The sequence below is a fragment of the Hemiscyllium ocellatum genome, chromosome 8 (assembly GCF_020745735.1).
Source record: "Hemiscyllium ocellatum isolate sHemOce1 chromosome 8, sHemOce1.pat.X.cur, whole genome shotgun sequence".
Lineage (NCBI taxonomy): Eukaryota > Metazoa > Chordata > Chondrichthyes > Orectolobiformes > Hemiscylliidae > Hemiscyllium > Hemiscyllium ocellatum.
This window is the reverse complement of record NC_083408.1, coordinates 110,465,641-111,042,356: the sequence shown is the minus strand read 5'-3', so window position 1 is coordinate 111,042,356 and position 576,716 is coordinate 110,465,641. Positions and strand designations below refer to the sequence as shown.

Below are 576,716 nucleotides of genomic sequence, written 5' to 3'. Positions count from 1 at the left end.
TTCATCTGCAGATGAAAAGGAGATTGAAAGTCAAATCTGCACTTTTACTAATTTTTCTCTCTCTCAAGAGAGGGAGAGAATTGCTCTGTCTGTACCTTCGCTCCAAGGCCAAGTGACTTGGTTCTCCACAGGCTGCACCAGCATGAACACATTTCACTAGTCTTAGTTGGCTGGGTGAGTTCTGCAGCCTCAGAATCTAGTTTTAAGAAACAGGGGTTCTCTGAAAAACTGGTGAATGTTGTTGCCTTGTCAGAGAGATTGGCTACAACAGATCAGTGAGCGTGTGGAGTGTGATTAAATGATGGCAATGCTGAAGAGATGCTTACTGATGTACATGAGGAATCACGAATACTCAAATAGTAACATGGAGTTTCAGTACATGAGGCCTCCACTCAAAACATGTTGCACAGGGCATATTACGAATTACAAAAGCCAGTGCAATAGCAGGTGCCTGCACTGAGAATATTTAGCAAATCTGTTGGCATCGGAGAGCGAGGCAATGGTTGGGACTTCAACCTTAATGAAAGCTCTGGTTTCGGCTCTTGAGGCTTTGAATGCCATACTGTAACATACTAACAATCATAGCTTCCAGTTTCTTGCTGACACCCAACATAATCTGAGAACAGCCAACAAATTAGAGTTGAAGATCTAAACACTGGAAGGGTGGCAGGTGTGGTCCATGAACCAGTTATGCTGTCCTTGTGCCTGAAGGTATCTCATCAAGTTCTGGCCTGCCAGCAGGAAATACGGAACCACCTATGGATAAGTGGCTACACAATCCTTTCCATTATTGTCTCAACCAGTAACAGCATTGTTCTATGAGTCTTCTACAAGGGCAAACCATAGGATCACAGCTGATCAGCTCATCTTGCTCCCCTTTTTCCACTTCTGAACTTAGTGGGACAAGTAACACAATATCCTGATTTGGAAATGTATTGCTATACCTTCACCATCACATGGTCAAAATTTTGGAAGTCCCTTACTTACAGCATTGTGGATATATCTTCAGCCTGAGGACTACAGAGTTAAAACAAGGGCTCACCATCACCTTATTGAGAGCAACAAACAACAGCTTAACCTGCAAAACCAACTTGCCATGCATGAATGGGGTAAATAAAAGGAATAGTTAACTAGAGGGCTCATCAACGTGCCAGGTTAAAGTGTGGGGAAAGGTGGATGGCAGCAGAATTGATTGCCAGTTTTTACTATCTTTCTACTATTTTCTGCAGTGATTGCAATGAGGTCAACCAGGTAGACCTCATAGAATATGAATTCCCTGATTGGGGTCGTTAATGTGGTCAAGTCAATGAACTCTGATTGACATGTAAGAATAAGTGCCAGACATCCTGTTCACTCTGAGTGCTGGCTCTGAGGGAGCTGGATCAGTGTCAGGTACTCTCCATGTATAAATAAAGGGTGACCTAGTAGTGGGATACCAGCCTCTGTGGAATTATTTCAGTGCTGACGAGAAAACATTGCACCCCTGAAGAAATTTGCGTGCAATAGTCTTCTTAGAGTTGGGGGTAAGCATTTCTGTCACCATGTTGATATTTGTGAAACTTGACAACTTCAATCCTCCCATTGAAGACTGAGCCAAGTATGTGGAAAGAGTGTGCTATTCTTTCTATGCAAATAACATTGAGGCAGATGAAAAGCAACGAGTGATTCTCCTGATAACTTGTGGAGCCGCAGCTTTTTTGATTATTCGGAGCTGGTTGCTATTTTCACTTGGTCTGGCCTATATGTGACTCCAGGTCTACAGTAATATGTTTGGCTCTTAACTGCCCTCTGTGTAGTTAGGGGTGGGCAATAAGTGCTGGCCTAGCCAGCAACGCCCTCATCCTATGAATGAATTGAAAAAAAAGTCTAACTTTCTAAGACATCAGATAATAAAACCTTTCAACTGTTCACAGATTTAGTTAAGGAATATTATAACCCCAAGTCTGCTCTAATCCTCAGATGCTATCAGATTTACTCGGGCAATTCGAGAACCAGGGGAATCTGTATCATGGTTTTTGACGAGGTTACGTTGACTGGCAGAGGCATGTGACTTTGGTTTAACTCTCAATGAGTTGCTGATAGACTATTTGGTATGTGGGATTAAAGATGTTACCATGCAAAGGTGCCTATTAGTTGAAGGCCAACTGGCTTTATCACTGGAAAATGTGGCAAGCAGAACATATGAACTGCAGGATATTCCGATGGAAGTGGACACTGTTGCCAGTCCATCTAAGCTTGGGGGACATTACTTGAGTGATGGAAATTGTATAGCTTCACACAGAACATATCCTGAACAGAGGGACTTGAGGTCAGCCCACAGCAAAACCCCAAAACAAAGCCAAGCCTCGGCCAAACGATTAATATTTTCTCTGGGATCCGGACCAGCAAGCCATTGCGGTTGCTGCCAGTGTGCAGTCTCAAGACAGCAAAAAAGTCCCACTGAACTTCAATTGATAAGAGAAGTCATAGGCCAATATCCAAGAGGGTGCACACCCTGGAAAGCCCACATACATGTGGTTTGGAGCAGTTAAATTGCTTAGCAACATCCAAATCAAAATAAATGTTTTGTTAAATGGTCACTCAGTTCTAATGGAGGTTGGTACTAGCATGGCAGTTTCAGTAATCGAAGAACCAGTCTTTAACGAAATTCACTCTGGACTCCAACCATTAAGTTTGTACAAGCCCTTGACTAGACTGTGAACCTAAACCAGGGAATCTTTACAGATTAAGGGTACACCTTCGGTTCCGGTCTCTCATGAGAAGCAGCTGGTTCAGTTCCCACTGATTGTGGTAAAAAGCTCTGAGCTGAAAATGTGTTGCTGGAAAAGCGCAGCAGGTCAGGCAGCATCCAAGGAACAGGAAATTCGATGTTTCGGGCATAAGCCCTCCTTCAGGAATCAGCATCTGCAGTCCTCACCTTCTCCCCATAAAAAGCTCTGACCCAAGTTTGATGAGGTGAAATTGGTTGAGAAATACACAACATTTTTTGATTAGAAAATGGCTGTCTGAGTGAAGTCTTAAATATCCAGATGTTTTTCAGGAAGTTCTACAGACTACCAAAGGATCCAAAGTCACCTTGCTCGCTGATTAAGAAGCAATAGCACGATTGTGCAAGGCCCACCCCATGCCATTTACTTTACGAGGAAAACCAGAAGGTCAGAAAGCGAAGGATGTAAGCATCCAGGCTTTGGGTAATGCAGAGCTTAAATATGCTCATTTGGGGAAGGAAGGTTTGATGGTCATGTTTGAAGACTGGAAGTTCTGTCAATACCTTTACAGATGTAAATGTGTAATAATAATGGACCACAAACCCTGCTAGGTCTACTTAAAGATGGCAAATCAATGCCGCCCATAGCTTCTGTTGAAATTTGGTGGTGGGCTGTAATACAAAGTGCACATGATTACGAGTTGCAATACCATCCAGAAGGTCAAGTAGCAAATGCTGATGCATTGAACTGCCTCCTGTTGATAAATACACCACCGCTGGAACTGGCTGAAATGGTTTAAAATTTTCTGGACACCCTTCCAGTCACAGTTGACAATATCGGACTTTGGACGTAGAAGGATCTGGTCCTGGCAAAACTGAAATAACTGGTGGTGATGGGTAATACCAAAGGGCCGTCACAAGCAGAATTGAAAGCTTTATGGACCCGGAGAGAGCAGATCACAGTAGAGGAGGCACATTATTATTATAGGGAGCAAGAGTGATAGTCTCAAGCAAAGATTGCTGCCAGATACTTACTGAACTCCATCAGGGTCATCCAGGGGTTTCCAAAATGATGATGTTGACAAGAAGTTAAGTCTATTGGCCGTGATTGGATGCATTGCATTTTTGGGGCAGTGCCCAAAGGAATTCCAACCAGCAGTTGCCAATTATTTATGGGAATGGCTGGGTAAACCCTGGACTCTGTTACACATCAACTATGCAGGTCCTTTTATGGGTTCAATGTCCTTAGTCATTGTGGTCACTCACTCAAAGTGCTTGGACGCACAAAGAGTTCATTTGTCAAACACTGGGATAACGATAGAAAAATTGTGCATATCTTTTGTAATGCATGGACTAGCAGAATTGTTGGTCATGTATAATGGTCATTTATCAGCAGGCAATTTGAGTATTGCCTAAAGTCAAATGGTATTCATCACTGTAGGATAACTCCATACCATCCGTCATCCAGTGGTCTGGCAGAAACTGCGTTCCAAATGTTGAAGGCAGGCTTAAAGAAATGGCCTACAGCTTCACTAGATTCCAAACTGTCCCAGTTCCTATTTGATTATAGGACCAGGCCTCATGTAACTACAGGGGTAACTCCAGTAGAGTTACTAATGGGGAGAAGATTCCATACTAGGTTAAATCTGATCTTCCCCTTTGGCATTGAGGATGAAATAACATCAGGAATGCCAATGCAGGACACAAGACCTGGACAAGGGATGAAGTTTGGTGTCAGGAATGTGGGATTGGCCTTGCAAGGGTAAGAGGCATGGTCAACATGAGGTCAGGTCCAGTAACTTATAAAGTTGAGTAGGTGTGCTGGTCTGAACAAGCACATAGACCATGTGGAAGCTGCAAAATCACAAACTGTATGGGAACAGAATGTGCCCAGCTGTTAGACAGCCTTCCCAACTGCTCAGAATCTGTGGGATTTCCTTGTCTGTCAAGCATTAAAGACACCTCACAATCTGAGATGGGCATGAATGTTGCCATGTCGATGCCTTTTCTGCCTGAAGAAGAGAATGAATTTATTTTGAGACTCTCCGGATGCAAGATAAGAGCTACTGTGCGTTACATGCTGCCCATTTCAGAGGCAGAGTTAGAGGAACCTTACCCGGTGCTAAAACACCCCAGAGGAGCTCCAAAAATAGAACCAGTCTGTGTCCTCGGATTCAGAATGGGATGCAGTGATTGTAATCAGGTCAGTCAGGTGGATCTCAGAGAATATGTATCTGGTCCAATCAGGGAGTCCTGGCTGACAGAGAAGAACAGCACTGTCAGACATCCTGTTTACTCTGAGAGTTGGTTCTGAGGGACTTGGATCAGTCTCAAGGACTTTCCATGTGTAAATAAAGGGTGACGTTGTGACAGGATACCGGCCCATGTGGAGTTATTCCTCTTCTCTTTCTCACTTCTTTTGTCACATTGGGGAGAGGTAGCCTGACTAGAATATTGTAACTAGCACTTTGCTGACTGACTTCTTTGTTGGCTGCCTTGATTCTGAATTTTATTGCTGCAAAGTAAATTTGGCAAATTTTGATTATAGTTCTTTCATTTTTTAAAAAAATAAACTATTTAATCTAGGTTCACAATGCTGATTAATGTTTAATAAAAAATTATCATTTTCAAATAGTAAAAGTTTCCATGAATTTAAATTGCTGTAATACACTGTAGTGAAACTATATCTTTCAAGGTCCACTTAAGGTTTTATTGGGGTTTCTGTAAGCATCTGCTCAAATGTCTAAGAGTTTAACTTTTTCAGGCAATGTTTTGTATGAGATTATATTATTTTCAGGTTAACTTTATTATTTCTATAAAAACTTTTTTTTATATAATAAAGTCTTTGAAGTCAAATATTTGTCTTTTCCTCCTTGCAACCTCTGTAGAGACACTCATTTAATAATGCATAATATCTCATTGCTTCACCTACTTGAGGACATGTGTGCAACAATTCCACATCCTTTAACTGTTGACCCATAGTCCAGGGTCATCTGCTTTCGTTGGCGCATTCCTGCCATCGACCGATACATCCCTGTATGCCAAAATTCAGGCATTCTATAAAAGTATAGTTCTGCAAGGTTGTTTAGAGGGAACTCTTCAATCTATCCACGAAACCTGGAGCAACTGCATAGCATGCAATATACACTATTCTTTTGTATCTCTCCTTAGCTTTTATCCTGTGGGACACCAGAAATTGTCACAGTCACAGCTTCAAAGGGGCATCTTTGTTGTGGAAAATCCAACAGTCCAATACCTCTTATTGGACTATTGGATGTTGCCAAATCTACTGACCTTTTCCAGCAATTTATGTTTGCGTTCACTGAATGAGAGATGGGTGCACTGATCAATCGTTGACTGTAAAATTGTTGGTGTTTGACATGCAAGCAGTTGTAATCCGAGCTGCAAATGTAGCTTATGTTTGTTTGCTTTCTGTGCATTTTTGGTCTTTGTCAATTAGAAATGAATGTTTTGAAGTGATTGAAGAGTTTCTTGTATGTAAAGGTCCCACATTGACTTAAGTTATTGGTTTGCATTGGGCAAAGGGAAGCTGTGACTTAGAGAGAAATTGTTGTTATGATAAAAAAAGGGTAATTACAAGTACAAAGGATCAAGGGATCATGGCAGTATCATAATTATGCACACAACTTCTGCTCAATTTTCTACAATCTTTTTTGCTGCATGTTTACTCAACATTGGGCCACAGGTGTGCTGAGTACAAGCACACAGGACATTCCCAAACCAAAAAAAAGCTTCAATTGCACAGACATAACAGCTAATTGTTATCAAATACAATCAGTAGTGAAATTTGCCTTGAAATATGCATGTGTAGTCTTAAGAGAACAACAACTTAACATCAGAGATGTATGGTTATGGGAAAGGAACAAGCCAGTAAAAGATATTTGTACAGGTGACAAAAAAAATTGGTCAAAGAGGTGCAGGAAGAGAATGCTGGAGTATCAGACTCAGGCAGATACAGATGTGGAGATAATGGATGCACAAGTAATCTTCCAAAATTCCTGAGATTCTGTAGCTGCCCCATCAGATTGAAACACTGCAAATGCATCTGTTGTATTCAACAGGTGGACAGAAGAACACTGTGTTGGAAAAAATTAATATTTTATTAGGAATAATAATGAAGCAGGATATTTAGAAATTCATAATGCAAAAGTCAATGTGGTTTTACAAAAAGAAAATTGTGTTTGACAAATTACTTCAAATTCTTTAAGGATGTAATGAGCAGCCCAGATAAAGGTGAATTGAAAGATATTTGATAAGATGCCATACCAAAGGTTACTAAAACATCAAAGCTCATGGTATTGATATTGATATATTAACATAGATAGTTGGTTGCTGAATAGGAGAGAAAATTGGGGTAAATGGATCATTTGCAGGATGGGAAATTGTAATTAGTGGAGTGCCAGTGGAGATATTGGCATTCATTGTAAAGAGAATGGAGTATTAAAATGGGAAATTCTTCCTACCATTGTATAAGACATTTTTTTTTATTATTAGACTTACAGTGTGGAAACAGGCCCTTCGGCCCAACAAGTCCACACCGACCCGCCGAAGCGAAACCCACCCATACCCCTACATTACCCCTTACCTAACACTACGGGCAATTTAGCATGGCCAATTCATCTGACCCGCACATCTTTGGACTGTGGGAGGAAACCGGAGCACCCGGAGGAAACCCACGCAGACACGGGGAGAACATGCAAACTCCACACAGTCAGTCGCCTGAGTCGGGAATTGAACCCGGGTCTTCAGGCGCTGTGAGGCAGCAGTGCTAACCACTGTGCCACCGTGCCGCCCATAAAATTTGATGAGGCCAAGGAGAGAGATACTTACATTGGGGTCAGAGAAGGTCTTTTGAGGAAACACTGAGGATGTTGAGCCTATACTTATTGCAGCTAAGAAGAATGACAGCTGGTCTTACTGACACATCACAGAAGTTTTTTAGGGGACTTGACAGGATAGATGCTGTTTATATATTTCCCCTCACTGTAGATTCTAGATCTTGGGCGTAATGTTTAAAAATTAGGGGTTAATCATTTAAACTGAAGGAGAACATGAATTTCTTCAACCGGAGGGCTATGAATTAATCTCTTGCAGTTGGTGATTCCACCCCTTTCAGAGATAAGGGCCAGCAGTTGTCCAGTCCCAGTATTGCTACCAGGAGCAGTGGCCATTGTTTGAATATCCCCCCCACCCAGGCAGTGGAAATATCCCATGAAATAGGTTACACAACCCATGTACATGGGGTTGGATTTGCTGGGATAATTCTGGGACGTCTAGCAATAGGGTTGCTTGTGAGGACAGGAAATTCTGAGGGATACCAGAGTAGTTGTCTGTTGGCCAAAAAGCACCTGATCAGGACACCTCCTTCACTAGGACCACAGGGAGCCCAACTGGCAAATTATTCAATTGCCTTGATATTTTGTCAGTGATGGTGGAAAAAACCCTTAATTGGCCACTTAAGGTGAACTCAGGATGGGAGGGCATCTGTTACCAATTCCCTTCACATCCACTTTTCCCCCCAGCAGGTGCCAGAAAATCTTAGTCACATTATGTTTACCATCCCAGAGGCCAGGGAAAAGATTGAGGCACCTGCTCATGTGTTAATTGTGACCATTACATAAACTTGAATATCTAGGAAGATTACTTGTGGCATGTCAACTGGACAATTCCGTGTATGTTTGGAAAGGTTAAGAGGTTGAGTGTATGCAGGAATTTCCATCTAGTTACTCTCATCAGGGATCTGTGTGGCAGTTTTGTCAACCTACAAAATAAAAATTTACAGTGCTCATTGCTATGAAATATTTGTGAGCTGCAGAATTCAAGAACAAATGCAAATATTCAAATCATAACTGGCTGATCTAGACACAACTATTGAGTAGTAGACAGCTGTTAGAAAATAATTGCCATCTTGCATTAGTTAGGGATTTGTAGGTCTGTTGGAGGTCTATTCTCAGTGTTAACTAAAATGTTAGTGAGGCATAATGTTAGGGCTCCTATCTCTCGCTCAGATGGGTTTCAAGTTCAGACGGAACTTAAGCATCTGTATTAAGAATATGCTATATTACCAGAATTAAAATCTTGTCTCACTATTTAGGTGGATGTCAAGCCACTGTTCAGATAATATTACTCTATTTGTTTTAGCCACCAACCAACAGCACTGACAATGATAATTCTTTTACAAAAAGCATTTAGTAGGCATTGAAACTCTTTGGACCATCATGAGTATGAGAGAGATGATATAAAAAATGTAAGCCTTTCTTTAATGGTACCTGTGCGTAGTTGATTGTCACAGCAAATGTTGACATGCTTCATGGCAACAAAGGATTAAGCTTTCTTTCGTTTGTTTCTCAGGCAAATGTTGAGTTATCCAAATCAGTGAATTTGTTTTTTCTCACCATCATTCCATAATCCCAATGTGCAAGTCCCCATTTGATGTGATGTCTTCATTTATAGATGTTCAAATTGAGGTCCTCAGATCTGAAAGAGCTCTGTAAAGATCTCTTCAGTGCATTGGGAATCAAGTTTTCTGGAACAATTTTTACTTTTAGGTTAGCCTACTTTGTGTTTTGTGTATTAGAATAATGTATTCTCAGTAGTGTTAGTATTTTCGGGAAATTACTAGGAATCTGTTAATATTCTCAGCAAGCAACTATACAAAATAATTTTAAAATCAATATCCAATAAAATAGAACAGGAAAAACAAAACACAGTGAGAAATGAAAGGTTTTGTGGTTGAGTAAGAATATCTATGAGGCATTTATTCCATGTGATGTTTATCAATAAGTTTAAAATATTCATTAATATAACAAAGATTTAATGCTGTGTTAAATTATTGAAAATAAGAGATATAATCATAAGGTGTAATTTGCTATGTTTAACTTTAAAAGCTAAAGTGTTACAGTTTTGGGTTTGTTTTGAAAACTTACCTTAAGATTGTTAGAAATGGTTTCACAATAATTCCTGTAACAAGAATATGAGCCAGCAGTAGTACAGACTCAATGTCCACCAATAGTAAACGTTCTGTTGAAGAAGATGGAAGATTGATTAGTTGATCTGTATAGTGAAATGGAGGGAGCAATAAGATCAATTTTCAATAAAATGCAAAGTCCCAGCATCACCTGCTTTTAATAAAGTGCAACATCTTTCTATTTTTGATCTGAAATTGATCTTATACTTTAATTAGTTGCTGTCCTGTGACTCACTACTTTGTCAAATCATAATATTACGCCGAAGCTGACATTATAATAAAAATAAGATTAGGTCAAAGCATTCGCTATTCCAAAAGCTGATGTACATATTAGCTATGCATGTTAGCAGAAAGCTTTCATTCTTGACTTGGCTGTAGTATATTACAAAATAAATAAATATCCTGGAGATGACATTTTTTTCTGTAACTGTAATAGAATGAAAAAAATTGTTAACAATGTGCAATTACAGATAATTAGGTTTAAAAATGTAAAGCCTAGGATACACCAAACAAAACTGTTAAAGTTTGTTTATGTGTTGTAGCTTAGATCACTAGACTCTACCGTGATAGAGCCTTCCAATGTTTCTTAGAATTAAATGAACTATGATACATATAAACCCCTTTATTTAGAATTTTGTAGGACAGTACAGTGAGCATGCTTCAATATTAAATTCATTAAAGAAGTCATCCTCTCATCGTTACTTCTGTATAACTAATCAATGTCTGCTTTTCTTTAAAACAATATTTCTGGACCCGAAATGGCCATGTTTCATGATGAAGGCATCAAAACCCCTATTAAACAGGTTTCAATGAGTACCTCAAACTATAAGGACTGAGTGTCAAAGCTAAATGACTTCTCGGTAACTGTTTTCTGTCAGACCTACCATTTGCATCTGATTTCTTTATGGATTCAAACCATTCCCCTGTTTCAAGGAAGAAAACAAATGACATTGTTTTGGGGAACATTACCATAGGAACAAGAGAAATATTGAATCAATGAATTTACCTGATCCAATTTCAAAAGGGTATTATCAAACAGAATCAGTCATTCAAACAAAAAGGAACTACCTCAAACACACAGGTGTTATGCAGCAGTACAGGATGTGTAATCAAAATATATTATTGTCTTTGGAAAAAGGATTTAAAATTATGGAAGTATGATGAGGAAGCTATTTAATTATCTGCTTTTGAAATCATCAAGATGTTATTTTGAAGACACTTCCCCTAGAAGCATTAAATTAGTTGCAAACCATCGAGTAATTATCAGCAATGGTTTGTACATAGAACACAGAGTAAGAAAGACTTCCCCAACCTGTTTGAACTTTGACTTTACCTGAGAACCTATTTCCTAGAAATCCACCTTCAAGAATCTCACAGCTTACTGAGAAACCTTTGTTTTACAAGATCCTCACTTCAATTTTAAAGCTTCATCTACATTTGAGAAATGACAAGCCTGGCATGAAAGAAACTGAGATAATTATCAGTGATAAAAGTATATATTACCTTAATCTGGATCTAGTTTTTCTGTGTGAGTATATGTGAAACAAGTGAGTGAAATGTTTCATTATTTTGGGGTAATTGTGTGGAAATAAATAACCTTCTTTGTAAAAACAAATTGTAAAAGCATTATTACTGAAAAGAATTATTTGGAATTCATGTATGGTGGTAGGAAAACTTACGCATAATGTTTAAATGTAGACATACTAATCACAGGCAGTAAAGGGGACGTAAATTTCTGTCTCTGACATAGGCTTAGTTCCACATTATAACAAAGCTATAAAAGTATTGCCTTCTTTATGGCTGGTAAATGTAAATTTTAATTCTATAATTTGGAGAAATATCAACAAATGTTTTATGACTAGGTGTGTAGATTGTTATTGCTCTGTAACAAAGGTACCTCTTATGAGTTGAACAAAATATTCGTGTCTAGACCTATCACTATTAATAGATACTAGTCTCTTCTGAGTTCACTTATGAGAGCTGTAATATGTGTTATTAAAATGTTTTATTTTAAATACTGAGTTAATTTGTTCTTGTCAAGTTAATTGTTAGCAAATTGCTGAAGTTCATTTGATTATCTTACAACTTGTTTGCTTTTAGCTTCACAACAGAAATGAGGTGGGATATTTGATCAATTTAGCTTTCACTTGAATGAATTCTACAGTCTGTCATTTGCTCCCAATTTTTTCTTTAAAAGTTCCACTTTTTTTTTGTCTTGATTACACTATCGGAAGTCCATTTCATAGTACTTTTTCAGTCAAAAAGAATATTCTGATAAGTCCTAAAATTATCCTTTCCTTGCTTGAAATAATATTCCTTAATTGCAATATGACAGGCCACAGTAATATTCCAGTTCAGCTATCCTTCAACGATCTTGATGCTGCTATACAATAATTTCTCCAGTGCCTATTTTCAGGGATGTGTTTCTGATGTGGCTTGACTAGGTCACTGCTGAGATGATGATTCCCTTGGGGCCTGAGAACATGGGTCATAATGGTAGGCCATTTAAGACTCAATAGAATTCTGTACCCTAGAGAGTGGTGAATACTCACTTATTCAAGACAGAAGTCATGTAATAGTTAGGCATGAGAGGTATTGAGGGATATGAGGATAGTGCAGGAAGTGGAACTGAGGTAGGAAGGATAGTTTTGATACTATTAAACAGTGATGGTCTAAAAAATACAAATGGCTCTCAGAAACTCTTATTTTCATATGGCTTTTTATGTAGACCACCCCGTAATTTGGGCCTTTAATGCTTGAAATTGACAGTATGCCTGTTTCCTGCATTCCCTCAGTGCTTTACTACCTGTCTTGTTTATTGGTATCCAGATTGGATGCATTACTCAAGGTGTAGTCTGATCAAAATGCCCTAAAGCTACACTACCTATTATGAATTATATTCAAATCTTCTAGTTATACATCTCAAACTGTTAACTTTGTTGATTACTGCTCTGACTTTTGTTGGTCATGATGAGTAAACAATCTACTCAAATTACTAAATCTCTTTCAACTTCCTTTATAATTATTCCAGCAGTCTTCATGGACTATGTGGCTTCCCATTTTTTCTTAGACACAATAGCTTATGCTTTTATGCATCAAATATTATCTGTGATTTTCTTACACATACGTGGCTTGTGAAAGCATTCTGTAACGCTGAGCTGCTCCTTCTGTTTCCATTACCCCTTGCATCATCTTCAAAAGTTAGAATGTTGCATTGAGTTCCTCAGTTTTGGTCATTGATATAATTTAGGGACAGTGGTGATCTAAACCCTGACCCTTCAATCCATACTCATTGTTTCTTGTGTTTTAATCAATTCCTCATCTGATTCCAGGTTTTCTCTCAATCCCAAAAACATTAGATAATTATACCCCTTTGATGAAAGCCTTTTGGAGGTTAAAGTCCAATGTGTCATAAGAATTACAACAATTTACTTGAGTTTGTTACACCATCAAAGAAGTCGAGAGATTAGAATTCTCTCAATTAGAAATTGATATTGAGGTTGAAAAGCTGTGGACACAGTGGTTCTGATCAGACCATGGAGAGCCAGTGTGAGATCTATGCTGGCTGTATTAGGAAAGGCTCTCAAAATAACACTCAAATCAGGCGCTGGCAAGTCCAATGGCTAGACTTCCACTGCAATTAAGAACCCTGGGATAGAAGATCTAGCCAGTTGGAGGCTGCCTGTTCTTGCACCAAACATCATGGAGGAAGTGTGGTTACTGTGAGAAAAGCCCCAGGATCACAGAGAACCCAGACTAATGTAAGTAATTTTGTTGAGGGGGGCGCGGGGAGTTGGATTTCTCAGTTCGATGTGGAAGTCAGAAGTTAGGACAGGGGTTTGCTCCTAGCAGACATCCCTGCCCTATCATATGCCCAGATCCTTAATCAGGCATTTTTGATCAAGTCCTCCCCACCCTTCGAGGTGATGGGCTGCATGGTGACAGGGGCTGTCTGTAGCTGAGAGAATGGCTATGTTCAAGCCCTTAGTGATCCTTAATTGGTCACTTAAGGACCTCATTAGGTAGTAGGTGGGAATGTCTACCATTGACCTTCGTACTTAGAACTAAACTGCAGTGGAATCGAGAAAGTGGTAAGGTTTGAATATGCCACCACCTCACCTATTTAAGTGCACTTGCTGCCTGAGAATGTGTTGACTTCTGGAGTAGAAGATTCAACCCTAAGCTGGTGATATGTTAATGTTATTGGTTTTTTGTCTTATTGAAGATTATGTTGAAAATGGTTAATGGTCATGATGGTTTTTAGCATTTCTAACTATTATTAATTTTTTTGGTTGTCTGTCCACCACCATCAGCAAAATATTCATGGGTTTGCACTTCGGCTTAGTTCATTTGGAACCAAACTTCCAATTGTGCTTTATCCGCTTTGTTTTTTTTTGCTTTGTTGAACACTCTGCAAAAATATGGCTTGTTAGTGCCTTGACAAAACTTTGACACCTGCTTGACATAAATTGAACTAATGGAACTACTAACTCCAGATTGGCTTGTCCTTAGCTTATAAAATTAAACAGGATGCTGGCCTGTGGATCTTAAAATGTTGTGCTAGCTCTTTTTTCTTCAGGGTTGAGTGCACAAGTGTTTGATTATGCAGTTGTCCCTAATGGCTGATGCTTATTCATTCCTATATTTATTGATTGAGCCAGAATACTGTCAGCTCTGTGTTGCTTGTTATGTCCTTAAATTTCAAATGTAGTCAGAATTCCTCAAGTGTAAAGCTCTAATATAAATCTTTGCGTTGTGCATTCTGGTGAAAAGATAACCAGCCTTCAAACCAGCTGACTTTTTTGCCTACATTTTTCATGTACAATTTTATCAGGCATATCAGAAATCTTACGAAAAATGAGACTTGCAGAAACATGATTGCTTTGCTGGGCTACATTTCATAAGACATAGAATCACTACAGTGTGAAAACAGGCCCATGGCCCAACAGGTCTACACCGACCCTTCAAAGAGTAACCCAACCAGACCCATTCCCCTATCCTATATTTACCCCTAACAAATGCACCTAACCTACATGTCCCTGAACACAATGGGCAATTTAGCATGGCCAATTCACCTAACCTGTAGATCTTTGGACTGTGAGAGGTTATTGGAGCATCCGGAGGAAATCCACGCAGACTTGTGAGAGTGTGCAAACTCCACAGAGACTGTCGCCCAAGGCTTGAATCAAACCTGGGTCCCTGGTGCTCTGAGGCAGCAATGCTAGCCACCGTGCAAGAGTTACAGTGCAAAATTGGTTTTAATAACTTTTAAATACACATGAGAAAAATTAAAAGCTGAATTTCTATGTGTATAATGTTATGGATTTGTGCTGCTGAACACAAGTTTCTGTTTCATAATATCTGTCTTGTATTTGTAAACTTTCTATGTTGTGATATTTTGGTTGCTATGGTATAATTCTCATGTATAATGTTTTATTTTGTGTAACAGACTATGTGAATGGAGGGGAATTGTTTACTCACTTGTCGCAGAGGGAACGTTTCACAGAGCATGCAGTGAGAATATACAGTGGGGAGATAGTGCTAGCACTGGAGCATCTACATAAGGTAAGCTGTACATTTACTGGTCAAGAACTACATTTGGCAAATGCATTCTCTGTGTATTTCTGCAGTTGACTAGGTGTACAGGATACAAGACATGGATTAGGTGAATATCTTAACTCCAGTGCTTCTGAAATTTTAAAGAAAATTGCAAATGTCTTTATTGCTTTGTTTTATCTGTGCTGACACTTGTACAGTTAGTTAGTTAGTTTGAAAAGTAAAAAGCTTTGTTGCTTGTGTAAATTTAATATTTCCTGGTTGTAATCTCTTATCAGTGATGTAGTGTGTAGTTGAAATGTCACTGGACTAGAAAGCTGCTAACCCCTTTAATGTGTAAAATAGAAAAATTTCTATGAGAGGATGTAAACTGATAACAGGACCACATTCTATTTGTTATTGACTGTGTGTAGCTGTAACATCATATTTTTAAAAATTGTCTTCATAGGATGTGGGCATCACTGGTTCAGCCAACATTTATTGCTCATGTCTGGCTGCTTTTGAGAAACTGAGAAACATAGGACCAAGAGCAGGCAATTTTGAGCCTCCCCCACCATTCAGTGTGACCATGGCTGATTATTAAACTCAGTACCCTATTTCCACTTTCTTCCCATATCCTTTGAGGTGGATGGTAGTGGTGGCTAAGGTGATGGTGAGATGTCTTCTTGAATCACAGCTTTCCAATTGCTGTCGATATCTGCTACCTTTGTCCTTATAGATGGAAGGTGCTGTCCAAGGATCCTTAATAAATTTCTGCAGTGCATCTCCTACTGAACAGCATTTAGATAGGGAATTTTTTTTTGGACAATTTGAAAGTGAAGAATGCGAATCATTCAGCCAAAAGAACTGGGAAATGTGGGTCATTCAAGGAGAAGAGCTAACATTAGCAAAACCATGGTGAACTGAACTGCCTCTAATTCCTACAGTCTGTAATTAATATCTCTACAATTTCTGCAAATTTCAGGAGATTAAGAATCCTGTTTTCTTTGTAAATGTAGAAGCATAAATATGTTTGGACTATTTTGTTTAATAATTTAAAAGTGTGGCACTGGAAAAGCAGGTGAGGCAGCATCTGAGGAGCAGAAGTATCAATTTTTTGGGCATAAGCCTTTCATTAGGAAGTCCAGCGTGATACTTTTCGACTGACTCTCCAGCATCTGCGGTCCTACTTTCTCCTTAATCATTTTGCATACAGTCCCGTGTAACCAACCTCCATCACTGCAGCCTAAATAATAATGTTATTGTGAAATGCCTTGCATCATTAAAGGCACTATATAAATATAAATTATTAATTCTATTGGCTCCTTCTTCCAATCATCAATAAGTGTTGGAAGTACCAATTCTAATACAGATGGGGGGGGGGGGGGGGCGCGGAGGGAACCTTGCCTGTCATTCCTCTGTCTCAGATTGGATTTCATTACACATTTTTTATTCTATTATTGCCAAGCTGAGATTCATTCCTTTGAGCCAACATTGTGTCTCCTGATTTTATCAACTAGTTTTTTTTTGCAGGAGATATCTTGTAAACCCAAAGAAGCTATCATTACATTCTCACCCTTAACAATTATAACAAAGCTTTATAGAAGGGCATTTAACATAATAAACCATCCCAAAGCAATTCATTTAGTCACTTTGTCAAAACAAAATCTGTTAACTTGATCACAAATGACTTCCTTTTGTACATGATGTGGAGGTGCTGCTGATGGTCTGGGGTGTACAAAGTTAAAAATCACACAACACCAGATTATAGTCAACAGGTTTATTTGGAAGCACTAGCTTTCTCCAAAACTATAAACTGGTGTTGTGTGATTTTTAACCAACTCATTTTGTATGTCCAGACTCAATCTTACCATGTAGTTTTGATCTTCCTTAATGTTCCATCAATTTGGTCTTGACAATTGTTTTGGCAATTGTTTGTCAATAGTTTCCTGGTGTGAATATAGAGTTATGAGTTTCTCAAGCTCCGTTTTAAGTAAGGGCATTATGTTTTCCATTTTTCTATCTAATGAATCCCTAATTTTTAGCCAATAAGTATTCTAGCATATTACCTAGGCTTGTTTGGCCTGTTTTTCAAAGCCATGGACTTTGCTCTTTTTAACAATTTCCCATTTTATGTTCAAATGTCTTTAAGTACATGCAAGATGCTATATGAATACAGAGTTCTTTGATGAGCTTTCAACACCTATACCTTTATTGTCTCTTACTGCCTTTGTTTCTGATGAATCATTGTAGCACTAAAGGAAGCCTCTAGTGCCATTAACTTCTTTTAACACCTCTTTCCATTGTCTGGTGTACAGATTACCTGTCTATTTTCTTTGTCTCTTCAAAATAAACTACAGATAATTCCACCGCTACTTTCTCTCTAGCTTTTTCCTTCCCATATGCTTTGTCCTGATGCTCTTAAAATGCTTGCTCCTTTTAAAATTATAATGAGGGTTTATAGTCTGCAATGTTAAGACAATAGTTCTCTGTGCAAATTCTGGCTGTGCTATGTGTTTCCAGCATTTTCAGGTTTTGTATTTGACTTACGTTCATGTAAATACTTGCCTGACTCCTGTCTAATCCACCTGATTTACTTACTCCGATCTTATTCAAATATTCACATCAAACAATTTCACTGTATTACCTGCCCAATTTTGACTGGCATGGAATACCCTTTTGTTGTACCAGCCTGCTCATTTGTAACTACACTTGAGGCATTGAAATCTTGAGTAGAAAGAGAGTCCATGTTTGAACTTGCAACCAGTTAATTATGGAAAGAGTGCGCTTATTAGACTAATTTAACCCTTCCTCATTCCAACCTTTCTTTTTACCTGATCTCAGAAATTAAGCTAATATGAACAACACGGACTGCTTTTGACTCCATTTTGAATTTCATTTCAGGAAGGCTGTACTTTGTCCTGACAAATGTTGATTGCCTCTGAAAGAGGAAAGGTAGCTACAAAGGCATGAGGGAGGAGCTGGCCAGAGTTGATTGGAAGGGGAACCTAGCAGGGAGGAGGGTGGAGCAGCAACATCAGGAGTTTCTGAGGGTAATTTAGGATGCACATGAAAAATACATCCCTACGGTGCTGAATTAGTCAAAACAATTAATAGGAGTCAACAGCCATGACTGACAAAGGGATTAAGGGACAGCATAAAACCAAAAGGAAAAGCATACTATGTAGTGAAGATAAGTAGAAAACCAGAGGATTGGGAAGTCTTTAAAAACCGGTAGAGCATAACTTAAAAAACCATTTGGGGGTAGAAGATAAAATATGAGGGTAAGCTAGCTAGTAATATAAAAGATGATTAAATGAGTCTTATATGGAAATAAAAGCTTTGCAAGAGTGAACATTGGATTGCTAGAAAATGATGCTGGAGAATAGTAATGGGGAACACAAGAATGCCAGAGGAACTGAATACGTACTTTGCCTCAGTCTTCATAGTGCAAGATACCAGCAGCATGCAAGAACTTCAGGGGACAGAGGTGATTAGTGTCATTACAAAGGAGAAGGTGATGTGGAAACTGAAAGGTCTAAATATGGGTAAATCATCCCGACCAGTTGGACTACACCCCAGGGTTCTGAAAGAGATAGCTGAGGAGATTGTGGGGTATTGGTGGTGATCTTTCATGAATCTCTGGAGTCAGGGAGGGTCCTAGAGGACTGGCACATGGCTAAAGTAACACTCCTGTTTGCGAAAGGCGGGGAGCAGAAGGCAGGAAACTCTTGGCTGATTAGCCTGACCTTGGTTGTTGGTAAGATTTTAAAGTCCATTATTAAGGATAAGGTTGCAGATTACTTGGAAGTGCATGGCAAAATAGGACTGAGTTAGCATGGCTGCATCAAGGGAAAGTCATATCTGACAAATCTGTTGGGATTCTTTGTGGAGATAATGAGCAAGTTAGACAAAGGAGAGCCAGCGTATGTGATCTGTTTAGATTTCCAGAAGACTTTTGACAAGATGCCACACAGGAGGCTGCAAAATAAAATAAGAGCACATGGTATTACAGTAACATGCTGGCAAGGATGAAGAATTATCTAACTGGCAGAAAACAGAGAATGGTGATAAAGAGGTCTTTTGCAGGATGACAGCTGATGACACATGGCATTTCGCAGAGGTCAATGTTGGGGCCACAATAATTCACGTTATACATTACATTTTTGGACAGGGCTTTGTTGTTAACATGATGCAAACATAGATTGAGGGACAGGTAGTATTGAGGAAGCGGTCAGTTGGAGGATTCGGACAGTTTAGCAGAGTGGGCAAAAAAGGGGTAGATAGAATGCAATGTGGGTAAACATGAGGTTATGCACTTTGGTTGGGAGAATTGAGGCATAAACAGTTCTCTAAAGTGCAAAGGTACTTAAGAGTCCTAATTCAGGATTCTCTTAAGGTTATTTTACAGGTTCAGTTGGCAGTTAGGAAGACAAATGCAATGCTGATATTCATTTTGAGAAGTCGAAAATACAAGAGTCATAGAAATTTACAGCACAGAAACAGACCCTTCGGTCCAACTCATCCATACTGACCAGATATCCCAACCCAATCTAGTCCCACCTGCCAGCACCAAAACCCTCCAAACCCTTCCTATTCATATACCCATCCAGATGCCTTTCAAATGTTGCAATTGTACTAGCCTCCACCACTTCCTCTGGCAGCTCATTCCATACACGTACCACCCTCTGTGTGAAAAAGTTGCCCCTTAGGTCTCTTTTATATCTTTCCCCTCTCACCCTAAACCTATGCCCTCTAGTTCTGGACTCCCCTACCCCAGGAAAAGACTTTTCACAACATCTTTCCGATAGAAAGGCGACCAGAATTGCACGCAATATTCCCACAGTGGCCTAATCAATGTCCTGTACAGCTGCAACATGACCTGCCAACTCCTTTACTCAATACTCTGACCAATAAAGGAAAGCATAACAAACACCTTCTTCACTATCCTATTTACCTGCGACTCCACTTTCAAGGAGCTATGAACCTACACTCCAAAGTCTCCTTGCTCAGCAACACTCCCTAGGACCTTACCATTAAGCATATAAGTCCTGATAAGATTTGTTTTCCCAAAATGCAGCACCTCACGTGTATCTAATTTAAACTCCATCTGCCACTTCTCAGCCCATTGGCCCATCTGATCAAGATCCTGTCGTAATCTGAGATAACCTTCTTCGCGGTCCACTACCCATCCAATTTTGGTGTCATTAACAAACTTACTAACTATACCTCTTATGCTCACATCCAAATCATTTATATAAATGATGAAAAATAGTGGACCCAGCACCGATCCTTGTGGCATTCCACTGGTCACAGGCTTCCAGTCTGAGAAACAATTCTCCACCACCACTCTGTCTTCTACCTTTTGACCCAGTTCTGTATCCAATTGACAAGTGCTCCCTGTATTTCATGAGATCTAACCTTGCTCATTAGTCTCCCATGGGGAACCTTGTTGAACAGATACACTGCTGAGGTTGTATAAAGCTGTGATCAGACTGCATTTAGAATATTGAGAGTTTTGGGCATGTACCTAAGGAAGGGTGTGCTGACTCTGAAGGGGACACACACAGTGAGGTTTACAAGAATGATCTCAGGAATGAAGGGCTTGTCATCTGAGGAGAGGTTGAGGACTCTGGGTCTGTATTCGATGGAATTTAGAAGGATTGGTGGGGGAATGTGTTTGAAACTTAATACTGAGAAGTCTGGATAGAGTGAACGTGGAGAAGGTTTTTCCACTAATAGGAGACACCAAGACCACAGCACACAGCCTCCAAGTGAAGAGTTGACCATTTCGAACTAAGATGAGGAATAACCTATAATCAGACGGTGATGAATTTGTGTTATTAGGGAATGAAACCGGTCTTTTACGGTTGCAGGGAAGGTACAGGGGGTTTGGGGAGGGGGTTTGGTGGGGAGAGTGGCGCGAACCAAGGATTGGTGAAGGCAGAGAGGGGTGGGGAGGGGAAGATGTTCTTCGGAGTTGGCGGAAGTGTTTAAGGATGATACATTGGATGCAGAGACTGGTAGGGTGGTAGTTGAGGATAAGGGGCACCCTGTCTTCTTTGCGTTTGGAGGAGGATAGTTTAGAGCAGTGGAGCAGGTAATAGAGGAGGTGTGGTGGAGTGGTGTCTGAATGACAGAGGAGGGAAGAGCACGTTGTTCAAAATAGGTGGACATCTGGGATACTTGGGAGTGGAATGTCTCTTCATCCAAGCAGATGTGATGGAGGCAGAATAATTGGGAAAACGGGATGAACGTCTTGTAGAATACTAAGTGGGAGGAGGTGTAGTCCAGGTAGTTATGGGAGACTGTGGGTTTATAGACAGACTGTCATCGGCGATGGAAATGAAGAGGTCAAGAAAGAGGAGGAAGGTATCCGAGGTAGACCAAGTGAAAAGAGGAGTGGAAGTTGTGGGTGAACTTGATGAACTGCTTCAGTTCAGCGTGGGCACAGGATGCTCACTGATATAGTCAGTGATGTAATGGCAAAGAGTTGGGACACAGTGCCTGTGTAGGTACTAAGGAGGGACTGTTTGACATAGCTGACAAAGAGGCAGACATAGCTCGGGCCCATCCAAATGGCCAAGGAAAAGTTATTAAGGGTGAGGACTAGTTTGGCAAGGCAAAGGAGGGTATTGGTGGAGGGGGACTGGTTGGGATTTTTGGAGAGGAAGATGTTGAAGGCCTGGAGGCCATCCCTGTTGGGGTATGGACATTTATAATGACGGCATGTCCATAGTGATGATAACGCACTGGGTGCCATGGAACTGGAAGTTACTGAAGAGGTGGAGGGTGTGGTTAGTGTCACGGATGTAGGTGGGAAATGTTTGCATCAAGGGGGAGAGATTGGAGTTGAGGTAGGAGGAAATACATTCAGTGGAGCAGGAGCATTGAAGACAATGGGTGAGCTGGGGTGTTGGGCTTATGGATCTTGGGGAGCAGGTAGAACTGGGCAGTGTGAGGCTGGGGGCCATGAGGTTGGAGGCAGTGGAGGGTAGATGACCAGAGGCAATGAGGGCACAAACAGTGTAAGTGATTTTGGGCTGATGGGCCAGAGTGGGGTTGTGGTCAAGGGAGAGGTCAGACATGGTGTCAGAGAGCTGGTGTTCGGCCTCTAGAAGACATAGGGGTCCATCCTTCCGACGACCATTACCTCGCCTTTGTGAAACAGAATTGGTGCAGAGAGAGTTGAGTGCTTTTTGAAATATAGTAACTGCTCTGATAGGAAAGGTCCTAAGCTTGATTGCCAGACTGTGCTGATGTATCTGGTTTTGGCTGAGCAATGGTGAGGATGCTGCATTGATGTCTGTGTCACGGATAGAGAAACTCAACTGAATTCGCCATATCAACACAGTGCCTACAAGAGCAGGTCAGAGGCTCGGAATATTGCGGCAAGTACCTAACCTCCTGACCACCCCCAAAAGCCTATCCATCATAAACAAGGTGCAAATCAAGAGTGTGATGGAATAGGACAGTACACCACAGTACAGGCTCTTTGGCCCTCAATGTTGTGCTGGCTTTTTATTCAACATTAAGATCAGACTAACCTAAATACCCTTCATTTTACTATCATCCAACTTGCTTGGATGGGTGCAGCTCCAAAACCATTCAAGAAGCTTGACACCTTCCGGGACAAAGTAGCTCTGCAGAGATCCACCAAAGTCCTCAGACAGCACCTTCCAAACCCATGACCACATTCATCTAGAAGGATAAAGGCAGAAGATAGATGAGAACATGATAATCTGCAAGTTCCCCTCCAAGCCACTCACCATCCTGACTTGAAAACATATTGTCATTCCTTCACTGCTACTACATCAGAATCCTGGAACTCCCTCCCTAAGGGCATTATGGGTCAACCCACAGCAGGTGGACTGCAGAGGTTCAAGAAGGCAGCTCACTATTACCTTCTCAAGGGCAAATGGGGATGGGCAATAAATGCTGCTGACCAGCCCACATTCCACAAGTGAATAAAAAAATGAAAATCTTGGGTTTCTGTTCCTAATCACTACCCAGTATTCCATGTTGGAAGTCCACAAATATGAATCTTGGCTGAGGGCAATATCAGACTTGACCATGACACCTCTCCTGTTGCCTCTGGTTGGTCAAGTAGCTTCTACATACTATTAAAGATTATACCAAAGACAATGAGCAGCAGACAGTGGGCCTTTTGAGAGATGGGTAAATTACATGAGGGGCATGGATAGGGTGAGTAGGCAAGATCTTTTCTCCAAGGTAGGGGAGTCCAAAACTAGAGGGCACACGTTTAAAATGAGCAGGGAAAGATTTAAAAGGGACCCAAAGGGCAATGTTTTCATGCAGAAGATATTGCGTGTGTGGAATTAACTGTCAGAGGAAGTGATGGAGGTTGGTACAGTTACAACATTGAGAAGGATCTAGTTGGGTACATGATTCGAGAGGGTTTCGAGGGATATGGGCCAAACACTGGGAAGTGGGATTAGATTAATTTAGGATATCTGGTCAGCATGGACTCTTGGACCGGAGGGTCTGTTTCCATGCTGTGTTTCACTATGACGCTGGTGCAGGAATATTGTCTGTACTTTATAGTTATCAACACATTTAAATATTTTAAAAATTATTTTGGCTTGTCTGGAAAATAAGGTGCATCGGATTTCAAGTTTTTGAAACACTGTGGAGGAGAAAATTTGTAACTTTTGCTTATTGTGTGTTTTCACAGCTTGGAATTATATATCGAGATATTAAACTGGAAAATATACTTCTCGACAGTAATGGCCATGTGGTTCTAACAGATTTTGGACTCAGTAAAGAGTTTCTAATAGACGAAGTAAGTATTTTGCCTTTCGTTGCAACAACATCTATGCTTCGTTGATTAATGCAATGGTGTGTATTCAAAAATTAATTTCAAATAACAGATTGGGATTGCAGTCTTTAACACTGATGTGAATCTGATCTATTTTGCCAAAGTAATATTTTTCTCAAACCTTATTCAGATCAGAAAAATATTTAATCCAGTGTGGCTCAGTGGGATTGAGATTACCATTGGCCTTGGTTTTATATTGTCTCTCCAAGTTGGAGAGACAATGTATATTTCTTTTACACTACATAAGTATTGCTGAAAAAAGAGGCAAGCTGACAAAGCTTTTCAATGCACACATCAGAACAGGATCACGAGTTCCAAATTTCTCAGAGAATAATAATTTCTACTGCATGAGAAAGGCTGCTGATTGGATAATGCATGGTCTCTAATTGTTCAAGGCATTGCCATGGAACTGTTGCACCTACCCTATCGTTTAATTCACAGTGCTTATTCTGTTTGCAGAGGACAGACCCTGAATATAAATTAAACAAAAACGTGGGGGTATAATATTTCCCTGGGGTATATTCTCCTTGGTATTACCTCCATGAATCAGTCAACTTGTCAACTAATCAGCACGATTTTCACATGCAGTGAAGACTGCTGGTTCTTTAGAAATGTGGCATTCTTGTTTGTCCTGATGAATATGAGGCAAAAAAGCTTTGGCAGCAAATCTGTTTTTTTCAGCCACATATACAATCGTGTGTATCTTTTCTGTCTCGCTGACCTCACTGCTTTGCCTAAGATTCCAGTTTTAATTGGTTTGATGACCTTTTATGCTGTTAGGACGATTCCATTGCTTATGCCTTTGAATAGTGATAGTTTGCATCTGTGAGCTACTACCTCTGCCATTCTATTTTACTATTAAACCCTTATATTATTCTTCATACTGAGAAAGAATAAAACATTAGTCATGCTTGTAAATCCTGGCAACTGATTGGAAACAAACATGCCTGGGGCTTCCTCCTTCCATCTGCCTTAGCTGGGTTTTTTTGGTAAAATAAAATTCACAATAAGTGAAAATCGTTGACAAGACAAAACTGTATTGCCCATCCCCAATCAGGTCAGTAGAGCTGTATAGCCCCTACACCACCAATTAGGTCAGTGGAATTGTGTTCTTTACTATTTGAAAAATATACTTTATTCATAAAATAATCGATATACATATATAACCACAAGAGCAGTTCGATGTTGTACAGTCTTTACATGTGGAGAACAAACAGTCCTAAGGCGTTTCTTATTTATACAAGTCTATATTTACATACATTTGAGGCATCGGGAAGGCCAGTAACTGAACATGTTGTGTGTGTAATGAGGTCAGCCAGGTGGACCTCACAGAATATGAGTTGTTAATCTGGTCTAATCAGACTGAAAGATCAGAACATTAACTTTCATGTATCTGGGAGGCAATGGCCCAGTGGTATTATCCCTTGACTATTAATCCAGGAACCTAGAATAATGTTCTGGGCACCAGGATTTGAATCCCACCACGGCAGATGGTGAAATTTGAAATCAATTTTAAAATCCTCAGCCACTCCAATCTCCTGCCCTCACAAAGTGCAGCCCTCCATTCCGTCCGCTCCAACCTCCAGCCTCACCATCAAACCCGCAGAAAAGGGGGGGCACAGTAGTAGTGTGGCGCCCCGACTCTAACACAGCTGAAGCCAGGCCCCAACTTGAAGATACAGCCTCCTATTGCTCTCTCGATCACGACCTCACCTCCCATCACCAAATCATCATCTCCCAGACCATCCACAACCTCACCACCTCAGGGGATCCACAGTCTCCAACCTCATTGCCTGTGAACCTCGCATTGGCCAATTCTACCTCCTTCCTAAAATCCACAAACCTGACTGCCCTGATCGACCCATTGTCTCAGCCTCCGCCTGTCCCACCGAACCCATCTCTTCCTACCTCGACACCCTTCTGTGCCCCTTAGTCCAGGAACTCCCCGTGTCTGCGTGGGTTTCCTCCGGGTGCTCCGGTTTGCTCCCACAGTCCAAAGCTGTGTGGGTCAAGTGAATTGGCCATGCTAAACTGCCCATAGTGTTAGGTAAGGGGTAAATGTAGGGGTATGGGTGGGTTGCGCTTCGGCGGGTTGGTGTGGACTTGTTGGGCCGAAGGGCCTGTTTCCACACTAAGTAATCTTATCTAATCTAATCTAAACTCCCCACTACGTTCGGGACACCACCCATGCCCTTCGCCTCCTCCAAGATTTTCATTTCCCTGGTCCCCAACACCTCACCTTCACCATGGACATCCAGTCCCTGTACTCATCGAACCGCCACGACGAAGGTCTCCAAGCCCTCTGTTTCTTCCTCTCACGCCGTCCCAACGAGTACCCTTCCACCGACACCCTCATCCGCCTAACTGAACTGGTCCTCACCCTCAACAACTTCTCCTTCCAATCCTCCCACTTCCTCCAAACCAAAGGGGTAGACATGGGCACCCACTTGGAACCCAGCTATGCCTGCCTTTTTGTTGGATACGTGGAACAGTCCATCTTCCGCAGTTACACTAGCACCACCCTCTACCTGTTCCTCCGCTACATCGATGACTGGATTGGCACCGCCTTGTGCTCCCACGAGGAGGTTGAACAGATCATCAACTTTACCAACACCTTCTGCCCGACCTCAAATTCACCTGGACCATCTCGGACACCTCTTCCCCACCACACCCCCACTCCCCCTTCCTGGACCTCTCCATTAATGTCTCTGGCGACCGACTAACTACAGACATATACTACTAACCCACCAACTTCCAAAGCTACCTAGACTCCACCTCCTCCCACCCTACCTCCGGTAAAAATGCTTTCCTTTATTCTCAATTCCTCCACTTCTGTTGCATCTGTTCCTAGATGATCAGTTCCACCTCAGAAAGTCCCAGATGGCCTTCTTCTTCCACGATCGCAACTTCCTTTCCCATGTGATTGACAATGCCCTCCAGCGCATTTCCTCCACTTCATACACCACTGCCCTGAACCCCGCCACTCCCAACGCAACAAGGACAGAACCCTCCTGGTCCTCACCTTCCATCCCACCAACCTCTGTATATAACACATCATCCTCCGCCACTTCCGCCATCTTCAAACGGACCCCACTGCCAGAGATGTATTCCTTCCCCACCCTTATCAGCATTCCGAAAAGACCATTCCATCTATGACTCCCTTGTCAGGTCCATACCCCCACCAGCCCAGACCCCACTCCTGGCACCTTTCCCTGCCACTGCAGGAAGTGCAAAACTTGGGCCCACGCCATACCCCTCATCTCCGTCCAAGGCCCCAAGGGATTCTTCCACATCTGTTAAACATTTACCTGTACCAATGTCGTCTACTGCATCCATTACACCCAGTGTGGTCTCCTCTACATCGGGGAGACAGGACATCTTGCGTATTGTTTCAGAGAACTTTCTGGGACATCCGCACCTACCAACCCCACCGCCCGTGGCTGTACACTTCAACTCCCCCTCCCATTCCGTCAAGGTCATGCAAGTCCTGGGCCTCCTCCACTGCCAAACCGTTACCACCCGACGCCTGGAGGAGGAACGTCTCATATTCTGCCTAGAGACCCTGCAACCACACAGGATAAATGTGGATTTCAACAGCTTCCTCTTTTCCCCTCCCCCCACATTATCCCAGTCCCTAGCCTCCAACTTGGCACCGCTCTCTGGACCTGTCCTTCACTTTCCCCTCTGCCCTAACACCTTCTCCCTCATCTTCATCCACCTATTCCTTTCTCAGCTACCTTTCCCCAAACCCCACCCCCTCCCATGTATCTTTCAGCTGCGACCCACAGCCTCATTCCTGATGAAGGGCTTATGCCCAAAATGTCAATTCTTCTGCTCTTCAGATGCTGCCTGACATGCTGTGCTTTTCCAGCACCACACTCTCGACTCTGATCTCCAGCATCTGCAGTCCTCACTTTCTCTCAGCCCATTGGCCCATCTGATCAAGATTTTGGTGTGCATCCTGGGGAACAGCCCATGGAGCACAGAGTCCTGTATCATAGAGCTGCTCAAGACAAGCCTTCACAAAAACCACTAAATCTCTCTGCAGACCTCCTTTGCAAAGCCTCATTCCAGCAGAAGATATGTGATAGTCTCTACCCACTGCAGCCACTTCGAGGGCAGCGTGCAGTGGCACAGAGGCCAGGCCTGCATGAAGGTTCTCACAGGTAGTGACCTTCTCACCACCAGCGAAACAATGTCTTGGTGTTTGTTGGAAAGCTGTGGTGATGACGATTCTGCCAAATGACTTTGACAATCTGCTTAGAGAACAATCTTCATTGGAGACAAAATATACTGCAGATGCTGGAATCCAAAGTAGACAGGCAGAAGATTGGAAGAACACAGCATCAGGAGGTGCAGAAGTTGATATTTTGGGTGTGACACTTCTTCAGGACAGGAGGTGGGTGTCAGGGGAGCTGACCTTTCCCTTTTCCCGCAAGGTCTCGAGGACGCTATGCGGTGACCACTTCCTGATTGACACGTGGTCAGAGGTGTTCTTCTTTGCACATGTCTCCATGAAGGACAGGAGATAAGGAATGGTCCAACTATTTGGAGTGTTCTTTGGCATTTCCCATCCTTTGCAACACCGGGGACAGGTCAAAGCTCAATGTGGAGTTACATTTGGCGTTTGTGTACTAAGGTCTACATATAGCATGGCTATCAGGATGAGGGTGGCACTGGGTGCATTGTTAAGCGCTTTTCCAGAGCTGTTTACATGTTGTCCCTGCAGACATAGTCCATCTTAGACCTCCAGATGAAGTGGAAGATGGCTTGGGTGACTGCAATGGTGCTGGTTCATGGAATGAGCTAGATTTATTCCATGTGCAACTGCAGAGAGTATGCCACATTTGATGTCTAGACTTTTACCCACATTGGAGAGGGAGAAATGCTTCCAAAGGCCCAGTTTCTGCCTCAACCTGGCGATACACCCCTCCAACAGTTTTGCACATACCCCAGCCCCTCCAAACCTTCAGGTAATCTGTCCTGATGGTGAAGAGGATAATGGATTGGTTGGCCCAGTTCCCAAAAAATTAGGACTAAATTTATTGTCACATATATTCAAGTACAGGAATATAGGAGTACAGTGAAAAATGTACAAAGTCATTGGCGCCATCTTCAAATTTTATTTTTAGATTCCCTAGTGTGGAAACAGGCCATTTGGCCCAACAAGTCCACACTGTCTCTCCAAAGGAGTAACCCATCCAGACCCATTCTCCTATTACTCTACATTTTACCCCTGACTAATGCCCCTAACCTACACATCCCTGAGCACTATGGGCAATTTAGCATGGCCAATTCACCTATCCTGAACATCTTTTGGATTGTGGGAGGAAACCGGAGCACCGGAGGAAACCCACACAGGGAGAATATGCAAACTCCACACATACAGAACCAGAATCTTTTTTAAAAATTAGTAGAAGAAATCAAAGAATCAGAGCTAAAAGAAAAGAAAAATCCAGATTTTAAAGTCTTTAAAAAACATGGCCTAGTTCTTGCCCCAATGTCCCTTGGTTTCTGAGGCCAGTTTGAACTGGTTCCAGATGCTCATGACTCTACACACTGATAACAGATCCAAGCAGAAAATGGTGATGCCATCCACTTACAGGAAGGCTTTGACTTGCAAGCCTCCACTACCTGGAATAGTCAACCCTCTCAAGCTTGCATCCTTCCTGATGGACTCAGCAAAAGGCTTTATTCAGTACAAAGCAGGAGAGAGTGGGCAGCCTTGTCTGACTCCAGATCTGATCAGGAAGCTTTCTGATTCCCAACTGTTGATTGAGACTACACTAATGATGTTGGTGTAGAGCAGTCGGATCTAATTACAAATTCCCTCCCCAAAGTCTATTACCCCATACCCAGTTAGATCAGTGGGATTGTATACCCCCTCCCCTTTCAATCCCCAGTCAAGTTAGTGAAGCTATGTAGCTATGTTTGGCTCCAGTCAGGTCAGTCAGTGATGGTTTACTATTGCAAAAACCGGTAGTTTATCTGTGATGTTTATCTTACAAGCTCAAGTTTATGTAAAGTGCATCATACCGCATGTAAATTGTTCCCATAGGCACACAACAGCTTCAACCCAGCTGAAAGTCAAATGTGAGAAATGTATTTGAATATTTTATTAGCAGTGCAGTGTTGGAAATTGAGATCCAGCTGCAGGCTTTTTGAAAGATTTCAGTTAGCAAATGAAATTAGATTCACATTCTTTAGCACTGTTTGATAACTGAAACATATTGTAAAACATATTAAAACATATTGTAAAATGCTAGCAGAAATTAGTACTGTACAATCTTTAGATCTGTAAAGTCAAATCATTAGTTCCTACATGCAAAGTAATACCCTATACAAGCAAGATTTTATTTGTTAAGTACAGCAGCAAGTGTTCTTCTGTGACTATCATATGCTTGCACTCCTGAAATTGTTTTAAAATATCTTGATGGACAGCGCACTTGTAAATATTGTCATACTACTGAATCAGACATCTTTTGTAAGTAAACAAAAAAATTAATTTGTGGAAAATGTGTTTTTCAATATTTCTAATATATAAGGCTAATTGTTTTGACAAGCCCTCAGTCAGCCTCCAGCCCTGCAACAATCTTTATGGACAGCCTGGTGTGCAGTAAGACTGTGAGATGGTGTGGTTGGTCGCAGTCTGGAGGATGGGTGCAGGGTAGCCATATCAGGGAAATTGGTGGGCAGGAGAAGACAATTGCAGTCAGTAGATAGGGAGGCCTATGTTTGGAAAAGATGAGTACTGGGAGGCCAAAGATTGTGTCGAGAAGAGTCTGAAGATTTCTTTATTTTGTTATTTTTCTACATTTATGCTAAGAAGACTGTAGCACAGAATTTTTTTTAAACTTATTTCTTTAGTTCACTGTTTCTGTAACTTAGATTTTGTACCTAGATACTTTTGCCCTATGATGGTGCCATCCATGGCAACATTGTACACTTTTCGCTGGACTCTTGTACCCCATATTTTAGTACACATGACAGTAAAATCTGAATCTATAATATTTTCTTGAGCATTTTTAGGAAAGCTGCCCTCCTTCCCATTGTTTTGGCTGAGTACCAAACCTCCATTTCATGCCAATTTTACTGACACCAAAAAAAGTCCAAGCATCACCAGTTGATTTCAAATTGGGCTTACACTTTCACAGTCAGAAGTAGATTTAAATATAACGGTAAGCAGCCTGTCCGCTACCAATATCCACTGCTATTGCCAGAAAATGTGGCAGGTGTGATGTGGTTGAGTCATGTTAGACTGATTTTAAAAATATTATTTATTTTGTTTTATTTGTTCATGAGATGAGGATATTGCTGGCTAGGTTAACATTTATTGGCTATCCCTCATTGCATTAGAGAAAGTGCTGATGCTGCCTTCCAGTTACAAAAAACGTAAAACAGAACTGCACAGGAACAGGTTCTTCGGCCCACCATTTCTGTACCGATCACGGTGCTATTCTAAACTAATCCCATCTGCCTGCACCTGGTCCGTACTCCTCAATTGCCTGCCTGCTCTTGTGTCTGTCTAAATTCCTCCTGTATCCGTTCTACCACCTCCCCTGGCAGTGTGTTCTAGGCACCTACCATGCATTGTGTAAAAAAACTTGCACATCTCCTTTAAATCTTTCCTGCCTCAGCTTAAACCTATGACCCCTAGTATTTGTCATTTCCACCTGGGAAAAAACTCTGACTGTCCACCCTTTCATACCTCTCATAATTTGTATACATGTATCAAATTGCCCCTCAGCCTCCGACACTCTAGTGAAAACAATCCAAGTTTGTCCAACCTCTCCTTACAGCTGGTATACTCCAATCCAGGCAACATCCTAGTAAACCTCTTTTGTTCCCGTCGTCAAAGCCTCCACACCCTTCCTGTAGTTTTGTGAGCAGAATTGCACTCATCATTGCAATTGTGGCTTAACTAAAGCTTAATACAGCTGCAACATGACTTGCCAATGTCTCATTGCCCCAACTATGAGGGCAAGCATGCAGTACCACCTTATCCACTTGTGTTGCCACTTTCAGTGAGTTTTGGTCTTGCACCCCAAGTTTTCTCTGTATATGAGTGCTTCTAAGGGTCTTGCCATTTATTGCCTGCTTTTGTCTTGCATTCTACATTCCATAATGCATCACCTCATACTTGCCTGGATTAAACTCCAAATGCCATTTCTCAACCCTATTTTCCAACTGATCTATATCCTGCTTTGACAACCTTCTTCAATATCCTCAACTCCACCAATTTTCATCTGCAAACTTACGAACCAGATGTGCATTTTCATCCAAATCCTTTAGAAATTACAAACAACAACGGAACACCACTGGCTATAGACCTCCTGTCAGAAAAGCACCCTTCCACAACTATCCTCTGTCTTCTATGACCGAGACAATTATGTATCCAACTTAACAACTAATTGTGGATGCTGTGAATTGTGTTGAGACAGTTGAGCTGAGTAAGTCTATAATATCAGGCTTTGAGCTGCCTAATTGATTTTGTATATTGGTTTTTCACTCCTGGATTCCTTTAACAGTCTACATTTTCTAATGTTTTTCTCTGCACTGTTTGCTTACATGGCTCACTCTTTCTCCAATTCAGTACTTCACAATTCATGGTTAGGGGATGTGGCATAGTAGTAATGTTACTGGAATGGCAATCCAAAGCCTCAGACTAATGCATTGGGGCAGCTGGAGCAATTTAAATCTGTTAGTAAAACAAATTAAAATTAAAACATTATTGGTTTTCATAAAAACCCATTTGGCTCGCATGTGTCCTTTAAGGAAGGAAGTCTGCTGCCCTTGCTTGGATTTGCCTTCTGTGATTCTAGATCCATAGTAATGTGGTTGCCTTTTAACAGTCCTCTGATATGGACAGTAAAGCACTCAAATGTAATTAGAGGCAGGCAGCAAATGCTGACCTTCCTAGCATAACCTTAAATAAACCTGTAAGTGTAACATGTAATTTGTCATTTATGCACCCAATTGCATCATGTATTTAAATTCTGTATGAAATCGTAACTGTACTCCCAGCTCCCATTGCTTGAGCTGGAACTTCATGTTAGGCTTGGAAAATGCAGGTTGAACTATTTACTGGTTTCAAAAACCCATGTTCCAGATATCTGTTCATACCTGCCATATTTTCCTCTCTCAGGTGGGCAGGGGAGGAGGTTTCTTAAGTTATGAGGCAGCATTGTATGGGTGCAGGTGTTGAGAAGAGCTGATTAGAAGGCCTGCCTCAGTTCATTGAGACATCATCCAACTCTCCAACGTGCTTCTTATGCCCCCTAAATGCCAAAACTAACTCCCAAACTCCTCATATCCTTCACTCCTCCTTATAACTCCCTATACCCCCACCCTACCATTATCCATTCTTGTATTTTTATGTTCATTCATGTCCTGTCAATTCCCCCATATATCCATCGTAGCCACTCAACTCAGTATATCCACTACAGATGGAAATTTAGAATAGGATATCTTTAAAATAGATATAATTGAATAGTTCAAAGTTTTTTTTAATAAGAACTGTCATATCTAAAGGCACATCATGCTGAAGAAACACTCCTCCATTAAGCCTTTTCAAATGGTCCACTCAAATGGTCAATCTGTTGTAAAACACCTTACTATTTACTAAGACTGGTGCTATTTTAATAAACTCTTAAAACTATCACACAAAATGTGAATGTTGAGCAGTGTGGTTCTGAATCTTTTGAAACTCACGCAAGCATCCATGATAGCCCCAACTATCAAAACAAACCTTAGAAAATGTCAAATCTGCAGTCCATTAAAACTTAAATATGAGAAGGCATACTTTAAGTGTATGGTGTTCATTTCTACTTCAAAGCAGATTGTCTGTCAATCAATGGAGTGTATCAGGTACTTAGATATATTTCTGATGTTCAAGCAGATCTTTAGCTTTAAAAATAAAGCGAAAGATCATAGGTCATTTAAATCTCAGTCCTAAACATGGCAACTGAGTTTTCTAGCACATTGTTTTACAGATTTGAATGCGTACGTCACTTCCTCAATTGTACAAAGTACTGTAATGCATGACCACATTTAGACAATGGCTGTCGGTTTAATAGAGTCAAGAGTCATAGACATGTACAGGATGGAAACAGACCCTTTGGCCCAACTTGCCCATGCTGACCAGATATCCCAACCCAATCTAGTCCCACCTGCCAGCATCCAGCCCATATCCCTCCAAACCCTTCCTTTTCATATATCCATCCAGATGCCTTTTAAATGTTGTAATTGTACTAGCCTCCACCACATCCTCTGGCAGCTTATTCCATTCACGCACCACCCTCTGCGTGAAAAATTTGTCCCTCATGTCTCTTTTATATCTTTCATTTCTCACCCTAAACCTATGCCCTCTAGTTCTGGACTCTCCCAGCTGAGGGAAGAGACTTTGTTTATCGTATCCATGCCCCTGATCATTTTATAAACCTCTATAAGGTCACCCCTCAGCCTCCGATGCTCCAGGGAAAATAGCCCCAGCCTGTTCAGCCTCTCCCTATAGCTCAAATACTCCAACCCTGGCAACATCCTTATAAATCTTTTCTGAACCCTTTTAAGTTTCACAACATCCTTCCGTTAAGGAGGAGACCAGAATTGCACGCAATATTCCAAAAGTGGCCTAACTAACGTCCTGTACAGCCACAACATGACCTCCCAACTCCTGTACTCAATACACTTGACCAATAAAGGAAAACATATCCAGTGCCTTCTTCACTGTCCTATCTACCTGCGACTCTACAACAACTTTGCAGGATGTAGTCTTGTGTAATCAGTTATTGAGTGAAATATAAATCTACAATAACAGCTTATTTTAATGTGTCAAACATTTCATTCTTATTCAACAAATGCTTACCAGTGATCACAAACTTTCAGCCTCAGTGTGTTTTTCAACACCACTCAAAACAATGGGGGCAGAAATCCAACTTTGCTATTGTCTTCACAATGGGAACCCTGAGCTCAGAAGTAATGTGTGTAGAGTTTGGGCTTGATGCCTTCCTAACCAGAAAAAAGGGCAAAAATAAAAATTGGAATTTCCAGATGAACAATATTTTCTTGACCCTCGTGACCACCTGACTGCTTCCACATGCAGATTGGCAGATGTGATGTAGAGCCAGTCCAGCAGCTTGAGGATGTGCTGGAGAGGTGCACACACCTGCACTCAATTACTTCAGCCAAAGTCATAGCAATACGGGTATGGGATCATGGTGAGCACTCCCGATTCCTCTTTCTCACAAGGAAACAAAGCAGTGCCAGTGACCCCCAACCTGAGAAGGAACTATATGCAGGGCTCTCAGAAGTCTCATCTTCAACACTCCAGAAGTGGCCAGGCCCTCAATCTCTTCCCTGTTCATCCCCTTCCTCCTTAGAAAGTTCAAGTCGAAGAGGGTTCACCTGGCTCTGGCATGTTTAGGCCATGCAAACACACAAGTGACCTCAGATCATCCAAACAAACCCTCAGGGCCAGAAGGTTCCACAACTAAGCAGGTTCCCTCTCACCCCGACTGAGGGACCAATGATTATACTGATATGTAGTGGAGGGAGAGAAAATCTACTGAGGGCACTTTTGAGGCATGGGTGACATTGCACTGTACATGAATTGTCAAGCAATTATAAGTGTCACTGTTTTGACTCTACATCTATTTGTTTGAGTCTCTATTGATATCCACACAGGTTGTACCATGGTTTGATGTCTGAGGTGAGAACTACTGCAACATGTAGAAGCAAGATGACTAAGTCATGTATAGGGCTTTGGGTCCTGTAGACAGGATTTCATCTAAATCCTAAAGCACCTCTTCTTCCTTTGACTTCTTTCTCCAAATGTTTGGTGTGCTCGCAGTGAAATGTAATATCTGGGGAAGGGGGGTGTATGCAGAGAGGGAGTCAACACATTAGGATGGCCAGGGATTAGGGATCCTGCAAGACTGTATCCTGTGTAGTGCATGTGCCGGGCCCCACACCTCAGGAAGGATATACTGGCCCTGGAGCGTGTCCAGTGGAGATTCACACGGATGATCCCTGGAATGGTAGGCCTAACATATGATGAATGGCTGAGGATCCTGGGATTGTATTCATTAGAGTTAGAAGGTTGAGGGGAGATCTAATAGAAACTTACAAGATAACGCTTTGCTTAGAAAGGGTGGACACTGGGAATTTGTTTCCGTTAGGCGGGATACTAGGATCCGTGGGCACAGCCTTAGAATTGGAGGGGGTCAATTTAAAACAGAAACAAGGAGACATTTCTTCAGCCAGAGAATGGTGGCCCTATGGTATTCATTGCCACGGAGTGCAGTGGAGGCCAGGACGTGAAATATCTTCAAGGCAGAAATTGATAAATTCTTGATCCCGCAAGGAATTTAGGGCTACGGGGAGAATTGAGTTGAAATGCCCATCAGCCATGATTGAATGGAGGAGTGGACTCAATGGGCCGAATGGCTGAGTAGCTTTTTGAATAAGTTGAATCAGTTATAATGGGCCAAATGGGTTCCACCTTGCTGCATTATTTTATTGTAACACATATATCTATTAAATGAAGGGGGACTGATCAAAATTCCACAAATAATGCAAAATTATTTCATGCCTGCCTGGCACACTCTCCTCATTCCTGATGAAGGGCTCTGGCCCGAAAAGTCGAATTTCCTGTTCCTTGGATGCTGCCTAACCTGCTGTGCTTTAACCAGCAACACATTTTCAGCTCTGATCTCCAGCATCTGCAGACCTCACTTTTTACTCTTTAAATAAAAATGGAAAGGCATATTGTCCAAATAGAATCCTGTATTGGAAGTTAATGTAGATGTGTTCTACTTGTGATGGAAATCTCAAGAACTTACTTATGAAGTTGATGTTCATGATATTATGCTGTTCCCTTCACTTGTAAAATAAGTACTTTTTGCAGTTTTCATATGATATCCTCCATATCTCAAAAAGGGCAAAAATATTTGTTCATCGCCACCATCAAATAAAACACACATTATGGCAAGATACTATCCCTGATTAGCTTTAAAGGAAACCTGAATTTAATGTGACTGTCCAGGTACTCACTACCAATTATAACTATAAATGCTATCAGTTTTATTTTAGTTACTCTGCAAGGATGAGAAATCCATTAGAAGAGCTTCTAAAATTCCAAGATTGCAGTGAACCCAAGTACAGAGCTGTCAATTCCCCAGCTATCTGGGATTTGTTATTTTTTGACAAAATGTGCCAATTTGAGTGTGACAGGACCATATCGATAATCATTTTTGGTTGCTGCTAATGCTTGAAAAATGCAGCAGTGATGAAGGATTGTCAACAAGTACATAGATGCTCTGGGACAGGTCCTGGCTGTAAAGGATTGCTGTTTATGTCCATTGGTTATGGATTAATAAGCCATTTTCCATTCTTTGTGCATTTCTCCAACATGGCAGCACCAATCTCTAAATTTGTCGCAAGATTTGACCAGAATACATTACAAGACAGCCTGCAATTGCTGATGGTTCAATGTCTTGGCTGTCCATTTATCCAGGTGTTTTGAAATACCAAATCAGAAAATACCATTCCAGATTAAGAAATAAACTATATTGATCTATGATTACCCACAGTTTTGCTCAAAGATTTTCAAGAAACTAGTTGCAGATGACTTTGTATCTTTCTCCCATCCCTTTCCTTCCTTTCAAAAAGACTGTGATCATGTAGTGTTCACATTGACCCAAGCATATTTTAATACTGGCAATCACTGAAGACTCAAATATACACACATTATTTTTTGAGCTAACTCCACTTGCAGCAATCCTTTTCCTTTGATCTGTAGTTAGATCAAAGCTTCTTTCATTTGACTGCTGTACAGAATCATCAACAATAAGCATAGAACTCAATGTTCTTTAATTATAACTGGTCAGATTGTGCTTTCAACTATCCTGTTGTGTTTTTACAGCTTGAGTTTGCTTAGATTCATAGTGAATATTTTTACCTCATACATAAATCCTTTTAAATGCAAATGGATCACAGTTGAAATGGCTCAAGATATTTCTGTCAGTAGGCCTCCCTTATCAGAGCATAATAACTTCAAACATGAACAGCCATTTCTACCAAATTATCTCATAGCCTCCCATGTTTTCAATAAAACAGACACAATGTGGCTTATAGGTTGTAAGTAAAAACTCTTTGTCATTATTTTAAGAAAGTTCTTTTCATTCTTCTGATAACCTCACAAAGCCTTTTGTAACTTATTTTACAGACTCTGTCTTCCTCACAGTTTAATTTCCCACTAACTTTATATCATCAGGCGGATTGATTATCTAAGTTCAACTTCATCTAAGCCAGTAATATAGACAGTAAGTAGCTGAGGCTGCAACCCATCCTTAAGATACCCCATTAGTAGCAAGCTGCTAACCTGAAAATAGTACACTTATCCCTCCCCTGTGGTCTCCAACCTTGACTGAATGGACTATCCTCAACTCCATGTTGCATCTGTTTCACCAAAACCATTGGAATTTATGAGATGGTCTGGTAGAAATGGCTGCAAATGTGTTGCTGGTCAAAGCACAGCAGGCCAGGCAGCATCTCAGGAATTGACCAGCAACACATTTGCAGCTGTGATCTCCAGCATCTGCAGACCTCATTTTTACTGGTAGAAATGGCTGTTCATGTTTGAAATTATCATCCCTATTGAATATAGTTATCATGCACCTTTTAACATTTTTAACAGACTTTTAATCAGTAATGGTTTAAGAGGTTTTGGAGAATGAGCAGGAAAGTGGAGCTTAAGCCAAAATGAGATCAGCTATGATTCTATTAAATGTCAGAGCAGGCTCGAGAGACTCAATTGCCAATCCTCTTCCTGGTACTGAGGTTCTTATGTACCTTTTTGAAACATTAGTGCACTGTATTATTTAATTCCCAACTTCGGTCACCAAAAAAGCAGGCTACTGCTACTAGTTAATAAATCAAACCCTTTTACCTCTATAAAAGCAAAATACTACGGATGCTGGAAATCTGAAATTAAGCGGAAAGTGCGAGAGAAATTCAACAGGTTTGGCAGCATCTTTAAAGGAAACAAAGTTAACGTTTCAAGTCTGACTTCAGAACTGAAGGAGGCTCACTAAAATAAAGAACTGTGGATGCTGGAGATCTGAAACAAACAGGAATTGTTGGCAAAGCTCAAAACAGTTCTGAAGTGGGGTCACAAGACTGAAACATAAACTCTGTTTTCTCTCCTGCCAGACCTGCTGAGTTTCTCCAGCAGTTTCTGTTATTGTTTGTCTGAAGAAGAGTCATATTGGACTCGAAACATTAACTGTTTTTTCTGCACAGATGCTGCTGAATCTTTTGAGTTTCTCCAGCACTTTGTTTTATTCCTTTGATAGTTGTTTGTGGCATTGAAGTACCTTTGATTTTTAACATGTTACCATTTTTCTCTGATTTTACTTTACTCATTACTGCATTAAATTTTGACCCTTCTTGTCACACTGCTTACCTTTACCCAAATCGCTACTTTCAGTCTGTGCATCAAGGTCACTTACCTTGTTTCATATACTGTGTGTATATAAGTACAGTACCCTTAGTATACAGCATCCTATTTGCATGCCCACTTGTCTGTCCTAGGCATGCTGCAATGCTCCAGCGAATCACGGTACAAACTGGACAAACAGCATCTCATCTTCAGCTTAGGCACTTTACAACTTTCTGTGTTTAATATTGAGTTCACCGCCTTCAGATTGTGAACTCACTCCCATTTCTTTTAGCTTTACTTCTTGCATTTTCTGTCACTGTTTCCTCTCACCCTTCACCCTACTCGTGGGGCTATCCATTCTTTCCAGTTTGGTCGTTAAACTCATTATTGTTCTCTCATTGTCACATTACGATTACTTAATCTGATCTAACAACACCCTTTCTCCCCCAGCAGTCCAACTCTCACTATTGCCTAAATGCTATCCCCTCTATACTAATGTCTGCTCTGATGAAGAGTCATCTAGATTCAAAACATTAGTTTGCACTCTCTCCATGGTTGCTGTCTGACTTGCTGTGATTTCCAGCATTTTTTGTTTTCACCTTCAGTCCTACATTGACTGTCCCTTTCTCATAGTTGCCCCCACGTCTGCTGTGCCTGAAGTTAGATTCCTGATCCTTTCCATACTCTTTTACTTGTTCTGGAAACTTTAATAACCACTCCTGAACACTGCCCCATATAGCAAGTTTCAAGTCCTTGTGACTTTAATTTATTTTGATTTGCGACATCAATTCATCTGCCTTGTTCTGAATGCTTCATGCATTCCAATTCCACCGATGTCTTGTAAATGTAAAAGATCCCACGGAGATCCACCTCAGGGAGACAGGACGCCAATTTGCAGAACGTTTCAGGAAACCTCTCTGGCATACATGCACCAAACAACTCCATTGCCCTGTGGCCGACCACTTCAATTCCCCCTCCCACGCCATAAGGACATGCAAGTCCTGGGCCTCCTCCACTGCCAAATCAAAGCCCCCCGACAACTTGAGGAAGCACCACTCATCTTCCACCTTGGGACCCTTCAATCACACAGCATCAACATTGACTTCATTCGTTTCCAAATTTCTCCTTCCCCACCTCATCCCAGATCCAACCCTCCAACTCGGCACTGCCCTCTTGACCTGTCCTACCTGTCCATCTTCCTTCCCATCTTTTTGCTCCACCCTCCCCACCAACCTATCTCAATCACACCCGACTTGCATATACCTATCACCTTCCCAGCTACCTTACCCCCCACCCCGACTTCCACCCCCACCCTCACCTTCCTATTTATCTTTCAGTCCCCTTCCCTCCTCCATATTCCTGATGAAGGGCTTATGCCTGAAACACCAACTCACCTGCCCCTTGGATGCTGTCTGACCTGCTGCACTTTTCTAAGGCCATACCTTTTGACTGTGATCTCTAGCATCTGCATTCCTCACTTTCTCCTAGTCACTAGGAAAGAAAGGTGAAGGTGTAATTCCTGACTCTGAGCCAACAATTAACCTTAAGCATCACCTCCAAAAGCAGTTTACATTATTCATTCAAGGGATAGGACTTGAGCCAGCATTCATTGCCCATTCTTCTTGATCTTCTCCATCTGGAATAGGTTGATCCATAGTCTTGTCAGGAAGGTTATTATCTAATCAAATGTCTCATTGTTTTCAGAATCTTTTAATGTGGAAATCAAATACCCTGTTTTTGCGACATCTGTAATATGGCTGTGCAGTGTATTTGCAGATGTTGTGTAACTAGATCACATTGTGACAAGACACAACACTGAAGACAAAATTAATCTTTCACTTTGGTACCTGAATATAGCTTTCATCAATTAAATTATATTAGAGCATAACAGAAATAAGCCATTTAGCCCCTTAAACTTGCTGTGCCGTTCACGTAGATCACTACTGATAATCTGCCTCAGTGCCAGTTTCCTGCACTGTACTCCATATCACTTGAATCTTTCATGTTGAGTAACCTATCAATCTCTGACCTGAACATATTCAATATCTGACCTTCCACAGCCCTCTAGAGTAGAAAAATCCAAAGATTTACTAACCTATGAGTGAAGAAATTCCTCCTCATCTCTGTTCTTAATATCCTACCTCTTACTCTGAGACTCTGTCTCTTGGTTCTTGCCTGGCTGACAGGGTGCTCAGCAACCATCCTTTCCATATTTACCTTTGTTAAGCCCTATAAGAATTTTGTAGGCTACATTCTTCTCTACTCCAGAGACTATTGACCTAAACCCTACAACCTTTCCTCATGGTGCAATCCTTTTGCCAAAGGAATCTGTCTGGTGAACCTCTCTATGGCAAGGATAGCTTCCTCAGATCAGGAAAGCTACTGGACACAGTAGTCCAGATCAGGTCTCATCAAGGCTGTATGCAATTGTAGGAAGATCTCTTTACTCCAGTACTCAAATCCTGGTGGATTAAATACCATCATACCAATTAGCTTAATATTTGCAACTGTACCTGCATGTTAGCTCTCAGTAATATATGAACAAAGATACCCCAGATCTCTGACCATCAACACTTCCCAATCCCATGTCCTTTAAGAAGTAATCTTCAATGTTTCCTAACAAAGTGGATAATTCCACATTTTTCCATATTATATTCCATCTGCCATGATCTTGCCCTCTCGCTCAGCTTGTCTAAATCCCTTTGCAGCTATTTTGTATCCTCCTCACAACTCATTCCCACGCCAGATTTTGGATCGTCAGCAATCTAAAAGGACTGCAGAGCGGCACTTTAAAAAGGAAACTGTACTGGCTTGAGCGGGCTCTAGTGTATGTATAAGACAGATTGTGATAATATGACCAAAGAGAAGCTGTCACGTCATTGTAAGGTCATGGATAGTAAATGTGTGAAGAAGCAGTATTCATTTCTTACTTCTCCAGTCTATTACTATGCTGCAAAGGGAAATGTAAGGGAAAAGGCAGATTCTCAATTATCCATTGAGAACGTTGTAATACTAAAATTCCTGCCAGTCAGAGTTTACTATTTTTTCAGTTAAAAGATTGCTTGCTAAATACACATGCCCAAGCTATTCTTACTTGCCTCCCTTTTAATTACTGTGAATGTTTCTTGCTTCTCTGCTTGGCACTCTACTTGTTAATTCAGGTCAACCAAATTGCTGTGAGATTTTTTTGCTTCCCACCGTGAGATGTGCCTCAGAAATTTTCATGTGTCATAACAACTGTTAATATTGTTTGATTTAGAATTCTTTACCAGGTAGCTAGGAGAGGATGATGTGGTATATCAGCTCAGGGTAAATATTCAGGTCTTGGATTTGAATGGCAAAGCTAGGCCAAACTTTTGCAGTTTATTCCTTGCTTTGTATTTTGCTAATACTTGTGACAATGTTTCAGCCTTTGTATCCATAGAGACTGATTTTACTGAGTCTTTGTGACTGCTATTACTCTTAAAACAAAGCAAAAGCTGGACCCAGAAGTTGGATTCAGTCTTTGTGTTTGCTCATGACCTGAATGTACAGATGCAGGTGTACACCGATGCCATGATAAGCTGTTTCAAACATTTTGTCTTTTCCTGGAGCAAAGTTTTAAATGTTTTACTGTGGATCACTCTCGCATTTTATCAAGCAACTGATGCAAGTGCTTCAGAAACCCTCGCAGAAAGAGAAAGAAAGGGCAAAGTGTTTTGCTTAAGTAGCAAAAGTGACATGAGAAAAATCTTTCTTCACACAATTAGTGGTTTAGGTCTGGAATACACTACCTGGAATTGTGGTGGAAGTGAGTTCAAATGAACCATTCAAGAGGGTATTAGATAGTTATTGGAATAAAAACAATGCAGAAAGGTACAGAAAAGTCATAATGCTTATTTGGAGAGTTGAAAAAATTAGAATGGGCCAATGTCTCTTCTTGTGCCATACTCTTCTGTGATTCTGCGGTTATGTTCAAAATGGCTGCATGACAAATCGTGTCATGTTGTCACTAAATACTGATACCAAACAATCACTACTTTGCCCATTGACTTTCCAACCATTGGTAAGCAGCTGTCCACATAGAGGTTGCATGGATTAAAATCATGCATGTCTAAATGAACACAAGGATGACAGAGATCACATGGACAATGGGCTGAGGAATGGCAGATGGAGTTTAATTTAGATAAATGTGAGGTGCTGCATTTTGGTAAAGCAAATCTTAGCAGGACTTATACACTTAATGGTAAGGTCCTAGGGTGTGTTGATGAGCAAAGAGACCTTGGAGTGCAGGTTCCTAGCTCCTTGAAATTGGAGTCACAGGTAGATAGGATAGTGAAGAAGGTGTTTGGTACGCTTTTCTTTATTGGTCAGAGTATTGAGTATAGGAGTTTGGAGATCATGTTGCAGCTGTACACAATGTTGGTTAAGCCACTTTTGCAATATTGTGTACAATTCTGGTCTCCTTCCTATCGGAAAGATGTTATAAAACGTGAAAGGGTTCAGAAAAGATTTACAAGGACGTTGCCAGGGTTGGAGGATATGAGCTATAGGGAGAGGCTTAACAGGAATAGTTTTAACAGAAAACTATTCCTGTTTTCCCTGAAGTTTCGGAGGGTGAGGGGTGACCTCACAGAGGTTTATAAAGCCATGAGGGGCATGGATAGGATAAATAGACAAAGTCTTTTCCCTGAGGTGAGGAATTCCAGAAAAAGAGGGCATAGGTTTAGGGTGAGACAGGAAAGATATAAAAGAGACCTAAGGGACAACTTTTTCACACAGAGGGTGGTATGCGTATGGAATGAGCTACCAGAAGAAGTAGTGGAGGCTGGTACAATTGCAGCATTTAAAAGGCATCTGGATGGATTTATGAATAGGAACAATTTCGAGGGAAATGGGGCAAGTGCTGTCAAATGGTGCTACATTGGGTTGGGATAGCTGGTCGGCATTGATGAGTTGGTCCGAAGGGTCTCTTTCCATGCTGTACATCTCTATGACTCTGTAACCCTATTTAGCTTCCTTTCCCCAGTCCAGATTTTGGACATCACAAAATATAAAACTAAACTATGGTGACTGAATTATTTGTAGAAGCAAATTTTCGTTTCAGTTTTGGTTTATCTATATCACCAAATTGCTGGAAAGACAAGTTTTTGTTTAAAGAAGGTGTGAATTCTTACTGGTTGTAATAACTCAGGAACCCTGACTGGAAATATCAGAGATTGATAGATTCTTGTTGTCTCGAGGAATTAAGGGCTACGGGGAGAACGCTGGTAAGTGGAGTTGAAATGCCCATCAGCCATGATTGAATGGCGGAGTGGACTCGATGGGCCGAATGGCCTTACTTCCACTCCTATGTCTTATGGTCTTATTTATTGGTGAATGCCAAAACAGAGCCACTATTCCTGGGTTTGCCTATTTTTTAAAATCCGAAATTAGAGACATAGAGATACACAGCACGGAAACAGATACTTCCCTCCAACTTTTTTTTAGATTAGATTACTTACAGTGTGGAAACAGGCCTGTTCATGTCAACCACACATCCTAAATAGATCTAGTCCAATTTGCCAGCATTTGGCCTATATCCCTCTAAACCCTTTCTACTCATATACCTATCCAGATGCCTTTTAAATGTTGTAATTGTACAAGCTTCCACCACTTCCTCTGGCAGCTCATTCCATTTACGCACCACCCTCTGTGTGAAAAAGTAGCCCCTGAGGTTCTTTTAAAATCTTTCCCCTCTCACCTATATCATCTAGTTTTGGACATCCCATCCTGTGGAAAAGCGCTTGTCCATGTACCCTATCCATGCTCCTCATGATATTATAAACCCTTTATAAGTGACCTTTTAACTATCAACCACCACCAGTAAACCATGGGTCCACTTTATGGTTTTGCATTGGAGGAAGGAGTTGATATATGCTAATGAACCAGTTCAGAGATGCTATTACACTGCTCTGGAGCAGATGGGAATTGAAACCGGGTCCTAGCTCAGAGGTAGGTAAACAGCCACAAACAGAGCATTATCTCCAGAGCATTAGCTTAGGTCTCTGATGTACTAGCTTAGTAACTAATATTATCATCACTCAGGGTTGTGCAGTGCTGCTGTCTCCTTGGAGAAATGTGACCGGTATAATCTTGTCTCAGGTGAGGGGTGAGGTTAATCAACCTTCACGGTGTCCTCAGTTGGTGCAGAAATTGAACCCACCCTGTTGATATGTCTGCATTACAAACCAGCTGCTTCACATGCAACTTACGAAAAAAACTGCCTGTGACTTTGGTAGCAGTGGGTTTTCAGAGCACAACTTAATAGTCACTCAAGTTTAAATTCTGCACCTTTGACCACATAGCCACATTGCTATGGGCCTTCATTTTTTAACCAATTTTATAATAAACCTACTCAAAGATGATATGACACACCTCTGAAGGAGGTGGGACTTGAACTCAGGCCCCGGGCTCAAACTTAGGCGTACTACCACTGCACCCAACAGCTGCCTTAAGATTTAATGAAGCTGTTCAGTAATGTTTTAAACACCTTAGAAGCAGGTGAGTCTTGAACCTAGGCCTCCTGGCTTAGACGTAGGAGCTCTACCGATGCACCATAAGAGTCCTGCTTGGGTCTGCTTTATTGTTTTCCTTTATTTTTTTCAATCAGCCTGTTTAGAGTTGTTATTTAAGTAAAAAGTGAGGCCTGCATATGCTGGAGATCAGAGCTGAAAATGTGTTGCTGGTTAAAGCGCAGCAGGTCAGGCAGCATCCAAGGAACAGGAAATTCGATGTTTCGGGCACAAGCCCTTCATCAGGAATGAGGAAAGTGTGTCCAGCAGGCTAAGATAAAAGAGTTGTTATTTGCATACCTCTAGAGCAGATGAGACTTGAGCCCAGGTCTCCTGGCTCAGAGTTAGGGTTGCTACACTGCATCACAAGAGTCCCCTTTGGATCTGTTGTTTAAAATATTTTTATACCCAGAAGTGCAATTAAACACAACTGAGCAACTTTCCCACCCTGGGAGTGACAAATCGGTCACTTTAAAAAAGGTTATTTTGTCCTTTTGGTCATAAAGGCAGAGGTGCCAAGAAGTCTACTCTAATAATGGCAGGGGAATGACCAGTTCTCTAGTTTGTTTTAGTTGTAACAGTGAGAAGCTGCTGCAGAGCAGACATGTTCTAAGCTTTAGCAGATGGTCCCTGACTGGCTTTCTCTTTGAAATTTCTTTGGAAGTTGTTTCCTCCTGCCAGAAAGAATCTGAGTTTCAATTTGCCTTTTGCCAAGTGGTGTGTTTATGGGATGTTACAGGATTTGGAACAGCTCCTTAGTAAAGTTGCTGTATCAAGTCGATTGGGTTTCAAATAGTTAAGTTATTCTAAATTATGTTTTTTCGTCCATGTTTCAACTATAATGTTTAAGTAAATTCTGTTTGCTTAAAGCCGAGGGGTTTGATCAGCTGCATCACTCCTGGAAAATCCACCTCATGCCTTTAAAATAAGAAAAACTTAGGGTTTGGGCTACATTCTTAAAATATTTTGAGGGGGTCTGGCCTGATCCATAACATGGGTCTGCTTTATATTTTCTAATCAACCTGTTCAGAAATGTTATTATACACCACTGGGGCAGGTGGTAATTGCACCCAGGCCTTCCAGTTCAGGAGTAGGGACACTACCACGTCAGCACAAGTGTCCTATGAGTCTGCTTTTTTTTTTCTCTTTTCTTTTCCACTTCTCTTATACCCAGAGGTACTATCACTCACAACCGAGTGACTTTCCTACCACCATAATCATGTGGGTCTGCTTTACATACAGAGGAACCTAATTTATTCGGCATTCGATTATCTGAAAATTGGATTATCCAGCAAAATTTTAAGGTCCCAATCCTTGGCTAAACTGTTACTTGGCATTCGATTATCCGGAACTTGATAAACCGACCGAAATACTCCCTGCCCGTGTCCTTCAGATAATCAAGGTTCCTCTGTAGTTTGAAAACCACCTATTCTGAGATGCTATTACACACCACAGGAGCAGATAGGACTTGAACCCAGAATCTCTTGGGTCAGAGATAGGAACACTTCTACTGCATCACAATGCCCAGGTGATGAGTTCAGGCTGGGCAGGCCAATTCCTGTTATCAAGGGAACTCCACAAGGGATATTAGAACATAGAACAATACAACGCAGAACAGGCCCTTCTGCCCTCGATGTTGTGCCGACTTGTGAACTATTCTCAGCTCATTCCCCCTACACTATCCCAAAATCATCCATGTCCTTTCCTAAGCATTGTTTAAATGTCCCCAACGTGGCTGCGTTAACTACATTGGCGGGTAGGGCATTCCACACTCTTGCCACTCTCTGCATAAAGAACCTGCTTCTGATGTCTGTCTTAAATCTGTCACTCCTCAATTTGTAGTTATGCCTTCTCATACAAGCTGATTAATTAGTATTTCCCTGTGGACTTTGCAGGGGTTATCACAATGGTCAGCTATAATAGGAAGGGGCTTTCACCATTACAGTCCAGGGAGATCTAGGATAGTTAGACAATGTTACCATTCTCATTCCAAGGCCTTTAGCACAATATTCAGGTTGGTTTTTCCAGTGTGACAATGAAAGAATACTGCACTTTTGAACGTATCCACCCAGATGGTCTTAAAATATCTCGTGATACTATTTCAAAGAGAAAAGGAATTATTTTTACTGTAATGGCCAAAGTTTACCCCAAAACCAAAATCATTCAAAGAGATGATCTGTTCGTTATCTCTCTGCTCTTCGTGAGTGCTTGCTATGCACAAAATTGGTTGGTGTATTTCTTAGAACACCACACTTCACACTTCAAAGCCACATTTCAAACGTACTTAATTGGTTGAGAAATGCTTTGGGATATCCTGAGAATAAAATATTTTTCAATGTGCAAACGCTAAAGTGACCTGAATGTGCTATTCACTGACATTTACACGTACTGCTGCTCTGATTTAAGGAATGTAGTTTTCATTATTCACCTCTCCCAATACTTTTTCAGTACAAACAACCACTTCCTACAAATTAATTTGTAATCCTTTGTACAAAGTGGGCTAGAAATTAGAATGTTCTGATCAGGGAAAATAAATCTGCTGGCAGTCTCTATGTTCCTAGGAATAATTGCTGAACTAATAACAATCTGATTGTGAATCTTCAGTTACAATCTTTGAGACATGCTTATTAAGTGGGATAATTTAACAGAAGAAAGAGTACAAAATTAACCTCAAAGTACTTTCAACCAGAAATACTAATGTGCAACACCTGAAAGATCCAATAAGGCGTGTGTGTGTGTGCGCACACGCAGCCAATTATGAGAAAGTGAGGACTGCAGATGCTGTTGAGTCAAAGTCAAAACATGTGGCACTGGAAAAGCGCAGCAGGTCAGGCAGCATTTGAGGAGCAGGAGAATTGACATTTCAGGCATAAACCCTTCATCACTGAGCAACCTCACTGTCCTGTGACAGACCACTTCAACTTCCCCTCCCACCCCCCAAGGACATGCAAGTCCTGGGCCTGCTCCACTGCCAAATCCAAGCCACCCAACAACTGGAGGAAGAAGACTTCTTCTTCCACTTGGGACCCATCAACCACACAACATTGACTTCACGAGTTTCCAAATCTCCTCTCTCCCCACCTCATCCCAGATACAACCGCCCAAATTGGCACCGCTCTCTTGACCTGTCCTATTTGTCATCTTCCTTCCCACCTATCTGCTTCAGCCTCCCCACTGACCTATCATTATTACCCCCACCTGTATCCACCTATCACCTTCCCAGCTATTTTCTCTCCACCCCCCACCCCACTCCCCTATTTATCTCTCAGCCCCTTCCCTCCTCCACATTTCTGATGAAGGGCTTATGCCAGAAACATGGATTCTCCTGCTCCTCGGATGCTGTTGTGCTTTTCCATTGCCACATTTTTCAATTCAATCAATTTTGTAAATACCTGTCTCCAGCTCCTTTTACCAAATTGTTTGACTGAATGTGCTATAGTCCATTTTCCCAGGCACAAATTAGCATTAACTTAAAAGCCCCTGCCCACCTCGGGATACCTGATAAATGTTAAAAAGTATGGTGCTGGAAAAGCACAGTCAGGCAGCATCTGAGGAGCAGCAGAGTCGACATTTACTCTTCTTTACTGATGAAGAACTGATACTTGAAACATCGACTCTCCTGCTCTTTAGATGCTGCCTGACCAGCTGTGTTTTCCAGCACCACACTTTTCGACCCTGATCTCTAGCATCTGCAGTCCTCAATTTCTGCTAATTGATACTTGATAGTACCTATTCATTCTCACATGATCCTCCATATCAAGTGGCAAGGAAGGCAGTCTGACAATAATGTCCTCTCCCAAGCCAAATTATCCAGTATTGAGGTGCTAAGCTCTCCTAAACCAACTCCAATCAGAACATCAGACGCACAAAGCAATTGCTTTACTCTGAACTTGGTCATAGCAGGACACTCCCAGGACGACAACAGACATGCTTTTGAGATGTCCTCTAAGCATCCCTGAAGAAGTTAAACATTGATTCTTGAGAGTCCATGGTTTGTGGCCAACCAACATGGAGAGGGCTCATTGAGTAAAGCATCAACAGGTGAAGAAACATTGTCAGGAACTTCCAGAAGCACAGTCAAGATATTAGTGCACCCAAACCTCTAAACTATCTACTTAGCCAATATTATAAAGAACCACTGGATCTGTATAAGGCAAAGCCTACAGATCACATATATCAGCTATCTCAGAACCTGTCAAATTGGAGTAGAAACAAGTCACTCTTGATGCCGACGGTGTAGCTAAGAAGAGGATTCATTATTTATCATTTAAGTCTGTTCAAAGCCAAGAACTCAACTTGGTGCACAGACCACCTAGTCTCTGGCTTCTTGCATAAGCAATGATATGAGAAAATTTCGGCTTGCCAGAGTTTGTTTATGGCTCTGCATATTTACATAAGTGTGAGTCACAGATGGTGGGGCTCCTTGTCCAGATAATAAATGTATTCCATCTGGCTAATCCCAGCTGAACAGTGATCCTGTGATTCTAGCGTAACCAATTTTAGGTAATTAGAAATAAATAAGTTCCAATGAAAAATGTTTACAAATCTTTTCATTTGAAGTAAAACAGATCTCCAGTCTTGTCTCAGCTTGATTGCATGCAGTATAAAGAACAGTCCAAGGGGTTTAACGGTGAGCATGAAGTCATTGTACACACACATTGTGCTCTGTTGAGTCATGGTGCAAGCATGCTACCACTGTAAGTGATTTGAGTGTGTTTGGCTGGACTGTGGAGTGTTGGTAATTCCATTAGCAAAGTGAGCCCCTGCAGCCACAGATTGTAGAACAGGATAGAATGTGTAGTCTGGCCCTTATTTGAGAGTTGATGAGTTCCACAAGTCACTTAGAGTCATAGAGATGTACAGCATGGAAACAGGCCCTTCGGTCCAACCCGTCCATATATCCCAATCCCCAATCTAGTCCACCTGCCAGCACCCGGCCCATATCCCTCCAAACCCTTCCTATTCATATACCTATCCAAATGCCTCTTAAATGTTGTAATTATACCAGCCTCCACCACATCCTCTGGCAGCTCATTCCATGCACGTACTACCCCCTTGGTGAAAACGTTGCCCCTTAGGTTTCTTTTATATCTTTCCCCTCTCACCCTAAACCTATGCCCTCTAGTTCTGGACTCCCCGATCCCAGGGAAAAGGCTTTGTCTATTTATCCTATCCATGCCCCTCATAATTTTATGAGCCTCTAAAAGGTCACCCCTCAGCCTCCGACGCTCCAGGGAAAACAGTCCCAGCCTGTTCAGCCTCTCCCTGTAGCTCAGATCCTTCAAGCCTGACAATATCCTTGTAAATCTTTTCTGAACCCTTTCAGGTTTCACAACATCTTTCCGATAGGAAGGAGACCAGAATTGCACGCAATGTTCCAGCAGTGGCCTAACCAGTGTCCTGTACGGCCACAACATGGCGTCCCAACTCCTGTACTCAATACACTGACCAATAAAGGAAAGCATACCAAACGCCTTCTTCACTATCCTATCTACCTGCAATTCCACTTTCAAGGAACTATGAACCTGCACTCCAAGGTCTCTTTGTTCAGCAACACCCCCTAGGACCTTACCATTAAGTGTATAAGTCCTGTTAAGATTTGCTTTCCCAAAATGCAGCACCTCTCATTTATCTGAATTAAACTCCATCTGCCACTTCTCAGCCCATTGACCCATCTGGTCCAGATCCTGTTGTAATCTCTGTGAAAATACTTTTTAGATGCTTTCAATAGATACGTGCAGAGAAATTTGAACACAGACACTACTCAAAAAACAAGTAAACAATGATTTGGAGATGCCAGTGTTGGACTGGGGTGGACAAAGTTAAAAATCACACAACACCAGGATATAGTCCAACAGTTTTAAGTGGGAGCACATTGGAAGCTAGTGTGCTTCCAATTAAACCTGTTGGACTATAACCTGGTATTGTGTGATTTTTAACCAAGTAAACAATGTGATTGTTCCTCTCTAACAGTTTCTCTTTAATTCAGATATATGGCTTGTAATCAAAGCTATTTACTTTATGATTTCTAAGAAGTATTTACATTCACTGCTGACATAATTTAAAGCAAGGTTTTTTTCTCATTCTACCATTAGCATTCTGAAAACAGCCTTACACTAGATTACCACTTGTGCAAGTGTGTTTCTCGTATCTTCACCTTATTGATTTCTTTGGGCTTGTGAGTTGAACAAGGAATAGTTACAGGACATTTAAACACAGAACCAAGCATAGACAATCCCAAACACTATGGCGAAAATGAGGACTGCAGATGTTGGAGTTCAGAGTCAAGATTAGAGTGGTGCTAGAAAAGCACAGCAGGTCAGGGAGCATCTAAGGAGCAGGAAAATCGACCTGATCAAGAGCTTTTGCCCTAAACGTTGATTTTCCTGCTCCTCGGATGCTGCCTGACCTACAGTGCTTTTCCAGCACCACTCTAACCTATCCCAAACAGTAGTCAAAACAGGAATACTGTTCATGGCAGGAAACCTGCCCATTCTTTCCATCATTAACTCAGAGGCAGTGTGGATTATTAAGCAGCTTCGCTGTTGCCCTTGAACAGAGCACCCAGTTCAGCACAGGCTTCTGGTCTGTACATGGTTTGATATGAAGCTCTACATTATATTTATTAATTTGACATTGAGGAAACTGTAACTTTTTCTTTGTAACAGAAACTGCATCTGCCAAAATTTTGTTTTAAAAATTGTATGGTTTTTCCAGTGATTTAGGATGTATACTTTTGATCTACACAAATTGAAAGAGCAATTTTTTCTCTCAGTTCCTTCTTTTCTTCCATAATTATTCTATGATGTGGAGGTGCCAGTGTTGAACTGGAGTGGACAAGGTCAGAAGTCACACAATACCAGGTTATACAGGGCAACCTTGATTATTTGAACATCGATTACCCGAATTTTGGATTATCCGTACAAGATCTCAAGGTCCTGATGCTTGGGTAAACTGTTATCCAAACATTCAATTATCCGATCATTTGATTATCCGAACAAGATACTGCCAACTCATGTCATTCGTATAATCGAGGTTGTTCTGTAGTCCGACAGGTTTATTTGAAATCACAAGCTTTCAGAACTCTGCTCTTTCATCAGGTGAAGTGACTTGACGAAAGAGCAGCTTTTGTAATTTCAAATAAACCTGTTGAGACTATAATCTGGTGTCATGTACTTCTTAGGTAATTACTCCAATCTCAGAACATTATGATGAAGGTTCATGATACATTGTTGTTATTTGTAAACTTGGGTTCTAAAGTGAAAAGAATTATGTATAGCCTTCAGTCTGATTTATGTTTTGATATTGTGTATATGCTAAGAAGGCAAGGACAGGACAGTTTAGTTTCATTTTAAATTAATTCTGTGAGTATTACTGGCTTCTCTGGAAATGTGTTTACTTGCATTTATATGAGACATTTCAAAAAGATTGATATTTAATTGTGATGAAAGTTCAGTGCTTCATAAACAAAGTGTACAATTACTTATTCTAAATATCAATGAGGGAAGCGAATATCCTATAGCAGAGTTTGCAAATGATACAAAAATAGATGGAAAGACAAATGGTGAGGCTAACACAAATAGCCTGCAGATGGATAAAGAGTGGGCAAAAACTTAGTAGATGAAATATAATGTCATAATGTTGGTAGGAGCAATAAAGGATTAGATTAGATTACTTACAGTGTGGAAACAGGCCATTTGGCCCAACAAGTCCATACCGACCCTCCGAAGAGCAACCTACCCAGACACATTCCCCTTCACCTAACACTACAGGCAATTCAACATGGCCAATTCACCTAACTTGCACATCTTTGGCTGTGGGAGGAAACCGGAGCACCCGGAGGAAACCCACGTAGACACGGGGAGAAAGGACAAACTCCACACAGACAGTTGCCTGAGGCAGGAATTGAACCCGGGTCTCTGGCGCTGTGAGGCAGTAGTGCTAACCACTGAGCCACCGTGCTGCTAAAGGAGCAGACTATTATCATAGAATGTCTGTGTGGAATCAGACCATTCAGCTCATCGAGTCCACACTGACCCTCCAAAGAGAATCCCACCCAGACCCACCACCTCCCCAATCCCTGTAACCCTGCCTTTCCCATTGCTACAAGGAAAAAGGAAGAGAATGGGGTTGAGAAACATATCAGCTCGATTGAATTATGGCGCAAACTGGATGGGCCAAATAGCCTATTCCTACTCCTATATTCTTGTATTCTAGACCTCTCGAAATGAGTACTAACATTGGCTTTCATTGGCAGGGGGAATGAGTTTAAAAGCTTCAGCTCTATTCAGCCCTAGTTAGACCACACTTGGAATATTGTGTTCACTTCTGGTCACCTCACTATAAGAAGGATGTGGAAGCTCTAGAGAGAGTGCAGAGGAGATTTGCCTGGACTGGAGGGCAGGTCTTATGAAGAAAGGCTGAGGGAGCTAGGGCTTTACTCACTGGAGCGAAGAAGGGTAATGGGTGACTTGATAGAGGAGTATAAGATGATAAGAGGCTTCGATAGAGTGGATAGCCAGAGACTTTGTCCCGGAGTGGAAATGTCTATCATGAGGGGACATAATTTTAAGATGATTGGAGGAAGGTTCAGGGGCGATATTAGAGGTTGGTTCTTTACACAGAGAGTGGCGGGTGCGCGGAATGCACTGGCAGCAGTATGGTAGAGTCAGTTACATTAGGGACATTTGAGCGTCACTTGGATAGGCACATGGATGATAGTAACATGAAGAGTATGTAGGTAGTTTGATCTTAGAGTAGGATAAAGTGTCGGCACAACACCAAAGGGCCAAAGGACCTGTGCTGTGCTGTACTGTTCTATGTTCTATGTAATTCGCCAAGCCTCCACATCTCCGGACAGTATGAGCAATTTAGCATGGCCAATTCACCTAGCCTTTGGACTGTTGGAGGAAACTGGAGCAGCCAGAGAAAACTCATGCAGACACGGGGTGAATGTCCAAACTCCATAGAGACAGTTGCCTGAGGCTGGAATTGTACCATGGTTCATGGCGCTGAGAGGCAACAGTGGTAACCACTGAGCCACTAAGCTGCTGCATTATGGGAAGACTATCGAAAGCTGCAGCACGGAAGGATTTGGGAATCCTCATGCATAAATCTGAAAAGGCTAAATACAAATTCAGCTGGTAATACAACATGGAATATTGGTCTTTATTTCAAAGGAGATGGAGTCCAAAAATAGGGAAGTCTTGCTCAAACTATACAACATTAGACAACACCGAGAATACTATGAGCTGTCTTGGGCCCCTTATACAAGGAAAATATGCTGGCATTAAATGTAGTCCGGAGAAGATTCAATAAATTGATCCCGGTTATGCAAGGACTGTCTTACAAAGAGGAGTTGAGTGCGTTGGGATTTGTTGGAGTTTAGAACATTGAAGAGTACAGCACAGTACAGACCCTTTGGCCCATGATGTCGTGCTGAGCATTTATCTTAATCTGAGATCAACCTAACCTACACACCCCTCAATTTACTGCTGTCGTGTGCTTGTCCAGCAGCCGCTTAAATGTCCCTAATGTGTCTGTCTCTCCTACCACTACTGGCAGTGCATTCCATGCACCCACCACTTTCTGCGTAAAGAACCAACCTCTGACATCTCCCCTATTATTTCCTCCAATCACCTTAAAATTATGACCCCTTGTGACAGCCATTTCTGCCCTGGGGAAAAGTCTCTGGCTATCTTCTCTATCTATGCATCAATACTTGTACACCTCTATCAAGTCACCTCTCTTGCTTCTTCTCTCCACTATGAAAAGCCCTAACTCACTTAACCTCTCTTCATAAGACAGGCCCTCCAATCCAGGCACCATTCTAGAATCTGCTCTGCACCCTATCTAAAGCATCAAAATCCTGCCTATGAGGCAACCAGAACTGGGGGCAACCAGAACTGGGCACAATGTTCCAAGTGTGGTCTAACCAGGGTTTTATAGAGCAGCAACAAAACCTCACGGCTCTTAAACTCGATCCCCCGTTAATGAAAGCCAAACACCATACGCCTTCTTAACCCTATCAACTTGGGTGGCAACTTTAATGGATCTATGTACGTGGACCCCGAAATTCTGCTGTTCCTCCACACTGCTAAGAATCCTGTCTTTAACCTTGTATTCAGCATTCAAATTTGACCTTCCAAAATTAATAATTTCTCATTTATCCAAATTGAACTCTATTTGCCATTTCTCAGCCCAGTTCTGCATCTAATCAATGTGTTGTTGTAGCCTAAGTTAAAAAGCACACAACACCAGGTTATAGTCCAACAGGTTCATTTGAAAGCATTAGCTTTCGGAGCACTGGTCCTTAATCAGGTTGTTGAAAGAACAGAACTTGACAATGGAGCAGCGCTCCAAAAGCTAATGCTTCCAAATAAACCTGTTTGACTATAATCTGGTATTGTGTGATTTTTAACTTTGTCTACCCCAGTCCAGCACTGGCTCCTCTACATTGTTGTAGCCTGAAACAGCCTTCGACACAATCTACAACACCATCGATCTTTATGTCATCGGTAAACTTAGTATACCACCCTTCCACTTCTTCATCCAAGTCATTTATAAAACCTACAAAGAACAGAGGCCCAAAACCAGATTCGTGCGGGACACCACTGGTCACTGACCTCCAGGCAAAGTACTTTCCATCCACTACCACTCACTGTCTTCTTTTGACCAACCAATTCTGTATCCATACAGCCAAACTTTCCGAATCCCATACCTCCTAACATTCTGAATGAGTCTACCGTGGGGACTCTTATCAAATGCCTTACTGAAATCCATATACACCACATCCACTGCTTGATCTTCGTCAACTTGTATCATCGTGTCCTCAAAGAACTCAATAAGGTATGTGAGGCATTACCTGCTCCTCAGAAAGCCATGCTGATTATCTTTAATCAAACTACATTTTCCAAGTAAATCCCATCTTCAGAATCCTTTCCAATATCATGCTTATTACAAACATAAAACTGACTAGTCTGTAATTCCCAGCGAATTCCCTATTCCCTTTCTTAAACAGAGGAACAACATTCATCTCCGTCCAATCATCCGATACTACACGCATGAAGAGTGAGGATGCAAAGATCATCGCCAGAGGTGCAGCAATCTCATTCCTTGCTGCCCGTAGTAATCTTGGATATATCTGGTCAGGCTCTGGAGCATTATCTGTCTTGATGCTTTCCAGAATTTCCAGTAAATCCATTTTCTTAATATCAATCTGTTCAAGCCTATTAACCTGGTACACGATGTTCTCACTATCAATAAGGTCCCTCTCTCTAGTGAATACTGAAGCAAAAAAACTCATTTATGGCCTCCCTTACCTCTTCAGACTCCACTATCCCTGATCAGCTCTACCTATCTCTGATCATTCTGTTAATCCTTACTTAAGTATAGAACACTTTTGGATTTTCCCTAATCCTTCCCACCAAGGCTTTTTCATGCCTTTTCCTAGCTCTCCTCAGTCCATTTTTGCATTCTTTCCTAGCCTCCCTGTAATCCTCGAAAGCTCTGCTAGCTCCTTGCTTCCACCACCTTAAATAAGCTTCCTTCTTCCACTTGATGAGAAGCCCCTCTTTTCTTGTCATCCAAGGCTCCTTCACCTTATCATTCCTTGCCTGTCTCAGTGGGACAAAGTTATCCAACACTCGCAACAAATGCTCCTTAAACAGCCTCCACATTTCTATTGTGCATTTCCCGTAGAACAATTGTTCCAAATTTATACTCCACAGCTCCTGTCCAATAGCAGTGTAGTTCACCCTCCCTGAATTTAATACCTTCCCATACCGTCTGCTGCTATCCCTCTCCATGGCTATGGTAAAGGTGAGGCAGTGTGATCACTGCTGCCAAAATGCTCTCCCAAGAGATCTGACACCCAGCCTAGCTTGTTGTCTAGCACCAAATCCAATATGGCCTCCCCCTTGGTTGGCCTATCTACATATTGAATCAGGAATCCTTCCTGGACACACCTGACAAAATCAACTCCATTCAGACCACCTGCACTAAAGAGGTTCTAAGCAATATTGAGGAAGTTGAAGTCACCCATAACAACAACTCTGTTACATCTGCACCTTTCCAAGATCTGCTGTCCAATCTGTTCTTCCATCACTTTGCATTTACAAAAATGAGAGGTGACCTTACTGAAACATTCAAGCCTCTTGAGGGACTTGTAAGGTTAGAAACATAGAAATGAGGAGGCCGTAGAGCCCTTCGAGCATGTTTCACCAATCATCAAGATCATGGCTGATCGTCCAACTCAATAGCCTAATCCTGCTTTCTCCCCATAACCTTTGATCCCATTCACCCCAAATGCTATATCTAGCCTCTTCTTGAATACAATCAATGTTGTGGCATCAATTATTTCCTATGGTACTGAATTCCATAGGCTCAGTAATCTTCAGATGAAGAAATTTCTCCTCTTCTCCATCCTAAGTGATCTACCCCGAATCCTCAGGCTGTGACACCGGTTCTGGACACATCCACCATCAGGAAATCCTCCCTGCACCTACCATGTCTAGTCATGTTAGCATTTTAAAAGCCTCTATGAGATCCCCCCTTATTTGTCTGAACTCCAGCGAAAACAATCCTAACCTAGTCAATCTCTCCTCACTTGTCAGTCCCGCCATCCCTGGAATCAGCCTGGTAAACCTTCGCTACACTCCCTCGAGAGCAAGAGCATCCTTCCTCAGAAAAGGTGACCAAATCTGTGTACAGTATTCTAGGTGTGGACTCACTAAGGCCCTGTATAACTGCAAAAACATGTCCATGCTCCTGTACGTGAAACCTTTCACAGTGAAAGCCAACATAACATTTGCCTTTTTTACCACCTGCACCTGCACCTGCATGCCTACCTTCATTGGCTGGTGCACAGGACACCCAGTTCCCGCTACACACTCCCAATTTATAGCCATTCAGGTAGTAATTTGCCTTCTTGTGTTTGCTTCCAAAGTGAATAACCTAACACTAATCCAAATTATACTGCATCTGCTATTGATTTGCCCACTTTCCCAACCTGTCCAGATCATGCTGAAGGATCTCTACATCCTCGTCACAGTTCACCCTCCCACCCAACTTGGTATCATCTGCAAACTTTGTGATTTTACATTTTGTTCCCTCCATCCAACCATTAGTATATATTATGAATAGCTGGGGGTCCCATAATCGATCCTTGCAGAACCCCACTAGCTATTGCCTACCAATTTGAAAAGGACCCATTAATTCCTATGCTTTGTTTCCTCTCTGCCAACCAGTTCCCTATCCATCTCAATAGACTTCCCGCAATCCCATGTGCTTTAATCTTGCACAATAATCTCTTATGCAGGACTTTGTCAAACTCTTTCTATAAATCCAAATATTCCACATCAACTCGCTCCCCCTCGTCAGCTTTGCTAATTACATCGTCATAGAATTCCAGCAGATTTGTCAAACATGATTTTCCCTTCATAAATCCACACTGACTTTGACTGATCCTGCCACTGCCTTCTAAATGCTCCACGACAAAGTCCTTGACAATGAATACATTAAAAACAAAAGAACTGTGAGTGTTGAACTTTACCTTCCTCAGTGAGAGCTTACCTCCTTTGCTTTAAGCAGAGGGTGATCATCACGTCATCTCCAAAAGTAGCTTTACTCAATGGAAGTTGCATGGATACAGTAATCTCCTTAACTTCAGACAGTCCTGCATTCTGATGACATAGATACCCCAGAGTCACTACTCAGTAACACCCTGGTACACTATGGGTGGCCCTGGTAAGATAACTGAAGCAGTGGCATAACGTTATTTCATTTCACTGTCCCTGCTACCAACCTGATCTTAAGGTTTTTATTTTTCAGTATTCCACAAACGCAAACTGCCTGCTTGAACTTCCTGCTGAGGTTTTGGTATCTCTTTCAGTTAACGACTGCTCACAAAAGTACAGACTTTGAAACCAAAGTCGGTTCAAAAAATAGGCTCACACACCATTTCCCTGTTTCCCTGTCTAATCAGTGTATTTCATGACAACAAGGAAACGTGACTTTAATTAAGTCTTATTTGAAGGACATCATGTAACAATGTGCCTGAGTAGCTGGGAGTCTCATGGAATCAGTACTAATATCCCAGTGGCTATCATAGAATCACAGAGCTATTACATTGTAGAAGGAGGCTATTTGGTCCATCATGCCTGCACCCTATCTGTTATTCAGTGCCAAAAACTAAACTTGTTGGAAAAGCTCAGCAGTTCTGGCAACATCTGTGGAGAGGAATCAGAGTTCATGTTTCAAGTCTAGTAACTCTTAGAATCATAGAGTTACAGAGATATACAGCATGGAAACAGACCCTTTGGTCCAACTCATCCATGCCAACCAGATAAGCTAAATAAATCTAGTCCATTTACCAGCACTTGGCCCATTTCCCTCGAAATCCTTCCTATTCATATACTCATCCACATACCTTTTAAATGTTGTAATTGTACCAGCCTCCACCACTTCGTCTGGCAGCATACACCACCCTCTGCATGAAACAATTGCCCCTTAGGTCCTTTGTAAATCTTTCTCCTCTCACCTTAAACCTCTGCCCTCTAGTTTTAGACTTCCCCACCCCAGGGAAAAAGCCTTGTTAATTCAATCTATCCATGCCCCTCATGATTTTATAAATCTCTATATGGTCACCTCTCAGCCTCCGACACTCCAGGGAAAACAGCCCCAGCCTATTCAGCCTCTCCCTGTAGCTCAAACCATCTAACCCCTGGCAACGTCCTTGTAAATCATTTCTGAACCCTTTCAAGTTTCACAAGTTTTCCTTCCTATAGCAGGGAGACCAGGGCTGCATACAGTATTCCAAAAGTGGCTTAACCAATGTTTTGCACAATGACATGACCTCCCAATTCCTATACTCAGTGCTCTAACCAATAAAGACAAGCATACCCAAATGCCTTCTTCACTATCCTATCTACCTGGGAATCCACTTTCAAGGAGCTATGAACCTCACTCCGAGGTCTCTTTGTTCAGGACTACTCCCCAGGACCTTACCATTAAGTGTATAAGTCCTGCCTGATTTGCCTTTCCAAAATGCAGTACTACATATTTATCTAACCTAACTCCATCCACCACTCCTCGGCCCATTGGCCCATCTGATTAAAATCCCATTGTACTCTGATGGTAACCTTCTTTGCCATGCACTATACCTCCAATTTTGGTGTTACCTGCATATTTACTAGCCATTTTTCATATGCTCACAACCAAAGCATTTATGTAAATGACAAAAAAGCAGTAGACTGAGCAGTGATCCTTGTGGCACATGGCAGGTCACAGGCCTTCAGTCTGAAACATAATCCTCCACCACCCTCTGTTTTCCACCTTTGAACCAGTTCTGAATCCAAATGGCTAATTTTCTCTGTATTCCATGCGATCTAACCTTGCTAACCGGTCTACCAAGAGGAACCTTGTCAAACACCTTACTGAACTGAAAATGTGTTGCTGGAAAAGCGTAGCAAGTCAGGCATCATCCAAGGAGCAGGAGAATCGTTTCTGAAGAAGGGCTCATGCCCAAAACGTCAATTCTCCTGCTCCTTGGATACTGCCTGACCTGCTGCGCTTTTCCAGCAACACATTTTCAGCTCTGATCTCCAGCATTTGCAGTCCTCACTTTCTCTTAGAAGAAACACCTTACTGAAGCCCATATAGATTACATTCACCACTCTGCCCTTGTCAATTCTCTTCTTATTTCTTCCAAAAACCCAATCAAGTTAGTCAGACATGATTTCCCACATACAAAGTCATGTTGACTATCCCCAGTCAGCCTCTGCCTTTCCAAATACATGGAACTCCTGTCCTTCAGGATTCCCTCCAGCAACATGCCCACCACCAATGTCAGGCTCACTGGTATATGGCTCGCTGGCTTCCCTTTACTCTCTTTCTTAAATAGTGGCACCATGTTAACCAACATCCAGTCTTCTAGCACCTCACCTGTGGCAATCGATAATATGGGTATCTCAGCAAGGGGCCCAGCAGTCATTTCCCAAGGTTCCCACAGAGTTCCAGGGTAGACCTGATCAAGGGTGATTAAACCTGAAACGTTAACTCTGATCTGTCTCCACAGATGCTGCCAAACTTGCTGAGCTTTTCCAGCAGTTTTTGTTTTAGTTTCTAATGTACATCATCTGCTGTTCTTTTGTTTTTTGTCCAGTGCTAAGTTTCTTGATTTTCCCCTCTATTCCTGCACATGTTTTCTATGATGTAAGAAAACTGCTCACTGTACAGTACCTCTAACAGAAAGCTGCTCTAGCAGCAGCAAACATTGGCGCAAGTGCAAAATGGCATATAGACTTCGGCACATAGAGTCATAGAGATGTACAGCATGGAAACAGACCCTTCAGTCCAACCTGTCCACGCCGACCAGATATCACAACCCAATCTAGTCTCACCTGCCAGCACCCGGCCCATATCCCTCCAAACCCTTCCTATTCATATACCCATCCAAATGCCTCTTAAATGTGGCTATTGTACCAGCCTCCACCACATCCTCTGGCAGCTCATTACATACACGTACTACCCTCTGCATGAAAAGGTTGCTTCTTAGGTCTCTTTTATACCTTTCCCCTCTCACTCTAAACCTATGCCTTCTAGTTCTGGACTCCCCGATCCTAGGGAAAAGACTTTGTCTACTTATCCTATCCATGCCCCTCATAATTTTGTAAACCTCTATAAGGTCACCCCTCAGCCACCAACGCTCCAGGGAAAACAGCCCCAGCCTGTTCAGCCTCTCCTTATAGCTCAAATCCTCCAACCCTAGCAACATCCTTTTAAATCATTTCTGAACCCTTTCAAGTTTCACAACATCTTTCCGATAGGAAGGAGACCAGAATTGCACAAAATATTCCAAAAGTGGCCTAACCAATGTCCTATACAGCTGCAACATGACCTCCCAACTCTTGTACTCAATACACTGACCAGTAAAGGAAAGCATTCCAAACGCTTTCTTCACTATCCCATTTACGTGCAACTCCACTTTCAAGGAACTATGAACCTGCACTCCAAGGTGTCTTTGTTCAGCAACACTCCCTAGGACCTTACCATTAAGTGTATAAGTCCTGCTACGATTTGCTTTCCCAAAATGCAGCACCTCGCATTTATCGGAATTAAACTCCATCTGCCACTTCTCAGCCCATTGGCCCATCTGATCCAGATCCTGTTGTAATCTGAGGTAACCCTCTTCGCTGTCCAGTACACCTCCAATTTTGGTGTCATTTGCAAACTTACTAACTGCACCTCTTATGCTCGCATCCAGATCATTTATGTAAATGACAAAAAGTAGAGGACCCAGCACCGATCCTTGTGGCACTCTACTGTTCACAGGCCTCCAGTCTGAAAAACAACCCTCGACCACCACCCTCTGTCTTCTACATTTGAGCCAGTTCTGTATCCAAATGGCTAGTTTTCCCTTTATTCATGAGATCTAACCTTGCTATTCAGTCTCCCATGGGGAACCTTGTCGAATACCTTACTGAAGTCCATATAGATCACATCTACTGCTCTGCCCTCATCAATCTTCTTTGTTACTTCTTCACAAAACTCAATCAAGTTTGTGAGACATGATTTCCCGCTCACAAAGCCATGTTGACCAACCCGAATCAGTCCTTGCCTTTCCAAATACATGTATATCCTGTCCCTCAGGATTCCCTCCAACAACTTGCCCACCACTGAGGTCAGGCTCACCAGTCTGTAGTTCCCTGGCTTGTCTTTATTGCCCTTCTTAAACAGTGGCACCACGTTTGCCAACCTCCAGTCTTCCTGCACCTAACCTGTGACTATTGATGATACAAATATCTGAGCAAGAGGCCCAGCAATCACTTCTCTGGCTTCCCACAGAGTTCTTGGGTACACCTGATCAGGTCCTGGGGATTTATCCACCTTTAACCGTTCAAGACATCCAGCACTTCCTCCTCTGTAATCTGGACATTTTGCAAGATGTCATCATCTATTTCCCTACAGTCTACATCTTCCATATCCTTTTCCACAGTACACACCGATGCAAAATATTCATTTAGTATCTCCCCCATTTTCTGTGGCTCCACACAAAGGCCGCCTTGCTGATCTTTGAGGGGCTCTATTCTCTCCCTAGTTACCCTCATGCGCAGAATGACACAAAGACCGGTACCAACATTGCACAAGCGCGGACATCGGTACACGAGAAGAATGGCGTGGTGATTTCGGTGCATGCATAAAACGAAGCACACAAACTGATCCTCACTGGAATCATGCTTTTGCCTATGGACGTAATGCAAAATACTGTTGCCTAATTTTTCAGCTGTCTAAACGCACACTATCCCAGAACTACCTGTGATGTAGTATTTACATCACTCCAGCTGAGGTTCAACAAATGTCTTGTACAATCTGAACACATTTTTTCGCTGTTGTATGCTGTGCCCCTATTTATAAGGCTTAAGATAATGTATGTTTATTAACTGCTGTCTCTACGAGTCTAAGACTTAGGACCAGACCATCAAGGGGAGATGCTCGGAAGCATTGCTACACACAAAGAGGTTTGAAACTCTATCCACAATTAGCAATGAATGTGTTGTTATGATGTTAGTTTTAACCAGAGAAACAAAAATATTTCTGGAAAAGTGGTGCTGGAAGAGCACAGCAGTTCAGGCAACATCCAACGAGCAGCGAAATCGACGTTTCGGGCAAAAGCCCTTCATCCGAAACGTCGATTTCGCTGCTCGTTGGATGCTGCCTGAACTGCTGTGCTCTTCCAGCACCACTGATCCAGAATCTAGTTTCCAGCATCTGCAGTCATTGTTTTTACCTAAACAAAAATATTTGTTGAGCAAAGGTATCAAGTGCTATGAGCCAAAGGCAGGTATATGGAGTTAGGACACATATCGGTCATGTTCTCATTCAATGACAGAACGTGCTCAAGGGACTGAATGGTCTGCTCCTGTTTCTATTTTCTTATGCCCTATAAAAAACTTTTCTCTAATACTCAGGAGTGGCACAGATTGTAAACCTACTTAAAAATGTGAGATTGACCTACATCAATATAGTCACAATTTTAATCAACCTTGCTTTCAAATCAATTGTGGTCGAGAGTGTGGTGCTGGGAAAGCACCGCAGGTCAGGCAGCATCCGAGGAGAGGAGAATCAACGTTTCGGGCATTAGCCCTTCATCAGAAATGGAATAATTCCTGAAGAAGGGATTATGCCCAAAACATTGATGCTCCTGCTCCTCGGATGCTGCCTGACCTGCTGTGCTTTTCCAGCACCGTACTCTCGATTCTGATCTCCAGCATCTGCAGTCCTCACTTTCTCCTTCAAATCAGTTGTGACCTGAATACCTTCTTTTATTTCAACAGTAACTGCAGTTAGGGGAACTGTAAGATAGCAGACCACATCATGGTTTTGCAACAAGGTTTCATTGTCAACAATAGCGTGAAATCCTTCAGTGAAGCAATTCTAAAAGGGAACAGAAAACAGTTCCTCTGCATCTGAGCAAACGTAAATAACAAATCTTTTAGATTATTGTCTGAAAGGTATAACCAATCTTCAAAAAGCAAAGGATAATAAGTTGAAGTAGACAGCTGAATTTGGTGTTTTCAGTTATGGTGGAATGCATTTGTCTGTATTCAGCATTGAAAATGTATTTTGCTACGAGCCAAGCCTCGAGCCACGCTGCTGAGACTACACCAGTAAACTTAATGTAGGTGCTTAATCGGACAGCATTACAAAAGAGAAGTTTCAGGAAAAGGAGATTTCCAAGTTGCGGGCAAACTGAATGGGTGTTGTGCGAGAAACTTTTAAAACAAATTTAAGTTGACAGGACCATGGAGAAATGAATTTCATTTGCAACGTGTTTTACAATCTAGATTTTACCTAATTCCAAAAGTATAGGATTTATATTCATGGTTTTCTTGCTCCTCCTTCCAGCTTCCCCAGTGGCCCCAGTACCATAATGGAGTAATTATTCACTCTTACGCTGTGGACATAATCTTTTCAGTTCCACTACAGAGATCACTTCAATTCAACAATCTTCCATTTTCTTTCTTTTTGAGAAGCAACACCTCTCAAAATGTTCGTCATTGCAACATAAGAACACATGCTATCATTATACATGGACCTCTGATGTGTTATTTTCAAATATAGCATAATGATATGTGTTTTAAATAATCACGTTGTCAGCACTTAAACTTCGAATAGCATTCGATCAGGATATCTGAATATTGAACACGCACCAGCAGTTTCAAGAACAGCTTCTTCCCTGTCATTATTTGACTGGTGAATGGATTCTCCAGCTTCAAATAATGTTGATTTTGTTAATGATGATCTGCTTCAGGCACGTCCTGTCTGGTGTAGCCAGTATGCCTCACTCTTCCAAGTTCTTTTTAACCCTGCGATTTGTATGCCCTTGCTTACTATGATCTGCCTGTACTGCTCGCAAACAAAGCTTTTCACTGTACTGGGGTACACGTGACAATAAATCAAACCAAATCAAATCGATTGTATTCATTGAGATTTAGCTGTGCCTGGAGATAGCACATTCAGTTGTGTGGCACTTGGGTGAAGTGAAAGTAGTCACCAGTACAGGTTCAGCTTATAAATCAGACATAACTTATATCATTAAAATACTTTAACTCAAGTGCAGCTTTATTCTCCATTTTTCCCATTGGTACTAACATGCTAAATAAATCTGGTGGCTGCAATGTCTATTATCCATCCCTGAAGTGTCTGTCTGATGGATGTTACTGGTGTCAATGCCAATGGCTCCTAACTTATTTTAAAGAAAACATATGGTGAAATGGAATATCACAGGTACGTAGTTCATTTCAAATGGTAAACTTGTTCATTAGCCACCAGTTGTCAGTTTGGCCTAGAGATTACTAAAAGTGTTGGACTCCATTTTTTTAAAGCAGATTTAACTTGCAATGTATTCGGAGATATGAGGTCAATTTGCCTTTATTGACTGCTTTTTCTATACCAAGAATAGAGCACTAAGCCAAAACATTTAACAATTTCCTAATCTTAAATCACATTTCTGATTTTAGTTTCAAATAATTACCTGTGACTGAGCTTAAATACTTGCTCCTTGTATCTACATTTTTCATGTTAACTTTGTGGTAACAACAGACATAGAACAGTACAGCATAAGAACAGGTCCTTCTTCACACCGTATCTCCTCCAACCATGATGCCATTCTAAACTAATCCCATCTGTCTGCATGTGGTCCATATCCATCTATATCCTGTCTGTTTATTTGTCTGTCCAAATGCCTCTTGACCATTGCTATTGCATTTGCTTCTACAGGTGCCCACCACCCTCTGTGTAAAAAAACTTGCCTCTCATCTCCTTTAAACTTTTCCCCTCTCACTATGCCCCAAAGTATTTGATATTTCCACCATGGGAACAAGGTTCTGACTATCCACCCTATAATACCTCTCATAATTTTATATATTTCTATCAGGTCGTCCTTCAGCTTCCGATACCCTTGCAAAAACAATCCAGATTTGTCCAAACTCTCCTTATAGCTAATACACTCCAATCTAGACAACATCCTGGTAAATCTCTTTTGTACTCTACACATCCTTTGTCTAGTGCGGCGACCAGAACTGCACACAACATCCAAATGTGACCTAACTAAAGTTTTCGACAGTTGCAACATGTCTTTACCAACTTTATACTTACTGCCCTAACCGATGAAAGCAAGCATGCTGTATGCCTTCTACCTTCCTCTCCATTTGTGTTGCCTCTTTCAGGGAGCTATAGACTTCTATGGATTGCACCCCAAAATCCCTCTGTAAATTAGTGCTCTTAAGGGTTATGCCAGTTACTGTATGTTACTTTGTCAAATGTAAAGTGTTCTATTTGAACCAAAACAAAACAGCTAAAATAACCATTGGAGAATCTGGCATACCACTTAATCCTGATATTCATTCATGTACAGCTTTGAATGGACATATAAATTAAACTGAGGGACAGAGGAAGAGAATGGAAGTGACACTAGGGGTGAAGCGGTGAAACAACAATGTCAAGTGGTTGTTGCAGTCTGCAATTATGGTAATTAAGGTGCCATTAATATCTAGTTTATTCAGGAAACAAAGTTTTTTTTGGTTTAAAACTTGCGTTCCAATTGTACAAACAGGTTGGCTTTTAGGAAAATCTACATTACAACTTGGGATGCCTGCTTCAATATGCCAAATGTTAAAAAACACTTTAACCAAGTCCAATCCATACAACTAAATCTGGATTCCATTTCATAGCTTCTTTTTATATTTTGATGTGTTTTCTCTCTTTCCTTTTTCGCTGTGTCTAGCAACAAGGCAACTTCCTGTCCCTTCTAGATTGTAATTGAAGATAATGTGGCATGTATCTTTCTGAGGTCTAACATTTCCTTCGATTGCAGTACTTAGTTCTTGTTCAGGCATCCATATAAACCACTATTTATTAGTCACAGCTGAGGTTTGCAAAAGAAATCATCCATTCAATGTGCTAATCATTAAGTGAACAAGTTCAGGAATACAAGAACTTCTTCAAAACAAAAGATTCTTCATTTATGCAACTGAAGTACTGCAATCAAGAGAACCAACTGAGGAAAACCACATGTTGAATTCCTTTGTAAAATGACTGTCCTTGCAAGAACCACATCCGTTTCTTACATGCGAGTGATCATCAGTTCTTAACCCACAAGCATTTTAACAGTGATCTCTATACATGTGTGTGTCTTTAAATTCTTAACTCAAATCTGTGGAATGGTGTTGTGATGTGACATTCTTCGATTTGTTATCTCTTGTACAGGCTTGGCTTGTTGCTATATAAAATTTTTTTGGATTTCTCTTTTTGTGTTTGAAAGGACAGCTAGAAAAAGCACTTACAGCACATCGTTAACAATTTAGAGTAAACTTGGAGAGTTCACTTACAATGAGGTGACTTTATTTGGTGCCACACTTTCACTGCCCAATGGTCACTTCAGGTCAGGATTTAACCTTAACTTCAAGCGACTGAAGATGGGTGATCAGTGGTGTTAAAACATCGGTAGACATATAACATAATTGAGTACGAGGAGTTTGAGGGAAAAGCTGTTGAGTATTACTAGCATTCCTCTTCCTTTAACTTATGATTTGGCTTGAAAATCCTGCTGACGTGTAGTTCCCAGTACTTGTGTTTGAATCATGGTTTTGCGATAACTGGGACCATTGGTTTGATGAGTGATTGACTAGTGAGCTAAGAAGAAGTAGATTAGTAGCTGGTCTTGCAGTCACCCTGATTGGTGTTTTCTTTTGATAAACTTGAAACTAATGTATCATAATTGTAGGGATTTCTTCATAATTAATGTGATCTTTGAAGAATCGGCACGCATCTTGAAACTGGTTACTCTAGGACTAGATCTTTCTTTGACTCGGTGCCAGCAGTCTGAGAAATTCCAGATCTGGAAACCCAACTAGAGTTTTTAAGGGGAATCAGAATATTTGAGTGGGGTGAAGACAAGCGAGTGAACAAATGTTTGCACCCAGGAAGGAATAAAAGAAACTGAGCAAATTAAGCATATCTCATTAAATTTAAACCCTGACAGATAAATTAAACTAATTGTCAACATGTTATCCAAAACAAAGAGATTTAAATTTATTGGCTTTATACAGAGACCACAGAATGTCTTGAGCTTTATCTCATGACCAAGATAAAAGCAAGAAAGACATCGTATGGTTCCAAACCCAAAGATGAATGCAAATTTATCTCTGCACATCAGAAATTAGCTAATGCTTTTAAGATTTAAGGGATTATTATTCATCTTCAATTTTCACTCCGTGGAAGAAGAGTTTGCTGACACGAACTATGACTGGGTTGTTTGATTGTTTCTGTAGCATGTTAGGTTATGAAAAGAATGTTCTGATCTTGTGATAGTTTTAAAATTGTTCTTCAATTTGAAACAAGTATTGATGTTCTGATTTTCATTATTCACATTTCTTTTTTAACTCCAGAATGAACGAGCATATTCCTTTTGTGGTACTATAGAGTACATGGCTCCAGAAATTGTTCAAGGTGGAGATGCAGGACATGATAAGGTATATACTCTCTGCAAAAGTTTGCACTCTGTTGACAAGGTAATTTGGCTTAATAGTCAGTATGGTCATCCAGTCATACTGCTCAGACCCTAATGTCTGTTCTTAAGAAGGAATTTTGTACTTTTATATCTAAAGCATTGCAAATTTCACAATCTATACCATCTAGTACAGCAAGTGAGGGTGAACAAAATACATTGGATTAGAAGTTAATTATTAACACAGCTTCACAGTTTTTAATGAAAACAAAATCCCATTAACATCAAAATTGGTTCTGAGGATTTTTAATTGAATGTTTAACCTTTCAGTTAAGGAACAAGAACTCCATTCCATAAATAATCATTGTTAATGATCAAAAAGGAAAACAAAAGTACTGCAGCTGCTGTTAATCATTGGGTTTTGTCTAAATGAACAGTAATCACTGAAAAATAGTGAACAAGAATGAGGCAGAAATGTTTGTGAATATTTTAAATGAGACTTGACTGAGGCAGGGCACAAACTATTTTTGAGGGCTTTTCTTGAGCGTTGCAACTTGATTATCGGGGCTCTGTTTTGGTGTTTGGGAGCTACTCCTTCATTCTGTCCAATTCATTTATTAGATGATGAACATTACCTTTGTAATGTTCATGCAGAACATTACCTTTGAATTTGTTTTGACTTATAGCATATTTGTATGAAAAGAATAGGGTACATAGAAGCAGAATTAGAATAATTAATTTATAATAGTGAGTTTTGAGAAGATTTGTAGCTCAGATTGAGGTTCTGGATGTAGGTTTGCTCGCTGAGCTGGAAGGTTCATTTTCAGATGTTTCGTCACCATACTAGGTAACATCATCAGTGAGCCTCCGGATGAAGCACTGGTGGCTTGGCCCGCTTTCTATTTGTGTTTAGATTTCCTTGGTTTAATTATGTCATTTCCTGTGGCGACATCATTTCCTGTGATGATGCCATTTCCTGTTCTTTTTCTCTGGTGGTAAATAGGATCCAAGTCAGTGTGTTTGTTGATAGAGTTCCAGTTGAAATGTCATGCTGCTAGGAATTCTCATGCATGTCTCTGTTTGGCTTGTCCCAAGATGAATGCGTTGCCCCAGTCGAAGTGGTGTCCTTCCTCATCTGCATGTAAGGATATTAGTGAGAGTAGGTCATGTCTTTTTGTGGCTAGTTGATGTTCATGTACATACATGAACCACAAAAAAGACATGACCCGCTCTCAGTAGTAGCATGATTTTCCAACCTGAATTCTATCAACAAACACGTTGACTTGGATCCCGCTTACCAAACCAAGGAAACCTAAACACATAAATAGAAAGCGGGCCATGCCACCAGTGTTTCATCCAGATTCTCACTGATGATATTACCTACTATGGTGATGAAATGTCTGAAAACAAACCTTCCAGCTCAGCGAGCAAACCTACATTCAGATTAATTTATATACTGAAAAAAATTAAACTTAAAGCTAAAGCATATAAGTAAGCATTAATTTCTTAGATACTATTTAAATTGGCACAAGGCAACAAGCCTAAGTTGTTAAAGTTTTCTCATTCAAAATAATTAACACAAAAGAATTGCCCTTACACATCTCCTACAGTCTGATAAGTCATAGCTACAGTGTTTCTGTTATATATGTACAAAGATGCAACATTATAACTAAGCAGTTATTACCTTTTTATTGATTATCAGATCTGATTCACAGATTTAAATTTAACAATTAATTATTACAAATGCATGCTCTATAAACAGTTCCCCACTGTTCTGATTTCTTTGCGGCCTTTCTTTCACTTCCCAATTCTTGCAGGCTGCCTCTTTCTCTCATCTCTTGCTCCCTCTAACTCTTAACCCTTGTTGCAGCCTCCAGTTCCTTCCAGATCCCTTGCAAACTCCCGCTTTCCCATACCTGTTGCACCAGCCCCTTTTTGTCCCATCCCTACTTACAGCCTTCTGTTCTCTCCCTCACCAACCCCTTTGCAGCATCTCTTCAAACCCCTTGCTGCCTGCAACATCCCCATAAACCCCTCAGCCCCTTTGAAGCCTCACTGTCTCCCTGCGCATCACCTTGTCACGCCGCCCCCTCCCCCTCCCCCCCACCCATCCCCAGGCATAACCCAACATACTTGTGGCCCCCGGGCTCTCCTTATTGACTTTGAAGGCTTTGTCTTCCTCACAATCCCCTCACCCCAGTACAAAGACTTGGTTAGCTTGGCAAAACAGCAGCTCAGGAATCTTGCCTTCATTCCATTCACTATGGTGAGTTTTCTCTGGTTGGTCACTCCTGTGATTGATTTTAGGAGAGTGATTTGGGGATCTTGGGGAGTGGATTGGCCTGCCACCCCTGTGTATTTTGAATGTTAGTCTGAAGTAATGCTTTGAATACTTACTTTCCAACTTGTTTGAAAGTGTACAAAAACGAAAGGAGTCCTGAAATCCTTCCAAAGGAAGAGCTGGTATCAGTTCAGTTCCAAAATGTTCTCAAAACATATCTCAAACAGTTTGACTAGTTCATTAAGAAACCGTGACAGGAAATTGTGTACATTAGAAATTGCCAACATACAAGTTTGCATAGACGGTTCTTAAGCTGCAAATGTGTTGCTGGTCAAAGCACAGCAGGTTAGGCAGCATCTCAGGAATAGAGAATTCGACGTTTCGAGCATAAGCCCTTCATCAGGAATAAGAGAGAGAGAGCCAAGCAGGCTGAGATAAAAGGTAGGGAGGAGGGACTAGGGGGAGGGGCGATGGAGGTGGGATAGGTGGAAGGAGGTCAAGGTGAGGGTGATAGGCCGGAGTGGGGTGGGGGCGGAGAGGTCAGGAAGAGGATTGCAGGTTAGGAGGGCGGTGCTGAGTTGAGGGAACCGACTGAGACAAGGTGGGGGGGAGGGGAAATGAGGAAGCTGGAGAAATCTGAATTCATACCTTGTGGTTGGAGGGTTCCCAGGCGGAAGATGAGGCGCTCCTCCTCCAGCCGTCGTGTAGTTGTGTTCTGCCGGTGGAGGAGTCCAAGGACTTGCATGTCCTCGGTGGAGTGGGAGGGGGAGTTAAAGTGTTGAGCCACGGGGTGATTGGGTTGGTTGGTTCGGGCGGCCCGGAGGTGTTCTCTGAAGCGTTCCGCAAGTAAGCGGCCTGTCTCACCAATATAGAGGAGGCCACATCGGGTGCAGCGGATGCAATAGATGATGTGTGTGGAGGTACAGGTGAACTTGTGGCGGATATGGAAGGATCCCTTGGGGCCTTGGAGGGAAGTGAGTGTGGAGGTGTGGGTGCAAGTTTTACATTTCCTGCGGTTGCAGGGGAAGGTGCCGGGGGTGGAGGTTGGGTTGGTGGGGGGTGTGGATCTGACAAGGGAGTCACGAAGGGAGTGGTCCTTGCGGAACGCTGATAGGGGAGGGGAGGGAAATATATCCTTGGTGGTGGGGTCCGTTTGGAGGTGGCGGAAATGGCGGCGGATGATACGTTGTATGTGCAGGTTGGTGGGGTGGTAGGTGAGAACCAGTGGGGTTCTGTCTTGGTGGCGGTTGGAGGAGCGGGGCTCAAGGGCGGAGGAGCGGGAAGTGGAGGAGATGCGGTGGAGGGCATCGTCGATCACGTCTGGGGGGAATCTGCGGTCCTTGAAGAAGGAGGCCATCTGGGCTGTGCGGTGTTGGAATTGGTCCTCCTGGGAGCAGATGCGGCGGAGACGAAGGAATTGGGAATATGGGATGGCGTTTTTACAGGGGGCAGGGTGGGAGGAGGTGTAGTCCAGGTAGCTGTGGGAGTCAGTCGGTTTATAATAGATGTCTGTGTTGAGTCGGTCGCCCGAGATAGAAATGGAAAGGTCTAGGAAGGGGAGGGAGGAGTCTGAGACAGTCCAGGTGAATTTCAGGTCGGGATGGAAGGTGTTAGTAAAGTTGATGAACTGTTCAACCTCCTCGTGGGAGCACGAGGCAGCGCCGATACAGTCATCGATGTAGCGGAGGAAAAGGTGGGGGGTGGTGCCAGTGTAGTTGCGGAAGATGGACTGTTCCACATATCCTACGAAGAGGCAGGCATAGCTGGGTCCCATGCGGGTGCCCATGGCAACTCCTTTAGTTTGGAGGAAGTGGGAGGATTGAAAAGAGAAGTTATTCAGGGTGAGGACCAGTTCAGTCAGTCGAAGGAGGGTGTCAGTGGAAGGGTACTGGTTGGTGCGGCGGGAAAGGAAGAAGCGGAGGGCTTTGAGTCCTTCGTGATGGGGGATGGAGGTGTACAGGGACTGGATGTCCATAGTGAAAATAAGGCGTTGGGGACCGGGGAAGCGAAAATCCTGGAGGAGGTGGAGGGCGTGGGTGGTGTCCCGAACGTAGGTGGGGAGTTCTTGGACTAAAGGGGACAGGACCGTGTCGAGGTATTGGGAGATGAGTTCGGTGGGGCAGGAGCAGGCTGAGACAATGGGTCGGCCGGGGCAGGCAGGTTTGTGGATTTTGGGCAGGAGGTAGAAACGGGCGGTGCGGGGTTGTGGGACTATGAGGTTGGAGACGGTGGATGGGAGATCCCCTGAGGTGATGAGGTCCTGGATGGTCTGGGAGATGATGGTTTGGTGGTGGGAGGTGGGGTCGTGGTCAAGGGGGCGATAAGAGGAGGCATCCGCGAGCTGGCGTTTGGCTTCAGCGGTGTACAGGTCAGTGCGCCAAACTACCACCGTGCCTCCCTTGTCTGCGGGTTTGATGGTGAGGTTGGGATTGGAGCGGAGGGAGTGGAGGGCTGCACGTTCTGAGGGTGAGAGGTTGGAGTGGGTGAGAGGGGTGGACAGGTTGAGTCGGTTGATGTCACGGCGGCAGTTGGCTATAAAGAGGTCGAGGGCGGGTAGGAGGCCAGCACGGGGTGTCCAGGTGGATGGGGTGTGTTGGAGGCGGGAGAAGGGGTCGTCAGAGGGTGGACGGGAGTCTTGGTTGTGAAAGTAGGCACGGAGGCGAAGGCGGCGGAAGAATTGTTCAATATCTCGCCGCGTGTTGAACTCATTAATCCGAGGGCGTAGGGGAATGAAGGTGAGGCCCCTGCTGAGGACTGATCTTTCATCCTCAGAGAGGGGGAGATCTGGAGGGATGGTGAAAATCCGGCAAGGCTGGGAGCTAGGACCTGGTGTGGGACTGGAGCTGGAGCTGGAGCTGGGGGCGGGGTTAGGGGCGGGGACAGAGATCGAAGTAGGGGCGAAGTTAGACGTGGTGACGTTGCTCGACGTGGGGGCGGGGTCATGCGTCGTGACGGAAATAAGCGTGGGGGCGGGGTTACGTGAAGCGACGGGAGACGGCGTGGGGGCGGGGTTATGCGTAGTGACGAAAGACGGCGTGGGGGCGGGGAAACCTGAGGATTTGTGCTCCTGCAGGTTAGTGATGTCAGTGGGGGCGGAAGTGGCTGCGCCGACGGCAACCGGAGGGGCGGAAATGGTTGCGGCGACGGAGGAGTGGTGGTCATTCCCGGTGGCCGCGTGGCTCGCGGGTCCGTCGGCGATCGTGGAAGCGGTTGTGTGTGTGGTGGTCACCGGGGCAGTTGTTGGGGCGGCGATCGCGGGGGCTCCGAGGTCGGTGGGGGCGGAAGTGACGTCACGGTCAGCGGCGGCCTTTGGTGCCGCGGGCGCTGTGGAGGCCACATGTGTAATGGCGTCCGACAGGCCTGTGGAAGGTTCTGGACTAGTTGAGGGGCCACGAGTGTGGGGTAAGTACATGAAAGTTTTTGGTACTTACTGTCTTTAATCTCTGATAGGGCTAGGAAGAACTGTTTGTTGAGTTTGTGGATTCTTCTGTAGATGAAGAACAGCAGGGGTCCTTTGCAGGTCTGTGAGAGTGTTGTCCTGAGCTGGGGTAGGGCTGATTGCAGGGAGTGTAGGTAGCGACGCATGGCTGCAAGGGTGGAGCGGAGGATCCGGAGGGAGGTCTGTTGCTGGAGGCTTCGGATTTGTTGTTTTTTTAGACGGTTCTTAAGCTAAAGGCTAAAAGTATGCACCAAATTTCTCTACAAGATCTAGATTTTCTCGATCTATTGAGAATAGACAGTAGATCTGTTGAGTTTTCATGCATATCTGTAAGCTGATTTATTGGCAGGTTAATAGTTGAAGTGTTTACTCTGCAGCCCACTGTTAATTTGATCACTTGTACAATAGCTTAATTTCAGTATTTGCCTATGGGTCAGTTAGGCATTGGACTTTATTTTAATTACTGCAATTTTTATCCTGTTGCAGCCTTTCCCCTTCGACATTCATCAGGTTTTCCTTTATGCCCACCGATGCTCCCATTGGGGAATAGTCTCCCTGCAGATGTTTTAATGACACTTCTTGCCCAATATTTTAAGTATGTAGAGGCCACCACCTTCTTCAGATAACCTTGTTAAGATTAGAGTACTGCCCTCTTCCTTTCCCACTCCCAGGGAGAAAGCTTGGATATGAATAACTTCAGAGCAAAAAGAAATTAAGGTCTTATTGTCATGTTTCACGCTCTTAACATTAGAGTTGTGATTTGGTGTGTTACATATCATATTTCTACATTTAATAAGCTGATTTTACTCAACAGTACATTTAGATATTTTTCATCAGCTTCTTCAGATATGTTAGGACACACGTCTGAGGCAGTTAGGACTTGGAACCCTTTGGCCCAAAGATAGGGGCAATGATACTAAGCAACAAGATCCTTAAAAATGAATTGAAAGCACCACACAATTTTAGTTGTTCAACAATGTAAGGTTGAGGTTCTATCATCCAGAAAGGGCCATTCCCATCAGAGAGAAAAACAAGTATAGCTTGTTTCATTACTCCACAAGCATGAGGCAAGGTGAGGAGGCAGTGCAACCAAGAACTCTCACAGCCAGTGTTGTGTTTATTCTGCACCACACTCCAGTCAGCTAACCAAGCTCCATTGTTCAAAAAGAACCAAATTAAAGGCTACATGCAAGAATTTTCTTCTATCCATATACTGTAGCATTTTCTTCCTCTATCATGAACAAATGAATGCAGTAGCAGATCAGACTGTATAATGTACAGTCTTTTTGTAACTTAACATTAGCCCTTTTCTTTGTTCAGGCTGTAGATTGGTGGAGCCTTGGAGTCCTGATGTACGAACTGAAAACTGGAGCATCACCTTTTACTGTTGATGGAGAAAGGAATTCACAATCTGAAATTTCAAAGTAAGGAGTGGAATTGCTGTTGCTAGATAACATTGAGCTCACAATTTGACCTATCTTAGTTCCTCTCTTCAGCAAGGCAGGGTTAGATGTAGTAAGGTAGGATGAGGCCAGTGGGGACCATAATCAGTGGCATGGACTATTGCACCAAATGGCCTCTTTGTCTTGGAGTTCGCCCATTGGTGCATCCTGTAATTCTGTACATAATTCTTAAGTTTTTGCCTATACTAGTCTGTCAGGAAATGTAGATCGATTAATCTTTGTGTGAAGAGGAATTTCCTGATATCAGTTTTAAATCTGTGTCCTCTATTCTATTCCAAATTTGATTTTGAAATCAGAATTACTTTGTCCTCAATGTAAAAATGTTCTATATCACCAGTCAGAAAGCTCATTTCTATTCTGAAAAGCTTCAGTTTCTCAAGAGCTCAATTTCCTCGAGGTTTATCCTTAGTCATTTAAACTCTATTTCTCCTTTCCATACCGAGTACCTAATATTTGTTTGCCTTAAACTTCATCTTTCATCCCTCTGTACATTTACACTTCTGTGCAATTCATTCTGATTACCATTTGATATTATTTTTATGTCAAACCCATTTAATATTAAGTTTATATAATTGTATCCCTTTGGTTGATCCGATGAGCACTGAGGTAGGTAATCCACCAAATGCATTGTATTCAACCCAGCATTAAAATTGGAAGTGTAACATTTAAGTTCACCAAGTTAACAATGTTTAAAAGTTTAACAATTAAACATGTTTTTTCTCCCCCATTAGGAGAATTTTGAAAAGTGATCCTCCATATCCTCCGGAAATTGGTCCTTTAGCTAAAGATGTAATGAAGCAGCTCCTGATTAAAGATCCAAAGAAACGGTTGGGCTCTGGTCCAGGAGGTGCTGATGAAATTAAGTCTCACCCCTTCTTCCAGGTGTGGAAAATAAAATGTGGTTAATATTAAACTGTGGTCCTTTGACTAGCCATCTGGGAATCCTGTCTATTTGCAGTCGGTTAGGTTAGAGAAAAACATTATAACTTAGTTTGGTTATTCCATAATTAGCTGAGTTAGCAAGAAATAATTACGGTTACTGGAATCTGCAGCAAACATTAAGAGTACTGGAAACACTAAGTCTTGCCTCCATCGGTCAGGGTATAGAGTAAAAAAATTGCCAAGCTATGTTGCACTTGGGTTCCTTTGGAATATTGCGTACAGTTCTAGTCATCACACTGCCAGAAGGATGAGATTGTACAGAAGAAAGTTTACTAGATGTTGCCTGGTTTGGAAGGTATAGCTGTAAGGAGAGATTGAACTTGGTTTGTTTTCACTTGAACAGTGAAGAATGAGGAACAACCTGATAGAAGTTTACAAAATTATAAAAGGCATGGGATAGAATAGATAGCCAGTTGTCTTTCAGAACAGAAATGTCAAGTACTAGGGCACATACCTTTAAGGTACAACAGGATAGGTTTAAAGGACATTTGAGAGGCAGGTTCTTTGTGCAAAGGATGGTAAGTGCCTGGAATGTGCTACCTGAGGAGGTAATGGAGGCAGATACAATAGCAATGTTTAAGAGGCACCTTGACAGATATATGAATAAGCAGGGAATAAAAGGATACAGAGAGCATAGAGGTTTTAGTTTAGAAAGGCATTATGTGTCAGCGTAGCCTTGGTGGACTGAAGGGCCTGATCCGCTGCTGTACTGTTATTTGTTCTTAAGTCAGAGGAAGTGCAGGCCCCTTTGTCAGAATACTAGTGCACTAATGCATGTTGTTAGAGACTGTGTTTGTGCCAGTTTGTCTTTGTGTGTGCTTTTTGCCAATCTTGTTTATGCTCCTTTCAGAATGCTATGGAACATATATATGAATCAGAATTTGGAAGCTGATTGAGAGTACATGAAGAACTCTTTTTATTTACAGTATTGTGATGTGCTAACATTTTGTTTGGCCTCAATGTTTTCTGTGGACTGAGCTTGCATTGTAGTACTTGCTTCTTGTAGTTTCTATGTTTCAGAAGAAGTAGGAGCAGGAGTAGGCTCTATACCCCTTTGAACCGACCCTCCTAATTTGCATTTTACTGTTCACAACAACCAACGGTCTCAAAGCCAACAAGTAAAAATGTGATCACTGCTATAGTGTAGGAAACAGAGCAGCCAAAACAGACACAGCAAACTCCCATGTTAGCAATAAAATGAAGATCAGATAGTAATCAGTTTCTGCTGTGTTGATTGAGGCATCAGAAACCAAAAATAACTCCACAACTCTACAAAATAGTGCCATGAAAGTTTTTACATATTCACAAGCAGGTTTGGAGCTTCAGTTTAACATCTCATCACTCAAAGTGAAAACATGACTCGGCTTGAACCACAGTGAGTTGAAGGAAGTGACATTTAGCTGAGCATTTTGTGTCAGTCAAAGATAATTTTCCACTCCTCCTGTACTTGACCCTTTCACCTTTGCTGGGCACCCTCCACCCTCTCAAGAACAGTGTTGGCATGAGCTAATCCATGGAATAGAACAAATGACATTGCTAAACTGGAGTACTGGCCTTTATTTTAGCACCCACAACCTGGAATAGAACGTGAATCCTAAATCTTATAACTTAGAGTCCCGAGTGCTATTAACAAACCCACCTCCAACTCTTAATACCCAATAGCAGAATGGAGGGAATCGTTCAAAGCCACTTTGACTTAACTTAAAATAATTGGGAGAGTTCTGCCACCTTCCACCTCCACCATTTCTAGCAGTGCCCACCAATTACTTTGAATGTAATTTTGACTGCACACTCTTAATGTTGGATGATAGTGTTCCAATTGTGGTATTATGTTTACAAGTGGTTCCAGTGCCACTTACTGGTTGTTTTATTGAACATTCTGAGGAAAATATTTGAGTCAGGTGCAATATGTCCTGAAAAGGCTTTCTGAAGTGCTGGGCAAGAATTACCGCTCGGAGGTGGTATAGTTGACAAAAGATTTTAAAGTTTCACTTCATAAAATTGTCTTTCCTTTATGTACCTATCTAATGCTAACTTTTTGAAGTATAATTTTATTGATTTATAGGCAAGTGTGGCAGCCAGTTATGTGTCCTGAGCAACAATGAGAGAAATTACTAGTGAACTTGAGGATTAGGTGAGAGACTTGGACTCAGGGAAATTCACTGCTTTTACACTGGTGCTGTGGTCTCTTTTGCATTCACCCTAGGCAGAATTATTTGAGGCACTAAGATTCCTGCTCTGTCCACAGAGCCAGTCTGCTCACTTGACATGAGCTTTTCCCACTGGTTAATTAATTACCCAGTTAACGACCACAGTTGTCCTACTGGGGAGTAACCTTGGTAAAATTGTGATGGAGACAGGGCTCACGGGCAGGCAATGAGAAGGCCATGTACTGATGTAACATGAAACCCATTTTCTGGATCAGTGGTGCTGGAAGAGCACAGCAGTTCAGGCAGCATCCAACGAGCAGCGAAATCGACGTTTCGGGCAAAAGCCTTTCATCAGGAATAAATGAAACCCATCCCACCACACCTCGTACTTTCCAGTAAAGGCATGGTAAATCCAATGTAGCATTTCTTCTGAAAGACAGCACCAGTAACAAAACAGCATTTTCTCAGTACTGCATTGAAGTGTTAGTAGGAATAATATGCTCAACTCTCTTAAATCTGTAACGTTCAGCACAGTTTTAATAGGTGATTAAAGTGAGAAGTCACACATGTGAGATTCACCTGACAAAGGAGTAGCGCTCCAAAAGCTTGTGATTTCAAATAAACCTGTTGGACTATAATCTGGTGTCGTGTGACTTTTGACTTTGTCCACTACAGTCCAACACCTGCACCTCCACATCATTAGTAGGTAATTAGAAAGGGCATCCTGATTACTCTCCACCTCTCCCCTCTCCGCAAGCCTAAGTGCTGTATTTCTAGTATAGCTACTGCTTAAGAGTAGCAAGTTCAACCACCGTTGGACTCTCTGTGTCATTTAGTACCACAGTCTCTTTGTTTTCTGCTGTACACTAAACTACTAAAAACAATTGGTGAAAAGTACAGGCCAAATTCTTCCCAGTACTAAATAACGGAGGCTGTGGCAAGAAATGTGAGAACTTGAGCAAGGTTTTTCTCAACATCAGGAGCAACCAGTCACATTTCCCGCTATCTAGACAAGATTCCCACTGGTGAGCAGTGAGTTGCCTATTAATAGGGATTATTGCTCATTGCCACCCTAATTATTACTTCATTAATATGGACTCTCTTATTCTGCAAACAACTAGATAGAAACCAAACACAGGGAATTCCTAACTTCAAAGTCATAGCAGGTGACTCCAACCTGATGTTTGCTCCTCTGGACCACTATTTTGGCCACCATGTACCAATGTCTCTGAGTATTCTCTGGTGTTGATATTCCCCTGCCTGCTTTATTTATGTCAAATGTCTGGAGCCATGTAGGACATCCTCTGGCTGATAGTGCTTGTTTGGGTAAACAGCAGGCTTTTAAAGATGGCATTGGTACAAAGGATGTCGATATATTCCGGGATATCTACTGAGTGGCAAGTTTTTCTGGGAACAGCATTTGTTAAAATGGGGCTGGAATTGATGTGAGGGATATCACAGGGGCAAGGTAGATGGTTAATGAGGTAAGTTATAAGGAGAGGCTGAATAGGCTAGGGCATTTTACCTTAGAGCGTAGGGGAGGTGTGCTTTATAGAGATTTGTAAAATCATGAGGGGCATAAATTAGGTGAATAGGGAAGGTCTTTTCCCCAGTTAGGGAAGTACAGAACTAGAGGGCATAGGTTTAAGGTGAGAAGGGAAAGATTTTAAAGGGACCTGAAGAGCAACTTTTTCACACAGAGGGTGATGCGTATATGGAATGAACTGCCAGAGGAAGTGGTGGACGCTGGTACAATTACAACATTTCTGAGACATTTGGACAAATGGAGTCATAGAGTCATACAGCACAGAAACAGACCCTTTGGTCCAACCAGTCCATACTAAACATAAATCCCAAACTAAGCTAATCCCACCTGCCTGCTCCTAGCCCATATCCCTGTAAACCTTTCCTATTCATGTACCTATCCAGATATATTTTAAACATAGTTGTGCACACATCCACCACTTCCTCAGGAAGTTCATTCCACATGCAAATCACCCTCTGTGTAAGAAACATGAATAAGGAAGCTTTAAAGAGATTGGGGCTTATGCAGGCCAATGGAACTAATTCAGTTTAGGAATCCTGATTAGCATGGCCAAGTTAGACTGAAGAGTTTGTTTGCATGCTGTATAACTCTATCACACTAGGATACAGCTGACCTAGCCAAACATTCAGCCCAAGATGTTAGTTGCCTGGTGTATCTATTAAATCTTTTAAAAGTGATTGGAGGGAACTAAACCACTGCTTTATAAATATGTTCTAAGTGGAGAATATTGCATGATTTCTTTCCAATATCGACTGCAGTTATTAATTGTAACAAACACTTAAAAGTTTCTCATGTTGTGTTTCTATGTTCGGGATATTTTGTCATGTTGTGGGAGCTGTATAAATGCAAGTTGTTGTGAGCCATTGTTAATAGCCTTCTCTGTCATACTTTTACTATTGGCAGAAGATAAATTGGGATGAGTTATCTGCCAAAAACATTGAAGCTCCATTTAAACCTGTCATCAGGGATGAGTTGGACGTTAGCAATTTTGCTGAAGAGTTCACGGAAATGGATCCTACATATTCACCCGCAGCACTGCCTCAAAACTCTGATAGAATATTTCAGGTCAGTACCATTAAAACACTGTCAAATCTCTTAGAATAAATTTGTTAAACAAACACTTGTACAGCCATAAAGTAGTACATTACAGAAACAGACTCTTTGGTCCAATTCACCCACACCAACCAGACATCCCAATCTGACCTGGTCCTATTTGCCAGCACTTGGCCCATATCCATCTTCCTATTCATATACCCATTTAGATGCTTTTTAAATGTTGTAATTGTACCTGTCACCACCACTTCGTCTGGCAGCGTGTTCCATACACATACCACAGTCTGTGTGAAAAAGATACCCATCAGGTCCTTTTTAAATCTTTTTCTTCTCACCTTAAGCGTATGCCTTTCAGCTTTAGAGTCTGGGGAAGGGTCACTGGATTAAACCTGCTGAGCTTTTTTTGCAATTTCTCTTTTTGCCTCTTTACAGCTAATCTGGTTCACCCCAGTCAGCATCCTGGTGAATTTACATTGTACCTCCCCCAGTGCAATCACATCTGCCTTTTAGTGCGGTGAACAGAACTGCACACAGTATTCCAGCTGTGATCGAACTACAGTCCTGTACCATTCCAACAAAAGCTCCCTGCCTGTATAATCTTTGCCACGACTGATAAAGAAAAGTGTTCTGTATTTCTTCATAAGCAAAACGTTATCCAGTCCAGCTGTCTTTGGGGATCTGTGAACAAGAACCCTAAATCCCTCTGTTCCTCCTCATGTCCTGCTAGTCATTGAATACTCCCTTGTCTATTTGGTCTGTTTGGGGAAGGTGGGGGAGGCCTACTTATAAAGTATTCTTAAATCAAAAAAAAGTCCACAGAAAATACTGTCACCTGTTAACTAAATAAAACTAACCATCTGTTATATTAGACACATAAAGTGATAGAGGTAGGATGAATTGTATGATTCATGACTTGCAAAACAATAGTTCCATAATCTGGTTGCAGAAAAAGTCAAGTATTTTTGGTCACCCACTCCAAAACTGTTTCTGACATTCTGGCATCACCAGTTGAAGCTCCCCTACATCAGAGTGAATTGGCATAAACTTGCTATATAATTATGACACTAGAGGCCTTATACCCACTAACAAGGTCAAGACCTCAAAGGTATTTTCATTTAAATCTATTTTCTGAATGCAAACACGTCAGACCAACATTTACTGCTGCTGTTCACATGAAGCTATGTTAATCAGCAGTGCTAAATGTCATCACTTTTCAACAACAGTCAAATTATAACTTTTTCAGTTTTATCCTTTTCATTTTTCTTGCACCTGTGATTTCAAATTCCTCTATTCAAAGAATTCTGTTAGCTGTTTCTAAAATGTCCTGTGATATATCATCTGCTAAAAATAATTGCTATTACTAGGAATGTACTAAAGCACAACAGTGAACTAATGAAAATTTCATGGCATACTTATTTAACTGTGACAAATCAGCACAACCAGAGATTCCATGCTTCCTGCCAGGTCTGGAGAGGGTATTTTCAGACAAGTAAAAGAGTCGTGATAGGAGAATGAATTAAGAGTACTATGTGCAAACAAACCAATGAACATGTAAGAGTGGAGGAGAGAAAAAGAGAGAGGATAGACAGAAGGGCAGGAGCAAAGAGGAAATGTGGGGCAGAGAGATTGAGGAAATGGGGAGGGACAGGTGGCAGCAAGAGATTGAGGGAGAAGTCAAAGAAAGGAGGTCGGAAGGAAGGAAAGAGTGAGGGAGGGAGAAAGAGAGGAAAGGGAAAGAGAGATTAAACTGTGGGGAGAGAAAAATAGACATAGAGAGAGGAAAGATGGAGAGTTAGAGACAAGTGGGGGTAAAGACAAAAGGGGGGTGTAAGAAACAATGAAGAAAGTGAGAGAAGGAGAGACAAGACATGAGGGGGTAGGTGAGAAAGGTGGGATAAAAGGGGGAATTAAAGAGAGAGTGGAGGGGAAAGGGGGAAAGAGGGGAACAAGATGAGGAGTGCAGGGAAGACAGGAAATCCAAGGGACAGATGGGTAGGGATGAAGGGAAATACTGAGGAGTGGAACTGAAGAAAGGAAATGAAGGAGAGGAAGAAAGAGGCGAAGAGAAGAGAGTGGAAGGGGAGCGAAGGTAGGAAAGAAAATGTAAGGGAATGAAAACCAATGCTGTTTCCTACCATTGGCATAGCCTGAATTAGAAAGTTGAGAGGAGAGAATTATCTAAATTTAATGGTCACACATCTTCTTTCATTACTGGTTGATTGTTATTGAAGTCTAGGTAAAAACAAGGACTGCAGATGCTGAAGATCAGAGTCAAGATTAGAGTGGTGCTGGAAAAGCACAGCAGATCAGGCAGCATCCAAGGAGCAGGAAAATCGATGATCTGATGGTTGAAATGTTGGGCCATGGGGCGGTGGGGTTGATTGGTGCGGGTGTCCCGGAGACGTTCCCTAAAGCGCTCTGCTCAGAGGCGTCCAGTCTCCCCAATGTAGAGGAGACTGCATCGGGAGCAACGGATACAATAAATGATATTGGTGAATGTGCAGGTAAAACTTTGATGGTGTGGAATGCTCCTTTGGGGCCTTGGATGGAGGTGAGGGAGGAGGTGTGGGCGCAGGTTTTGTAATTTCTGCGGTGGCAGGGGAAAGTGCCAGGATGGGAGGGTGTGTTGTTGGGGGCGTGGACCTGACCAGGTAGTCACGGAGGGAACGGTCTTTGCGGAGGGTGGAAAGGGGTGGGGAGGGAAATATATCCCTGGTGCTGGAGACCGTTTGGACGTGGCGGAAATGTCTTCAGTTGATGTGGTTTATGCAAAGGTTGGTAGGGTGGAAAGTGAGCACTGGGGGGTTCTGTCCTTGTTACAGTTGAAAGGGTGGGATTTGAGGGCGGAGGGGCAGGATGTGGACGAGCTGCATTGGAGGGCGTCTTCAACCACGTGGGAAGGGAAATTGCAGTCTCTAAAGAAAAAGGCCATCTGATGTGTTCTGTGGTGGAACTGGTCCTCCTGGGAGCAGACACAGCGGAGGCGGAGGAATTGGGAATACAGGATGGCATTTTTGCAGGAGATAGGGTGAGAAGAGGTGTAATCCAGGTAGCTGTGGGAGTCGGTGGGTTTGTAAAAAATGTCAGTGTCAAGTCAGTCATCATTAATGGAGATGGAGAGGTCCAGGAAGGGGAGGAAGGTGTCAGAGATGGTCCAGGTGAATTTAAGGTCAGGGTGGATTGTGTTGGTGAAGTTGATGAATTGCTCAACCTCCTCGCTGAAGCACAAGGTGGCGCCAGTGCAGTCATCATGTCTGTTCATTCTGTTTGAGTATCTGAACATCTCATCAATGATTGAGCAAATCCTAGTGGTTATTTCATCAATGAATTAGGACAAATGAGTGGTTTGTAAACAGTTTTTTACAGTCCTTAAAACAAAAGGTTTTGAATGAAGCGATGCTAAGCTTGTGTTGTCACTGTTCAGAGGAGAGTTCCCTCTTCAGTGGACAACAGAATCGTAGGGAGGATAAGTTGTGCACCTCTGCTTTTCAGCCTGGGTGGGTCTGATTAAAAACCAGGGGCCTTTGGTTATCTATCTCTTAATGTAAGAAGTCAGGAGCAGGCCATTCAAGCCTGCAGTGCCAGTGACTAGCTCATCTGGGAGTGAGGGACTGACATTAAAAAAGGAAACATTATGGCGTTCAAGCCCTGGTCTTTTCAGCAGAGAAGGTTGAAAGGAGATTTGATAACAATAATCAAAGTCATGAGGGGTGTGAACAGGGAGCGATTGTCTCTTTAGTGGAAAAATTGTGAACCAGTGGCTACATGTCTAAGGTGACTGGCGAAATAAGCAACCATGGACATTGGTAAGGCCAATTTAGGAATACTGAGTGCAATTCTGGTCATCCTTCTATAGGAAAGATGTTAAATTTGAGAGGATGCAGAAAAGATTTATATGAATGCTGGCGGGACTGGAGAGTTTGAGTTATAGGGAGGAACTGAATAGGCTGGGGCTTTTTTCTCTGGCGTGATAGAGGTGAGGGTGGTCTCCTCTACACTGGGGCAACGAAGTATAGACTGGGTAACTGTTTCGCAGAACTGTCTGCAAAAAAGACCCTGAGCTTCCTGTTGCCTACCGCTTCAGTACACCACCCTGTTACCCGGCCACCATCTCTGTCTCAGGCTTGCTGCAATGCTCCTGTGAAACTCAGTGCCAGCTGAAAGAACAGAACTTCATTTTCCACGAAGGAACTGTCCAGCTTTCTGGACTCCATATCGAGTTCAACAATGTTAGGGCTTGAAGCACCCTCTCCCATGTCCTTTGCCCAACACCACACGTCAGGCCTTGTTATCACCTGGTCTGCCATAACATACAGCTCATTGTTGGCCACTAATAGTCCCAGTTAGTAGCTGTTCATTCTCTCAGGCTGATCCTCTGTCTGTCCAACTGTTCTTCTCTCTCTTTGGGCTCTATCTCCACCTATCATTCACTGCTTACCTCCTCCTCCCTCTCTAACTTCTGCACAATATCAGTCTGAGGAAGGTCACTAGATCCGAAACATTAACTGTGACTTCTCTCCACAGGTGCTGTCTGACCTGCTGAGCTTTTCCAGCAATTGCTGTTTTTTTTTATTTCCAGCATCCGCAGTTCATTCGGTTTTTATTTTGTTATTAGGTTAGCCAGGTATTGGATTAGGTATAGCGTTCCTCTCATAAAGCACTGGTATTGATATGATGGTCCAAATGGCCTTCCTGTATGCATTGAACATCTATTTTTTAATGTAACTAACATTCAGATTAAGGGCTAATCTTTGTATCTTCTTATCAGGGCTACTCTTTCATTGCACCCTCCATTCTCTTCAAACGTAATGCTGTTATGACTGACCCCATTCAGCTTCATCTGGGAGTGGATCGTCCTGGTAGTACTGCCATTGCACGCAGTGCTATGATGAAGGTACTTATAATGTTAACTAGGACTTAGTCATTGCATCTTTGAGTTTATTATTATCATAAGTGCCCATTTCAGATGAGCTATACTTAGACCTGACTTTTGTCAGTTTATCTTTAAAAAAACTTTAAATAATACAAATGAGGTCTTAACACTAGGAATGTCAAATGTTTTTTTTGAAGTGCATCACTATGGTTACACTTAGGTGAACATAAATTACTCATATTTAACAGAATTTTTAAATTCCATCTCCCTGCCTACCTCTAATAGGATTCCCCATTTTATCAACACTATGACCTGGATCTAAAAGACAGTCCACTTGGAGAAGGAAGTTTCTCCATCTGTAGGAGGTGTCGTAATAAGAAAACTGGGCAGGAATTTGCTGTGAAAATTGTCAGCAAAAGGTAATGTCAAACCAAGATTGTATTAAAAATATACCATATAAGTTTCCTGTTAATCCAGTATCTTGTATTCCTTTTATACGTATAAGGTTTTTTTTTGCTTTATAGCAAGAAAATCTCAGAAACATCAATGTAGAGGTAAATATTAGACCTTTTTATTGAAAAAGCTATTCGTGAGATGTGTGTGCAGCTGGCTAGGCCAGCATGTATTGCCCATCTCTAATTGCCCAAGGGACAATTGAATGTCACCCACATTGCTGTGTGACTGGAGTCGCATGTCAGTCAAAGCAGGTAAGATTGGCAGATTTCCTTTCCAAAATAATATTACTGAACCAGATGGGTATTTACAACAACTGATAGTAGTAAATGTTTATCATTAGCCGAGTTTTTAATTCCAGATCTTTTTTATATTGGATTCAGATTTCATCATCTGCCATGTTAGGATTTGAGTCCATACCCAAAAACCTTGCTAAGGGTTCTAAATTACAAGTCCAGTGACATTATCATTGCCTCCCTGCCCTTAAGAGTACTTGTATTTAAAGCATTATGGCCAAGATGATTGTTTGTACACTTAGAACATTGATTTGACTTTATTTGTCCCTCATCCCTCATACAACATCCAGGTTTGATATTTTGTGTTGAAGCAAAGATAACTATTTATTTCTTCTCCCTTATTATAATATTTTCCTGATGAAGATTCTTCTTCATTTTCTTCGACTTAAATAATATTGTCAGTTAGTAGGAGTGGGAAGTACCACATCCGAACTGCTTTCCAGCACTGTCACAAATAGAGGTGAGAAGTACTTGCCAGTACTCTTGCTGAAAGTCTCAAATACTTTGCAAGGTTTCTAATTTTGAGAGCTTATGTTTTGACAAGTTATTTGTGTTTTTCCTTCTTAGAAGTTCATTAGGTTCTAAAGATAACAGAAAGGATGAATATTCTAGAATCGATGAAGGGTATTAAAGTAAAGTTGCCATTAGTCCTACTGGACAAGGGGCTGCTCACTCATTAGAGAGAGACAACTAGTGGTGGGTTAATCGAGAGGTGAGATAACCTTGTGGTAACTTCAGCTGATGCAGGGATTGAATCCAATCTATAGGCTTTAATCTGTACTGCAAGCTAACCATCCAGCCAACTGACCAAACTGTCCCCCTGTATGAAGTGTAAAGTGTATACACTGAAATTAAATCATAAAATGTTGCTAATATTTAGTAAGGCTGGCAGTACCCATGAAGAGGGAAATGGATAGTGTGTTAGAATACAAACTTTTTTCAGTTCTAACAAAAGATTCCACATGCTAAAAGTGACTCGTTCCCCTGAAGTGTCAATATTCTCCTGCTATGAGAAACTATTCTACCCTCTGAACTCTAAGTTCTTCTGAACTAAGATTTTGAAGCTCTGTTCTGAAGTCAAAACTGAACTAATTGTATTTGTGCTGCCTGTCTTAAACCCCATAATATAAATATCATACCATTTACACTTTGGCAATCCCCAGGCAACCTATGACAATCACATATTTTCTTGAAACTGATATATTTAGGTCACTGTTCCAAATTCATATTCTCACCCTTTTGCCTTGGTTGTGATGCCCACACGTCATGTGTGAATTTTAAAAATGACACAATAACCTTGAGCAGTAGTGGAGAGGGGCTAGAAGAGGTAGTAGGAAGTAGAAGAAAGGCATAACAAAAGATAGTGTTTGATCACTCTATGTTCTATTCCATTCAACAACTAGTACTTTTTCATCCATTTTACAGAATGGAAGCAAATACTCAACGGGAGATTGCAGCTCTCAAGCTGTGTGAAGGACACCCTAACATTGTAAAACTGCATGATGTTCACCACGATCAGGTATGCTGCAAAAGACTTGCATAGTTTGGCAATCCGCATTAAATGATTTTCTGTTAGGTGTGCCTTGTCTTCCAGTAACAGTTGCAGTATATTTTCTTCAAATTAACTTGATGGGAGTCATTTGATGATATTAGAAAAAAGTGTTCTTGTAACTTGAGAACCACAGATGCCAATAATGTGACATTATGCATCTCACCAGACACTACAAAGCTGTGACATTATAAATGATGCAACTAAAGGGAGAGCAAGCAATCATTTCTAGCTTCTGAGAACATATTGAACTTTTGGGATTCCAGTCTTTGGATGAGGAAATTAAACTCGGGTATAGTTTCCCTCCTTACATGGATTTAGAAGATCCCAAGACAGTGTTTAAAAAACACTTGATGTCTCCTGATGTAATTTATATCTGAATTGATACTAAGCAAAACTACTGATCGGATTATTTATGTTATTTATATAGGACCTTATTACCTGCATCTACCCACAAAGCAACAGAAAAAGTATTTCAATATAAATCATTAAGATATAATGTGTAAGATGCTATATACATTCAATTTTTACATCTCTCCAGGAGCCTGAGGATGATGCTGTCCTATGGTCACATTGTCTCTTTCACAAAACTCATGAAAAAACACAGCCACCTGTTTCCACATCCAGCACTGAGATCAGAATTATCCAGTTAATGACAAGTTCCTACTTCCCAAGAGTAAAATAAACTGTTCCCATTCCCAGCTCAAATTCCTTCTTGCTACTTCCACTCCCCTTCTTATGTGCCTCCCACCACAATGTGTCCACACTGTCAGCCGCATCACTCCTTCCAGCTGTCCACCACAGCTTCTTTCCCTGTCTCTCCATTCTCTGTCCTTCTGCTTTACGTTCCCATTTTTCCATAATGCTATCTATTTTGCCTCTGCTTGCTTTGCAATCTTAAATTCTCATTCTCTCAACATCAGCTACAATTGCCACGTCTACCGCCCCCTTCCTGCTAGTTGCATTTTCCATGAGCAGCAAGGTTTTGGCCTGGATAGAGGATTGGCTGACTGGTAGAAATCAGAGAGGAGGGATAAAGGCATCTTTTTCAGGATGTCAAGCAGTGATTAGTGGAATTTCACAGAGACCACAACTATTCATGTTATATATTAACGATCTGGATGAAGGAACCGAGGGCATTATTGCTAAGTTTGCAGATGACACAAAGATGGAGGCACAGGTAGTGTTGAGGAAGTGGAGAGGCTGCAGAAGGACTTGGACAATAAGGGAGAGTAGGCAAAATAATAGCAGATGAAATACAGTGTGGGGTAAGTGTGAGGCTATGCACTTTGGTAGGAGGAACAATTTTCTAGATGAGGAAAGGCTTTGGAAATCTAAAGCACAACAGGACTTAAGAATCCTAGTTCAGGATTCTCTTAAGGTTAAATGCAATGTTAGCATTTATTTCAAGATGTCTAGAGTATAAGAAAAGGAATATACTACTGGGATTTTTTAAGGCTCTGGTCAGACCACATTTGGAATATTGTGAGCAGTTTTGGGCCCTGTATCTAAGCATGGATGTGCTGGCATTGGGGAGGGTCCAGAGGAGGTTTACAAGAATGATCCCACAGTTGAAGGGCTTGTCGTATGAGGAGCAGTTGAGGACTCTGGATCTGTACTCAATGGGATTTAAAAAGATAAGGGAGGAACTCATTCAAAGTTACAGAATACAGAGGGGCCTGGAAAGAGTGGATGTGGAGAAAATGTTTCCACTTGTAGTGCAGACTAAGATCCAAGAGCATAGTCTCAGAATGAAGAAATGGCCCTTTAGAACTGAGATGAGGAGGAATTTCTTCAGCGAGAGGTTGGTTAATCTTGGAACCCATTGCCGGAGTGGGCTATGGATGTCAAGTCATTGAGTGTGTTTAAGACAGAGGTAGATAGGTTCTTGATTAGTAAGGAGATCAAGGGTTATGGGGAGAAGGCAGAAAAAAATGGGGTTGATTGAATGGTGTTGCAGACTCAATGAGGTGAGTGGCCTAATTCTCTTCCTGTATCTCATGATTTACATTGACTGGCGCCATGCCTCACTTTGAGGGGATTTCCTAAGCAGAGATGCACTTAATTGTGCTCTCTACTATGTTCTTTCTCTCCTCTCTTCCAAGTTGCCATCCTTGCCTAACCCAACCTCTCTCTTACCCCACCTTTCTCTTCCCTCTTTTCCTGTTTCCTCTTTTCTCCCTTGCACCTCAGCCTTCCCTCTCCACAAGGCTTGTACAATTCCTGTCTTCTCTATGTGCAGATCCTATGCAAATCAGGTTGACATTTATTACTTGTTTGCAATTTTTTTGGAGAGCAACCAATTTAAGAAAAGGCTGTATTTAAAGTCTGGTTGAAGATTTGTAGCTCGGGTGTCCGTTGTTGTGGTTCTGTTCGCCGAGCTGGAAGTTTTTGCTGCAAACGTTTCGTTCCCTGGCTAGGGAACATCATCAGTGCTATTGGAGCCTCCTGAGAAGCGCTGCTTTGATGTTTCTTCCGGTATTTATAGTGGTTTGTTCTTGCCGCTTCCGGGTGTCAGTTTCAGCTGTAGTAGTTTGTATGTGGGGTCCAGGTTGATGTGTCTGTTGATGGATCTTCTTGCTGTTTCCGGGTGTCAGTTTCAGCTGTAGTGGTTTGTATATTGGGTCCAGGTCTATGTGTCTGTTAATGGAGTTTGTGGATGAATGCCATGCCTCTAGGAATTCCCTGGCTGTTCTCTGTCTGGCTTGTCCTATGATGGTAGTGTTTTCCCAGTCAAATTCATGTTCCTGGTTGTCTGAGTGTATGGCTACTAGGGATAGCTGGTCGTGTCGTTTTGTGGCTAGCTGATGTTCATGGATGCGGATTGTTAGCTGTCTTCCTGTTTGTCCTATATAGTGTTTTGTGCAGTCCTTGCATGGTATTTTGTAAACTACGTTAGTTTGGCTCGTGCTGGCTATTGGGTCCTTTGTTCTAGTGAGTTGTTGTCTGAGTGTGGAAGTTGGCTTGTGTGCTGTCATGAGTCCTAAGGGTCGCAGTAGTCTGGCTGTCAGTTCTGAGACGCTCCTGACATATGGTAGTGTGGCTAGTCCTTTTGGTTGTGGCATGTCCTCGTTCCGTGGTCTATCTCTTAGGCATCTGGTGATAAAGTTGCGTGGGTATCCGTTTTTGGCGAATACCTTGTATAGGTGTTCCTCTTCCTCTTTTTGCAGTTCTGGTGTACTGCAGTGTGTTGTGGCTCTTTTGAATAGTGTCCTGATGCAGCTTCGTTTGTGTGTGTTGGGGTGGTTACTTTCATAGTCCTAAACTATGAAAGTAACCACCCCAACAGACACAAACGAAGCTGAATCAGGACACTATTCAAAAGAGCCACAACACACTGCAGTACACCAGAACTGCAAAAAGAGGAAGAGGAACACCTATACAAGGTATTCGCCAAAAACGGATACCCACGCAACTTTATCACCAGATGCCTAAGAGATAGACCACGGAACGAGGACATGCCACAACCAAAAGGACTAGCCACACTACCGTATGTCAGGAGCGTCTCAGAACTGACAGCCAGACTACTGCGACCCTTAGGACTCATAACAGCCCACAAGCCAACTTCCACACTCAGACAACAACTCACTAGAACAAAGGACCCAATAGCCAGCACGAGCCAAACTAACGTAGTTTACAAAATACCATGCAAGGACTGCACAAAACACTATATAGGACAAACAGGAAGACAGCTAACAATCCGCATCCACGAACATCAGCTAGCCACAAAACGACACGACCAGCTATCCCTAGTAGCCATACACTCAGACAACCAGGAACATGAATTTGACTGGGAAAACACTACCATCATAGACAAGCCAGACAGAGAACAGCCAGGGAATTCCTAGAGGCATGGCATTCATCCACAAACTCCATTAACAGACACATAGACCTGGACCCAATATACAAACCACTACAGCTGAAACTGACACCCGGAAACGGCAAGAAGATCCATCAACAGACACATCAACCTGGACCCCACATACAAACTACTACAGCTGAAACTGACACCCGGAAGCGGCAAGAACAAACCACTATAAATACCGGAAGAAACATCAAAGCAGCGCTTCTCAGGAGGCTCCAATAGCACTGATGATGTTCCCTAGCCAGGGAACGAAACGTTTGCAGCAAAAACTTCCAGCTTGGCGAACAGAACCACAACAAGGCTGTATTAATGGAATTTGTTTAACTTTTAAATAGATGTTTAAGTAATAATTTTAAGGTGAAGGGCAGGAGGTTTAGAGAGGCTAGAAGGAAAAATATTTCACCCAATCTGGAAAGGCAATCTGGAATGCACTGCCCAGCAAGGTGGAAAACCTCACAATCTTTGAAATGTATGTGGATGAACATTTGAAAGGTCATAACATTCAACATTATAGGCCAAGTGCTGGAAGTGGGATTAGTCAGCCTAGGCTCAATGGGCTGAAGGGCCTCTTCTGTGCTTTCTAATTCTTAAGTCCACTTTGATAATTGTATGATGCAGTAAATGATTTAATTTCATAAGGTATCCCTGGTATCAGTAAGTATCAGTACTTGAGGTATCACTCCCACACAATCAAACTGTACAGCTATTGTAAAGATGTGTCCTTGATATGTGCAATCTGTGACTGGGAGCTGAAAAGCTTGTGGCAATTTTAAAAGAACACCAGGTTTCCAAGGTTTTCTTCTTCATTTCATTTACATCTAGCTATTATAAATAATCCAATTAATTTTCAGCTTAGCATTACATAAATACTTGCTTCGTGCTTTTTTTTAAAACAAAAATGCAGTCTACAGTCCTTTTCAATGATTTTTTGCAAGAGCAAATCATAGTAATTCATCCTGAGAACCATATCCCCTCCCTCATCCTGCCTCACTTTATATTTCAACTGCATTTTCAGTCTCTATTACATTACTGCAATCTCTGCCAAGTGACTGCAGTATGTTATTTTATGCTTGCTGGCTCTCTGTCTCTCACGCTTTCTGCTCCTGTCTCTCTGTGGGAGAGCAGGTTATACCTGGGATTATAGAAATGTAGTCCAAATAATGAGGCATTGAATGCATCATGTTTATTTAGAGTTTTGAAAGAATAATCTGTCCATTTAGTCTCTGCAGTTTACCAGTAGTCATAGAATCGCTACATGTGGAAGCAGGCCATTCAGCCCATTGAGTCCACGACAACCCTCCAAAAAGCATCCCACTCTGACCCACCCACTACGTTATAATCCTCCTATCCTCCACATCCCTGGACTCTATGGGCAATTTAGCATGATCAATCCACCTAACCTGTGGATTTTTGGATTGTGGGAAGAAACCAGAGCACCTGGAGGAAAACCACATAGACACAGGGTGAATGTGCAGACTCCTCACAGACAGTCACCAGAGGGTAGAATTGAACCCGGGTCCCTGGCGCTATGAGATAGCAGTGTTAAACACTGAGCCACTGTGCGACCCTGCATATTTTCACTCTCAAGTGAAACGAAATCAATGCCTTTAAGAAGTTTCTACTGAAGCTTCTGCTTCTAGAACCCTTTAGGAAATGCATTTCAACTTGCTATGTAAAAAAATGTTTCACTTCCCTCCCTTGTTCATTTGCTAATTATATCAAATTTTTGTCTGGTTACTGACACCTTTGCCTCTTGGAAACAATTGCTCCAAACTTTATCAAAATTCTTCATAATTTTGAAATACCTGGCCTGACCAAATCATGTTAGAGCAGTGCATACTGTAGTAGTTTGCTTTCTAAATTGTAGATGAGACCAGGTTTATTTCTCTTGCCTTGCCATTCAGCAAGACTATGGCTGATACACCTCCGACTTCAATTCTTCCGTGCCAACTCCTCATAACAACTGCCCAATATTTCAAAGATCTATCAGACTCCACTTTAAATATTTTCTGTTATTTAGCCTCTATGACTCATTGGGGTAAATAATTCCTGCTCCTAACTGGCATACTTATATGTAACGACAGAGAATAGAAATACAGGGAGTAGAAAGGAAACTTAGCTTAAAGTCAAATAGGCAGGATAAATTAACATGAGAACTCCAAACACATGTTCCACCTTGCTTGCTCTGTAATGTTTTGAGCATATTCAGTACCTCAGGCTTCCCCTGAAAGAAAAATGTTCTTCCCATTATTGTTTTCTCCTCTGTATCTTTTTGTTAAATCTGATTGCAATCCTCTTGTTGATTAAATTTCACTAAGACACCAAACCATGCAAATACCTGTCAACTCTAAATATGTAAACATACTGTACAAATTCTTTAATGCCAAGTCTAATACTCAAACCGTCAAAATTATTAATTTCTTTTAAACTATTGTGCCAATGACATGTTTGGTTTAAAGGTATGGATCAGGAATGTACCTCAGTATGATAATGCAGCTTCTTCATCAATGAAAATTTACATATAAAATGAGTATTTTTGTGTAACATTAAATGTAACAATGAGAAAGTTAGTCTCTCTATGTAACTGAAGTCCATAATTTTTTTTGTCATGTGATTTGTTGGTTTGTTTAAAAGACAGCATGTCAAGTGCACTATCCATGAACTTGGGAAAAAATACTTTAATGAGTCTCTAGTATCGGATTATAATGGCTGTTTTCTCTTACATAGAAAGCCTGTGAAAGTGTAGAAAGTCAGTGATGTCTTGCACATTAATTGAGAGTGACTGAAAGTACTTCTATTTTCCCTGTTTTCTTATTTAAAAGAGTTTTGCATTAATTTTAGTTTCTTTCTCCTTCTTTCTTAGTTGCACACATTCTTAGTGATGGAACTGCTGAAAGGTGGAGAGCTGCTGGAGCGGATCAGAAAGAAGAAACACTTCAGTGAAACGGAAGCTAGTCACATAATGCGCAAACTGGTCTCTGCTGTCAGCCATATGCACGATGTGGGAGTAGTCCACAGGGACCTGAAGCCTGAGGTACTGAATATGCTCAAAACATTATAGAGCAAGAAAGGTAGAACATGTGTTTGGAGTTCTCATGTTAATTTATCCTGCCTATTTGACTTTAAGCTAAGTTTCCTTTCTACTCCCTGTACATATCCATTTCTATTCTCTGTTGTTACATACAAATAGGCCAGTTAGGAGCAGGAATAGGCCACTCGGCCTTCGAGCCTCCTCCATCATTCAATAAGATCATGACTGATCTGCTTACATTGCTGCCCTTGTAACCATTCACTCCCTTACGTATCAAGAATCTAATTCTGATTTAAAGCTATCAAAGACTCTGCTTCCACAACCGTATTGAAGAAGAGTTATGCTGTCTACCTCAGGTTTCTGATACTTGTGAAATCATTCTGCTCTTAACTGGTGAAACTTTTCCAGTAAATCCAAAATTCATTTAATGACAATTTTTCTGTTCTAGTTTGAGATCACCAAAACATGAACTTGTTGCATTATTCAAGAACTGCCATATATAACTAAAACACCCAACTGGAAGAATCATAAGATAATAACGGTTAGAACACAGATGGCGGATATTCTGTACCATTTTATATCAAGTATGTTTCTATGTAAGCCTTCCTGTGGAATGCATTCGCTTTCAACAACTGGAAAGTTGAGTTTATAAACAACTGTTAAAAACACTTTGCCTTCAGACTTGCAGATTTTACGTAGTCTCACACAATGGAAAATTACACAAATTCTACTTAGGTACTGTAAGCTTCTTCCAGTGAATATAGTTGTATAATGCAGATGAGCAATATCGAGTGATGCAAGTCTCATGATTTAACTGGACAAAACTAAAGGGCTCCATTGTTAAATGTCCTATTCTACAAACCACTTCATATTTAACCTCAGACCCTCTCTGCAGTTAACAATGATTATCAAAGTTTAAACTATTGTATGTTTTCTTCTTTACTCTGCACTGACAACATGTCCAGCCTCCTTCTGCTCCAACTTCAAGAATCTGATTTTCTATAGGTTTGTTCCCCATGGCACCAAGTGCTCCTGCAACATTCCAGAAGCCCTCTATGTCTCCTCATCTGTCTCTGCACTTATAACAACTCCCTGAAAATATGCCTCTTTGCCATTCCTCACCTTTAGTAAAATAATATACATAACTCTTCTCCCAAGCCTCTTTTTGACAAGCAATGTCTCTTTACAAGGTGCCTGGAAACATGACAAGTATCTTTTTACCAGAGTGATAATTACTGACAAACAACCTCCCTGACACTGATAATTAACTATTGATAGGTGTAGAATCTCATTCCTGTAGGTTCTAATTGTTTCTGGATTAGTGGTGCTGGAAAAGCACAGAAGTTCAGGCAGCATCCAAGGAGCAGCGAAATTGGCGTTTCAGGCAAAAGCCCTTCATCAGGAATTGCAGAGTATAAATATGTAAATTTGATTTATTTTTACTTTTCATCTCTTTTTCTTTTCTGTCCTTTGTAACCAATCATTCTTTTTCCTCTTGTTTCCTCTTTCTTTACTTGATTCACATTGAATTCGCCCTTTTCAACGTACATTCCTGTTCAGTTGTTAACATTGGAGAAGATAGTGGCCATAATGCCACTGGTCTAGTAATCCACAGATACAGGCTGTACTCTGATGACATGGGTTCAAATTCCATTGTGACAGCTGGTGAAATTTGAATTCAATAAATAAAAAATCTGGATTTGAAAGCTAGCCTTAGTGATGGTGACCATGAAATTAGCATTTGGTTCACTTACAGTTCTTTGTGGTTTGATTTTTTTTTCTTCTTGTTACAAGATGTGAATACAGGGGTGAGCACTTTGTTGCCCATCTCTAACTGTCCTTCAACTGAGGACCTTACTATGCTATTTCCAAGGGCAGCTAAGTACCAGCTGTGTCAGTTTGGAGTCACATATAGACCAGACTACGTAGGGATGACAGGTTTTCTTCCCTAAAAGAAATGAGTGAACCTGATCAGTTTTTACAATCCTCAGTGATATTTTCATGGCCAGCGTTACTGAGGCTGGCTTTATTGACCAGCTGTCATGGTGGAAGCAATGGCCTTGGCCTTTGGATTACTCGCTCAGTGATGTTGCTGTATTGCCACTAGTCCCGCTGTCCTTAACTGGTCTGTAATGTTGATTAGCTCCCATTTTCAGCAACTTCCCATGTTAAAAGTTTAAAAGCGTAAGTGCGGTGCAGTGGACATGTCCCTACCTCTGAGCCAGGAGGTCCAGGTTCAAATTCAACCCCCTGCTAAAGTGTGCAGTAACATACCTGAACAGATTGATTTGAAAATATCTAAAACATAGGTGTGAAAAGGCAGGTTTAACTCACAGCAGATGCTGTCAGGTTCCCTCCTGAGGCAACATTAGCAGCAACAACAGTAATAATTTGTAGTTATATAGTGCTTTTAACACAGTAAAACTCTCAAAGGTGTTTCAGAGCCCCATCATTAGCTTTTGTTATTGATCAGTCACATTATCTGAGGCATTGAAAGTGGCAAATCTATTTTTACTCTGATTCTTTTTTAAATCTCCCTTTCCTTATTCACTTCTATTCTTGGATACTTTAGATGAACATTTTTAAAATTATGAGCAATGCTTTACATACTTTATTTTAAATAAAGTGTTAAATTTAATTTCCCAACTGTCAGTCAAGTGCAGAACTGACCTGAATTTTCCTGCTACAAATTGCCATTGCATAACTATACTTCATTGCCATGAAAAGCTGCTTGCTGTATAGGGTGGTATTACACACTAATTATACACCGGAGAAATAAATTGTACCTTTGGTTCATAGTAACAAAACATCATGTGAATTTTGGGATTTATTAATAGTCTGAAGGTCAGGGAGAATGATTTTCTTAACAAGTAAATACAGTAGCTTTGCTAATGAACTGTCACTTCCTGACTAGAATAACTATTTTTCTTTAATTGCATAGATTTATGTAGGAAACAACACAGAGGTATTGAAAGAGCTGTCTAATTACCCTTATTATGTTAACCTACTGGAATGAGCATAGGTCATGTTGGCCACATACTTGACGTTTGCACTTCATAGCATGGAACTTTAGTGCATATAGCTTGTTAAAATTGCATTGTGCATTCATGCACAGTAATTGTGGGCAGTTTTTTTGGAAATCCACTTTATCTGGTGTGGTGTAGTTTCTTTATGTTTTGAATGCAGGCAGTGGAGCCCAAGGGAATGAGTTGTAAAGGCCACTCACAGTCTTGGCAGAGCAGCACCATGGCCGGGACATATACAGAGGGGATTGAACCTACTCTATGGCATTGCATTGTATTTGCAAACAGTAATGTGACAAGACCATTAATAATAACTATTATTGTGGCAAGAGTGTTCCCTGAACTGAGTACATTGTGGGGACTTTCCACTATATTAACATAGCTATGACATAAGGCTGACTAACAATTTTACTTTCTGACCCTTTGTCATTTACAGTAAAATTCTGCAGCTCTCTGACAATAAAATAAATTCTAGTATTTCTCTTGTTTGGGCTCATGATGGGGATCTTTGATATAACACATGTTTTTTTATACTTGATTTTTTACCTGATCTGGTTGTCATTGTCGTGACCAATATTTGTTGCCCATCACTAATTGCCCTTGAACTGAGTGGCTATTTCAGAATGCAGTTGAGAGTCACCCACATTGCTGTGGGTTCTGAGTCACATATAGGCTGGCAGATTTCCTTATTTAAAAACAGTAGTGAACCAGAAGGGTTTTTCTAATGATCATTGGTCACCAATTCTCGAAAGCGAATGTTAAGAATGGAGTTCTCAAGTGAGCTTCCCAGTGGATTTTGTATGGGTGTGTGGCCTTCCGTAAAAGTATAATTAGAGCTCCCATGAGCGACAAAGCATTGAGAAATGCCATGTGACAAGAGGGATAGTGCTAAATAATTGGCAATGTTCAACTGCCTTTGTTTTGGCAAATTAAAATTATCAAGTTCACTTCTTGAGTATAAATCATATTTCTTCAACTTAATCTGATTTACATTTAGTTTTCTGAGGTGAACAGATGCCTGCCATATGATTTTGCAGCAGAAAAAAAACTGATGTAATTGGTATTTTTAGTTTGCTGTGTCAGCTTTTAGAAAGACAAAGATTGATCCTCATTTGCGGATAATAATCTAATCTAATGAAACATTTTACAGGAACAAGCTATAAAAAGGGTATCATGGTTCAGTGTTTCACAGAACATTTTGTAGCTACAAGTGATGATATTTATTAATAACCCTGTTTCCTATTTTCCCCACCCCAACTCTTGTTCTGTAGAACTTATTATACGCTGATGATAGTGACAGCACAGAAATTAAAGTCATTGATTTTGGGTTTGCACGATTGAAACCTCCTGATAATCAGCCTTTGAAGACCCCATGCTTTACATTACATTACGCAGCTCCTGAATTACTGAAGGATGATGGTTACGACGAATCCTGTGATCTGTGGAGTTTGGGTGTAATCCTGGTAAGTTGGTGGCAAGGTAAAGGATGATAGACCAGGGATACCTGGTGCAAGTTGCTTATTATTCCCTACATATAAAATAGATCCTAATTAAAACATCAGCTCTAGGAAGATTACAGCACAAAATTAAATGATTAGCAATTTAGCTTATCACACTATCAATTCTAAGATTGAATTATCTATATTCCCTTTGCTTTTTTTAATCTATTAAGGAACATTAAAAACATTCAGCCCATTGAGCCTGCTCTACCATTCACTTAGACATGACTCATAATCCAATTCAATACCATTTTTCCACACTATCTCCATATCTCTTGATGTCATTGGGCTCCAGAAATCTATGATTTTTTGTAATGTTGAATATGCTTAAGGATTTCCACAGCCCTTGGGGTAGAGAATTCCAAAAATTCCCCTCTTTCTGAGTAAGTAGGCACTTCCATATGGCCTATCCCTTACCCTGAGATTATGTTATTGGTTTGATTCACCAGCCAGGGGAAACATCTGTATTCACTTTGTCATGCTCTGCAAGAGTTTAATAAGTTCCAGAAATGTCACCCTTATTATTCAAAAGTCTAGGGAATACGGACTCAGTTCCCTCAATTTGTCCTCTTAAAATAATCCCAACATCCTAATAATTAACTTTGGGAACTTCTGTCACACTCTCTGGCAAGTGTATTTGTCCTGAGGTAAGGGAACCAAAACAGTACACAGTAGTCCTGGTGCGATCTCACTAAGGCTGTACAGAAATATTTAGGCACATGGACATTAGTACAATGAAGGGTATGTAGACTAGTCTGATCTTAGAGCAGGATAGAAGGCCAACACAACATCGAGGGCTGAAGGGCCTGTACTGTTCTATGTTATATGACATCTTTACTCTTGTATTCAACTCCCCTTGCAAAGAAGACCAATATGTCACTTGCCTTCTTAATTACTTGCTGCATCTGCATGTTAACTCATGAGCCTGGACACCCAGGTCCCTTTCGTTACCTGCATTTCCCAACCTCTTACTTTTATGCCTTTCCGTCTTTTTCTACCAAAGTGAATGACTTCACATTTATTCACTTTATATTCTATGTAGCATGTTCTAGCCCATTCACTTAGCTTGCCCAATTTCTGTTTAAGCTTCCTTGTATTTTCTTCACAATTTACTTACAACCTCCAACCAGTTTAAGTTGTCAGCAAATTTGGGAATATTATTATTGGATCCTACACCCAAATTGTTTCTATAGAATGTGAACAATTATGGATCTAATGCTGATCCTTGCAGTACCGCACTATTAACAGCCTACCTTGCTGAGTATAATGTTTATTTCTACTCTTCATCTATTAGCTAATTCTCAATCCATACTAATATATTTCCCCAAATCCCATGCACTTTAAATTATTTACTAACCTCCTGTGTGAGACCTTATCAAAAGCCTTCAGAAAATCCAAATATACCATATCTACTGTCCTCTTTTATCCATGGTACATTAACATCCTCAAAAAAATCAAGTTTGTCAAACATGATTTCTTTTTCATAAATCCATGATGATGTTGTTTTAATTTGCCATTCTTTTCCTAATGTCCAGTTGTGACATCCTACATAATAGATTCCTGCATTTTCTCTACTATTGATGTCAAACTAAATACCTTTAACTTTCCATTCTCCATCTTCTTCCCTTCTTAAATATTGGAGTTACTTGAGTTACTTTTCCAGAATCTATAGAATTTTGAAAGATAACCACTAATACATCCAGTATCTCCCTAGCCTCTTTGACACTCTGATGTGAAGTTAAGGGAATTTATCAACCTTCAATCCATTAACTTCTCAAGTAAAATTCTTTTGAGTTTTTCAGTTTCACCAGTTCTGTGGTTGCCTCATATTTCTGGAAGATTTTCTGTATCTTTTTTTGAGTAGTGGTTGGGGAAGTTTTGAACTAATATGCCAGGGGGCTGGGAACTGATGTAAGGAGTCAGTGAAGGAGGAAGCATGTTCAAAATCAAAACATAGAAAAGGGAATAAGAAAAGTGGAAGACAGAGAAACCAAGGACAAAATTCCAACCGGGCTATTGAGGAAAATATTAGAAGCAACGCAAACAATGTTAAAAAGACAAGTTTAAAGGCTTTTTGCCTTAATCCGTGGAGCATTTGCAATAACGTGGATGAATTAATCACACAGATAGTTGTAAACAGGTACGTTATAATTGGGATTACGGAGACAGGGCTTCAGGATGACCAGGGATGGGAACTGAATATCCCAGGGTATTCAGTATTTCGGAACAACAGACAAAAAGGAAAAGGTGATGGAAGGGCATTGCTAGTTGAAGTAGTATTATTCACAAGGATACTATGGGTCTATATGGGTAGAGTTGAGAAATACCAAAGAGCAAAATATGTTTGTAGGTGTCATATATAGACCCCCAAACTGCACTGTTGATATTGGGCATGGCATTGAACATAGAAATTAGAGATGCATATGATAAGGGAATAACAGTGATCATGGGTGATTCTAATCTACACACAGATTAGGCAAATCAAATTAGCCACAATGCCACAGAGGAGGAATTCCTGGAGTATATATGGGATGGTATTCTTGACCAGTATGTAGAGGGACCAACCGGAGAGCAGACCAACTTAGACTGGGTACTGTGTATTGAAAAGGGAATCATTACCAATCCAGCTGTGCAAGACCCCTTGGGAATGAGGGACCATTACATGATACAATTTTTTTTATCAAGGTGGAGAGTGAGGTAGGTGAAGACTGGGGTGCTGAATCTTAATAAAGGAAACTATGAAGATGTGAGGCGTGAGCTGGCCTTGGTAGATAGGGGAGAATTATTTAAAGGGATGACAGTGGGTAGACAATGGCAACATTCAAGGAATATATGCAAGCACTGCAATAACTGTTTATTCCTGTCTGGCACAAGTCTATGGCTTGCAAAGGAAATTAGAGAGAGGATCGATCCAAGGAAGAAGCACACAGATTGGCCAAATAAAATAATAGGTCTGAGGATTGGGAGTAGTTTCAAATTCAGCAAAGAAGGAGCGAAGGATTGAATAAGAAGGGAAAAATACAGTACGAAAGTAAACTTGCATGGAACATAAAGACTAAAATGAAGAGTTTCTATAGGTAATTGAAGAAAAAGAGATTGATGAAGACAAATGTAGGTCCTCTACAGATATAACAGAACAAAAGAAATAGCTGAGCAACTGAATGTATACCATGGTTGTGTCTTCACAAAAGAGAACACAAAACAGATACCAGAAATATTGGGAGATGCAAGATTTAGTGAGAGGAAAGAACTAAGGGAGATCAACATTAGTAGAGAAATGGTATTGGGAAAATTGAGGGGATTGAAGGTGGGTAAATCCCCAGTGCCTGAGAATTTACGTCCCATAATATGCAAGGAAGTGACTCCAGAAATGCAGGATGCATCGGTGGTCATCATCCAGGATTCTATAGACTGTGGTATGGCTCCTGCAGATTGGAGGGTAGCTAATGTCACTCCAATATTCAAAAAGGGAGGTAGAGAGAAACCAGGAAATTATGGACCAGTAAGTCTAATGTCAGTAGTGGGGAAAATTTTTGAATCCATTATCAAGGACTTTAGACAGGAGTGGCAAGATCAGATAGAATCAGCATGGATTTATGAAGGTGAAATCATGCTTGACAAATCTGTTGGAATTCTGTTAAGATGTAATTAGTAGAGTTGGGGAGCCAGTTGATGTGATGTATTTGGACTTTCAGAAAGTGTTGGATACAGTCTCGTGTAAGAGATTACTGTGCAAGATTAAAGTGCATGGGATTGGGGAAGTGTGTTAGATGGATAGGAAACTGGTTAGCAGGGAAGAAACAAACAATTAATGGATCCTTTTCAAATTGACAGGCAGTAATCAGTGGGGGTGCCACAGGGATCGGTGCTAGAACCCCAGCTATTCACAATACATATTAATGATTTGGATGAGTGAACAAAATGTAACATCATAAAGTTTGCAGATGATACCAAGTTGAGTGGGGAGGTCAACTGTGATGAGGATCTTCCAGCTTGATCTGAACTGGTTTGGGTGAGTGGGCAAATCAATGGCAGATACAGTATAATTTGGATAAATGTAAGGTTATTCACTTTGGATGCAAAAACAAGAAGGCAGATTACTACCTGAATGCCTGTGAATTGGGGAGGGGAGTGTGCAGTGGGGCCTGGGTGTCTTTGTGCATCAGTCGCTGAGGGTAAGCATGAAGGCAAATGGTATATTGGCCTTCATTGCAAGAGGTTTCGAGTACAGGAGCAAGGATGTGTTGTTGCAGTTAAACAGGGCCTTGGTGAAGCCACACCAAGAATATTGTGTGCAGTTTTGGCCTCCTTTTCTGAGGAAGGATGCTCTTGCTCTTGAGGGAGTGCAGCAAAGGTTTACCAGGCTGATTCCAGGGATGGTGGGACTGTTGTATAAGGAGAGATTACTAGGTTAGACTAGACAGGGTAGATGCAGGGGGGGATGTTCCAATGGTGGGTGCATCCAGAACCAGGTGCCACAGTCTGAAGATTTGGGGTGGATCATTTAGGATGGAGATGAGGAGACATTTCTTCACTCAAAGAATTGTGAGCCTGTGAAATTTATTACCACAGGAAGTAGTTGATGTCAAAGCACTGAGTATATCAAGAGAAGGTTAGAGGAGCACTTGATGTGAATGGGATCACAGATTATGGGGAAAAAGCAGGATTAGGCTATTGAGTTGGATGATCAGCCATGATCGTGATGAATAGCGGAGCAGACTCAAAGCACCAAATGGCCTCTCCTGCTCCTATCTTCTATATTTTTATGTTTCTAAGATAGGTATAAAGTAACCTCTCTGTACTCTACTATAGGTCTCTTCTCCCTACTGATAACGGGTCAATGTTTGCCCTAATTTTTTCCTTTTAATATATGTAAAGAAGTTTTTACAGTTTGCCTTTATGTTCCTTGCTAGTTTGTATATTTGGTCTTTTTTCCCTTTTTAAACTGGTTTCTTGATTTTGCTGTGTTCTAAATTGCTCTCAATTCTTTAGCTTAACACTTTTTCTGGCATCCTTACAAGCCACTTCATGTTATCTAATGCAACGTTTGACCTTTTTCAATGACTAGGGTTGATTTTATTTTGTGTGTTCGTAATTTCAAGAAGTATGTATCTGTTCTGGACCACATAGTATTTTTTAAAATGTAGCTATTGTCTGCCTACTGTCAATTTTTTTGTGTATTTTCCCATCCATCATGATCAACTTGCCCCCATATTTTCATACTTTATTTCTTTAGATTGAAGACCCTACTTTGAGCTGAAGGATGGATTTTTTTTTCTTCACCTTTCTTTGTAGTAGTGTATTCTATGTCTCATCAATTTCATAATTTGGTGAGAGAATAATGAGAAACTCCATTCTACAAAGTTGATGTTAGGGAACCAGGGAATCATTGTATTTGGAGGAGAGCTGACTGTCTGAAATGAAAGCATTTAATATTTGCACTGCAGCCTATTTTTAAAAGGTTGTGTTCTGCAATAAAATGTTATGGACCTAAGGACCTAAGTACATATGCAGTGGCTAAGCAAAGATTTCTCCTTTCAGAGTTTAACCTCAGTGCATTTTCATTTCTGACTGTTGTTACCTCTGGCAGTATACCATGTTATCAGGGAAAGTACCATTCCAATGTGAGGAAAAGACATTAACATCCACCAGTGCCGAAGAAATCATGAGGAAAATAAAACAAGGGGACTTTTCTTTTGAAGGTGAAGCTTGGAGAAATGTCTCAGAAGAGGCCAAGGAATTGATTCAAGGTAAGAGCAAGCATAATTGTCTTTTTACAGCGGGGCCCCTCTCCCTATCACTCAATAGATCCTGTCGAAGTTAGATTTTAATCTGAGATTTGAATATGAAATTGTCAATTCATTTTCTAAAACGTCACTGAATATTGATATTGCCTTATTGCAAATATTGATATTGCATCAAAGATCAGTGAGAATGTCCTCAGGTTTATTCTAGCTTCCAATAGTTAAAGCCTCATTGCAGTAAATGGAGCTTCCCTAGATGGCTTCTCATGGACAAACCACTCTGACCATACCTAAGCCTGTCAACTTTACCTTTGAGATGTGAAAGAGAGCTCATTGGGCTTCAGTGGAACTGTACCACAATAAGTGGCACTCATTTTGGGAGTTGGAGAAAGAAAGCAAGAAATGTATTTCAAAGATTTTTTAAAATTTCTAATTGTTGAGTGCCAAACAGAATTCTGGACCTGATCTATTTGATTCAGCAAGTTTAGGTTATTTGTTAAATATTTGTGAATTTGGGAACATTGTTGTGTTATGTCTCACAGCGATATACTTTTAAGAAATATTCTGAGGATGTCATGGCATATGACCTCATGGTTGAGAGTGTGGTACTGGAAAAACACAGTAGGTCAGGCAGCATCTGAGGAGCAGGAGAATCAACATTTCAGGCAAAAGCCCTTCGTCAGGCTTAAGCCCCTCATTCCTGATAAAGGGCTTATGCCCAAAACGTCGATTCTTCTGCTCCTCGGATGTTGCCTGACCTGCTGTGATTTTCCAGCACCACACTCTCAACTCTGACCTCCAGCATCTGCAATCATCACTTTCTCCTTTATGACCTCAAGGCATGAAGCTGTCAGGCTCCATCTGTCCTTTTGCAGCATGCTTTTGCAAGCTGAGAGAAGCAAGTCCTGTGATTGCAGTGTACATGCGTAAATACCAGCATACGAAATAAAAGTTCCTTCAATTCTTTAGTAATACATAGCCCACATTTTGCCTTTGTGTTACAGGAGCTAACGTAAATATAACTGTGTGATAATGATAGATCATCAGTATATCTCACCACCATATCATGTGGCACCATATAGTGATTTGCTTGTAAAATCTGTACTTTTCACTGACAGGACTGCTGACTGTTGATCCAAACAAGCGGATTAAAATGTCGAGCCTCCGTTTCAATGAATGGCTTCAGGACAGCAGTCAGTTATCATCCAATCCACTAATGACCCCAGACGTTCTTGGTTCTTCAGGTGTTTCTGTCCACACGTATGTCAAAGCAACATTTCATGTAAGGAAACATTTGACAACATTTCTGACTTCCCTTTCATTGTGTTCATAATTTGCCTATGAAACAGAATTTACATAATTCCTTTAAGAAACAATACTCTACCAAGGTTTTTGCAAAGGGGAAATACATAGACAATATGAGTAGAATGAAGGAACTGACTGCCAGTGCATAAGTTATTGCAGAAACAAATATGAAGAGGTTTTAACAGAGGACATATGTTCTCTGACATACATTCTCATCCTTGTTCATCTTCCTAATTTCCCTTGTCCCCACCCCCACCCGCCCCATCTCTGTAACCTCACAAGAACGCTGCCTTCCTCCAACTCTTGCACATTCCCAATTTCTTTCGTCTTATACACCAGCCCCCTCAATCCCAGCACAAGCTGCCCTCTATTTTGGCAGTGTGCCTTCAGCTGTTGCTGCCCTAACACTGAAATTTCTTCCATAAACCTCTTGGCTTTTTTCCTCCTTTAAGATTCTCCTTAAAGACTTCACCTTTGACCACGCTTTTGGTCACTTGACGAGTCTTTTTTATGTAGTCTGTGTCAAATTATTTTCCCCATAAAGCACCTTGTGATGTTTTACTTTATTAAAGGCATTACACAAATGCAAGTTGTTGTTGCTTTGCTTGTTTTTGATGTGACTACTGCACATTCACTCTCTCTCTCACTTAATTTGATCTCTGCTTAGGCTTTCAACAAATGCAAGAGGGAAGGCTTTTGCCTTCAGAATGTGGACAAGGCACCTCTGGCGAAAAGACGCAAGATGAAGAAAACCAGCACCAGTACTGAAACACGGAGCAGTTCTAGTGAAAGTTCCCACTCCTCCTCCTCTCAATCCCATGGCAAAACTACACCAACCACAAAACTACAGCCCAACAACCCAACAGACAGCAATAATCCAGACAGTATCTTTCAATTCTCCGATTAAGCTGCTGCAGTTACTCTTTCACAATTTAAAAAAAAATTCTTATGCTTTTAATTGTACTTGATCCTCTGCGGAGCACAAGTTTCATTTTTTGTTATGAGTGCCCCTCCAAAATGCCTGAAATGTTTGGTGCTTTTAACTTACTGCAAAGCACACATTTTTTAAAAAATTATATGTAGTTCCATACTTCCTCTGGCATCAATTGTTAGCTTTTCTCTGAGAAATCCAAACTTAGTGTTCGTAAACATCACAATAAGTAAAACTCCAAACTAGAATTCATAGAAGCTTACTACTGCACTGAGTAATTGAGTTGAATAGAAAATATGTCTTTCAGGGGACGTTCGATAAGTTCACGAATGACAGAGGGGTAGAATCATATGCTGCTGAGTTCAAAGGGAGAAAGGTTGAAGAAAGCTCACGTGGGCCATGAACACAAACCAATTAGAATAAGTGGCGCACTTTCCTACTGTAAATTCCACAATATTCATCTCTTGGAAAAGCACAGAAAAAGGACAGTTTTAAAATAATTATTAATTATGCATTTCTAGGGAAAATAGAATCTAAACAGCCTGGCACTCAAAGGGCTTTTATTTATTTTTCTGTTTTTTTTTAAATTGTGAAAGGACAGTCAGTATACATAAATGTTATTGGGTGCACTTTTCAAAGAACATTTGCAGATACTTCTGTACTGCAGACCCTACAAGGTACAAAGTGTTTAATGTGTTTACCTTTTCCTAAGGACTGAATCAAAGCTAAGAAACTTACTGTACAAACAGATCTACGCTGGACATTACATATGCAAACGAAATGTGCATACAGCTCAGATTTCTCATCTTGAATCACTTGCACTATGTAGCTTTAGAACTAGTGACATTTCGCTTTTAATTCTTTCGGACTCTGACTTTGTATTCGTCCAATTGCGACTTCACTGTGGCTCAATGTGAGAATCACGCACGGCTATCTGTACTATGTGCAGTCATCCCTCTACTTCCAAAGCCTTTCCTTCTGTTCCCCTAAAGACTCCAAGGTAGACGGTATGCTTTGCATCGAATGATTGATGGAGGGCATGGGAGCATGTTTATGATTAGATGCTGATTGTAAGTGCAAAATTAAGGCCTGAAAACAAAGGAAATCGGTTAGAAGTGGGGATGAAAGTCTTTTTGCCTTTCAAAATTTAACTGTTGTAGGCTCACCAGTTCTAACTTGTGCAATGTGCTTTATTTTTAAGGAAAATGTGAAATAAGTGACTGATATGTGAAATCTGAGTCCTAACACATATTAAAAATATATATAGATATATATATGTATAGATATGTATGTTCTATTTTTAGGGGCCATCTGGGAAATTTGCTTCTATATTGAAATAATGGCTATTTAAAAGTAACGTGAGCTCCATATGCCACGTGCTTTGTTATTGATGTATTCTTTGGCATGTAGTCTGTTTAATTTTTGCATGAGTGGTAACGGTGTAGCCAAAGTGTACAAGTTTAACAAATTGTGTTGCAACCATTAATTTAACTTGTTCTGTGTCTCAGCCAACAATTTGACATTTTTGATGACTTTTATGTAATTGTTTTTCTGAGTGACAAGTAACGAGGTAGCTGAGTGGTGCAGGCTACCATCTTCAGATTAATACAATTAGTGCAAGAAATTCTGATCATGTAGCTCTGCATGATTTTTGCTCCATATTTATGCAGTGGAGACTCCTTAAAAAAAAGAAATATGGATTTGTTTGGGTGGGGTTTTTTTCTGTGAGGTCTGTTAATAATATTCAGGTTAGATATTAACAAATCATTGTGCTAAAGGTGATCCACAGGAATCCAAAAGAGTAGAAAGGAATTAACTGCACTTGGCTTGGAGAGTTCCTGGAGGAAATTGCTGCTGCTTTGTAGCAGCAAAAAGCACCTTTGTGAACATGTTAAATTTTTAAACTGCAGAAAAGCAGTGTTTCTCAGTTTGATTTTGATTTACCAATTTCAATTCTTCAGCTTGTGCACCGTGCAAACGGTGTACTCAGCATAAAAGGGGAGGGGGAATGCAAATTACTGCAGATACTAGAAATCTGCAATATGAACAGCACATGCTAGCAAAACTAAACGGGTTCGTCAACATCTGTGGAGAGAGAAACGTAGTGTTAACATTTCGGGCTGATTACTTTTCCACAGACCCATGTTTCTCTCTGAAACGATTCTGCCTGACCCACTATGTCTTTCTAGCATCTTCTATATTTATTACTAAAGGTAAAGGATTTTTCTTTGTCAATCATAGTGAAACAGAGAATCTAAAAAGATTTATAGATTATCTTGGTATTCATACGATTTTGAAAGCATCTAACTACTTTTTATGTGAATAGGAAATTTTTAGGCTTTCAGAACCTGGTATTTTATTGAAAGAAAACATATCTTCATGGCCTATGACTTTTTGACCAAATAAAAGGCCAAGTAACCTTTTCTACCAATGTAACCTAGCCCAGTAGCTGTCTTTTTGCAAACCAAAAGGCACAATTTCTTTGTGCTAATGCAGTTAATTTGGAGACTAAATGCAATTTTTGTGTCCTCTTTCAGTTTAGGGTTAAAGAAACATTGAAAGCCATTTCTGGCTTGAAGTTGGAACTAGAGACTGCTGACATAAATGTTCCCAAATTTCCTGGATCATGTTTGTGGAGAAATGATGACCAACTTTACATGTTTCTGCTGTGATCCTCCAACGGGAACTTGCGTGAAATTTCCTGTAGAGATCATTTTCCTACAGCTGGCATAAACCCGCGTACATGCAGCTGAACAAGCGAGTGAGCTGCTATCTTCTGCCTAACATGAAGTCTCTGCTCCTCCATTGTTATGCAGAACATGATTTTGCCTGTTGGGAAGATCATTCCTCCTCCTCAGAATGGGATGTGGTGGTAGGGTGGGGTTGGACATCGACAAATTTTGAGTAGGCTAAGGCTGACAGCTTTGCTTAAGTTACACGGTGGCTTTTGTAAGAAACTCACTGTCAACATCCATAAATTGCACAAGCATCTGTTGATTTTAATCATGATGCACACAAATCTATGGATATAATTCTATGCCTGCACATTATTCAGCCAGATTCAGAAATCTGGGAGGACCAATGTAAACAGGAGGTAAATGGTTTCAGCCAGTGTGTCTGGAAAGAAAGAGGTAATAGTCAAGGAAATTTATCCTTCAAAATATTCCAGCATAAAACTACCTGGAACTGGTTGTATGCAAATTTCCTAGGATAAAACGCTGTGCCACTCTTATTAGGAAACCTTTCAGAAAGTTTGGGCTGTTGAGGTTGCATTGTCTCTAGAATTAACAGAGTGCTGGGCAGGTTGCACTGTAGTTTTTCTGTATTGTGCACAAGTAATTCTATACTATTGGTGTCTGGGGGAAAGTCCACCTTTAAATGCCTTTTAAATGTGAGCTTTTTTTCTTTATTTATGAGACGGTCTTAGTTTAAAAGGATTTGCTAAGTAAATAGAAACTGAGGACCTCCATATTGAGAGCGTCCAAGATGGTGTAATGTAGACAAATGGTTGTAGATCATTAGACTTCTGAAGATTTGATGCATGGCTCAGACTGAACTCTACAATCTCTTCTAAATGCTATTTTCATAGTAAATTCGATATCTGCGACACAACATTGTAAATATTAACTTAAGCTACTGAACAGGCTGCAGTGTTGATTTTTCTTTTTGGCATCCAGGTTAGATGCAGCTGATAGTTTCAAAGTGTTGCAGATCTTTCTACAGCCTGTTTGAAATCAACTTTTTTCAAGGTTGTGCAAACTTCTTACTGCAGAACAATTCAAAGCCTTTTATCTCAACAGATTTATCCTGGTGAGAAAGTTGAGCTTGCCTATTAACATATACTGAATATGTGTTTTTACATAACAGTTTTTAACTCTGTATAATACTTTTTCAGATAGCTTAAAGATTTAAAACGAAGTCAGAATATTGTTGATACAAGGCACTGCCGTGTTGCTGTATTTATTAGATATTTAAAGAATTTTAATGAGGGAGAATTAATTCAATCACTGAAGAGTTGTTGCAACTTTCTGGTGACTTGTACTAATTTTTAAAAGTTGATAGCTTTATTCAGGTGAGTCAATAAAAGCTTTTTAGACTTTTTAGGACTTTATAGTCAATTTGATTTAACTATAACTCCTTAAAGGAGGTTGGCAAATACTCATTGCAATTTTTTTAGTGAGAATTTAATTGTGGCTTTATTGTGTGTGGTGAGAATTGTCCCACTGTGCAAATGTGCTATAAAATTGATGCAATTTAACAATTGTTATTCATAACGAAACTCTCACTCAGTAGTATTATAATTTATATAATGCCTCTTCAAGGAGTAGTGCTCCACACAAGAATTGTGCTTGTTTACATTTGCAAGACAATGGTATTCATTTTCTTATTCGTTTTGGTTTACATTTTGAACATTGCCGTCTAAGTGAATGAAATAACATCTGTGGCACATTAAAAGTGACAAAAGGGTAGAAACTTCAATTGATGCCATTCACATACAAATCCATAAAAAGTTGACATCATTTTGCTGGAGCAACCCAAAACTAAAATCCATTGTTCCATTCTGTCCACTGCAAACCACGCCCACCACCTCCAACCCTCTGTGGGTATCTGACCCTCCTTGGAAAATTAATTCCTTTTCCCTTCTAAGTTTCAAGAGCCTATTCCTTACTACCATAATTTACATGCTCCTCCGGCCCTCAGCATAATTTCTCCTTACACCTCACCTCTTTCAATTAGCAATTATGTTTATATTGTTAGCCCCTCAAGAAATTTGTGGAGGTATTGCTTGGTGAAGAACTTTTTTTTAAATGCAGGGAGTGGCAAAGACCTGGAATTTGCTACCCATGAGGATGGTGAAAGCAGAGATTATAAGTGATTCCTGTAGGAATTTGAATAGATATTGGAGGGGAGTAAATTTGCCAAGCTTCTATGGTAGTCAAGACTGTGGTGCTGGAAAAGCACAGTAGGTTCGGCAGCATCTGAGAAGCAGGAGAATCGACGTTTCAGGCATAAGGCTTCTGTGGTAGAGCAGGAAAATGATTGTGACTGGATTATTCTGTGATAACTGATGTACGTTCAGTGGGTTGAATTGCCTCTTTCTGTGCCATATTGAATCATAGAGCCATAGATATATACAGTGCGGAATCAGACCAGTCCAACACATGCATGTCCACCAGATATCCTAAATCAATCTAGTTCCATTTGTCAGCATTTGGCCCATATCCCTGTAAACCCTTCCTATTCATGTACCCACCCAGATGCCTTTTAAATGTTCTAATTGTACCAATATCCGCCACTTCCTCTGGCAGCTCATTCCATACATGGACCACCCTCTGCATGAAAACGTCACCCCTTTTACATCTTTCCCCTCTCACATAAACCTATGCCCTCAAGTTTTGGACTCCCCTCCTCTGGGGGAAAAAGACCTTGGCTATTCACTGTATCCATGCCCATCGTGATTTTGTAGATCTCTATTAGGTTACCCCTCAGCCTCTGATGCTCGAGAGAAAACAGCCCCAGCCTATTCAGCCTCTCCCTATAACTCAAACCTTCCAACATCCTTGTAAATCTTTTCTGCAACCTTTCAAGTTTACTAACATCTTTACTATAGCAGGGCAACCAGAATTGATCATAATGTTCCAAAAGTCGCCTAACCAATGTCCTGTACAGCCACGACATAACCTCCCAACTCCTATACTTAATGCACTGACCAATAAAGACAAGTATACTGAATACCTTCACTACCCTATCTACCTATGACTCCACCTTCAAGGAACAATGAGCCTGCATCCAATAGTTTTTTTTTATTTGAAATCACTCCCTAGTACCATTAAGTGTATATGTCCTGCCCTGATTTGACTTGCCAAAATGCAACACCTCATACCTTTTCACATTTCTTTAAATTTCATCTGCCGCTCCTCAGCCCTTCTGATTAAGATCCCGTTGTACTCGGAGATAACCTTCTTCACCGTCCACTATACCACCAGTTTTGGTGTTATCTGCAAACTTACAAACCATTCATCCAATATTCATATCCAAATCATTTCTATAAATGAGAACTGTAGCTAATTACTGATGCCGCTACCAGAAAGATGTTTCATTTTACAATTAGCTCTATCCAGTCCTTTCATAATGCTGATCACCCCCCATAACTAAATGCTCCCTTCGGCTTTCTTTATCTTCTGGGACTATTTATTATCTCAAGTGAGCATGTTCACTCACGGTAATGTTAAAGCACATTCCAAACTGGCTTTTCAAAATATGCTACCACCTGACTTAAAATACATTAAACACGTTTAAGTGCAGAGACGAGTCAGGAATGGCTGAATTAAGTGTTTGTGTACAAAAAGCACACCAAAGCATTTTTAACCTCAAAGTTAAAATGTAATTGGAGGAGCCTTAATTTGTGATTGTTTCCAGATAGCTTTTGGCTTTGGAAACTGATGTTTACTCTGTGTAGGTATCACGCCAGAGATGTAGGGGGTGGGGAGTGGCCCTGATGGTTGAGAAATATCTCTGCTTCATTATGAAACAAGGGCAGGGTTCGCTGTCACTCTATAAACCCAAAAGGAAAATTGGTAAAAGTTAGCCATGCAAACATTGTGGAAGTATTTTGTTGGAAATGGATGTATTTGTTTCATGTAAGTAGAAGTTGTACAGAAAACTAATTTCTTGCAAAGATACCTTGAAAAAGTAAGGATCTGATTCTTTGCCTCAAGTATCAGAATCACATAATTCTTAAATTGGCCCATCTCCTCCTGTTATATCGCTTCTGGTGACTAGTTTTTTGTTTTTAGTGGAAAAGATGTCTTTTATATTGACACAATTCTGATATTGAATAGGTTCCTCACTCATATTAAAACATCTATTGGTAAAGCCATGCTGTGCAATATTGATATACATTTTATGGGCTAACAGGTCCAGTAAAAAAAATGTAAGAATTTAATGTATATAGAATCACATCGAAATTACAACACAGATTCAGACTATTTGGCCCATATGCTAACTGTTTATTTATCATATGAGTCTTGTCTCAACCAATGTCATCTAACCATGTGAGCATATTACCGTATTAACCTCAATTTTGTTTGTTTATCTAGTTTCCCGACTAAATGCATCAGTATTATTCATCTCAACTTCTGTGATAGCAAACTACCCTTTCTAAATGCTCTCTGAATACAGAAATTCCCTCTGAATTCCGAATGGATATTTTTGTTGATTATGCTATATGATGGCCTCTCATTTTGGTAATCCCTTAAATTGAAATAATCTTATTTATTTCCATATTATCAAATCACATCATAATGTTATGTCTCTAATGTAGTCATAAAATAGTACAACATGGCAGGAAATTATTTGGCTCAATTTGATAGGTTCCTGGCAGCAGCTGCTGGAATTTGAATGCAGCTAATAATAAAAAAAACTCTAGAATCTGAGATTAATTTCAGTAATGGTACAATAGAACTGTCATTGGGTGGGAAAATCCATCTAGTTCACTAATGTCCTTCAGGAAGGGAAATCTGCCATCCTTAGCTGATCTAGTTTACGTGAAACTCCAGAAACACAGCAATTTTGTTGACTTTTAACTGTTCTCTGAAATGGCCAAGTAAACCACTCAGTTCCAGGTCGGTTCAGGGACAGAGAGGTTTTCCATAAGTAATCATGAAATTGACATAGCATTAAAGTTCAATTATACCTCACGCAACAATGTGTAACTTATCAAGGATTCTTGTAGCAATACTAATAGCAGCAAAGGGCAAATTCTCATAAAGTTTATAATTGATGGAATACTGCAGGAAATTCAATAGTAAACTATACGGAGGAGCCTAAAATATTTTTTGGGGCAAATGCTGTCAGTTTTGCTGTCGTTAATTACTGCAAATTCCAGGCCCCTGTTATTAGCATTTTCACAAAATGCTACAATCAGAATTAAAACCAAAATACTCTGCTCAGTTGCATGCAGCATTTCCTGATCTTGATGTAGATTTGTTTAACGGATGCCAAATTCACCTGGAATCTATAACAATGATGGTTCAAGGCCATATCCCATGTACAGTGAAATCAAATCAAAACAGCAGCGGAATAAATCCAATAATGCTTCTTATTCAGTCACCAACCAGGAAAATGAAACAAGATTGTGTGTTTGTAGCTTTATGCTATTTTGTTTTTGTACAGTGTCTTTTTCAAAGTAAATCTGTGTGCACGGTAACCTTTCGAGCAGTTCAATGTCTTCTATAATGCATATGTGTATATTTTTGTACGGGCTGAGTCCTATTAATGTAGAAAGCAGTGATGAGATGTGAAACATGGCTGCTTATGTGTACAGACTGTTTAGGGACTTTGGATCCCTGGTTGTTTATGCACAGTTTTGTAACAATCATATTTAAAATTGTGGTCATGTTTGCACATTTTTACTATATATGTTAATTTTGTCTTTCACACTGTAACTAAATTGATATATGTTAAATAATTGGAAGATTTTAATTTCAGTCTGCCACTTGTTTTTAATCAGTTTTCCACACTTACTATGTCATAAAAGTGGAAGGAGAATGTGCTAGAAAATTCCAGAATATTGCACATTTAATTGCAGTGTGAAGAGGCCTTTAACTAGAGGTCCTCCCACCTTTTGTTCATGGGGAAGCTCTGTAACTATTGGTACATATAAGGGGATTGCCCAGTAACTATGGTCAGACTGCCAGAGGTCTCTTGCAAATATTAACATGCCCACAAAACGTGACAAATATTAACTTCTAAAAGTCAGTTTATAAACTAACAGTTCCTTCCACTGACTTCAAAAGTAATCAATCTCAAAGGAAAACTATGTTGTTAGTCAGATTACTGTTGCTGTAGGAAACCAAATTGTTGGACAGCAATGAAAATAGTGTATCAGTGAATCAACTAGTGCACAGCAAGCGTATTTACAAGATGGAATCCTAGAGACAGTGTTTGTGAACATTTCCTCAAAAGACCTTCATTTGAAAGCGTGCTTTACAAATTCACATTGTGCTGTCATTTAGTGGGTGGACTGCAAACAATTATGGAGCATTAATTCTAGTCTGCAAAAACACTTGCTTTAGTTGCAGGAAGACCTGTGAGTTTGTTTTGTTCCAACTATGTATCTGAATTTTAAAGAAAAACTCAATTAAGGGATTACTGTTAATGTACACTAGATCTATTTGTGTGCCAAGAATGCTTTAACACATTTTAAGAAACGAACATTAATTAATGCTATGTATATACTTTTTAAAAAAGTGTGCGCAAGTATTTGCATACATTACTACCTTTTTCTTAGAGTCTAGATTCTCCAGGAATTGAGTGTTGTGTTATCGTAACTTTATAATTCAGACATAAGGCAGCTCAACTGTGGATGATAGTGAGTGAGAAAACTATTTTTCAAGAGTTGGACTATTTGGGCAATACATCAAGTTCGTGAATTATACATACATACCTCAAACCTTTTGCCAAGGTGTGTCCTATCTTTTGTACTCACTGTAAGTTGGATTGGATATCTCCCATTGGTGACAGTAAACTGCTGGCCTTTATTCATTCTGAAAGATCCAAACAAACAATTCGCTTGTAATGAGTTTTGTGCAAATCAAGGAATGAATGTGCAAGTCACCTTGGAGAGAAGTCCAACAATTCTACAATAAATTAAATTCGGAATGGTACTGGAAAATTTATGTTCCTCTTCATTCCTCTTTCCTAAATTATAGTTTAATGATTTGATTCAAATGCTAAACTTGGTGCAATACACTAGTCACCAATCCCAAAACAGGAACTACAAACATGCACAGGTTATTCAACCGACAGAGCTGTATTTGTTTTGATGATCCATCCTACCTGCCGGCAGCCTCAACACATCCCCAGTACCTTCCTTCCTAGAAACTAGGCAGGTTTTCTGAATTAATAACTGTCTGCTACAATTGTTACTTACAAAAATAGAGACTGTTATAATGGACCAAAGAACACGTTGAGAATATTGTGGACATCGTAGTCTAATGAAGCACAATAATTTAGTGCTCATCCTTGTTTACCTTCTTTCCAGCTTGGCACATTCAATCCTGGGGCAAATGATATGTCAGAGTCAGACATGCATTGACATAATTTCTTGTGGCAGACTGGAAGAACAAGACTATTTTTGCTGGTGAATTGTCCCACAGCATTGATATATTCAAAGATGTAATGCCGAGATTTTTAATCAGTAAGGGCATTAAGAATTGTGAGGAGAAGGGCACAAAAGTTGAGAATTTACACCAAATCTTTGATGGGCATGAACTTTGCACAGATAACAAATCACTGATGTTACTATCATGTAACTCCTATCTACTGAACAAGACTGCTCAATCAGACCAGATTAGACGATAAGGAAGAAATAAATGATTGCTGGGGCTGATGGTGTGAGTATGCAGATAATGGGGGGTGTTGGTATCAGATCAGCCATGATCTCTCTGAATGGTTGGTCGAGCAGACCCAATGGGCTGAATGGCCTAATTCTGCTCCTACTTCTTGTTGACTGGGTTTACCCCAACATGTAAGCAGGGAGTTCAATAAAAAGAGAGTTTCTTTTAGAAAGTTCAGTGTCTACCAGTGTTTCTTGGTTGAAACTCTTTGTATATCCTCAAAAGATTACCTTGCCTCTTTCTATTTACCCTCACTTTCATTTTCTAACTGAGTTGTTGTGCTTTTGGAGTATTTCCTAATTTTTATAAGACTTTTGTATCTTATGGCGTTATTATGCTTGGAGACACCATACGAAACCTCCCAGACTTATATTACACTGCATGTATTCTGTAAACAAAAACAAAGAACTGCAGGAAATCTGAAACAAAAACAAAAATTACTGGAGAAACTCATCAGGCCTGGCAGTATCTGTGGAGAGAAAGCAAAGTTTTGGGTCCGATGACCCTTCTTCAGAATTGATTGTAGCTAGGAAAAGGTGGCATTTTTTTGCACCATCAGTGGCTGTAAATGGGTTGGCTGGTGATGAAAGCAGCATTACATGGATTGCTTTCATCAAAGCCAACCCGTTTTCCCCCACCGATGGTCGTCATTAGCAGCTATTCTTTCTCCCCGGCTCATTATTACCCATTCCTTTGCCCAATTGCTATTCTCTCTCACTGGGAAATCTATTGGTCACTTCCTTCCTCTTCCCCTCTCCCACCCTCCTCACCCCAGGTCTTCAGCATAAATACCACATTTACCTCACTAAAATCAGATCTGAAGAAGGGCCACTGGACCAGCAACAGTAACTCTGTTTTCTGCGCACAGAAACTGCTAGATCTGCTGAGGTTCTCCAGCAGTTTGTTTTTGATACTATCTGTGGACCTGTTTTAGGTCTACAGGATAAGATTGGACTTTTCACAAAGAATTGGTGAGACCACATCTTAAATACTGTGCACAGTTTTGGTTACTTTGTTTGAAAAAAGATATAATTGTGTAAGATGCAATTCAAAGAAGGTTCACAACTTATTTTTCAGAGGAGGATTGGATGGGTTAAGGGTTTACTCATTGGAATTTCGAACAATGAGAGGTGAGCTTGATGGAAGTTGCAACATCTTGAGGCTATCGGAAAGACATTTTTACTTGTTGGGGTGACTAGAACTCAGAATAAGAGGTCTTCCTTTGAAGATGAAGATAATTTGTTTTATCTCTGAAATTTGTTAGTCTGTGAAACTCCCTTCCCCAGGAAGCAGTGGAGGCTGGTTCATTGAATTTGTTCAAGATAGAGCTAGGTAGGTTTTGATAGATAAGGGAATCAAAGATTATTTGCAGCAAACTGGAAAGTGGAGTTGAGACCACAATCAGGTCAGTTATGGTTTTATTGAATGGAGTAGGCGCAAAGAGGCCTGAAAGCTTGTTCCTCCTTCTCTTGTTATATGTCTTGGGTCCGGGATCTTGATGAATCACTTGCATTGAATGATGGAGAGAGGCTGAGAGAAAGTTACCAGCAAAGTAATCTCTTGGTCCCCATCCAGCAATTACCTAAGACTTCCTGACTTTGCACAAGACTTTTGGTCAGCCCATCTACCAAGCACGATGAAATTTAAATAAGCTGAAGGATTTTTTTTTAACAGTGGATTTGAAACAATATTTCATAGCAGAAAGTTTTTAGAAGTTTTAAAAGTGACCAGAGCTATAGTGTGAATAGCTGATTGTCTTGTTTAATATGGCTTTATGTATTTGACTTGAGAATACTTATTTATATACCATATATTTCACACACATTGCTGTTGTAACAGGGAAGAAAAGCACACAGCAGTCCTTGTGTGTCGTACAAGTATTTTTCCCTGTATAAGTTAAGCTACACACTGTGGAAATCTTACTAGCAGTTATACTCTTTATGCAACACAATACTATATTCGTATGTTAAAGATCCAATAGTCTGTCAGAACTAGTCTCGTTTTTTTTCTAGCTGGGCTAGGAATTGAAAGTGTTGAAGCATTTCTGTGTAGAAGTTTTGCAACATCAAGCTGATTAGTGAAGGTTTTTAAAACAAACAGATGCCAAAGTATTGTATTTTCACCCCATGCTGTATATATCTGCTCATAGAGAGAGTTATCAGCTTGTAATATAAACTGATAAATTATGGTGATGGCTCATAGGGGAGTTTATTACATGATGACTAGGGTTTTGTAATATATTTTATTTATTGCAGAGATGATATCCAAATGAGTATTTTAATGGTGCAGAGAAGGTTAGAATTTGTTAACTTGGTGTTGGGAGTTAGTCAAAATGGAAACAAACTTTCCTTTGCTTTAGGGAATTTACTGAATAAGTTGTATCAACTTGACAACTTGTGTCGGGCAATGGGGAAACTTGTGCTTTGTAAACTATGCTATTTTAAGAAGTGACGCAGTGTTTAGCATGTACTAACGTGCTTGCTTCAATTTATTCAGTTTAAGTATAGGATTACTATTGAAATCAAGGGCTCACACTTTCAGAGACATTTGTGTGAATAAATGTACTTGTTACTGTCTGTCTTTTGAATTGAAATAAATTTGCCAAAAGTATGGAATAAGTGTTTTTATTTTGCGTTATGATTTATCAGTCATTGTGTCAGATTGCTGAAGGCAGCTGTTGCAACTCCATTGCTCAGTAAAGAGTTGCACAGGCTGACATGCTGTGAAGCTGCAGGACAATATGTATTGGAGAGAACGGAGACCAAAAGAGAAAATGCTGCAAAATCTCAGCAGGTCTGGCAGCCTCTGTAAGGAGAGAAAAGAGCTGATGTTTCGAGTCTAACTGACCCTTTATCAAAGCTAAAAAAAGGGGAGAAATAGGGAGGTATTTATACTCGGCTGAGAGAAGGTGAGGTAAAAACAATGACTGCAGATGCTGGAAACCAGATTCTGGATCAGTGGTGCTGGAAGAGCACAGCAGTTCAGGCAGCATCCAAAATGCAGCGAAATCCTGAGAGAAGGTGAGTCATGGCTCCAGAAGCAAAGGTAGCAATAAAGAGATGATAATGGCAGTGCATAGAGAGATCATAGGGAGATTAGGAGCTGTGAATGACCAAGGCTGAAGCCAGTGCTGTGTGACAAAATATGTTGGGGATGGGTGAGGCAGAGACAAAATGGAAAACAGGAGAGAAGGGTAGCAAAGGGGGAAGAGGAGAGGAAAAAGGTGATAAGAGAGTGGGGAGCGAGAGAGAGACAATCAAGAAATATGAGGTACAGAACAATGAAAAAAATCTTAAAAACGGTAAATGAAATAAAATTACGGAGCAGAATGAAAACAGAGGGATCGAGATGGGATAATCATCTGAAGTTGTTGAATTCAATGTTGAGACTGGCAGGCTGTAATGTGTCTAATCCGAAGATGAGATGCTGTTCCTCCAGTTTGCGTTGAGCTTCACTGGAACATTGCAGCAGGCCAAGGACAGACATGTGGGTATGGGAGCAGGATTGTGTGTTGAAGTGGCAAGCCACGGGAAGGTCTGGGACCTGATTGCGTACAGACCGAAGGTGCCCAGCAAAGCGATCACCCAGTCGGCGTTTTGTCTCTCCGATATAGAGGAGACCACATTGGGAGTAACGAATGCAATAGACCAAATTGAAAGAGGTACAAGTGAAACGCTGCTTAATCTGAAATGAGTGGGGCCTTGGATGGTGAGCATGGAAGAGGTAAAGGGACAGGTGTTGTACCTTCTGCGATTGCATGGGAAGGTGCCGTGTGTGATGAGAGAGGTGTTAAGGTGTGATGGGAAGGTGCCATGTGTGATGGGAGAGGTGTTAGGTGTGATGGGAAGGTGCCGTGTGATGGGAGAGGTGTTAGGTGTGATGGAGGAGTGGGCTAGGTTGTCCTGGAGGGAACGATCTCTGTGGAATGCAGATAGGGGGAGGGAAGGGAAGATGTGTTTACTGGTGGCGTCATGTTGGAGTTGGCGAAAATGGCGGAGAATTATTTTTTGCATGTGAAGGCTGGTGGGGTGAAAGGTGAGAACAAGTGGGTCCCTATCCTTGTTCTGGGAGGGGAGGGAGGGGGTAAGGGTCGTGGCACGGGAGATGGACCGCACGCTGTTGAGAGCCCTGTCAACAACTGTAGGTGGGAAGCCACGGTTGGAGAAGAAGGAGCACATATTAAGAGCACTACTTTGGAAAGTGGCCTCATCGGAACAAAAGTGGCGGAGGCAAAGGAGCTGAGAGAAAGGGATCGAGTCCTTACAGGGCGTAGGGTGAGAAGAGTTGTAGTCCAGATAGCTGTGGGAGTCAGTAGGCTTGTAATGGATATTAGTGGATAGACTATTGCCGGAAATGGAGACAGAAAGGTCAAAGAAAGGAAGGCAAGTGTCACAGATGGACCAGGTGAAGGTGATGGAGGACGAAAACTGGAAGGGAAGTTTATGAATTCTTCAAGGTCCAGACAAGAGCATGAAGCTGCACCAAAATAGTCATCAATGTACCGATAAAGCAGTTGTGGGAGGGGACCCGGGTAGGCCTGGAACAAGAAATGTTCCACATACCCCATGAAAAGGCAGGCCTAGCTAGGACCCATGCGGGTACCCATTGTTCCACCTTTGATTTGGAGAAAATGGGATGAGTTGAAGGAGAAGTTGTTGGGAGAGAGAACAAGTTCAGCCAGGCGGGGGAGAGTGGTGCTGGATGGCGATTGTTAGGACCTCTTTTCGAGAAAGAAGTGAACAGCTTTCAAGCCGTCTTGGTGTGGGATGGAGGTGTAAAGAGATTGCACATCCATGGTGTAAAGCATCTCATCTTCCGATTCAGCACGTTACAGCCTGCCAGTCTCAACATTGAATTCAACAACTTCAGATGATTATCCCCATCTCAACCTCTCTGTTTTCATTCTGTTCCTTAATTTTATTTTATTTATCTTTTTTTAATATTTTTTACACTGTTCTGTACCTCATATTTCTTGATTGTCTCTTTTTCTCTCGCTCCCCACTCTCTTATCACCTTTTTCCTCTCCTCTTCCCCCTTTGCTACCCTTCTCTCCTGTTTTCCATTTTGTCTCTGCCTCACCCATCCCCAACATATTTTGTCACACAGCACTGGCTTCAGCCTTGGTCATTCTCAGCTCCTAATCTCCCTATAATCTCTCTATGCACTGCCATTATTATCTCTTTATTGCTACCTTTGCTTCTAGAGCCATGATTCACCTTCTCTCAGCCGAGTATAAATACCTCCCTAAATCTCCCCCTTTTTAGCTCTGATAAAGGGTCAGTTAGACTCGAAACATCAGCTCTTTTCTCTCCTTACAGAGGCTGCCAGACCTGCTGAGATTTTTCAGCATTTTCTCTTTTGTTTTCAGTTTCCAGCATTTGCAGTAATTTGCTTTTATCCAGAGGGCATTGGCTTTTTTAGGGAAGGTCCACTAAACTGACTGTCAATTGAGAGTGTAGTGAGCCTTCTCCATGGACAGAAGTCCTGCCTGTCAAGATCTGCTAGTCAAACAGAGTCCGACACCTCTATTAGACAGCAGTGCCATTCAAGAGGCAACTGCTGCTGATAGTACACACGAGCAATGCCTTGCACTCAGGAGTAACCCAAGCACATGAGTGGTGTCAACAGCAAAAGTAAAGGTTTGGTTCTTAGGTTCTCCTTTTCCTGATCCTTTGATCAGGAGCAGACTCTCACAATAAGGGATTTCCTCCCCTCCCAGAGCCCCTCCGGCCACAGGGATCATTTAATACCAGTGGTGGAAGGGTGAGGGTAAAGACCTCAATTTGTGGTACTTTGGGAAGGCTGTCCAGGGATCACTCTGCTGCAGGCCTTGCTGCCACCAAATGCATCATGGGATATAGCACAAAGATCTGTTCCATTACAACTACCAGATACACCATTGTCCTTCAGGGAAATAAATCTGATGTCTTTACTCAGTCGGACCTATGTGTGAATCTACTCTCCCTGTCAAATGATGGATTAACTCATAACTGCCCCCTGAAATGCCTTAGTAACCCAGCCACGGACAAATCTAGATGTGTAATCTATGCTGGTTTTGCCAGTAACAGACATATCTTGCAATTGAAAAGGATTTTCAAAAGATTACTATTTATCTTGGAGTAATTTAGAAAACAGTTTCAGTATATCATACCTACATTCATGACATGAAAGGTTTAGATTGTTAATTTGGTCTGTCAATTGATTAGTTGAGGTGTGACTGATGTCAATGGACATTCAGTGATTATACTCTAACATTTCAATAGCTGACTGGTGGAAGCATTTTGCTTAATGTGGAACCCAGGTAGAAGTCCGTGCTGGGCCATTTGCTCCAACTCACTGCTATGGGGGACATCATGGTGCTTCACTCCACTGGTTGGACTGCAGCAAACAAGTTTCTCTGAGGCAGTTGACACTCTTCTTAGCTCTGTCTATGAGCAGAAGTGCATCTTCCTCAATGGGGGGGCGAATTCAACTGCACCGCTAAGATGAGAGACCGTGCGGCAAGAGCTGGACAACATTCAGACTTGAATGTTACTTGTTACTTAACAGCCCAAGTCACACAAGAGCAAGGCAATGACTATTCTCAGCAAATGAAATGATGTAACTATTACATCTTGACATTACCATCGCTGAATCCCCTATCTACATCCTGGGAGTTCCATTGATTAGAAACTGAACTGGAACAGCCATATAAATACAGTCACTACAAGAGCAGATCCAAGGCTGGGAGATCTTTGGTGAGTAACACCACTTGACTGTTCAAAACCAGGCCACTATTTACAAGGCACAAGTCTGGATTGTGATGGAATACTCCTCACCTGTCTGGATGAATGCAGCTCCAAAACCACTCAAGATTTCACTCTGTAGATTTTTCTCTAGGTTTTCTTGGGTCGTCTCTTCTTCAACCTTTGGCTGCATAGCTTTTAGAACATAGAACAGTACAGCACAGAACAGGCCCTTCAGCCCACGATGTTGTGCCGACCATTGATCCTCATGTACGCACCCTCAAATTTCTGTAACCATATGCATGTCCAGGAGTCTCTTAGATGTCCCCAGTGACCCTGCTTCCACAACTGCTGCTGGCAATGCATTCCATGCTCTCACAACTCTGTGTAAAGAACCCACCTCTGACATCCCCTCTATACTTTCCTCCAACCAGCTTAAAACTATGACCCCTCGTGTTAGTCATTTCTGCCCTGGGAAATAGTCTCTGGCTATCGACTCTATCTATGCCTCTCATTATCTTGTATACCTCAATTAGGTCCCCTCTTCTCCTCCTTTTCTCCAATGAAAAAAGTCCGAGCTCAGTCAACCTCTCCTCATAAGATAAGCCCTCCAGTCCAGGCTGCATCCTGGTAAACCTCCTCTGAACCCATTCCAAAGCATCCACACCTTTCCTATAATAGGGCAACCAGAACTGAACGCAGTATTCCAAGTGCGGTCTAACCAAAGTTTAAAGAGCTGCGACAAGATCTCACGACTCTTAAACTCAATACCCCTGTTAATGAAAGCCAAAACACCATATGCTTTCTTAGCAACCCTGTCCACTTGGGTGGCCATTTTAAGGGATCTATGTACCTGCACACCAAGATCCCTCTGTTCCTCCACACTGCCAAGAATCCTATCCTTAATCCTGTACTCAGCTTTCAAATTCGACCTTCCAAAATGCATCACCTCGCATTTATCCAGGTTGAACTCCATCTGCCACCTCTCAGCCCATCTCTGCATCCTGTCAATGTCCCGCTGCAGCCTACAACAGCCCTCTATACTGTCAATGACACCTCCAACCATTGTGTCATCTGCAAATTTGCTGACCCATCCTTCAATCCCCTCATCCAAGTCATTAATAAAAATTACAAACAATAGAGGCCCAAGGACAGAGCCCTGTGGAACACCACTCACCGCTGATTTCCAGGCAGAATATTTTCCTTCTACTACCACTCGCTGTCTTCTGCTGGCCAGCCAATTCTGTATCCAGACAGCTATGTTCCCCTGAATCCCATTCCTCCTGACCTTCTGAATGAGCCTACCATGGGGAACCTTATCAAATGCCTTGCTGAAGTCCATATACACCACATCCACAGCTTGACCCTCATCAACTTTTCTAGTCACATCCTCAAAGAACTCGATAAGGTTTGTGAGGCATGACCTGCCCCTCACAAAGCCATGTTGACTGCATTTAATCAAGCTATGCTCTTCCAGATGGTCATAAACCCTATCCCTCAGAATCCTTTCTAACACCTTGCAGACGACAGACGTGAGACTTACTGGTCTGTAATTGCCGGGGATTTCCCTATTTCCTTTCTTGAAGAGAGGAATTACATTTACCTCTCTCCAGTCCTCAGGTACGACTCAAGTGGAGAGCAAGGACGCAAAGATCTTCGCAAGTAGAGAAGCAATTGCATTTCTCGTTTCCCAAAGCAGCCAAGGACAAATCTGGTCCAGGCCTGGCAACTTGTCAGTCTTAATGTTTGACAAAATTTTCAGCACATCAGCTTCCTCTATCTCTATCCATTTCAGCATGCACACCTGCTCTTCATTCACTACAAAGTTCATTTCTTTCGTAAAGACAGAAAGAAAAAACTCATTTAGGGCTTCCCCTACCTCCTCAGACTCCACACACAACTTCCCTATGCTATCCCTGATCGGCCCTACTCTTTCTTTGACCATTCTCTTATTCCTCACATAAGTGTAAAATGCCTTTGTGTTCTCCCTAATCCGTTCTGCCAAGCCTTTCTCGTGCCCCCTCCTGGCTCTCCTCAGACCATTTTTTAGCTCCTTCCTCACCTGCCTGTAATCCAGTAGAGCTGAGCTTGACCCTAGCTTCCTCCACCTTATGTAAGCTACGTTTTTTCCTTTTGACAAGAAGCTCCACTGCTCTCATCATCCAAGGTTCCTTTATTTTACCCCTTCTTGCCTGTCTCAGAGGGACATATTTATTCATCACTTGCAACAACTGTTCCTTAAACAGTCTCCACATGTCTATAGGAAACCCTCCTGAACACACCTTACAAAAACAGCTCCATTCAAATCTTCTGCTCGAAGGAGGTTCCAATCAATATTGGGAAAGTTAAAGTCACCCATTACAACAACCCTACTACGTCCACACTTTTCCAAAATCTGCCGACCTATGCTTTCTTCCATCTCCCTGCTGCTATTAGGGGGCCTATAGTAAACCCCTAACGAGGTGACTTTTCCCTTGCTGTTCCTAATTTCCACCCATACTGACTCAGTAGGCAGATCTTCCTCGACAATGGAAGCTTCTGTAGCTGTGATACCCTCTCTGATTAGTAGTGCTACACCCCCTCCTCTTTTTTCCCCCCTCCCTATTCTTTTTAAATGCTCTAAACCCTGGAACATCCAGCAACCATTCCTGCCCCTGAGAAACCCATGTCTCTGTTATGGCCACAACATCATAGCACCAGGTACTGATCCATGCTCTAAGTTCATCACTTTTATTCCTGATACTCCTTGTGTTAAAGCAAACACACTTTATCTGATCCCTTGGTTCCTTGCCAGGAAAATCCTTCCCACTAGCTGGTCTACCTCTTGCTATTGCCTCATCTGCATCAACCCTCACTTCCGGCATACAGCTCAGGTTCCACCCCCCCTGCCATACTAGTTTAAACCCTCTCGAACTACTCGAACAAACCTTCCACCCAGGACATTGGTCCCCTTCCAGTTCAGATGCAACCTGTCCTTCTTGTACAGGTCCCACCTTCCCCAGAAGGCATCCCAATTATCTACATATCTGAAGCCCTCCCTCCTACACCAGCTGCGCAGCCACGTATTAAGCTGCGCCCACTCCCTGTTCCTCACCTCACTACCTCGTGGCACCGGTAGTAAACTAGAGAACATTACTCTGTTTGTCCTGCTTTGCAGCTTCCATCCCAACTCCCTGAAATCACTTTTTATATCTTCGATCCTTCTCCTGGCTATATCATTGGTGCCAATATGTATCACGATTTCTGGCTGTTCGCCCTCCCGTTTTAGAACCTTATACACCCAGTCGGAGATGTCCCGGACCTTGGCACCAGGGAGGCAACATACCTTCCGGGAGTCCTGATCCTGACCACAAAATCTCCTGTCGATTCCCCTATCGAGTTCCCTACCACGAGTACTTTTCTATTCTGCCCCCTTCCCTTCTTTGCCACACAGTGTCAGGCTCAGTGCCAGAGAACTGACTGCTATGGCTTTCCTCTGGTAGGTCATCCCCCACCCCCAGCAGTATCCAAAACGGTGTACTTATTGCTGAGGGGAATGTCCACAGGGGATCTCTGCACTGTCTAACTGTCCCCTTTCCTCCCCCTATCTGTAACCCATTTATCCTTGTCCTGAGCCTTAGGAGTGACCAACACTCCTCTCAATTACCCCCTCAGCCTCCCGAATGATCCGTAGTTCATCCAGCTCTAGCTCCAATTCCCTAACATGGTTTTCAAGGAGCTGGAGATGTGTGCACTTCCCACAACATAGCCAGCGGAGACGTGTGCCATGTCTTCCACCTGTCACATTCTGCAGGAGCAAGCAACTGCCCTAGCATCCATACCCGACTTATCTGAACACCCACTCAGTACTAAAGTAAAAAGCTTCGTCCAGGTTGCTATAAGATCAATAACAAGTTTATATTCAATAGAGGAAGTTTAGAATGAACCTTACCTTATTAACTAGATTAGAGGAGGAGGGCAGGTGGGAGACACTACAGTTGTAGACTCTCGGGTTTAGCCGCCTCGCTGATATATATGGTCACTGCTTTCCCTCCCAGCTGCCCATCTGGTCTTTGTCACTTCCCCCGCTGCTCCTGCTCCTTCTGTGAAAGGGAAAACACCACTGTCCGCTACCAGTAAGTAATTTTTTAAAAAACTGCCTTACTTTAGCTGCAATCTTCCGGGTTCGTCTTACCTCCGCTGCTGCTTGCACTCAAAAATGACAGGTACCTTTCATAGAGCTATTTGGCTAGCAGTCTATACTTATTGGCTTTCTTGGCAGTTCTCCCCCTAACATTTCAAAATGTCCCGTTTTATATCCCAAAACATCAGATCGTTTCATTAGTTTGATGTCATCAAAACACTAAATTCAAATTTGATTGAAATTTGGTATCTTGGGGCATAATTGGCCAAATTCAAATCTGTTGTGTACCACGGCAACTCAGCTGCACTATTGGTTTCACAGTCAATTGTTAAATTCTTTCAGCACAGTCTGTGCCTCTCTATGTCTGTGCCAGCTTCCTATCTCTCTTAAAGGTACAGTACCCACCTACCCCTTCATAACACCTCCCCACTTAATAAAAAGATGAACCATTGTAATGAAAAGATGGCTTCTTTTTTTCCCTATTCATATATATATGACTTTAATCTAAGGTCATATTAACTACTTCCCACACATATATAACATTGAATAGGTACCAGTCTTATCCATACTTATCAGTTAATCCACAATAACGCATCTGCGATTACATTTTTGTGACCCGTAACATGTACGATTTGTAAATTAAAAGTCTGTAACATAAGACTCCAATGAAATAGACTCATATTCTTGTCTTTAAAGCATTCCAAGAATATAAGAGGATTGTGATCAGTGTACATAACTGTCTCCAACATATTGTTCGTGACGTACATATTAAAATGCTGTAATGCTGCAATACCAAACTCAATAGTTGTTTTTCTATTGTGAGGTATTTCCTCTGGTGGATGTTAAGTTTCTTTGCAAAGTACTGGCAGTTCAATCCTAGCATCACCTTCCTGTAGCAGTACAGCTCCAACTCCTATGTCACTAGCGTCAATGGTAACTTTGAAAGGTTTTGAAATGTTTGCTGTCGCTAAAACTGATGCGGTGGTTAATACAGCTTTTAAATGGCTGAATGCCTCCTGGCATTGTTCTGTCCATGGAAACTTTGTGTTCTTCTTCAACTAATCGGTTAATGGTGCCATTACTCTGCTGACGTTTGGAATAAACTTCTGTTAGAATCCACTTTGCCCCAAAAATTAGATTAGATTAAATTCCCTACGGTGTGGAAACAGGCCCTTTAGCCCCACAAGTCCACACCGACCCTCCGAAGAGTAACTCACCCTCCGACTAATGCAACTAACATTACGGGCAATTTAGCAAGGCCAATTCACCTGACCTGAACATCTTTAGATTGTGGGAGGAAACCAGAGCACCCAGAGGAAACCCACGCAGACACAGGGAGAATGTGCAAACTCCACATAGACAGTCGCCCAAGACTGGAATTGAACCTGGGTCCCAGGCGCTGTGAGGCAGCAGTGCTAACCACTGAGCCACTGTGCAGCCTGTTTCTTCGAGGTTGGTCATGGAAATTCCTCAATGGCCTTTGTCTTTGCGTTCCGCAAGGTCAACCTTCCCTGACTGATGTTATGTCCCAAGAACATCACCTCTGCTTTCACAAATTCAGTTTTGTTTCAGTTTATTAACAGTTTTGCTTCTTGTTGTCATCCAAATAGCTCTGTCACTGTACCATGTGACCTTTCCAGGACTTACTAAAAGTCACTACTCTGCACAGTCTGTTAACCCAGCCACAACTCTGTTCATGAGTCTTTGGAATGTGACGGATGTGATCTTCATTCCAAAGGGCATTACGTTTAATGGAAGTAGCCCATTTCGGATTACAAATGCAGAAATTTATTTTACCATATCTGATAAAGGTACCTGCCAATAACCACACATTATGTCCAACTTGGTGAAGTAACTGGCTCGTCCAACTTTCTTGATACAGTCCTCCGATCTTGGTATTGGATATGAGTCTAATTTTGTAATGGCATTGACCTTCCGATAATCTACAGAAAAATCGTTTGAGAACTAAGACGATTGGCAAGCTCCACTGGCTCTGGCCTGGTTCAGTGATATTCTCGTTGACCATGGCCTCCACTTCAATCTGGACCTGTCTGACTTTGAAAGGATTAAGCCAACAGGGTTTTTTTAAATGGAACAGCATTCCCCATGTTTACTTCACGCACAATAGCATTAATCCTCCCCATCTGATTTCCTACACATGATGTCATACTGCAGTAACAAACCTTTCAAGTTTATTCTTTACTCCTGAGACAGATAGCTTACTAACCTATCCCATTCCTGAAGGACATCTTCATTTTTTAACATATTTTGAGGCACATCAAAATTCACATCATCTGGATTTGATTCCGCACTCTGCGAGGCAGTCAGTAATACCTGTTTCTCCAGTTTTTTCTCTCTTCTAGTTCTCTGGAGGGAACCTACACACTTATTTATAAGCCGTGTAAAAGGTTCTTCGAATGTGGGAATTGGCACCAAAGGTGCTGGTTTTATTACCCCCTGTGGCTTACCTACCATTTGGCGTGTATGATACATACGGCAAAAGTTAACCACATCTTTGTGCACTCCAGGCCAATAAAAATGTTTCTGTACCATAGCCTGAGTTCTTCATACCCCTAGGTGACCTCCAACAGGTAGTCCTTGTGCTACCCGTAACACTGCTGTGTTAATGCTACCGGCAACACAATCTGGTGCACTTCGGCCCATTTCTCATCTGCACTAACCTGCCGTGGTCTCCATTTCCATCTTAAGATCCTATCTTTCAAATAACAACCCTCAGGAATATTCTCTGCCTCATTTTCGGAGTACACATCCACATTTATATATCTCTCTATCTCTTTTTTTTGTAGATATTTTTATTGAAATTTAACATTTTTGCAAATTTACAAAAATAAACAAAACTCTCAAATACAAACATTGATGTACAATTAAATCATATATACAATAGTCATAATTTAACAAAGAAAAGAGAAAGAAAGAAAACAAAAAAAGAAAAAAAAGGAAACGAAAAAAGAAAGAAAAAAGAACTCAATTTTCTACTAATCTAACCTATAACTAACCAGAGTGTATACCTAAGTCTCTTACATGCTCGGAATGTATAAACATCAAATATAATAAACCCGTATTCGCGCAGGATTCCTCTCCCAAGGGGCCCCGGAGCAGCCTGGTCTGAAATCTTCACTAAATAAAAGCCCTTGTTAGGATAGCCGAAATATCTGCATTTATATAATTCAAAAAGGGCTGCCATATTTTATAAAATAATTCAGTCTTTCGGTGCACCATATTTGTGAGGAAGTCAAGGGGGATATATTCCATAATTAATCTGTGCCAATTTGAAAGTCCAGGGGGGCCCTCAGCCACCCAGTTCACCAAAATATTTTTCCTTGCACAGAAAGAGAGAATAGAAAATAGTCTCTTCCCATGCATATCCAGAGATGAGAGGTTCGAAAAGCCCAAAAGGAGAGATACAGGGTCCACCCTAATTTCCATTCCTAAAATTTCTGTCAGGGTATTTGCCACTTTAGTCCAGTATCTGCGGATTTTCTGACAAGTCCACAGACAATGTGCAAGAGTACCCACCTCTATTTTGCATTTGGGACACATTGGAGATGCTCCTGCCTTAAATTTTGCCAGTCGAGCCGGAGCTATATGGGCCCTATGAAGTATCTTTAGTTGGATAGCCTGAGTTCTGTTACAGATAGCAATTCTTCCAGCATTTTCCCAAATGTCATTCCACATATCCTCAGAGATTTCTAGCCCCAAGTCCTGCTCCCATGTTTTAAGCAGGTCATCCATGTCTCCTGAGACTCCATCATGTAGCAAATGGTATATAGTACTAACGGAGGATGCCCCCGCTGGTCGTAAGACATTACGTTCTCTGTCTGATTTATAAAGACTATCTATTAATGTAGTCTTCCTCTGTATATAATCTCGAACTTGGAAGTATCGAAAGAGATCCCCATTAGGTATTCCGAATTTCAGACGCAGCTGCTCAAAGGACATCAGGATCCCATCTTTAAATAGGTCCCCTAAGCATGAGATGCCCCTGGATCTCCAGAGTTTAAAGGTGCCATCTGTAATCCCCGGTTGGAATCCCCATGCGCCTACTATTGGTGCATGGGGGGATGTTTTATGTGAGTTACCCTCATTTTGCCGCATTATATTCCAGGCCTTAATTGTGTTTAATATTATGGGATTTTTACAGTGGTCTGTAATGATTTTCCTCTTATCTGAAAATAAAAAGTTAATAAGTGGGTATTTTACTTGGGAGGCTTCGATATCCAGCCAAATTGATTGTGGATCAGATGAAACCCAATCAGCTATGTAACTTAGTAGGGAGCTTAACTGATATTTCCTAAAGTCTGGGAAGTCCAGTCCTCCCCTTGCCTGTGGAAGCTGTAGCTTCTTCAGCTTAATAAGGGGCCGTCTATGGTTCCAAATAAAGGAGCCCAACCAGCCATATAATTTACGTAGGGCTAGCCTTGGCAGCATCAGCGGGAGCATTCTCATAGGATATAAGAGACGGGGCAGAACATTCATTTTAATTAATGCTATTCTCCCTAGCCAGGAAATCGGAAGGTCTCTCCATCGCTGGAGGTCCTGCCTTATCCTTTCCATTAATTGTACAAAATTAGCCCTATACAGCTGATCAAATACTGGCGTGATAAAAATACCTAAATATAAGAAGCCCTCCAGGGACCAACGGAAGGGAAAAGGGGATCCGTCCATTAAGTGGGGTATCATAGCCAGACCACCCATTGGCATGGCTTCCGATTTTGAAAAATTAATTTTATAGCCTGAGAATGCACTAAATGTATTAATAACTTGAATTAGACGAGGCACTGACATTAAAGGATTACTGAGGAATAAGAGAACGTCATCTGCATAGAGGGTAATTTTGTGTTTACCTGTACCAATCCTCGGGGTCGTTATATTAGGATCAGTCCGGATGGCTTCTGCTAATGGTTCGACTATCAGAGTAAACAACAATGGTGAGAGAGGACATCCTTGACGGCAGCCCCTACCCACACTGAAGCCATCCGATCTTAACCCATTAGTAATAACAGCTGCTTTGGGGTCATTATACAATGTTGAAACCCATTTGGTAAACACCTGTCCAACGCCAAACCTTTCCAATGTGTAAAATAAATATGACCATTCAACTCTATCAAATGCCTTTTCCGCATCCAATGAAATTACTACTCCTGGTATCTTTCCCTGATGACAGGCTTGGATCATATTCAAGACCCTTCTGATATTATTGGATGATCTGCGGCCCTTAATAAATCCCGTCTGGTCCTCCTTTATAATATATGGCAGTACCCTTTCTAGTCTTAGTGCTAACATTTTTGAGAGAATTTTAAAGTCTACATTTAGTAAGGATGTTGGTCTGTAAGATGCACAATCTTCTGGGTCTTTTCCTTTTTTGAGGATAAGAGAAATATTTGCTTCTTTCAGCGTGGGCGGGAGACAGACCTGACTATGCACAAAATTATACATATCCATAAGTGGGTCAACCAATATTCCTGTAAATTCTTTATAGAATTCAGCTTGAAAACCATCCGGGCCCGGTGCTTTTCCGCTCTGAAGTTGCCTAATTGCCTCAAGTATTTCTTGGACTGTTAAAGGGGTATTTAGGGCCGACACCTGTTCCGGAGTCAGGCCCGGGAAGGTCAAATTTTTAAAAAATGACTGCATCCTCCTAATCCTATCTTCACAATCCTGCGAGCTATATAGTTCAGAATAAAATTCTTTAAAGGTCGCATTGATCTTTTTATGATCATGAGTCAGGGTACCTGTACTTTCCTTGATGGTCGGAATAGTTTGAGGGGCTTTCTTTTTCTTTGCAAGAAATGCTAAGTATCTACCCGGTTTGTCGCCATATTCATATAATCTTTGTTTCGCAAATAATATTTCCCTTTTAGCCGTTTGAGTAAGCGCGGTGTTTAAAGCTGTCCTAAGAGCTGTAATCCTCTGCAATTTTGTGATAGAAGGTCTATCAGCGTATGCTGTTTCGGCTGCTTTTAGGCGAGCTTCGAGCAGACGCTGTTGCTCTCCCTTCATTTTCCTCTGGGTCGCTGAATAGGAGATGATCAAACCTCGTGCATAAGCTTTGATGGTCTCCCACATCATTGACGGATTGCTAGCCGTACCAGTATTAATTTCTAAAAAAGTTTTAAGTTCTTGGGAGAAGTACTTTAAAAATTTGCTATCTTTTATCAGGAAGGGGTCCATACGCCAATGCCGAGCAGATGTCCCATTGTTCTTTACCTTAGTTTCCATGTATACAGCGGCATGGTCAGAGATTGCTATAGTACCTATTTTACAGGTTGCTATAGAGTTTAGAAAAATCAATGGGGCAAAAAACATATCAATTCTTGTGTGACATTTATGTGGATTAGAGTAGAAAGAAAAATCTCTACCCTGTGGATGGAGACATCTCCATACATCTACCAATCCTAATTCTTTATTCAGGTCCGCCAGTTGTCTAGATCTGGGAGATACTCCAGCGGCACTCTTGGGAATCCTGTCTATTTCCGGATCCATAATACAATTAAAGTCTCCCCCTATAATTGTATGACGGGCACCAAAGGCCATCAGTTTTGAAAAAGCTTCCGTTATGAATTTAAAGGGGTGTGCCGGGGGCAGTATACATTTAAGATCCCATATTCCTCTCCATTTATGAGGGCTTTAATCAAAATATATCGTCCAGATTCGTCTTTTATCTGATTTAGAATTTTCAAAGGGAAGTTCTTCCGGACAAGGATAACGACTCCCATGCTTTTTGAATTAAAAGAGGAAAAAAAGGCCTGATCAAATCCGCCCTGTCGTAATTTTAAGTGTTCTTTATCTGACAGGTGTGTCTCCTGTAGGAGAGCTATATCAACTCTCTCCTTAAGATTTGATAATATTTTCTTCCTTTTAACTGGCGAATTACTCCCCCTGACATTCCAGGTGCACCACTTAACCGACTGTTCAGCCATAATCATCTGGACAGATCCGAGACCCCTCGGGAGGGGAAACCCTATCTAGAACATCCCGAGCATGGAGCATACAAGATTTACAAAAGTAAAGATTCTCTGATACACTCAAAACAATATAACAAAAAACTCTTTCTAAGTATAAAAAATATAAAACATTCCGAATTGGAGATTTTCTCCCTTGTTCCCAGGGAGCGTCACTTCCTCTCCCACAGTCCATCTTACCCTCTTCCAACCAGTGCCCCACCCTTGACCCAGGTGTTCCTCAATAAAATGAGGAGAATTCAAATATAATATAAAGCTAGAGTTAACAGTGAACACCCCACCCCCACCCACACCCACATCTAAATATATTTGGGAATATTAATACCATATATAACTATAAGATTACAATCTCAACATGTAATACTTAAATATAATACCACAAAATAACAGGGGAAAGAAAAACAACCCCGCTCCTAAAAACAGAAGTAAAATAGAATAAGGTAACCACCTCTCCCCATCAACATTAACCAAACGCCCCAACATATATATATATATATATATACATACACACATAGGGGGAAAGATAAGAAAAGATGAAGGGATGTAAACCAAAATAATGGGAAAGGCAGACCAGCGTCCACAATCTCTTACAGCTTATTTAAGAGAGTCCAAGAATTCCTTAGCCTTCTCCGGTGATCCGAAGTTATATATGGATCCTTCGTGGCTAAGGCGTAGCGTCGCTGGATATCGTAAGGAGTACTGGATATTTAAGTTCCTTAAACGCTTCTTCGCCTCATCGAATGCCTTCCTCTTTCGGACCAAAGCTGGGGAGAAGTCCTGGAACAGCATGATCCTGGATCCTTTGTGGGTCATAGCTTGGGGATCTTTTCCCAGATTTCTTGAGGCTTCCAGGAGCATCTGCCTCTCCCTATAGCTCTGCAGCTGGAACAGGATCGGGCGTGGGCGCTGGGTTGAACCGGGCCCACGTACTGTGACCCGGTAGGCCCATTCCACCCTTACCCGGCCTGATCCATTATGCAGATTTAAAAGTTGTGGCAGCCAATGCTCTAAGAATGCTGTCAGCTGGCCTCCCTCTTCCTGCTCGGGAAGGCCCACCAACCGAATATTTTTTCTACGACATCGATTTTCGAGGTCATCAATGTGGTTTTCTAGGTTCTGGACTCGATTCTCGAGAAAACGGATGTGGTCGGCTGTTGATTTTATCGCAGTCTCTGAGGCTGCGGCCTTCGACTCCACCTCTCTGACTCGGCACTCCAATTCCTGAATGTCTCTGCCCTGCTTCTGCAGCTCGGCTGATAGTGCTTCTCTGCTCTGCCGAGACTCATCGATAAAAGCATCAATCTTCGCCTCCCACCTGGCAAACATCTCCTCAAAGCTCATCTTCATTGGTAAATCTCCTGAAGTAGCTGAAGACACCTTTGTTGCAGCTGAAGAGGGAGAGGGTGGGGGAGGGGTCCCTGCTTTCTTAGAGCCGCCTGTTCCCTTCCCTTTACTCATTTTCCAGCTAGTATTAGACTATTTAAATGTACTAATAGGTAACTATTTAAGGTTAACAACTATTATAAATGGTTTAGTGAGTGTGGTGGGGGTGGATAGCCCACTTTTCCCAAGTTTTGGGTAGAGCACTGTGGACTCAGTCCTGCTGGGTCGCCGCCATCTTGGATCCCCCTCTCTATCTCTTTATATATCATGTTTTCTGTTGCAAGTCCCTTAGCCTTTCAGGACTAAATACGCCGTTCTGTCTGACTCCCTGCCTGTTCAGGTTTTTTCTGCACCATAACATCAAACAGGGTGTCTGCTAACTGAACCTCAACTCCCTCATCTTTCTGTTTAGTGTTTGCATTGTGCTGTGACTTATGACAGTGCGATCTTGTTACTACACAGTCCGGGAAAATACCAGGATATTTTTCTTTAAGCTCCTCAGTTTCTTGGTTTTCCTTGAGCTTCTCCACAACAAGGGATGTCACTCCCACCTTGGACCCTGCTAAATCATTCCCAAGAAAAAACTGAATTCCTGGAACTGACAATCATTCCCACTGTTACTTTCCCAGTCTTGAGTTGGCACTCCAACCTGATCTTATTTAGGGAAATGCTAAATTTCTGTCCATCCATCCCACAAATTACCACACTTTTGGCTAACAGATCATAAAGAGTGCATATTCACTCATCTGTTTCTATTAGAAATGGGTTAGATCCTGTATCTCAAAATTATAACTTCTTACCTTTCTCTCCCTGTTCTTTCTGAGTCAACTTTTCCCACAAAGGCAAATTCTTTATAGAGGTCAGGCACTAACTTCATACCCAGCCCCTGCCCAGGCTGTGCACTCTCCTGCAGCTCCTTGGCTCTTGGGGTCTCCTTTACTATTTGACTAATGCCACTGGCTTGGCTTCTTTTACCACATCTTTTCCCACAGTGCCTTTCTTTAATGACCAGCACTCTGACTTGATGTGTCCCACTTTACCACAGTGGAAACACCTGAGGCTTTTCACCTCCTTTCCACCCTCTCGGACTTCTTTTTTAACCTGTGGCAAACACTTCCCAGTACTCTCTACTCTTTGTTTCATCGTGTAGGATCTCCCTTTCTCCCAACTTCTTTCCCTCACAGGACAAAATTCTGGAAAGGATGCTTGTCTTATGGACCAACATGTATTCATCTGCTAATTCTGCTGTCCTTCTCACTTTCCGAACTTTCTGTTCCTCCACATGAATTCTTATCATCTCTGGAAGTGAGTTTTTAAACTCCTTCAGCAGAATAATCTCTCTTCGAGCCTCATAGGTCTTATCTATCTTTAAGGCTCATATGATTATGTTTGATTCTTTTTGAAACTCAATTAAGTCTGACCTGGTTCCTTCTTTGTGTTTCTGAACCGTTGTCTATATGCTTCTGGTACCAATTCATAAGCATTTAAAATAGCCTGTTTAACCTCTTCATAATCACTTGACCTCTCATCTGACAGCGCAGCAAATACCTCACTCGCTCTGCCTACCGGTTTAGTCTGAACTAGCATTACCTATAAATCCACGGACCACTCCATCTGCCTAGCCAATTTTTCAAATGAAATAAAGAAGCCTTCAACATCTTTCTCAACAAAATGTGGCAATGTTTCGACATATTTGTATATATCACTACATTCTCTTTTAATCTCTATCCTGTTAACTTGACTTTGCTGACTAAGTCACAACTTCTCCAGTTCAAATTATCTCTTTTTTTGCTCAGCTAAGAATCTTCTCTCTCTCTCTCTCTCTTTGTTTAGCTGAGTACCTTCTCTCTCTTTTTCCTCTCATTTTTGTTCATCTCCTCAGTCCATTTTCCTCAATTGTAATTTAAGCCCTTTTACCCCTATTCACTTGTCAGTTTCTCTGACACACCTACGTGTTTGAGTCATTCCTTTACCATTTCACATTTACCTTTGTCTTTGGTTACACTCAAATCTAACTTCTTTGCTAATTCAAAGAGTATGGTCTTTTATTTTCTTCCTAAACTATTTTTGGCAAAGTTGGGAATCATCTTCAAACCTCAGAACCTCTTTAGCAATTTTAAGACCCATTTCTCTCACTTTAAATTTAACCAACCACACATAACCGAAATTAAACAAATGGTCTCACCTTTGTTTCATTTAAATATCTAGGACACTAATCTGCAAGTGTTTAAATCTACTTGGCTTTCTTTTTTCGTACCCTAAATCTAAGCAAATTTGTCCTACTCTCAGACTGTTTCTGTCTGAACCTGTTCAAATCACGGACAAAAGTCCCCAAACTGTTATGACAGAGTGTAAACCTCTCTGCTAATGTGAACCTGACACACAGAGAAACTCACCTCGTGCTGTAATCTGTTACATTTCAAGAGGAAAAGAACTATCCCAGAGGTCACTATTTAAAGTAAAAGTTAACAACTTTATTCTTTAAGTCGAAGAGAGAACACTAAAACAACTATTTAAACACATTTCTCTTAAACCTATCTTTTACCTCTCACTCTACAATATTGGTCCAATAAAAAAAAAACCCTGATTAAGATTTACAAAAAAAAGTTTCAAAACCAGCCAGATTTCTTGATTCTCCTTTGTAGATTTCACTATGTAGCTTTTTCTTGGGGTTTTCCCAGGTTGTCTCTTCTTTGTCTTTGCTGCACAAGTTTTCTTAAGAAGAGGTACCTTTCAGAAAGCTATTTGGCTAGCAGTCTATACTTGTTGGTTTTCTTGGCAGTTCTCCCACTAACTGTTCAAAACGTTTGACTTTATACCCCAAAACATCGGATCATTTCATTATTTGATGTCATCCAAACATTAAATTCAAATTTGATAGGATTTTGGTATCTTGGGGCATAATTTAAGCTGATTGGCCAAATTTGAATCCAACCAAGACTCTCAAACTTAAAGTGTTATGAAGGTGTAGGTGTAGGTGTGTACTGTACCTTTAAGAGAGACTGGAAACTGGCACGGACTTAGAGAGGCATAGAGTGTGCTGAAAGAATTAAAATGTAACATTTGACTGTGAAACCAATAGTGCAGCTGAGTTGCCATGGTACATAGCAAATTCAAATGTGGCCAATCAGTTTAAATTATGCCCCAGGATACCAAAATCCAATCAAATTCAAATATGGCCAATTAGTTTAAATTATGCCCCAAGATACCAAAATCCAATCAAATTTGAATGTGGCCAATCAGTTTAAATTATGCCCCAAGATACCAAAATCCAATCAAATTTGAATTTGTTGTGTACCATGGCAACTTAGCTGCACTATTGGTTTCACAGTCAAATGTTACATTTTAATTCTTTCAGCACACTCTGTGCCTCTCTAAGTCCATGCCAGCTTCCAGTCTCTCTGAAAGGTACAGTACACACCTACACCTACACCTTCATAACACTTTATGTTTGAGAGTCTTGGTTGGATTCATGTTCTTGGAAGAGACAGTTGGAGGTTCAGTTCAGATGCAAGCTTTGAGCAAGTAACCTAGGATACTCACCGGTGTGGTACTCCTAATAAGATGTTCAGTCAGGATCCCATTTCTATCATGCTTATTTCCAATATGTAAATGACACATTTGCGCTATGTTAATCTGATATTCTTCACATCTTAATACACTCCATTCTGTACTCAATTTACTATTGAAATAGAGCAGTCAAATTAGCTCCCTTTTTTCAATGTAATAGTTGAGAATTCTGAGAGTGGTTGAGAATTATTAACCACTCTCTACCAAAAGCCTTCTTTCACTGATCAGTATGCATGTTGGAATTCCGATAGTCATGGAAAAACATATTGGCAACCTCATAAATCGGGCCCTAGCTGTCTGCTCTCTGTGGGAACTTGAACTGAGATAGAGCATTTCCAAACTACCCTGTGTGATAATGAATGCCCTGACCAAATCATCACTCAGCATGTATCTAGAAAACTCAAGAAAGGGCCTACATCCCTAATTTTGGCCCTGAGCAGTGCCCATTCTATCTTGGATTACCCTAGAAGGGGAAGGTGTGTCAAAAATGTGAACGACAGCTGAAGCTTCTTGCTACTATGCAATAAATCCACAAGTGGTTTTCTCTGTGAATGGAATATTGCCATCAAGTCCAAAAAAACTATTTGCTTACTACACAAGCGAATAATGTGATAAATGAGTTTCGGTGCCAGTGTGATGCCAGGTATGTTAAGGTAAAGACGCCATAGACCCAGAGGACCATAGGACAGAGGAAAAGATCAAGTTTAGCCTGACTGTCATGATTCAAACAAGGGGCAAGTATGAGAAGTTGAGACCTTCATAGTGACCTCATAGTGAGACTGCCAGGCAAATAGGCAGTACGTCATAATGACTGACAGACCATAACAAACATTTGGTCCCATTGACCAATCAAAGCAGAAAGCATGCCATTCATGGTCAACCAGTCTGTGCTTGCAAACTTCAGAAAAGTATATCCATCATTAGATATGGCTATACCATTGGAAATCACTTATTAAATACTCCAGAACATACCATTGGAATCCAATTTAAGATCTTTAGTTGGGTTTGCAATGTGCTGCATTTGCACGTTCCAGAAACATTGTGTATAAATCCACAGGACCCTGTTTTGTGTAGGCAAGATTAATTTCTACGTACATTATATCTTCTTTCAGAGAAAAAGGGATTGTGGAGACAGCCAAACTCTCTTGTTTCCTTTATGTTGCTTGGCCACCCAGCTACACAGATGCTCCATGCCTGCCGCTGCCATACTGACACACCGACCTCTGGCTCCAGCTGCCACTACTATACAGAGACCTCAGAAGTCTGCAGTGGGGAAAACAATTATAGGGAATGTTGGCTGTGAGGAAAGAGTAAGGGGAGTGGGACTAATTTGATAGATATTTCAAATGCCTTGGGTAATATAATTTCCTTCTGTACTGTCCTCAGCAAACCTATTGTTATATATTGGGTCTGGGGCGTGAATTGGAATTATATAATAAAAGTCCCACTTTTGGTTACCCATGAAGCATTGAGATATCTATAATGGCTGCAGCCTAAATGTCTTAATCCTGTTGCTATGTGACAGGAATCTCGCAGCATCCTGTGATGCTGTTTGTTTCCCCCTTTCTTTTTTCACCCCCACACTCCTGCCTAACTGCAGTAGTGCTTATTTTTTCCCCAGCCCCCATGGTGTGTGTGTGTTGGTGTGAGACGCAGTGAGAGACATAAAGTGCACAAATCTTTATTCAATTTCCACCACCAGGAAGATAGGAAAACACCCGGGTGGCCCGTGACAAGCAGTGCCCTTCACATCAAAGGGCAATGCTGTGTGATCGAACAGTGAAGGGGAGGGCAGGGACTAAATCAAAATAGAGTTGGAGGGGGGAAACCATTCTGTTTCTAACTGTCAGCCAGGCTCAGTGATTGGACCAGATTAACAACCCCAGTCAGAGAACTCATAGTCTGTGAGGGCCACCTGGCTGTCCTTGTTACAGTCACTACAGTTAAGATCCAATAGGGAGGGCATACAGAATGGTGGTCTTTATTTCAAATGAAATGGAGTATAAAACCAGGATGTCTTTCTAAAACTGGTTCGACCACAACTGGAATACTATGAGCAGCTTTGATGTCCTTGTCTGAGGAATGATACACTTGATAATTTTTAATGATCGCTTTACCTTAATTAGTTTGTCCAGTTTTGGATGACTTGGATACTCTTAGCATGCAACTCTGATACCTATCATGTTATTCCAGCCATTAGGTTTGTTTCATGCACCACCTTATTTTTAATTATTTTGGAATTGTCCCTCTGCCTCAATTAATCAGACTACTGGCCATTCCTTCACTAGCTGTTCAACTGTTAACACTTTACTCACACCATCTGACACTTTTGATCACCTACAGAGACTTATTATTCAGCCTATCGACACTCCCCTCACACCATTTGTACAATCTTTTGATCTCTCTGCCTACACTTCATGTGCCTATGTGCTTCCCTTCACTTAACCTGATGAAGCAGCAGTGCTCTGAAAGCTTTCAAATAAAACTGTTGGACGATCACCTGGTGTCAGGTGACTTCTGACCTTGTCCACCCCAGTCCAACACTGGCACCTCGATGCCATGAAAGATATACTAGCATGGAAGCAAATGTAGATTTCACTAGTTTCCTCATTTTCCCCTATCCCCATCTTATTCCAGTTCAACCTTCCAACTCAGCACCATCTTCATAACCTGTCCATCTTCCTTCCCATCTGTCTGCTCCACCTTTCCCTTTGACCTTTCACCTTTACTCCCATCTCCCATCTACCTATCACACTCTCAGCTACCTTACCCCCAGCACCACCCCCCTCCCATTTATTTCATCAACCCCTCGGCTCACAGCCTCATTCCTGATGAAGGGCTTTTGCCCGAAACGTCGATTCTCCTGCTCCTCGGATGCTGCCTGACCTGCTGTGCTTTTCCAGCACCGCTCTAATGTAGACTCTGATCTCCATCATCTGCAGTCCTCACGTTCGCCTTGAATTGGAGGCAGTCCAGGGAAGGTTACTAGGTTAATACAGATATGAATAGATTTCCTTCCGAAGAGAGGTTGAGTATGTTGGGCCTGTATTCATTGGAAATTAGAAGAATCAGAAGAGATTTCGTTGAAACATATAAGAAATTTAGGGGCTTGACGAGGTAGATGCAGAGAAGCTGTTTCTTCTTGTGGGAGAATAAAGGCACGGACTGAATCGTCTCAGATTAAGGGATTGCAGATTTAAGACAGAGCTGGTAAGGAATTCCCTCTCTCAGAAGATTAACAATCTGTGGAACTCTTTACCATGGAGGGCTGTCAAGGCTGGGTCATTAAATATATTCAAGGCTGAGACAGGTTTTTAAATAGTGAGGGAATCAAGGGTAATGGAGATAAGGCAGGAAAGTGTTGATGATTATCAGGTCAGCCATGATCTTATTGAATGGTAGAGCATTCTTGGTGCACTGAATGGTCTATTTCTGCTCCTGTGTCTTATAGTCTTATCATGCTTATCCGTCTCACACAGGCCTTCATATCCTGGATCCACAACTCTACCTACAGACTACAAAACGACAATCACTGATCCCAAGTTGCAGAGATTGGGCTGAAATGATTAATTACGATAGGTTGTGCGTAAATCGTGCTGAAAGCCACATGGTCTCTTTCTGCATTTAATGGAAGGGTCTATGGCTACATGAAGGACAAGCAAAGACAAGGACATAATAGCTAAAACCTACATTTCTGTGGTGGTTTTCAAGCCTCAGGACAATGTCATAATGTAGGAATGTAACAGCCAATTTGTGAATGGTAAGATCCCACAAATGAGAGTAAAGTGAATGATCATCTGATTTAAATGACTTTTCTTTGTCATTCACTGACAGATCGAGCCAGGATCATTCCAGAATGTGAAGAAACTACTGGCTTCTTTCCTCAGCTCCCTCACTCCAGATTGTCTTTTTGAACATTTCTCCCTTGCCCTCTTCACCAATAGCAATCTCGTGAATTTATCAATAACTTGGAGTAAAATGCTGATGACGTTATATATTTAATAGAAACCCATCTGGTTCAAAATGGCCTTTGGGGAACAAAATCTACTTTATCCTTACATGAGCCGGCCTACCTGTGACACCAGGCTACAGAAATGACAGACCCTCTGAAATAGCCAAACAAAGCACTCAGATGTGTCAAAACTGCGACAGGAAACCTGAAAAAAAACACAGACAGAACCCCGTTAATTGACCTGTGCACAAGGAATGACAAGACACACCCTTTTTTGGTGCAAAACTTGGGTAATCTGAGTCACAGGCTCGTCAAGCCTGACAAGTCATACTCATGGAATCGTTCCTTACAACGTCCCATCCCCACTATCACCATCCCTGGGTATGTCCTGTCCTAATGGCAAGGCAGATCCACTAAACTTGCAACACCGTGGAATGGATTCAAGAGGAATTTACCCTGGGAGTCCCCAATATTGACTCTGGACCCCATGAAGTCTCATGGTATCGGTTATATGTAAGCAATGAAATCTGCTGTTTACTCCCCTTGGCTGACCGGTCTTTATACTTCCTGTCATTTGGAAAAAAGCACAGAGGCTGCCAAGGGCCATAGAATCTACTCTGGATGAGCCATCTCAATGTCCACCACCATGAGGAGCTTGGCCGCACCACTCCTGACTGAGGCGATCAAATCCAGCTGGACTGGATTTGCAGCAGATGGTGATGGAACCAACAAGAGGGAAAAACAGAATTGGATTGAATTGAATTTATTGTCACGTGTACCGAGGCACAGTGAAAAGCTTTGTTTTGTGAGCAATACAGGCAGATCACAGAGTTAAATAGCACAGAGAAGTAAATAATAGGTAAACAACAGCAAAAACAGGCGAATGCTAAGAGTTTGAGAGTCCATTCAGTATTTTAACAACAGTCGGGTAGGAACTGTTCCGAAACCGACTGGTGTGTGTGTACAGGCTTCTGTACCTTCTCCCCGATGGTAGAGGTTGTAGAAAAACATTGCCAGGGTGAGATGGATCTTTGAGAATGCTGGCGGCCTTTCCTTGACAGCGGGTCTGGTAGATGGATTCTATAGATGGGAGGTTGGCCTTTGTGATTGTCCGGGCCGAGTTCACCACTCTCTGTAACCGTCTCCGATCTTGAATGGTACAGTTGCCGTACCAGGGAGTGATACTTCCAGACAGAATGCTCTCGATGGCACACCTATAAATGTTGGCAAGGGTATTCGCCATCATGCCAAATTCCCTCAACTGCCTGAGGAAGAAGAGACGTTGTTGGGCCTTTGTAACCAGTGCACGCACTTGAAGAATCCAAGAAAGCTTGTTGTGGATGACCACTCGCAGGAGCTTGACACACTCCACCCATTCCACCTCTGTGCCGTTAATGTGTAGGGGGGATGAGTAACATCCAGCTGAAAGTCAATAATGAGTTCCTTGGTTTTGCCGGCATTGAGAGCTCGGTTGTTCTCAGTGCACCCTTTTCCCAGGTCTTCCACCTCCTGTCTGTAGTCTGTTTCGTCACCATCTGAGATTTGACTGACTATGGTGGTGTCATCAGCAAAGTTGTAAATAGCATTAGTCTGGTATCTGGCAATACAATGAAGGGTATATAATGAGTACTGTAGGGGGCTGAGTACGCACCCCTCGGGGGCTCCAGTGCTGTGTTAGTGAGGATGAAATATTGTCCCCAATCTTCACTGATTGTGGCCTATGGGTTTTGGGACCCCCCCCCCCCCCACTTCGCGGATACAGGTCCAGTGCTGGTTGGAAGAGGCAGAGGATCAACCCCGAGGCTGTCTGGAATCAGCTGACTGGGCCGTGTTCAAACAGTCTGCAGGTACCTTGGACAAGTTCACCATCATCGTCACAGACTTTATCAGCAAGTGTGTGGAGGACTGCATACTGAGGAAGTCAATCCGTGTGTTCCCCACAGGAAACCCTGGATGAATCAGAACAGACAGAACCTGCTAAAAGCCAGGCGTGAGGCCTTCAGATCAGGAGACCCACTCAAATGTAAGGAATCCAAGCTTGACCTTCGCAGAGCCATTAAGATAGCCAAGGACCAATACCGATCCAAACTAGAGACCCAGACAGACACCCGGAGACTATGGCAAGGACTGAATGACATCACAGGTTCTAAAAACAGACAGTGCAAGATAGCAGACAATGACATATCCTTCCCAGATCGTCTCAACGCCGTCGATGTTCGCTTTGAGCAGAATTTCAGCGGAGAGGTTACACCTATTCCGACAAGTCCTGATGAACCTTTCCCAACAATCACTGCATCAGAAGTCAGATCAGTTTTCTTTCATGTGAATCCAAGGAAAGTGATGGGACCAGACGGAGTACCAGGCCGTGCACTCAGAGCATGTGCAGATCAACTGGCAGAGGTCTTCTCGGACACCTTCAACCTCTCCCTGCAGCAGGCCACTGTCCCTGTCTGTTTAAAGAGGGCCAGCATCATCCCTGTGCCTAAGAAGGCTCATGCAACATGTCTCAATGACTACCGTCCAGTGGGCCTAACGTCGGTGGTCATGAGGTGCTTGGAAAGGCTGGTCGTGGCATTAGGAGAAAGTGAGGACTGCAGATGCTGGAGACCAGAGTTGAAAAATGGGGTGCTGGAAAACCGCAGCAGGCCAGGCAGCATCTGAGGAGCAGGAGAATCGACGTTTCGGGCATAAGCCCTTCTTCATTCCCTCATTCCTGAAGAAGGGCTTCTGCCCAAAATGTCGATTCTCCTGCTCCTCGGATGCTGCCTGCCCTGCTGTGCTTTTCCAGCACCACACTTTTCAACTCTGGTCATGGCATTAATCAACTCCAGCCTCCCCACTAAGCTTGGCCCACTCTAATTTGCCTAATGGACCAACAGATCCACATCAGATGCCGTATCACTTGCCCTTCACTCCTTCCGAGAACATCTTGACACCAAGAACTGGTGGTACTTGGGCAACACCTTCCTTCGATAGGCATGATTGAAGTTGCCTTTTACAATAAACAGGGCCTCGGGGTATTCCATCTCCAGGGTGTTAGTGGGGGAGTACAGCACATCCAGAGCTTCCTCAACCTTTGCTTGTGGCAGTATGTACACAGCAGTTGGTATAGCAGCGGGAAATTCCCATGGTAGATAGAAGGGGCGACATTTGATGGTGAGGAATTCAGGGTTTGGGGAGCAATGGCTGCCCAGGGGTTGCAATGTCCATGCACCACAAGTTATTGATTAAAAAGGAAACCCCGCCACCCTTTGTCTTACCCGAGGACGTTTGGTGGTGTGGTGGACAGCAAAAAAGGTTACCTTAGAGTACAATGGGACCTTGGGGTGAAGAGTGACAGATGGAGTTTAATTTAGATAAATGTGAGGTGCTGCAATTTGGAAAGGCAAATAAGGCAGGACTTATACACTTAATGGTAAGGTCCCAGGTGTGTTGCTTAACAAAGACATCTTGGAGTGCAGGTTCATAGCTCCTTGAAAGTGGAATCTCAGGTAGACAGGATAGTGAAGAAAACGTTTGATATACTTGCCTTTCTTGTTCAGTGCATTGAGTATAGGAGTTGGGAGGTCATGTACATGAAATTGGTTAGGTCACTTTTGGAATACTAGGTGCAGTTCTGCTCTCCCTATAGTAGAAAGGATGTTGTGAAACTTGAAAGGGTGCAGAAAAGATTTACAAGAATGTTGCTAGGGTTGGAGGGTTTGAGCTACAGGGAGATGCTGAACAGGCTGGGGCTGTTTTCCCTGGAGTGTCGGAGGCTGAGGGGTGACCTTATAGACGTTTACAAAATCATGAGGGGCATGGATAAGGTGAATAGCCAAGGTCTTTTCCCTGGATTTGGGACGTCCAAAACTAGAGAGAATAGGTTTAAGGTGAGAGAGGAAAGATTGAAAAGAGACCTAAGGATAAACGTTTTCACACAGAGGGTGGTATGTGTATGGACTGAGCTGCCCGAGGAAGTGGTGGAGGCTGCAGTTACAAAGTCTCATCTACCTGACAACATGGAGAATTGTCCGAATATATCTTGTCCCTAAAAATCAGGACAAATCCAAACCATCCAATTAGGCCGTGTCTCAGGCCATCTTGATCATCCCGCCACCATAATTTGAGATATTCGCTGGTGATTACACGATGTTCAGCACCATTCACGACTCCTCCAATTCTGAAGCAATCTGTGTCTAAATGCAACAAGGCCTGGATAACATTCACATCACACGGTGCCGGGGTGGTCTCGTCACCACCTGGAGATTCCCTTCGGTGTCGGCATCCAAGTATTCCAGCAGCTCGGCAGCTGGTCTCATCCAGGAGTGGTGACCTCTGCTCTTTGACCCAGCATCGTGGTCTCACCCCGGATGCATCTTCCAGCTATTCCATCAGATTTCTCTGAGCCCAGGAGCTGAACTGTGATGAACTTTGTCTTAATTTTACTTTATTTTATCATTACGTATAAGTTTTTTCATTAATATAAGCACCGTGTTAGGGTGACTTATAAAACTTGTCATTGTTTTATTCATGTAAAACTACACATGACAATAAATTTCCATTCTATTCTATTCCAATGACCATCTCCAACAGGAAATCATCTGAGCCATGTCCCCTAGTAATTAAAACTATGACAATAGCTGAATCTCCCACTAGCAACTTCTAATTGGCTACCATCAGTCAGAAGCTTAAATGATCCAGATATATTAATATTGTGCTATCAGGGGCTGAGAATCCTGCACCTTCCTTCTCCCTGATGCATGTCCCTATCAACAAAGCACAAATCATCAAACAGTGCAGCACAGTACAGGCCCTTCAGCCCCCAATGTTGTGCCTACCTTTTTTTCTGCTCTAATACCAAACTAACCTACATACCCTTCATTTTACTATCATCCAAGAGTCACTTAAATCTCCCTAATGTATCTGACTCTCCTACCACAGCTGGCAGTGCATTCCATACACCCACCACTCTCTGCACAATAAACCTACTTCTGACATCTCCCTAAACCTTCCTCCAAACACCTTAAAATTTTGCCTCCTCATGGTAGCCATTTCTGCCCTGGGAAAAAATGTCTCTGGCCATCCACATTATATATGCCTCTCAACATTTTGTCCATTTCAATCAAGTCACCTCTTATCCTTCTTCACTCCAATGAGAAAAGCTCTAGCTCCCTCAGCCTTTCTTCATAAGACGTGCCCTCCAGTCCAGGCAGCATCCTGGTAAAATCTCCTCTCCATCCTCTCCAATGCTACCACATCCTTCCTATGACGAGTTGACCAGAACTAAACACAATATTCCAAATGTGGTCAAACCAGGGTTTTACAGAGCTGCAACATAACCTCATGCCTATTAAACTCTATTTCCCTGCTAATGAAAGCCAACACATGGTATGTCCTCTTAAGCCCTCCTGATGAAGGGCTTTTGCCCGAAACGTCGATTTCACTGTTCGTTGGATGCTGCCTGAACTGCTGTGCTCTTCTAGCACCACTGATCCAGAATCTGGTTTCCAGCATCTGCAGTCATTGTTTTTACCTTCTTAACAACTCTATCAACTTAGGTGGCAATTTTGAGGGATCTATGGACATGGAACCCAAGAGCCCTCTGTTCCTCCACACTGTCAACAATCCTGCCTTTAACCCTGAATTCTGCATTCAAATTCTACCTTCCAAAATGAATCAAAGAACAAAGAAAATTTACAGCCCAGGAACAGGCCCTTCGGCCCTCCAAGCCTAAGCCGATCCAAATGTACTGTCTAAACCTGTCGGTCAATTCCTAAGCATCTGTATCCCTCTGCTCCCCCACCTATTCATGTGTTTACTTCACGCTTTTCCAGGCTGAACTCAATCTACCACTACCAGCCCAGTTCTGCATCCTGAGTGTGAGGTGAGTGTGATGGAATACTACACACTTGTCTGCTTGAGTGCAACACCAGTAACACTGAAGAAACTCAGCATAGGGCGGCATGTTGGCTCAGTGGTTAGCATTGCTGTCTCACAGCACCAGGGTCCCAGGTTCAATTCCAGCCTCGGGTGACTGTCTGTGTGGAGTTTGCATGTTCTCCCTGTGTCTGTGTGGGTTTCCTCCCACAGTCCAAAGATGTGCAGGTCAGGTGAATTGGCCATGCTAAATGGCCCGTAGTGTTAGGTGCATTAGTCAGAGGGAAATGGGTCTGGGTGGTTTACTCTTCGGAGGGTCGGTGTGGACTTGTTGGGCTGAAGGGCCTGTTTCCACACTGTAGGGAATCTAATCTTCCAGCAGAGACAGCTACACTTAACTGGCAAGTCAACTCCCTCTGCCAATGCACAGTAGCAGCACTGTAAACCAGCTACAAGCCTGAACCACACCTTTTTGAATTGCTGTAGTCCAAGACAGACTGAGGGAGGAAGTTTTGGAATGTTGACACAGCAGCTACCATTTGAGGCTGCTGCAATTTGGTCGGTGTGCCACTGGAGGGGGTTGGTGTGTCCACTTGTTCTTTCCTGGAATAGCCATGGGGTTGCCTGTTGTGATTATAATATTTCAGTTAATGCTGCAATTCAGTGCACTGACTGTGGGATAGAGCTGCACTTAGAACATAGGACAGTACAGCACAGTACAGGACCCTTTGTCCCTCAATGTTGTTTCATTATAGACCAAACTAACCAACATACCCTTCATTTTACTGTCATCCATGTGCCTGTCCAAGGGTCGCTTAAATGTCCCTAATGTCCGACTCTACCAGCACCACTGGCAGTTCAGATGACCGGCTAAAAGGGATACTGACGCTGCATTTTTATTACGGAAATGGAAAGTACTGGAGGAACTCAGCAGAATTTTATTTATTAATTATGAATTCATTGGATGTAGGCCTGGCTGACTGAGCCACCTTTTACTGCCTACACCAAGCTGCCTGTGAGAAGGTGGTGGTGAGCTGTCTTCTTGAACTGCTGCAGTCCCTGTAGGTTGTCCCACAATGCCCTTCAGCAGGGAATTCCTGAAATTTGTCCCAATGACACTGAAGGAACACCAATATATTTGCACGTCAGGATGGTATTCAGTTTGGAAGGGATTTTGGTGATGTTACTTAGAGATATGGGCAGACACCCTCAGCCTGAAAATACTCCCAAGTGATATCTCAAGTAGAAATATTGACTTAAAACATGAGGTGAAGCTGATACAAAGCAAACTTGTTCTATTCAGCAATTCCTTTCTTTGAAGGTGGCACAGTGATACAGTAATTTAGAATTACTGTCCCACAGCACCAGAGACCCAGGTTCAATTCCAGCCTCAGGTGACTATCTGTGTAGTTTGCATCCTCTCTCTCCATGTCATAGAGTCATAGAGAGATGTACAGCATGGAAACAGACCCTTCGGTCCAACCCGTCCATGCCGACTAGATATCCCAATCCAATCTAGTCCCACCTGCCAGCACCTGACCCATATCCCTCCAAACCCTTCCTATTCATATACCCACCCAAATGCCTCTTAAATGTTGCAAGTGTACCAGCCTCCACCACTTTCTCTGGCAGCTCATTCCATACTCGTACCACTCTCTCAGTGAAAATGATGCGCCTTAGGCTTCTTTTATATCTTTCCCTCTCACCTTAACCCTATGCCCTCTGGTTCTGGACTCCCCCACCCCAGGGTTTTACCTCTGGTTTCATCCCACAGTCCAAAGAAGTGGATTAGCCATGAGAAACTGGAGTGATTGTAGCGAGGTCAGCCAGGTAGCCTTCAAAGAATTTGTTTCTGGATTAGTGGTGCTGGAAGAGCACAGCAGTTCAGGCAGCTCTCCACCCTTCCGGCTCACTGCCTTTATTCCTGATGAAGGGCTTTTGCCCGAAACGTCGATTTCGCTGCTCGTTGGATGCTGCCTGAACTGCTGTGCTCTTCCAGCACCACTGATCCAGAATCTGGTTTCCAGCATCTGCAGTCATTGTTTTTACCTTCAAAGAATTTGAGTTCCCTGATTGGGCTGTTAATCTGGTTCAACCAGGGAACCCTGGCTGACAAATCTAAACAGGAATGTCAGAGGTTCTGTTCACTCTGAGAGTTGGTCCTGAGGCAGCTGGATCAGTGTCAAGGACTTTCCACATGTAAACAAAGGGTGACTTCATGATGGGGCCCTGGCTATTTCAAAACGTGGGGTTTTAGGGTCAGGGTGGAGGGATGTGGGTCCAATGGGATACTGTTCAGAGGGTCAGTGCAGATTTAAAGGACCAAATGGCCTCTATCTGTATTGATGGGATTCTATGACTTTAAGAATGTAGTTTGCCACATCATTCACCTGCATGGCACTGCTTTCATTTGGATTACTAGGTATGGGTTGAATCTGTTGTCATGTTTCATTGGAAATCAGCAGGTTCCCCAAGTCATCACAGAAATTGGTTTTGAAAATAACTATACAATGTGCCCCAATTTATCTGATTTCCAAACACAGGTTGATAGACAGCACATACCACATTTATTTATTTAACAAGACTATAAGTAATTAGAGTCGAGAGTGTGGTGCTGGAAAAGCACAGCAGGTCAGGCAGCATCCGAGGAGCAGGAGAATCGACATTTCGGGCAAAAGCCCTTCATCAAGTAATTAGACTCTAGTTCTAGATAAACAATAAACTCCTCTTTACACAAACTGACAGACAGGGAACTAGGACACGGTGGGTTGAAATGCTGTTAGAATTTAAGTCTCTTCTCTGGAACTTGTTCCCAGTTTCAAGATGTTCAGGTACCCCAGAACCAATCGCACAGTTGTTGGCAGCAAAAAAACTTTGGTCATCTATAACTGGTCACGTGTCCATGGACAAATCCCACCTCCACCCCCCTCAACTATATCTGTACACATGATTTGGAGGAGCCAGTGTTGGACTGCATTGTACAAAGTTAAAAATCACACAACACCAGGTTATAGTCCAACAGGTTTAATTGGAAGCACATTAGCTTTCGGAGCGCTGCTCCTTCATCAGGTGGTTGTGGGGGACACAATTGTAAGGCACAGAATTTATAGCAAAAGTTTAGTGTGATGAAACTGAAATTATACATTGAAAAATACCTTGATTGTCTGTTGAGTCTTTCATCCGTTCGAATATCATGTTAGTTTCACTTCTTTCATGTCTAAATCACAAAACCTTTTTGTAAAAGTTACATTCTCAGGTTAGCTGTAACAATTGGTGTTCGCTAGACAGTATTTGAAGGTGTTAGCCCCCTATGTTCTCTGTCTATGACCTGATGTTTAAATTGATTCTCATCTAAAGAGTGAGGTAACAGAGTTTTACATGAATTCATGCAGTTTTTGAGCAAAGTACAATGTAACTCTGCAACTACAAATTCACCCACAAAATATATGTGTGCATGTGGGTCTTTGTGTCTGTCTGTGTGTGTGTGTCTGTTGGGGGTTGTGAGAGAGAGTGTATATGTGTGTGTACTGAGTGTAGAGGATGCCTCTATGAGTGTGGGAGTGTGTGTGTCTGTAGGGGTGTGTGTGTGTTTGTGCCTGTATGCGTGCCTGTGTGTGTGTGTGTGTGTGTGTGTGTATAGTACAATGGTGGTCATCTGTGGTGTGACATGAACCCAAGGTCCCGGTTGAGGCCCTCCTTATGGGTACGGAACTTAGCTATCAGCCTCTGCTCGGCCACTTTTCGCTGCTGCCTGTCCCGAAGGTTGCCTTGGAGGAGGATGGTCACCCAAAGGTCCAAGGTTGAATGTCCTGGACCACTGAAGTGTTCCCCATCTGGGAGGGAACCCTCCTATATGTTGATTGTTGTGCGGTGCCCATTCATCCGTTGCCATAGCCTTTGCTCAGTTTCCCCAATGTACCATGCCTCCGGGCATCCTTGCCTGCAACGTATAAGATAGACAACGTCGGCTGAGTCACATGAGTACCTGCCACGTACATGGTGGGAGGTGTCCCCGAGTGTAATAGTGGTATCCATGTCCACACTCTGACAGTCTTGCAGTGCCTACTGTGACAGGGTTGTATGGAGTTGTCCTGAGAGCCGGGCAGTTTGCTACGAACAATGATTTATTTGAGGTTTGGCGGTTGTTTAAAGGCAAGCAGTGGGGAAGGTCTTGGCATTGTGTAATTTTTAACTTTGTACCAATACACAACTTCTTTGTCCCAGTTCATCTACAATCCACATTTTAATTGCTACATCTTCAAGCAACTCTTAGCACAATGAGTGTCAGATTACCCTTTCAAAGCATTCTTTAGAACATTGGTGTTCATCACCTGATGAAGGAGCAGCGTTCCGAAAGCTACTGCTTGCAATTAAACCTGTTGGACTATAACCTGGTGTTGTGTGATTTTTAACTTTAGAACATTGGTATGGTTCCCGGAGAAGCTGCTATTCCAGGATAGGCCACTGGGGTGGGAGAGGGCGCTGCAGTTCCCGGAGAAGCCGCTGTTCCAGGATAAACCGCTGGGGTGGGAGAGGGCGCTGCAGTTCCCAGAGAACCCGCTGTTCCAGGACACGCCGCTGGGGTGGGAGAGGGCGCTGCAGTTCCCAGAGAACCCGCTGTTCCAGGACACGCCGCTGGGGTGGGAGAGGGCGCTGCAGTTCCCGGAGAACCCGCTGTTCCAGGACAAACCGCTGGGACAGGAGAGGGCGCTGCTGTTCCGGGACAAGCTGCTGGGGTGGGAGAGGGCGCTGCTGTTCCAGGACAAGCCGCTGGGGTGGGAGAGGGCGCTGCCGTTCCAGGACAAGCCGCTGGGGTGGGAGAGGGCGCTGCCGTTCCAGGACAAGCCGCTGGGGTGGGAGAGGGCGCTGCCGTTCCAGGACAAGCCGCTGGGGTGGGAGAGGGCGCTGCCGTTCCAGGACAAGCCGCTGGGGTGGGAGAGGGCGCTGCTGTTCCCAGAGAACCCGCTGTTCCGGGACAAGCCGCTGGGGTGGGAGAGGGCGCTGCTGTTCCAGGACAAGCCGCTGGGGTGGGAGACGGCGCTGCCGTTCCAGGACAAGCCGCTGGGGTGGGAGACGGCGTTGCTGTTCCGGGACAAGCCGCTGGGGTGGGAGACGGCGCTGCCGTTCCAGGACAAGCCGCTGGGGTGGGAGAGGGCGCTGCCGTTCCAGGACAAGCCGCTGGGGTGGGAGAGGGCGCTGCTGTTCCCAGAGAACCCGCTGTTCCAGGACAAGCCGCTGGGGTGGGAGAGGGCGCTGCTGTTCCAGGACAAGCCGCTGGGGTGGGAGACGGCGCTGCCGTTCCAGGACAAGCCGCTGGGGTGGGAGACGGCGTTGCTGTTCCGGGACAAGCCGCTGGGGTGGGAGAGGGCGCTGCTGTTCCAGGACAAGCCGCTGGGGTGGGAGAAGGCGCTGCTGTTCCAGGACAAGCCGCTGGGGTGGGAGAGGGCGCTGCTGTTCCAGGACAAGCCGCTGGGGTGGGAGAGGGCGCTGCTGTTCCAGGACAAGCCGCTGGGGTGGGAGAGGGCGCTGCTGTTCCGGGACAAGCCGCTGGGGTGGGAGAGGGCGCTGCTGTTCCGGGACAAGCCGCTGGGGTGGGAGACGGCGCTGCTGTTCCGGGACAAGCCGCTGGGGTGGGAGACGGCGCTGCAGTTCCGGGACAAGCCGCTGGGGTGGGAGACGGCGCTGCTGTTCCAGGACAAGCCGCTGGGGTGGGAGACGGCGCTGCAGTTCCGGGACAAGCCGCTGGGGTGGGAGACGGCGCTGCTGTTCCAGGACAAGCCGCTGGGGTGGGAGACGGCGTTGCTGTTCCGGGACAAGCCGCTGGGGTGGGAGACGGCGCTGCTGTTCCGGGACAAGCCGCTGGGGTGGGAGAGGGCGCTGCAGGTTGAGGTGCCTTTGCCGAAATGGCCGCTAAGAAGTTGGGGACCCGGTTGGAGATTGAGATTGAGCGCTGTCGGAATGAATGTCTGTGGGAAAAGATCCCGGAGCTCGTTAAACAACTGTCGGCCAAACTCATCGGGAACGGTAAGGAGCCGCGGCCTCTCCTGGCGGTTTCCCCCCCCCCCCGGCCCCGGGTGATATCGGCCCCACCGGGGACTCGGGACCCAGAGTTCAGGGCTTCACCTCCCGAGGGTCGCCGAAGGAACCTGCCTCACCACCCCCCCACTGTCCCCCCCCTCACTGCCCCCCCTCCCCCCACTGTCCCCCCTCCCCCCACTGTCCCCTCCCCCCCCACTGTCCCCTCCCCCCACTGTCCCCCCACCCCACTGTCCCCCCACTGTCCCCTCCCCTCCCCCCACTGTCCCCTCCCCTCCCCTCCCCCCACTGTCCCCTCCCCTCCCCTCCCCCCACTGTCCCCCCCCACTGTCCCCTCTCCCCCCACTGTCCCATCGCCCCCTCACTGTCCCCTCTCCCCCCACTGTCCCCTCCCCCCTCACTGCCCCCCCCTCACTGCCCCCCTCCCCCCACTGTCCCCTCCCCCCACTGTCCCCTCCCCCCCCCACTGTCCCCTCCCCCCACTGTCCCCCCACTGTCCCCTCCCCCCACTGTCCCCCCCCCACTGTCCCCTCTCCCCCTCACTGTCCCCTCTCCCCCTCACTGTCCCCTCTCCCCCTCACTGTCCCCTCTCCCCCCCACTGTCCCCTCTCCCCCCCCACTGTCCCCCCCTCACTGTCCCCTCTCCCCCTCACTGTCCCCTCTCCCCCCCACTGTCCCCTCTCCCCCCCACTGTCCCCTCTCCCCCCCACTGTCCCCTCTCCCCCCCACTGTCCCCTCTTCCCCCCCCACTGTCCCCTCTTCCCCCCACTGTCCCCTCTTCCCCCCACTGTCCCCTCTCCCCCCCACTGTCCTCTGTCCCCCCCACTGTCCTCTGTCCCCCCCCACTGTCCTCTGTCCCCCCCCACTGTCCTCTGTCCCCCCCCCACTGTCCTCTGTCCCCCCCCCACTGTCCTCTGTCCCCCCCCCACTGTCCCATCCCTCCCTCCCTCCACTGTCCCATCCCTCCCTCCCTCCACTGTCCCATCCCTCCCTCCCTCCACTGTCCCATCCCTCCCCCCCCCCACTGTCCCATCCCTCCCTCCCTCCCTCCACTGTCCCATCCCCCCAGTCCCATTCTCCCCCCTCCCTCATGCTGTACCATCTCCCCCACCCCCACTATCCCACATTCCCCCCCATCACTCGCTGTCTGCCCCTCATCTCTCTCTCACCTGCCAGTAGTCCAGTTTAGTTTATCGTCAGTGGTAATCCCCAAGATGTTGATAGTGGAGGATTTAGTAATGTGGTGATATTTAGATTTTCTCATGTAGCTAATCATTGTCTAGTGCTTGTCTGGCATGAATATTATTTGCCACCTGGATATCTTTGGAATTGTTGCTGAACCCCTCTATTGCTGACCTTTGATGGAGTGAAGCTCATTGATAAATCAGCTGAAGATGTTTTGGTGAAAACACATTATCCTGGGTTAGTTCCACAGAGGCTGCCCTCCAAAAGTTATAACCATTTTAAACTTCGGCCTCAGTACCTATTGCGCCCCTTTGCTGCCCACTTTACCCATCTTGTCAGCCATTCCATAACCCTCACTCCCCCAATATCTCAACATCTCCCATTTGTCCCCTCTGTCACCCAGTTTTTAACAGATTAACCTAGAGTGCTCTGTAAAGTGTGTTGGGTTATGTGAGGATATTGTTCTGAGTTACTTGCCTGGCAGCATAGCATATCTCTACAAAACCTAGAGGTTGTTGCATTGAGAACGCAATGCAACATCTTCAGCAGGGTGACAAGCTGCAGGCCTGTGTTTTCAGCAGCTGGAATTCTGTTTCTGCTTTAGGGATAAGCTGTAGTGATTAGTAGATATTTTATCTGGAATGAATGGGTTGATCACTGTTGAACAGAATGAGCTGGACCACAACTGACACAACCCACACCCAGCAGAACATGAGGGAGCAATGTTAGCTGGGGCACCATTGAAACCTATTCCCCTGGCTATATCACTGAAGTGTTGATCATCATCTTTGAAGGTGTTGAACTCAATATTAAGTCCACAAGACTGTAAAGTGCCTATTTGAAGATGAGATGTTGTTCCTCCAGTTTGTGCTGTGATTCACTGGAACACTGCAGCATGCCGAGGGCAGACACATGGGGCATGTGAGCAGGGCGTTGTGTTAAAGCAACAGGCCACGGGAACATCGGGGTCATGCTTGTGCACAGATCGGAGGTGGTCGGCCAAGTGGTCACCCAGTCTATGTTTGGTTTGTCCAATGTAGAGTAGGCCACGTTGGGTGCAGTGATTACAGTGCACCAGATCGGAGGAGGGACAGGTGAAATGCTGCTTCACCTGGAATGACTGTTTCGGCCCTTGGATGGTGAGGAGGGGAAGGGGCAGGAGTTGCACCTTCTGCGGTTACATGGGAAGGTGCCGTGGAGAGGTGTGTGTGTTGTTGGTTGTGGAATAGATTAAGGTGTCCCGGAGGAAATGACGGGGAAGTGAGGGGAAAGTGTGTTTGGTGTTCTGCAGGAGCTTGCCCCTCCCCATCACTTTCAGCAGCGTGATTGGATTCCCCTTGCCCTCACTTTTCATCCCACCACCCTCCACATTGAAAGAATGATTCTGCTCCATTTCAGACAACTCCAACAGTCTCCTGGTTGCTTTGGGAAAGGGCACGGCTGTCTTACTGGTCAGTAAATTTGAAGAATCTTGTGGAAACACGGCTGTTGGTACTTATCCAATGGTTTGAGAGTCTACTATATATTTGGGGGGTGGAGGAAGTTGGTGGTTGGTTTTCCTGTGGGAACTGGTTGGAAGTGGACTTGAGGTTTTTCTGGGAGTTTAGTGAAAGATTCACCTTCTCGTGTGTTTCAGAGAAGGAGTTGCCGATGACCTGGAGCTCGATACTGAGTCAAGAATATCATCCGTATCAAAATCAGAAACTGCGAGAGCAACTCTGCAGGTCTGGCACTGGACTTGAAACATTAATTCTCATTTCCATAGAGGCTGCCAGACCGGCTCAGTTTCTCCAGCAGTATTGGTTTTTGTTTCAGATTTCCAGCATCCACAGTTCTTTATTTAGCGTCATCTGCACTTTGGGTGTGGTCTTCCATTTATCTTGGGTAAATCTACTCACTTCTCTCAATACTGCTCTTGATTGAGAGACTTCAATTTACTCTGTGTCTGTGACTGGCCGTAGTGTCATATTATATTATGTGTGTGGGTTATTGGACTCTAGTCCTTCACCCTGAGTCGAGAGTGAGTTGCTGGAAAAGCACAGCAGGTCAGACAGCATCTGAGGAGCAGGAAAATCGACGTTTCGGACTAGAGCCCTTCCTCAAGAATGAGCCTCCGGGGTGGAGTGATAAATGGGAGGGGGATGAGCTGGGGAGAAGGTAGCTAAGAGTGCAATAGGTGGATGGAGGTGGGGGAAAGGTGATAGATCAGAGAGGAGGGTGGAGTGAATAGATGGGAAGGAAGATGGAACAGGTCATGAGGATGGTGCCGAGCTAGAAGGTTGGAACTGGGGTAAGGTGAGGGGAAGGGAAATGAGGAAACTGGTGAAACCCATATTGATGCCCTGGGGTTTAAGATGAGGTGTTCTTCCTCCAGGTGTTGGGTGGACGAGGAAGTGGTACTACATAAATGATGCATTGTCTGTGAATGGGGAACTGATGTGGCAGGCTCCCTTGGTGGGAGTCATGGATAAACTCAAACCTGCTTATGTTTCCTGACAAAATCTGACTTCCAATTGTGTTGGAACCCCTTTGCCATTGGACCAATGTTTAGTTGATGGAGTGGGGTGTCAACCCATAGTGATCTGATTCTGAGGCGTGTGTGACTCAGCCCCAAATGTTGTGTTGGGATTGCTTGCTCTTTTCTGAAGAGATTGTGTACATCTTCTGTATCTCTGTCAGAGTCAACATTGAAGGAGAATGCCAGTGTTTAAAGTCAAATCGACAGAATAAGGGACACTCAGCCTCACAAACACATCAGTAATTGCAATTTGGGAAGTATTTAATTTTCTGTGAGGGGCTTTAGAGATCCTAAGGACTTGAAAGGCGGTAGAGAACAGTAAGTTTGTTTTTCTTTTCTGTAAGATTCTGTCACTTCTGTTCTCTCTCAGATGACCTGGCAGAGCTGCTACTTGGAGAGTCAAAGTTGGAGCTGTACCTGAAAGACAGTCCAATCAAACAAGGAGTCACTCCTTCAGATGCCAAGCCAAAGCTAAGCGAGGTGAAGAAGCACTTGCTAGGTGCACTCGACAGAGGCAATTTAAAGGTAATACATCTTTCATTCAGGATCTTGCTACAACCTTTGTACCTGAAAGAAAAGCAGAGAATGATGTGAGTGCTGAGCAGGTAAGGCGACATCTGAGGAAGGAGAAACAAAGTGGATGCTTCAGTTTAATGACAATGAATCTGAACCTGGTTCTCCCCTACAGATGCTGCCGGATCTGCAAAATGATTTAACCATTTTTGTGGAGCACTTCTGTTTTGTACCAGTTTACAAACAAAGTATGCAGTGTTAGCAGCATGATTAACAGTGTTCTTACACTCATATACCTGGAAATCTCGAATCATTTTAAAAACTGACTAAAAATGCTGTTGCGTTGAAGGTATTTTGTAGATGGCGTGGTGCTGAGTGTTAGGGCATTGTTGTTGGGTGGCTTTTTTTAAGCTCTGGATATGCTTTTGTGAAGAATTTTATTAGAATTGTTATAGAATCCCCACAATGTGGAAGCAAGCCATTTGACCCATTGAGTTCACACTAATCCTCCGAAGAACATCCCACCCAGACCCACCGTCTTACCTTGTCTCTGTAACTCTGCATTTACCATGGCTAACCCACCTAACCTACACATTCCTGGACACTATGGGAAGTTTAGCATGGCCAATCCACCTAACCTGCACATCTTTGGACTGAGGGGGGAAACTGGAGCATGTGGAGAAAACTTACGTGCAAACTCCATACTGACAGGGGCCCAAGGCTGGAATTGATAGGGGTCCCTGGTGCCATAAGGCAGCAGTGCTGACACTGAACTATTAAATTTTATATATAGATATATAATACCTATATTAAAGGTATGATATAAATGTAAACAGTTGCCTGATTTTCTGGAGTGATTCCTGATGAAGGGCTTATGCCTGAAACGTCGAATTTCCTGTTCCTTGGATGCTGCCTGACCTGCTGCGCTTTTCCAGCAAAACATTTTCAGCTCTGATTTTCTGGAGTACCATTTATGGTGTACAAGGGTGTCTGTTCTAACTCAGGTTTCACACTTCAAAATGTCACATACCTTTTAATAAAAACCATTCTCAGGCCACTGATACATCACTTTCAGTTTAACAATGTTAGGGGAAATTTGAAATCTAGCTGAAGTGAGTAATTTTCATTTTTAAGTTGGCTAATATTTCTCATTAATTAGAGTTTAATTGCTGATGACCTCCAGCTTTCCAGAAATTAGGTTTTATGGTCTTAAAAATCATGCCCCAACAGTGGTTGTATTTCAAAAGTACTTAATTGGCTACAATATTCTTTGCGATGTTTGGTGGTCATGAGAGATTGTATAAACCCCAGTCTGTCTTTTTTAATATTCGGAGTACCTAAACAATCTTTACATTTAATGCAAAAACAGAAATTGCTGGCCAAACTCAGCAGGCAGGTAGCTTCTAGTCCAGTCTCTCTCCATCAGATTTATCAGTCACTGGACGTAACATTAACTCTGCTTTCTACCCACAGAAGCTGCCACATCTAGTGGGTTTCGTCAGCATTTTCAGGTTTTGTTCCAGATCTCTTGCATTTGAAGTTCTTGTTTTATTTTCATTTAATACCATATTTGTGTAAATAAAGTTAATAAAATCTCTGTTAAACAAGGCTCATCGCCAGCCTTCATAACCAGACTTGACCTGACAATCCTCTGTCACTTTCTGCAGTGAGATGAGCTGTCTGCTCTGTATTATATGTGCAGCAGTTTCATCGGTTCCTCCCATTTAGCTCCAGGTTTGCTTCCAGCTTGCCTTGTTTAACCACACCGCCACCCTCCCCCCAAAAACATCAGCAGAGCCCAGATTGAGAAGCTGATGTTTGCTAAGGTATTTACGCACTGCACTGTTTGCTCTTTTGTCAGCAAGACTTTGCTCAGGAAGCCAACTTGATATTGGCCAAGTGTTACTATGTGGAGGGTGACCACACCCGGGCTCTCAACCTGTATTCCAAGGTTGATCTGGAAAAGTTGCAGTTGGTGGGAGTGCCTGTCTACAGACTGAGGATCATTGCAGAATCCTATGCTACAAAAGGTAAGTGGACTTTTATTCCAAATATCTGTTCCAAAGTTGTGTTATTCAATAAAGATGTACAAAAAAATTTAAAAACAAAAACAAAACAATAAAACAAAGCAGTCTGCCTAGACTGGTATTCTGCATTTCGGGGAAAAATAAATTTTGGAGGTTAATTGGCTTTTGAAGAGAAGGATTTCATCCGTGTGAAGGGGAGACTCGGCTAAGGGGTAGCCCTGTCCTGTCCTCCCTGCCCATGCTGACTGCCTTGCGATGTCCTGCCATCATTTTTTGTTCTTATCACAAAAGAGCGACATGTATGGATCAGCCACGATTTTATTGGATGTCTGCAGTAGGAAACCAATTGTGCTGCAACAACCTCGTGACAGCACCTCGGCTTTCACTCTATTTCCAAGAAGGATTTGGGCAAATTGGAGAGGGTCAGATTGGAGGATCTTGTCTCCAGAACTCTTTCATTTCATTCATCTATTTATCAAATCTAACCTTCAATATTGTCATAATTTCTTCCTCAGCTAATTGGAGGTAATTTCCCCCCAGTCCATGAGAGAGACGAGGTCTTTGACTTCTGTTTTAATTCTTTTACGTTTAATCTTCCATCTGTGCCAGCCATTCTCAATGCCTCAGCTATTGGAAGCTGACTGATTCTATCTGCCTAATCCTTCTTAAAATTTGGAATTATCTTGCTTTATTATCTACAATGTTTTAGTTAAAACAAAATCCTCCACACTTTTCAAGTCTCCTTTCATATTGCCTTAGACCAAAGTACCTAGTGAAACGAAAGAAAGATGCTGAAAATCTGAAATGAAAACACAAAATACTGGAAATGCTCAGTAGGGTCAGGCATCATCTGAGGAGAGTGTATCAGGCCTGAGGAATGTTAGGAAAATCCATATGTTTGAGCAGTTGCATGTTGGGCAAAAAGAATGAAAAGTAATTTCTGTAATAGGGTGGAGGGGGGTGGAGAGAGGAGAGATTTTAGATCAATGCTATCTGAAAGGAAAATCAAGAGGAAAATGGACCGAAACAAATGTAAAAACAAACAAACCAACTAAGAAAAACACATCAAAATGGAGTTAGAAGCCTTTAACATTTCATTGAGGGGGTGTAGGCATCGCTGGCTGTGTCAGCATTTATTGCCCTTGAGAAGGTAGTGGTGAGCTGCTGCATTTAATTGCAGCGGTCCATGTCCTGTAAGCACAGCTACAATGCCATTAGGGAGGGTGTTTCAGGGTTTGGCCCTGGATGGTGACACGTACCATGACAAAGCAGGATTTGACCCAGCCACAATAAAGGAATGGTGATATATTTCTAAGTCAGGATGGTGAGTGGCTTAGAGGGGAACTTGCAGGTGGTGCTGTTCCTATGTATCTGCTGTCCTTGTCCTTTTAGATGATAGCGGTGTGGGTTTGGAAGGTATTTTGGAAAGCCTTGGGTTGCTTTGTCCTGGATGGTGACACGCTTCTTGAGTGTTGTTGGTGCTGCTGTTATCCAGGCAAGTAGGGAGTATTCCAAACACTCCTGACTTGTACCTTGTAGGTGGTATAGTGGCTTTGAGGAGTCAGGATGTGAGTTACTGCATGATTCCTAACCTCTGACCTGCTCTTGTTACTACAGTATTTACGTGCCTAGTCCTGGTCAGTTTCTGGTCAATGGTAACTCCTGTAGAAAGTGATAGATTGTGTTTGTAATGCATTGAATATTAAGGATTGATGATGAGATTCTCTCTTGGTGATCGTCATTGGCATTTGGGTGGCGTGAATGTTATAATCTAAAATTGCTAACTGCAGCAATGCCCTGTCAAACGATGCGATGCTGTTCCTTGAGATTGCATTGAACCCTATAAGAGACACAGCAGCAGGTCAAGGACAGAAAGGTCAACATTAGAATCAAGTTGGAGAATTAAATGGAAGGCAATTAGAGCCTGATGGTGATCGTATAGATTGAAAGGAGGTGTTCTGCCAAATCAGTCCCCCAGTCTGTCTCTGATCTCGCCAACACCGAGGGTACTGTGTCATAAGCTACGAATCGACTATGATGAATTGAAAGAGGTACAAATTCTTCTCTGTTACTCTTGTAGTGTTTGAGCTGAGGATGTTGAGAAGGGATGTCAGGGTAGGAAACAGGTTGTAGTATGATGAATTGCTCTGTCCAAGCAGATGAGACTGAGAATCGGGGAGAATGTAAGAGAGCTCTTTTAGAAACAATAATGTGAACGGTGTAGCCTAGGTAGTTATAGTAGAGGGGATCGGTTAGCTCAGTTGGCTGGGTGCTTTGCAATGCTGAATGATGCCAACAGCATGGATTAAATTCCCACACCGGCTGAGGTTGCTATGAAGGGCTTTCTTTCCCGCTGCTTCCCATCACCAGTTGAGTCGCCCTAATGAGCAAGCAGCCCTGTGGTCTGGTCGCCGTTATGGGAGTTGCTGGGTTTATAGTGAACATTGGTTGATTCTTTCCATTTCTGAGAAGTCAAGGAAGGGAACAATAAAACTTGAAGATGGATCTTTTTTGTGGATAAAATTACTCAAAAATCAGATTTTGTAGCAGGTCATATTACAGTTTATTACGAAAAAGCTTTGGAGAGATGCGAGGTCGCCCTAAGAGTGAGATTCCAACCAGGCAATCTCACCAATTACAAAATTCAGCACTCTTTATATCTTTGAATTATAGCAAAGCACACAGTTTTGATTACGTAAACTGCTCTTCAGAATGTCATTCTCTATACCGGTGTCCGTCTGCTGAGACTGCAGCCACCAGTTATTTTGAGTTTGTGGTTTTACTTGTGAATGGTCATTCTTCCGGTTATCCAGCTTGCTCCTGCAGCAGTCAGCACTTTAGCAAGATTTAGCACAAATTGCAAATTTCACAAAATTTTGTCAATGATCCCAACATGCTTTGCAAATGTAGTCAAATGCTCTACTTCAATTTTGTTTGGGGAAAAGACATTGGAAGCAAACTCAGTTACATCTTTCAGTTCCAGTTGAGAGCAGGCCAAAATCATCTATGTATAGAAAAAAAGAAGTGGGGGGAGGGGCCTGAGCATGAGTGGAACAAGAAATATTTCACATCTCCGACTGTGAGAAAGCTGTGGCAAAAACCCATCAGGGTATTGATAACAACAGCTTTGATATAGTGGAAGTGGAAGAAAACATTGTTTGGTGTGTGGACAAGTTCAGTTAGGTGGATGGGAGAGTGTTTGTTGGTACATCTAATGAATAGGTTGAATCCTTTTAAAGCTTCAATAGACTTTTCTATGGATGGGAATCCTACACACATTACTCTGATTGAGGTCCTTATGTGGGCTAAGCTTTATCTGTTGGCTTTTATTTTCTATGATTTTGCAATTGAGAAACTTCTTGAATTTTGTATATAGATATGGAACAGCTTTGTTGAATTGTGATTCCCATTGATCTGCACCCTTAAATTTCTGAGATCACTGAGACTTGAGAAAATTGTTGATGATTAAAATCTTGATGTACGTGTTCTTTCTGAATTCCCATTGAAAACCATTCATTTTCTCTTTTAGAGGCCAGACAATGCTGCTGTATCATCTTGGAGCACAGCTAGTAAAACTGTTTGAGGGCAGTCTGTGGGTTCAAGGTCAGCTATTAATCACAGCGTCTATCAGATGAAAGAATAACTGCAAAGCTGTCTGTTTGCCAGGCTTCCTGTTACCTGTCTTAGCCTTTGCTTTCCAGTGAAGCATTTTCAAAATGTATTGGGGTTTGGGCATTGTTGTTAATAGTTGAAATCTGAATGGAACATAGAACAGTCCAGCACGGGAACAGGCCCTTCAGCCCATCATCTCTGTGAGTGAGTTAGTTATTGTCACATATATTGAGAAAGATGCCGTGGTAACTGTTTTTTCGCCACAATTTGAAGAGTGGCAGTTGGAGTTTAATTTGGATAAATGCGAGATATTAGATTTTATTTAAACAAACAAAAGGCAAGACTTTTTCAATTAAAAGTAGGGCCTTGGATAGTGTTGTAGAAGACAGAGACCCAGGGGTTCGGGTCTGTAATTCTTTTAAGTTTGCTTCATTTATAGATAGGAGAAAGTGAGGTCTGCAGATGCTGGAGATCAGAGCTGAAAATGTGTTGCTGGAAAAGCGCAGCAGGTCAGGCAGCATCAAAGGAACAGGAAATTCGATGTTTCGGGCATTCCTGATGAAGGGCTTATGCCCGAAATGTCAAATTTCCTGTTCCTTGGATGCTGCCTGACCTGCTGCGCTTTTCCAGCAACACATTTTCAGTTCATTTGTAGATAGGATGGTTAAGAAGGTGTTTCGCACACTTGCCTTCATTGCCCAAACCTTTTGAGTATGGCAGTTGGGATGTCATGTTGGGGTTGTACAGGACGTTGGTGAGACCTCTTTCTAGAGTACTGTTTTCAGGTCTGGTCGCCCTGTTATAGGAAGGGTATTATTAAGCTGCAGAATGTTCAGAAGAGCTTTACCAGATTTTTGCTGAGAATGGAGAGTTTGGGTTGTAAGGAGAGGCTGCATAAGCTGGGTCTTTTTTCACTGCAGTATAGGAGATTGAGAGGTGACCTTATGGAGGCTTATAAAATAATGACGGGTATAGATAAGGTGGATGGCAGGTGTATTTTCCCTAAAGTGAGGGATTTCAAGACTAGGGGCCATATTTTTAAGGCGAGAGGAGAAAGATTTTAACAAGACATGAGAAACAATTTTTGTACACAGAGGGTGGTTCCTATGAAGAATGAACTTCCAGGGGGAAGTGGTGGATGTGTGTACAATTCCAACGTTTAACAGACATTAAGATAAGTACGTGAATAGGAAAGGTTTGGAGGGATACAGGCCAGGTGCAGGCAAATGGGGCTAGTTTAGTTTGGGATTACGGTTGGACTGAAGGATCTGTTCAGCACCATTTTTGAGTTACGAAAGGAATAAAAAGAAATTACATAAATAGAGATTCTTATAAGGAGTATTCAAATACATCTTCAGGGATTCTGCAAGGTCCCTCCTCAAGAAGTCCCCACTCCAGGTGCGGCAGTGAAGACCCTGACAGGAAGCGACGCTTCAGGCCTACCGCAGGCATTGTCACCACTGCAGCCAAAGACCGACCGAGTTGATACTCCGGGCCTTCCGCAGCCAGGAGCCCTCATTTTGGGCACAGCCGCAGGTGCTGACTCGCTGAGTCCATGCTGTGGGCCTGATGCAGCGAGGAGTCCCAGCTCCATGCCTCACCACTGCAGTAGCTGATGACCTGCCAAGTCCTGTCCATGATCCAGGCCTATTGCAGCTAGGAATCCTCGCTCTTGGCACAGCCACTAACTGCAACTGATGCCCTGCCGAAACTGCTCTGGCTTCTCCCAGGCATCAGAAGATGAAGGATAAAAAAGAAAGGTGAAAGGAGAAAGCGAGAGAAGGCTGTGGCTAGTTGGAACAGATGGGCTAGGAGCTTGAACACAACCTCATGTGCTGGCACCGTCATCTTGAATTTCCAACCGTGATGCTATTCTAAACCAATCTCATCTGTCTGCACATGCTCCATATCCCTTTATTCTCTATCTGTTCATGTGTCAGTCTAAATGCCCCTTAACTTTGCTGTTGTAACTACCTCTATGACCTCCCCCAGCAGCGGGTTAAAAGCCCCTGCTACCATCTTTAAAAAATAAAGTTTCCTCATAAGTCGTCTTTAAATTTTCCTCCTCCCACCTTAAACCTGGGTTTGACATCTCCCCCCAGGAAAGGGACTCCGACAATCCACCCTATCTGTGCCCTTCATAATTTTTATACACTTCTGTCAGGTTACCCCATCAGCCTCTGAGGCTCTAGCGGAAATAATGTATGTTCGTCTAATCTCTCCTTAAAGCTAATTGTCCTATTGTCACTGTAATCTTGGATAGTAAGGATGATCAAGAGAACATTCGGATTTGTTGTTGGGCGGGAGCGAGGAGAGGTGGTTGGTAAGTCTGCTTTGGTCTGGAGAGAATAAGATGTCTTCAGTTATGGGGGAGGGTATATCTGAAAGATCTTTTGAAGTTCAGTTGGACACTGTTCCATTTAGAATTATACTTTGCAAAAGGCCAACTGTGATTGTGTAGACTCTTCAAGGATTTATCCAGTCAACTTATACAAATGTAAGGTACTCTCAGACTATCTGAAAATGCCGATTACAACTGACCTACACTAGACTTATATTTGTAATAATGACACAGATAAATCCTGAATTCTTTCCTGAAACCATTACGTTTGATTGTGCTTCATAAAACCGGCCTCTGCTGTTCTAATATCCATTCGAGCGGCTTGGTGTCAAATTTTGTCTAAATTATGTTCTTGTGGAGAGGATATTCAAAGCCACATTAAATTGAGTGGCTTTCGAGTAGAATTTTCCTTCTCTTGATCATTCTTAAGATTTATTGCCTGAACTAAATTTCTCTGAGAAGGTGATGGTGAGCTGTCTCCTTGAATCGCTGCAGTCCCTGTCGTTAAGAACACCCACACTGCCATTTTGGAGTGAGTTCCAGGATTTTGACCTTGTGACAGTTAATGGTAATATGCTTCTGATGCAGCATGTTTTGGCTCTTGGTAGGGAACTTGCAGAGTGGTGATCCATTTATCTGCTGCCCTTGTAGGTGGTAAGCGGGAATAGGTTTGGAAGGTGCTATTGGAAGAGGCTTTGGTGAGGCTGCAGTGCATCTTGTAAATGGCATAGATTGCTACAGTGTCGGTGGTAGAGGGAGAGTGAATGTTTGGGGATGCGGTGTAGTCATGAGGCCTGCTTTATCCTGGATGATATTGATTTTCATGAGAGTTATGACTTGCAGGTGCCAATGTTGGACTGGGGTGGACAAAGTTAAAAATGACACAACACCAAGTTATAGTCCACCAGGTTTATTTGGAAGCACTAGCTTTCGGAGCGCTGCTCCTTCATCAGGTGGTTGTGGGGGTTAAGATCATGCTCACAGAATTAATAGCCAAAGGAGTCCAGTGTCATGGAGATGTGATACAGGAAACAATCTTAGATTAAAACTTGCATCTTTTAGAATGGGGTAAGCTGGTTTCTGTTCTTTGCTATGTGAATCTCAGAACTTCTTTTAGATTACATTCCCAAGATAGCTCAGCTTTTTAAACAATAGGTGTGAAGTCTGTCTGTTTTCCAATGCTATGTCAGACTGACAAACCCTCACAGTTTTACAGTTTCACATGGATTCATGCAGTTTTTGAGCAAAATTAAATGTATTTCTGCCAAAAACAATTCACCCCATACGCTTATATGTGTGCTCATGTAGGAGCGACAGATTGAGAGTGCATGTGAGTGTGTGGGTGTGAGTGCACATGATATATGTGTGTGTGTAGGCTTGGTTAAGTGTGTCTGAATGTGTGATGGTGTATGTGTGAGAGGATGCATGTGTCTGTGTGAGTGCGGGGTTGTGTATGTGCACACATGAGAGCTTGTGTGTGAGTGAGGAGTCCCCCTGCACTGCACCACACTGCAATAAAATGAAGGTTTCCTTTAATATTTAGATTTAGGTTATAGTGCCATTGAAAGGGCTATCACTAGTCAATTTATCTTGATTTGTTCTTTAAAAAGAATGAAAAAACAGTATAATCAACTATGATTGAGTTAGGAAGTCTGCGTTTGTAACGTTTCCTTTTGTAAATAAATACCAGTCTGAGTAAGTGTTGTCTCCTGTATCATTCCTTCCCATCTGGCTTTTTGGAATTTATTTCAGATGGAGGATCATGATATTCTCTCCCTCCATCACTAGCATGCAGGGTTATATACCATCTCCAAAATGTACTGCAGAAACTTGTCAAGGTTATTTTGACATTGTCATCCAAATCTGTGATCTATGACCTTCAAAGACAAGGTCACCAGACTGATGGGGACACCAACACCTTTAATTTCCTCACCTCGCACATCATCCTAACTTCAAACTGTGTTTTCATTTCTTTGCTATTGCTGAGTCAAAAATATGAAACCCATGCCCTTGTTGCACTATGGGGCATCCACACCATTTGGGCTCTGATGCTTCAAAGAAGCCACTCAAATCCACCTTCTCGAGCAATTAGGGATGGGTGTTATGTTAGTCTAGCCAGCAATGCTCACCATACGAACAAATAAAGAAAATAATAAACTGTATCAAGGCTGTTGTGGCTGCTGAGATGGAAGCTGAGGAACATGGTTTGAGTCAGCGAATTTCAAGTGTGCTGCCTCATCTTGCCTGACCATGCTTGATATCGATACTTGATCCCTTAAAGTCTAAGGTGCCTCATTCCTCAATAGTCACATCTCTCTGTCCTGATCTCCACTCCATAGGAATAGGGATAATATAAAGGACAATGAAAATTGTCGCTCTCCCATGCTAGCATGTATATTCTTGTAAAGCTTGCTGGCTATTTGTCACAAGAGTAGATGTTGTGTTATTTAATACATCATTTTGATCCCAGCTAATGGTAATACTGGGCAAATTAAACCCCGGAATGAATCTGAATTGGCAGATTAGCTCCAAAACACACAACAGAAATTGCTGGCGAGGCTCAGCTGGTTGTGTGGCCTTGCTAGAGAGAAAACAGTTCATGTTTCAGTTCAGAGACCCTTCTTCAGAATTAAATATTTGGATAGCTGATAGATTCATTGGTCACCATGATGGTTTAATTACTGAAGCATAGTCACATGAGGTTGCAAGTGTCCTTCAACAACAGAATGCAAACTTCTTACACTTTAAAAAAAAATCTATTTATGTGACAGTTGAAATACAATAGCAGAAGAGAATGTCAACTTAATGCCAGAAAAATATCACTTCTATCTCAGCGTATTAATTCTTCCGTTAACTGAATTCTCAGCTTACTCACATAGGACTGTCAATACCATTTTACGAATCTTTTCGGAGACCATTGGCATGAACTTTTCATAATTTTAACTTAAAATTTTTCAGTTTTTCAAGAACTTGATCTGTACAAATTTCTAGCTTGGAAGCTTCAGGGAGATGCTTGATTTCCCTAGATTGAAGGCTTGATTCTCTGGCTGGGAGAAAACTTCTCCTTACTGAACTAATTACCTTGGTTCTGTTAGCAGCTCAGCCGAATAAATATTCCATTTATTTAATCTTTCAGCTTTCCTATCAGACATTCGACTGAACTCCCATGCCTTCTCAGAAACAGTGAAGTTGGGATACTGTTCCAAATGACTTTTTGAACTTCTTAGAAAAAAAGGTTCACAGAATTAATCGCAATTCATCTCCTCTATTTTAAAAAACACTCCGTAAATTATGATTGATATAAGACATACACCTTTTATGACAGCATTATTTATTTTTAGAATATTCGCTGAGGTGTTGTGGCTGCTTTTCTGATATTTTACCAGATGGGGGCATCTGAGTACATATGACTGCATTGAGATTATCTTCAAAGCGAGTTCAGTGTTAATTGCATAGTCTAAGCCTGGTCTTAAATCCTGTGTGTGCTCGTGTACACAAGATTTACCCTACAATCAACACCAATAATTTGTCTGTCATTGTTTTTCATTCTGTTTAGAAAATAAAGGGGTAATAGAGACCTTCAGTTTACAGATTAGAACTGGTTAACATATTACTCAGAGTTTGAATAGTTATGGTACTGGAGTATTAACCTAGAGATTGAGGGTTCACATGCCACCCATTGACAAGTGGAATTAACTTGAATGTAAGCAATAATTGCTTGATTGTTCACTAATGCTCTTCAGGGAAGGAAATGTGGCTCTTGCATAATCTAGACCGATGTGTGACTCCAAACCTCTCATTATATGCTTCACACTTATTGCCCTTTGGTTTACCCCATCACCACTGTCCCTGAGCATTTTCAAATAGAGAATAAATTCACAGCCATCTCAAGTTTGATGAGATAGTATGGGAAGGGATGGCATATGTATTACATCTTAGATAGAATGACTGAAGAGTTCTGACAGCTGAGGCTGGTGATGTAATTTTATGATATCAATATGAATTTGTTTAGAAATTATTGGATCCTTTGTGTCATGAGTGAAAATGTTATTAGAAAAAAATAATCTATGATAATAGAAATTAAAACACGAAATGCTGGGGAAACTCATCAAATCCAGCAGCATCTGTGTGCAGAGAAACAGTTGACATTTTGAGTCCATTGTGACTCATCTTCAGAAAATTGATTCAGTTCTTGTGTCCACGTATTTTGCCAGATCTGCTGAGATTTACCATTTTAAATTTTTATTTCCGATTTCCAGTACTTGTGGTATTTTACCTTTTTTATGAAAGATCTTGTTACAGCTAATCATTCACAAATACTGCTTATTCCTTACCCTTCATACTGGTGCATCTTATACATTTTGCTTGTTCCTCTTGCAGCCATTTGAAGTTTTCCAGCTTGCCATTTCTTACCTCCACATTTTCAAGCTTGCTGGAAAACAACTGCTGCTTGGTCCTTCTGTCATCTTACACTTTTACACACATGTCCACCATTCCAAAAAGAGCTAGTCACTTTCTTGTAAATAACTTCTAGTGGGTGAGGAGCCTTGGGGAGAGGTGCACATGTTAATGATTAAAATGTTTTAAAGAAGTTTAACGCCACTATTAGAAACACGCTGGACATTTAAAAAATTACTTCATATACCTGTTCTGTACTCAAATCTGCTGCTAGTAATTTAGTCCTTTATTTTTTGCAAGAAATATTAATTTACTCCATAAAATAATGATTCAGTGCTGAAGAAAGCCAATCAGCCCATCGTTCCTGTATAGCCAATTCGATGTGCTCTTCCCCATAAATTATGAATTTGAATTAATTAAAAATGATGCTAAAATAATACAAAGTAATTCAGATAAGTTAACTTTAAGAGCATACAAAAATTATATATATTTTGTGTAAATGACCAGGGTATTAGTAACATGTGGCACCAGAAAAGCACATCAGGTCAGGCAGCATCTGAGGAGCAGGAGATTCAATGTTTCGGGCATAAGCCCTTTATCAGGAATGTGGGGAAGGGGGCTGACTGATAAATAGGGTGGGGTGAGGTAGCTGAGAAGGTGATAGGTAGATGCAGATGGGTTAGTGATGGTGATAGGTTGGAGCAGAGAGTGGAGTGGATAAGTGAGAAGGAAGATGGACAGGTAAGACAGTTCAAGAGGGCGGTGCCGAGCTGGATCTGGGATGAGGTAGGGGGAGGGGGGATGAGGAAACCGGTGAAGTCAATGTTGATGTCGTTTGGTTGGAGGGTCTCAAGGTGGAACCACTTCAACTCCCCCTCTCCCACTCCGCCAATGATATGCAAGTCCTGGGCTGCGTCTTCTACTACCAAATGCTCTCTTCCTCCATTGGTAGGAGACGCAGCCCAGGACTTGCATATCATTGACGGAGTGGAAGAGGGGGAGTTGAAGTGGTTCCGCCTCGGCACCCTCCCACCCGACATCCTAACCCTCCTACCTGACATCCTAATTATCTCACAACCCACTCTTTCCCCCCCCCCCAACATTCCTGATGAAGGGCTTATGCCTGAAGCGTGACTCTCGTGCTCCTCAGATGCTATCTGACTTGCTGTGCTTTTCCAGCACCACACTTTTCGACTGTGATCTCCAGCATCTGCAGTCCTTACTTTCTCCTTTAGAGTGTAAATAACACCATGCAGCTTATCAACTGATGCCCTTTCATATGAATGTGTCTGTGATAGCAACCTGGCAACTCCTGCTAAAATCATATCAAAAATCTGTTTGTACTGTGCTATGTAACTGTATATATTGAAACTGTTTACATTGCCAACACCGACAGTAACATAGGTTAAGAGTGACATATATCAGGCTCACTGGTGGTCACAGAAATGGTGCATTTGTTTATGAATACTGGGAGTCCAGTTCTAGCAGTAATTTTCTGAATGGTGTTTCTGTGTGCCCTCTATTCCCACTCCATAATTTCGTTTTAATGAGAGATCCAAATAACTGTGTAATCCTGAGCCTGTGAAATCAAGCTATCATTCTTATTTATTTACGGTTTACAGGTTACACTTTGAAACAACCACTCTTACTGTTTGGAGCCCCCTACTGGTAAAATAGCTTTGTTTGGAACAAAAGTTAGAAAGAGACTGAGTCATGGTTTCTATTATAAAAATACAAAAATGAAAACAGTTACAATGGAAGAAGAAAGACTTGCATTTGTATAGCAACCTCAAAATATTGAAGACAATGAAACATAGTTACTTCTGAAATATAGTCACTGTTGGAATGTGGGAAATGTGACATCTAATTTAAACACAGCAAGATCCTGCAAATATCAAAGTGATAATGACCAGATGATGTGTTTGTGATGTTGGATGAGGGATGAATTATTATTAGTCAGAATACCCTTGTTCTTCTTTAAAATAAAGCTGAGAGATTTTATCCACGTGAGACACGTTGTGGATTTTGCTTTAAAATGTAGCTATAAGGATAGTACCAAGAGCCGTGTTAATGCTTCATCCACACAGCACTGGAAGGCCAGGTTTGGATCCACAGCCTTCCCGATTTGGAGGTGAGAGTGCCTTCCAAAGTTATTGTTCAGGGCTTATAGTCAATAGGTCATTACATCACAGGAATCGATGTGAGCTCTGTGCAGAGTAATCCCAATCAGTCCTATTCCTTGCTCTATCACAATTGCCCTGCCAGTTTATTTCCTTCAAATGCCTATTTAATTTTCTTTTCCTATCACTAATTATTTCTGCTTCCACCACCCTCGTAGGCAGTGGGTTTTGGCTAGTTACTTTTTATTGTTTAAAAAAAGGTTCTTCCTTGCATCTGTCCTACGTCTCATTCGCAAACGTTTAATCATTAACTAATGGGAAAAGCTCTTCTTCATTTAAATCTCAAGGGAGATTTAAACAATCCTTGGGTAAGCATGTGGGTGTTGATGGGATAGTGTCGGGGAATGGGCTTAGATTAGTTCACAGGTTGGTGTAACATCGAAGGCTGAAGGGCCTGTTCTGCACTGTATTGTTCTATGATCTATGTTCATCTGGCTTATTTGAACCTGTCAAAAGTTTGAATGTCACCTCTATCAAAGCTCTCCTTGATCAGCTTTGCTACAAGGCGAATAACCCCAAATCCTCCAAATTAACCTTGCAGTTAAAAATCTCTCATTCCTGAAGAATCTACTCCCCCTCAGAAACCCTCAAATAATAATAGTAGTGTGAAAATAATAGTGAAAAGCTGGATGAGTATTAAATGCTGCAGATGATTTCCTGTGTCCTGTGTCAGAACATGCATACTGACTGATATTGATGGAAGCAGAATGCCATACAGTGCAAAGTGGGTTTTTAATGGTATGGGGAATGTTCATAGTTTGCTAGCTCTTTCATGATAGTAATGAAATTCAGTCGCTGCTCAAGTGGAGTGGTGACATTTGAGGAATTGCTCCCTATTGTTATAACCTTGGATTAACTATAGCCTAATTATTTTTGCTGCAGGATATGAAAGTTGATTGTGAGTAGCTGCCTTCTGAATGATGTTCGAACCAAATAGTTGTAGATATGACTCTTTCAGGTGTGGCAAGCATTAAACTTTTAGCAGAAACATGGAATTGTACTATTGTCTTTACAATCTCAGAAACACACCTAAACTTAAAACAAAAGGTTAATTTCTCTTTTATTGTCTTGGGTTGAGACAGTGGTGCTAGAAAAGCACAGCAGGGCAGGCAGCATCCGAGGAGCAGGAGAATCGATGTTTCGGGCATAAGCTCTTCATCAGGAAGGCTTACACTCGAAATGTGGATTCTCCTTCTCCTTGGATGTTGTGTGACCTGTACTTTATCAGCACCACACTCTCGACTCTGATCTCCAGCATCTGCAGTCCTCACTTTCTCCCTAGATGATTTTTTACCATCTTGGCACTAGTTTGAAATCCCAAACAAAATTGATTATGTTTGGACTGTAATTACTGTTGCTATGTTAAAAAGTCAGGATAAAATCAAAGATTAATCAGCTATTTTGATGATTATAAGTTTGTTTAAGGGATTCTGGAATATTCACCAATGGTGGAATTCCCTATTTTTCTTCAAATATCATCACAGAAAATGTTGAGCCTGTCAGAACAGGCAGCCAGGACTTTGATTTTATATAACATCTAAAAGGTGGCAGCCCTGACAGTGCAACACCCCCTTAATACTGCTCTGCTGTCAGTCTCAATGATGTGCTCAAATCCTCAAGTAAACAGTTTTTTTGATGTTGATTGAGAGATGAATATTTTGATAGGATACAGGGAGAACTCTGCCTGCTGTTCTTTGAACTTGTCTTGTCCTAAACGGCGTGGCTGCTGTATTGGTTCTGCAACAGATGATGAGGAACCAACAAGAGAGAGAAATCTTAATCTCATCCTTCCCAACTTTCCTGCTGCCAATGTACCTATTCATGATGATATCAATAAGAGCGACCACTGCGCAGTCCTTGTGGAGATGAGGACCTGTCGTCATATTGAGAATACCCACAATTGTGTTGTGGGACACGAGCGCAATGACAGGTATGATCGACTTTGAACAGGTTTAGCAATTTAAGACTGGACATCCATCAGGCACTGTGGGCTATCAATAGCAGCAGAATTGTAAATATTTTTTAATCAATCCTCTGGAGCAGATGGGACTTTAACTCAGCCTCCTGGTTCAGAGTTAGGGATACTACCACTGGACCAGAAGTGCCCACTAGCAACAGAATTGTTCCCCAGTGGAATCTGCAACCTCATGCCCTGCCCAACCATTACAGTCAAACCAAGAGATCAGCCTTGTTTCAATGGAAGTTGATGGAGGAGCACCAAACATATAAAACAGGCCTACTTAATGCCAAATATCATTAGCAGCAACGGCTAGACAGAGCTAGCAATTCCACACCAATGGATCAGGTCTAAATTCTTTATCCTGCCCTGTCCACTTGTGAATCATGGTGAACAATAAACAGCTTAGTGGCAGAGAGAAGTCCGCAAGCAATCCTGACCTCAGTCATTGGAAGCCCAGCACTTTAATCCAAATGATATGGCTGAAACATTTGAAATAATCATCAGCCAGAAATGCTGAACAGATAATCCATCTCAACCTCATCTGGAGCTCCCAGCAACACAGATGGTAACCTTTGGTCATTTTGATTCACTCCATGTGATACCAAGAAACAGCTGGCTGCACTGGATATTGCGAAGTCTATATCCCTGACAATATTCCAGCAATAGTTCTGAAGTCGTGTGCAGTAGAACTTGCCATGCCCTGAACCAAGCTGTTCCAGTATACCTATAAACACTGGAATCTACCAAACAACAAGGAAACTTTCCCAGGTATATTCTGTACACTAAAAGCAGAAATCTATCCAGCCAATGACCAACTCATCATTTCTACTCTTGATCATTGGAAATTGTCATCAACAGTGTTATCGGGCAGCGCTTGCTTCATAATAATTTCATCACTGAAGCTCAGTTTGGGTTTTGTCAATGCCACTGGGCTCGTGACCTCTTATAACCATAGTTCAAACATTGAGAGAAGAGCTGAATTCCAGAGGTGTGGTGAGAGTGCCTGCCTCTAAAGTCAAGGCCACATTTGATCAAGCGTGTAATCGAGGAGCTCTAGCTAAACTGGAATCAATGAGAATCCGAGAAAGTTGTCTGAATAACTATTGTAGCTACAAAAGTGTGTCAGAAGCTAGAAATCTTGCAGCAAATACTGCATCTTCTGGCTCCCCAAAGTCTGTCCCCACCATTCAGAAGATATAAGTCAGGAGTGTGATAGAATACTCCCCACTTCTCCGGATGAGTGCAGCTCCAACAGCACTCAAGATGCTTGACTCCATCCAGATCAAAGCAGCCCACTTGATTGGTACCACATGCGCAAACATTCACTCCCTCCACCACCAGCACTCAGTAGCAGCATTCTCAAAGATCCATCCTACCCTGGCAACGCTTTTCTATATACACCCTCTATCATCAGGGAGAAGGTACAGAAGTCTGAACACGCACCCGCCGGATTCGAAACAGTTTCTACCCTACTGTTGTTAGAATACTGAATGGACACTCAAACGCTTAGCATTCGCTGTACCTGTGGTTTTGATTTGCTGCTGTTTACCTATTATTTATTTATCTGTACTATTTAACTCTGTGATCTGCCTGTGTTGCTCGCAAGATGAAGCTTTTCACTGTGCCTCGGTGTACATGACAATAAGTTCAATTCAATTCAATTCAAGAGGGTCATCTATTAACATCCCCTTGTCTCCTGAATCCATCAGGGCAGGCAGATCACTAATGTCTACACTTTCTTCTCTGTCTGCCTGCCTCCATGTTGAAAGTTGAGGGTCGTCATCTGCTGTGGCTGATGTGGAAGGCTTGAAATGTAACAGTATGCTTGACTGCTTAGCCTCACACATTTTTCTATCATACTGTTCTTTGTAGGCATTCAAAACATCCTACAAGCCTGCCCTAAACCTCTGTGCCTTTTCAAAATTAAAGTCATACTTTTACGCAATCATTGCAGCACTGTCGGTCATAGTGAACGTCTCACACAAGTGCTTCATGTTCTGTTCCTGGTTGACTTCACTTTTGCGCTGTTCGCTATTGCGTACGGTTTCAATTCGTATCCTTTCCTCTTGCAATTGCGTCAGCTCTTCATCAGTCAGTTCTTGGTCATGGGATGCTAAAACCTCTTCATTGTCAACTTCCACAAACCCAACCTCCTTAGCCAAAGTCACGATTACCATTTTTTTGTTGTGGGTTTGAAGCCTTTAAAATCTTCGGGACACCGTTTTCTCCAAACACCATTTCTCATCGAGACTGGTAGTCCGTTGTGAGTATCTCCAAGATTGGTGATTGCCAATTTTATATTATACCGTTTCCAGATCTCTTACAAAGATGCTTTGGAGTTGCCCAGCCTGTCAATGGGACTTAACAATAAAACGTTTTGCATGTAGTAACCCTTAATTGTGGCTATTAGGCCTTGGTCACATGGTTGCAGCGACGACTGTATTTGGTGGTAAGAACACAACATGAATGTTACCGCCATACTCAGCAATGCCAGGTGGATGAGCAGCACAATTATCAACAATCACAAGACACCTATTATCGAGGTTATTTTCTGGACAGTATTTTTCAACAAAAAGACTAACATATCCACTCGTTCTCGAAAAAAGTCATTTGGGTATTCTAACTGCCTGCACGTGATTGAAACACAACAGGAAGTGTATTCTTACCAATGCCTTTAAGTGCCCTTGGATTTTCTGAATGGGACATTACTAGAACCCTAAGGACAGCATCACCAGTGGCATTTATAATAGGCATTAGGGTAAACCTGTCCTTCAATGCCTTGTGTCCCTTAGCCTGCTTTTCTTCTAACAAAATAAATGTCTTGCTCAGCAATTTTTTCCAATTAAATTCCAGTTTCAACACAGTTAAACACTTGCTTATATGAATAACCACCTTCTGTAATTATTTTCTTCTGTTTTTTTGGGAACTTTTTGGCAGCTTCAGTGTCACTCTTTCCAGTCACCTTTAAACTATGAAGCTGCCCTTGCTTCAAAAACCAATCAAACCACCATGACTACCTTTAAATTCCATTTTCGCAACACTTTCATCACCATTGTCCAGTGCTCTCTGTTTCAGCTAATTAAAAAGACTGACTGATTTCTCCTTAAGTAGAAGATAACTTACCAGAACACCGCAGTTTGTTTACTCATCAATCTAGTCAAGCAATAGATTTTCCATTTTATTCATTACTGGATGCTGACTAAAAGAGACCATTTTGCTACGAGCAGAACCAATAGCAACTTTGGCAGCTTTCAAGATTCTTTGTCTCTGTGTTTAAATAATTTGAAGGGTGGATGCAGGCAAGTTCAGTGCATGCACATGGGTGGCTCAGTGGTTAGCACTGCTGCCTCACAGTGCCAGGGACCCCGGGTTCAATTCCTGTCTTTGGTGACTGTCTGTCTGGAGTTTGCACATTCTCCCTGTGTCTGTGGGGTTTCCTCCCACAATCCAAAGATGTGCAGGTCAGGTGAATTGGCCATGCTAAATTGCCCATAGTGTTAGGTGCATTAGTCAGGGGTTAATATAGGGTAGGAGAATGGATCTGGGTGGATTACTCTTCAGAGGATGGGTGTGAACGTGTTGGGCTGAAGGGCCTGTTTCCATACTGTAGGGAATCTAATCTAATTGAAACGCTTAATTATGTCCAGTCTTATGCAAAGCGTAACAGCCTTACGAGCTCTCTTAGGCTTTTCTGATATCTTAGGACACATCTTGCTTACGGATGTACAAAATAAATCGAGATAAAGCACAGATGCTCACAGACACATTTCAAAGGTGTAGCGACTTGATGCTGAGTGTAATTCTTGGGGAAAGTGTTTGGCGGCGCCACTCTTGCTGCACGCGCATTTTCATTAAAGCGAAAATCCTTTCAGTTAGTGAAAACATGTACTAAAGTAGGTCTTTTGTAAAAGCAAATTGGCGTAAAATGAACAGTTGAAAAGCGGGGGATACCTGTATTTCCTCTGAGTCAGATGTTGATTCACTTTCCAGCCTCCAGGAACTTGAGTGCAAAATCTAGTATTGTGTAGTACTAAGAAGTGCAGCACTATTGGGTAAATTGTCTTACAGATGTGATGTTTAAACAAAGCTCCCGTTTATTCTGTAGTGTGGATATAAAATATTCCATGGTGTTGTTTTGAATGTACCGGCCAGGATTTATCCCTCATCCATCACTTATGGCTGAAAATTAGTGTGAGTATGTTGGCTCCCACCAATCTTCCATTATTACAGTCACTACACTTCAGAAATCATTGCTGTCTCACTGGTTTTAAAAATTTCAAGTCATAAATCTCTCCTTCGTCAAAAATAGTAAAGGTGCTGAATCCAAATGTGGTTTCCTCTACAGCCACCCTTAGTTGAGAGCAAGGCTAATTTGCTCCACACAAAGAGGAGTATTCATCAACTCACAGCTAGAATAAAAGTAGGGGAATTTGCGAGACTGTGTTTGGAGTATTTTATATCATCGTGGTCTTCTTTCTTGAAGCATCAGATGCACTTAGCAGAAGTTCACTGCACTGATTGCTGGGATGGAGGAGTTATCTTATGAGGAAAGGTTAGGTTTGTAGCATTTGGAGATTAGAGGAACAAGAGGTTGTCTTATTGAAACTTTTATTTCCAGTTCAGGATGATACATGGCTTGGGGAGAAACTTGCAAGTGAGAATATCTCATAAATCTGCCATCCTTGTCCTTTTAGATCATGATTTGGAGATGCCGGTGTTGGACTGGGGTGTACAAAGTTTAAAATCACACAACACCAGGTTATAGTCCAACAGGTTTAATTGGAAGCACACTAGCTTTCGGAGCGACGCTCCTTCATCTCCAAATCATGATTACTATCGACACCACTAACCGCCGGCTTAAAGTGGAGAGGATCTCCAAGAAGATCGCACAATCACCTGATGAAGGAGAGTCGCTCCGAAAACTAGTGTGCTTCCTGTTGGACTATAACCTGGTGTTGTGTGATTTTTAACTTTTAGACCATAGTGGTCACAAGTTTGGATGGTGCTGCCTAAGGAGCGTTGGTGAATTTCTGCATTGAATCTTCTAGATTGTGCATGTTACTTCTACTGAGCATTGGTGGTAGAGGAAGTGCATGTTTGTGGATATGGTGCAATCAAACAGGCTACTTCAGCCTTGATGGTAGCAAGCTTATTGAATGTTATTGGAGCTGCAAGTGGGGGAGGATTCCATCACATTCCTGACTTGTGTCTTGTGGCTGGTGGACTTGCTTAGGGGAGTTAGGTAAGTTACTGGCTGCAGGATTCCCAGCCTCTGACCTGATCTTGTAGCCACAGTATTTATATGGCGAATCCAGTTGAATTTCTGGTCATTGGTAAAACCCAGAATGTTGATAGTTGGAGATTCAGTGATGGTAACGCCATTGAATGTCAAGGTGAAATATTTAGATTCTGTCTTATTGGAGACTATTATTACCTGACATGTGTGTCATGCAAATATTACTTCCACTTGTCCCGGTCTTCCTGTCCTTGGACACGGATTGGTTCAATATCTGAGGGATCATGAATTGACCGCAGCATTGTCTAATCAGTAGCATACATCACCACTAATGTATGACCTTTTGATGGAGGGAAGGTTATTGATGAAGCAGCTAACATAGTTAGACCTAGGACACAACCCTGGAGAGCCCCTACAGAGATTTCCTAGAACTGGTATCCTTAATACTAATGGAACTTTGCTTCTGATTCTCATTCACTGTAGTTTTGCTGGTGTCCTCCTGCCACAGTCTGTCAAAGGACAGTCAACCTCACCTATTCTCTGGCCTTCAAAACTTTCGTCTGTGTTTGAACCAAGACTATAATGAGATCAGGAACTGCATTGTTTTAGTGAAAATCAAACTGAACAGTGAGCAGGTTATCACTACACATGTATTACATGATAGTACTGTTGATGATGCATTCCAAAACTTGACTGATCGTGTGGCAAGTGGAAGAGTTCAATTTGTCCTTTTTTTGTGTACAGCTCACTCCTGTATAATTTTCCAAATTGCTAGATAGATGCCAGCTTTGTAGCTATATTGGAATAGCTTGTCTACAGAGTCAGCTAGTTGTCAAGTGCACGTCGTCATCACTGTTGCTGGAATTTTGCCTGGGACCATAGTCTTTGCCGCATTCAATGCCTTTAGCACTTCCTTTATATCCTGTGGAGTGAACTGAATTGGCTGAAAACTGGTATCTGTGATGCTAGGAACCCTAGGGGGACTGAGATAGATCATCTACTCGATACCTCCAGCTGCTGGTTGTTGCAAACGCCTCAGCCTTATCTTTTGTACTGATGTGTTAGGCTGCTCACCATTGAACAAGGGGATATTTGTGGAGCCTCCTCCAGTGAGTTGTTTAATTGTCCATCACTCGATGTGACTGGATTTAGCAGGATGCCGGAGCTTAGATTGGATCTGTGGAATCTCTTAGCTCTGTCACTTGCTGCTGATGCTGCTTGACACTAAAATTTCTGTGAAAAGACTCCTCCAAGCTATCAGGAGTCTAGTTTCCGAACATCAGAATGTTAGCTGCAGAGGGGATTTCTGTCAAATTCACAATGGTTATGGATCACATGATCATTCATTCCCTATACCAGTGTTACAAATGAGATGAAAGTGCAGTATAATCTGACCCAACACTTTACTGCACATAACAGGTTGCATTTGTGTGGTGCCTTTAATACAATGAGGCACATTATGTCATAATTCACTCTAAACCAAAAAAAAGGTGAAAGAGATGGCTTTTGAGTAGAGTCGTAAATGAGGGTGGGATGGAATTCCACAACTTAGAGCCATCAATCGTGAGGGCCAGAATTTGCTAGTGACAGTTTGATGTTGTTGCATATCACTTTCACACTGTAGAAACCAAGCAGGTCAGAGAAGTCATTCGTTCTAGACTTGAATCTAAACTTGATACCTCAGGCCCCAATATACAGGAATACTGGGATCCTGGAATATCTGAATACACAGAGCACCAGCTGCTTCCTGATCAACTGAAGCAGCAATTCCCATTAGTCTAAACAATGATGTAATTAAGTAGACAAATGTACTCAAAAGGCCAAATAAGGCCCACATCTATTGTTATATACCATTCCTCCAACTTCAGTAGAGCATCCCTACATATTCCCCACAGCAAGCATTTTGGTAGCCTTCGAGGGAGTTTACGTATTTAACTCTGAAACTGGGGAGGTTTTGTGTCATGAATGCACTGAATATTTGACTATGACCTCTGCCAACCACAAATCAGCAAAATGCTGTTACAAACCTAAAAATGTTGGAATTACTCAACAGGTCAAGCAACACTTGTGGACAGAGAAGTTAATGTTGGTGAACAGAACTCGGAAGAATGAAAGATGTAATAGGATTTGAGCAGCAGTGAGTCAGATAAGAACAAAAGAAGGTCTGTGTTAGGTGGGAGATAGAGTCTGACAGAAGAGTCAATCTTACAGTGAATGATGAGCATGAGATGGATAGAAATTTTTACATATTGAATTATGGTCTGGAATGCTCTTCCTGAAATGTTGGTGAAAGCAGGTCAATAATCAAGGGCAAAATTTGATGGACAGAAGTTTGCAGGGGTGTGCAGAGAGCAGAGACCAGGACAAATTAGAGAACTCTTCAAAGAATCAGAACAGACACAATCAGAAGCATGGTCTTTTGCTGTGTTGTCTTATTTTAGGATTAGTTTGCGGAGTACTGATCTGCACAGGCTAGTGAGAATGCAAAAGGTTAAATTTTGCTCATCAGTTGTCCCATTAAAATTCTGTATTGTCAGAGGTCGTGTTGCCATGGTTACAAGTACAGTGTCTCCATGGGACCCAGTGTAGTTGCAGATCTGATGAGATTTTGTCATAAAATCCTTATTAAACTGTCTCTATGACAGATAATGGTACAATCCACTCTCTGTATCTTCATGCTGTCGACAAGATTGATATTTGCAGTTAGCTGCATCTCATCCATTCTGATATTGGAAGGCGTCATCCTTATTTTTAAATATAAAAGCCCGTCTGTCTGAAGGGTAATGTCTGAATTCTAATCCTTGTCCTGCTAGTTGCAAATTGTTCAGGGAAGCACTATCCTCAACAGGACTTAACTGTCTTTGAACCTAATGCATGTTATATTGATAATTACAGACTGGGGTCTTAGATCGTACTCAGTAGCTGAAAGGTGAATAATGGCTGCCAGCCTCCAGGTTTGGCTTGAAGTCTCTCAGAATTAAAGATGATCTCTTGGATGCTGTATAGTTAACCTAGGAGAAAACTGAAGGGCAGTAATAAAAGTAAAAGCAATTGTTTTTGTTTTCCTTTTGCATCTTTGAGTATTCATTAATCGTAAAAACTAAAGTCGAGGATCATCCACTTGGCAAATGAAGGATCTGCTTGATTCCTGATTTACATGGGAGGGTGGATGTGTCAGCTCCAGTGGCGGGCATGGAGATTGCTGCAGAGGAAGTCGATGTGGGTGTGTCTTGTGATGAATCCTCTTGCAAGGTACCCAACCAAACTTGCCAGTCCTAGTCCATACCAATTACTGACATGACTTCAGACCCCTGCTGCCGCAGGATTGGACTGTACCTTTCCCACAGTGCCCACATCATTGGGTATATATTCAGCAAGGGGTGAAAGTAGATTGGCCGCCCATTGTGAAAGGAAAATTCATGACCGTTGATCAACTCCCTTCAGCATCATGCCCCTACCACCATTGTTTTCTTTAAGTTCTGGGGACCTCATCTCCAGTTGAATCTGTCAATCCTTTGTAAGATTGGATAGATTAGATTCATTAGAATGATGATAGGGCTTAAAGGATTAAATTATGAAGACAATTGCAAAAATATGGCTTGTAATTTATATGTCGACTTTAAATCAAAGTTTTTTAAAATGATAGTGCAGGTAGAGAAAATTTCTGCTTGAGTATTACAGACAAACTTGAATTAGAGCTGTTTAGAAGTGTGGTCAGGAAATGTTTTCTCTCGCAAAGTCTAATGGAAATCTTGAACTCTCTTTGAAGTTCACAGGTGCTAGTCAAGTACATAGTTTCAAGAATGAGATCAATAGATTTGGACAGGGGGTATCAATGAAGGTGGATCTTGTGTGTTTGTTTTCTAATGATCTAATTATTTAATTAATGGTTTAATCAAAAGGCCAACCAAAACCTAGGGACTGACTGTCGCCTCCTGTTTCCTGATCTCTATCTAGTTGCTGTTGAGAGCTCTGTAACTTCCAGATGTGGGCTTGGAAGGGTTTCTGCTCCTGATTATGCCTCTGCATATGTAGGTATGAGAGAGGACTGTTCATTTACAATGATAGATAGCTAGTTGGTGCTTGTCTGAAGGTCAGTTGCTTGAATGAAATACTGATAGCTGATGGAAAGTTTGGAGTGTTGTTCATTGGCAAAGCGAGTATTGTAGGTGACTGTAGGAGAAGAATTTCAAGAACAGAGAAGCTGATTAAGGTATATAGAGTAAGAGCAGTGTAATGGAAGTTGGTGAATACCTGCTGGCTGGAATGTCTTTCATTCTTTGCTATAAACCTTTAATAAAATAGTATTCCAGTTTTAAGGTTTTGTGAAAGATGTGAGCAAAGTGATCTAAATTTTGTATAGTAATCAAAACTGTTGATAAAGTCTGGTTAAACAGAGATATAAATTAGAATGAAACTTGGGGACAGTACCTCTGATGGCTGAGATTTCGGATATTACTTCAGCCCAATGAGGTAAAAGGTTCTATGATGTTAGGCTTGTAGTTAAAATGATAAAGTTTTTACCATTGTTGTTACAACACAGGAATAGCAAACAAACCAAACCAAATCAGCTTCATTATCATTGGATTTGCAACACAGTGAAATTAAAACATTAAATTACATTTCTGTGCATTTAAATTCATCTGCCAGACGTCTGTCCATTTGACCAATTTGTCAGCGTCCCTTGGAGATACTTTGAGGGTAATTGAACGAATTGAATTCATTCATTCAATTCATTTATTCATTCATTCGTACGTTCATCCGTCCATCCGTTCAATTCAAGTTTAAACATTCAGTTACCCTTAAAGTATCTCTGAGGGACATTGACAAGTTGGTCAAATGGGCAGACATCTGGCAGATGAATTTAAATGCACAGAAATGTAAGGTAATGCATTTTGTTATGGTCGAAACAGGCTCAATGGTACAACTTTGAGGGGAGTACAGGAACAGAGGGACCTAAGGTTCAAGTGCATAATTCTGTGAAGGTGTCCGGGTAAGTTGAAGCTGTTATTAAGAAGGCTTGTAGGTTCCTTGGGTTTATAAGTAGAGGCATAAAATATAAAAGCATGGAAGTGATGCTACACCTCTACAGAGCATTGGTAAGACTACATTTGGAGTATCGTGTTCAGTTCTGGGTATCCTATTTATGGAAGGGTATTAAAGCCTTGGAGAAAATTCAAAGGAGATTTGCGACAATGAGGGATTTTGAATGCAAGGTAAAATGAAGAGAAATTAGGTTCATTCTCCTTGGAGAAGAGAAGATTAAGAGATGACCTTATTGAGGTGTTTAAAATTATGATCACTTTTGACAGGGTAAAGCAGGACATTCTGTTTCCACTAGTTGGTATGTCAGTAACTAGGGGTCACAATTTCAAGATTGTCAGCAAGAGAGCTAGGAATGCGATGAGAAACTTCTTTACTCAGGGTTGTTAGGATTTGGAGTGTGTTTGATGGGACAGTGGTGGAGGTGTATTCCACGGGAAGTTTCAAAGAGAGCTGGTTATGTATTTAGAAGCGGTGAATTTAGAGGGCAAAGTTGGTTGTCTCATGGACAGTGAAGAAGGTTATCTCAGAATACAAAGAGATCTTGATCAGTTGGGTCAGTAGGCTCAGGAGTGGAAGATGGAGTTTAATTTGGATAATTGTGAGATATTGCATTTTGGTAAAACAAACAAGGGCAAGACTTGTCCAATTAATGGTAGACCCCTGGGTAGTGTTGTAGAACAGAGAGACCGAGGAGTTGAGGTACATAATTCTTTGAAATTTGTGTCAACAGCAAGTTTTGAGAAGATTTGTAGCTCAGGTTGTGGTCTTGGATGTAGGTTTGCTCGCTGAACTTGGAGATTCATTTCCAGAAGTTTTGTTACCTTACTGGGTAACATCTTCAGTGGATCTCATGCGAAGCAATGCTGAAAATTCCTGCTTTCTGTTTATATGTTTGGGGTTTCTTTGGGTTGGTGATGTCATTTCCTGTGGTGAAAAGAACTTCCTGTTCTTTTCTCGGGGGTAGTTGATGGGGTCTAACTCGATGTGTTTGTTGATAGAGTTCTAGTTGGAATGCCAAGCTTCTAGGAATTCTCGTGCGTGTCTTTGTTTGGCTTGTCCCAGGATGGATGTGTTGTCCTCGTTGAAGTGTTGCCCTTCCTCATCCATATGTGAGAATACTATTGAGAGAGGATCATGTCTTTTTGTGGCTAGTTGATGTTCATGTATCCTGGTGGCTAGTTTTCTGCCTGTTTGTCCAATATAGTTTGTTACAGTCCTTGCACGGCTACCATGATGCTAAGAGGTCTGACTAGCCCACAAACCCACCAACACGCTAAAACAGCAGCTAATGAATTTGAAAGACCCTGTACAGACAATAAGCAAAACTAATGTCATTTATAAAATACTGTGCAAGGACTGTAAGAAACACCACATTGGACAAACAGGCAGAAAACTAGCCACCAGGATACATGAACACCAATTAGCCACAGAAAGATATGACCCTCTCTCACTAGTATCCTCACATACGGATTAGGAAGGACACCCCTTTGACTGAGACAACACAGCCATCCTAGGATAAGCCAAACAAAGACACGCACAAGAATTCCTAGAAGCATGGCATTCCAACCAGAAATCTATCAACAAACACATTGAGTTACTTCCCATCTACCACCCCTTGAGAAAAGGAACAAGAAATGACTTCACCACAGGAAGTGACTTCACAACAGGAAATGACACCACCAACCCAAAGAAACCCCAAACATACAAATAGAAAGCAGGAATTTTCAGCATTGCCTCATATGAGGCCCACTGAAGATGTCACCTAGTAAGGTAACAAAATGTCTGGAAATGAACCTTGCAGCTCAGCAAGCAAACCTATATCCAAAACCTCAACCCGAGCTACAAATCTTCTCAAAACTCGCTAAGACCTATGGGCGCAATATGCTAAAAATGGCCCAAAAATGGGAAACGAATGCCATCCTACAGAGTGCCACCCGCGAACAGCTGTACTTCCTGCACAAATGCCTAAGGAAACAGGTACTACCTAAATGTCTTCAATGCAAACCTCCCTTTAACACCCCACTAGCCACAAGATTAGCAGAGCAAAACAGCCACAGAATGCTTAGAGAAGTGATTAATGATGCCCACAATACACTCCGTAAATACAACTGGGAAATTTTGCATCAAAAATCTTTACTCAGTCATGCAACAGACCATGAATGGACAGACACAGTACAACAAACCATAGATACTAGACAGCGACAATCACAAAAAATGAAAAAACTACACCTGCAGTAAAAACTAGACAAACTTACAAAAAGTAACACTGACAACACAGAAGCATGGATATAAAACTTATCTGACTGACCCTTAACAGACACTGAAAAAGCCGTCTTAGTAAGAGGATTAGATTACAACTGCCAGGATGCGATCAAGAAAGATTTCTTAGCTGCATTAGAAACAACACTAAAAGACAACTAACTCAGAAGAAACCCAACAAACCATCAGACAAGTAGTCGCACCAACATTAAGCAGAAAAAAGGAAGGAGAAACACTCCATACACATGAAAGGAAGGCACTGGAAAGACTAAAAAAAGAAAGAAACACTGTTATCCTCCCTGCAGACAAAGGACGCTTGACCGCCATTCTAAATCGAAGAGACTATATTGAAAAAGAGAACGCACTATTTAAAGATACCAACACTTACCAACAAGTGGCGATAGACCCGACCCCACAACTAGAGAACTGAATCACAGCCCTACTCAAAAAACTTCAAAAATCTGGACAAATAAATAAGACCGACTTCTAAAAAAATGAAACCAGACGGATCCAACACACCACGCTTTTACGGCTTACCCAAAATTCTCAACCAGGAGCCCACCCCTCAGTCCATAGTCTCACTACCGGAACACCAACTTACAGACTGGCCAAGGAGCTACACCAAAGACTAAAACACTTTAGAAGGCTCACACCACTCCATCCACTGCACCCAAGAATTCCTGAAGGCCAAAGACACTAAGCTAGAAGAGAATGAAATAATGGTCTCCTTTGATGTAACAGCCCTGTTTACTTCAATCAGCATAAACCTGGCCAAGGAAACACTGACTACACTATTAGAAGATCCAAAGACACATACACCAAACACCACTAACTACTTCAATAAGGAGAATATCATCAAGCTCGTGGACCTATGCCTTACCGGAGAAAGTGAGGTCTGTAGATGCTGGAGATCAGAGCTGAAAATGTGTTGTTGGAAAAGCGCAGCAGGTCAGGCAGCATCCAGGGAACAAGAGATTCGACGTTTCGGGCATAAGCCCTCATTCCTGAAGAAGGGCTTATGCCCGAAACGTCGAATCTCCTGTTCCTTGGATGCTGCCTGACCTGCTGCGCTTTTCCAGCAACACATTTTCAGAGCTATGCCTTACCACCCACTTCACTTTCGACAACAAAACCTACAGACAAACCAATGGACCACTCATGGGATCTCCGATATCCGGGTTCTTAGCAGAGGCAGTAATGCAGACACTTGAGCAAACAGCTCTGCCAACCATCCAACCCAAACTCTAGGTCCGCTACGTGGATGACACCTTTGTCATCATTAAATGAAACAACTTAGAGGAAACCTTCAAGACCATCAATACTACTCTTACTAGCATAAAATTCACTAAGGAGGAAAGCAACAACAAACTGCCATTCCTAGATGTCACAGTAGAGCGAACAGCCAGTGGGGAACTTCAAGCCAGCGTCTACAGAAAAACAACATATGGACGTACATGGAATAGTGTAGGTTAGATGAGCTTCAGATTGGTATGACTGGTCGATGTAACATCGAGGGCTGAAAGGCCTGGACTGCGCTGTAATGTTCTATTAATCCATACAGACCAAATATTGAACTACAGAAGCAATCATCCCAACACCCACAAATGAAGATGCATCAGAACATTATTTCAATGAGCCAACAGAGGAACTACGCAGAACAGAGGAAAATCAGTGCATTCAAAAAGAATGAATACTGTCCGCCTATTTCTCAGCAACAAACCCAAAACATGTCCAGAAACCCTAGCCACTCTCCCCTACATCAAGGACATGTCAGAAATGACTGCCAGACTACTCAGACCCTTGGCATCATGGTAGTTCATAAACCCACCAACACACTAAAACAGCAGTGAGTGAACTTGAAAGACCCTATACAGACAATGAGCAAAACTTATGTCATTTACAAAATACCATGCAACACTGCATGGGACAAGCAGGCAGAAAACTACCCACCAGGATACATGAACACCAACTAGCCACGAATAGACATGACCCTCTCTCACTAGTATCCTCCCATACGGATGAGGAAGAACACCCCTTCGACTGGGACAACACATCCATCCTAGGACAAGCTAAACAAAGGCACGCATGAGAATTCCTAGAAGCCAACTGGAACTCTATCAACAAACACATAGATTTAGACCCCATCCACCACCCCAGGAAGTGACTTCACCACAGGAAATAACATTACCACAGAAATAACATCACCAACCCAAAGAAACCCCCAAACAGATAAATAGAAAGCAGGAATTTTCAGCATTGTTTTGCATGAGGCCCACTGAAGATGTTACCTAGCAAGGTAACAAAATGTATGGAAATGAACCTCCAAGCTCAGCGAGCAAACCTACATCCAAATTTTGTGTCACTAATAGACAGGGTGGGTAAGACGGCAGTTAGTATGCTTGCCTTCATCACTCAAATCTTTGAGTATAGGATTCGGGATGTCATGGTGAGGTTTTGTAGGATGTTGGTGAGTCCTGTTCTGTAGTACTGTGTGTAGTTGTGGTCACCTTGCTGCAGGAAAGATATTAAACTTGAGAGGCTCAGAAGAGCTTTACCAGGATGCCGTCAGGAATGGGCAGTTTGAGGTGTAAAAATAGGCTGGATCGGCTGGGATTTGTTTCACTGACATGTAGGAGGGGGTGACCTTATAGAGCTTTATAAAATCATGAGGGTCTTTTTCCTAAGGTGACAGAGTTCAAAGCTAGGGGACATATTTTTAAGGTGAGAGTAAAGAGATTTAAAAAGGACATGTGGGGCAGCCTTTTTACGCAAAGGGTGGTTTGTTTGTTGAATGAACTGCTAGAGGAATTGGTGAAAGCAGGTACAGTTGCGGTATTCAAAAGACATTTGGGTATGTGCATGAGCAGGAATGGTTTGGACAGATGTTGCCCAAACGCAAAAAAAATTGGGGCTCATTTAGTTTGGGAACATGGTTGGCATGGACTCGTTGGACTGAAGGGTCTGTTTCCGTGCAGCATGATTCCATAGTTGAATATAGGGTCTTGACACATTGACGGATGAAGTTGTTCCAAATTACAATCACTACTTGCTGTTATGAAGAGTGGGTCCTTGTTGGCATTTAATAGATCTGTCCTGGTTTGGTAGTGAATATGTAGGCAATCTGGTGTTGGTGATTGTCTTTATCTTTTCCATAAAACCTGTTTACAACTCCTAACCTGGCATAAATCTCCCTAATTTCCTCTTGGAAACACATCTCGTTATATTAAATGTTTGCAGCGCAACCCATCATAAGGCAAACCGAAAAAAGAACTGTACAATTTATTTGAATTTCTCAGAAACAAACGAAAGAAAAACATTTAATTCCTCTTCAAAGAACAAAGAACAACAAAAACAATACACCACAGGGACAGGCCTCTTCAGTCAACCAAGACTGTGCCAACATCTGATGCTTTTCTAATCAAACAACCTTTTGCCTCTTGCTGTCTATATCCCTCTATTCGTACATTGGCAAGATGCCTGTTGACCATTGTGTTCATCATCACCACCACCACCTCTGGCAGTGCATTCCAGGCACTTATCACCTGCCCCTGACATTTTTAAACTCAACTCCTTTTACCTTAAACCTGTGTTCCTTAGTAATTGATATTTCTAAAACAAAACAGAAATTGCTGGAAAAGCTCAGCAGACCTGGCAGCATCTGTGGAGAGAACTCAGTTAACATTCAGGTCTGAGGAGGGGTCGCTGGGCCTGAAACCTTAGCATCTGTGGAGAGAAATCAAAGTTGCCAGACTTGCTGAGCTTTTCCAGCAATTTTTATTTTTGTTTCTGATTTCCAGCATCCACAGTTTGTTAGTTTTTGTTTTAATGGAAATTTCTACCCTGGGAAAAAGACTTTAACTATTCACGCCTCTCATAATTTTGTAAACTTCTATCAGATCCTCACCCTATGCCTTTCAAGTGAAAACAAACTATGTTCAATCACTCCTCATAACTAATACCTATACCCTCTTCAAACCCTCCACATCCTTCTGATCTTGTGACAAGAACTGTATACAATGTTCAAAATGTGGCATAATCATGACTGGCTCAGGCATCCCTGCAATAAGCTTTTAGAAAAGTGTTTTATCGTTCACTTTTTACTTTGTCTCCCAGTATATCACTTAAAAATTCCCAACTGTCTGACAGCAATGGTCCTAGAGGTCCTCTCATTTTCCCTAGTATCAACCATATACCTGTCAAGAAGCTGGATCTCAATAAATGTTTCACTTGCGCTTATATCTATAGTCAGCATAAAATATGGTCAGAAAATCTGGACAAAGCAGATAATCTCTCAACTTCTCCTTCATCTTATTTGTAATTCACTCCATCCTTTTCCGATGCCTCACCTCTGCGCAGTTCAGCATATATCTTCCTTTGCAAGATTGCCACTGTGCGTTTCTACCAACATGTTGCTTTTATTACTAATCTTTCTGTAGTATCCGGGATAGACTCTTTGAGGTTTTACTGTTGTTTTTGCATGTTGTGTCTGGCCAGCGCCATCCGCAATCATCCACAATCATGTTCTTGATACCTCCTGATGACATGTAAGACAATGTACCGTCAACTCAAACTTGCCTGCCACTTTCATTACCTCAACTCATGGTGGTTAAAACCCTTGTGCTGTTTCTATATTTCCTATTGCTTGGTTGAGATATTAATTCAAAGCTCCCTGTACCCTCTCAGGTGGATGCAAAAGATCCCATAGGATTATTTTGAGGAAGAGAGTTTTACCTTGGGCACCTGGATGGGAATTATCATATAATCTGTCTTTTCAATGGCAGTTATCTGAATATGACCACATTACTGGTTTTAGGAATTTGTTGTACATAAGTAGACTGCCACATTTCCTGTTTTTCCAACAGTGACCATGCTTAGAATATACTTTGTCAACAGTAAAATGCTTTAGGAACTCCTGACATTGTGAAAGGCACTGTATTTAAATACACCATTTTTTTGCCATATAGTTTTCTGAATTGAGCAATATGCTACAAGATGACCTATGTTTTGTGTTAAATCTAATTCAAAATCTCTCCTGTCCTCATCTGTCTCTGTTTCTGACTGATGAAAGTCTTTGTCTTCATTTTACAAAACTTGCCATGTTTTACTCCTAACCTGCAAGCTCGTTTAGCTCCTCATCTCAGCTTTCAAGCCTGCACTGTAATTGCTCCCTGCTCCATAGTTGATTGCAGAACTGTTGTCTACCTTGACCCCTCTCTTAGAGTGTTCTTTAAAGAACCTTGCTGTTTCTCCGTCCCTCTTAAGGTCTCCATAATCTTTTATTTTAAAAGATTGTTTTCAACCACCGCTTCAGAATTGTCCCACTACATTTGGCATTTATTTCCTCTCCGTGAAGGGAACGAGTGTTCTCTGCATTAGAGGGGTTTGTATAAGCTGTTGTGAATGATGTTCCAAATTATGCAGTAAGTTGTTAGAATTAGTTCTGCTATTGAAGTCACTGCTGGAGGGTTGTAAACATCACTGCAGTTACATTTTATAAGAAACATTTGAGATGCTGTGGCTTTGTTGTTTTTCTCAAGAAAGGTTTGTCTACTCGTATCAAGTTTCTATGGCAACAAAAGAAATTGATTAAAACCATCACCATGTATAAGAGAACAGAAATGGGGCATTTTGAGTTTTCTGCAGTGCAAATGGCAAATACCTGCTGGCTGAGCATTTTCTAGTCAAAATATTTTACTGTGGTGTGCTATTTAAAAAAATGAATAAATTGTGGTAGTTAACAACCCAGTTTCTATGGCAACCTGTGAGCGAAGTTGCTGGAAGTTGCTGTTGCAAGAGTGCCTGGCAACCCCTTCATATTTCAGAGCTGCTCTCCCTGCAAGTGGCTTCACCGGCTGGTGGGGCTACTGTTGTTCTGAATTCAGCTTGTTGACTCAACACGAATTCAAAACAACACTGCACATCCTACACTTGCATGGATTTGAAATGTCCTTGACAAGAGTAAACGATTTTAAATATCTGCTTGACTGCAACTGTTCAGATTTTCTCTGCTCACAGCTGGGTTCAGTTGGATGCAATAAGTTAGCAATTCTGAATGATACAGCATAGGTAGCAGTATCTTGTTACCTCACTCCCCACAATTTCCTTGTTAGTCCTATCATTTTCATTCCTTAATGTATTGAGCTGATTTCCTTTGGAGTTTTAATATTAGAAACACGTAAGACCAGGAATAGGCCATTCAGCTCCTTGAGGCTTTTCCATCATTCACTGAGCTCATGGCTGCTTTATGGCATAAATTCATGGACCTGCCTTTGGTCCATTCACTTAATACCTTTGCTGAACAAAAAAAATTATTGAAATCGTGTTTAAAATTAACAACTGAATTTGAAACTTTCTCCACCACACTTTTAAAGCAATGCATTCTAGATCGCAACAACTTGCTGTGTTTTTACAAAGAAAGTTAAAAATCACACAACACCAGGTTATAGTCCAGCAGGTTTATTTGGAAGTACAAACTTTTGGAGCGCTGCTCCTTCCAAGACGCTACCTGACGTAGGAACAACACTCTGAAAGCTTGTACTTTCAAATAAACCTGTTGGATGATAGCCTGGTATTGTGTGATTTTTAACTTTGTCCACCCCAGTCCAACACCAGCACCTCCACATCAGGTTTGCAGAGATTTCCTTCTGCTTGTTCTGGTTCTTTTGCTGGAACCTTAAATCTGTGACCTCAAATTACCAATTCTTCTGTCGCTGAAAGTATTTTTTTCTTTATTTACACTATCCAAACCATCAGAATTTTAAACACTTCAATCCAATCTTCTCTTAATCTCTTCTGTTGCTTTAGGAGAGCAAACTCAGCTTCCCCAGATTGTTCAGACATGTGAAACCCTTCAAATCTTGGTGCCAACCCAGGAAATTTCCTGTGCACCCTCTTTAAGCCCTTGATATCTTGTTTCGAGTGGTGATCCAGAATTGAATATTGTACTCGAGTTCAAATTTAACTAGTATTTGTTAAACATTTAGTCTTTTTTCCTTGCATTTTATGTTCTGTTTATTTATAAAATTAAAATATGCAATTATTCCACCTACCTTTTCTAACGGCCTTCTCAACCCATCCTGCAACTTTCAAAGGTACGCCCCCAGTCTCCCTGTACACCTTATAAAATTGTCATTAAGATTAGAAAGATTCTGTACAGCATGGGAACTGGCCATTTGGCCCAACAAGTCCATACTGACCCTCTGAAGAGTAACCCACCCAGACCCATTTCCCTGTGACTAATGCACCTAACACTATGGGCAGATTAGCAAGGCCAATTCACCCTAACCTGCACATCTTTGGACTGTGGGAGGAAACCCATGCAGACATAGGGAGAATGTGCAAACTCCAGACAGTCGCCCGAAGCTGGAATCAAACCCGGGTCCCTGGCGTTGTGAGGCAACAGTGCTAACCACTGAGTCACTGTGCCTCCCGAATTTAGTTTATAATTAACCTCCATATTTTACCTACCGAACTGTGTCACTGCACACCTCTCTGTTAGTAATTTTTGTTTTACGACATCAGTCTATGAAGTTTGTTACTATCCTTCTTATTCAGTGTTACATTTCTGAACTTTATATTATCTGTAAACTTTATAATTTGCTATTTACCAAGTCCAGGCAATTAATGTGTCTCAAAAAGAGCAGTGGTCCTAATACTGATTCTTGGGGAGTGCCACTCTAAGCTTTACACTTCAAGTTTGAAAAACCACCATTCAACACTATTGTCTGACTTCTGCACTTAGAAGATTCCATATCCATGCTGCAACCATCCTTTTAATCCCATGTATTTTAACTTTGCTAACAAATCTATTTCTAAAGTATCAAACTCTTTTTGAAAGTATGTGCACGTAATATTAACCACACTTCATGTTGATCAAGTCACCCAGCCATGATTTGTTTTCCATTACTTCTAAGAATATTGAGTAATTTGTTTAGTAATGCCTGACAAAGTCACCACACCTATTATGGTAGGGAGTAGTTCTCTTCATATGAGCCTGTAAGTTGTCTGCTGGATGTATATTCTTGGGAGAGAGTTTGGATGTTGAATCTATACAGATCAAAGACACAGACCTCTAAATTGCTTGGATCAGAGAAATGTAAATTTTTAACAAAGACACTTGGCATGATACAGCAACATGGCAAAAGTGAGGACTGCAGATGCTGGAAACCAGAGTTTAGATTAGAGGTGTGCTGGAAAAACACAGCAGGTCAGGCAGCATCAGAGGAGCAGAAAAATTGACATTTTGGGCAAAAGCCCTTCATCAGGAAGATCATACAGCAACATTTAGGTTCATGACTAAGGCCTGACCTTGAGCTTGCAGTTAGGAGCTGAGGCGCAGGAGGTTATTTTTGTAACTGGATATTGTCTTCAAAGAAAGATAATTCCAAAAACAATGAGAGAGTCTACAGAAGGGACAGATTACAAGATATTTTCTTTTTTCATTTCTGAGAGGTCCAAAATTTGAAATCCTCTCTTTAAGCCCCTCTAATTTTGTTATCTCACTCTCTCCCCACTTTTAAAGCTCCTCATCAAAATCACCAAATTTTGATTCTCTCTCCTAATATTTCCTTTCATAAGCCCATTGCTTTTTAAAATTCCTTTTACGTATGTCAGTGAAGATGTTTAGCATGTTTTTTTCTTGTAGTAGATGCATGCCTTGAACCTTGACTTGGCCTCTGATTCTGAAACCATTTGTAGTTTCTTCTAGTCTCTCTTGATTTGGGCAGACTCACTGCAGGTTAACAATTAAATATTGGGCCATGGAGCAAACAACTGAATTTGGCACACTTTATCATTGTGCCATTCAAACCCAGTACAGTTTATAAGCGAGCATGTCTAAGTGTATTTTGTCTCCCTAGGTTTGTGTCTGGAGAAACTAGTAATGGCAGCATCGCCAAGAAATGATCTGCAGCCTGATACCGAGCAAGAAATAATTACGTGTTATGAAAAAGCTGGTGACATAGCTCTGCTTTACTTACAAGAAACTGAAAGGGTAAGAAGAATGTGCTTGGGTTTTACTACAAAAGCTGTTCGGCTCACCTTGCTTTATATCATATATCATGGTGCATTTTGTCTCTTTGTTTTGTTCTTCATTGAAACTCCTTTATCGTGATTGTAATGAGTTCAACCAGGTAGACATCAGAGAATGAGTCCCCTGATTGGGACTGTTAATCTGGTCCAATCAGGGAGCCATGGCTGACAGGTAAGCACAGCAACGTCCTGTTCACTCAGAGCTGGCTGTAAATAACGGGGAACCTGGTGACAGGATACCAGCCTCTGTGGAGTTATTTCATGTTGAAGTTCTGCCCTTGCTTTTCACTGGTTGCTCAAGTTGCAACATGTTCAAATTAAACATCACCTTGAAAGGTCTGACGAGTTGGCAGAATATGGTCATTCCACTAGTAGTATTGTTGCTCGTGTTGTGAGAAATGCTGCTCTTCAACATCTTGTTTAAATCATCTGCTATTGTTTTGCATATTTGACACCCTGTGGAATGAAACAGGAAACTGTCATGCTGCTTCACACTTATAAATTACTTCATCTCAGAGTATTCAGTTTCTGCAGTTGATGATGGCTTGCCTCTTTTCTGGGAAAATTCTGTGAAGTTTTTCCTGTTATCATTCAATCCTCCACATGTCATCTGATTTTCCAGTTATCTTTTGCTGATGATTCCACTTTACATTCTTTCAGATTGAACAGTCATTGCTTATCACCTTCGCTCTTGCAATGTGATGATTGAATCACTGTACCTTAATCCCCAATGAACTAGAATCCCTCCGTCAGCTTAAAATAACAAAGAAACAGACCAAATGCCATTCATCTCACTGTAGAACCCAGTAACTGTTTGCTGATGCAATAAAGGGAAAAAAAACTAGTTCTAAAACACATTAGTACCACCAAAATATGGGACAAACTAGTCAATGAATACTTTTGCTTTTTCTTTCTCACTCTCATCCTCGCACCTCCTTTATTCTCTTTCCTCTATGCCCACACCTTTCCTTACTTTAAATGAGAGACTATGTATTAAAAGAGATTAGGGTATCCTTTTTCATAATTCACAGAAAACAAGTGTGTAGGTACAGCAAGTAATTAGAAAGCCAACTAGAGTGTTGTCCTTCACTTCAAGAGAATTTGAATACAAGAACAAAGAGGGCTTGCTGCACTTAGGTCTTTGATGAGACCACACCTGGAGTACTATGTATGTTTGAGTCTGTACTTGAAGGAAATAATTGTCTAAGATTGTGCAGTGAGAGTTCAAATATGGGAGGGTGTTTTTGTAGACAATGTTTGAGTAGAATTGAGTCAAGATTGCTTGGATTTTGAAGAATGCTCTTATTAATATGTATAAGCTGAGAGCATAAGCAGGGTAGATGCTGGGTATATTAGAATGTGAGGTTACGTTCTAAGTATGAGGATATCTGTTTATTACTGTGATGAAGAGAAATCTTTTTATTAAGTGTTGTGAACCTTTACTGCTCAACCAATTATGAAAGTTTTGGAATCTAAGGAAGCTGAAAAAAAATGAAGTTGATATATTAGTTGAACTATGATCTAATTGGATGATGGTGCAGATTTAAGGAGCTATGTGGTCTGGTCCTCATCGTATTTCATTTGTCCTTGCTTCTTGCCCCCCCAATAAGGCAGTTCTTCAGAGGTAGGTTAAAGTTTGCACTATCTAAAGAGCAGAGAGTGCCCTCATGTAATGGTTAACATGCTATCCTTCAGCCCCCCAAAGATTACCTCACTTCTGTTTATGGAACCTACAATGTGCAATACCTGCACTTTGACGATTTGATATAACTGTCACTTCACACTGATTCAAGTGAAGCCCTTTGTGATGCTTGTGAGAGAGCTGTGCCATGAAACTTAAATGTATGTCTTTCATTTCTAGCCAGTTTAATTGCTGGTTCAGCAGGATAATTCATGGCTTCAGCAGTACAACAAAAATGGAATAATAAAGGTTTTAGCTCAAGTTAATTTTCAGCTGGACCTTTGGTAAAACTATAAATCACCAAATAAAAAATTAGGCCAGCTAATTAAATATGCAATGTAAATCACCCTGGGAAATTTTCTGACTCAGCAGATCCAATTAACTGAAACACTGTCAGGCTAGTCAAGCTAATAGAAAAGCTGAGAAACTTGATAAATGTACTTTTTTCAAAATCATTCTGATAAACATCCAAAGGAGCTGAATGCAATATTATATTTAAAGAATTTAGTGTGGAAACGGGCCCTTCGGCCCAACAAATCCACACCGACCTGCTGAAGCGCAACCCACCCATACCCCTACCTTTACCCCTTCACCTAACACTACGGGCAATTTAGCTTGGCCAATTCACCTAACCTGCACATTTTTGGACTGAGAGGAAACCGGAGCACCCGGAGGAAACCCACGCAGACACGGGGAGAAGGTGCAAACTCCACACAGTCAATCGCCTGAGTCGGGAATAGAACCCGGGTCTCTGGCGCTGTGAGGCAGCAGTGCTAACCACTGTGCCCCCCAAGAATGTTATTCAATCGTTTTGGTTAAATCTAAAAGATCTGTACTTTGAACAAGCAGGAAATTCAAATTGTTCTGCTACTCAAGCAGATCGTGCCTGATCTGTAACCTGTTACACATAACATTTTGCACTAGAATAGCGTCGCATCCAAACCTCCTCTGTGTGTTTTCCCCTGGCTGTCTGAAGATGATTCAGCAATGTCGAATGTGACATTGCTCTGTAAGCAACTTCTCTAACTTTGGCAGAGAAGCATTCTTGGCTTGTGTGAACCATTTCATCTCCTTCGTCTGCAAGGAGGAGACCATAATTGTGATCAACTTCAAGAAAGGAGACAAGACTGATTGCAATAGCTGCAGAAGGGTTTCCTTGTTGTGTGCCACAGAGAAAGTCATTGCAAAAACCCTCAATAGCCTTTTCTCAAGAGTTGAAGAGTTCCTACCAGAGTCACACTGCAGATTCAATCCATCAAGAGACACAATGGTAGTGATCTTCACAGCAAGACAAATTCAAGAAGTGTAGAGAGCAGCAGCAATCTCTCTGCATTGCCTTTTTTGGTGTCTCAATGATCTTTGATCCTGTCAACCAGAGGGGTTATTGAGAGTCCTTCTCAAGTTCAATTGCCCACAGAAATTCATCACTATAATCCATTTACTGCACCATAGAATGTCAGTCATAATCCTCACCAACAGATCCATGACTGACCCAATACGTGCAAACAGAGGTTAAGTACGGCTATGTCATCACACCAGGATTCTTTTCCATCTTCATTTCCACACCGCTCCTCCCAACAGGTTTAAAATAAGGGGTTTCCAATTTAAAATGGAAATGAAGAAAATTGTTTTCACTGTCTATCATAAGTCTGGGGAATATTCCTGAAAGTGGAGGAATCAGAGGCATTCAATATTTTTCAACCAGAGGTAGATTGATTCTTGATTAAGAAAGGAGGCAGTGGTTCTCAGGGAAGGCTACAGTCAATCAGCCATGCTCTTGTTGAATGGTAGATTGGCGAAAGGATCCTACTGTTGCACTGCACTGTCCATCTTTCTAAAGGGATGTGCTTCTTTGTCCTGCACTGTGCTAATCTCCACGGGTGTTATTGGAACTGCATTCATCCAGGGAAGTGGGGAGTATCACTTCTGCCTTGGAGATGATAGGCAGGCTTCAGGCAATTACAGAATAATATTCTGACTTTGTCAGTAGCCACCATATTTCTTTGGCTGGTGCAATTACGTTCCTGTTTAATGGTGAGTCACAGATTATTGATAGAAAGTGATTTCAGTGATGGTCATTCTGTTGAATATCATCATGGGAAAGTGATTAAGTAGAAGTGTCATTGTCTGGTGCTTGTGGTACGTGAAAGCTATTTACCATATTTCAGCCATGGCCTTAGCTGGGCAACGACAGCTCCAGTGAAGTTCCATACTGGCAATATATTTCAGTTTGGATGATAAGATATGCTTACATGGAAAAGTAGTGCAGTGAGGTAAAAAGAAAAATCAAAATTAATCATGGAATAAAAATGAAATGCTCAGACTATAGAATGGTGACAGAAGGAGGCCAGTTGGCCCATTGTGTCATGTGACTTTTCACAGGAGCAATTTGGCAAGTCCCACACTCCTGCCTTTTCCCCATTATCCCTCCAATTTTTAAATGCTAGTTGTATTGAAAGAGTAAGAAAGATTTACCAGAGGATCATTGACAATGTATTGTGGAGGCAGACATCTCACCCCATTGACGGTGTATTGTGGGAGATTCATCCAAAATCTAACTAGTTTCTGTGGCTTTGCATAAAATGCATTTTATCTTTTATTTGTATCCTCAGTCTCCCTAGCGTGTTGCTTCAAAGCATTAAAATTTGCAATGTTTATATCTTATTTGCATTGATTAACTTTGCATAAAACTTGCAAACTAGGGTCTGGCACATAGGAAACATTCTGGAAAACACATGTTAAGAAAACAGAGTGACAAAGTAATTTCCCACTGTTACTCTTGCTTGCCATCCCAAAGGGAGAGTGGGGGGAGCCTCCAATCTGCAAGCAGATTTCACTAAGTTTACTGCAGGTAACACACACATTTAATTCGAGATACATTTATAGTAGTCAATCAAGCATATTGTACTTGACATGTGAACCCTAAATTTATAGCAGGGTTACCAACTCCAGCTGCATGTAATATTCTTGCTATGATCACAGGCTGCTGGTCATATTAGGAGAAGGGCTTATGCCCGAAACGTCGATTCTCCTGCTCCTTTGATGCTGCCTGACCTGCTGCACTTTTCCAGCAACACATTTTTAAGTGCTGGTCATATTAGCCAAATCAGAAGTCAGAGTGAACTTGGTCTTGATGGACCATAAATGTTAGTTTTGCAATGTGTTTGCCATGGGGATCAGTCACTGACTGTGTTGGACAAGGCAGTGTACTTTTGGCCCAAGTAAATAAAGCCTTGCTGCACACACAAAAGAAATCTGAACTATTACAGAGCAGGAACTGGTTGAAAAGTCTTATTACAAACATTAGAAATGCTGTCATACTGTTTCCACTTTAACATTTCTTGTTCAGTTAGCATGGTTATAACTCCTTGGCAAACATCTGCATTCACTCAGTTCTATTTCTTTCATTAAAGTATCACCCTTAATCATACTGGTGGCACAGCTCACTTATTTCTTAACCTGGGTTCCTTAAAATAACCTCTGTTTCTGCAGGTTTTCTCTTACAGATATCAAGCTACTTAGAATTTCTTTTCTTTTGCCCTTATTGGTTTTTTTTTGTGCTGCGAAGCTGCACTGCTGCTGTTACTGACCTCCTCTCTGTGCATGACGTGCTTATTTCTCTGAAAGCCTACACATTGTTTGAATATCTGGATGGTTCCACCTTTCTGAAAGAGCTTGCCTATGTTGCAGTCTCCCTGAATAGGGGAGGCGATGGCTGGTGGTATTATCGCTGGAAACAACAAATGCTAGAGATCACAGTGGTCAGACAGCATCCATGGAGAGAGAGAGCAAGATACAGTTTTGAGTCAAGATGACTCTTCAGCAGTGAAGTGTGAAGCAAGTGAAGAGGGCAGCATTTATGTCATGCCCTCAGGTACTCCCTCTGTCATGGAGTCGGTCTGGTGTGGTCATTCAGCCAGTCAGCTGTATTTATGTTCAGTAATATCAGTAAGCATAGAATTCAGACTTTGGGCAAGTCTGTGATGTTGTAGCTGTATAAATAGTATTGTTAACATACTTCAAGACATCTGTTTCAACAAGAACCTGACCTTGTGCTCTGTTATGCAGACTAACATATAAAGTAGCACAGCACAACAGCAGATTTATTTTAGCTTTAAATAATAATTCATCGAAGAACATTGAACGAATGAATTTGATTCAGAAATGAAGCACTACAGAGAAGACATTAAAGCAGATCATCTTGATTTATAAATTTGTGTTTTTGTTTTTAAATTTATGCATTGACTCACCACTCCCTATCTCTAATCTCCTCCAACTTCACAACTTCTGGGATATTTGCAATTTTCTAATTCTGGCCTCTTGAGCACCCCTAAATGTAATTGTTCTATTGTTGATATTTCTGTCAACAGCCTTGGGATTTCTGTCCCGAGACCTCTCCATCTCTGTTTCCTCCTTTAGACATTCCTTAAAACCTACCTCATTGCCAGTGTTTTTGTCAAGTAAGCTTTCTCCTTCCACGATTCAGTGTTAAGTTATAAGGTATAACTATACTCTAAAGCACTTTGGTGCACGTTAGTATAAATACACATTGTTGTGATTACGAATTTGCCAAGACAGGGTGTTGGTGGTCAATGGGAACTGGTTGGGTGGTTGTTGAGGATGGTGTGAAGCATCCACACACCACCCTGAGAGGTTGGAAGTGTAGTAGGATTGTACCCACAATGAAAAGGAGGGTAGAAAACCATGATACTATCAGACAAGTCACTGATATAACTAGATTGGATAGGATTGCAAAAAAGAGAGTCAAAGGGAAATTGGATCAGTAGCACAGAAGAAGAGTTACACGGTTACTAAGAACCTTGCTTATCTTAAGGAGTAGGTAAGAAGAAGCCATGCAGAATAGGGGTGCGCTGGGATTAAAGGCTAAAGTGATCTTCAAAGGAGAAGAAGTCATCAGCAGCTTGGGAAATAGTGGCAGAGTGGTTAATAACATGGATAGAATTCAAGGGAGAATAGCTGATACTGCTCAGCCTCTTTAAGATAACATAATTCCAAGATACAAAAAGAGATGTGATTATTGTCAGCAGATTTGCTGATGATATATGGATTTGAACAGAGAAAGCAATGGGCTGCACGTTCAGAGGGAAAATGGGCAAGTGAGGGAAGTGGAAAAAGTTGAGATAGCTGATGGTATGCTGACAGCTCTTGAGGAAAGATTGTCAGTATTTACAGCAATTAAACTTCATCTTGGAATAATTCATTGTGTATTACAAACTCTGAAGCTGTTGTTTTGCTACTATAGCGAATCCTCTGATTGTCTCTCACAGGAGATCAGCTGGTTTGTATTAATAATTGTACACTTATGTACTATTCTTGAGTCTTCCCATTTCCAGGATGATGGAGTCAAGTTTGTTTAATTGATGGTGACAATGTACTTTCCTTCCTCTGTCTGTGTGAAACAGCTATTTTTCAGACACTAATGTTTCTCACTGCTAATTTCCCCATAGCCATGGCTGATGTCAGAGGCTGACCTCATTTAAAGAGCTGCTGTCAGTAGAAAGCAGACAAAAAGCAGATTCCTTGATAAAACCTAGTGTAGGCTGTCTGATCTGCAGCCCACCAATCATCTGTAGCGTTTTAAAATCAAGGCTTGCACTTCTCTTTCTACTTTTGTTTTTATATTCACTCATTAATGTAATCTGTTTGAATGTTATGGAGATTTTGGATGCATTCACAGGATGTGAGTATCCACATATGCAGGCATTTATTGCCCATCCCTAATTGCCCAGAGGCAGTTAAGAGTCAATTGTATAGCTTTAAGCTTGATGTCACATGCAGATCAGGCGAGCATGGCAGTTTACTTTCCTAAAAGGCATCTGTGAACCAGATGGGTTTTCTCCCCATCAATCATCAATGATTTCATGGTCATAATTCGACTCCTAATTCAAGCTTCACCAACTATTATAGCGATAATGCCAGTAGGCCATTGCTTCCACTTATTAGTGCATGAATGAATCCAAATTCACAGCATCAAAATCTGTTAGCTGTCAGCAACTTGAAATGATTGTGAGTAAAATCTGAGTCCATTCAATCTTTATTTGTCTCTCATGGCAAAGTAATTTGCTAACTATATTCGCTGGAACAATACTGGATCTGGAAAGACCAGCCATGTAGTTCAGAGTCAGCAGGGTGTGTCAGTGAGAGTGTAACGTGCAGTTTGTGGTGTTCCAACCATTTGCTGTTCTTGATTTTTCTAGGTGATGGAGTCAATGAATTGCAGGGCTGCTATCAAAGGAGTGAGTTAGTACTTGCTTTAGCCATGGTGCTGTAGGGAGCTGGATGGGATATCAATCAAATTGATTGTCTTGTCTTGGATAGTCCTAGATGCTCAGAGGTCAGAGAAAAGGAAAAAGTCCTTTGGCCCATTGAGTCTGCACCAGACAAAAATAAGCACCGAACTATTCTTATATGCCTTGCATCACAAACACTTAATTATTGTGAGGATTTCTGTGAAAAATATTTTCCTTGCATCCCCTGTAAACCTCCTGTCCTTGAGCTGAAATCTGTGTCCCTGGTCATTGATCCGTCCACGAAGGGGAAAGATTCCTTCCCTGGCTGTGCTCCTCAAGTTTATACGTCTCAGTCATGTGTCTCCTCCTATCCAAGGAGAACAACCCTATTCTATCCAATCTCTCTTCATAAATAAAACACTCTATCCAGGGCAGCACCCTGGTGCTGCATCTCTGCACCCTGTCCTGTGCAATCGCATCCATCCTATCATGTGGATTTCAGAACTGCACGGAATACTCTAGCTGTAGCCTTACCACGACTTTGTATAGTTCCCGCATAACCGCCCTGCTTTTAAATTTCTTACCTCGGCTAGTAAAGGCAAGTATTCCATATACTTCCTTAACCAAAGCATCTTCTTGTCTTGCCTCCTTAAGGAACTGGTGGACATGCACACCAAGTTCCCCCAATCCTCAGTGATTCCCTAATATTCGTCATATCGTGCCTTGCTTGACTGCCCAAGTGCATCATGTCGCACTTACCTGAATAGTTTGCAGTTTTGGAGATTTGTAACTCAGGTTGTGGATCAGGTTGTAAGTTTGCTCGCTGAGCTGGTAGATTTGTTCAGATGTTTCGTCACCATGCTAGGTAACATCAGTGAGCCTCTGGTGAAGTGCTGGTGTTCTCTCCCACTTGCTAGTTAATAGACCCCATTTACCAACCTCTCAGAAAAAGAACCGGAAATGAAATCACCAACCACAACCAGACCAAGACACTGGGACAGAATGACAGCACTTCATCAGAGGCTCACTGATGATGTTACTTGGCATGGTGACGAAATGTCTGAGAACAAATTATCAGCTCAGTGAGCAAACCTACAACCTTACCTTAATAGCATTTTCTTGAGTATTCTTGGAACTGCGCCATACCCATAAGTCTTGGGCACGTTAGCACAGATATCACATTACCCCAGGCCATGCTGCATTGCAAACATTTTAAGGTTGACAAGGTGAGAAGGTCGAATCCCCTCACTACAAGGCATTTTTCTAGATCTATAAAATAAGGATTGTAGAGAAGGCATGCTTTATTTACAGAGTAAACATGAGCTGCGTAGTTTAGATATACAGACATATATAAAACTGAATATCTGATGCTGCAGATTTACTTATATTCAGAACAGTAATTGTTTATCCTCAATCTGGTTGATATCTAGTTTTTAAAAAATTGTTTTTGTCAAAGTGCCGATGTCAGGAAGCCAGGCTTCATTAACTGGTGCATTGGAATTGAACTGATGCCTAATCGTGCTCACTCGGGTTGGAGAGCAGTGCTAGTTTGTTAAAGAGAGGAGATGTGAATAATAGGACAGCTCACTAGTTTGTCCATCCAGTTTTATTATTTCACAGAAAATTATTCTTGGATCTGAGAATAATGTTGCCATATGGTAACTGTAATATTCCAATCAGAACCCTGTCTCCCTGGTGTTTAAGCTGTCCTGGAAGACTTGCACAATGGAAAGTTTCACACTTTTCATGTCTACGTTTTAGTGATCTGTTTTAGAACTGATTTGTCCTGAGTCATTTATTGCCTTTATATCACTTCTTAATTAACTTTATAAATTACCTTTCACTAAAGCTGGAGAACTTATTTTCTTCCTCTTTTCCTTCACTCACTCTGAAAACATACAAATCACTCAAAATCACCCTGCAGGCTAATGAGACCATTTAGAAAAGCCAATGCAGTAACTGGGGTTCATTTTAAGAGGGACAGATTTGGAAAGTAATTATAGTCATATTTGGTAGATCACATTTGCATGCTGTGAACAGTTCTAATTTTCATGTTATGAAAGGATATAAAGACACTTGAAAAAGTTTAGCTTTTAGGTTGCAAAAGTGAAGCCAGATGTCCTCACTATGAGAGATGTTACCCCCAATTTGATTCACTGCATATTATATCAAGAAATGACATTGGTGGTGCAAAGACCCATGCTTGACAATCTGTGGTCATTAATGCTCAATTTGGGCATTCTCTCTCTCTCTCTCTATATATATATATATATATATATATATATATTATATATATATATATATGCCAGGTGACAGGAGAGTGACTTGCCTTGACATCAAGGCAGCATCTGACCAAGTGTGATATCACCAACAACGTTTATTGTGTCTATAACATTACAAAACAACTAAACCATTCAACATGACATTAAGGATCGTCCTTAATGTTCTGTCCCATCTGTCAATCTTCCTTCCCACTTATCCGCTCCACCCTCCTCTCTGACCTATCACCTTCACCCCCACTTCCATCCACCTATTACACTCTCAGCTACCTTCATCCCAGCCCCACCCCCATCCCCTTTATCTCTTCACCCAGGACGCTCCCAGCCTCATTGCTGATGAAGAGCTTTTGCCCAAAATATCGAATTTTTTGCTCATCAGTTGCTGCCCGACCTGCTGTGCTTCTCCAGGACCATGCTAACCATGACAGTAAGGACTGGCAACTAAAGCTTGGTGAAAAAGGCAGGTTTTAAGGAGTATCTTAAAGTAGTAAAGCAAGACACAGTTTCAGAGAAGGAATTTTAGAGATTAGAGCATAATCACCTATGGAAATGACCATGCAATCATGTTGTATTCGTTCCCCTTTCACTACCATAAGAGGAGGGTAATTGAAGACAGAGTGGGGACCATTGTAATATCCATGCAACTGCCCTAATTGGCTACCTATATGTAAGCATGAATGTCAGGAGCAGACCTTGTGTCTGTCCTGTGTTCTGTGGCTAATCACATTTTATAAAAATATTTAAAGCAAAGCTATCTTGTGTTATTTCTACACTCTTTAACACACCTAACCTATTTCAATCCTATACTGATGATATGACATAAATAGAAAGGACTACCAAATGGTTGTTTTTGTTTGGTACATTTGTGTAATATTGTTATATATATTTCAGATCAGAGTGGTTTATTGGCAGGGCCAAAAACTTTGGCTGAACTTGCTTTGAAGTCAATGTACCTAATGTGATAGGGGTCCAAGTTATAAAGAACAAAGAAAATTGCAGCACAGGAACAGGCCCTTTGGCCCTCCAAGTCTGCGCCAATCCAGATCCTCTATCTAAACCTGCCGCCTATTTTCTAAGGATCTGTATCCCTTTGCTCCCTACCCATTCTTATATCTCTCTAGAAACATTTTAAATGATGCTATCGTTCCTGTCCCTACCACCACCGCTGGCAACGCGTTCCAGGCCCCCACCACCCTCTGCGTAAAGAACCTTCCACACATATCTCCTTTAAACTTTCCCCTCTCACTTTGAACTCGTGATTCCTAGTACTCTGGGGAAAAGCTTCTTGCTATCCACCCTGCCTATACCTTTCATGATTTTGTAGACCTCAATCAGGTCCCCCCTCATCCTCCATCTTTCTAATGAAAATAATCCTAATCTGTTCAATCTCTCTTAATAGTTAGCACCCTCCATATTAGGCAACATCTTGATGAACCTCCTCTGCTCCCTCTCCATAGCATCCACATCCTTTTGCTAATGTGGCGACCAGAATTGTACGCAGTATTCCAAATGCGGCTGAACCAAAGTCCTATGCAACTGTAACATGACCTGCCAACCCTTGTACTCAATACCCCGCCCAATGAAGGAAAGTGTGCCGTAAACCGCCTTGACCACTCCACTGACCTATGTTGCCATCTTCAGGGAACAATGGACCTGAACATCTCTCTGTACATCAATTTTCTGTTAAATTATGTTTGAAGTTAATTAGGTCTGGTTGTTCCTGAGCCATTATGAATTAACCAAGTTGATCTAAATGATATAATAATTGTAAAATGCAAAGTATAATGGATAACCTGTGGAATAATTTGGGAGACAAAGTAGATACTCTGATGGAAGAAAGTGATGGGTTTTATGGTTGGATGAGCTTGAGTAAGGCTTTCCACATGCATTTATTTTGGATAATATTAGTTTTGGGTCTTGACATACTATTTGCCAAGTTGCTTTGATTTCTTCCAAACTTTGATTTTTAAAGTTCTTTAAAACTTCTTGAAGTTTTAGTGGGCGGCACGGTGGCACAGTGGTTAGCACTGCTGCCTCACAGCGCCTGTAGACCCGGGTTCAATTCCTGACTCAGGCGACTGACTGTGTGGAGTTTGCACGTTCTCCCCGTGTCTGCGTGCGTTTCCTCCGGGTGCTCCGGTTTCCTCCCACAGTCACAAAGATGTGCGGGTCAGGTGAATTGGCCATGCTAAATTGCCCGTAGTGGTAGGTAAGGGGTAAATGTAGGGGTATGGGTGGGTTGCGCTTCGGCGGGTCGGTGTGGACTTGTTGGGCCAAAGGGCCTGTTTCCACACTAAGTCTAATCTAAAAAAAAACTTTATATTTTTTGTCCCCTCCATGAAAAAAATCTAACTCAAGAAGATAGTTTTGTGTGTAAAAGGTTAGAGCTGAAAAATGTGTTGCTGGAAAAGCACAGCAGGTCAGGCAACATCAAAGGAGCAGGAGAATCGATGTTTCTCAGCCCTTCTTTAGCACAGCTGTGGACCAGCAATACAACTCCTCCCCCCCCCCCCCCCCCGCCCCCCCCCAAAAAAACCCCTTTTACTTCCCTCCCTGTCCTGTCTGAAGCGTCTGGAGCATTTAGTTGCCAATCATCATGCCCTTCCTTCAACCAAGTCTCTGTGATTGCAGTGACATCATACTCCCAGTCACCAATCCAAGTCTTAAGTTCATCTGCCTTACACACTATACTCCTTGCATTAAAGTAGACGCATTTCAGGCCATTACTTCTTTTGCACTTATCTGCTCTCTGCCTGCTCTTCCCTTTATTAATGCTATCTTTATGATTCTTACAGTCCCCAGTCTCTACCTCGCTGCCAAATTGTTTTCTCTTCTGGTTCCCAGTCCCCTGGCACATTAGTTTAAAACCTCCCCAACAACAGTAGCAAAAACTCCCCCAAGGACATTGGTTCTGGTCTGGTTCAGATGTTGACACGTGCTTTACGCAGTTTGACAATTGATTTTGAGTATTGGATTTGGTTTTTGGGCAATCTCAATGAACTTACATAGAACTCTGCAGGACAGGAACAGGCCGAACATGATGCCAAATTAAACCAATCCTTTCTGCCTGACCTTGGTCTCTATTGCTCCATTCCTTACATATTCATGTCCTTATCTTAAAGTCCCTTAACTGGCTACTCTCTGTGTAAAAAAAAGACTTGCCTCTCATTTTTCCATTGAACTTTCCCCCCTCACCTTAATGTGACAGTAATAAGTTTATACACTTCGCACACGAACAAATGCCTACTTTTAACAGTACCAAGGGGTACCTGACCTCCCAAAGGGCATCTGTCCAAAGATGACCTGGTACCAGATTTAAAGGAGTACCTTATTTCTTCCCTGAAATGGTACTGTAGCTATCTAACTAATCCCACAATGGTCAGAGCTACTCGTACCAGGTCAAATCTGCATGCTTCAGCTTTCACGCTTGAAGGCTCTCAAAATCCCATTCAGTAAAGAGAACTGATGATGTAAGTGGCCAGCTCCTTTTATAAAAAATTCTGTTTCAACTCTATTTCTCATAGGAATAGGAAGTATTGTATTTGAGAGCTGGACTTAGAATTTCCAGGCTCATTTGTTAATTTCACCATGTGGGAGACGTTGAAGTCCAAGAAAGTGGAACATTTCGAAGTGGACAGACTATGCTGTGATATACAATCTGGAGTGCAGTGGGACTAGATTGGGTTGGGATAGCTGGTCAGCATGGACGGGTTGGACCGAAGCGTCTGTTTCCATGCTGTACATCTCTATGACTCTAAACAGACAGAGATAATGCTACTCTGGGTGCCACGTCTACGTGCAGACAATGGGGAGACAATTTTGGGGACCCATGTTCAAATTGTGCCACGGCAATGCTGGAATTTCAATCCAGTAAAAATCTGAATTAAGAATCTAACGATGACAATGAATCCATTGTCAATTGTCAGAAAAACTTATATGGTTCTCTAATGCCCTTATGGGAAGGAAAGTGCCATTCTCCCCTGGTCTCGCCTACATGACTCCAGACTCACACTAATGTGGTTGGCTTTATACAAATGATTTGGATGTGAACGTATGAGGTATGGTTAGTAAGTTTATAGATGACAGCAAATTTGGAGGTGTAGTGGACAGTGAAGAAGGTGACCTTGGAATACAATGGGATCTTGATCGAATGGGCCAATGGGCTGAGAAGTGGCAGATGGAGCTTAATTTAGATAAATGTGAGGTGCTACATTTTGGAAAAGGCAAATCGGGGCAGGACTTATACACTCTGTGTTAAGGTCCTGGGGAGTGTTGCTGAACAGAGATACCTTGGAGTGCAAGTTCATAGTTCATTGCAAGTGGAGTCCTAGGTAGGTGGGATAGTGAGGAAAGTAGTATGTTTGTCAGAGCATTGACCATAGTAGTTGGGACGTCTTGTTGCGGCTTTCTAGGACATTAGTCAGGCCACTTTTGGAATACTGCATGCAAGTCTGGTCTCCCTGCTATAGGAAGGATGTTGTGAAACGTGAAGGGGTTCAGGAAAGATTTAGAAGGATATTACCAAGGTTGGTGTGTTTGAACAATTGGGAGATGCTGAAAAGATGGGGCTAATTCCCCTCGAGTATTGGAGGCTGAAGGGCGACCTTATAGAGGTTTGTAAAATCATGAGGGGCAACGATAGGGTGAATAGCCAAAGTCTTTTCCCCAGTATGGGGAGTTCAAAACTAGAGGGCATAGGTTTAAGGTGAGAAGGAAAAGATATAAAAGGGACCTAAGGGGCAACTTTTTCACACAGATGATGGTGCGTGAATGGGTGGGGAAGTGGTGGAGGCTGGTAAAATTACAACATTTAAAAGATGTCTGAGTGGGTCTATGAATTGGAAGTGTTTAGAGGGATATGGGCCAAGTGCTGGCAAATGAGACTAGATTAATTTAGGATATCTGGTCAGCATGGATGAATTGCAGCAGGAGGAGCTGTTTCCATGCTATATATCTCTATGGTTGTATGATTCTTAACTGCCCTCTTGGCAGTTAGCGGTGGGCAATAAATGCTGGCCTAGCCAGAGAAGCCACGTTGTATGAATGAATGTAAAAAAGAAAAACAACTATAACAGTTGTCTGTTGTGCAACAAAAGATATTGTAGCAAATAAGTGCAAGGGAGCTTTGAACTGCTACCTGGAATATTATTGTAGCTCAGTGTATAGGGCTAATTACAGCAACGTGTGGCTGAGGTTATCTGGAGCTCCTTATTACATAACCTTTGCTCACTAATGATGCCTTTGAAAAGCCAAAGAGCTCATCAATTTCTTTTTACATATTTCAGAGTTGAAGTTATGAAATGGTGTAATTTGTTATTTTTGTCTAACGTATACCTGTTTATCAGTTTTTATTCCAAGGGGACAGTGTTAGTACCGATTTAGTTCATATTGAGAAAAGATGGATGCCCCTAAACTCTCAGCGCAGTTTGATTTGTTTGGACTAGTATTGCAAAGTCCAAATTTGACCATGATGTTTATTTTAGATTCCACGTCATTATTTACACTTCATCAAGAATGCAAAGTTCTGATCTTTATGGAGAGACTTCCATTTAGTCACTAACAGAAATTCTTTCCTGCTTCGAGCAATTAAAAATCAACATTTTTAATAACATTCACTCACAGAAGTCTGATACCAGAAAGTGAGATAAATAACATTTACTGGAAGAAAATCTGATGAGGTGGGAGGAATCTTGCATGGATCATAAGCACTGGCATAGACCTGGACCAAATTGCCTGTTTCTGTGTAGTAAATGTCAGGTTTTTAAAAATTCATTCAGAGGATGTGTGTGTCAATGGCTGGTTCAGCATTTCTTGACCTTCCTAGTTGCCCTTGAGAAGGTTTTGGTGATTTGCCACTTTAAACCGCTGCAGTCCATTTAGTGTAGCTAGACCCACAATGCTGTTAGAAGGAATTTTGACCGAACAACTCTAGAGGAATGCTAGTATGTTTCATAGTCAGGATGGTGAATGATTTGGAGGGGAACTTGCAGACGATTGTATGCCCATGTATTTGCTGTCCTTCTAGGTTTGGAAGCTGCTGTATGAGGAACCTTGGTGACTTTCTGCAGTTTGTCTTGTGATGGTGCTCACTGCTGATACTGAGCGTCAGTGGTGCTGTAACATTCCAATTTTGTTCTTTAATTCTTTCACCCTTATAGTTGACAATGCTCTGGAGTGAGTGAATTATAAAAGAGTTATGGGGAAATGTCTTCATCCAGAGATTGGTTGGAATGTGGAGCTTCATGCCTTGCCTTCATCGACCGGGGCATTGAATATACAATTTGGCAAGTTATGTTACAGCTGTACAAAACTTTAGTTCGGCCACATTTGGGCTATTGCATGCAGAGCAGGTTGCCAAACTACCAGAATGACATGGATGCTTTGGAGAATGTGTAGAGAAGGTTTACCAGGATGTTGCCTGGTCTGGATGATTTTAGTTTTGAGGTTGGATAAACCCTGATTGTTTTCACTGGAAAGATGGAGGCGGAGGGTGATCTGATTTGAGGTCAACAAAATTTTGTAAGCCGTAAAAAGGGTGGAAAAGTCACTTACAACTCGGCATAGGTTCAAGGTGAGAGTGAGAAAGCTTAGGGGAGAAGTGCAGGGGAAACTTTTCACACTGCGGATGATAGCTGCCTGGAAGGCAGTGAAGGTGGTGGAAGCAGGCACATTAGGACTATTTTTAGCATATCTTGATAGATGCATGAACGTGAAGTGGACAGAGGAATAGATACCACATGTGGGCAGTTTAGTAGTAGTCTAAGTATGAGCTAGGAGTTAGCACAGGCTTGGTGGGCCAAAGGGCCTGTTTCTGTGCTGTATAGTATTATGTTTTCTCCTGTCTCCTGATGCATTCTTTGACATGCCAACCACGTTTTGTAATCTTGCCCCATTTTCAGTAGCATTTGTACATTAATCTACCAATTTTTAAAAATATACCTTTATTGACGAGCAATATGCGTGTCTATTTGAAGTATGTGCTGTCAGCCCCTAGTGATTGATACTATCCCACATGTCCCAACTGATAAATCTAATTATTTTCCACCACCTGTCAAATATCATGTGGCTGAAATAACTATTTCTAATTTCACAATACTGACCATACCTAAACAAGATGAAGCTCAAATCAATTTTACGAATTAATATACATAGACCTGTTATATATGGCCGAGGTCAAATGTAATTCTTTCTTGCCAAAGGTATTTTGCAATTAACCATAATTAAGCAATATATATTTAATTCCTCACTTAATCAACTCAAAATGATGAAATCTAATTATTAATCATGCAAGTTTAGCAAATGATTAGGAAGAAAGGTGAAGTATTATTTATTGCATGTGGAATGCGATATAAAATGAGGGATGTTTTTCTACAGTTTTTCAGTATTAATGAGGTCGCATCTGGAGCTTGTACACTCTCCTTATTCAAGTATGAAGTGTGTTAGAAGCACTTCAGAGGAGTTTCACTCAACTGATACCTTGGAGTGTGTCCCCTTGTCCTCACCTGAAACGTTAACTCTGATTTCTCTCCACTGATGCTGCCAGACCTGCTGAACTTTTCCAGCAATTTCTGTTTTGGAACCTGGGTATTTGTGTTGGGGGTGATGTCTTACAAGGAAAGGTTAGACAGGCTGGGCTGTATGAATTAGAGTTTACAAGATGAGAGGTAATCTTATTGAGGTAATTCATCCTGAGGGAAGTTGACAGGATGGATGGTGAAGGTTATATAAGAGTACAACAGAACCTTTTAAAAAAAACAAAAGGAATGCGGATGCTGGAAATTAAAATCAAGAACAGAAATTACTGGTAAAAGTCAGCATGTCTGGCAGTATCTGTGGAGAGAAAGCACAGTTAACATTTCGGGTCTAGTGACCCTTCTCCAGAACTGATGGTAGCTGGGAAATGTCGGTTTTTATGCAGAAGATAGGGTGGGGCGAGGGACTCAGGAGTAAATAATAGGCAGGGGTAGAGCACAAAAAAGAGAAGAACATTTGGTCAGACAAAGAAGTGAATAACTATCAGTCCAGGAGAATGAATACCTGCTAATGGGGATTATTAGTGGCTAATAGTGAGTTATGTGTAATAGCTGACCATATGATCGCAAGACCTGGTGTGTGGGAGTTGCACTAAGGGCATGGGAGAAGGTACCTCAAATTCTAAAATTGCTGAACTCAGTATTGAGTCCAAAAGGCTGTAGTGTTCCAAAGTGGAATATGCTGAGCTTTGCTGGAGCACTACAACAAGCCTGAGAAGAGATGTTGACCAGGGAACAAAGTGAGATGTTGAAGTGGCAAGTGACTGGAAGCTAAAGGTCATTTTTGTGGACAGAATGTAGGTGTTCTGAAAGGCAGTCACCCAACGTAGAGGAGACCACATTGTGAGCAGTGAATGCAGTAGACTAGATTGAGTGAAGTGCAGGTGGTCTGCTTCACCTGGAAACTGCATTTGGGCCCTTAGATACTGATGCGCGAGGACGTTAGTGGGCAGGTCATAGATCACTTACAGTTGTGAGGGAAGGTGCTGTGAGGCGAGTGATGGAAGTGAAGGAGGAATGGAGCAGAGGGATTGGTTCTTGCAGAAGGCTGACAAGGGAGGGGAAGTGAATCTGTCTCTGGAGGTGGCAGAAATGGCAGCTAATGATCCATTAGATATGGAGGCTAGTGGGATGGTAGGTAAGGGAATGGGGGGAATGTGTGAGAGGAGCTGAGGGCTGAAATGCAGGAGATGGGTTGGACCTAGCTGAGGACCCTGTCAATTATGGTGATGGGGAGTCCTCAGTTGAGGAAGATGATGAACATTTCGGAGGCCCCAGTGTCGAAGTTGGAATTGTCAGAACAGTTGTGACAGAGATGGAGGAACTGGGAGAATGGAAGAGAGTCTTTACAGCAAACAGTGTGTGAGGATCTGTAGTCCTGCTAACAGTGGGAGTCAGTGGGTTTGCAGTGGATATTAGTGGCCAGCCTAACCTCAGGAATGGAAATGTCGAGGAAAGGAAGGGAGGGGTCAGAGATGGACCAGGTGAAAAGAAGAGCAGTGTGGAGGTGGGAAGCAAAATTGATAAACTTTTCCAATTCTGGACAAGAGACAAAAACAGCACTGATGATATCATTGTTGTCTGGGCAAAAGAGTTATGGGTGGGGGCTTGAATAGGACTGGTCACAGTGGTGGTACAGTGGAATATAGTTCCTTGAAAGTGGCGTTACAGGGAGACAGTGGTGAAGGAAAGTATTTTTGTATCCATTCATGGGATGAGGGCATTGCTGGCTAGGCTAGCATTTATTGCTGATTCCCAGTCGCCCAGACGACAGTTAAGAGTCTGTGTCGCAGTTGAGAATCTGGCGATTCATAAAGTCCAGATCATGATTTTATCATGACTTCTAACATTAATATAGGCACCATGGTAGGGTGACTTAGAACACTTTCCATTGTGTTTTTCTTGTAAAATTACAGACGACTATAAATTATCAAGAAATTAGGATGGCACTTTCCTTCCGTAATGGACATTTGTGAATCAGGTGGGTTTTTTCTGACAGTTGACAATGGGTTCATAATCATCATTGGACTCTTAATTCCAGATATTTATTGAATTCATATTGCACCATCTGTCATGGCATGTTTCAAGTCCAGTCCCCAGAACATTACCTGGTCTCTAGAAATAGTTAAAGAAATAACTAGCAGCTGACCTCAGGGGATGCAATGTTATACAAAGCACTTTTGTCACAGGTGTCATATATCAGAATTCTTTTGACGTTTCTGTTTTTCTCAGAATTAATTTCAAAGTCACTTTCTGTGGTTAAACTTGCATTTCTGCTCTCCTCCTGTTAACCAGTGAGGCAGATGGGGCATCACTGATCATTGTTATGATTCTTTACAGCCCCTTATCTAAATTAGTATTTTTAAAAAATAGCACCCAAACTGGCTCAAAAACCTGATACGGCAATGTATCCTCATAACTTGTGGATCTTGACTCCATCACAACTCCTCTGTTGATATTTTAATTTTTGCTTAAAAATGTGTTGTTGGAAAAACGCAGCAGGTCAGGCAGCATCAGAGGAGCAGGAGAATCGACGTTTCAGGCATAAGCCCTTCTTCAGGAATTCGTGAAGAAGGGCTTATGCCTGAAATGTCGATTCTCCTGCTCCTTTGATGTTGCCTGACCTGCTGCGCTTTTCCAGCAACACAGTTTTAAGCTCTGATCTCCAGCACCTGCAGTCCTCACTTTCTCCTTGTTGGTTTTTATTAATGACACTGTGATCACTGTGGCACTTCTATTTTGTTTCTCTCTTAAGATCCACGTGTTTTCGTTAATAAGATATAACTTCTCAATCTATTTGTATAGGTGGTAAGTGGAATGCCTTATAATCCTCCAAGCATTCTGTTGTCTCCCCCAGCCCTAGAATTCTCAATTTTTGATTTACCCAGCCTACAATCTCTCAAAATCTCTGTACCCATACCAAAGCCCTTTAAGCCACTGAGGTATCTGTGACCTCCTTCAGCTTTGCAGTCTAAGGTTCCTCTATTCTGGTTCTCCTATTGGTGGCCATGCTTTTAGCTGCCTCACCCCTAGATCTGTATCTCTACTTTCCTTCCTTAAAGACTTAAAGAATGCAACACTTTTTGTTACAATTCCTAATACAATATCTCCTTATGCAGTTCAGTGTAAAATTTTGTTTGATAGCATATGTGAAGCATTTCGGAATATTTTTGTATGTTACAAGTGAATATAGAAGGTTAAGGGATGGTCTGACCAAATTATTTCTCGTTAAGAAAAAGACAGAACAATTAAAGTTATACTATTTCTAATGGTTGGGGATTCTAGAACTATCAGGTATAATCTAAAAGTTAGGTCCAGTCCATTTAGGAGAAATGTTGAGAAGCACTTGTATACACAATGGATGATATTTGGAATTATTTTCCACAAATGGTAGTTAATGCCACATCAATAGTTAATTTTTAATCTGAGATGAATAATTTTTTTGTTAAACAGAAGTATTAAAGGATATGGGCTAAAGGCATGTGTATGGAGTCAGGCCAAAGATCATCCGTAATCTCATTGAATGGCAAAAGAGCCTGAAGGGGCTGAATGGCCTACACTTGTTTCTGTACTCCTGTAAATGACAATTCTTTGGCCTTAATGACCTAGTGTACTGCAAAATATTTGAAATGGACAAAGCTGTCCCAAGTCCTGTCAGTTAAGATGCCAAATGCAGTTGCATGCTGGAGCACAGCATTGAAAAGGCTTATGTGCATTTAAAAGGCATTTACAAGTTTTATATTTTGACTAGCTATGGGCTGCTTTTGCTTTATGCTACAAATGAAGTTTGAGAAGCTGATTGCTGGTCAAATTGGTGACTGTCTCAACTATCTGTCACCTGTTCTGGGTGCTGAAAATATTGTGCTAAGTATTAAAATGTACATTTAATGCCTGTTATGTCTATTTATTTGTTTGATTCAAAGGCAGAATCTCTTTCAAGTTAGATTAGTTGACTTCTATTTTAACACTGTCCTGTGGAAATAAAAACAACCTCCAAATGAGGAATCGCAAGTTTGGTTCCTTTATAGGCAGCTATAGCGCTCTCCTCCCATAGTTTAAGTTGCACATTTTCTGTTGATGAGAGAAACTGGTTTGTACTAAGTAAAAATATCTGTAAACATAAGATAATTAAATATTACACTGCCCCAGTTCAAAGTCTGTACATTCTTTTCAGTATTCAATATACGCAAGCTTAATTTTTTTTGTCCTAAAACATAAAAAGTGTAACAAGAACAGAAATTGCTAGAAAAGCTCAACAGGTCTGACAGCACCTGTGAAGAGAAATCAGAGTTAACATTTTGGGTCCAGTGACCCATCTTAAGGTCTGAGGAAGCAAGACCTGCTGAACTTTCCAGCAATTTCTATTTTTGTATCTGCTTTATATAAAAAGTGTATATCACTTTCTTAATGAGATTACCAGATTGGCAAAAGAAATAACAAACTATTCTTATTTTTGGAGCCAGGTATTGAACACAAATATCCAGAACAGGAGTCCAAAACCCGGTTCAGCATTCCAAGAACAGGAATTGGGGTTCTTCCTTGAAACAGGACTTCAAAGAGCTCACGTCATTTATTTCAAAAATGGGTGAGATTTCAGATGTTTGCACCTTTGTATGTGTGTATGCAAACAGGTGTGTGTGTGTGTGAGAGAGAGAGAGAAGCAGCATAGATGGGAGCTAGGGTAACATATTTGGAACTACTGTGTACGTGCATGTCTCGTACACCTCTGTCTGTTCAGGTGGATGCAAGTATCTGTATAATTTCAAATGAATTAAATTCAGAGAAAAGTATTGAAAGATTTTGGAGAGAAACTCTGGTAGAAAGGACAACTAAGTAAAAGAATTTATTAGAAACCAATTCAAGACGATGGAAATAACTTACAAATCTGGATTTACTACGTTTCTTTCCAAATCCGAGTAAGCAATTCAATCTAGTGATGGAGCATTGTTCTTAGGTTTACAAATAGAATAGAATAGCAAATTATTGTCATGTGCATTCCTAAAACAAAGTGAAAAGTTTTATAAGTCACCTGAGCATCTGAATTAACAATAGAAGTCATAAATAAGAAGAAAAAAAACTAAAATTTCATCACCGTTCAATTAGTGGTTCCTGGGTTTGAGGTATACTGGAAAACCAGGCCAAAACTGCCATGCAGGACTGGGCTAAGACCACACTGAAAGGAGATCTCCCGGCTGGGGCTAGATCCCCTCACTGGGCTATTGGAAGACAAAGAGCAGTGATTCAAATAAGAGACATGTTTCCTAACATACAACTGGTTTCAGGTGCTCTGTAACCTTAAAATTAGAGCTTAGTCCTTGACTAATGAAATTAGAAAATACCCACACAATAGTAGTGATCTGAACTTCAGTCCACAAGAGTCTCTGCATTTGTTAGAGTCATAGTCTGTCAATGTCCAGCACAGAAACAGACACTTCAGTCCACGCTGATCAGATATCCTAAACTAATCTAGTCCCTTTTGCCAGCACTTGGCCCGTATCCCTCCAAACCTTTCCTATGTATGTATCCATCTAGATGCCTTTTAAATGTTGTTCTACCAGCCTCCACCACTTCCTCTGTCAGCTCATTCCACACCCACGCCACCCTCTGCCCCGTGGTCTCTGTTAAATCTTTCCCCCCTCACCCTAAATCTATGCCTTCGAGCTCTGGACTCCTCCACCCCAAGGAAAAGACCTTTTCTATTTTCTCTATGAAATAATAATTTCAACTGCGAAAGGATGCAGCAGAAAGGGACTCTGGTGTATTTGTGCACAAAATTCAGGAAGCTAGCACACACAGGTGCAGTGGATTATCATGCTGGTGTATTTTTTTCAGGGGCTGAAGTAGAGAGTCAGGAAGTCTTGTGCAAGGTGCTGGTGAGATTGGACCTAGAGTAGTATGAGCAGTTTCAGGCTCCATTCTTTAAGGAAAAAATATTATTAAATTGAAGGCAGTTCAGAGAAGGTTCACTGGGAGAAGCCTGGTATTATGAGCAAAGGTTACACAGGTTGGGCTCTACTCACTGGAATTTAGAATAATGAGAGATGATGTCATTCTTAGGGGGTCTTCAAGGGCTTGACAGGTTAAACGCTGAGAGAATATTTCCCTCATGGGAAAGTCTAGGGCCAGGTAGAATAAAGGGGTGCCAATGTCAGACTGAGATGAGGAGCAATTTATTCTCTGAGAGTGATGTATCTTTGTAACTCCTTGCCACAGAGAGCTGTGGGAGCAAAGTTCTTGTGTATAGTTACGGCTGAGATATATAATTCTTGTTGGTGAAAGGGCAGGAAAGTGGGTGAGAGGACTGTTAGCTGTTATTGAATGGTGGAGCAGGCCTGAGGGGCCCAACAGCCTACTAATTCAACTCCCTCCTATTTCTTGTGGTCCAAGATTAAATTGACAAATTAACCAGACTTGAGATAGGAAAGCTGAAACTTGCTCAAGAGGCAGGATGGTCTCCTTATTACATTGATCAAAGAATTCACTTTGGATACGATGCATTTCTTTCCTGTTTCATTCGCAAAAGTGCAAACTCTGAAAGGACAGTTTGTGTTTATTTGATGTTGTTATGGAGTGTTGGGGCCCATCAAAAATGTTATTTCTGAGGAGGAAAAAGAAGAAGTGCATTAGATGACTGCTGTATTTTTAGCCCAAAAGGGCATGAATTCCTGAGTTTATATGTGAATTTAAATGACCACAGCCTATCCCTGAAATGGGTTCTGGCAGCACTACAGCTTGTTCTCAGTGGACCCCAGCAGTAATAAGCACAATTGTTAACCTAATGGCTGAACAACTAGGGAAGGACTTAAGTTTTTCATTCTCTCCTACATCAAATCCTACGTTTTTGTCCACTGGTTTCTGCAGTTTTGTTTGTGCTTCATTGTGTGTTTTCCTTGTTAAGGTGATTTCTGTTTAAAATTATCATTTTTTTTTCATGTTCTTGCATCTTTTCATGTTCCAATTTGAGGAAAGAAATCTGTTGTATTTTGGATCATTTTACTTCTATTTCTATCATTATTTACTCCTTACCCCTTTCCAAAACTGTAATCTCTTTGATGGGGCGCAATCCAACTGGCAATTCTGGTCAGCATTGCCAATTCCAGTTAATCTTATTCCCGAATTGTACAACATCTAACCTCTTGCCTCCAGCCACTAAACATGAATATCAGCAAAAGTTTAGTACCAAATTTGTATAAGTATTAAAAGAATCTTAAAATAATGCCGTTGTGATTTTCTTTAATCTTGCCTTTGTTGCTCAAGAGGTTGAGCTTCAACTCCTGGAAACTCCACAACAGTCCTGGAGTTTTGATTGGGGGAGATGATGGCCCCTTGGTATTATCACTAGAGTAGTAATCCAGAAACACAGGTTCAAATCCCATCATGGCAGATGGTGGAATTCGAGATCAATAAAAAAAATCAGAAAAAACCCCATCTGGTTCACTAATCATCTTCAGGGAAGGAAATCTGCCATCCTCACCTGGTCTAGACTGCATGTGATCAATTCTCAATTACCCTCTGAAATGCCCTCAGTTGTGTCAATCACTATAAAGTCTCTAAGAAATGAAATAAAACCGGACAGATCACCTGGCCACCAGCCTAGGCACCAGAAAAGACTATGGCAGAAACAGTCCTGTCAACTTGGTAACGTTTTCCTTTTGGAAGCTAGTGCTAAAATTGGGAGAGTTGTCTCACAGACTAGTCAAGCAACAGCCTGACGGAATTCACAGTACTGATACTTACAAAATCCTACCTGACAGACATGCCCTAGACATTGCCATCCCTGAATATGTCCTGGCCCAACTGGCAGGACAGACCTGGCAGAGGTGGCGGCACAGTTGTATACATCAGGAAGGAGTTGTCCTGGGATTCACCAGTATTGACACTGGACCCCATGAAATTTCATGTCTTTTGGTTAAACATGGGCTAGGAAACCTGCTGATTACCATGTATAGTTGTTCTTCTGCCGATTAATCAGTATTCCTCCATGTTGAGTAACACTTGGAGGAAGCACTGAGGATGGCAAGGACACAAAATGTAATCTGGGTGGGGGATTTCAGTGTCCTCCAAGAGTGGCTCAACAGCAGCACTACTGATTAAGCTGGTCAGCTCCTAAAGAACATAGCTGCCAGATTGGGTCTGGTGAGGGAATCAACAGAGGGAGAAAAATACATGACCTCATCATTGCCAACATGCTGGCTGCCGATGCAGTTGTCCGTGACAGTATCGTTAAAAGTGATCAGCACATAATCCTTGTGGAGACTAAGTCCTACTTGCACGTTGAGAATATGCTCCATTATGTTGTGTGGCACTATCACTGTACTAAATGGGACAGACTTAGAACAGATATAATAACACAAGTCTGGGCATCCTCAAGGCACTATGGGCTATCAGCAGTACTCCAGCACAAACTGCAACTTCATGGCCCAGCATATCCCACACTCAACAAATTACCATCAAGCCAGGGGTTCAATCCTGATTCAGTGGAGAGTACCTAAAGGGAATGCCAGGAACAGCATCAGGCATACATAAAAATGAAGTATCAACCTGGCAAAGCTACCAAACAAGACTAGTTGTGTGTCAAACAGCATATGCAGCAAGTGATAGAGCTAAGTGATCTCACAACCAACCAATCCATTGTAAGCTCTGCAGTCCTACCACATTGGAAATGGTGATGGGCAATGTACTGACTCACTGGTGGAGGAGGAGACGACTCCACAAATATCCCCTTCTTGAGTATGTGTGACAATAAATCTAATTCTAATCCTCAATGTTGGAAGAGCCCAACACATCAAAGTATAAGATAAGGCTGAAGTATTCGCAGTAATCTTCAGACAGAAGTGCCGAGTAGATGATCCATCTTGGACTCCTCTAGTGGTTCCCAGCAATACAGATACCAGTCTTCAGCCAATTCAGATCACTCCATGTGATATCAAAAAGTGTTTGGAGGCACTGGATGCTGGAAAGGCCTTTGGGCCCTGACACAATCCAGCAATAATGCTAAAGATTTGTTCTCCAGAACTTGCTGTTCCCCTAGCCAAGCTCTTCTCGTACAATTACAACACTGGCATCTACCCAGCAATGTGAAAAATTGCCCAGGTGTATCCTCTACACAAAAACCAGAACAAATCCAAACCAGCCAGTTACTGCCTCATCAATCTACTCTCAATCATTAGTAAAGTGATGGAAGGTATCATCAACAGTGCCATCAAGCAGTGCCTCTTCAGCAATACTCAGCTTAGTGATGCTAGGTTTAAGTTCTGCCAGTGCCACTTAGCTCCTGACCTCATTACAGCCTTCGTTCAACTGTGGACCAAAGAGCTGAATTTCAGAGGTGAGGTGAGAGTGACAGCCCTTGACATCAAGGCCACATATGACCGAGAGTAGCAGTAAGGAGCCCTAGCAAAACTGTAATCAGTTGATACTGGGGGAAGACTCTGCACCGGTTAGTGTCAATACCTGGCACATAGGAAGATGGTTGTAGTTGTTAGAAATCAGTTATCTCAGCTCCAGGATGTCTCCGCAGGAGTTCCTCAGGTTGGTTTTGAGGTCCAATCATCTTCAGCTTCTTCATCAATGACCTGCCCTCTAAAATAAGGTCAGAAATGAGGATGTTCACTGATGATTGCTCAATGCTCAGCACCATTCCTGACTCCTGAGGTGCTAAAGCAGTCCATATTCAAATGCAACAAGATCTGGGCAATATCAGGCTTGGGCTGGCAAATGGCAAGTAACATTTGTGCAACAAAGTAAGAAACCATCTAACCACCATCCTTAACATTCATTGGTGTTACTGTCGCTGCATTATTATTTTGAATCCCCCACATTCAACATTCTTGAGGATACCATTGGCCAGGAACTCAACTAGACCTAAACACAAACTCAGTGGTCGCAAGAGCAGATCAGAGGCTAGGAATATTGCAACAAGTAACTCAGCAGCTGTCTCCTCAAAGCTTGTCCACTATCTACAAGGCACAAGACAGGCATGTGATGGAGTACTCCCCACTTGCCTGGATGGGTGCAGCTGCAACAACACTCATGAAGCTTGACACCATCTGGGACAAAGCAGCCCGCTTGATTGGCACCACATCCACAAACCTCCACAGACACTCAGTAGCAGCAGTGTGTACTATCCACAAGATGCACTGCAGAACTTCACAAAGATCCTCAGACAGAACCTTCCAAATCTACAACCAGTTCCATTGAGGAAGAAGAGGGCAGCAGATAACTGTTGCATGGGAACACCATCCAAGTTTCTCTCCAAGCCACTCACCATCCTGACTTGGAAATATTTCACCATTCCTTTACTGTTGCTGGGTCAAAATGCCCTCCCAAAGGGAATTGTGGGTCAACCTACACCAAAAGGACTGCAGTGCTTCAAGAAGGCAGCTCACCACCACCACCTCAAGGGCAACGAAGGATGGGCAATAAATGCTGGTCAGCCAGCGACGCCCACATCTCACGAATGAATGAGTAAAAACCTACTTGTGCTCCCTCACCCTGCTTCCTGTGTGAGCTTGAATGGGTAGGAAAATCCAACGAAGTCAGTTTTTTTGTTTTGTGCACAATGAAGAGTATCTAAGCACTGCCTCACTATGTAAACTCTCCTGGGTCTTCAGCCAGTGTTACTGATAAAGAACTATGACAGTAAAATAAGACTGGGATTTTTGGACATTGACAGTGATCAAGCTTTAGATTAGATTAGATTACCTACAGTGTGGAAACAGGCCCTTCAGCCCAACCAGTCCACACTGACCCTCTGAAGAGTAATCCACCCATACCCATTTCCCTCTGACTAATGCACCTAACACTATTGCCAATTTAGCACGGCCAATTCACCTGACCTGCACATCTTTGGACTGTGGGAGGACCTGGAGGAAACCCATGCAGACATGGGGAGAATGTGTAAACAGTTGCCCGAGGCTGGAATCGAACTTGGGACCCTGGTGCTGTGAGGCAGCAGTGCTAACCACTGAGCCACTGTGCCGCTCTTGAAGAAGGTATTGCCCTAATTTCTTCTTCAGTCTATGTAGTCGTTCAATAATTACCCTAGTCCATTTTTGTCAAAGGGTTACAGAAGGTTCTGTTTTAAGTTCTGTGTTGTAATGTACGTGAAAACTTCTGTCTTCATCTTGCAAAAATGCTTTCAAGATGTATTCCATTATTCATGAAGAATGGAACTTTATGCATCACCCCCCCCGCAAGTAATTTGATGTATGTTTCTAATTAAATTGTGTGTATTTTCACGAGTAAATATTCACCGTTATGAAAGGAGCAAGACCCAAAAAGGGCAGTTAACTTAATGTCTATTATTGGGAAAATGTTGGAGTCTATTATATAAGATGTAATAGCAGAGCATTTAGAAATACATAATACAAAAAAGCCGAGTCAGCATTGCTTCATGAAAGGGAAAACATGTCTAACAAATTAACTAGAATAGATTGAGGTGGTAAGGAGGAGGATAGGTAAAGGGGATGCAGTGGATTTTAAACATTGAGATTTTCAGAAGATGTTTGATAAAGTAGGTTATTGGTAAGATAAGCGTCCATGGTGTTGGAGGCAGTATATTATTATAGATTGAAGGTTACCTAAGTAATACAAGACAAAGCTGAAGAAAATGGGTGCATTTTAGATTGGCAACCTGTAGCTAGTGGTGTGTCCCACAGATCACTGAAGGAAGTGAATGTACTTCAGTTTGCAAATGAGACAAAAGTAGGTGGGAGGGTAAGTGATGGGGATGACACACAGAATCTGCAGAGGAATATAGACAGGATAAACGAGCAGGCAAAAACTTGACACATAGGAAAATGTGAGGTTATGCACTTGGACAGGAAGAGTAGAGGAGTTGAATATTATTTAAACGGAAAAGGAAAAAGAGTGGAGAAATCTGTAGAACAGGGCCATTTAGGAGCCCTTGTGCATGAATTGCAAAAACAGTTCACGGGTAATAGGGAAGGCAAATGAAATGTTGGCTTTTAATTCAAATGGTATGAAGTATACAAATAGAGGTTTTTGTCAAACTAAACAAGGCACTACAGTTAGAATATTGTGAGCAAGTTTGGGTGTGTTATCTTATGAAACGTATACTGGCATTAGAGGTAATCCAGGGAAGATGTAGTAAATTGCTTTCAGATATGGCCTTATGTGGTATATGTTGGGCCTGTACTCTTCGGAATCTACAGAATGAGGCACGGAGTTCTTGAAGCATACAAGATTCTTAGAGGACTTGACTGGGCAGAAAAGGAAGGTTCTTTTCCCTCGTGGAAGAGCCTAGGAACAGAGAGCATAATCTCACAATAAGCAGTTTCATCTCTGAGGATAGTCGACCTGTGAAATTCCTTACCACAGATAGCTGCATAGGCTGTGTTTTTAAATATATTCAAGGCTGGAGATCCAAGATGGCGGCAGTCTGAGTGGTCTGCTATGCTGGACTCTGTGCCATACCCCCTGGCAAGGTAGACCTTTACTCCCCTCATCAACCACACCTGGAGAAGAAAAATTGCTAATATAAAATTACTGAACATTTAGAGCAGCCAGAATTATGGTTTAACAGCTTTAAGACCAGGATGAAAGCAAATAAAGGAAAGGGGCCTAAAGAAGTGCAGGAGGCAGGGCACTCCCCTACTGCATCAGGGGTGTCTGCAACTATTGCTCAAATTCCTGAGGCAGCCCTTTGGATTTAATGGAGCAGCAGTCTTTACTATCAGATTTTGCCCAACTCCGAGAAAAGATTGAAGCAGCGGTGGAACCACTATCTGCCATGCTGAAAAAGCATCAGGAAATTCAAATGTTGGACTGAAGAGTGGAGGAGAGGACTGGGACATCGGAGACTGTGGGCTAAAGTCTCCGGAGGAAGGATCTGAACGCTGGAAGACCACGTTCGGGTCCTTCTTGAGCAAGTGGACAACCTGGAAAATAAAAATAGAAGGAAAAACTTAGGGCTTGTGGGTCTTCTGGAACGTGAGGAAGGTGAAGACATTGTCGGTATCCTGGAGAAGTGGCTCCTGAAGTTCCTGGGGCTGGAGTTGGAGTCTGGCTTGTTGAGTGTGGGGGGTGCCCATCGGATCGCAATGCGCAGGTCCGGGTCGGACCCATGCCCCTGCGCGATCCTAGTGCAACTCCTGCATTATAAACAAAAACAGTTAGTGATTGAAACTGCAAGAAGACTGGGAAGCGATTCATAGGCTTTAATGTACAAAAGCTCAAGAATAATGTTTCTTCAGGACTTCTCAGGAACCCTAATTAAGAAGAGAAGGGTGTTTGATGAAGTTAAGAGAAAAATTAAGGGATTTGAATATTCAATATTCCTTGAGGTACCCAGCTGTTCTGCGTTTTGCTCTTGGAGGTTCGGTATGTAATTTTGATTCTGCAGAAAAGGTGAAGGACTTTGTGAATTCTCTGAATTAAAGGACTCTGTTTGGGGTTGGGGGGGTGAGCGGGGAGGGGGCATTGTTACAGTCAATGGTATGAGGTTTTAAAAATTTTTAAATTGCCCTGCCCCTTTTCTCCTTTCTCCCTTTTTTTGTGGTTATCGGCTTTATTCGCACTGCTTTGCTGTGAAACTGGAATTATTTCATATATCGGTCAGTTGGGTTTATCTGGGGCTTTTTTTTAACTGCTTTCCTTTTGTTTTTGGATTGGGGGTGGCTGTTCCTGTGGTTGAAATGTGTGTGTGGAGGGGTAGGGGGTTGGTGGTGGCGGTGGGGAGGGAGGGGGGGAGTGTTGGGGGCTTGGGGGGTGAGGGGTTGGTGGGGTGGGGGAGGGAGATGGGTATCCATTGTTAACTACCAGAATGTAATAACAGGTTTTCTTCATTTGTGAATTGCCTGGGGCTAGGGCATGGCCTCAGCCAGAGGGAATTGGGAGGAGTGCCCCCAGTGGCCAAGGGGGGAACTCTGTAGTGAATTGGGAGTCATTTGGCGGTTTGCTTAAATTAAATCTAGTGATTAGTTTTTTTTTATTTGTTGTAGTTTTTATAGAAGTAGTTTTTAGATTTTATACAGTTTAATGTCTTTGTCGCTCGCTGCACCTCAGTTAAACTTCCTCCTCTTGGGAAACCACAGGCTGCCCTGAATGACCATGGCTCGTGATTTGTTCAGGTGGTGCACCTGGAATGTGAAAGGGAGCCATTCCCCCATGAAACGAAAGAAGGTGCTGTCAAGCCTTTGGAAGGAAAGGGTGGACATCGCCCTGCTGCAGGAGATGCATTTAACTGATAAGGAACATCTGAAACTGCATAATGGAGCAAATCAAGGATGAATATGGACTGTTATTAATTCTTAAACCTGCAATACATGGAGAAGAGTATCGCGTCCTGAATGTACATTGTCCCTTGGCGCACCCTCTTAAATCAAAGTTTGGGAGAAGATTTGTAGCTCGGGTGCTCGTTGTTGTGGTTCTGTTCTCCGAGCTGGGAGTTTTTGTTGCAAACGTTTCGTCCCCTTTCTAGGTGACATCCTCAGTGCTTGGGAGCCTCCTGTGAAGCACTTCTGTATTATTTCCTCCAGCATTTATAGTGGCTTGTCTCTGCCGCTTCCGGTTGTCAGTTGCTGTCCGCTGCAGTGGCCGGTATATTGTTTCCAGGTCGATGTGTTTGTTGATAGAATCTGTGGATAAGTGCCATGCCTCTAGGAATTCCCTGGCTGTTCTCTGTTTGGCTTGCCCTATAATAGTAGTGTTGTCCCAGTCGAATTCATGTTGTTTGTCATCTGCGTGTGTGGCTACTAAGGATAGCTGGTAGTGTCATTTCGTGGCTAGTTGGTGTTCATGGATGCGGGTTGTTAGCTGTCTTCCTGTTTGTCCTATGTAGTGTTTTGTGCAGTCCTTGCATGGGATTTTGTACACTACATTGGTTTTGCTATGAAGTTGCATCAGGACACTATTCAAAAGGGCCACAACACACTGCAGCACACCAGAACTGCAAAAAGAGGAAGAAGAACACCTATACAAGGTATTCACCAAAAACGGATACCCACGCAATTTCATCAACAGATGCTTAAGGGAAAGATAATGGAAACAGGACATGCCGCAACCCAAAGGACTAGCCCCACTACATACATCAAGAGCATTTCTGAACTGACAGCCAGACTGCTGCGACCACTAGGACTCATAACAGCACACAAACCAACAGCCACTCTCAGACAACAACTCACCAGGACAAAGGACCTGATACCCAGCATGAGCAAAACCAACGTACGATAATGAGGCAAGACGAGGGCAATTGGCTTAAGATCTCGCCGTTTATCCCGTTGGTGGGAGCCCAAGGATTTAAACCTGGGCAATGGACTCCGGCGTTAAGTTTTGGGAGAATAAGAGAATCTCCTGTCTGAGAGATTTATTTGAGGGGAAGGTCTTGATGTTATTTAGCCAGCTAAGTTGGAAATATAGATTGTCTAATAGAGACTTTCTGGTACTTTCAGATAAGGGATTATATACAGAGGATGACCATGCTCCTGGATCAGCTTTACAAGTCAGACATGGAGAAAAGTGTGTTCTGGTGTATGGAAGCTCTTTCGATTAGTACTTTGTAACATTTACAGAAAGGTCCTGCCTTAGGGGATGTGGAGGGACTCTGTAGGTTGTGGAATCGAGACCTAGGAGAGGATATCTCATTGGAGGTATGGGAAGATATGTGGAAAAATATAAGGAAAATTTCAGTATGTAATAGGCCATGCAATTGCAGATTTAACACAGGGCTCGTATGGCGCCAGAGAGGCTAGCTAAGTTCAAGAGAGGAGTGTCCCCAGGATGTCCCAAATATAAAATTTGTATAGTATAGCCCTTATCTTACACACTGCTTCTGGTCATGTTGTAAAATCCAGAGATAATGGAGTGCTATAGTAAGGGAGTTGAAGGACATCCTGGAGGTTGAATTTAAAGTGGATCCGATTGTTCTGGGGTTGCCAAATTTGCCCCCTCTTGGGGAACACTGGAAGAGATTGTGTAACGTTCTTACACATAGTGCAAGGGAGAGCATTCTAGTAAAGTGGATGTCAGAAAAACCACTAGGTCTTACGGGGGTGGCATAGGCTGGTGATGGAGCATCACCCCCAAGATTACCTCACAAATATGGTGCACCACAAAACGGAGCTGTTTTACAAGACATGACAGCCCTTTGTAAATTATATTGACACAGACTTATCAGCAATATTAATTAGGGCCGTGGTATAGCTGTGGGAATCAGTATGGGTTCCCATCAGGCCCCTGTGAGGGGGAGGCTGGGGGGAAAAAGAATACAGGTTCAGTGACTGGTGCTCCCAGGGATGGGAGCCTCAGTGGAGGGGTGATGAATGAAATAACAAAGTAGTGAGATATAATTTGTTATTTTGAATTCAGTTTAATTGAAGTTTTACTTAATTTATTTGTAGTTTAGTTTAAGTAGATACGTTTGTTCAGGTAGAATAGTTTCGTGATATTGTACTTCCTCTGTCTTTCTAAATTTTGATATTACTTTTTTTGTGTATAGATCTTTTGTAAAAGATTTTAAAAAGGTTTCTAATAAAAATATTTATTAAAAAATTCACAGATGAGGTAGACATTTATAATCAGTAAGGGAATCAAGGCTTATAAAGCAACTAGGAAGTATAGTTGATCATTGTCAAATCAGCCATGATCTCATTGAATGGAGGGACAAATTTGATGGGCTGAAAAGCCTGGTTCTGCTCTTAGATATAATGGTCTTATACTGCTATTCTGGGTCAGTGATTGTGGTTAGATCTGGTCTAGCTAGGTGACTCATGATTTAACCTGATTGTTGTTTCCTTTATTAACTATGATTTTCAACGTGACTGTGGATTTGAGTTAATGTGTGATTTTGGCAGTCAGTTTGAGTTTGTGATATAGATACCTCTGCAATCAGGAGTGAATCAATTGCATTAGTAGTGATTTTAAGGAGGGAGCCTGTAATTTTTCTTTATTTCAAAAATATACTTTATTCGTAAAATATTCATAAAATAATTTGATACACTGTACATTAGGTAATGCCATACATATGTAAACATTTACATACACAGCTCAGAATTATCATTATTTCATACAGGTCTGTGCATTTCTCACTCATATGTCCCTATATTGAGTTGAGGTGCCAGCAGAGCCCAAATGACTGCATGGGCTCCCTGATCATCTTTAGGCAGGCAGATGTTACACGGTGGTCTTTCCCCACCATGCCTTGGCGGCAGCTGCCCCAAGTGTCAGCGCGTCCCTCAACACGTAGTCCTGGACCTTGGAATATGCCAGTCTGCAACACTCAGTCGGGGTCAACTCCTTCAGCTGGAAGATCAACAGGTTTCGGACCACCCAGAGGGCGTCCTTCACCGAGTTGATGATCCTCCAGGCGCAGTTGATGTTCGTCTCGGTGTGCGTCCCGGGGAACAGGCCGTAGAGCACGGAGTCCCGCGTCATGGCGCTGCTCGGGACGAACCTCGACAAATACCACTGCATTCCTCTCCAGACTTCCTCTGCATAGGCACATTCCAGAAGGAGGTGTGTGACAGTCTCGTCCCCCCCGCAGCCGCTTCGAGGGCAGCGTGCGGTGCGGCTGAGAGTCCGGGCGTGCATAAATGATCTCACAGGTAGAGCCCTTCTCACCACCAGCCAAGCCATGTCTTGGTGCTTGTTGGAAAGTTCTGGCGATGAGGCATTCTGCCAAATTGCTTTGACAGTCTGCTCAGGGAACCACTCGACAGGATCCGCCCTCTCCTTTTCCTGAAGGGTCTCGAGGACGCTACGTGCTGACCACTTCCTGATGGACTTGTGGTCAAAGGTGTTTTTCTTCAGAAATTTCTCCACGAAGGACAGGTGGTACGGAACGGTCCAACTACTCGGAGCGTTCCACGGCAGCAAGGCCAGGTCCATCCTTCGCAACACCAGGGGCAGGTAGAACCTCAGTACGTAGTGACACTTGGTGTTTGCGTACCGGGGATCCACGCACAGCCTGATGCAGCCACACACAAAGGTGGCCATCAGGGTGAGGGTGGCATTGGGTGTATTTTTTCCCCCGTTGCCCAGATCTTTGTATAGTGAGTCCCTTCGGACCCGGTCCATCTTTGAACTCCATATGAACTGGAAGATGGCCCGGGTGACTGCAGCAGCGCAGGTTCTGGGAATAGGCCAGACCTGTGCCACGTACAACAGCAATGACAGTGCCTCACACCTGATGACCAGGTTTTTTCCCGTGATGGAGAGCGACCGTAGCCTCCATCTGCCCAGGTTCGGCCTCACTTTACTGATACGCTCCTCCCAAGACTTGGCGCACGCCCCAGCCCCCCCGAACCAAATACCCAGCACCTTCAGGTGGTCGGTCCTGATGGTGAAGGGGATCGAGGATTGGTCGGCCCAGTTCCCGAAGAGCATGGCCTCACTCTTGCCTCGGTTTACCTTGGCCCCCGATGCCCGTTCGAACTGGTCACAAATGCACATGAGTCTGCGCACAGACAGCGGATCCGAGCAGAAAACGGCGACGTCATCCATGTACAGGGAGACCTTAACCTGCAGGCCCCCGCTGCCCGGAATAGTCACCCCTCTCAGGCTCGCATCCTTCCTGATGGACTCGGCAAATGGCTCTATGCAGCACACAAACAAGGCAAGAGAGAGAGGGCAGCCCTGCCTGACTCCAGATCTGACTGGGAAGCTATCTGATTCCCACCCATTGATTGAGACTGCACTGACAATGTTGGTGTAGAGCAGTCTGATCCAATTGCAGATTCCCTCCCCAAAGCCCATTTTGGAGAGAACATCTCTCATATACCTGCGTGATATCCTGTCAAAGGCTTTCTCCTGGTCCAGGCTGATCAGGCAGGTGTCCAACCCTCTGTCCTGCACGTAGGCGATCGTATCCCTGAGGAGTGCGAGACTCTCAGTGATCTTCCTGCCCGGCACAGCACAGGTTTGGTCAGGGTGAATCACCGACCCCAGAGCAGACCTGACCCGGTTGGCGATTACCTTTGACAGGATTTTGTAATCTGCATTCAACAGTGTGATCGGTCTCCAATTTTTGAGTTCCTCCCTCTCCCCCTTCCGCTTGTAGATGAGGGTGATGATGCCTTTCCTCATGGATTCGCTCATGGTACCCACCTGAAGCATACTGACATACACCTCCAGCAGGTCCTGGCCAATCAAGTCCCACAGAGCGGAATAGAGCTCGACCGGTAAGCCGTCGCTTCCGGGAGTTTATTCTTTTCGAAGGACTCGAGGGCCTTGGTCAGCTTGTCCAGAGATAGCGGCTAGTCCAGCCTCTTGCGTGTTCTGTCGTCTAAGACCTCCGTGATAGACAACAGGAATGACTGGGAGGCCGCGCTGTCGGTCGGCTTCGCGTCATACAGACTGGCATAGAAGGATTTACTGATCTTCATGACGTCAGCCTGAGATGACGTTATCGAGCCGTCTTCTTCCTTCAGGCTGCTGAGCACAGAGCTCTCTTTGTGCACCTTCTGGAAGAAGAAACGTGAGCATGTCTCGTCTGCTCCACCGAGCGGACCCTGGACTGGAAGATTATCTTGGAAGCCTCCGAGGAAAAGAGCGAGGCTTGCTGGCCCTTCACCTCCTTGAGGTCCTCCGTGACATCGACCCCCATCGTCTGCAGCAGGAGCAGGTTCTGCATACTTTCCTGGAGCTGGGACAGTTTTCCTCACCTCTCTCTTGCCTCCTGAACACCTTTGAGGATGAAGAACCCTTGATGTTCCTTTTAACTGTTTCCCACTAGTCTGCTGGAGACTCAAAGAGGGCCTTCACGGTTCTCCAACCTGCGTAGTCCCTCTTGAGCTCCTCAATGTTTCCCGGGGTCAACAGCTTAGTGTTCAGCTTCCACGTTCCCTTACCTGCCTGCTGCTCGTCCTGTAGGTGACAGTCAGCCAGCAGGAGGCAGTGGTCAGAGAAGAACACCGGCTTGACGTCGGTGGATCTGACCGAGAGCGTTCGGGACACAAACAGGTAATCTATCCTTGAATGGATAGACCCGTCTGCCCGTGACCAGGTGTATCTACGCTGCGCTCCGTCTGCAGGGGTGCTGAAGACGTCGTGCAGCTTGGCATCTTTTACCGTGTCCATCAGGTCTCTGGACGTGGCATCCAGTTTACTGTCCCCCCCGCCGGATCGTCCATCTGCATCAATGATACAGTTGAAGTCTCCGGCCAGAATGACCGGCCTGAACGTGGCCAGCAACAGTGGAAGCTGCTGCAGGACGGCCAACCGTTCACTCTTACCCACTGGGGCGTACACATTGATCAGTCTCAGGGGAGCATTCTTGTACATAACGTCGGCGACGAGGAGGCGCCCGCCCATCACATCCTTAACCTCAGAGATGGTAAAGTTGCTTCCTCGCAACAGGATGCCCAGGCCGGAGGCGCGACTATCGTTGCCCCCCGACCAAACTGACTGCCCATGGGCCCACAAGCTCGACCATCTCCTGTAGCTGCTGAGGTGCGGTATCCCACACTCCTGCAGAAACAGGAGGTCGGCTTTAATGTTGGCCAGGAAGGCCATCGTTGAAACACATCGCGTAGCCAATTTGATGCTACGCACATTGATGCTGGCAATTTTAAACCCCATTTTAACAGTTTATAAGGTTAACTGTGTCCATTTGCTGCTGGTCTTGCTCCTCTGGGGTAGCTGCGTGCATCCCCGTGGTGACGGCAAACTGCTGGACCATCCCAGGGCTGAGGTAGCTGTCCGGCTCCACGCTGGAGCCATTTCCCCGCTCTGGTGTCTTCAGGTCAGGCTCAGGGTCCGCACCGTCCAGTTCTCCATCTGACTGCGGGGCTGTCACAGGCCCACTGCTCCCTGTTACCTGGAGCTGTGGGCTGGTGGATACCTCTTGGTTCTCACCGGGTAGGGTGAGGCCTTTACCCATCCCCTCAGAGGGATCGTCTTTCCCTTCTTGGGTGGTGCTGCCCTCCTTTCTCCCCACGGCGCTCCGTCTCTTCCTCTGGTGGCGACCCTTGCGCCCGTCCTCACCATCGGAAGAGCTGCCTGTATCCTCGACTTGCAGGTGTCGCTTCCCCCTTTGCTGGGTGGCTTTGGGGCCCCAGAGAGGTTTCCTCTTCCTGTTTTTGACTGTGATCCAATCCTCTGCCTCCTTTGATTCCTCCATTTCCATTTCCTCCGTCTGCCTTGAAGGAGCTTGGATTGGCTGCTGCACCTCCCTGCTGTCTGCCGTCTGCTCCACTACCACCTGCTCTTCCTTCTGGGTGCCTCCAGGCACCGTTTCCGTTCTGTTTTGTGGTGCCTTGCTGGTCTTTGTCGGTCCACAGCTCGCGTTGCCACCTCCGGCCACCTGTGCGTAGGTGGCGGCTCCTCGTCTTGGGCAGGCCTTGTACATGTGGCCCGCCTCTCCACACAGGTTACAGTTCTTCTCCTCCTTACAATCCTTGGTCGGGTGGCCTTCCTGTTTGCAGTTTTGGCATACGGTCACCTTACAGTTGGCCGCCATGTGGCCTGACCTCCCGCAGATTCGGCACACCTTTGGCTGCCCTGCATACGTCAGGTAGCCTCTGCTTCCTCCGATGGCGAAGCTGGAGGGTGGGTGGAGGATATTCCCACTGCCATCGACCCTCAGGGTTACCTTGACCTGTCTTTTGCTGGTCCAGATCCCAAAATGATCGACCACATCGGTGCTTTCTCCTTCGACCTGGACATACCTCTTCAAGAAGGTGACAACATCTGCCGCTGGGATGTAAGGGTAATACATTTGGATTGTAACAACCCGACTCCTCTGCGCAGGAAGCACACACAACGGGACCGCCGACAAGATGGAGAACAGAAGTTCCCCTTCCTTCTCCTTGAAGACCTTCAGGAGCTGCTCACAATGCTTCACACTCCTGAAGGTCACATCGAAGTAGCTTATCCCAGGGAAATCCTGCAGGCAGTACACGTCTTTTTTTTTATTTCAAAATATACTTTATTCATAAAATATGCATAGAATAATTTGATACACTGTACATTAGGTAATGCCATTCATATTTCCACATTTACATACACAGCTCCGAATTATCATTATTCCATACAGATCTGTGCATCCCTCACTCACATATTGAGCTAAGGCGTCAGCAGAGCCCAAATGACTGCATGGGCCTCCTGCTTTTCTTTCGACAGGCAGGTGTTAAATGGTGGTCTTTCCCCACCGCGCCTTGGCGGCAGCTGCCCCAAGCTTCAGCGCGTCCCTCAACACGTAGTCCTGGACCTTGGAATGTGCCAGTCTGCAACACTCAGTCGGGGTCAACTCCTTCAGCTGGAAGATCAACAGGTTTCGGACCACCCAGAGAGCGTCCTTCACCGAGTTGATGATCCTCCAGGCGCAGTTAATGTTCGTCTCGGTGTGCGTCCCGGGGAACAGGCCGTAGAGCACGGAGTCCCGCGTCACGGCGCTGCTCGGGACGAACCTCGACAAATACCACTGCATTCCTCTCCAGACTTCCTCTGCATAGGCACATTCCAGAAGGAGGTGTGTGACAGTCTCGTCCCCCCCGCAGCCGCTTCGAGGGCAGCGTGCGGTGCGGCTGAGAGTCCGGGCATGCATAAATGATCTCACAGGTAGAGCCCTTCTCACCACCAGCCAAGCCATGTCTTGGTGCTTGTTGGAAAGTTCTGGCGATGAGGCATTCTGCCAAATTGCTTTGACAGTCTGCTCAGGGAACCACTCAACAGGATCCGCCCTCTCCTTTTCCCGAAGGGTCTCGAGGACGCTACGTGCTGACCACTTCCTGATGGACTTGTGGTCAAAGGTGTTTTTCTTCAGAAATTTCTCCACGAAGGACAGGTGGTACGGAACGGTCCAACTACTCGGAGCGTTCCACGGCAGCAAGGCCAGGCCCATCCTTCGCAACACCGGGGACAGGTAGAACCTCAGTACGTAGTGACACTTGGTGTTTGCGTACCGGGGATCCACACACAGCTTGATGCAGCCACACACAAAGGTGGCCATCAGGGTGAGGGTGGCATTGGGTGTATTTTTTCCCCCGTTGCCCAGATCTTTGTATAGTGAGTCCCTTCGGACCCGGTCCATCTTTGAACTCCATATGAACTGGAAGATGGCCCGGGCGACTGCAGCGGCGCAGGTTCTGGGAATAGGCCAGACCTGTGCCACGTACAACAGCAATGACAGTGCCTCACACCTGATGACCAGGTTTTTTCCCATGATGGAGAGCGACCGTAGCCTCCATCTGCCCAGTTTCTGCCTCACTTTACTGATACGCTCCTCCCAAGACTTGGTGCACGCCCCAGCCCCCCCGAACCAAATACCCAGCACCTTCAGGTGGTCGGTCCTGACGGTGAAGGGGATCGAGGATTGGTCGGCCCAGTTCCCGAAGAGCATGGCCTCGCTCTTGCCTCGGTTTACCTTGGCCCCCGAGGCCCGTTCGAACTGGTCACAAATGCACACGAGTCTGCGCACGGACAGCGGATCCGAGCAGAAAATGGCGACGTCATCCATGTACAGGGAGGCCTTAACCTGCAGGCCCCCGCTGCCCGGAATAGTCACCCCTCTCAGGCTCGCATCCTTCCTGATGGACTCGGCAAATGGCTCTATGCAGCACACAAACAAGGCAGGAGAGAGAGGGCAGCCCTGCCTGACTCCAGATCTGACTGGGAAGCTATCTGATTCCCATCCATTGATTGAGACTGCACTGACGATGTTGGTGTAGAGCAGTCTGATCCAATTGCAGATTCCCTCCCCAAAGCCCATTTTGGAGAGAACATCTCTCATATACATGTGTGATATCCTGTCAAAGGCTTTCTCCTGGTCCAGGCTGATCAGGCAGGCGTCCAACCCTCTGTCCTGCACGTAGGCGATCGTATCCCTGAGGAGTGCGAGACTCTCAGCGATCTTCCTGCCTGGCACAGCACAGGTTTGGTCAGGGTGAATCACCGACCCCAGAGCAGACCTGACCCGGTTGGCAATTACCTTTGACAGGATTTTGTAATCTGCATTCAACAGTGTGATTGGTCTCCAATTTTTGAGTTCCTCCTTCTCCCCCTTCCGCTTGTAGATGAGGGTGATCTGCAAATCCACAGCACTCCAGCAAAACTTTTTTCACAAACACCATCCGATCGACAGGTGTGTACTCCTCCACCTTCTTCACAGTCACCCTGACTGTGTTGCGAATGCCCTGGCCAGGGCTGCGAGCGGCTGCTGAGGCCATAGCTCTGAGGTTGGCTGATACCTGAATTGGCGTTAGGCCGAAGCCAGCATAAAGATCCACCAAGAGCAGGTCAGCACAACCAAACGATCCTCCAATGACCAATCACGATCCAGCTATGGTCTCCAGCAGCTCCAACGACTCGCAACACGAACCCCTGTGTTTCTCCCCTGCCAGCGCACGTCCGCAGTGTCGAACCTGCAGCTCTCCAGCAGAATCTCTCCCTCTGCACCTTGACTTGGTATTCTGTGAGTATCTCGTCGCTGCCTTGCACTTAGGATTTTAACACTTTTCACGAGCTCAGGACATCCCAAAGCACTCCACAGTCAGTGTGGAATTTTGAAGGTTGGTCTCTCTATGAATGGAGAAAGCTTGGCACTTGATTCCTTTATAGTGAGGTCACTCAAGCACCAATGATACGCATGATGTGGAGGAGCCGGTGTTGGACTGGGATGAACAAAGTTAAAAATCACAACACCAGGTTATAGACTATCAAGTTTATCTGGAAGCACTAGCTTTTGGAGCGCTGCTCCTTCATCATGTGTTTGTGAATTATAAGATCATAAGACACCGAATTTATAGCAAAAGATTACAGTGCCATACAGTGAAATAACAATCCAAGTTTGTTCAATATATCACTGAATGACACTCATCATTTGTTATAAATTCTGTGTCTTATAATCTTATAATCCACAACCACGTGATGAAGGAGCAGCGTTTTGAAAGCTAGTGCTTCCAGATAAACTTGATAGTCTATAACCTGGTGTTGTGTGATTTTAACAATGATATGAACAGAGTATCTGGTAATTATTACTAATGATAGCTGAGGAATAAATATTGGTCATAAGCATAGCTTTTGTTGGTTGATTCTGCTTGGTGGTGGAATAATGTGGGCGTTGTTTGATGCATTACGGTGTTTTGCGAGAAGGTTTTGCCTTCAGCCAATGATATTTGCAAATTCGCTATCGTATTTCCCTACATTATGACTGAGAGCACTTCAAAAAGTCCTGAATTACTGAGGTACATAAATTCAAGTTTGTTTACTTTGCTTCTAATAGTTGTGCGAAACGGTGCATTATTCACAGCAATTTCATTCATAATTTGAATTAGATTTTATTGTCACGTGGACTTGTGTATAGGAATACATGAATCTGTAAAAGGTGAACAGAGTCGCCATTGTCTGGCCCCATCTTCGTTACAAAAGTAGACTATTTAAAAACAAAACAACGTGTAACCATATACAATTAAAATATCATAGGACTGAACAAGCCCAGTTGGAAAATTCTTGTTGTGTAATAGTGTAAGGATGTTAGTGCTGATCAATGCATTAAGCACGACCCTATATGATGTCATGTGATCTCAGACAGGAGAACAGCTTTGGACTGTGAAAGAGCTGAACCTGGAACATAGAATTCATTATAAGGTCTTCGTCATTGTCTCGATAACAATGACTGAAATAGCAGGATAACTTGTAATTATTTGCAGTAAACAACATCTTATTTAAGACAAAGCATCTTCCCCCATTAGACTACTAAGTGGCTTTCTTCTACAGTACTAGACCAGTCAGACCCTTTAAATGAGGGTGATGATTGCAAATTTACCTGATCTCACTTTCACTAAGGTGACTTTGGTGAAGGTCCATCATACAACAACTACTTTTATTGAATGATATTTGTACATCATTTGGCATTTTGCAACAAGCCAGCAGCCGTCATGGTCATTTGTTACTTGATGATAAATTACCAAGTTTAATAAATCCAGTTCCACAATTTGCCAGAGACTATAAGTTTTAGTTCTGTGTTGCAGATTCAGCTCCATAACCATAGCAATATTACCCACAGATTTATTATCCTGCTGAGCTGAAGAGAATGCGTATTGCAGTCAGGCTGCAGGAAGTGTCCAGTTGTAACAAATGACACTTCATAAGACAGGAGCAGAAGCAGACTATTCAGCCCATTAAGTATGCTCCACCATTCAGTGGTGGCTGATCTGATAATCTGAACTCCACAGTTCTCCCCTTTTCCCAAAACTCTCGATTCCTTTAGTGATTAAAAACCTAACTCAGCTTCGGATATATTCAGCGACCCAGCCTCAATAGCTCTCTGCAGTAAACAGTTCCACAGATTCACTACTCGAGAGGAGAAATTCCACCTTGTTTATCTTTGTCTTATTCTGAGATTTTGCCCTTTGATCTTTTATTCTCCCTTTACTGAACTTTCTGCATCTACCCTGTTAAGTCCCCTCAGAATCTTGTATGTTTTAATAAGATCTGGCCTATTCCACTAAATTGCAATGAATATATCTACTCAACCTACCCAATCTATCATCTTAAGACAGTCCCTCCATACTTGGTATCAGTTTAGTGAACCTTCTCTGGACTGCCTCCAGTACTGTTGTATCTTTCCTTAGAAAAGGGCCTCAGAACTGTTCACAGTATTCCAGCTGTGGTCTGACTAGTGCCTAGTATTTTATAGTCTTAACAAGATTTCCCTATTTTAATACTGAGCCTGCTATGTGTGTGTTTGTATATGCATATACCAAACACATTTATTTATAGCAGTTTATATTAGTTCTTTACTTCAATCTAAGAATGTGAATATATCTCACAATTATAGACTTCTTTTGTATTGCATATGTTCTTTTAACATAGCATTTCAAGTAGAATATGCAAGCTATATGATATATGCATTACTATAATGAGCAACACTTAGTTGTAATTTCTTTGTGTCAGTAAAGACTATAGTTTCATCACTGGAGCTGCATGTAAGTAAGGACAGCATTGTCATATCCAAGATCATCAGTAATTGTAATTCCATTTAAGATTTTCTTTTGGAATAGTAGAAGAGATAAAAAAAACAAATTAACTCAAGCATGAAAAGAACTAGTTTTTTGTTAATCTGTTCAGCAAATTACAAACATAAACATGCTGCTAACCGACCAAAGATCATTTGTTTAATTATCTAACTATTTCTCCAATGTAAAGGTCAAATATCTATTCTGAAATCTGTTCTCACTGCTCCTGTCTACTACTTAAGATAAATTAATGTGAACCAGCTACTTCTATGTTCCTCACCCAGTCAGTCATTGTAAACATTGACAATGAATGTGAACATTCCATTTCACTGGACCCATGTCTGTCCTCACACATATGAACAGTTTAGCCAGTTCGTGAGACACTGAAATCTCTCAGGTTAATGAGGCAACCAGACTGCTAGTTGCATTGACAGCTTACAGGTAAATTGGATAGCAAAATATCTCTCAGTCACACTTCTCCATTTGAAGGAAGAGCATTGCAAATATCAGTAAACACATATCCAAACTGCTGAATAACAATATCAGCTATCAAAACACAAAGAGTATAGCTTTTCATACTGAATTACCTGAAATATCCTGCAAAAGTTCATGGCCTCATTCCTGATGAAAGACCTGAAATGTCGATTTTCCTGCTCCTCAGATGCTGCCTGCCCTGCTGTGCTTTTCCAGCACCACTCTAATCTCTACCTGAAATATCCTGCCTCGTGCAAAAGTACAATTAATTGTGGTTGTTGAAGGCTATTAATTTCTTGGTGCAGGAGTTCCTCAGTGTCGTATCCTGAGGTCAGTAATCTTTAGCTCCTTCACCTAATGTTATAAGCGGCATGTTCACCGATTGCATTGTTCAGCTTCATTTTCAACTCCTCAGGTAAAGAAGCAGTCTGCATGTGGCAAGATTGGGACAAAATTAAGTCGTTTGCTGAGAAATGGGAAGCATATTATTGTCAAGTATCAGCCATGCTGTTTTCCAACAGGAAGAAATCTAATCATTTCTTCGTGACATTCAGCAGCATTACCATTCCTCTACTGCCAATATCTTGGGTATTGCCATTGACTAGAAACTGAATAAAACCAACCAGATAAATACAGGAACAAGGTCGGGGCAGTGAATTCTGCAGTGAATAACTCTCTTCCTGACTCCCAAAGCCTGTTCGCTAACTCCAAGGCACAAGTCAGACGTGCAAGAGGACTATAAACTGAAAGTGAGAAAAGTGGACTTTGCTTTAACAAGGGGAGAATATGGTTGTAATGTTTGCTTACTGAGCTGGTTGAGTATCAAATACTCAACTACAGGGGCAATCATCGCCACACCCACAAATGTAACTGCATCAGGGCATTATTTAAATCGGCTGCAACACACTGCTGCACCCAGGAACTATGAGCAGCAGAAGAAAAATACCTATACAGCGTATTCAAGAAGAACAGGTACCCGATAAACACAGTCCACTGATTCTTAAACAACAAACCCAAGCAAGAGACACAACTTGCCACACTACCATCTATCAAAGGCATCTCTGACTCCATCAATAAACACATCGATTTGGACCCCATTTACCAAACTTTGAGAAAAATAACTGGAAATTATATCATGCACCTTAACAGACCAAGACACACAAATGGAAAGCAGGATAGAACACCAGTGCTTCAACGGAGGTTAACCGATGATGTTACCTAGCAAGGTGGTGAAACATCTGAGAACAAATCTACCAGCTCAGTGAGCGAACGTCAACCTGAGCTACAAATCTCAAAAATTGCAGATAAGGAGTTGTCTGATAAGGAGACTTTCATTATCCTGGATAGCAATCAGCTAGAGGCCAATGGGGTCTTTGCTAATTTTGTTAACTTTTATCATTTATGGTGACTGTGGAAATAATGGGGCTTGATTTCCAGTGCACTACCCCAGTGAGTTGTGGCAGGTATATTGGAATACTTTCTACTTGTCTGGATGACTGCAGCTCCAGTAACACTTGAAGCTCATCACCATCCAGAACAAAGCATCAAACTTGAATGACACTTCATGCATTATTTTAAACATTCAATCCAACCACCTCTGTGCACCATCCAAGAAATATAGTACAGCAACTCACCAAGGCTCCTTTGATAGTACCTTCCAAACCCTGTCACTTAACAGGACAGGTTAATGGGAACATCAATCACTATACTTTTCCATCCAAGCTGCACACTTTCTTCGCTTGAAAATAGATTGCTGTTCCTTCACTGCCTAGGACAACAATCTGAAACTTTCTCTCTGACAACTATAAGTGTATCTGCTGCATGAGGAAAGATGCCTACCATTGACTTCTGCATGAAACCACTGGAATTTGCAATAATCAAACATTTCAGCACATCCAGAAATTAGAACTACTTAGACTTTCTGAAATCCTCTCACTGAACTCCAGGAATACAAATTTAAAAAACTTTGTGTACCACACAATAGAACAATCCTCCCAGAATCCAATATGGTTCATGTCTTCTTATTTTAAATGTTTCAGTTGTTGATGACACAGGATTTAATATATTCAAAAAGGTTTGTTTTTTTTTAGATATTAAAGGCATCAAAGGGTTTGGGAAGAAAGTGGAACTAAGGTATTGAGATCGAGTATCAGCCATGATCATACTGAATTGCAGAGCGAGGTAAAAGAGCTGAATGGCCTATTCCTTCTGGTTTCTAGCCTTTGTGACATAACAGTACAAAATCAAAATACATCATGCTGGAATTCTGAAATGAAAGCAGAAATTAATTTCAAGTTCCCAAGTTTATGAAACTGTAAACAATTAAAATCTTCATCTAATCAATATGTGCAGGAATGGCTCACTCCAGTGTTGAGAAATAGGTTCTTATGTTTTGGTGGAAACAAGCACTATTAAGTGTCAGTTTCTTTGATCTAATACTGTCCATCAATGATTACTTACAAACGTTCTCCTTTATAGGTTAGTGTCATTAATGTATATATACACTAACGCATGTGTGCTGCTCCTCTGCTTTGGTGTTCTTCAATTATTAAAACTCAGTCGTAAACCTAAAATTTTATTATTTGCATTAATCTGTCTGTGGAGAATTGTACATTCTGATTCAAAATAATAAAAATCAGAGATGCATAGATCATAGCTGACAAATATTGGAAAGCTTTTCTTGCTGAATCAAGCCTCAAATCTAACATTGTTATTAAAATGCTTGATTTATTTTTGTATGATATAACCCAGCTGCGGAGACAATTGAATCCCATGCCTCGGATACTGATTGAATGAGTGATAAAAGGTAGATGACAAGCAAAATAGATTGAATCTTGGACCAATGTAGTTCAGTGTGAGCGAATATATTCAATTTCTGCAGCCACCCCTACTCTACTCAGTTCCTGATCTAAGTGACAGGAATTAAAAATGCATGAGACAGAGGCAGCCGTTCTTTTCAGTCTGGGCAGCTGTGCCCAGATGGTGCCATGATCCTCCATTGTTTGGTCAACAGATCATCGAAAAGCCTTAGAGCAGACGGTTTATGTTAGTGGCACAGGTGAAATGAGATTGTTTACATTGGAGAGGACAACATGTAAACTCTATATGACTGATGAATCGAAGGATGGTATACCCATAATTCACCAAACATCCAACATTACAGCTGTTTCCGTTCCCAAACTTTGGCCAACAGATGTTAGCTTCAAACCATCACACTGCATTGAAAACTCAAGACAATTAATTATTCTGTATCTACAGTATTTCATGTCACACTCAAGGTTGAAAGATATTCATGTGCAAACAGTGCAAAATAAAAGTCAAATATGACTGCTTTGTATCTTTTGAGATTCACAGAACTGCAAAATAAGTTAGTGCATTGAACACTTAAATTCCATTTTCTTCAGTAATAGAATTGACTTATCAGGATGTGAGGACTGCAGATGCTGGGGATCAGAGTTGAAAAGTATGACACTGGAAAAGCACAGCAGGTCAGGCAGCATCCAAGGAGCAGGAGAGTCAGCATCATGATTCTTGGTGAAGGGCTAATACTCAGTGGTTAGCACTGCTGCCTCACAGCACCAGGGATCTGCATTTGATTCCAGCCTGTTGGTGTGGAGTTTGCACATTCTTTCCGTGTCTGCGTGGGTTCCTGCTGGTGCTCCAGTTTCCTTCCATAGTCCAGAGATGTGCAGGTTAGGTGAATTGGCTATGCCAAATTTCTCCTAGTATTCAGGGATGTGTAGTTTAGGTGCATTAGTCAAGGGTAAATGTAGAGTAATGGGATAGGAGAATTAGTCTGGATGGGTACTGGTTGGAGGGTTGATGTGGGCTTGTTGGGCCAAATGGTCTGTTTCCACACGAGAGATTCTGTGAATCCTTGGCTGCTGCCTGACCTGTTGCGCTTTTCAAGCACCACACTTGTAAGGAGATAAGGTTAACTTGAATCGTCGTAATTGTAATAAATGTTGAACTGAATAACAACATAGTTCACTGGAGGCTTGAATAAAAACGCCAGCCAGACTTTCAGGCACACTTTCAGCAGTAGAGGTAATGAAAGCACTAATTAACAAGTTGGTATCTGTTTCTCTCTCCCATATTCACTGCCTTATCCAATTGCCAGTAATCTCAGAACTCATCTTCAGTGATCCACAAACTGCCCAGTTAGTTACTGAAAATCCTTCTTACTGAAAATAAGTCTTTCCCTGTTGCAAGGTGCCTAGCATATCTTGGAACTATCTGTTCCATAAATGTTACCTGTAATAGATTGTTGGCTTGCTCAGGACAAAATCAGCTTACAAATAGACAATTCTATCACAAACAGTAATTGACTATCTCTGGTCATGGAGGTGGGCTGAGCTGAGTGTTCCAGTATTTTCTATTATAAATTCAGATTTCTTGCATCTGGAAAATTTTGCTTTAGTTTTAAATTTACTTTTGAAGTGTAGCTAGTGCTATAAATGAGGGAAACATGGTAGCCACTTTGCATACAAGTAGTGGCTAGTTTAATTTTTTTAGAATTGTTTGAGAGACAAAGATTTAGGTAATGCAAGAGGGAGGGGGCAAGTAATTAATGACTTTGTTTTAATGCACAAGTTTAAACCTATGTTGAGACTGAGAACTGAGGAATTCCACCAAAATGAAAGAATGAGCTAAATATTGGATAGCACGATGATCCTTGATTTCAAAACTGTGTGAATGCACTGAGATTTAACAAGATATTAAATAGCAATACTGGCAGTCATGGTTCATAACAGGTGAAAGTGGGTACTGCAGATGCTGAAGATTAGAGTCGAGGTTAGAGGTTCCTGATGAAGGGCTTCTGCATGAAACATTGATTTTCCTGCTCCCAGATGCTGCCTGACCCGCTGTGCTTTTCTGACACTACTCTAATCTTGGTTCATAACAAATAGAACAAATAATATTGCTTTTCTTTGCTTTCTGTAGGATCTTTAACTAAAGATGGATTGACATTTTATTGATGCAGAAATCTGCATTGCAGCAGCTTGTCTTATTTATCTGATTAACCTACAGACTGTATCCCTTCTATATGAAAGCAATTTGTATTTAAAGTGTATAATCTATTATGAATAATCTAACCCCTTGGATTCACCATTTTCTAGATTTCAAATCTTAGAAGCCATACCTAATTTAACTAGTTGATTTTCCACTAAAACTTTTGATGCACATGCCTCTCTGCACATTTCTAATGTGTGGCTTTTGATGTTGATGGAAAAAACTATTTTCAGATGACATTAATTTTCTTTGTCTTCAAAAGACTTGGAAAGAGATGGTAAACCAATTACTAAGATAGACTGCATGTAATTGTTTCCTCCAAAATCACATGTTCATGTATTATGATTGATATTGAGGTTATGGATCAGTGGTGCTGGAAGAGCACAGCAGTTCAGGCAGTGCACTTTGGATGCTGCCTGAACTGCTGTGCTCTTCCAGCACCACTGATCCAGAATCTGGTTTCCAGCATCTGCAGTCATTGTTTTTACCTCTGATATTGAGGTTAACCTATAATGGGGGGTGCTGAGAACTAAAGCTCTGCTTCACAGAAGGTAAGCAGGGACAACTTAGAGAAGTCAAGAAAAATGACTGAACAGATTCTACCTCCACTACCACAGAAGAAATTTGGATAGCACCTGACAAGACCGAAAACCGAATATGGATGTACAGCAATGTGCACTAATAGCCAATGTACTCTTCCAGTGACTGTGTTGGCTGAGTCATGTGAGCCAAACATGGTTAGAATCAGAATAAATGCGTTCAAAGTCCTCACTGCCAGACTGCTAGAGGCAAGCAATCTTGGGGGGTGTGGGAAATGCAAAAGATAGAAGAAATGAACGAATAGCATGAAAGGAAAAACCTTTCGTCAACTTCAAGCCAATGTTATTTATCTGTGCCAGCTGTGAAGGGATTGCCATTCATACATTGACCTTTACAGCCATAACAGACCATGTTCAGTACAGAATTGACACAGATCCCTAAGGTAGATGGATGGATGCCATCACAAAATTTTCCTGAAAGATCATTTACATTACAACCACAGAAACAATATGAATCAATCTTTCTCCATTGTACTGGAGTTATGTTACAAGTACAGCATGAAACCAGACACAGGTCAACATGACACTGGAATAAAGTGGACTGTATCACTGAAAGGAAAAGGTCATCTTCACAAGCTGCTGATGGAACCACTTGGTAATCTCTTTACTACTGTAACTCAGCATGTACTATTTTTTTGCCTCTGTTCTAGCAGAAGCAGCATTAAACTATCTTGTGAATGAGATTCATTGGGGAGGCAATATTATTAATAATGATTTTAAGGTCCAGTGCACTGGATTCTAATTTCTCCTTTGGGAAACATCAAGGTTCTGAAGGAAGTGTACACTTTTACTCCAAACACTCAAAACATCTATTATCACCAATACTCAAGTAAATCTAGTGGAGCACTTGTAAGAAAATATATCAGTGGCAAATTAGATTGCTGAGGAGCGTCCTGACATAATATCTCTGATGATTGCTTTGTCATATATATGTGAAAAATGAAATCTTTGATTAGTCCTTGTTGCGGATGAGAAAAGTACTGGAAAAACATTAGTATAGCTCCAGTGATATTAGAAACATAGAAATTAGGTGCAGGAGTAGGCCATTCGACCCATTGAGTCTGAAACACCATTCAATACACTCATGACTGATCATGCAATCTCAGTATCCCATTCCCTCCATGCTTCCTCCAAATATTGTTCAACATGGAGGAACACTAATTTATCAGCTGAGGAAAGGTGGTATATGGTTATTAGTAGGAGGTTTCCTTACTCATGTTTGACCTGAAGTAATGAACTTTATGGGGTCCAGTTGAGAGCTCCCTGGGCAACTCTCCTGACTGTATACCATTGTGGCACAAACTCGTCCCATCAGCAAAACTGACCTGGCAAAGATATATCCATGGATATGATGGTGGAGCATTGTAAGGTATAATTCCATGATTATGAGTACATTAGGCTGTTGCTTAACTAGAGACAGCTCTTCCAATTTTGACAGCTGCCCCAGATATTCATAAGGAGAACTTTGCAGGTTCGATAGTGCTGTTTCTGCCATTGTTTTTAGTTGAGGTCAGGTGGTCCAACTGGTGTCAAGTATTGTAAATAAATGGTGTTGGGATTTTGTATTGTCCTGCGTTTTGAAATCCTTCAAACTGTGGAAAAAGCTATACTTGTTATATTTTATCTTCGTTTCCTTTGTATGATAAACCTCTGTTTTATTGTTAATCCAAACCTGCAGCATAGCCTACTCGTGTTTCAGTGAGAGACCACCATGTTAAATATATATTAAAAAAATGATCTAGTAAGCCAGATTTCAGTCTGGGATCTGACTTGTCCATTATAACATCAGCTGGAATCAATATATGGTGCAAGTATTCTGGCAACTTTCTATATGTTCACCAAATACAGTGCTCTCTAATGTCCCCCCCCCCAAATACTGCCAACTTCACTGAAGTTTCCTTACAGAATTTTATTTAAAAAGTCCTGTCCACTTAAACTGATAAAACAAAGTTACAACGAATTTCGAGCTCTGAAAGCCTGGCCAACTACAAACTGAACTGCTGCTCTGCTCATATGACACTTTACTTCATAACTGAACCTAATTGTGGCCCCAGCAATGTAGTCTGTGCAGGTCTTAAAAACCTTTAACTTTATAAACACTTCATTAATTAACTACCCAGGTAGCTGATTGAGACATTTAACATACTTTATTGGAAAAAAATTTCATTTCACTTTCTGAACTCTCTTTCATGATCACAGAACTAAAACTAAAATACATTTTTCTGTACTTTAAAATACAAATTCCCAAATGATAAATATACACTGTTATTACAGCTTGAATTGCCTTTCTTGCTAACTGATTTCAAATGTTACTTAATGTTCAAACTGACACGCTGTTAATGATGAAGCAGATATATGGCTTAAAATCCAATGTCGAATTGTATATCTCCAGTTTAAATTTAGAATCCAAATACCATAAATTTTAAATTTTCAAATTCAATAAAATTGAAAACTTCTTGGTTCATAAGTTTTTTGAAAAGAATTCATTCATGGGATGTGGGTATTGCAGGGTAGACCAACATCTAGGCAGTTAAGAGTAAACCACATTGCTGTGGGTCTGGAGTCGCTGAAAGCCAGATCCGGTAAGGATAGCTGTTTTCTTCCAAGAAGTGAATTGGCAATCAATAATGGATCCATGGTCTTCATTAGACGCTTAAATCCAGATTTTTAAATTAATTCAAATTCCATCATCTGCCATGGTGTTTTGAACCTGGGTCCCCAGAACATTAATAATCCAGCGTTAATACCATTAGGGCATTGCCCCCCCCCCCCCCCCTTAAAGTGTTCATGCTCACTTTCTGTTTGTTTCTTTCAATCATCCTTCCTAAAGACATTTTCTAGTTTATTGTCTCCTCTTCTTTACCATCCTCCCTCTCCAGGCAGATGCTCATTATCATTTGTATTTTCACTCATTTCAACCTTCATTAATTTTTTTGCTAGTCTTCCCTATAATTGATGCTCTTCCTCCCCACAAACAGGTGCTATTCTCCAATTTTTAAGCTCCAAGAATATCCAAAAACAGAAATTGCTCAGATCTGGCAGCATCTGCATAGATTCCAAAGAAGAGTCCCTGGACCCGAAATGTTAACTCTGACTTCTCTCCACAGATGTTGCCAGGTTCTTGAGTTTTCCCAGCAATTTATGTTTTTATTTCTGATTTCCAGTATCCACATTTCATTGCTTTTTTTAAATCCCCAACAATATCCACATTTTCAGCCCTGGCGTAATCCTTATTAAATTGTTTGGATAGTTCACTAGCCTATTGGCCATGAAGCATTGTGTGTCAACCACCTAATGTGGTGCTCGAGTTGCATGAAGGCCAGCCCAAACAGTGGCAAATTTCACCCCCTTGAAGGATGTTACAGAACCGCATCCATTTTTGTACCAATTTGGTATTTTTCATGGCCATTTTCTGGTGTCAGATTTACTGAACTTCATTTCACATCATGCCATGGTTGGGTTTTGAATTCATGAGACTTGGGCTACTGTCATTTTTCTAATTGTTCCATATATCATCTCAGCATTTGTCACTTGGTCTGTTCGCAATTACTGGTGTACATGGTTCAATGTATTGAAATTAAATTGCTAGTGCCAACGTTTGTGCAGTAAACAGTTGTAGCTATTGTACAGCTTGCTACAGAACTGGCCTTCATGCCTTTCACAGTAATAAGATCACACTGAATATGCATCAGCTTGTTAGCATTATGTTTTTCAGTCAATACTAATGTCAGTTGCCTAGCTAACAAGCTGTAGATACAGTATATTTTGGGATTGTTTTCTTACTGAGAAACATCAGCAATATAACATAGAGCTGCATTTCAGCAGTCTGTGACATATGTCTGCTGAGAGCCAGCCAGCTGGTTCAACATAGCAATTCATTTTTGTATAGAATTGCTTTGAATTTACAGTATTGAAATAGGTCATTTGATGTAACGAGACTCTGTTGATGTTTGTCTGCTACACAAGTCTCCTCCTACCTTACTTCGCCTTGCCCTCTGATCTCTCTTCTATTCCCTCTGCTGCATATCCTTATCTAGTTTATCTTCAAATGCATCTATTCATCTCAAACATCCCTTGGGGTTGCATTTTCCAAAACTAACCACTTTCTGGGTAAAGATGTTTCTCCTGAATTCCTGATTGAATTTATTGGAGACGATCTGACAGTTATGTTTTGAAACTTGAGACTAGCATCTTCTCTGTGTTTGACCCAATACATAATTTCATATGTTTAAAGACATCTTGTGCAATCTATTGGCTTCCTGTTTCTTGAAGCTTGTTCAACATTTTCCTGAAGGTTGACCAGAACTGAGAGGTTATAACTGTTTGTCATTCAGAACTATCAGCTGACTAATAAAGTTAGTTAAATAGCAGTCTTCAGGAAGATACCTATCTTAAGATAGTAGAGGTTACAGACAAGGTGACTCTCTTAGTCCCCGTTCGCAAAAAGAAAGAACAATTGGCTTCAATTCCACCAAAATCCCACAATTTAAAGGCATAAGTCAGGAGTATATTGGAATACTCCCTTCTTTCATTGAAGGATACGGCTCCAACAACACTCAAGAAGTTTGACACCATCCAGGGTAAAGCAGCTAGCTTGATTGGCAACACATCTACAAGCATCCACTCCCTCCACCACTGACGCTCAGTAGCAGCAGTGTGTACTATCCTCAAGATGCACTGCAGAAATTCATAAAAGATCCTTCCAAACATACGAACACTTCCATCTGGAAGGACAAGGGTACATGAAAACACGATACATGAGAGCACCATCACCTGCAAATACCTCTCCAAGGCACTCATCATCCTGACTTGGAAATATAATACCTTTCCTTCACTCTTGCTGGGTCAAAATTCTGGAATTCTCTCCCTAAGGGAATTGTGGGTCAACCTACAGCTTGTGGACTGCAGCGGTTCAAAAAGGCTGCTTACCCCACCTTCTCAAGGGTAACTATGGGCAGGCAATAAAACACTGGCTAGCCAGCGATGTCCACGTCCCGCAAGTGAATAACAAAAACTATTTTTGCAGCCAAATAGTGACTCTGTCTCTGTTCTGGGAAACAAGAAATGAAACGTATTGCACTTGTGGGTTCTCCAATTCTCCCATCTTAATTCCATAAATTGTAGAGCATATTTTTATCATTTACACCATTTTCATTAAAACAATGAGGCTCCCATTGAAACTCATTAAAAGAGAAAAGGCCTTTTCATTGTGATGTTGAGTTTCTGTTATCAAATAGCGTTGTTATTTTCTTTGTGCTATGAGCCACATTTAGATTCTCAATTTGGTCATAGTATTGATATTCATCTGTCTAAGTGGTAATCCTTTATTAACTCTTTGGTGAATTTCCATATTACTGAAATGTAAATGTTTTTACTATGCGACAATAACTAATTTGTATTATAGTGCTAATATTTTTGTTCTAACTGTGAATGAACTGTGCTCTCAACCTGCACATTTAGATCAGTGAACTGATTTTAACATTATCATCTTGACATGAGGGATGGTCTATGCATAGACTTGTAAGAACAAATGTGACATTGTGCAAACTGCTCATACACAGCTGTCCTGGTGTGCTGCCAGAACAATATAAACTGGCGAATTTACAAACAGGAACATGGATGGAAAGAACTGGTTGATTCATTTCAGTGTAGAGATACCTTAATAAGCACCTCTGATCCCATACCATTACACCAGATACAGTTTAGTTCTGTTTATAATGCTGGCACTTCTCCTTGGCAGGGAAAAAAATGTAAAATGAAAAGCATCCCATAGTGTTAAGGGAACTATAGGAATGATACAACACAGAAGGGGGCCATTCTGGTCATCTTGTTTATGCTGACTCACAGACACCCAGGCGCACTTTCTAATCCCAGCTTCTCGGCCCATAGCTCTGCAGCTTACAGCCTGTAAGGTTCAGATCCAGGTACTTTTTAGAAGGGTGTTAGGTATCTGCCTCCACTACCAACTCAGACAGCAAATTCCACCCACCATGCTCTGCATAAAAAAAGTTTCCTCACACTCCATCTAATTCTTCTGCCACTTAGCTTGAATCTATGACCCCTGGTTTTTGAACTCTGCTGAGGGAAACAGATTCCCTCCTGTCTGCTCTATCTCTACTCACAGCTTTGTATACCTCAATCATGTCACCTGTTAGCTTTCTATGTTTGAAAGCAAACCGCTCCAGCCTCCCAATCTGTCCTCGTAGCTACAGTTCTCCATCCCTGGCAACATCTCTGAACACTCTTCAGAGCAATTATGTTCTTGCATATTAGCAGCTGATTCCCAAGCCAAGTTGGTGGAATAGGACTTCTCAAGTAATGGTGTGCAAAATGATAGAGAAGTTCAGGTAATCTTCACCTGCAGGTGTTTAATCTTCTGTGTGATCAGTTTCACAGAGACCAGAGGTTTTTAAAACATGTTGAAAGCAATGATGATGAAGATGTCAGCTGGCTGTTTGGTTTTGTATATAATCCCAATTACAGAATTAAGCAGGCTTGATTGAGATTAGAAGAGTTGGTTATGTTACCAAATAGTGAATGCAGATACCTAACTTCTGATAAAAGCGGTCTAGCTTATTCAAAAAGGGAAAAAAGTGAGCAATGAGTTAGGATTGAAATTTCAGGGGGACATTGGACAACTGTGGAACATTGGCAATAATTGCAGGTGAATTTCTTATTGCTCAAGTCCTTACCTGGTCTGACCTACATGTAACTCCAGACCCACAGCAATGTGGTTGACTCTTAACTGGCCTGTAGGCAATTAAGGATGGGCAATGGATACCGACCTAGCCAGCAATGGCCTTATCCTGTAAATGAAGTTTTAAAAAGTACAGATAAAAGTGATGTGTTGTGTAAATCTGATGGTAAAGTTCTGAAATTATTTCAAAATTGCTTAGTAGTCTATGCAGTTCATAGTTTCTTTTCTCCTCTGCCATGATGATCATTCTTCTTTCCAGTGTCCCTTATTTTATTCAGTCTGTATTCCATTACTTTTTTTCTTCAAACCTGGCCATGCGGTACAGGTCCATTGAATAGAATGAGCCCTTTTGTTTGGAAGATTTATTTTTGCTGAGTGGTATGGCTTTCATGGTCTTTGGTACAACAAACATAGCGTGGATTTAATCTAGTGGCTACATTTTTAGGTTATAGGTTGATGTAGAAGTGTTATTGTTTAAAATGTACATCTTACAAACCCTTAGGCCTAGAACTGTGTTCTATAGAATCACCCTTAGTGCCTTCCAACCTTTGCTTGTCTGTAAACTACAAGCATTCAATGTAACAACACGAATATTATGTAAATACCAAAGCTGTCTCATACTTGACTTACAGATGTAATCAAGATTATACCATTCATTTTGGTCATTGTGTTTAAAATGTTCAAGAACAGTTTTGGAGTATGCAGATAGCTAAATTCAGGACTTAAATTTATCTATCTAATTTTCTTTTCTACTATACTGATCTGTATTGGAATATATTTTCATGGATGTTGGATGCTGTCCATCGCGTTGTTGAACTTGGTTATGCTTCATGTCTGAGCCCTTGGCAGTAAGTGTCAACAATCTGTCTGATTGAGGAATCACAGCTGACCCCTGATACTCAATCTCGCAGTCGCTTGCAAGACATCTTTCTTATCGCTGTTGTGCAGCAGTGTAGAATAGAGATGATTAGAAGCCAGCAACATCGAAAAGAGAACAAATCAAAGTGCGCTATCCATGAACAGTTCTTAGTCACAAGTTAGAGCAGCTGTAACAGAGATCTGGATACAGGTCGAAAATATTAACTTCAGTGAGAGACAAAAGAAAAGTTGAAACAATACCATAAGTACAATTTATGCTGTGTAAAGCTTATGAAGTTTGAGAGGTAACTTTTTAAACAAAAGTTTTTAAATTCATCTAACTCTGAAAGTGAAGGAGGTCGACAAGGCATGGTGCAGGAGGAATGGAGGGTGTGTGGGTAAGTTCTATGAGCAGACCGTTAGTGGTTTTGTAAATCAGAAACTGGTTATTTTCTGGAAAAAAAGGCACACCTTGGCAAAATTCTTTTTTAATCTTGAGCTCATCAGGCCAATTCTCACAAATACGAAATTCGAGGGGAGAATTCAGTACAAGAAGGGAAGAATTGCTGCATTTTTGCCTCTAAGGTTTGGAGCGGTTGATATAGTTTTGAGGTAAAATTTTAACTTATAGAGAAAAAAAAACAAAAAAATGTAAATAAAATCAAAGTAAGAACAGATTGTGTATTTGGAGTGCAGTATGGGACTCTGTGCACCAGGAACCTGTCTTGATGGAACACATTTGCAGTAGAGGATTTAATAACTGGGGGGAAAAAAACAGCATTATTTATAAGCAGGTTTTTGGGCCCATAAGTACATAGTCAGTCTGATGCCGGGATAAGAAATGTCTCAAACTAGTTTGAAACGACACATGGGGGTCTGAATTATTAGGTAATGCATGTGAAAATTAACGCAGGTAAGGAATGTAATGCACATGGTTGAAGAAGTGATGTAAATTTGACATCAATATTGAGATAGGATAGCAGTGATATTAGGATGGACATTAGAGTTTTGGGCGAAAATGTTAATGGTTATGATTCGGGTGTCGGAGATGAATGCTCGGGTAGGAAAAAAATAGTTGTTTTATTTATAGATTAAATGCAAAAGAACTAAGACCAGAGTGGTCAGAAGTTATGGTTTACACATAGATTGGTAAACCAGGAAGAGGAGATAAACATGTGAAGATTGCATTGGACTGAAGGGCAAATTAGACTATGTGACCCACAAAAGCCATCCTTTATGCAAGCACACATTGTAAAAATTGAATGAATTGCAGGTCTAAATTCATCTTGGAAGGAATAATGTGGTGGCTATTACTAAATATGGGTCTAAATGACCATAAGACATAGGAACAGAAATTAGGCCATTCAGCCCATCACGTCTGTTCTGCCATTCAATCGTGGCTGATCATTTTCTCAACCCCATTCTCCTGCTTTCTCCCCATAAAACTTGATCCTCTTAATACTCAAGAAGCTATCTTTCTCAGTCTTAAATATACTCAATGACCTGGTCTCCATTGTCTTCTGTGGCAATGAATTCCATCAATTCACCACTTTCTGGCTGAAGAAACTTCTCCTTACCTCCGTCCTAAAAGGTGTACCCTTTAGATTAGATTAGATTACTTACAGTGTGGAAACAGGCCCTTTGGCCCAACAAGTCCACACCGACCCACTGAAGCGCAACCACCCATACCCCTACATTTACACCTTTACCTAACACTATGGGCAATTTATCCTGGCCAATTCACCTAACCTGCACATCTTTGGACTGTGGGAGGAAACCGGAGCACCCGGAGGAAACCCACGCAGACACGGGGAGAATGTGCAAACTTCACGCAGTCGATTGCCTGAGTCAGGAATTGAACCCAGGTCTCCGGCGCTGTGAGGCAGCAGTGCTAACCACTGTGCCACCGTGCCGCCCAAAGCTTTACTCTAAGCTCTGCCCTCGGGTCTCTACCACTGGAAGCATCTTCCCAGGATCAACTCAGTTCAGACCATTCAGTATTCTGTATGTTTCAATTCAATCCCCGCTTGTCAAACTCCATTGAGTACAAATCCAGAGCCCTGAAACCTTCCTCATATGTTAATCTTTTCATTCCTTGGATCATTCTTGTGAATATCCTATGAACACGCTCCAGTACATCCTTCTTGAGATATGGGGCCCAAACCTGTGCACAATACTCCACATGTGGTCTGGCCAGAACCTTCTAGAACCTCAGAAATACATCCCTGCTTTTATATTCAAATCTTCTTAAAATAAATGCCAACATTGCATTTGTCTTCCTAACTACTGACTCTCCTGCAAGTTTACCTTTAGATCGTCCTTGACTAGAACTCCCAAGCCTCTCTGCACTTCAGTCTTCTGAATTTTCTCCCCATTTAGAAAATCGTCCATGTCTCTCCTCTTCCGACCAAAGTGCATGATTTCACAATTTCCCAAGTTGTATTCCATCTGCCACTTGTTTGCCCAGTCTCCTAATCCTTCTGCAGCCTCCCTGCCTCCTCAGTGTTACCTGTCCCTCTACCTATCTTTGTATAATCTGCAAACTTAGCCAGAATGCCCTCCATTCCTTCATCCAAATAATTAAATGTATAAATGAAAACTTGTAGGCCCAACACTGAGCCTTGCAGAACACCATTTGTCACTGGCTGCCATCCCAAGAAGGACCCTTTTATCCAGACTTCGTTTTCTGCAAGACAACCAAGCTTCTATCCATGCTAGCACCTGGCCTCTGACACCATGAACCCTTATTTTACTCAGTAGCCTCCTGCACGGAACTTTGTCAAAAGCATTCTTGAATTCCAGATAGATAATATCCATTGACTCTCCTTGGTCTCGAACCTGCTCATTACTTCCTCAAAGAATTCTAGCAGATGTGTCAGGCATGACCATCCCTTGATGAAACCATGCTGATTTTGCCCTATTTCACCATTCACTTCCAAATATTCAGAAATTGCTTCCTTCATAATGGATTCCAGGATCTTTCCCACGACCGAGGTTCAGCTAATCAGTCTGTAATTTTTCATCTTTTGCCTCACTTCTTTTTTTAAACTGGGTGTCATGTTAGAGAATTTCCAGTCTGCTGGGTCCCTCCCTGATTCTAGTGATTCCTGAAAGATCACTGCCAACACCTCCACTATCTCTTCAGCTATCTTCCTTAGAACTCTGGGGTGTAGTCCATCTAGTCCAGGTGATTTATCCACCTTCAGGCCATTCAATTTTTCTAGCACCTTCTCCTTGGTAATACAAAGAACAAAGAAAATTTACAGCCCAGGAACAGGTCCTTCAGCCCTCCAAGCCTGAGCCGATCCAAATGTACTGTCTAAACCTGTTGGTCAGTTCCTAAGCATTTGTATCCCTCTGCTCCCCACCTACACATGCATCTGTCCAAACGCATCTGAATTGAATCTACCATGCCTGCCTCTACCACCTCTGCAAAGTTCCAAATGCCCACCACCCTCTGTGTGAAGTACTTGCTGCATGTATTCCCCTTAAACTTCCCATCTCTCTCCTTGAAATCATGACCTCTTGTTATTGAATCCTTCACCCTGGGAAAAAGCTTGTCTCTATCCACCCAGTCTATACCCTTCATGATTTTGTAAACCTCAATCAGGTCCCCCCCCCATAATCTCCTTTTTTCTAGTGAAAATAAACCAAACCTAACCTACTCAACCTCTCTTCATAGCTAGCACCTTCCATACCAGGCAACGTCCTTGTAAACCTTCTCGACACCCTCTACAAAGTGTCCACATCTTTTTGGTAATGTGGCGCCCAGAACTGTACACAGTATTCTAAATGTGGCCGAACCAAAGTCTTGTACAATTTCAACATGACCTGCCAGCTCTTATACTCAATACCTCGTCCAATGAAGACAAGCATACTATATGCTTTCTTGACCACTTTATCCACCTGTGCAGCAACCTTCAAGGTACAATGGACCTGCACTCCCAGATCTCTCTGCCCATCAACCTTTCCCGAGTCAATGTATAATTCGCTGTAGAATTAGACTTGCTGAAATGCATCACCTCACATTTGTCTGGATTGAAAGCCATCTGCCACTTCTTCGCCTAACTCTCCAGTCTATCTATATCCTCCTGTATTCTCTGACAGTCCCTTATGCTTTCTGCTACTCACCAATCTTTGTGTCATCTGCAGACTGCTGATCATACCAACAGTGCTCTATTCCAGATCATTTATGTATATTACAAACAACAGTGGCCCTAGCACTGACCCCTGTGGAACACCACTGGTCACCTTTCATAATTTCGAGAAACTCCCTTCAACTACTACTCTCTCCTGTTGCTCAACCAGTTCTTTATCCACCGAGCTAGAACACCCTGCACACCATGTGACTTCACTTTCTCCATTAGTCTACAATGGGGAACCTTATCAAACACCTCACTAAAGTCGATGTATATGACATCAACAGCCCTTCCTTCATCTAACAACTTGGTCACTTCCTTGAAGAACTCTACTAAGTTGGTAAGGCATGATCTCCCTGTACAAAGCCATGTTGCTTATCACTGATAAGCTCATTCTTTTCTAAATATAAGTAGATCCTATCCCTCAGTATCCTCTCCAGCAACTTCCCCACCACCGACGTCAGGCTCACTGGTCTGTAGTTACCCAGAATATCCCTACTACCCTTTTTGTACAGGGGGACAACATGGGCAACCTTCCAGTCCTCCAGCACCTCACCTGTATTTAAGGATGCCACAAAGATATCTGTCAGAGCCCCAGCTATTTCTTCTCTCGCCTCCCTCAGCAACCTGGGATAAATCCCAACCAGTCCTGGGGATTTGTCCACCTTAATAACCTCTAGCATACCCAACAAATCTTCCTGACTTATGTCAATGTGATCCAGACTAATCGAACGTCTATCTCTAATCTGAAGATTCATCATGTTCCTCTCCTCAGTGAACACTGATGCAAAGTAATCATTCAGAATCTCACTCATTCTCTCAGGTTTGGCACACAGCCTTCCTTCATTATCTTTTAGTGGACCAACCCTTTCTCCAGTTACCTGCTTGCTTCTTATATAAGAATAAAATGCTTTGGGATTTTCCTCAATTCTGCTCGCTAAAGCTATTTCATGATCCCTTTTAGCCCGCTGATTCCTTGTTTAAGACTTGTCCTACTCTTCCGATATTCCTCCAGGGCCCGTTCTGTTCTTAGCTGCCTTATGTACGCTTCCCTTTTCCTCTTGGCTAGTTGTACAATTCCTCCTGTCATCCACGGTTCATGGATCTTGCCCTTCCTATTCTTTGTTTTCAACGGGACATGCCTATCCTGCACCTATCTTTGAAAGCCTCCCACATCCCAAATGTGGACTTCCCTTCAAATAGCTGTGTCCAATCCACATTTCCCAGCTCCTGCGTAATTTTAATATAATTGGCCTTGGCTCATTTTAGTACTCTTCCCTTAGGACCACTCTCTTCTTTATCTACAAGTATTCTAAAACTTACAGAATTGTGGTCACTGTTCCCAAAGAAACCCCCCCATCGCAACTTCAATCACCTGTCCTGGCTCATTCCCCAGTACCAGGTCCAATATGGTCCCTTCCCTCATCGGACTATTGACTTACTGCTCTAGAAGAATGGCTACCATATTCAGCTCTGCCTCCCAACTTTCTTGAAGTTTTGGGGAATTACTCCTGTCTTCCACTGTGAGGACTGATGCGAACTAATTATTCAGTTCCTCAATCATTTCCTTGTTCCCCATCACTATCTCTCCAGTGTCATTTTCCAGCAGCCCAATGTCCACTTTTGCCTCTGTTTTGCCGTTTATATATCTAAAGAAACTCTGCAGTCTTCCTTTATATTACTGGCTAGCTTACTCTCGTATTTAATCTTCTCCCTCTTTTTTGTTGCCCTCTATTGGTCTTTGTAAGCTTCCCAGTCCACTAGTTTATCACTCTTCACTACTTCGCATGCTTTCTCATTTACTGTTATGCTGTCCCTGACTTTCCCAGTCAGCCATGGTTGCCTTATCCTCCCTGCATCTTGCTTCTTTTTCCTCGAGATGAATCTTTGCTGTGTCTCCTGAATTACTCCCAGAACCCTTGCCATTGCACTATCTTTTCTGTAAGGCTCCTCTCCCAGTCAGTTCTACCCAGCTCCTCCCTCATGCCTCAAGAGTTGCCTTTGTTCAGCTATAATACTATGACCTTTGATTTTATCTTCTCCCTCTCAAATTGCAGAGTAAATTCAATCGTATTATGATCACTGTCTCCTAAGGGTTCCTTCACCTTAAGCTCCCTTACCAAGTCTGCCTCATTGCACAGCACTAAACCCATATTGCCTGGTCCCTAATGAGCTCCAACACAAGCTGCTCCAAAAAGCCATCTCGCAGGGATTCTGCAAATTCCTTTTCTTGCAATCTACTACCAACCTGATTTTCCCAGTCCACCTGCATATTGAAATCCCCCACGATCATTAGATTCATGACTAGGAATTAAATTCTACACTTTACGCAAAGGTAGGGATCATGATAATTGACAAAAAACAATAGGGTACTTGCTAATGGGAAGGTGCAAAGGTTGTCAAAACAGATGGTAAGAACTACAAAAGAGAGTCTAAAGAGAAATATGCCAATATTCACTCATTTGACTGGTAAAGTGGTATTTGCTATGTGCAGGGTTAGTTGGATTTTTTTTTGTAAAATTATTTATCTGAGGTTAATGTGATCAGAGCTTGGAGTTATCAAAGCACTTTTGTTGATTTTATGCATTGACGTGGAGCAGGGGAGATTAATTCAGAACCAGCTAGCAATTTCTTTGATAGTATAACAGTGATCATCATGTTGAGAATAGGGGCAGATCTTGTAGTCAAACACTATTGAGTTTTCATTGCTTCTTGAGCAGAATGATATAAAAATAAAATAATTCATGATCAAAGTTGGGATGATATAATGCTCAAGGGCCTATGCAAACTGTTAGTTATTACAGTAAGAGCATGCTTTTTGTAACACCAAAGGGACACACCCGAGTTTTGCAAATTGAACCGGTTAACTTTTGTCCTTCCTCTTGACAGCACATGAAAGCCGAATGGACTTGTAAAGTGGAATTGTTTGGTCAGCTGAATTAATTCCACAGCGTTAATATGGTGCTCAAATTATATGGCTTCCAAGTTATCTTAGGTGGTAGTGAGTTTTGAGAAGATTTGTAGCTCAGGTAGAGGTATTGGATGTAGGTTTGCTCGCTGAGCTGGAAGGTTCATTTCCAGATGTTTTGTCACCATACTAGGTAACATCTTCATGTTACCTGCCAGAAGATGTTACCTAGTTGGGTGACGAAACGCCTGGAAATGAATCTTCCAGCTCAGCGAGCAAACCTACATCCAGTATCTTAGGTAGTAGTTAGGATGCTGCAATCCACCCAGATTTATTTTGTCAACACAAGTGTTGTAATCCTGCACTTTTCCCCCTTACCTGCTACTGTCAGATTCAAACTTTCATGTTTTGAAGTGTAACTACTTATTGTACTGTTGTGTTAACTAGAGGCTGCAATGTATACTAGTTACAGAGTGTATTGCAGCAACCTACCAATGTTTTCTTGGCAGCCCCTGTCAAACACAGCCTCTCCTGATGAAGGGCTCCTTCCGAAATTTCGAGTTTCCTGCTTTTCGAATGCTGCCTGACCTGCTGTGCATTTCCTGCATCACTCTAATCTCGGCACTCTCACTAGAATACAAGGGTAATAGGCACATAGGAATACACTCCTCCACCTTCCTTGCCCAAAAAAACATTGAACCTCATTCTGATTTCTGTATGTCCTTACCTAACAGCACTGTGTGACCACATTTACTCATTCAACACTTTTAAATTCGATTTATTAATGTCTTGTGTACCTAGGTACAGGGTGAAAAGTTTTGTTTTGTGTGCTGTAAAGGCAGATCGTACAAAGTGTATTAGAACAGAGTGAGTAATGAAATGTTATGGCTACAAAGATGGCGCACAAAGAACGGGATCAGCGTTAAGTTTAAAATTTGAGGTGTCCATTCAGAAGTCTAATAATCTTGGGGAAGAAGCTGTTCTTGAATCTGTTGGTATGTGTGTTTAAGCTATTATATCTTCGGCCCGATGGAAGAGTTTAGAAGAGATTATGTAGTTGCTCGAGGAGATAGCTGATTGCTGCTTTCTCAAAGGCAACTAGTGAAGAATAATAAATGCATGACTCCCAGTTGATTTATTGCTGAGTTTGATGCTGAGTGGTCTGCCTGATTTTATTCTAATTTTTGTAATGATTTGATCTAACTGGCTTCATTGGCTGTTTCAGAGAGCAATTAAGAGTGAATCACGTTAGTGTGGGTTTGAAGTCACTAATAGGCCAGAATAGGTAAAGATGGTTCAAAAACAGATATCCATGCAAAACACAGCAACAGCAGGTCTGGCAGAATATGAGAAGAAAGCAAATTTCATGTTTTAAGTCTGGTGACTCTTCATCATTTTCATCGTTACTTGGCACAGTTACTTTCTAAGACTCCTCAGATGTTGTAGTATTTTACTAATTTAAAAGTGAAATCATTTTACATATATTTCATTATTGCACGTTGTTTATCCTGCTAATTCTTGTGTTGTATTCTATTCAGAAATTTAACAAGGGGAGTTACTCGCTTTCGAGAAATTTTGAGGGCCGTGGAAACGAGGACCACACAGAATTTGCGAATGGTGAGTAACCAGACATGTTCCACAGTATTGGACACCATAAATAAATATGATGCCGATCTGATACCTGCCACAGAGCTATGTACAGATTGTTTGCTCTATTAATCACTGGTTAATAGTCTGATGCTGAAATGGGCTACCTGGGCAGTATTGTCACATTCTAGCTAATTGCATAATTGCACGATATATCATTTTAGTACAGAAAAGGAATTGATCCCCTATCTCCAATATTACTCCCCTCTGTAGCTGCTGGCATACAGTTCCAAAGTCATTAGCTGTCTGCTGGCACTTTGCCCACATTGTTGTTCATCTATCAACTTGTGTGTCAACAGGCTCTGCCGTGAATAACATTATAATTGAGTCAACATGCAATTTCCAGCACGGGTCACTGGTTACTGCTGGCAGTCCACCTTCCATCCTTCATAAGTTGAACTGATTCAAAATTCTACTATCCAAACAAAACTGCATTGATTAAAAGCAAAGTGCTACAAATTCTGGAGAACTGAAACAGAAAGCGTTGGAGGAATTCGGCAGGTGTGGCAGCATCTGTGGTGAGAGGTCATGTATCAAGTCCAATATGATTCCTTTTTGAAACTGCAGGGTGAGGGGGTGGGTGGAGGTAGCGAAAAAAAAATTTCCTTTTAATGCTATTGAAAGACGGGGGGCAGGGGGAACAAGTGGAATGGGTGGCGACGCTGTCCAAAAGCAAAGGGAGTAGAGAAGAAATATCGGTGTAGAATAGGTGTTAGTAGCAGCAGAATCACTTGAGAGCAAACCCCTGCCAGGAGAGGGGCTTGATGTAATGAAAATGAAGGACACTTATTGAATTCAATGTTGAGTTTTGAAGACTAAATGTATCTAATTAAGTGTTGCTCTATAGCTTGCATTGGGACGGCACGGTGGCACAGTGGTCAGCACTGCTGCCTCACAGCGCCAGAGACCCGGGTTCAATTCCTGCCTGTTCTCCCTGTGTCTACGTGGGTTTCCTCCGGGTGCTCCGGTTTCCTCCCACAGTCCAAAGATGTGCGGGTCAGGTGAATTGGCCACGCTAAATTGCCCGTAGTGTTAGGTTAGGGGTCTGGGTGGATTGTGATTTGGTGGGTTGGTGTGGACTTGTTGGGCCAAAGGGCCTGTTTCCACACTGTAAGTAATCTAATCTAATCTAATGTTGACCCTTGCCGGACATTTTGAATACCCTTACGATCCATTTCTCTTGCTCCCGTTCCGCTTTGTCGATAAATACAGTAATTTTCTAGCCTACTTCAGTTTCAAGGAAGGGGTCATCTTGGACCTGAAACCTTCACTCTCTTTTCCTTTTCACAGATACCACCACATGCTGAGTTTCTGCAGCACTTTCTGTATTTCATTTATATCGAGTCCTGATCATCCATTCTGTGCTTGGAGACTTGCAGCATTCAGTCCAACCACACCTCATTTTATAATCTGCAATTTTCCAATCCTTCCATGACCATCCTTGTGACTTCATTCAGCCCTAAGAATAAACTGCTGCTTGGTGGGTGTGATTTCAGTTGCTGAGCTTGGAATTCCTCTCCAAAGTTCTATTTTTCCCCCTCGCTTCCTTTAAGATGATCCTTAAAACGTGGCTCATTGAAGCTTTTGGTTGTCTGTCTTAATGTGTCTCCATAAGTGACTCTGTATTAACATTTATTCGCACAATATCCCATGAAGCACTTTGGGATATTTTAAAACATTAGAGAGGTACAAATGAATACAGGTTTTACGTTGATTTGAAATCAAGACAAGAACCAAGCAAGGATCATTATTTTTATCTGAGAAAGACAGAGAAATGTGCAGCACTGAAACAGACCCTTTGGTCCAACTCATCCATGCCAACCAGTTGTCCTAACCTAATCTGGTCCCATTTAGAATTAGAATTTGAATTCCTACAGTGTGGAGACAGGCTCTTCGGCCCAACAAGACCACACCAACTCTCCAAAGAGTAACCCACCCAGACCCATTCCCCTACCCTATATTTACCCCTGACTAATGCATGGTGGCTCAGTGGTTAGCACTGCAGCCTCAGCGCCAGGGACCCGGGTTCGATTCCAGCCTCAGGCGACTGTCTGTGTGGAGTTTGCACATTCTCTCTGTGTCTGTGTGGGTTTCCTCCGGGTGCTCCAGTTTCCTCCCACAGTCCAAAAATGTACAGGTTAGGTGAATTGGCCATGCTAAATTGTCCGTAGTGTTAGGTGAAGGGGTAAATATAGGGGAATGGGTGGGTTGCTCTTCGGAGGGTTGGTATGGACTTGTTGGGCCGAAGAGCCTGTTTCCACACTGTAGGGAATCTAAACTAAATCTAAGCTAAACCTATACACAACCCTGAACATTATGGGCAATTCAGCATGGCCAATTCACCTAACTTGCTCATCTTTGGATTGTGGATGGAAACCAGAGCACCCAGAGGAAACCCACAGACACTGGGAGAATGTGCAAATTCCACACAGTCGCCTGAGGCTGGAATTGAACCTGGGTCCGTGGTGCTGTGAAGCAGCAGTGCTAATCATTGAGCCACCACGTCGCCCTACATTTGTCAGCACTTGGCCCATTTCTCTCTAAACCCTTCCTGTTCATGTACCCTTCCAGATGCCTTTTAAATGTTGCAATTGTACCAGCCTTCACCACTTCCTCTGGCAGCTCATTCCATACACGTACCACCCCTCTGCGGGAAAATGTTGCCCCTTAGTTCCCTTTCATATCTTTCCCATCTTGCCCTAAGCCTTTGCCCTCTAGTTCTGGACTCCCCCACCACTGGGAAAAGACCTTGTCTATTTACCCTATCCATGCCCTTCGTGATTTTATAAACCTCTATAAGGTCACCCCTCAGCCTCTGACGCTCCAGGGAAAACAGTCCCAGCCTGTTCAGCCTCTCCCTCTAATTCAAGGCCTCCGATCCGGGCAACATCCTTATTAATCTTTTCTGAACCCCTTCAAGTTTCACAACATCCTTCCCATAGCAGGGAGACCAGACTTACAACGTAGTATTCCAAAAGTGGCCTGACCAATGTTCTGTACTGCCGCATCATGACCTCCCAACTCCTATACTCGATGCTCTGATCAATAAAGAAAAGCATACCAAATGCCTGATTCACTATTCTATTTACCTGCGACTCTGAAGGAGCTATGAACCTGCACTCTAAGGTCTCTTTGTTCAGGAGAATTCCCTAGGACTTTATCATTAAGCGTCTTACTGAAGAAACTGTGAATGCTGTAAATCAGTTCCGAGGAAAGGTCAATCAACCAGAAGTATTAACTCTGATTTCCCTCCAGAGATGCTGTCAGACCTGCTGAGCTTTTCCAGCAATTTTTGTTTTTGTTTTGTTATTTTTATCTATTTAGCTATCTTGGTAACTGTGTCTGTTAACGTCTCCTAATTTCTGACCTAATTGATAAACCACCAAAATGGTTCTGTCTGAGCCAATTATATCTGAAAATGAATGGAAATTAAGTTAGTTTGTGGTGTATGTTGAATTTATAACACAATACTATGGTCAATCACCTCATTGGTCAAGTTGAATAACAGACAAATCAAAAGCAAAGTGCAGCAGATGTTGGACATAGGCGTTGATGGCTGGACTCGAAATTTATTGCCCGTCCCTAGTTGCCCCTTGAGAAGATGGTGGTGAGCTGCTTTTTTGAACTGTTGCAATGCATGTGCTATAGGTGGGCCCAGAGCGCTGTTAGAGAGGCTTTCCAGGATTTTGACCCAGTGACACTGAAGGAACAGAAATGTATTTCGAAGTCAGGATGGTGAGTGCCTTGGAAGGGAACTTGCAGGTTGTGGTGTTCCATTTATGTGCTGTCCCTCTTGATGGAAGTGGCCATGCATTTGGTAGTTGCTGTCTGAGGAGCTTTGCAGAATTTCTGCAGTGCATCTTGTAGGTTGTGCACACAGCTGCTATTGAGTGCCAGTGATTGAGGGAGTGGATGTTAGTGGATGTGGTGCTCATCAAGTGGGCTGCTTTGGCCTGGCTGATGTCCAGCTTCTTGAATGTTGTAGCTGCACCCATTGAGGCAAGTGGGGAGTACTCCAACATATTTCTGACTTGTGCCATGCGGAGGGTGGACAGGTTTTGGGGAGTCAGGAGATGAGTTACTTGCTGCTGGATTTCTAGCTTCTGACCTGCTCTTGCAACCATTGTATTTCTATAACTGATGTTTCAATATGATAGTTTTGAGTGATACACCAAAAACTTATGTTTGTATAGAGCCTTTAATATGATAAGACATCCCAAGGTATTTCACAGGAATACCATAAAGAGTGACACGGGGGCTCAGCGGTTAGCACTGCTGCCTTAGTACCAGGAACTCTGGTTCAAATCCAGCCTCGATTGACTGTTTGTGTGGAGTTTGCACATTCTCTCCTTGTCTGCATGAGTTTCTGCTTTAGTTTCCTCTCTCAGTCCAAAGATCTGCAGGTTAGGTGGATTGACCATGCTAAATTGCCCTGTCATGTCCAGGGATGTGTAGCCTCGGTAGATTCGATGGGCTGAGTGGCCTCCTTCCATACTGTGGCAGTTCTATGCTTCTGTAAAACAAAATATGACATCTAGTAATATAGATTTTAGACAGATATCTACAAGCTCAGTCAAACAGTGCTTTGAAGGAGGAAAAAGAGGTGCAAAAGTAGATAGAATCATCTGGGGCTTTGGCTCTTGTTATGGGAAGCCACAGCACCTAATGCTGGAGTGTTTAAAATTGACCTGTCAGTGAATTGCCATCTTGATGCGGTGAAGGGACTTGAGTATTCACTTGATCGCATGAGCAATGTCTTCAGGAGTTCTCAACTGCTGGCAAGGCCACCTATGACAGTAATGTCACAGAGGAGGGACCAGAAAAAGCGCAATCCAAAATAAATCATCAGTAGCAGTCCAGGCGAAAACACTTGCATGATATCAGTGGCTGCAGCAGCGGATGACGACCGTATTAGTTGGGTAATCCTCAGTCATTGAGATTTCCTTGCTACTGAAACTGGATTTTCGGTCAAGGATCATGTGTTTGCTGATGTGCAGTAGCAATCCCATCTTAAAAGTTGTCTAACACAAAGCATTTATCTAAAATAATGCAAACCCCTGACACACAGACAACACAAACCCTGCGGTGATTGGCAAGAGGTGACTGGAGCAGGAATGTGAGATCTGGAATTTTGTAGCTTTAGGCCAGTTCAAAAGTGCCTGTATTTGACTCAGTCATGTCACTCTTGGAATAGGAACAGGAGAGCATTTTGTCAGCTTTCTTCGTGACTGAGCAGCCCTCTTCAGGATCCACTCTGCTCACTCCACACTGGGAAGGAGTCAGAAAAGGCATGCTAGAAATGATCTGTTCTGTTACCAATCTGGCTGAAAAACCACATCTAGCAGGCTCAATTTCCTGCAATTTGAAAATGGAGCAAAACTCAAATCTCAGAACCTGGAATGTATGACAAACAAAATAATTGCCTGGAATGAAGAAGTGCCCATTCGGGCAGTTCAACATTGATATTGCTGACCTCTAGGAGGTGTGAAGAGTAGGTGAAGGGCAGCTCAGGAAAGAAGATGGTGGTCGCACCTTCTTCTGAAGAGGAAAACCTAAGGATCAACTTAGGGCACCGTGGAATTGGATTAGCTATGAAGAATGAACTTATCAACCAACTCTCGAAGTTCCCTGTTGGCATCAGCAATTGTCTGTTTTTAAAACTTGCCATGAACCAACATGCAATGGTTGTGAGTACTTGTGCTCTAACCCCTTGATGCCACAGATGAGTCCAACGAAAGCTTCTATTCCACTTTGAACACCATATTTACCAAAATCCTGAATGAAAATATAATTAGCCTTCTTGGATACCTCAGTATCAGGGACAGAAAGGATACCAATTCTGGGAAGGAACCATCAAAAAGGGAGGAGTTAGGAATTGGAGCACCAGTAGAATTCTCCTGCTCACCAAATGTGAGGAACACCAGCTGGTCATCACTAACCCAGTGTTCCTCCATAAAAACAAGGTCAAGACTTTCTGAAGGTATCCACAAATAAAGCACTGGCATGTGATTGACCACACCATCGTGCAAAAGGATGTTCTCATTACCAAAGTAATGAGCAATAAATATAACTGCTGGACAAACCATCATCTCACCTGCTCCTTGATGTCCATCAAATGCCACCAGGAACAGCTGAAAATAAACAAACAGCTTAGAAAAAGGCTCAACATTGCACAGCTTCAAGAGTCGAGCAGACTCATGAGCTTCCAATCGTGTTGACACCAAAATCTCTGAAGAATTCATTTTAACAGAATGGCGGAAATCTGGAAAGTGCTGAAGATATGCTGTGAAGAAACCATTGGCTGCAAGACCAGGAAACGCCAAGACTGTTTCAATAAGAATGTTCGTATCCAAGATGCCATCAACAAGTAGAGGAAGGCTCTACGTGTCTTTAAAAAAAAACAACAGTGAGGCAAAGAGGTGAACTTCTCAAACAATAAAGGTGGAGATATAAAGAATGAGGAAAATCAAGAACTGATGGTGGTCTGAGAAAGCTAAGGAGCTGCAACTGCTTGCTGACAAGCATGACAGCCATGGTTTCTTCAGTGCCACGGACCCAACACCTTCAGCCTCAAACTGGTGCGGAGTAAGGCTGGCCCCCCCCACCTTGAGAATCAGGAAAAACACCAGCCTCCAACAGGGACAGCATTTTAAAGAACTCCTAAACTACAAGAAAATCATCACCAAGGACATGTTTGAGGAAATCCCTCAGCTCCACACTGAGGATGATCTTGAACTCCTACCTAGTGTGGCAGAAGTTTAAGGCACCACTAGACACATGAAGAATCAAAAAGCCACAGAGTTCGATCGGATTCCAGCATCTTCAAGCAGGGAGACAAAGGGGACTGTGGGATCTATTGAGGAATCTCCCCATTGCCAGGGAAATCATCGCATGAATCTTCACTAGTCTTCAAGGAAAACCTTCCCGAGAGGCAGTGTGGCTTCTGAACAAACTGTGGAATTATGAGCATGATTTTCAGTACTTGGCAACTCCAAGAGAAATGACAGGGATAACACAACCACTGTACGTGGCCTTCATCAACCTTACCAAGACTTTTGACTCAGTAATCGGAAAGTACTTTTAAAGATCCTTCCAAAAGGCCAGGTGTCCAGTGAAATTCATTAACATTCTCCGTCTTCACTATGACAGATGGTCCTCACTGGTAAAATGACACAATCCTTTGAGGTTAAGGATGGAGGTTTCATCACTTACATAATTTTCTCCATCTTCGTTGTTGTCATTCTTCGTCTCATCAAGAACAGATTTTCCAGTGGTTTGGACATTATGTACAGGATGGATGGCAAACGTTGCCACCTTAACCAGTTGAAATCCAAGAAGAAAACAACACTAACCTCACTTATAGAACTTCAGCATATGGATGACAGCATCATCTCTGCTCTCTTAGAAGAGAATCTTCAAACCTCACGATACCGAAGAATTAGTCTCAGCCTTCACCTCAAGAAGAGTCACTCCTTAAGTTCCAAGCAAGCTTACTGTCACATTCTAGTTTCCACTTCTTAATCCATCCCTGAGTCCTCCTCTTCTCTTTGCAGTCTTGCACCAGACAGGAATAAACAATTTTTGTAGTTTGCCACTCCAGATTGCAAAAACAGGAGGACATGGAAGTATGTATGTAGTGTTTGCCGTCTTCTAACATTTATTAGACTTTGGAACAGTCTCGCAAGATTGGAAGGTGGTGAATATAATATAATGCTTTTTTTTCTAAAAAGGTGGGGAGGGTGGAGAGAAAACTGGGAATTGTAGACCAGTTCATAGAGCCATAGAGATGTATAGCATGGATACAGATCCTTCTGACCAACTCGCCCATCCCGACCAGATATCCTTAACTAATCTAGTCCCATTTACCGACATTTGACCCCAATCCCTCCAATTACTGAAGAAGGGCTTTTGACTGAAATGTCAATTTTCCTGCTCCTCGGATGCAGCCTGACCTGCTGTGCTTTTCCAGCACTGCATTCTTTAACCATATCCCTCTAAACCCTTCCTATTTATACAGCTATCCAATTAAATATTGTAATTGTACCAGTCTCCATCACTTCCTGTGCCGACTCATTCCATACATGCAAGACCCTCTGTGTGAAAAAGTTGCCCTTCAGGTCCCTTTTAAATTTTTCCCCTTTCACTTTAACCGTATGCCCTCTCGTTTTGGACTCCCCAAGTCCAGGGAAAAGACCTTGGTTATTCACCTTATCCATGCCCCTCATGATTTTGCAAACCTCTATAAGGTCATCCCTCAGCCTCCGATGCTCCAGGGAAAACAGCTGCAGCTTATTCAGCCTGTCCCAGTAGCTCAAGCTCTCCAATCCTGGCAGCATCCTTGTAAATCTTTTCTGAACCCTTTCAAGTCTCACAACATCTTCCCTGTAGCAGGGAGATCAGGATTTTAATGCATTAAACCAGTTAGCCTATTATCAGTGTTATGAAGGTATAGGTGTACACTGTACCTTTAAGAGAGAGTGAAAGCTGGAAAGGACTATGTGATAGCACAGAATGTGCTAAACAATTTAAAAATGTAAACATTTGGTTGTAAAACAAATAGCTGGAGCTGCGTTGCCATGGTACACAACAAATTTGAATTGGACCAATCAGTTTAAACTATGCTCGGAGATACCAAAATCAAATTGAATTTGAATTTTAATGTTTTGATGACATCAAAACAATGATACGGTCCGATGTTTTGGAGAATATAAAGTCGGATGTTTTGAACAGTTAGCCAGAGCAGCAAAGAGCACCAATGAAAATACGGCCTGCAGAGCCTCTCTCAGAAAGGTACCTTTTCATATGAAATTTGTGAAGCAGACTTGCTTCTGCCCAACATCTCATTCCCAAGCATTTAATCATTAACAATTAGCTAATGGGAAAAGCTTTTCTTCATTTCAGTCTCAAGGGAGATTTAAACAACTTGGGTGTTGATGTGATAGTGTAGGGGGATGGGCTTAGATTAATTCACAGGTCAGCGTAACATCGAGGGCTGAAGGGCCTGTTCTGCGCTGTATTGTTCTAAGACCGAAGAAAAGACCCAGAAAAGTACAGACGAAGATACCAAAGAAAAAATGACAACAGACTGGTTTTGAAATTTGATATTTTTTGTTAAACTTAATCGGAGGTTTTTATCGGATCAATATGTTGTTGCAGAGTGGGAGGTACATAAATTGATCAGACAAAGGAGGATTACAGCATAGATAGTTGGTGTTCAATGTTGTTGTGTGAATTAATGAATAAATTGTTAAATGTTTTCTTTACATAGAGGGATTTTTGCAGTTGTTGGTCACTCATACTTTAACAGATTGCGCTGTTGAGGTGAGCTTTTCTGTGTGTCTGGTTTAATGTGTCGGGGGATATGTTCCAGGACATACCATGGAAGCCTGCAACTGCGAATAGGAGCTAGCCCATTCACTTAAGTAGGAAACGTACTATCCCAGCAGCCTCCTGGTCCCTGATTCCAGAACATTCCCTATGATATGTTCTGGCTGCGGGTAACTGAAACAGCAGAAAATGATTCCACGGATACTTGTGTCGCCTGTATCTCCATGCTCCAACTGTGGAAAACAGCTTTTTGCTGCACTAATGGTTTCCATCCTAACTATCCCCTTGTGACTCAGAGTTACTGCTAACCTCAAGGTCTGTGGCATAGACCTGTATTGCTCTAGGCGTTAGGCTTGAGCTGGATTAACTCATTTCATGTAGGATCCTTCTATCACATACAATTTTCATAAATAATCTGATTTTCAACATTTTGGCAGTTACCATCTGTGATATGACCGGAGAGAGATCTGAAAGCTGACTCACTTTTACTGGCATAAGATCTGTTTCCATCAGAAGATTTGAAGTTAAATATAGACACTGTGGGTGTTATAGACTCAGTAGTTTTCTTCTTAATTATTAGGATTTTTTTGTCTTCTCTTCACTGAACAGTTTCCAATTATTTTTCCCCTTGGATAATTTTTTATTTTCCTGATTTTCTCCCTTAACCATCTGTTTAATTATCTTGCAATCATGAGTTTTTTTTTCCATTTCTTCGAACTGGAAGTGTTCCTTGCTTTCCAAAATCTTTTCTTGCTCTGCATTCCAAACACATTAGGAGCCCTATTATGTTGCTTTAATTTTTCCCTGCTTGCAGCTGCAAATTATACTTTAAGAAGGAAAATCACTAACTTTATTTATGAATATCATTGTTCCCTTCTTTCTTTCTCCTTCCCTTCTCCCTCCTGCCCACCCCACCACCACAAAAACCACCACCTGTGATTTTGACCACTTTTTTTTCTGGGCTTTTTCTTTGAACAATTTTTCAAATACCTGTGACACTTCATAAAAGTGCAGAACTTTACTTATCATTCTCATGCAAGATTGCCTTTAAGTACAGCCGGGAAGGAAAACTGTCAAGGAAAGAGAAACTTCAGGAGACCAGCACTACTAACCAAAATGCTGAGAGAACTGGCATGAGCCAAATGGCCTCTTCCTGCCCATAACAATTCTGAGATTCTGGTTCGGATAGATATGACTTGAGTATTCCTCTGCAGATCTTCAGCAGTCGCACACCTTTCATTTTAAAGACAAGTGTAGTGGTTGTAATGAGGTCAGCCAGGTGGACTTCAAAGAAAATGAGTTCCCTGATTGGGCTGTTAATCTGGACCAGGGAGCTCTGGCTGACAGATATAAGCAGGAGTGCAGAGTTCTGTTCAGTCTGAGATCTGGTTCCGAGGAAGCCAGACCAGTGTCAAGTACAATGCACATGTGAGTAAAAGGTGACTTGTTGATGGAATACTAGCCTCTGTGAAGCTATTTCAATAAGAGAAAGCAAGCTTACTTATATAACTCCTTGTACTATCTCATGACATCCAGAAACACCTTCTAACTTGTGAAGTACTTTGAATGTGTAATCAGTGTTATGCGAAACACATCTTCTGAATTTTCACAAAGCAAGCCCCTCCCAATAGCTATATGGTAATAACAGATTTTTAAATATGATTATTGAATGAAAAAATAACTATTGGTCACACCAAGGATAACTTCCTTGGTTTTTCTTTTGATGCTGAGATCTTCTTTGTTTCCATAGAGGGAAGATGATTTAATATCTCAGCCAAAAGACGACAACTCTGACACTGTAACTGTCCCTCAGCCCCATGCTAGGTGTGTCACACTTGTGCTTGTGTCTCAGGAGTAAAACTCTAAACTATGACTTTCTAACTCAGAGACCTTCCTTTGGAGAAGTTGGTTAAGAGATAAATGTTGGCCAGGCATCAGAAAAACTACTCACTCTTTCTTGAGTAGTGCCACAAATTGACCAGTTAAGTAAGGAATACATATTGCCCCAGAACATCAGACAGAATTCCTTTCTTCAAAACATTAAAATAAAAGAACAGACGGTGATAATGTCCCTTCCAAAGGAGTCACCTCCGACTTCAGTATTGCACTGGAATGGCAGTCTAAATACTGTTCTCAAGTCTCTGGTCCTCAGTTGGAGACTGGACTTCAGTAAAAAAGGCATAAAGGAAAGAATGGGTGGCACACAGTCTCTCATTGGTTAGCTCTGCTGTTTCCTAGCACCAAGGACCCAGGCTCAATTCCATCCTTAAGCGACTGTCTCTGTGGAGTTTGCACATTCTCCCCATGTCTGTGTGTGGGTTTCCTCCAGATGCTCCAATTTCCTCCTACAGTCCAACGATGTGCAGTTTAGGTGGATTGGTCATGCTAAACTACAGGGATGTGTAGGTTAGTTGGAAAAGTCAAGGGAAATGCAGAGGTACAGGGATAGGGTGGGTGGTGGGGAGATGGGGGGGGGTTCTGGGTGGGATGCTCTGTAGAGGGTTGGCTTGGACTTATTGGGCTGAATGGCCTGTTTCCACATTGTGGGGATTCTATGAAATGATTAGAGCAGGAATTTGGAAGGGAAGAATTAAAAAAAACAATGTAGGAGTAAGCTATGTACAAGAGTTTGTCTTTGAAATACTTATTTTTCAAGGTGATGAAACCAATAATATTAAAAATGCACAGTTTTCTCTTTGGAATAAAACAAACATTTTTCTTGCATTCTGTACCTTGCAGACAATTGCCAGACAACTTGCGGAAATACTCCTACGAGGAATGTGTGAGCAGAGCTACTGGAATCCACTGGAAGATCCTCCACAGCATTCCCTACTGGATGACCCGCTACATGTGAGCTCTAACACAAAGAATTATGCACTAAGCAGGAGGCCCAAAGTGTACACTGGAGATAGGTGAGTCGTAGGAAGATGAAAACATACGCATCATCATTTTTGGTCTATTCTGCCATCCAAATAAATCTGGTTTATAATCCACGATACTCTTGCCAGACACAAATCTAACAATCTCAGTTTCAGTTGACTCCCATCCTAAGCAGTACATTTGAGAAAAAGAGTTGCACATTTCCAGCACCTCATGGGGCCATCCAGCTCAATTCCATACCTTGGCTTTATGATGCAAAATGTCCTCCACATAAACTGAGGTTGATTATTTTGAATGACCTATCCACTCAAATTGGGTAAGAAAAATGGCACCTGTTCTCTGTTTTGAAAAATGTTTAATTCAAATTCTATGTCCTAAAAGAATTTTGTTATAACAAAAATAATAATTGATTTCTCAGGAACAGACAGATAAGCCCAACACTGGAGGAGCAATGAATTATTCAATACTTGCTATTTTTTGGTGGCACCCTGAAAGTTTGTAGTCTTATTCGGGGCTAATTTCTAGTTTTCTCCTTCTTGTTTTCTTAGGTCTTTCATACAAAACCTAATTATTGTCATTAAGCTTCAGAATGGACTATTCTGCCTTGGGAGGTTTTTTTGGTGCTGAACCTTATGAATGTTTGGCCCCAGATGGTTTAACTAATTAAGTGCCCTTAATGTCAGTTGCATTGATAATTGTGATCCTTAAGAACTGCATCTGATGGTTTGTTCAGAAATTTATTTTGGTTTTATGATGATAAATTACATTGCCTGTATTGATCGTACAGCTGGGACACCAGCTATACAGTTATACAGATTGTTGATGATGAACATTTATTTCCCAAGGTACATGCTATCTAATCCTTTTAAGCCATCAAGTGCATGCCAATTTATTTTGAGGCTTACTTTTATTCCTTTCAAATCAGATGCCATATCAGCTTCCATATGTTGGTTTACCTGGCTGTCTCAGAAAGAAGTTGATTGTCCTAAAAGAAGCCCTTGCTAGTTTCTTTTGCTAAGACAAAGCTACTTTGGTAGGCTGTTGAATAGGCTTAAATCCTTAGCTTAGTTTTCTTTATTTCTATTTATTATAAATTCTTCTCGAAATCAGTGGGCAGCACGGTGGCACAGTGGTTAGCACTGCAGCCTCACAGCGCCAGAGACCCGGGTTCAATTCCTGCCTCAGGTGACTGACTGTGTGAGTTTGCACATTCTCCCCGTGTCTGCATGGGTTTCCTCCTGGTGCTCCGGTTTCCTCCCACAGCCAAAGATGTGCAGGTTAGCTGAATGGGGTCTGGGTGAGATGCGCTTCGGCAGGTCGGTGTGGACTTGTTGGGCTGCAGGGCCTTTTTCCACACTGTAACTAATCTAATCTAATCTAATCTAATCTAATGTGGAATGATACTAAAGTAGCTGGGCTTGCCATCCTTAGGTTGGAGATGATTAAGGAAAGGTGTTCAAAGTTGTCAGTGGTTTTGATAAAGTAGGATCATTAATCTGACAGAGAAAATGAAGTTATGTTTGGCAAAAGGATGAAGAGGCTGGATGAAGAGAAAATTGTTTTTATGCAGCAAATTCTGATCTGGAATTCGTCAGCCGTCAGGTATTTTTACTGCAAAGAGAGATCATCCTGGCCTCCCAGCAGTCCAAAGGCTTTCTCCCTGTATCATTCACGTACACAAGCTGTTCAGACACCCAGGAACCAACCAGAGCTTGTTGTCAGGCTAATGATCCCCTTTGGCATCCACCCCTCATTACAATTTGCACAAACCAATCAGCTGTTTGTGGCTGGCCACATTTTCCTCTGCATGCAACCCATGGTGTTGGATCTACAAACAGCTTCCCCCACTACTTGAACAAAGCAGCAGTGTAAACATCACACACAACGTGTTTCAGTATCTTGTTTTAAAAAGTGCAACAGTGCCTTCCACAATCAAAAATAGGGTGGCACGGTGGCTCAGTGGTTACCCCTGCTGTCTCACAGCACCAGGGACCTGGGTTCAATTCGAGCCTCAGGCAAGTATCTGTGCAGTTTGCACATTCTCCCCGTGTGTGCATGGGTTTCCTCCGGATGCTCTGGTTTCCCACAGTCCGAAGAAGTGCAGGTGAGGTGAATTGGCCATGCTAAATTATCCACAGTGTTCAGAGATGTGTAGGTTAGGTGCACTAGTCGGGGTAAATGTAGAGTAATAGCGAAGGGGAATGGATCTGGGTGAGTTACTCTTCAGAGGGTCAGTGTGGATTTATTGGGCCGAAGAGCCTGTTTCCACACTAGGGGTTCTGTGATTCTGAGTGATGCAGTATATACAGAGTTAACAGAAAACTGTGATCAGGCACCCCAAAGAGCCCACCAATAGCAGTTTGGGGCAAAGACAGATTCCATGATTCCTCAGCAACTCATTCAGATGATCGTGACTGTATGGGCCATTGAATCTCATTACAACTTTGTTTCCTTTGCCTGGGGTTCCAGTTCACTTTTTGAAGACTAATATTGGAACTCATTTAGAAATTGCTTGGTCTTGGACTGCCTCAGAACTGATCTAGTCTGCTCACACAAGACTTCCTTCTGCTAGATCCTTCAGGTGGCACTTCAACACCTACTCATGAGCACAATTCCAACTCTTATGCAGACAGCTACTTTTACTGAGCTGACAGTGCTCCCGGATTTCTCCAACCTTCAGTATTTCACAGCTCCACCAAATAAGTATTACTTGTTGGCTTCCTTTAACCGTGCTGTCAGCTAACAGATAGATCATAGGACTTCAGTGAGCCTTCAAAGTTAAACAAAGCTCATAACTGCACAGAGATGACTTATTTGGCTGCCCCTATCTCTGTATCGCAGAGCTCGTGATCTTCCATTGCCTTTTCAGCACCTCCGGATTCCTTGTGAAACTGGAGTGCCTGGAATCTGCTAACTAAAGCATCTTTGCTGCTTACAGCTTTTTCTTCCTTTTTCTAACCTTAATTAACCGACAGCTGAAATTAGCAACCAGTATCATCTCTAAGATGTACAACTGAACAACCGCATAGAGGTTCCACACGTGATGCATTGCCTTCTGATTCCAAAACCACCTCTGCATACAGATCTGAGAAGTCTGTGCAACAGCAGGAAAATTGACAGGGAAACCTAGGTAGCAACCTGCTACTGTCTCTAACCAGCTATCTGCATCCTTTGTACACCACCATCATAGGCAGGCACAGCTGCCTTTGCAACAGCTGCCATAGCACCCATAATACTGTGCTGAGTTTTTGAAGCCTGGATTACTCTGTGCATGCATCAGAAATCTTGCCTGGAAATCACTCTCTCAGATGGACATGGATTCTGTGTTTCTTAACAAATAAAATAATGTTAGAGGAACTGAGAATCAGTGAAGTGAAGAAGGGCTCATTGGGTTAACAGTAGAATCTGATCCGAGTTTTGGGAAAACTGAAGTTTCTGAAGAGTACAAAAGCAAATTGTGAAATAATTTAAATCACTGTAATAGTTGTAGAGTAGCTTAGGCCACCGATGCAATTAAGCCTATAGCAAGTTAAAAATCATCTGATGAAGGAACGTCGCTCCGAAAGCTAGTGTGCTTCTCTGTTGGGCTGTAAACTGGTGTTGTGAATTTATAACTTTGTACACCCCAGTCCAACACCGGCATCTCCAAATCAAGCCTATATCAGCCTTTTTTTTAAATCAAGTAATCCAGTTAGTCCCGTTCTTCATCATGTCACTGCAGTTTTTCTTTGTATATTTGTCCAATTCCCTTTTGATAGCCACAGAATTTGTACCCACTTTCCTAACTTAGAATGCTTTGCAAATCCTAACCACTCATAGCTTAAAAAAACACTTTTTCCTCAATTTTTTTTTGTCAATTTTTGACATTTATGTTAAATATGAACACTCTGGTCATCAATTCTTGGTCATTGAAAATATGATTTTAAAATACTTCTGTTGAATCTACTCTTAGCCTTCCCTGTGCTAAGGAAAACCATCCCAGCTTCTCCAGTCTATCCAAATAACTGTAAACACTCATTCTTGGAACAAATTCCAATAAATATCATTTGTGTTGTCTTCAAAGTCTTCATGATTTTCCTACATTGAGACCTGAGGTGATAAAGGCATATGTAATGATTTCAGTAGCGAACAGGGGTTGTTACAGAGAAGATGAATAGGCGAAGTTTTCTAGTGGAGATATTCTAAGGTTCACCTTTGAGATGAACAGATGATGAAGTTGCTAACACTCTATTTTGAACGAAGAATATGGCAGAGTATGAAGAGCAGACCAGAAAATGGAAAAAGTACAGATTTTATGTTAGGCTCAAGAGCAAGGCTTTCATCTGAAGGCTTAGTGAGAAGTCACTCAAGCAGCATTCACTGTCCAGTATCAAAGGCAAAGAATACCCACTAGTTGTCAATGCCTTTGGGATCATACCTCAGTTCCACTCATGACCTTAGTAGAGGGGAAAGATGAACGAATGGTGGTTCTGACCATGTGAGCATAACCACCAGCAGAATAAAGGCTTTCAAACCTCTAATTGTGACCCAACCAAAATACAACAGAATTTAGCAGAATTATGTTTCCTAATACTTCCTGGAAGGTTTGGAATATTGCTGTTATCAATTTATTGACGCTTGCTTTCCGGAGTGATCTGCAGGTGTAAAACAGAAGCTTTGTAAATTTCAGTTAGCCGATACAGACTCTACTGTCTGCTGTTATCTGGTGCCAGATAGTCTGGATTGGAGCAAGTAAAAAGGAGTAGAGTGCACAGCAGGCTACAGGAAAGATCTCCAAATTTTCACTACAATCTGCAAAGGAGTGCTTTCTGACATCACCTCTCTGAACAGACTAGCTCTACGTTTAAACTTGTGCCATCACCACACCTTATTTTGCACTTGTCCACAGGATGAAGTAGATTCTCCCTGTCTGTCCTTTCAACCCTTTGAACAACTTAAACACCTCAGTTAGCTCTCTCCTTAATTTCCTACGTTCAGGGGAGTACAAGCTCAGTCTTTGCCATAAGACCAGGGGAGCAGGATCTCCTTCTTTCCTTTCCAGTGCTGAACACTTTTACAAAGCAAGAAGTTATGAAGCATGGTTTCTTGGTGTCTGCACTGAGTGGTACATTTAAAAATTAGTTTTAATTGAAATTCTTCAGTACCTTGGACATTCTGCTGTTCAGGTTTATCTAGAACCAAAGCTTTTTATTCATGTGTGCACAAATTGCAGTCATGTTGAAAAAGTTCTACTTCTGTTGTATCTTCAAATAGCTACTGTCACAAAAGTCCTGAGGTAACCAGCCAAATCTCATGGATCAGAAAAACAAATTTTCTTTGAAGAGTGTGGTTAAAATGCAAAATTCACTTCCTCACAGAGTAGTTAAGGTGAATAGTATGAGAAGTCTGGATAATTATGTGAGGGAGGAATGAATGGATTACATTTTGATCAGGTCAAGTGAATTAAAATGGGGGAAACTTTTATGGAATATATGGAATTTTAAAACCATTAGGCCAAATGACCAGTTTCAGTTCTGTTAAGTCATTGTCAAATTGTTGCTATGCACTTTAATTCAAAGCACATAACATATTAAGTCTGAGGATGTAACTTACAGGTGCAGAACTGATGTTTTCCTTAATGCACCATGTAACAATTTATTTATGTATTTGTGTGACATGGGCATTGCTGGTTGGCCAGCATTTATTGACCATTTCTTGTGTCCTTGAGAAGGTGGTCAGCTGTCACCTTGAATCGCTGCAGCACCTGTGCCATAAGTTGATTGCAATGCCCTTAGGGAGGGAATTTCAGGATTTTTGACCCAGTGATGTTGAAGGAATGGCAATATATTTCCAAGTCAGGATGGTGAGTGGAACTTGCAGGTGTTCCTGTGTATCTGTTGCCCTTGCCCTTCTAGATGGAAGTGGTCATGGGTTTGGAAGGTGGTGTCTGATGAATCTTGGTGAATTTCTGCAGTGCATCTTGTAGATAGTGCACACAGTTGCTACTGAAGGTCAGTGGTAGAGTGTGTTGATGTTGTGCTAATCAAGTAGTCTACTTTATCCTGGATGGTGTTCAGCTTCTTGAGTGTTGTTGGAGCTGCACTTATCTAGACAAGTGGGAAGTACTCTATCACATTGCTGACTTTTGCCTTGTAGATAGGCTTTGGAGAGTCAGGGTGAGTTACTCGCCACAGTATGACTAGCCTCTCATATCCTTTTGTAATCATTGTGTCTTTGTGGCAAGTCCAGTTAAGTTTCAGGTCAGTGGTAAACAGCAGGGAATTCAGTGATGGTAGCACTACAGAATGTCAGGTGGTTCGGTTGTCTCTTTTTCGAGATGATCATTGCCTGGCATTTGTGTGACACGAATGTTACTTGCCACATGAGAGCCCAAGCTTGTTATTGACCACATCTAGTTGCATTTGAATATGGGCAGTTTCAGTATTTAAGGAGTCATGAATGAGTGCTGTGCAGTCATGGTCATATGTGGGACATGGAGGGGGATGCTGAAGTAACTGAAGATGTTTGGGTGTAGGCCAGTACCCTGATGAACTCTTGCTGAGATAACTGACCTCTAACTACTGCAACCATCTTCCTACCTGTGAGATATGGCTCCAACCAGTGGCGAGTTTGCCCTGTCTAGAATAGAAAATTTCAGTTTTGCTGGGGCTCCTCAATGCCACATTTGATCACTTTGATGTCAAGGGTTGTCACATTTATCTCATGTTGAGAATTGAGTTCTTTTGTCCATTATTGAACCAAGGCTATAATGAGGTGTTACAGGTTTCTAATGAGAGAAAAGAAAACTCGTGCTGATTAAGAAATTGTAGGCGTCTGGGAAATGAAAATCAGCCAGCATTCCTGCTGCAGGAGCATTCTTGTTTGCATGTTTGGATGCTTGGTTGGGAAAGGCTACGATTTCATTTGCCCTGCCTTAGAAATGAAGACCATTGAGGTGAGTTACCCATGAAATACTTCAATATTTCAGAGTGGGAATTTGAAAGGAAAACAAGGTCTAAAGGACCAATTTCCTGGTAATATTAAAGAAACCTGTTTTAATGACAATTTTTTCTTGTTTGGCCACTATCTTGTTATATTCTTCCTAGAGTTTGTTTTTCAAGGATGACTAAAGCTTTCCCTTGACTGGGGAATATTAAACCTATTTTTCAGATTATTAACTACTTTATGGTGCATAAAATGGGCACAATTCTCACCAACATTTTCATTTAAATTTACAGCAGGAGGAACCTCACCCTGACTTTTCTCTTCAAAATTCAGATTATTGCTTGGTAATACCGAGCTGAAGTCATGCTACTAAGGGGCGCAAAGTTGACACTTTTCATCCTTCACTGATTAGGACTAAGATGCAGTAAAAAAAAAGTTGGATAGAGAACCAATGTGCAGCATGGGAAGAGAGTGCTGATTTTTTAAGCCATGTTGGCATGGCCATACAGTAGGAACATTTAGTTGTCAATCTCTGCTGGAATAACTCAGGTCATGTGTGCTGTCTAAATTGGTGCTTTCTTTCTAATCTTGGTTTCTTGCATGTCATAATGAAAAACTTTAATGTCTCTTTAGCAATGCTTAAATTTCAAATTACAGTTTTAGACTTTTCTTGACCAATTTTAAAAACTGAAAAGCTGTTAATTGCATTATTATATCCTCTTAATATTCCAGCATTTTCTGCCCTCAAGAAAACACAGAAGAGGCTCTTCTGTTGCTGCTCATTAGTGAATCTATGGTAAGTGTGATTACTTGACAACCGAGGCACAAGTTCACTGTGTTGACATTTAATGTAATTTTAATGGTCCCGATGGAAATGACCACTTAATGCATGTGAAATAGGGATGCTATGAAGAAATAGCATGTTAATAAATTCTGATTGTTCACTTTGACAGATGCATTGGACTGCACAGTTACAGCAAAGAAAGAATTCTCTTTAACTGGGCATTCTGAGCTCCCATCTGCATACAGAAAAATGCCATTCAACCCAACAAATCCAATGCTAGTGATTACTCAGCATTCCAGTGCCAAACACCGTGAGCACTGCACTGTCTGTCTGGATTGTGGGGTCAAAGTCTCTGGCTCGCAAGCAAGGATGCTGTCAATTGAGCTATGGCTGGCTCTTCACAGATTCACAAAATCTTTACAGCAGTGAACAACGTCATTTGGCCATTTGGTCTCTGCATCACCTGTCCAAATGAACATTGTGCTTTAGTGCCCATTCTTCTGCCTCCTTGGTGTAACTATACATGTTGTTCCTTTTCAACTATTGAACTAATGAACTCCATCACTGATTCAGTGAGGGCAAGGCTGACTACAGTCCATTCTTCAATAATGCGATGGTTGTGTTCTTATCCTACCCAGTGTTATAGAAAAATTATGCTTTAGAAAGAGCACTTAGTGTTGACTCTGTAATTATATTACAGCCAACACACATATTAAAGGTTTGTGCAGTAAAACAGTGTCCCCAATTCGTCAATCATGTCACATTGAATTTGCATTGACATAATGCGAGTTAAAACAATGATTTGTATTGTGTCCGTAAAGATCAGCAAGAGAACAGATTGACTCTGGGTAAATTTTAACCAGCTTACTTATATCTATATAAATTCAATCAATGATCATGAGAAGATTTATTCACAAGTTACATGTCACTTTTACAAATTTTAACATTCCAAATAAGATAAGTACTTGCAAGTCAGCCAAATTTGATTTGGTATAATAAGTACTATGTAGCAAAGTTCTCGAGCTTAATTCTTCTAGGTTGAAACTACATTCCAGTTTCAATTTACTGTCACAAAAATAATTTTTTAATCACAAATCACTCATATAAGTTCCCATGCAGCCACCCATATGGGCTAGACCTCCTTAGTTACTCCAGCAATTTGTGTTTTTGTTTCAAATCTCCAACATCCGCAGTTGTTTTTTCAAATTTAGTATATCATAACATGTCTGAACAGGTCGATTAGAAAATATCAATCACCTGCCTTACCAAAGGGCAAGAAAGGTGGCTAGTTTCCTAACTGAGAAACCAGGTTTCATCTACCTGTTGAGTTGAAGGAGGATGCTCTACAATTGTCCCAATTTGAGAGCTTTTGAAGGCACAGCTGGAAAGCAAATGGCTGACCTCTGGAAGGTACCCACTTCTCTTGCCACCAACATCCTCACCCAGTGCCTCTCCCTACCATGACCCCACCCTATGAGAAGAGCATAAAAGGAACTTGCCTTCTCACTGTTGGATCCTCCCCTCACCCCAATGAATAGGCCTCAGCCAGCAGATGAAAGGAGCCACTTCTGGAGACCTAAGGTTGCCAGCATTGAGGCCTCTGATTTTCTGAGAGACCTGTCAATGCTTTGCCTGTCAATTCTCAATGTTCACCAATTCTCAATGGTGAATTTTCTTGGCATTGGGAGTGACGTGTTAGTGCATAAAGATATTGATTGACATTGGCAAAGGAACCTTCATTTTACAAGTTTTTTTTTCAATTCCTTAGTTTCCTTATTTCATTTCTGAGTTTGCCATTTCAACGTAAGCTTAATGGACTGATGTCGTACTGTGTCCTCTTGTGTGATCTATGTTACAATACAGATAACCTGTTTATATCACATGGCATTCCTTTTCTCTTTCGAGGGCTATGATATAAAGTGACAACTCTCTTGCTTGTATTTCATTATACACTGATCTAGTGCTTTATCTCTTTCTGCTGACGTCTCTTTACAGTCACCACAAGTAGAATTCAGAATGCCTCTTTGATTAGCCTTCACTGTTTGAATGTCTGCAAGATGATCGAAGACACAAAGAAATTCTGACTTAATGTACACATTTACGCAAAATATATATAGAGTTGAATTTGCTAAAGTTCTTGTTTTGGTCTATAATATTCTGTCTATCAGTGGACTGTAGATCCTTGCTATACTGTATTGGTGCTTCAGTACACTTCCAGCAAGGTCTTGTGTCAGTGATTTTCCCACACAGCCAGTTCTTGATCTAAGGGAAATGCTAAGCAAAGATTATGAATGCTCCACATAGGGAACAAAATACTTGGTAGCTGAGGTATCTCAGAGCTCATTAGGCATCTTCTGAGGATCATGTATTGTCAGCCTGACAGGCCACCCTCCAGCTGTCATAAATGCATGGTCCTTCAGAACTGGAAAAATATGTGCAATCCTTAGAGCTACATTAATTGGAAAAGGATTCTAAAACTACAAACGAATATTGCTGTTAATCACCAACAGCAGCTTGCACTCTTATGCAGCCTTAGATCTAATAGAATGCCCCAAGGTGTTTCATAAGAATGTTATCAAGCAGAATCTTGAGGTATGTGGGACATGACTCGGAGTTTTAGAAAGATGAGGGGAATCTGATTGAAATTTACACAATACTGAATACTGGACAGTGAATGTTGGAAAGGTGCTTCCATTGGCAGGAGAGACGAGGATCGGGGTGCACATTGTTAGAGTAAAAGAAAGACCTTCTAGAACAGAGGTAAGAAGAAACTTCTTCAGCCAGGAAGTGGTTAATCTGTGGAATTCATTGCCACAGAACGCTGGGGAGGCCAGGTCATTGAGTATATTTAAAACAGTGATAGGTAAATTCTTGATTAACAAGGGGATCAAAGGTTGCGGGGTGAAAGGGAGAAAATGGGGTTGAAATAAATCTATCAGCTACGATTGAATGGCAGAGCAGACATGATGGGCCGAATGGCCTAATTTCTGCTCCTTTGTCCTATGGTCTTCTGGTCTAATCTGACATTGAGCTGCATGAAACTCTGGAATAAATTATTATAGGTGAAAGAGGCCGAGAAATTCAGGGAGGGAATTCTGTAGCTGAGAGCCAAACAGCTGGAAGGCATGGCTGCGAATGCTGGAACAAGAGACAAAAATGAGAGCAACTGAGCATTCTGAAAAGGGTTGTAAGCTTAGATAAGATGATGGAGATAAGATGGGTAAAGGCCATGGAAGAAATTGAACACATGGATAATGATTTCAAAATTGAATCATTTTATTTCTGTGTCTCAATCTCTGACTCTTGCACTCTTGTTTCTCAGTTTGTTTCTGTCAGTCACTGTTGCCACCACCTTTTTTTAAAATTTGTTCACAGGATGTAGGTATCGCTGACTAGGCAATTTATTGCCCGTTCTAAATTGCCCAGAGGGCGGTTAAAAACCAGTCACGTTGCTGTGGGTCTGGAGTCACATGGAGTCCAGACCAGTTCAGGATGACAGTATTCTTCTTTAAAGGACATTAGTGAACCAGTTTGTGCACCCTGTAAGATGACTGCTGTGTAAACCCTCAACATGTAAAGCCACCCAAGCAGACTATAGGGCTTATCTCTTAGCGAGAGAGAGAAATGACTGATGGTGAGTTTAACCTGAGGGTCACCAAGTGGGGTCATGAAGTGTGACCTTCTCTTTAACCTCACCCAGTGCGGTAATTGACCCCACCCTGTTGGCATCGCTCTGCAACACAAATCAACTACCCAGCCACCTGAGCTAACTGACCCCTGACTGATTAATTAGTTACATCTGTATAAATGGTCTTCAAATTTCTCTATTTGTTTTTATCTTATCTTGGAACTGAGCTCCTCTTTGCAGCTGAAGAGAATTTCTCGGATTCAGTTCCTGCTTTCATACTTTTAATCTATCAAAAAACACAGAGCACTAATGAGCAGTTCCTACACATTATTACTTGTTTCTACTTGTTAAAAACAAGCATGCGGATTTTTCCAGTGTGTTATATCTTTAGTATGGATCAGAAGAAGTCCCGATATAAATACCCGAGTTGAAACTGTGATCAGTTAAAATATTATGGGGAGCACACATATTGTCATGATGCAGGTTGTGATTTTCTTGTCTGCCTGTTAGCTGCCTGATAATATGCAGACCCTATTTGGCCCCTCGAAATTTACACAACCACCTTCTCAGTTACCTCCTTATTACTCAATGCTGTCCAAAGATAATGCAGTCCCATGTAAATGAGGCCCAAAAGTCATCAGGGTCCCTTCCTGGAAGTTGACTAGACCTATTTCTTTGTAACTATCCTGATCTATTATGAAATACTGAGGTATTTCTCCCACACAGATTGTTTAGAAAGCGCTTTTTTGAGCTGCACGCTAGTTCACTTCACTTGCTCATAATTGTCTTGTTTTCAGCTATTTATTCACAGAAAGATGATGCAATGTATTTTCTTTGTTTTTAATGAACTCAGTCGCCTTTACTCCCCTGAGAACATGCTAGTGGCTCACTAAGTAAAAGGAGTATCTGGTTAGTATTGAGCCAAGATCAAAAGATTCTGGTTTCCTCCCACAGTCCAAAAATGTACAGGTTAGTAAGATTGATAATTGTAAATTCCCTGTAGTGTCCAGGGATGTGCAGACTAAGTGGGTTAAACATAGTAAATGTGGGGTTACAGGAATAGGGTGGTGGGGAGGGGTGCTGGGTCTATGTGGGATGCTCTTCAGAGGTTTGGTGTAGATTGCAATCCCCACACTGTGAAGATTCTCTGATTCTATCTTTTTTAGCACAACCTGCCACCCTTTCCTCATGCTTCCTCCTGGCTTTTCTTATTCTACGGTTTGCATCATTTACCTGCTATTACTTCCTTACTTTCTCACCATTTTCCTTAGTCATCTAGGGTAAAGAGTGCTGTAACTTCTAATATCTTGTATTCATTTCTCATGGGTATGTAGATTTGCCCAATATTCATTTCTCTTTATAAAGTCTCTCATTTTTTTATTCACTGTTTCATCCACCAAAATGGGTTTCTGCTGCAGGCCAACTTTTAGAGCCCTAAAATCTGCCCTTTACTAGTCTGGGATCTTAATCCTTATCTGATTTTTATCCTGTTCCACTTCATATTGAACCTTATTGTATTATGGTCGCTATTTCCCAAATGCTCCCCCACTTTTTTTTTTGCTGTTCTCTTGATGTTTCTTCCCAGCCTCAGAGTGGACTTAGTGAGGTGCCGCAGGCAGGTCTCAGCACGGTCCCTTGGTGGCGCGTGGCATTGTCTCGGCTCAGTGTGCAATCAGGTCCTGCCTGGGAATGTTCCAGAGGCATGGGGGAAGATTAGGGAGGCAGCGGCTTGGGAGAGCAAATGGTGAGGAAGGTCCCCCAGTATCTGCAGCGATGGCTTCCAGTGTAGGCAGCTTATAAGTTTATTCCTTTTTTTTCTAGTTTATATTAAGAAAGACTTTAATGTTAACTCTTACATTATTTCTTTATTTTTCTACTTCTATGAAGGTAATGCTTAACTTTTCAATTCTGTTTCTCTTCGTACTTTGTACCTGAGTTTTATGTACCTAGACACCCTTTGTACCTAAGATTGGGCCATGAGACGTTACATTAGACACTTTTCACTGTATTCCTGTGCTTGAGTGCACGTGACAACAAAATCTAAATCTAATCCAACATCACAAGTTTTCCCAGAGTCTATGCATCTTTACTGATCAAAATGATGCACACTGCTGAGACTCTTAGCTACAAATAAATTTTCGAAGAGCTCTCCTCTCTTCGTTTTTTGGTTTGAGGAGCAGGGAGGGAGGGAAACACTACGTGGTTGAGGCATCCCTATTCTTTGACACTGGGTCTTCCATGATCCACTTTGTAATTGTGGTGAGTGAGCCATCTTTTCCAAGAATCCCCCTGTCATTTCTCACTACTGCCCTCTGTGCACTTCAGTGCAGTAAAGTAAGGCAAAATTTCTGTTGTGTTTTGAAATTGTGTACGCGGTCCTTTTAATGTGATTTATTATTGTCACATGAACGGAAATACAATGAAAAGTATTATTTTGCATCCTAACCAGACACATTGTACCTTATGTAAGTACGTCAGGATAATAGAACAGAATGCAGAATACAGTGCTACAGCTACATATATTTAAGATCAACTTTAAATGTACGAGAATTCTGTTCATAAGTCTGATAACAGTCGGAAAGAAGCTATTGTTAAATCCATTGGTAGGTGACTTCAACTTGTGTATCTTCTGCCTGATGGAAGAGAGCATAATCAGGATGTGAGTGGTCTTTGATTACATTGGCTACTTTCCCGAGGAAGCGGGAGTCAGTGGAAGTCTGGTTTTTGTGATGGATTGGACTGCAAACCCTGTAATTTCTTGTGGTCTTGTGCAGAGCCATTGTTGTATCATGCTGTGATACATCTAGATAGGGTGCCTTCTGCGGTGCAGCTATAAAAATTTGTAAGTGTCATTGTGGACATCCTGAATTTCCTTAGTCTTCTGAGGAAGTAGAGGCAATTGTTGTGCTTTCTTGTCTGTAGTGTTAATGTGGATGGACCAGCACAGATTTTTGTTCATGTATACTCCTAAGCATTTGAAGCTCTTGAACATCTCAAGATGCCTCACAATCCTTATTGAATTCTTTAAGAAGGCGACCAAACAAGTGGATGAGAGTAAAGTGGTTGATGTGGTGTATATGGATTTCAGTCAGGCGTTTGGTAAAGTTCCCCATGGTAGGCCATTGCACAAAATTAAGAGGCATGGGGTTTAGTGATTTGGATCAGAAATTGGCTAGCTGAAATAAGATGGTGGTTGATGGGAAATGTTCATCCTGGAATTCAGTAACTAGTGGGGTACCGCATGGATCTGTTTTGGGTGTACTGTTGTTTGTAATTTTTATTAATGACCTGGATGAGGGCATAGAAGGATGGATTAGTAAATTTGCAGATGATACTAATGTCAGTAGAGTTGTGGGTGGTGCTGAAGGATGTTGTAGGTTACAGAGAGACAGAGGTAAGCAGCAGAGCTGGGCTGAGCTGAGAGGTGACAAATGGAGTTTAATGCAGAAAAGTGTGAGGTGATTCACTTTGGAAGGAGTAACAGAAACACGGAGCACCTGGCTAATGATTCAGCAAAGAGATCTTGGTGTCCAGATACATGGATCCTTGAAAATTCCCACCTAGGTTGATAAGGTTGTTAAGAAGACATACGGTGTGTCAGTTTTTATTGGGAGAGAGATTGAGTTTTGGAACCATGAGATCATGCTGCAGCTGTATAAAATTCTGGTGCGGCCACATTTGGATTATTGCATACAGTTCTAGTCACGAATTATAGGAAAGATATGGAAGCTTTGGAAAGGGTTCAGAAGAGACTTACTAGAATGTTGCCTGGTGTGGAGGGAAGGTCTTATGAGGAAAGGCTGAGGGACTTGAGGCTGTTTTTGTGAGGGAGAAGAAGGTTGAGAGGTGAGTTAATTGAGACATACAGAATAATCAGAGGGTTAGATAGGGTGGACAGGGAGAGCCTTTTTCCAAGTATGGTGTCGGCGAGCACGAGGGGGAATAGCTTTAAATTGAGGGGTGATAGATTTAGGACAGATATCAGAGGTAGTTTCTTTACTCAGAGAGTAGTAGGGGTGTGGAACACACTGCCTGCAACAGTAGTAGATTCGCCAACTTTGTGGCCATTTAAATGGTCATTGGATAGGGATACGGACGAGAATGGAATAGTGTCGGTTAGATGGGCTTCAGACTGGTTTCACAGGTCGGCGCAGCATCAAGGGCTGAAGGGCCTGCACTGCGCTGTAATGTTCTATGTTCTATCTCTACTCAGCACCATTGATACAGGCAGTGGCATGACCTCCATTCCACTTCCTAAATCCGATGACCAGTTCCTTTGTTTTGCTGATGTTGAGGAAGAGATTGTTGTCTTTACACCATGCGACTAAGGTGTCTGTCATTTTCCTGTATTCCGTCGAATTGTTTGAGGTCCAACCCACTACAATGGTGTGATCAGCGAATTTAGAAATGGAGTTAGAGCAGAATTTGACCTCAAATCCACTGAGTACAGTAAGGGGATGGGTACACAACCTTGTGATGCACTGGTTATGACAATACTATGGCTTCAAGAAGTATACTTAGTCCTGGTTTCTTTTAAATAAAGAGAGGTTGAAACAGAGGTACAGAGTGGTCTGTTCCAGGCCCATAAAGTAAGCAGCTTGTGAAGCCTTGGTTTTTTTTAATGTTGGAACAATGGAAGCAGCATGAAGAGGCTCCCAGAGAGCCAGAATTTTAGTTTAACTTTCGGTAAGTATTGGGATTTGGAAGCTGCTATATGTCTTGCTGTGCTACAGCAAAACATGTGAGTTCTCTCTCACTGAGTTTTCTCTTGATGTCCTTTCCTCCTCGACAGATGAATTGCATGTGAGGAAATCTATTGTGCTGAATTTGGCTTTGCCAAATGTCTGTTTATAGGATGTTACTATATTGGAACAATTATTGTTTAGTAGTTAAATAATCTATTATTCTATTAAGTTTTCCAATAGAGTTAAATTATTCCACTTCCTCTTTCCTTTGTTTATATTGTAACTATAGTGTAAGATTAAAGTGTGTTTTGCTTCATAGTTTCATCGTAATAGAAGCAGGAGTGGGTCATTTGGCCCATTGAGCCTACTCCGCCATTCACTAAGATCATGGCTGATCAATCCATCATCTCAGTTCCTCCTTATTCCCAGGACCCTTAATTCCCCGACAATACAAAAACCTATCCAACTGTGTCTTGAATATATTTAATGAAGCTGCCTCGACGGCTTCCTTGGACAGAGAATTCCATGGATTCACTCCTCTCTGGGAAAAGCAGTTCTTCCTCATCCCTGTCCTAAATCTACTCTCCCTAATTTTGAGGCCATGTCCTCTAGTCCCAGTCTCACCCACCAGTGGAAACAATTTGCCTGCCTCTAACTTATCTATCCCTTTCATAACCTTAAATATGTTTCTATAAGATCCCCTCTCATTCTTCTATATTCTAGCGAGTACAGTCGCAGGCAGCGCAACCTGTCCTCAGAGGGTAACCCCCTCATCTCCGAAATCAACCTGGTGACCCTCCTCTCCACTGCCTCCAAAGCCAGTGTATCCTTTCTCAAGTAAGGAGACCAGGACTGCACACAATACTCCAGATGTGGCCTCACCAACACCTTGTACAATTGCATCAGAACTGCCCTCCTCTTAAATTCAATCCCTCCAGCAATGAAAGCTCATATTCCGTTTGCCTTCCAGATTACCTGTTTACCTGGAAATCAACTTTTAGCAGTTCATGTACGAGCACACTCAAGTCCCTCTGCACAACAGCATGCTGCAATCTTTCACCATTTCAATAATACTCTGACTATGTTTACTTCCAAAGTGGATAATCTCACATTTACCAACATTGTACCTCATCTGCCAGACCCTTGCTCACTCACCCAACCTATCCAAATCTCTCTGCAGACCCTCCACATCCTCTGCATAGTTTGCCTTTCCACTCGATTTAGTGTCATCAGCCAACTTGGATACGTTACACTCAGTCTCCTCTTCCAAATCATTTATAGAAATCATGAACAGTTATGGACCTAACACCGACCCCTGCGGTATCCCACTCACCATTGATCTCCACTCAGAGGAACACCCATTAATCTGAGCTCTCTGCTTTCTATTGGCTAACTAGTCCTCTATCCATGCTAATACATTCCCCACAACTCCATGCATTCTTACCTTATGGATGAGTCTTTTATTTGGCACCTTATTGAATGCCTTCTGGAAATCCAAATATACAACATCTACCTGTTCCCCCTTCCATCCAACAGTCTTGTTACATTTTCAAAGAACTCCAGTACGTTTCTCAAACACGACCTTCCCTTCCTGAATCCATATTGCGTCTGTGGGACGGTACCCATTTTATCCAGCCGTCTCACTATTTCTTCTTTAATGATAGCCTCCAGCATTTTCCCGACTGCAGATGTTCAGCCAACTGGCCCATAGTTAACTGCCTTTTGCCTACACCCTTTTTTAAACAGCAGTGTGACATTCACTGTCTTCCAATCCACTGGGACCTGCTTGGAGTCCAGTGAATTTTGGTACATTACCACCAATCCATCTACTATAACTTCTGCCATTTCTTTCAACACCCTGGGATGCATTCCATCAGGACCAGGGGACTTATCTATTCTCAGACCCTCATATATGCTCAAAATTACCCCTTTAGTGATAACAATTGTTAAGAATCGTATCCTTAATATCAATCTTTGGCATGTTAGACAAATCTTCCACTGTGTGGACTGACGCAAAATAGTTATTCAAGGCCTCGACTGTTTTAGTACTACCCGATATTAATTCCCCTTTCTCAATCTGCAAGGGACTTATGTCTACTTTAGCACCTTGGTGGTCTGACCAATTGAATTGCATCTAGAACATGAAGCCTTGCAGTTGTCCTTAAAAATAAGAAAGGCTATCTTCTTAATATGTTCTGAAGGGGGTTTAATCTGGTCCTTGATGCTTGTGTTGAAGAGTATTATGGATGTGGTGTTATCGCTTATCCTTACTGATTACAATCAGTGGGTAAGGAAGTCGAGAATCCATTTGCAGATCAGGAAGCAGAGTTCTTGTTCGCAGAGTTTGGAGATAGTTTTCATGGAATCATGGTGTTGAAGGTGGAGCTAAAGTCAATAAATAGGTGGTGGTGTTATCCAGATGTTTTACTTCACTGTGTCATTTTATTCCAGGCTAACAGGGATGCAGTGCTTAGCCGGATCCCAGAACACAACAACGATCGCATTATCAGTTTACAGAGTGCCTCCATTGTCTATGATCTTCTAACAATCGCACTAGGAAGGCGTGGTCAATATGAAATGCTGTCTGAGGTGAGTTCAATCAAGGAGATTCATACAAGGCACAGTCAGACCACAGGTAGAAAGCTGTGAACAAGTCTGGGACTGTGACCTAAGGAAAGATATGCTGGCATTGGAGGCAGTCCAGAGAAGGTTCACTAGGAGAACTAGCTTTTGAGAAAATCTTGAGCAGATGGACCTATTAGAACTATAGAAAGAGGGGCAACCAGCTGCCTAAATATGGAGTGCTTTAATCTGAATTAATTTATAAGTTATTGCTGATCTTTTCAACCTGTCCAGTTTCCTTTCCTCATTTAAGGTTTTTACTTAAACCCCAACTGTTAACACTATTAGCTGTCTCCCAACATGGGGACACAATTTTCCTTTGCTTGCTGTCAAGCATCATGTGCCATTTTTCTCTATTAAAGTTGCTATATAAATGCAAGCTTTTGCATGTTATCAGATATAAGTTTGAGGCATTGTGCAATATAAATCACTTTTATCTGTTATTTTTAGACTTGACATTTTCTGGTCAAGTTCGTACATTCAACCCTCTGTAAAACTTGATGTTGCTCCAACATTCAGCTGCCGGAGATCTTATGTGCTAGCTTCAATTTATTTCAATTCTTTTTGAATTATTCCATGGCCTTACTTGCTAGGTCTTTAACTCCACCAGCCTTGCAACAACTCAGAGATCTGTGCTCCTCTATCTTGTCAGTATCCCTGATGTAGCTGGCCTGCCATTGGCAGCCATTTCTTCAGCTGCCATAGCCCTACAGCTTTGGAGTTTCCTCCCTTACGTATCTGCACTGGCAGTTTGAACATTTTGATTAGCTCCTTTCTCCTGACTTTTCTTCATAACCCTATACATTATTTCTTTTCAAACTGTCATCTCATGCCCTCTAGAATGCCTCAATTGAACCTCCTCCACCACGCATCCAGACAGTGTGACTCATCCCCTAACTGTTCAATGTGAAGAATGTTTTTTCTCCCCACTCCACTCATTTGCAAAACACCTTAAAATTTTGACATTTGGTTTTCAATCCTTTTACAGATGAGAACAGTTTCTCCCTATCTATTCTGTCCAAATCCCTTGTGATTTTGAAAACTTCTTTCACATCTTCTCTACGCCTTCTCCTCTTCAGTTCTCTAATCTTTCCTTATAACTGAAATGCCTTATCCCTAGAATCATTCTTGTAAAATTCTTCTGCACTTCCTTTCTAATACATATGCATCCTTCTTAAAGAGTGGCACCAGAACTGTACACAATACTCCACCTTTAGTGACTCATGTACATATACGTCCTCTCTGCTGTCTCTGATCTTTCTGCTTCTGCATGCTCCTTTGTACCCTTTATTTTGTACTACTTTCCCATGTTCTTTGTACCAAAATGTATCCTCCCACACTTTTCCACATTGAACTACATCTACTATCTATCAGCCCACTCTACTATTTGTCAGTGTCCTTTAGAGGTTCTGCACTGTTTTCTACCTTATTTACAATTCCTCCACGTTTTGTGTAATCTATAAACATTGAGATTGTCTCCTGCACACCAAAATCTAGATCATTTAATTATATATCAGGAAAAGCAAAGGTCCCAATGGGGAACTCCACTGACATCCTCCTCCTAGCCTGGAAATTAACATTTAACCATTTTTCTTTGTTTCCAACCCCTCAGCAGGTTTTGGAACTAAACTGGGATTGTCCCATTAATTCCATGACCTGTAACTTTCCTCACAAGTCTGTTATGTGGCATTTTATTAAACACCTCCTTGAAGTTCATGTGCAACTCTTCAACACCCATGCCCTTTTCAACCCTTTCCAGGTGAAGATTGGAAGATAAGAAAAAGAGGCAGAAAATTACAATCCTAGTAACCAACATAAAACAAAATGACAGAAAGCAAGTATAAATTGTCGTGGTAATGAAAATCTTCCATTGTTCTCAGAATCTAAGTCATATCCCAGTGGATGAATGTAGTTATGTCCCGACCAAAGAAAAATTAAAATCAGAGCTAAAGTATTTTCTGAGTTGGAAAGTGATAAAGATTTGGCCTTTCTGTTAGAGATCTTAGATTTTTTTTAAAAAACTATTTATTTGTTAAAAGTTTGTGGGGTCACATTTTGACATATCTCTAAAGAAAGGTTATTCTGTGGAAAACTGTATATTGGCCTACAGCAAAATTTATAAGCAATTGTCAAAATTAAATTTAGGATTCCCAGGATTGATACTGGCATTTGTATAGCAGAACTGTGTTCTTGGTTCTAAATGGTGTTGGTCACTGGAAGGGACAAATCCTGTTGGTTTAGATATCTACTATCTGAAAAATTTCCTTCAGGGAAACCCTTACTTCCTTCACCCTTCATGAAACAACTGAGACAGTCCACGGTGACACAAAGAATAAAAGATTTGATTTTAAAATTGATATTGCAGGCATTAATGTAATACAATTGAAGCAAGACTTTACTTCTCCTGTCCTCATCCTCATGTTACAAAGGCTAACATTACATTAGCTTCCTTAATAGCTTGTTGCCTCTGCATGTTAGCTTTCAGTAACTTATTGACAAGGGCACCCACATCCCTTTGTACATTTACACTTTCCAACTTTACTGTTTAAGAAATACTCTACACATTTACTTCTGTAAAAGTGATAACCACACGTTATGTTCCATCTGAAATGAAAAGTGGTAAGTTAGATTTGTGACGAACAAATGCCAAGTAATGACTATCTCCATTAAGAGACAGTTTAACTATAGTTATTTGACATTCAAGGGTGTTACCGTACTGAATCCCCCACTATCAACATCCTGGGGTTACCACTGACCAGAAACTAAACTGGACAAGCCACAAAAGTACTGGTTCTCTAAGAGCATGTCAAAGGCTAGGAATACTGCAATGAGTAACTCATCACCTGATTCTCCAAAGGCTGTCCACAATCCCTAAAGCACATGTCAAGAGTGTGATAGGATGCTCCCCATTTACCTGGATGGGTGCAGCTCCAACAATACTCAAATGCTTGACACCATCCAGGATAAAGAGCGTGCTGCATTGGCAATACTTCTTCAGGCATCCACTCCCTCCACCACCAAAGCTCAATACCAGCAGCGTGTACTATCTACAAGATGCATTGCAGAAATTCATCAAACATCCTTCGATAATACCTTCCGAACCCATAACCACTACCATATAGAAGGTCAAAGGTAGCAGGTACATGGGAACACCACCAGCTGCAAGTTCCAGTCCAAGCCACTCATCAATCAGCTGCTTTACCTGTTCTTGAGGTCATGCTGCTATTGGTCTCAGTGTGAGTAGGCCTCTCAATCTACATGTTATTTCCTCTCCTGCCCACCTTCAGCTCAACTGAAGGGGGCGAAGTACTGGACTCTAAATGTTTACTTGTTTCTCTCTGCATAGGTGCTGTCAGACCTCTGAGTTTCTCTGGTTTTCTAAAATTTTTTCTTCCTTAGAAGGCCTCTTCTCTTTCCTGCTGGAATTCCCACATTGATCCAAATGGTCTCCTTAGCTCAGGAAAGATATTGGCATTGAGAGAGTACGTGAATGTTTACCAGACTTATTCCTGCGATGGTGAACAGTCCTGTGAAGAGAGGTTGGGCAAATGGTAGAAGATTTTGAACAAAATGGTGGAGGCAAGGAATCAAGTTTGGGAAGATGTGGGTAAATCAAACCATAGAGTGAAGGCCACCAAAGGGATATTAATATGGAAAATTGTAGACACTGACAGGAAGGGATGGAAATTATGAATCTCTTGAGTCAATCAACAGATAAAATGGGGATTTACAGAGAGAGTAAAAAGAAAACTAAAGGCTCTGTGTAGCAATTCCTGTAGCAGTTCAAAAAAAACGATGAACCTGAGAGTGCAAGTAGAAGTAAATAAGTGTGATCTAAAATGAAAAATGGCAAGTAAGATTTGTGATGCATAAGTGGATGAAATGGATTTACCACATCCTCCCAGAGTTGATCTCTTGCCCTCATCACTTAGTTTAAAATCTCTACTTCCCTAGTTATGCATTTGGCAAGAACACCTGTCCCAGCCTGGTTCCAGTAGAGACCATTCCATTGGAATAGATTCCACTTGCCCCAGTCCTGGTGTCAGTGACCCACATCAGTCTTTGAGCCATGCATTCATATCTCAAATCTCCTTTGAGCACTGGGACTTCCCAGTCCACTGCTAATTTGTGAGTGCATTGAGTTCATTGAGAAAAAGGCAGTGCTGCTAGAAGATGGTGCCGCAACACACAGGCCCTGGTTAATAACAACATGTACACAAACACACACACACCCCTGCTGTGATGAATAATATCTCTCTGGCTAAGTGAAGTATAAAATATCAGAACAAAGTGACCCAAGAAGAATGGGTCCAGCTTTTTGTTTTAATCCTGAAGCAAATAGTAATACTATACAGCACATCTTAAAGTAGATCCAAAATCAACATGGAGTGGATTTCCTTCCAAGCAGCTTTCAACAGTTATTGTTCAACTTTGATGAATACTCTTTCTGATCTTCAGTTTTTGAGAGGAAATAATCATTAGATTTAGAACTTAATCTTATTTATCAAAGACAATGTGCAAGTGAAAATGGTGATCTCAGTTGTGAAAGTTTGACTGTTAGAATAAACACTTTTTCTAGGTTTTTTATTGCAAACATGATCCTCCTTTCTTCAGTGATAGTTAAACTGGGTGTAGTTATTCTCAGAACTCTGTGCAGATTGTTTCCTTCAGCGCTGATATATTTAGGCATCCAAGCAACTGTCTTATATACAAACACTGTGAGGGCCAAATGGAAAAATACATCCTCTGGTGTGAAAGCTATTGTTTCTGGCTTTAAGTTGTAATATTCAGAAAATCATTTTGTATTTGTAACATTTGTTGAATTTGAATCCTAAACTCTGAACCACTGAGCAACTATGTGAAAGCACATGGAGAACAATGCTTGAGGTTAAGAATCTTCAGGTTTCCTGCTGTTTTTGGCCACTTTGTATGCCTTCTCTTTCAATTTGATAGCCTTCCTTATTTCCTTAGACACCCATGGCAAGTTACCCATTTTTCTTACAGTCCTTCCCTTTCACTGGAATGTATTTTTGCTGAGCACTTTGAAAAATTGCCTAGAAAGTTCTCCACTGCCTGTCAATTGTCCCACCATAAAATCTTTGTTTTCAGTCTACTTTAGCCAAGTCCTCCCTCATCCTATTGTAGTCCCCCTTGTTTAAGCACAGCACTCTGGTATTGGATTTTATTTTCACACTCTCCATCTATATTCTAAGTTCAATCATACTATGATCGCTCCTTTCAAGAGGATCCCAAACTATGAGGTAATTAATTATTCCTGCGTCATTACACAGGACCAGATCTAGGATAGCTTGCTCCCTCGTCAGTTCTATTACATACTGTTCAAGAAAACTAATGCGGATACACTCAATGAACTCCTCGAGGCTAACCTGACCTGTAGATTAAAATCCCCCAGGATAATTGCCATACCATTTTTACAGGTATTAGTTATTTCCTTGTTTATTGCCCTCCCCAATGTGATATTATTATTTGTACAGTTAACTCATTAACCTTTCTTTTACCCCTTCCATTTTCTCAAACCAACATTACAGGAATTCAATCCTGTTCTGTAGTGGAAGAATCACAAATTGATTGATGATTGCACAGAACTAATCCTCACTAATCTTATTGTTTGTGTTTAATCACAATTCCTGACCTAACTTTCAATGCAACAAGTTGCTGACCTTCAGATTGTCACAGTAAATCTGTTGGAACTTGTTTGACACATTACCTGGAGTAGAGTTTTTTTTTCAAAGTCATCTGCAATATCTGTTTTGAGAGGACAGGAACATTTCTAAAATTAATTATGACTTTGAGTCACCCAATGATGTCAGAAAGCATACTGTGTGAAGAAGATCTAACAGTCTGAGTACATCAGAAAGAATATATTAATTAATTTGAAAGGGCGACCAGAGGATATAGGCAATGAGAAGGAACATGAGTATTAAAGTAGATCACTGCAGTTGAGTTGATACCAGTACAGAGCGATGGCTCAGTGCTGGGGCTGTTCCATTGGTTGTCTAACCTTGACCATTAAATTTAGTAATTGATCTGCAGGTATTTATATTATAAAGCAACATCTCTGTAGAGCAAGACTGGTTTAACCCTTTGGATCGATGTAAATGTTCTTGTGTAAAGTCATTGACTTGAAGCTCCAAATTTATTTAGGTGAGGCTACAACTATAGCGTTGTGTGCAATTCTGGTCACCACATTACAGGAAGGGCATAATTCCTGTGGAGAGAGTGCAGAGACAATTTACTAGAAAGTTGCCTGTTGAAAAATGTGGTGCTGGAAAAACACAGCAGGCCAGGCAGCATCCAAGGAGCAGGAGAATCGACGTTTCGGGCATAAGCCCTTCTTCAGGAATGCCCGAAACATCGATTCTCCTGCTCCTCGGATTCTGCCTGGCCTGCTGTGTTTCTCTAGCACCACACTTTTCAACTCTGGTCTCCAGCATCTGCAGTCCTCACTTTTTCAGGGTTGGAGAATTGTAGTCATGAGGTGAGATTGGAGAAGTTGGGTTTGATTTTCTTGGAACAGAGAAGGCAGAGAGGTGACAGGTTAGTGTATACAAAACTGTGAGGAGCGGAGATTGAATAGACAGGAAGTACCTTACAGGGAATTCAGAAACTAAGGTCATAGGTTCAAGCTAAGTGACAGAAGGGATAGAGGGGACGTGAAGAAAGGGTTTTTCATGTGTAGACTGGTGGGTGTCTGGAGTGTTTAGGGAATGCTGCATTGTTAGATTTACAATCTTTTGGAGACACAGTAAACTGAGACACCGCCAACTTCCTTGGGTGGATGTAAAAATCCCATATTACTATTTTGAAAAGGAGCAGCAGAGTTATTCCTCATTGTCCTGGGAGATGTTTATCTCTCAATCATCATCAAAGATGCATATTGTCTGGTCACTATCTCAGTAGAGTCTGCCCGAGTTTCCCATCTGTCCGAGTTTTCTGTGCAGAAATTGGCTGCTGTTTTTTCTACTTTGCAATAGTGACTGCACTTCAGAAGTACTCCTTAGGCTGTAAAGTGCTTTAATACTTCCACCGATTGTAAATAGCTCAAGATAAATACAGGACTTTGTTTTTATAAAGGCACACTCTAGCAACATGTATTCTGATCTCTGTGCGTTAAGTTTTAAATTGACAACTAATGGTTATTCTACACCAAAAACTGGATCTGAAGAATGTCTTAATTGAGATAAAACAAACCAAAGCATTTCATAGAAATCTTATCAGACTAGGTTTGATGCCACTCAGTCTCCATGATAGGGAATATTAAAGTAGGTAACCAAAAATTTTGTCAGAGGTGCAGAGTTTAAGGACAATTTTAAAGGAGGTGAGAGAAGTAAAGAGGCTTGAGGAGAGGTAATTCCAGATCATATAGTACAGGAAGCTTTAAAGCATGACCACCAACATTAGAGTGACTAAAATCACCAGTTCACAAGAAGGTATAAATAGCATCATGCAAAACTTCCCAGGATTATAGCACTGGAAGATATCTCTGATATAGAGAGCATGGATGGATTTGAAAACAGCGCTAAGAATTTTATAATCAAACTCTTATGAGCCACTATAGGTCAATGAGCACAACTGGTGATAGGTGAACTAGCCTTGATTGAAATTAAAATATCGTAGCAGAGTTTTGGATATGTCCAAATTCACAAAGTGTGTAGGATGGGAGGCTGACCATGAAAGCATTAGATAAGTTGAGTCTCGAAGCAGAAAATACATGGATGAGGGTTCCAATATCAGGTTGACTGAGGGTCCATTATTTGGCTACATTTACACTGAAGTTGTAGTATTCCTCCTCACAAGTTTCTCAGGTTTGTTTCTAAAGTTTCTAAAGTGCCTAGAGAAGAACCTGTTGCTTCATTTTATACTTAAGGCTGGAGAAGAAAATGGAATGGATGAGGATAAGATCGAGTTATTGTGGTCCTTGTAGAACAAGGAATGATGTGCAAAGTGAATTTGAGGAGTTGGGGTGCAAATTAAAATGCAGAATATCAAAAGTGATCTTCTCCCAGTTGTTACTGGAGCTGAATCCCAATTGGCATAGGGCCAAGCAGGTTAGTGTGTCAAACCTCTGGCTGAAAGAGTGATGTGGCAAGAAGAGGTTTTGATGCATCTGCATCAGTTTCAGGAAAGAGAGGAACTATTCCCTTAGGATGAATTCCACTTGAACCATGCTGGGTCCAGTGTCCTGACCTGTCACATAACTGGGGATGTGAACAGGGCTTTAAACTCCATGGGGTGGGTTCAGGTTAACAGAGAATTTAGAAATTCAAAGAGCAGCATTGAGGCATCAAGCAGTACAATGATATAGGTAAAGGTAAGCAGAATGGCACATAAGGGACAAAAAGTCCAACAAAAATACCATATCAGCAAAGAAGTTCTTTACAGAATGGAAAGGTGAAAAGAAAAAGTTAAAAGTTCATTATTTGAATGCACAAAGCACCTGCAATGAGATGGATGAACTCGTGGCACAAAAAGAGACGCATGATTTTGACCTAATTGCCATTACAGGGACCGGGTGACAAGGTGATCCAGAATGGGAAATAAGTATTCCAGGGTTCATAATATTTTGGAAGAACAGACAAAATAGCAATGGAAGTAATGCTGACACTAAAGTGTAACATAAAGGGCATTAGTGAGAAAGGATGTGGTCTCAGAAGAACATGAAATGGAATCTGTGTGGATGGAAATTTGGAAAAGAAAGTGTCTGAAAACATTAGTGGGAGTGGCATGTAGACAGTCATTAGCTGTAACATCAATCAGCACGTAAAAAAAATTGTCAGAGCTTATAACAAATACAATGTGATAATTGTAGGGGACTTTAATCTTCATATAGACTGAGGCAATCAAATCGGCTACAGTGTTCTAGAAGATAAGGTTGTAGAATATTTCCATGATATTTTCTTGAAGCAATGTGTTGTGGAACCCACCAGGGATAAAAGTATCTTTGAGCTAGTATTGTGTAATGAAGCAGGGTTAATTAATAATGTAGTAAAAAATTCCTCTGGAACATAGTGATCATGATACCGTGATTTTGCTGCTAATCTTGAAAGTAACATACTCCAAATGCAAACAAAAATCTTGAAGCCAATTACATAGTTATGAGAGAATACTGGTGAAGGTCAATTGGGTAAATAGACTAACAGTTGTAAATGAACATTGGTAAACAAGCAAATAATGAAACACTTCAAAATGTTGAGCGAGTATATAAAAAGGAAAACGGTAACTAAAGTATTCATTGGTTCCTTCGAAGCAGTGATACAAAAAATTATCATGGAGAATAAGAAACAGAAAGAGGCATTGAATGCATGTTTTGTCTTTATAGAAGACATGACTTTATTCCAGAAATAGATTATGATTAAGGGGGTAAAATGAGTGAAGGAAATTGATATCTAAAGAGAAAAAGGTTTTGGAGAAACAGATCGAAAAGGCAACAACTCCCCAGCACCTTATGTGGGAGATCACAACACAAAAATTAAAATGAATTTTCCAAGGAGTTAATAGTTGTGTCACAGAGAATAGTGAAGTTGATGTAGTCTACGTGGACTTCAGTCAGGCATTTGACAAGGTCTCTCATGTTGGTCTGGTTAACAAGCTGAAAATCCATGGAATCCAGAGCAGTTTGCCAAACCTGCAATGATTGTTGATTAGTGGCAGGAAGCAGAGGGTAATGGTCAAATTATGTTTATGCAATGGGAAGTCTGTCTCTGGTGGTGTATCCACACTGTAGGAAGCATGCAGTTGCACTAGAGATGGTGCAGAAACCATTCGCCAGAATGTTGCCTGAGCTGAAGCAATGGTTCTGGTTGTGGTATATGAACTTCTGAGAGACATAGTTTTAAAACTCAGGTACAGCATGCCAAACTAACTCAGGCTTGCTATCACTGAATTCTCGACATAATGAAGTTATAATATTCATTGATCATCAAAATTGCTCAATTGTTCCTAACCAAACTTCTGTGAAAAACAGATCTGACACCAAATTGAGAGCTTAATAATAATGAACAATTTATTAGTAGTACTGCAACTTTAGCAGAGCAAAACTAAACAACATGGTAATCTAATTAAAATCTGATTTAACCCCAATCTCCTTTGATCTTAACCCCCACTCTTGCATGTAGACACACAGACAGATAGGGAATAAATTAAAACAAAATGTAATTACAAAATACCAGTTTGAGAACTGGTTCAACAATGGGTACCAGGAATACTTGTTGGATTATATTCCGACGTATAGGATTGTATCTTGCTTGAATTCTAAAGCTATTTGTCATTGAAAACAGCTTCCAGGAGAGCCTAAGGTACATTCACTTATTTCTTGCATACTGCAATCCTCTTCTCGGGACATTCAATAATTCTTTAACTGGATATATAACTAGAGAGAGTAAAATTCAATCACAGTTTCCCATCCAGCAACTTCTGAACATAAAGCCTTCTGCCCAAAACAAACAAATCAGTTTGTAGTTTCTTTCTTTCAACATTCTGTGTAGTTGGCTGGCCAGCACCACCCACACCTTGATTGACCAATGCCCAATCTATGTAGCTGCTAGTCCTTGAGCATAACCCATACTGGTGCTAGAATGCCTGCAGTGAACAATAGAACAATAATTAACCTGCTGTTACCTTTCTCAGCCAGTTCTCATAAATAAACAACAATTTGTTTGCGCTCTCTTCCTTTCCGAAAAAAGGTGGTGTTCCAAGTTCAATTCTCAATAACAGCCCACAGTTCCAAACTAATAATGAGAAAGATTAAATGGTCTCAAACATAGGGTAGATACGGAGAAACTTTCTCCTTTAATAGAGGAGTCAATAACCGGGAGCAGATGTTTAGAGGGAATTAGAGGCAGATCTTGTTCACCCAGAAGGTGGTTGTTATCTGGAATCCATTGCCTAAAATGGAGTAGAAACAGGAGTTCAAGAGATTTAGGAAATATTTTGACAAGCATCATAGAATACAAGGCTTTCAACCAAGTGTTGGGAAATGGGATTAGGTTAGATTATGTTTGATGACTGACAAGGACACAAACATGGGCTGAAGAGCCTCTTTTCAGGATGTAAGAATTCTGAATTTATGACCCCTTTGGAATTTATGAAATAGCTTCAGGGGTAGTGGATGCACTAGCAGGATATTCCAAAACTCTTCAGATTCAGGAATGGTCCCATCTGGCTGGAAATTAATGGAATGTTACATTGCTTTTCAAGAAAGATGGGAGAGAAATAAATATGGAATTATAGGCTAGTTATGCTAACGTCAATTGTTGGAAAAATGTTGGAATCTGTTATTAAGAAAATCTTAATAAAGCACTTAGTGAAGCATGGTGTGATTAGAACAAATTCTTACAATTTCATTAAAGGAAAATCCTCTTGGGCATGTGCATTGAAGTTGTGGATGTAAATAGGTAGATGGCGGAGAACCAGTTGACGTATTTTACCTGTATTTCCAAAAAGCAATCAGTACGATTACATGTAAAACATTGATTGGCAAGATTAGGGCTCATGGAATTGAGAAATATCTATTAGCATAGCATAGGGGGTTGGTTAACAGGTAAGAACAGAGAGTGGGCTTGGAATATTTTCAGGTTAGCAGACTGTGAACAGTGGACTGCCACAAGGATCAACGTATTTGCAGTCTACATTATCCTCTGTCATTTGATCTAAGCAGTTGTTTTCTGATGATGCAAGACTAGGTAGAAAAGCAGGATGTGGGAAGAGTAAAAAGTGAGGTCTGCAGATGCTGGAGATCAGAGCTGAAAATGTGTTGCTGGTTAAAGCACAGCAGGTCAGGCAGCATCCAAGCATTCCTGATGAAGGGCTTGTGCCCAAAACGTCGAATTTCCTGTTCCTTGAATACTGCCTGACCTGCTGCGCTTTAACCAGCAACACATTTTCAGCCCAGGATGTGGGAAGAACCAAAGTAGCGGCAAAGAATATAGAGAATAAAAACGAATGGGGGAGAAAGATGACAGATCAATTATAATGCAGGGAAGTGTGAAATTATTAGCTATTCTAAGAATATAAAAGCATTTTATTTTAACAGGTTTGAAACTTGTCAGCATTGATGTTCAAAGAGAATTGGGTGTGCCCAAGCAAGGCGAACGATCAATTAGGAAAGCAAATGATATGTTGATCTTTATTGCAAGGAGATTGGATGACAGGAATAAGTAGTTTTGTGAGACCACCTATAGAATATCACATCCAGTATTGGTCTCCACATTTAAGAAAAAGGTACGTTTGCATTGAAGTCAGTACAGTAAAGGTTCACTTAATTACTCTGTGGGATCAGGAGGTTGTCCTGTTTTGAAAGCTAAGGAAACTTGGTCTATATTTTGTGGAGTTTGCAACAATAAGACACAATCTAATTAAAATGTACAGGATTCAATAGGGGCTTGACTGAGTAGATGCACAGATTGTTTCTGCCTTTCAGGGAATCTGAAATATGGGCATACAATCTCAGGACATGGTCAAGCACTTAGGACATTGGTTTGTTGGACATATTACATTTCATGAAGTGAACAGAGCTTTTGAGTAGCTTTTCAGTATTTGAGACGTGGACTATGGAATGTAAACCATTTTGAAAATGTAGGTGTTATTTATTGTTTTTTTCCAATTCTAGTGCTTGGAGCGAGCCATGAAGTTTACATTTGAAGAATTTCATCTTTGGTACCAGTTTGCATTGTCCCTGATGGCTGCTGGCAAGGTAAGTACAAGCTAAATAAGGCTGAATTGTGGCTATATATTTTTAACTCAATTCAAATAAAATTTTAACTGTCAAAAACATTTAGTTCTTTTACCCTGCTGCATTCTCTCTGAGGGAGTTCTGGGGAATTAGCTCAAATGGTAGAGCACTGGCTTTGCACCTGAGAGGTAGCAAGATCACTGCCTGAATTCTCCAGTCTCTGGGGCAGCATGGTGGCTTAGTGATTAGCACTGCTACCTCACAGCACTAGGGACCTGGGTTCAATTCTAGCCTCGGGCGACTGTCTGTGTGGAGCTTGCACAGTCTCCCTGTGTCTGTGTGAGTTTCCTCCCACAGATTAAAGATGTGTAGGTTAGGTGGATTGGCCATGCCCATTGTGTCCTGAGATATGTAGATCGAGTGGATTAGCCATTGGAAATACAGGGTAATAGGGATAGGATAGGGGTGAGAGTCTGGTGGAGATGCTGTGCAAAGGATCAGTGCAGACTCGATGCGAAAAATGCCCTGCTTTCACACTGTAGGGATTTTATGATTCTGTCCTGCCATGTCTTAAATAAGATGTTACATCAAGGCCATTCCTGCATTCTTGGGTAACCATAAAAGATGCCACTGTGTTATTCATAGAAAATCAAGTCAATTTTGTCAGTATCCTGGCTAGTATTTAACTGTCCGTAAATTTCACTGAGCTAGTTATTTTAGTTACTTATCTCATTGCTGCTCGCGGAACTTAATGTGTGCAAATTGGCTACTGTGTTTTCTCTGGAGCAGTAGTGATAACTAGAGGCAAAGGTATTTGTTTTATTTCAAAAGGCTCTACTGCTATTTTTCCAAATGTTACTTTTGATTTTCAGGTCTTACATTTTCATTTTCTCTATCCTTTTATTAGATGATGCAGGCATGTGCTTTCTATATTTGTGCTGATCCATGTGACATTTGGATGTCCACAGAAACAGAATTAGAAGAATTTATCAATACCTTTAATAATAATCAACTCTTCATTAAACAAAACAGCAATACACAAGGAAAGCCTAGATACAGTTGTATTTAAATCAGTACAAGACAACAGGCATAGATTAACATCAATTAAATAACTGACACCTACTTCAATGTACAAAAACAAATCACTTACTAAACCCTCCTACCTGATGAAGTCATAGCTAGTGTGTTTTCCATCACTGGGCAAAAGGCTAGATGATTTTAATCAGGCAGATACTGCTTTTCTTCTGCATTTTAGATCTCAGTCTCAGATATAATTTGATAATGAAGACAGTAGGAACCACTACATGCTTTCCAAATAATTTAATGAACTTATAAAGCCTTAATCAAGAGATTCCACATCCATTGGGAAAGAATTAATTGTCTTCATGATTTGGAGTTTTCTCACAGCCCCGAGAAAGTTAGTATTTCTGTAGTAAAAATAAAACTGTTCTTTCTCCATTTCAGCGTCCTTCTCTTTCCCTCTCAACTCTCCACCCATCCTCCAAACATGCAGACTTGGACATCTTGCAAGCCCCCATCCCTCCCACGGCTATTCTGCAGGCATTTTATCTCCCCAGACTGTCTTAACCCTGCCTTCTCCCTTCCACTCTCATCTACCAAAGAAAAGGTGACAGAACTCATGAATCACCTAAAAGGCTCCTGGTCATCGCAAAAGGTAGCTTGTACTCCATCTAGCTGTGATTCGAGACAACTCCTAGCTTCAGTGAAAGCTGGACCCAGATCCTGCCCTGTTTCTGGTCTCCCACCTTCGGCTACATGCAGTCCCCAGTGACTCCCTTGCTGATATCACTTGCTGCACTATGTTTTGAGCATATCAGCAGTAACACAGGAAAGGCATATGAGAAGCAGCTACTCACTATTTCCTTCCATCCTGTTTACAGGGGCAACTTTGCCTGACTTGTCATTCCCATGAGTAAATCTTTCAGAACAATATTGCCTACCACTTGTGTGCATTTTGAACATTGGTGACCACACTTCAGGAGCACTTCATTTCACTGTGAAGCACCTTAGGACGTCCTGAGATTATGAAACATGATTTTGGAGTGAAACCTTTCTTTTGGGGTTGGAGTGTAAGAATAGAGAATAGTTGTGGTCTCCTTATTTAAGTAAAGATATCATTTCTTCAGAGAAGCTTCACAAGGATGGTCTCTTATATGGAGGGATTGTATTCTGAGCAAAGACTAAGCAGGTTGGCAATCACTGGAGTTTAGAAGAATAAGACGTGATCTCATTGAAACATATACGATTCTAAAGACTCTTGACAGGGTAAATACTAGGAGGATGTTCCCTCAGGGAAAGTCCAGAACCAGAGGGCATAATCTCAGAATAAAGGGGTGCTAATTTAAGACTGAGGTGAGGAATTTTTTCTCTGAGGGTTGAGAGTCTTTGGAACTCTTTAGAACAGTGTGCTGTTGGAGCAGAGTCCCTGTGTATATTTAAGGCTAAGGTAAATTCTTGATCAGTAGGGTTTCAAAGGAAAGGCAGAAAAGTGGACCTGAGGTATGTCGAATCAACCCGAATCTGATTGAGCGATGGGGCAGGTTGAAGGGGCCGAATGACCTCTTTCTGGTATCATAGAATCGAACAGTACAGAAGGAGACCATTTGACCTTCATGTCTGCATTAGTTTCTAAAACAGCAACCCAGCTAGTCTGTTCTCCACCTTATCTCCATAGCTCTCTAAATCAAATATGTATATTCAGCTCTCCTTTGGAAACCTCCTATGGAACCCTCCCCCTCCACTTCCAGGCAGTGCATCCTAAATCCTAACAACTCTGAGTAAATAAATATCTCCTCAACTCACCCCTGGCTGTCTTGCTGACAACATTGAGGTTTATGACCCCTAGTTACTGACATATGAACAGAAAAGCACAGCTGGTCAGGCAGCATTCGAGGGGCAGAAGAGTTAACATTTTGGGCAAAAAGCCCTTCATCAGGAAGGGTCTCATTGCCCGAAACGTTGATTCTCCTGCTCCATGGATGCTGCCTGACCTGCTGTGCTTTTCCAGCACACACTCTTGACTCTGATCTCCAGCATTTGCCATCCTCACCTTTGCTTATACGAACAGAATATCCTCCTTTAAAGATGTTCGTAACTTTGAACACTTCAATAAGGTCACCTTTTGATCTTCTCTGCTCCAAGGCCAATAAACCCAATTTCTCTAATTTTCCCTTGTATCTAAAATCCCTCTTGTATCATTCCATTAAATTTCTTTTGAACTTTCTCCAGGGCTTTAACATCCTTCTTTAACTGAGGTGCCCAGAACAGAGCACAGCACTCCACATGTGGTCTGACAGTGATTTGTCAAGGTGTAGCATCACTTCTTTGCTTTTATACTCTGTCTCTCTTTATAAAACCAAGGATTCTACATCTACTTCCTATTAACAACTGTTTCAGCTTGCCTGGCCGCCTTCAGAGAAATATAGACATGAACCCCGAGGTCCCTCTGCTCCTGTACTCCCCTCAAAGTTGTACCATTGAGCTTGTAATGCCCCTCCATGTTTGTTTCACCTGAATATGTGATTACACACATTTCTGTGCATTAAAATTCATTCACTAGGTGTCTGTCCACTTTGCCAACTTATCATTGTCCCTCCGAAGTCACTCAGCGTCATCCTTGCAATTCAGTCTTCACCCTCGGATCCAGATAAGGAAGGGAAATGAAATATAAATTGAACAACTTTAAAATAAGGTATTTATCTGCCATTTTCTTTCTCTAGTCTGCCCGGGCAGTGAGGGTGCTGAGAGAATGTATAAGGTTGAAACCGGATGATCCCACAATACCACTCCTTGCCACCAAGTTGTGCATTGGATCTCTTCACTGGGTAAGTCATGAATTCTCTTTGTTCTTGCCTACTGATTTTAGTCTGACTTTCAAGTACCTATCCTCCTCCGTTCCTAAAACCTTCCTACTTTAGCACCTCCTCCAGCACTGCAACCCTGTCTGTACTGACCTAATTTTGGCCTCTTGCCGACCTCCGATTGTAATCACCTCACCATGAGCCACGCCTTCGGCTGCCTCAGCCCGAGGATCAGGAATTCACCTTCTGCTCCCTGCTGCCAAATTCTGCTGTCCGCAAGCACTCATACTTCTTCACTCTGAGCAGCGCCAGACCCTAACAAAAGCCTGCCCACTATGCCCTTCTCCTTGCACTCTTCCCTTCCCACCACCTTCTATCAGCTTCCCAATTGCCTCCATAGGCTGAACCCCATTCAGAGTTCTTGATTAATTCAATGTGTCTAGACCTGTGACATTCATACTTTATCACTCCCAGGCCCAGACCTCAAACTCCTTTATAATATAAAACTCAAACAACCCTCCCTCCCATCGTTGATGTTACCACATCTCCGAAGCCTGCTATATCTCACCACTGCTGATGTGCTGAACAGTTCATTACTGTGTTATGGTTGTATTTGCAAGTGATATCGACCAATGGGAAAATACTGGTTTGAGGAACAATGGAGGATTGTGAATTTGTTTTGCAAGTTTACTTTTCCTTTTTGACAAAATGTTAGAAGTGTTGATCAGAATTTAAATGTGAACAGCTGTTGTTTTATCGGTAGCAAGTCATTTTGTGAGATGGCTATGAATTTGTGCACTCTCCCTGGAGTTTCTTTCATTTCAGAACCCTTAATAAACCAAAATAATGATCTGTGTGGCAGGTCTGAGCTGCTCAGCATTCTGTGAAAGTAGTGTTGTTACGCTGAAGCTCATTAAATTGCAGACAGTGTTGCCAATAGCGTTTCAGTGCAGAGGGCCAAGGCCCACAGAGCATAGGTATGTATGGCAGGCTCTCACATCAGCTTGACTGATTCTTCATCTTCACTGCCACTTGCTGATATTCAGAATGAAGCTCTTTACTAGATGGGCTAAAAGAGCCCAAAATAGAACATGGTAGGGAAGAGTAATGAGCATGTCACAAAACAAACAAAAAACAACAAACTGTATATGCTGGAAATCAGGATCAAAAACAAGTTGCTGGTGAAACTGTGAGAGTCACAGAGATGCATAGTGCGGAAACAGATTCTTCGGTGCAACCTGTCCACGCCAACCAGATATCCCAACCCAATCTAGTCCCACCTACAAGCACCTGGCCCATACCCCTCCAAATACTCTCTATTCATATACCCACCCAGGTGCCTTTTAAATGTTGTAATTGTACCAGCCTCCACCACTTCCTCTGGCAGCCCATTCCACAAACGTGCCACCCTCTGCATGAAAATGTTGCTCTTTAGGTCCCTTTTAATTTTTTCCCCCCTCACCCTAAATCTATGTCCTGTAGTTCTGGACTCCCCCACCCCTGGGAAAAGACCTTGTTTATTTACCCTATTCATGCCTTTCATGATTTTATAAACTTCCTGTAAGGTCATTTGGAAAGGCAAGGACTGATTAGAGATAATCAACGTGGCTTTGTGCATGGGAAATTATGTCTCACAAAATTGGTTTGAGTTTTTTTGAAGAAGTAATGAAGAGGATTGTTGAGGGCAGAGCAGTGGATGTGATCTATATAGACTTCAGTAAGGCATTTGACAAGTGTTGAACACTCCAGCCTGTTCAACCTCTTCCCCCTGTAGCTCAAATCCTCCGACCCTGGCAATATTCTTGTAAAAATTTTCTGAACCCTTTCAAGTTTCTGATAGGAGGGAAACCAGAACTGCGCTCAATATTCTAAAAGTGGCCTAGTCAATATCCTGTACAGCCACAACATGACCTCAATGCTCTTTCCAATAATAGGAAAGCATACCAAACGCCGCCTTCACTATCCTTTCTACCTGCAACTCCACTTTCAAGGTGCTATGAAACTGCATTCCAAGGTCTTTTTGTTCAGCAACACTCCCCAGGACCTTACCATTAAGTGTATATTTCAGCTCTGATTTGCTTTCCCAAAATGCAGCACCTCACATTTATCTAAATTAAACTCCATCTGCCACTCCTCAGCCCGTTGGCCCAAATGATCAAGATCCCATTATACTCTGAGGTAATCTTCTTCACCATCCACTACACCTCCAATTTTGGTGTCATCTGCAGACTTACTAACTATATCTCCTATGTTCCCATCCAAATCATTTATATGAATGACAAAAATTAGTGGACCCAGCACCGATCATTGCGGCACAACACTGGCCACAGGCCTCTAATCTGAAAAGCAACCCTCCACCACCACCCTCTGTTTTCTACCTTCAAGCCAGTTCTGTATCCAAATGGTAGTTCTCCCTGTATTCTGACATCTAACCTTGCTAACCTGTCTACCATGGGGAACCTTGTCGTACGCCTCACTGAAGTCTATATAGATCACATCCACTGCTCTGCCCTCATCAATCCTCTTCGTTACTTCAAAAAACTCAATCAATTTTGTGAGACATAATTTCCCTAATCAGTCCTTGGCTTTTCAAATACATCTAAATCCTATTCCTCAGGATTCCTTCCAACAACTTGCCCACCACTGATGTCAGGCTCACCAGTCTCTGGGATGTCCTTACCACCTTTCTTAAATAATGATACCACGTTAGCCAACCTTCAGTCTCCCAGCACCTCACCTGTCACTTTTGATGATACAAATGTCTCAGCAAGGGGCTTAGCAATCACTTTCCTAGCTTCTCACATATTTATGGGGATGCCTGACCAAGTCCTGGGGATTTATCCACTTTTGCGCGTTTTAAGACATCTAGGATCACCAGCTCTGTAATATAGACATTTTTCAAGATGTCACCATCTATTTCCCCAAATTCTGTATCTTCTTTGTCCTCCTCCACAGTAAACACTGCAAAATGCTCTTTTAATATCTCCCCCATCGCCTGTGGCTCTTCACATAAGCTGCCTTGCTGATCGTTGAGGGGCTGAAAATGCTGGAAAAGCGCAGCAGGTCAGGCAGCATCCAAAGAGCAGGAGAATCGACGTTTCGGGCATAAGCCCTTCTTCAGGAGGGGCCCTATTCTCTCCCTAGTTACCCTTTTGTCCTCAATATATTTATCAAATCCCTTTGGGGTCTTCTTAACCCTATTTGCCAAAGTTATCTCATGTCCCCTTTTGGCCCTCCTGATTTCCCTCTTATGTATACTGCTACTGCCTTTATACTCTACTAAGGATTAATTTAATCTGTCTTGTCTCTACCTGACATATGCTTCCTTCTTTTTCTTAACCAAACCCTCAATTTTGTTAGTCATCCAGCATTCCCTACACCTATCAGCCTTTCCTTTCACCTAACAGGAATATACTTTGTCTGGACTCTCATTATCTCATTTCTGAAGGCCTCCCATTTTCCAGCCATCCTTTTATCTACAAACTTCTGCCCCCAGTCAGCTTTTGAAAGTTCTTGCCTAAAACGTCAAAATTGGCCTTTCTCCAGTTTAGAACTTCAACTTTTAGATCTGGTCCATCCTTTTCCATCACTTAAACTAATAGAATTATGGTCGCTGGCCCCAAACTGCTCTCACACTGACACCTCAGTCATCTGCCCTGCCTTATTCCCCAAGAGTAGGTCAAGTTTTGCACCCTCTCTAGTTAGGTACATCCACATATTAAATCAAAAACTTTTCTTGCACACACTTAACAAATTCCTCTCCATCTAAACCCTTAACACTATGGCAGTCCCAGTCTACGTTTGGAAAGTTAAAATCCTCTACCATAACCACCCTATTATTCTGACAGATAACCAAGATCTCCTTACAAATCTGTTTCTTAATTTACTGCTGGTGGGGTCTATTGTACAATCCCAATAAGGTGATCATCCCTTTCTTATTTCTCAGTTCCACCCAAATAACTTCCCTGGATGTATTCCCAGGAATATCCTCCCTAAATACAGCTGTAATGCTATACCTTATCAAAAATGCCACTCCCCCTCCTCTCTTGCCCCCCTTTCAATCCTTCCTGTAGCATTTGTATCCTGGAACATTAAGCTGCCAGTCCTGCCCATCCTTGAGCCACATCTCTGTAATTGCTATGATATGTCAGTCCCATGTTCTTAACCATGCCCTGAGTTCATCTACCTTCCCTGTTAAGTCTCTTGTATTGAAATAACTGCAGTTTATCAGTCCTACCTTGTTCTCTACTTTGTTCCTGTCAGTCCAGACTGTTTGACACACTCCTTTTCCCAACTGTACCAGTCTCAGATTGATCTCTGTCCACACTATTTAGCTGGGTCTCTCCTCCACCCCCCCCCCCTCCCCCCCCAACCTTACTCATGTAAAACCTCCTGAGTACCTCTAGATAATCTATATGTCCCCTTCAAATTCAGGTGCAATCCGCCCTTATTGTACAGGACACTTCTATCCCAGAAGAGATTCCAATGATCCAAGAATGTGAACCCTTCTCCCCTGCACCAACTCCTCAGGCATTCATCTGCTCTATCATTCTATTCCTACCCTCACGACCTCATAGCACTGGGAGTAATCCAGATATTACTGTCCTCGAGGACCACCTTTTTAAATTCCTGCCTAACTTTCCATATTCTTCCTTCAGAATCTCATTCCCTTCCCTTCCTAGTTCTAATGTGTACAGAAACCACCTGCTGGTCCCTCTCCCCTTTTGAGAACGTTCTGCGCCCTCTCCAAGACATCCTTGATCCTGAAACCAGGGAAGCAACACACCATTCTGATTTTTCACTGCCGACCACAGAAACATCTGTCTGTGCCCCTGATCGAGAGTCCCCTATCATAATCAATCACTTGGAACCCTTCATACACTTCATTACACTCATAGAATCCCTACTGTGTGAAACAGGCCATTTGGACCAACAAGTCCACACCGACCCTCCGAAGAACAACTCACCCAGACCCACTCCCCGAAGCATATACCCCTGACGAAGGCACCTAACCTTACATGTCCCTGAACACTGTGGGCAATTTCCAATGGCCAATTCACCTAACCTGCACATCTTTGGATTATGAGAGGAAACCAGAGCACCTGGAGGAAACCCACGCAGACACGGGGAGAATGTGCAAACTCCACACAGACAGCTGTCCAAGGCTGGAATTGAATCTGGGTCCCTGGCACTGTGAGGCAGGAGTACTTACCACTGAGCCATCCAGAGCCATTCTGAAGAAGGATCACTGAACCCGAAACATTAAGACTACTTTCTTTCCATAGATGTTGCCGGAGTTGCTGAGTTTCTCCAGCAATTCCTGATTTTGTTTCTGATGTCACAAACCAAACCAGGTCGATGAAATAACAGGCTCAAATTTTCTAATTGTTTCATACTGATATGTGGATAAATCGGGATATAGATAAGTTGCAGAGCTGGGCAGAAAGGTGGCAAATGGAGTTCAATGTAGCTAAGTGTGAAGTCATTCACTTTGGTAGGAGTAACAAGAAGATGGATTACTGGGCTAATGGTAGGCTACTTGGTAGTGTGGATGAGCAGAGGGATCTTGGTGTCCATGTACACAGATCTCTGAAAGTTGCCACCCAGATAAATAGTGCTGTGAAGGCGGCATATGGTGTACTGGGCTTTATTGGTAGAGGAATTGAGTTCCGGAGTCCTGAGGTCGTGTTGCAGTTGTATAAGACTCTGGTGCGGCCTCATCTGGAGTATTGTGTGCAGTTTTGGTCGCCATACTATAGGAAGGACGTGGAGACATTGGAATGAGTGCAGAGAAGGTTTACCAGGATGTTGCCTGGTATGGTAGGAAGATCGTATGAGGAAAGGCTGAGGCACTTGGGGCTGTTCTCATTGGAGAAAAGAAGGTTTGGGGGAGATTTGATAGAGGTGTACAAGATGATTAGGGGTTTAGATAGGGTTGACAGTGAGAACCTTTTTCCGCTAATGGAGTCAGCTGTTACTAGGGGACACAGCTTTAAATTAAGGGGTGGTAGGTATAGGACAGATGTTAGGGGTAGATTCTTTACTCAGCGGGTTGTGAGTTCATGGAATGCCCTGCCAGTAGCAGTGGTGGACTCTCCCTCTTTATGGTCATTTAAGCTGGCATTGGATAAGCATATGGAGGTTATTGGGCTAGTGTAGGTTAGGTAGGCTTTGGTCGGCGCAACATCGAGGGCTGAAGGGCCTGTACTGCGCTGTATTTTTCTATGTTCTATAAATGCATTGCCTATTGTGAGATTGTGTTAATGGGGGGGCGTGTTCCATTTTTGATATGAGTTTGATGTTTTGTGAGTGAATCTTGACTGTGGTCTTGATCCAGCCTGTAATGTAGTTAGTCTTGCAGAGAATGTAAATCATCCATGCACCACTTTCCCAGTTTTTAAAAGAACTTTTACTTTTAAATTAGAGGATAGGATGCTGTAGCCACTATCCTGTCTTCTCTGGTCTGTAACATACCCCCACCTTGCTACCCTGAACTGTCCCCAGAGGCATACAAAGGCCTACAATAAATTGGTATGTGTTGCATCCATTTTCCATGCATAAAATGGGCCGAGCGCAGACCAGTTTCTCCCCCAGTGTACCCTCCGATTCTCAATCCTTTTACACCTGAAAAGTTTCTTCCTATCCAAACTCCTCATGATTTTGAAAACTTGAAGCCTGAAAGTTACTCATTAACCATTACTCTTTTTCATCTACCTCCGTCCATTTTGTTTTCAAGTTCCTTTTATTCTATGGCCTGTGACTTTCCTTACACACCTATTATTTTGACTGTAACAAATGCCTTTTAGAAGTCCAGATATATTATGTCAGCAGCCTTGACCTCATTAACTCTCTGTGTTATCTTTTAAAATATTCCAAGTTAGTTGGATGCAATTTTCATCTAATAAACCTATGCTGACTCTTCCAAAATAACCAATATTTTTCCGTGTGACTTTTTAAAAAATTCATTTGTGGGGTTTGTGCAATGCTGTCTTTGTGAGTATTTATTGCCCATCCTTAACCTACCAGCAGGCAGTTAAGAGTCAGTCACATTGCTGCGGATCTGAAGTCACATGTAAGCCAGACCAGGTCAGGATGGCAGATTTCCTTCCTAAATGGGTATTAGTGAACCAAATGGGCATTCACAAACATTGATATGGATACATGGTTGTTTCTTGCTCCAGAATGTTACCAAATTTAGCTTTCGTAACATGTCATGGCGGGATTCACACTCATGTCACTGGAACATTAGCCTGGGATTCTGGATTATTAGTCTAATGACATTCCCACGACACTATCTATCTTTAGTTATGTTATTAAACCTTCCTGAATAATTGTTTCTAGAAGTTCCCTCACCACTAAAAGTTAAGCTGACTGATCTGTAATTGTGAGGCCGATCTTTACAAATGTGTTCAAACAAGGGCATAATGTTTGTAATCCTCCAGTCATTTTGCACCACCCTGAATCCAAGGAAAATTGACTATTATTATCAATTGTTATTAGATTATTGCCAGTATCTTTACTGCTCCTTACACCACTACTATCCCAGACTATGTTTGGGTCATTAAAGTCTGCCATTTTTAATAGTCAATGATTTTTTCACGTCTTTGTAATTGCCTTCCACTTTATTTCTGCATATCCTCCCCACTAGTTGGTGGTATGTTGATCATACCAAATAATGTAATTTCATCCATTTTATTACTTAACTCCAGCTTAGGGGAGGCACGGTGGCTCAGTGGTTAGTACTGCTGCCTAACAACACCAGGGACCCAGGTTTGATTCCACCCTCAGGCAGCTGTCTGTGTCTAGTCTGCACATTCTCCCAGTGGGTTTCCTCCAGGCACTTTGGAAATCTATTGTCCTTAACCTGGTCTGGCTCCCATGTGGTTGACATGCAGTGTGGTTCACTCTGATCTATTCTGTCAATTAGCATAATAGGCTTCTTAGTTCAAGAGCAATTCAAAATGGTCAAGAAAGACATGCCTTACCAGCGACACACACATCCCATGAAAGATTCAAATATCTTCGTTCCGAATGGTGTGTTATTATGACTCTGAATGATGGATTGTTGTAGGTCCTAACAATTTATATCTAAGATGGACAAAATTAACAAAGTGGACCAGCGGTTGGTATTTACTGCATTAATACATTGCTCATTGTATCTGTAATAGTAAAATTAATCTTTACTTAATTAGTTTCTCTTCTAAGTTAAGGCTGTTGAGAAGGGTATAGGTGAAAGTTAATGCACTGAAATATTCATGAGCTGCTGAATAAAGCACCTGACTGATGTTATAATTGGTTATGCATCCTTTAATTTATGATAATAAATTACTTCTGTCTCGTGTCATTTACAGCAACAATGTAATTACCTCTTGGGACTAAGGGAACAGCTCTAATGTTTCAAGTGATAATTTCAACTTTTCAGTTACAAGCAGCAGCTTCCCCTCCCTCATTAATGTTTGGCTTACTCTCTTACTTGACTGACTGAGTTGACATCACTCTTAATCTGAGTCAGAAGGTCGAAGGTTCAAGTTCTCTTCTGGAATCTTGAACAGGTATCCCAGTGCATGGAGTGCTGCGCTATCGTGAGGTGCTGTTCTTCAGATGAAATATTAGATAGATTTTTTCTGTCTGTTCAAGATTATGATCATAAGTGGAGAGTTGGGAGTTCTCCTGACAACGTGGTCACCTTCACTAACATAACCAACTATTCATACTATTAGTGACTTGCTACAAACAAGTTGGCTAACACAATCAACCATCACAAAAGTTCACTGTCAGCATAACATTTTTAGGTTATTTGGAGAGGCATAATAAATGAACAAATCAAGGGAAGAATTAGCAACAAATGTTCAAACCTGTAATTAAACAGTACAAAAATAAATGTTAAATAAAAGTTTAAATGTTTACCTGTGTGACATTGAAAGCATCAGGGTACATTTGAGCTCAGCAGGAATTGTCTGTGCACTTTTAACTTTTCCAAAGTTGTGTTATATCCTCAACAAAGGGTTCGGAACAATGCTGCCTAAATTCATACGCAAGTAGAATTGATATAAGAACATAACAAATATTTGTTTGACATATGTTCTTGAGAAGTTATTAAAATTTATAATAAAGACCAGTAACCAAGTGTTTGCAGTAACTTAGCTAATCAGAAAGGATCACTGGTAAATCACCATCAATTGATAGAAGAATATAAGAACTAGGAGCAGGAGTAGGCCATCTGGTTCCTCGAGCCTGCTCTGCCATTCAATAAAATCATGAATGATCTTTTCGTAGACTCAGTTCCGCTTACCCACCCTCTCACCGTAACCCGTAATTCGTTCATTGTTCAAAACTATATCTACCTTAGCTTTAAAAACATTTTCTGCAGTAGTGTCAACTACGTCACTGGGCAGGGAATTCCATTGATCATAATCATAAAACTGGCATACTGAAGGCCTTGCTATGGTATCATTGAGCACTCTAGTATGTTACTGAGAAGCCAATATGTAACTAGCAAGGAATACGGAGTATTTTGTTGGATAATTAACTTTATGGATAATCGAATGCCTGATAATACAGTTCAGCCAAGCATTGGGACTTTGCAATGTTGTCCAGATATTCTGATATTCGGATAATGGAGGTTACTCCGTATTTGAATTTTATAGGTATGAAATTTACTAAACTGTTTTGGATCTACTACATACGGCAATGATGTTTGTAAAACTAAATATACAAAAAATATCAATATTAATACGTGAACATTTTTTACAATAAAATTTGAAGGAAAATATAATCATGGCTAAAGAAGGCCTTCAAAACAGCAATGAGCAATCATGTAAATAAAAAGAAGAGGTAATGGTAGACATGTTGTTTAATTATTTGATATCGGTCTTCACAATGGAGGAAGAGGGAAATATACTTGAAATTCTAGACAAATTAGCAAGGATTCTAACTTAATACTGTGAATGAAAGCGAGAGAACAGTATTAAAAAGAAAATCAATGACATGAAAGACTTATAAATCCCTGGATTTGATGTTTCTCACCCAGGTTTTAAAGGAAGTAGATGAAAAATTCCAAGGGATGTAGCCATGATCTTCCAAATCTGCCTTAACTGTAGAATTTCCTTTGAGACATAGGCCATAATTTGAAACAAATGAGAGAAAGAAATGAGGAAAGTACAGATCTGTTCGTCGGACGTACGTTCTTGATAACTTATTAAAACTTATAACAAAGAACAGTAACTGAGCATTCTCAGTAATTTCAGCTCATCAGAAAAAATCAATAGTAAATTGCCATCATGGTGAAGGTAGCAGTTACTGTCTAATTGTGCAGTCAGTTGGAGGGAGAGTAGAATGGATCCAAAACGAGTATTTTGAAGTAAAATAAAATCAGTTTATGAAGACATGAAAATTCCATGCTAAAATGATCTAGCAAAATAGATTTAGGTTTAATAGGGTTTAACAACTTAGCTTCAATAGCAATCCAGCCAGACATTTAAGGTATCATTAATGGAATAATTATATTCCATGAGGAAGAAGAATTCCAAGGGGGAGGGGGGGGGGGTAAACTAATAAAAGCATGTAATTATGCAAGGGTTGGTAACAAGTCAGCAGATTGGAAACTATATAAAAGACAGCAAAAAATTATTAAGGCAGGAAACAGAGTATAAGGTAAATTATTCAGAAATATGAAAGCAGGTAGTAAAATTTTCCATAGACTTTTTAAAAAAGAAATTAGTTAAGGAAGTCAATGTTGGTTCTACAGAAAGTGAATCTGGGAACTTAATGATTACAAATAAGGACATAGATCAAATAAACAAAGAATTTGCATCTGTCTTCCCTATAGAGAATACAGTAACATCTGAGAAATAGCTGTGAATCTGAAAGTTGCAGGAAAGGAGAAACTCGAGAAAATTACAATCACCGAGGAAGTGACGCTGAGTAAATTGCTGGAGCTGAGGCCTGACAGGTCGCTGGGTCTCAATGGATTTTATCCAAAGGGTCTTAAAAGAAATGGTTAGTGAGATAGTTGATGCATTGGTTTTCATTTTCTAAATTCTCTTTATTTGGAGAAGATTCCACTAGATTGGAAAGTAGTGAGTATAACTCTTTTATTCAGAAAGGGGGGGGTAGACATAGGCCTAATGCTGCAGGCCCTACATTAAGCTAACATCTGTTACAGGGAAGGTTTTACAGAAGAACACTTTGAAAATGCAAGGTATATCAGGCAGAGTCACCAAGGCTTTGCAAAAGGGAAGACATGTTAACCAATTTATTAGAGTTCTTTGGGGAAGTAACATTTGCTAAAGATAAAGGGAAACCAATCAATGTATTATGCTTAGATGTCCAGAAAGTATTTAATCAAGTGTCATATCAAAAGTTATCATAGAAAATAAAAGCTTATGGGGTGGAAGGTGACATAATAGCATGGGTAGGATGTTAATGAAGTGGCATGTTACTGGATGAGTGATTCCAGAGGCTAGTGCTCTGGGGACATGGGTTCATAATCCTCTGTGTCTGCTGGTAAAATTTAATTCTATTTATTAAGTCTGGAATTTGTGAGGATTAAACTAAAGGGACAGGGACCTGAAGGTTAGCTCAGAATGGAAGGAAGTAAGCTGATAAAATGAAGAAAAAAATTGGCTTGTGAAATTAGAAGGCATGCAAAACAAAGGGGGGCATCAACGAGTCTTAGAATGTGGAATAATATTGAAGAGACAAAGCTAATGGCACTATACCTGACTGAACGCAGTATGTGTAACATGATTTGAAGGCAGAAATATAATGGTGTATGGGGCCATGGCATTAATTAGATTAGAGCAGGCATTTAGCATGGATGATGCAGTAATCATGGGTGATTTAAACTACATATTGACTGGGTAGACTAAGTGAGCACTGATGTTATGGAGAATGAGTTTCTGGAGTGTGAGAGGAATGGTTTTCTGGTGTTGTAAAATGGAAAGTGGTAATTAATAATCTTAACCTTTTTTTGAACAAAAAAAGTTGTAATGTTTGATAGTGAGATAGTTTAATCTAAAGCCAGGCTATTAAACTTGAATAAAAGAAAATTATGAAGTGGTGAAGGGAACATTGGATGAGAAGGATTAGGGTGCCTTATTAAAAGGTATAACAATACATATGCTATAGATGATCATTAAGGAATTAGTACATAGCTTACGACAATTATACAGTCCCCAAGACTCAAAAATCAAAATAAGTCAGTCAACCATAGCTAGCAAAATAAGTTAAGGATTGTACAAGATTTTAAATATGCTCATAAAATTGTCAGAAATAGTAATACAGCTGAGGAATGGAAGGATTTTTTGATGCACCAAAAGATGATGAAACTGATAAAGCAAGTGAGAAATGAGATATGACTGTCAATAGCAAAGCACTTAAAAGTGGACTGTAAAAGCTTCAACATGCCCATAAAAATGACTAAAACAAATCTGGGTCCAATGCAGAAAAACATTTTAATAGGGAATAAAGAAATGACAGAAAAGCTAAGTGACTACTTTGCATCAATGTTGACTGAAAAAAAAACACCCAAAATTAGTATTTAGTGATCATGTAGAATGAAGAATTGAGGGAAAATTGCTATTAGTACGAAGAACGTGTTGGAGAGTTTAATACGACTGAATGTTGATATGCATGTAGGATGAATGTGCACTCTAATGTTCTTAGTAGCTGCATGAGCCTCCAATGCCCATGCATGGCAGTGACTTCCAGAATCAATGCCGATTTCGGCATGGTGCTCCAACACAACTGCACAGCTTAAAGGGAACATTGTTCTCCATCCCAGGGTGTTGAAAGAAATAGCAATGGTGTTGATAGATACAGTGATGATCATCTTCAAATATTTGTAAGTTCAAGGGAAACAAATGTCATTGCATTACTTTAAAGGCAGGGAAATAGAAACCTATTTGTGTTGCATCAGTAGGAGGGAAGGCAGTAGAATCTATTACAAAGGTTATGATGAATTTACACTTAGATATTCATTCAGATTGGGAATGGTCAGTGTGGATTTGAATGGTAGAATGTGTTTGGAAAACCTGTTGGTACTGTTAGAATTGATAAAGGGGAGTGAGTGGACTTTGTATATATGGATTTTAGGTGGGGAATTATTAAAGTCCCCCCACAAAAGGTTGGTTAACAAAATTTAATGCATGGGATAAGAGGTAATGTACTAATGTGGATTAAGGATTGGCTAATAGGCAGATGACAGAATAAAAACAAATAGATTTCTCTCATATTGGCAAATTGGAGTACTTCAAGTATTATTCTTGGACTCTGGACATGCATAGCATCTATCAATGATTTGAATGAGAGGATGAAATATATTATTTCAAAGTTTGCAGAATTCATGCAAATAAATGGGAATGTGAGGAAGATATAAATCCGCTTCAAGAGATTTTAGCAGTCGACAAGAACATGGCAAATAGAAAATTATGTGAAAATTGTGAGGTTTAACTTCTTTGCTGGAAAGAACAGATGTACTGAGTGTTGGGAGCGCTTATACCTATATACATTGGAATATAAGCCTATTTGTCATGTGATTTATTGGAACTGAGAAGTCAAAATGTTAAAGGAAATTTTAAACAAGTAATTTTGAAAAGCAATGTCCAGCAACGTTTTTCAGCAGACAGACCAGGAAAACCCCAATGGATCTTTACTGCCATCACCTAGCAACAGCCTCTTAGCAGAATTACTAAGTTTTTTTCCCAGACCATGCCTCAAGGTTGTGAACATATGCTGGAGAAGTTTTCAAGGTCAAGAAGTACTGTCTCTCAGTAAGAGTCAAAGCTTGGACCCAAAAGAAGTACCATCCCAATCTCTCTCAGTGAAGTAGTTTGAAAAGAACTAATAAACTTTCAGAAAAAAGAATTCTGAATTGTTTCTCAGCTGAATCTGAAATCTGTTCTAAAGATTTTCCAATAATCTTTGACTGTCAGCAATCAGATCTCATGAACAGGAATTCAAAGGAACTGTGAGTAGTCAACCCAACTTTGTCAACTGAATTTGCCCCTTTATCTAAGAGCTGTTGCTTTTATTTCTTTTTTGCTGAGTTTTTTTTAGCCAACCCATGATCATAACACTGTGGTCATGTACGTCTGTTTTCCTGTCTGTGCACAAAGAGGTGCGTGTTTGGGATTGAGGGATATAATTTAGTTTGCATAATACTTTTGTTAATAACCAGTTTTCTACTTTACTGAAGAATACTTTTACCTCTCATAAATGTGTTTTTTTTAGTTTATTGAAAAGCCTGGTGGAAGTCTCTTTTTGTTGTAGATGGTACATACCACTAATAGTAAGCATCCGTAGTGGGGGAGTGGATGATTGTGGGTGTGGCCCCAGTCAAATGGCTGCTTTGTCCTGGATGGTGAGGAGTAGTAAGGTGAAACAAATTGACTAATTTGTAATAATTGAATAAGGCATCTACACTTTTGGTGTGGCTTGTGGAATAATGGGACTTGATTTCCAGCTCACTCTTCCCACTGGAGTCGTAACAAGATTATTCCATAAATGGTAAAATGTTCGAGGCTGTCAATGTATAAAGAGATTGGGTGTCTGCATCAGTAAGTCACTGAAGAAGGCTAACATGCAGGTGCAGTAGGCAATCAGAAAGGCGAATGGTATGCCAGAATGTAGACATTACTGGCTAGGCCAGCATTTTTACCCATCCTTAATTGCTTAGAAGGCAATTAAGAGTCAAAGACATTGTTGATCTGGAGTCATTATGGGCCAGACTGGGTAAGGGTGATAAATTTCTTCCCCTCAAGAACAAAGATCAGTCAGGTGCATTAATGCAGCAATCAAAATTAGTTGCTATTAGCGTAGCTGTTAATTCCAGGATTTACTGAATTTGAATTTCACTATCTGCTGGTTTCTCCAGAACATTAGCCTAGGGTTCTGCCAAATTCATATGTTTTGTGTGCAGTTTACAATAGGGAAGTTATGTCTAATAAATCTAATTTAACTTTTGAGGAAATAAGTCTTCTACCATTGACCATTGGGAGAAGACCATAGAGACATTGGATAATGATATCACACCAGGATTTGTGCTGGGACCTCAACTATCAATTATATTTATCAATGATTTAGATTTTTAAATTTAACCTATTTTTCTAATCATTCTGTTCAGAGATGTTATTCCACAATCCTGGAACAGGTGGGACTTGAACCCAGGCCTCCTGGTCTACCGGTAGGGACATTACCACTGTGCCACAAGTGGGTCTGATATCAATGAGTTAGATAACATGAACACAAATTGGAAACTGAAATAGACCATTCGACCCCCACAAGAAAGTTGTGCCTAATTTATTGTGTTTTGAATACCACATTCCAATATATCCTTATAAATCTTTGATTCTCTCATCTAATAGGTTTGCCGTTGGCACAAAGATTGGTGACATTGTATGTAGTGTAATGGAGCCATAAATTTGCAAAGCAACATTGATGAATGAACTGGTAAAACTAGCAGAGGACTTTCTGTACATTTAAGTGAAAAATTATTCATCTTGTTCATAAACCTTTACACTGAATGATGACAGAAAATCAAAATCAAAGACAGGCCATTCAGGAGAGGTTAGAAAATGTTCAGCACCATTCACAACTCCTCAAATACTGAAACAGTCTCTGTTCAAATGAAGCAAGACCTGAACAAAATCCAGGTTTGGGTTGAAACGTGGCAAATAACATTCACGCCATACAAATGCCAGGCAATGATCATTTCCAAGAAGAGAAATTCTGACCATACACATTGACATTCAATGATATTTCAATGACTGGATCCCCCCACTATCAACTTCCTAAGATTTACTGTTGACCAGAAACTGGACCAACCATATAAATACAGTGACTACAAAAGGAGGTTAAAGGCTAGGAGTCCTGTAGTAAGCAACTCATCCCTTGGTTCCAAAATCTGTCCACCATCTACAAGGGACAAGTCAAGAGCATAGTGGGATGCTTTCTCCTTTCCTGGATAGATGCAGCTCTATCAGCATTCAAGAAGCTTGATACCATCCAGGACAAAGTAGCCACCTGATTTGGGGCCACATCCAGAATATCCACTCCACCTCTGATGCTTACTATTAGTGGTATGTACCATCTGCAAGAGGCACTGCAAAACTTCACCAAAAGTCCTTCACCAGCATTTCCAAGCCAACAACAGCTTCCATCTAGAAGGACAAGGGCAGCAGATACATGAGAACACTATCACTGCAATTTTCTTTCCAAGCTATTCAGCATCCTGATTTGGAACAATCCAATGACACTGAATCAAGACATAAAACTTCCCTGGCATTGTGGGTCTCCCTACAGCACATGGACTGCCTTGGTTCAAGAAGACAGATTACTACCTTCTCAAGGGCAGCTAGGGGCAGGGAATGCACCCACATCCAAGGGGGGAATTAAAAAAAAAACACTTGTTCCTTCAAAGCATTATAGATATATGGAACTCTCCCATAAATTCAGAATTCAATTCATTGAGATCACATCTCTACCATCGGGGAGAAGGTACAGAAGCCTGAACACATGCACCAGCCAGTTTCACAACAGTTTCTATCCTACTGTTGTTAGCATACTGAATGGACTCTCAAACTCTTAGCATGTGATCTCAATGAATTTAAATCTGAGATGAACAGTTTCTTAAACAAAGCCAGAAATTGCTGGAGAAACTTGGCCAGTCTAGCACGACCTTGGAGAGAAACAGAGTTAGCATTTCGAGTCCACTGATCCTTCAGTGTTCTAAAGAAGGGTCATTGGACTCTAAACATTAATTGTTTCTTTCTCCACAGATGCCGTCAGACCTGCTGAGCTTCTGACAATTTCTGTTTTTCAATTTCAGATTTTCAGTATCTGCAGTTTTTTATTTTGTTTTAGTTTTAATGGTTTCTTTTTAGCCAAGGTTATCAAGTGATCTAGAGCCAAGTCATGTGAATAGAAGCAGAATATACATATCAGCCATTATCTCATTGAATTGTGTTAAGGGCTCAAAGGGCTGAATAGCTGGGCAATGATGAAGGGTTTTTGCCTGAAACGTTTGATTTTCCTTGGATGCTGCCTGACCGGCTGTGCTTTTCTAGCACCACACTAATCTAGAGCTGAACAGCTGTCAGTGATTCTAAAGCTAAGTGTTTCAAATCTTAGAATATTGAGAGATTATCATGAGAAATACTAATGCTCTATAGAATCTTCCTGCAAATAAGTTGAGTTAGTGTTTTCTAAGTCAGAAGATTGAGTTTCAAGTTCCAATCCAGAGCCTTGCATGCAATGCCATCTTTAATTGTTGTTTGTGGGTCTTGGCTAGATGGAAATTGAATTGAATTTATTGTCATGTGTACCGAGGCACAGTGAAAAGCTTTGTCTTGCGAGCAATACAGGCACATCGCAGAGTTAGGTAGCATAGATAAGTAAATCATAGGTAAACAGCAGCAAAAACAAAAGCATAGGTACAGGCGAATGCTAAGAGTTTGAGAGTCCATTCAGTATCCTAACAACAGTAGGATAGAAACTGTTGTGAAACTGGCTGGTGCATATATTCAGGCTTCTGTACCTTCTCCCCGATGGTAGAGGTCGTCGAAAAGCATTGCCAGGGTGGGATGGATCTTTGAGAATGCTTGACTTTCCTTGACAGCGGGTCTGGTCTGATTCTATAGATAGGAAGTTGGCCTTTGTGAATGTCTGGGCTGAGTTCACCTCTCTCTGTAACCGTCTCCAATCTTGAATGGTACAGTTGCCATACCAGGTGGTGATACATCCAGACAGAAGGCTCTCAATGACGCACCTATAAAAGTTGGCAAGGGTATTCGCAGTCTGATGTGTTTCCTGATTTAAAACAGTGGCTGTACTTAAAAAGCACTTAATTTGCTGTAAAGTGCTTTGGGGCATCCTGAAGAGTAGTGAGGCATGGTGTGAATACAAGTTTTTCTTTAATTAATATATTCCAAGACTCCCTTATAAATGTTAATAGGAACTTCATGCAGTTACTACTTACACAACTATCCCGTAAATAGCAATGTGAGAAAGAACTGATATTTGTCTTACCTTGGTTGAAGGATGACTGTTGTAGAAATATTGTGAACTTGACAAGGAGATAGGTTGCTGGAAGGGGGTTTAAATGGCAGGTGACATTTAATGCAGAGAAGTGTGAAATAATTCAGTTCAGTAGAAAGAATACTGAGACACTATAAAACAAAAGGGTGCAATTCTGAAAGAGATGCAAGAGCAAAGGGACCTGAATGTACTTGTGCTTAAATCATTAAAGTTGATATGTTGGGTTGATACAGCAGATAATAGACAAAAAGCTCTTAGACTTTTGATGAAGGAGCAGTGCTCCAAAAGCTAGTACTTCCAAATGAACCTGTTGGACTGTAATCTGGTATTGTGTGATTTTTAACTTGTTTGCATAGGCATAGAGTACAAAATGGAACCCATGTCAAATTTGTACAAAGCACTAGTTTGGCCTCAACTGACACATTTAGTTCCAACCTTTGCATCATTCTTTAGGAAGAATATGAAGACCTTAAAGAATGTGTTTCAGTTACATAAAGCTAAAGTTACCACATCGGACCATAGGCTGCTTTCTGTTTAGAGGCTAGAAGAGATTGGGAAGGAGAGTACTTTATGGTGATCTCAGCCCAGTGTGGGAATTGTACTAACGTTGTTGGTGTTATCTGCATTGCAAATTAGCTGTCCAATCAATTGAGCTAATTGACCCAATTCAGTGAAAGAAGTTGAGACTGTTTTCTTCAGGTAAGTTTTAGAGGAGGTCCGACAGAGGTATTCAAAATCATGAGTCTGAAGAGGGTGGGGAGAAACTATTCCATTGGTAGAAGGATCGAAGACAAGAGTGGATGCTTTAAGGTTTTTGGTAAAAGACACAATAAAGATATGAAAGCAAAAATTGTTTGGGATCTGAATGCAACATATGGTGGAAGCATACTTGATCAGTGTATTTGAATTATTATCCATAAAGAAGGTATATCCAGCATCATGGGGAAACATCAGTGATACAAGAAGAATTGCTCCCTCAAAGAACTAGCACAGGCATGTCAGGCCAAATCTAACCATTCTATGTTTTCTGGGAATGTGGATTCAGAAACCAGCAGCTGCTTTGCCCTTTTTTTGTCATAATCATTGTTTTTTAACATGATCTCTGTTTTTGTTTTTCTTTTCCAGTTAGAAGAGGGTGAGCAGTTTGCTAAGATGGTAACAGACATGAATGAAAAAGAACCTGAGTTTCGGGCCAAAGGTTTCTTAGCACTTGGCTTAACCTACAGTCTCCAGGCCACAGATGGTAAGGGCATCATATAAAGTCACAAAACTTGGCAGCATGGCCTTATGATTTATACAGTGCGATGTAGTCCTCCCTATATTCTCATGGAGAAAATAGGAATAATTACTTTTGCTCCTCTAACTTGTCTTTTTGTCCCAGAGCTGCATAGCTCCTTATTTTCCTGCCTTTTTCCTATTAAGCATTCGACATCTAAATCTGGTGCTAGTTAACCTCAGCTTTGTTAGACTCTGTGGTATCCTGTAAAGTGACCATTGGGGCTTGGCCATTCACCTTGAATTCTTAATTCAGGAAATATGCCAGGCTTAACGTATTGTTTCAAACCATTGACAAGCAAAATACTGCCAATGATGAAAATCTAAAATAAAAACAAAGTTCTGTAGTAACTCAGCGGGTCTGGCAGTATCTGTAGCAAGAGAAGCAGAGTTAATCTTTCGACCTGGCTGAGTCGTCCTTGAAACTAAAAGAGGCTGGAAAATCATGGTTTATATGCTGTTGAGCAGGAAGAGAAATGAGTAGAACAGATGGCGAGGGCATCCACAGCAAAGCACAAGTGGAATGTTAAAGTTATTAAAGGTAGATATAGATGCAAACTGATATTATTGATAGGTGTGAATAGTTGAAAATAGGTCACCTTTGCTGAGAGCAAATCCATGCCATCAAGATACCTGATGGCGGATAATAAAAATGGAGGATTGTGTTCATGCCCTGAAGTTCTTGAATACAATGTTGAGCACTAAAAGCTAAAAGTATCAAATCAAAAGTAAGATGGTGTCCTCTAGCATGCATTAGGTTTCACTGAAACACTGCAGAGTAAAAATGTTTCATTTTCCAGTCCTCTTCAGCTCCACAGAAGAGTCATTGAACCTGAAGTATTAATACTGTTTCTCTGGCTGTAGATCTTGCTGAACTCGCTGAGTTTCTCCAGCAGTTTGTGTTGATGTCTTAAATCGGTTTAGGCCAGAAGAAAGGATATCAGTTGGATCTTTCCTAGTTCATGCACAAACAGCTTTCAGTTTTTAATACAACACCTCAGTCGCATCCTCAAATTATCTCAAATTGGCAGGACACAGACAGGAGGCTATTCAGGGCATTGAGTCTATGCCAATTCTGTCACAGGACAATTCAGTCAGTCCCACACCCCTGATCTTTCACCAAGTCCTAAATTCTTTATCTACATAATTTAACAATTCAATTCCTTTTTGAAAACTACGATTACATTTTAGAACCTTAAGTATTAACTATAATTATTCACAGCTTAGATCACCGGGCAGAGTACTTCATAAGTTTGCAAATGACATAAAGATTGTCAGCATTTTAACATTATAGAAGGAAGCATAAAATTCCAAAGAGATATAAATAAAGTGAATCAAGAAGGCTATGACAAACGGATTTCAGTATTTTTGAGTGTGAGATCTTCCACTTTTGATCTATAAAGGATAGAACAACAAAATATGTTCTAAATGATGGAAAGCTAGAAAGTGTAGAGGTCAAAAAGTAATTAAGGGTCTGTGTACATAGATCAGTAAAATATCATGATCTAATACAAAACTCATGAAAAAGACTAATAGAATGCTGGTTAGTATATCCAGAGAACTGTAAATAGAATGGGTTGGAACGTTTGTCATGCTTACTTTACAAACACCTAAAGTGCCATGTTCAACTCTTGGCACCACACCTCAGGAAGGATACATTGGTCTTGGATAGCATGCTATATGGACTCACCAGAATGACACCTGGCTCTCACTGTTAAATTCAATGCATTAAATACAGAAACTGAGGTTGTAGTCTTTGCAATTTCAACCATGATGGAACGATTTGATTTAAATTTTCAAATACTAATGAGACCATAGGCTATATAACTGGGGAAACTAACTGAAAGACATGGTTTTAAAAATAGAGCCAAGTCTTTTGGGAATAAAAGTAGGAAACACTCTGCATACAAAGCTATCTTCCACAAACGGAAGTTGATTATTTTGTTTAAAACCTGAGGTTGAAAGATTTCTATGAAGCAGAGGTACTAAGGGATTTGAAGCAAAGGTGAATATATAGCATCATCTTTAATTGTGGAGCAGGCTCAAGGAGCTAATTTGTGTTTTCCTGGTTCTATGAATTGTTATTTACAATTCTATTGAGCAGTGAATCCTGAAGAACCAGTTTCTTCTGCCAATCACCTTTGATTAACAATGCTTTAGCCATTCGAAACAATATCCCCTTACTTACTCTATACCCTTAAATTTACATGCTTGTATTAAAGCTCCTCTTCGTCCTAGCTTCTCTAGTCTATCCATATAACTGGAATCACTTGTGAAATTGACTATCAAAGGTGAGCATGGGACCCCAGTCATATTCCAAGCTAGGCAGGGCTGCCTGTGTTTTGTCAATATTTATAATGTTCCATTCATGTGATGTGTTGAACTTCCACAGGCTTCCTTTTTCAAGCTGTCCTTTATTATTAGCAACTGCCTTGTTGCCTCATGCGGTTGTCCCAACAGGGACTGATCTTGCGCTCCCATTCTCTCTCTAGTCTCATACAGATTTTGACTATTCTCAGTTTTAAAGTCATAAGCCTCGCTGAATCTGGTGGATTTGAACATTGCAGTTCCCATGCTTTGCCTCCATGCCCTGGAAACTCATTAAAAATCATGTTGTACACGATGCAAGTACAAGTACATTTTGTGGTCCCAGTCGTATCACAGGAGGATATGATTGCATGATCTCCCACTAAAATCACTCCACAGTCCAGCCTACGCAATATGTTTGTGACCCGTGGCCTTGCCCACGTCAATCAAAAAATAAACGATTTCTTCGTTACTTGATTGAATCATTATTGGCTCTGCTAAACAGCCTTTCTTCCATCCCTCCCCCATCTCCAATTTCTTTTTTTGTCCCTCCAATGTTGCCCATAATAGTGTCCAGGAATCCTGGCGATGTTGGAACAATTCTAGGCTGCTACCACGTCAAAGACTTTCTTTACCTTCCCAACCCAGCCAGTGACAATGTAGGAAATGTTTTCTCACCTGTAATATTCCAGTCCATCTGGTCTATTTTAGACCCCAGCTTTATCACTAGATGTTTACCTGCTGAGTCTTTGATTAACAGAATATAGAAGCAAAATATTGTGGGTGCTGGAAATCTGAAGTAAAACAGGAAATGCTCAGCAGAACAGGCGGGATCTATCAAGAGAAAAGCAGTTACCATTTCAGGTCTGTGACTTTCATCAGACATGAGGCTGCCAGATCTGCTGAGTGTTTGCTGCATTTTCTGATTTGATATTTCAATTCCTGGTCTGTGCTCATTTTATTAACAAGTCATTGATTTTTTTTTTAAAGCTACATTGAGAGGAATGCAAGAGGACCTCCAGAAAAAAGCACTTCGAGCATTTCAGAGGTGTGTGTTTAAAAAAAGCAAAGTAAATAAATACCTTTGAAAAATGAATATATAATTCTTACGGTTACCATGACAACTAAAATGTATGAGATATTTTGCTGGAAGCTAATTGCACACAACACCTCTCTGAGCGCTCCAGTGGAGAGTTTCTGACTACGAAGTAAGTGCTAGCAACTTTTAGCCTATTTTTAGGATTAATGGGAGCATACATTTGTGTAGGTGTCTGATAGTCGTCACTTATGGCAAAAGGAGTGTCACCAGAACAAGGAGGTAAAGCAGTGGGAATGAATTGTGAGCATTAAAGTTTTTTATCGGGTGTCTCTCTGCTCACCATGGGAGAGATGTTAGCACTGAGAAAATGGAACAGTCTTCTTTGAGATGCAGTCAGCTGCAGAGTAAAGTAACTTGCTCAAGTTATTTGTTGCATTCTCAGAAGACCATGGCATACTGCTTATAAATGTTACATCACTTAACTGTGGCTCTCCCACCATATTGAATTTGAGAGTAATGTCCTGAACTGCAAAAGTCTTAAACAAAGCCAATTGCAGAGGTGTCAAGTACATTGGAAAATTGGATTAAACGATATGGAGGTAAATACTTGAAGAAATATTTCATAATTCTGAACAAATATGCATTCCAATGAGAAATAAAAAATCCACAGAAAAATTGATCTCTCTGTGGCCAACCAAAGCAATTTTAGGATATTTTTCGATATTAAAAAAATGGCTTATAATGATGCCAAGATGATTAAAACGCATGAGGATTATGAAAGTTTTGGAAGCTATCATATGATGACCAAAAGTGTATTAAGGGCAAGTAAGTGAATACGAGAGTAACAAGAACAGATGTTTCTGGAAAATCTCAGCAGGTCTGGCAGCATCTGTGAAGAGAAATCAGTTAACGTTTTGGGTCCAGTGACCATTCCTCATAACTTAGCAGAAGTGGCTACTGCAGATGCTGGAGATTAGAATCAAGATTAGAGTGGTGCTGGAAAAGCACAGCAGGTCAGGCAGCATCCGAGGAGCAGGAAAATCGACGGTTCAGGCAAAGCCCCTCATCAGGAATGAGGCTGGGAGCCTCGGGGGTGGAGAGATAAATGGGAGGGGGATGGGCCTGGGGGGGGGAAGGTAGCTGAGAGTGCAATAGGTGGATGGAGGTGGGGGTAAAGGTGATAGGTCAGAGAGGAGGGTGGAGCAGATGGATGGGAAGGAAGATTGACAGATGAGACTGGTCACGAGAACAGTGTTGAGCTGGAAGGCTGGAACTGGAGGGAGGGGAAATGAGAAAACTGGTGAGGTCCACGTTGATGCCTTGGGGTTAAAGGGTCCCAAGGCGGAAGATGAGACATTCGTCCTTCAGGCATCGGGTGGTAAGGGAGTGGCGATGGCGGAAGCACAGCACCTGCATGTCCTCGGCAGAGTGGGAGGGGGAGTTGAAATGTTTAGCCACAGGGTGGTGGGTTTGATTGGTGTGGGTGTCCAGGAGATGTTCTCTGAAGCGCTCTACGAGAAGGTCTCCGGTTTCGCCAATGTAGAGGAGACCGCATCGGGAGCAGCGGATACAGTAAATGATGTGTGTGAAAGTGCAGGTGAAACTTTGATGGGTGTGGAACGCTCCTTTGGGGCCTTGGATAGAGGTGAGGGGGAAGTGGGTAGGTGTGGGTGCAGGCTTTGCAATTCCTGCGGTGGCAGAGGAGGCTTTCCCAACTTCCCACTATCCACTTCACCCTCCTCTCCGACCTATCACCTTTACCCCATCTCTTCCTACCGCCCCCTTGACCGTGACATCACCCTCCAACACGAAATCATCATCTCCCAAACCGTACGCAACCTGATCACCTCAGGGGATCTCCTACCCACAGCTTCCAACCTCATAGTTTGGGAACCCTGCACCGCCCGGTTCTACCTCCTACTCAAGGTCCACAAGCCTGACGACCTTGTCCGACCAATCGTCTCAGTCTGCTCCTGCCCCACTGAATTCATCTTCACCTACCTCGATACTGTCCTATTCCTCCCTGGTTAGGAACTCTCCACATGCATTCGGGACACCACCCTCCACCTCTTCCAAAACTTTCGTTTCCCTGGCCCCCGATACCTCATTTTACCATGGACATCCAATCCCTCTACACCTCCATCTACCATGGCCAGGGCCTCCAAGCCCCCCATTTCTTCGTCTCCTGACATCACCACCAGTACCCTTCCACTGACACACTTATTCTTTTGGTTGAACTGGTCCTCACCAATTTCACCTCCAACTCCTCCCACTTCCTTGAAATGAAAGGGGTAGCCATGGGCACCCGCATGGACCCCAGCTGCGCCTCTCTCTTTGTTGGCTACATAGAACAGTCCATCTTCCAGAGTTACACTGGCACCAGTCCCCATCTCTTCCTCCGCTACATTGATGACTGCATTGGCACCACCTTGTGCTCCCACAAAGAGGTTGTACAGTTCATCAACTCCTCCAACACACTCCGCCCGACCTTAAAATCACCTGGACCATCTCTGAGCTGAAAATGTGTTGCTGGAAAAGCGCAGCAGGTCAGGCAGCATCCAAGGAGCAGGAGATTCGACGTTTCGGGCATAAGCCCTTCCCGATGAAGGGCTTATGCCCGAAACATCGAATCTCCTGCTCCTTGGATGCTGCCTGACCTGCTGTGCTTTTCCAGCAACACATTTTCAGCTCTGATCTCCAGGATCTGCAGTCCTCACTTTCTCCTGGACCATCTCTGACACTTCCTTCCCCATTCTGGACCTCTGCAACTCCATCAACGATGACTAACTTAACACTGACATTTTCTTCAAACCCACCAACTCCTACAGCTACCTGGATTACACCTTCTCCCACCTTACCTCCTGTAAAAATGCCATCCCGTATTTGCAATTCCTTCGCCTCAGCTGCACCTGCTCCCAGGAGGACCAGTTCCACCACAGCATACACTAGATGGCCTTTCTCTTTCAAGGCGGAACTTCCCCTCCCATGTGGTTGAAGATGTCCTCCAACACATCTCATCCATGTCCCGCACCTCCGCCCTCAAACCCCACCCCTCTAACCGCAACAAGGACAGAACTCCCCTGGTCCTCACCTGCCACCCCACCAACCTCCACATAAATCGCATTATTTGCCAACATTTCCGCCACCTATAAATGTACCCCATCACCGGGGATATATTTCCCTCCCCACCCCTATCTACTTTCCGTAAAGACCGTTCCCTCCACAACTACGTGGTCAGGTCCACACCCCATAACAACCCACCATCCCCTCCTGGCACCTTCCCCAGCCACTGCAGGAATTGCAAAACCTGCGCCCACACGTCCCCCCTCACCATTATCCAAGGCCCCTAAGGAGCCTTCCACGTCCATCAAAGTTTCACCTGCTCTTCCTTATAACTTGCGCCATTCTGACAAAAGGTCACGGACCTGTTATGTTAATTCTGATATCTCTACACAGATGCTGCCAGACCTGCTGAGCTTTTCCAGCTATTTTTGTATTCGGTTCTGATTTAAAGCATCTGCAGTTCTTTCAGTCTTTGTTTAGAATATGAAAGTAAACTAGTAAGAATAATAAAAGCAAATTTTAAGAGCTACATATATGTGAAATAGTCGAGAGTGATGACAATAAATGCCAATCTCATGGAGTCTGAGACAGGATAAATTATAATAGGAATAAAGAAATGGCAGAGATGAGAAACAAATATTTTATTCATTAACAGTATAAATCACAAAAATTGGTACAGGTTCGGAAAACTTACAAGTACTGTTAGAAATAAAGAAACTGAACCCTGGCCTTGCCAGGAATTCCATGAACAGCACTGACAATGCCATTTTGTGTTAGCAGAACTTTTGTTTTCTATCCAGTCATCTGCCTTAATAAATATGGTCCCAACTGTCACAACTCACTGATGTAGCACACTGGAAATCAGACCCTGCTATCCCCTAAAGAAAACAGAAATTGCTGGAAAAACTCATTTGTGAACAGAAATCTGAGTCAATGTTTCGGGACGAGTGTCCCTTCCTGCTATCTCGTGTTCAGCAGAGACTTTGAAAAGGATGGGCCTGTACCTTTAGATTTCAGAAACTGAAATTAGTTTGTTCAAGCATCATAGGTCTGAGAAGGCTTTTCAGCATAATGGTGAAAGAATGTTTCCTTCCACTGGTCAGCCGAGAGCTAGGGAACATAAACAAATGACAAAGGAGTCTGCCATTTTAAACTCAGATGAGGAGAAATTTCTTCTTGAAAGGATTGTGGGCATTATGATTCTCAGACACGGAGAGCTGTGAAATCTTAGTTGAGTATATTCAAAGCTGAGAATGCCCTGGTTTTGAACTCTCTAGGGAAACGTGTGATTATAAGGGTTAAGTAGAATTGAAATTGAAGATGAAATGTGATCTTCCTGACTGGTGGCATAGGCTCTATGGTTTGCTCCTGCACCTATTTTTGTTATTTTGTTAAGAAAACACCAGCAGGAAAATAATTTTGTCTGCTGTAGAGTATTTCCTCTTTAAATTGATTTTCTCAGACAAAAGCAAGTCTTTAAACACTCATTGTTACCTTTTCTGTCACTTTGGCACCCCAGAGCTCATGGATTATGTCCAACTGATCACCAGGCTGCTTTCTACCTGGCTCTTCAGCTTGCTATATCAAGGCAGGTGAGTACTTGACTTCACACCTTGGTTTCTTTAACATGTTCAGTGATTTGCCACTTTCTTTAACAGTTTGAGATGAGGTTATTCAAGGAGTTTAGGGGGTAGGGTCGTATAGAGGGCGAGAAATGAAACAAACAATTCAGAGAAGATGAGTTCAAATCCCACTGTGGCACAATGTGACCTTGCTTTTAATAAATTACTGATTTGTGGTCAGGAACAATTTCAAGATTGTTGCATTGATTTAGTTACAAAAAGCTCACTGGTTCATGAGGAAAGGGAAACGACCACCCTTACCTAACCAAAACTACACCCCTTTAGTGGTGAGTGACCATAAAATGGGAGCATTTACATTGTGTTTGAAGGTAAAGTAGTTGAATCTGAACTCAGGGATGTTAAATTTGAACGAAAGAAATGCTGAAGGTATAACGGACAAATTGTGATGATTTAGAAATATACCTTTAAAAAGTATGTAGACAGCGAATTTAAAGAATTGCAACATTTTTCCATTCCTTCAAGGCATAAAATCCCAACGATTAGTGTACGCAGCTCCCTAACTTAGCAGTTTTTTTAGACCGAAGTTGACAGAAAGTACAGAACTAGGCCTGTGCTTAAGAAAAATTACTTATATTGCAAATAAATAGATTTTAGCTACAGGTAAAGAATTATGAACAATTAACTTACAATTCTACCAGTTAAAATGCTAACCCTTTTATTAAACTCCCCCGACAAACATACAGTCACAAAGAAATTATGGGCAGAGGAAAAGACTGTGGAGCAGTTGGGTAGTCCCTCTCCTTTTAGATTATCTGGATTTGCTGCTCCTTGTTCTTCCTTCTCTAAGTACTTCCACTTGCATGCAAGATTGACAGAGTAACTGATTCGCAATTGTAAAGTCTCCGACTCCCACATCATTCCACAATCAAAATTTCCAGACTAAAAAAGTACAGTGTTTACACTAGACAACAACATACTTCTAAATGCCAAAGACAGAAAGGGACATGGAGTTAGTGATGGAAAAAGACATCAAAGTGGAAGATCAGCCATGATCATCATGAATGATCGAACAGGCTCGGTGGGCTGAATAGCCTACTCTAATTGTGTGTTCCTGTGACTCCAACACAAGTGATCACTCCTTTCTGTAAACTGTGCAGTAACCCAGAAGTTAAAAATTTTAACAGTAATGCCTGTTTAAATTATTGGTATACAACAAAAAAAAATCAGGGAATGTTGAGTGTCATCATTTTTGAAATTTCATTCATTTGATGTGAGCGTTACTGCTAAGGGCAATATTTATTACCAACCCCTCCTTGGGAAGATGGTGGCCTGCCACATTTTGAAGTCCACGTGATATACCTTAGCCCTCGTGGTTTTATATAACTGGATAACTTGTGACGTCATCGTAGAGCAGATAAGAGTTAACCACTTTGCTGTGGATGTAGAGTCCCAAGTAAGACAAATGGGTAAGGATGGTCGATCTTATTCTCTAATGGAAATGGTAAACCACTTGGGTTTTTCTGATAGATTGATCATTAGGTGACATCATTAATGAATGTGAAATTCTCATCTTGATTTATTTGATCAGTTAATTTTAAGTTCTACTGTTGCCATGGTAACATTTGAACTCCTGTTTCTAGATTATCAGACTAGGCTCTGGACTTCTAGTCCAGAAATGTAACCACTATACTATCATAACCAACTTGGTTGCCTCTTAATGATCCACTTTCCAGGGCAGTTAGGGACTGACGTTTGTAGCAATCGAAGTTTCGCATTCCTGATCTTTCTGCTACTCAGCCATACACTCTGCTGTCACCATCAGGGAAAGTTTCAAGAGGTCTCCAGTAAAGCAGTAGCAGTCATGACTTTGATTTTGAGAAAATTAAGAACCATATTCTGAAAAAGTAGGCTATCAATTGAATGTGTATTCCACAGAACTTTAAACAGTTTTCTTCAGTTTAAAGTGGGGAGGGCAGTATGGTTAGCTCTGACCCGCTTATAGGTATCATTGGTTTCATTTTTTCATCTGACTTGTTTCCACAAATTCATGATTTCTGATCACAGGAATCAAGTGATTCAATGTTTGCAAATCATGGAATGAGACTGAAAACAGCTGTAAATTGAGCACAATACTTTCACAGGATTTCACTGTGCTCCAGGCTTGTTGCCTTATTTACTGTGTAACGCTGTGTATTGCTTTCAGATCCCAGAAGCACTGGGTTATGTTCGACAAGCTCTGCAACTGCAGGGCGATGATGTGAACTCCTTGCACCTACTGGCATTGCTTCTTTCAGCGCAGAAACACTATCATGATGCTGTAAACATTATCGACATGGCACTGAGTGAATATCCTGAACACTTTGTGTGAGTACCTAATCCTTTTGGTTCTTTGATTTGATATATTATTGTCACATGTACCTAGGTACAGTGAAATGCTAATGGGGAATCATTAAGGTTTACTTCAGCAAAGGTCACTGAGGCAAAGAGTATTCTGTGAGGCTGAAACAGGGTATTTAAACTTGGTCTTCATGTTTGACACAGAGCTGATAACATTAAAAAAAACATAAATTGCTGGAGAACCTCAGCAACTCTGACAACATCTGTAGAGAGAAAGCAGATTTGATGTTTTGGTCCAGTGACCCTTCTTCAGAACTAGTAGACGGTAGGATAAGGTGAGGTTGTTGACTTGCTCACTGAGCTGGTAAGTTTATTCGCCGACATTTCATCACCATTCTAGATAGCACCATCAGCGAGCCTCCGGTGAAGTGTTGGTGTTCTGTCCCGCTTGCTATTTATCTGTCTCTGGATTAATGGTGCTGGAAGAGCACAGCAGTTCAGGCAGCATCCAAGCATTTATCTGTCTGGGTCTGCTGGGATTGGTGATATCATTTCCAGTTTTGTTGTTGGTTCTGTTTCTTAGTGGTTGGTAAATGGGTTCAAATCTATATGTGTGTTAATGGAGTTCCAGATTGAGTGCCAGGAATTCCCGTGCAAGTTTCTATTTGACTTGTCCTCGAATAATTAGGAGACCCAGTCAAAATGGCGACCCTCATTGTCTGTGTGAAGTCACACAAGTGATAGCTGATCATGTCTCTTGGTATCTAGTTGGTGTTCGCATAACCTGGTGGCTACTTTCCTTCGTAATTGCCTTATATAGTGTTTTTGGCAGTCTTTACATGGTATTTTGAACATAATGTTGGTCCTGTTGATTGTGGTTGTAGGATCCTTTATACTTGTTAGAAGTTGTCATAGTCAAAAAGTGTGGTGCTGGAAAGGCCTAGCAGGTCAGGCAGCATCCAAGGAGCAGGAGAGGTGTAAGACCATAAGACATAGGAGTGGAAGCAAGGCCATTTGGCCCATCAAGTCCACTCTGCCATTTAATCATGGCTGATGGTCTTTTCAATTCCACTTGCCCGCACTCTCCCTGTAGCCTTTAATTCCTTGTGAGATCAAGAATTTATCAATCTCTGACTTGAAGGCACCCAACGTCCTGGCCTCTGCTGCGTTCAATGGCAATGAATTCCACAGGCCCACTACTTTCTGCTAAAAGAAAGGTCTCCTCATTTCCATTCTAAATTGACCCCCTCTAATTTTAAGGCTATGGCAACGGGTCCTCGTCTCCCTACCTAACAGAAACAACTTCCCAGCATCCACCCTTTGTAAGCCATGCATCATAGAGATGTACAGCAAGAAAACGGATCCTTCGGTTCAACACGTCCATGCTGACCAGATATCCCGACCCAATCTAGTCCCACCTGCCAGCACCCGGCCCATATCTCTCCAAACCCTTCCTATTCGTATAACCATCCAAATGCCTCTTAAATGTTGCAATTGTACCAGCCTCCATCACATCCTCTGGCAGCTCATTACATACACGTACTACCCTCTGCGTGAAAAAGTTGCCCCTTAGGTCTCTTTTATATCTTTCCCCTCTCACCCTAAACCTATGCCCTCTAGTTCTGGACTCCCCAATGCCAGGGAAAAGACTTTGTCTATTTATCCTATCCATGCCCCTCATAATTTTGTAAACCTCTGTAACGTCTCCCCTCAGCCTCCGACACTCCAGGGAAAACAACCCCAGCCTGTTCAGAATCTCCCTATAGCTCAAATCCTCCAACCCTTGCAACATCCTTGTAAATCTTTCGAGAACCCTTTCAAGTTTCACAACATCTTTCCGATAGGAAGGAGACCAGAATTGCACATAGTATTCCAACAGTGGCCTAACCAATGTCCTGTACAACTGCAACATGACCTCCCAACTCCTGTACTCAATACTCTGACCAATAAAGGAAAGCATACCAAACCCCTTCTTCACTATCCTATCTACCTGCGACTCCACTTTCAAGGAGCTACGAACTTACTGACTGTACCTCTTATGCTTGCATCCAAATCATTTATGTAAATGACAAAAAGTAGAGGGCCCAACACAGATCCTTGTGGCACTCCACTGGTCACAGGCCTCCAGTCTGAAAAACAACCCTCCACCATCACCCTCTGTCTTCTACTTTTGAGCCAGTTCTGCATCCAAATGGCTAGTTCTCCCTGTATTCCATGAGATCTCACCTTGCTAATCAGTCTCCCATGGGGAACCTTGTCGAACGCCTTACTGAAGTCCATATAGATCACATCCACTGCTCTGCCCTCATCAATCTTCTTTGTTATTGCTTCAAAAAACTCAATCAAGTTTGTGAGACATGATTTCCTGTGCACAAAGCCCATGTTGACTATCCCTAATCAGTCCTTGCCTTTCCAAATATATGTACATCCTGTCCTTCAGGATTCCCTCCAACAACGTGCCCACCACCGAGGTCAGGCTCACTGGTCTATAGTTCCCTGGCTTGTCCTTACCGCCCTTCTTAAACAGTGACACCACGTTTGGCAACCTCCAGTCTTCCTGTACCTCACCTGTGACTATCCATGATACAAATATCTCGGCAAGAGGCCCAGAATTCACTTCTCGAGCTTCCCACAGAGTTCTCAGGTACACCTGATCAGGTCCTGGGGATTTATCCACCTTTAACCATTTCAAGACATCCAGCACTTCCTCCTCTGTAATTTGGACATTTTTCAAGGTGTCGCCATCTATTTCCCTCTATTCTATATCTTCTGTATCCTTTTCCACAGTAAATACTGATGCAAAAGATTCATTTAGTATCTTTCCCATTTTCTGTGGCTCCACACAAATGCCGTCTTGCTGATCTTTGAGGGGCCCTATTCTCTTCCTAGTTTCCTTTTTGTCCTTAATATGTTTGTAAAAACCCTTTGGATTCTCCTTAATTCTATTTGCCAAAGCTACCTCATGTCCCCGTTTTGCCCTCCTGATTTCCCTCTTAAGTATACTCCTACTTCCTTTATACTCTTCTAAGGATTTACTCGATCTATCCTGTCTATACCTGACATATGCTTCCTTCTTTTTCTTAACCGAACCCTCAATTTCTTTCGTCATCCAGCATTCCCTATACCTACCAGCCTTCCCTTTCACCCTGACAGGAATATACTTTCTCTGGAATCTTGTTATCTCATTTCCGAAGGCTTCCCATTTTCCAGCTATCACTTTACCTGCGAACGTCAGCCTCCATTCAGCTTTCGGAAGTTCTTGCCTAATACTGTCAAAATTGGCCTTTCTCCAATATAGAACTTCAACTTTTAGATCTGTTCTATCCTTTTCCATCACGATTTTAAAACGAATATAATTATGGTCGCTGGACCCAAAGTCCTCACCCACTGACACCTCATTCACCTGTCCTGCCTTATTTCCCAAGAGTAGGTCAAGTTTTATACCCTGCTGAAAATGTGTTGCTGGAAAGGTGCAGCAGGCCAGGTAGCATCCAAGGAAAATGAATCAGAAAATGGTCTTGTACACACTTAACAAATTCCTCTCCATCTAAACCTTTAACACAATGGCAGTCCCAGTCGATGTTTGGAAAGTTAAAATCCCTGACCATAACTACCCTATTATTCTTACAGATAGCTGAAATCTCCTTACAAGTTTGTTTCTCAATTTCCCTCTGACTATTGGGGGGTCTATAATACAATCCCAATAAGGTGATCTTCCCTTTCTTATTTCTCAGTTCCACCCAAATAACTTCCCTGGATGTATTTCTGGGAATATCCTCCCTCAGCACAGCTGTAATGCTATCCCTTATCAAAAATGTCACTCTTGTCTCCCTTTCTATCCTTCCTGCAGCATTTGTATCCTGGAGCATTTTGCTGCCAGTCCTGCCCATCCCTGAGCCATGTTTCTGTAATTGCTATGATATCTCAGTCCCATATTCCTAACCATGCCCTGAGTTCATCTGCCTTCCCTGTTAGGCTCCTTGCATTGAAATAAATGCGGTTTAAATTTTTCGTCCTTCCTCGTCCCTGCCTGCCCTGACTGTTTGACTCACTTCTGTTCTCAGCTGTACCCGTCTCAGATCGATCTCTTTCCTCACTATCTCCCTGGGTCCCACCTCCCACCTTACTAGTTTAAATCCTCCTAAGCAGTTCTAGCAAATTTCCCTGCCAGTATTTTAGTCCCCTTCCAATTTAGGTGCAATCCGCCCTTCTTGTACAGGTCACTTCTACCCCAAAAGAGATTCCACTGATCCAAAAATGTGAATCCTTCTCCCATACACCAGCTCCTCAGCCATGCATTCATCTGCCCTATCCTCCTATTCCTGCCCTCACTAACTCATAGCCCTGGGAGTAATCCAGATATTACTACCCTTGAGGACCTCCTTTTTAAATTTCTACCTAACTCTCTGTAATCTCCCTTCAGAATCTCAACCTTTTCCCTTCCAATGTCGTTGGGTTCCAATGTGGGCAATGACCTCTTGCTGGCCCCTCTCCCCCGTGAGAACATTCTGCACCCTTTCTGAGACATCCTTGATCCTGGCACCAGGGAAACAACGCACCATTCTGCTTTTTCTCTGCTGGCCACAGAAATGTCTGTCTGTACCTCTGACTACAGAATCCCCTAACACAATTGATCTCTTGGAAGCCAACGTACCCCTTGTTGCATTAGAGCCAGTCTCCATACCTGAAACTTGACTGTTCGTATTACGTTCCCCTGAGAATCCATCACCCCCTACATTTTCAAAAACAGCATACCTGTTTGAAATGGGTATATCCACAAAAGACTCCTGCACTAGCTGCCTACCTCTCTTACCCTTCCTGGAGTTAACCTCTTGTAAGTGTCTTATTAGATCTTCCCTCAGGGATCATTCATGTGAATTCCCACTTGACATGCTCCTGTACCAGTATATCCTTCCTGAGGTGTGGGCCCAAAATTGGACACAGTATTCTAAATGGGCCTAACTCGAGCTTTATACAGTGTCAGAAGCACATTGCTGCTTTTATATTCCAACCTTCTTGCGATAAATAAATAAATTGATGAAGGGCTTATGCCTGAAACGTCGACTCGCTTGCTCCTTGGATGCGGCCTGACTGCTGTGCTTTTCCAGCGCCACACTTTTCGATTCTGACTCTCCAGTATCTGTGGTCCTCACTTTGCCCTCGTAGTTGTCGTGGTGTAGTAGTAGGTTTGTGGACTGTCATGATATCCATGGATAGGATAAGGCTGCATCTATGCTGAAGACAATGTGGGGGAGTAGTTAAGGAATGAAGTGATAGGTGGGCAGAGAAAGACAGTTGGGCATTCAAAATGATAAATAATGGTAAGTAAGGAAGGAAAGAAAACCTGCTAATCGGGATTATAAGTAGATGGAAACGGGTTTCCTGTGCTGAAAGAAGGTCATTTTAGACAAGGGTAGGTAAAAGATATGGCATTGTGCTGTCATCAAGACTGCCTGCTACTATTCTTGTGGCTTCAACTGTCTCTGCTCTATCTCAGACCATCTGCTGAAATCCTCATCTGTGCCCCCATTACAAATTATATTAACAATTTAGACTTTGGAATCAAAACCATAATTTCTAAATTGAGCAAATGTAGAAGTGTAGGACAATGGGCAGCAAGATTCTGACAATTCCCTGGTCCTTTGTAATCCTTTCTGCTCTAGCCCAGGTTGTCTTTGGTCAGCCTGTTTTTGTTTTTAACGTCCAGTCATATCTATTCTACTGCCACTCTGGCTGAGGTATAGCTGGTTGATGAGACTTAGATACTGCAAGTCTCAAGTTGTGTCTCCATCACAATGGACAGATGCCTATGACCAGGGTCCGGTCGCGTTTCTTCATTAGTGATGTCTCTCAATGTGATACCCAGGATCTTGATTATGCAATGTTGGTCTAAGATGTTTTGCTTAGGTGACACCTTTGCTATTCTCTTCCATATCTTGCAGGTGATACTGCAAAGAGGACCTAGGATTGCAACTTGTCCGCAATGATGACAATGTTAAAAGCCCAAACCATGTGAACCATTTAAGGGGAAGCTGACATTTTATTTTAAGATATTTGCTCATGGGAAGTGGGCATTGCCAGCATAAATTGCCTAACCTAATAGCCCTTGAAAGACAGTAATGAGTTGCTGCCTGAACTGCTGCTGTCATTGGAATACAGTATGAGGGTGCCTACAATGCTGTTCAGAAGGGAACATCAGGAATTTGACCCAGTGACAGTAAAGCAACAGTCATATATTCCCAAGTCAGGATGGTTTGGGGCTTGGAATGGAATTTGCAGGGGGTAATTTTATCATGCATCGGCTGCCCTTATCCTTCCAGCTGGTAGACGTTTGGTCCAGGTTGCTGTCTGCTGAGCCTTTGGTAGGTTACTACAGTGCATTTTGTAGTTAGACCATAAGACATAGGAGTGAAAGTAAGGCCATTCGGCCCATCGAGTCCACTCCACTATTCAATCATGGCTGATGGCCATTTCAACTCCACTTACCAGCATTCTCCCCGTAGCCCTTAATTCCTTGTGACGTCAAGAATTTATCGATCTCTGCCTTGAAGACATTTAGCGTCCCGGCCTCCACTTCACGCTGCGGCAATGAATTCCACAGGCCCACCACTCTCTGGCTGAAGAAATGTCTCCGCATTTCTGTTCTGAATTGACCCCCTCTAATTCTAAGGCTGTGTCCACGGGTCCTAGTCTCCTCGCCTAACGGAAACAATTTCCTAGCGTCCACCCTTTCCAAGCCATGTATTACCTTGTAAGTTTCTATTAAGTCTCCCCATAATCTTCTAAACTCCAATGAATACGATCCCAGGATCCTTAGCCATTCCTCATATGTTAGACCTGCCATTCCAGGGATCATCCGTGTGAATCTCCGCTGGACACGCTCCAGTGCCAGTATGTTCTTCCTGAGGTGTGGGGACCAAAACTGGACACAGTACTCCAAAAGGGGCCTAACCAGAGCTTTATAAAGTCTCAGTAGCACAACGGTGCTTTTATATTCCAACCCTCTTGAGATAAGTGACAACATTGCATTCGCTTTCTTAATCACGGACTCAACCTGCATGTTTACCTTTAGAGAATCCTCGACTAGCACTCCCAGATCCCTTTGTACTTTGGCTTTACGCATTTTCTCACCGTTGAGAAAGTAGTCTACGCTTTTATTCTTTTTTACAAAGTGCAAGATCTTGCATTTGCTCACGTTGAATTCCATCAGCCATTTCCTGGACCACTCTCCCAAACTGTCTAGATCCTTCTGCAGCCTCCCCACTTCCTCAGTACTGCCTGCCTGTCCACCTAACTTTGTATCATTGGCAAACTTCGCTAGAATGCCCCCAGTCCCTTCATCCAGATCATTAATATATAATGTGAACAGCTGCGGCCCCAACACTGAACCCTGCGGGACACCGCTTGTCACCGGCTACCATTCCGAAAAAGAACCTTTTATCCCAACTCTCTGCCTTCTGTCAGACAGCCAATCCTCAATCCATCCCAGTAGCTCACCTCGAACACCGTGGGCCCTCACTTTGCTCAGCAGCCACCCGTGTGGCACATTATCAAAGGCCTTTTGGAAGTCTAGATAGACCACATCCACTGGGTTTCCCTGGTCTAACCTACTTGTCACCTCTTCAAAGAATTTCAACAGGTTTGTCAGACACTACCTCCCCTTACTAAATCCATGTTGACTTGTTCTAATCAGACTCTGCTCTTCCAAGAATTTAGAAACCTCATCCTTAATGATGGATTCTAGAATTTTACCAACAACCGAGGTTAGGCTAATTGGCCTATAATTTTCCATCTTTTGTCTTGATCCTTTCTTGAACAAGGGGGTTACAACAGCAATCTTCCAATCATCCGGGACTTTCCCTGACTCCAGTGACTTTTGAAAAATCTCAACCAATGCCTCCGCTATTTCCTCAGCCACCTCTGTCAGAACTCTAGGATGTAGCCCATCAGGGCCAGGAGATTTATCAATTTTAAGATCTTTTAGCTTTTCTAGCACTTTCTCTTGTGTAACGGCAACCATACTCAACTCAACCTCCTGACTCCCTTTAATTGTTGGGATATTACTCATGTCTTCTACTGTGAAGACTGACGCAGAGTACTTGTTAAGTTCTCCTGCTATTTCCTTATCTCCCATCACTAGGCTTCCAGCATCAGTTTGAAGTGGCCCAATGTCTACTTTTGCCTGTCGTTTGTTTCTTATGTATTGAAAGAAATCTTTACTATCATTTCTAATATTACCGGCTAGCCTACCTTCATATTTGATTCTCTCCTTCCTTATTTCTCTCTTTGTTATCCTCTGTTTGTTTTTGTAGCCTTCCCAATCTTCTGATTTCCCACTGCTCTTGGCCATTTTATAGGATCTCTCTTTTTCTTTAATAGTTGTTACATGCTATTGCACATTGGTGGTGATGGAGGGGGTGGATGGAGAGGCAATCAAACTGCAAGCTTTTCTCCTGGTGTCAAGGTTCTTGTGTTACAGCTGTACCTATTCAATTAAGTGGAGAATATTCCTTCACATTCCTGACTTGGCCTTCTAGAGGCAGGCTCCAAGAGCACATTTGGTCACGGCATGTTCCCAGCCTCTAACCTGCGTTTGTATTTGTATTTTGTACGGCTAGTTCAGATTTTGGTCAGTGGTAATCCCCAAGATATTGATAGCAAGGACTTCAGCAAGTGTACTGCCACTGAACATCAAAGAAAGATGGCTGGCTTCATTAATGCTGTAGATGGTCGTTGTCTGGCACTTGGATGGAGTAAATGTTACCCGCCAGTTAAGAGTAGAAGATATATTGGCCCATTGGGTCTGCTCTGCCTTTCAATCATGGCAGGTATATCAACAGCCCAAGCCTGCATAATGGAGACAGTGAGGACTGCAGATGCTAGAGATCAGAATTGAGAGTGTGTTGCTGGAAAAGCACAGCAGGTCAGGCAGCATCTGAAGAGCAGGAAAATCTTCGTTTTGGACCGGAGCCCTTAATCAGGAATGAGGGTGCCCATTCCTGATGAAGGGCTCTGGCCAGAAATGTTGATTTTCCTGCTCCTCAGATGCTGCCTGACCTGCTGTGCTTTTCCAACAACATGCTGTTAAGCCTGTATAATGCCCAAGCCTTGCTGCATATGCATCCAAGCCATTTGAGTGCTTGAGGAGTTATGAGTGGTGCTGAATATTATGCAATCATCAAATAATTTACTACTGACTTGATGATGGAGGGAAAGTCACTGATAAAACATCTAGAGGTGATTGGGCCAGGACACCCGTTAAGAGCTCCTGGAAACGATTGAAATGGTAGAATTTGAATCTGTTTGTGGTAAAAGTAAGACTGTTAACTGGAAGCTGCAATAAGCCAGCTTCTATGTAGACAGGTGGTGTGTGTGGCATTTATTCAGTATCTAGAAGCTGAATTAAAATAGAAAGGTGAAAGATTACAGATGAAACAACATTGAGTCTAACTTTGCCCTTGGAGGGGTAATGATGTTAATGCCCTTGCATTTTAAGGAGTAGCATAAAACAGTGTGTTACAAATGTTGCTATCCTTAAATTTACTGTCCTAAGCTAGATTGAAACTAAGTCCAAACTAGGTGAACTGAGGACCTAGTTAAATTTTTCTCTTTGATTAAGTGTTTAATCACTCCTCCTAATGCCTCCTTTGGTCTTGCTACATTATCAGTCCAATACAAATGGGGAGGTGATGATGTTGTGATAATGTCACTGAATTAGTGACCCACAACAAAGGTGAATTTTCTGAGGATGTTGGTACAAATCCCACTGTGGCTGACAGTAAAATTTAAATTCAATAAAAAAAACTGGAATAGAAAAGAAGTTAACGTAATGGTGACCACTTAACCACTGGATTGTTCCTAAAAACAAAATTTGGTTCACTCATCAATTATCCCTACCTGATATCACAGCAATGTGTTAGATTCTTAACTGCCCTGTGGGCAATAAATACTGATCCAGCCAGCGATCCCAACATCCCATAACTAAATAAAGAGCGTAGAGTTTTGTATTGCACAATCTTTGTGGCTAAGGACCAGGAAATTTTCCAAATGATCAGAGCAATGTTATCTTCTGTCAGCTATGTAGAAGTAAAATGGTTCACTGTGTGTGTGCCTGGGTTGGGGTGTGACCAGCACAGGAGGAGTGGGTGGAATTGGCCATTGTTTTGTTTATTGATCTGTGTTCAGTTACACCTTCTGGATTATATGAAGTCAAATGAGTAATGTCACATAAAAATTACCACTTGAGTGAAGTTATAGAGAGGACAGCATTGTCGTGGAGAAGAAAATCAGAAATTCTCAGTTCCTAATCTCAAAAACAGCGTTTTTGTTTGCAAGTCCCATTTTTATTCTTTTAATTACAGTTACTTAAAATAATCCATCACCTCCACAATTAAATTGTCAGTACAGTTGTATGTAATACTTGGCCTGCCACTGCACTGTATATGTGTTGAACCAATTTGAATGTAGTCCTGGCTGTGTTTTTCATTTCCTGACCCATTTCCTGTTCTACATTTCAGCTTGTAGTTATGCTGGCAGATGTGGAATTCCATTAGCTGGGAGCCTCACTTCCACTGCCTCAATATGCCTTATCCCCATGCCAGCCAAATATTGAAGTTGTCGTCATAAGGAAAATGTATGCACCTTGAGCTTGTTTTATCTTTCATTGAGGCCGTGGCTGATCTAATTCCATCCTCTTTGCCCCAGAGTTGTTCATGCCTTCAGCTAAAAGAAACGTAGGAATCTCAGATTTAAAAATTAACAATTGACCCAGCAGAAAATAAATGGAACTCTGCCATCACTGAATGCATGTACTATTTCACTTGGAACATTGGAACTCTACAGAGTTGAGGAGCATTGACTAACTTATTTATTCTAGGGGTATTGGACCTGCCAGCAATGATCCACAAATCCATCTCGAAGGTTCATGATCTCTCTGACCTTCAAACCTGACATGCAGTAGGTTTGTCACCTGAGCCAAAGTTTGTTAAATTTAAAGTTGAAGTTCCAAACCATATAGTTAAGTTGCAAATCTCTTACTCTTTGATGTCTAAACTTCAGATGTTAATGTCTGCTTGGTGGTAAAATTCTCATCTGAGTTAATAAATAAGAGGCAAAGTCCCACACACAGACTGTGCCACAGAATCTAGCCTGACAAGCCACACTCATGCTGCACAATTAGAGGTGACATCATTGATTGTGCAGTTAAACTGAGTCTTCACTTCCTCCGCTGGGTGGATGTTAAAGATTCCATAACGATATGTCATATGAGAAAAGGGGCAGTTCTTCTTCCCACCCCCCCTCCCCACACAAACACATACATTGTTGAATGTTTATCTCTCAATAGACGTAAGTAAAAGAGATTATCTAGCCATTTATCTTATTGCAGTCCTTGTCGATGCTTTGTGTAGAAATTGGCCACTGCATATGCCATGTTTTTACATGAGCAGTGATCGCACTTCAAACATTGTAACTGAACACAGGAAGTGCTGGAGAAACAGCAGATCTCGCAGCATCTCCCATATGTGGAGAGACAAACAGTTAACATTTCTGAAATCCAGTGACTTTGACAGAGTCATACAGCACAGAACAGATCCTTTGGACCAACTTATCCACACTGACCAGACATCTCAATCTGACCTAGTCCCATTTGCCAGTATATGGCCCATTTCCCTCTAAACCCTTCCTTTTCATATACCCATCCATGTGCCTTTTAAATGTTATAATTATACCAGCCTTCACCACTTCATGTGGCAGCTCATTCCATACATGCACCACCCACTTTAAATAAGTTAAACTTCTGGTCCTTTTTAAATCTTTCCCCTCTCACCTTAAACCTATGCCTTTAGTTTTAGACACCCCCAACCTTCAAAAAAGACCTATTCTTCAGAACCATTGCCAAAGCTGCTGAGTTTGTCTTTAGTAATTTCTGGGGTTTTTCCCCTGACCTTTAATATGCACAGTGTTTTGCTCAAGTTATCAATTGTCTATAAAATACCTTGAGACAACCTGTAATTGTGGAAGTCATGATAGAAGCGCAAGTCTTTTATCCTTCTCTAAGTTGGCCATTGCTTGTGACTTGAGAGGGTTGAAGCCAGGGAAGTAGCTGTCTTATACCATGTCTTTGAAGCATTTAACTAAAGGCAAAATACTGGAGATACTTGAAATCTAAATAAACAGAAAGTGCTGGAGAAGCTCAGCAGATCTGGTAGCATCTGTGGTGAGAGAAGTGGAGTTAACATTTCAAGTCAATCCTGAAGAAGAGACACACCATACTCAAAATGTTAATGCTGTTTCTCCCTTGAGATGTTGAATACTAGTGCTGGATTACAGGTTAGCAAAAGTGCCATAGTGGAGGCTTATGTTCAGTAGTATACCACAGGGATTGGTAATAGGTCCCGTATTGTTTGTGATATGTATAAATGTTGTCGATGAGAATGTGTGGGGGCTGATAAGTTTGCAGATGACTTGAAGGTTGTCCAAGTGGTTGACAATGAGCCAGAAAGTATCCGGTTACAGGGAGATGTAGACTAACTAGTCAGATCAGTGGTAGAATTAAACTCTGATAAGTGTGAGGTGATGCATTTGGTAGAAGTAACAAGGCAAGGGAGTACTTGATGAATGGCATGATGCTTAAAAGCTCAGAGCAACAAAGGGATCTTTGTATGTTGGTCCACAAATCCCTGAAGGTGGCAAGGCAGGTTAATAGTGCAGTTAAGTCATTTGGAGATCTGCCTTTATCAGTCAAGGCACGGATTATAAAGTAGGCAGGTCATGTGGAGCTGTACAGGCCACAACTAGAGTTCTAGTCACTGTACTATAAAAAGGATGTGATTGCCCTGGAGAGGTTACAGGGGAATTTCCTGGGACAGAACGGATTAGCTATGAAGACAAAGGCTGGACAACCTTGGAAACAAAAACAGAAGTTATCAGAAAAGCTCAGCAGGTCTGGTAGCATCTGTGAAGAGAAATCAGAGTTAATTCTGGGGAAGGGTTACCAGACCCAAAATGTTAACTCTGATTTCTCTTCATAGAGATCTGCTGAACTTTTCCAGCATCTTCTGTTTTTGTTTCTGATTTACAGCAACTGCAGTTCTTTCAAATTTTATTTGGGTAAGTTTGGATTATTTTCTTTGAGGCAGAGAAGGTTGAGGGGAGACTGATAAAGGTGTATAAGATTATGAGGGGCATGGGCAAGGCAAATAGAAAACAGTTGTTGCCCTTAGTTGAAGGGTCAGTACCAAGAGAGCATAATTTTAAGGAAGTTCAGAGGGAATATGAGGAAAATGTTTTTCGCTCAAAAGGTGACGATCTGGAATGCACTGCCTGGAAGGGTGGTCGAGGTGGGAAACCCCACAACCTTTTACTTGAATGAGTGTTTGAAGTCATAACATTCAAGTCTATGCACCTATTGCTAGAAAGTGAATCTTGTGTAGTTTTAGAGATACAGACTTGGTCGGACAAAGGGGCTCATCTATATTCTATGAATCCGTGGTTCTAAGTAATGACTGGGACAAATGAGTATCATTTGGGTACCTTTGGGTTATTCAACAAGCTTATCCAAATAATAATTTAGTACCCACTCCTGTAATATTTAATACCATGCCTGAATGGCACATTCTAAGTCATGCAGCTCCAGATGTAGAGCTGCGGGATTTCTCAGTTACCATCATGGCCTGAACTAGAATCTCATCAGGTTTTAAATAAAATTCCCTGGTCAGTTTTGCTGCATTATGGTTTGACTTATGTTTTCAGCACCATGTTTAAAAAGAAAAGTACTGTGTTTTGTTTTAAATTATCTGAAAATCCTAAAGCACTAGCAAGTTTTGAGAAGATTTGTAGCTCAGTTTGATGATAAGTATATAAGTTAGCTCGCTGAGCTGGAAGGTTTTTTTCAGACGTTTTGTCACCATACTAGGTAACATCATCAGTGAGAATTTCCAGTGAAGTGCTAGTAGTATATCCTGCCTCTCTATTTATAAGTTTTGGTTTCTTAAGGTGGGTGATGTCAATTTTGGTTTTCTTTCTTTGAGTTATTTACATTCACCTGACATCAAATGGATATACATGAATGTAAGTTTGCTCGCTGAGCTGGAAGGTTCATTTCCAGACGTTTCGTCATTGTACTGGGTAACATCTTCAGTTGGCCTCCGGGCAAAGTACTGCTGATAATTCCTGCTTTCTATTTATATGTTTGGGTTTCTTTGGGTTGGTGATGTCATTTCCTGCAGTGCCATCATTTCCTATTCTTTTTCTCGGGGTGGTAGATGGGGCCTGACTCAATGTGTTTGTTGATAGAGGCGATACATGAATTAAAACATGGTATTTAAGGAACCCTTTAAGAAGCATCCATAGGGATGAAAGAGGTCTGCAATTCTAAAGAGGGAATGCAAGTTTTTATTCATGTCATTATTGCAGTTGGATTCAGTGGCTGTCTTCAATAATCCGAATGTTTGCCATCTAAAGGAATTAATTGAATAGCCCTTTGCAAACCCATTTGGGCTGAATAACTTCTTTCTGTGCAGCAAATTTCAATGATATATTAAGGTTAACCTTGCTTTCTTTTTCATAGATTGCTGTTCACCAAAGTAAAACTGGAATCAGTATGCAGGGGTCCTGATGAAGCTTTGCTCACCTGCAAGCACATGCTTCAGATCTGGAAGTCATGTTACAAACTCACAAACCCCAGGTATGTGAGTGAGAGCACCTAGCTTGAATCTTTGATCCAAGAATATCTAGCAAAACAATGGAAAGTGGATAAAGGAAATTAATGCAATTTGTATCATTTTCAAAGAAGAAAAACTGAGGTACAAAATGAAAGATTTGTGCTGGTACATGACGTTAAGGAGAATAGGTTAACCTGGGTGATTGAAATGACAAAACAAAGTCTTAAGGATAGCAGTGTGCTTGTCACATTGGGCTCTTTGTTTGGGCTGTCCTTATTTACATTAAAATAGAAAGAATAACAACCTGTATTCATACCATAACTTGTGAAGACATGCAAAAGAATATGTGTAGACGAGCAGGATGTTCAGTTCGGTTGCAATTACATGTAGAGAATTGTGATTTTTTTTTCCATTTTGAAAATATGGACATGAAAAGGTACACTTAACGCATAAGTTTTTAAATAAAGAAGACCAGGAAAACTGACACTGCAGCGAATGAAGGCCATAAAAACTGGCATATGGAATCCTTGAATTTGCATGTACCATGTGATGGTGATGCTCCTTTAACAAGGTTATGTTGTCCTTGGTTTTTTTTTGGAGGTCTTAAAATCACAGGTTCCAAAAAGCCTGGACTTGGGTAGTTTTTCGGGCCAATTTGATTATAGCTAACAGATACTGCCTCAGCCAAAAGGCTTTTAAGTTTTAAAAAATACTTCTACAATGAAAGGGCCAGTTCTCCCAGCTCAGCTCTTCTCTGGTTTGGTTTGGCTGTTCACTGAAAGCAATCAGGCAGTTGGGAAAGCTGCTGGGCCCAAAGAAGCAGGTCCAGGCTGATCCTTCTCTCTCTCTGATATCTCTCCTGTAAGATCCTGTGTCTGATTTTACCTTTTGTATCAAGAGCGTGTTTATGGGGATTGTTGCAAGTATTTGGAACAGCACTAAATTGGGATATCTGTTGGGATTTCGAATAGGTTAAGTTATTCAGTATTCTGTTTTCTTTTGTTTGTGTTTCATTCCGTCATCTTCTAAATAAATTCTGTCTTTATTTTAAAAAACAGCGTGGTTTGACCCACTGCATCCCTCCTGGAATATCCATGTTACGCCTGCTAAAAATGACTAGCAAAGTTAGAGTCTGGGCTACTTCCTTCAAATGTTTTGATGGGGTCTGGACTGGTCCATAACAAGCAACCTAGAATAAGTATGTTGTGATACAGTTAGAATATTAAGTATATTTGGATAATCCATCATTGAAAAGATATAGAAAAACAAAAGTGCAATTTAATGTCCCAAAAATGTAAACTAATTACTGTAATGAATAAAAACTTGCAAGGATTCATGATCAGATAGCAGTCTTTCAGGCTAGGAAGCTTCATGATGGGCTAAATGATGACTGATTGCTTCCATTTGTTGAAACCTCCAATGGCAAACTGTAAAATCGGATTCATAAATATGCTGCTTTAGGGATGGACTGGCACAAGAGAAAATCACAATAAAATCTGTCAATTATTAAATGCCCAATGTGTCCTGGGCCCAACCATTTTCAGCTACTTCATGAATTATCTTCCCTCCATTATATAGTTGACTTTAATGTGATCTAAAAAGCCAATCAAAAACAATTGGTCTTAAGAAGATAGTTCATTTCTATCTTCTCAAGACTACAGTAGATGGATAATAAAAGCGACCTTCTTGCACTCACTGTAGGGATTATATGTTTAAATGTGTAGCTACTTGGAAAAATGTAACATTGATGTGTGGGACAAACATTTCCAGACTTGATGATCCAAACCGCCTCTTCTGTTTCTTCTTTATCATATTATGGTTATGGGTGTTGCTTGCAAGGCTAACATTAATTGCCTTTGAACTGAGTGGTTTGCTGGACCATTACAGAAGGCAGTTGAATTAACCATGTTGCCGAGGGACTTCGTGTAGTCTAGACCTGATAAGGATAGTAGATTTCTTTGCCTTTGAGGATGGCATGGTGGCTCAGTGTTTCGCACTGCTGCTTCACAGTACCAGGGACCTGGGTTCGATTCCATCCTCGGGTGACTGTCTATGTGGAGTTTGCACATTCTCCCTGTGTCTGTGTTGGTTTCCTGTGGGTGCTCCGGTTTTGTCCCACAATCAAAAGATGTGCAGGTTAGGTGCATTGGCCATGCTAAAGTGTTCCTAGTGTTAGGTGCATCAGGCAGGGGTAAGTGTAAGGGAATGGTTCTGGGTGGCTTACTCTTCAGAGGGTCGAAGAGCCAGTTTCCACACTGTAGGGAATCTAAGCGAATCTAACCCTACGTGATATAAGTTAACCACTTGTAATTCTGCCTTTGAGGGATGGAACATGTTGCAAAATTGAATTGTGTCTCAGAGTAACCAAGATTCATTGGACTCCTGACTTGATGGCTATCATTATTCTTTATGATGCTTTCATGTTCTTGAGGCACTGCCTACTCTTTTGGGAGTCTGCACAACTAATAGTGTGGAATGTAAACTTGGATGGAAATTTTAAATCTGTTACAAGAGCTTGCATTTATATCGTATCTTTCACTAACTGATAGTTCACATTCATTGATACGCCTTTGAAATAGTTGGTGTTATAATGTATGGAAATTAAGGTCAATTTTTGCAGAGTAAGATCCCATCTCTAGCAGTGAAATAAATGTCCAACAGTGAATTTAATTTTGACAAGCACATAAAACGGTAACAGTGTGATGACCTTCCGTCCATTTTTACCTCGACTGAAGTTGGATTTTCACTTCAACCTATTTTAGTAATGATTGTTGAGGAATAAATATTGACCATGATACTCACCCCTTCTGTTATATACCAGAATGTCAGGTGGTGAAAGATAAAATTGGACATATGCATATAGAATCGCATGAAGATTATTTCCAATGAAACATATTGCAAGCTTGCTGTTTGTTTTCGACCTAGGGACTACGATTTTAGTCTGTTCCTATTTTATAGGAGTAGGTGTGATTTCCCAGATGGTGCACGCTACCTTCACACAGCCTAATAGAATTAATTTATAAATAATGCACTTTTCTTTGAATGATGCCATGGGACATTTTTTAAGTATCCACCTGAGAATGCATCATTTATATTTCAGCTGAAAGATGACCCCTCTGCCCAGTGGATTGAACAGCATCTATAAAAAGGTCATCAGATTACTGTATTGTTTTAATGGCACCCTTCAATCAACTAATGAATCCTATTCATAGAATTGACTTAAACAAAGAGGATAAAGCACAGAGGTCTAGAATGCAGATCTATTAAACTCTGTTGCAATGAAATTAAAAAATACAGGAAATGCTGGAAACACAGCAGGGTATTGGCATCTGTGAAGAGTTCAGGCAGTCAATGCCTGACATAGGGCCCAACCAGAAATGTTGACCCATCTGTTGTCTCTGCGGGTGTTGACTGACCTGCTGTTTGGTTTCTAGTCCTGATTTGCAGCACTTGCAGTATTTGCATTATTTGTTTTTTCTACACACTGTAGGGAATCTAAAGAATGAATAGTAAGGTTCATTCCAAAGGAGCAGTTTTTAACCATGGTGTAACAGCGTTACATTGGGACATTAGACCAGTTAACCCATTGAAGCAGTTCTGCCTTTCCATTAGATTATATTTGATCTTTACATTGGATTCATTGCCCTACCTTTGCAAAATGACCATATACCCAATAAAAATCTGTTGATCCATATTTTGAAATTATACAACTCTTGCATTCGCAGCATTTTTGAGGATAGGGTTCCATATTTCTTTCACCTTTTGTGTGAAAACATACTTTCTGATGTAGGTGCTATGACAGTGATGTTGGTGATGAGTTCCAGTGGTTTAATTTGGTATGTGATTTGGAGGGGTGCTTGCAGGTAATCATGTTCCCATGTACCTGCTGGTCTTGTTTTTCAGTTAGTAGACATTGCAGGAATGGGAGGTGCTGTCAAAGGAGTCTTGGCAAATTGTTCCAGGGTGGCTCTTGTAGACGGCATACATTGTAGCCGCATGTCATAATTGTGGAGGGAGTGAATGATGAAGGCGGTGCATGAAGTGTTAGAGCACATTGATTCTCAAAGCCAGGAAAATTAATTTTCATTTGCATCTTTTTCTCTAATGTGCAGATGTCTCCCGTTTGGGTTATACAGGCTTGAAATTTGATGGCCTCTTTGCTGGATAAACATGGGACTCAGGCTTGTGGGTTCCTACAGGAAAGTGGAGATGTGATCACAAACAGATCAATTATGATTGTTAGGTGGTGGATCAGGCTTGAAGGGCCAAATAACCTACTCCTATTCCTAACTGGAATGTTATCAATGCCAGCTTACATTTATGAGCTCCCTTGGACATAGCAAGAAGTCTGAAGATGCTTCACAGAAACATGATTAGTTGGAATTTAACATCAAAGCACATCGGTAGCTACTAGGACAAACCTTGCTTAAAGTAGTAGATATTAAGGATTACCTTAAAGGAGGAGAGTGAGGCAGAGTGATCTAAGAATGTAGACCCTTAGTCTTAGGGCTTTAAAAGCTGAAGGCAGGAGTGACAGTGTTGAACAGTTAATATTGGGAATACACAAAATGGAAAGAATTCAAGGTGTACAGAGAAGATTGTAGGGCTTGAATAGGTTACAGAGATGCATCTTGGAGCAATTTACTATTTTAAATGCACTAATCAATGTATGTTATTGGTAGTGCCGTCCAGTTTTTATTAATTTGCATAATGTAGCCATTGCTGTCTAAACCAGCATTTATTCCTAATTATCCCGAGGGCAGTTAAGAGTCTAGAGTCACATATCTTTTCAAAACTGAACTTGTCTTTAGATCATAAGACATTGAGACCAGATCAGGAAAGCTGCAATTTCCTTCCCAAAGGGACATGAGCGAAATAAAGGAGCTTTTCCACATTTAGACTCAAAAGATTTTAAATCGAATTCCAGATTTTTATTGAATTCAAATTCCTTCATGGCAGGATTCAAACACAATTCTCAGAACATTACTAGGGTCACTAGATTAATTGTCTAGTGATGATACCACTAGGCTATTGCCTCTCCTAATATCAGTGGTCGAAAAGTTATGGCCTGCATGTAGTTTTCACCACCGGTTCACAGAGATACCCGACCTATGATCTCAAAGTAACTTGGAGAAAGCAGGACCCTTAGGCTATCCTCCCAAGATTGAGTCCATAAACTAAGAGTCCCTTAAGTGCAAGCCAGAATGGCCCATAGAATGGGAAATGTCAGCTAACCTGTTCGTGAATCCAGTGTATTATTTGATCCTGACCAAAATAAGTCCCAGCTTCAAAGCTGCGTGCCTGGTATATTGAAATAACCAGAGATGACAACAGATGCCTATTGATAGATATTTAAATAAATAATGTTGTTAAAACCTCTGCTAGCAGAAAATTTAAAAGCAACCAGTTTACAGGCACTATGAAACTTGCATTTGAGGAACAAGGAGCCCTAGGGATAAAGACTTGTACTGACTGTTATTCAGGAAAGATATGCACTTGGCTTAAACTGATGAAAAGGTATAAGCTGTTTGGGGATCACAGTGGAATTTACACACAGGTTTACATGCTGCTATTGATGTACTTGTCTGAAGAATCGCTGTGCTGCAAATAAGTCACAACTTACTCCAGTTGAGAGATTAACCAATTCAGTTACATCATTCTAAATCATCTTTTATCAGTCATTTTCTGCTTCTGCAAATGTTGACTCTGTTGGAATATAATTTTTTGCTACAGTTGGAATGAAAGGGTAAAAGATGGAGAGATGAGGTAATGCTGGGAAAGACACTGTGCCCTCATGGCATACCTGATGGAAATCATAGAATCTGATGGAGAAAATAGAGGCTCTGAAGCAATCCTTCGATCATCATTAGATTTGAAAGTTGTGACAAGGAAAATGAGTAACACCTACCCGATCATCATTTGAGAGCCATGTTTGAAACTTTAGAAAGTCAGGCCTGATCCTGTCCACTCCTGACCTGGTGAAACAAGCAGGGTATTGTATGTTTGTTTGACTATGAACAAAGGTATCACCACTGAGCCTTACCCACTCTTTACCTGGCAACTGGTCAGTAGTGAAGCAAGCCTGGTAGTGTTTAGATCTAGTGAGCTACCAGAACCTTTCAATGATGATTCATTTAACAGCTAGGTTAGTGTTGAAGTGTTGATCTTCTGTTTCAGTAATCCTCACCAAGCTTATTGTGAACATGAATCACTAAATTCTAACTTTAGTGTACTTAAAATATGTGAAATATGTTCCCTCACTTAATGCATAACTAACTGCAAATATTACATAGAATATGCAGCGAGAAGCAAGCCAATTAACTCAACTGCTCCAAGTTCTTGTTTAGGCTTCACACAAGCCCCCTCCAGCTTACTTCATCTAGTTCTTACAACATATCCTTGTAATCCCCTCTCCCTCACATGATTATCTAGGTTTGTCTTAAATTAATCTACTGTATTTGCCTCAAGTCCTCCCTGTAGTCATGTATTTCACATTCTACTCATTCTCTGGGTAAAGAAACTTCTGAATTCCTTATTGGATATCTTGCAATTATGTTTATGAACCCCAATTTTGGTATCAACCAAACTGCAATTTGAAATTATCTATGTTTACCGTATCAAACCTATCACAAATTTTAAAGGAAACTATCCAATTATGCCTCACCTTTTTTTTTTCAAGACTCAAGCTTACTTGATAAGTGTAACCTAACAGTTTTATCCTTCCAGGAGTTTAGTCTTTAATGCAGCACTTGTTGTCTTGTCACATCATAGACCCATGTGCTCGACTTAACACCCTATTCATTCATTTAATTTTTCTGTTGATTATTCCATTCTGGCAGATTGGACAGAACCTTGTGGCAGTGATGAGGCTGTTGGCTGTTGACTTGAAAGCCCTGCATTGATTCTTTTTAGGAAGGTCCACTGTGTATTGTTCTACAAGAGCACGTGACAAGCCTGCAGTGGAACTTGGTCTGGGATCAAGAATCTCGATGACTGAGTTCCAACATGCCAAGGTGTGGTGGACGATCGGAAGCCAGCAGCTCCATTGATTGCCTGTGTCACCACTGGGGCAATAGCTGCTGTAATATGACACCCACCTGGGGCGAAGTATCAGGTCTGGATTCAGGAAGGCAGTGATTGTACTTGGAGTGGGATCATGAGAGCGAGATTGACATCAAAAGTGCAGGGCTTTTGACACACACCCTGGATCTTTGCATTGATAGGTCCCTCTTTCTGGCACTGTGCTATTGTCAGTATCGCATTCCCCATTATAGTCACCCTGTCTTGTTTCTTCACCTCCTCTTGTACCCTTTAGTGACAACTGAAGCAAGTGCTAATTTTAGAAAATCTTTCAACAAGAAGGATAAATATTCCTTCATTCAATTTTGCATCAACTGTGGCTTGGACCAAAGCAAGACAGATTTTGAATGACAGGGATGGTGTAACAAAGCATTTTTTTTCCAACTAAGTAAATGACAATGCACTCATGGGAGTCCACAAGGAAAAGACAATGCTAAACCCAGTTTACAGAGCTGCTCATGAGTACTACATCCAGAACCAATCAAGTGAGGAAAGACAGACTTGGAACACAGTACAAGAATTGAGAGCCAGTTGAACCTTAATGGAGAGGCTCATAACTCAGAACAAAGTGTCTTTTTCTTTTATCTTTTACAAGCTGATGCTGAAAAATATTGGAAATCAAAATTATTCTGCATTTTACTTTGAATGAAGCTCCCCAGCTGGAACAGTGAGAATATGTGTGGGCCCTGAAAAATATAAGGAAACCGATTAACTTTTTAAGGGGCCACTGCTTTATTGAAAAGATAAATTTCTTTGTAATCAAACACTACGATGATGAGTGAGGTTAAATTGGTCGGAAAATTGTATTTCAGACCAATGTGCACAGATATTCAAGCTTATCTCCACTACATAGGATTACATGGAATATATTATGATCCCCAGCTGATGGTATTACTGGAGAGTCAGATTCCACAGTGGAAGTGGCATAATATGCCATATGTTTAACTTTTGCCACATGATTACCATGGTGGTCAGTGGCTGAGCCGATTCAATTGAGGCTATAAGTGTATCTTTAACAAAAGAAATTGGGAGTTATTGCACAAAACAAAAGAAATAAGTATATATGTTCCAAAGAAAGTATCATTCACAGTGAAAAAGAAGATTCAATCTTTTTATTCCTCAGCAATATTCTTGACAGACATTTAATCCCAGTGAAGTATCACTTCTATCTTCACTTTAAAACATCTTGCTGAACTGTTGAGGTCCAAAGCATTTCTTTTGGGTGACTTATTGTACATTCATCAGAAGTATTCTGTATCACAGTCTTTTGCCAAGGCGCACACAGTACATTGCTAATTCATTTACTTTTCTTTTGACTAAACTCTAAGAAATAAAATCAAGGATTTTGGTTACCTTTAAGTTGCTAAAATATCTCCTGTTTGCATCTTCTTAGAATAGAATCCATATAATGTGGAAACGGGCCATTCGGCCCAACAAGTCCAACCCGACCCTCCAAAGAGTAACCCACCCAGATCCATTCCCCTACCCTATTATCCTATATTTACTCCTGACTAATGCACCTAACCTACAATCCCTGAACACTGTGGGCAATTTAGCATGGCCAGTTCACCTAACCTACACACCTTTAGAATGTGGGAGGAAACCCATGCAGACGCAGGGAGAATGTGCAAATTCCACACGGACAGTCGCCTGAGGCTAGAATCGAACCTGTGTCCCTGGTGCTGTGAGGCAGCAGTGCTAACCATTGAGCCACCATGCTGCCCAGTTCTTCTCTGAACTGCAATCTGCAGCCTTCCTAACTGTTTTTTCACTTCTGTCCTACTTTCTTTTATCATGTATTTCTCTGGTTTATATGTGCACGCAACATACAGCTAGGAGCAAGAGTAGGCCACTTGGCCCCTCAAATGTGCTCCAGTGTTCTTTAAGATTGTGAGGAAGGGTCACCAGACCCGTAACATTAACTCTGACTTCTCTTCACAGGTGCTGGCCGACCTATTGAACTTTTCCAGCAACTTCTGTTTTTGTTTCTGTTTTACAGCATCCACAGTTCTTTCAGTTTTTATTAAGATTGAGGCTGTTTTGATTAATCCACATTTCAGCCTACCCTCATAACCTTACACCACTTGCTTATCAAGAATCTTTCACCCCCTTTCTGTGAAAAATAGATCCAAAAACTTACCCTCCATGCAAAAAAAATGTCCTCATTTGTATTTTAAATGAGTGACCCCAGTTCTAGATTCTACCAACAAAAGAAACGTTATTTTCACATCCACCATGTCAAAATCTTCGGGATCTTTCATGTTTCAATGAAGTTGACTCTGTCTTCTGAATCCCAGCAGATACAAGCCTAGCTTGTCCAACCATTCCTTATAAGACAACTTGCCCATTCCAGATATTACACTCACCTACCTTCAGTGAAGGTTCCAGCATATTTCCATCCATCCTTAAATAAGATCAAGACTGTACAGAATGCTCCAGATGCAGTCTCACCAGTGCCTTCTAACTGAAGCTTAACCTCCCTTCTTTTGAATTTTATTCTCATCCTAATTATTTGCTGTGCCTGCGTGTTAATCTTCTGCAATTCCTGAATGAGGACCTCCTGATTCCTGTGCATCTCAGAGCAGTTGTGTCATCTACTCTCTGGTATGCATCAGAAATATAAACCATATATATTTCAGTTATCTCGGGTGCATGAGAGTGACCATCACTGCTGACTTTGCAAACTCCTGCAAATCCTGTTACAGGATAGGTGTACCAATGTGAGCATCCTCTCGTAGGTCATTATCCCCAGTATCAACCTAGGGGTGCAGGTGCATAGTTTCTTGAAAGTAGAGTCACAGGTCGACAGAGTGATGAAGAAGGCATTTGGCACACTTGCCTTCGTTGATCAGAACATTGAGTATAGAAGTTGGGAATTCATGTTATGGCTGTGCAGGAACATGGGTGAGGTTTTTTGAATATGGTGTACAGTTCTGGTTGCCCTTCTATAGTTGTTAAACCTGAGGTTGCAGAAAAGGTTTACAAGGATGTTGCCGGGATTGAAGAGTCTGGGTTATAAGGAGAGGCGGAATACGCTGGATCTATTTTCCCTGTAGTGTCAGAGGCTGAAAGGTCATCTTATAGATGTTTACATAAAGTCATGAGGGGCATGGCTAGGTTGAATATATTGTGGGAGTCCAAAACTAGTGGGCATAGGTTTAAAATGAAAGGGCATAGATTTAAAAAGGACCTGAGGATCAATGTTTTCATGCAGAGGGTGGTACATGTCTGGAATGAGTTCCCACCAGAAGTGGTGGAGGCGGGTACAATTATAAGATTCAGATGGCATCTGAGTGAGTATATGAATAGGAAAGATTTAGAGAGATAGAAGCCAAATGGGACTAGATCAGATTGGAATGTCTGGTCAATGAGCAAACAAATTGGACCGAAGGATCTGTTTCCGTGCTGTAATACTGTATGACTGGCCATGCATGACCAGCTGCAATGGGCAAGTCGCCTTGTCTGCATGCCCAAAACCAGACTTCCTGAGTGAGTGCTCTACCCTGAGCTCCTCAGTGGTAAGCAATCACTAGAGTGGCGATGGAATTTACACAAACACACTTCTGTAAGCCTCCCTAAACGCATGCAATATCCCCACTGAGTTGAGAATCGCTTGCCCGAGAATGCACAAATTGGAGGAAAAACATCCATGAAGGCGCCAACTACTTTGAGCATCATCGGGTCGAGCATGTAGATATAAAGGACAAACAGCAGAAAGAGCGCACAGAAGCGTCACACCTAACACCTCATCAAGCTCCTCCTGCCCTACCTGTGGAAAAGTCTATAGCTCCACGATTGAACTGTTGAGTCACCATAAATGCCATCTCGCCTTTTCCGTCTGGAATGACAGTAGGTCTTCTTGACCTCAAAGGACTGCCTTTGTTCCTTACTCTGTTAGGTTACTTCTGGAAGTGGTTACCTATCGTCTTAAAGCTGTACTGATGTTTAAAAAGAATAATTATTCATATTCTGAATTTAATATAACTTCAGTGTCGCAATCAGTGGACTGAAAAACACAACTTATGCCCCTAAACTAGCAGGAGTCTGATACAGGTTTTATGTTGCACTACTGTAAACAGTCAGGCATTCAGTGAACCAACTGCGTTGGGATCCACCTTAAGAGAATCACACAATTCTTATGGTGTAGAAGGCCATTCAGTCCTTTGTGTCTGCACCTGCTCTCCACATTAGCATGGAGATTTAGTGCGATTCTCCTGCCCCATTCACAAAACCAAGCACACTGGTTCTACTTAAATCATCTAATTTCCATTTAAAGCATCTATTGATCCTGTCTCCGCCAAAATTTTAGGCAGTGCATTCCTCACCTGAATGTTTTCCCATCATGATTTTTATTACATTTGCAAGTAACTTGAAATTTGTGCCTTTGTGTTTATGACCCATTTGTGACCAGGAGCATTTTCTCCCTATCTTTTCTATCCAGATGCCTCATGATCTTGAAAACTTAAATCTGATTTCCTCTTAACCTTTTACCCAAGAAAAGCAGTCCTAACCTCGTCAGACTATCTTTATAACTGAAGTTTCTCAAACCAGGAACCATTCTCACAAATTTCTTTTCCATTCTGTCCAATGTGTTCACATTCTGCAAGAATTGTATATGATACTCCAGCTGAGGTCAAACCAGAACCTTATACAGGGTCAGCATAACCTCCATGTACTCTCTGCCTCTGTTAATAAAGCCTAGGATACTATATGTCTTGGGAACATCTGCTTCCTTCATGAAGACAAATGTAACATATTCATTTAATACCTAAGCTCTTCTCCTTGTCTTCATATGTACAGAGGAATTCTGATTATCTGATTTTCAGATTGTCCTGCATGATCGCAAGGCTCGGGTGTTTGGCTAAACTGTGTTATGCAGCATTTGGCTAAACTGTGTTATTCGATTATCCAACAAAATACTCCCCGCCCGTAGCCTTATCTGCTTAATCAGTCCTATTGCTCTCTAGTTCCCTTTTTCTCATTATGTGCCTACAGAGGAATTTGGGATTCCTTTTAGTTAGCTCACAGTCTTTTTCCATATCCCCTTTTTGCTATTTTCATTTTTTCCTCCAAATGTTTTGTGTTCATTTTGGTTCTTGATTATATTTTCTACCTGACACCTGTCATAAGAATATTTTTAATTCTTCATCGTAATTTCTATTTTTTTTCACCTAGGGGTCTCTGGATTTGTTTACCATACCTTTCTCCTTTGAGAGTACATATCTTGACAATACCCAAATAATTTCTTCTTAAGGTAGCCCACTGTTCAACTACAGTCTTTCCTGCCAATGTCTGGCTCCACTTTATCCTATTCAGCTCCATTTTTGTCCCATCAGAGTTAATTCTACCCCAATTAGTTATCCTTACAATGAGTTGCCCTTTAATCTTTCTGGTATAATCCAAAACATTATGATATGCTTGCTTTTCACTGATCTTAACATGAGCATTGTCACAGTCTATATTCAGGTAATTAAACTGCCCCATTATATCTACTCTTGTTATGATTCCAGCTATTTTTACTACTGTACAATTAAATCTTGCCTGATGAGCCATTAATTTAATGTGGTGGTCTTTCCCTGAACAATAAGCGCACAAGGCTGCAGATCTGTCAGAACTGATATTTGTTTCACAAAAGAAAATGCAAAACAAAAAGAAATAAAACAAACCAAGAAAAACTTCAAAACATACAGCACAAACCAAATTCCATCTATTCCCCAATACTATCACTCTTCAGTTAATCAAAATCTAGAAAATTTTCCTAAGGTAATAGGTATCTACCGACCAGTGCACCTGACGTCGATGGTGGGAAAGTTGCTGGAGAAGGTACTGAGGGATAAAATCCGTTTCGATTTAGAAAAGAATGGGCTTGTCAGTGATAGGCAACATAGTCTTGTGTGGGGTAGATCATGCCTTACCAACTTCGAGGAAGTGACCAAGTTGACAGATGAAGGAAGGGCTGTTGATGTCATATACATGGACTTTAGTAAGGCATCTGATAAGGTTCCCCATGGTAGACTAATGGAGAAAGTGAAGTCACATGGTTTGCAGGGTGTAGTGGATAAAGAACTGGTTGAGCAACAGGAGGCAGAGAGTAGTAGTTGAAGGGAGTTTCTCAAAATGGAGAAAGGTGACCAGTGGTGTTCCACAGGGGTCAGTGTTGGGGCCACTGTTGTTTGTGATATACATAAATGATCTGGAAAGAGCACTGTTGGTATGATCAGCAAGTTTGCAGATGACACACAGGTTGGTGGAGTAGCAGAAAGTATAAGGGACTGTCAGAGAATACAGGAGGATATAGATAGACTGGAGAGTTGGGCGGAAAAGTGGCAGATGGTTTTCAATCCAGACAAATGTGAGGTGATGCATTTAGGCAAGTCTAATTCTAGAGCGAAATGTACAGTGAACGGAAGAGCCTTGGGAAAAGTTGATGGGCTGAGAGGTCTGGGAGTGCAGGTCCATTGTACTCTGAAGGTTGCTGCACAGGTGGATAGAGTGGTCAAGAAGGCATGTAGTATGCTTGCCTTCATTGGATGGGGTATTGAGTATAAGAGCTGGCAATTCATGTTAAAATTGTACTAGATCCTGGGTTTAGGAATTTTATTTTCTCCCTCACCCTGTCTCCAGCTATTAAGGTACTATTCTCTATAAAAAGGCAAAATCCTCATAGTCCTAGTGCTCTCTGATTAGAGACTGGTCTTGGCTTTAACCTGCGGTTCACCACACCAGAGGCAAGGCGTGAGGCTGATAAGGTGGGACATTCACGGTAACCTCAATCAATGTGGTTCTCTATTCAAGGGCTCCATGATGTAACGAGGTTGTGAAAGGTACTATAAAAATTCAAATTTGTTCTTTCTCACTATATACTAATATACTGGCAGGGAAATTTGCTAGAACTGCATGGGAGGATTTAAACTAGTAAGGTGGACCCAGGGAGATAGTGAGGAAAGAGATCGATCTGAGACAGGTACAGCTGAGAACAGAAGTCAATCAAACAGTCAGGGCAGGCAGGGACAAGATAGGACTAATAAATTAAACTGCATTTATTTCAATGCAAGGAGCCAAACAGGGAAGGCAGATGAACTCAGGGCATGGTTAAGAATATGGGGCTGGGATATCATAGCAATTACAGAAACATGGCTCAGGGATGGGCAGGACTGACAGCTTAATGTTCCAGGATACAAATGCTACAGGAACGATAGAAAGGGAGGCAAGAGAGGAGAGGGTGTGACATTTTTGATAAGAGATAGTTTTACAGCTGTGCTGAGGGAGGATATTCCTGGAAATACATCCAGGGAAGTTATTTGGGTGGAACTGAGAAATAAGAAAGGGAAGAACACCTTATTGGGATTGTATTATAGACCCCCTAATAGTCAAAGGGAAATTGAGAAACAAACTTGTAAGGGGATCTCAGCTATCTATAAGAATAATAGGGTAGTTATGGTCAGGGATTTTAACTTTCCAAACATCGACTGGGACTGCCATAGTGTTAAAGGTTTAGATGGAGAGGAATTTGTTAAGTGCGTACAAGACAATTTTCTGATTCAGTATGTGGGTGTACCTACTAGAGAAGGCGCAAAACTTGACCTACTCTTGGGAAATAAGGCAGGGCAGGTGACTGAGTTGTCAGTGGGAGAGCACTTTGGGGCCAGCAACCATAATTCTATTTGTTTTAAAATCGTGATGGAAAAGGATAGACCAGATCTAAAAGTTGTAGTTCTAAATTGGAGAAAGGCCAATTTTGACAGTATTATGCAAGAACTTTCGAAAGCTGATTGGAGGCAGATGTTCGCAGGTAAAGGAACGGCTGGAAAATGGAAAGCCTTCAGAAATTAGATAACAAGAATCCAGAGAACGTATATTCCTGTCAGGGTGATAGGGAAGGCTGGTAGGTATAGGGAATGCTGGATGACTTAAAAAAATTGAGGGTTTGATTAAGAAAAAGAAGGAAGCATAGGTTAGGTATAGACAGGATAGAATGACTGAATCCTTAGGAAAGTATAAAGGCAGTAGGAGTATACTTAAGAGGGAAATCAGGAAGGCAAAACGGGGACATGAGATAGCATTGGCAAATAGAATTAAGGAGAATCCAAAATGTTTTTACAAATATATTAAGGACAAAAGGATAACTAGGGAGAGAATAGGGCCCCTCAAAGATCAGCAAGGTGGCCTTTGTGTGGAGCCACAGAAAATGGGGGAGATACTAAATGAATATTTTGCATCGGTGTGTACTGTGGAAAAGGATATGGAAGATGTAGACTGTAGGGAAATAGATGGTGACATCTTGAAAAATGTCCAGATTACAGAGGAGGAAGTGCTGGATGTCTTGAAATGGTTAAAGGTGGATAAATCCCCAGGACTTGATCAGGTGTACCCGAGAACTCTGTGGGAAGCTGGAGAAGTGATTGCTAGGCCTCTTGCTGAGGTATTTGTATCATCGATAGTCACAGGTGAGGTGCCAGAACACTGGAGGTTGACATACGTGGTGCCACTGTTTAAGAAGGGCGGTAAGGACAATCCAGGGAACTATAGGTCAGTGAGCCTGACCTCGGTGGTGGGCATGTTGTTGGAGGGAATCCTGAGGGACAGGATGTACATGTATTTGGAAAGGCAAGGACTGATTAGGGATAGTCAACATGGCTTTCTGCGTGGGAAATCATGTCTCACAAACTTGATTGAGGTTTTTGAAGAAGTAACAAAGAGGATTGATGAGGGCAGAGCGGTAGATGTGATCTATATGGACTTCAATAAGGCGTTTGACAAGGTTTCCCCATGGGAGACTGATTAGCAAGATTAGATCTCACGGAATACAGGGAGAACTAGCCATTTGGATACAGAACTGGCTCAAAGGTAGAAGAAAGAGGGTGGTGGTGTAGGGTTGTTTTTCAGACTGGAGGCCTGTGACCAGTGGAGTGTCACTAGGCTCGGTGCTGGGTCCTCTACTTTTTGTCATTTACATAAATGATTTGAATGCGAGCTTAGGAGGTACAGTTAATAATTTTGCAGATGACACCAAAATTGTAAGTGTAGTTGATAGCGAAGAGGGTTACCTGAGATTACAACAGGATCTGGACCAGATGGGCCAGTGGGCTGAGAAGTGGCAAATGGAGTTTAATTCAGATAAATGCAAGGTGCTGCATTTTGGAAAGGCAAATCTTATTAGGACTTATACACTTAATGGTAAGGTCCTAGGGAGTGTTGCTAAACAAAGAGACCTTGGAGTGCAGGTTCATAGCTCCTTGAAAGTGGAGTCGCAGGTAGATAGGATAGTGAAGAAGGGGTTTGGTATGCTTTCCTTTATTGGTCAGAGTATTGAGTACAGGGGTTGGGAGGTCATGTGCGGCTGTATAGGAAATTGGTTAGGGCACTGTTAGAATATTGCGTGCAATTCTGGTCTCCTTCCTATCGGAAAGATGTTGTGAAACTTGAAAGGGTTCAGAAAAGATTTACAAGGATGATGCCAGAGTTGGAGGATCTGAGCTACAGGGAGAGGCTGAACAGGCTGGGGCTGTTTTCCCTGGATCGCTGGAGGCTGAGGGGTGACCTTATAGAGGTTTACAAAATTATGAGGGGCATGGATAGGATAAATAGTGGGATCGGGGAGTCCAGAACTAGAGGGCATAGGTTTAGGGTGAGAGGGGAAAGATATAAAAGAGACCTAAGGGGCAACCTTTTCACACACAGGGTGGTACGTGTATGGAATGAGCTGCCAGAGGATGTGGTGGAGGCTGGTACAATTGCCACATTTAAGAGGCATTTGGATGGGTATATGAATAGGAAGGGTTTGGAGGGATATGGGCCGGATGCTGGCAGGTGGGACTAGATTGGGTTGGGATAGCTTGTTGGCATGGACAGGTTGGACCGAAGGGTTTGATTCCATGCTGTACATCTCCATGACTCTGTGACTTACTTAGAATGGAAGAAATCAAGAATACAATTGACAGATTCTTCCATCTGAATTATTGTTGCATAGTTAAACTTCAAATAAAATCATTTTATAGCACAGGAGAAGACCATTAAGCTCATTAAATTGCACCATCTCTCATTGAGTTCTGTTCCTTCACTCTTTAAGCATTTCTTTTTGTTACAATTATTCAGTTTTCTATTAAGTGTCATAATGGATTCTACTTTCATCACTGTTTCTGGTGGAGCATCACATCCTAACCACTATGGGGGTGCAGGCAGGAAAGTGGAGTTGCGGCCACAATCAACTCAATTATAATCTAGCTAAATGGCAGAGCAGGCTTGAATGGCTTGAATGACTTGCTCCTATTGATGCCTTATTACCTCCCTTTACAGTTTGGCATTCTATTTCTAAGCTTCTGTGAAGTGAATTTAGGCAAGTATGAAATAAAGTTCCTATTGAGCTGGGAAATTACTTCTATTTTATGCATACCCAGGAGTGCCACGGATAATCAGCTTATATGGGAAACCTAAAAGGTCACACCAGAACAGTGTCGTTCATGTTAAGACAGAGAAAACAGATGTTCAGCTTGCATCTAAACATGCTGTGCCTCACGTGGGAGTGCTTCCTTGTCTGAAATATAAAGCTTTCCATTTTCCTATCATAAGCTCTTTGGAACAAATAATCAAAAATAAAATCCAATGTCAGAGCACTATTTGTAATCTGTCATGATTATTAGCAAGTGGAGGACAGACTCTGGGGTCACTCAAGTGAAATGCAATTAACCACAGTAACTGCAGTAATTATATTTTGATTCTTGCTCACTAAACAAAACATACAGACCAAGTATATGACTGAGTAGAGTTATATATTTGTAAGTACACATTCCTTACTTCTCTGTCACAGGCTGTTACTCCAGTGTAGTTCAAAGGAAGTGCTGTCCTTCGTTTGATATGTTAAGCCCCGTTACTTATCTGCCCCTTCAACTGGATGGAAGAGACCCCTTGATTCATTTCAAGAGTAGGGAATTTCTCTTAACATAATCAAAAAATATGTATAGTCATGTTATTATAAGCGTGTTATTGTGGAATCTTGACTTCCAAAAAAAATCTCATTCCTGACGAAAGGCTTATGCTTGAAATGCCGACTCTCCTGATGCTGCCGGATCTGCTGTGCTTTTCCAGCACCACACTCCTTGACTCTGATCTCCAGCATCAGCAGTCCTCACTTCCCCCCCTTCCAAAAAAAATCAGTCAATCTTTTATAAGCTCAAAATTATTGATTTATTATAAAACAAAACTTATTCCATGACAACTCAAAACTGGTTAATGCACTCATTTTGTCACATGAAAATAACTGCTGTAAATAACCCAAAAAGCACACACCCAAAAATGGGGGGAAATGACTTTGCAGAGGTTACTTGTAAAGATAGAAACACTTTTGGTCTAAAAGGTCTTAGTTATGCAAGAATAAAAGAGTAGGATAGAATTGTTTACATGACTGTCTATCTGAAGTTCTGGCACACAATGACAAATATCGCCAAAAATGCAGTTGTCCCAGGGTACATTTGAAACCGCAGTTGTTCTAGAAATATCAACAAACTCTCTGACTCTTGTAATGCAAGAGGAGCTGGACATGGCTCCAGATTCCACATCTGACCTACAACAAGAATTATCTTTCAGAAACAGAGCTGAGCTGGGAAGGTTTCTGACACCAGGCCTCGACATAACTACTCCAAACAATGTCCTGAAGCATAAAGTAGAATCTGGCAGTCAACCTCAGGCATGGTGTCTCCAGTAAACAAGCAGTTATCAGAAGATATGTGACTACCAAGAAAAACATTGTTAAAGTATACTCCAATTTTCTTTCATTGACTTTTATATTAAAAAAAAGTCTCCACAAACCTTGAAATTCGAGTCCACAAAAATGATTAAATCTGAAGTTTTCACAATATATGTTTCTTCCTTATTGACCAACATTCAACATGTGAATGATTTAGTTCATAAAGCATAAAACAAGTTAACTATTTATTATGGTGAAATTTGTTGCAGTGATTCAGGGAGAGGGAGCAGCCTGCTGGACAGAGTCATAGCTGACAGGCGGAATCTGAACACCATCTCTCTACCTGACTTCAGTGATCCTGAGACAGGTAAATATTATTGTCTGTTGTCCTTAATCATTATAGGCTTGTTTTGGATGACCTACACAGATATGTTGTTAATTTAAGGTTTCACTGTATTGCCCAGTTCTGTTGCCTCTGTAGACTCTTGTATGGTTCTGAGATACTGCACGACATAGATGATTGGAGCTCTATGTCCATGAAGTGGTGTGAGCTCCTACAGTAAATGGTGCGATAGCATGAAATGGACGAGGCTCAGCATTTCTTTAAATTAACACGTACACTAATCACAATGCATTTAAATTTTCTTTTAAATGCTTTGGAGGCAAAAGAAATTTAATGCATTTACTTTGAGAGAGAAGTTGCTTTCAAATCATAGAATTTACAGCAAAAGCACACCTCTTCAGTTCAACTGCAGTGTGCCATTATTTATGCTCCACTTAAGTCTCTTCTCAGCCTACTAAATTGTGCTTATCAACGCACTCTTCTATTCCTTTTCCATTTGTATAGTCCTTTCAGTTCAGGATTCAGAAATTCTGACATAAGCTTGTTCCTAGCCCCTTTCCTAGATTGGTAACACTGATTTTGGTGCTGAGTTATAGAAAGTGAATTTTACAGTCCGATAGAAAACTGAAAGAAACCATTAGAAACTTAAGTGCAAAAGAGGTCTTTTTTTCTAAATTGGTTTATACATATAATAAAAGAAGCCTCCAAGTCTGCCATATTTGTAACCTGGGTTAATTCCCAGCCCTTGCTTCTTAACTCTGCTGTTATTTTACCCTTCTAAAGTTTTTATCCAAATCTATTTTGAATGTTATCAGTGAATCGATGCAGTTGTTTATTCTTTCAGGAGATGTGGGCATCACTAGCTAGGGAAGCATTTATTGCCAATCCTGAGTTGTTCTTTCAAGCAGCCAAATTAGCATAATGCTCTGGGACAATTCTGATAAATCTTCTCTGGACTTTCCCCAAGATGGTCTTTTTTTAAAAATCTTTTCCCTTCTGTGTTTTTTTCTCTCCTGTTCTCTCTCTCTCTTTCTTCCCCAGTAATACTGACTTGTACCAGAGTGCAAGCCGCTGGTGCCATGGGCACCCTCCTTTCACCCTTTCTGCATCTAAGCCAAGAGACAGTTCACACTGTGGTGGTTTTGTGAATAGGAAGCAATTACACTTGAACCTGTTCTTATTGCTGCAGTGCTGTAATGCTTTACAGAATGATTTCATTGTATAGAGCTTAGGTGAGTCACTTATAAAACATGGATGTTAGTGCACCCACAGAATTAGTATAGATTGCCTAACTGGCCACAGTGTTCCCAAGATCAAAATTCAGCACAGGGGTCAGACCCGTGGCTTTCCTGGACAACTCCACACTAAACAATGAAGTAGCAACTCATACCATTGAAGTCTCCCCAATGTAGAGGACACCACATCGGGAGCAATGGATACAATAAATGATATTGGTGGATGTGGAAGGCTCCTTTAGGGCCTTGGATGGAGGTGAGGGAGGTGGTGTGGGCACAGGTTTTGCAATTCCTGCGGTGGCAGAGGAGGGTGCCAGGAAAGGAGGATGGGTTGTAAGGGGGCGTGGACCTGACCAGGTAGTCACGGAGGGAACGGTCTTTGCAGAAGGCGGAAAGGGGTGGGGAGGGAAATATATCCCAGGTGGTTGGGTCTTTTTGGAGGTGGCGGAAATGTCGGCGGATGATTTGGTTTATGCGAAGGTTGGTAGGGTGGAAGGTGAGCACCAGGGGCGTTCTGTCCTTGTTACGGTTGGAGGGGTGGGGTCTGAGGGCGGAGGTGTGGGATGTGGACGAGATGCGTTGGAGGACACCTTGAACCACATGGGAAGGGAAACGTCTGGTGTGTTCTGTGGTGGAACTGGTCCTCCTGGGAGCAGATACGGCGGAGGAATTGGGAATACGGGATGGCATTTTTGCAGGAGGTAGGGTGGGAAGAGGTGTAATCCAGGTAGCTGTGGGAGTCGGTGGTTTGTAAAAAAAAAAGTATCGGTGTCAAGTGAGTCATGCTGAACTACTTTTCACTGGTTAACTTGCTGCCATTCTGCCATCTGACATTTTTCAAAGCTGCTTCCTTCCTCTGAAAGGCAGGCACTGCATATCTATGAGTTTACATAGGAACCTTGATTATCTGGCATTCGATTAACTGAATTTTGGATGATCTGAACAAGATTGCAAAGTTCCGATGCGTGGCTAACTATGTTATCCAGCAATCGATCAACTGAACGAAATACTCCCAGCCTGTGTCCTTCAGATAATTGAGGTTCCACTTTATAATCAAAATGGACACATGCTAGACACAGGCCGAGGAGGATTAGAATGGTTTAACTTTTGAGAGCTGAACCTGAAACGTGACCCTAAAGAACCAGTTAATTAAGACAATTTGATTAAAGTGCAGTGGGAGTATAAGGTTTTTTTCAGGGAGGCGAGGAGCCATACCAGATGATGACGCTTTACCCATCAATCCTATTGGCATCTGATTGATATTTTGTTCTTGGGGAAAAGAAAGCAGTGCCCAGTAGAGCCGTAGAGCTACACAACATTGAAACTGGTCCAACTAGTCCGCCCCAATCATGTTGCCAAACCAAATTAGTCCCACTTGCCTGCATTTATCCCATATCCTTTTAAACCTTTCCTATTCATGTAAATGTCTTTTAAATGTTGTAACTGTACCTACATTTACCACTTGTAGAACTACTCTCTGTGTAAAAATGTTGCCCCTTATGTCCTTTTAACATCTTTCTCTTCTGACCTTAAAAATATTCCTGCCTTCCCCTCCCTAGGGAAAAGATCCTTGCTGTTCACCTTATCTATGCCCCTCATGATTTCATAAACCTCTATAGGGTCACCCCTCAACCTCCTATGCTCCAGTAAAAAAAAGTCCCAGGCTATCTTTATAGCTCCAACTTTCCATTTCCAGTAACATCCTGTAAATCTTTTCTGAATCCTCTCCAATTTAATAATATCCTTCCTGTAGCAGAGCGACCAGAACTGTACATAGCACTCCAGAAGAAGCCTCACCAACGTCCTAAGCAGTCTCACTCATGTCCCAGCTTCTATACTGAAAAGTCTGAGCAATGAAGGCGAGCCTGCTAAACACATTCTTAACCACCCTGTCTACGTGTGACATAAATTTCAAAGAATCATGTACCTGAACCACACTGTTCTACAGCACTGCTCATGTGAATGTTAATATTTTCACAAATGTCACCAGTTAATTTCCTTTATATGCCTGCACCAAACACATGCTTACAGTCTCTCCTCAGAAACTGGATATTGCATTGCAGCGTGCGCACACACACACACACACTCTCTGTCTCTTCTCTCTCTAGCTGTATTTGGAACAGGTGAATTGTTTCATAATAATCTGGACAGCAGATAAACCTCCAGTTCCGGCCTCTTCCCCATTTTTCTTCACTCCGCCATTGGTGGCTGTGATGTCACTTGCCTAGGTCCTCAGCTGTAGAATTTCCTGCCTCAATTTCTCTACCTCTCTACTTTAAGCCACTCTGTTAAATCTACCTCTTTGTCCAAGCTTTTGGCCACTTGTTGTAACATCTGTATGTTGTTCAATATCACACTGTGGCAAATAACACTCCAGTAAAGGACCTGACCACAATTTGCCACATTAAAAACACAGCTATGTGCAAATTGTTGAAAATGCCAAGCAATTCTCAGCTGGACCTTAATGATTACAGATTTTGTGACAGACTTAACACTATTCTTTCTACAAGTGGGAAGAGGTCAGTTCTTGCATTGTTTTTTTTTCCAAATTTCTCATCTGTCCATCACTATTATACATTGGTCTTGACTAAAGAATTTCTTAGACCACAGGGGAACTGTTTAATTAGCCAGCTGTTCAGTATAGTCTACACTAAAATATATTGCTGACATTCATTATACTAGAAAATAATCTCTTGGATATGGGCCATTTTGAAACATGTTAAAATGGTTTCTAAGTCCCTAATGACATTCTTCCTCTGCTCTACCTTCTTCATACCCTTACCTCAATGTTGTCAGATTAGACTAGATTACCTACAGTGTGGAAACAGGCCCTTTGGCCCAACAAGTCTACACTGACCCTCTGAAGAGTAACCCACCCAGACCCATTTCCCTCTGACTAATGTGCCTAACACAATGGGCAATTTCCCATGGCCAATTCACCTGGCCTGCACGTCTTTGGACTGTGGGAGGAAACCGAAGCACCCGGAGGAAACCCAAGCAGACACAGGGAGAATGTGCAAACTCCACACAGACAATCGCCCAAGGCTGGAATTGAACCTGGGACTCTGGTGCTGTGAGGCAGCAGTGCTAACCACTGAGCCACTGTGCCACCATCTCTTATGACAAGATTGCTTGTCTCTTCCAGTTGACTTTAGCACCTGACTGAAACTCCACTGTCTTGCCAGTGAACGTATAACTTCTCTTGCTCACCTCCCTCCACCCCCACAATGCTTTCCATGTCACTGCCTTAAGCTCAGCTAGACCATTCACATTCTGGTCAAGCTTTTGGGCCATAAACCAAGGTGGAGACATCATATTCTTTCTTTCTCGAGCATTTATTTTAACCTGTGATATTCTCCATCCAGACACTAGTGAAAACCTAATTCCTGCATTTCTCACTTCAAGTGAAAACTACTCCAGGGCTCTGATTACTAGCCCCACACTCTGTAATTTCTGACTTGGTTATTTCTCTCATTGCTGTCTCTGGGATCTTACGGTGTGAAAATAATTCCTACGTGACAACAGGGACTACATTAAACAATGTTCGACTTTAATGGCATTGGCACATTTTGAGGTTGTGACAAGTGCCATTTTATTGCATTCATGTCCATCTGTATAATGGTGACTACACCTCCAAAGTAATTAATTAACCACTTTTTAAAATTCATTCATAGGATAGAAACTGGGAAGGGCATCACTTAATGCCTGTCCCTCACTGCCTTTGAGTAGGTGGTGTTGAACCACACCTTTGAACTCCTGCATCTCAAGTAGGTGTACCCAACCCAGTGCTAGAGAAGGATTTTGACCCAGCAACAGCAAAGAAATGGCTCTATAACTCTTTATCAGCACTATGAGAAACTTGGGAGCAAAACTTGCAAATGATGATGTTTCCAAGCATTTTTGGCCTTTGGTTTTGTAGCTAATAAAATGCTGTTGAAGCATTCTTGACGAGTTGTTATAATGTAACTTGAAGGGTGTTTGTTATTTAAAACTGTAATAACAATGCAAGTTATTTTCTTTGTTTTCTGCTGCAATGTCTTTCTGATCTCTACTATATATTGTCTGATTATTTGTCTTAATTTTCCCTGTACTTTAATCTCTGAGGGCACAGCTGTCAGAAAGAATCATCCTACACTCATTGCCTTCCCATTTCAACATGTCTCAACTAAACCCACTGTGCTGCCAAGTTTCTAACAATATTAATGGTGAATTCAATATCCTTTCAGGTCTTTTGATGCACTGCCTGCTAAATTGTCTTTACTGTCCTCCTCCTGTCATATCATTGTGAGCCTAAGTCTTGTCCTGCTGAATGTCAGGGCTTACTAACTGCTTCTCCCCTGACAGTTCTGTAGCTAAGCATCTCTGCAGTCTTTGAAAGCTGAACTCCAATAAATTAAGCAAGAGAGAAATGTGAAACTGGAACAAACTGGTTTTTTAAAAAGGGGGAAATTAGCATTGAAGGGTTAAAAGTACGTATCTGAATCTAGTTTCCTTCTTCCTTACACTGTCCTTGCCAAATTGTGGCACACCAATGCCTTCAACCTTAGACTCTCCCTCACATTCTGATAGAGTTTTTCGCAATCACATGCACTCACTAATTTCCTGAAAACTCTATCACGTTCTCCACCACACACTGTCACTCTCTGTATTTTGTGCATGCTTCACTTCCATCCAGTTTGGTGGGAACGGATCACAGAGACATTTGCCCATCTCGTTAGCCTGAAAAGTAGGATGAAATGAGTGAATCTTTGCTAGGTTGTTAACACTTTAATTAGTGGTTGTAGACCAGTTAGATCAAACAAAGAATCGAATTGATAGAATAAATTGGCTATATTACTTCCCTTTCCAAATCATGGCACAGGTATTAAAGAGTTAAATAAAGGAGGGAATTAAGCATGAGGAAATGAAATGTTAGAATTTGTTTTGGGTCAGCTCCAGTAAGAAACAGAGTCCATTTGCTTAACAATTACAGGAGATTGTAAATGAGATTTAATTGAGTCCTGTGAACCAAGCATCCATTTTTGCAACCACTCAAAGCTGCTGTTAAACATAGGTAATAAATTTACTGTTGAAACATTCAAATTGCTATCAGCTATCAATTGGAAACCAACACTCGTCAATGTTTTTTTTCCCCTGTTTATTCCAGAAAGCTTTTTTTGCTAGGTTCATTTGCATGAATATTAGATACAATCACCACACACCACTCTGCCACCAGCAAAGTCCCTTACCCAGGTGCTCAGTATTAACTTGGCTATGAATGTTTGTTGGGCAGTTATGTCATATTTGGAACTGGTGGGTAAAGTCCAATTCTGTCCAACCTTTCCAGCATGGATTTGCCAGCTGACAATTAGGAGAGAGACAATTGAGTAGTTTTATTTCATCTTAGTTTACTCATTGATTAGAAATACTAATTGTAGCTGCACTGTCTAGATCAGGTAACCCAGCACAAACAGGAGATCAAGCCTCGGTAACACACTGGTCTGCATGATTCAGTTGCTCACTATATAAACTAGTTGAGCCATTAGAGAAGCTGACTAAGGACTCCAAAAGCTTGTATTTTCAAAAAACCTGTAGGACTATAACCTGGTGTCATGCAAGTTTTGACATTGTGATATTAGGCAAGGAATTGTCCTCGCAACACACTGATTTCCTCCATCCCTGCCTGCTCCCCATCACTAACCCAAGGCAATAAGGTTGTTCTCCTGTTGCCTTAAGACCATAAGAAGTGGGAGCAGAAGTTGGCCATTCAGCCCATTAAATCAGCTCCACCATTCAAACAGATTCAAAATCTGCCAGCCAAGCCACTGTCAGTTAATTCAGTGTGGACTAGAAGTTAAATCAGCAAACTCACTTTGGCTCGATTAGCTCCAAATGCAATACAGTGCACTAACCAATGACTGAAGAGTTGTAGGCATAATGCTTCACTTTATTATAAGTTTGGTAGCAGTTCAACTTTAAGCTGTAGTCTGTCAATCTCGCTTTAAGTCCAGACACAGATCTGAGGCGGTAATGGTGTAAAGGTATTTCAATGACAGTTGCAAGGTTAAATTAAACATGAATTTCACTAATGACATTAATGAATCTGTATTATAGACTAATTAAGGAGCCCTAACTGTGTGGAAAAGATTCATGAATGGAAACATTTAACTATCATGTTGAGGTTAAGATTATAGTTGCTTTTGTGAAGATTAGCATGCACAATAATGTTTATGATCAGTGTGTTTATATTCAATTTGTACATTGGGAAATTGTGTCCGAAACAAAAGGGAAAGAAAAATTGCAATTATGCACTGAGGAATATTTTTTTCCATTTCAATTAACTAGTTCGACCTGCTTTCAGCTCAGTTTAATTGGTCCAATCCATTTCCCTGTGTGACAGTAGACTAGACAGAGAAAGACTTGCCCTGTTCCAGAGACTGCACTTACTCAACTAAATGTATTTTTTCAATAATAAAGGAATTAATGTTTCCCCCGAAGGTACAATTTTTGTTACAGACTCGTGGGATTGCAGGGCTATCAGAACACATCAGAAAACTAAGCTGCTTATTTGGACAGCGATTAAATGGAGTGTTCAAGGGTCATTCTAGTGAAGAGTTTTGATCTAACTGTCCTAGACCAGTATATCACCCTTCAAGGTGTATTAATTGTTCATTAGCTTCAAATCCAGCTGTTACCAGTTAAAATAATGGGTCACATTGGGGAGGGCTCTGTATTGTCTCAGACTCAGTGATGTTTCTTGGTACTAACACCATCACCGCCAATTCCACATAGTACTTGCAGCTAATATCTGACCATATCGCACAATAGGTCCACATGTTTATGCTGCATGCAAGTCTCCTCTCATCCTCCTTTATCTAGTCTCATCAACAAAACCTAATCTATTCCTCTCTCCTCCTTATATGGATTTAGCTTCCATAAGACGTAGGAACAGAAGTAAATCATTTGACACATCAATAAGATCATGGTTTATCTAATAATCCTCCATTTTCCTGCCTTTTCCTCATAACCCTCCATACCCCGACAGATTAAAAATCTGTCACCCAGCCTTGAATATACTTGACAACCCAGTCTCGCCAGCCTCTGTGGTAACAATCCTACAGAGTCACTACCCTCTGTGAGAAAAAAATTCTTCTTCATCACTGTCTTAACTGGGGAAATTCCTTAATTTGAGATTGTGCTCTCTCAACCTCGACTCTGCAACTAGAGTAATCAACATGTCCACATCTACCTTGTTAAGGCCCCTAAGGTTCTTCAATATCTCTGTCATTCTTCTAAACTCCAATGAGTACAAGCCTAACTTACTCTGTTTCCCCTCATAAGATCATAGGAACATGAATAGGCCATTCAGTCCCTGTAGGCACTTCTGGCCTTCAGTGGCTGATCTGTGGCCTAACTGCTTTTGACTCATCATTCTTAATATCATTGAGGAGACTTGATGCCTCCTTGCAGAGTGCTTCAGGGAACATCTCTGGAACACCCGCACCAATCAACCCTACCGCCCCGTGGCCCAACTTTTCAACTCCCCCTCCCGCTCTGCCGAGGACATGTAGGTCCTGGGCTACCTCCACCACTCCCTCACCACCCGATACCTGGAGGAAGAATGCCTCATCTTCAGCCTCGGAACACTTCAACCTCAGGGCATTAATGTGAACTTCACCAGTTTCCTCATTTCCCTTCCCCCCCACCTTACCTCAGTTCCAACCTTCCAGCTCAGCATTGTCCTCGTGACCTGTCCTACCTGCTAATCTCCCTTCCCATCTATCCACTTCACCGTCCTCTCTGACCTATTACCTCCATCCCCACCCCCATTCACCTCTTGTGCTCTTTGCTACTATACCCCACCCTCCTGTCTGACCTATCACCTCCATCCCCACCCCCATTCACCAATTGTATTCTTTGCTACCTTCCCCCACCCTCCCCTCTGACCTATCACCTCCATCCCCACCCCCATTCACCTCTTGTGCTCTTTGCTACTATCCCCCACCCTCCTGTCTGACCTATCACCTCCATCCCCACCCCCATTCACCCATTGTACTCTTCTCTCCAGGCCCACCACCTCCACCCCCATTTATCTCTCCACTCTGGAGCCTTCCTGCCTCTATTCCTGATGAAGGGCTTTTGCCCAAAACGTCGATTTTCCTGCTCCTCGGATGCTGCCTGACCTGCTGTGCTTTTCCAGCACCGCTCTGATCTAAACTCTGGGTTCCAGCATCTGCTGTCCTCAGTTTTGCCTATTCTTAATACCTTCGTTTATCAAAAAACTGCCTATCTCCAATTTTAAATTAACAACTGATCTAACATCAACTACTGTTTGTGAAAGAGTTCCAGACCTCTGCTATCCTTTGTGTTAGAATTAGTTAATAACATCCATTTGAACAGTCTGACCCTGAGAAAATCTTTCCATACCTAAAATCAACCCAATGAACCTTCCCTGGACTGCCTCCAAAGTCAGTATATCTTAAATGTGGGCCCAGAACTATTGACAGTTATTCCAGGTGTGGTCTGGCTAGTGCCTTATATAGTTTAAACAAGACCTTCCTTTGAAATAAAGGCCAGCAGTCCGTTTTCCTTCTCTATTTCCCACTGAACTTCAATGCCAGCTTTTTGTGATTAATGCAGAGCTGTGCTGCAGTTCTCTGCAGCATTTCGTCATTTTAATAACATTCAGCTCTTCTTTTCTTCTGAAAGTGCATCACCTCATTTTCCCAGATTATATTCCATTTGCTAAGTTTTTGCTCACTCCACAAAAATGCATCTGTGCTAACTGCCTCAACCACTCCTCATAGTAGAGAGAGTTCCAGGGTCTAATCAAACTTTTCATTCATTAAAACCCTGAGATCACTGCTACTGCTTATATCTCCCACAAAATCTTGATTTGATTAAATTTAATTTACTATTGTCGCAAGTACTGAGGTCCTGTAAAAAGTATTTTTTGTGTGCTAACCAGGCAAATCACACCTTACACCAGTGCATCAGGGTAACAGAACAGATTGCAGAATATAATGTTAAGCTACAGAGAAGTTGCAGAGAAAAGTCAAGGCTAATATATGAGAAACAAAAGCAAAAATTGCTGGATAAGCTCAGCAGGTCTAGCAGCATCTGTGAAGAGAAATTAGAGTTATTATTTCAGGTTGAGTGACCCTTCCTCAGAACACACTAATATATGAGAGATCTATTCACAAGTCTACTATCAGTGGGGCAGAATCTGTTCTTGAATCTGTTTCCAACATTGTATATCTTCTCCCCGATGGAAGAGAGTATAAAAGATCTTTGATTATGTTGACAGCTTTCCCAAGGCAGCAGGATGTACAGACAGAGTCAACAGAAGGAAGGCTGGTTTTCACGATGGTCTGGTTTACATTCACAACTTTCTAATTTTTTGCAGTCTTGGGCAGAGTGGTTGCCATACTAAGCTATGATGCATACAGAATTTTCATAGCCTTCTTAGGAAGTATAGGTGTTGGTGTGTTTTCTTGACTGTAGCACCTACATGGATGGACCAGGACAGATTGGTGATATTTACTGTTAGGGACTTGAAGCTCTTGACCACCTCCACCTCATCACCATTGATAGAGACAGGAGTGTTCCCTCCACTCCATGTCCTGAAGTTGATGACCAGCTCCTTTGTTTTGCTGACAGTGAGAGAGAGAGATTGGGGTCTTTACCCCATGTCACTAAGCTCTCTGTCTCATCTTTGTTTGAGATCTGACTCATAACAGTGGTATCATTGGCAAATTTGGAAATATTTGTAGAACTTCAGTGACTGAAAGTGTCCTTCTTTATCTGTCTAATGAATTGGAGTGACTTCACTTCAAAAAACTAATCCTCTAATTGTAAGGAGACCTTGCCGTACATGACACAGTTTTCTATAAATACAAGCCCTTTTTAAATAACGTGTCCAATTAAGTACCAACTAGTCATCAATGTCCAACTAGCACCTTTTTGAGGGGTAAAGAAATTAGGGTTAAAGACTAGCTGTGCATCACAACCTGAGGGTTTCTCAATTCTCTGGATGGACCACATGGCAACTTCGGGCAAGGCAAAGGACAGAGGCGTCTGCCTCCTGATCAACACCTCTTTGGCCAAACAATCGTGAGTAGTAAGGGGCTGAGTACACAGCCTTGCGGGACACCAGTGTTGCGGATTATTTTGGAGGAGGTATTGCCGCCTGACTTTACTGATTGTAGTCTGTGGGTCAGGAAGTCAAGAATCCAGTTACAGAAAGGGGTGCAGAGTCCGAGGTTCCAGAGTTTGGAGATGAGTGTTTTTTGTAATTATGGTAGAGGGTAGAGCTAAAGTCAATAAATAGGTGTCCTCATTATACATATGTTACGGGTATACAAGTAGGGTCGGGGAAATGGTGTCTGCTATGGACCTATTGTGATGTTGGTGAATTGTAGTGGATCAGGGCAATCTGGTAGGGTGGAGTTGATGTGTGCCATTACTGACCTTTCAAAGCACTTCATAATGATGTATGTCAGAGGTTGTTATTAAGGAACATATACTTGATTTTGCTTTGGCACTGGGGTGGTAGCGGTCTTCTTAAAGCAGGTGGGAACCTCACATATTAAAGGTGTCTGCAAATACTCCTGCCAGCTGATTTACTCAGGATCTGAGCGCATGGCCAGAGACTCCATCCAGGCCTGTCATGGTCCATGGGTTCACTCTCACGAAGAACGATCTGACATCTGCAGCGATGATTGTGGGTACAGAACCACCCAGGTTGTCAGAGCAGATGACATAATTTCACTGACCTTCTCTTCAAATTGAGTATAGAATGCATTGAGCTCCTCGAGGAGGGATGTATTGTCAGCAATTCTACTTGACTTTGCTTTATCTCCCGTTATATCATGTAAGCCTTGTCACAGTTAATATGTGTTTGTGTGGTTGGTCTGGGACTCTAGTTTACTCTGGTCTGGTCTCTTGGTGTCCCTAATGGCTCTGTGAAGATCAGACCAAGATTTTCTTGATAGGTCAAGGTCTCCTGACCTGGACTTCAGGAGGGAATGGATCTTACGCATCATCCATGGTTTCTGTTTGGGGAGTACTTGGATTAACTTCTTTGGCAAGCAATGTCAAGATCCTTCCAACCTTTGCCTTGCCCGAAGATGCCATGTGGTCCAGCCAGTGAACTGAGAAACCCTCAGGTTGTGATGCATAGTCAGTCTTTAATCCTAATTTCTTTACTCCTCTTTACATAAGAAAGTGACAGTTGGACATTGGTGATGAATAGCTGGTACTTAACTGCATGCATTATTTAAAAAGGGCTTGTATTTATAGAAAATTTGTCATGACCACAAGATCTCCCTGTGATTGAAGGATTAGTTTTTGAAGTGAAGTCACTCCAATTCGTTAGACAGATAGAGAAGAAAACTCCCCATGACCCAAGGTCTGCAAACATTGAATGAATAAATTATTAGATAATCTGTGGTGTTAGTGGTGGCTGGTGGGTAAATCTTACGGTAAAGAGATTCCCTGTTTGCCTTCAAATAGTGCCATGGGATTGGGACACTTGGAGCATTAGTTGTGTGCAGTCTATATTAATTCAAGCAAGCCCATTCACTTGCTGGCCACCTAAAATGCCTTTTGTTGATCGGTCACCTTTTCAGGGAGTTAAAATGGCTGCGAACTGCAAAACAAAATTTAGATGCACCAATATTTTCTAATCAACCTGCTGAGAGATGTTAATACACACATCTGGATCAGGTGTGACTTGGACCTGGGCCTCTTAGCTTAGAGGTAGGGATGCTCTCCTTGCACCAGAACAACCTTTAAATAAGGTGTGTAATGAGCCCCTTCAGGACAAAGCTACCTGACCATGGTTTGTCAGCCATTTCCATTGAATCTGGAGAAAGCTGAGCAGCATTGTTGGTACATTCCCTTTGTGTGTCACTGGTGCATAGTCCAGGTCTACTGTGACGCGGGAGTGTGGAGAGAACCGCTCTGGACACTAGGACTTTTGTTGACTTGCAAGGGTCTTTATTGTCAAACACTCATTGCCAAAGTTTGCAGAAGGCAGAACTGCCACACTGATGTGGTGTTAAAATTGTTTGTCAGTGGTGTTGTTTTTGGGAGATGCAGATGCCAAGGTATGGGAGGTGCTTGACATATTCCAGAGTTACTCCTTCAAGCATACATGGGAGGTGGAATATTTGGTTGGTTGAGTATGAATTTTGTTTTGGCATTAATCAAGGACAGACCAAGTCTTACGTGTGTAAAATTGAAGGGATGCAAAGTGGGTTACAAATCTGGTGCAGACTAAGTAATAACACTGGGATGCTGCAGATGGATCTCCAATATTTTAGATAGCACATCATGAGGGTTGATCTGCTACCCCATTGGGAAATGCTTCTTTAAGGCAACAAATATAGAAAATCCAGGTGCTCTGGAGAGTAAGCAGTGCCTTCACTCATCAAACTAATAAGGCTTTATCACATCTCACTCCCCATTTAGCTTCACATTATGGGAGATATTTATTGCACTTCCTTGCTTTGACGCATCCTCTGCCTGCCTGTTGAAAAATAAGACTTTCAGCAAATGGCTTTGAGCTCAATTTCATTATTGTACAAGGCCCACATAAATTTGTCCCATTTATTAATTCCCAAGACCAACATAAACAGAGCTGATGGAGAGAAGCCTAGAAAAATTAATATTGCTTCTTATTCATCCGAAGAGACTTGAATATGTGCAGTCAAGCTGAAATGGAAAGAAAATGCAGATATTGAGTGGAGTTAGCTGCCACAGCATTAGCTAAGAATCTGTGGGACATTTGTAGAAGTGAGTGAACATGATCTACTGAGATGAAAGTGTGTATCCTGAGGGGAACAATGCTTTCAAACCTAATTAGAGGAGTTAACTGCATTTATCATAGATTCCACATAGATGTGGAATCAGGCCGATTCGGCTCATTGACCCTTTGAGGAGCATCCCATGGCACTGTGCTGCAGAAATCTGTTTTTCCCAAATTGTGAATTTGGCAGGGGCTTTGTGACATGAGTGGACAGCAAACTAAGGTGTTTGGGTTCAAGCTACAATGGTGCTTGATGGACAAGTTGTCATCGTTTTGAACATTCTCCTCCCAGTCATTAACTTCAAAGCTGCTGCACTCCAAGGAAGCATTACAGTGTTTTCACAGTGTTTTCGTTGTCGTTTCTTGGAATACTAGCCACTTGAGAGTTGAGAAAAAAAGCCTGGAGTGGTAGATGCCTTTCACCCATTCAGGCAGTGTCCAGTCCCGTTGTAATTGATTTTCCAGGGGTTTTGCCTGAATACTTATCAAACTAATTTCAAGAAGGGCACTAGCATTTTTCAGTGGTCCTTCCATTGCATCTGGGGCAAAGAAGACAGGCATTGCTGGTAAATTTCTCTAGCCCCCTTGTGTGTTGCCTCACGGGAGAAGCAGATGCCAAGATATGGGAAGTACTCGACATATCCACAGTGTCTCCTTCAACGGATATGGGAGATGGAATATTTGACTGACCAGCTCTAGTTTAATAAGAGTTTGGTTTTGACAATAATCAAGTACAGACCAAGTCTTTTATATGGAAACTTGAAAGGATAGAAAGTGGCAATTTTAATCAATTTTGAGCAGCATAATTGGAGGAAAGAACAAATAGGAGTCTCCATGGGCATTTGGATATCTCTATGCCAACTAAGATATCGCAGTATTTATATACTGTTTGGTTTCATAGGCCTCCTTTTGTATCATACAAATGAATGAGATGGCTCAGGCACTGACTTGTTTCAAAAGGGATTTTTGATGGGAGTTACATAGGAACATATACACTAGGATCAGAAGTAGGCCCGCGAGCCTGCTTTTTCATGTAATAAGATCTGTTTCTGTTCCAAATTCCATAGTCCCATTGCCCCCCCCCAATAATTTTTGATTTGCTTGCTAAACAGGAATCTGCATCCACCTTAAAAATATGTAATCCAACGTTGTAATCCAACGTTGTACCCCTCAGAGAAAAAAAAGTATCTGTATCCTAGAAGGGCGATCCCCTAATGTTTAAACAATGTTTCCTAGTTTTCAGCTCACCCACTCCTTTCCATCTCTACGTTGTCAAGACCATTCCAAATCTGATGTATTTCAATTAAGTCATCTTTCTTCTAAATTCCAGTGGAATAAGTCTGTCCAATCTTTCCTCATAAGATGACCCACTCATTCCAGATTTCAATTTAGTAATTCAGAACTGCATCCAATGTATTTAAATGCTTCCTGAAATAAAGAGACCAAAACCATACACGGTATTTGAAGTAAGGTCTTGCCAATGCCCTATGTAACTGAAGTAGAAAATCTCTACTGTTATGTTCTATTCTTTTTGCAATAAAGGTTAGTATTCTATTAGCTACCTTAATTACATCTTGTATCTGCATGCTAATTTTTGTGACTCATACTAGAATACATTGATCCCCCTGCACTTCAGAATTCTGCAGTCATTCTCCATTTAAGTAATATTTTGTTTTGTTTATTTTTCCTGCCAAAGTGAACAACTTCTCATTTTCTCACATGGGACTCCATCTGCCAGATTTTTACCCATTCTCTCAACCAGTAAAAAGCTGTGGCTCCAACACTCAATGCATCCTGCCACCCAGGAAAAGACCCATGCGCACATGCACTCTGAATTCGGCCTAACTTCTATTCATCCTTATATCTTAAGCTGATATGCTTTAAATTTATAGTTGGATACTCTTTAATGTTAACTTGCTGTTGCAAGCAGTTGTTTACATGTAAAATATGCAAATGATTCTCCAAACAGTAATGGCACAGCCAGAAATAGCAGGCTCCGATTCTTTGTTTCCCTGAGACTCCTTCAAATGACAATTAACTTGGATGAGGTTGTGCTCATTGCTCAGTTGTTCTTCTGTTGAATGGTTATTTCAGAAGTTCTGGATCTTCCCAGTGATGTCACAGAGATAATTTAGTGCACGGAGTATGTAATCTGTAGCACAGAAGGAGGCTGTTCATCCATCCTTCCTCATGTTGGCTCTTTGAAAGAGCAATAACTTGGTTATATTCACCTTGCAGCTCACTTTCCCCTTGTCTATAGCCTGAATTTTTTTTCCTTTCCAAGTATTTATCAAAACATATAACTTGTACTGCTGAACAATGTCTACATAGAGACCGATATGGCAGAAACTGATCCTGTGGCCAATCTACATGGCCTTGGCCACATGTCTGGAGTAGAACCGTGATCCTCCAGCTTCAAGACATCTGAATCTGATCATTCGGGACTCAGTTGCATCCCCTTCCACTGGATTTTGTGCCAGGAACCAAATGGGATGGGGTAAGAAAGACAAATGTAGTAGCAATATTTTCAATCTTGGGGTACCCTAAAGCACTTTGCAACTAGTGGTGCACTTCTGAAATATAGACTCTTATAATGTCAGAATAAGTTTTCCACATGCAGCACTGAGGTCAATGCCCAGGCAATCTATTCTTTGTGATGTTAGTTAAGGGTAAGTGTTTTGCAGCATTATCACCTTAGTTTCTCTTCAGTATAGTATTCATGAAAATTTTACATCCACCTGCGAAAGGCAGTCTGATCCTAAGTTTAACATCTCACCCAAAAGGCAGCCTCTATCATTGCAGCAGACCTTTAGTACAATGCTCTGACTTGCATAGTGCTACCCACTGAGCCATGATTGACACTTCCATCTGACCAAATGCAAGGAATCTGCAGCAAAGAAAAACTGCTATTCTCTTTTGCAGGCTATTTCCACCAGCTGCTAGGTACACTTCAAGCACAGATACCTTTGTCCAGATATAATTTAGGGACTCTTTACCTGCCCAAAATACAGACCCATCATCCCACAGCAATTTGAAGCAGATGAAATGAGAAGTTCACTTGACTGCAGAAAATAAACTCATGAATAAAACTACAACAAATAAGTTTCAATTAACAATAAGAAATAGCAATAAGAGCAGAAGTAATCTCTCCAGCAAAATGCACTCAGTGGTTCCATAAAACAAATTTGTATACACAAAACCAATCCCAGCCTGTTGCGCAGGGTTGGTCTCTATGCATTGTTGATCAGTGGTTAGATCAATCACTGCTTTTATGGCCAGGAGTAATTGTGTCACTATGTGCAGCTGCCAATAGCAACCCTTTTCAAACATCCAGCTTTGTAAATTATAATTGTAACCACAGATTGCAGAGTGCCTGAGAGATAAGGAATAAGTTACCAAGCCTTGGGCTGCATGTAACCCACACACTACAGATGAACGTTTTAGTGTGCAGGCAGCAGTAGACATGGGGAAAAGCCACTGCTAGTTGATGTGCCAACATGCATCTTGTGTGATGCTGTTAATCTGTCACTTCTAGTGCTGCCAATCTTCTAGGTGTCACCAGAAATGGGAGTTTGATTGCTAGGCAGTTCTCCATGTAACCCAAATATTTTAAAAAAAAGGAAACTTTAAGAAAAACTCCTGACCCATAAAATTGGGCTGTTCGCACCACTGATGTTGGCACTATGGAAATCCTGAAGGCTGAAAATGGAGCACCTGGTGAAGCCCTCGTGGTGAACCTAGCTAGTGGCAGAGATCCTACCATGATGTCATTCAACTACTCCAAACGTTCTACCTACAAATCAAACTTGTTTTGCACATGTGCATGAAACATCTCTGCTAAGTCAGCTACAAGAACCCACAAACACATGCACCCCACTCATATTATCATATAGTTTTACAGCATGGAAGGAAGCTGTTTGAGGCAGCAGGACCGTGCTGGTCATCAGACGTCCATCTTTTCAAATGCGGTTTTCTAGAACTTTGCCTGTAACCTTGTACTCTATAGCATTTCAAATGTTCACCTTAATAGTTAAGTGTCTTCAGGGTTCCTGCCTCTGTCACCCTTTTAATCCGTCAGTTCCATATATCAACAATCCCTTCTAAACCCTCTGCTTTTCACCATAAGACTGTAATTGCCAACTTATTGATCCCTTTACTGGGGAAAACGTTTCTTCCCCCCCTCAGAACTTTGTAAATTTGTATACTTTGATCAGTAGCTCCTCAGCTTTCTCTGCTCTGAGGAAAACAGAGTCAACCTATCCAGTCTCAGTGTACAATGTTCAAAGGAACTTAGGCAGATGAGACACTTGATCTTACTGCTTCTGGGGTAAGATTAATAAAAGTACTGGGCTTGTTTTTAAGAGGTTCTGTGACGAGTAATTGGATACATTCAACAGACCACAGGATCCAATGATGTGATGTGTATTGTTAGGTCTGTAGTTTCAGTGGCTCTGGGTCTGAAACATAATTGAGAAATGGAGAGGGAGAAGGAGGCAGCACAGTAGCTCAGCAGTTAGCACTGCTACCTCGCAGCTCCAGGGCCTCAGGTTCGATTCCAACCTCGGGCAACTGTCTGTGTGGAATTCGCACATTCTCCCTGTGTCTGCAAGGGTTTCCTCCTGGTGCTCCGGTTTCCTCCCACATTCTAAAGATGTGCATGTTGGGTGGATTGGCCATGATAAATTGTCCATAGTGTCCAAGGATGTGTAGGTTTGGTGGGTTAAGGTTACAGGGATAGGGTGGGTCTGGATGGGATGCTTTCGGAAAGTTGGTGTGGATGAGATCGTCCATACACAGGATTTTAAGAGAAGAGCTCTGTACAGAAAGCCTCATCCACCACAGGTTTATTGTGAACACTTCTCTATATCGAAGCCTGGGTGAGGACTTGGAGCATGTCAGTTTTACCAGGAAATTGGCCACGGAACTGAGCCAGATGCACCAACATAATCTCCAGACTCACATCAGGATAACACCATAAATATCACATTGACTTTGAGGAAAAACATCTGCAAAGAAATGTGGACTCTGGAAATCTGAAACAAAAACAAAGTGCTAGAGAAACTCAGCAGATTTGGCAGCATTCGTGAATATATAAACAGAGTTAGTGTTTCACGTCCAGTGAGTCCTGCTCAGAATTGATAGCAGCTATGAAAGGGTGAGAGGGAGATAAATACTTAGTAGTATGCCAACAACAAGTGTGAATGGATGAAAATGGGTTGGCTGTGAACATAGAACATAGAACAATACAGCACAGAACAGGCCCTTCGGCCCACGATGTTGTGCCAAACATCTATCCTAGATTAAGCAACAATCCATGTACCTATCCAATTGCCGCTTAAAGGTCGCCAATGATTCTGACTCTACCACCCCCACGGGCAGCGCATTCCATGCCCCCACCACTCTCTGGGTAAAGAACCCACCCCTGACATCTCCCCTATACCTTCCACCCTTCACCTTAAATTTATGTCCCCTTGTAACACTCTGTTGTACCCGGGGAAAAAGTTTCTGACTGTCTACTCTGCAGTGGTTCTGTTCGCCGAGCTGGAAGATTTTGTTGCAAACGTTTCGTCCCCTGGCTAGGAGACATCATCAGTGCTGTGGAGCCTCCTGCGAAGCGCTTCTTTGATGTTCCTTCCGGCATTTATAGTGGTCTGTCCTTGCCGCTTCCGGGTGTCAGTTTCAGCTGTCCGCTGTAGTGATTGGTATATTGGGTCCAGGTCGATGTGTCTGTTGATGGAATTTGTGGATGAATGCCATGCCTCTAGGAATTCCCTGGCTGTTCTCCGTCTGGCTTGCCCTATGATAGTAGTGTTTTCCCAGTCGAATTCATGTTGCTTGTTGTCTGAGTGTGTGGCTACTCGGGATAGCTGGTCGTGTCGTTTCGTGGCTAGTTGGTGTTCATGTATGCGGATTGTTAGCTGTCTTCCTGTTTGTCCTATATAGTGTTTTGTGCAGTCCTTGCATGGTATTTTATAAACTACATTAGTTAGGAGAGCCAAAACCCTAGCCAGAGAAACAATAGCCAACCTATTGGACATACATAACAGAAAACAGGAGGCGGAACCTATCAACAAAGACAGCATACTTAAACTACTGGACTTATGCCTCACTACACACTTTACATTCAACAATCAGATATACGAACAAATCAACGGAACACCCATGGGATCACCAATCTCGGGACTCATAGCAGAGGCAGTTATGCAAAGGTTAGAACAAACAGCCCTACCACAAATTCAACCCAAACTCTGGGTCAGATATGTCGATGACACTTTCGTAATCATCAAAAACACGAAAATAGAAAAAACACACCGGATCATCAACGCCACACTCACAGGCATCCGATTCACGAGAGAAGTAGAAAAGGATAGCCAACTCCCATTCCTAGACGTGATAGTACAGAGAACACCGAACGGAGAATTCACCACAAGGGTACACAGGAAAACAACACACACAGACCAAGTCCTAAACTATGAAAGTAACCACCCCAACACACACAAACGAAGCTGCATCAGGACACTATTCAAAAGAGCTACAACACACTGCAGTACACCAGAACTGCAAAAAGAGGAAGAGGAACACATATACAAGGTATTCGCCAAAAACGGATACCCGCGCAACTTTATCAACAGATGCCTAAGAGGTAGACCACGGAACGAGGACATGCCACAACCAAAAGGACTAGCCACACTACCATACATCAGGAGCGTTTCAGAACTGACAGCCAGACTACTGCGACCCCTAGGTCTCATAACGGCACACAAACCAACAGCCACGGTCAGACAACAACTTACTAGAACAAAGGAGCCAATACCCAACATGAGCAAAACTAATGTAGTTTATAAAATACCATGCAAGGACTGCACAAAACACTATATAGGACAAACAGGAAGACAGCTAACAATCCGCATACATGAACACCAACTAGCCACGAAACGACACGACCAGCTATCCCTAGTAGCCACACACTCAGACAGCAAGCAACATGAATTCGACTGGGAAAACACTACTATCATAGGGCAAGCCAGACGGAGAACAGCCAGGGAATTCCTAGAGGCATGGCATTCATCCACAAATTCCATCAACAGACACATCGACCTGGACCCAATATATCAATCACTACAGCGGACAGCTGAAACTGACACCTGGAAGCGGCAAGGACAGACCACTATAAATGCCGGAAGGAACATCAAAGAAGCGCTTCGCAGGAGGCTTCACAGCACTGATGATGTCTCCTAGCCAGGGGACGAAACGTTTGCCACAAAAACTTCCAGCTCGGCGAACAGAACCACTACCACAAGCACCCGAGCTACAAATCTTCGCACACACTTTGAACTGTCTACTCTATCTATTCCTCTGATCATCTTATAAACCTCTATCAAGTCACCCCTCATCCTTCGCCGTTCCAACGAGAAAAGGCCGAGTACTCTCAACCTATCCTCGTATGACCTATTCTCCATTCCAGGCAACATCCTGGTAATTCTTCTCTGCACCCTCTCCAAAGCTTCCACATCTTTCCTAAAGTGAGGCGACCAGAACTGCACACAGTACTCCAAATGTGGCTGTGCTAGAAGAACCTTACAAAACAGGACCCGAGGGGTTTGGGTCTGGGTAATGGAGAATTTTCGTGTTCTGGGATAGTTAAATGCATTGTTGAATTCTGAAGACTGTAAGGCAAAAGATGAAATGTTCCTTCGGTTTGCATGAGCTGGAGCTCTGCAGCAGGCCGTAGATAGAAATGGTGGCATGGGAACATGGTGGTGTGTTGAAGAGGCAGGTAGCTGAAATCACACTGTCATTTTTAGGGACAGAGCTTTGTGCCTGGCTCTTCCTGAGAGGAGAGGGTGTGGCATAACCAGCATCTTCCAGACCACTTTACTTCTGTGCACCTGGGAAGTGATGCATTCTGCCTGTGCCAAGAGGGGCAGGTGCATTGTTTCTTTTTACCTCTCAGTAAATAGACATAGAGTGAGAGGCCACATGACTTTGCAGAGAATTGTGAAATTCCCAGAACTGTCAGGGCACCATAGACTGTACACACGTGACTGTGAGAGCTCCCCATTTCAATGAGAAGAAGAACTTCAATTAATATGCAGTTATAGGAAAATGAATAGGCCATTCATGTCTGATCTGTGACCTGCCTTTGGCCAATATCCCCCGATACCCTTGCTTAATAAAAAAAAATTGTCCATTTCAGATTAAATTTAACCACTGAATTAGCAGCAACTGGCTTTTGAGGAAGAGAATTCCAAACCTTCACTGCTGTTTGTCTGTAGAAGTACTTGCTAGCATCTCTGCTGAATGGCTTGATTCTTGAATTATGCCACCTTGTTCTAGAATCTTCAACCAGTAGAATTAGTTTCTCTTTATCTACCATGTCCCTCGTGTTCATATCCTGAAGCTATCAATTAGATCACTCCTTAACTTTCTACATTCTAGAGAATAAACACCTAATTTGTCTAATCTCTCCTCACAACTTAACCCCTGAATAAAAACTGAAAGAACTGCGGATGTTGTAAATCAGAAACAAAAGCAGAAATTGCTGGAAAAGCTCAGCAGTTCTGAGGAAAAGTCAATCGACCTGTAGCGTTAACTCTGATCTTTCTCCACACATGTTGTCAGACCTGCTGAACTTATCTGTTTTTGTTTCTGACTTAACCCCTGAAGTCCAAGTATCATCCTTGAAACCTGCATTGAAGTCCATCCATGGCCAAAACATCCATCCTATGGTGTGGTGCCCAGATCTGCTCATGTTAAGTGAGGTTTAACTGCAGCATAACATCTGCAGCCCTTTGCTCCAGCCCTTTAGATGCGAAGGCCAGCATGTCACCTTGACTATTTTCTGCACGTGTTTGTGACATTTTCAATAGCTGTGCACTTGAACCCTAAATCTCATTGGACATCTGCTATATTCTGTCCTTAACTTTGTGTCTATAAACTACACTCATCTCTTCTTTTTCAGCCTGAAGTGGATAGCATCACACATTTTAAAATCCATTCACCTAATCTATCAGTATCTCGTAATTCTGTACTGTCGTCTACACTGTCTAGATTAGATTAGACTTACAGTGTGGAAACAGGCCCTTCGGCCCAACAAGTCCACACCGACCCGCCGAAGCGAAACCCACCCATACCCCTACATTTACCCCTTACCTAACACTACGGGCAATTTAGCATGGCCAATTCACCTGACCTGCACATCTTTGGACTGTGGGAGGAAACCGGAGCACCCGGAGGAAACCCACGCAGACACGGGGAGAACGTGCAAACTCCACACAGTCAGTCACCTGAGTCGGGAATTGAACCCGGGTCTCAGGTGCTGTGAGGCAGCAGTGCTAACCACTGTGCCACCGTGCCGCCCACTAATGTTACCTAATGTTACAATGCTACGTCTACAATGTTACCTAATGTGGCATCATCAGCAAATTTCAGTATTTGACTTTTTGTACCATTATGCAAGTCATTAATGAATATTATGATTAGTTGTGGCCCAACACAGGTCCCTTGGGACCCCACTAGTCACATTCTACCAGTTTGACTATTTACCTATTATTCCAACTCTCTGTTTCCTACTACTTAACCAACTTCCTATCCATGCCCTCAATTCCATAGGCTTCCAGCTTAGGTAACAATCTCTTGTATGGGACTTTAATCAAAAGCCTTAGGGTAGTCCATATAAACAGCATTCATCAACTTAGCTGTGTCCACCACCTTTGTTACCTCTTCCAAAAAATGGGCTTTGTCAGGCATGGTCTAACTTTCATGAATTCATGCTGACTCTTTGTGATTAGCTGAAATTTTTTGAGGTAGTCAGTTCCTCTATCCTTGATGGTGGATTCCAACATGTTCCCCACCACAGACGTTAGATTAACTGGTCTGTCATTCCCTAGATTCTCTCTGTCGTCCTTAAAGAATCGAGTGACAGGAGCAAATTTCCAGTCTAGAGATACAACTCCTGAATCCAGGGAATTCTGAAAAATTATGGTTAGGGTATTACCAATGTGCTGTCCTCCCTCCTTATGATGGTTCAGTGGTTAGCACTGCTGCCTCATAGCGCCAGCGATCTGGGTTCGATTCTTGGCTTGGGCGACTGTGTGTGTGGAATTTTACACATTCTCCCTGTATCTGCATTGGTTTCCCCCCTCAGTCCAAAAGATGTGCAGTTCGGATGCATTTGCCATGCTAAATTGTTCGTAGTGTTTGATGCATTAGTCAGGAGTAAATGTGGGGAGATGGGTCGGTGTGGACTTACTGGGCCGAAGAGTCTGTTTCCACACTGTAGGGAAACTAAAAACTAAATCTAATCCTTTAACATGGAAGGAAACCAACATATCCTGGGGGTTTGATATTCTTCAGTTCCATTAATTTCCCAATTATTGATGATTTACTTATGCTAATGTTACTTTGGCCCTGTCCCTGATCCTCTGTTAATTTCATTGGGACTTCTGGCAAAGTATCCTCCTTTTTAGCTGTGAATACTGAAGCAAAATAATCATTCAACATATCTGCCCCATGGACATTGACAATATGCCCACTCTCAGCTTTCAGCCGGCCAATAGTATTATTAACCAGCCACTTTTCCTTCATATAACTATACAATCTCTTCCTTTTATCCTTAATTGTCCTCTCTGTTTCTTCTCAATATTTTCCAGCTGCTTTTAAAACCACTTGTGGCCCTGTGTTGCTGTTTGTATTTGTCTCGTTCTGTGGGATTTGTAATGTCTTTTTGTGATTTGAAAAGCCCTTTCTTTTAATTTTATACTGTCCTTACCTTCTGAGGTGCTCATGGCTTTTTTTTGTGCGAGGTAAAGCTTTTCGTTCTCATGGGTACAAACTGTTTCTGAATGGCATTAAGTATTTCTTTGAATACCCTACACCGTTTCTCCTCTATTTTACCTATTAGCAGATTTTTCTAGTTTACTGTGGGTACTCTGTCCCTCATCCCATTAAAGTCTGTCTGTCTTAAATCCAAAGTTCTAGTCTCTAAACTTAGCTTATCTCTTATATGAAACTCGATCGTATTAGGATCACTATTTGACAAATGCTCACAAACAACTCAGTCACTAATTAAGTCAGACTTGTTGCCCATTACTAGGTCCAATATTGTTTGTCCCCTTGTTGCATTCAAGACATACACAATATACAACCATGCACAAAAGACCCAATCAATGATCAGCCACTGGCCTGGCAGCAGTCTTTATGCCTTTGTTCTGAGGTAGTTTGACATCCTGCCCTTTTCTTGGTGCCAGTGACAAATTGAGAGTCACAGATGAAGGGCAAAGGCTGTCACTGGTATATGTACGCTGCCAATGTTGCATGACCATTGTTACAATATGGGTAAACGCGCCCCTGCTACTTTAAAACAGCAACACAGGAAAGATTTGCTCCATGCAGTATCTGTGAAAATTTGAAAGGCTAAGAACTATTTTAAAGTAAAAATTGACAACTTAATTTCTTAAAGTACAACAGAGAATAATTGACGAACAACTATTTACAACTCCTTCCTCTAACCTATCTTTTACTTTCCCTTCTATAATTCTAGTCCGGTAAAACCCCCAATTAAGATTTACTGAAAAATTCAAATTTCAGAGCCAGCCAGCAGTTGAAGCTTCTCTTTAGATGTTCCTCTGTAGATTTGCTTTCCAGGTTGGTTTTTCCTCTGTGCAAACTCCTTCTCAAAACAGGCACGTCTCAGTTCTGACTAACAACCTACATCTGTTGGTCTGTTTTTTGTAGTTCTCTCCCAATTGTGCAATTTTTCCCAGTCTTATACCCCCAAAGCATCGGATGGTGTTGTTAGCTTTTAACATTGTCAATATACTAAACACAAGCTTGATTGGAGTTTGGTATTTTTTGGTAATTTAAACTGATTGGCCTAATTCAAATTTGTTTTTGTCTCCAGGCAACCAACTACCTTAGCTGTTGGACTAAAAGTTACATTGTATCTTGTTCAGAACACATGATGCTGTTAGGTAGCTCTGTTACCTTCTAACTTTCTTAAAGGTCCAGTATACCCACATCCTCATAACACACCCTCCCCACCCCCCCTCCCCCCCAAAAAAATGAACCATCATAATGAAAAGTTGGCTTCTTTTTTTCTGTTCTTTAAACACAATACCCTACATACTGATAACTTTAATCTAAGTTCACCTTAACTTCTTCCCATCAAACTGTGTGTATACATAAGTTAAATCTACGATAACGCATCTGCAGTTACTTTCTTATGATCCACAACATGTGTGATTTTTAAATTAAAAGTCTGTAATGTAAGACTCCAGCAAAATAGTCTCATATTCTTGTCTTTAAAGCATTATAAAAATGTAAGAAGATTGTGATCCATGTACACAACCATCTCTGATACATTGTACGTGACATACACATTAAAATGTTGTAAGGCTGGTACCATACTCAGTAGTTCCTTTTCAATCGTGGAGTATTTCTTCTGGTGGATGTGGAGCTTCTTCGAAAAGTAACCAACTGATAGCTCAGTCCCATCCTCAAGTTCCTGTAGGAGTACAGCCCCAACTCTATAGCGACTTTAAAAGATTTTGAAAAGTTTGGTGTAGCTAAAACTGGTTTGATGGTTAATATTGATTTCAAATGGTCGAATGCCTCCTGGCATTGTTCTGTCCACCGAAACGTTATGTTCTTCTTCAGCAAATCGGTTAACCATGCCACTACACTGCTGAAGTTTAGAACAAACATCTGATAGAATCCGCTGAGTCCTAAGAATCAAAGCACCTCTTTCTTCGAGGTTGGTCGTAGAAATTCCTAGTATCTTTTGTCTTTGCGTTCCGTGAGGTCAACCTTTCATGACTGATGTTACCAAGAACATCCACCTCTGCTTTCACAAATTCAGTTTCATTTAAGTTAATCGCCACTTTTGCTTCTCATAGTTGTTCAAAGAGCTCTGCCAACTGTACCAAGTGATCTTTCAGGACTTACTCAAGATCACTACATCATCCAAACAGATTGCGCAGTTTGTTAACCCAGCCACAACTCTGTTTATGAGTCTTGAATGTGGCGGGTGCTTTTTTCATTCCAAAGGGCATCACTTGAAACTGACATCACCCATTTGGGGTTACAAACACAGACATTTATTTTGCCGACTCTGATAAAGGTACCTGCCAGTAACCACGCGTTACATCCAACTTGGTGATGTAACTGGCTTGTCCGATTTTCTCAATACCATCCTCCAATCTAGGAATTAGATATGAGTCTGATTTTTAACGGCATTGACCTTTCGATAACCCATGCAGAATCGTTGAGACTTGCCCGGTTTGGGAACTAAGATGATTGGCGAACTTCACTCACTCTGGCTCAGTTCACTAATGTCCTCGTCAAGCACGGCCTCCACCTCCATCTGGACCTGTCTGGCTTTGAAAGGATTAAGCCGATAGGGGTGTTGTTTTATAGGAGCGGTATTTCCTACGTCTGCTTCTTGTACAATAGCATTAGTCCTCCCCATCTGATTCTTCCATATGTCTTTATACTGCAGTAATAAATCTTTCAACTGCGTCCTGTGCCCCTAAAACAGATAGCTTACTAACCTATCCCACTCCTCAAGGACTAGTCCGTTTTTTAATCTATTTTGAGGCGTATCAAAATCCACATCATCTGGATTTGATTCTTCACACTGCAGGCCAGTAACTAACACCTGATTCTCCAGTTCTTTCCCTCTAGTATAATACGGTTTCAGCATGTTCACATGACATACCGATACCTTTTTTCTCTATCTGGCATCTTTACTCGATAGTTCACCTGACTCAACGTTTTCTCAATTTGATAGGGACCACTAAACCTGGTTTTGAAGGATCTCCTATCACTGGTAACAGTACTAACATATCAACCCCTCGGGAAAATGTCCGAGTCTCAGAGCTTTTATCCGCCACCTGCTTCATTCTACACTGTGCCCTCTTTAGGTGCCGTTTAGCTAACTCACCTACTTGATTTAATCTCACCCTCACCTCCGATACATAACCTAAGTGTGTGATATCCAATATTGGTCCTGCAATTTTTCTTGAATTAATTTCAAAGGACCTCTCATTTCATGCCCAAATATTAACTCCGAGGAAGTAAATTGACGAGATTCATTTGGGGCATCTCTAATGGCAAACAATATGAATGGGATACATTTATCCCAATCATTCGGGTAATCCTGACAAAATGCTCTTAAAAAGGTCTTCAGGATCTGACGCCACCTTTCTAAAGCTCCTTGGGATTCAGGTTGATACACACTGGATTTAAAGGTCTGTATACCTAAGCTGTCCATTACCACCTCAAAAGCCTAGCAGTAAAATTTGACCATTGGTCCAACTGAATCTCTCTGAGTAGCCCATCCCATGTGAAGAAAGCTATTAACTCCTCTACCACCCTTCTTTCCTTGATACTCCGTAATGGAAATGCCTCCGGAAATCTGGTAGACACATCTATTGCGGTTAACAAGTTCTGGTTCCCACTTTTAGTTCTCGTTGAGGGGGACCTACACAATCAACTATAACCCGCTTGAAAGGTTCTTCAAATGCAGGAGTTGGCAACAAAGATGCTGGTTTTATTACCACCTATGGCTTACCTACCATTTGGCATGTATGACAAGTTTAACAAAAATTAATCATATCCTTGTGCCTTCCAGGCCAATCAGAATGTTTTTTGTACCTTAGCCTGAGTCTTTCATTCCCCTAGGTGACCACCTACAGGTAGTTCATGTGCTACCCCTAACACCTCCTGTCTTATGTACGGACAAATCAATCTGATTTCTCCTCTGCACTAACCTGCCCGTGGTCTCCATTTCCGCCTTAAGATTCTATTTTTCAGATAATAACCCTCCAGAACATTCTCTGCCGCCTTCTTGGAGTGCGCAATCACATATATATCTTTTATCGTCTTGTCTTGCTTTGCAAGTCTCTTACACTTTCAGGATGGAACACTTCTGTCTGACCCTCTGCATGTTCATGGTTTCCTGCACCATTACGTCAAACAGGGTGTCCGTGAACTGAGCCTCAACTCCTTCATCTTTCTCTTCCGTTTTCGCTTTGTGCTATGACTTATGATAGTGGGATCTAGTTACTACACAGTCTGGGAAAATTCCAGGATATTTCTGTTTTAACTCCTCATTTCTTGGTCTTCCTTCGGCTTCTCCATAATAAGGGGTGTCACTCCCAACTTGGATCCTGCCAAATCATTCCCAAGAACAAACTGAATTCCTAGAACTGACACTTTGCAATCACTCTCACTGTTACTTTCCCAATCTTGAGTTGGTACTCCAACCTGATCTTACATAAGGGAACTCTAAATTTCTGTCCATCTATCCCACAATTACCACACACTCTGGTAACAAATCAGAAAGAGTGCACATTTGCTCATCCCTTACTATCAGCAATTGGTTAGATCCTGTATCTCTCAAAATTATAACTTCTTGTCCTTCTGCCCCTGTTCTTTCTGAGTAAACCTTACCCACAAAGGCAAATTCTTTGTAGAGATCAGGCACAATCTCCATACCCAGCCCCTGCCTAGGCTGAGCACTCTCCTGCAGTTCCTCAGCTCTTCTTGGGGTCTCCTTTACTACCTTCACTAATGCCATCGGCTTAGCTTCTTTTCCCACAGTGCCTTTCTTTAACGACCAGCACTGTGTCTTTACATATCCCACCTTCTGGCAGTGATCCCAGTGCCCTTCTGAAACTACCAGCACCCGAATCTTCTGTGTCCCATTCCATTACAGTGAAAGCACCTGAGGCTTTTCACCTTCTGTTCACCCTCTTGGGCTTCTTTAACAAGTGGTAAATTATTACCAATGTTCTCTACTCATTCTTTCGGAGTGTCAGATCTCCCCTTCTCCCAACTTCTATCCCTCACAGAACGAAATTCTGGCTGGAAGCATGTCTTATGCACCAACATGTATTCATCTGCTAACTCTGTTGCCCTTCTCACATCTTGAACTTTCTGTTCCTCCATATGAATTCTTACCATATCTGGAAATGAGTTTTAAACCCTTTCAGCAGAATAATCTCTTGTAGAGCTTCAAAGGTCCTATCTGTTTTCAAAGCACGCACCCATCTATCAAAATGACTGTTTAATTTTTTCGAACACAACATTAGTCTGACCTGGTTCCTCCTTTATGTTTCTGAACCGTTGTCTATATGCTTCTGGTACCAATTCATAAGCACTTAAAATAGCCTGTTTAACCTCTTCATAATCTCCTGACCCCTCATCTGACAGTGTGGCAAATACCTCACTCGCTCTGCCTACCGGTTTAGTCTGAATTAGCATTACCTATAAATCCACGGACCACTCCATCTGCCTAGCCAATTTTTCGAATGACACCAAGAAGTCTTCAACATCTTTCTCAACAAAATGTGGCAGAGTTTTGACATATTTGTATATATCACTGCCTTCTCTTTTAACCTCCATCCTGTTAACTTGACTTTGCTGACTAAATCGCAAATTCTCAGGTTCAAACTCTCTTTTTGCTCAGCCAAGAACCTCTTCTCTCTCTCTCTTTTCCCCTTCTCTCTCTTTACCTCTCTTCTCTCTCTCTCTCTCTCTCTCTCTCTCTCTCTCTCTCTTTCTCCCTCCCTTTCTGTCTCACGACCATGATGGCAATAGGCTTGGGTTTTCAGATCTCCATCAGAGTTTCCACTGAGCACTGAAGTACTGTGTAACTTCTGCCATTCCTAAAGTGGAAGTTGAGATAGCAGCCACATGGGTTGGTCTGCAATTGCTGCCTTGAAATTGGCCACCATTTCCATGCTGGAAAGGATGATAAGAATCCCTGGAAAACCAACCCAAGCATTGTGCACATTTTCTGCAAAGAGGCCATCTGCATCTTTACCCTCCAGAGAGCTGGGAAATGAGCTGTTTTTTTTCTCACCTGATCTGGCCACAGCCTAGTTATCCCCAGTGACTCACCATATACAGCTTTCTATTAGCCTCGACATACATGTGCAGTATCTGAGCAGGTCAAGTGGGACTGCTGCTTTCTCAGCGGTCTGGTGCAGTGTTGTCTCTTCCTCCTGGTTTGTGTGGCTGGCCAACTGTGACTGTTCATGGGCCTTAGAAAACGTAAGATCATTTTGGGAGAAGTGGGCAAGGGAGGAGGGGAGGATGATGTGCTATGTTCTCTGGAATTTCTCTTTGTTATGTATGGCATGCTTTGACTGGGTCTTTTAAAATAGCCACACCTACACGCATTTTAAAGGGTGAGTTAATCACCTGTAGTGTGCGTATTGCCTGCACGGTATGTTCTTAAGTTACCACACGGTCATGTACCTGTGCAACTTAGAGGGAGCTCTACCCCCATCAGGTCTGAAGGCTTTTTGCTTCATCCTTGAAAACAGTCCCCATTCACCACCACCCTCCTTTATGTGGCTGAGTTTATTTTCACTTTAATCAACTTTTCATTTAACTCATTTCACTTTCTTCAGGTCAGAGGTGTGGTTGTGGGTACTGGGTCCTACTTATGTCTGTCTCCTTATGAAATATGTGGAACACTCTTTGTTCCGGTTCTACTCTGTGCACCCACCTACATTTCTTTCTCCGGTACACCAATTATGTCATTCGTGCTGCTTGCTGTTCTCATCTGGAATTGGATCTCTCACCTTCATCTGGATTTTACCTTTTCCATTTCTGGGGATAGGCTATCAACCAATATCTACTACAAATCCACCAACTCCCTGTTAAGTTTGATTGCACTTCCTCACATCCTGCTTCCTGCAAGATTTCTATTCTATTCTATCCTCCCAGTTTCTTCATCTCCATCACATCTGTTCCAATAATGCCACCTATTACAGCTGCCTCTGACATTACTTTTTTCTGTAACTGAAGATTCCAACCAACCCACACACAAGTCAGACACAGAAATGCAAACAGACAGGGTTCTCTACCATGCCTAACCCATCTCTGTACTTCTCAGAAGGCTAATAGAACATTGGCCCTAATTTCAAGGAGATGGAGTATAAGAGTAGGGAAGTTGAACTGCAGTTACACAAGATGCTGGTGAGATCATGTCTGACATACTGAGAGCAGTTTTGGCTAACCTATTTAAGAAAAGATACCATTTCGTTGGAGGCAATTCAGAGAAGGTTCACGAGATGATCTCTGGTATTAGATTTTATGAGCAAATGCTAAACAATTTGGAACTGTACTCAGTGGAGATCAGAAGAATGAGAGGTCATCTCATTGAACCATATTGGATAATTAAGGGCCTTTGCAGTGTAAAGGCTGAGAGGATGTTTCACCTAATGGCAGAGTCTCGGACCAGAGGACGTATTCTGAGATTTAAGGCTTGAGTTCAGGAGGAATTTTTTCTCTGAGGGTTGAGAGCCTTTTGGAACTCCTTGCCACAGCTGTAGGGGGAGAGTCCTTTTGTATATTTAAGGTTGAGATAGATTGTTATCAGCTGTGGAATCAAGGGTTGTGGGGAAAGGACAGGAAAGTGGATGTAATAGAGTCATAGAGATGTACTGCATGGAAACAGACCCTTTAGTCCAACTCGTCCATGCCAGCTAGATATCCCAAACTAATCTAATCCCATTTACCAGCACTTGGACCATATCCCTCTAAACTCTTCCTATGCATACAGCCATCCAGATGCCATTTAAATGTTGCAATTGTACTAGCCTCCACCACCACCTCTGGCAGCCCATTCCACATATGCACCATCCCCTGCGTGCAAAAGTTGCCTCTTAGCTCCCTTTTATATCTTACCCCTCTCACCCTAAACCTAGTTCTAGTTCTAGACTCCCCCACCCCTGGGTCTCTCTGTTCAGCAACACTCCCAAGGACCTTACCATTAAGGGTTTAAGTCCTGCTAAGATTTGCTTTCCCCAAATGCAGCGCCTCACATTTATCTACATGAAAAAGGTCAGATCATAATCCTTTTGTGAAGGCAGAGCAGGCTGAAGGCGATAAATGTCCTGCTCCTGTTCCTATTTCAAATGGTCTTATGGCCTTCTACCCTCATGCTCTCCCTTTCCTTCCATAACAACAATAAAGTTCCCCTTGTCCTCACTTTCCACATTGAAAGGAAAATCCACTGTCATTTCCATCATCTCAAGCAGGATACCACCATCAAATGTATCTTTCCCCAGCCTCCACTATCAGCATTCCACAGAGACCGTTCCCTCTGTGATACTGGTCCACTCCTACATTAATCCTAACACTTCCTCATGCCACCACCTGCCATGACACCTTCTCACACAATCACAGAAGCTGTAAGACATGCCTATTTACCACTGCCTTCCTCACCATCCAAGGCCCAATCACGCCTTTCAGGTGAAGCTGCAATTTAATTGTATTCCTTTCAATCTAGCCTGTTGTATTCACTGATTACAATGTGGGGTCCCTTTACGTTGGCAAGACCAAACTCAGACTAGGTGATTGCTTTGAGGACCCCTCCACTCTGACCACCGGAATTACCTCAACCTCCCTGTCTTTTAACCATTTTAATAAACCACCTTGCTCCCCTGCTAACATTCCTTGGGTGTGCTGCAATGCTCCAATGAAGCTCAATGCAAGATGAAGGGCCAGCACCTCCTTTTCCACTTAGGAACTTTACAAATGAAACCAAGCATGCTGAGTTTCTTCAGCGCGCTCCGTCTTTATGAGGGAGCACTGGTAGATTGTAATACAAGTAGTTCATGGTCTCCCCGTCAACAGCTTGCACTTTGTTAAGTAGCAAGCATTAAGATGAGAGTTGAGAAGGGCAAAAGCAGAAATTATATCAAACAGTGAACTCCACCCCACCCTAAAATGCGCTTGTAACATTTTATTTTCCCCATGTGATTTTTGGCTTGACTTGAAGTTGTGGGGAAAATGTTGTTTTATCAGATTGGAGTTCACTTGAACCAAATCAACTCAAAATACCTCCACCACTATAGTATCTGCCTATTAGCTTCATATTATATGGCTTCAAATATTTTCTCCAGACACAATCCCAGTCTGCAAGAGAAGAGCCTAGAGTTGAATGGCATATTCTTCATCTTTCCAGTTGATGTAAGATGAAAATGTCAGACAAATGCAATATTTTGTTTCAATTAAACCCTAGTGGCACTTAAAATAAGTTTAACAATGAGATGGAGAGACGTAACCATGCATTGCTGTTTACAAACGTGCATGACAGCAGTAGCAAAATAAAGTAGATGAAGGATGAGGGCATCAAAATGCAGAATTAATAAGATTGTCAGACCGTAAGGAAAGGAACAGGAGTAAGGTATTCAGCCCTTTGAGTCACGAGTGTGGTGCTGGAAAAGCACAGTAGATCAGGCAGCATCTGAGGAGCAAGAGAGCCGACATTTCGCGCAAAAGCCTCCTGCTCCTTTTCCAGCACCACGCTCTCGACTCTAATCTCCAGCATCTGCAGTCCTCACTTTTGCCTACTCAGCCCTTTAGGTCTGCTCCACCGTTCAATGCGATTATGACTGATCCAACATCCCTCAGGGTCACTTTCTGCTTTTTCCCTGTAACCCTTGATTCCCCGACTGATCAAGAACCTATCCCAGCCTTAAATATACACAAGGACTTATCCCTCGTAGATCTCTGTGGCAAAGGAATTCCAAAGATACCCAAACCTCAGAAGACATTCCTCCTCATCTCAGTCTTAAGTCGGGCACCACTTTTTTCTCAGATTATGCCAAGTCCCTTTGCAGCTTTCTGCAGTTTTTCTCCATTTAGATATTACTACATTGTGATTGTTTAAAGGATGCTTTTGTACAATTTCAAGAGTGAAAAACACTGATTTCAAAACAGTTAATGTTTGATTGGCCTTCAGTATGAATGGATTAGAATGGTGAAAAGTAGCCAGAATTCTCAGTTCTGATCCCACTACCCTTGCTGGAAGTGCACAAAAACAAAGGGTCTTGTGACATGTTATAGTGTCCCGCTTCCTGGGCCAAAATGCCTGGGTTCAAGTGCCACCTGGCCCATAGGTGTGTCATATCATGGCAGAACAGATTGATTAGTTTCAGGTAAGCATGGGATCAGCAGGGCTGACCAGCCAGTTACAGACATGCACTCTTTGTCTAGCTTTATCTATCAAGAGTGGGAACTGGAGCCAGATAATATCTATCCTTTGACTCTTCGAGCTCCAAAGGAGAATGGGAAGAATCCTGATATTTTATAATCATAAGTTCACAAGTTCATAAAATACAGAAGCAGAATTAGGCCTTTCAGCCCATTGAATCTGCTCTGCCATTTGATCGTGGCTGATGTACTCCTTACTCCCATTTTCCTGCCTTCTCCCCATAGCCTTTCAACCCATTACCAAGTGAGAATCTGTGTAACTCCTTCTTAAATTTAGTGCCCCAGCATCCACGACACTTTGAAGTAACGACCTGTTTAGAGCTTTTACTTCACACCTGAAGAGCAGGTGGGATTTGAATTTAGGCCTCTTGGCTCAGAGTTAGGGACACTACCACAGCACCACAAGAGTCTATCTTATTATTGCCTATCTCTGGAACGGCAGTGCCTTGTACCCAGCCTCTCGGCTCAAAAATGGGAACATTACCACTGCATCACAAAAGCCTTTAATAACCTGTATCTACATTGAAACTTATATTGACAAACTGCTACATGTTATCAGGCAGTATTTCATAATTCATGCACTTAACTCAATGATGTGGATCAATAATATGGCCAGAATGCACCTATTTATTTTGAAAAGGCTTTCAAATGCCCTGTTTTATCTACAGTTTAGAGAAGGTGGTCCAGCCACATTAATCAATAGCATTTGTTAGCATGTGCATTTTTGCAAAAATGGGAAGGGTTTTCAGACCTAGAGCTTGCCAATGTCCATAAGTGCACTGATTAACTATAGCTGTGCCAGCTAAGAATGTCCCATGAGCTGCCCTGAACAAGGAAGCAGTGAGTATGCTGCGATCAGAGAGTCCAGCCTGGGCTATAAATGGGCCAGTGTGCTGTTCTTGGTCACTTTCCTGTTTTTAAATAAAGTATGTGTGGCTGTCAGGTGAGGGCATATCCCAATTTAACTCTGGTGTTCCCCGCAATGAAACAACATGATGGCTTTCATTAGGCATGAAGGACGATCATTTGAGCAAGATGTTGGATGGGCTGTAGGACCATATCTCAGCACCATTTAGTGCCATCAATAGAAATGGAGATTTATCCTTCTCTAAATCTGCCATTGACTTGCTCTAAATAGGTTGTGATCCAGTCCATTCCTTCCCTGAACCTGTTATTACTCAGAGGTTGAACGTGCACTCAAGAATGGATCAGCAACACTTAAAAAGTATTGAAAGTAATCATAATTCTACTTGTGAGAGGTTTTAATGAGATTTTAATTACTGGTTTGATTTATTGTTTGAAGGCAATCCTCCAGATGCTTACTTTCATGGTTTTTTCTCCCTTTTTTCAGTTAGTAAGTAAGAGTTCATTTACAGCCCTACTGGTGGTTTGATTCAGTCACGTTATCGTCCACTTTCGAATGTGAACGCTAACTCTCCATCAGCAGTAGCGTGTTCTAGTGCTACGAGCCAAGGCTGCGGCTGTTTGTCCCCATCCCGTGCACTGCCTCCTCAGGCCCTGGATTATCATGAGATCTGAATGCACTCGGCCAATATTTTTGACTTAAATCTGTGAAATACAGCAACTCTTGCCCGTATCATGCTGCGATACAGTCTGTACTCCTCTTCCCTCTCTCCCTCCCACCCTGCATGTGCTCAGAGGCTGATATCATGCGGTTGTTTAGCATTGCTGGGCTGCTGCTGATTTGCATACAGCCGCTTTGTTTGTCTCTCTGTGCCTGTCCGACTCTAAAGTCTATTTATTTTGCATGAGTCATATCTCTCTCATATCAGGATTCAGATCTCGATCAATAGAGGTTAGTGCAGTTAAATGTTTTATTGATTGAACTGTTAATCCAGGCAAGCAGGGCAATATAACCAGAGTAACTTAGTCAATTGACTGAGGTATTAGAAAACACATGACATATAAAATCTATAATAGAATCATAACAACATGGAAACAGACTTTGTGTCAGTCATGTGAGTCTAACAAGTCATTGATATTTTCAATCATTTTAAAACACATTTTCTTAGTGATATTTAACATGAAATGCTCCCTGTTTTTAACTGAATAGCCTCTGATTAATTTTTAGACTTTGCTCTTTTCTTGGTTTAAAGCAAACTTCATACCTTGAGACCTAAAATTAATAGCGCCTTTTAAAAAGGTTTATGTTAAACCTGTAGGTTTCACATCATATTGAACAGCAAAAGAACCATAAACTCAAAACGAATAGATAAAATGCTAGACATCATGGCAACCCACAGTTGTAAGAGAAAGGTTAATGGTTCGCATTGAAAAGTCCTTATTAGAACTCAACACTCATCTGTTTGACATGACCCCTTTGTGGCACTGGTCAGTGAAGAGAGGATCGTATAAAAGATAGCTCCAGGATAACTGGCAACCAGGCAATTCAATCAATAAAGTAGCTGCTCATAACTGGCTGCATGGGTTAAACCCAAGTAGGGTAATTCTAACCTTTGGATGATAGTCAGCCAGCAGCTTAGTTTGTGTCTCTCCCCATTTTAATTTCCATTGTCTCCAATGATCAGCTGAAATGTAAAAGACTGCTGACTCACCGTCAGCTATTGTACAATATCATTATCAAATCAAGGAAAAATGGAGTCATGTTTCTATTTTAACTTAATAGCTGTTCACCCAAGGTCCGCTTGAATATATACTGGCTGTGATTCCCTGCTTAAAAATATTTAGAATACTTTACCTATTGCAATTTATGGTTTTTTGGAAAATCTGATTCTGAACAGACCATAATATATTTCCTGGCCAAAAGTCATACGGTTTTCTTTTGGATAAGCCCTCTACATGTCTTTTGATCTAGTTGATGGGCCAATAACTGCAGACATGTCTGCCCTCCAGGAGGGCATCACTGTGGGGAAAAATTATATATTATGCCGCTGGAACTACTAATTCACGTCCCTTCCACTCCATTCATTGGCAACTTGCTGCATCATTCTCCCTGTGAGAGGATGGGAAGACAGTGTATCCTCTGAAATGACAGATATGTTCTGAAGCAAGTACATTGATGCCTCTATTCATCATGAAAGTGAGCAATGTATAAAGTACAGCCAATTTACAGACTAATGTCAGCTTTGAGTGACATATATTTGGGTTTGGATGTGAGATTGTTTCAAGGAATTAATTTTGTACAGTTTGAGCCAATAGAAGTGATACTAGTGAAGCCCTAATTTAAAGGCAATCCAATATAAGTAAGTTTTAAGCTTTACCAACATTATAAAAGAAAATTCATTGAAAAATTTTGCATTTGAGAAAAGTGTGGAGATAGCAGCAGAACTCAGCACCAACAGTTTTCATCGGGCTAAACGAGTATTTGCATAAACTACAAACTGTACAGGATATACACAGGCACTGTAGGCAGCATCACCATGGGACTGTTAACCAAATGAGAAATTAGCCAAAAATAAATCGAGTTAGGATTGCTGGGTTCAACTGCAGTTTACTTTCACTGTGATCCTATCAAAGGCTTCAGCTAAAATCAAATCTTTAATAGGTTATAAATCATCAGGAATCAACAATTAATCTCATCCTGTTAGAGAAGTAAAGGGTAACCTATTTATTTTTAGTGGCATTCACTTGCAAATCCTGCAATTTGTTTATTTCCATTTGCAATTTAATTGTTAAACCATATATCCGATTAATATAATTTAACTAGTATCCTTCCAGACCACTAATAAAAATAAAACTCTGAAGCATTTTAGTCTCTTGCTCATGCAGTTTCAGCTAAAATGCAATACTGAAAATAACATTCTGATTAAACAACAGCATCCTGCATGCATATGGCATGTTTGTTGAAGCGTTCTGAGGCCCTTCACAGAAGCATTATCAAATTTGACAATGAGCCACATTTGAAATTTGAGACCAGGTTAAAACCCAGTCTAAAGAGGTAGATTTTCGTGTATGTAACCCCAAATATCAGAAAGGACAGTTTAGATTGACAAGTGAAGAGCTGCTTCAGTGTGTGGTTGTTGAGTCTGATAATGTGAAGTATTGTAATGTCTCATTAGTTCTGCATTTGTATAGAGTCCTTGTAAAGCTTTAGCCTGATGTCACACATTAATGGTCCTCTATCTTGCACTCCTGCAGGTTCAGTGCATGCCACGTCGATCGCAGCCTCAAGAGTGGAGCAAGCACTGTCTGAGGTGGCTTCATCCTTGCAGAGCAGTATGCCAAGGCAGGGACCAATGCACCCTTGGATGACTCTGGCCCAGATTTGGTTGCATGCAGGTTAATATTCAGTGATTCTGCACCACTCTTGATTTCTTTTTTATCTTCAATTGTAAAATGAAAGTGAAGTTAAAAATAAGCAAAGTAAATTCCCAACACATGCATTGTTTTCAAAATATCTGAGCATTTTCTGCAAAATTCTCCAACATTGTTGGTGCATCTTCATGGTAAGTTAGAAAGTATGTGATTTGACGAATACTAGCACTGAGCAATGTGTTGCAAAGTAGCATGAAAAAGCATTATGTAAATGAAAATTCAAGTTGCACTAATTAAGGAATCTAAAACATGAAGGCAGTGTCTCAGGATAAGACACCAATCAGTTAAGACAGAAGAGGAAAAATTACTTCACTCAAAGAGTTGGAATTCTGTCACTCAGGTAGATGCTTCAGGGGTAAATACAGGCAGATTTGTGCACTTTCAGGGGATTTTGAGTGATGTGGGAAGCAGGTGGGCAAGTGAAATTGAGGCCAGGGTCAGCTATTATCACATTGAATACTGGAGCATGTTCATCAGGCTATATAGTCTATTATATAGCCTGATGGGCGGCACGGTGGCACAGTGGTTAGCACTGCTGCCTCACAGCGCTAGAGACCCGGGTTCAATTCCCACCTCAGGTGACTGACTGTGTGGAGTTTGCACGTTCTCCCCATGTCTGCGTGGGTTTCCTCCAGGTGCTCTGGTTTCCTCCCACAGTCCAAAAATGTGCGGGTCAGGTGAATTGGCCATGCTAAATTGCCCGTATGTTAGGTAAGGGATATGGGTGGGTTGCGCTTCGGCGGGTCGGGATGGACTTGTAGGGCCGAAGGGCCTGTTTCCACGCTGTAAGTAATCTAATCTAATCTAATTATGCTTCTATTTCTTAAATTCTTGAGGTAAACTTCTCGAGTTGTTTCGTAAATCCATAAGGAAAAATAGAAATTTAGCTAAATAAAATAGTTGGCAAGCAGATCAAAAGCTTTTGTTAAAGAGATGCTTTAAGGGGATGCTTAATTGTGAGAGAGAGACAGAGATGGAGAGACACAGAAGATTAGTAAAGGAAATTAATAGTGGGAGAATGAAGAAGCTGAAAAGTCCACTAATGGTATGTCATGGCTGCACAAGAGGCTAGTTTAAGAGGAATGGATAATTCTGTGGGTGATTTTGGCATTGTAGGGCTGGTGAAAGTTACAGAGGTAGGTTGAACATGATAATGGAGGGATGTAAATTTGGATTAGTTTGGGCAAATCTTGGACTTTAAAGGAGGAAAGTGAGGTAGAGAAAGGCTATTGTAGAGCTTAGGCCCTAGGCAGATAAAGGTAGAGCACTTAGAGTTGACAAAACAAAAGAGGTCAGAATTAGAGGAACATGGTGATCTCAAAGGTTTTTGGGGCTGGCAGAGATAACAGAGACGAGGATGAAAATTTTCAAATCAAGACTTTGCTTGATAAGGAACATATCACCATGGGAGCTGTTGAGGTCCGAATCCCAATCCGTGTGACACACCACTTATTGTATCTTGTCAACCTGAAAAAGGCCCAGTTACACCTACTATCTTCTTCCTGTTAGCAAGTCAATATGCTACCCCCTGCACCATGATCTTTTGCTTTCTGTAATGATCTTTGATGTCATATCTTATCAAAGGCCTTCAAGAAATGTAGGTACAGAATATATATACAGGTTCCCCTTCCTCCAAACCATATGTGCCACATTAAAGAGCACATGATTTCCCCTTCTAAAGATCATGTTGATTCTGCCTGATTATTTAATGCCCTGCTATAACTTTTATAATAATAACTTCTAACACTATGACAAATGTTAAATTAACTGAGCTATAGTTTCCTTTTTGTCTGCCTTCCTTTTTAAGTAGAGTTTTATCTATCTACCAATCTAACTGGACTATCCCTGAATCAGAAGAGTTTGGGAACATTAAAACTAATGCACCAACTATCACACTAGCCATTTCTTTCAAGACCCCAAGATGAAGTCCATCCAGACCACTTGCCACTTATCTGCCCCACTGCTCCAACAATTTATTCAATAGCATTCCTCTGGTGATTATAATTTTCCTGAGTTCTTCCCTACCTTCTATTTCCTGATTAATTATTACTTTAGAATGTTACTTGTATACTCAACAGTAAAGAATAATGCACAATGTCTGTTCAGTTCATTTTACTTGTTTTCCATTAATTTTCCAGTCTCACTTTCTATAGGACTAATGCTAACATTATTAACTTCATTTTTCTTTAAATGTTTACAAAACTCTTATTTTTATATGTCTGGGTAGATTTGTCATACTCTATTCTTCCCTTTTCAATTTTTTGCTCATTCTTTGCTATTTTTATATTCAGTTGAATTTTATGACCTGCCATCTGTCCTTGCATAGTATATGTTTTTCCTTTAATCTTGATAATATCTTTAATATCTGTACTTAACGAGATCATGGGTATGTGCCTAGGAATAGATTTTAACTTATTGGAATACGTCTGTTCTGTGTATTCTGAAATATCCCCTTCACTCTCTCCCACTGCATCTCTGTTACCTTTTCCTTTAACCTAGTTTTCCAATTCACTATAGATAATTCTGCTTTCATGCACTTTTATATTTTATATTGGACCCAATTCTCTTTCCTTTAAACTCACTGAATGCAACATTCAATCACATTACGGTTGCTCTACCCAGGAGTTCCTTCAACATAAGCTCATTAATTAACTATCTCATTGCATGCATAATCTGCTAACTTAGCTCCAGAATATGCTGTTCTAAAAAACTAAACTGAAAGTATTCTATGAACTCTTCAACTAGGCAACCTTTGCCCATCTGAAATTTCCGGTCTATTTAAATTAAAATCTTCCAAACTAGTGTTGGGCTTTTCTGATAAGCTCTCTTTCTTCCTTCCCTTACTGGGTGGTTTTATTAGGAGGCCTGTACATTTCGTTCACAAGTGACTTTTTGTGTTTATCATTTGACCCAAATATCTTCACACCTTGGTTACTTGAACTTAAAGTCTCCCTTGTCTTGGATTAACAGAGCCATGCTTCAAATTTTCTACTTTCCTGGCATTCCTAAATGTTCTGTACCCTTCAAGATTCAGGTCCTAATCCATGTGATTCTCCATCCATGTGTCTGTAATGGCTATTAGACTATATTTATTTTATGCATTGCATATTATCCTCTTAGTGGAGAACCTGTTGCTGTAGTGATATTGTTGCTACTAATCCAGAGAACCAGGTAATGTTCTGGGGACAAGGTTCAAATCCCACCTCAGTATCATTCTATACTAAAGAAATAAATGCGAAAGAGAAGCAGTTTTTGCAAGAGTAAACTCTGGAGTGTTTGCTGAGGTTCTTTTTTGATTATTACAGGTTTCAATTTGTTGATCTGAAATTGTGACAAATTATTTTTTTTTGAACTAGAAATCGATGTTTCTGTCACTGAACTTTAACTAACAGTCATGTAATTGGTAGAAAATAAATAGAAAAAATGTCTGGATATGGTTTATGAAGTTCTCAAGTAAGATTTTGAATCAGAAACATTAACTCTGTTTCACAGAGTCTGACTGAGTACATCATTTTCTGCCTTCATTTCAAATTTCCAGACCATGTGGTCTTTTGCTCTTGTAGACATTTGCTGTTTGTGAGACCTTGCAGAGTGCAAATTGTTGATCTGTAAAACAGCTGTGACTGCATACCAAAAATAATTTATTGGCTAGATATCAACCTGTTGGTTAAGGTACACGATAAACCACAATTAGTTCCTCTAAGTGGTGGAATGCTCTTCCTTTGAGATATCTTCAATTCATTCCTTTAACTCAATAGGTTATGCTGTAGAGTTGTATCGCTCAAACTGTCTTGTATGGACGTGCAGAATCTAATATTGAACTGGATATTTTCAGCAACAGACTTCATTTAAATCAAGATTTAAAATGATAAAAGAGACCGATAAGTTGGATGAAGTGCAGTCACTGGGGGAATTCAGAACAAGAGGGTGAAATCTTAAAATTAGCACTAATTCATTTAGGAATTCAGTTCTTTATGCAAGCAAGAGATTATATATATGGAACATTGTTCTCACAAAGACATCAGCTGCTGGAAACATTTGAAGATTTTGAGATTGAGATCCATCGACTTTTATTTTGCAAACAAGGCGACAAATGTGGACTTCAATTCCACAAAATAGCCTGAAAAGCTATTTAATTCTGTACCTATTGTGGTGCAAACACCATTTCAAATTTAATGTTAGTCAGCCAAGGCTCTTATTGGATCTTTCAGATTTAAAAAAATTATTTGTTGGATGTGGTTGTCACTGCCAAAATAAGCATTTGTTGCATATATTTCTATCATATATACTCAAGTAATAGTCAAATTTTTGAGTACCTTTCAAGGTTAAATTTATGGGGTCAACTATTACATGGATGCTACTTTTAAGTGGCTAAAATTCATGCCATATCATTAGCAGCAGCTCAATTGATCTCTGAACAAACAAATGAAGAAAAAAAGAATTACGGTAGTTCTAAGAACCCGGAGTGGAGCGCGATGGTCAGTGGACTGGAAGACCTGCAGCGGAGCAGGATGACCAGCAGACTGGCAAGTCCAGGAAGAGGGACAGCCGGCACAGACTCAGAAATGTTATCTGTGAAGAACTAGGGTCGTCCTTTACATGAGATATATGGAAAATTCCAGATTTTCGTAGCCAGAAATAGAGGATCAACTTTTAGGGAGCTTAACTATTACTCAAGGATGTACAGTAATTTCCCTTGAACTGAGTGGCGAGCTGGGCTTTATTGAGAGCTGAGAGTTAACATTGCTGTAAATCTGGAGTTCATGTAGGTCAGATCATGTAAGGGTGGCAGATTTCCTTCCTTAAATAACATAAATAAATCAGATAGGTTTTTACTATAATCAATGATAACATAATAGTCAACACTGATGATTCTGTAACTTTGAATTCAAGTTTTATTAATTGAATTTGAATTCATTATTAATTGAATGGAAATTCTGCCAGATATAATGATGAAATTTGAACCAGTATCCTTAGATTACTCTGGATTACTTGTCCAGTGACATTAATAGTCTGCCAATATCTCCCACTTGTTTTCCATTTTAAAATGTGATCATTGCTGTAAAAAGACACAAATTTCACAGGAGTACAAATTGAAGGGGAAAATCAACATTGATGCTGAATCAGAGTGCTGATTGGTTGACCGCCTCTGCCGTATCTGCTCCCAGGAGGACCAGTTCTACCACAGAACACACCAGATGGCCGCCTTCTTTAGAGACCGCAATTTCCCTTCCCATGTGGTTAAAGATGCCCTCCAACGCAGCTCGTCCACATCCTGCACCTCCGCCCTCAGACCCCACCCCTCCAACCATAACAAGGACAGAACGTCTCTGGTGCTCACCTTCCACCCTACAAACCTTCGCATAAACCAAATCATCCACCGACATTTCCGCCACCTCCACAAAGACCCCACCATCTGGGATATATTTCCTTCCCCACCCTTTCCACCTTCCGCAAAAACGTTCCCTCCACCCCCCTCTACAACCCACCCTCCCATCCTGGCACTTTCCCCTGCCACCGCAGGAACTGTAAAACCTGTGCCCACACCTCCTCCCTCACCTCGATCCAAGGCCCTAAAGGAGCCTTCCACATCCATCAAAGTTTTACCTGCACATCCACTAATATCATTTATTGTATCCGTTGCGGTCTCTTCTACATTGGGGAGACTGGACGCCTCCTAGCAGAGTGCTTTAGGGAACATCTCCGAGACACCCGCACCAATCAACCACACCGCCCCGTGGCCCAACATTTCAACTCCCCCTCCCACTCTGCCGAGGACATGGAGGTCCTGGGCCTCCTTCACCGCTGCTCCCTCACCACCAGACGCCTGGAGGAAGAACGCCCATCTTCTGCCTCGGAACACTTCAACCCCAGGACATCAATGTGGACTTCAACAGTTTCCTTATTTCCCCTTCCCCCATCTTATCCTAGTTTCAAACTTCCAGCTCAGCACTGTTCCCATGACTTGTCCAGACTTGTCTGACCTGTCTAGCTCCTTTTCCACCTATCCACTCCACCCTCTCCTCCCTGACCTATCACCTTCATCTCCTCCCCCACTTACCCATTGTACTCTATGCTACTCTCACCCCACTCCCACCCTCCTCTAGCTTATCTCTCCACACTTCAGGCTCATTGCCTTTATTCCTGATGAAGGGCTTTTGCCCGAAACGTCGATGATGCTGCCTGAACTTCTGTGCTTTTCCAGCGCCACTGATCCAGAAAATAGATTCTGAGTCGAGAGTGTGGTGCTGGAAAAGCACAACTGGTCAGGCAGCATCCAAGGAGCAGGAAAATGGATGTTTTGAAACGTCAAATCTGACCGGCTGTGCTTTTCCATCACCACGCTCTCAAATCTAATCTCCGGCATTTGCAGTCCTCATTTTCTCCTGACAAATAGATTCTGACTGATAAAGGCATTGCTAAGGAGGTCTTCGCAGGTTAATGCTAATTGACAGCAGCCAGGCTTTGTTTAAATGTTAAACCAGGTAGGTTTAGAATAGTTATGGCAATGGAGATCTCATCTCAAATTCACTTCCTTACTCTGGAAAGGTGCAAAGATAAAACTCTCAAACAAAATATTTTTTAAAATGTACTTGTCGAATGGAATACTTGTATTGCCAAAAGATATCCAGCTCTGAGAAAGTTAAATAATCAGTTTGAACATACGGAGGAAGTAAACACCTTCTGATCAGCTTCCATGTAGATGATTTCTGTGAAACTCTGGCAGCTCCTAACTCACCGAAATTTTAGTTTCCTGTATGTGTCACTGTAAGAAGATGACGTATTCATCATGAAGCATTTAAATATTAACCAAAAGCACTTTCTTCCATCCCATTGTGGATGCATATTTCAGTGAGTCATAATTCTATTATTGAAATACAGAACAAATCTGGAAAGGAGGTATTTATTGGGAAATAAGCCAACTTGTATGTCTAAATCCCTCAGTGGTCTCACCTCCTGTCTATGTATAACCTCCTACAGCCTTTCATGATATCAGTACTCCTTCAATCCTGACTTTCTGTGTCTGTCAGAATTACAATTCCATCTAATGCCATCTTCTACCCTGCATGAATCGAACCCACACTTTTGCCATCACAATGCATTCCAACCAGTCATCCAGCCAGCTGAACTAACCAACAGCTGAAGTTACCACTCTCCTTCTCAACATCTTCCCTTATCTGAGGCATGGTGACCCTCAGGTTAAACCACCACAAGTTGTCTCTCTCTAAGAGAGCAACATAGACTGATAGGAGTATGGTGACTTTACCTATTACCTATACCATCCAGTCTTCATGTATTCAAGCTGATTGGAGCGCCATGGAGAGTGAGCTAGTATCAGCAGTAGCAAGCAGAATGTTTTTAGTTTGATTTTAGAAGTTTAATATAGTTCATGCAGGATTTGAAATCAGACAGGTAGTGCAACAGCCTTGTACAGTAGTGAGGATTCATTTTTAGAAGTCTAGAATTTAAGAGTAGAGATGTACTGCTGAGGCAGTATAAGGCTCTGGTCAGACAGCATTTGAAATGTTGTGTGCATTTTGGGCCCTATACTTAAGGAGGGGGTCCAGAGGAGGTTCACAAGAATGATCCTGGGAATGAAGGGCTTTGTCATATGAGGCATGGCTGAGGCCTCTGGGTCAGTACTGGATGAAGTTTAGAAGGACGGGGAGATCTTACCGAATACTGAGAAGCCTGGGCAGACTGGACTCTGAGAAGAGGTTTCAACTAGTAGGAGAGACTAAGACCCGGGCCACAGCCTCGGAGTGAAGGACCAACAGTTGAAAATTGAGGTGAAGAATTTTGTCAGCCACAGGGTGGTTAATCTGTGGAATGCATTGCTGCAGAGGCCAAGTCTTTGAGGGCATTTAAGACAGAGCTTGATGTGTAAGGGGAAGAAGACAGGAGAATGGTTTGAAAACAAAATTTGCTGTTTTTGAATGGTAGAGAAGCCTCGATTGGCTGGTTTAATTCTGCTCCGATATGGTCTTATAGTACAGCATATAAATTGAAATGATCTGCTAATGGTGTTGCCAAAAGACAACAATCTCGTGTATTTTTTCAGCACTTTATGTAAACCATTCCAAAGTGCGCCTCAGGAATGCAGTTGAACAAAATTTGATACTGAGCCATATAGTGGCATAGAAGAACAGAAGCTTAATTCAGGATATTAAGGAAGGTCTTAAAGAAAGTAAAAGACACTAGGAGACATGCATTTCCAGAACTTAGGATCCAGGCAGCTGAAGCGGCCATGAAGGTCAAATTAGATTTTTTTAAAAATAATGGATCGAGCCTAGCACATAATTCAAGCACAGGAGTAGGAGATATAAGAGCTGTACTAAAATTGGGATGACCACAAGGGAGCATTGTTATTGGCTTTACTGTGGAAATAATTATCTTTTACTCCAACTCATTCTTTCCTGAGATCTCAAAGGCATAAAACTCTTTGCTTCTCAGTCTTCTCTTCATCTTGCAATCCATTTAAAACCAAGCTGGATATCAGGTAATTGAAAACTCTTACAGTGCAATTTACAAGGATAAAAAAGCCCTTCATGGTCCACCTGTCTCATCACAGTGTCTTCTCGAAAGTACTATTTCCCATGATCATACCAGCTATCAAATGTTTCACCAGCCATTTGAATTTGATAATGCTTTTGCAGTTCTATCCATAAAATCAGCATACAAATCAACCAGGTAAATCTAATCAGCATACTCACCTTGAGATTGTGATTCCACAGTGTGGCTTCTGTCCCAAACCAACAACAAAACTACCGTGGCAGAAGTTCTCATTTCTACCTGCTCCTGCCCCACAGTTACTACCACAACTCAAATTTTTCCTCCCCTTGTTCAGTCCCTCCCCACTTACATCCACGATTCTTCTGATGCTTCATGTCAGTTTCAGAATTTCTGTTCACGAGCTCCAACCGCCTCCCCTTCACCATGGACATGAATCCTTTTACACGTCCATCCCACATCAGGATGGCCTCAGGGCTGTTCACTTCTTCCTGGAAAAAAGACCTGAACCATTTGCATCCTTTATCTGGTCAAGCTCATGCTCACTTTGAGCAACTGCTCCTTTATCTCCCCTCACTTCCTTCAGGTCAAAGATGTGGCCCTGGATACCCGCACGGACCTCAGTTATACCTGCCTCTTTGTAGAGTACATAGAACATTCCTTGTTCCAGTCCTAATTGGGACCCACCCACAACTCTTCTTCGGAGCATCGATGACATCATCGGTGCTAGATCCCCCTCTCGTCTGGAAATGGAAAGGTTTATCAATTTCATTTCGAGTTTCCACTCTTCTCTCACCTTCACCTGGTCCATCTACGTCTCCTAGAGAATGTGAGGACTGCAGATGCTGGAGATCAGTCAACAGTGTGGTGCTGGAAAGGCACAGCGGGTCAGGCAGCATCCGAGGAACAGGAGAATCCACATTTCGGGCATAAGCCGATTCTCCTGCTCCTCAGATGCTGCCTGACCTGCTGTGCTTTTCCATCTGTATCTCCTTCCTTCCCTTCCTCAACATCTCTGTTTCCATTTCCAAGATAGACTGGCCACTGCACTACATGCATTACAAAACCACTGACTCCCAGAGCTTCCAGGATCATACATAGTCACACCCCACTTCCTGTAAAGACTCTATTCCATTCTCTCAGTTTCTCCAACTCCATTATATCTGTTTTAATGACCCTACCTTCCTCAAAAATATCCACCTCTTTCCTCAACCACAGATTCTCCAAAATCATGGTTCACAGGATCCTTAGTCATGTTCATCCGTTTCCTGCAATTCTGCTCTCACCCTTTCTCTCGCACAATACCTATAGACCATAACATATTTGAGCAGAAGTAGACCATTCAGCCCATCAAGTCTGCTCTGTCAGTCCATCATGACTTGTATGTTTCTCAACTCTATTCTCCTTCCCATAATGCTTCATCCTTTACCCATCAACAGCCAATCTAGCTCTATCTTAAATGTTCTCAATGACTCGGTCTCAATAGCCCTCTGCAGCGTTGAGTTCCACAGATTCACCTCTGTCTGACTAAAAACATTCCTCCTCATCTTAGTTATAAAAAGTCAACCCTTCACTCTGAGTCTGTGCCCTGGGTCCTTGCTCTCTGTCCACCCTATCCAGGCTTCTCAGTATTCTGCAAGTTTCAATCAGATCACCCCTCATTCTTCTAAACTATATTAGGTAGAAACCCAGAAGCCTCAAACACTCCTATGACAAGCCTCGTTGACTCTAGTGACTCCTGAAAAACCACCTTCAATGCCTTCACAGTTTCCTCAGAGCTCTGGGGAGTAGTCCATCTAGGCAGAGTGATTTATCCACCTTCAGATCTTTCAGCTTCCTCAGTACCTTTTCCTTCATGGTGGCAACTACATGCAGCTCTGCCCCCTAACTCTCTTGAAGTTCTGGTATGCTGCTGGTGTCTTCCATGCTGAAAACTGATGCAAAGTACCTATTCAGTTCCTCCACCATTTCTTTTTTCCCCGTTACTACTCTCCAACCTCATTTTCCAGATGTTCAATGTCTACTCTTGTCTCTCTCTTACCTTTTAGATATCAAAAAAAACTATTGCAGTCTTCTTTATATTTTTTAGCTAGCTGTCTTATTGCATCAACTCTCCCATTGTTGCTTTTATGGCTATCCTCTATACTAGGTTTTAGAAGCTTCCCAAACCTCTGGCTTCTGGACTAATCTCCACATTGTATGTTGTTTTACTTGCTTTTATGCTTTCCCTGACTTCCTTTATGAGCCATGGTTGCCTCATCCTCCCCTGAGTACGTCCCTTCTTCATTGGAATGAATTTCTGCTGTGTCTCCTGAATTACCCTCCGAAATCCCTGCTATTGCAGCTCCACCATCTCCCCCACCAGGCTCCCCTTACAATCAATTCTGGCCAACTCCTCCCTCATGTCTTTGTAGTTAACTTTACTCAATTCTAATACAAAGTTTGTGCGAAAATTTGTAGCTCGGGTGCTTGTTGTAGTGGTTCTGTTCGCCGAGCTGGAGGTTTTTGTTGCAAACGTTTCGTCATCTGGCTAGGAGACATCATCAGTGCTGTGGAGCCTCCTGCGAAGCGCTTCTTTGATGTTTCTTCCGGCATTTATAGTGGTCTGTCCTTGCCGCTTCCGGGTGTCAGTTTCAGCTGTCCGCTGTAGTGATTGGTATATTGGGTCCAGGTCGATGTGTCTGTTGATGGAATTTGTGGATGAATGCCATGCCTCTAGGAATTCCCTGGCTGTTCTCTGTCTGGCTTGCCCTATGATAGTAGTGTTTTCCCAGTCGAATTCATGTTGCTTGTTGTCTGAGTGTGTGGCTACTAGGGATAGCTGGTCGTGTCGTTTCGTGGCTAGTTGGTGTTCATGTATGCGGATTGTTAGCTGTCTTCCTGTTTGTCCTATATAGTGTTTTGTGCAGTCCTTGCATGGTATTTTATAAACTACATTAGTTTTGCTCATGTTGGGTATTGGCTCCTTTATTCTAGTAAGTTGTTGTCTGAGCGTGGCTGTTGGTTTGTGTGCCGTTATGAATCCTAGGGGTCGCAGTAGTCTGGCTGTCAGTTCTGAAACGCTCCTGATGTATGGTAGTGTGGCTAGTCCTTTTGGTTGTGGCATGTCCTCGTTCCGTGGTCTATGTTTTAGGCATCTGTTGATAAAGTTGCGCGGGTATCCGTTTTTGGCGAATACCTTGTATAGGTGTTCCTCTTCCTATACAAGGTATTCGCCAAAAACGGATACCCGCGCAACTTTATCACCAGATGCCTAAGAGATAGACCACGGAACGAGGACATGCCACAACCAAAAGGACTAGCCACACTACCATACATCAGGAGCGTTTCAGAATTGACAGCCAGACTACTGCGACCCCTAGGACTCATAACGGCACACAAACCAACAGCCACGGTCAGACAACAACTTACTAGAACAAAGGAGCCAATACCCAACATGAGCAAAACTAATGTAGTTTATAAAATACCATGCAAGGACTGCACAAAACACTACATAGGACAAACAGGAAGACAGCTAACAATCAGCATACATGAACACCAACTAGCCACGAAACGACACGACCAGCTATCCCTAGTAGCCACACACTCAGACAACAAGCAACATGAATTCGACTGGGAAAACACTACTATCATAGGGCAAACCAGACAGAGAACAGCCAGGGAATTCCTAGAGGCATGGCATTCATCCACAAATTCCATCAACAGACACATCGACCTGGACCCAATATACCAATCACTACAGCGGACAGCTGAAACTGACACCCGGAAGCGGCAAGGACAGACCACTATAAATGCCGGAAGGAACATCAAAGAAGCGCTTCGCAGGAGGCTCCACAGCACTGATGATGTCTCCTAGCCAGGGGACGAAACGTTTGCAACAAAAACTTCCAGCTCAGCGAACAGAACCACTACATCAATTCTAATACAGTTACTTCTGATTCCAGCTTCTCTCCCTCAAACTACAGGGTGAATTCTGTTATATTCTGCTCACTGCCCCTAGGGGTTCCATCACCTGTAGCTCCCTAATCAGATCTGCCTCATCATACATCACCAAATCCAGAATTACCTGTTCACGGCTGCTTCAAAGAAACCACCTCATGGACATTCCACAAATTCCTTCTCTTGGGATCCGCTACCAATCTGATTTTTCTCAGTTCACCGGGATATTGAAGTCCCCATGATTATTGTTATAGTGCCTTTCTTACATGTCATTTCTATCTCCTGATTTATTTTCTTCCTCATATGCTGATGACTGCTAGGAGGCCTGTAGACAGCTTCCACCTGGGTCTTTTTACCTTTGACATTCCTCAGCTCTCCCCACACAGATTCTATGCCTTACTGCTATTGATTTAATTTCATTTCTTCCTAACAAGGCAATCTGCCCATCTGCCTGTTCTTCGGATAGGATATGTATCGCAGGATGTTTGGTTTCCAATCCTGATCCCCTTGCAGCCAGATCTCTCTGATGCATGCGACATTGTACCTGCCAATTCCAATCTGCGCTACAAGCTCATTTACCTTTTTTCATTAACTGTGTGTATTTAAGTACAACACCCTCAGTCTTGCATTGACTGCCCTGTTCCCGTCATCTGCTGTGCCTGAAGTTAGGTTCCTGACCCTTTCCATAGTGTCTCTCCAATTACTTGTTCTAGATATTGTAATAACTTTTATTGGGTGCCCCCTCCTTAACGTTTTCCATTATTTTCCAAGCAATTGAACCCCATCCCCTCACTGTTTAGTTTAAAGTCCTATCCACAGCCCTCCGGTCCCAGCATGATTCAGGTGGAGCCCATCCCATTGGAACAGCTCCCTCGTTTCCCAGTAATCGTGCCAATGTCCCATGAATTTGAGCCTATTTCTCCAACACCAATCTTTGAACCACCTCTTTAATCTGTTGACTCAGTGCCAATTTGCTTGTGGTTCAGGTAGTAATCTGGAGGTAATTACTTTTCTGATTCTGCTCTTTAGTTTATCCCCTAGCTGCTTCTATTCGTTCAGCAGAACCTCTCTACCTATATCACTGACACCTACATGGACCACAACAACTGGATCTTTTCTCTCCCTCTCCCAAGTTCCTTTGCAGCCCAGATGAGATATTTTGAACCTGGGCACTAGGCAGGCAACACAGCCTTCAGGAGCCACGATGCTGGCAACAGAGAAACAATTTGTATTCCCCTGACTGTACTAACCCCGATTACAACTACATTTCCCTTTTCTCCATGCTGTTCAGTAGATTCCTGAGCCATGGGCAATTTGCTGCTCCTCCCTACAGCCTCCCACACTCACCCACACGGTGGGGGGGGCAAGAATTTCAAACCTGTTAGACAAGCTCAAGGACTGAGGCTCCTTCAGCACTACCTCCTGGATCCTTCTACCTGTATTGCTGGTAGTCACACCCTCCTGTCCCTGAACACTGATTGAATTTGAGGTAGTTAATCTAAAGGATATGACTGCCTCCTGAAACACAGCTCTCCCACCCCAGGAGCCAGAGTTCCTTGCACAACCAGCACTTGGTACAGATGTAGCCACTGCAAACCATAATGGGGTCCACCAGCTCCCCCATGGTACAGTTATGTTCTGTCACTTTGGTCAAATCGCTCTTTTAATTACTTAGTTCTTAATTTGATTTTTCAACATTTCCTACTGATGGTTTAGTTTGTAGCCTGTAAATATTTCCCCAACTTACCTTCAACCTGAAGGTAGCCAAGAAGAGATAGTCAAACTAGTAGCAATCATCAACCAATGAACTTGTGTTTTAACTGTGATGCCACTCTTTTTGTGCTGGACCCTTGATCCTGGGCTTCTTTTTATCCTGTTTATATAAAAAGTCCCCCGGTCCTCATTTGCCATCCCACCAGCATCCACATGAGCTGCCGTTTCTGCCACCTCCAGCAGGAAGCCGCCACCTATAACATATTCTCCTCCCATATCAGCCTTCCACAGTGACCATCCCCTCCAAGACAACTTAGTCCAGTCCTAAAAAGCCCTATGGCACCTTCCCATGCAGTTGCAGAAAATGTAACACCTAATGGTTAATTCCTGTCTCCTCAGTATCCAAGGGTCCACACACACCTTCCAGGTGAAGCAGCAATTTACCTGCACTTCACTCAATCTAGTCTATTGTATTTGCTGCTCACAGTGTTGTCTCCTCTACATTTGGCGAATGAAATGCAGACTGGATGACCGCTATCAAGAACACCGACATGTTGTCCTTAAAAATGATCCCGAACTTCTGTCACTCCAACACACCGCCATGTTCCCTGAATACCATTTCATTTTCTGGTCAGGGACCCTGTAACCTTCAGGATTCCATAATAAATTCAATAGTTTTAGGGCCTGAGAACCTTCTCCCGTGTTCTTATCCTAAACCCCACACAGCAGTCCTTTTCATCAAATGGATTGCTCTCATCGAACCAACCCTTTTCTCCCATTAATGGACCCTATAAGCAACATTACATTCTCCGCAACTCAACATTATCCATTCCTTGTCTGCCCAACTGTTGTTCTCTCCCTTTGGGCTTCATGTTCACCTATTGTTTACTCCCAGCCCAGTCTTTCGCATAGTCATAGAGTCATAGAGATGTACAGCATGGAAACAGGCCCTTTGGTCCAACTCATCCATGCCGACCAGATATCCTAACCCAATCTTGTCCCACCTGCCAACACCCGGCCCATATCCCTCCATACCCTTCCTATTCAGTTACAGGGTTCAGAAATGATTTACAAGGATATTGCCAGGGTTGGAGGATTTGAACTATAGGGAGAGATTGAATAGGCTAGAGCTGTTTTCCCTGGAGCGTCGGAGTCTGAGGGGTGACCTTATAGAGTTTATAAAATCATGAGGGGCATGGATAGGGTAAATAGATGACGTCTTGTTCCTGAGGTGGGGGAACCCAGAACTAGAGAGCATAGGTTTAGGGTGAGAGGGGAAATATATAAAAAAGACCTACAGGGCAATTTTTTCACGCAGAGGGTGGAATGTGTATGGAATGAGCTCCTAGACCAAGTGGTGGAGGCTGGTACAATTGCATAATTTGCCAACCTTTTCCTGGCTGCTTTCAGTTCCAAAGGAGAGTCACTAGAATCAAAATGTTGTCTCTGCTTTCTTTCCACAGATGCTGCCAGACCTGTTGAGTTTCCCCAGCAGTTTTTATTCTTGCTTTTTTTTCCTGGTATTGCTGACACTTTCAGGCTGGGCTATGTACCACACCGAGAACCAGCGCTTTTTTCCCCAGAGTAGGCAGTGGTTCCACAGGCAAGGACTGATCTTTTCCAGGATGGGCTCCGGCTCCGGTACTTGTATCTATAGTTTTACAGAGTGGGCTGTAATCCCAGTGTGATGTCACAGCTCACGATGGCCTCTCCTGCTCTGTGGTGATGACTACTGCATTTGTGCGTCTTTGCACAATTCTCAAATTGAGTTTGACAATCAAAATCCATAGGCTAGTGCAGTTTCCCACAAGAGTCTTTGTGTATTGATCAGGAGCAGAAACCCACTTCTTTCCAGCTCCAATTCTGCCTCTTAGCCTGGGTCCAGTGCAGCCAATTATCGTAACCCTGTGAGTTCTTAGATGGGATCAGCTAACTCAGTAATGTAGAGAACCAAACCTCAGGCATGCCTTGTTACAGGTTGGTGCTATGCGATGCCCTGCATAACTGCAGTAAAGCATCCTTACTTCTAAAATCAAGATTTGGATTCTTTCTTTACCTGTAAAGGAAGCTGTAACATTTTCTAGCAAAACATTTTCTTTTAAAGTGAATGGTGTTTTTGAACATTATGGTGCAGTAATTCTAAAAGTGCATGTAACATCAGAATGTTGAGAAGTGAAAATAAACACCATAAGAACAAAGCTGCTGAAATTCCCTCCTGAAACAATAACACTATCCCTTTTGAGCCAGACACAATGCAGAAGTTGTAATGTTAGCGGAGTTGCTAGATTATATTTCCACCAAACATAGTTCGCTCAAACTTGTTGATGGAAGATGTTGACTCTCTTTCAATAGTCTTTCCTCTGGGACACCCGCACCAACCAACCCAACCGCCCCGTGGCTGAACACTTTAACTCCCCCTTCCACTCCGCCAAGGACATGCAGGTCCTTGGCCTCCTCCATCACCAGACCATGGCAACACGATGACTGGAGGAAGAGCACCTCAACTTCCGCCTAGGAACCCTCCAACCACAAGGGATGAATGTGCGTTTCTCTAGCTTCCTCATTTCCCCTCCCCCCCACCTTATCTCAGTCCCAACTCTCAGACTCAGCACCGCCTTCTTGACCTGCAATCTTCTTCCCAACCTCTCCGCCCCCACCCCCTCTCCGGTCTATCACCCTCACCCTAACCTCCTTTCACCTATCGCATTCCCAACGCCCCTCCCCCAAGTCACTTCTCCCTACCTTTTATCTCAGCCTGCTTAGCACACCCTCCTCATTCCTGAAGAAGGGCTTATGCCCGAAACATCGATTTTCCTGCTCCTTGGATGCTGCCTGACCTGCTGTGCTTTTACAGCAACACATTTTTCAGCTCTGATCTTCAGCATCTGCAGTCCTCACTTTCTCTTTCAATAATCTGTTGAGTGAAGGCCAGCCAATTAGCCACAGATTGTAATCAATCACTCTGAACCAGTTTTGCTCTAAACTGTTCTGTTGAAATCAGATTCTTTAGTTGAATTACTTGAACAATCAGTGATGTTGATAAATATTTTGAACGTGTTGAAGATACGTTGAGTTGCATAGACAGAGCAGTGGGATGTTAATCCCCCAAAGTTGTGTCAAGGCCTTTTACTAACGTAATCAATGATTAGGTAGACTACTCTCTATGGTGGTCATCAAACTTTGAAAGGAGCATAATTGCAGGGAAAAAGCTGCACAGAAGGTTAATCCAGAGTAGAGGGGATAAAGACGAAGAGGCTGTTCCAGGAAAGTGTAGGAAGCATTATTTGGCTAATGGTTAACATTAATCCTGTCTTAATAATTTGCTACATGAAGGTGAATCAGATCATTAGTTTGTCAATCAGAACACTTGCAAGAAACTGTTTCCATTCAGAGTGATCTATAATGAGCTACCAGGTAAGGTTGCAGAATCAACCTTAGCAAAGAAAAGTTCAGGACGATGCTGAATGTGATATTGAGTTGAAGTAATAGCAGTAATAATAAAGTGACCAATGTTTGATAAAACTGAAGATGACAGGAACTGGTAAGCACCCTAACAGTGGGCTGTTCTATGAATAGAAGTATGCTAAGTCAATTAGATTTGCTAAGAGTTAAAACTGCAGGAAACCAGGAGCTGCTCGCTCTATCAGACAAGGTATACATTTGGATAAAACATTTTGGATAAGTCCAAAGAAGGCATGAATTTGGACAATATGTTCAGATTGGTCATATGCATGTATAATTCCAAGTAAGTCATGCACTTGGCACAGAGACTTGTGAATAAGAAGCTTGAAGAAATCTCCTGGATAATAACATTTGGGTTTAGTTACAGACATCACGGTAGTGAAAGACAAGTAATTGAGATATCAGTAGTAGTTATAAGTGTGTGTTATTTGTTTCAGTACTTAACAAATGAATTGTGATTTTATAAAGCTCTAGGTGTCTCTGCTGTATCTTCGTCTATGTGTTAAGTGTTGTCTCTCAGACACCAAATGTATGCCTTTTTCATGTGATTTATAATGGGAATTTCAGGTTTTTTTAATAGTTAAGTGCGATTTCTGGAGTTGTGTTGCACTATCTTAATTTCGAGCCAAAATGTCCTTAAACGTTTTCAAGTAGGCAGCATTTACTTGATCCAGTTTGCATAAATGCTACTGGATTGTTAAAGGTTCTCATTCTGGGTCGCTAACCAGGGTAGAGATTGATGTGATAACATTCACGACCAGCTGTATTGCCCTTTGGAGAACTTCAGTAATAAATAGAGGCATGTGAAGACCATACAACCCCTTGAAGCTGCTCCACCATTCAGTGCAATCATGGCTGGTGATCTGCCTCACCTCCACTTTGCTGACCGGTCCTTATATCCCTTGATGCCCTGAGTGAGCTTTCACAATATTCCAAAGATACACAGCCTTCTGATTGAAGAAATTTCTCCTCCTCTCAATTTTTAAAGATTGTTACCTTTTCTGAAACTGTCATATGTTCTAGGTTTCCTGGAGAAACTATTACTCAGTATCTTTGCTGTCAAGCTCCTTCAGAATCTTGTATGGTTCAGAGAGAACACCCACCTCTCATTCTTTTTACTGACCCTGCCTAGAATCATACCATGAAGAATGATGAATAAGTGAACTAGCTGCATTGGATCTGCACAGTTCCTTAACATAGATCCTACCAGTAGAGATGTGGAAATTATTGGGAATATGCAGTGTTACTAAGCTCCATTTTAATTTGCTTTCCAGCTGAAGTATACATTGGAATGGGAAAGCCTACAGAGGCCACAGCATGCATCCAGGAGGCAGCTAACCTTTTCCCCACATCGCACAATGTATTGTTCATGCGTGGTCAAGTTGCAGAACTCCGAGGGAATATTGATGAAGCTAAGCGCTGGTATGAAGAGGCTTTGTCGATCAGTCCCACTCATGTCAAGACAATGCAAAGACTGGTAAGTGAAATTTTTTTGTGGATGTTTTTGGAAGCCGATAACGTATCCTGAAAATTAAAACCCAAAATGTCTCTGCCTAGTTGTAATGTATAATCATGCAATAAAGAAGTATTTTGGTATACCTAGCTTAAGTGTTGGTAATGTTATTTCCATCCAGTTTTGTTGTGCCATCAGCAACATCACTAACATTCCTGTTAATGTCTTCATCGTAAACTTTTATATTCACTTTTATAATGAAAACATTGTTATGTCTGTAGCGATCAGTAATGAACAGATGTGATTACGTTGTGACAAGTGCACATTGGCAATTACCATTGTAAATGGTGTGCACAAGATATTTTAATAGCAATATGTACATGTTAACAACAGAATCTATGGTTTCAAAAGGAAAAGACACCAAATTACATCCTGCCTGATTCAATTACTCCACTGTGGGAATTGAATTCTGTTTGAGAATCCAGAGATAAAATATGGTATCATCAGAAGTGACAAACCTGTCCAGTTGCTGTCAAACAAGAATGGTGTTGAATTTTCTTTGGATCAAAACCAGCCTTCCTTACTCAGTGCAGCCTGCATATGAATCCAGGCCCACATATCTGGCTATCAAAGTGACCTAACAAACTGTCTATAACAAACTATAACGGATTCAAAGATTAAACCTAATCTACTGTTTTGATTATAAATAAGGCTGTGTGATAGTTGATAATTGAGTTGTCATTTGACAGTCTCCTCATTGTCATTGGGTACTATTGTAACTGCAGTATTATTTTCATAATGAGGAAAATTGTGAGATTTGTTTTTGGTAAATGGAAAATGTGAGAAAATTTAGGTAAGAAATCTTTCCATTTGAATCTCTGATCTGCTGAAATATTACATTCATATTCTGAAACTCTTTGCACCCAGAAAACAAATTCTTTATACAGTTTGAATTGGCTTAATTGGATTCCAGAGTCATGTCACCTTGTTCCAGATTCTCTGTTCCTAAGGGAATTGGGGAGGGAGTTACGCAGTTTTCCTCAGCAACATTGAGGGTTGGCAGTATATTTCCAAGGCAGGATGGTGAATGGCTTGGAGTGCTGAAAGGTGGTGGTGTTATCATGTATCTGCTGCACTTACCCTTCTAGGTGGAAGCAGTCATGGATTTGGAAGGTGCTGTCTAAAGAATCTTTAAGAATTTCTGCACTGCAACTTCCATTTAGTACACGTTGCTACTACTGACCATTGGTGGTGGAGGAAAGTGAATGTTTGACAATGTGATGCCCATCAAGTGGGCTATTTTGTCCTGGATGGTGTCAAGCTTCTTAAGTGTTGTTGGAACTGCACTCATCCAAGCAAATGGGGAGTATTCCATTACACTTGTGTCTTGTAGATGGTGACAGGCTTTGGGGAGTATTTCTTGCCTCTGACCTGCTCTTGATGCCATAGTTTCTTGGTGTAGCCCTCAAGAGTTTGATATTCGGGATTCAGTGTGAAGTAATGATGTTGAATGTCAGTGGGCAGTGGTTCAGTTCTTCCTGGCAGTTGTTTGCTGCAAATGCAATTTACCCCTGAAAAACCCAAGCCTGAATGGTGTCCAGGATTTGTTGCACCTTGATATGTTCTGCTTCAGACTTGGCCAGGTGCTCTTGTTGTATTTTTGAGAGTTGTACCCCTCAGTCTGCATTCTGGCATCCAATACCTTTTTAGCCAGTGCCTCAGCATTGGCACCTGGTCTGTGAAATAATACCCAGTGTGAGTCAATCTTTAACACATGGAGAAACCCTGACATAAATGTTCTTGAATCCTGAATTACCAGCAGTTTCTATGAGCATTCAGTCTACTCCCTGTCCTAGCTGAGTTTTGCTCTCAACTGCATTACACCTGGATTAGATTAGTAACATGCTTAGCTGCCAATGGTTTTCTTAATCATTGATCATTTTTGTAAATAATTTTTCCCAGAAATGTTTTACTGATGCTTGTAAAATCTCAAATGGTAAGTCAGCTGGAAGTTGTATCTGATATTTGTGATTGTGCACTATTTACAATATAGTACTTGGGCTAGCTGCCATGAGCTGATCAGTTCAGGTCCCAATAGTGTGTGAAATGGTAATTTTTAATTTCCTGAATCCATGGAAGCCATAGAACCATTGTGTTAGCAAGAAACCAATTAGTTCATTGACGTAATCTAGCTGACTTATGACCCTAGTCTCTCAATATTGCACAGACGTTATACCATTGAAACAGGTCATTCAGCCTATGTCAGTGTTTATGTTCCACATAAGCCTTCTCCCTTAGTTCTTACCATCACATCAATAGATCGTTCTGTTCCTTTCTACCTCACACTCACTGAATTCTCCTTAAATGCAGGATGTAAAGTTGACTCCTGTTGCCAGCTGGAATGGCCTCAAAAACAACACAGTACTTAATTTTTTTAAAATTACAGACAGCAAGGCCAGGCAGTACACTCCGCCTTGCTGGCATCACTCCATTCTTTGGATTGAATTTTAAAAAATAGAATAACTTTTAGCTGATTGTCAAAAGAAAGAAACGTGAGCCTCTTCGATTTTACAGGCCATCAATCCCACCCTCGCAAAATGTACATTTACCGCCTACGCAGGAGCCTTTTTTGACATTTATAGAAACCTGGAGCACAGAAAGAGGTTATTTAACCCATCATCCTGTTTGGCTTTATGAAAGAACTGTCCAATGACTTCCACAATCCACTTTTTCCCTAAAATCCTGCAAGTAATGTTGCTAGTTTCCATACAGACCTAATTGAGAATATTAATTGCATACTTTTGAGTTTTATTAGGTGTCAGATCTGTTCCTGTTTTATAGGGTAAGAAAGTGGGCCAATCCTTGATTGATTTGTGAATTGACTAAGAGCCTTTCTGAAAAACAGCAGACACTAAATTTTTATCTCTTCTTGGACCTGAACCTTTAGCTAGCGTTTCCTCAAACTTTGTTTTTGTCAGAAGTCACAAAACACCGGGTTATCATCTAACATGTTTATTTGAAATCCAAAGGAACAGCACTCCGAAAGCTTGTGATTTCAAATAAACCAGTTGGACTATAATCTAATGTTGTATGACTTCTGACTTTTTTTTCACGCAGTCCAACACCTGCACCTCCACATCATTGTTTTTCTGGGCTTTAACATGGGGTCATTGTAAATGCACAGTTCGTTATCTGCAGTGTCCTCCTTGACCAATATTAATGGAATTTGTTAGGTAGCAGCTGTTCCTGTTTAAAAGGGTAATCAAAAGGCCACCCTTGGAACAGTTAGCTGTGCTTAGTCAGTTGGTTAAATCTTGCTTAACAGAGAGACAAGTTGCCGAAGCTTTTTGTGTTGGAGTGATTAGGACAAATGCACAAAGGTAAAATTTCAAACAATTTTACTACAAGCAAAATGATGTCGATTGATCAACAAGTTGACTCTGGCTGGGCCAGGCATCGTCATGGAGAAAGAATGTTGTGGGAAAAAAACGAGTTTATTTGAAATTTTGGCACTCTTTCATTTGTCCAGATGAATGCAAGCTGAAAAGTTTCAGGAACATGTCTCTCTGTGTCTGGCAAATTCAGCTTCTGTACCACCTAGTTGGTTGACTTCAAAGCTAACACGTTGAATGTTCTTAACATCTGGCATACATGATGCAGAAGAAATCACATGGAACCTGGCCACTGAATGGTTGTTCTGGAGGTGTTTTCAGTATGTCCTGCTGTTGCTGTAAGGCTCCCCCTTATATTTTGGGGGGGATGTTGGAGATTTTTTAAAAATGTCGATGTAAGCAATTCAACATGAAGAAAATAAAGTGTAAGTAAAAGGTGTCTGTAAAGGGAAAAAAGGAGCAAAGACCCAATCCTGATAATGAAGTTTGACTTAAATTCCCCTATTGGGATTGAACTTGCTGGGAGGCTCTTCTGTTGGCTCCATTAAATCCAACTCTTGTCTCCTACCAGAGCCATCGTTAATCCAGTATTCCCTGAGTCTGCAGTTCTAGCATGAGGGTAGAATTGCTGCATTTAGTGAGAAAACAGCTCAGAGGTTCCTGGAAGCTAACCCAATCCGCATGAAATCTGCTTAACTACCCACCTAGCTGAGGTGACTTTGCCAGAATAATAAAATAAAGAATTACGGATGCTGGGAATCTGAAACAAAAACAGGAAGTGCTGGAGAAACTCGGTGGGTCTGGCAGCACTTGTGGAGAGAAAAAGAGTTAAAGTCAATCAGTTGACTATGCTGGGAGAAACCCATACAAAACAGGACCTAGGGGTATTGTGGGCAGGAATGAACATACAGAAGGTACTCACATTTTGAAATTGTTAAACTTGATATTGAGTCCTGAATGCTGTAAGCTCCCCAAGTGGAATATGAGGTGTTCTTCCTCCAGTTTGTGTTGAGCTTCATTGGGACCCTGCAGCAGGTGGTGTATTGGAGCAGTAGGCAACTGAAACCTCAGGGTCATCTTTGTAGACAGAACATAGGTGTTCTGGAAGTGGTCACCCAGTCTGTGTTTTGTCTCCCCAGTGTACAGGCGACCACATTGTGAGCAGCAAATAGAATAGGCTAGACGAGATTGCGTGAAATACCAGTAAATTGCTGCTTCACTTGGAAGACACTAAATCTTTTATTTCTTCTTGGACCTGAACCAGGAGTTTTGGATAGCGAGTAAGAAAAGTCGCACCTTCTATGATTGTATGGAAAGATGCTGTGGGATGTGAGGAAGTGTTGGGAACGGAAGGGGCATGGACCAGTGTGTCCCAGCAGGAAAAGCCTCTGCGGAAACCTAAGGGTGGGGAGGGGAATATGTATCTGGTGGTGGCAGCCTTTTGGAGGTGGTGGAAATGCAGACTAGTGACCCTCAGGATGAGGATAATGATGGGATAGAGAGTGAGGACCAAGGGATCCTAACATGTTGTGGGAGGGAAGAGAAGGGGTGAGGGCAGAAGGATGAAATATGGGCCAGATCTGCCAAAGGATCCTGTCACCCATGGCAAGGGATACTCATTTGAGGAAAAATGTGGACCTTTCAGAGGTCGGGAACTGGTGTCATCAGAACAGATACAACGGAGAAACTCCGAGAATGGATTGGAGTCTTTACAGAAAACATGGTGTGGGGATGTATGGTCAAGGAAACTGCGGGAGTCAGTTAGTGACAAGCCTAATCCCAGAAAGAGAAACAGATGTCGAGGAAAGGAAGGGAGGAATCAATGATGGACCAGGTGATGGTGAGAGCAGGGTGGAAATTGGAAGCAAAATTATTAACTTTTTCCAATTCTGGGCAAGAGAGGCAAGCAGCACCAATTGTGTCATTGAAATATTGGAGAAAGAGTTGTGGGGAGGGACCTGAGTAGAACTAGATCAAGGAGTGTTCCATGTAACTCACAAAGGGCCAGACATGATCGGAGCCCAGACATGTATCCACAGCCACACCTGGACCTGCAGAAAGTTAGGCCTACTTTTAAGGAAGAGATGGAGAACACTCAGACCATCCTAATGGTGAATGGATGTCTAGGTAAATTGCACATCGTGATGAAGGGGTGGCGCCTATTAAATTAAATATTAAATAATCCCTACAGTGTAGAAACCTAGCCCTTTGGCCCAACAAGTCCACACCAACCCTCCAAAGAGTATCCACCCAAACCCATTTCCCATTACTCTACATTTACCCCTGACTAATGTAGGAGAAAGTGAGGACTGCAGATGCTGGAGATCAGGGCTGGAAATGTGTTGCTGGAAAAGCGCAGCAGGTCAGGCAGCATCCAAGGAACAGGAGATTCGACGTTTTGGGCATGAGCCCTTCTTCCTGAAGAAGGGCTCATGCCCGAAACGTCAATTCTCCTGTCCTTGGATGCTGCCTGACCTGCTGCGCTTTTCCAGCAACACACTTTCAGCCCTGACTAATGCACCCAACCTGCAAATTGGAAATTTTGAAACCAGCATAAAGCATCAGCAGAATCACTGCTGCAAGTGGGAAGGGACTGGAAAAGGGAAGAAAAAATCGAGTCAAGATAGTTCCACACAGCAGGAAGAGGCTGAAACAATAAGTTTGCCCGGGTAGTCCTAATCATGGATTTTGGGAAGATGGTAGGAATGGAGGGCTATGAGGTGGGAAGCTGTGGTGGGGAGATCCCCAGGTGAGATGAGGTTAGTGACCATCAAGGAAACAATGGCTTATTGTTTGATGGAGGTGTCAGATAGCTGGTGCTCAGCTTCCACAAGTGGGAGGCAAGTACGCCAGATGACAACAGGACCATCCTTGTCAGCAGCTTTGATTTCAAAGCCAAAATTGGATGGAGAGCAATACATTAGAGGGAGCTAGGGTAGTATGGGTGGAGGGGGAGCAGAGAAATTGAGCTGACTGATGCCACTTTGTCAGTTCTCAATGAACAGGTCAAGTGCAAGCAAAAGACCAGTAGCAGGAGTCTGGCTAGAGGGAGAGTGTTGGAGACGGGTGAAAGGATCTGTGGAATGAGGAGATCACTCTTCAGAGAATGGGCATGGAAGCAAAGGCATTGGCAGAAGAGCTCGACGTCATGTTGTGCCCAAAATTCATTGAGGTGAGGAGTAAAGGAATAAAAGAATGTGCTTTGCTGAGTACAGATCATTCAGCATCTTGGAGCCAGAGGTCAAAAGGTGAGGTAAATACCCAACAAAAGATGGAGTCAGAGGGAAGGGGCAGGGAAGATGTTTTAAGAGGGGCGTGTGTATCCTAGTGTTCTTGCAGCTTATGTTCCTTAATGTGTGAAAGGAAGAAAAAAAGTTTCTCATTAAAACTTTGAATGAGCCAAAGAATGAAGTGGAACTAGGAGAACTTTCCCAGAATTTAATGAAGTTTCCACACAGTTCCCTTTTAAGCCTATTTATTACTTGCGCTCCCACTCTCAGCACAATGCAGCTATCAAAGAAATCTGTTGATGAAAAATGATAATGTGTTTCATTGTCTTACCACCCAGTCCAGTGAGAATCAGAAGCCCTCCCTGATCTACCTATGAAGGTAATTCCTCTGGTTTGAAATCTACAGCAATAACACGCAATTCAAATCACAGAAATGTTACAGTGCAGAAGGAGATCATTCAACCCATCGTATCTGTACCAACTCTCTGAATGAGAAGGTCACTTATATGCACATTCCTACCTTCTCCCTGTAATCCTACACATACTTCCTTTTCAGGTAACAGGTGTAATGCAAACTGTTACCTCCTTAGTGTGATGACCTTAGAGATTTTGCCGAGATTTCATGCCATGTTGCTGGAAGATGTGTATATCTGAGCACCAGGCTTGGCTTGGGAGACCTCCAGTGTTAAACAACTGCTGAAGCATCAATACTAATTGGGTGAGGTACCATATAGTGAACCTGATATTTGTGGTCTTTTGGAACATTTGTTGTTCAAGGTGTTACCATTGGGTTGTCAGTGATTTTAGAGATGAATCATTCTGCCCTTGAAATGATGAATTGCCATTATTGAACTGCCATTATTGAACTGCTGTAATCTGTAAGATGGAGACACTTCCTTAGTGCTCTCGGAGAAGGGGTTCCAGAATTTTGATCCATTGGGGATGAAGGAACAATAAGATATTTCCACCTAATGATATGGGAACTTGGAGGAGGTTGTGCTGCCGTTCATCATAGTTTACAAAAATGGTATGGAAGTAATTTTGGTAAGTTTTTGTTCTGCATTCGGTAGTTAGTACATACTGCAGAGACAAGTAGTATTTCATATCCAAATCACAGAGGAATCAGCAATTTCCTTTTTGTCAATCAGTCTGCTTTTATTGAAGTTTGGAGTATAAATTTAATAGGTAATTTCATTGACAAACCACACAGCATAATAATGTGGCAAAAATCCACCTAATTGCAGCACAAGCATCAATATCATATTTGCTACTACTGAAACAGTAGTCCATTTACAACCATTAATGTACTGACCTCTCCTATGCATATACTCAATCTTACCACAAAGAAAGACGTGCATTTATCTCATCTCTTCCACTGCTTCGATACCTCTTGAAGTGCAGACACTGAAATTTAGGAAAACTGATTTTGGCAAAACAAGCTCCGATAAAGAATGACATGACCTAGATAACCAAAAAAAAACAAAGAACTGCAAGTGCTGTAAATCACAAACAGAATGAGAAAAATGCTGGAAAAGCTCAGCAGGTCTAGTAGCATCTGTGGAGAGAAAGTAGAGTTAACGTTTCAGATCTGGTGACCTTTTTTCAGAACTTTGGGTCACTGGACCCAAAATGTTAACACTGCTTTCTCTTCACAGATACTGCTCGACTTGCTAAGTGTTTTCCAGCATTTTCTGACTTTAACGTAATAATCAAAAATCCAGTATTAACCATGTTAGGAAGAAATCTCATCCTCTCCCTCAAAATCATGTCTTTTTTTTAAATATCTGCCTGAAAGAGAACACCTTGTTTGTTTTGTCAGCTTTGGTTCGTTGGTTGCACAGAGAAACCCGTATAGTGTTGTGGAGGCCCAGGTTCAAATCCTGCCAGGGTGCATTTGTATTGAGTAAAAATGTGGAATTAAGAGTCTAATGTTGAACATGAAACCACTATTGATTGCTAGGAAAAAAAAAATCTAGTTCACTAACCTGTGTTAGGGAATGAATTCTGCTGTTCTTGCCTGGTCCTAAATGTGACTCCAAAACCACAAACCTTAGCTGGCCATGGACAATAAGTGCTGGCACGTAACACCCATGTCTGAGAATGAATTTGAAAAACCCAAGGCACTATTCAGAGCATATCAGTGGAGTATCCTGGGGCCAATATTTGCCTTTCAGTTACCATTACTAAAGTATTCTTTAACTATTTATTTCAAGGCTGGTTGTGGAACTATTTGGGTGCTCCCATTACTACACTACAAAAGATATTCAGTGACTGAGAAACATATTTGCAGTATCCAAGTTCCATGAAGTTGCTGTATTCTTGCTTTCTTCCCATTTAGCTGTCCTTTGCATGTTTCCTTTTCCTTTTTTTATTGTGCCTATAACTTTCATTTGAGAGTCAGTGTGAAAACTGAGCATGAAAACTGATATTTATTGGCTGGAATGGGGGGAGACATTGTTTTGCAATGGGTCTGGTTAGTGGAAATGTCACAGATAGAAGCTGTTAAGCAGACTTCCTGATCCAGGGTCAGAGGAATCCAGTTTTCGGGAATGCACAAGCAGGCAGAAGGTGTATCCCTGGCAAGTGCTTGACTGTGAAGTCAATCCACTGACGAGCTGAAGAAGGATCGGAACTGATAATACAGACACAAATAACTACTCAGACACCTCCCACAAGCAGGCTGTTGGGCCTAGAACAAGCTACTGCTTTATTTTAGGGGGTGGTGTTTTCTGCTCAGTAAAGTGAAAGATGTAGAGAGCAACAGAGAAATTGGTAGACTGAGCCAAACTAAAATCAAAGCAGGAAAGGATGGAATTACACAGCAGCTAAAATGAGTGAGACAGAGAGAGGGAGAAAGTGTTTTTTGATCCGAGTCAGTTGAAACAAATCTGTCTTAAAGGTACAGTACAATCACTGTGACCAGTATTGTGAACAGTACTCTAGATGTGGTTTCACTAGTGCCTTGTATATCTGAAGCATAACCTCATTACTTTTGTATTCAGCTCTGCTCTCGATAAAGGAAAACTTTCTATTAGCTTTCCTAATTGCTTGTTATACCTGCATAACTAGTCTTCTGTGATTTGTACACTGGAACACACAGATCTCTCTGCATCTCAGTTTCTCAATCTCTCACCATCCTGCCAACGTGGGCAAGTTCACCCTTTACCATACTATACTCCATTTGACAGATCTTTGCACACTCACTTAACCCATCTGTATCCCACTGCAGATGTCCTCTTCACAACTTCCTTTCATAACTAGCTGCGTCCATGAGCAAATTTTGGCTGTCATACCTCGAATCCCTTCAAGTCATTTATATAAATTGAAAACAGTTGAGGTCCCAGAAACAAAATTGTGGCATACCGTTCAAGACAAATACTGACTGTTACGCCTACCCTCTGCTTCCTGTTAGCCAGCCAATCCTTTCTCCATACCAATATGCTAAACCTCACGCCATGAGCTTTTGTTTTCTGTAATAACCTTTATTGGCATTTTATAAATTTTTTCCTGGAAATCTACATACAGTACATCTACTGAACCCTTTATCACAGCACATGTTACCTGTTCCGAGAATTCTAGTATTTTTATCATAAACATGATTTCTGTTTCGCAAAAACATGTTCTGCCTGATTACCTTGAGCTTATTTTCCTTACAACAGATATTAAGCTAATTAGCCCGTAGTACTCTGCTTTCTGTCTTCCTTTTTGAATGAAGAATTTGTACTTGGCTATCTTCCGATCTAATGGACCTTCCCTAAATCAAGGGGATTTTGGAAAATTACATTATAGTATCAACTAACTCACAAGCCACTTCTTTTATGACCCTGGGATGAAGTCCATCAGGACCTGGGCACTTTTGTTTAGATTAGATTCCCTACAGTATGGAAACAGGCCATTTGGTCCAACAAGTTCACACCAACCCTCCAAAGAATAGCCCACCCAGACCCATTCCCCTACCCTATATTTCCCGCTGACTGATGCACCTAACATTATGGGAAATTTAGCATGGCTAATGCACCTAACCTGCACACCTTTGGATTGTGGGAGGAAACAGGAGCACCCGGAGGAAACCCACGCAGACACAGAGAGAATGTGCAAACTCCACACAAACTCCACACTCGCCCAAGATGGGAATTGAAACCGGGTCCCTGGTGCTGTTAGGCAGCAGTACTAACCATTGGGTCACCGTGCCGCCCTCGTTAAATCTTATTAATCTACAATTTCAAGAGTTTATTAAATACCATTTCTCTGATTACTGATTTTCTTGATTTAATCCATTTCTTGTGTATTCCATTTCCTGATTTATCAATGCTTCTGGGATGACAATATACGTTAATGTGTTTTCTCTTGTCTGTCAGCTAGGAATTTGGTACTGCCAACATCTGCCTTTTTAAGTCCCTGTAAGATTTTTTTCTAACCTAGTTATGCAGTTATTAAATCTGATGTCTTGTAACCACCACACATTGCCACCGTTTGATCCTTCCAACCTCCGTGAGTTGACAGTGAATCAGTATCCTGTAAACATACTCATGTTGTAGTGTTCCCAGATATGGTTTTTGTGAAAAAAGCCAACATCTGGAAGTTCCTGTTCATTCAGAAAGCAGGGCTGACAGAACATCATTGTGCCTAAATCAATCAACTTTCATGTGGTTATCGAGCACGCTTTGTCTTTATCTAAGGAAAAAAAGTTCCATTTCTTTGATTTGAAACTCTGTCGAAGAGTTGACTTGCTTTTTGAAGAAAAGCAATGTAAGTGATGAATGTAAGAACGTCAGACACATTGAGCCTGTGGGGCAGGGAAATTGGTGCTTGCTTTAAGGAAACTCCAGCATGATTTATGAGTTTTGTTCAACTCAGAGCTGAATGCAATTTAATAAGCATTTTTATCCACTCTCTTGTGGATATTTTTCCATTCAGTACCAGGCCCCTTCTAGAGAAATTAAATTTTGTTATCAGCTACCGTTTTTGCCTGAAGCATATATAAGAAATGAGCACTTACTTGTCGGTCTCTCCAGATTCAGTGTGTGATTTTGTCCTGGACAATTTAATAACTCATTAATGACACAGCAAATGAGAATATTCCTCATTGACCATTTCGTTGCTTCCACTATCTATTAGGAAGATTATGGATTAGTCTGAAACTCTGCACTGAACGAGAGGGAAAAGGGATGGTTACACAGGCTCTCTGAAGTTTTAAGGAATGAGGGATTGAATTTCAGTGTACTATGATGGGTAAGTATACCTGAAGCAAGTGAAAGATCACAAAAATGAAACTTAACACAGATTATAACTGGAGCAAATGAGTACACTAGCTAATAAAGGGAAGTATTTTGAACTTATTAAAATTAAAGCAAAGTGTTTGTAGATGAACTATACCTATATAGTTAAGTCATCGGCAATATTTTAATTGCATTACATTTCAAACAGAGGTTAGAAAGCATAACAATCTTTGTATTTATATTGTGCCTTTAATATAGTAAACCAGCCCATATTCGCAAGAGCATTATCAAAGAAAGGGACTCCAAAGCCACAAGTAGATATTGGGATAGGTGACCGAAAGCTTGGAGAAAGAGGAATGTTTAAGCACTTAAAGGAAGGAAGTGAGGTAGAATGGTGGAGAAGTTAGGTAGGGAATTGGAAAAGTTAGGGAGCGAATTGTGAAGCTTCGAGCCTTGGAAACTGGAGACCTGGTGAGCAATGGTAGGGAGCTGCAAGTCAGGGATTCACAAGATGTCAGAAGTGACAGAGATGACGATTAGTGGAGAAGAGATCTCAGTGTAGATTTGTGCTTTTTCTGGATAAAGCTCATAATACAGATGTAACTTGGCTTGAATGACATATTTGGAATTGGGCTGAATAGCAGTCCCGCTGTCCTTTTTTTAAATTGGAGAAATCCAGAAGACCAGAGTGCAGAGCACCAAAAAGCTTGAAAAGAATAGGAGAGAAGATAAGGTACACCGAGACATAGTAGTTGTGGGAATTAAATTTGAGGTTTTCAGACTTGCAGGTCATAGGAGGAAAGGAAGACTGAAAGGAATCCGGGAGAATGGGCAGGTTGTCACATAACATGGGGAAAGGGGCTCCACAATTTGGAAGGCCCAAGGATGAATAGGTCAAAATGGAATGAAATGTGGTAACCAAACTCACTACTGAACTGCAGATCTCTACTATTTCTGAGGTTGCTTTGATGAATTTTGCACTCAGGACACATCTTACCTCTCATTATTTGTCTCTTGACCGTGCTCAGTTCTAGTCTCCATATTATGAAAGGATGCTGTTGAAGGTGTGACAAAGAGTCAAAAGGATAATACTTGATATTGCTCCAAGGCTGAATAATTCGGGCGGAAGTCTGATGCTCGACCTTATTACCCTCGCCTTAACCTCCTTCCACCTATCGCATTTCCAATGCCCCTCCCCCAAGTCCCTCCTCCCTGCCTTTTATCTTAGCCTGCTTGGCACACTCTCCTCATTCCTGAAGAAGGGCTCATGCCCGAAACGTCGATTCTCCTCCTTGGATGCTGCCTGACCTGCTGCGCTTTTTCAGCTCTCATCATTAAGGTCAACATTGAAGGACAGGTGACTTCCTAGATACAGAAAGTGGTCCACCTTTTCCAGGGTTGTTTCGGCAAGTTGAAGTGATGGTTTTGTCTCATTTGTCCCAGTTGTTGACAGTTGATAAATGATCTGGGAATTGATGCGAAGTCCAAGTTTCGTGTATGCATGGTTGAAGGCAATCAGAATCTGTTGCAGGTGGTTTTCTGACATCTGTAGTCATTTGCATATTGGAACTTAATCAGGGAACTCCTAGATACCTTGTTTTTGGACTTAAGGTGGGCAAGATTGAAACTCTGTCATCTGGTCTGTGGACAATTTCAATTCCTGGGGGTAGGTCATCCTTGGCAATGTGGACGATTGTCCCAGTAAAGATGGTGAACAAAGTTGGGGCAATCATCATCCCTGTTTTACTCCTGATCTGACTTGAAAAGGCTCACAGTTACTGTTGCTGACCATAACTCTGGCAAGCGTGCCATCGTAGAGGAGTCTCAGGATTCAAATGTACTTTGCAGGGCTTTCATCAGTAGATAGGACATCCAATAGGAGTTCCCTTGATACCGAGTCAAAGGCTTTGGTGAGGTTAAAGAATGTCATTTACAAAGGTTGACGTTGTTCACGACATTTTTCTTGTAGTTGTCGCAAAGTGAAGATCATGTTGATTGTTCCACGTGATGATCTAAAACCGGCTTGTGTCTCCGGAAGAATCTTCTCAGCTAAAGCCTTGGGTCGGTTGTTCATGACATGGGTGAAGATCTTTCCTAACAAGGATATTCCACGATTGTTTCTGCATTCAGATCGATCGCCTTTTCCTTTTGTAGATGGTAACAATTGCTGAGTCTCTAAAGTCTGCTGGTACATCTTCATTTATCCAGATCTTAATGAGAAGTTGATACAATTAGGAATGAAGCAGGTTACCTCCAAATTTGTAGACCTCGGTTGGTATGCCATCGAGTCCAGCGACCTTGTTGTTTTTCAAGGTTTTGATGACTTCCTTGACTAATTCAAGTGTTAATACTTTGTACAGGGAGTTGTCATCGCGTTGATATGGAATGTTGTTGATCACATTCCTGTCAAATGGGGCAGTTTGATTTAGAAGATCTTCAAAGTACTCCCTCCAACTAGAATTGATGTCAATGTTGCTCTTCAGGATGATTGTACCATCTTTGCCTTCGAGAGGGGCTTGACCATGAGTGGATGGGCCAAAACTATCTTTAGTTACGTTGAAGAAGCCTCAAGTGTTATTGATGTCCACTAGTTGTTGGATTTCCTGAGCTTTCTTCCTCCACCATTGGTTTTTCAGGTTTCAGGTGCTCTTCTGGACTGCAGCCTTACATTCCTGATAGTGTTTCCTTTTGGTAGCCAATTGTTGGTCGTTTTGTCAGGTGATGAAAACTTTCCTGTTTTCGTCGATAAGTTGTTGGAATAGTTTTTCATTATCATCGAATCAATCATGATGTTTTTCATCTTGAACCCAATTGTTTTTTTGCAGGAGTTGATGATAGCGTTCTTCAATTGATTCCAGAATTCTGCTGCAGATGGTGGAATTTATTGAGGCAGTTGTTCTTGAAGATTTTGCTGAAACTTCTGTACACAGTTGATGTCTTGGAGGATGTTAACACTGAATTTCTTGATAGTGTTCTGATTTTGGTGTTCCCCTTTGGGCCGAATCTTCATTCTCATGGTGGACGTGATGAGTGGGTGGTCTGCCCAGCACTCTTTGGCACCAGTAACAGCTCTTGTTATCAGTACATTTTGTTGGTCCTGAGGTCATACGATGATGTAGTTGATGAGGTGCCAGAGTTTGGAGGATTGATGCTGCCAGGAGACTTTATGCCTGTTTTTCTGGTGAAATGTGTGTTTGTAATTACCAGATCACGTTCAGCACACTTGGTGAGGAGGAGTGTTCCACTGGCGTTGACCTTGCCAACTCCTTCCTTCCTTTCCAATCCAGACTCTATGATCTTTTCCAATTCAGGTATTGAAGTCACCCAAGAGAATGATCTTGTTGGGAAACAGAGGAAAGGATGTCATTAAGTTGGGTGTAGAAGTTCTCCTTGACTTCATCTTCAGTGTCCAGAGTTGGAGCATAGATGCTGATGATGGTTGCGGCATGTTGGTTATTGATGAGTTGGATTCACAGAGCCATGAAACGTTCATTGATTCCCAATGGTTATTCTGTCAGGTTCTGATGTAGGCTGTTTCAGATGGCAAAACCTACTCTGTGGATCCTTGAGTTGTTCAGGATCAAATCCTTTCTTTAGTTGCCCTTCTCCAGCTCTGCGCGTCTCAATCAGAGCAACAGTGTCAAAAGTTGAATTTTTGGAGTTCCCGGACAACAAAGGCAGTCTGTGTTTGGATTATCTGTCAGAGTTCATATACTGCAAGTTCCAAATTTCATAGTTTCACTTCTTGATGTTTTTCAACCGCGTAATGATGATCCCTCTGGACACGGCTTTCGAGACAGGATGGGGTGAAGCAGACTATTTTTAGGGCACCTCTTCTAGCCCCCTCCCAGTTTAGGGTGTGCAGAGTGGATCCTAAATAAGGCTACTCAAACATGAGCACTGCTACCAAACAACTTGCCTGCTTCTGTCCAAACGTTGAGCGACTGAATCAAGTATTCACTGCTTTCATGCGGTTCTTAACCAGGAGCTTCCAGCCATCAGATTTCCTGCTCCTGTCACCCTCCCCTAATTGCTGAAAGACTTGAAGAAGTAGCCTGCAGAGTATTGACGCCTGTGCGTGCATTTGTTTCGTGTGTACTTGATGTTGCAGTCCAAGAAGCACATGATACTTCACAAGTCAACCAACTGATTCCAATGGCATGGAGACCACAACGATTAGAGCTGATGGATTTGTTGCAGCCTTCATCTGCCTTCACAGCCTTTGAGCTCAAAGTAACTTCATCTGCCTGTTCCACTTTGGAAGTCTTGCTTGGATTGTACTTTGTCAGGGATTTCACCCTCGACCTTACCACCATAGGTGACCCTACCAGGAACATAGCTCCAGATAGCAACACTCACGAGGTCTCAAGACCACAATAGCTTCTCCACCATGACAAGGTGACAATCCACAGAGTGCTCATTAGAGACCAGCTGAAGAGGGCTGAGATTCCAGTGTTGCTGCCTAGCTTGCTTTCTGTTTGTAGCATATAGGCCTGTTGATTGGCTCATAATCCTGGAACTTGCTCTGGAATAACATTGTGGAGTACCTACACCAATGGGTTACATTGGTTCAAGAAGACAGTTTGCCACCATCTTCTCAAGGGCAGGTAGGGCTGGGCAATAAATGCATGTCCAGCTAGTGATGCCCTTGTCCCAAGAGAAAATAAGAAAAAACATAAAGGTGTTATATGAATAAAACTTATCACTTTCTCTGTTGAAACCAGTTATGCCTCCAGTTCTGGTCTTACAAATTGCCATCATCCTGTTTATATAAAATGTCTCCAGCACCGAAATCCATTATAAGATGATTGATGGCTCCTGCAAAACACATGGGGGAAAAAGTGTGATAACATGAAATTTCCCATTGTAAAGAGATTTTCATTTAGCTTTGCATTGTCATGCAACATATATCTTTGTATATAAACATGCCTTTTTGAAAATCCAAAAGATGAACTTGAATAGAATATACAGGACAAACACAGACCGTTCCACCCAGTGAGTCAGTGCATGTCTTTCTGCTGTACATTAGCCTCTTCCCACTCTGCTTCATCTCACCCTTTCAGTGTATCCTTGGTTTTGCTTATCTAGCTCCTCCTTAAATGCCTCTATGCCATCCAACTTAACTATTCCATGTTGCATGCTCACCCTTCTGGAGATGAAAAGATGCAATATGCAATTTGGTACAAAGAACATGGTTAGTATAAATGAAGGATACAATTCTAAAGAATGTGTAGAAGCAGAGACCTGGGTGCACCCATGCATCATCAATTAAAAGCAGTGGGACAGATAGAGACGTGTAGAGTGCAAGACCAGGGAGGTTATGTTGAACCTTTATAGGATACTGATTAGATTTCAGCTACAATGATGGGCACCACGCTATCGGAAGGATGTGTAGGCATCCAAGCAGAGACTTATAAAGAATGGTCCTAGAGATGTGACTTAACCTATAAGGATAGATTGGTGAGATTTTCCTCCTGCTAAAAGGAGAAGCAATAGAAATTTTCAAAACCATGGGGGAATCTGAACCGTGTACATAGGAAGAGACTGTTCCCACTTGTAAATGGATCGAGAACCAGTCAACACAGTTTGAAAGTGCTTTGCAAAAGAAGAAAATGTGAGGTGAGAAACATCTTTTTCACATGCCAAGTTGTTAGAGTTTGGAATGCACTGCCAGATCATGTAGTGAAGGCGTATTCAGTTGAGACATTCAAGAGGACATTAAATGATTGCTTGTATTTAAACAATGTAGATTTTGTTTATCGTTTCTGCCATATACAACTGATACAGTAAAAAAACGAGACAGCGTTTCTCCAGGACCAAGGTACATTGTCACAGGTGAAAAGGCAGCAGATTGTCACAAAGTCAAAATGCTCAAAGAGCCTTTGTGGTTACTGTGGGCCAAATGGTCGTCTCCTACACCACAATAATTCTGTGAAATTTCCTTTTTGGTTTCGGGGTGGCTGCCTTACCTTTGAGATCCCTGGTTGTGGGCACCTCAATGTCTCCCCTGTCAAATATTTCATAATTGGAAAGAACTCTTATCAGGTTGTGTATCAGACTTCCACCCGAATTATTCAGCCTTGGAGCAGTTTCAAGTTTTCATTTCAAGGACTATCCTTTTGACTCTTTGTCACACCTTCAGTAGCATCCTTTCATAATATGGAGACTAGAACTGTGCACGGTCAAGAGACAAATATTGAGAGGTAAAATGTGTCCTGAGTGCAAAATTGAATTAAGGTCAAGGGAGGATTCCTGAAAACCATCTCAGAAGCAACCCTATTGATTCCTACTGCAGCTTTTGGTTTTTTTCATCAATAGCAAATAGTTTAATGAATTATGTGCATTGGCACATATCTGCTTCACAATAGAAAGGCAATCATGCCTTCAGGGCTTTCATTTTGTAATTTGGTGTAAATACTTTATGCCTTAGCATGAGCTGGAAGCTTGTGTAGTAATGAAAACAGCAGGGTGCTAGACACCTGCCGCTTGTTCAGCATCCCCAGTCTTTCATTTGCAAGCAGCATATGCAGGCAAGTCTTTAAAATGTTTTAATGCTTTCTTTTTGTTTTGGATCTCTTATTAGACAGTATACACGCATGCCTGCAAGCACATTACATGGCTCCTAGTTCTCATCCATGCTGTTGTCTAATTGCGTCCAAGGCATGTGATGCTCACCTCTCCTACAGTGATCTTTGTCCACTTGGTTTGTCTGGTTTTGTTTGCTATGTTTCATCTTGAACCCTCCAAGTTTCATGCAAGGAATAAGTTCACATTGCCAAATCAAAACGTTGTGGTGTATTTAAAGTTCACAAATACATGGCATGAAAGTAGCACTGCAACTTGAGATCTGAATCAGACCTAGTAGGTCTGGCGAGGAAATCCACGGCATTGAATGCAATGTCAATTTTACTCCCTGTGCAATATAAAGTCTTTGCTAACTTTGAGTGTAAATCAGATGCAATGTAAAAGCAACAATGCACCCACTTCACTTCATTTCCTGCCAAGCAGGTTAGGCAAAAATTGGCCCCAGTGCATCCAGATAGGGACAAAATGGCTAGCTGTAAGGAACATAACTGTGGGCCGACCAGATGGAGCATTAGAATAATCATCCAGAATCAGGAAAGATAAGGGTGAGCAACTCAGTAGCAGATTGATTGAAACATTAAACAGTAGAGCACAATACAAGCCCTTCAGCCCTCGATGTTGTACCAACCTTTTATCCTACTCTAAGATCAAACGAATCTAAATATCCTTTATTTCACTATCATCCATGTGGTAAAAACAATGACTGCAGATGCTGGAAGCCAGATTCTGGATTAGAGTGGTGCTGGAAAAGCACAGCAGTTCAGGCAGCATCCGTGGAGCAGGAAAATTGACATTTCGGGCAAAAGCCCTTCATCAGGAATACAGGCAGAGTTCCTGAAGGGTGGAGAGATAAATGAGAGGAGGGTGGGGGTGGGGAGAAAGTAGCATAGCATACAATAGGTGAGTGGGGGTGGGGATGAAGGTGATAGCTCAGGGAGGAGGGTGTGGGAGGTTAGCAAAGAGTACAGTGGGTGGATGGGGGTGGGATGAAGGTGATAGGTCAGGTAGGAGGGTGGAGTGGATAGGTGGAAAAGAAGATAGGCAGGTAGGACAAGTCATGGGGACAGTGCTGAGCTGGAAGTTTGGAACTAGGGTGAGGTGGGGGAAGGGGAAATGAGAAAACTGGTGAAGTCCACATTGATGCCCTGGGGTTGAAGTGTTCCGAGGCTGAGGATGATGCGTTCTTTCTCCAGGCGTCGGGTGGTGATGGACCGGCGGTGAAGGAGGCCCAGGACTTCCATGTCCTCGGCAGAGTGGGAGGGGCCATAGGGCGGTGTGGTTCATCCATGTGCCTATCCAAAAGTCTCTTAAATGTCCCTAATGTATCTGACTTTACCACCACTGCTGGCAGTGCATTCCACATACCCACCACTCTCTTTGTGAAGAACATCTCCCCTAAACCTTCCTCCAGTCACCTTAAAATTATGTCCCCTTGTGATAGCCATTTCTGTGCTGGGAAAATGTCCACTCTATCTATGCCTCTCATCATCTTGTACACCTCTACTAAGTCACCTCCCAAGAAAACTCCCAATAAAGTGACTGCTCCTTTCCTGTATCTGACTTCCACCCACACTGACTCTAAACAATCCCTCCTCGATGATTTCCGTTCCTATTCCTTTTGAAACATTTAAACCCTGGAACATCCAACAACCATTCCTGCCCCTGTGATATCCAAGTCAGCTCTGCAGCCACGTGTTCAGCTGCACTCGCTCTCTGTTCCTAGCCTCACTAGCCTGTGGCGCTGGTAGCAACCCTGAGATTACTACCCTGCTCATCCAGCCTTTTAGCTTCCAACCTAACTCTCTGTAGTCACTTTTCAGGTCCTTATCCCTTTTCCCAACTATGTCATTTGTACCAATGTGTATCATGACTTCTGGCTACTCACCCTCCCTCTTTAAGAATCTCTTTAAGAACTCAATCCAAGACATCCCTGACCCTGCCACCCAGGAGGCAACATACCATCCAGGAGTCTTATTCGCATCTATTTAGGATTTGAATTCAGATTGGCACAGTGGTTAGCACTGCTGCCTCACAGCGCCTGTAGACCCGGGTTCAATTCCCGACTCAGGCGACTGACTGTGTGGAGTTTGCACGTTCTCCCCGTGTCTGCGTGGGTTTCCTCCGGGTGCTCCGGTTTCCTCCCACAGTCCAAAGATGTGCGGGTCAGGTGAATTGGCCAAGCTAAATTGCCCGTAGAGTTAGGTAAGGGGTAAATGTAGGGGTATGGGTGGGTTGTGCTTCGGCGGGTCAGTGTGGACTTGTTGGGCCGAAGGGCCTGTTTCCACACTGTAAATCTAATCATAATCTAATCTCAGGCGCCAAGTGAATTCAGTGTGGACTTGCAAGAGAGAAGCCCGTTTTTTTAACTAACAGGCATAAAGAGGCAGCTCTGGTGAGGGAGTGAAAGATTGAGTGAATGGAGGCTTTCATCTGACAGAAAGCGCTGAGGGATTAGCAGTGAATTCTGGGATGTCTCAGTGGAAGTGGGGGTGATAGAATCTGCAGCCAGAGGGAGATTAATGGAATAAAATGTTACAAGCTATATCCCAGAGTGTGATCATTACCAAATCAGATATTGTCTTTTAGGAGCTATGCTTCTAGGGTTGAATAATTAGAGGTTTTGCTTTCATCCCAGCCAAACAGGAGTGTTTATTGCTCACTTTATTCATTTTGTAAAAGTAACATCCCTCGATTTTAAAAGCACAAATTCACAAATTTTCTGAAAAGGGAGGAACATGTGAAGAAAATTTTGTGCAGCGAATTGTTTGGATCTGGAGTCCATTGCTATAAAAATGGTGGAAGCATTTTCATTAAAACTTTTGAAAGGAAATTCCATTAATACTTAAAAAGGAAAAACATAGGACAATGGAAAAGACTGGGGATTGGGACTAGCTGGGTAGCTTTCAACCCAGCGGTCTGAAAGACCACCTGTACTGGATACTTTTCTTTGAGAGTGGATAAGAAAATTTGATGAAATAAAAACAGTGTAAAGTCAGGTCCTTAGATTCTTCTACATCTCTTATCATGGATTAAAGATATGTGAATTCAAGCCATTTCTGAAGAAAAGTCATATTGGATTCAAAACATTGATTGTGTTTCTCTCTCCATAGATGCTGCCAGACCTGCTGAGATTCTCCGGCAGTGTAGCCTAGTCTACTAACCAGTTCCCTGTTCGTGCTGTGCTTCTCCACACACAGATGGGAAAACAAGCACATGTCTGAAAGACAGATTTCATCTGTCCCCTTAATCTCCTAGATTATCTGTATCAAGTGTTGGTTGGGGAAAGAGTTGCAGGACAGAACAAGGTGCTGGGAAAATTCCCTGTTCCAGACCAAATACTTTTGTGGGATCTTTAATATCCACCTGAACACATAGGCAGGGTGTAGATCTGAAGAGCAGAACGGGAGAAATTAACAGTAAAGACATGTTTGAATAGAACAAATAGAACAAAATGAAAGGAGATTATGAAACAAAATGGGCTAAATGAACAGAATGCTTGCCTATTTTTAATTCACTGGTTGAGTCGACAGCTGCAACAAGGTATTCACCATGTTCTGCAAATAAAGAGGGTGTTTAATCAATTTCTGAAAAGTGTCTCATTTTTTGCCAGTATAATTAATTAAACAGAGCTGACCCATGGCAAAGCATAGCATCTAATCTAAAGTAACCTGCTTCACTTGAGTTAAAATTCCCTAAGCCCCCAATATCTCTAACACAATGTGCCCCCCTTGATCTCACCCACATCCTTAATGTCATGCCACCTGACAATAATTACAATTCTGATAACAACACAGGGTTTAACGTAGACCCAGCCCACAGAAAGAGAAAAACTGAACATGTGAAGTAAAATAATCCATCCTGGAAATTCACGATTACAATTACAGCTAATTCTTTCCTTACCTGACATCTGTATACAAACATTATCCATCAGAGTTTGCTAGATATGCACCGGGATGGTCATTCTGGTTAATCTTTAAAGTTTTCGGCTAACAGATGCTGAGGCCAACTGAGTGGCGTGACTGCAAGTTGTGGCCTGAAGATGCACCTACTCACTAGACCAATAGGAGGAGCTCTGAGGAAAGTTGACAATTTGCACCATCAACCCCCTCACCCACATGTCTTAAGTATGCACACACGCATTCAGTTTTGTGCCATCAACCATGAACCAAATACTTGGTTTCTGGCCTGTGCATTTTATGTGTTAAGAAAGTTGCGCAGAACCTTTGTATTAGCATTCCTGTATTTTTTATTGAAGCAACTCTTAAGCAGCTGTCTCCTGGCAACAGTTGCTCATGCCAACAGTTCAATGTTTTCCTGCTCTGCTGTTGTTTGTTTTATACACAAAGCCAAACTTCAAGCAGCAAGTAACAGGGTAACAAAGAACCAATAGCAAGTATATGGTTCTTGTAATGTGGGTCAGCATGGTTCCCTGGCAACAGCAACAACAGTTTCAAATTATAGAGTGCCTTGTAAGTAGTAAGACCTCCCAAGGTGCTTTCTAATACATCTCACAAGTGACGATCTGCCCTTTTGCAATCACTTCATCATCTAAGTCAACTTTCTATTGTGTGTTTCTGAGCCTCTTTTCCCTTAATAGAACTATTGGACCTGGTGTTCCTTTTCTATGTATGGAGGTAAAGCCTGGTTGTTACAAGGCTGATAGATTTGACTGAAAGACAGTAGGTCTGACAGATGACATACTCAGCTAAAGCATCCCGTCTCTGATAAGTTCCCAGATTTTGAGGAGAATAAGGGAGTTCAGTCTGGTATCCTGACCAGTGTACATCCCTCAATCAGCATCACTTAAAAAAGACAATTGTCTAGTCAGAATGACATTGGTGTTTCTAAGACTGTTGTATGTAAGTTGGTTGTCCAGTTTCCTAAATTGCAATGATGACTCTTCAAAAGAACTTGAATGGCTCTAAAGCAAGTTTGGATGTTGTGAAGTTGTGAAGAGTGACATATGAGTGCCAGTTCTATTTTCTTTAACTTTCTGAGAGCAGTTTGTCACAGACTCAGACCACCCCAGCTTTTTGCCATTCCAATGTGGGATAGTCTTCATACAAGTGACTGGTAGTACTTTGATGAAGCTATTGGAGCTGAAGGTGGGGTGAAGAAGGGACTGGGTGGTTACTGAGAAATCCATGAGATTTGTCTTGACGGTATTTGGTATTTGATGTGCTCTGTGGTGTATTTGGCCATAGTTTATCTGTTACTCATATTTATATTCGGTTAAGCCTGAGTGTTAGAATATAAATTGTAAGTATGCTGTGGATTGTATTACTGTTCTGACTATGTATTGTAAGAGTCATGGTTTGTTCAAAATTGTCGAAGTCATATGGCCTTAATAATACGTATCTGGGATCGCAGGCTTTGTCTACTTTAAAGAAAAGTTAATGGTCCCTTGCCAGGTCATAACGTAAATTTGGTGGTCTGGTCTGAAATTGTAATGAGCTGAGACTCCTATTTCAGTACTAAGGGTATTGCACTGTCAGAGGTACCAGATTTCAGATGAGATATTATCTCAAAGCACCTCTGGCCATTTGATGACATAAATTGAAAGATTCACATTGTGCTATTTTGAAAAGAGGGCAGCTAAGTTCTCGAGGTGTCCTATCCAAAGTTTACTTACCGTTCGCTAGCAAGAAATTACCTGGTAATTTTCATCAAAGCTGTTTGTGAAAGCTTGCTCTTCACAGCAGGCCTGCTACATTTCCCTATACTGTAAGTGATATCTAAGACATACTTTGGATCTCATTGGCTGTAAAGAACTTTGGAATGCTAAGAGGTTGTAGAAGTTGCTATACAAATGTAAGTCCTCATTTCTTTCTAAAAGAAGCAATTCTGTCCAGTCTGTCTACTTAGAATGCTAATCCTGAATTGAGGCACTGGAAAACTGTACAAGCAAGTTATAACATCTGGATGGGTATATGAATAGGAAGGGTTTAGAGGGATATGAGCCAAGTGCTGGCAAATGGGACTAGATTAATTTAGGATATCTGGTTGGCATGGATGAGTTGGATCAAAGGGTCTGTTTCCATGCTGTACATCTCTATGACTCTAATTGTGGATGCTGGAAATCATAGACAAAACAGAAAATTGTGCTTTTATTGAGTCTAACTCGGGGAATTTGTTTGATTAAATGCTGAAAGCACTCAGGGATGAGAAAAGATTTTCCCTGCCATTGAAGGTCATCCATTTATTCTGTTGGCTCTCTTGTCATGGCATCCTGTCATGCACTGAAAAATTCACTGTGGTGTGAGAATTTGACTGTAGGATCAGTCGACAACTCACACCCTCTTTCCTCACTCTTAAGCAGATGTTTGTCTTGACGTGAGTTATAGGTTGAAGTTTGATTCATTTCCATCTAAGATACTGTGCCATTGAAAAATCCTGTCATTAATATCTCTGACCCACTGTTCTTGTGTAATGTGTAGTGTGAAGCATATCCCAATATAGACACTTTACAATGGCTTGTAAAACACAAAATGGCATACGGCAGGTTTAGACAGGAGCTCTGTGAGCTAGATGCAATGCCTTGTACTGCTTTAGCACAGGAGTTAGATTATTGTGCATTAACTGGAGATGAAGTCAGATATAATCTTCAATTAAACTTTAAGGAAAATATCTTCAGTCATCAATCGAACATATTTCATTTAAATTTAACCTGAATCTTTTTAAAAATTTAAATAATTCAACTACAGAAGCAGATTGGATTTTTAAATAATTTAAAATCATACGGAAGTAGGATTATGTCATTTGGACGGAGTTGCTGAGGATTTGTCCTAATGCACACCTTGCAATGTAGTATGCATCTTTTGTCTGTTATGAATTCTGTGTTCAGTTGTCTATCTTTTGTTCCACTAAACTGGTGTTCATATTCACACCTTGACCTTCTGAAAAGAAAACCCAGTTGTTTAAAAGATGGCTATACTGTCCAGTTGCACTGAGCTCTCAATACTGGGAAGGATCTAGGTGCGATCTCTGGTCTGTGCCTTGCTCAGCCTAAATGAGATATTGCAGCAGTGCAGTTGCAGCAGAATGCTGAGAATAATCAGTCAAGGAAGAAGACCAGGTCAGAATTAGCTGCTGTGTCCTCCAATGATTGAAACGTGTCCAAAGTTTTGAAATGCAGAATAACCTCATGGACAATATTGTATTGATTTCTCAGTCCTTTCAGGAGTCACACCTTAGTGAGAGAAAAATCTAGAGAGATATGTCCTTCAGTCTCCTTCTACACCCTGCTAAATAGTGCTGTGCTATTGTTGCTATAGCAACAGTTGACTAAAATCGTCATCATCTGGCACCAACTTGTCTCCAGGGAATTTATTCAGAATGCCTAATGGTTTTTGGACGGTTAGAAACTAAACCTTTAAGAAAAAGGAGAAAGAATGAAGAAAAAGACAAGAATAAGGCTCAGCATTCTGAAACAAAAATGGTCTTGGAAAATCATTTCATATTTCAACCTTTTTTTTGTTTAAACTTTGCTCATCATGAACTTTGCGTTTAAGAGACAGTCAGGTGTTTTGAGCGAACACTTGGGTTAGGGGAACACAATGCCATGGAGCAGTAAGTTATCATGAAACAATGAACTCCCATTCAACTCTATTCACCAGAAACAGTGGAGACATTGAACCATTTAACATGTCACCAGTAAAGGGAGAAATCATACCAGCTGCAATAGCTGAGAGCAAAAAAACTGACAATCGTTCAGACAAAAAAGGCAGTAATCAAGTTCTGTGGAGTGAGAAATGCCAAGTTCAATTCCTCGCCTTTTGTTAATTGATCTTGGCCAAAGAAACATTTGAGGTACTGCATCTAATTGAGCTAGTGAGTGGAAAGACAGTTTGGTTCCATTTAAATCTCTATGCTTACAACTTGTTTCGTAGAACTGAGAACTTTTCAATACACCTTCTGCTGTTGCTGTCGAATTCCAGTGTTCTGCTTTATGAGATGATTGCTTCACCCAAAAGTATGTTTGTTTAATTCACTTAAGCTTGTCGGTAAAAGTGCTGAGGCTTTTATTGAGCTCAGTCCAACTGTCCCTTTGTTAGTCTTTAATGTTTAGCTCAGCATTCTGCATTTAATGCCTACAGTAGATAATTGTGCTGCTTCAGAAGGTAAGCATTTCAATTCAGAAGATAGATTCTCTGCCACTTTCTGTGACTTTGTTTCCCTCTTTTTATTTCATCTGGAATTGACTAGACCTGAAGTGTAGTTTTGGAAGCATTTAGGAGTCTCCAGCACCTTAGTAAAGTGACTGTATGTAATACAAACCAGTGAATATTATAGGCTATCTTACGTGATTCTAGATTTAAGTGGTGCTGGAAAAGCACAGCAGTTCAGGCAGCATCCGCCCTGTGGCCCAACATTTCAACTCCCCCATCACTCAGCCGAGGACATGGAGGTCCTGGGCCTTCTTCACCGCCGCTCCCTCACCACCTGACGCCTGGAGGAAGAACGCCTCACCTTCTGCCTCGGAACACTTCAACCCTAGGCTTCAATGTGGACTTCACCAGTTTCCTCATTTCCCCTTCCCCTACCTCACCCTAGTTCCAAACTTCCAGCTCAGCACTGTCCCATGACTTGTCCTACCGGCCTATCTTCCTTCCCACCTAACCACTCCACTCTGACCTATCACCTTCATCCCCACCCCCATTTGCCCATTGTACTCTTTGCTACCTTCCCCCACCCTCCTCCCTGACCTATCACCTTCATCCCCACCCCCATTTGCCCATTGTACTCTATGCTACTTTCTCCCCACCCTACCCTCCCCTCATTTATCTCTCCACCCTGCAGGCTCCCTGCCTCTATTCCTGATGAAGGGCATTTGCCCGAAACATCGATTTTCCTGCTCCCATCTGGGTTCCAGCATCTGCAGCCCCTGTTTTTACTCTTACTTGATTCTGGAGTCTAGTTTTGTCTTCACCCCACTGGTACTTTAATGTGTTCAAAATAACTCAAGGCATTTTGTAGGAACATTATTAAACAAAATATGACATAGAGCCACACAACAAAGATAGGATAAGTGACTAAAAGCTTGGTCAAACAGAAAAGTTTAAAAGAGCTTTGTTAATGCAGAGAGACTTAGCAAGGGAGTTGCAGAGCTGAGACTCAGGCAGCTAAAGGCATAGTATTATTGGGAGGGGCATTAAGTTTGGTGGTCAGTCAGAATTGGAGATTGCAATAAAAGCAAAGTTTTCTGGAATAGATAAGTAGACAAAATAGCTCCTTATTTGATCACTTCCAGTTGTCAAGTTAGACAGGCTCATTTGAGGGTGTTGGAAGCCTTGGTCTTATGGACTTGCAAAGCAACAACTGTAGCCAGTATTCCTATTTGTAGTCACTGTTGGGCACACTGCTGAAATGTGTGGATGTTTGGTGCGGTTCAGATTGGACTCAGTTATGATGCTTCGTCTCTTTCTAACTCCATTACCGCTTTTTGCTGTTGTTCAATGTTGAGGCTCAGACTTGAATGGATAAAGCACCAGTAACCCAACCCACTGTAGCACCTCAGCTTCTGAGAAATGACAGGCAGCAAAAGGTCTGCTGGTCAATCCAAGTTGTTCCAAATCCAATATGAATTATGATGCAGACACCCCACTCTATCCAACATTAAGAAGTCTCCTGGGAAATATGGAAAAGCAGACTGAAGACCAGGCTTTTCTGGGGGTGGGGACCAGTACTTGGTCTTTCTGCACAGAATACATTCAGCTCTTTTTTGAACTCGTAGCAAAAGAACCAATATTGCAGCCTTGCCATCTCACTCCATTCAGTTATTATTTTACATAGTATTTACAACCAGTTGGCTTAACAGTTCTGCATTTTACATGAGCCTCTTCCCATCAGCACCTCACATTATCAGTATTATATCCTACTGTTCCTTTCTCATAGTTAAAGAACTACCTAAATGTTTGTAATGTGTGCCATGATAGATCTACATCTCAAATGGGTGATTTATATGTGACTTGTGTTTTCTCATTTTCCAGCTTATTTGGGCTAACAGCAGTTACATTTCCACTCAAACTCTCTCACTGACCCCTTTCCCTTGTGTTCATTTGTGTCATAAAAGCCTGTTATTAATTTAATCTCAGTAAAATGTTGGCAAAGCAGACTTATTGGCTCTCAAACCCATTCAATTCGGTCAGATAGTTTTATCTGCCTTGGTTCCCAGATGTAATTTAGTAAATTATACATGCTCTCTCTTGCATTAAAATTGCACAAAACGTATATCATTACAGAAAAAGAAACAGGCTGTCAACAAATTAGCGGAACAGTGTGTGGTGTTTTATTTCCAGCCTGTTTCTGACTTGCCTGAAGACTCTCATCATCTCTGTATGTGTCTCTCAGTCTCTGCAGGCGGGGGCTGCGATTGTATTGCACTGTTACAGAGGCAGACACACAATGTGTCACACATAGTATAACCCCTAATTATTGTGTTCCATCAGAGATCCAGCTGCTCGCACTGCACTCTGTGACCGGAGCTTTCTCCACAACGGCATCCTTCTGTATTGATTCATTAGTGCAGATCAAAAGCTTTGATGTAGCCTGGTTAATTATTACAAGCTATCGAGGACTGATGATTTATTAATGTGCTTGGCAATCTTTCTTTGAGCACCCAGGGGAGCAACGGTTCCTGACCATGGAATGAAGCAATTGATCTATCATGATACTTTGCTGTTTTGACACTTAAATTTCATTCTAACTATGTTTCAATGGTTAACCTGGTATCAAACTGAAGTCTCCAGAGGTGGAAGATTCCAAGTCATGATTCAGTTTCATTGGCTGGGATCAGACAACCTTTTCACTTCAGTATACCATTATGTTGGGTGAGGAGGTTGGGTGGGTGACACTGAAAATGGAATAATCAAGACCCTTTCTCCCAATGTCAGTTGAAACACTGCGAGACTGTAGATTGAAGCTTGCTTTTCATGCCCTCTGCAATCACTCAGATTGGCACTGTAAACACATATGTACCTCAATTCTGAGGACAAAACGGCTTGCATTTCAAAAACGCCTTTCCTTATCCCAAAGCATTATACAGCCAAAGAAGTGAAGTCACAGCTGTAATGTAGGAAATGTACACAGCAAGGCCCCCACTAAAGGTACTGTCAACTGTTGAGCTGTTCTGGGATATAAATACGGGTCTGGGCACCAGAGCAAACCACCCTGCTCCTCTTTGTAATAATGCCATGGAGATTTGATATCCTTCACTTTGGTCAGAAAGAAAGCCTAAAATTTCTGCTTTACTCTCTGCAGGGAAATTTAACTGCACATCTGTGAGCAGGGTCACTGGACTTGAAACATTGACTCTTTCTCTCTCCGTAGATGCTGCCAGAACTGCTGAGTTTCTCCAGCAATTTCTATTTTGGTTTCGTTCCAATCTCCCCCATCCGCAGTTCTTTGCTTTATTTTAAATCCACAATTGTCTGACTTGAGCAAGTGCTGTTGACTAAACCACCACTGTGAGCTTGCCCAGGACAGTATCAGCATCAAAATGACAGGGCACAGTTATGCAAGAGACTTGAGGCCTTAATTATTTAGCATTCTGATTGCCTATTACTCAGTTTATATTTTCAATTTTGTGGTCGTCCATTAACATTACCATTGAGTAGAAAGATTTATTCTGGCTCATAGCTTGAGGTTTCAGTGAATGATTTAAAAGCCTGTGCTTGAACAAGAGACTTATTGTGAAGGTTCTGGTAATAATTAAGAGAAAGGTGCTGCAGAAGGAGCAGCAGTTACTTTCAGAACCCAGGTTTTTTTGCTCATGGCTGTATGTGTGGATAGGATTACAGGCTATCTGTGATAGCACTCTGAGCTAGATTGTTGTGGAAGGCTTACACCCGAAACATCGATTCTCTTGCTCCTCAGATGCTGCCTGACCTGCTGTGCTTTTCCAACACCACACTGTTGACTGTTGTGGCTTCAAAGCCCTGTTATAGAAGTTTAAGCATAAAATTAAAACTACATGGGCTCTGGGAACAGACGTAAGTAAAATGAACCTGGGGAGAACCAATGCTGACGCAAGGAGCTGAATGGCATCCTCATGTGCTGTAACAATTCTGTGACTATCTCACCAATCTGACCGTTCTTCACATGTAATTTTGGTTAATATTCTTTCATGGGCTTGTTAGCCGTTCCTAATTGCCCTTGAACTGAAAGTCCAACCACGGTACTGTGGGCCACACACTCATAGAGCTCTTACAGTAAGGAAAGAAGGTTTACAACTTATCATGTCTACACCGTTCATCAACCTGCCATGTAATCTAAAACCGTTTTCTAGCATTTTTCCCATAGCCTGCATACTGTGGCATTTCAAGTGTTCATCTAAATCCTACTAAAATGCTTTTAGGATTTCTGTCTTGACCTTGCTTTTCAGCAGTGCGCACCATATACCCATGACCCTCTGGGTGAAAAGAAATTTCCTCAAAGCTCCTGTAAGCCTCCTGCTTCTGATCTGTGCTTCTTGTTATTGAACCTTGTGCTAAGGGGAGAGGTTTCTCCCTATCTATCCTATGTATGCCCCTCAGAACTTTGTACACTCAATCAGCCTTTTTTCCTTTAAAGAAAAGCACCTCAGCCTACTTCATCTCTCTTCAAAGCTGAATCTTTCTAGTACAAGAAACATCCTGGTGAATCTCTTCTGCAACCTCTCTCGCACAATCACATCCTTCCTATCGTGTGGCAACCAGAACTGCATGCACTTCTTCAGCTGTGGCCTAACTAGATTTGCATATAGTTCCAATATATTTCCTTGCTTCTACATTTAGTTCTTTGACTAATAAAGGCAAATACCCCAATTTCTTTCTTAAGCATCTTACCTACCTGTCCTGTTGCCTTCAAGGATTAATGGACATAGACACCAACATCTCTCTGATCCTCTGTATTTACTAGGGCCTTATCATTCAATGTATACTACCTTTGCTTTGTTAGTCCTTCCAAAATGCATCACCTCACTTTTCATGTTGCCACTGTTCAGCTCATTTGACCAGCCCAACGATATTATCCTGTAATCAAAGGCTTTCCACCTTGCTATTTACCAATCACCAATTTTCAACTCATCGGTGAACTTGCTGATCGTGCCTCCAGAATTTATGTCTTGATCATTGATGTACATAACAAACAGCAAGGGTCCCAGCACTGAACCCTGTGGTATGACACTAGACACAGGCTTCCAGTCACAAAAACCACCTTCGACCATCACCGCCTACTTCCTGCCACTCAGCCAATTTTGAATGCACTTTGCCAAATCGTACTGAATCGCATTGGCTCCTAGCTTCTTAACCATTCTGACATGTGAGACCTTGTCAAAAGCCTTATTGAAGCTGTCAACTTCACTATCCCCATGTACCCACACAGTCACCTCCTCTCAAAGTCAATGAAAGTTCTTAGACATGACCTTCCCCTTACAAAGCCATACTAACTATCCTTGATTAATCCTTGCTTCTCCAAGTGAAATTTAATTCTGTCCCTTCAAAGATTTTCAAGTAGTTTCCCTACCACCCTCCTAAATAATGTTAAAACTCTCACAACACCAGGTTATAGTCCAACAGGTTTATTTGGAAGTAGTAGCTTTCAGAGCACTGCTCCTTGGTCAGGGAGCTAGTCTTTGTCCATCCCAGTCCAACACTGGCACCTCCTCATCGTTCTTAAATGACGGTATCACTTTACCTGTCCCTCAGTCCTTTACCATCACTTCTATAGCCAGAGATAATTTGAAAATTATTGTCAGAGCCCGTGCAATCTTTGCCTTTGCCTCTCACAGCAGCCTAGGATACAGCTCATCTATGCCTGGAGATTTATCTACTTTCAAGAATGCTAAAATCACTAATATCTCCATTCATTCAAGTGTATCACAGATGCAAAGTATTGATTTAGAACCTCAGCTATACCTTCCAGCTCCAAGTGCAGATTGCCACTTTGGTTCTTAATGAACCCTACACTTTCCCTGGTTATTCTCTTGCTCTTATAGTAGAGTATCTGTTATTTGTCATTTTACCCATATATAACTGATACAGTAAAAACGAGACAGCATTCCTCCAGTACCGAGGGTGCGACATGGACAGCAGAAACTACACAATTGTACACGGCATAAAGTGCAAAACTCATAACTTACAGTGTGATAGAAGAATGATAGACATTTTTCAAGCAGTCATATGAAAGAATTTCCGATGGGAAAGAGTCCAGTTATACTGTATTAAGGAGCCTGATGGTTTGAGGAAAGGAACTGTTGCACAGTCTGGCTGTGTGAGATCGTATGCTGCAGTGTATTCTGCCAGATGGCAGGAGGGAGAAGAATTGGAGTGAGGAGTGTGTGGGGTCTTCCACAATGCTCTTAGCCTTTCGGCTGCAGCGTGTGCAGTAAATGTCTGTAATAGAGGGAGAGACGCTGATGACCTACTCAACTGTCCTCACTGTCCGTTGTCGGGTCTTATGATCTGAGACAGTGCAATTCCCGAATCAGCCAGTGATTCAGCAGCTCAGGGTACTCTCAACGAACCTTCTGTAGAATGTGGTGAGGATGGGGGATGGAAGCTGAGCTTTCATCAGCCCATTCTTAATATATTTTGGATTGTTGGATCTTCCTTAATGGTACCTGCTAGTGTTTCTCGTGTCCCCTTTTTGCTCTTCTAATTTATTCTTTGAGCAACTTATGCACTTTATATACTCTTCTAAGGAATCTGCTGTTTCAAGCTTTCTATATCTACCAGAAACTTCCTTTTATTTCCTTTATTTAATCCTGTATGTCCCTTGAAATACAGGGTTCTGTGGACTTGTTAATCCCATTCATCATTTTTACAGGACATGTCGGCCCTGCACACTTGCTATTATCCTTTTAGATGTCTCCCACTGCTCTAATATGGATTATCTTGCAAGTAGCTGCTTCCAGGCAACTTTGGCTTCTAATCTTAATAAAATCGACCTTCACAAATTCAGAACCTTTATTTTCAGCCGTTTTTGTCCTGTTACTGGATCTGATGTCACATATAGGCCAGTATCTTATCAGTATAAAGGCAGCACAGCCTTCTCAAGGTTAAGTTTCCCCATGATTGCGGCAGTCTTACAGTGCAGACCTTTTGGTCCACTGTGCCTGCAGCAGCTCATTAAATGAGCAATTTGACTCGTACCAACCTCCTGCTTTTTCTCCATAATTTTGCACGCTATTTCTATCCAAATCACCAACTAATACTCTCATGAATACCTCAAATGAACCTGACATCACCACATTTCCAGGCAATGCATTCCATACTCTAACTGCTTGCTGTGTGAAAACATTTTTCCTCATTTCACCCTTACTTCTTTTGCAGATCACTTTAAATCTTTTCCCTCTTGTTCTTCCAGAGAAGACATGCTGCTACTTGAGGTCCATTGTAGATTGTGTTACAGGTGCTGCTTCATGTCCACATTGTATTCAGACAGCAAGTCAGGCAGAAAATAGGGCTTGTGAATTAATGATGATTATTTAGAAGCAAAAGCTACTTAAAAGGTGTTACTTATTGAATAAATAAAAGGCACTGTTTTCTTTTTATCTTGCTGGGACTTCAGAGTCCAGGACAGATTTTGAGCTCTACAGTAGAGCTGCTTATAATTGTGTGACTTGTAAAGCTGCTTCTCCAGTTCAGTTGATTGATATAACACTTTTCATGATGCTGCTTGGTTTCACCTGGGCTTCAGAGCTGAGCTCTCGTGATCCCTGCTACAGAATTAAAAGGAAAGAGCTAATTTAGCTGCAGTATCTCGCATAACCTCAAAATGTGCCAAACTCTTTGTGAAATGTTGATGCAGAAAAAATGGCAGCCATTTTTGCACAGCAAGATGCCACAGAGTACAGTGTGATAACAGCATAAAACATAGGAGCACCTTGAACCTGCCTTGCCACTCCATAAGTTTGTAGTTGATTTAGCTTAAGTCCACTATCTCTTGATTCCTTAGATAACCAGATAATTTTTTATCGGTGTTGGTTGAGGGAAGAATTTTGGCTTAAACACCAGGTGATAGGGTTCCCCTGAGTTCTTCAACATGGAGAACATGAGATCTTTTAGACCTATTGAGAGGGCAGACCGGACTTCAGTTTAGCATCTCATCCAGAAGACACGAAGTGAACCTCTGAATGTGGGGCATTGGGCTACCCCTGACCCCATTGTAATTCCCTCTCTACTAGTTGTGTGAAGTAGTACATTAAGAAGTATTTTGACATGAATCAAAGCCTTCAGGTGAGGGAGGTGCAGAATACAGTACTGGAGGGCATCCTTTTGTCGCTGCAGAACCATTTGAGTTCTGAATGAGACAGATGTGACCAGTGTTTACCAGGGTCTGTGGTTCAATAGCAGAATCTTGTCAATTGGCACAAGTTCTGGAATAGAATTTGAATCTATTGACGGTGAAATGGAAGGTTTTTTCTGAGCAGTTGGATAACTCTAGCATTTGAAATTCATCTTTACAATTCTTGTCAACATCCCATGTTCACTTTCAGCTAATCGGAGATTTATGTCAACCTTTCTTTTCCTCTTCTCAACATGAGCTTTCAGAAAAACATGAGTCGTCATTCATAAATCACCTTGTTGACATCAAGGTCCACGTGAAATGTTTGAGCTGTCTTAAATTTGAATTTTCTGTGTTTAAAATTGAGAGCTGTTAAAGATTCATACTGAATAGCAGAGCGGGGTTGAGGAACCTAACTGTTGCTCCTGTACCTTATGTTCTTATGACTCTGTAATCTGAAGATCTTGTCATATCCTAAGAGGCTTCTCCAGTGTTGAGTGTCTCACAAGAGCTTAGCTTATATAAACCAAGGAGAATGTGACATTGTGATGTTCGTCTAATCTGCTGCAGCCAATGCATTAAATTAGCTTGTGTCATGCTATTGCTAACTCAGTTCACAGGGTCCTACAACCCCAAGATAGCAACCCCCCCACCCCCCCCACACACACCCAGTATTCATCCTCACATTGTGAACCTGGAGGGTGGCTGTGAAGATATGGAGATTTCCTAGGAGAGCCTGATTTCCATATGCACACATGCGCATTTCCAAAAGCAAATACGTAGTGATGCTGTACCCTCCTTATCCCAGAAGCATTCAACCCAGTTGATAGAATCAGTCATATAACACACAACATTCATCCTGCCCAGCTGTTTGTGCAAACCTGCCAAGTTAGCCCCAATTCTCCCCCATTGTCCTGAACACATTTCCTTCTCAATTATAAATTCAGTTTCCTTCTGAAGGCTGTTATTGAATTAGGTTTTCCAGTTCTTTTAAGCACATTATATTCTTACATTTCTCCCTGTCTCTCTCTCTCACACACAATAGTGACTACACAAGTATCTGACAGTTATAAAATGCTTTGGGACTTTCTATTGTCCTGAAAAGTGCAACAGCTATGTTAGTCTATTTCCCTGAATTATCAATCATCATTACATGCTGTGTGAGAGAAAAAGAAACCTTCCTCACCTCCTGTGTCTCAAAATTTACTAATACTCTTAAATCCATGTCCCCTGAGTTCTGCCAACATCACCTCAAATATTTTCTCAAAGTGCGCGGATGACTAGTTGAGTTGTGCAGAACTTCTAAGTTGATTAACATGGTCATAGACACTTTGTGCTTTGAAGGGCCAGTTTGTCCTTGACTGCACAACTTAGTGGAAATATTGGTTACCATCCCTGGAAGCAGCATCTCTACTGTTGTAAGGAGAACAGGGCTGAAAATGTGTTGCTGGAAAAGCACAGCAGGAGGTTCTCCTGCTCCTTGGATGCTGCCTGACCTGCTGCGCTTTTCCAGCAACACATTTTCAGCTCTGATCTCCAGCATCTGCAGTCCTCACTTTCTTCCCGTAAGGAGAACAGGCCCAGTTTCTCCAGTTGCTCCACATAACAGAAGTCTCTCATTCCTAATACCATTCCAGTAAACTTACTTTGCACAATACCCTAGCTGAGACCTTATCGGTTATCTTTAAATTAAAGTATTCCAGTCAATGCCATATCAATTCACTTTGCACAAACCTATTACTCGTACCAGGACCTTCTGACCTCTGGAATATTGTCAGAAGATGGTAGGAGGGCGAGAGAAGGTGGTAATAACTATTTTGACATTACCCTGCAAAAAAAAATTCTACATTTGTATGAGAGGCAGCTACTTATGATTAGCCACGATATGAAGGTGCCAGTGTTGGATTGGGGTGGACAAGGTCAGAAGTTACACCAGATTATAGTGCAACAGGTTAATTTGAAACCACAAGCTTTTGCAGCTCTGCTCCTTTGACAGATGGAGTGACAAAAGAGCAGCACTCCAAAAGCTTGTGATTTCAAATAAACCTGTTGGACTGTAACCTAGTGCCATGTGACTTCTGACCTACGATTAGTATCAACAATTAAATGGATAAATTGCAAAATCCAAGTCAACTCTTGCAGCACCATTGAATGTAAATGTTTAGGGAGCAGTTGTAATGGATTTAAGCACTGGGAGAAAGAAAGCACAGTACTGAGAACTTCTGATTTCATTGTGTAGTGGCCTTTAATTTTCAGAGTTATTAGTTAAAGTAATTGATATTGAAGACATAAAAATGAGCAGCTGACCTGCTTAGGTGCAGCAGTACTGATATACGAAGCTGCATGATAATGTGTTCTATGCACACCTCTATTAACTCATTTTCTTACAAGCTCCTTTTCTTTCATTATTTCTTCCTCCCTGTTGTTTCCCTTTATATTTCAGTCTGCATCATTTGTCTCTCTCTTTGTCTTGCTCTCTTTCTGTCTGCTCCTATAAGAGCCCATCTGATGGTAAATTGTGACCATTCCCTTACTCTTTTTGATTTCTGACCCATGCCAATAGTTTTAAGGACGAGCTTTCATTATTGCTTTGGGTACTCTAAGAGCCCATCCTGCAAGCTTGTCTCTCTTGCTTGCTCCCATTTTCCAATTCAAGAGGAATAAATGGAAACTACTGCAATGATGTGAGATCACAGGCCAAAATACTTTTTTTTTAATTCTCTCACAGAATGTGGGCATTGCTGCCCACAACCCCCCCACACTCACTCCCCCACACTGTCTTCCCCCCCCACACTCTCTTTCCCCCCCCACACTCTCTTCCCCCCCACACTCTCTTTCCCCCCCCACACTCTCTTCCCCCCCCCCACACTCTCTTCCCCCCCCACACTCTCTTCCCCCCCCCACACTCTCTTTCCCCCCCACACTCTCTTCCCCCCCCACACTCTCTTCCCCCCCCACATTCTCTTCCCCCCCCACACTCTCTCCCCCCCACCCCTCCCCCCCCACTCTCTTCCCCCCCCCCCACTCTCTTCCCCCCCACACTCTCCCCCCCCCCCACTCTCTTTCCCCCCCCACACTCTCTTCCCCCCCACACTCTCTTCCCCCCCACACTCTCTTTCCCCCCCCACACTCTCTTTCTTCCCCCCCACACTCTCTTCCCCCCCCCTCTCTTCCCCCCCACTCTCTTCCCCCCCACACTCTCTTCCCCCCCACACTCTCTTCCCCCCCACACTCTCTTCCCCCCCACACTCTCTTCCCCCCCACACTCTCTTCCCCCCCACACTCTCTTCCCCCCCACGCTCTCTTCCCCCCCCACGCTCTCTTCCCCCCCCACGCTCTCTTCCCCCCCCACGCTCTCTTCCCCCCCCACGCTCTCTTCCCCCCCACGCTCTCTTCCCCCCCACGCTCTCTTCCCCCCCCACGCTCTCTTCCCCCCCCACGCTCTCTTCCCCCCCCACGCTCTCTTCCCCCCCCACGCTCTCTTCCCCCCCCACGCTCTCTTCCCCCCCCACGCTCTCTTCCCCCCCACGCTCTCTTTCCCCCCCACGCTCTCTTCCCCCCCCACGCTCTCTTCCCCCCCCACGCTCTCTTCCCCCCCCACGCTCTCTTCCCCCCCACGCTCTCTTCCCCCCCCACGCTCTCTTCCCCCCCACGCTCTCTTCCCCCCCACGCTCTCTTCCCCCCCACGCTCTCTTCCCCCCCACGCTCTCTTCCCCCCCACACTCTCTTCCCCCCCACACTCTCTTCCCCCCCAAACTTCTCTTCCCCCCCACGCACTCTTCCCCCCCACGCTCTCTTTCCCCCCCACGCTCTCTTTCCCCCCCACGCTCTCTTCCCCCCCCACGCTCTCTTCCCCCCCCACGCTCTCTTCCCCCCCACGCTCTCTTCCCCCCCCACGCTCTCTTCCCCCCCCACACTCTCTTCCCCCCCACACTCTCTTCCCCCCCCACACTCTCTTCCCCACACTCTCTTCCCCCCACACTCTTTCCCCCCCCCCCGCCCCCCCGCACACACATTTATTGCCCATCTCTAATTGCCCCGAAGGCATTTAAGAGTCATCCATATTGCTGTGGGTCTGGAATCACATGTCGGCTAGACCAGTTAAGGGTGGCAGTTTCCTTCCCTAAAGGACATGAGTGAACCAAATGGGTTTTTCTGACAATCAACAATGGATTCATGGTCATCGTTATACTCTTAATTCTAGATATTTGTTTAATTCAAATTCCACCTTCTGTCATGGCAGAATTCGAACCCGAGTCCCCAGAACATTATCTGAGCCTCTGGGTTAACAGTGCAATGATTACACCACTAGGCCATAACCTTTCCCTTTGAAGAATTAAGAGCCCAACTGCGGAAGGTGAAGTTGCTCTCCCTTAAAGAAGGGAAGGTGAAGAGAAAATTTGGTAAAGTGGTTCAAAGCAATGAGTGATTTGGATAAAGTAGATGAGGAGAAGTTATTTCTAGTAGCGGAACACACACAGTGGTTAGCAGTGCAGCCTCATACCGCCAGAGACCCGGGTTCAATTCCCGCCTCAGGCGACTGTGCAAACTCCACACAGTCATTCCCCCCGTGTCTGCGTGGGTTTCCTCCGGGTGCTCCGGTTTCCATCCCAAAGATGTGCAGGTCAGGTGAATTGACCATGCTACGTTGCCTGTAGTGTTAGGTGAAGGGATAAATGTAGGTGTATGGGTGGGTTGCGCTTCAGCGGATCGGTGTGGACTTGTTGTGCCGAAGAGCCTGTTTCCACACTGTAAGTAATCTTAAAAAAAACACACTACCAGAGGACAAATGGATTGGCAGAGATCCAGATTTGACATGAGGAAAGAGATTTTCACACAGCAAGTTGTCATGAACTGAAGCATGCTGCCTGGAAGCATAATCGGTAAGAATAGTTGAAAAGAAGTTGGATAAATAATTTAAGGAGAAAATGAGCAAAGAGAAAAACAATGGAACAAATTATATTGTCTACTTTTCAGGCATGATGGACAAAGTAGCCCCCTGTGCTTTTTTATGTTTATTTTATGGTTAAAAGTGAGTTACCATAGTCCTAGCAGACCATAATCCTGCTCTCATTAGCGAGAGAGAGAGATGATTGGTGGTGGGTTAATCTGAGGGTCACAATACCTTAGAAAAGAAGGAGGGAGGTTGAGGAGGAGTGACCTTCATAGTAACCTCAGCTGGTGCAGGAATTGAACACATGCTGTTAGTGTCACTTTGTATTGCAATCCAGTTGTCCAACCAATTGAGCTAACCTCAACTCTACCTCTCTCGACACACACACACAGCCCATTACACAACTTATACACAACCCCCAAACTGCACAACCAGCTGGACACATACCTCTCCATACACTCTCATCCCTGCATTCGCACCCCCACACACTTGTGCCCGACGCGCACACATCACCACACTCATCCCCTACACATAAACCCCCACACATATTCCCACATACGCATCCCCCCACACACAAGCCCCCCCCATGCACGCACACCTTGTCACCCTCCACGCATGCATGTCCCCACACACATCCTACCATACACAACCAACCCCCATACATAGACACCCCACTACACAAGAATGCCCCAAACACACACACCTACCACCACACTCATCCCCTACACATACATATCCCTACTCCTACATTCGCCCACTCTTACGCACCCCTGCATACATGCATCCTGTACACATGTCCCTACACACATGCCCCCATGCACACATCCCCACCATGCACAAACCTCTTCCCCTCCCCCCTCCCATACACACAGTCCTGTTATGAAGTGTTGGTGAGCTTATGAACTTAGAGGTTTATAGGTGAATAGCTAAAGTCTTTGGAGTCGGGTCCGAGGTTGGGGTAGTCCAAAACTAGAGGGCATGGGTTTAAGGCGAGAGAGGAAAAATTTTAAAAGGACCTGAGGGGTAATGTTTTCACACAGAGGGTGGTGCATGTATGGAAGGAGCTGCCAAAGGAAGTGGTGGAGGCTGGTACAATTACAACATTTAAAAGGCATCTGGATGGGTAAAATAGGCAGAGTTTAGAGGGATATGGGCCAAAAGCTGGCAAAGGGGGCTAAGTCAGATTGAGATGTCTGGTTGACAGTTGGATAAGTTGGACTGAAAGGGTCTGTAGCCATGCTGTATGACTATGACTTGAGAAGGTGATGGTGAATTGCCCCCCTGAACTGATGCAATCCGAGGGATGCAGGGACACCCATCATGCTACTGCAAGATTTTGATCCAGGAACAGTGATATAGACCCAAATCTATATGGCATGTGGTTGAGGGGAATTTGCAGGTGCTGATGTTCCAAGGTACATGTTGCCGTTGGCCAGCAGATGGTAGAGGTAACAGGTTCAGACAGTGCTGATGTAGAGCCTTGCTAAGTTACTGCTTTGAATTGCATGGATAGCATGCATGTTTGTCACTGTGCATGGTGATGAAGGATTGTTGAAGATGAAAGATCAGGTGCCAATCAATTAGCTGCTTTGTTATGAATGATATAAACTGAAAGAACTGCGGATGCTGTAAATCAAAAACAAAAATTGCTGGAAAAGCTCAACAAGTCTGGCAGCATCTGTGAGGAGAAATCAGTTCTGAGGAAGGGTCACTGGACCTGAAACATTAACTCTGACTTCTGTTCACAGATGCTGTCAGACCTGCTGAGCTTTTCCAGTAACCTGTCATGGATGATGTTGAGTTTGTTCTGTTGTTGGAACTGCCCTCATCAAAGCAGGTGAAGTGTGTTCCATTGCCCAGCCACAGAATTTCTAACCTTTGACCAGCCTTTGTAGCTGCATTATTTATGTGCCTCGTCTGGCTCAGTTTCCAGTCAATTATAATCCCTAGGATGTAAACAGTGGGGAATTCAGTGCTGTTGATACATTGAACGTCGATAGTTAATGGTTAGATTGTCTCGAGATAGTTATTGCCCATCATTTGTGTAGCACGAATTTTGGTTGCTTCTTGTCAGCCCAAACCTGAATGTTGTCCACGTCTTGCTGCATTTGAACTTGGACTGCTTCAGTACCCTGATTAGTCACAAATTGTACTGAAAATTGTGCAATCATTGGCAAACATCCCAACTTCTTACCATGTGATGGAGGGAAAGTCTTTGATGAAGCAGCTGAAGATGGTTGGTCCTTGGATATTATCCAGAGGGACTCCTGCAGTGATGGCATGGAGCGAAGATGATTGACCTCCTGCAACCCCAACCATCTTCCTTTGGGCCAGATATGACTCAACAGAGAGTTTTTCCCTGATTCCCCAGGACTTCAGTTTTACTTAGGCTCTATGCTTGATGTCAAGCATAGTCACTCTGGCCTTAGCTCAGGAGTTCAGCTCTTTTGTCAGTGTTTAAACCAAGATTGTAGTGAGAATCAGTAGTGGAATGGCCCTCGCAGAACCCAAACGGAGTATCAATGAATAGCTTAATCCTTTGCAAACGGGGAGGTGATGGCATAGTTTTACTGTCAGTACTCCAAAATCCAGTTAATGTTCCAGGGACATGGCTTCATATTCCACCATGGCAGATGATGAAATTTGAATACAGTAAACATCTGGAATAAAATGTTAGTCTAATGGCAACCATGTAACCATTGCTGGTTGTCATTAAAAACCCATCTAGTTCACTAATCTGCTTTAAAGAATGTTCCCTGCTGTCCTTCCTTGGACTGGCCTACAAGTGATTCCAGACACATAGCAATATGGTTTACTATTAACTGCCCTCGGGGTAATTAGAGATGGACATAAGTGCTAACCTAGTCAGTGATACCCACATACAATGAATAAATAATTTTTGAAAAAAAATGCTACTTGATACATTGTTGATGACCCCTTCCATTACTTAACTTTTCATGTTGGAGATTAAATCAATTGGTAGTAATTGACCTGGCTTAGATTTGTCCTGCTTTTTGTGTAGAGGATATACCCTGGCATTTTCCACATTGGCAGGTAGGTGCCAGTGTTGTAACTGTACTCGAGCAGCTTGGTGAGAGGCACGGCTTGTGCTGGAGCACAGGTCTTCAATAGCCCTGCCTGAACTTTATCAGCACCCATAGCCTTTGCAATATCCAGCACCTCCAGCCATTTCTTGGTGTCACGTAGAGTGAAGCAGATTGGTTGAAAATTGGTATCTGTGGTGGGAGCCTCAGGAGGTGGAAGAGATGGTTAATCCACTTGGCACTTCTGTTTGAAGATTGTTGTGAATACTTCCTCCACCTCTTAATTGTTTTATTGTCGACCGCCATTCATGATTGGGATTGCTCAGCCCTGATTAGCACTTGCTACTTATCTAGTTTGACATGCAAATAGTGGTAGGTTCATCAGGTTTAAGGTGTGCCCATTGCTGTTCTTGACATGCCTTTCTACACTCCAATTTCTGCTGATGTCTTATTCGCCTCACAGTGCTCTAGCTTTGAGTTGCTAGATCTATTCGAAGTCTTTCCCATTTAGTAATGCCAGGTTGACCATCCACCGTCATTATTTCTTTAGATTTAGAGTGGTTTGACACAACTGAGTGGCTTACTAGACCATTTCAGAGGGCAATTAAGAATGAAGTCATATCTCTGTGATCTGGAGTCGAATGTAATCCAGGTTGGGTCAGGAATGTGGATTTCTTTCCTTCAAGGATATTAGTGAATCAGCTGAGATCTTAATTGCAATCTCGTGGATTAGGTTAGCCTTTCATTCTGGATTTTCATTGATTTCAAATTTCATCATATGCCCAGAACTTTAGTTGAGTATACTGGATTCCAAGCTCAGTTTCTTTATTACAGTACCACCATCTCCAAACACCTGTTCGTAAGAAGAGTCATATCGGATCGAATTGTTAAGTCTGTTTCTCTTTCCACATATACTGTCAGACCTGCTGAGTTTCTCCAACATCTTCTGTTTTTATCAGATTTCCAGCAGTATTTTGCTTTTATTTACAGAAATGCGCCTGGCATTCTGACCCAGTTGTTGATTTCTGGGAAAACCCTGAAACACATGATTATCTGATCTAATAAAGAGTAGAGTCACCATGATCTTACCAGACCATAGTGCTGCTCTGCCACTACAGATGGATGGGGGTCACCACATCCGAGGTGATGGGATAGATCGAGAAGGAGAGTCCTTCATGGTAATCTTAGCCGGAGCAGGGATTGACCAACACTGTCGGCTTTGCTCTGAATTGCAAACCAGCCGTCCACCCACTGAACTACTCGACCTCCAATAGCTAAGGGAGGATGCTATGCACCAATGTCTGTGCCCATTTCAGACTTTACAACATTGCTTCCACATCAGAAGTACTTCAATGGATGCAAGACATTTTGGGGCATTCAAAGGTTGTCAAAGACATTTTATAAATAAAGCTGTTTATTGTTCGGTGCAGTGCTTAGTGGGTAGTAAAGTCTTGTGTTGGGTAAGTTTGTAAATTGTGGTAAAATACCTTGCAGCTTGTAGGCGCTGCACACAAGAAGATCATCTGCTTCAAGGTGACATCAGGTTGGTGCAGTTTTTTGTCAGTGTACTTCGGCCCTCAGCACACCAGCTGGTTGGTCATAGTTTTGACTTCCCCAATGTGGCATGGGCTCAGTGGATTAGAGAGAAACGTTTTTATGAATTATAAATGGAAACAAAAGCTGCTTATCCAGTTAAAATAAAAACTAATGCAGATCAGTCAACCTGTCACGTAAGATTTAATTATTTTTATTTTTACTTACTGTATTTGTAGACACATTTTTCTCCAGAAGGTACGTTTAGTCACCAGTCTACTCTGACTAAATCAAAGATGTCTGTTTAGGATCTTTCCAGACATTGCTTCATATCCATGAATGTAGCCAATTGCTTCAGAAATGGACAGAATCATCTCATCAGCAATCAGTCAGAGAGTTGGGAATGAGGCATGGAGTAAGTGAGCAGAGGAGAGTATCAGAATAAGGTGAGGGTTGTGTGAGGGGAATAGTGTATCAGGAACGAGGCGGGAATGTGTGAGGGGAATAATGTGTCAGGAATGAGGTGGGGGTGTGTGAGGGGAATAGTGTGTCAGTAATAAGGTAGGAGTGTGTGAGGGGAATAGTGTGTCAAGAAAGAGGCGGGGGTGTGTGAGGGGAATAGTGTGACAGGAATGAGGCAGGGATGTGTGAGGGGAATAGTCTGACAGGAATGAGATGGGGGATTGTGAGGGGAATAGTGTGACAGGAATGAGGTGGGGTGTGCGAGGGGAATAGTGTGTCAGGAATGAGGCGGGGATGTGTGAGGGGAATAGTGTGACGGGGATGTGTGAGGGAAATAGTCTGACAGGAATGAGACGGACTATGTGAGGGGAATAGTGTGACAGAAATGAGATAGGGCTGTGTGAGGGGAATAGTGTGTCAGGAAAGAGGCGAGGGTGTGTGAGGGGAAGAGGGGGAATGGAGTGTGAGGACTGAGGCAGGAAGGAAGTGTGAGTGCAGTAGGGAGTCAGGAGTGAGGCAAGTGAACAGGAAAACAAATTTCATGCCATTCGTTTTGCCTGCACACTGTCCTGCTGTATTTCACAAATATTGGCTTGAGAGAACATTGATTTGGGAGATCCAGCAACATGAAATCTTTTTACAGCAAATTTTAGGTCTTAATAGCCATTCTATTGGTAAAAATTGAATCATATAATATGGAGCAGCCCATCAAGTATGCCCTATCATAAAGTACTCTAAGTCTACCCTATTCCCAGTTTCCAGATGTTTCAAGTGCTCAGCCAAGTATTTTTTTAAAGGTTGTGAGGTTTCCTGCCTCAACCACTCTCTTAGGTAATTTATAAGGATTTCAGCAAAGCCTTTGGCAAGTTCTCAAATGAGAGTCTGATAATGAAGGTAAAAGCACATGGGATTACAGGTAACTTGGCAAGTTGGATCCAAAATTGGGTTCGTGGTAGGAGACAGAGGGTGATGGTACAAGGTCGTTTCTGTGACTGGAAACCACTGTCCAGTGGCATACCACAAGGATCAGTCCTTTATTGTTCATGATATATATATTTTAAATATATAGAAGATAATACGGGGAGTGGTGTTGAGTAATTTTGTGGGTGACACGAAGGTTGGCCAGATGGCTGACAGTGAGGAAGAACATTTTAGGCTGCAGTTGGATATAAGCAAATTGATCAGATGAATAAATCAGTGACTGATGAAAATTAACCCCAATAAGTATTTGGAAGAAGTGATAAAACAGAGGAGCATTCACTGAATTTAATTCTAAGCAATTTTCCTTATGTTAGCCTAGTTTGCCAATTCACCTGACCCTTACTGTAGAGAAATCTCTCAGTAGAATGTGCAGGTCATTTGTGGTACTTCTCTCTTAGGCATTCCTGTTATGGAGAAGAACCTATTGTTGTACTGCTGTGTCCTATCCCTGCAGCTCAGTAGCAAAACATTTGTAGAATTCATCAATTTCTACTGATGTGTGTTTCCCCTGTTTTAATGAGTATGCTGACAGGAATCATATAAGAATAGCACTGGCCTTAAAATTTTCATCCTTATGTTCAAACACCTCTTTTGTTCACTCCCCACAGAATCACTTTCACCTCCTTCAGCCTACAACCCTCTGAAAACTGTGCCTTTCTCTGAGTCTGGTTCCTTGAGTTCCTTCATTCTACAGTTTTTGGCCAAGCTCAGGAATTCCTTAACTATCTGTCTCTCTCGCCTCCCTTAAGATGCTTTGTCAAACTCTCCTCTTTGACCCACCTTTTGATCACGTCTCCTTCTTTGGCTCAATGTCAGATCCTGTCTGATGACACTCCTGAAAATCGCCAAGTTGTTGTGACTCCCTTGTCAACACACAACTGCCGAAGCGCTCACAAGATTGTTCACTTGACTGATGTACTGAAGGAGAACTGGTGCCTGCACAGCCAGGATTAATCCTGTTCTCACTTCATGTCTTTCTAAAAGGCATCAGTGATTAGCAGGGTTACTGCCAATGGACCATCTCCATTAACCTCTTTTCTCTCACCTCAAAACAACAAAGAAGATAACTGCGCTTAAAGAATTAGCAAACATGAGTACACTGAAAAATATTCGCTCTCCACCACTCCAATACAAAGTATCATGGCACAGTGTAATGCATTAATTGTACTCTTTTAGCATTTAATTCCTACCACCAAGTGGCAGGTCTGTAAAGGGGTGAAAGTAGTAATTTTGTTTGAATTGCAAATGTTATTTTCTTGTCAGCTAACAGCAGTGAACGGAAAGTTACTGAAGTGAAGGCTGGAAAGCTAATTACAAAGACACACTCTTATCATGGTGAAGAGGGAAGTGGTTTTTTATAGGTCTGTGTGGGAACAAAATTTCCCTTAACCCGCTAAGTGCTGCAGCCTGTTTCTTCTCTCAATATTGTCAGGCTGGGAGGGCACTACAGTGATCTCATTTGAACTAATTCAAAGTGAGATGGGATCAGTGACTTGTTTTGGTGCCGTTAGACTGGACAAGATCAAGTGATTGTCAGACTCTTGTTTAAAGGTCCAGTCCTTGCAGGGATGATGACAAGTTTGCCATCTCAAGGACAACTAGGGATGGGTACCACATGCTGGCCCAGCTCACATTGCCCACATCCCAGGATTGAAGAAAGGAAAGGTCTTGATAAGAGTCAGAAGGCTGCCTGGATTAATCATTCTGATAGGATGATGCAACAGCTGGAAGTTTTGTTACCCTTGGCTGATTTACTGCTCATTGGCAACCGGCTGATGATTTTGGCTCAAGTTTTGACATCAAAGTGCCAAGTTCAGACATGCTATGACATGCCTCTGGAGCAGGTGGGACTTGAACACAGACCTTATGGCCCTAAGGCTGAGATACGAAAACTGCCGCAGGGGTCATAGGGTCATAGGGTCATAGAGATATACAGCACAGAAACAGACCCTTCAGTCCAACTCATCCATGCCGACCAGATATCCTAACACAAGTCAGCTTTCACAATCCAAGTTTAGTATTTTGTTACAAACTTACTAATTAATACTGAATATTACTTGCAACATCAACATGAATGGTTGGAATACCCGAGGCAATACAAATCTTCTCAAAAAAGGAGGCAGTAGTGTTAAGGAGAAACGCATTAAAGGGAAAAAGCAAATCATAATTATCAAAGTTCTTTTCAATAAATAGGGAAAGGTCTGTTAGTTTAAACAAAAGGATCAAAACACACTGCGGACAAGAAACGAGAGTGAATATGGAACAAGAGATAGGGAGGTAAAATGTTGGGCTGAGCCCATTAAAATGACACGCCACTTGTAAGTGTGTGTGTCTATAATTAGAGTGATGCTTAGTTTTGTTTTACACTCTACTGTTTCTGATTTTAGATTAGTGTTATTACTGTAATGCTGGTATATATTTCATTGGCATAGTTCATGGGTTTAGCTCAACATAACCAGTGAACTCCAAGAGATAGCAATTCCCTGAACTTGTTGACATATCTTAAAAGTCTTAACTTGCAAATTAGCAGGTTCTCACCAAACAGGCTGGCATGCACCGACCACTGCATAAGTGCACTACACATGCATAGGTCTCCCACAGAGAAAGAATTTGAGTCAGTCAGAGGTACTGCTTTAGATGGTTATACCTTGGCCCTTTTTATAAAGTTGGCCTGTACAGGCATCAAGTGAGGATGGAATGGGGGTCAGCTTCAATCTCTTCTCCACTTCTGCATGGTGGAATACTCTGGTCACAGTCACTGACCAGAAGAATGATCATTTGAACAAAGGGTCAGAGGCCAGATGGTGTCTGTTAAAGTCCAGAGAGCAACTCGAGTTCTAAATGGCAGCTCCATCAAATTTACCATCCTCTTAAAAATGATCAGAAATTTTCTATTTCTTCTGGAAGATAGGTTAACTTCTGTACTGCAGCTTGCTTTCCACCAGGGTGACTGTTTTAATTGCCAGTGCTGTAGAGTGTAAGCTGCAGAGCAAGATTGATTTTAATTCTTTACACAACTTACCTCATTGTATCATTAGTTGTTTCAATGTAGCCCTGGCCTCAACTCAATTCTTCCAGAGAGCATGATAAAATCCACCTCTTATTTTTGTTTCTTTAAAGCGAATCTACTTTTCTTGCAGATTGACTCATCAACTAATTTTGCAAGTGAGGTTCTTTGTTCTGTATCCACTCTCATGACCGGTTCAGGGAGCGCAGTGCCAGTAGCTGTACAAACAATAGGGTGAGATTTATGTCTGTGTACAGGGTTACCTTATGATAAATTATTTGGCTCTTTCTTGACTTTGTATGTAAACCAGTTTAGTTAAAAGGAATAATTCAGCTCTTGTTTTTGCGGTGGACAATTAGATTAGAAGAAGGCAAAGATTGAGATCAACCAACTGCCATTTTATTTCTGCACCTCTGTGTAGCCAGTTACTGTACGCGTCAGGACACTAAACTGGATAAGAAATTACAATAACTCGTGAAGTATGTTTGTTGTAATGTTGCATAACTTGGTTCAGAATCACAGTGTCTCAGCCATAATTCATTTCATCTGATTACATACAAGTGTTCACCTTAGATTACTGTTTATATTTGGCAAAATTCACAGACTTTTGTTTGTGTAACGAAAGTGCTATGGTTTGTTTTTTTAAGGCTGTATCATAGAATCCCTACAGTGTGGAAGCAGAGCATCGAGTCCACACCAACCCTCCAAACAGCATCCTACCCAGACCTACCTTACTACCCTATCTCTATAACCCTGCATTTCCCATGGCTAGCCCACCTAGCCTGCATATCCCTAGACACTGTGGGCAATTTTGCATGGCTAATGCACATAACCTAGACATCTTTGGACTGTGGGAGGAAACCGGGGGAAATCTCTGCGGACACTGGGAGAATGAGCTGTGTGTTGGATGATGGCAAGCTTCAGGTCATATGTGGTCATCTTCCTTCCTACTTCGATTAACATATCTTCGCAGTTATGCTATACTTTTACTAAACACAACCACTGGGTCACATCTTTGAATTTTGATATTAACTCCTCAGCAGCCTTTTGAATTAAAACTTGTTCATGGCTAAAGCTTTGAATATAGATAAGACTGCCTTTGCATCTTATAAGAAGATTGGAAACATATTGTTACATCGGCAGTCTGACCCTTTCACTAAAACTGTATCCATTTTATTTGCTTCACTTCATGCACAATATTTTTTGATCAAACCTTGGTTAAGATTATTAGGATTTAATCAAGATTTAAGGATTTTAAAATACTTAGATACTTTTTCTTAATATCTTCTTCCTCTTTGTTATTTTCAAAGTGCTCTTTCCAGAATCACTAAACGATATCACTAAAATATTTCTGAAAAAAATTAACTCATGGCAGATCAAGCACAGCTCCGTTCTGAGGAAATATCACCTGAAATGTTAATGCTGATTTACAGCATCCTCAGTTCTTTCAGTTTTAAAACCAGCGATGGTCAGTTCTGTTGTTTATCTTTCTTCTGTCTGTCTCTTCACCTAACTGTGTGAAAGTACAACATACTTCAGCTAAAACATAGAAAATATGAGCAAGAGTAGGCCATTCAGCCCTTCAAACCTGCTCTGCCATTCAGTATGATCAAGGCTGATCATTCAGCTCAGTACACAGTTCCTCTTTTCACCCCATACCCTTTGATCCTTTTAGCCCTAAGAACTTTATCACCTTGAAAACTTCCAATGTCCTGGCCTCACCTACTTTCTGTGGCACAGCATTTCACAGTCTCACCACTCTCTGGGTGGAGAAATTTCTGGTCTCCCCAATAATTGGGGACACCATTCCTGCATTTACTTTGTCTAGTCCTGTTAGAATTTTGTAGGTTTCAATGAGATATCCCCTCATTCTTTTGAACTGCAGTGAATATAGTCCTAACTGATCCAGTGTTTCTTCATACATCAGTCCTGCCATCCCAGAAAAGGTTCAAGGTACAGAGGACCTACTCTTGTTTAAATGTCCATAGCCTGTAAACAAGAATTATTGTTCCCTATTTGAAATTTTTCAAATCTACAGCATTATGATAAAGAGAATTTCAGATTTCTATCTTTTGTGGGCAGAAAGCTATTTTCTGATTTCACCTTTGAGTGACCTGGCTCTAATTTTAAATGTTAATTCCCTTGACGTAGCCCAACACCCCTCCTTGGAGAAATTTTCTTCTCTGTATCCGCCCTATTAATACTCATTAACACCTCACCAGATTGCCCCCTCAGCCACTATATCGAGAAAATGCCGTCTATTATTCTGATAAATCTGCACATGTTCCCACACCAACTTCAATACATCCTTCCTGAGGTGCAGTGCTGAAAATTGAACACAGGACTCCAGATGGGGTCTGACCAAGGTTCTGTATTAGTGAAGCATCATTTCCTCCCCTTTGTAATCATGTTCCCTTGAGATAAAGGCCAACATTCCATCAGCACAGCAAGTGCAGTTTAATTGCAGATTTTTGCATCACCTCACTTTCCAGGTACCTTCTCACATGAAACAAAAACCTCTCTCATCAGATAGGTCGTGCTGATTGTGTGGCTGCCATGGTGTTTAGACATCATGGGACTAAATGTTCTTTGAACTGCTCCCTCCTCCTCTCCCACAACCTGCCTGGACATTGAGTTAATGAGATGGCCTATCTGTATTTGTTACTTAGTGATTGCAAGATGATGTGAGTGAGGGGGGACAGGCAGAGGAGGTAAGCAGAGGACACCATCTATCAATACAAAAACCGTACAGTGACATCCTCTTCTCCCACATCCAACCCCCAACCTTCCTGACCCAATTCCCAGGTCAGGCTGAGTTCAGTGGAATGTCACTATTGTAAGAAATGCAATAACCAGTTTACTTACTGAAAGAATGAACAAACTGCAATGTCTGTATAATCACTTTTAGTGTTCTTGGTTTCAGAACGATGGACAATTATTCCTGTTGCCCTTTTCGACTCACTATCTCTGCATTTCTTTAAATTAACCCCCATCATTACTGACTTCCCAGTCAAAGAAGATGTTAAAAGATACAGCAGACAGATAGGCCACAATATCCACCCAAAGTGGTTAATCAGGGTTAACATCAAATGAATAGGTTAAGCTGCTGTTAATTTTGGGAACCAGTAACATACAATTAGTAGATTTTCTTAAGAACAAAAATGTTCCAGTATTTTATTTCCACAGACCCACCATTTTAAATCTCCTCAGCTGCAGAATTGTCAGTATGACTACTGAACAGGAGGAGAGGTATGCAGTTCCAGTGAATGCACAGGGATCATGACCTTAGGGTGGTTCAACAGCTGATTCGGAGCAGCCTGACCTGGAAATGGGTGGGAGGTGGCACACAGTATAGTTTTTCTATTGACTATCAGAGAGTGCTTTAAAAAAAAATCCCTCTACTTCCCCCATCCCCACTAAGCTCCCCACCTTGGACTTTTTTATCTTCAGATGTTACCTGACCTACTCACTATTTTGCAGTATGTTTTTATTTTGGAACAATGTGTGTTGACTGTTTCATTGGTCATACCATGGAGAGACTACAGAGCAGAGTGTGACTTGGGGTACGGAACTTCCATTATCTGGAGAGACTAGAAAGAAGCTAGAATTGTTCTTTTTAGTGCAGTAATGTAGAAAGGGAAATTTAATAGAGCTGTTGGAAATCTTGAATGAGTTTGTATGACTGGATAAGGAGAAGCTGTTTGTGCTGACAGGAGAATCAGTAACCAGAGGACACAGATTTAAGCTAATTGTCAAAAGAACAAGTGGAGAGATGAGAATTATTTTTAACTCAGTGGAGTGATAATCTAGAATGCATTGCCTGAAAGGGCAACGGAAGCAGATTCAATAATTTCAAAACGGAATTGAATCTTTACTTAAAAAGGAAATCATTCGCAGGAGAGTGAAACTAATTAGGTAGCTCCTTCATTAAACTAGCACAGATACGAGGGTGGACTGACCACATTCTGTGGTGGGTAAGTATATAAACATCACTACCTAGGTGTTTTTTTAAAAATAGAGTTAGAGGAGAGGGAACGCTTTTCAATAAGTGCTGCATATAATTCTCCCCCATTTTAATCTGTAGGAATGTAGAGGGTTTCAATGGTGGTTACCAATCCGTTAGTGTCACCCTGGAATCTCCAAGAACGAAAGGCCGAATCTTTGGAACGCTGAGTGAGCCACCCAGGAGAAAATTGATATGGGAATAGAAAAATGTTTTTTTCTCGTTTTCTTTAAATGCTTCTGTTCATCCGTGATTAAATTTTGAAATATGAGGTAATTCTGTTGGATTGAGTATCGGCTCAGCCAGTGAAGAATCAGTTTGCTCTCAGATTAATCCACCAAAGGTGGGACATGATCAGGCTAGCATTTCAAACTGGCGAAGGTGGGACAGTCAGGAGCAAGGGTGGCTGGAGGCTAGAATCTCTTGTGATGTAGCCCTCATTAATGTATTCAACATGAGTTGGCAACCTTAGCTTTAGCAAATAGTGTCAGTTTCCTGACATCCCTCAAATTGCTGATTTTAAACACCTAGATGGCAGTCATATCCACAGGAATGTCCTTTCAGACATGATAATATTGAATGGTGAAGTAGCCTGGAAGGTCCAAATGGCCTACTTCTGCTCCCATTTTGTATTCTTCAATATTTCAGGCGCTAGTAAATCTGACTAACTGAAATCTGGTTCCCTCTACCGCCCTTTCCCCACCCCCCCCCCAAAAAAAAACACAGCCCTGATAATCGCCCTCCCACTTTTGGAGATAATGAGGACTGCAAATGCTGCAGAGCCGAGTCGGTAAAGTGTGGAACTGGCCACTCTGACCCTCCCACTGGCCACATGCCTGAGCTTTTTCCTGTTTTCTCTGAAGACACCCCATCACACATGGAACCGTCCCTTTAAACTGCTGCAACCGAATGGTGATTTAAACAATTGGATGGTGATTTAAGCTATTGCTATGCAACGGATTGCATCCTAGCAACACGACTGCAGATCTCTCTGCAATGGTTTAGGGAGAGGTGTTTATTTGGCGTGGGTGGGTTATAAAAGATCCTGGCTTGGCAACTCTCTCACATAACTCTTTGTGTGCACTCTATCAGTTAGGATGAAATGAGGAGCATGTGCAAGGTGGAATTGTAAATAAAATGTTTATCTTGAGATAGGGAGATAAAATAAAATATGTTGGACTACCAATATACAATGTACACCAAGCATTATAATTTATGTATCTGTAGTATTGCCTAAATTGTTGTGGGTGATATTTCTTTGGTTAATTAAGCTATTATCTACAGCTTTAACCGTAATTTTCTTCAAATGTTGAATATTTTGGATATTTTCATTTTTGGCCCCTCAACATTTTGAATTTTAAATTCTCATCTTCACCTTTTAAGTCACTTCATGATCTTAGCTCCTGCCTATGTCTGAACTCCTGGCCTCTTCTCCCAAAAAGACCCCACTATCCACCTTTCTTCTCCCTCTACCTGACTCCTCTTAAAACTCTTCCTCTTGATCCAAGTTTTCAGTCAAGTTTCTGCTCCATGCTCTCAAAGATACAGCTTTGTCCATTTGTCTGTTTGTCTCAGACTGGAATGAAGCACCTTAGAACAGTCTCTTTCCATTAAAGACACTATGTAAATAGAAGTTACTGCTATTTTGAGTTTTGTATCCAGTGGGTATCCAACCTTCTCCCTGTTGACCACCTTGATTCAGGTTGGACTGATAGTTCCAATCACATAATGTGGGGCTTTGCCCCCTCAGTACAATTTGCAAGTAGCATTTTTGACTTTGATAAACAAAATGAAGCATCTTAACCTACTATTTGACCACGAGAAGCAATATTCCTAGCATTACTGCTGTTTCCCTACCTGAAAATCAGCAAGTGATAAAATTTACTTCAGCGCTTGAGAGTGGGATTTTCTGACCTTCAATTTGTATTGCGTACAGTAACAGCAGAATTCCATGTCCCAGAGTAGATGTAGTTGTCTGGGAGGTGGCCACGTGAATTGGAGAGGCAAATTGAGAGAGGATACAGCAGCAGATGTTTAGAATGGTGATTATGCAAGGGGGCTGAGAGGAGGCTGACTGTGGCAGAGTGGAAGGAAGTGGCGGTGTTGGTATTAAATGGGATAGAGGTTTACCAGAATGACTCTGCCTTCTCTCTACAGATACTGCCAGGTTTTCTGTGTTTCTCCAGCTATTTCTGATTTTGCCAGAATTATTTGAGATGGAAGAAAGAGCAATGCACCATGTGCAATGGGATGCGAGATTGAACCTATCTATCATTGTTAATGCAATTTCTATGGTGACACAATCAAGTGTAGTAATGCACTGGATTTTATTCTCAAAAAGAGAAGCTATGGGGGATCCAAGATGGCGGCAATCTAGAAAGATCACGTTGCAGAGCTCTGCACTGTTTCGCATGCGGGACCAAGTCCAAGCCTGCCTGACACGGACCATCACAATATCCTGGGACTCTGGAAAGGTCGTGGAGTCCCAGGAAACTGTCAGAGAGCAACTTACCTCAGTTTTTGCCATCCAGGGATGTCGAAGACGGGAGGAGGTATGTCTGAGGCCAGGCCCGCTGCCCAGCCTGCAGGATCCTTGGACTCGATTTCCTACCAGGTGAAGGAGCTCGTGAAATCTCACAAGATGTTGGGTAAACAGATGGAAGAGAAGCTAGCCCCAATCTCGATCATGCTGCAGAAGCACAAACGGCAGCTGGGAGATCTCAAGAAAAGGATGGATGAGGTAGAACACAGAGTCACAGTGGTGGAAGCTGATATCGATTCCTCCAAGGATTGGATCCAGGCCCTAGCGATGCAGGTCCATAATTTGCTTGACCAGGTTGATGACCTTGAGAACAAGGGCAGGAGAAAAAATATCGGATTGTTGGTCTGCCAGAGGGTAAGGAAGGTGAGCGGCCGGTGGAACTTATCGCGGACTGGTTGCTGAAATTCTTAACTTGGGGGCTGGAATAAGAAGCTTGAAGAGCGGGCTCACCGCATCACAGCACATAAGTCAGGTCTGGACCAGTGTCCTTGTCCTGCCTTGGAACAGTTTCATCACTATAGAGATAAGGAGAGGATTGTGGAACCTTCCAGAATCCAGGGGAAGGATTTGAAGGCCCTAGTTTGCAAGGGCTCTAAGATCATGTTCTTCTAAGACTTTTTGGTGAGTTTTGAGAAGATTTGTAGCTCAGGTTGAGTTCTGGATGTACGCTTGCTGAGCTGGAAGGTCCATTTCCAGACGTTTCGTCACCATGCTAGGTAACATCTTCAGTGGGCCTCCAGGCTGCGGTGATCCGGAAAAGAAAAACCTATGATGGCATCAAAAAAAGATTGAAGAAGTTCAGGATCCAGTACTCTCTGAGGTATCCAGCAATGCTGCGGATCACCTTAGATGGATCTGTACATCTCTTTTACACGTTGGAAAAGGCAAGAGACTGTGGGCAAATTAACCTAATCTGAACAATTTAATACGTACAAATAATGTTGTTTGGGTTTTTGTTATTTTTTAAAAAAGAGAAGTCCGATCAGAGTTCTGTTTTCCTATTTTGTATTGGTAGTAATCTGGTCTAAACTATGCTCAGGACTGTTGGAATGTATACTTTCATTTCTAAAGTTAAGTTATACCAAAGGATGGATGGGGTACTTAGCTTTAATTTTCAAAATTTCTGTGTTCACATTATTGTTCCATGGTATATTTTCTTTCATTGCTGCTTGTGCTTGTGGTGCGGCCCTAGCTAGGAGGAGTGAAAATGGTTGGGATGGCGAGTTGCCTACTTATGGGCAGTCTATGCCCAATTCAGGTATTTAACTGCCCTAACTGCAGTATTGGCAGCGGGATGGGAAGTTAGGTTTTGGGATGTGTAGATGTCCCCTTTGGGCAGGGGGTGAGTTCCCCTATTCAGTGCCATTAACGCTTTATATGTTGGTTTGTTTGGTTGGTTTTTCCCCTCCCCCCACCTTGTCTCAGTCGATTCCCTCGAACTCAGCACCGCCCTCCTAACTTGCAATCTTCTTCCTGACCTCTCCGCCCCCACCCCACTCCGGCCTATCACCCTCACCTTGACCTCCTTCCACCTATCACATCTCCATCGCCCCTCCCCCAAGTCCCCCCTCCCTACCTTTTATCTTAGCCTGCCTGGCACACTCTCCTCATTCCTGATGAAGGGCTCTGACCCAAAACGTCGAATTTCTTGTTCCTTGGATGCTGTCTGACCTGCTGTGCTTTAACCAGCAACACATTTTCAGCTCTGGTTTTTGTTGTATATAATATTTGATAGCTTGTAAGTTTGTTAACTGTAGTGGTTTTAGTTTGTAATTTTTATGGTCATTGGATTTTGCAACACTAAGGCTCGGCAATTTGTAATTCGAGTTCCTCCCCTCTGGACTCTAAATGTTACTGCAGAAGGCTATGGCTAATGACTTGATTAAATGGCGTACCCGGAACATCAAGGGAAGGCACTCACCAATTAAGAGGGAAAAGGTACTCTCGAGCCTTAGAATGGAAAAGGTCCATATTGCTTAATTACACTTGAATGATAGGGAGCATTTGAAACTTCAGCAGAATGACTTTGAGTGGATTTACTTTTCATCTTTTAATACCAGAAGTAGGGGAATGGCTATATTGGTTAAGAACAATCTCCCATTTGAGTTACTAGAGTGTATTAAAGACGCACACAGGAGGTGTGTAATTCTCAAAGCCCTGATAACTGGGGGAGAATATGGTGTCTTAAATGTTTACTGTCCTCCGGCCAATCCCCTCAAAGTTCTGGTAGATACCTTCTTTAAATTGATTAATCTTGAGTCCTGGCATATCATTTTGGTGGAGATTTTCATTGTCTTGTGGATCCCATAGTAGACAGTTGCCCAAAGACCCACACACTCTTCCCCCTACCCTCTGTGCAAACTGAACAATTAGTGGATCAGTGTGTGGAGTTAGGGTTGGTGGATATCTGGAGGCATCTCCACCCTATAGGCAGGGATTTTACATTTTTTTTCCAATCCCCACAGATGTCACACCGGGATTGATTTTTTTCTGACCCCGCCATGGCAGACTTGGTAGCATCTTGTACGAGCGTCATCTCTGATCACGCTCCAGTGTACCTGTTGGTTAAGATTAAGGGGCTAGAGTGAGCCCGAAACACAGGCGAATGGATCCCTTTATCCTTAAGGGTAATACGTTTATGGAGTATTTCTCTAAGGAACTTAGGGCATCCCTAGACATTAATTCAGGCTCAGTCAGTAACCCGTCCGTCCTTTAGTAAACTGCCAAAGCCTACGCTGGAGGTTAGTTATATCCTACTCTGCCAGTAGGAACCGGCAGAAGGGCAAACGTCTCCTTGAAGCACGGTTGAAGGCAGCCGAGAAGACTTACTTTGACTGGCCCTCGTTGGCCGAGCTGAAGAGGATTACAGCGCTGCGATCTGCATAGAATTCCATGTTCACACAGACAGCAAAGAAGGAGCTTACTTTCACGGGACAAAGGTTATATGAGCATGGTGACAAACTGGGTAAGTACCTAGCGTATCTCACCAGGAAAAGGAGTGCTCCTCAAGCCCTCGTGTCAATTAGGGAAGGGTCTGGGAACCTAACATGTGATTCCAAAAAGATTAATGCGGCATTCCAGAGATTTTACTCTGAATTATGCCAGTCTGAGGGTTATGAGGAGGGGTGGGCCAAGATGGAATCCTTTTTCAAGGATCTGGAGTTCCCGGGTGTGACCCCCAAACAAGAGTCTTTTCTCAATGTCCCCTTATCAGAACAAGAGGTGGAGGAGGCTGTGAAGCAGCTTCAGAATGGAAAGGCGCTCAGTCCTGATGGACTTCCCAGAGAATTCTATAAGGAATTTATGAGCAGGCCCGATGCTCAACATATTCAATGACTCATACAGCCTTGATCATCTCCCGCCATCTCTAGGAGAGGCCAATATTTCACTTATTGGGAAGGTCCTAGAGAATGTGCTTCTTACAGGCCCATTTCACACTTAAATGTTGATTTTAAAATCCTCTCAAAGACTCTTGCATTAAGGCTGGAAACTGTGTTACCTTCTGTTGTTAAATAGGACCAGATGGGCTTCATAAAGGGCCGCAGATCCTCCAATAATGTTAGGAGACTGCTGAATGTAATTCAAACGTGTCAACAACAGCCAATACAGGGATTGGTGATTTCTGTAGGTGCAGAGAAGGTATTTGACCGAATTGAGCGGCCGCACCGTTTTTATACTCTAGAGTGGTTCGGCTTGGGTGAAGCCTTTATATGATGGGTAAAGGTTCTCTACAGTGACCCTCTCATTGCGGTCATCACCAATGGGGTACGATCGAGCAATTTTAGCATTTCTCGGGGCAGCTGACACGACTGTCCCCTTTCGCCATTGTTTTTTACATTGGGATTGAACCATTGATGGAGGACATTCGTTGGGATCCCAGTTTATCGACTCCAGAAGTGGGGTCAAATTTACATAAGATTTTGTTGTCTGCAGACAATATCCTAATTTTTTTGTCAAACCCAGCAGTTTTGGTGCCTTGCCTGATACAATGCATCAGCGTGTTTGGCACCTTTTCAGGGTATAGGATGAGTTTTGCAAAATCAGAGGCTATGCCTATGGGTGGTCTTACGAAGGAGCTAGGTCTTGAGAGCGAATCTCGATTCCCATTTAAGTGGTCACAGTGGGATTTTATGTGTTTGGGCATATTTATCACTCCAGTTCTTGATCGGTTGTTCAAAGCTAATTTTGTACAATTATTTGACAAAATCAAACGAGACCTTTAAAGATGGGAGGCATTTCTGATCTCATGGTTAGGTCGGACAGCTCTTCTTAATATGAATATTCTCCCCCATTTTGTTTTACCCTATACAGTAGCTCCCCGATTTTTGATAGGCAAACATCAGGAGACTGAACGGCTGGTTCAGCTCTTTTATTTGGCATTGTGAGCGGCCGCTTATTAAATTAGCTAAACTGCAATTGCCTCACAGACTGGGGGGAGTGGATCTCCTGGACATTAAAAACTATCAACTAAGCTCGCTTTTATCTTGCGTGAGTGATCAGGTTTGTGGGGACCCTCTTTCAACATGGTTGGACGTCAAAACCTTTTAGACAGGAATGCCCCCTTGCTCGCTTGCTGTTTTTGGACAAAGTGAGGACAGTTAAGGAATATTGCCATAGCCCAATAATTATCAATACAGTTAATGCATGGAGGGCAGTTCAGCAGAGGGAAGGCATAGAACATAGAACATTACAGCGCAGTTCAGGCTTTTCGGTCCTCAATGTTGCGCCGACCTGTCATACTAATCTGAAGCCCATCTAACCTACACTATTCCATGTACGTCCATATGTTTGTCCAATGACGATTTAAATGCACTTAAAGTTGGCGAATCTACAACCATTGCAGGCAAAGCATTCCATACCATTACTACTCTCTGACTAAAGAAACTACCTCTGACATCTGTCCTATATCTATCACCCCTCAATTAAAAACTATGCCCCCTTGTGCTCGCCATCACCATACTTGGGAAAAGGTTCTCCCTGTCCACCCTATTTAACCCTCTGACTATCTTATATGTCTCTATTAAGTCACCTCTCAACCATCTTCTCTCCAACGAAAACAGCCTCAAGGCCCTTAGCCTTTCCTCGTAAGACCTCCCCTCCATACCAGGCAACATCCTAGTAAATCTCCTCTGCACCCTTTCCAAAGCTTCCACATTCTTCTTATAAAGTGGTGATAGAACTGTACACAGTACTCCAAGTGCGGCTGCACCAGAGTTTTGTGCAGCTGTAGCTTAATCTCGTGGTTCCAGAACTTGATCTCACTATTAATAAAAGCTAAAACACTGTATGCCTTCTTAACAACCCTGTCAACCTGGGAGGCAACTTTCAAGGATCTGTGTACCTGGACACCGAGATCTCTCTGCTCATCTACACTAGCGAGAATCTTATCATTAGCCCAGTACTTTGCATTCTGGTTACTCCGCCCAAAGTGAATCACTTCAAACTTGTCCGCATAAACTCCATTTGCCAGCTCTCAGCCCAGCTCTGCAGCTTATCTATGTATCTCTGTAACCTGCAACATCCTTCGTCACTATCCACAACTCCACCGACCTTAGTATCATCTGCGAATTTACTAACCCACCCTTCTACGCCCTCATCCAGGTCATTTATAAAAATGACGAACAGCAGTGGACACAACACTGACCCTTACGGTACACCACTACTATCTGGACTCCAGGATGAACATTTCCCATCAACCACCACCCTCTGTCGTCTTTCAACAAGCCAATTACTGATCCAAACTGTAATATCTCCCACAATCCCATTCCTCCGCATTTTGTATAATAGCCTACTGTGGGGAACCTTACCGAACGCCTTGCTGAAATCCATGTACACCACATCATGCGGTTTACTCTCATCTACCTGTTTGGTCACCTTCGCAAAGAACTCAATAAGGTTTGTGAGGCACGACCTACCCTTCACAAAACCGTGCTGACTATCCCTAATCAACTTATTCTTTTCTAGATGATTATAAATCCTATCTCTTTTAACCTTTTCCAACACTTTACCAATAACTGAAGTAAGGCTCACTGGTCTATAATTACCAGGATTGTCTCTACTCCCCTTCTTGAACAGGGGAACCACATTTGCTATCCTCAGTCTTCTGGCACTATTCCTGTAGACAATGACGATTTAAAGATCAATGTGAAAGGCTCAGCAATCTCCTCCCTGGCTTCCCAGAGGATCCTAGGATAAATCCCATCCGGCCCAGGAGACTTGTCTATTTTCACACACTGCAGGATTTCTAATACCTCTTCCTTGTGAAAATCGATCCCACCTAGTCCAGTGGCCTGTATCTCCGTATTCTCCTTGACAACATTGTTGTTTTCTAGAGTGAATACTGTCGAAAAGTATTCATTTAGTGCTCCCCTATCTCCTCTGACTCCAGACACAATTTCCCATTACTATCCTTGGTTGGCCCTAATCTTACTCTCGTCATTCTTTTATTCCTTAAATGCCTATAGAAAGCTTGAGGGTTTACCCTGATCCTATCCGACAACAACTTCTCATATCTCCTCCTGGCTCTTCTGAGCACTCTCTTTTGGTCTTTCCTGGCTATCCTGTAACCCTAAAGCACCCTAACTGAGCCTTCACATCTCATCCTAACATAAGCCGCCTTCTTCCTTTTGACCAGAGATTTCACTTCCTTCATAAACCAGGATTGCTATAATTACCAGGATTGTCTCTACTCCCCTTCTTGAACAGGGGAACCACATTTGCTATCCTCCAGTCTTCTGGCACTATTCCTGTAGACAATGACGATTTAAAGATCTACAGCTTTCTCCCTGCCTGACAGGTACATACTTATCTAGGACACTCAGGAGCTTTTCCTTGAATAAGCTCCACATTTCTGATGTGCCCATCCCCTGCAGTTTCCTTCCCCATCCTATGCTTCCTAAATCTTGCCTAATCGCATCGTAATTGCCTTTCCCCCAGCTGTAACTCTTGCCCAATAGTATACACCTATCCCTTTCTATCACTAAATTAAACATAACAGAATTGTGATTGCTGTCACCAAAGTGCTCACCTACTTCCAAGTCTAACACCTGGCTGGGCTCGTTACACATTACCAAATCCAATGTGGCTTCGCTCCTTGATGGCCTGTCTACATACTGTGTCAGGAAGCCCTCCTGCACACACAGGACAAAAACTGACCCATCTATAGTACTCATACTATAGTGTTCCCAGTCAATATTTGGAAAGTTGAAGTCCCCCATGACAACTACCCTGTCTCTCTCACTCCTAATGAGAATCATCTTTGTTATCCTTTCCTCTACATCTCTGGAACTATTCGGAGGCCTATGGAAAACTGCCAACAGGGTGACCTCTCCTTTCCTGTTTTTAACCTCAGCCCATACTACCTCAGTTGATGAGTCCCCTAACATCCTTTCTGCAACTGCAATACTGTCATTAACTTTAATGCCACAGATCCCCCTTTTTTACCATGTTCTCTGGTCTTACTGAAACTTCTAAATCCTGGAACCTGCAACAACCATTCCTGTCCCAGATCTATCCATGTCTCTGAAATGGCCACAACATCGAAGTCCCAGGTACCAACCCATGCTGCAAGTTTATCCACCTTATTCCAGATGCTCCTGGCATTGAAGTAGACAAAATTCAAACCAACTTCTTGCTTGCAGGTGCCATCTTGTGTCCCTGAAACTTGATTTCGGACCTCCCTACTCTCAACCTTTTCTATACTTGAACTACAATTTTGGTTTCCATCCCCCTGCTGGATTAGTTTAAATCCACCCCCAGGATATTGGTACCCTTCTGGTTCAGATGAAGACCATCCTGCTTGTAGAGGTCCCACCTACCCCAAAAAGAGCCCCAATTTATCCAAGAATCCAAAACCCTCTCTCCTGCACTCCCTGTAGCCACGTGTTCAACTCCTCGCTCCCTATTCCTTGCCTCACTAGCACGCGGCACGGGCAACAAACCAGAGACAACAACTCTGTTCATCCTAGCTCTAAGCTTCCATCCTAGCTCCCTGAATTTCTGCCTTAAATCCCCATCTCTCTTCCTACCTATGTCATTGGTACTTATGTGGACCACGACTTGGGAGTGCTCCCCCTCCCCCTTAAGGATCCCAAAAACACGATCAGAGACATCATGAACCCTGGCACCTGGGAGGCAACACACCAATCGTGAGTCTCTCTCGTCCTCACAGAACCTCCTATCTGTCCCCCTAACTATGGAGTCCCCAATGACTACTGCTCTGCTTGTCTTTCCCCTTCCCTTCTGAGCAACGGGGACAGACTCTGTGCCAGAGCCGTGCCCCACTACTTTCCCCTGGTAAGTCATCCCCCGCAACAGTATCCAAAACAATATACTTGTTGTTGAGGGGAATGACCACAGAGGATCCCTGCACTGCCTGCTGGTTCCCTTTTTGTCTCCTGACTGTAACTCATCTGCCTTTTTCTTGTACCTGAGGAGTGACTACCTCCCTGTAACTCCTCTCAATAACCCCCTCTTCCTCCCGAATGATCCGAAGTTCTTCCAGCTCTAGCTCCAGTTCCCTAATGCGGTTTTCAAGGAGCTGGAGTTGGATGCACTTCCTGCAGATGTAGTCAGCAGGGACACTAGTGGTGACCCTTACCTCCCACATTCTGCAGGAGGAACATTCAGCTGCCCTAACCACCATTCCCACAATTCAACTGCCCTAACCTCCAGTCATAAAGAGACTGTTGATAAAATAAGGAATGAAAAATAAACTCGTTACCATACCAATCTGGTGCACTGAACTTTCTTGGTTAGAGGAGGAGGATGGGTGGGAGACACTACCCGAGTAGTGTTTCGGGTAACGCAACAACATATGACTTCCCAGAAGTCCTTCGCTCCTCCCTCGCACCTCTCGGCAAATGGAGGCCTGATTCCCAAGGTAAGTCCCTTTCAAAGTGGGAAAACACAGCCTTTCCAGCATCCCTCATTTCACCTCTCCTCCTCTCCTCACCACTCTGGCAAAATGGAGCAATATTGGCAAAACATCTTTTCTTACACCTATAGTGGGTATGCTGGGTTTTCAAATGGGGATGATGCATTCAGGATTCAAACATTGGGCAGCTAGGGGTGTGTCTTGCATGGGTGATTTATTTGGGAGGGACAAAATGATGTCTTTTGATCAGTTAGTGCGGAAATGTGAACTATCTAGCAGGGATCTCTTTCGTTTTTTTCCAAGTTAGGGATTTTATTCAAAAAAAGGCTACACTTTTGACTGATCCCTACAATTCCAACATAGAGAAGAGGGTGCTCAGTGCTAAGAGTACACTTTCTGTTCACACTTTAGATCATCAACTAAGGGGTAGCTCCTCAGATGACTTTGATCAGCTTTGCAGGGTGTGGGAGAGAGAGCTAGATGTTGAAGTCACCTCAGATGCATGGGAAGATATTTGAGAAAATGCAAGAAAGATATCAATTTGCAATAGGACCCATGTTTGACAGATGAAGATTCTCCACAGGATCCACTTGGCTCCGGATCCTTTGTCAAAATTTAAACCAGGGATATCTTCAACATGCCCCGAGTGAAGAGTTAGTATGGGCACTCTTACCCATTGTCTCTGGTCCTGTGGTATGCTTCAAACATACTGGAGCGCTGTGGTGGGTGCAATGGAGGGGATTTTGGGTGTAAGGGTGAAGGACCCGATTTCTCCTCCTCTTGGCCTGCCCAGTGTATTCCATGTAGATGTGCATAAGAAAAACTTTTCAGCATCCTCACTTTCTGCACAAGAAAGCATATCTTGTTTGGGTGTCCTGTCAGGTTGGCGTAAGATCACCGTCCATTTTCCTGCTCCTCGGATGCTGCCTGACCTGCTGTGCTTTTCCAGCACCACTCTGGTTTAAACTCTGGTTTCCAGCATCTGCAGTCCTCACTTTTGCCCTGTAAGATTGTTATGGAACATATCCCCCTTAGATTTTCTTACAAGTATGGTACACCACAAAACTGAGAATTTCTATAAGACATGGCAGCTCTTTTTGGAATTCCTGGACACCGATCTGTCTGCCACACTAATAAGGGCTTTTATAGTGCCGGAATAATTGTGCTTTACATGCCCAATCTCCAGAGAAGGGGAACTGCGAACATATGAATAGGTGAAACTTAATGCTCTCGATATTCGAGTTAGTGTTTTGTTTTGCTGAGCTGTGTTATTATTATTATTTATTAGTTTGTTGTTAGTTATTATTTATTCAATTAAGTAGTTAGTTGGGGTTTTTCATATGTATATATTTATACATTTGTACAGGAGGGCAGTTTAAGTTTTATAAATTCTTTTTTTATGTACTTTTCTTGTATTTTTAAAAAAATCTATTTTGCAGTAAAAATATAGTAGGGTGGAGAAATGTAAAGATAGTGTTTTCACTTATCAGGGAATCCAAGCTAAAGGTTATAAATCTAAGAACACTAATCTAACAAATCCAGCGGGGAATTCAAGGAAACATTTTCACCCTGAGTGTAGTTAGAATGTGGAACTTACTACCACTGGAATTAGTTGAAGTAAATAACATAAATGCATTCAAGAAGCTATGAAAACATGAGGGAGTATGGCATAGAAGGATTTGGTGATGGATTTAGATGATGTGGGGTGTGAGGTAGTGCTTGTGGAGTTAAAGCATTGACCTCTTTCTGTGCTAGAAATTGCATGCAGCATACCAACAGACATTGGCAACATGTCCAAAGCAAATAAGGTCAATCCCATTAAGTTCTGCCAGACCTTCCACTATGCGCAATGTATTTTTTTAAGTAAGTGTTACCAGTTGTTTTTGAAGCTCTTAGTCACATATTAACAATTTTCCAGGCTGCATCTGGAAAGAAAATGCCTTTCATCACATCGCTGACGAATCATTGCAATCACACAAGAGGAAAAGATGTGAGCCACATGGTTAACTACCAGAGGTGTTTGTGTTGTTAAAGGTTACCCCAGGGGACAGGAGGTCAGAGTGTTGATGACCCTTGGGACCTTCACATTCGAGGTTATTGTTTTCCAGTTGCAAAGGGAAAAGTAACCCACTGCATTCCTATATAAGTCTGACTATCAAGTGGGAAATGTGTTTTTTGTTTAAAAATGCCATTCACTTCACGAACAAAGCATGATTCATGTCCATTGCAACTGGCTTTGCAATTTTCAAAAGGAAATTGGATTTATTGTTGAAAAGGAAAGTTGGCAGACAGTTGAGCTACGTAAGAATATCAGAAATAGGAGCAGGAGATTATACAGCCCATTGAGCCTGTTCTGACATTCAGTACAATTGTGGCTTCCCGCCCAACAAATTTGAGTTACTTGAGAAAATAACAAGTAGGATAGATAAAGGAGAACCAGTAGAAGTAGTGTATTGGATTTCCAAAAGGCATTTGATAAGGTACCGTACACAAGGCAACTTAATAAGATAAAAACCTATAGTTTAAATGCTGGACATTAGCATGAATGGAGGATTGGTTAACTAATAGAAGACAGAGGGTTGGGATAAAGAAGTCATTTTCAGGGTGATGACCTAACTAGGGGAGTTCACCAGGGATCAGTACCTTTTGACAAATACTATTCTGTTTTTTTACTGTGAATAACTTAATGGATATCCACATTCTACTCCATCTGCCATCTTGGTGCCCTCTCAGTAATCTGTCTTTATCTCTTAGTGACTCTCTATGTCCTTCTCACAGCTTATGTTCCTATCTAGCTGTGTTTCATCACCTAACTTAGATATATTACTCTGTCTCTTTGTGTATAAGTTATTAATCTGGAATGTAACTAGCTGAGACTCTAACACTCATCTTTCTAGCATTCTACAAGTCACAGCCAACTTGAAAATGCCCCAGTTATTGCTACCCTTTCCCTCCCATTATTAACCAATCCTCTTATCAATTCTAAACTTCGCTTCCTACTTTGTATTCTTGTCTTTAATATTAACCTTTTGTGTGTCACTTCATCAGATGCTTTGTGAAAATCCAAGAATATGACATCTACTGAATTTCCACGTCACAAAACCAAATTGGCGTTGAATATGTTATGCTTTTTGAAGCACATTGTTAAGACTTTCTTGATAACAGATTCCATCACTTTCTAACTGACTAATAACTGGCTATCTGGTTTGTACTTCACCATTTTCTTTCCTTCACATTTTTTGAATAAAAGGGTTATATTTGTAAATCTCATTCCAAAATCAAGGAAAACCATTGTCAGTATTTCACTATCATTACAGCCATTTCTTCTGGAACTGTGGGACCTGCTGGCCTATGTTGTGGAGATTCATTGAAAAATGATCCCTTGACTATCTCGAGTGCTTTTTCATTAAATTACTTACTTTCATCATCCTTGACTCCTAAGTTACTCCCTAAATCTGCTTTTTAATTGGTGCCTTCTACTCTGAAGAGTGTCACAAAATATTTGTTCAGTGCTTTGTCTCATTCTAAAGGATAATTTCCCCTGTTTCTACTTGTAAAGAACCGGTGTTTAGTCTAACTATTGTCTTTTTTTCATATACTTGTAAGAGCTCTTGCAATTTATTTTATTATTTCTGAGTAGTTTATTCTCTATTTTTTACCTCCCAGTTTTGATCAACATTTTGATAGGTGAACACTGGTGAGTGGATTAATTGATTAGCTCTTTGAAAGAGACAGTCAGGCACAATGGGCTGAATGGTGTCACCTGCACCTCAGTCATTCATGTCAGGCTCACTCTCCCCTGTGAGGTACCACTTTTCAGGCAGGATATTAAGTTATTGCCTGTCTCCCCTCCGAGTTGGTTCTCAGAAACACTATGAATGTCGAGCTTTCTCACATAGCCTTGTTAATATTTGCCCCACAATCAGCAGATAATCTGGTCATTGTCTCATTTCTGTTGTGATGGCGTGCCGTACACAGATTGACTGCAGCATTTTCCCATATTACAACAGTGAGTAAACATGAAAAACCACTTCACTACTCATGAATCACATCGATTGGTGTAAATATAGTTAAGGGCATTATAGAAATTTGACTCTTTGAATCTATGAGTGATGACATTTTCTTCTGATTCAGTCAATGTTGCCTAAGGGTTAAAAATTAAGTCAAACCATACTTTCCTCTACTTGAAAAGAGACCTGCCAATTAAATGTCTCCCTGTCTTGTCCTGTTGCAGGGGCTGGTCTTACAGCAACTAGGCCGCTGCAGCCTGGCCGAGAAGATCCTCCGCGATGCTGTGCAGGTCAACTCCACCGCCCACGAAGTATGGAACAATCTGGGGGACGTACTGCAGGCCCAAGGTGATGACGATGCTGCAACTGAATGTTTCCTCACTGCGCTGGAATTGGAAGCCAGCAGCCCCATTGTCCCCTTCACCATCATCCCCAGGATACTCTGAGCCAGGTGTCTGCTTCCAGTGGGGTAGAGGTCTCAAGGAGGTCTGCAGGTTTCCAGCTGCAAGAGGGAAGCCCTATACAATCCCTTCCCAGTCCTTTCGTCTCTCTGCTGTTATTTTACAAGCTTGTTTTACTATGGACCAAAGCATTCCGGGGCAAATTTATTTGATCTATAACCCACCTCCACCTCAAGCAATCCTTGTCCTTTTTATTTAGTTCCAGATTTCAGCCACTGTACTCCTGCACAAGTTATAGGTTCAGCTGATGCCCTTTGGTACCCCAGCTGTAGTTCCCATGTCAGGTTGCTGGAACAGTGTTTGACCAGCCCATGGTCCAGGGGATGACAGCAACTGAGTTTATGGCCCTGTCTTAGCTAGATCGTTCTCTCACTGTGCAATTTTCAGCATTGAGTCACTGGCTTATTTTTGATCGCTTTCTCCCACCTGCCCCAAGCCCCTGGGGAGATCAGGGCCTTCTGTTTGTGTGCCTCAGCACCTCCTTCCCTGTATTCTGTTGGAATGTTATTTTATCATCTACCTCTTCCTTTCCTCAGTCTCCCAACCAAGTCTGTCTCTTTCTCTCCTGGAATTATAGGCCTGTCATCGTGTAGGTTTTCAATATCATCTCAAAATTGCCCTCTAACTTTGGCACTGAATCTCAGCCAGGGCCTGGTTAGGGTAACAAAACACAGTGGTGCAGTAGAGATCCTGTGCAGGGAGTAGGCTATTGAATAATTGAATAAGGATACTTGCAAACTGAGCATAACTGGAGAACATTTGCTGTCCACACCCCCTGCGTAGCTGGCAAACTTGGGGCCTGAAGCAGCCTCATCTCAAGAATCAGTCCCTGACCCTGTTCATTGCTGTATATATCTCAATTCTTACAGATCTTGGCATTCGTATTTAAGATAAGTCCAAAAGTAAGGTGTCAGGGCCATTAACAACCCTTTCAACATGACAAAATTCAACTGGGGCAAATGAATGAGTGACAACTATCAGGGCAAATAGCCTGTAGCTGAAACCTGTGCTGTGCCTGAGCTGGTGATGGAGTATGTTTTAACTTGAGGTCAGAGTGAAAAAAATGTCCGTTTCCCAGCAGCTCCCTTCCATAAGCAATTTCTGAGATGATGCTGTCTATAAAATAACAGCTGCTCCACTGAAATAACCTGCAGTCCTCTCCCTTCTGAAGGGTTCGTATTGAGATTCCCTCTTTGCTGGAAGATACACCCTACTTCATTAGCTTTCATCCAATTGTTACAGATATACTGTCTCTCTCAAGATTTGCACGGCAAAATGCAATTAAGAATGTTGTCAATCTCTATATCTGAATCATATATATTTATGTAAGGCAATGTTATATTTATATATTTGGACTTTATTCAGTAAGAGGTGACTAGTAACTGGTGTAACTCTAAATTGCTGAGCTTTAAACATAGAATGCTTCCTACCTTGGACTTAATTTTCAGTGTTGGAATACTCTTGTGTCACCTTTGAACTCTACATTGCATTCAAACTGTGGGACCATGTAGTGAAAAAGATCAACCTGTGATAGATGAATCACTAGATTAGAGTCCTTTAAAGGAACAAAATCCTACACAGATTAATTGTCTCAGAGTTATTCCAATACATTGTAACTGCCCTGTTAAGTGGATAAATCCTTATTTATATTAGACTGGAGAAGTTGAATGCTCTTCAACAAAAGAAATACCCGACAGTTGTTAGCATGTAGAGTGTGCGATAATCACTGGTCCGATGTGTGTTGCCAGTCATTGCCTATAGTCACACTGAAGGCTTTTCCTGGGTGTTTTCTGGTGAGTAGTGCTACGCTGTCAAAGGATGCCTCTTCCATTTGAAATTAGAATCGCTCGTTCTAACCCAATTTCTTTTCACCCCGGGGCAGAATTGCTGGGTGTTGTCTCTTAAGCCAGAGGGCCTGCCCCCGAGACCACCTTTGGTGATGCCATTAGTCACTGAAGCTGTCAGAACATCATATATGTCAAGTGGTTTTCAGACTTTTCTGAGTGCATCTTCCCCTTCTGCAGCCTTAGGCACACACTGGGGGAGCCAGTGTAAATATAAATCCACATTTTGGGGGGATCCCCAGTTGTTACAGCCACACTCTCAGTGATCCCCAGCAAACACCTTGATCCACTCCCAATGACACCCACACACACCAAACACTGTGATCTGCTGCCAGTGATAAATGTGGAGTCCCAACCCTGGAGATCACCAACAAATATAAACACACTCCTGAGGTACCCCACAACCTCAACCCAGTTTCGACACATGCCCAAGAATGAACATTAACTGTGGAGCTATTCCCAGGAATCGCTGGTGGATGCTAAGTATCACAACAAGTTATCTTTAACCTTCCTGTACAGGTAAAGAGAATGATTACTGAATGGGCGAAATAAAACCAATAATAATTCTGTAAAACAGACATAAAAGTGAATTTTCTTTTATGTCCCCTTCATCTGAGTGCATGGACTCTTCGCCTGTACATTATCATCCCACTCACATATCCACTACCCCTTACACATGTACCAACGTTCACCTCCCCTGTATCTGCCACCCCTTCCCCTGTATCCACCATCCCTTCCCCTGTATTTACCACTCCTTCCCCTGTATCCGCCACCCCTTCCCCTATATCTACCACTCCCTTTCTCTGTATCTACCACCCCCTTCCCTGTATCCACCACCCCTTCCCCTGTATTTACCACCCCTTCCCCTGTATCTGCTACTCCTTTCCCCTGTATCTGCCATCCTCATACCCTGTATCTGCCACCCCATTTGCCTGTATCCACCACCCTCTTCCCCTGTCTCCACCACCCCTTCCCCTGTCTCCATCACCCTCTTCCCCTGTCTCCATCACCCTCTTCCCCTGTATCCACTACTCCTTCCCCTGTATCTACCACCCCCTTCCCCTGTATCTGCCACACCTTCCCTATATCCGCCATCCCTTCCCCTGTATCCGCCATCCCTTTCCCCTGTATCTGCCATCCCTTCCCCCGTATCTGCCATCCCTTCCCCCGTATCTGCCATCCCTTTCCCCTGTATCCGCCACCCCTTTCCCCTGTATCCGCCACCCCTTTCCCCTGTATCCGCCACCCCTTTCCCGTATCTGCCACCCTTTTCGCCTGTATCTGCCACACCTTTCACCTGTATCTGCCACCCTCTTCGCCTGTATCTGCCACCCTCTTCCCCTGTATCTGCCACCCTCTTGTCCTATGTGCACCTCTTCCTCCCCCCATTTCTTTCAGCATTTAACCTATGTATCACTCCTGCAGCACAGTTTGCTCCCTTTAAGCTTAAACTTTGTGCTACTCCAGCACGAGCTGGTATTCAGGGAAAAAGGTTTTTAAAGTAGTGTTTCAAAAGAGAAAGGAATGGTAATACTTAAATTTAAACAGCTGTGAAAGAGTGACCCTGAAAGAAGTCACTGTTCAGGTCTGTAGCCCTCAGCACAGATAAGATATCCAGACGTGAAGGCTCCTCTGCCTATCTGAGAATGGTGTCTCAGCCCATTAAAGAGAAACATTACAAACAGCTTTTGAAGTTATGCACATGCACACCCCTGCTCAAACGTCCCCGTGAATGTAAATGCTATTTATTTGATCGGTTTACTGACCAAGCGTCTGAAAACCAGTCTGGCATAAAGCACAGAATGATTGATCTTCATGAGGTATCAGACTGATGAGGCAGTCAGTCAGCACCGTGCACTGGAACGTGCACGATGTTTGAGTAGTATTCAAACCGAGTACCCAGAGAATTCTTTCAGAAACTCAAATTACAAGGCACCAGATTATGTTTAACACAGCTTTTCTTGCCATCGCTGGATATAGCTGCAGAATCCAAATGGGTAAGGGAAATAAAATGTTATTACAAGCGAAGTTCTTCACCTCTATGGTCTGTTTGGTGTTTTGAGTCAGCATGTTAATAAATACTGATATCTCTCTGGGATTGTCAGATGTTGCAGTATCCAATGGGACATCATCTGTAGTGACATCATAACCACTCTGTTACTGCCTTTGACTAAAGCTGCAACCAGACCCCAGTGACATAGTGAAGCCGATGGTGAAATGATGGTTTGTGTTCCTTCTCTTCACCCAAAGCCTGCCACACACCCCCCGCAACTTGCTACAGTTGGGATTCTAGCACATTCCTCTAGTTTGAATCACTGGTCAGCAGTGGGTGGGGAATCTACAGTGGGCTTCCATCTCTCCAACACTGCTGACTCCTGCTGGACAAGGTGCACGGCTGGATTTCAGATCAGGGCCAAGTTGGGATTCGGTGTGATTGCCCATGCAGTCGAATAGCTAGCCATGCATGTTGGCTGGTTCAAAAAGATGGCCACTTAGGCCAAGGCTAACAGAGGGCCATAAGTAGCTCCTACCTGAAGGAACTATATTCCAGGAAGAATTAACACCATCAGAGGCAAGAAAATGAAAGAGCATTTGGTCACTGAAGTCAGCTTTTGAGTCAGATTCAAGCTTGAACAAAAAAAATAACTGGATCCTTTCTTTAATAAAAGGCACATAAAAAATTAAGCAGTGTAAAAATATTTGTTTTGTTTCTGATTACGTCTGCCAAGTGTGTGTTTAGTGTATATTTCAAATGGGTTTTACTTGGGCGTTGTTGTATTTGTAGCTGCAAGTTTCATGTATGAGAAATAGCACATATAATGTGTGCGCATGCTGGGCTCAAACTGGCAGCTGTCGATACATCTTCATTGCAACTGATGTGAAGAGAAGATATTGTTAATGAACTGTGAGTGATGTTATCATGCTCTGTAATTGGCCATTTTTTGCACAAGCTCAATATTTATTGATTGTTATTAAACTTATTTTCAAATGGACATTGTCTGATTATTTCTTTCCCTTATTTGTGACTACATTAATCCACCAGTGGTGATTCTCCCTGATGGGGGGAACTGAGCCACATGGATCCAGGATGACGTCAGATTGTCCGTCTGAAATCCATGTCAATTTAGACAGGATCTGCAGGGTGTGACTGACCTCATGTTCAAAGGTCAGACAAGGTTCAGTGGAACTTCATCACTTGGTCACATGCAGGTTCTCTGTTCCCCCCCCCCAGTAGTTCCACTCCTACAACCCCACTCATTTGGAGAGTGTCACAATAGACAGGGTGGGGCTCAGTTGTGATAATTAGATCCAAGACCAAGCCATTACTGGCTGTCCTTTACTGCACTGGCAGAGGTGGGGACCAGAAGCCCAAATGCCTTTTGAGGGGAACATCAGACCCCCCCACCCACTCGACCATCCTCACAAACACGCACACCATTTCAAAGAACATGGCAAATGTTATCTCCACAATGTCTCAGCCACAATTAACAAAACACATTGGCTGTCATCATGTTGCTGCTTGTGGGACCTTGCTGTACAAATTGGCTGTTCCCTTTCCAGTGACTGCACTTCATCATCTGTAGAGTGTGGTGCTTGGTGAGCCCCTAAGGTGTCATGAAAGACACTTGCATTACAGGCCTGTTTTTGTGAGGATTGGTGTTTGGTGCTGCCCAACACCTCTCCCATTTGAATGGATTTTCTGAGTCAAAAGACTATAAGACATAGGAGCAGAAATTGGGCTCTTTGGCCCGTTGAGTCTGCCCTGCCATTCGAAAATGGCTGATAGGTTTTCCAACCCCATTTTCCTGTTGACTCCCTGTAACCTTTAATCCCCTCGGCAATGAAGAACTTATCTATTGCTGTTTTAAATATACTCAATGACCTAACCACCACAGCCTTCTGTGGCAATGAATTCCACATCTTCACCACTCTCTGGCGAATCACATTTCTTCTTATCTCCGTTTTAAAGGGTCTTTCCTCTACTCTAAGGCAGTGCCCTCAGGTCCTCCTCTCTTCTGCCAATGGAAGCATCTTCCTAACATCCACTCTGTCCAGGCCATTCATTATTCTGTCGGTACTAGATGTATTGTAATTATTACATGATTAGTTACTTAATTGTAACAACGACAGTATGGAACTAGGGATTCTCAATATCTACTAGCCACTAATAAATCTGAAAGGAAATCCAAGAGAAATCTCATAGAGGCTGATTTTGTTCAGTTTTTAATGGGGAGTGGTTGCAGAGGTTAGTGTAGCATTTTAGAGAAGACATATGAGCAAGAACATGGGCCCATTTTGAGTCCATTGGTCTGTTAAGTGTGTTCCAAATGTTGTATTCTACTCCTGTTCCTGACATCTCGGTTGCAGTCCCTGGTTAACTGCTATCTCAGACAGGACCTATCGTGCTCTTGCAGATTAGTTCCAATGTGAATTGCATGCTGTGTCATTGAGGAGAAAGTGAGGTCTGCAGATGCTGGAGATCAGAGCTGAAAATGTGTTGCTGGAAAAGCGCAGCAGGTCAGGCAGCATCCAAGGAACAGGAGATTCGACGTTTCGGGCATAAGCCCTTCTTCAGGAATGAGGAAAGTGTGTCCAGCAGGCTAAGATAAAAGGTAGGGAGGAGGGACTTGGGGGAGGGGCGATGGAGATGTGATAGGTGGAAGGAGGTCAAGGTGAGGGTGATGGGCAGGAGTGGGGTGGGGGCAGAGAGGTCAGGAAGAAGATTGCAGGTTAGGAAGGCGGTGCTGAGTTCAAGGGATTTGACTGAGACAAGGTGGGGGGAGGGGAAATGAGGAAACTGGAGAAATCTGAGTTCATCCCTTGTGGTTGGAGGGTTCCTAGGCAGAAGATGAGGCGCTCTTCCTCCAACCGCCGTGTTGTTATGGTCTGGCGGTGGAGGAGTCCAAGGACCTGCATGTCCTTGGTGGAGTGGGAGGGGGAATTAAGTGTTGAGCCACGGGGTGGTTGGGTTGGTTGGTCCGGGTGTCCCAGAGGTGTTCTCTGAAACGTTCCGCAAGTAGGCGGCCTGTCTCCCCAATATAGAGGAGGCCACATCGGGTGCAGCGGATGCAGTAAATGATGTGTGTGGAGGTGCAGGTGAATTTGTGGCGGATATGGAAGGATCCCTTGGGGCCTTGGAGAGAAGTAAGGGAGGAGGTGTGGGTGCAAGTTTTGCATTTCTTGCGGTTGCAGGGGAAGGTGCCGGGAGCGGAGGTTGGGTTGGTGGGGGGTGTGGACCTGACGAGGGAGTCACGGAGGGAGTGGTCTTTTCGGAAATTGAATCATTGTGTCATTGAATAAGGATGAACACATCCCATTCTACTTTATTTCACGTGCAGTCATGCCACAGCTCTCAGGTATTCACTTTTTTCTCTTGAATATTCCTGCTATTCTCTGAGGAATGACATTTCCTGGGATTTTTCTATTAGCGTAGTTTAGGAAACCTCCAATTCTCCTTGCGTACCTCATCATTTTGGATTCTTTTGTTGAAGTATGGTCTTCATTGGATTCTTGTTCAGTGACTTCAAATCAGAAGACGCCACTGGGTTTCTAATAGCTGTTTCGATTGGTTCCAGCTACCTCATAGCTCCTGGTCCCCAGCTGCTTTCTGTAACCATGCTAAACTGTTCCAGAGCTAGCCTTCGACCACCTGTGTGGGAGAGATCACAAGTTAAAAACCCAAATCCAAATGAAAATCTCTCAGCGATGTATCTTCACGACAATGTAGTGTACGTTGGATATCCCAGCATCACAACAGATTTATCTGCACAACAAAAAACCTGTGGCAATGCAGTAGTCACAGGGGTTTTCATTGTAATAGCCCTGGAATGTCAGAACAGAAATAGACCATTCAACTCCTTGAGCAATTGGATGAGATCATGGCTTATCTGTGGCCTATCTAAATATGCCTGCCGTTACAGCCAATCCTTTAATACTTCTGCTTAGCAAAATCTATCTCAAAAGGAGTTCTCCTGATTCTAAACTCCATTGGAGTTGAACTTGGGAGATTATATGTCAGGTAGCTGCTGTTTCACTGTCAAATTTTTGATGAGTCAACTGTTAATCCAAGTCACAGGATTCAGTATTTATAGGACCTCACACATTGTACAACACAAATCATAATGTGCTTGGTCTCTAAACAATCTGTGACAGATTCAACCCCTGCCACCAAATTGGAACAATCATCAATCTGAAATGACATCCAGTATGACAGTGACAAAGGTAAACTATCCTTCCATTTTCTCTTCTCTCATCTTTGATGGTTACCCACACCATCCTCCTCCAGTGCCTCTCCATTATCATCCAAATGGGTGAAACTACGCTTCCTTGTATTTAGTCATAGTGAGTGTATCGTTTGTTGTTGCTTCTCTTCCCACACAAATTGTCATCTCTGCTGTTAGCCAGTGATCTATCTTTGGCCCTTCCTGTATCTCATCTGCATGCTTCCCTTAGGTGACATCATCTGAAAACGCTGTCTCTACTGACCCAACTCTCTCAACATCTCCACCCTCCATGACTGAACTGTTGCTTACAGGATACTCATCTGACATTCAGTGCAAGAAAGCTCCTTCAAATATATATTGTGAAGACTGATAACATTGTCATTGAGATGTACATCATGGAAACAGACCCTTCAGTCCAACTCGTCCATGGCAAACAGGTATCCTATAATAATTTAGTCCCATTTGGCCCATATCCCTCTAAACCCTTCCTATTCATATACCCATCCAGGCGCATTTTACATGTTGTAATTGTACCAGCCGCCACCACATCCTCTGGCAGCTCATGCCACCTTCTGCGTGAAAAAGTTGCCCCATAGGTCCTTTTTAAATCTTTCTCCTCTGACTTTAAACATATGCCCTCTAGTTTTGGGACCCCAACCCTTGACTATTCACCCTATCCATGCCGCTCATGATTTTATGAACCTCTATAAGGTCACCCCTCAGTGTCCGACCTTCCAGGGAAAATACCTCTAACTTATTCAGCCCTATAGCTCAAACCCTCCAAATCTGGCAACATCTTTGTAATTTTTTTCTGAATGCTTGCAAGTTTCATGACATCCTTCCTGTAGCAGAAAGGTCAGAATTGCATGCAGTATTCTGAAAGTGGACTAACCAATGTCCTGTAGAGCCGCAACATGACCTCCCAACCCCTATACTCAATGCACTGACCAGTAAAGGCAAGTGTACCAAATGCCGCCTTCATTGTGTTTGATCTCTAAACATGATTCCCGAGCTCCTGATCAGTGCCCTCTTGTGAGTGACTCTTTGAGATTAAAACAGTCTCTTCACAAACCTGAGATTGTGCCTGGCTCCAAGATGATCTTCTGACCACATAACACTAATCCTACCTATTTCCATCTGCATAACATCACCTGACTTCACCTGTCTCAACACATCTGCTGTTAAAAATCTGATTCATGCCTTTGTCGCCCTTGCCTCTATCTGATGCACTCCTGGCTAGTATTCCATGTTCCACAAGTTGTACTTGAGGTCACCAAAATCACTGCAATCTTTGTCCTCACTCGCCAAATCCTACTCCCCGATCATTTCGGTGCTCTGTCACCCACACTGGCTCCTGGTTCAGACAAAGCTGTGATATTAAAATTCCTATCCTTGTTTTCAAATCATGATTTTGCTGCACTTTATCTCTGTAATTTCCTCCAACACAGGAACCCCTCAAGAGATTCACTGATCCAATATTGTCCTCTTGACCATCCTCAATTTTAATCAGTTCAGCATTAACAATTGTGCTTTTGCTAATGAGAAGTTGGAGAGATTGAATATGAGGAATAAGTGCTGACTTTAGCCCACATCCTGTGAAAAAGATACTGGTACAAGTGACCATGAGCTATCTTCTTGAACTGCTGCAGTCCATTTGCTGTAAGTTGACCCACAATGCCATGAGGGAAGGAGTTTGACCCAGTGATAGTGAAGGAAAGGCAATACATTTCCAAGTCAGGATGGTGAGTGGCTTGGAGTGGAGCTTGCAGGGGGGTGGTGTTCCCTTGTCCTTTTAGGTGTCGAGATCACAGCTTTGGTAGGTGGCACCAGGGAACGTGTCAGAATGTGCCCCCCAAAAAAATGAAAGCAAATAAGACCAGGCAAGTCTGTGATCTGTTCTACTCAAACTCACCCCATCATTGAACTTTCCTGTCCGTTTCCAAAGAGACAATCTAGTCACATCATGCACACAGAATGCAGATGGGCAATAACTTTTTGCATTGGTTTATATTTTTGGCTTTTGCCATAGCAACACTTGGCACTTTAACAAATTAAAACAGCAAATCAGTCAAGCTTGTAGAATTTCAATTACATTATGGCTATCAGATTGCAATGTTAACTGATGTTTGGATTTTTTTTTGCATTTTAGGTCATTGGGAATAAGAACAAAGGACATCAATCTCCATTTGCAAATAATCCACTGATCCCTCTGTTTTGAAGCCAGATCAGGTCTCATCTTGTGTCAATGTGGTTGATCTCTGTTGTGGCAGCAGGAAGGGTGTGCTGTTGTTCTTCTCCATGGTACAAGGTAGATAGAGAATGTGCCACTTCATAGGTAAAAACAAGGACTGCAGATGCTGGAAACCAGAGTCCAGATTAGAGTGGTGCTGGAAAAGCACAGCAGGTCAGACAGCAACGAAGGAGCAGGAAAATCATCGTTTCGGGAAGGGCTTTTGCCCGAAATGTTGATTTTCCTGCTCCTGAACTGCTGTGCTTTTCCAGCATCACTCTAATCTAAAATGTGGCAGCTCAATACTATTCAGCATCCACTGCTCAAAGTTCTGTTTCTCCACTCAGGCTTGGGATGTGGCTATCACAAAGCCAGTAATTCTTGACAATACCAGCTGTCTTTGAGGGAGTGCTGGTGAGCTACCTTTTGGAACTGCTGCAGTTCTTGTGTGTAGCTACAATGCTGCTAAGGTTGAATTGCTGTCAATAGTGAGCTGGAGGCAACAGTGAGGAGCGCAGATGCTGGAAACCAGAGTTTAGATCAGAGTGGTGCTGGAAAAGCACAGCAGGTCAGGCAGCATCCGAGGAGCATCTTTCCTGATGAAGGGCTTTTGCCCGAAACATCAATTTTCCTGCTCCAAATAGTGAGCTGTAGGCCATACATTTAGAAGGTACTAAGGAAAAGCCATAATGAGTTGCAACTTGTAGGAGGTACATCCTGTCACGTCCATGCACTGGTTGTGGAGGGAATGGATGTTCAAAGTGGTGAATAAACTGATAATTGTGTCCTGTATGGGCAATAATATTTTAGGTAAAAACAGATGCTGGAAACCAGAGTCTAGATCAGAGTGGTGCTGGAAAAGGACAGTAGGTCAGGCAGCATCCGAGGAGCAGGAAAATCGACGTTTCGAGCAAAAGTCCTTCATCAGGAATATTTTTAGGTCTGCCTTCATCCAAGAAATTCAGAATATTCCTTCAGATTTCTGACTTAAGTCTTGGAGGTAGTGGTCAGGCTTAGGGGAGTCAATTAGTGAGTTACTCATTGTAGCATTCCTCGCCTCTGACTGCTCTGGTAACCATTGTGTTTGTATAGGTGGTCTTGTTTAGTCTTGTCAAGTCTGACAGTCAAGTCTACAGTGTTGGCATTCATGGTCAAATAGGTTTCCAGGTCTCTCTGTCTGTGTTCACATGTGAATAAAGGCCTATCGAAGCAAGTCTTTAGCAGGCACATCACCCGAGGAACTGTGAGGTTGCAGGAGAGATGCTTAAAGTAAAGGAGTGGTTACAGTATGAATCTGGTCAAACACGTTCAGCGTGAGCTGACAATAACTAGGGGAGATGAAAGACTGTTGAGCATGTCACTTTCCACCTGTGATTCCAGGCCACACTCTGTGTTGAGTCATAATCTGTGTTTGAGGTGGCGAGGTGAGCTTTCCAGTGTTAAAGGAATTGCTGTTGCAGTAAATGAGGGAGGTGGCAGTGGAGTGGTAATGTCACTGGCTTAGAGATCAACGACACTCCCAGGGCTTGGTTTCAAATCCCACCATGGCAGCTACTGCAATTTAAAGTCAATTATTTAAGACATTCGAATGGCTAATAGTTGAAAGTGAGTCTCGATGACATGAAGCTGTCACCAATTGGTTCATTAGAGTCTATTCGGGAAGGAAATCTACCTGGTTTGGCCTATATGTGACTCCAGACTCCCAGCAACACGGCGAGCCTAGCAAGGTGAAGCGGTCAGCAATGTCCACATTGTATATTTTAAAATATTAAGTTCGCACAGCAAGTTTCCAAAAGCAATGATGTGTTCATGAGCAGATAATGTATTTTTGTGATGTCAATTGCGGGATGAAAATTGATCCAGGACATTGAAGAGAATAGTCCTGCTCTTCAAACATTTAGCCAGACGGACTTCCACATCGAAATGAGGGGCCAGCAGGTTCGAATGCCTTGCTCAAAGGAGGACATCTCTCACAGGGCAGCCCTGCATCAGTATTGCATTGGAGTATCAGCTTAGACAATGTGATCAAGGCTTGGGAATCAGACTTGAACCCAGTCGGCTTGTATCCAGGGGACAGAATGCTACCCAGTGAGTTACAGCTACACCCAGCCAGCAATGAATTAACTACAGTTTAATGCCTTTTCAATTAACATCACCTGATAGTTTCAGGAGGCAGGAGATGAAAGAAGTTGACATAAAACCTTAGTTTTGGAAGCATTAAGATGCACGCGTGGGGCTCTGAGGAAGAATTTTCTAGAACTTGGGCGGCACGGTGGCACAGTGGTTAGCACTGCTGCCTCACAGCGCCAGAGACCTGGGTTCAATTCCTGCCTCAGGCGACTGACTGTGTGGAGTTTGCACGTTCTCCCCGTGACTGTGTGGGTTTCCTCCGGGTGCTCTGGTTTCCTCCCACAGTCCAAAGATGTGTGGGTTAGGTGAATTGGCCATGCTAAATTGCCCATAGTGTTAGGTAAGGGGTAAATGTAGGGGTATGGGTGGGTTGCGCTTCGGCGGGTCGGTGTGGACTTGTTGGGCCGAAGGGCCTGTTTCCACACTGTAAGTAATCTAATCTAAACTCTGAGGATGTCACAGAACGTGCCAGCAACCTGGTGTCAGGTACAAGATGTCAGTTTAAAAAGAAAGAAGCAGAGTTTAATCTGTGACTGAATAATTTAAACTGAGGCCAGGTGTGGAGAGAGAGCTTCTTTGGTCCCGCTGTCCATCTGGAGCTCTGTCTAACCTTACTGTGGGTTGACAAGGGGATTCTGCTGATTAAATCATGAAGCCTCTATTGCCAGAGGTCTCTGGGACAGCTTTAAATGTTTAATATGATTTGTATCCAATCTTATTTAACTAATGCATTCGGCCTTTTGTTCGGGAATCTGAGCCAGGCTTGTACGTGTCTAATGACTGATTGAAGTTAGCACAACGGCCAGAGAGTGAGAGAGATTCAGTAATTGTACTGGGTTCAGACAATCCCAGTAACAATGACCTCAGTCCATGACACTGAGCCTCCGTCTGCAATCATTTTAAACCATGCTCCATAGACATCTCTGTCCCAGCCTTCCACCACTGTGCTTCCATAAACTTTTCCTGGTGTGACTCCAATGGAAAGGCTATGATCCCAGTGTGAAATGTTGCAGGAATATGGGTGTGGTTGAGTAAGTGATGGGTCACTGGGGAGAGGTGGAGTGGCCAGATGGTGGTTCTCAGTTGCTGAGCAAGACAGGGGTTGAGGGTTGTTGGAAGACCAAGGTGGAGTATTGGGGGGGTGGGGGCTGAGGGAGGGGGGCAGTGTGTGTTGGGGAATGTGTTTGAACTGTTTAAACTGCAGGGATTTTTAATTTTAAAACACACTCAACTGCTTTTACTTTGTTGCAATGTAAGGTTTAAAAGATCTGTCCTTTAGTCCAATCGCACCATTAAAAATAAACGAGCATTGAAAGGGCCAGAGATAGCTTTCACACTGAGCTCCATGGCAACTGTTACTTAACTCCCATCCCACAGCCCCAAAATCCCACCCCATGATCCTTGTTTGGTGTCATAATCCACAATGCTCCACCCAAAGGGAAAATCCAGTGGACCAGCAGTAATAGGTGGGAACGAACATATCATTTGTACTGGAGCACCGTACTGAGATACACAAGACATTCACAGGTCTCGCTGGTTTTTCAAACCCACCCCCTTTATCTTGGACAACAGCTGGGGACAACTCTGATGTTCCCATTTATGTATGATCTAGGAAGAAGATCATACTGGAAGTGGGATGAGCAAATAACAGAAGATGCTCTAGAGAAAGAGAATACTTTGAGGTAGATTGATTCTTGATTGCCATTCAGCCCTTCGAGCCTGTCCTACCATTCAATAAGGTCATGGTTGATCTGATGTTAACCTTCTTGGCAATCAAGAGTCTATCTACCTCAAAGTATTCACTTTCTCTAGAGCATCTTCTGTTATTTGCTCATGCCATTTCCATTTCCTTTGGTGTTTGCACGATCTAATCTCTCCTGCTGCCAACCCTATCACACACCTCCCTTTTTGTTCTTTCCTCTTTTGCCCATTTCTTCTCCCATGCACATGCCCACCTTTCCCAGTTTAGAGATCGGTTCTTATCTGTAAACTCCTCAGTTTGAGTGGAGGTTAGTCAATCAGAAGCAAATGTCCTCTCGCTTTGCATAACTGATTACTGACCTGTGAAACACTTTCAGGATTTCCCGTTTTCAATCCAACATCTCAGTTTCCAACCTATTGTTAGAATGCAGTGAAACAGGTGGGGGTGGTTCAGGCATGTTCTATTTCCAAATGGTTTAACCAAACTGGTAAATCAAACAAAGCCTAAGAGAGAGAAAAAAATAAAAGTACAATTATGGAATTACGTGACACTGGCCAGGAAAGAACCTGCAGGGGCAACGATCGAGTTTGCTCTGCCAAACAGCAGGATCATGCGGAATCATTATCAATCACCTCCAAACCTGTTCTATCTTACTTTGAAACAATGCCTCCCACCTCAAAGAGTTTTGGAGAAAGAGTTTCTGATGGCAACTACTCTTTAGAGTCGTGGAGTCAGAGTCCTACAACATGGGGACAGGCCCTTCTGCACAAACTGGTCCATGCCGACCAAAATGTCCCTCCATGCTAACCCCGTTTCCCAGCATTTGGCCCATATCCGTCTAAACCTTTCCTATCCATGTATTTGTCCAAATGCTTTTTAAATGTTGTTAATGTACCCACCTCAACAGTTTCTGTTGGCAGCTCATTCCATGTGCATCCACCCTCTGTGTAAAAAGGTTGCCCCTCAGGTTCCCTTTCAGTCTTTCCCCTCTCTTTTTAAACTAAAGCCCTCTCGTCCTTGATTCCCCAACCTTGGGAAAAAGACTGAGTGCATTCACCCCATCAATGCCTCACATGACCTTAAACATCTCTATAAGGTCCCCCTCAGTCTCTTATGCTCTAAAGAAAAAAGTGCTAACTTGTCCAACCTCTCCCTCGAACCATTGAGTTCTGCTAACATCATTGTATTAAAGAAAATGATTTAAACATATCTCTCTCATTCCCTGTACTTTCATCCTTTCTATTTAAGTTTTCAAAAAAATATAGGAAGTCTCATAACGTAATGGCAAAGCCATCTCACATTCTGGTAAACTCCCCTTCTTCCTATCTAATTCTCTAAGCCTGACACCTAGTCACCAATCTTCCTTCTAAACTGCACGGCCGCGTATTTGCTTGGAGTTCTGCCCAGGCCAATGGGTATCGTCACATTGCCTTCCAGCTCCAGGATACACAGATCTCAGAAATCTGCACAGCAGCAAGAAAACTCACAGGGGATATAGCTAGTCCCAACATCACCAGGAAACAATCCAACATATTCCTCCTGCAACAACTGACTTTCTTTTACTTGTCCTGGTCATTCCCACATCCTCGATGAGGCCAGCATGGTGAAATTTGCCACGTCATTTCCCAAGGTGAAATCAGTTACAGACTCCAGCTTCTCACTACGATCTGAAGTCCCCGCCTGCTTCAAGAGGTGCATCATCCGGGAGCCAAAGCAAAACCATGCAGCTTGCCTGAATGACTGACACCCAGTAGCTCTGACCTCCATAACTATGAAGTGCTTCGAGAGGTTAGTCATGGCTCACATTAACTCCAGCCTCCCAGCCTGCCTTGATCCTTTGCAATTCGCCTACTGGCACAACAGTTCCACAGCAGATGCCATCTCCCTGGCCCTACACTCATCCCTGGAACGTCTGGATAACAAGGATACCTACATCAGGCTCCCACTTATTGACACAGTTCTGCCTTCAACACCACAATTCCAAACAAATTCATCTCTGAACTCCGTGACCTTGGTCTTGGCTCTCTCCTCTGTAACTGTATCCTCGACTTCCTGACCCATAGACCACAATCAGTAAGAACAGGTGACGATACCCCTTCCATGATAATCCTCAACACCAGAGCCCCGCAAGGCTGTGTACTCAGCCCTCTACTGTACTCCTTATACATAAACCACTGTGTCGCCAAATTCTGCACCAACTCCATTTCCTAGTTTGCTGACTACACCACTGTTGTAGGTTGGATCTCAAACAATGATGAGGCGGAGTACAGGAAAGAGATGGTTTGCTTCACGGCATGGCATAGAGACAATAATCTCTCCTTTCTGGTTATTGGCTTCAGAAAGTGGAGTGGAGAGAATGCCTCTGTCTGCATCAGTGGAGCTGAGGGTGGAGATGGTGGAGAGCATCAAGTTCCTGGGAGTGATGATCACCATCATCCACCCACATCGACACCTCTACTTCCTCAGGAGGCTAAGGAAATTTGGGACCAATAATAGAAATTGCTGGAAAAACTCAGTGGTCCGGGCAGCATTTCTGGAGGGTGGCTTCAGTTTTTAACAAAGGAATTCAGCACGTCCACAAGAAATCTCATCAAGAGATGCACCGTAGAAAGCATCCTGTCTGGGTCCATCACTGTGTGGTATGGCAACTGCACTTCCCAGCAACTACAAAGAGTCATGAACACAGTCCAGTCCATCACTCAAGCCAGCCTTCCAGTCTCTTCCATCAGCTAGAAGATATAAATGTTTGAATATACATATGAACAAATTCAAGAATAGCTTCTTCTCCGCTGTTACCAGACTTTTGAACAGGCCACTCAAATGTTAATTGTGATCTCTGTCTCTGCACCTTCTGTTCTCTGTACTGCTTCCCTGACGCACTCTGTCAATTTGCCTGCATAACGTACAAAACAACACTTTTCACTGTATCCCGGTATATGTGACAACAATACACCAGTCAATCAACACACAAGGTCACTTTTCTATCTGATTGTGTATAATGGGGCTGGTTTGTAATCTCTACCTATAATTCCAACTCCTTCATTAGCTCCTCTGAAAACTAATTGTGTCATTAGACAGCAGAAGCAATTGACTTGTTCCTGTGTCTGTAAAAACCATTAATGGTTTACCTCATTCAGTCAAAGGATGAATAAATACCTCTCCCTGTGAAATAAAATATTCAGAACCTCCAATAGATTGATTCTCTTTGTCTGTGATCATAACTGTCCCGAGCCATCTCCCCTTTCTAATCGATGCTGAGGGAACACACGGCTCCTGTATCACTGCTACAGTTTATACCCTCTTTTCCTTTTCTGATACACCCTTTGCTTAAGGTTCATTGGGTGAGATTCTGAATGATTACTTTGCATCAGTGTTCACTGAGGAGAGGGACATGATGAATGTTGAGATTAGAGATCAGAGTTTGATTAGTCTGGATCACGTTGACATAAGTAGGGAAGATGTGTTGGGTAGGCTAGAGGTTATTAAGGTGGACAAACCCTCAGGACCTATCCCAGGTTGCTGAGGGAGGTGAAAGAGGAAATAGCTGGGGCGCTGACAGATATCTTTGTGGCATTCTTAAGTACAGATGAGGTGCCGGAGGACTGGAGGATTGCTCATGTTGTCCCCCTGTACAAGAAGGGTAGTAGGGATATTCCGGGTAATTACAGACCAGTGAGCCTGACGTCGGTCGTGGAGAAGTTGCAGGAGAAGGTACTGAGGGATAGGATCTATTTATATTTAGAAAAAATGGGCTTATCAGTGATAGGCAACATGGTTTTGTGCGGGGGAGATCATGCCTTACCAACTTAATAGAGTTCTTCAAGGAAGTGACCAAGTTGTTAGATGAAGAAAGAGCAGTTGATGTCATATACATGGACTTCAGTAAGGCATTTGAGAAGGTTCCCCATGGTAGACTAATGGAGAAAGTGAAGTCACATGGTGTGCAGGGTGTTCTAGCTCGGTGGATAAAGAACTGGTTGAGCAACAGGAGACAGAGAGTAGTAGTTGAAGGGAATTTCTCGAAATGATGAAAGGTGACCAGTGGTGTTCCACAGGGGTCAGTGTTGGGGCCACTGTTGTTTGTGATATACATAAATGATCTGGAAGAGGGCACTGTTGGAATGATCAGCAAGTTTGCAGATGACACAAAGATTGGTGGAGTAGCAGAAAGCATTTTGGGACTGTCAGAGAATACAGGAGGATCTGGATAGACTGGAGAGTTGGGCAGAAAAGTGCCATATGGCTTTCAATCCAGACAAGTGTGAGGTGATGCATTTAGGCAAGTCTAATTCTAGACCTAAATGTACAGTGAACGGAAGAGCCTTGGGAAAAGTTGATGGGCAGAGAGATCTGGGAGTGCAGGTCCATTGTACCCTGAAGTTTGTTTCACAGGTGGATAGAGTGGTCAAGAAGGCATATAGTATGCTTGCCTTCATTGGACAGGGTATTGAGTATAAGAGCTGGCAGGTCATGTTAAAATTGTACAAGACATTGGTTCGGCCGCATTTAGAATACTGTGTACAGTTCTGGTCGCCACACCTCCTGAAGGAGGTGGCTCGGGAAATCATGGATGCGTTGGTGATTATTTTCCAGAATTCGATAGATTCGGGATCGGTACCTGAGGATTGGAGAGTGGCTAATGTTATACCACTTTTTAAGAAAGGTGGGAGAGAGAAAGCAGGAAATTATAGACCAGTTAGTCTGACCTCAGTGGTGGGAAAGATGCTGGAGCCTATTATAAAGGATGAGATTACGGCACATCTGGATAGTAGTAACAGGATAGGACAGAGTCAGCATGGATTTATGAAGGGGAAATCATGCTAGACTAATCTTCTGGAGTTTTTTGATGATGTAACTCTGAAGATGGATGAGGGAGATCCAGTAGATGTAGCGTACCTGGACTTTCAGAAAGCTTTTGATAAAGTTCCACATAGGAGGTTAGTGAGTAAACGTAGGGTGCACAGTATTGGGGGCAAAGTACTAGATTGGATTGAAAATTGGTTGGCTGATAGGAAACAAAGGGTAGTGATAAACGGCTCCATTTCGGAATGGCAGGCAGTGACCAGTGGGGTACCGCAGGGATCAGTGCTGGGACCGCAGCTTTTAACAATATATGTTAATGATATAGAAGATGGTGTCAGCAATAACATTAGCAAATTTGCTGATGATACTAAGTTGGGTGGCAGGGTGAAATGTGATGAGGATGTTAGGAGATTACAGGATGACCTGGACAAGTTAGGTGAATGGGCAGATGCATGGTAGATGCAGTTTAATGTGGATAAATGTATGGTTATCCACTTTGGTGGCAAGAACAGGAAGGCAGATTACTACCTCAATGGAATTAATTTAGGTAAAGGGGCAGTACAGAGAGATCTGGGTGTTCTTGTACACCAGTCAATGAAGGTAAGCATGCAGGTACAGCAGGTAGTGAAAAAGGTTAATAGCATGCTGGCCTTCATAACAAGAGGGATTGAGTATAGAAGCAAAGAGGTTCTTCTGCAGCCGTACAGGGCCCTGGTGAGACCGCACCTGGAGGACTGTGTGCAGTTCTGGTCGCCAAATTTGAGGAAAGACATTCTGGCTATTGAGGGAGTGCATGAGGTCAATTCCTGGAATGGAGGGATTACCTTACACTGAAAGACTGAAGCGACTGGGCTTGTATACCCTTGAGTTTAGAAGACTGAGAGGGGATATGATTGAAACATATAAGATTATTAAAGGATTGGACACTCTGGAGGCAGGAAACATGTTTCCGCTGATGGGTGAGTGCCGAACCAGAGGACACAGCTTAAAAATACGGGGTAGACCATTTAGGACAGAGATGAGGAGAAACTTCTTCACACAGAGAGTGGTGGCTGTGTGGAATGCTCTGCCCCAGAGGGCAGTGGAGGCCCAGTCTCTGGATTCATTTAAGAAAGAGTTGGATAGAGCTCTCAAGGATAGTGGAATCAAGGGTTATGGAGATAAGGCAGGAACAGGATACTGATTAGAAATGATCAGCCATGATCATATTGAATGGTGGTGCAGGCTCGAAGGGCTGAATGGCCTACTCCTGCACCTATTGTCTATTGTCTATTACCAAAAGGATGTGGACACTTTGGAGAGGGTGCAGAGAAGGTTTACGAGGACGTTGCCTGGTATGGAAGGTGCGAGCTATGAAGAGAGGTTGAGTAGGTTAGGTTTGTTTTCATTAGAAAAAAGGAGATGGAGGGGGGACCTGATTGAGGTTTATATAATCATGAAGGGTATAGACAGGGTGGATAGAGACAAGCTTTTTCCCAGGGTGAAGGATTCAATAACGAGAGGTCATGCTTTCAAGAGGTGGAAAGTTTAAGGGGGATATACACGGTAAGTACTTCCCACAGAGGGTGGTGGGCATCTGGAACGCGTTGCCAGCTGAGGTGGTAGAGGCAGGCATGGTAGATTCATTTAAGATGCATCTGGATAAATGCGTGAGTAGGTGGGGAGCAGAGGGATACAGATGCTTAGGAATTTAGACAGTAGATTTGATTAGACAGCTCAGACTTGGAGGGCCGAAGGGCCTGTTCCTGGGCTGTAAATTTTCTTTGTTCTATTCCTACTACCGCAATGGATCTCCCATTTAACTTCCAGAAACTTTTAGTTTTAGTATGCCCTGTCTTATTATGATAGAAGCAAATTATTTTCTTTCTGTCACTGTTCAGTCCTAACTTTTCTGTATTATTTTAGCATTCCTCTGTATTCTTTGTAAAACTAATACTATTTCCAACTCTAAATTTTCTATTCCTCCAATTTCCTTGTTGATTTCCCCACATGACATATGACGGTCAAGAGTGTCCCATTCCCCAGTGTGGGATATCATGGGTACCTGCCAGAACAGCCACTTCACAAATCGTTGATACTTGACACTGATCTAAGTAAGGGTTGCCAGAATACTATTTCAGAGTTCTTCTATAATTATGAATTCTCTTACTTTCTCAACACTTTTCTCTAACTTTGATGATCACAACTATAGATCACATAGCAATTCTGTTTCCCTGTAAAATGTTACAAATGAGAGATGAGGTTTCTTTCCTAATGCCCGAAATTGTAAAGGAGAAAGTTCAGAGACAAGTTCATAAGTATTGGGCATTTCCTTTTTAATAATGTCACAGTCTGAAGACAATTCTTCTGCTGAATATATTCATTGCTGTATTGATCAAGACACTTCGGGATAATTAATGTCCAAACATCTTTTGACCACGTCATCTTCCCAGCTGTCTTTACAAATGGGGTGAAATATCTTTCATCTCCATTCTCTGTAAATTTAGACAATTCAGCAGGTTTCTACTTAAATCACATCCCTCACTGGAATCAGAATGATCCTCCCAGTTACTCCCTCTCCTTTCTTCGTTTCCTCTGAGCTTCTCTCTGTCAATGCCATGTTGTTTGAGTTCTCTTGTCTCTTTGAAGGTCATGTTTTTTAATCCCATTCTCCTTTCCATTACTTGTTCTTTTTCTTTCTCCTCACTTTGTTTATTGGAGGTTTCTTATTTCTAGTCCTTATAGAGCAATAGAGTCATGCACCATCCTTTGGTCCAATCAATCCATGCCGACCATAATCCCAAATGAAACTTGTCCCACCTGCCTGCTCCTGGCCCATATCCCTCCAAACCTTTCCAATTCGTGTACTTATCTAAATGTTGTTTAAATGTTATAACTGTACCCACAGGCACCACTTCCTCAAAAGTTCATTCCAACACATGAACCGCCCTCTGTGTAAAAAAATTGGCCCTGACTTTTAAAAAAACATCTCTCTTCTCACCTTAAAACTGCGTCCCTTAGTCTTGAAATCCCCACCCTAGGGAAAAGACACTTGCCATTAACCATATCTACATCCCTCATGATTTTATAAACCCCTATAAGGTCTCCTCTCAACCTTCTATGTTCCACTAACAAAAGTCCCAGCCTATCCAGCCTCTCCTTACAACTGAAACCCTCCATTCAAGCAATATCTTGTTAAATCTCTTCCGAATCCTCTCCAGCTGAACAGTATCCTTCCCATAACAGAGTGACCAGAAGTCTCCCTCCCACTCCACCGAGGACATGCAGGTCCTTGGACTCCTCCACCGGCAGAACATAACAACACGACGGCTGGAGGAGGAGCGCCTCATCTTCCGCCTGGGAACCCTCCAACCACAAGGTATGAATTCAGATTTCTCCAGTTTCCTCATTTCCCCTCCCCCCACCTTGTCTCAGTCGGTTCCCTCAACTCAGCACTGCCCTCCTAACCTGCAATCTTCTTCCTGACCTCTCCGCCCCCACCCCACTTCGGCCTATCACCCTCACCTTGACCTCCTTCCACCTATCCCACCTCCATCGCCCCTCCCCCAAGTCCCTCCTCCCTACCTTTTATCTTAGCCTGCTTGGCTACTCTCTCTCATTCCTGATGAAGGGCTTATGCTCGAAACGTCGAATTCCCTATTCCTGAGATGCTGCCTAACCTGCTGTGCTTTGACCAGCAACACATTTTCAGACCAGAAATGATGACAGCACTTTTTAACCTTTCTTTCTTTTTCAATTTCTCATTTTTCTTCCTTTAAATTTCCTCATTTCTCTTTCTCTTTCTCCTCCAGTTCAGCCTTCTCGTCTGTCTCCCACCCTCCATGTCATTTCTCTTTTCATTTTGAACTGTATCTTTAGTTAATTCGTTTGATCACGCGTTAAGTTCAGATGGCCCTCCTTTTAATTCTAAATGTTGAACAATCATTTTAAGCATCTAATCCTTGCCGGATCCTGGTTTTATTTCAACCTTCAATTAACCAAAAAATCTTACAGTTTAACCTCCGCCCAAAGCTGTGAAATATTCTCTCATTATATTTTCTACTCCTGAAAAAGCCTTAGCAACATTCATAGCCATTTGGAAAGTCCACTCTGTGAAATGTACTTCACAACAATGCTTCTGTTTTATGTGCAGAACCTCTGAGTACTTATTTCTTTACAGATTCACAGATCCCTCTTATTTAATACGTTTTTTTATCCTACCAAAATCCCCAACTTTATTATGATCCCAGCTGATGACAATAATGGACAAGTCAGATTCCAAACTGAAACCTGCTTAATAAGTGATAAAGTATAAACAATTGTGATTATGATACTGTGGTGATCAGTTACTGAAAGTATTCACAAGAGGCTGCCAGTGTACTTTTAACAAAATAACAGATTTATTACACAAAATACAGTTTAATTAAAAAAAAAGTTCTAACAGACAATTTGGAAACAGTACAAAGAAAGATTCAATCCTTTTTGTCAGCATTGAACTTAGCTGAAAAATCATTCCTATCTTCACTAACAATTTCTTATTCAACTGACAAGGTCTCACATAATTCCTTTTGGTGACTTTCTGTTGGGGAGATGTTTCCACTGGTAGGAGAAAAGGGAAGACCTTTTAGAACAGAGTTAAGGAGAAACTTCTTCAGCCAGAGAGTGGGCAATCTATGGAATTCACTGCCACAGAGGGCTGTGGAGGCCAGGTCATTGAGGATATTTAAGACAGAGATAGATAGGTTCTTGAGTGTCAAGTGGATCAAGGGTTACAGGGAGAAAGCAGGAGAATAGGGTTGAGAAACTGATCAGCCATGATTGAATGATGGAGCAGACTCGATGGGGTGAACGGCCTAATTTCTGCTCCAATGACTTATGGTCTTTCTGCACATTAGCCATACGTGATTCTCACTCACCCAGTGACACACAGACGCAGGCTAACTCACTGGTGTTTGTCTTACTAAATCTTAAAACAATCCCAGGACTTTCTCGAGCAATGTTCACTTGCTCTGCAAAAGTAGTTTCAGATTCCTTTCCAGCTCTGACGGCCTGGAGACCACCAAAGACAAAAATTGTCCTTCTGCTGGTTTACATCTGCTTGTGGCTCCTGACCACTCTTTCTTGACATGTTAAAACACATCAGCAATTTTCACATCAGGTTGTGTATCTAGTCATTTAGCTTAAGTTACATACTTTCTTGGATGTGCCGTTTTGACCTCAATGTCAAAAATGATTTTCTGACCTGTTAAAAAAAAATTGCCTTACGGACCTAAAACAAACTCCACACAGACAGTTGCCTGAGGCAGGAATCGAAATCTGACCACTGAGCCACTGTGCTGCCCTGGCCTAAAGGCACTCAATGACTTGGCCTCCACAGCCCTCTGCAGCAATCAGTTCCACAGATTCACCGCTCTCTGGCTGAAGAAATCCCTCCTTATCTCAGTTCTAAAGGGCTGTCCCTTCACTCTGAAGCTGTGCCCTTGGGTCCTAGTCCCTTGTTCTAATGCAAACATTTTCCCCATGTCCACTCTATCCAGGCCTGTAAATTTCAATCAGACCTCCCTCACCCTTCAGACCCAGAGTCCTCAACCACTCCTTGTATGACAATCCCCTTGTTCCCGAGATCGTTCTTGTAAACCTCCTCTGACACCAGCACATCCTTCCTTAGATACAGGGAACAAACTTCTCACAATGTTCCAAATGCCGTCTGACCAGAGCCTTATACAGCCTCAGCAGTATACCCCACGCTTGTATTCTAGCCCACTTGAAATGAATGCTAACATTGCTTTGCTTTCCCAACTGCCACACAAATCCTGAATTAGGATTCCTAAGCCCCTTTGCGCTTCAAATTTCTGAAGTCTTTTCCCAATTAAAAAATAGTCTATTCTTCCTGCCAAAGCATATAACCTCACACTTCCCCCACATTGTATTCTGTCTGTCAGGTCTTTGCCCACTCTCCCAGCCTGTCCAAATCCTTCTGCAACCTCCCCAGTTCCTCAACATGACCTGTCCCTCCATCGATCTTTGTGTCGGCTGTAAACATGGCGACAATGTCCTCAGTTCCTTTGTCCAAAAGGGAAGTCACATCAGTCTCAGATTCCAAATCAACAATTAAACAATTATTTCCACGTATGGAGTCAGATATTACGAGGGGGCATAGCTTTAAATTAAGGGGAGGTAGGTATAGGACAGATGTTAGGGGTAGATTCTTTACTCAGTGAGTCGTGAATCCATGGAATGCCCTGCCAGTAGCAGTGGTGGACTCTCCCTCTTTATGGGCATTTAAACGGGCATTGGATAGGCATATGGAGGATAGTGGGCTAGTGTAGCTTAGGTGGGCTTGGATTGGCGCAACATCGAGGGCTGAAGGGCCTGTACTGCGCTGTATTTTTCTATGTTCTATGTTCTAAAAGCTCTTTTACTTCTATAATCCAAGCCTTAGTTAATAATAATATATTATAAACCTTTGTCACACTTTCCTACCTACCTTTACATCATCAGGAAATGTGGTTATAACACACTTGGCACCTTCATTCAAGTCATTAATATAGATCACAGATGGTTGCTGGTCTAATGAAGAGGTCAGGAGGGCATGCCAAGAGCAGCACCAGGCAGACCTGAAGATGAGGTGTTAGCCTGGTGAAGCTACCAAACAGGACTACTTCCATATCAAACAGCATAAGCAACAAGTGATAGCTCCCACAGTCATAGGATCAATTCTAAGCTCTGCTGTCCTGCCACATCCAGTTGTGAATTGTGGTGGATGATTAAACAACCCACTGAAGGAGAAGAGTCCACAAATATCCCCAACCTCAATGTTGGAGGCTCCCAGCACATCGGAGCAAAAGGTAAGGCTGAAGCTTTCACAGCAATCTTCAGCCAGAACTGCCCAATGGATGATCCATCTTGGACTCCTCCAGTAATCCTCAATATTACGGATACCAGTCTTTAGCCAATTTGATTCACTCCACATATTGGAAGCACTGGATACTGCAAAAGATACAATTGACAACATTCAGGCAATAGTACTGAAGGTCTGTGTTCCAGAACCTGTCGCTCTCCTTGTCAAGCTGTTCCAGTTACAATACTGGCATCTACTCAACAATGTCGGAAATTGGATCAGTGGTGCTGGAAGAGCACAGCAGTTCAGGCAGCATCCAAGGAGCTCCTTGGATGCTGCCTGAACTGCTGTGCTCTTCCAGCACCACTGATCCAGAATCTGGTTTCCAGCATCTGCAGTCATTGTTTTTATCAATGTCGGAAATTGCCCAAGTATACAAAAAACAGGATAAATCCAACCCGGCTAATTACTGCTCCATCAGTCTACTCTTGCTCATTAGTAAGGGGGCATCAACAGTGCTATCCAGCAGCACCTGCTCAGCAATAACCTGCTCAGTGAGGCCCGGTTTGGGTTCTGCCAGGGTCACTCAGCTCCTGACCTCATCACAGCCTTGGTTCAAACATGGACAAAAGGAGTTGAATTCCAGAGGGGAGGGGAGAGGGACAGCCTCTGACAACTAGGCTGCATTCAACTGAGTGTGGTATTAAGGAGCCCTGGCTAATTCCGGAATCAATGTATCTCGGGGGAAAACTCTCCAGTGGTTAGAGTCATACCTGACACAAAGGAAGATGGTCGTGGTTGTTGGAGGTCAGTCATCTCAGCTCCAGGACATCTCTGCAGGAGTCCCGCAGGGTAGTGTCCTAGGCCTAACCATCTTCAGCTGCTTCATCAATGATCTTCTCTCCATCATAAGGTCAGGGGTGGGGATTTTCGCTGATGATTGCACAATGTTCAGCACCATTCGTGACTCCTCAGATACAGCAACAGTCCGTGTCCAAATGCAACAAGATCTGGACAATATCCAGGCTTGGGCTTACAAATGGCAAGTAACTTTTGCGCCACACAAATGCCAGGTAATGACCATCACCAATAAGAGACAATCTAACCACTGTCCCTTGATATTCAACAGTGTTACCATCACTGAATCCCCCAATGTCAACATTCTGAGAGTTATCATTGACCTTAAACTCAACTCGATTCACTACATAAACTCAGTCTATACAAAAGCAGCTCAGAGGCTGGGAATCCTTTTGCAAGTAACTCACTTCCTGACTCCCCAACGTCTGTCCACCATCTACAAGGTTCAGGATCAGTGGTGCTGGAAGAGCACAGCAGTTCAGGCAGCATCCAAGGAGCAGCGAAATCGACGTTTCGGGCAAAAGCCCTTCATCAGGAATAAAGGCAGTGAGCCTGAAGGGTGGAGAGATAAGCTAGAGGAGGGTGGGGGTGGGGAGAAAGTAGCATAGAGTACAATGGGTGAGTGGGGGAGGGGATGAAGGTGATAGGTCAGGGAGGAGAGGGTGGAGTGGATAGGTGGAAAAGGAGCTAGGCAGGTAGGACAAGTCCAGACAAGTCATGGGGACAGTGCTGAGCTGGAAGTTTGGAACTAGGGTGAGGTGGGGGAAGGGGAAATGAGGAAACTGTTGAAGTCCAAATTGATGCCCTGGGGTTGAAGTGTTCCGAGGTGGAAGATGAGGCGTTCTTCCTTCAGGCATCTGGTGGTGAGGGAACGGTGGTGAAGGAGGCCCAGGACCTCCATGTCCTCGGCAGAGTGGGAGGGGGAGTTGAAATGTTGGGCCACGGGGCGGTGTGGTTGATTGGTACGAGTGTCCTGGAGATGTTCCCTAAAGTGCTCTGCTAGGAAGTGTCCAGTCTCCCTAATGTAGAGGAGACCGCATCGGGAGCAACGGATACAATAAATGATATTAGTGGATGTGCAGGTAAAATTTTGATAGATGTGGAAGGATCCTTTAGAGCCTTGGATAGAGGTGAGGGAGGAGGTGTGGGCACAGGTTTTACAGTTCCTGCGGTGGCAGGGGAAAGTGCCAGGATGGGAGGGTGGGTTGTAGGGGTGGTGTGGACCTGACCAGGTAGTCATGGAGGGAACGGTCTTTGTGGAAGGCGGAAAGGGGTGGGGAGGGAAATATATCCCTGGTGGTGGGGTCTTTTTGGAAGTGGTGGAAATGTCGGCGGATGATTTGGTTTATGTGAAGGTTTGTCGGGTGGAAGGTGAGCACCAGGGGCTCACCAGCACCATCTACAAGGCACAAGTCAGGAGTGTGATGGAATACTCCCCACTTGCCTGGATGGGGGAAGCTCCAACAACTCTCAAGACCAACAACACCATCCAGGACAAAGCAGCCACTTGATTGGCACCACATCCACAAGCGTCCACTCCTTCCAGCACCCACGCTCGGTAGCAGCGGTGTGTACTATCCACAAGGTGCACTGCAGAAATTCACCAAAGATCCTCAGACAGCACCTTCCAAACCCACAACAACTTCCATCTAGAAGGACAAGAGCAGCAGATACATGGGAACACCATCAGCTTCACTTTCCCCTCCAGGCCACTCACTAACACCGCTTGGAAATATATCACTATCGCTGGGTCAAAATCTTGGAATTTCTTCCCTAAGGGCATTGTGGGTCAACCCACAGCACATGGACGGCAGTAGTTTAAAATGGCAGCTCACCCCCACCTTCTCAAGGGACAACTAGGGACATGTAATAAATACTGGGCCCAGCCAGTGACACCCACAAACTAAACTGAATGTTGAGGCTAAAGTTCTTATCCACATGGCATCCAACAAGTTATAGCTGGTCAACCTGAAAATAATCTAGTTATCCAATCTCTCTGTTACTAATTAGTTGAACAATTCACTCATTTATCTCCCCTACACCTTCTACAGTAACAACTTCTGAGGTACCTTTGGGAAATCCTCCCCCTGCATCAGCAGGAGTATTTTACATTGATGTCACACATCATAAAACATTTCAAGATGCTTCAGTCAAGAATAATCAGACAGCTCACTAGGTGTTGGGTTGGGATAGAATCCAAACAGTGTGGAAACAGGCCATTCGGCCCATTTAAGAGGAGAGGAGATTACAGGAATAAGGAGGGGGGAGTGAAGATTTGAAAGGTTTTAAAAATGAGGATGAGAATTAAATAGCGTGGTGTTGCTGGACTAGGCCTGATGAGTAAATTAAATGGCTGGTGTACTCAATATGCAGAACCCTTGTGATTGATACCTAATGATGTATTTGCCTGATACATCAGGGTTCCCTTTGATAATTGAGGGAACTGAAAAGGCTGGGATTGTGTTTTGTAGGTCCTTTCCATATTCAAGAAAACAATATAGTTCTCTTTCTCCCTTCCCCCCTCCCTTCCATTCTGTAGCGTTCGAAGACTGACGGGATATTTTCCACACAATAACATGACAGACATTGTTACACTAATTAACCCTTCAGTTGTTGATATCAGGTTGACATGCTTAGAATATATCATCTCATCTCAGAGCATCATTGCATTCTGAGCACATGGGTGATCTTTAGAAGTCTAGACAGTGGGAATGTTCAGACTTGCTAGTGATAAGGCAGCCTGGACCTTACATGGTGTGTGTGCTTGACTTGACAATGTCGGTGTCACATTGTGATTGCTGCTGTAAAACAGGATATTGTTGATGAGCTGACGGTCAATGTGAGCAGAATGCAAGGTGCTGTACACCCTGAGAGGTAGCCATGAGTTGTTCAGCAGTAGGGGAAAAACCATAGACAAGGGCCAAATGCCATTAGCTGGGATCTAGGCACCAGAAACAACAACAGCAAAAACAGCCCTATCACTCTGCAAACTGCTCCTCACTAACATAGAGTCACACAACACAGAAATAGATCCTTCGATCCAACTGGTTGGCATGGATGGTTTGGATCAAAGGGTCTCTATGATTCTATGACTCTGACTCATTTGCGCTGATCAGACGTCCCAATCCCAATCCCAAATCCCAATCCCATTTGCCAGCATTTGGCCTACATTCCTCTAAATACTTCCTAATCATATACCCATCCAGATGTCTTTTAAATGTTATAATTGTACCGTCCTCTGGCAGCTCATTCCATACACACACCACCCTTTGTGTGAAAAAGTTACCCCTCAGGTCCTTTTCCAATCTTGCGTCTCTCACGTTAAACCTATACCCTCTAGTTTCGGAGTCCTCTACCCTGGGGAAAAGACCTTGAATATTTACCCTATCCTTGCCCCTCGTAATTTTATAAACCTTTATATTTGGGGGCTTGTGGCAAATGTAAGAGAGTGGTCTCCCAGATTGGCCAAACAAAGCTATGGTCACACACATAGAATCATACCTGACCTGCAAAATCCCAGACACCATCATCCCCATCCCTGGATATTTCCAGCCCCTCTGACAGGACCCACCCACTCAAGGTGATAGCACAGTGGTATACAGTCAGCAGGAAGTTGCTGTGGAACATTTAGTATTGCCTCTGGACCCCATGAAGTGTCATGACATTAGGTTAAACATGGGCAAGGAAACCTCCTGTTGGTTTCCACATACCATTCTCCTTCAGTTGATGAATCACTCTTCCTCCATGCTGAACACTTGGAGGAAGCATTGCGGGGAGCAAGAGCACAAAATGTACTCTGGGAGGGGGACTTCAACGTATAGCACCAAGAGTGGCTCAGCGGCAGCACTACTGACTGGTTACGTCCAAACTGACAAAGCTGCTGCAATGGGTCTGTGACAGGGGGTAGAAGAACCAGTTAGAAGGAAAAAACCCCTACCTAACCTCATCCCCACCAATCTACCTGTAGCTGGTGCATCTGTCCATGAGAATATAGATAGGACAGACCATCATGTAGTCCTTGTAAAGATAAAGTCCTGCCATTACACTGAGAGTACCCTCCATCTCACTGTGTGGCACTACCATTATGCTAAATAGGGTAGACTCAGAACAGCAGCTCAAAACTGAACCTCCGTGAGGCGCTGTGGGACATCAGGAGAGTAGAACTCTACTCAACCACAATCTGTAACTTCAAGGTCCAATATTTTCCTCCGTCTACCATTAGATCAACCCTGGTTCAATGAAGAGTGCAGGACAGCACCAGGTATATTTAAAAATGAGATGTCATACTGGCATAGCTACAAAACACAGAAGCCAAACAGCATTAAAAGTGAGTAACAAGCAGAGCTAGGCAAGCCCACAACCAGCACATCAGATCAAAAATTGTGCAAACCTGCCACATCCAGACACCAGTCATAAACTCGCAGGCCCCACAGATATCCTCATCCTCAATGATAGAGGAGCCCAGCACATCAGCGCAAGAGACAAGTCTGAATTTAGAGTCATAGGGACTTATCGCACAGAAACAGGTTTTTCGGTCCAACTTGTCCATGCCGAACAGATATCCTAACTTAATTAGATTAGATTCCCCACAGTGTGGAAACAGGCCCTTTGGCCCAACAAGCCCACACCAACCCTCCGCAGAGTAACCCACCCAGATCCATTTCCCTTTGACTAATGCACCTAACACTGTGGGCAGTTTAGCACGGCCAATTCACCCCTGACCGGCACATCTTTGGACTGTGGGAGAAAACCGGAGCACCTGGACACGGGTACACGGGGAGAATGTGCAAACTCCACCCACACACTCACCTTGGCTCCCTGGTGCTGTGAGGCAGCAGTGCTAACCACTGCGCCACTGTGCCACCCTAAACTTTGCAACAAATCGAAAGTAGCGAGAAAGAAGAATTTAAGCAACAGAATCCATGGAAAATGCCCTCTGGTAGGATGTAAAACCCTGGCATCCGACCTTGTGTCAATCACCGTGAGTCTGGCGTGAATTGAACATGCAACCTTCCAATGGGGAGTCAGACATGCTACTGTTGTGCCACAAGCACCAGCTCTAATCCTGCTGGCCAGCACCCAACCCATATCCCTCCAAACCCTTCCTATTCATATACCCATCCAGATGCCTTTTAAATCTTGCATTTCTACCAGCCTCCACCACTTCCTCTGGCAGCTCATTTCATACATGTACCATTCTGCGTGAAAAAGATGCACTTTAGGTCTCTTTTATGTCTTTCCCCTCTCACCCTAAACCTACTCCCTTTACTTCTGGAGTCCCCGACTCCAGGGAAAAGACTTTGTCTATTTATCCTATCCATGCCCCTCATGATTTTATAAACCTCTATAAATCACTCCTCAGCCTCCGACGCTCCAGGGAAAACTGCCCCAGCCTGTTCAGCCTCTCCCTATAGCTCAAATCCTTCAACCCTGGCAACATCCTTGTAAATCTTTTCAGAACCATTTCAAGTTTCACAACATCTTTCCGATAGGAAGGAGATCAGAATTGCACGCAATATTCCAACAGTGGCCTAACCAATGTCCTGTACAGCCGCAACATGACCTCCCAACTCCTGTACTCAATACTCTGACCAATAAAGGAAAGCATACCAAACGCCTTCTTCACTATCCTATCTACCTGCGACTCCACTTTCAAGGAGCTATGAGCCTGCACTTCAAGGTCTCTTTGTTCAGCAACACTCCCTAGGACCTTACCCTTAAGTGTATAAGTCCTGCTAAGATTTGCTTTCCCAAAATGCAGCACCTCGCATTTACCTGAATTAAATTCCATCTGCCACTTCTCAGTCCATTGGCCCATCTGGTCCAGATCCTGTTGTAATCTGAGGTAACCTTCTTTGCTGTCCACTACACCTCCAATTTTGGTGTCATCTGCAAACTTAGTAACTATGAACTCCTATGTTCATATCCAAATCATTTATGTAAATGATGAAAAGCAGTGGACTCAGCACCAATCCTTGTGGCACTCCACTGGTCACAGGCCTCCAGTCTGAAAAACAACCCTCCACCACCACCCTCTGTCTTCTACCTTTGAGCCAGTTCTGTATCCAAATGGCTAGTTCTCCCTGTATTTCATGAGCTCTAACCTTGCTAATCAGTCTCCCATGGGGAACCTTGTCGAACACCTTACTGAAGTCCATATAGATCACATCTACTGCTCTGCCCTCATCAATCCTCTTTGTTACTTCTTCACAAAACTCAATCAAGTTTATGAGACATGATTTCCTGTGCACAAAGCCATGTTGACTATCCCAAATCAGTCCTTGCCTTTCCAAATACATGTACGTCCTGTCCATCAGGATTCCCTCCAAGAACTGTCCCACCACCGAGGTCAGGCTCACTGGTCTACAGTTCCCTGGCTTGTCTTTACTGCTTTTCTTAAACATTGGCACCACGTTAGCCAACCTCCAGTCTTCCGGCACTCACCTGTGACTATCGATGATACAAATATCTCAGCAAGAGGCCCACAATTCACTTCTCTAGCTTCCCACAGAGTTCTCAGGTACACCTGATCAGGTCCTGGGGATTTATCCACCTTTAACCGTTTCAAGACATCCAGCACTTCCTCCTCTGTAATCTGGACATTTTGCAAGGTGTCACCATCTATTTCCCTACAGTCTATATCTTCTATATCCTTTTCCACAGTAAACACTGATGCAAAATATTCATTTAGTATCTCCCCCATTTTCTGTGGCTCCACACAAAGGCCGCCTTGCTGATCTTTGAGGGGCCTATTCTCTCCCTAGTTACCCTTTTGTCTTTATGTATTTGTAAAAACCTTTTGGATTCTCCTTAACTCTATTTGCCAAAGCTATCTCATGTCCCCTTTTTGCCCTCCTGATTTCCCTCTTAAGTATACTCCTACTTCCTTTATATTCTTCTAAGGGTTCACTCGATCGATCCTGTCTATACCTGACATATGCTTCCTCTTTTTCTTAACCAAAACATCAATTTCTTTAGTCATCCAGCATTCCCTATACCTACCAGCTTTTCCTTTCACCCTGACAGGAATATACTTTCTCTGGATTCTCGTTATCTCATTTCTGAAGGCTTCCCATTTTCCAGCCATCCCTTTACCTGCGAGCATCTGCCCCCAATCAGCTTTTGAAAGTTCTTGCCTAATACCATCAAAGTTAGCTTTCCAATTTAGAACTTCAACTTTTAGATCTGGTCTATCCTTTTCCATCACTATTTTAAACCTAATGGAATTACGGTCGCTGGCCCCAAAGTGCTCCCCCGCTGACACCTCAGTCACCTGCCCTGTCTTATTTCCCAAGAGTAGGTCAAGTCTCTAGTAGTAAAAAGTGAGGTCTGCAGATGCTGGAGATCACAGCTGAAAATGTGTTGCTGGTTAAAGCACAGCAGGTTAGGCAGCATCCAAGGAACAGGAAATTCGACGTTTCGGGCCAGAGCCCTTCATCAGGAATGAGGAGAATGTGCCAGGCAGGTTAAGATAAAAGGTAGGGAGGAGGGACTTGGGGGAGGGGCGATTGAGATGTGATAGATGGAAGGAGGTGAAGGTGAGGGTGATAGGTTGAAGTGTGGTGGGGGTGGAGAGGTCAGGAAGAAGATTGCAGGTTAGGAGGGCGGTGCTGAGTTGAGGGAACCGACTTAGACAAGGTGGGGGGAGGGGAAATGAGGAAACTGGAGAAATCTGAGTTCATTCCTTGTGGTTGGAGGGTTCCCAGGCGGAAGATAAGGCGCTCCTCCTCCAGCCGTCGTGTTGTTATGTTCTGCCGATGGAGGAGTCCAAGGACCTGCATGTCCTCAGTGGAGTGGGAGGGAGAGTTAAAGTGTTGAGCCACGGGGTGGTTGCCTTATTGTTCCTGGGAAAACTTATTTCTCTCTTTTTCCCAAGGCAGCTGGGAGCTGGAAGGGATCGGGGGTGTTTGGGTGAATGGAGAGCTGTTTTGTACGAGGGTCTGACCATCGAAGGGTTAGAGGGACAGAGCGCTGATGGAGCAGGCTGAACTTTCCTGACCAGCAGTTTTGGATGTTTCACTGACAGCCCAGGACTGGGATCATTCCAAATGTTGGAACATTGTGGTCAATATCGCAGCACTGTCGAACCTCTCGGTCAGTACAGGTCAGTCATAAACACAATGGTCACTTTAGCCACCAAGGCATTGACTGATTAGAGAGTGAGTCAATCACTCGTACTCTTACCCCATGGACAGGCATGTCAAATACACAAATACACGTCTGGAACGACCTAATGCAAACCATTTATGAGTTAAAACATGAAGCAGACAGAGGTAATAATTTATTAAAACGACTCTGCAGACACCCTCTCCTTTCAATGATAATTATAACCCACATAGATGTCTAAGCCGAATCGAAACCCTTCATTAAATAGATAAGAGCAAAAATCAGAGCTGAAACCTATTGGTAATAGCATCTTTGTTACTTAAGTGTACACATATACTCAGTCTCACAAAACATACTCTTCAAATACCTGCAATTTCTGATGCAAAATAAGTTTTATTGGTTTCAGGGAATCTTTATGTTCGGACAGAACAGTTGAAGACATTTTATTTTGCCGTCCACTCTGGAAAAATGTTTTTTCCCGCCTCAATTCTACTTCTTCTGTAAATTGTGAATGGGTAAGGGTGAGGGGTTGAGGTTGTATGGGTAAGGGTGAGGAGTTGAGGTTGGATGGGTAAGGGTGAGGGGTTGAGGTTGGATGGGTAAGGGTAAGGAGTTGAGGTTGGATGGGTAAGGGTGAGGGGTTGAGGTTGTATGGGTAACGGTGAGGAGTTGAGGTTGGATGGGTAAGGGTGAGGAGTTGAGGTTGGATGGGTAAGGGTGAGGGGTTGAGGTTGTATGGGTAAGGGTAAGGGAGTTGAGGTTGGATGGGTAAGGGTGAGGAGTTGAGGTTGGATGGGTAAGGGTGAGGAGTTGAGGTTGGATGGGTAAGGGTGAGGAGTTGAGGTTGGATGGGTAAGGGTAAGGAGTTGAGGTTGTATGGGTAAGGGTAAGGGAGTTGAGGTTGGATGGGTAAGGGTGAGGAGTTGAGGTTGGATGGGTAAGGGTGAGGAGTTGAGGTTGGATGGGTAAGGGTGAGGAGTTGAGGTTGTATGGGTAAGGGTAAGGGAGTTGAGGTTGGATGGGTAAGGGTGAGGGGTTGAGGTTGGATGGGTAAGGGTGAGGGGTTGAGGTTGTATGGGTAAGGGTGAGGAATTGAGGTTGGATGGGTAAGGGTGAGGGGTTGAGGTTGGATGGGTAAGGGTGAGGGGTTGAGGTTGGATGGGTAAGGGTGAGGAGTTGAGGTTGGATGGGTAAGGGTGAGGGGTTGAGGTTGGATGGGTAAGGGTGAGGAGTTGAGGTTGGATGGGTAAGGGTGAGGGGTTGAGGTTGGATGGGTAAGGGTGAGGGGTTGAGGTTGGATGGGTAAGGGTGAGGAGTTGAGGTTGGATGGGTAAGGGTGAGGAGTTGAGGTTGGATGGGTAAGGGTGAGGAGTTGAGGTTGGATGGGTAAGGGTGAGGGGTTGAGGTTGGATGGGTAAGGGTGAGGAGTTGAGGTTGGATGGGTAAGGGTGAGGAGTTGAGGTTGGATGGGTAAGGGTGAGGGGTTGAGGTTGGATGGGTAAGGGTGAGGGGTTGAGGTTGGATGGGTAAGGGTGAGGAGTTGAGGTTGGATGGGTAAGGGTGAGGAGTTGAGGTTGGATGCCCAGAAAGGTTTGTAACTATCGTGAAATAAAAAGCGAAAGGACTGCGGATACTGTAAATCAGAAACAAAAACAGAAGTTGCAGGAAAAGCTCAGCAGGTCTGGCAGCATCTATGGACAGAAATCAGTTCTGAGGAAGAGTTAACTCTGATTTCTCTTCACAGGTGCTGCCAGACCTGCTGAGCTGTTCCAGCAACTTCTGTTCTTTAACCTCTCATACTTCTGTTTAATAATATGAGGGTGGCACGGTGGCTCAGTGGTTAGCACTGCTGTCTCACAGCACCAGGGTTCTAGGTTCAATTCCAGCCTCGGGCGACTGTCTGTGTGGAGTTTGCATGTTCTCCCCATGTCCGGGTACTCCGGTTTCCTCCCACAGTCCGAAGATGGGTAGGGCAGGTGAATTGGCCATGCTAAATTGCACATAGGTTAGATGTGTTAGTCAGAGGGGAATGGGTCTGGATGGGTTACTCTTCAGAGGGTCGGTGTGAACTTGTTGGGCCGAAGGGCCTGTTTCCACACTGTAGGGAATCTAGTCATTTCTCAGCTGAATAATCAAACAGCAGTCCTATAATTGAATAAATACAGGAAGACCACAGTTTTGAAGCAACTGTTAAACTTTAGACAATAAATTGCCCCATCCAGCTATCTATAAGTCTTGCCGAGTTATTTAATGTGCTCCCTGGCTATATTGAGGAGTGCATTGTGTAAATACAACAAGGTGTGAGGAACTGATGTTTGCAATCAGCCCCAATGTTAGGAATTGAGTGGATTCAGTGACTGAATTAGAATTAGTTTTATTGTCCCTTATATTCACATGAGTGCAGTGAAAAGTTTACAAGTCACCACGTCTGGTGCCATCTTAGGTACAAGATACTTAAGTATTTGGTATAAAATAGAAAAAATAATGCATAAAAAGTCTAGCATCAGAATAAAAAGGAAAAATTAAAATAAAGTGCATAATTTACAATCCTTTCCCTCCAGTCTGTGCCAGCATCTCCCCTCCAGACCATACTATTATCAATGCCTCTCTTCATTACAAACCAGCTGTCTAGCCAACTGAGCTAAACCAGCTCCAGTTGCACATGGAACAACTTAGCTCAACGAAACAATAGAAAGTGGCCTCGCTCCACCGACTTGGAGCTGCCCCCTCCCAGGATTCCTGCTGTCAGGGGGATGCTACACCATCCCCACCTTGCACTATCCCCACACATCCACAGGCATTCATCAGGCATAGGCCATCCAACTGCACCCCAGATAACCCCTCTCTCGGTTCCTTTCGATTTGTCCCCTTGCAGTGAACTTTGTAGTTCTGATCACACAGCTGAAATACTGACATTTCCTTTTCAGGTTGTGACTTTTTAAGTGTTCTTTTTTGCTATAACAATGTCAAACACTGCTCGTTTCTTGTTTGGTCAGGATACTATGCCTCATTACCATCCTGATAGTTAGTGGAGAATTGATGCCTCTGTGGTTTGTCACAAAGTGATGATGCTTGACTCACTCTGGGATTGGCAGCGCTGAGATGTCTGTTTTTACAAGTGTTAATCTTTAGAGTTTAAACAGACTGACTGGATTCAATTGTCTGTTGACACCTCGTTCCAGGACAAATGAATGTTTTTAGCGATAATAAATAAACGGTATTTATATCACAGAATGACAGAACTGTCAGAGGAAGGCCGTTCAGCCCATCATGTCTGCAATGGCTCTTCAAATGAGCATCATTATCAAGAGTCAATCCCCTGCCTTTCCCCATTTCCCTGCATACCATTTCTATCCAAATAACCATTCAGTGCCCCTCCTGAATGCTTCAGCTGACCCTGCCTCTACCATGTTTCCAGGCAGTGCATCCCAGACCCTAACTACTTGCTGGGTGGAAATGTTTTTCCTCACATCCCCCTCGCTCCATTCGCACATCACATTCAATCAATGCCCTCTCATACTTGTTCCTTTTATGAGCAGGAACAGCTCCTCCCAAACCTCCTCTCTCCAGCCCACTCATGATTTTGTAAAGCCTCCATTAAATCTCCTCTCAGCCACCTTCCCTCCCAGGAGAACAGTCCCTTCTTCAATCTATCCTCACAGCTGAAATTCCACATTCCTGGAATCACTTTCACACTCTCTCCAATGCATTGACATCTTCCCCATAATGTGGTGTCCACAACTGTACGCAGTGCTCTAGCCGAGATCAAACAAGTGTCTTTTACTAGTACACCATCCGCCTCCTTGCTCTTGTACTCTATGCCCCTGTTAGTAAAATTAGCAACTTCGAGAATGCCACAGAAAGATTAGCAAATAAAAAGTGACACCGAACGATGTGAAGGAATAGTAGGACAGGTGACTGATAGCCTGAGGTGAAGGAGAAAGGAAGGTAATGGGCCAGATTGGTTTAGAAATGATTTCAGAGCGCACACACGTCCACCAATGGTGGAACAATGGAAACTGAGCAAGCAACCACGAGACATAACTCAAAGATGCACAGTTATCCCAGAGTGTTGTGGGGACCTAGGAAATACCAGAGATGGGGAAGGGAGACATTTGGACACAGGATCAGCAATTTAACGTGGAAACCATGTTGGACTGGTAGCTACTGTAGACCAGCAAGGGAAGGGGTGAGTAGGACGTGATGTGAATTAGGATGTGACCAACAACAGTTTTGAGGAGCTGAAATTTAGAGGGAAGATTCATTATGTCATTTTCCCCTGGTCAATCCAAGGTGGCTGCTTCAGAGCGGTCTTTGACTGGGATCTTGCTAACTGGTTCACTGGGACACTGCCTTCTTCCTTGGGTCCTCCAGTGTGGGTCTTCTGAGTGGATCCCCTGCAGAATGCACTTTATGAAGGAGCTTAGGCATAGTCCTCTTTAGCATGCAGTTGGCAGGTTGGTTGTCTAATGTAATCACACTTTTTCCTGCATTTCCTTCACAATATAAGGAGTCCTTCTGAAATACAGACAGCAAGTGATGGAGGAACTCGGCAGGTCTGGCAGTATCTGTGGAGAGAGAGAAATAGACAGACAGACAGAGTTAATGTTTTGAGTCCAATTTGTCTCTCCTTCAGAATTTCTTGACCAGTTGGGATTATCAGCTGGTTTCCCTCAGCCTCCAATGATTCCAACCAGTTTATTGCAATTAACAATTCTATCTCAGTTCAATTCTGCAGTTTTACTGCAGGTAATAAGGATCAATATAATCAGCTAGTCCCACGCCCATTTGATTTCCACATTATAAACACTGCCCTGGATGTTAGAGCCCGGGTGTCCTTGGAGAAGGAGCATGCGGTCTCCACCAACACCCTGGAGTTGTTCAGGGAGAGGTGGGTGCCGCAGGGAGTGGAGTGCATTATTTCCCCCTCCAACTCTATTTTGATTTAGTCCCTGCCCTCCCCTTCACTGTTTGATCACACAGCATTGCCCTTTGATGTGAAGGGCACTGCTTGTCACTGGCCACCTGTGTGTTTTCCTATTTTCCTGGTGGTGGAAACCAGATAAAGCTTCGTACACCTTGTGTCTCTCACTGTGTCTCACACCTGCACACACACACCATGGATGCTGGGGAAAGAATAAATACTACCGCAGTTAGGCGGGAATGTGGGAGTAAAAAAAATGAATAGGAGTGTATCCTGGTCACTCTAACAGCTGACTCTGAGGGAGTTGGAAAATTAGAAAAAAAATAAACACTGCCCTGAAATTGTTGTCTGTCTGTTACAACTTTCTTTATGGAGAGGGTGGAAGGTGAGTGCAGGGTCTGAAGTTAGCACAGCAGCTGCCAGGTTAGTGCCAACAGAGCTAACTGCTCAGACACTGATGATCACACAGTAGCTGCACGTTACCAGAGAATAGCCCTGATAAGGCCTACAGTGGGTATGGTCAATGAGGGAGAGTTTGTAACCTGGACACGGCCCACTGTCTTCTCCTGATATACTGGAGGGTAATTTGGTCTCCTCCCTACTGCAAACCAGGACGCAAACTGGTGGTCTGTATCATTGATGGTTCCCCCATGTTACAGCATGGCAGGAACTGAAGGCTGAGAAGCTGAGAACCACTGAAGACCAATAACCTGTACAGGGTCAGCATTGCCTTCATAACTGAGTCAATAAGATGTGACTCATCTTTACGTTATGTGCCACTGGCTGACCCACTATTTATTGCCTATCCCTAGTTGCCCCCTTGAGAAGGTGGGGGTGAGCTGCCTTCTTGAACCGCTGGAGTCCAGGTGCTGTGTGTTGACCCACAATGTCCCTTAGGGAGCGAGTTCCAGGATTCTGACCCAGTGACACTAAAGGAACGGCGTTTTATTTCCAAGTCACAGAGTCATTGAGTCATAGAGATGTGCAGCACAGAAACAGACCCTTCGGTCCAACGCGTCCATGCCAACCTGATATCCCAACCCAATCTAGTTCCACCTGCCAGCACCCGGCCCATATCCCTCCAAACCCTACCTATTCATATACCCATCCAAATGCCTCTTAAATGTTGTAATTGTACCAGCCTCCACCACTTTCTCTGGCAGCTCATTCCATACATGTACCACCCTCTGTGTGAAAACATTGCCCCTTAGGTCTCTTTTATATCTTTCTCCTCTCACCCTAAACCTATGCCCTCTAATTCTGGACTCCCCGACCCCAGAGAAAAGACTTTGCCTATTTGCCCTATCCATGCCCCTCATGATTTTATAAACCTCCATAACATCACTGCTCAGCCTACCAATATTCCAGGGAAAATAGCCCCAGCCTGTTCAGCCTCTCCCTATAGTTCAAACCCTCCAACCCTGGCAACATCTTTGTAAATCTTTTCAGAACTCTTTCAAGTTTCACAACCTCCTTCCGATAGGAAGGAGACCAGAATTGCACGCAATATTCCAACAGTGGCCCATATTCCAATGTCCTGTACAGCCTCAACATGACCTCCCAACTCCTGTACTCAGAACTCTGACCAATAAAGGAAATCATACCAAACGCTGCCTTCACTATTCTATCTACCTGCGACTCCACTTTCAAGGAGCTATGAGCCTGCACTCCAAGGCCTCTTTGTTCAACAACACTCCCTAGGACCTTACCATTAAGTGTATAAGTCCTGCTAAGATTTGCTTTCCCAAATTGCAGCACCTCGCATTTATCTGAATTAAACTCCATCTGCCACTTCTCAGCCTATCGGCCCATCTGGTCCAGATCCTGTTGTAATCTGAGGTAACCTTCTTTGCTGTCCACTGCACCTCCAATTTACTAACTTACTAACTATACCTCTTAGGCTCGCATCCAAATCATTTATATAAATGATGAAAAGTAGTGGACCCAGCACCGATCCTTGTGGCATTCCACTAGTCACAGGCTTCCAGTCTGAAAATCAACCCTCGACCAGAACCCTCTGTCTCCTACCTTCAAGCCAGTTCCTTATCCAAATGGTCTAGTCTTCTTTCTCTCTGGCTAACGATCCTTTATCCATGCTAATATATCAGGGCCTGCACAATGTGCCCTGACGTACTATAGATGTGGTACATTATCAAATGCTCGACAAAAGAATCAAAGAGTTTGTTGCTGAAAAAGGCACATGCAGGTAAAGCTTAATATCTGGCAATCATCAGGACCATGTGCAAGAAAACCAAAGTAAAGGGAAAACCATATTTGCGCAATATTTTAAAGCAAGCCCCGGTTGACTCTGATTGGTCAAATTATTGCCCTGCGAAACAAACTGGAAAATGGCCGACACCTGTTTTTTGAGTTGGAACGGGAATACTGTCTTCTGCACCCAACTGCTGACGACCAACTCAGGATAATCGGATAGACCCGCAGTCTGACACACTGATTATTGGATAGACCTGCAGTCTCACACACTGATTATTGGATAGAACTGCAGTCTGACACATTGGTTATTGGATCAACTCGCAGTCTGACACACTGGTTATCGGATAGACCCGCAGTCTGATGCACTGGTTAACGGACAGACCCACAGACTGACACACTGATTATCGGACACACCCGCAGTCTGGCACATTGATTATCAGACAGACCCGCAGTCTGATACGTTGATTATCGGACAGACCTGCAGTCCAACACACTGATTGTCAGACAGACGAGCAGTCTGATACACTGGTTATCGGACAGACCCGCAGTCTGACACACTGATTATCGGACAGAACCGCAGTCTGACACACTGATTATCGGACAGACCCACAGTCTGAGACACTGATTATCGGACAGTCCTGCAGTCTGACACACTGATTATCGGACAGAACCGCAGTCTGACACACTGATTATCGGACAGACCCACAGTCTGACACACTGATTATTAGATAGACCCGCAGTCTGACACACAGATTATTGGACAGACCCGCAGTCTGATACGTTGATTATCGGACAGACCTGCAGTCCAACACACTGATTGTCAGACAGACGAGCAGTCTGATACACTGGTTATCGGACAGACCCGCAGTCTGACACACTGATTATCGGACAGAACCGCAGTCTGACACACTGATTATCGGACAGACCCACAGTCTGAGACACTGATTATCGGACAGTCCTGCAGTCTGACACACTGATTATCGGACAGAACCGCAGTCTGACACACTGATTATCGGACAGACCCACAGTCTGACACACTGATTATTAGATAGACCCGCAGTCTGACACACAGATTATTGGACAGACCCGCAGGTCTGAGCCACTGGTTATAGGACAGACCCGCAGTCTGACACACTGATTATCGGAAGAACCCGCAGTCTGACACATTGGTTATCAGACAGACCCGCAGTCAGACACACCGATTATTGGACAGACCCGCAGTGTGACACACTGATTATCGAATAGAACCGCAGTCTAATACACTGATTATCGGACTGACCCGCAGTCTGACACACTGATTATCGAATAGAACCGCAGTCTAATACACTGATTATCGGACAGACCCGCAGTCTGACACACTGATTATCGGACAGACCCGCAGTCTGATACACTGATTATCGGACAGACCCATAGTCTGGAACATTGATTATCGGACAGACCCGCAGTCTGATACACTGGTTATCGGAAAGTCCCGCAGTATGACGCACTGATTATCAGACAGACCAACAGTCTGACACTCTGATTATCGGATAGACCCACAGTCTGACACACCAATTATCGGACAGACCCATAGTCTGGAACATTGATTATCGGACAGACCCGCAGTCTGATACACTGGTTATCGAATACACCCGCAGTCTGACACACTGATTATCAGACAGACCCGCAGTCTGACACACTGATTATCGAATACACCCGCAGTCTGACACACTGATTATCGAATAGACCCGCAGTCTGACACACCGAGTATCGGACAGACCCGCAGTCTGACACACCGACTATCGGACAGACCCGCAGTCTGACACACTGATTATTGGACAACCCACAGTCAGACACACTGATTACGGACACACTCGCAGTCTGACACACTGATTACATACATACCCGCAGTCTGACACACTGATTATCGGACAGAACCGTAGTCTGACACACTGATTATCGGAGGGACACACAGTCTGACATTCTGATTATCGGACAGACCTGCAGTCTGACACAATGATTATAGGATAGACCCGCAGTCTGACACACTGATTATCAGACAGACCCGCACTCTGAAACACTGATTGTCGGACAGACCCACAGTCTGACACACTGATTGTCGGACAGGCCCGCAGTCTGACACACTGATTATCAGACAGACCCGCAGTCTGACACACTGATTGTCGGACAGACCCGCAGTCTGACTCACTGATTATCAGACAGACCAGCAGTCTGACACACTGATTATCAGACAGACCCGCAGTCTGACACACCGATTATCGGACAGACCCGCAGTCTGACACACTGATTATTGGATAGATTCACAGCCTGACACATTAATTATTGGATAGACCCACAGTCAGACACACTGATTACGGACACACTCGCAGTCTGACACACTGATTGCACACATACCCACAGTCTGACACATTGAATATCGGACAGAACCGCAGTCTGACACACTGATTATCGGAGGGACACACAGTCTGACATTCTGATTATCGGATAGACCCGCAGTCTGACACACTGTTTATCGAATAGAGCTGCAGGCTGACACACTGATTATAGAACAGACCCGTCCAATTATCGGACAGACCTGCAGCCTGGCACACTGATTATCGGTTAGGCTACATTCTGACACACTGATAATCAGACAGACCCGCAGTCTGACACACTGATTATTGGACAGACACGCAGTCTGACACAGTGATTATCGGACAGACCTGCAGTCTGACACACTGATTATCGGACAGACCCGCAGTCTGACATTCTGATTATTGGACAGACCCGCAGTCTGACACACTGATTATCGCACAGTCCCGCAGTCTGACACACTGATTATCGGAGAGACTCACAGTCGGACACACTGATTATTGGATCATCTCGCACTCTGACACACTGATTATTGGACAGACCCGCAGTCTGACACACTGATTATCGAATAGACCCGCAGTCTGACACACTGATTATCAGACAGACTCGCAGTCTGGCACACTCATTATTGGACAGACACGCAGTCTGACACAATAATTATCGAATACACCCGCAGTCTGACACACTGATTATCAGACAGACCCGCAGTCTGACACACTGATTATTGGACAACCCACAGTCAGACACACTGATTACGGACACACTCGCAGTCTGACACACTGCTTACACACATACCCGCAGTCTGACACATTGATTATCGGACAGAACCGCAGTCTGACACACTGATTATCGGAGGGACACACAGTCTGACATTCTGATTATCGGACAGACCTGCAGTCTGACACAATGATTATAGGATAGACCCGCAGTCTGACACACTGATTATCAGACAGACCCGCACTCTGAAACACTGATTGTCGGACAGACCCACAGTCTGACACACTGATTGTCGGACAGACCCGCAGTCTGACACACTGATTGTCGGACAGACCCACAGTCTGACACACTGATTATCGGACAGACCCATAGTCTGGAACATTGATTATCGGACAGACCCGCAGTCTGATACACTGGTTATCGGAAAGTCCCGCAGTATGACGCACTGATTATCAGACAGACCAACAGTCTGACACTCTGATTATCGGATAGACCCACAGTCTGACACACCGATTATCGGACAGACCCATAGTCTGACACACTGATTATTGGACAGACACGCAGTCTGACACATGATTATCGGACAGAACCTCAGTCTGACACACTGATTATTGGATAGATCCGCAGTCTGACACATTGATTATTGGATAGACCCACAGTCTGACACACTGATTATTGGCCAGACACGCAGTCTGACACATGATTATCGGACAGACCCACAGACTGACACACTGATTATTGGACAGTCCCGCAGTCTGGCACACTGATTATTGGACAGACCCGCAGTCTGACACACTGATTATCGCACAGTCCCGCAGTCTGACACATTGATTATCGGACAATCCCGCAGTCTGACACACTGATTATCAGACAGAACCGCAGTCTGACACAACGATTATCGGACAGACCCGCAGTCTGACACACTGATTATCGGACAGACCTGCAGTCTGACACACTGATTATCGGAGAGACTCACAGTCTGACACACTGATTATTGGATCATCTCGCACTCTGACACACTGATTATTGGACAGACCCGCAGTCTGACACACTGATTATCGAATAGACCCGCACTCTGACACACTGATTATCAGGCAGACCCGCATTCTGACACCCTGATTATCAGACAGAACCGCAGTCTGGCACATTGATTATCAGACAGACCCGCAGTCTGACACACTGATTGTCCGACAGACCCGCAGTCTGACACACTGATTATCAGACAGACCCGCAGACTGACACACTGATTATCGGACAGACCCGCAGTCTGACACACTGATTATCGGACAGACCGGCAGTCTGACACACTGATTATCGGACAGACCCGCAGTCTAACACACTGATTATCGGACAGACCAGCAGTGTGACACACTGATTGTTGGACAGAACCGCAGTCTGACACACTGATTATTGGATCATCTCGCAGTCTGGCACTTTGATTATCGGACAGTCCCGCAGTCTGACACACTGATTATCGGACAGACCAGCAGTGTGACACACTGATTATTGGACTGACCCGCAGTCTGACACATTGGTTATCATTCAGACCCGCAGTCTGACACAGCGATTATCGGACAGACCCGCTGTCTGACACACTGGTTATCGGACAGACCCGCAGTCTGTTACACTGATTATCGGATCGACCCGCAGTCTGACACACTGATTATCGGACAGTCCCGCTGTCTGACACACTGGATATCAGACAGACCCGCAGTCTGACACACTTATTATCGGACAGACCCGCAGTCTGACACACTGATTATTGGATCAACTCGCTGCCTTCCACACTGATTATCGGACAGACCCGCTGTCTGACACACTTATTATCGGACAGACCCGCAGTCTGACACACTGATTATTGGATCAACTCGCTGTCTTCCACACTGATTGTCGGACAGACCCGCAGTCTGACACACTGATTATCGGATCGACCCGCATTCTGACACACTGATTATCGGACAGTCCCGCTGTCTGACACACTGGATATCAGACAGACCCGCAGTCTGACACACTTATTATCGGACAGACCCGCCATCTGACACACTGATTATTGGATCAACTCGCAGTTTTCCACACTGATTATCGGACAGACCCGCAGTCTGACACACTGATTATCGTACAGTCCCGCAGTCTGACACACTGATTATCGGACAGACCCGCAGTCTGACACACTGATTATCGGACAGACCCGCAGTCTGACACACTGATTATTGGACAGACCCGCAGTCTGACACACTGATTGTTGGACAGACCCGCAGTCTGACACACTTATTATTGGAGAGACACGCAGTCTGACACACTGGTTATCAGACAGTCCTGCAGTCTGACACACTGATTATCGAAATGACCCGCGGTGTGACACACTGATTATCAGACAGAACCGTAGTCAGACACACTGATTATCGGACAGACCCGCAGTCTGACACTGATTATCGGACAGACCTGCAGTCTGACACACCAATTATTGGACAGACCCGCAGACTGACACTCTGATTATTGGACAGACCCGCAGTCTGACACACTGATTATCGGACAGACCCGCAGTCTGACACACTGATTATCAGACAGACCTGCAGTCTGACACACTGATTATTGGATACACAATAAGTCTGACACACTGCATATCGGAAAGTCCCGCAGTATGACACAATGATTACCGGACACTCCCACAGTCAGACACACTGGTTATCGGATAGACCCGCAGTCTGACACACTGATTATCGGACAGAACCTCAGTCTGACACACTGATTATTGGATAGATCCGCAGTCTGACACATTGATTATTGGATAGACCCACAGTCTGACACACTGATTATTGGCCAGACACGCAGTCTGACACATGATTATCGGACAGACCCACAGACTGACACACTGATTATTGGACAGTCCCGCAGTCTGGCACACTGATTATTGGACAGACCTGCAGTCTGGCACACTGATTATCGGAAAGACCAGCATTGTGACACACTGATTATTGAATAGACTCGTAGTCTGACACACTGATTATTGGATCATCTCGCACTCTGACACACTGATTATCAGACAGACCCGCAGTCTGACACACTGATTATTGGATAGATCCGCAATCTGACACATTGATTATTGGATAGACCCACAGTTAGACACACTGATTACGGACACACTCGCAGTCTGACACACTGATTACACACATACCCGCAGTCTGACACACTGATTATCGGACAGATCCACAGTCTGACACACTGATTATTGGATCATCTCGCAGTCTGGCACACTGATTATCAGACAGACCCGCACTCTGAAACACTGATTGTCGGACAGACCCGCAGTCTGACACACTGATTATCGAATAGACGCTCAGTCTGACACACTGATTATCAGACAGACCCGCAGTCTGACACACTGATTATCGAATAGACCCTCAGTCTGACACACTGATTATCAGACAGACCCGCAGTCTGACACACTGATTATTGGACAGACACGCAGTCTGACACATGATTCTCGGACAGAACCTCAGTCTGACACACTGATTATTGGATAGATCCGCAGTCTGACACACTGATTATTGGACAGACACGCAGTCTGACACACTGATTATCGGACAGAACTGCACTCTGACACACTGATTATCGGACAGACCCGCAGTCTGACACCCCAATTATCGGACAGACCCGCAGACTGACACTCTGATTATTGGACAGACCCACAGTCTGAGACACTGATTATCGGACAGTCCTGCAGTCTGACACACTGATTATCGGACAGAACCGCAGTCTGACACACTGATTATTAGATAGACCCGCAGTCTGACACACAGATTATTGGACAGACCCGCAGGTCTGAGCCACTGGTTATAGGACAGACCCGCAGTCTGACACACTGATTATCGGAAGAACCCGCAGTCTGACACATTGGTTATCAGACAGACCCGCAGTCAGACACACCGATTATTGGACAGACCCGCAGTGTGACACACTGATTATCGAATAGAACCGCAGTCTAATACACTGATTATCGGACTGACCCGCAGTCTGACACACTGATTATCGAATAGAACCGCAGTCTAATACACTGATTATCGGACAGACCCGCAGTCTGATACACTGGTTATCGGAAAGTCCCGCAGTATGACGCACTGATTATCAGACAGACCAACAGTCTGACACTCTGATTATCGGATAGACCCACAGTCTGACACACCAATTATCGGACAGACCCATAGTCTGGAACATTGATTATCGGACAGACCCGCAGTCTGATACACTGGTTATCGGACAGACCCGCAGTCTGACACACTGATTATTGGACAGACACGCAGTCTGACACATGATTATCGGACAGAACCTCAGTCTGACACACTGATTATTGGATAGATCCGCAGTCTGACACATTGATTATTGGATAGACCCACAGTCTGACACACTGATTATTGGCCAGACACGCAGTCTGACACATGATTATCGGACAGACCCACAGACTGACACACTGATTATTGGACAGTCCCGCAGTCTGGCACACTGATTATTGGACAGACCTGCAGTCTGGCACACTGATTATCGGAAAGACCAGCATTGTGACACACTGATTATTGAATAGACTCGCAGTCTGACACTCTGATTATTGGACAGACCCGCAGTCTGACACACTGATTATCGCACAGTCCCGCAGTCTGACACATTGATTATCGGACAATCCCGCAGTCTGACACACTGATTATCAGACAGAACCGCAGTCTGACACAACGATTATCGGACAGACCCGCAGTCTGACACACTGATTATCGGACAGACCTGCAGTCTGACACACTGATTATCGGAGAGACTCACAGTCTGACACACTGATTATTGGATCATCTCGCACTCTGACACACTGATTATTGGACAGACCCGCAGTCTGACACACTGATTATCGAATAGACCCGCACTCTGACACACTGATTATCAGGCAGACCCGCATTCTGACACCCTGATTATCAGACAGAACCGCAGTCTGGCACATTGATTATCGGACAGACCAGCAGGCTGACACACTGATTATCAGACAGACCCGCAGTCTGACACACTGATTGTCCGACAGACCCGCAGTCTGACACACTGATTGTCCGACAGACCCGCAGACTGACACACTGATTATCGGACAGACCCGCAGTCTAACACACTGATTATCGGACAGACCGGCAGTCTGACACACTGATTATCGGACAGACCCGCAGTCTAACACACTGATTATCGGACAGACCAGCAGTGTGACACACTGATTGTTGGACAGAACCGCAGTCTGACACACTGATTATTGGATCATCTCGCAGTCTGGCACTTTGATTATCGGACAGTCCCGCAGTCTGACACACTGATTATCGGACAGACCAGCAGTGTGACACACTGATTATTGGACAGACCCGCAGTCTGACACACTTAATATTCGACTGACCCGCAGTCTGACACATTGGTTATCATTCAGACCCGCAGTCTGACACAGCGATTATCGGACAGACCCGCTGTCTGACACACTGGTTATCGGACAGACCCGCAGTCTGTCACACTGATTATCGGATCGACCCGCAGTCTGACACACTGATTATCGGACAGTCCCGCTGTCTGACACACTGGATATCAGACAGACCCGCAGTCTGACACACTTATTATCGGACAGACCCGCAGTCTGACACACTGATTATTGGATCAACTCGCTGCCTTCCACACTGATTATCGGACAGACCCGCTGTCTGACACACTTATTATCGGACAGACCCGCAGTCTGACACACTGATTATTGGATCAACTCGCTGTCTTCCACACTGATTGTCGGACAGACCCGCAGTCTGACACACTGATTATCGGATCGACCCGCATTCTGACACACTGATTATCGGACAGTCCCGCTGTCTGACACACTGGATATCAGACAGACCCGCAGTCTGACACACTTATTATCGGACAGACCCGCCATCTGACACACTGATTATTGGATCAACTCGCAGTTTTCCACACTGATTATCGGACAGACCCGCAGTCTGACACACTGATTATCGTACAGTCCCGCAGTCTGACACACTGATTATCGGACAGACCCGCAGTCTGACACACTGATTATCGGACAGACCCGCAGTCTGACACACTGATTATTGGACAGACCCGCAGTCTGACACACTGATTGTTGGACAGACCCGCAGTCTGACACACTTATTATTGGAGAGACACGCAGTCTGACACACTGGTTATCAGAGAGTCCTGCAGTCTGACACACTGATTATCGAAATGACCCGCGGTGTGACACACTGATTATTGGATACACAATAAGTCTGACACACTGCATATCGGAAAGTCCCGCAGTATGACACAATGATTACCGGACACTCCCACAGTCAGACACACTGGTTATCGGATAGACCCGCAGTCTGACACACTGATTATCGGACAATCCCGCAGTCTGACACACTGATTATCGGGCAGACCCGCAGCCTGACACACTGATTATCGGACAGACCCGCAGTCTGACACACTGATTATCGGACAGACCGGCAGTCTGACACACTGATTATCGGACAGACCCGCAGTCTAACACACTGGTTATCGGAGAGACCAGCAGCCTGACACACTGATTATCGGATCGTCCCGCAGCCTGACACACTGATTATCGGACAGACCCGCAGCCTGACACACTGATTATCCGATCGTCCCGCAGCCTGACACACTGATTATCGGACAGACCCGCAGTCTAACACACTGGCTATCGGACAGACCCGCAGCCTGACACACTGATTATCGGATCGTCCCGCAGCCTGACACACTGATTATCGGACAGACCCGCAGTCTGACACACTGATTATCGGACAGACCCGCAGTCTGACACAGCAATTATCGGACAGACCCGCTGTCTGGCACACTGATTATTGGATCATCTCGCAGTCTGGCACACGGATTATCAGACAGACCCGCACTCTGACACACTGATTATTGGACAGACCCGCAGTCTGACACACTGATTATCGAACAGACCCACAGTCTGACACAGCAATTATCGGACAGACCCGCAGTCTGACACAGCAATTATCGGACAGACCCGCTGTCTGGCACACTGATTATCAGACAGACCCACAGTCTGGCACACTGATTATCGGACAGACCCGCACTCTGACACACTGATTATTGGATCATCTCGCAGTCTGGCACAGTTATTATCAGACAGACCCGCACTCTGACACACTGATTATCGGACAGACCCGCACTCTGACACACTGATTATTGGATCATCTCGCAGTCTGACACACCAATTATTGGACAGACCCGCAGACTGACACACCGATTATCGGACAGACCCGCAGTCTGACACATTGATTATTGGACAGACTCACAGTCTGACACATTGATTATTGGACAGTCCCGCAGTCAGACACATTGATATTGGACAGACCCGCAGTCTGACACACTGATTATTGGACAGACCTGCAGTCTGACACACTGATTATCGAAATGACCCGCGGTGTGACACACTGATTATCGGACAGACCCGCAGTCTGACACTGATTATCGGACAGACCTGCAGTCTGGCACACTGATTATCGGACAGATCCAGTCTGACACACTGATTATTGGATCAATTTGCACTCTGACACACTGATTATCGGACAGATCCAGTCTGACACACTGATTATTGGATCAATTCGCACTCTGACACACTGATTATCAGACAGACCCGCACTCTGACACACTGATTGTCGGACATACCCGCAGTCTGACACACTGATTAACGAATAGACCCGCAGTCTGACACACTGATTATCGGAGAGACCAGCAGTGTGACACACTGATTATAGGACAGACCCGCAGTCTGACACACTTATTATTGGAGAGACACGCAGTCTGACACACTGATTATCGGACAGACCTGCAGTCTGACACACTGATTATCGAAATGACCCGCGGTGTGACACACTGATTATCGGACAGACCCACAGTCTGACACTGATTATCGAACAGACCTGCAGTCTGACACACCAATTATTGGACAGACCCGCAGACTGACACTCTGATTATTGGACAGACCCGCAGTCTGACACACTGATTATCGGACAGACCCGCAGTCTGACACACTGATTATCAGACAGACACGCAGTCTGACACACTGATTATCGGACAGACCTGCAGTCTGACACACTGATTATCGAAATGACCCGCGGTGTGACACACTGATTATCGGACAGAACGGCAGTCTGACACACTGATTGTCAGACAGACCCGCACTCTGAAACACTGATTATTGGATAGATCTGCAGTCTGACACATTGATTATTGGATAGACCCACAGTCAGACACACTGATTACGGACACACTCGCAGTCTGACACACTGATCGTCAGACAGACCCGCACTCGGAAACACTGATTGTCGGACAGACCCGCAGGCTGACACACTGATTATCGAATAGACCCTCAGTCTGACATACTGATAATCAGACAGACCCGCAGTCTGACACACTGATTATCGGACAGACCCGTAGTCTGGCACACTGATTATCGGACAGACCCGCAGTCTGACACACTGATTGTCGGACAGACCCGCAGTCTGACACACTGATTATCGGACAGAACCTCAGTCTGACACACTGATTATCGGACAGACCCGTAGTCTGGCACACTGATTATCGGACAGACCCGCAGTCTGACACACTGATTGTCGGACAGACCCGCAGTCTGGCACACTGATTATCGGACAGACCCGCAGTCTGACACACTGATTATTGGACAGACATGCAGTCTGACACATGATTATCGGACAGAACCTCAGTCTGACACACTGATTATTGTATAGATCCGCAGTCTGACACATTGATTATTGGATAGACCCACAGTCTGACACTGCCTGTCTGGCCAATAATCAGTGTGTCAGACTGTGGGTCTATCCAATAATCAATGTGTCAGACTGCGGATCTATACAATAATCAGTGTGTCAGACTGAGGTTCTGTCCGATAATCATGTGTCAGACTGCATGTCTGTCCAATAATCAGTGTGTCAGACTGCGGGTCTGTCCGATAATCAGTGTGCCAGACTGCCTGTCTGGCCAATAATCAGTGTCTGACACATGATTATCGGACAGACCCACAGACTGACACACTGATTATTGGACAGTCCCGCAGTCTGGCACACTGATTATTGGACAGACCTGCAGTCTGGCACACTGATTATCGGAAAGACCAGCATTGTGACACACTGATTATTGAATAGACTCGTAGTCTGACACACTGATTATTGGATCATCTCGCAGTCTGGCACACTGATTATCAGACAGACCCGCACTCTGACACACTGATTATCAGACAGACCCGCAGTCTGACACACTGATTATTGGATAGATCCGCAATCTGACACATTGATTATTGGATAGACCCACAGTCAGACACACTGATTACGGACACACTCGCAGTCTGACACACTGATTACACACATACCCGCAGTCTGACACACTGATTATCGGACAGATCCACAGTCTGACACACTGATTATTGGATCATCTCGCAGACTGACACACCGATTATCGGACAGACTCACAGTCTGACACATTGATTATTGGACAGACCCGCACTCTGACACACTGATTGTCAGACAGACCCGCACTCTGAAACACTGATTGTCGGACAGACCCGCAGTCTGACACACTGATTATCGAATAGACGCTCAGTCTGACACACTGATTATCAGACAGACCCGCAGTCTGACACACTGATTATCGGACAGACCCGCAGTCTGACACACTGATTATCGAATAGACCCTCAGTCTGACACACTGATTGTCAGACAGACCCGCAGTCTGGCACATTGATTATCGGACAGACCCGCAGTCTGACACACTGATTATTGGACAGACACGCAGTCTGACACATGATTCTCGGACAGAACCTCAGTCTGACACACTGATTATTGGATAGATCCGCAGTCTGACACACTGATTATTGGACAGACACGCAGTCTGACACACTGATTATCGGACAGAACTGCACTCTGACACACTGATTATCGGACAGACCCGCAGTCTGACACCCCAATTATCGGACAGACCCGCAGACTGACACTCTGATTATTGGACAGACCCACAGTCTGAGACACTGATTATCGGACAGTCCTGCAGTCTGACACACTGATTATCGGACAGAACCGCAGTCTGACACACTGATTATCGGACAGACCCACAGTCTGACACACTGATTATTAGATAGACCCGCAGTCTGACACACAGATTATTGGACAGACCCGCAGGTCTGAGCCACTGGTTATAGGACAGACCCGCAGTCTGACACATTGGTTATCAGACAGACCCGCAGTCAGACACACCGATTATTGGACAGACCCGCAGTGTGACACACTGATTATCGAATAGAACCGCAGTCTAATACACTGATTATCGGACTGACCCGCAGTCTGACACACTGATTATCGAATAGAACCGCAGTCTAATACACTGATTATCGGACAGACCCGCAGTCTGACACACTGGTTATCGGAAAGTCCCGCAGTATGACGCACTGATTATCAGACAGACCAACAGTCTGACACTCTGATTATCGGATAGACCCACAGTCTGACACACCGATTATCGGACAGACCCATAGTCTGGAACATTGATTATCGGACAGACCCGCAGTCTGATACACTGGTTATCGGACAGACCCGCAGTCTGACACACTGATTATTGGACAGACACGCAGTCTGACACATGATTATCGGACAGAACCTCAGTCTGACACACTGATTATTGGATAGATCCGCAGTCTGACACATTGATTATTGGATAGACCCACAGTCTGACACACTGATTATTGGCCAGACACGCAGTCTGACACATGATTATCGGACAGACCCACAGACTGACACACTGATTATTGGACAGTCCCGCAGTCTGGCACACTGATTATTGGACAGACCTGCAGTCTGGCACACTGATTATCGGAAAGACCAGCATTGTGACACACTGATTATTGAATAGACTCGTAGTCTGACACACTGATTATTGGATCATCTCGCAGTCTGGCACACTGATTATCAGACAGACCCGCACTCTGACACACTGATTATCAGACAGACCCGCAGTCTGACACAATGATTATCGAATACACCCGCAGTCTGACACACTGATTATCGAATAGACCCGCAGTCTGACACACCGAGTATCGGACAGACCCGCAGTCTGACACACCGACTATCGGACAGACCCGCAGTCTGACACACTGATTATTGGACAACCCACAGTCAGACACACTGATTACGGACACACTCGCAGTCTGACACACTGATTACACACATACCCGCAGTCTGACACACTGATTATCGGACAGAACCGTAGTCTGACACACTGATTATCGGAGGGACACACAGTCTGACATTCTGATTATCGGACAGACCTGCAGTCTGACACAATGATTATAGGATAGACCCGCAGTCTGACACACTGATTATCAGACAGACCCGCACTCTGAAACACTGATTGTCGGACAGACCCACAGTCTGACACACTGATTGTCGGACAGACCCGCAGTCTGACACACTGATTATCAGACAGACCCGCAGTCTGACACACTGATTGTCGGACAGACCCGCAGTCTGACACACTGATTATCAGACAGACCAGCAGTCTGACACACTGATTATCAGACAGACCCGCAGTCTGACACACCGATTATCGGACAGACCCGCAGTCTGACACACTGATTATTGGATAGATTCACAGTCTGACACATTGATTATTGGATAGACCCACAGTCAGACACACTGATTACGGACACACTCGCAGTCTGACACACTGATTGCACACATACCCACAGTCTGACATTTTGATTATCGGATAGACCCGCAGTCTGACACACTGTTTATCGAATAGAGCTGCAGTCTGACATACTGATTATAGAACAGACCCGTCCAATTATCGGACAGACCTGCAGCCTGGCACACTGATTATCGGTTAGGCTACATTCTGACACACTGATAATCAGACAGACCCGCAGTCTGACACACTGATTATTGGACAGACACGCAGTCTGACACAGTGATTATCGGACAGACCTGCAGTCTGACACACTGATTATTGGACAGTCCCGCAGTCTGGCACACTGATTATTGGACAGACCTGCAGTCTGGCACACTGATTATCGGAAAGACCGGCATTGTGACACACTGATTATTGAATAGACTCGTAGTCTGACACACTGATTATTGGATCATCTCGCAGTCTGGCACACTGATTATCAGACAGACCCGCACTCTGACACACTGATTATCAGACAGACCCGCAGTCTGACACACTGATTATTGGATAGATCCGCAATCTGACACATTGATTATTGGATAGACCCACAGTCAGACACACTGATTACGGACACACTCGCAGTCTGACACACTGATTACACACATACCCGCAGTCTGACACACTGATTATCGGACAGATCCACAGTCTGACACACTGATTATTGGATCATCTCGCAGTCTGGCACACTGATTATCAGACAGACCCGCACTCTGAAACACTGATTGTCGGACAGACCCGCAGTCTGACACACTGATTATCAGACAGACACGCACTCTGACACACTGATTGTCAGACAGACCCGCACTCTGAAACACTGATTGTCGGACAGACCCGCAGTCTGACACACTGATTATCGAATAGACCCTCAGTCTGACACACTGATTATCAGACAGACCCGCAGTCTGGCACATTGATTATCGGACAGACCCGCATTCTGACACACTGATTATTGGACAGACTCGCAGTCTGGCACACTCATTATTGGACAGACACGCAGTCTGACACAATGATTATCGAATACACCCGCAGTCTGACACACTGATTATCAGACAGACCCGCAGTCTGACACACTGATTATTGGACAACCCACAGTCAGACACACTGATTACGGACACACTCGCAGTCTGACACACTGATTACACACATACCCGCAGTCTGACACATTGATTATCGGACAGAACCGCAGTCTGACACACTGATTATCGGAGGGACACACAGTCTGACATTCTGATTATCGGACAGACCTGCAGTCTGACACAATGATTATAGGATAGACCCGCAGTCTGACACACTGATTATCAGACAGACCCGCACTCTGAAACACTGATTGTCGGACAGACCCACAGTCTGACACACTGATTGTCGGACAGACCCGCAGTCTGACACACTGATTATCAGACAGACCAGCAGTCTGACACACTGATTATCAGACAGACCCGCAGTCTGACACACCGATTATCAGACAGACCCGCAGTCTGACACACTGATTATTGGATAGATTCACAGTCTGACACATTGATTATTGGATAGACCCACAGTCAGACACACTGATTACGGACACACTCGCAGTCTGACACACTGATTGCACACATACCCACAGTCTGACACATTGATTATCGAACAGAACCGCAGTCTGACACACTGATTATCGGAGGGACACACAGTCTGACATTCTGATTATCGGATAGACCCGCAGTCTGACACACTGTTTATCGAATAGAGCTGCAGTCTGACACACTGATTATAGAACAGACCCGTCCAATTATCGGACAGACCTGCAGCCTGGCACACTGATTATCGGTTAGGCTACATTCTGACACACTGATAATCAGACAGACCCGCAGTCTGACATTCCGACTATCAGACAGACCCGCAGTCTGACACACTGATTATTGGACAGACCTGCAGTCTGACACACTGATTATCGGACAGACCTGCAGTCTGACACACTGATTATCGGAATGACCCGCAGTCAGACACTCTGATTATTGGACAGACACGCAGTCTGACACACTGATTATCGGACAGACCCGCAGTCTGACACACTGATTATCGCACAGTCCCGCAGTCTGACACAATGATTATCGGACAATCCCGCAGTCTGACACACTGATTATCAGACAGAACCGCAGTCTGACACAACGATTATCGGACAGACCCGCAGTCTGACACACTGATTATCGGAGAGACTCACAGTCTGAAACACTGATTATTGGATCATCTCGCACTCTGACACACTGATTATTGGACAGACCCGCAGTCTGACACACTGATTATCGAATAGACCCGCACTCTGACACACTGATTATCAGGCAGACCCGCATTCTGACACCCTGATTATCAGACAGAACCGCAGTCTGGCACATTGATTATCGGACAGACCAGCAGGCTGACACACTGATTATCAGACAGACCCACAGTCTGACACACTGATTGTCCGACAGACCCGCAGTCTGACACACTGATTATCGGACAGACCCGCAGACTGACACACTGGTTATCGGACAGACCCGCAGTCTGTCACACTGATTATCGGATCGACCCGCAGCTTGACACACTGATTATCGGACAGACCCGCAGTCTGACACACTGATTATCGGACAGACCGGCAGTCTGACACACTGATTATCGGACAGACCCGCAGTCTAACACACTGATTATCGGACAGACCAGCAGTGTGACACACTGATTGTCGGACAGACCCGCAGTCTGACACACTGATTATTGGATCATCTCGCAGTCTGGCACTTTGATTATCGGACAGTCCCGCAGTCTGACACACTGATTATCGGACAGACCCGCAGTCTGACACACTTAATATTCGACTGACCCGCAGTCTGACACAGCGATTATCGGACAGACCCGCTGTCTGACACACTGGTTATCGGACAGACCCGCAGTCTGTCACACTGATTATCGGATCGACCCGCAGCTTGACACACTGATTATCGGACAGACCCGCAGTCTGACACACTGATTATCGGACAGACCGGCAGTCTGACACACTGATTATCGGACAGACCCGCAGTCTAACACACTGATTATCGGACAGACCAGCAGTGTGACACACTGATTGTCGGACAGACCCGCAGTCTGACACACTGATTATTGGATCATCTCGCAGTCTGGCACTTTGATTATCGGACAGTCCCGCAGTCTGACACACTGATTATTGGACAGACCCGCAGTCTGACACACTGACTATCGGACAGACCCGCAGTCTGACACACTTAATATTCGACTGACCCGCAGTCTGACACATTGGTTATCATTCAGACCCGCAGTCTGACACAGCGATTATCGGACAGACCCGCTGTCTGACACACTGGTTATCGGACAGACCCGCGGTCTGTCACACTGATTATCGGATCGACCCGCAGTCTGACACACTGATTATCGGACAGTGCCGCTGTCTGACACACTGGATATCAGACAGACCCGCAGTCTGACACACTTATTATCGGACAGACCCGCACTCTGACACACTGATTATTGGATCATCTCGCAGTCTGGCACAGTTATTATCAGACAGACCCGCACTCTGACACACTGATTATTGGACAGACCCGCACTCTGACACACTGATTATTGGATCATCTCGCAGTCTGACACACCAATTATTGGACAGACCCGCAGACTGACACACCGATTATCGGACAGACTCACAGTCTGACACATTGATTATCGAAATGACCCGCGGTGTGACACACTGATTATCGGACAGACCCGCAGTCTGACACATTGATTATCGGACAGACCTGCAGTCTGGCACACTGATTATCGGACAGATCCAGTCTGACACACTGATTATTGGATCAATTCGCACTCTGACACACTGATTATCGGACAGATCCAGTCTGACACACTGATTATTGGATCAATTCGCACTCTGACACACTGATTATCAGACAGACCCGCACTCTGACACACTGATTGTCGGACAGACCCGCAGTCTGACACACTGATTAACGAATAGACCCGCAGTCTGACACACTGATTATCGGAGAGACCAGCAGTGTGACACACTGATTATAGGACAGTCCCGCAGTCTGACACACTTATTATTGGAGAGACACGCAGTCTGACACACTGATTATCGGACAGACCTGCAGTCTGACACACTGATTATCGAAATGACCCGCGGTGTGACACACTGATTATCAGACAGAACCGTAGTCAGACACACTGATTATCGGACAGACCCGCAGTCTGACACTGATTATCGGACAGACCTGCAGTCTGACACACCAATTATTGGACAGACCCGCTGTCTGGCACACTGATTATTGGATCATCTCGCAGTCTGGCACACGGATTATCAGACAGACCCGCACTCTGACACACTGATTATTGGACAGACCCGCAGTCTGACACACTGATTATCGAACAGACCCACAGTCTGACACACTGATTATCGGACAGACCCGCAGTCTGACACAGCAATTATCGGACAGACCCGCTGTCTGGCACACTGATTATCAGACAGACCCGCAGTCTGACACACTGATTATCAGACAGACCCACAGTCTGGCACACTGATTATCGGACAGACCCGCACTCTGACACACTGATTATCGGACAGACCCGCACTCTGACACACTGATTATTGGATCATCTCGCAGTCTGACACACCAATTATTGGACAGACCCGCAGACTGACACACCGATTATCGGACAGACCCGCAGTCTGACACATTGATTATCGGACAGACTCACAGTCTGACACATTGATTATTGGACAGACCCGCAGTCAGACACATTGATTATTGGACAGACCCGCAGTCTGACACACTGATTATTGGACAGACCTGCAGTCTGACACACTGATTATCGAAATGACCCGCGGTGTGACACACTGATTATCGGACAGACCCGCAGTCTGACACTGATTATCGGACAGACCTGCAGTCTGGCACTGATTATCGGACAGATCCAGTCTGACACACTGATTATTGGATCAATTTGCACTCTGACACACTGATTATCGGACAGATCCAGTCTGACACACTGATTATTGGATCAATTCGCACTCTGACACACTGATTATCAGACAGACCCGCACTCTGACACACTGATTGTCGGACAGACCCGCAGTCTGACACACTGATTAACGAATAGACCCACAGTCTGACACACTGATTATCGGAGAGACCAGCAGTGTGACACACTGATTATAGGACAGACCCGCAGTCTGACACACTTATTATTGGAGAGACACGCAGTCTGACACACTGATTATCGGACAGACCTGCAGTCTGACACACTGATTATCGAAATGACCCGCGGTGTGACACACTGATTATCAGACAGAACCGTAGTCAGACACACTGATTATCGGACAGACCCGCAGTCTGACACTGATTATCGGACAGACCTGCAGTCTGACACACTTATTATTGGAGAGACACGCAGTCTGACACACTGATTATCGGACAGACCTGCAGTCTGACACACTGATTATCGAAATGACCCGCGGTGTGACACACTGATTATCGGACAGAACGGCAGTCTGACACACTGATTGTCAGACAGACCCGCACTCTGAAACACTGATTATTGGATAGATCCGCAGTCTGACACATTGATTATTGGATAGACCCACAGTCAGACACACTGATTACGGACACACTCGCAGTCTGACACACTGATTACACACATACCCGCAGTCTGACACATTGATTATCGGACAGAACCGCAGTCTGACACACTGATTATCGGAGGGACACACAGTCTGACATTCTGATTATCGGACAGACCTGCAGTCTGACACAATGATTATAGGATAGACCCGCAGTCTGACACACTGATTATCAGACAGACCCGCAGGCTGACACACTGATTATCGAATAGACCCTCAGTCTGACACACTGATTATCAGACAGACCCGCAGTCTGACACACTGATTATCGGACAGACCCGCAGTCTGACACACTGATTGTCGTACAGACCCGCAGTCTGACACACTGATTATCGGACAGAACCTCAGTCTGACACACTGATTATTGGACAGACCCGTAGTCTGGCACACTGATTATCGGACAGACCCGCAGTCTGACACACTGATTGTCGGACAGACCCGCAGTCTGACACACTGATTATTGGACAGACACGCAGTCTGACACATGATTATCGGACAGAACCTCAGTCTGACACACTGATTATTGGATAGATCCGCAGTCTGACACATTGATTATTGGATAGACCCACAGTCTGACACACTGATTATTGGCCAGACACGCAGTCTGACACATGATTATCGGACAGACCCACAGACTGACACACTGATTATTGGACAGTCCCGCAGTCTGGCACACTGATTATCGGAAAGACCGGCATTGTGACACACTGATTATTGAATAGACTCGTAGTCTGACACACTGATTATTGGATCATCTCGCAGTCTGGCACACTGATTATCAGACAGACCCGCACTCTGACACACTGATTATCAGACAGACCCGCAGTCTGACACACTGATTATTGGATAGATCCGCAATCTGACACATTGATTATTGGATAGACCCACAGTCAGACACACTGATTACGGACACACTCGCAGTCTGACACACTGATTACACACATACCCGCAGTCTGACACACTGATCATCGGACAGATCCACAGTCTGACACACTGATTATTGGATCATCTCGCAGTCTGGCACACTGATTATCAGACAGACCCGCACTCTGAAACACTGATTGTCGGACAGACCCGCAGTCTGACACACTGATTATCAGACAGACACGCACTCTGACACACTGATTGTCAGACAGACCCGCACTCTGAAACACTGATTGTCGGACAGACCCGCAGTCTGACACACTGATTATCGAATAGACCCTCAGTCTGACACACTGATTATCAGACAGACCCGCAGTCTGGCACATTGATTATCGGACAGACCCGCATTCTGACACACTGATTATTGGACAGACTCGCAGTCTGGCACACTCATTATTGGACAGACACGCAGTCTGACACAATGATTATCGAATACACCCGCAGTCTGACACACTGATTATCAGACAGACCCGCAGTCTGACACACTGATTATTGGACAACCCACAGTCAGACACACTGATTACGGACACACTCGCAGTCTGACACACTGATTACACACATACCCGCAGTCTGACACATTGATTATCGGACAGAACCGCAGTCTGACACACTGATTATCGGAGGGACACACAGTCTGACATTCTGATTATCGGACAGACCTGCAGTCTGACACAATGATTATAGGATAGACCCGCAGTCTGACACACTGATTATCAGACAGACCCGCACTCTGAAACACTGATTGTCGGACAGACCCACAGTCTGACACACTGATTGTCGGACAGACCCGCAGTCTGACACACTGATTATCAGACAGACCAGCAGTCTGACACACTGATTATCAGACAGACCCGCAGTCTGACACACCGATTATCAGACAGACCCGCAGTCTGACACACTGATTATTGGATAGATTCACAGTCTGACACATTGATTATTGGATAGACCCACAGTCAGACACACTGATTACGGACACACTCGCAGTCTGACACACTGATTGCACACATACCCACAGTCTGACACATTGATTATCGAACAGAACCGCAGTCTGACACACTGATTATCGGAGGGACACACAGTCTGACATTCTGATTATCGGATAGACCCGCAGTCTGACACACTGTTTATCGAATAGAGCTGCAGTCTGACACACTGATTATAGAACAGACCCGTCCAATTATCGGACAGACCTGCAGCCTGGCACACTGATTATCGGTTAGGCTACATTCTGACACACTGATAATCAGACAGACCCGCAGTCTGACATTCCGACTATCAGACAGACCCGCAGTCTGACACACTGATTATTGGACAGACCTGCAGTCTGACACACTGATTATTGGACAGACCTGCAGTCTGACACACTGATTATCGCACAGTCCCACAGTCTGACACAATGATTATCGGACAATCCCGCAGTCTGACACACTGATTATCAGACAGAACCGCAGTCTGACACAACGATTATCGGACAGACCCGCAGTCTGACACACTGATTATCGGAGAGACTCACAGTCTGAAACACTGATTATTGGATCATCTCGCACTCTGACACACTGATTATTGGACAGACCCGCAGTCTGACACACTGATTATCGAATAGACCCGCACTCTGACACACTGATTATCAGGCAGACCCGCATTCTGACACCCTGATTATCAGACAGAACCGCAGTCTGGCACATTGATTATCGGACAGACCAGCAGGCTGACACACTGATTATCAGACAGACCCACAGTCTGACACACTGATTGTCCGACAGACCCGCAGTCTGACACACTGATTATCGGACAGACCCGCAGACTGACACACTGGTTATCGGACAGACCCGCAGTCTGTCACACTGATTATCGGATCGACCCGCAGCTTGACACACTGATTATCGGACAGACCCGCAGTCTGACACACTGATTATCGGACAGACCGGCAGTCTGACACACTGATTATCGGACAGACCCGCAGTCTAACACACTGATTATCGGACAGACCAGCAGTGTGACACACTGATTGTCGGACAGACCCGCAGTCTGACACACTGATTATTGGATCATCTCGCAGTCTGGCACTTTGATTATCGGACAGTCCCGCAGTCTGACACACTGATTATCGGACAGACCAGCAGTGTGACACACTGATTATTGGACAGACCCGCAGTCTGACACACTGACTATCGGACAGACCCGCAGTCTGACACACTTAATATTCGACTGACCCGCAGTCTGACACATTGGTTATCATTCAGACCCGCAGTCTGACACAGCGATTATCGGACAGACCCGCTGTCTGACACACTGGTTATCGGACAGACCCGCGGTCTGTCACACTGATTATCGGATCGACCCGCAGTCTGACACACTGATTATCGGACAGTGCCGCTGTCTGACACACTGGATATCAGACAGACCCGCAGTCTGACACACTGATTATTGGATCAACTCGCTGTCTTCCACACTGATTATCGGACAGACCCGCTGTCTGACACACTTATTATCGGACAGACCCGCAGTCTGACACACTGATTATTGGAACAACTCGCTGTCTTCCACACTGATTGTCGGACAGACCCGCAGTCTGACACACTGATTATCGGATCGACCCGCATTCTGACACACTGATTATCGGACAGTCCCGCTGTCTGACACACTGGATATCAGACAGACCCGCAGTCTGACACACTGATTATTGGATCAACTCGCAGTTTTCCACACTGATTATCGGACAGACCCGCAGTCTGACACACTGATTATCGGACAGTCCCGCAGTCTGACACACTGATTATCGGACAGACCCGCAGTCTGACACACTGATTATCGGACAGACCCGCAGTCTGACACACTGATTATTGGACAGACCCGCAGTCTGACACACTGATTATCGGACAGACCAGCAGTGTGACACACTGATTGTTGGACAGACCCGCAGTCTGACACACTTATTATTGGAGAGACACGCAGTCTGACACACTGGTTATCAGACAGTCCTGCAGTCTGACACACTGATTATCGGACAGACCCGCAGTCTAACACACTGGTTATCGGACAGACCCGCAGCCTGACACACTGATTATCGGATCGTCCCGCAGCCTGACACATTGATTATTGGACAGACCCGCAGTCAGACACACAGCTTATCGGACAGACCCGCCATCTGACGAATTGATTATCGGTCAGACCCGCAGTCAGACACACTGATTATCGGACAGACTCGCAGCCTGACACACTGATTATTGGACAGACCCGCAGTCTGACACACTGATTATCGGACAGACCCGCACTCTGACACACTGATTATTGGATCATCTCGCAGTCTGGCACACTGATTATCAGACAGACCCGCACTCTGACACACTGATTATTGGACAGACCCGCAGTGTGACACACTGATTATTGGATAGACCCACAGTCAGACACACTGATTACAGACACACTCGCAGTCTGACACACTGATTACACACATACCCGCAGTCTGACATACTGATTATCGGACAGACTCACAGTCTGACACACTGATTATCGGAGGGACACGCAGTCTGACATTCTGATTATCGGATAGACCCGCAGTCTGACACACTGATTATCGGATAGACCCGCAGTCTGACACACCAATTATCTGACAGACCCGCAGTCCGGCACACTGATTATCGGTCAGGCTACATTCTGACACAGACTATCAGACAGACCCGCAGTCTGACATTCCGACTATCGGACAGACCCGCAGTCTGACACACTGATTATCGGACAGATCCACAGTCTGACACACTGATTATTGGATCATCTCGCAGTCTGACACACTGATTATCAGACAGACCTGCACTCTGACACACTGATTATCGGACAGACTCACAGTCTGACACATTGATTATTGGACAGACCCGCAGTCTGACACAGTGATTATCGCACAGACCCGCAGTCTGAGACACTGATTATCGGACAGACCTGCAGTCTGGCGCACTGATTATTGGATACACCATAAGTCTGACACACTGCATATCGGAAAGTCCCGCAGTATGACACAATGATTACCGGACACTCCCGCAGTCAGACACACTGATTATCGCACAGTCCCGCAGTCTGACACCCTGATTATCGGACAATCCCGCAGTCTGGTACACTGATTATCGGACAGACCCGCAGTCTAACACACTGGTTATCGGACAGATCCGCAGCCTGACACACTGATTATCGGATCGACCCGCAGTCTGACACACTGATTATTGGACAGACCCGCAGTCTGACACAGAAATTATCGGACAGACCCGCAGTCTGACACACTGATTATTGGATCATCTCGCAGTCTGGCACACTGATTATCAGACAGACCCGCACTCTGACACACTGATTATCAGACAGACCCGCAGTCTGACACACTGATTATCGGAGGGACACGCAGTCTGACATTCTGATTATCGGACAGACCTGCAGTCTGACACACTGATTATCGGAGGGACACGCAGTCTGACACACTGATTATCGGATAGACCCGCAGTCTGACACACTTATTATCGAATAGAGCTGCAATCTGGCACACTGATTATAGGACAGACCCGCAGTCTGACACACCAATTATCTGACAGACCCGCAGTCTGGCACACTGATTATCGGTCAGGCTACATTCTGACACACTGACTATCAGACAGACCCACAGTCTGACATTCCGACTATCGACAGACCCGCAGTCTGACACACTGATTATCGGACAGATCCACAGTCTGACACACTGATTATTGGATCATCTCGCAGTCTGGCACACTGATTATCAGACAGACCCGCACTCTGACACACTGATTATCAGACAGACCCGCACTCTGAAACACTGATTGTCGAACAGACCCGCAGTCTGACACACTGATTATCGAATAGACCCGCAGTCTGACGCACTGATTATTGGACAGACCCGCAGTCAGACACACTGATTATTAGACAGACCCGCAGTCTGACACACTGATTATCGGACAGACCCGCAGTCAGACACATTGATTATTGGACAGTCCTGCAAACTGACACACTGATTATCAGAGAGACCCACAGTCTGACAAACTGCTTATCGGACAGACCCGCCATCTAACGAATTGATTATCAGACCGACCCGCAGACTGACACACTGATTATTTGACAGTCCCGCAGTCTGACACACAGACTATCAGACAGACCCTCAGTCTGACACACTGATTATTGAATAGACCCGCAGTCTGACACATTGATTTTTGGACAGACCCACAGTCAGACACAATGATTATCGGACAGACCCGCAAACTGACACAGTGAGTATTGGACAGACGCACTGTCTGACACATTCATTATCGGATAGACCCGCAGTCTGGCACACTGATTATAGCATAGACTGGCAGTCTGACACACTGATGATCAGATAGACTCACATTCTGACACACTGATGATCGGACAGACCCGCAGTCTGACACACTGATGATCGGACAGACCCGCAGTCTGACACACTGTTTATCCGTCAGACCCTCAGTCTGACATACTGATTATTGGACAGACCTGCAGTCAAACACACTGATTATTGGACAGACCTGCAGTCTGACACATTGATTATCGGACAGACTCGAACTTTGGCACACTGGTTATCGGACAGACCCACAGTCGGACACACCAATTATCGGACCGACCCGTAGTCTGACACATTGATTATCGCACAGACTCACAGTCTGACACACTGGTTATCGGACAGACCCGCAGTCAGACACACTGATTATTGGACAGACCCGCAGTCTGGCACACTGATTATTGGACAGACCCGCAGTCAGACACACTGATTATTGGACAGACCTGCAGTCTGACACATTGATTATTGGACAGACCCGCAGTCTGACACACTGATTATTGGACAGACCCGCAGTCTGACACACTGATTATCGGATAGACCCCTAGTCTGACACACTGTTTATTGGACAGACCCGCAGTCTGACACCCGGATTATTGTACAGACCCGCAGTCAAACACACTGATTATCGGGCAGACCTGCAGTCTGACGCATTGATTATCGGACCATCTCGAAGTCTGGCACACTGGTTATCGGACAGACCCACAGTCTGACACTGATTATTGTACAGACCCTCTGTCTTCTTTCAGCAAGCCAATTACTGATCCAAACTGCTATATCTCCCACAATCCCATTCCTCCGCATTTTGTATAATAGCCTACTGTGGGGCATCTTATCGAACGCCTTGCTGAAATCCATATACACCACATCATGCGGTTTACTCTCATCTACCTGTCTGGTCACCTTCGCAAAGAACTCAATAATGTTTGTGAGGCACGACCTACCCTTCACAAAACCGTGCTGACTATTCCTAATCAACTTATTCTTTTCTAGATGATTATAAATCCTATCTCTTTTAACCTTTTCTTACAACTGAAGTAAGGCTCACTGGTCTGTAATTACCAGGATTGTCTCTACTCCCCTTCTTGAACAGGGGAACCACATTTGCTATCCTCCAGTCTTCTGGCACTATTCCTGTAGACAATGATGATTTAAAGATCAATGTCAAGGCTCAGCAATCTCCTCCCTGGCTTCCCAGAGGATCCTAGGGTAAATCCCATCAGGCCCAGGGGACTTATCTATTTTCACACTCTGCAGGATTTCTAATACCTCTTCCTTGTGAACCTCAATCCCCCCTAGTCTAGTAGCCTGTATCTCAGTATTCTCCTCGACAACATTGTGATTTTCTTGAGTGAATACTGTCGAAAAATATTCATTTAGTGCTTCCCCTATCTCCTCTGACTCCACACACAACTTCCCACTACTATCCTTGATTGGCCCTAATCTTACTCTCGTCATTCTTTTATTCCTTAAATACCTATAGAAAGCCTGAGGGTTTACCCTGATCCTATCCGCCAACAACTTCTCATATCTCCTCCTGGCTCTTCTGAACTCTCTCTTTAGGACTTTCCTGGCTGCCTTGTAATCCTCAAGCGCCCTAACTGAGCCTTCACATCTCACCCTAACATAAGCCCCCTTCTTCATCTTGACCAGAGATTCCACTTCCTTCGTGCTCCCGCGCCCTACAGCTTCCTCCCTGCCTGACAGGTATATACTTATCTAGGACACTCAGAGATTTTCCTTGAATAAGTTACACATTTCTGATGTGCCCATCCCCTGCAGTTTCCTTCCCCATCCTATGCTTCCTAAATCTTGCCTAATCGCATCGTAATTGCCTTTCCCCCAGCTGTAACTCTTGCCCAGTGGTATACACCTATCCCTTTCTATCACTAAAGTAAACATAACAGAATTATGATCGCTATCACCAAAGTGCTCACCTACTTCCAAGTCTAACACCTGGCCGGGCTCATTAAACATTACCAAATCTAATGTGGCTTCGCCCCTTGATGGCCTGTCTACATACTGTGTCAGGAAGCCCTCCTACACACACTGGACAAAAACTGACCCATCTATAGTACTCGTACTATAGTGTTCCCAGTCAATATTTGGAAAGTTGAAGTCCCCCATGACAACTACCCTGTCTCTCTCACTCCTAATGAGAATCATCTTTGCTATCCTTTCCTCTACATCTCTGGAACTATTCGGAGGCCTCTAGAAAATTCCCAACAGGGTGACCTCTCCTTTCCTGTTTCTAACCTCAGCCCAAACTACCTCAGTTGACGAGCCCCAAATATCCTTTCTGCAACTGTAATACTATCCTTGACCAACAAGGCCACACCTCCCCCTCTTTTACCATCTTCTCTGTTCTTACTGAAACATCTAAATCCTTGAACCTGCAACAACCATTCCTGTTCCAGATCTATCCATGTCTCTGAAATGGCCACAACATCGAAGTCCCAGGTACCAACCCATGCTGCAAGATCACCCACCTTATTCCAGATGCTCCTGGCATTGAAGTAGACACACTTCAAACCAACTTCTGGCTTGCAGGTGCCATCTTGTGTCCCTGAAACTTGATTTCGGACCTCCCTACTCTCAA

General features: G+C 42.5%; 2 protein-coding genes across 4 annotated transcripts in view; both read left to right on the top strand.

Moving 5' to 3' along the window:
• rps6ka5 (ribosomal protein S6 kinase, polypeptide 5) overlaps positions 1 to 109,476 on the top strand; it is a 237,762-nt gene extending 128,286 nt beyond the window's left edge. Inside the window, exons 4-17 of the mRNA XM_060829467.1 lie at positions 15,145 to 15,260; positions 23,926 to 24,033; positions 69,990 to 70,073; positions 77,089 to 77,192; positions 77,963 to 78,113; positions 82,773 to 82,934; positions 87,691 to 87,816; positions 88,081 to 88,214; positions 89,970 to 90,063; positions 96,822 to 96,992; positions 101,284 to 101,475; positions 107,102 to 107,261; positions 108,374 to 108,537; positions 109,228 to 109,476. Coding sequence (XP_060685450.1) covers positions 15,145 to 15,260; positions 23,926 to 24,033; positions 69,990 to 70,073; positions 77,089 to 77,192; positions 77,963 to 78,113; positions 82,773 to 82,934; positions 87,691 to 87,816; positions 88,081 to 88,214; positions 89,970 to 90,063; positions 96,822 to 96,992; positions 101,284 to 101,475; positions 107,102 to 107,261; positions 108,374 to 108,537; positions 109,228 to 109,467 — 2,006 coding nt within the window. The 3' untranslated portion in view covers positions 109,468 to 109,476. The remainder of the gene's footprint in view (positions 1 to 15,144; positions 15,261 to 23,925; positions 24,034 to 69,989; positions 70,074 to 77,088; positions 77,193 to 77,962; positions 78,114 to 82,772; positions 82,935 to 87,690; positions 87,817 to 88,080; positions 88,215 to 89,969; positions 90,064 to 96,821; positions 96,993 to 101,283; positions 101,476 to 107,101; positions 107,262 to 108,373; positions 108,538 to 109,227) is intronic.
• A 48,904-nt stretch (positions 109,477 to 158,380) lies between these two features.
• On the top strand, positions 158,381 to 510,346 carry ttc7b (tetratricopeptide repeat domain 7B). Of its 3 annotated transcripts, XM_060829466.1 has the most exons (21): positions 158,381 to 158,510; positions 162,596 to 162,750; positions 164,600 to 164,768; positions 200,656 to 200,789; positions 223,034 to 223,155; positions 267,712 to 267,790; positions 279,887 to 280,059; positions 287,684 to 287,747; positions 298,500 to 298,637; positions 311,299 to 311,382; positions 315,102 to 315,206; positions 334,344 to 334,461; positions 337,791 to 337,848; positions 342,422 to 342,494; positions 344,689 to 344,849; positions 359,392 to 359,508; positions 378,518 to 378,615; positions 414,935 to 414,985; positions 417,751 to 417,891; positions 436,827 to 437,029; positions 505,273 to 510,346. In XM_060829466.1, exons 1-21 carry the CDS (start codon positions 158,390 to 158,392, stop codon positions 505,492 to 505,494), a joined length of 2,586 nt encoding a protein of 861 aa, XP_060685449.1. In that variant the 5' UTR covers positions 158,381 to 158,389; the 3' UTR covers positions 505,495 to 510,346. The 3 variants fall into 3 exon arrangements, with proteins under 3 accessions (XP_060685449.1, XP_060685446.1, XP_060685448.1); XM_060829463.1 differs by lacking the exon at positions 414,935 to 414,985; XM_060829465.1 differs by lacking the exons at positions 359,392 to 359,508; positions 414,935 to 414,985.
• The last annotated feature ends 66,370 nt before the right edge of the window (positions 510,347 to 576,716 follow it).

What these genes read in the sequence shown, in the direction of transcription:
- ttc7b (XM_060829466.1), top strand. Translation starts at nt 158,390, where the DNA reads ATGGCCGCTAAGAAGTTGGGGACCCGGTTGGAGATTGAGATTGAGCGC. An exon ending in GCATTGGATCTCTTCACTGG is followed by an intron (nt 315,207 to 334,343) that starts GTAAGTCATGAA and finishes TTTCTTTTCCAG; the next exon opens with TTAGAAGAGGGTGAGCAGTT. An exon ending in GCACTTCGAGCATTTCAGAG is followed by an intron (nt 337,849 to 342,421) that starts GTGTGTGTTTAA and finishes TTGGCACCCCAG; the next exon opens with AGCTCATGGATTATGTCCAA.